At 46.9% G+C, this 487,980-nt stretch overlaps 11 protein-coding genes across 35 annotated transcripts in view; 6 read left to right on the top strand and 5 right to left on the bottom strand.

Moving 5' to 3' along the window:
- Nucleotides 1–866: 866 nt before the first annotated feature.
- On the bottom strand, nucleotides 867–204,009 carry MSI2 (musashi RNA binding protein 2). Of its 13 annotated transcripts, none has more exons than XM_014255075.2 (15): nucleotides 203,921–204,009; nucleotides 203,709–203,749; nucleotides 203,499–203,580; nucleotides 203,041–203,125; nucleotides 198,830–198,871; nucleotides 131,661–131,753; nucleotides 79,699–79,747; nucleotides 47,076–47,158; nucleotides 41,921–42,035; nucleotides 36,026–36,100; nucleotides 21,987–22,049; nucleotides 20,591–20,617; nucleotides 18,258–18,349; nucleotides 5,080–5,234; nucleotides 867–1,099 (listed from the first exon to the last, which is right to left on the bottom strand). In XM_014255075.2, the coding sequence occupies exons 1-14, from the start codon at nucleotides 203,980–203,982 to the stop codon at nucleotides 5,127–5,129; spliced, it is 1,017 nt and encodes a 338-aa protein (XP_014110550.1). In that variant the 5' UTR covers nucleotides 203,983–204,009; the 3' UTR covers nucleotides 867–1,099; nucleotides 5,080–5,126. The 13 variants fall into 13 exon arrangements, with proteins under 13 accessions (XP_014110550.1, XP_014110546.1, XP_014110552.1 ...); XM_014255071.2 differs by lacking the exon at nucleotides 18,258–18,349 and adding an exon at nucleotides 3,275–3,352 and having other exon boundaries at nucleotides 5,080–5,288; XM_014255077.2 differs by lacking the exon at nucleotides 18,258–18,349 and adding an exon at nucleotides 3,275–3,352.
- Nucleotides 204,010–221,275: 17,266 nt separating this feature from the next.
- AKAP1 (A-kinase anchoring protein 1) lies at nucleotides 221,276–239,633 on the bottom strand. 4 transcript variants are annotated; one of them, XM_005525665.3, is made up of 11 exons: nucleotides 239,504–239,633; nucleotides 228,201–229,830; nucleotides 226,840–226,973; nucleotides 226,208–226,334; nucleotides 225,823–225,953; nucleotides 225,563–225,740; nucleotides 224,706–224,856; nucleotides 224,005–224,072; nucleotides 223,033–223,106; nucleotides 222,493–222,558; nucleotides 221,276–222,361 (listed from the first exon to the last, which is right to left on the bottom strand). In XM_005525665.3, the coding sequence occupies exons 2-11, from the start codon at nucleotides 229,804–229,806 to the stop codon at nucleotides 222,302–222,304; spliced, it is 2,595 nt and encodes an 864-aa protein (XP_005525722.2). In that variant the 5' UTR covers nucleotides 229,807–229,830; nucleotides 239,504–239,633; the 3' UTR covers nucleotides 221,276–222,301. The 4 variants fall into 4 exon arrangements, with proteins under 4 accessions (XP_005525722.2, XP_014110572.2, XP_014110571.2 ...); XM_014255097.2 differs by lacking the exon at nucleotides 239,504–239,633 and adding an exon at nucleotides 239,019–239,140; XM_014255096.2 differs by lacking the exon at nucleotides 239,504–239,633 and adding an exon at nucleotides 232,978–233,477.
- A 3,851-nt stretch (nucleotides 239,634–243,484) lies between these two features.
- On the bottom strand, nucleotides 243,485–316,021 carry NF1 (neurofibromin 1). Of its 5 annotated transcripts, XM_088066350.1 has the most exons (59): nucleotides 315,867–316,021; nucleotides 308,778–308,921; nucleotides 307,216–307,299; nucleotides 305,456–305,646; nucleotides 303,154–303,260; nucleotides 302,827–302,894; nucleotides 302,513–302,588; nucleotides 301,842–301,999; nucleotides 301,126–301,299; nucleotides 300,831–300,953; nucleotides 300,464–300,538; nucleotides 299,796–299,927; nucleotides 297,556–297,690; nucleotides 296,903–297,016; nucleotides 296,492–296,571; nucleotides 295,832–295,955; nucleotides 295,056–295,199; nucleotides 294,422–294,668; nucleotides 294,024–294,097; nucleotides 293,833–293,916; nucleotides 293,279–293,719; nucleotides 292,749–292,888; nucleotides 292,204–292,326; nucleotides 291,855–291,938; nucleotides 291,380–291,496; nucleotides 290,547–290,728; nucleotides 290,258–290,469; nucleotides 289,503–289,664; nucleotides 288,689–288,792; nucleotides 287,968–288,103; nucleotides 284,965–285,027; nucleotides 282,983–283,141; nucleotides 282,076–282,173; nucleotides 281,816–281,962; nucleotides 281,193–281,339; nucleotides 280,737–280,847; nucleotides 263,887–264,319; nucleotides 263,310–263,650; nucleotides 262,391–262,593; nucleotides 261,917–262,110; nucleotides 261,413–261,553; nucleotides 260,907–261,186; nucleotides 259,622–259,836; nucleotides 259,404–259,465; nucleotides 259,174–259,288; nucleotides 258,249–258,350; nucleotides 257,255–257,395; nucleotides 256,787–256,913; nucleotides 256,085–256,216; nucleotides 255,434–255,569; nucleotides 254,511–254,668; nucleotides 253,551–253,673; nucleotides 252,742–252,869; nucleotides 252,153–252,253; nucleotides 251,552–251,694; nucleotides 251,399–251,445; nucleotides 250,571–250,787; nucleotides 249,488–249,538; nucleotides 243,485–247,908 (listed from the first exon to the last, which is right to left on the bottom strand). In XM_088066350.1, exons 1-59 carry the CDS (start codon nucleotides 315,924–315,926, stop codon nucleotides 247,766–247,768), a joined length of 8,553 nt encoding a protein of 2,850 aa, XP_087922476.1. In that variant the 5' UTR covers nucleotides 315,927–316,021; the 3' UTR covers nucleotides 243,485–247,765. The 5 variants fall into 5 exon arrangements, with proteins under 5 accessions (XP_087922476.1, XP_087922477.1, XP_005525719.1 ...); XM_088066351.1 differs by lacking the exon at nucleotides 284,965–285,027; XM_005525662.3 differs by lacking the exon at nucleotides 249,488–249,538 and having other exon boundaries at nucleotides 315,867–316,020.
- EVI2A (ecotropic viral integration site 2A) lies at nucleotides 265,295–268,775 on the top strand. Its single transcript, XM_005525661.3, has 2 exons — nucleotides 265,295–265,438; nucleotides 267,360–268,775. Exon 2 carries the CDS (start codon nucleotides 267,376–267,378, stop codon nucleotides 268,135–268,137), a length of 762 nt encoding a protein of 253 aa, XP_005525718.1. The 5' UTR covers nucleotides 265,295–265,438; nucleotides 267,360–267,375; the 3' UTR covers nucleotides 268,138–268,775.
- On the top strand, nucleotides 270,085–272,278 carry EVI2B (ecotropic viral integration site 2B). Its single transcript, XM_088066327.1, has 2 exons — nucleotides 270,085–270,420; nucleotides 271,405–272,278. Exon 2 carries the CDS (start codon nucleotides 271,436–271,438, stop codon nucleotides 272,273–272,275), a length of 840 nt encoding a protein of 279 aa, XP_087922453.1. The 5' UTR covers nucleotides 270,085–270,420; nucleotides 271,405–271,435; the 3' UTR covers nucleotides 272,276–272,278.
- Nucleotides 273,761–277,549, top strand: OMG (oligodendrocyte myelin glycoprotein). The gene is made up of 2 exons (XM_005525904.3): nucleotides 273,761–273,893; nucleotides 274,622–277,549. Exon 2 carries the CDS (start codon nucleotides 274,628–274,630, stop codon nucleotides 275,924–275,926), a length of 1,299 nt encoding a protein of 432 aa, XP_005525961.1. The 5' UTR covers nucleotides 273,761–273,893; nucleotides 274,622–274,627; the 3' UTR covers nucleotides 275,927–277,549.
- Nucleotides 316,022–328,260: 12,239 nt separating the features above from the next.
- WSB1 (WD repeat and SOCS box containing 1) lies at nucleotides 328,261–336,528 on the top strand. Its single transcript, XM_005525659.3, has 9 exons — nucleotides 328,261–328,385; nucleotides 328,817–328,985; nucleotides 329,916–330,184; nucleotides 331,134–331,265; nucleotides 331,685–331,785; nucleotides 333,916–334,088; nucleotides 334,398–334,511; nucleotides 334,804–334,911; nucleotides 335,403–336,528. The coding sequence occupies exons 1-9, from the start codon at nucleotides 328,346–328,348 to the stop codon at nucleotides 335,560–335,562; spliced, it is 1,266 nt and encodes a 421-aa protein (XP_005525716.1). The 5' UTR covers nucleotides 328,261–328,345; the 3' UTR covers nucleotides 335,563–336,528.
- Nucleotides 336,529–360,226: 23,698 nt separating this feature from the next.
- KSR1 (kinase suppressor of ras 1) lies at nucleotides 360,227–411,241 on the top strand. Its single transcript, XM_088066200.1, has 20 exons — nucleotides 360,227–360,494; nucleotides 387,598–387,738; nucleotides 396,402–396,549; nucleotides 397,455–397,884; nucleotides 398,108–398,112; nucleotides 399,886–399,946; nucleotides 400,122–400,205; nucleotides 400,782–400,843; nucleotides 400,952–401,058; nucleotides 401,310–401,478; nucleotides 402,636–402,677; nucleotides 403,219–403,273; nucleotides 403,943–403,988; nucleotides 404,103–404,482; nucleotides 404,571–404,667; nucleotides 404,913–405,046; nucleotides 405,442–405,573; nucleotides 405,849–405,984; nucleotides 406,312–406,445; nucleotides 408,812–411,241. Exons 1-20 carry the CDS (start codon nucleotides 360,270–360,272, stop codon nucleotides 408,888–408,890), a joined length of 2,667 nt encoding a protein of 888 aa, XP_087922326.1. The 5' UTR covers nucleotides 360,227–360,269; the 3' UTR covers nucleotides 408,891–411,241.
- Nucleotides 411,242–413,619: 2,378 nt separating this feature from the next.
- NOS2 (nitric oxide synthase 2) lies at nucleotides 413,620–432,190 on the bottom strand. The gene is made up of 28 exons (XM_088066100.1): nucleotides 432,068–432,190; nucleotides 431,838–431,919; nucleotides 430,247–430,422; nucleotides 429,417–429,513; nucleotides 428,712–428,834; nucleotides 428,473–428,621; nucleotides 426,885–427,047; nucleotides 426,419–426,510; nucleotides 425,907–426,048; nucleotides 425,363–425,502; nucleotides 424,642–424,816; nucleotides 424,202–424,303; nucleotides 423,418–423,612; nucleotides 422,992–423,074; nucleotides 422,532–422,676; nucleotides 422,199–422,303; nucleotides 421,980–422,029; nucleotides 421,717–421,891; nucleotides 421,108–421,240; nucleotides 420,644–420,722; nucleotides 420,033–420,211; nucleotides 419,246–419,409; nucleotides 417,436–417,646; nucleotides 417,024–417,111; nucleotides 416,428–416,549; nucleotides 416,030–416,178; nucleotides 415,145–415,339; nucleotides 413,620–414,418 (listed from the first exon to the last, which is right to left on the bottom strand). The coding sequence occupies exons 3-28, from the start codon at nucleotides 430,351–430,353 to the stop codon at nucleotides 414,338–414,340; spliced, it is 3,444 nt and encodes a 1,147-aa protein (XP_087922226.1). The 5' UTR covers nucleotides 430,354–430,422; nucleotides 431,838–431,919; nucleotides 432,068–432,190; the 3' UTR covers nucleotides 413,620–414,337.
- Nucleotides 432,191–447,314: 15,124 nt separating this feature from the next.
- On the bottom strand, nucleotides 447,315–470,835 carry LYRM9 (LYR motif containing 9). 3 transcript variants are annotated; one of them, XM_088066223.1, is made up of 6 exons: nucleotides 470,732–470,828; nucleotides 470,060–470,098; nucleotides 449,195–449,340; nucleotides 448,451–448,543; nucleotides 447,933–448,077; nucleotides 447,315–447,469 (listed from the first exon to the last, which is right to left on the bottom strand). In XM_088066223.1, exons 3-5 carry the CDS (start codon nucleotides 449,318–449,320, stop codon nucleotides 447,964–447,966), a joined length of 333 nt encoding a protein of 110 aa, XP_087922349.1. In that variant the 5' UTR covers nucleotides 449,321–449,340; nucleotides 470,060–470,098; nucleotides 470,732–470,828; the 3' UTR covers nucleotides 447,315–447,469; nucleotides 447,933–447,963. The 3 variants fall into 3 exon arrangements, with proteins under 3 accessions (XP_087922349.1, XP_014110397.1, XP_014110398.1); XM_014254922.2 differs by lacking the exon at nucleotides 470,060–470,098 and having other exon boundaries at nucleotides 470,732–470,835; XM_014254923.2 differs by lacking the exons at nucleotides 447,933–448,077; nucleotides 470,060–470,098 and having other exon boundaries at nucleotides 470,732–470,835.
- Nucleotides 470,836–471,383: 548 nt separating this feature from the next.
- NLK (nemo like kinase) overlaps nucleotides 471,384–487,980 on the top strand; it is a 36,070-nt gene continuing 19,473 nt past the window's right edge. For 2 of the 4 annotated variants that reach the window (XM_088066261.1, XM_088066264.1), the window contains exons 1-2: nucleotides 471,384–471,427; nucleotides 471,806–472,829. In XM_088066261.1, coding sequence (XP_087922387.1) covers nucleotides 472,372–472,829 — 458 coding nt within the window. In that variant the 5' untranslated portion in view covers nucleotides 471,384–471,427; nucleotides 471,806–472,371. Of the gene's footprint in view, nucleotides 471,428–471,713; nucleotides 472,830–487,980 lie in introns of those variants that run through there. The other 2 variants (XM_088066263.1, XM_088066262.1) reach the window with 2 other exon arrangements.

Genomic DNA, 487,980 nt, shown 5'->3' with positions numbered 1-487,980 from the left:
AGGAAAAATTGTAGCTTCTTGATCAGTTTTGGGAAAAGCAGGTTTTAAATTAAAATAAAAATCCCACTAGACTGTTCCTTTGTAAGCTGTGCACGTCTGAGAGCGGAGCTGCTGGTATGAACTGGGCGAGCTGGGAGGGTCCCACAGCATCACAGCCCCCCGGGCCAGCTCCGGCAGTCGCTCCGAAAGGCTACAACTTCCTTGTCTTTTTTCATCCATTTTCATAGAGAAACTGCCTTAGGCTGACTCCATCACAAAAATAGGTTTGTATTTCTCTTTCTTAATAGTTTCTATGTAGTTAATGGAATTGTATTTACAGCATTTTATTATTTTTTTCTTTTTTTTTTTTTCAGAATTCACAATTTCAAAAAACCTTATATCACCTCTTTCAACAAAAAAAAGCACTTATATAGAAAAAGGACGCGCAAAAAGTTTGTCGCCCTCGCCTTATTGCCGAAAATAGAGAGAATTAGAGTAACCAAGACGCCACAAAGGAAAAGAAGGGCCAGAGAACCTGTTGCTCCCCCCTCCCCGTGCCCTGCCAGCCCCCCGTGCCGCACCCGCCGCTGGCTCCGCTCCCCCCGTGGCCCAGGCTCCTGTCACCATCTCAGCATCCTTTAAGCAACAACAACTACGTAAAACAGAAGGGAGGAGGAGGAGGAGGAGGGGAGGTGGGAAAGAAAAGCAAAAGAAACCCCTTAATATAACAGTTACACTATGGTTAGGCTCTCGCTACATACACAAAGAATTCTGACTACGTGGCTACGAGACTATGTCAAAAAGGCTACGAAAAGATGTGGGTTTGGAGAGGCTTAAAAAGAGGGGAGGAGGGACCCATCGAGAAAATAAAACGAACAAGAAATGGGTTTTATATACATACTTTTAAAAGCTGTTGTTTTTATAGTACAGCAGATTCATGAGATGATGAGAGAGATTTTAAACAACCCAAGTCCTTCGAGTGCCACCTCCAGTTTGCGTTGGCGGTGATGATGATGATGATGATGATGATGATGATGTAGTGCTCAAAGTCTGATGAGATCACCCAACGTGGGGCCCTTCAGAAACTTCGCCCTGTCTTGCCCGGACATCCAGAGAGACTCTGCGTGGGGAGAAGGGGGACATGGACATGGGAGAGGGACAGTTAATTGAGGTCGATTAGGATTTTTAATAAAAAAACCCAAAGTGTTTGCAAACACTCTGCGGCCACGGCGTCCCCGATCCACCCCGAGGGAGGATGCAGAGGGAATGGCTGGGATACTGAGGTGTTCCCAGGACAGCCCCCAGGGGACAGGGGGCCTCATGTACTCCCTGCTCTTATTTCCAGCTCCATCCCAGCTAAGCCTGGACTGGGGGCCTGGCTGAGGGCTGGGCTGCTTTAGGAACAGTAAAATGGGAGCTGATGTACGGCCAGGACAAAAACGGCTCCTCAGGCATCTGTTATGCTATGAATTCACACGGCTTTGGCTAAAATGAGTTTTCCCTGAAGAACCTGGAAGGTGACAATTTTTATCTGGGCACACTGAGGTGGCCAGGATTTGTTTGATACCAGAGCTTCAGCCTCCAACGCTCCGTCCCTGCCAGCGCTTAGAGCTGAGATGTATAATACAGAAAAGAGATATAAATATTTCGGGCACTGGCTCTGCAGGCAGCTGCTCACGGGGCTGGCCAGGAGAGGATGCTCCCTGGTCGTTTTGGGATGACCTCCAAAAGCCATTCCCAAATAGCCGTGCTCGGGGTGAGGTCCCAGCAGCATCTTGCAGGGATGTGGGAACAGATCCCTGCCCCGGGAACCTGCAGCTCAGCCAAGTCCTGCCTCGGGGATGCCAGGACCAGCCGCTGCCGCAAGCGTTTCAAACTCAGCGTTCCTTGAGGAATTAATAATAAGGCTCATTTCCTCCTCTCAAAATCTATTTTAATTAGTAATGAGCAACATTAAAAGCACTTTGTTTTTAAGTCGTTAATGGTTTGAGTCTCAACGCTGGCCAGTAACTGATGGCTGCGGCGATGGGCTGTGCTAAGTGAGGAGTGATTACAGCCCATCAATCTGGCGGAGCTGCCGTCACCGCGCGTTATTAGCCTGAGTTATGATGTTCTGCTCGGGCTCCAGCTGGCCTCGGGTACCACCTCACTATTCCAGAGGCTGACGGCCCAGGAAACGTGAAGGATTCTGACAAATTGATCGGCGAGCAGACACCGCTACGTGCAAGTCATAGCTGGGATTAAGCAACAGTGCTTATGGCACTTTTTTCTTTCCCATAAAAAACGCTCCTTGGTGGAGCAAATCAATTGACAGAACAATTTCAGGTGATCTTGGGGGTGTGTGTGGAGATGGAGAGTAAATAGAAACCCCCTTTATCCACTAGTGTTTAGGTATAAATCTATTTTTATGTAGTTTAAAGTCTCCAAATGTTTTACACAGTTCCCAGCCCCCTGACTAACTTTGATTCTAATTTTGTAGACTGATTTTTGAACGTAAGTGATGTGACATTGATCATGTAGTGCTGGGTAAGAAGCAGGGAAATAAAATCTGTCACATTTATTCCCTCTGCCTGTCCGGGCTCGGAGCTCTGGAGGCAAACCTGTGCCATTTAATTGGGATAACTTCTGTTTTTCATTGTGTTTTCTAATCTACTCCATTCCGAGTGCTAAGAATATTTGTTTGCAAAGATGAATATGCCAAAGGCCAAATAATAATAAAAAATAAAAATTAAACATTTAATTAACTCGAGCTTAGTTCAAAGGGTAGGAAACTGGCAGCGATCCAGGGCTGCGGTGCTCAGGTAATGCCTTTAATTTAATTTGCTCAGGTTTAATTTTTTTTTAATCTTGATAATTGCTTTATGGTTACAAGTTACAATGTTATCTTTTAGCTGTAATATTTGGTACAGCACTTAATTAAGAATGATGGTTTCTCAGTAATAAAGCAGTGGGGCTCAGCTACTTTTAGAGCAGTGCGCTGGGAGCAGATCCCTGATCCCACTGGGATTCTGGCTGCCGGCACTGGGGGTGATTCCCCACGGCTTTCTGGGTTTTCTCCCTCTTCAAATTATTGCATGAAGCATCATGAAGATGAAAAAGTGACTTTTGGAGGGTTTAGCTTTGGATCTGTCTTCCAGTTTCCAGCCTGTGAGGTTGATTTGAGTAACACAAATCACAGAAAGGAATGATTAAAGGCCAAGGAAAGACAAAATGAAGATAAAAAATTGTTCACTTAAAGTAAATATAGGGGAGATGGTAGTTCAGCACAAAGTACAAATGGGATATACTGTAATACCTCCAAGTGAGATGGCAACCAACCATGTGTAACGTTTCAATGGTATCCATTTGTAAAAGCCGTTGCAATCAAAGGTCCCTAAAATTGTACAATTGTTAAGTTCATCAGTGCTCTATACATGGGAACAGCTGATTATTAATTTTGCCAAGAAATTATCAAAGGATTTGAAAGACTGTGTTGCCAGCATGAATAGGGATTTCCAAGAGCTGTTCTGGTCACCAGGTGTGCTCCACCCTATGGTCACCTTTCCAAGACCATCATCTTCTCATCCCCCCAGGTGCAAAAATAAGCTTTGGGGTTCTCCCTTCTTTATTTTTAAACCAGGGTTAGTAAATGGAGAGTGTTAAGTAAATATATATGTAATAAAAGCTATGGGATTCTTTGCAGTTATTGGGGGAATTAAGAGGCTGCCAATCTGCAAGTCAATTATAAAATGGTTCTTTGGGAAGTGTTAGTGCAGACAAATCTGGATACCCAGGCTTGCACCTGGTGTCCAATCACTTGAAAAATCGGGATGTTGCTGAGACCAAAGTACTCAAATTTTCAAGCACAAACAGGTTTTTAGGTGAAAAACGGAAATAAGAGGTGTTGTAAGTGGTGAGAGGTGGCAGTCTGAACTGATACAGCTCCTTGCAGAGCAGTAATATTCCATGTTTGTGCTAGAATTGATCCACAGGGATTGTCAAGTCCATGGTGTGACCATGGGAGGGGCAGGCCCAGGATGGGAATTGGGCACAAAGCGAGGCAGAGGGTCTGTTTGTCTTTTTTGCAATAAAAATAAGTTTCAGGAACTTTGTCTGCACTACACTCCTGCTCCCCCCATCCAATTCCATCAGGGAGTGAAGCTCTCCTCTTGGTTTGAGGGACTTTTTGGGGAGCCTCTGCACTTCCTCAGTGTCCAGGAGATAAAAACCAACTCCTGGCTGTGCTCCAAAAAGGGCAGGAGCCTCCGTTGGTCTGTGCTGGGGGTGCCAGCGGGGCGGAGGCAGCCCCATTCATGCTCACACACAGGTGACACAGCCACGTGCAGCCTTGTTAAGCCAATCTCTGCCCCTCATTAGTGCGATTGCAGACCCAACGCGGCGTTAGGAGGCACCTCCCGGTGACCCCACAGCCCAGCGGGGCCCTGGCTCGGAACCTGCGGCTCTCAGGGGCTGCCAGGGATGCCAGGACCAGCTGGAAGTGACCCCAAAGGACAGCAAACAGGTGAAGAGGGTCCCACCAGCCAAATTAAAGAGCTAATTTTGCTCGTTTAGTGGGAGCAGGGACTGTTGCACTACCCGCCAAAGGGTGCATCAGCCAGGAGGGGTAGTTGGGCCCATATGGACAAGCAGGGATTTAAATCCCGTATCTATTAAATATGGCCCTTTGAGACATGTCGTGTCTGGCTGCAGACAGTTCCAAAGGAGTGTCTGCACCAAGAGATGTTCAGGTTGGACATTCAGAAAAAATTTCTTCAGTGTAAGAGAGATTTATCACTGGAATGGGCTGCCCAGCGTGGTGGAGTCACCATCCCTGGAAACGTGGCCATTTGTGATTGGTCTGGTTCACAAGCTGGGGACCGGTCAAAGGCTGGACTCGATGATTTTAGAGGTTTTTTCCAACCTTACCGATTCCAGCTGGAAGGCCCTGGTAACTAACGATTGCTCCACAACTCCAGCCAGGAGCGCAGCGCTGGCTCGGGCATCGCTCGCAGGTTCCGGCAGCGAGAGGCCGCGCTCGCCGTGGGGACACCACCACCCCAGCCCGGCCCGAGCCCCTCCCGCAGCCCCAGACACGAGCCCCGCCCTGGCACGGGTACTTACGGCGATGCCGTGTCCGAAGCCGGAGCCCGGCTGCGGGCTGGCGGCGCTTATGTAGTTACCCACGCCGGAGTCCTGGCTGGCCGTGCCGTAGAGATCCGCGACGGGCCCGGGGCTGTTGGCCCCGGGGAAGCCTCCGGGCCGCGCTGGGTTGGAGCCTGCCGGGGAAGCGGGTGCGCCAAAATTCGGTTGAGCACTGTAGCTATTCAAGACTGGTGTGCAGAGAATAAAGCTGGGTATGAGGCCAGACGCCGGGCATGCACCGGTATTACAAAGCCAAACACCAGAATAAACAGCCTAGGCCCAATTCTAACACTTAACCAAGGCCATGCGAGAGGAGAGCAAGTACTGGAGAAGAGTCAGCCCGGACTACTACGAAGCTTAGAGCTCCAAAAATATATATATGGATATATATAAAAAAAATAAAAATTAAAAAAAAAAAAAAAAAAGAACAATCATTCAACACACTACTGCAACCAGAGACTGGAGGTGCTCATTTTCACCAAATTATCACAAAATGTAATAGGTATTTTTCAACATCTGACTTGATGCTCATGCAGTAGTAACAAGTTCTCTAGGTCTGGGCACGCCGAGACAGCATTCACATCCCATGCAAACTACAAAGGAACTAGTTTGAGACTACACATTGTGGTAATATTGATATTAAAATGTTGACAGCAAATAACTTGAATCACGTCTAGGAAAATCGTTTTTTGGATCCATTCGATACTTTTGGAAAAAACCCGCCCTTTTAGATCAGTAAGCTGTAGAAATAGTTCAACAGTTGATTTTTTTTTTCTTTAAATGATATGGAATGGAACAGTTTGGATTTTTCTCTTTTAAATATGACCAAGGAGTGTGTTGTTTTATTTATTTTTTTTTCCTTTTGATTTGGAGAGCGAAGGCCTACCTTCGTCTCCAAAACCATGCTTGGGACATCAACCAAAATTAAACAAATAAATAAAGATCAAAAGCAAAAAAGAATTCCAGAGGGTGGATGACAACTCACCTCCTAATGTGGAAGTAAAAGAAAATTTAATTTTTTCCTCCCTTAATTTTTGAGGTTTTTTTGAGAAAGAAAAACAATGTAAATAAGAATGATACTGAAGAAGAAATTTAGATATTAAAGCATGTTAGATGATCAGGCTTCAGGCATTTCTCACGGCTGCTCTTGGATGTAGAATTTATGAGGAAGAAGTTTCAATGTGAAAGAAAAGTCAGCGGACTGGGAGGAGCTGGATGGAGATGGCTGCGGGAAGCTGGAGCTACACCTGGGTGGTACCTGCAAGGTCCCTGGGGAGCACAGGGAGCCTGGTCTGCCCACACCCACCGTGTCCCCCCCGTGTCCCCACCGTGTCCCCACCGCGGGCAGCGCCAGGACACGATGGCCAACGGGGCTGGACGTGGGCCCAGCACCACAGCCTGCCCCAGACCCTGCCTGGGCACCCGACCCCGCCACCGCCATCTCCACCCTTCCAGGCTGCCCCAAGGCTACTCCAGCCTTTTCCTCTGGCTGCAACTCCCCGTGATCTTCATTAAACACCTGAGTGGGTTACGAAGTCTGGTGGCCTGGAGTGCCCTTTGTCCGTGGGTCAGAGCTGCACGGACTGACCACAGGGCTCTCCTGGGCCTGGAGAGCAGCCTGGAGCCACCAGGCTCTCACCAAAGTGCTGTGGTGGGCACAGGCTGCACCTCTGCTGCCCTGGCCCTTCCCTGCATTGCCCAAGGGGTCCCCAGCTCTGGTCAAGGAAAGTGCCCCTGGCAGCTGGTGGCTCTGTGGTGACAAGGAAGTCAGTTCTGGACAATAAATGATTCACCTCAGCTCTGAACTGGGAGCAGGGGAGGGTAAGTAGGACATCTAAGCTAGCAAGTTAAAAGAAATAAGGCATGAGAGAGTAAACAGATTTTGGACTTCGCTGGCAAACAAAGAGCCTTTTTTTATTATTAAAGATTAAATGTCAAGATAACATTTGGCCTTCTCACTCGTGAAGAAAAATATCCAGCTGAGATGTTCCAAAGCCCTTTATTACTAGAAGCCAGCACTTTTCCCCCCTTTTCTTCCCTTTGGTTCAATAAAATGGATGTGAATTTTCCTGCCAAGTCACACAGAAAACCCAGTTGGCTTCTCTGAGCAACAGCGGGACGTGGCACAGCCAGAGGCATCCTGTTAGTAAAATACTCCTGCAAACCCCACAGCAGCACCAGAAACCTCCAGAACAACCAACTGAGTAACCAGAGAGAATCTCTGTGTCCCCACCCCCCACATCCCACTCTCTCATTTAAGACTGGAAGTAAGGCTTTCACACCTGCAGGCAGAGCTGGCAATGGGTTATTCGGGTAGTATGAAAAGGTGATTTTACATTTACGGACCAGGGGTTCAACACTCCACACTGCTCACAGGAGGGAAAACGGGCATGCCAAAGGCTGCTTCACAGCCTGGAAAGTGCTGTGTGGAAGCTGGGATGCCCTGGCACCTCTCCATGTGGTGCCTGAAAAACTCCACAGAAAAAGCTGGAAGCTTTTCCAGAGCCACCACTTTGCTCCAGACCCTATAAATGAAACAGAAAGCTCCCATAATTAGCAGGAGGCTCAGCAGCCCCAGAAAGCTGTATTTGAATGATTTGCTCAGCCATGGTTGGCTGTTAAGCATTTGTCTTCTTCCAGGAGCTCAGGTGAGCTCACCTGGAGCCAGAGGCACCTTTACCACAGCAAAGGGACCCTGAACAACTTCCCCAACATGCAAATTCTGATGTGCTCTGGCAAGAACTACCTGGAAAGGAGCTGGTTTTACACAAACCTGGAGTACCCTGAGGCTAGAAGGAAGAAGGGAAAATGCGTGCAATCCTCTAGACTCCAGATACCGCATCACTAAGAAAAGTTAATACTTTTTGGAAACCTGTGTCCTTAGGACAAAATTCTTGATGTTGGAGGTTGTCAGAAGTTGTCCAAGGCTGCTGTGAACTGTGGGAATTGCTGAGTACTGACATTAATTCCTTGCAGGCTGGAAGGAATTGGAGACCTTCCCCTGGCCACCAACATCCCATGGCAAGACAGAAACTGGGGCAGATGTTTGGAAGCTAGTTGCTGAGAAACTGTCAGGGGATCGTGCTGTCCATGGAGGGGAGGGAACCCCTGACTGATGCCAGGACCAGGAGCAAAGCCTGACCCACTGCTGGGTCCCAGCAGAGCCATGGGCTGAGCTGACTGGATCCATCAGACTGATTCAGCATTGACTGAGGGCTGGCAGGGCCATCTTCTCCCCTTCCAAGAACTGCCAGCACTCAGGAAGTCCTGGCAGCAAAGGACCCATTTCAGGTCCCATTTCCCAACCAATTGTACAGGAAACCATCCTGCAGCAGGCAACTTCACAGCTCTGAGACTGTGCCTGAGAACCTTCAGCTCGAAGGCTTCCTCTATGCAAAATTCACAATCCCAAGTGTCCCCAGGAAGCCCTGTGATAGATCAAGGTCAGGAGAGATGTGGAAAAGATTAGATGTGTCTGTAAGTCACAGCCAACCACCTTTTATCTTCAACCCCAGCGATCCTCCATCCTCTGGGCTACAGAAGCTCTTTCCTGTGCTGATGGAGATCAAGGGCCAGCAGCCAGGAGTTCTGGCAGCGATGGAAGAGGGCAGGTTAATGTCTTGGTTGCCTCACTTAGAATTTGCTGTGGTTTTTCTTACAGAAAAGACTCTGAGCCTGTGAATTTTGATCAGCAGGTGAACGTTTGCCTGCAGGCCAGAGGGACAGGCTTTGGGGAGCCTCAGGCTTACTATGCCCAGTGTCACAGTGGCTTGGGGAGCACTGAAAAGCAGTGAGGGAAAGTAAGATGGGACACAGAATGATATAAAAAAAGGTGTGTTCATAAAGCAGCCCCAGCAGTTTTTAATGCCAATATTGGTGCTGGTGGAATTGGGAGTTGTGCAGGGCTGGCGCAGCAAGAGCTGGACCTCTTCAGGCAGTGAGGCTTTATTAGCAACCCATTGTTCAGGAGAGCGCCTTTATCCCCATTTAACACATGTGTGAGATGCTTCTCCACGTTCAGCCAAGTGTTTTATGTCAAGGAGCCAAGAGCTGGAACCCAAAGCTGAGGCAGGGGCAGGAGGCTCTGGGCAGAGCACAGGGATGCGCATCCAGAGCCTTCTCTGGCAAACTGCCGCACTCACACAGACCCTGCTCGCACGTTAATCCGTGCTCAACAGGAAAGGTCATTGCTGAAAGATAAACTCTCCCTCGATGAACTCTTGAGAAATTTCTAAGTCAGGATTCCTGCTGACATTTGCCTTACGAGCAGCGTTACGCTAACGAGGGCCCGAACGCTGCTGGGCCTGGGCAAAGCACAACAAGCTGGATGCTGGAATCCCACCCAAATAAACTCAATTCAGCCACGAATGATGAGGGGAAAGAGGAGGGGAAAAGGAGAAGAAACGTGAGGATTTTGACATTACTGTCCTATGAGGGGAACTCACACAGTACTGGGATGACAGTCAGGCCCTTAGGGACTGGTAAATGAGACCTGATGACAAAAAACCCACTTAGGCACCACTGAAATGTACTGTATTTCAAAGGAAACAAACCAGGGACAGTCTGGACAGAGGAGTAAGACAGACACTGCACGGGGATCATTGTCCCCTGCACACAGCCCACATGGAGCCTTGGTGACACCCTTCCCTCTCCTACAGCACCAAAACCCAAAGACTTAAACACCTTTGCAGGGGACTTCAGGTGAGGAACAGTGCAGCATGTGTGTCTGCCTTCCCTGCCACAGTGCACAGGTGAGGAAAACCTCATGGGGGAAAGAAACCACCACAATTCACTGGATTTCCTCTTTGAGCAGAGGCAGGATATTTCTTGTCCCTGGGCAGCCATGCATGGGGTGAGCAGCTCTGCAGGGATGGGGGAGCTTGGCAGTGTGGGGTTAAAGTAAGATTCACTGATTTTACAAGTCTTTTCCAACATAAATGATCCTATGGTTCTCATCAGAAATTAATTTTTCATCTCCTGTCAAGCATGTCCTACAACCAGAGCTGGTCATCTCCAGCCCTTTTCTCCTTCAAGACTCTCCTCATTCCTGCCTTGTCCCACTGCCCTCAGGGTGGATTCCTGTATAAACAGGTTTCTTCACAACTTGTTGATCCAGTGCTCTAATTTCTGGATGACTCTCTCATCTGCCATAAACAGCCACGCACAATTTGGCAGGCATTTCTACCATCAATGTTTATGATAATAACTAAACGTGCTTGAAAGCAGCAGGAAATTTTCAATATAACTATCATTAAGACAAAATGCTTTAAATCAAAGCCATTACCCACCACCAAGACTCAAAGCTCACAAGATTAGTCTGTTTTTCTCTCTTTATGAAAAATTCATAGAACATGCTGCAAACATCATCTTCCAGCTTGAAGAAGTAAATGATATAATAACATTGAATGCTGCTGACAGAGATGGGAGCAGGCAGGGCACGGGCGCACTGGGCAGGGCACTGAGCAGCCCAGCTGGGACAGGGCACTGCCCCACAGCCTGGTGGCATTTAATTTCAAAACCAGATTGGAGCACCTGGTGCAGTGGAAGGTGTCCCTGCCCATGACATGGGGTTGGACTAGACGGTCTTTAAGGTTTGTTCCAACCCAACCCGCTCTAGGATTCTATGAATTTATGAATTTGAGTCACTTGAGTCCATTTTGCTGGACTTTAAGAGAAGACTGTCACAGAAGGAGTATCACCTGTTCCCAAGCCTGCTGTGCTGCCTCTGCAGCCACCCAAGCACAACTGCCGCACAGCAAAGCCACATGAGTGGCGTGGGGACAATCCCACCTTCCCTGGGGACCCCGAGGGTCCCAGAGCGTAGCACTAATGGCCACGCTGTCGCATGCATGACTAACAGAGCAGCACTCACAGCGTGACGCCCATACTTTAAATAACCAGCACAACTTCAGCACCGCGTGCAAATCTTACATCATTAGTGCTCAGAGCCTGATAAATATAATTAGCAGCATTGCACCCATGTTACAGATTGCTTGGCCAAAGCTAATTCTTTGTGCAGCCAGGGCTGAAGTTAATGGGAGTTTGTACCTTGCTTTTCAGAGCTGCTAACAACCAGAATGTCATTTACCCGGGACTGGATGTACAAATTAATGCCAGTCTGAAATAAGACATCGGTGCTCCTGGTTCTCAGTGGCCTATTCAGGCTGCAGGAGTGCACTGCCACAGCACTGAGAAATAAAAGCTCATATTCAGGCTCTTTTTTTTATATACCAATCACCTTGCAGAGCTCCAAACCCCTTCATTTGTGGTCAGGTTGAGCCACTGGAAGCATCGCTTCCTTGCGTCTGAGCTTTTACAGAGCGCGGTTTCTGTCGGAGGCAGCGTGTGGCACACCTCGAACTCGGATCAATGCTCCAGCTCACAAACGTCTCAGAAATAATGAGCTGGAAACACACCAGATATTCTGGAGAATAACAAGGTACAAACAGCTCCCAACTCGCTGGAAGAGAAAGTGGGAGACAAACCAGAAAAACAAATAACGCTGGCGTCACGACGAGAGCTGCCATGTTGTACATCTCTCATGGGGACCTGCATCCCTCTGCTCTCGCTCTTCCCAAGCAGACTTGAAAAGCAAACTCTCTCTCTAAGAACCCTGTGGCAGACACGGCTCCTCTGCAAGTGTGAAGAGCTACAGATGACAGCTGGCTCAGTCCTGACTGGAAAATCAAACGCGAGCACTGTGCCTTCCCTGCCACCCCAACACGCTCCATAATGGGGAGCAGCCAGGCTGCCCCAGGTTATCCCTCCCCTGCAGCTACACTGGCCCTGCAGGGAAAAAGGAAAATACAACAACTGTCGGGCTCATCAGCAAAATAAGTGGTGATGAGGCTGAGACACACCAAGATCTGCCCTAACAAGGTACTGTTTGTACGTTATTTTCTAGCTGCAGTCACACTTTCAAAGGTTGTTCTGCCTCTGCAGCCCCTTCGGAAACGGCTTCACACATCAAAATATCGCAGGGTAATGACAGCAAGCAGTGGGTGGCGAGCTGGCTCTGCTCGGCAATTACCGCTGGAAGTGAGTGGGAACCAGAAGGGAGGGCTGAGTGCTGCCCACCTGCCTGGAGCTGGGCACAATGGGGTGATAATGGCACCTGGGATCCTGTGGCCACTGCTCCTGCTGCAGCCTCAGTGTCCTCCCACCGCGCTGCTCCTGCAGCCGCAGCACGACACAAACCAACTGCTGAACTACCTGAGATGAGCCAGGAGCAAGAGCTGGGCAGCTTCCACAAGCTTAGGCAAGATAAAAATTCACCTGGTGCAGGTGTTTTACAAACTCACTGCTGCATGTGAGCGCCCTGCTTCTGCTAAGTACTGCACTGAACACATCCAAGGCACCCGCCACATCTGGAAGCTGCCCATGTGCACCAATTTGCAGAAGAAAAGGCACAAAATTCAGCGCATTCAAGCCCAGCTGTTCTAGTTCCTGCAGTTATGCAGCAGGACAAATCACTGCACTTTGCAGCTCAGCTGTAATTTTTTTGCCAACAATCAATATTTATTGCCTAATCCCATTTTCCATAGCGTGTGTTAGTGGTGTCACTCGCGCAGGGCCGAGCGCTACACGGAGGCCACACAAAGCTTCACTTGTAGGAGCTGCAGTCAGGGAGCCAGCTCTTGTCACAGCTTTACAAAAGGATTTCCTCTCCAGCGGCTCATCTTTAATCATTATAAAAGCACAGAAGTTTAATCCATTTTTGATGTAAGCGCTAATAGCTTTGTGTCCTTGAAGTTCAAAGTGGTCTTCGTGCATGTCGCTAATTAGCCGAGCAAGCAGCCATTCAGCTTCCTCTCATGTTTCTAATTAGATCCTTAACAACAAACAAATGTCGACCTTACAAAGGCTCTGCTACGATTCCCTCCATTAGTTAAACAGTTTGGGAGGGATGTGGTTCTGTTCATCCACAGCCCCCCCAGCAGAGGATTCGGGGTTCTGGGCTGGGTTATTTGCCCTTTGGAGAGGTTCTGCCTTCCTGACGGTGTTTTCGAAGGGTGCTGAGCACCCCAGGGATGATGCAGGGAGCTGGTGACCACTCATCAGCCTCCGCCCCTGTCCCAGCTCTGTGCTGCTCCTCTCTCCCTCTCTGCAGGCACGGGATGTTCACCAGCTCTGTTGGAACTCACAAATAAACCAAAGGGGCAGATAAATGCTGTCCTGTTAAGCCATTTTCCTAACTGGTTCCTGCCAATTTGACTGGTTTTACAGTTAATTTAAAATATGATGTGATTGATGTTTACATACTAGATAGAATCACAGAATCACAGAATGGTTTGGATGGGACCTTAAAGCCTGTCCAGTGCCACCCCTGCTATGGCAGGGACACCTTCCCCTGTCCAGCCTGGCCTTGGATGCTTCCAGGGGCAGTCACAGCTGCTCTGGGCACCATGTGCCAGGGCTTCCCCACCCTCACAGGGAACAATTTCATCCTAATACCCAGGCTAAGTGTACTGTCATCTTTTTACTTCACATCAAATGCTTGGGACTGTTCCTTAAACTCTTTTTTGTCAATCCATGTTTGTATCACGCCGTGCTGGAGTCCTTTAGCAGCACCACACTTGTCCTTGCCAGTGCTCAGGTTTTTGGGCAAGTTTCTTGCTCCAGCCCTGGCATTTATCCAAGGGGGATGAATGAGGAGCTGTCTGCACCAGGAACTGCTGTGGCCGGGTTCCTGTCAGAGCCCTCGGCGGGCTGCAGGCGCTTGCTGTGTCGCAGGCGCCGACCCCAGCGCTGCTCCTTCTGTCTGTGCCTGCACACGAAGCTTTAACACTTATTATCACCCATCCAACTGGCAAATAAGAGCTAAAGCTCAGATTCTGGGATATCACAGACCCCTCTATAACCATTTTTCCATTTACAATGAAGGAAGAGCTGGGCCAGGTGATGCCGGTGCCTTCACCTCACACCGAGGAGCATGAAAGCTGCTGTTAATTTTACCATGGGCAACCACATCTGCATTAATTGTTTACCACAGCCCGGACAGGTCTTTTATTAATATTAATGAGTAAGAGGGAACAAAAGGCCCCTTTATTTTTAGCCTACTCTAATTGCGTAGTAATTACTCATCTACAAAACAAATGAGCCGAACTCCATTGCCATAGCAACAGCAACTCCGGCCTCCCACTGTACCACATTAACTGGCTATCACTCCTGTAATTTGAAATTGAAGCCTTTTGTACAATAACAGACAATACAGGAGGAAAATTAAACCAAAAACTGGTCTTTGTTTTGCTGCATAATTCAAGTCACAGCAGCAGGAGGGCCTTGCCTGGGGGGCACCTTCCGGCTGCTGCTGGACCCCATGGGCTGGGGGGATGCTCAGGAGCACAGGGGGATTATCCAGGTAACAGAGGAGGCATCCAGCCTGCAAGTCCCCAGTTCTGTGCAGCCATCCCCTCTTGCAGGAGGGTCTGCACCAGGCAAGCTGCTGCCCAGCACACAGTGCCTGGGAGAGAGCTGGTGGCACCAACCACACTGTCAGCAGCTGACACCCCGAACCCTCACCAGGGCACAGAGTTCTGGGCTCTTTTAACCATCAGGAAATGCTCACAAAGGCCCCAGCTGTGTGAGTCTATTATTTTTAAACAGCTCAGGTTTCTATACCTGCAGATCCATTTTGCATTCTCTGGCAACTCCTAACCCACCGTGCTTCTTGAGCTCACACAGAGCCAGATGCACACCAACATCTGCTGCAAGGAAAAACTACTCTGCTCCTCCGGCAGCTTTCTGTTTCAGAAAGAAGAGAGGGAGAAAAAACATCACTGTAATTATGTATTTACTTTTAAAGCATTTGGGGAGAGAATCAGCATGAAGATACTGACAGTAGTGTATCAGTCCAATGCGCTCTGCCTCACAGTCTGCAGTTGTTCCACTAATGGCTAACAGCCTGCAACTGCTGCTGCAGAGGCAAAGTACCCTCAGCTCTGACAGCATTTTGCCTGTTTAGGGATTAAAATGCACGAGGCACCATCCTGTGCTCAAAGATCTCATGCACTGGAGAGCACGTGCTGAAACCCAACTTCAAACTCTGCAACAACTTGCCTGCATCTTGTGGGGAGCAAAATCTAGTTACAAGCACCAACAGCTCTGTTCCCCAGCTTCTGCTGGGAGAAAGGGAATAGAACACGGATAATTGGCTGTGGCAGGGCTTTGGAGAAACAAAGTTGTTCTGACCCCCTGCCATATGCAGGGACACCTTCCACTGCCCAACTGACACTTCGAGGGATGGGGCAGCCACAGCTTTTCTGGGCAACCTGTGCCTCACCACCCTCACAAAGAAGAATTTCTTCCTAAATAAAAAACAGCTCTGGATGAGCATTCTGAGGAACATTTTCCCATGGAAAATAATTCTCCCGATGGAAAAGACTATTAAAAGTTACCTGCTAAATTTGTTACAGATTAACTTCAACTGCACTTCAGAGGTGGTCACTAATTGCACTGGAGATGATTTATCAAGTGCACAAGATTTTCTATTACAAAATTATTGATTAAAGCTGATGTATTTTAACCTCGATAGACTTCAGCCCAGCGCCATGTCAAACACCAGCCACTATGGCCAAGGTTGAGCAGCAGCAGCACCGAATTGTTTCATATCTGCTGAATTTTCTCCCTGGCACTGCAGGAAGAAGCTCAGTCCCTCAAGGATTGAAAAAGATCCAAAAGTGGCATCCTACAGTAAAACAAGACAGGATTTCTTCTGCCTGGAGCCTGCTCTGAAAAGGACCTATGGGACTCCCATCCTGGAGCAGCCCAGCACTTCTGAGTCAAACAGAAAAGATATCCCTTTCATTATTATTATTTTATAAATTTGGGGTAGCAGCAAAACAAGTAACTGCAGGGCTCCCAGTATTGTCAGTGACAAGGCCAAAACCACCCATGGGGATGAAGAGTGGCTCCTCCAGAGCGTGTTCACCACCCAGGGCTGCTCCATGCTGGGTCTGGCTGATGGAATTCCTGTTTAAACCAGGATGATTTTCCTTGCTCCCACCCCTCCCAAAAGCCCCCGCAGTGTGGGGTCCCTGCCTGGCCACCCGCCGTGCTCCACAGCACAAGCTGCCTCTGCCAGGGAGATAAGCAAAGGATAAAATCTGATGCAGCCATTAATTTCCCAATGCATCACCCGCCAGGCTCTGTCACATAATTACTGGCAGTTCCAGTGGAGTGAGAAATTCCAGCCCTTGCTGCTCCCAAGTGGTCCACTTGTTAGGTTCTGGCTTTTGAGATTACATAGCCCGGATTAAACTTTATGTACTTTTATAGAAGAGAATAAAAAAGGGAGAGCAATTCCACCAGAGCCACCGTGCCACAAGGGAGTCCTCCCAGCGGGCCGCAGAAATCCCAGATTGGTTCGTGGCTGGATCTTTGAAATGCTCCTCCTGACACCTCCATGAGCCTGTGGCAGCTCCTCTCCCCCTGCACACACAACCACTGTCCCCCTTTTCATGGCCATTGCTAAACTACGAGCAGATCAGATTTTGGAGCACCTTCCTCAAGTGTCAGACAAGGCTTCCCTGAGCCCACGCAATTCATCGCTCTGCTGACTTTCCGGCACACCCCTCACTTCATCCTGTGCCGGGTGCACTGAACAGTGGGTTCCCCGTTTTCCTGGAAGACTGAGATCCAAAGGGAACCTTATCCCTGCCTTGGCACACAAGTGCTCAGCTCCCTGGCAGCACCAGGGGCAGCTCAGCTCACCATGCACTGTGTCAGCCCCAGTGCTTGTTTGCTTGATTTACTCCATGTTCTATGAGACGTAAGGAGCAGACACAAATCCTTAATTACACTGGAAAACCCATTCTGGATGTTTGATTTCCTTTGAAAGCCCTTGCTGCTTTAAGTGCATTAATGAGTGTGTGGCTCTGCCCAGCAGAGCAGGGAGATGCTCCCACCCAGCACAGCTGGTTTTTAGGATGGCCAGGGCGTGGGGAGGAGGGGAGGGGTGACCACACCACAGAGGAGCTCTTCTGCTCCCATCAGGATGTTTTCTGACAAAGCAAACTAAACAAATAAACCAAAGCCTAATTTGGGATCTCAATTACCATCTGTTGGATTTACTGACTGCAGTGCTGTCTCTGCATTTTCCAAGTTTAGCACAGAAACCCAGGCAGGAGAAGCAAAGCCACTGCTGGCTCATGGCAGAGAGGATGAACTCATCTCGAACTCCTCATGCTGATATTTATGAAATGTTAAATCTTCATTTAAAAATGTTGCCTTAAGCTGGGTGACATGGCAATGAGTACGACCCATCACTAGCTCGGAGTCTCAGTTGCATAATAAGATTTAAGGTTTATGACTACAAACAATTGCTTGGTGGCTCAAGACAGGCTGCGGGGAGCCGCCTCACACACGGAATTATTTGGATTCCCAAATGGAGTGATTTGCGTGTGGCACATCTGGTCTACGACTGCCAAGGAATGAGTCTATGGGCTAATATGGACGAGTAACAGGCTGATGGAGAAACCATGATTGTAAAATGATTTGAAAAATATCTTAAGTTCTTTTGGATACAAAACAAAAAGAAGAGAATACAGTTATAGTCAGTGTTTTAATTCCTAGGGGGGTTAATTTGAAAAAAAAAAGTTTTACTATAAGCATAACAGCGTGTGCGGGTTCTTGTACAGAGGGTGTAGGTTGCCTACAGCTGGCTTCAATTTAAACTTCCAGATAATGGGATTTAACGAATAGGGCTCTATGGATCCAAGCCATCAGCAGCTCTCTGCTGTGTTATCCCTACGCTTTCAATCAGACCAAGGCTCTGCTTTTATCTGCCACGCTCATTCGTGTTGATGGTGCCTGTAATATCAACTCGACAATGCATGTTCTACAACTACGTCTACTGCTACCAGTACGACTACTACAGTGCATGCATTTAGTTCAGTCCCACAGATACATACACTCTAAGAACAGGCAAGGGGAGATGTGAAATGTTTTACGGGACGACAGGTGTTTTGTTTTTTAAGTAAGGGAAATTAATAAAAAACATCAAAAGAAAGAAAGTGTACAAAAAAATAGAGACATTTCTCAAGAGTTGATATGAGTCGTTTCTTGAACCGTTTCGTCCGAACAAGCAAAAAACATGCAACCAGCTGCTACTAACAAGAAGCTGGACACTGAGAGAGGATTAATAGGTGTGGACAAACCTTCCCGCTGAGAGCGCTCAGAAGAGTGTTTGAGAGGAGGTGTGCACGTCCGAGTGTAAGAGAGGCCGGAAAGTTTGCCTCAGAGACACCCTCTCTCACAGCAGCCCCAACCAAGCAAGAGAGAAAACAACAAAACATAACTGCTCACACTCACCATCAAGGTCAGTAGCTCACGTTATGAGATTTGTTATAGCTGGCAAGTATAAAGTCCAGTAAGGGGTTGTTGGGGCGCAGGGCTCAAAGGCAGCACTGGCAAGCCGGGACTGGGGCCCAAAATCCAGATGTGCCAGGGGTTGGGGTGGGGAGCAGACCCTGGCGCCGCGGCACCGCGCTGTCCCACTGCGCCGAGCGCCGCCGGCCGGCTCAGCGGGCAAAGCCTGCCCAAGGGAGCTGGGACAGGGCTGGATTGGTGTGGCCTTAGGGGTTTTGTCTCCAGTCCTCAGGGAGGAATAGCTGGTAGCAACAGGTTGGGAACTGGAAAAATCTCAGGCTTGTCAATGAAGCAAAGAGGAAGGAACGAAAACCCTTTCCTGCCAAATTTTCCTCGCCTCGCTCTCCTGCCAGATGAACCCCTCCCATGTCAAATGCAAGAGGAAAAATGTGCCCCCCGATGACTGTATTTTAAAAAAATCATTTACACGACAAAAATGTTTTACACGTAAAATATGTCAGGTGGATTCAAAAGAAACGTGACACTGATAGTGAAGTTGTCTAGGAGGAGTTTGCAGCATTCAGACTTTTAACCGCTCATTTTCCGTGGCTCAGGTCCCAATTCATTAAAAAAATACAGGAATGGGTGAGGTTGTCAAAACCAGTGGAGGGATTTGGCAGCACAGCCCCACCCGGAGCGAATGGATGTGGCCAGACCTCTGTCTGCTGGAAGGACCTCAGCTATCACCTCATCACTGGGATGTCGACTGGGGACGTGATTTATGATGAGCAGCGCTGCCGCGCTCACCCGGCCGGCACGCGAGCAGCGACGCGGGACGTGAATTTATGGTGGCACTGAGCACGGGGACAGGGACGTGTCCCTTTCTGCTGGTTGTAGGACAGACCTGCTGTGACACAGAAGAACCTGTTTATCTAGCAAGGTCAGTTGGTGACACACTACCGTCGAAAAAGAAGGGGTGAGGGCAGGGAGGAGGCCCTGAGCAGGCACTCGCCCCCAGCAGGCTCCCTGCTGACTCAGCAAACAGGCAGGTGTCCCAAGAGGAGGAATGTCACCCCAGGGACAAACCAAGGTGGTCAGTGCCCAGGGGCTTGGAGTGAGAGGGCTGCAGCTTCCTGGGGAGACTAAGACACGCAGTTGAAGGTGGATGCTCCCTGCAGGTGCTCAGTCTCTGTGCCGGCACCGATGCCAGGAAGGTGGGGAAGAGCCAGCAGGACGGGGCCGGAGAGCTGCTGAAGAGGCAGCAGTGACGGGGACACTGATGACATGGATAGTCATCAATGATTTCCAGGAACCTCCTGGACAATGCTCTGTGCTGGGGCCGCTCCAGCAGCCCTGGGCAGAGCTCTCCCAGTGAGCTGGGGGTGGTGGGACGTGCCTGCCCGGGTGTGTCCCAGCTCTTTCCCATTTCCTGGCAGAAAGGGGCTGTGCTCTGTGTGCTTTGGAGCAGGCACGCGTGAAGGAGGGCTGTGCGAATTTGTGAAGGGAAAACAAAAACCCAGCTGAAAAGAAGGAAAAAACCCCAGCCATTTTTCTTGTAATGAATCGGGCCCGTACACTGCAGCGCAAGATCGATCGGACTCCACTGCTCCTGGATACAATTCACTACCATTGCTGATGGAGTGGCAAACCCAGGATGTCCCTTCCAAAACCAGCTTTGGATGGAGATGGCTCTACGGAAATCCCCCCGTTCCCAGACCACGGCTTGGTGCGGATGTGAGTGGGGCCGGTGACAAACCCACCTTCCTCCTTGAGACCTCAGGGCTGGGGGTGGGACGGGGGCTCTTTGAATTCAGTTTTGGGGTTTTTGCCAGTTTTGTGCACGCAGGCAATTTTGAGGCTTGAAAAGACATTTCCAAACACCATACTGCTCTTTAAACTTGCCAGAAAGGGTGTTGTTAATTTAGGGTTAGATTTAGTTTTGTATTGCAAGTTCAAATCAAAAAACAAAAAAACCGAAAAAACAAATCAGAAAACCCAACAAAAGAGAAACCAAAAAACACTCAAATTAAAGACAAATGATTTTCAGGCACAGAATTGATCAATGCTCAGTTCAGTTGTAATGGGCACCAAAAGCACTCCGATTAAAAAAAATAATAATAATAATCAGGGAAGCAACGTTAATCCAGCCAAACCCTCTGTGCCTTGCTAAGGGGCAACTCACCAGGTCTGTTTGCACGTAAAACAAAACCTGAAGGGCAAAACATGAGGAAGAGGCAGAAACAATGAGGTCTGTTTTCCTGGAAGCATATGCAAAAGCAATCTTGGGTTTTGTTTGGGTTTGGGGGTTTTTTTTCCCCTCTTTGGGTTTGTTTTTCCCCCTCTGTGCCGGGGCAGTAGGAGAAGCTGGGAGTTGGGGGATCCCCACAACCAGGCTGGCAAGTCACCCCTTAGGCGCTCTCTACATGCCACAGGATGGAACTGGTACAGAGAGTCCTTTGTAGCCTGCAAGCAGTGCCAGTTTGCATGGAACGGAGTTCTCCTGGTGTCTTTCTCTGGCCTCCACGGCACCAGGCTCTCGCTCGAGACACGCCCGGGCCTGCGCCCACCTCCTGCTCCCTCACGCCGTCGGGGCTTTGCGGGAAGAGCCTCGATAAGCCGGCAGCACTGCCCGAAAAGCCACCGAGAGCCCCCAGCTCAGCCAGGAGTGAGCTGGGAGGTGCTGCCAGCCCCAAGTCCTCTGAGGAGACGCCAGGACAGGGGACACGGGGCTGGCGGCGGCTCCATCCTGGCCGCGGCTCCATCCTGGCCTGCTTTGGGAGCCCACGGCGCACCGAGGGCTGCTCTGAACTCTGTCACCTGAGCAAAGCGCCGATTCACGTGTTCAGAAAATTTAAACCTAAGGCAGTAATGGCAATTGGTAACAATTTCTTTATTTCCCTTAAGGGGAAAAAAAAAAAAAAAGTAGAAAGTTTTCAGAAGGACAGAAGAAAAGCTTTGTTGTTCCTCATGGAAGCGGTGGGGTTGGAGCAGGCAGGGATGGTGAACTGTCAGCCGTGTGCTGGGGCCGATGGCACGAGTGGTGCCATCCCAAGGGACGTGGCCCCTCGCCGTGGGGATGCCCCGTGCTGGCCATGGTGGAGGAGGTGACGGTGGCTCTGGGCACGGCGGGAGCACCCAGAGCTGCTGCCACCGCCTCTACCCAACCCCAGCTTCCTGTGAGAAAACAAACCTTTTTTTCTGAAAACATAAATTAATCTTTTTTGGGGTGTCTTTTAGGGCCTCAAATTTAAACCAAACAAAGAAACCAACGCAATAAAGGAATAAAGAAAGAAACAAATTGGAATATCTACCCTGGTTTTGGCAGTTCTCACGCCAATCTCCTGCAGGTGCTCCAGCCCCCGTGGCCTCTGCTTGTAGTTTGGGTTTGGGTTGGGATTGAGTACTTATTTTTTCTCTATTTTTTTTTTCTTTTTTTTTTGATTGCTTGTTTTCAGGTCCCCAGGATAAGTGTGAGGAAAATCAGAGAAATGATGGAGAGCTGCAGCCACACAGAATACCGACAGAGCTTTTACCTGACCCTGCACTCTGAGGGTTTGCTCTTCCACGGGCCCCCCTACCTGATCCTCTTGCTGCTGCCACGGCTGCCGCTGCTACTGGTCCATAAGCCGCTGCTGGGAAACCTGGCCATGGAGAAAAGGAGAAGGGTAAAGACAGAAGCCAGCAGGTACTGCGAGTCTCTGCGGGGCACAGGGATCCGGAGCTCGCCATCCCGGCTCTCCGTGCTTGGGAACAGCCGAGCCCTGGCTGGGTGCCCGCTGCCAGCGGTCCCTGCCGGCACAAATCCCCTTGGCACGGGAGGAACGGGGCTGCTGGCCATGGCACACTGTGGAGCCAAGGAGAACAGGCTGGAGGCAGAGCCCACAGCGCTCGGCTCGTGTCTCCCAGGAATGAGGTCAGCCCGCTCTGCAACCAACCAGGGAATTCTCTTCTGGGCTTATTTGCAAGTGATAATAATGTGCCAGTCTGTAGACAAAGCAGTAATGGAAAATATGAGGAAGTCCTCATGTCAAGATCACAAATTTGCTGGGATCAAGCAGAAAAAATTCAATGGAATGTGGTTTAAAAAAGAAAGAAAGAAAGAAAGGAAAAAGCTCTTGAAAGCAAACCAGCCGCAGATCAAGGAGCTCTATGACATTCCCACTGCTCCAGGGAACCGAGTCCTTGCAGAGGAATGGAATGCTGCCAGCAAGATTGCAGATTTAATGTCTTTACTTAATTAATATTCAAAAGATCTGCCAGAGACTCTGACTTTCAATATATGTATTTTAAGAGGGCAATGGCAAACTCCAAGCAGTCACCAAGAACCCCAAAACCCAAAGCCAATGACTCCAGGGAGGTTTCTTGTCTCTGGGAGCTCCAACTGCTCCTGGCACTCAGCAGGACAATGGTCACAGCTGCTTTGCAAGGCTGAGGAACCACAGGGAGCAACTGAGGCACTGAGAAAGAGAAGAGTGAGCCTGAGAGTGAGAGAGCGAGCCCAGCACACTACAGCCCACTACCTTCAGCACTATGGCTCAGCTACAGCTCAGCTACCAGGGCAAGGAGCAGAGAACTAGGCTAGAATAACTTGAAGCTACTTAAAACATCAATCAAAAAGAGACATACTTGCATTTAAATATGGCAATAGGGCTGTTGAGGGGGAAAAAAATAGCACAGGTAAACGTATGCAGAGGATCCCCGGCTGGTGCTCCCCCTGAGCACTGCACAGCCAACCCAGGTCCTCCAGGGGAACCTGCTGGTAACTGCTACAGCCTCTGTGGAGTGGGATGTGGAGAGAAGCACACCCAGACTGAGGGATGCTATAACCAGTGTTGAACCTGAGTTCAATTCCCTCTCGCTGGTGATGGAGCCATCAACCCTCAGTGGCTCCCCCAACACATGATTAGGGCTGGAATGAGAAGACTTTGGTGTTAAGAGTAAAATCAACCTCCAAAGAGCAAGGAAAGCATCTGCAGGACAAGGCCTGAGGCTCTGGGGCTTCATTTTCATGCAGAGCCAGGGCTGGGCCAAGCTCTGGGCCCTCCCACTGTGGCTCAGGCAGGAGCAGAGCTGGCACTGTCCCCTGTCCCTCCCTGCCCACCATGGTGCACAGTCCAAGAGCAGTGTCCTCAGCGTTCCCATGGCACCTCCACGACCAGCTGGCCACCCGCAGATCTCTCATGTGGAGGCTCCAGGGGCTCCCTAAACCATCCGTACGGGATCGGAGGAGCTGTGGATTTTCCATGGAATCAAACGCCTCTGCCAAAACCAATCAAATACCCTTCAAATCACAAGCATCCCCTGAGAACAGCACAAAAAAACAGGGCTGCAAAGTTTGTTTCTCTTGTTCAGCTGCCAGGGACACTCAGGATCCGTTTGAAATGCAGGACAAAAAGTTTTGCCATGCAAAAGAAGAGAGAAATAACAAGGGTGGAGAAGGCGCTCCACGGAAAGAGCCCAAACAAAGGCTCCGTTATTGCATTCCAGTGGACAGATGTGTGAAAAATTAATCCCTCGGCCCCTGAAAAAAGCTTTTATCCCAATTCTGAGATAAAAGCATCCCTGCGACATGGCACTCCAAACAGCTCAAGTGTGATCGCTGCTCACGCTCCGTGCGGGAACGCTGCAGGCAGAGCAGCCGCAGCACTGGGAACAGGAAATGGAAACAGGCATTGATTATTGAGATTGGCAAAACCCTCCTCACTGATACACTCACAGGATGGCTCCAGCACTGGAGGAACCCTGAATCAATCCAACCTACTGAAAGCAATCAATGCCCTGCTAAAATGCCCTTTGCCAGGCAGCGTGTCCACGGGCTGGCTCAGCTGGGAACAGCTTCCCTGTCACTGCTGTGTGACACCAGTGCTCTGTGACCCCTCACCACTGGGCCAGCTCGCTGTGGTGCCTCTGGGGCTCTTTGCTGCTGACCCCCTCAGCAGAGATGGGCAGCTGACACCATCCTGCTCTGCCTGATGAGGATCCCAGCATGGGAACGCCTTCCAGAGCTGAAGCAAGGGACAAGGAGAGCTTGTAGCCAGCAGAGTGACAGCAGTGGCCCAGTGCCACTGTGCTCCCCCAGCAATGCCTGGGAAGTGCAGGCATCTCCAGGGGACAGCAACGGCACTGGGGACTGCTGCTGAGGGGGGACCCCAGGACCACAGAAGGCTGTGGGGTGTCAGCAGGCCCTTTGCTCCCTGTGCCAGTTGCCAAGGGGCTGCCAGGCTCCCAGTTCATTTTAACAAGCAGCCTGGATGGCCAGCACCAGCCCCAGTCCCCCTGAGCCTCCTGAAGTCACCTGGAAAATGAAAAGGGTAGAGGGAGAGATCAATTCATTCCTGGTGTTTGTTTAAGGCACTGATTCCTGCTCAAATGACCCCTGTGCTTTGTGTGCCCACTGCTTCCAGCTGCCCAGAGGAAACAAAGCCCAGAGCTGCTGCCGAGGCCAGCAGTGCCCACTCTAGGCACTGCAATTAGAAGGTGTTTTACAAAAAACATTTTGCACTGGGCTCACACACTGTCCAGGAAAGCCCTGAGGATTCACAGCAATTTCATGCTCTCTCATTGCTCAGAATGAGCCAAAACCAGCGTTCCAAGTGCAATTCTTCACAGATAAATTTTCCTGCTTCCTGCATCAGTAGTTTCACTTTAAACAGAGAAGCAGTGAGGGAAGATGGACAGATCTGGGTTAAACTCTTTGCCCTGAGGTCCCAGATTCAGCCCATGGCTGTTGTCTCCCCAAGGCACAGGTGAGTGTGGGAGAAGGGGGATCACAGGATGGCACAGCCCTGGAGCAGCAGGTTTGGGCTGGAGCACACAGCCCCACTGTCCTGCTCTGGGCATGGCAGTGGGAGCTCAGGATTGAGCAGATTTTCCAGGGGCTTTGTGAACAAAACTGGCGAGGAGCACGATGCTGCCTGAGCAGGGCCAGTCTTCACATGGGCTTTAGGGGCTCACCAGACCTCTGCCCTGCTCCATCTCCTGTTCCAGTGGGACCAATCCTTCTCAAAGTTCTCCTGCCCTCCAGCCTGGGCTTGGCTGTAAGTCAACCACAAGGGAATACTCCAAGAAGCATTTGCATCCCTTCCTGCTGTCAGGACCCTCTTCCTGCAGCTCTGGCTCTAGGAGAAATTACCGACTCCTTCAGCCCTGCTCTGATCAGCCTTTAAAGACCCCAAATGTCTTGCATCCTCAAAGCACACGCAACCCTATCCTCTACAACCAGCCAGACAACAGGAATCAACACAAAAAAAAAGGGCACAAAGATCACAAAATTAGTTCTTACATCGAAAAATATCATGCAAAGAATTTCCTCTGCTTTAATGGCCAAAGCACTTGGGCACCTGAGGTTGCATGTTCTGACTTCAGCAATGAGCACAGGGATTTAAAACAAGAAAATAGAAGCTGAGATGCTCAAATCGCCACTTAACTTCAGAAAAGAGCCAAAATCATGGAACAGGCACAGAGAATTAAATAAAAGCCATCATGAAACTGCACCTAAGAAGCCACTCCCTGCTCTGTGCTCGTGGAGTGTTCACACACAAGCAGCAGACCACTCTGTGCAGGGGTTTTGGGGGTCCCTGTGCTGAGGGCATCGAGCTCAGAGGCTCCTTCACCCCCCAACACTTCACTTCTGACAGCCCTGGTGCTCCCCAGAGCACTGACCTGAACCCCAGCCCCTCAGAAGGGTCACTTGATCTCCCAGGAAAAAAGCGCAAAGGCTGGAATAGGAATCCACATGCAGGCTAAGTGGGGAGAGGAGCTGGGGGGCTGATCCCCCTTTTTCAAAGGGTGTTCCCAGGAGCTGATCCCCCTTTTTCAAAGGGTGTTCCCAGGAGCTGATCCCCCTTTTTCAAAGGGTGTTCCCAGGAGCTGATCCCCCTTTTTCAAAGGGTGTTCCCAGGAGCTGATCCCCCCTTTTCAAGCGGCGTTCCCCAGAGCTTTGATCAGCCCGAAAAGCTGCACCAGGCTCACAGCTGTCATTTCAGATGGGTTCTCGCTTGCATTATTCTTTCCATTAGGCTGTGTTATCCTCTTTGGAGGATCTTTAGGCTTCATTTCAAAAGTATCAGAGACTCAAAACCATGAAGCAGAAGAGCCTGGTAGTTTTTTTTGAAGGCAGGCAGGCGTGGGTCCAATTTACCGGGCAAAAATGTCGTCTTTAATGGTGAACACACACAAGGGAAAGCTCCATCGCAAAACAATCCCTTTATGTTTAAAACCTTCATCTTCCAGGCTCTCTGTCTCACACTCCCCCTCCCTTTCTATAAGGAAACACGAAAGAGAAAGAAAGAAAAAAACCTGATACTACTCCAAGCTTTAGATGAACAACCCAGTGCTGAATATTTAGAGAAGAACATACACACAGAGAAATAAAATGTTCCCTACAACTGATCAAAGATCGGGGTTCTACCACATCATTCACAACTCATTGCCAGTTTAGTGGCAATTAAGTCCTTGGGATATGACTGTAGACTTGATGAAGCTTTCTCAAAGTCCAGAAGGAATTGTGGGGCAGCAACAAGCCCTGCTTGGAATGTCCTGTGCTTCCCAGCAGTGCCCCTGGTTTGTCTGTGAAGAGGTGGGATAGTGCCATCCACACCACAGCTGATGAACAGCACCCAGCACAGCAGGGGAAAGCTCCAGGGAAACGGGACAGCACTTCCCTAAGGTTTTGCTCAATTCTATTAACACTTTTAGCATCTCCAAGCCTGCTCTGAGTCCTGTATTGCAAGAGCCCCTGAAGTGCTTCCCTTTGTCTTTTTCTACTGCTTTGATTTGTTAAAATCTCTTTCAGGAAATAGAGAATTTCAGCCAGAACACACCGTGCATGGTGGACTGTGCATCGTCCAGGGCACAGCCTGTCCAAGGTCTGTCCTGTGCCTGGTACCCACCAATGTCTGTTAGCAGATGGATGTTATGATGAGCAAATATTCCCATTCTGGAATTCCAACAAAACAATAAATCCCAAATATAGTTAATTTAAAATTTGGCAGTTCCACTTTATGTACAGTAAATGACCCATTTTTCAGCTGTTGGGACTCTCAGGCCGTGGCTTTTATGATGAGAATGGTGCATTTCTGCCCAGTTATTACTTTATGCATCAGTGAGACAAAGCCTTGTTTGTCTCCAAATTATCATTCTGTGGCATTTCAAGTGCAATAACCCTTTTGCAGTTATTTCACTATACTGAAAACTGGGAAACTTCTCAAAGGCAAACGGTTTGTTCTAAATAAACCTATTTATTAAAAAAAACATAACCCAAGAAGTAAAAGCTGGCAGCTGATTTAGGTTATCAATATCCAGTATCCAAACTAACCCTGCCCTCTGGCAGTTTGAAGCCATTTCTCCTCGTCCTGTCCCTCCAGGCCCTTGCTAATAGTCTCTTCTCCATCTTTCCTGGAGGCTCCCCTGAAGCTTTCTCTTCTCCAGGATGAGTAATTTCAATCCCCTTAGCCTCTCCTTGTAGGAGAGGTTCACCATCCCCTTCATGTCTTGGTGGCTTCCTTTGGACTCACTACAATTGATTTTGAAGGCCAAAGCCAAACATTTACCACAGATTTTTAATCAACAAGTTAAATACAAAGGGAACGATGGCTGCAGGGCAGGAGCACCCAGGAGCTCACTGGGCCCACGCTGCCTCACAGCACAGCAGCTCTGAATTTCTGCATTTCAGTCACCTGCTGCTGGATGAACAAGGGCAGGTTAGATGGAACCACATTAAAGCACCTATTTGGAGTTCAGCAACGTGGCACTGATTTGCTTCAAGCCTCATTTCCGCTGCTCCGACGGTAAAGAAAATGAGCTATTTGGTTAAGCTGCTTGTCTCTGTTTTTATGAATGATCTAAACTATCTGGGTAAGTATTATTTAAAGACAGGTCCTTGATGATGAACAAAGGCATAAAAAGAACTCGTGTCTGCAGGCTGAAAACTCCAGACAGTGAAACTTCAACCGGAAAAAAATTCAACACAAAGAGGCAGCTTCATAAAAGAGAAGGCAGTAAATCACAGGGCAAGGTTCTTAGAGGGTAGGGAACTCTTCAGCACTCATGTGCAGCTCACCCAGCACAGCCATCATCACTGGCACACCTTCCCAGTGCCTCACTGGAGGAAGTGACACTGGGAATTCCATAATCCATATTAGGGAAGAGGTCACAGGAGAGGATTGGGATGCTGAGCCCAGAAATCTTAAAGGCACTGCTGCAGCAACTCCCATCACTGCTCCTGGGCAAGGCAGGATGTGGAAACTCCTCAATGGCCAGCTGGAAACCCTAGTAAAACACTAGTAAACTAGTAAAACACACATTTGAATGTTTCTGTGCTATAAGGAGACCGATCTTGTTCAGTTCTTTGCAACCCCAGCCCAAATTTTTAAGAGCTTTAGTTAAAAATTGTCTCTACTGAGGCACAAGGCAGGAACGCAGGGGAGCCATCGTGCTCAGGCAGGCTCGGACATGAAGAATCCCTTAGAGCAGGATGGGCATTACCAGACCACGTCCCTCCTTCTGCAGGGTTATCCATGTTTTCCTCCACACACGAGTGTTTGTGTTACGCCTCTTTACTCTTGTGAATAATTGTTCTCATTAACCCTCCCGGTCACTGCAGCTGTGGCCTGTTCACAGCTGAAACCATCGCTCTGGAGCTGCAGCACCACCCCAAAACACAAAGACCTCTACAGATACCAGCAGGTTTGGACTCTTCTTCCTTTTCTCTCCTCTCTGCCCCTCCAGGATCACTCATTTTAAGGGCAATGAACCTCAAGTTTTAAAGCGTCTAACCGGGCACAGATCGGTGAGCAGCTGAGAACAGGACAATCTGCATTCAAGTTCAACGTTCAAGATGTTCTTATTTCTCGGTTATTCAAGTTTTAAGTGGAGAAGAATCTAATGAAGGACCTGGGCAGTTTTGGGCCTCAGCCAGACATGATATTTAGGGAAACCTGCAGAGCAGCCTCACTCACATTGAGAGGATGGGGCAGGAAAAGCGGGACATGCTCCATTTTCACTGGCCACACTCTGCTGCCATTCACAGTGCTGGGCGCTGGACCATCAACACAGACCAACAGCTTCTCTCTGGAAAACCTCACCTTTAATCTAACAATAGGGTTACTTTAGGGGGTAGGGGGAAATACAAGATGAAAATGGCCTTTTACACAATTCTCTGCAACATAAAAAAAACACAGCTTTTCTCAGAAAAACAGTGCCTAAAAGGCAAAGGTGCTTCAGCTCTGCTTGGACTCAGAGAACAGCCCTAGAGACCATTTTTTCCTGCAACAAAACACAATCATCTAAGCAGAACATGAAGGAGAACCTTCTGGCTGGAGATTTATGGGCTCTGCTATATTAATTTCTCAGTTTGCTGTCTGCAGTTCCAGCTGCTCCTCCCTCCAGGGATGCGCCTGCAATGGGAATGGCCCCTCCTCAGCAAAAGAACACCCAAAATATTAATTCTAAACCAGGTCCAGTCTAAAGTCTTTGCTTTCAGGTTCAGAGGCTGAAACGGAGTTGGGAAGAGATACCTCAGGTGGTTCCAACAGATTCCAAATGCCCTCTGTAAACCAGTGATGCCATGCAGATGCAGTGGTGTGTTTAGGTGGAAACAAGGCATGCAGTGCAGGGGAGAGCCGAGCAGATTTAAGCAGTTAAGAAAGGGTTAGACAAAGGAGTGAGAAAAATCTCCAGCTTTGTTCCATGTCTCTTGCTGTTACAAGGCTTAACTAACTGAACAATGTCAAACAGGTTTTCCATTTCCTCCTCCTATTTTGCAGCTGCCACCAGGTCCTTCTTTTCCGAGCGTTACGTTTGATCATTCCAGTATCACGACCAGACAAACTTTGCTCCCATTAGTGAATGTTCTACAAGCCTTACACTTGTGTAACAGCGCTTGAAGAGTGCTTTACAGAGCTGACCCCTATTAATACAGACTTCATCACTCCCTGTGGGTACAGAAGCCATGTGCAGGCAGCACTTTACAATCACTTTACCTCACCAGAGTAGGAAGTTGGGTGCTCAGTACAGGGGAGTGTGTCCCGGGGTCAGTGAAGTACCACACACCCCAGGCTGGGTGTTCTACACCACTGCACATGGGACAGAGGGAATGGTTGGCTTTTTTGGGATGCTGCAACCACAGCCTTTTCCATGCCCACTGCACTCTTCTTCAAGGTTAACCAAGGGGGAACCTGTGCAACAGAACTTGCACTGGGGTGTCCTAAACCCCAGACACAGGAACCTCCTGCCCTCTCCTCCTCCTCCTCTCAAGACACTACAACAAAGAAGCCTTAAGCATAACATAATAATTCCTTTTATCTTTGGCACCAGTTCCTTCTCCTCACCTGGAAGATTCCTATTTCCTAGTTCTTACCTCCTAGGCCAGCACCACACATAACTCTACACAGGATACCTGCCTGCCCAGCACTGATGGGTAAACACTGTGGGACTGGCATCAGGAAAGAAACTGAATTAAGCTCAAGAGAAAGTTGGTGTAAATGCTCTCATAGTAACAAACCCCATCAGTTTGAGACTGAACCACCTTGTGCTGCATTTCCACTGCCCCGGGCACTGCAGGAGTGTGACCCAAGGCTGAGCTCGTGCAGCACTAGCATTAATAAGCAAATGTATTTCCCTGAGCTCTGCAAAGTTTGTGAAAGTATTTGTTTTCCTCACCTCTCACCATATACAAAGGTTTTAATAAGCTTTAACAAACATACAAGCAAACAAACCCTTAATTAAAATAAATAATTGAAATTTCTAACCTGAAGGTGTCTATCAAACTTCAACAATCCCCAAACACTCAGGTGATGATGGGAGAAAACATAACTGGGATAAAGGCAGTGCAGGAACATCCCACCACAGTGGTGGAGGACCAGTGGGGATGCTGCAATTTCCTCTCCCCCCAGTTACGAGAGCATTTTGTCTTTTTTTTGGGTGTAATTTCTGCTGTAAACACACCTCTCATGTAACTTTTCCTCTGCAGGTTCTTCACACAGCGGGTCACACGCTCTGAGTGATGGTGGTTTTATTCTTTTATTCAACTGTCATTGGTACTGGTTATTTGGGGCATCCAAACCAAAATATTAAAATTGCAAGCTAAGAGAGCAGCAACACAGCAGATCCGTTGTAAACAATTTATTATTATTTTCTACCTCAGTTACTTACAGGAAAAAAGTCATAAAAAAGAAAAAAAAAGGAAAAAAAAAGAAAAAACCAAAAAAAAAAGAAAAGCACAGATGGACTATTTACAAAAAATGAGAAAATTCACAATAGCTGAAATGTTTGCAAATCATGCACACTAAGACAAGTTCACAAAAGCAAAGCAATTCATAGCAAAAAACCCAAACAAAATAATAAGAAGCCATACAGATTAAAAAAAGCTATTGCCTGCAGAAAAGTCAAAAGAAAACTACCCAAGTATTACATCAAGCATCTTTAATGAAATGAACAGCACAGCCATGGATTGTAGAGCCTTTGACACCAACATTTTAAACAAGTGGATTAACAAACATTAAAATGCATTACAGTTCTACTGTAAGCATGCAACGTACTTCTCACAAACTTATCAAATGGGTAGCAACACTTCAGGAACAGCAGAATTTAAACAGAATGTGTGTTTTCTACCCAGAAGTCCAGAATCTGGTATGGTTAAAGCCAACAGCTGGAGGTTTGCAGCTCTCCTGCGATTTGGGTGGAAATGAAGAGGCGCAATGTGATGCAGCTTAAGCTGGGAAAGCTTGGCCAGAATTTAGGAAATTTGCCCATGATTTGCAAGCAAAGTTTGGAAGGAGAAGCAGCTGCAGGGAGTGTGCAGGACCATTGCTGGTCAGAGCTGGGATCAAAGATCAGAGAAACCCAGACTGGTTTGGGTTGGTAGGGACCTTAAAGCCCATCCAGTGCGACCCCTGCCGTGGGCAGGGCCACCTCCCACTGTCCCAGGCTGCTCCCAGCCCCAGCGGCCCTGGGAGCGGGGCAGGAGTTGCTGTGGGGGACAGCAGCTGCCCGAGCCCCTCTCTGGTGGCTTCACGGTGGCAGTGGCAGCTCCCCGAGAGCCCCAGGCCAGAGGGAAGGGGATGGGATGTGCGTGGGGCTGCGGCACCACGGGGTCACCCAGCTGGGGCGATGCAGCCCCGCGCTGCCAAGGGTCCCAGGGACGGGAGACACTCGCCTCGCTCCACCCTGGATGGGATTTGTGCTACTGCTGGACGTCACCGCCTTAAAACGTGCCAGTCGCTCTCTTGGGGCTGTTTGTGAGACCAAATCAACCCAATCATCCTTCTTGCTTCGTTGATAAAACTATTTCTAAAAAAGTTTGTGAGAAGTCATGCCTTCGGAACGCCCCTGACCCCGTCCTTGTGAGTTACATTCCAAGTGGGCATTAAAAACTCATAACAAAGCAGAGGGGGGGGGAAAAAAAGCAAACTCAAAGCAGTGAGGATATGGAGCCTTTAAAAAAATAAAAATAAAATAAAAAGTCCAGTCAATCAAACCAGCCAGTAAGAGCAGCAATTTTTCAGTGGACATTGATATTAAACATGGACCACCCAGGCTTTCTCTGTCTCTCTCTCATTAGCACTGTAGTAAACCCCGATTAATTTGTTATGCATCTTTAAGAACTAGTTGATAAAAATTATGTCTTGTGAAATCGGCAAATAGTCTGCAAAGTGAAATAAGAACAGAAATTAATAGATTAAACTGAAAAGATAAGTCCCAGAAATAAAAAAAAAAAGAAAAAGGAAAAAAAAAGAGATAGAGAAAGGGAGTGATTGCAATTAAAATAAAATAAAAAAAAGAGACAATGTACTGCATGAGGAAGGGCTGGGAGGAATAATGGGATGGGAGGAGATAGAGCAGTCACCAAAGGGTTTTGTGTCTTGCCCCTGGAGCCAGGGGCTGTCCCAGGCTGCAGGAAACGGCAGAGATGTGGGAGAGGACATGGGACAGCTCCTGAGGAGACACGGACAAGGGAAGGGGATGTAAATAGGTGGAACCTGGCATTTGTACCTCATTCAGTTGGACAACATGAAAAACCATCAGGGCAGTTCAGTGAGAAGGGAACTCCTTTTTCTGGCTTTCACTGGCTGAAATAGTGCCTGGACAGCACAGCCTGGGCAGGGACAGTGCCGGTGCCAGCCCTGTGGGGTGACCCAGCCAGCGGATGGAGCACAGCATGTGCAGGACAGGACCGTGCTGTGTCAAACCCTGCAGAACTGCTGGGAGCAGCCCAGGGTGTGACTGAACATTTTGTTGTGGATTTGCACTGCGGCTGCACCGCCAGCACATCCAGAGGCAGAGGAAGCTCTCGGACCCAGGGCGCTCCTGCAGAAACAGCCAAGTACTTCTCCCTCCAAACCACACCACTGAGATTGTGAACCTGACAGCTTACTCCTGCTCCACTCCTGAAAGGCTCCCTGGTACCAAGCTGTGCTCTGTGGCACGGGGCTCTGTGCCCCAAACCCCTGCTCCATCCTGCTGCTGGACCACTCCTCACACCATGCCTCCGGCCAGGACGCTCCTGTGCCCTGCACACTCCAATGGGTTGTGGTTCTGGACACCAGAGCCCCAAATCACCTGAGAAACTCCCAATGACTCTGGAAAGCTTCTGGTTGCTGCTAAGGCGAAACTGATCTGAGCAGGAGGGGAGCAGGGCAGAGCTTTGGGGCAGGGGAACTCAGCAAGGTGAGACAGGACCTTGAGCATCTCCTGGCGCTGCCTGGCTCCCCTGGGCCCCAGAGCTTTCTGTGGAAACCTACCTGGAGGTTTTTTTCCAAATTCAATCTCTGCAGGAGACTGAAAACAACCAGGCAATAACTGGAAGTCCTGCTTTGATAAAAACGGGCCCTTAATAAAAATACATTTAAAGAGGGGTCGAGCCAAAGGGTGCCTTTGCTGTCAGCGAGCAAACACGTTCGCTTTAGACATGTTTATAATTAAACTCATCTAAGCTCTGCCGATTTCCGTCATTAAACCTATCAAAAGTGTCTCTCCTTCAATGCCTCTGTATGAATCAGCTGGTACATGAAATTGTGAGGAGTCAGTGTGAGACAACACACAAACACCTGCTGAAGCCTCCTCCTCACCTGCAACTCCTGGCTACAATCCTGCCAGACCGGACTGTCCCACCGGTTCCAGCAGAACCAGTGGTGGTATCACCTGGATCTGGGGACAGGTGCCTTGTCCCCAGCAGCACCGTGTCACCCCAGCAGCTCTGCTGTCTGCCTGATATCCCAGTTGTTTCGGACCTGGCCTGGTTCAGGTTCTCACAGGTACAGGGAGGAAGTGGCTCAGCTTTCAGAAGAGCCCTGGCATTTGTGAATTCAAACAAACAAACCCTCACAGCACTGTTCTCCTTGGAGTTATCAGTCCTGCAAAAAACAGCTGCACAATAACCCCAGCACAAGGACACTGCTCACCCTACAGATGACAACAATCTGTATTTTTCCAAAGCAGAGTCTCATCCTAATGACCTAGGGCTGGACACAAGGCTCCACGTTTGCCCCAGTGTGCTGCAGGTGTAGCCAAGCACTGTCCACATCCTCACCCATCCTAGATAACTCTCCTGTCAGGTGCTGGCTTTCCTCCTGCCCCTCCCTGCTCGTTGCAGGGTTTCACTGGATGTCCCTGTTACCCTGAGCTCCCACCCCTGCGCTGTGAGCCCTGAGGAGCACATGACCCTTGTGACCAGGCTGCTCAGGAATTCAGGGGTCTCTTCACCATGGTGGCCAGTGGGGCTTCAGCCACAAACAGAGCAAAGCCACTGCTTCACTTGTTCCAGCTGCCTGGGGAAACCCTGGGGTGAAAGGAAACTCCGTGTGCTGTGTGGTGCCAGTCCCACTGTGGGATGTGCTGGAGAGGGCAAAGGCTTTGGATGGGCTTTGTCGGATGCCCCATCCCTGGGAGTGCTCAAGGCCAGGTTGGATGGGGCTCTCAGCAACCTGACTTAGAGGAAGGGGGTCCTTTGAAGGTGGGGGTCGGACCTTTGAAGGTCCCTTCCAGCCCAAACCATTCCATGCTGTGGTTCCATTTTCCCTGAGCCCGCTGAGCCCCCCCGATCCCGTCGCAGCGCCGAGGGCAGGGGAACCGAGGCGACGCCGAAGCCCAGCACCCACGCACGGCTGGAGGCTGCTCCTGGCAGGGGAGCCCCAGAGCCCGGCACAGAACACGGCAAGGTGGGATTTGCACTCACAAGTGAAGGATCACTTACCACAGGCCAGCACGGGAAGGGGTGTGCGGGTCCCTGTGTGCGTGTGCGTGTCTGTGTGTAGCTCTAGAGTATCTACGGAAGGAAAAACCCATCAAAGGGAGGGTAACAGCTCTCCAGTGATCTCTCTTGCTTTTATGTTTTTAATTTATGAAGTTTTGTTTTCAAATAACCAGTACCAATTTATACATTAGGAAAAAATGTGTTGAAAATATGTCACTATAAAGGTCTATTTTAAAATAGTAAAAAAATAAAAGAATAAAAAAAAATTGCTGTTGTGTGAGATGCTCCCTGCAGACTTGCCTGTCTCAGCTTGCAGCTACGGACTTACAAAAAAGGAAAAAAAAAACCCAAAAAAACTAAAATAACAAAAAAAACAAAGAAGGAAAGAGAGGAAATAAGGCAAATCTGCAAATGAAATGTACGTACCTGGGAACTGATAACTGTAACTTGGGGCAAATCCAGGATATCCTCGGCCATATGTTGCAACAAAATTCGGGTAACCTTGATCACAGAAATGTAAAAAAAAAAAAAAAAGAAAAAAAAAGAGAGAAAGAAGTTTGAAGATTAATGAAGGGTTTTTTTGAAGGTTTTTGTTTGTTTGTTTTTTACCACAATGCACAATGACAGGGATGATGGGTGAGACCTAATTTTACGGAAGGTATTAAAAAATCAGATTTATTCTGCTCATGCCAAACTGCAGAGAGGTTTCATCATTATCCTGAACAGAAACATCTCGAGCTGCCGGCGCTGGCCCAGCTCCGAGCAGGAGCCCTGTCACTCTGGTAATTAACATGCACTTTGGTGTCTGGAGCCCAAGGACTGTGCATACTTGTTAGCTGGAAGAGTAAATGCCAAATGCTAAGGCTAAACACATAACACGGGTTTGCTCTGACATTTGGAGAGCTTACAATGAATGTACTTTGCTTCAGAGCTATTGACAGTTGGAGATTAAGGTAGTAGTAATTCTTTATCCCGGGAGTGTGAAGGACAACAGTTAACACATCAAAGAGTTGGAGGCAGCAGCAGCAACCAGCCAGGGAGTCAAAGAGCTTTTAATTTTTCAGGAAAGTAAAAGGAAGCTGTGCGAGGCGCTTCCGAAAGCCCCTTCTGAGGCAGAGCAGCCAACCTCAGGCAGCTCTGGGAGCTTTATTAGGAAAAAACTCACTCGAGGGCATTTTGTGAACAAAAGCACCTCAGTGACAGCACAAAATGGCAACTCTGCTGGCTTCACTCTCCCAGCTGCGAATGTGCTGGATGTCCCACTGACCTCTGGCCGTGTGTGGGCTGGCAGCAGCCATGGGTCACACAGGGACAGCCCGTTTTAACTTCCCCGCAGCCATTCTCTCTGGTCCCACAGTGGCTATTTGCTCTGACCGGGATGGCCAATGTCCCAAGTTGTCCTGTACACTCAAGGGGTTTCCTAAAATTCTAACCTCACACTGATCCTCAACATTTCCTTGCTCAGTTTTCCTAAAAACAGGCACCACCCCGTGCAATTCCAGTGCACTAAATGCTACAGAATGTCCCCACTGAGCCTCAGCGTCAGCCCAGGCCTCTCCAAACCAAGAAACCATCAGGAAAAGTTTTCCCCTGCTGTCTGGAGTCAGTGGGAATCTTGGCAGCAGCTGGGCTGGAGCTCAAGAACACTCAGCAGCCAAATGACTCTTCTGGGGGGCTCCTATCTCTGCTTTTATTTATCCTTTAATACACTCATCCATCACTCTGCTATTTTCCTGCTGCAGCAAGTCCCTCCATTTCCGATCAGATTTATATATACATGCAGTGTACTATTAATCATAATCTAAAACTGGGAGATAAAAATGCTTGGATGAATTCTGATGATGGGATTAAGCAGTGCCAGGCGAAGGCAGCCCCGTGATGCCCGGACAGCACGCGGCGCTCAGCGATATGTACACACTGCTTAGGCCTCCCTTCACAGCCCAACAGCTGGATTCCCTTAGAAATTAATCACCTCTGTCATTAAATCAGATCTCTCAGAGTTAAGCTTCACAAACCTTTTTTCCTTTCTTTTTTTTTTTTTAACAACACTATTGATAAATGGATTGTTTGCTAAGTAAGTAGCGCCATTAACACCACTGAAAAATCACTCTGTGGTGCCCTCTCTCCCTGCCAAGAGGAAGAACTCAGTTTACCCAATTCAGACAATTCTGAAGCAGGTCTGTTGGCTCACAACTGTCAGGGACTGATGTGCTGGGCAGCACCTGAGCTCTGCAGGTGTGGTACCTGTGGCCCCAGCCAGATCAGCAGGGTGGGGGATGGCAGCTGCCCACAGTGGTTTGGATGCCACCTCTTCTGCTGCCCGCCCTGGGACGGTCCTGGCCCTGACCCCAGGGCAGCCCTGCTGTCCCTGGCCAAACCTGGCTGTGCCTGACACAGGTACAATGTCCCAAGGTGCCTGGGGGCTCTGCTGGCACTGCCAGCACTCAGCGCTCTCAAAGTCAGGCAGATGAAATCATAAATTTATAATACAACATTACTTCAATTTTCCTCTTCATTTACTGCTGCAGTGCCCAGCTCTGCTCTAACGACTCGAAGCCTGATCCTCGTGGGGACATTGCCTGGCTGAATATCAATGGTGTTTAACACCAGGCCCACGTGGATGCTTCATCAGGCCAAATGATGGCCGTGCTGACCTACCCAACATTCCCATTAGGGGCCATCCTCATCCTGCACCGAGAAGCTGATTTGCCTTGGTAGTCCTGAGGAGTGACCAATCCCTTGTAAATAAACCAAAAATTCAAGTTTTGACTGGATTTCAGTCTTCAGTCTCCTTCAAAGCAAGACTTTCCTGTCCATGGAAGCAGAACTCAAACCTTCACACCACTGCTTCCACCCAGCTCCTGTCCAGGCTGTGGAAATGTCTCTTCATTTTAAATTTGCTAATGGAGTAGACAAAAGCTCATGGTGAATATGTGGGAACGCTGAGCACATAGGAGCCAGGGGACCTGTGCAAAATTAGTTCAAATGCTCCAGAAAATGCAAGGAAGCATTTGAACTAATCTCCAAATGCTGCTCTGAGTTTCAGCTGCTACTCCACTGAACAGTGTCTGGTGGAAAAAGGAATGACTTTCTTTGAAGGGCACAAGCTTCTTTTATGCATGAGCTCAGCCTACCTAGACTGAGCGTGTGCAGGAACACAGAGCCCTGCCAGACACCTTCCCAAATCCCTGCTCCCTCCCACCACACATCGCTCCAGCACTGTGGGGTGTGAGCGCTTCCATCTCTGGAGGGGTTTCCATGCTAAAAGGAGCCCAGCTTTAACACTGAACACCAGGATGATGCCCATCAGCAGGAGAAATGAGTGCTGACAGCCCCAGCTGAAGGCAGGCAGTGCAGGGTCACCTCCAGAGCTATGTGTCACCACTGTGGTGACTGCAGCATCCCAGACACAGAGAGCAGCGCCAGAAGAGACAAAACCATCTCCTCGTAATGTTGCTCCTCTGTCACTCTCTTCTTTACAAGTTTTCAGGCACAGACTCGAACAGAGTGTAAAAAGCTTTGGGGCAGTGCTGTGACAGCCAGAGGCCCTTGGCTGACAGGCTCCTGCTCTGCACACCAGGACCAGGTGCCAGTGCAAGCCTCCAGGCACAGGGAGAGTTTCTTGGTCACCAAACTGCTCACACTTAGCCACAGAGGGGTACACACAGGGCCTGTTCTTGAGCATCCAAGGGGCTGGGATCTGCTCTTCCTGCTGCCTGGGCTGAGAGGGACATCAGTGGAACAGAATCTGCTCCACTCTTTATGCAGAGAGGCTCATTAAAGCTCCTGCTCTCCCTGAGACCAGCGTGTCTCACCAGCAGCCCGAGCCCCAGACAGCCCAGCAGCCGTCCTGGCAGAAGGCTCAGCCTGTGCTCTCCGAGTCAAAAAATCCTTTCAGAACACTTTAATTTTGCTCCAATCAACCAAATCATCACAGAAGCGGCTGCCTGTGCACCTTTAGACCCCGGCTGCTGCAGGCTCCTTGGGGAGGCTGTGATTAATGAAAAAGACCAACTTCCTTAATAGCTTTGGAGGGAGTCGCTCCCTGCTCCTTCCTTGGGGCTGTCTCGTGCGTTCGTTCCTCTGATTCCCTCCTCTGCCCATGAACAGCAGCTGGAGAAGGTGACCTTGAGCAAGGGCTTCTGGAAACGGGTATAAAAATCCTCCCAGAGCAGCCCCAGTTGCTCTGGCTCAGTCCAGTTGGGCACAGAACAGAAGACACAGGGCAGACCTGACCTGGCCTCGTGAGACCCCACAGAGCGCTCGGCAGCGGCGGTGATGGAACTCTGTGTCTGATCATTTGATGGGTTAATTATGCCCCTCTTCCTGCAGGGATGGGCCCTGCAGCCTTTGAACCCGGGGGTTCCTGACAGCCGTCCAGCAGCTCTGCTCTCCTGTGCTGCAATTTCCTTGTTTAGCACTTAATTATTTAACACGGTGCCACGGTAGCAAGCAGGAAGTTGGAAGATGAAAAGCCAGCTCGAGTGGATAATGAAGCATCTGGCCTTCACCATGGATCAATCACTAATGCTCAGCCAGTCCCCCTGATCTGAAATGCAGGGAGAGCAGGGTGGGACCGGCTGGAGCTGCAGGGTCAGGGTGACCCGGGCCCCCCACTGCAGCAGGACCAACAGGTCCAACAGGTGCCCCAGCTCTTCCTCTGTGCTGTTCAACTCACTGAGGGCTGCTTTCCTTAATTCTCACAGCTTGAGATGATCCTTTTCCATAGAGGCAGCCCTAGTGGGAACAGACTGATGCTGCACCTGGGGGCTGAATTTTCCCTTCAGGACACTGGGGTGGATCCAGCTGCATTCACTCTGTGCCCAGCTGCAAGGAAAAGGGCTGAGGCCATAGAGTGGAGGATGATGCCACGGATCTTTCTGGCTTCCCAGGGTGACCTGGACTCTCCTCCTGCAGCCAGCAGGACAGGCCAGCACAGTGGCACACAGACCCCCAGACTCCACCACCCCGACCTTGGGCAGCACAGGTGGAAAAGGAAAAGAAACAGCAGAAATCAGGTACATTGGCTCAGGCACGCTGGGAACACACAGGTAACGAAATCACGGACTGACTAGAGCAAGATAAATATTTTAAGCATAAAATGTGATTTCCAAACACTATGGGGCAGGGTGGCAGCGGAGCGTGGGGACAGCAAAACAGATGATCAGCTGAAATAACCCGATTACACATCCCAGAAATGGATCACTCCAGCCACATAAACAGAAGTACTATTAATTCAGAGATAAAGCAAACATGGCAGCAAGTTTTTCCTATCAAATCAAGCAGTGCCTGGTGTCAGATATGTCAGTGTAACAGCCTGATCCTTGCAGGAACTGAGTCCTCTGACCTGACACTCACCCCAGGTGCTCTGGGGTCCTGAGCACCTCAGCCAACCCCTGAATCTGCTCAGCAGAGCTTGGGGCAACCCAGATTCCAAGGCTGGGCTTTGTGCTCAGTTCCTGGGATGATCTAAACCCAGGACAGGAAAGTCAAAGCATCCTGAAGGGGACACTGCTGCCTGGGGACACCTCCAGATTGCCCTTCATTCCCACAAGCTTCATGGACACAGGAGGTGACAACTGAGTGGGAACAAAGGGATACACAGGGAGCAGAAAATTTAAAATATACGGTGTTTTACAAAAAAATATTGGCAATGGATTAGCAGCATTTTGGCCGAGGACAGAGTATCTGGGGTTGTCACATTATTTAGAAAGAATTATCTAGGCAGAAACAAATGAGAACCAATTATAACTAAATAGACCTCGTGCACAAATAGGAATTTGCCATTAAATATCATTTATCCCATTTAATTAGTATTTTCTGGACACAATACTCAGGACTGGAATACCATTCCATCTCCTCGAAACTTGTAATTATTGTTGCGACCTGTCCTGTTACGCATCCCCCACTTCCTCCATCCATGCCATTTAAGAACCAGCAAGATTTTCAATTATCTGTGCTGAACTGTCAAAGCTACCTTTAAAAGAAGGGGGAATAATGTGTGACTCAATTCCTCTAAAAAAGGGGAGAGATCATTTTTAGTCAGAATGAACACACTGCATCTTTCATCATTCTATTTTTGCGAGTAAGAGTAAAACAAGCTATTTAAAACATCCATTTAAATGCAAATTTTTTATATTCCAGGCTGGGGGGGGGGGGGAGTTAATCATTTACCACAGACAGGATTATTTTCTACTCCACCCCTGCTAAAGTTTCAGCCTGGTACCCACACAGGTGCAGGGATTTGCTCACCCCTGTGGCTTAAGGGTTTGGGAATCAGGGAGACAACGCAGGCTGTGGAGCGGTGGCTGTGGCACTTACCCAACATTCCCATCCCTAGCATAAAAGCGTCCATGGTGTACGGCAATCCACGTGCCCTTCCTCTCGTCCCTGGTGGAAACATCACTTCTTTAGGTTGTGCTTTCTTACATTCTACCTATTGAGCAGAAACATGTACAAATGAGATGCAAATGAATTCCATGTAAATGTCAAATGCAGAACTGATCTACTTAAGGGGGGGAGGTTTATTTTTAGCGTCTGCCTCCCCACACCTCCTCCCGCTCAAAGGTGATCTTCCAGAATAGTGTAACCAGATTTGAAAGAGCAAACGTGTGTGTCTCTTTAACCACCCACTGCAGCCCCCCAAAGATGACAGAAGTGCTGATTTAAGAAGTTCCATGTTCCTGAAAGGGAACCTGGCGCTTGTGGGAGCGGGATGAATGGAGGGAGGGCTCCAGCATGGCTCCACTGCAATCGATAACAGAGAACAACTCCCAGTGATCATTACAAAAAGCTCCTTTTAAAATAGGAATAAAGAATCAATATTTCTACCCAGCAGAAAATTTCTGTAAACGCTATTAATAAAGGATCTGCATTCTTTCACTTTCAGTTACTCCTGCTGCCGTTGGAAGTTGCTCACTGGCGATTCTACCACTGCCCTGTGAGACAGCAGCCCAGCCCTGCTGCCAGTAGGACATCCAGGACCCCCAGCCAGCCTCTTCCAGGAAAAAGGAGAAATACAGCACTTCTCCATGGTTTCTCTCTCAGGCACTGTCATCTCACCCACCAGCAGACAGCTCCTGTGCTCCCCTTGGCACTGGCGCTACAGTTGCCCCAGTCAGCTGGTTTGGAGCTAAGTGGAGTCATGCCAGCCCATTCCCACGCTCTGAGCAGGGGGTGATGTGCAGTGGTGCAGCCCAGCACTGCAGGGGCCGAGGGCTGAATCCACAGGTTACAGCTTTGTGCCTCTAACTTTGCTCTTCTGATTTTTAAGCAGTGTCATTTATCAGGAGTTTGCCCAGCTGATTCCTCCAGTCAAATGACGGGGGGAGCACAGAAAGTGTGTCATGTCACTTCATTCCACAAGCACATCTTTTGGGAGGGCACTGCTCCCAGGGTCATGGCAGCATTGCTCACGGCCACCGGCAGTGCACAGCCAGGATGATAAAACCCCTCCAGCCTGGATGGACGGACAATTAACAGGGAAATGAAGTTTGGATTAGCACTGTTAGAAACAATAACCTGGTAATGAGCTGCTGCAACCATACCCCAGCCCACCACTGCTCTCTGCAAGCCTGGCACCGCTTCTGACTTCCACAGCTCACGGGGATACAAAGGGAATGGCAGCAAGTGCAGAGAGGTTTTAACCAGGATTAAAGGGGAAGCAAAAGTCACCAGTAGGAAAGAGAAATAATTCCTAAGCCTCTGTAAACAAATATACCCCATATGGAGGGCAAGGAAATTCCCTGTTATCCAGACAGACTCTCTCCATGGGAGGGATGACATGTGGGATACAGGACTGGGAGCGTGGCCCTGCTCTGCTGGCCTGGGAGAGACTGACTGACCCCAGCCCTGTCAGCTCATCCCTGGGGGACTGTCACACTGCCCAGGCAGCAGTGTCAGACCATGAGGAGCTCTGGGAAGCTGCCCATGCACCATCCCATCAGCAAACTGGGACAGTGTTGGAACAGGAGTGAAGTGCCACAACCAGTGGATACACCGGGGCTTGGATGGTGCCTCTTCACCAACAGCAAAAGCAGAAAGAAAAGGGGTCTGGCTGCTCTTCTGCCAGAATCCAGCCCTGTCCTTATGGGGAAGGGGATGGACATGGCCAGAACCATTCCAAAGGCACAGTTACCTCAAGGGGAAAACCCTGGAGGCAGCAGGGATGTCACACATGTGACAGGACATGCAATGGGGGCTTCTCCAAGAGGAAATGTATATGGATTTTTGAGTCAGGGCTAAGCTCCACACTGAGCTGCCCCCAAGAGCTGCCTGATAAAGGTCTTTGTACACACATCTGGACCTCACTCAGACTTTCAATTCAGCATTTCTGGGCACCTTAATAATTTCCAGATTTTTTCCACCTCCTCATATGAGGATGTGCTACACTTCCAGCAGCCCAACAAAAAAAGGTTAAACTTTAAGGCTTAAAAAAAAAAAAAAAAAAAGAAAGAAAAGAAAAAAAGGCAGGGAAACTAAAATTCACTATTTTTGTTTAGTCTAGTTTGGAGAATTAACCTTACACTGGGGTACTCCTGGGTCAAGCGGAGCAGTCTCAGCCACGGGAACCCAGGAGGGCTGAGCTGGGGAGTGAAAAGCCTCTTATACCCAGCACAACAAAACAGGCTGTCAGCTCTCAGCCCAGGATGTCTCACAAACCCTGGTTAACAGCTTTCCAGGGAAACCAGGGCTATTTTGAGGAAAGCAGAATGCGCAATATCCACAATGCACAAACCCCCATTGAGCCACCCAAAGACAAGGAGACTTTGTTGCGCCAGCAACGTGTGATTCGCAGCCTGGTGGGCTCCGATCACCTTGGGGACAACGTGTCACTCACACCATGGTGAGCCACACCAGGCAGCAGCAGAGAGGTTTTAAGCTTATTTTAAAAAATGCACTGAGTTGTGGGTCTGTTGATCTACCATGTAAATGGCTGGGGCTTGGAATGAAAGGGTCTGAAACAGGCCCTGGCACAGGTTGCCCAGAGAAGCTGTGGCTGCCCCATCCCTGGAAGTCCCCAAGGCCCACAAAACCTGCAAAATGCCACCCTGAGAGGGAGGAAGACCCACAGGTGCTGGGCAGTGTTCACAGCCTGTTCTAGAACAGCCCAACATTTCTGTTAGCTGCTCCAGAGCCTGACATGAGACCTTGACATGGCGCAGCTCATCACCCCCCTCACCAGCACTGCACCCAGGATGTGACTCCACCACATCTTAGTCACATCTAAGGGAAAATCTCCATCAAGTTTCTTTCCCAGCTACTTTCACTTTTTCCTTAGAAAAACAGGTGTCTCTTTGCAAAGCAGCCTGCTCCTGTCAAAGGAACAATAATCTGAGGACAGCCTGTTTGGGTTTATTGTCCCCCTGCAATGTTTAGAGCATCTTTGGCCTCCCACATAAATTCCAACTTCCATTTATTAAATACCTCACTGGCATTTTCTTTTCACTGTCCTGCTGCTCGTTTAATATTACATTTGACATTCTAAGCTTTATGGATGGCAACAGAAGCAGAATGGATGAGCTAAAAATAGCCTGCCAGGGAGGATGGAGCTGGAAATAGGCTGGGGAGCAGCCACCCCACTGCCCTCTGCTTGCCCCCGCCTTTGGGGAAACAGCGTTCAGGAGAGGAGAGAGCTCAGGGCCAGCCCGAGCCCACAGAGCTGTGGGTGTCCCAGCTGGGCAAGCTGGGCATGGGGACAGGGATGGGGACAGGGAAATGGCAGGGATGGGGATGGGGACAGGGATGGGATGAGGACAGCGTGTCCCAGTCCCAGCTCACCGAGCTGCTGCAAACCCCATGGCCTCGGGCTGGGGCTGTGAGAGCCGGTCCCCTCCACAGCTCAGGGACAGAGGGGGACATGATCCAAGCATGACATGACCCCACCAGTGCCCCCAGCCAGCTGTGTGTCACCCCAGGCCAGCTGTGTCACTCCCAGCTCCCAGCCGCACGCACACGCAGCTCCGTGGCCCCGCAGGGGCTGGGATTCAGCTGCAGACACATCAGCAGGCAATGACTCAGTCCCAAGACAGGATCATGTCTCATCCCCTCGCTCGTGGGCTGCTTTCAAAATCCGTGCTGAGGGAGTGACAAGAAGAGAACGCTCTGGTACCTGGAGGGGGCACTGAGTGGGCACAGGAGTGGGAAGGGGATATTTTAATTACCCAACAACAAACACGAACACCCAAAACGGTTTCTCTTGCTCTTTGTGATGTTCCTCGAGTGTTTTCACCCTGTCCCATCCTCCTTGCTCCCTGCTACCTTCCTGTGCAGCCTTCCACCTGGGAAGGAATTTTCCCAAGAGCTCTACGCTATTCCTCCCCTCCCAGGAGATGCCAAGAGCCAGGTGAGGCTTTTCCAGCCCACGGGTGCATATCCAGGGATGAAGCATCAAACACTGTCCCTGCCTGGGGCACACCAGCACCTGCTGCTTCCTCCAGCTCCCCCCAGCACCTCCTGAGCCCTGCTCCAGAGAAAAGCCTGTTGTGAGGAGCGACTAAACCTATGGAGTGTGCCCTCCTGCTGTGCACAGGAAAATCCTGGAGGGGAGCTCTTCTCTCCCACCTGCCAATCCCCACATTTACATCCCGAGCCTTTCTAATTTGTCCTTGGGTCTGTTGCGTGGTGCTGGCCGGGGTTTGTTCTGTTCTTTTTGTTTTAAGGCAGATTAAGAGCATTTAGAAACTGTCTAAAGGGAATGAGCCTCCCCCCAGCCCACAGGCACTCAGGTGAGGCTCCGTGGGGACAGGCAGGAGCCCCAGTGCAGGAGGGGCTGGGGGGCAACAGCACAGGCAAAGTTCACTGCAACCCTCTGAAGTGCAGCAAGAGACTTCCCACGGGACCAGGAGCACTGCCCCAACCCTGCCTCACCATCCCACCCCACATTTGGCCAAAGGGACCCTCACTTTTATTTCAGATGCATATTGCAGAGAGGAACAATATGAGGAATATTATTTCAGTGCCCTGGGAAAAATTAGCAAGTCAAATATTGAAGCAGGCCTCCAGCATATGCCAAGGAGATTGCTTTGATCTTATCCACACTAAAAGCTCTATTATTAAATTTAGAGTCTGTGAACACATATCAGACCAATATACAATGCATATCTGAATACACATTTGAGAAGCAAAGGATGTTTTGACAAAGGGAAAAAGAATATTTTAGCCGAAAATATCAAAGTTACTGCAGCAATTGAAATACAAATGCCCCTTTTCATCTGGCTCAGGGCAGCCCACAAGCTGGGACCTGCCTGTCATTGAGGAGGAACTTCACCTGGTTCTCTGCTCAAGAAGCTGAGCTCACACCCTCCTCAAGCCCTTGGGCTTCACACACCAAGAGCTGCTCGGAGCCTGTGGGGGACAGAGCAGGGGCTGGGCCAGCCGTGGTGCAGGTTCAGCAGCCACCCCTGGGCACAGCACACCCTGGCACGGGGGCTCAGAGCTCCCTGCCACCGACACCGCGCGGAGCACCAACACTCACCATTTTATTATTGATTTCGTGGAAATGAATTTCACAGACTTTTTCCACCACGTCTTCATTTTCAAAAGTTACGAAGCCAAATCCTATTTAATAAAGACACAAAAAGGGGAGGGGTGAGGAAAACGTTAGTTAAGTATAGCAATTTCATTTTAATAAAGCATTATTTAGCCAGTGGGACTTTGGAAAACTTCCATAACAACACGCACGTGTGACTACACCTGCTGCCTATGGAGCTGCTCCTGAGCTTATTGCAACCTAATGGAGGGAAGAAGCATTGTCTCAGGGAAAATTAATACGGTTCTGTTCCAGCTCTTCCATAGGATTTAATGGAGAATTAAAACCTCCTTATGGATTTTTTGATCCATCCTGCAGAATTTAATGGATAGTTACACCCCAGTTACATGATGGCTAGGAAACTACTATAAGGCCGTATTTTCTTTTACACCTTATAGGTTTTTAAGAGCAAACTCTACAAAACCCAATTATATTTCTATGGAACCATATTGATTTCATCTCTTGTTTAATTCCACGGGACTTCTCCATTAGAGCTGACTCATTACACGACCCAAAAACCATAAAAATCCGGGAAGAGAGAAGATGATTCCTCATTTACCCCTGACAAGGAGAAAAACCCCAAAGCTTCCCAAACACAGAGCGGCACGTTGTGTTTCTGTGTGCTCTGCAGCTGCCGGGTCAGCCCTGCTCCGGAGGTGGTTATTTGTCCCTTTCTTCCTGAATTACTTCCTCTAATACCTCATCAGGACATCCTGAGGCCTCCAGGAACCCATTACATTTAAGGCCTCTGATCTAATCGTTCCTCTCTTCTCCACTGCTGCTTCAAAGAGCCGAGGATTTGGGCTGGTTCAGGCTGTTTGATGCGTGCTGCCTGCCCGTGGCTGTGACCGAGTCTGCTCTGCTGGGGCTGCACTAAAGGCGCCTGGCAGCCCAGCACAGCCACACACCGCGTTCCCTGCTCCTGCCTTCACAAAAATACCTCAGGCTAATGAAAAAACCCCACTCTCGTGTGCTGGAGAAGGCTCCTTGAGTCAACATCGACACCAACTATGCTGATGAAACCTTAAGAATCTGTTAAGAGGATGGAGTCCCTCCCCCAGACTGGAAAAGGCTGGGCTGTGCACTGCTGAGAAGCACACGGGGCCGAGCCTCTCGCACCCAGAGCGGCCTCGGCTCCAGAGGAAGGTGCATCTCCAGGTGAGGTGTGAGCAGTTTTTTGGCAGTGCACAGTACCTGTAGCCATGGGGAATGCTCCCATTCCACTTCACACCCTCTCACCGGGGGAAGGATCAGCAGGAATGGTTCCTAGCCTTCCTCCAAGGTGTAACACAGCAGACCAAGCTCACAACACTGCTCTGCTTTGCACTTAGAGCAGGCAGCAGCTTGAATTTTTTTACATAACTCACGTCTTTCATTTGCCTTCTAAATTACTCCATTTAAATCTACCTTAAACAGACCTGCATTAAACCTAAAATTTTTGTGGTTAACTGCCCGAATCTGGCATCCCAGGAATTCCAGAGCTGGGAGCCGGACCAGTGCGATGAGATGGCCAGGCTGGGGCTACAAGTCATTAATTGTTTGAGCACCAGCAACATCTTCATCATTAGCAGCTCATTAGCAAGTGCTGCAGTTGAGGATTTCTCTTTCAACTTGTGTCAGGTCTTGGTGCCAGGATGGAGGGGAGAGGGAATTTAGGAGATTAGCCCTAATATGCGAACACCACAAGGAAGCCGCTGCAGTCATTATGTGTCTGGACTCGGAAACGAATTTCCCGTTCTCATCCCACTCCATATGGCTTAAGCACAGGTTTATCAAGGAATTATTTGTCTGATTAAATCAGATGGCCACCCAGCTTTCTGCATTTCCAGATTTTCTAACAATAAAATAACAATCTGTAGGTGGTAGCAGCCATTTGCAGGTTTCTGAAGGGTTGTGGCACTTGGTCAGACTGGTCTGGAGAGGAAAACCAGAGGTGACCTGCAATGCCCAACACCCCGAACTCAGTGGGAGCAACCAGAGGATTTCCATCTGCAGGCACACAGGCACTTAAATTTCTCTCTGGGAGGGTGGAAAGGGCCTGGCACAGGTTCCCAGAGAAGCTGTGGCTGCCCCATCCCTGGAAGTGTGCAAGGCCAGGGCTTGGAGCAACCTGGGATAGTGGCAGGTATCCCTGCCCATGGCAGGGAGTGGAACTGGATGGGCTTTATGGTTTCTTCCAACTCAAACCATTCTGTGATTATTTTCTTGTTTCACGTTTTGGATATCAAATTCCAACTTTTACTAACTGCACCCACACAAAGATGCCCCTGCACGCATGGTCTTATTAGTTCTCATAATGAATACACACTCATATTTAAATTACCAAAACTCTCAGAAACCTTCCTGGGCTAAATAGACAATTATTTCTTCTGAGAGGTACTAAGAGTCAACAAAAAAATGGTTCTCGGAAAGTGTATGGAAAAGATTAACCCAAAACAAAGGCAGCTGTTGAAAACGGTGACAGAAATAGGATTCCGGTTGTCAAGGAGCACACGTTTTAAAATGAAATTATACTGCATCCTTCTGAATGAAGCTATTATTGGAAGCTAACAAGCTCTATTTAAGAGATAAGCATTTAACAGAGTCAAACGGTTGGGTTTTTTATTCAAATGAATAAAACTGAATATTCATTTGAATAATCTTTTCTGTAAAATAAAAGACAAAGAAGAGGGAGAAAAATAAAGTAAGAGGCAAACAGATGCCCCAGATGAGAGGCTCTGAGCCAAGCACCGGCACTAAAGGAAGCTGAGACATGTATCCACGACCTTCAGGTGAAAACCCCCCCTCCTCTGGTATCTACTGGGAATGAGGAGTCATTCCACTCCATTCATCTGCTGAAAAATAGGTCAGCCCACTCTATTCATCCACTGATTAGTGGGCACCAACAGGCACCAACATGATGCCAGCCTGGATACCTGACATCTGATAGCGCAGAACCCATCCTCCAATACACCCTGACACCAGAAAGGAGAAGAATTCACAAAAACTTCTTCATGGAAAGGGTTGGTAGGGGCTGCCCAGAGAGGTTTGGAGTGCACATCCCTGGAGGTGTCCAAGGAGGGCCTGGAGATGGCACTCAGTGCCCTGGGCTGGGGACAAGGCGGGGATTTGGCACAGCTGGAACTCAGTGATCTTGGAGGTCTTTTCCAACCCCAGTGGTTCTGGGGTTCTGTGAAAAACTTCCTCTGACCCCAAGCCTTGTTCAGCCACCAAAGCTGCCCAGGCCTGTGGGAAGGTGGCTCCACAGAGTCAGCTCAGCACGTTCTGCCACCGTATTCCAGAAATAAGACAAACATTGTCCAAAAAGGGACTGGAACCATAAAAAGATTAAAATACTGTAAAAGAACAGTCAGAAGCCATAAATGCTATTAAGAAGCCAGACTGAAGATACCAAATGTCAGGGCTCCCATGTTCTGCATTTTGGTTTTAATCACACTCTAACCAACAATTTCACGCTTTTGTCATCACTTCAGAGTTTTTACGTCAAACTTGGTAAAATATAGCTGAGATGACGACACCACAGCTACAGAATCCATCTCCATTCCCTGGCTGGCAGCACCATTCCCACAGCCCCAGGTCTGGCTGCACAGTGATCCGTGTCACAGCTGTGGCTGCACACGCCGAGGATGTCACCGGCTGGCAGAATTACAGGAAAGCAGCTTACCCGGGTAAAGGTCTCGCTGTCAGACCCCTGCTCGCTTACAACAAGCAAAACAAGGTGATTGCATCCCACGCCACTGAGGTTAAAGCCAGGCTAATGCTGGGGTTAACCCTGCTGGGCAGACCAGGACCCTTCCCCAGCCCCCAGCCACAGCACCAGCACCTCCATCACCGCCTGGTGCCTGAGCCAGATCCAGCTCACCAGGCAGGCACGGCTCTGAGGGGGCCCTCCAGCCACCCAAAAGATGCTCTGGAGGGTGAAGACACTGCAGCTAGAGCCTGTTTTACGCCCCCAGCTGGAGGTCACCTGATGATGTGGAGCGAGTCACTCAATCTCATCTGCTGTGCTGCCTCTGCCCGAGCTGTGCCCACACTGTGGGTGAGCCTGCGGCATCTCTGCAGCTGGGACAGCCTCGTCCTGCACTGACAGCAACCAGAGAGCTCCTGAAAATATTCTGGGAACTCGGGGATCACCAAGGCCCTTTTGTCCTGCACAGCAACCCTGAAGAAAGAGGGCAGGAGATGAGAGCAGGGAGAGGACAAAGGAGGAGATTTACACAGCCCCTGTCACACCAACACAGCCCTGCTTAAACCTTGCTCCTGCTGCTCAGCAAGAATCAGCCCACAGTCACTTGTCAGTGCAGATCAGTCCCCCTTCACACACACAGAACGCTCCACAGAGCCATCCTGCTCCTCACTCCCACCCATTTGGTGCTGGCACGAGTCCCTGGGGTCCCTGGGGTCCCTGTGGCCCTGGCGTTGGAGCTGCCTGAGCAGTGGCTGTGCTGACAGATGGGAATATCCAGCCTGACACGCGCTGCAGCTCCCAGCAGGGCCACAAGGAAATATCAGTTCAGGCTGTGCTCCCTCTTTGTGTCACGGCTCCGGACCTGACCCGCTCGCCTGCGTCTGCTCCTCTCCTCAGATCTCAGTTACTTAAGCTCTGAAATGCTGAAAAGTCCAGTCCTGCTGGTATTATTTATGCACCTGCTTTCTTGTTTATACCCATAGTTTGGCAGCTGGTCCTGTGAAAGGTAATAAAATGCCTTTCACAAGTAAAAAAAAAAAAATTAAAAATGAAGAAATGTGACCAGACAAGCCAGGCATAATAACATTAAAGCCCGTGTCAATTAATTTTTCCTCTTCTTGATAAACGAGCCCCATTCCATCCATTAATAATGAGGGAAGAAACAAGAAAAGTTGACACTAGTTTAATTTATTTTCTCAACTTGCCTGGTCATATTTCTCCCTGTTGCAAAGCTTTCCAGTGCTGCTGGGAATTGCAAGTGGCTCCCACACAGTCGATGCATAGATTGGTGTGAATCAATACCATTCTACTTTATTCACACGTCCCTTGTAATCAGAGAGGAAAAAGTTCCTTAGTAAGCTCCCAGCCTGCCAAGCTGCCTTACAAAAATAATAATAATAATAATAATAAACTTGCAGGTGGGGGTGGACAGGGGGATGTGAAACCACGTCCTGTGATCACTGTCACCAAATCTTGTCTTTGTAGATGAACAGAACACACCGAGCAGAGGGGTCAGGACATTTTAATTACCCAGACAGTGAAGCATGTCTGCAAAGGTACTACAAGTCATTACCCCCAGAGTCTGGGAATGGGGACCTGGGGGTTTAATCCCGTGTCAGGGCAAAGCCATTCACTCCTCAGCCCCGGAACCCGACAGCCAGGACTTGAAAACAGCCGACTTTGCCACCTCCTTATATTGTGCCTTTGAAGAAGTCACTTAAATATTCCCTGTGGTCTGCATCCAACACATTGCTTCCCCCTCACTTCCTTGTCCCTTCCTCCGAGTTTTCATACTGCAACTCAGCTTGTTAGAGCCAAAACCTGTCTAGGAGAAAAGCTGACAAAAGCTGTTATTTCCTATTATTACAATTTCCTGTGCTGCAAACACACAGAAGAAGAGGTTCTGGTTTCCAATGGAGCAGTTCTGCACATTCAGGGAACACAGCCATAATCTGAGACACATGTCTCAGATTTTACCTCCTCATCTCCAAGGAGGGGTTTGCTGGGGAGACTGGTGACCACATTTGAAGGTACCAAGGTGAACAGGATCTCACCTCCTCCTTGTGATAACCAGACCAGGAGAGAGATGCACCACCAGATGGAAGGGGAAGAAGGAGGTTAAAAGCTGTGGTCTAGGATGGAAAATATCCTCATTTAACTAATTTAGCATGTGCTCTCCAGTCCTGCTGCTGTGACTGACACCCACCAAAGCACAGTGTGCTAATGTACACCTTGGGTATGGAACACAGTCAGGTTCTCCTGGCAGACACAGGCAGCTATTTAAAGTGTCAGTATATTCTCCATGACAGGGGAGTAACTTCTCCAAATCAAATCAGCAGATAACCGAGCCCAGCCCCGCTCCGAGGCGCGGGCGTTTCCATCCCGGCGCGGCAGGAGAGCGGCGGTCAGCGCACAGCTGGACAAAGGGCACCAGCAAGATCCTCCTCTGCTTTTGTTTGGGAAAGCTGCAAGGCTCAGGCTCCTTGCTCGGCTGTGTGGCATTACCGAAGTGGTAACTGCTCAGTACAGGAAAAGGCAGCTCGGGGTGGGCAGCCATGTGGCAGCTGTCCTTCTGGACGGGGCAAAATCCACCCAAACCGGCTCTGGGGAGGGATTTTCCTGAGGTGAGGATGAAGGGACTTGTTCCTCTCTCAAATGAGCCATTCTGACCAAAGGTTTCCAGGTTCAAAGGGCACCGCTCAGGGCTGGGATGGGGTCCCAGGCCAAGCCCCTGCAGTGGCAGGAGCACCCAGGGACCCCTGCCCATGTCACTGACCATGCTCGTGTCAGCAGCACCTGAATTCCTGGTAATAAATTCTTCATAACAACAAATCTTCATTAAAATTTTATTTTATTAACGCTCTGAAATCAAACCAAAGCACTGAGTACATAATGACTGAGACGCACACTATGCAGAGCTTACTAAATGCCACTTTTATCATATTGTTAATTAACAGAAACGATTAATGTGTTCGCAGATCATTTAGAAGCATTAGCGGTGATCTAAGAAAAATTGCAGGTACGTGTGATACATCTGCACTTTTCCATGAATTTTCTACACAGGAGGCCCTGAAGTTTGTTCCTAGTTCAGCTTCTCTCTGTTGGGGACATCCGTCTCAACGGGCATGAATTTGTCAGCAGCTCGGGAATTAAAGCACCAGGCTGGAATGTGAGATGCTGCAGGAGAAAATGATCTCCACTGTTTTCCTCTTCCTCAGTATTTGAGAGCAGCCCCACCTTTACAGCCTTTCACTGCTCCCTGCTATTCTGGTACAGATTTCCCAGCTTCATAAGAAGTCAACAGCATGGAAATGCTGGGAATGCTGCTGGAGGGGAGATTACAGCAGACTCCAACAGGTTTCTTTTTGCTATCAGAGAAGAAAACCCCAAGTATTTGCAAAATCCAATTAATCCACCTACAACCTTGTGCTTCTGTCTATTCATTAGTGAGACCTAATGGCTGGGACAAAGGCCACCTGTCGCCCTGAAAACTCAGCTTCTGAGCTTGCTGACATGGTTTTCTAAGAACTTTCCCAGGACAGTAACTATAAACATAGATATGTGTACATTCTTTCTGTTACACGTCTTGTGATGGGCATCTCTTATGGCCAGTGCAGTGAGAAAGTGTTATCCTGACCATCCAATCCCTGGCCGTGGTCAGAAACCTATAAATCCTGGGAGGAAAAATAAACTTTCTCTTCTTTTCACCACACCTCGACCTGTGTCCGTGTGATCTATTCAGCACCAGCGGCAACAGCCACCACCCTCGATACCAGTCAGCCCAGCCAGACTCTCATCAAAAAATCAAACCCCTGATGCTGCCTCAGCCACTGAGTGCCACATCCTGCCATCTTTATCTGTTTGCCCACAGGCATCAGATACTCTCTGCCTGTCAATTCTTCCACAGTTTATTACCAAATTTCTAAAATATTACATTTTTTATTATATCCAAATTCACTTTATTGCATTTGACAATACAGATAATCACATACCATATGCTCTAATGTTTCGAACCCAATGCATGTTGACAGCAGTTTTTATTCATGATGCATAATTCCATCCAGGGCTGACAAAGGCAGCGCAGAACCCAGCCTGGTGTCATGGTTTGGAGGGGGGGAATCCTTTTTTCCATTTCCTTTTCTTCCTTTTAACAACAGATTTACGAAAGTGGGAGGAAAGATGCTTTGCTTTCTGAAGAAATAGGAAATTGGCTGAAAAGATGGTCTTATCAAAGAGATGTCTTCAAAATATTAATAACATGTGGGGGTTGGTTATTGCAATTATTTGCACATGAAACCTGCTGCTAATGGGGTGAGAGAAGCACAAGGGCTCATCAGGAGGGAGCAAAGGCTGGGGCAGTGTGGGGGGCACAAGGCTGGACCCCCCCTCCTGCACATCCTCCTGCCTGGCTGTGGCCACTCAGTGCTGAGACCAGCTCCTCTTCCCCAGGTGAGGGTGGGGGGGACCCCCATGTCCTGGGGTGGCTGGGGGAGAGTCCCCATGTGAGAATCCAAGCAATCCCATATCCCAACCTCGTATCCAGGCAATAAACAACTTGAGAGATGGCCACGCTGTGCAAACCAAACAGGATGCTACGTCTAAATTAAGCTGTAATGACCCGCTCCGAGCTCTTTATTAGCCAGGTAATGATCATTTAAGAGGAGGTTACTATCTTGAGCCAAGGGCACCTAATACCATTACTGAACTTGTTAAAACCTGCCAAGCAAGTCATTATTTCCAACGCTATTTCCTTCTCTCTTAACACAGCTTTCTGCCTCCCCCCTTGTGCTGCTCGGCCGTAAATCCTGGGATCACGCAGGCTTGGTCACCCTTCCCCAGGAGGCTGAATTTAGCTCCCACTCGCCTCGAGCAGGCTGGACACAAGACAAATACTGCACAAAAAGCAAGCGCTGGAAAACTCTCACTGCATGAGCTTTAAGGTCCCTTCCACCCCAAACCTTCTTTGTTTTGGAAGAATTCTGTGATTCTCTGATAACGAGACACTGAGATGTTCTCCTACTTGTCCCTGTCATGCCCCCCAGGGAAACAACATTTAATCCCCCCATATCCCTCGTCAACCTCCAGTCTTGCGAAGGCTCATATAAGGAGGAAAAAAAAAAGAGGGGGAAAAAAAGGGAAAAGCCCAAAGGACACAGGCAGCTGCAGACTTGTAGAAGTCTGTGCTAAACTCTGCTGGGTGTTGGCACATCTGATGTGCTCGCTGAGGCACTGCCAGTGCCGAGGCACCGGGTCTGCCGAGGATCCGTGCCCAGGGGAGAGGATCCGGCTGGGAAGGAGCAGAGCCGGCTGCCTCTCACAGCATCCCAGCGTGGACAATATTATGAATGACACCAGCAAGCTGCCAGCTCAGGAACTCATTACTGTCAAGGTAGAGCGTGGCTGGCTGCCAGGCCCCCAGCCCTCACGCTTGCTATGCCAGAACATCCACACACAATTTAATTGCATTATAATTTCAAAAGTGCTTTTCAAACTGGAAAAAGGCATTCACTGATTAACCAGCGAAGAGCAAAATTGTTTATGAAATTGAATACAAAAAGCTACAGAAATGTAATTGGGTTGTTCTAGCACCTAATTTTCAAGCCATTTTCCCACTTATTTAATCACGAGATACAAAAGGAACTAGTGAATTGACTTCATACTAATTAGATTACTCCCTGCGATACTCCAAGCCTATATTCCAACTGGTTGATAGTGCTGCTTTAAACAGAACAAAAAATGGAGCAACAGCTTGTCTGGGGCCATAATGCATTTGTTTCCCATCAACCCTCTTCTACTGGAGGGCCATAAAACCCAGGCCACATTCCCCCTAACCTGCCATTGCCAGTCACCCAGAAAGCACTCACTTTCCCAAAAAGGAATGACAATCATTTGCCAAATGATCCTGGCTGCTCCCAGGTGCCAGCTCAGGACTCCCCATCACAGTGATCACCCAGGTGGGGAATCCCTCTGGAGCGGGGAGCGCCCACAGCTGGAATCAGCAGCACATTAAAAATGTCACGTACAACAGAGGAACTGGCTGTCCCCAGCAATGAACACTAAGGTTCCCCAAGCAGGGAAGAGCCAGTGAAGGGGAGCTCTTGTTCCCACTGGTGGGTGCAGGAAAAGCCCCACAGGCAGAGCTGAGCTCTGGGTCTGGCCCAGGGGCTAAAGCCACCACAGAATTACTGCCAACATGACCAGGGCTGTTCTAAACACTTGGTGCAAGGTTATCTCTTGATAGACAATATTAGTCCCTTTTCCAGCAGCAAACCAGGGGAGCAGCAGACAGCTTATTTTATTCTAAATCAAGTCACTAAATTAACAGAAATTTTATCAAGTCTCTGGTCTCCTGAAGAACAGTATTTGAAGATCCATCTACGCCTGCTCCTTCACAGTGTATGCTGGCAGAAGTTTTTTTAAAGCTGCCCAAGACCCACTCTGCACCTGATACAATCTGCTCACAGCTTTTCCACTAATTTTAAATGTTATTAGGTGCAACATAATTGATTATATAATCAAATGTGGAATGTACATTATCAAGATATTGTAGCACTTCACAGGCCATTTAATCAGCATATCTGGGACTGTGCCAAAATGAATTAGCCTGCATTAAATTTCAAGTACATATTATTGGTTGTATTTGTCTCCATGTTTAAGCAGGCGCTTGCTCTTACAAAAGAAATCTGAAATCCTTCAATTATAGAAATAGGTTATTAAAAAAGTGTGAGTGTTCTTTCCCAGAGCTGTCTCTTCTGCAACCAAGAGCCCAAAGGTGCTTTTCTGTGACAAAGAGGGGGGACAGTGTGTTCCCACCTGCAATGGGGCATTTGTGGGTGCCCTCTATGGGGAAGCTGGGAGGGGCAGACCCCCAGCTTGCCCCTGTCCAGTCCCGTTTGTGCCACACCTCAGCCATGGTCCAGTTTCAGGCTGTCACAGAAAACCAGCAGGAATCAGTGTCCCCTGGCTGGTGACAGGGCCACGGTTCAGCCCTGCCCCAGTGCCCCTCTGTCCCTGAAGCCGACTGAAAAGGGATTTTAAAGAAGGATTTCTGCCTGATTTCAGCAAGTGGAGGAGAAGCACGAGGCAGCTCTGTGGTGAAGGAACGAGGCCAAAACCTGCCACTGCTGCTGCTCCTCTCCGAGCACCTGCCAAGCCCAGAACCTTCCCCTTGTTTGTGCTGCTGAAATTTAACCCCCCCACCGTGGATTCTGGGGTACAGCAGCTGCCAGAGGTGCCCCCAGAGAAATGATGCAGCTCCAGAACTGACTTTGCAGGGAGAAATGTTTCCAGCAGCTGAACGGCCACGATCAAGGTGACTCCTGCCTACCTGGATCCTGCAGCAGCAGCAGCAGAGAGACAGCTCAGGGCTGAGGGGGACAGAGCCCCCCCAAAACACACACGGCTCCAGGCTCCTGGCTGCCAGCAGAGGTTACAGAGTCCTCCCTGCAAACTGCAGAGGGTGGAAGGCCAAGTGAAGGGCACTTTGCTGGGAGTGTGCAGGTGTCCTTCTCTCATTAACGCACGAGCACCAGCCAAGATAAATGGGCAGCTGAAAGGCCACAGGCTCCAAGAGTGGTGCTGGTGATGCTGCTGGCAGCTGTCCCTGCAGTTCCCAGGCAGAGCACCAGTGTGGGGCTCAATCCAGCAGAGACACCCCCTCCCTACTGGTGCTGCCAGTGTCAGACCAGTGTGGCCCCAGCATCGCTGTGGGGAAGCGCTGCAGGAGCCACCAACTCAAATGCTCAGGTGAACAAGGCCATGAGGGCACATTTTACAGGTATACCCCACCCTGGAGTGCAGAAAGCCCCCCATCTTCATTAATGTTTTTCCTCACTGTGCTTTAGCTGCTGGATATGCATCCCTCACCCAGGTGAAATGCTGCTGCTGTGCCCACAACCCGCTGACACGCTTTCCTGCAGCTCTGCAGCCTGCATGGATCTCACCCTCCCTGGGCTGCAGCCCAAGGCTCTGCCAGCCCTGGCTGGGAAGGAGAGCACAGACTCTCCGGTGCCCTGCTGACTCCATGCATCACAATGCAAAGGAATATCAAATCAGGCACCAAACAACAAAAAAACTATTCAAGGAATGGAAATAATTGACTTGGGTCAAGGGAAATACCAGCAAAAATGAGCAGCTTAGCCTCAGGTTAAGCTAATCCCTTTGAGCTGTGCAGTATGACCCCTCTGGACTAAAACTTCAGGCAGCACACAACATTCCTGGGCATTATTAATATCCTTGGCCAGGACTCCATCCCTGCTGCTCACGCACCGTATCAGTATTTGCCTAAGCAAACAATGCAGACTGCTGTGAGAGAGCGCGCCCGGCCAGGACAGACGCTCTGAATGCACGCACCACTTGTTCCTCTGGATACACATGTAAAGAGCGAAGTATTTGCTCAGCTATTCCTGGAAACCAGCTCCCACCACCACGGAGAGGCCAGCACACTGCAGCTCCCACCACCACCAAGGGTGTGAGATACAGCCTCAAACATCCCTGAAAATGCCGACCCAGCTTTCCCCTGTGTGCATGGGCTGAGAACAAGGAAAAAGTTCAAATTGCTTGGGTGCGTGTTCCCCGGAAAGCTCTGATAAAAGTGCATGAGGTGGGGGAAAACACCCTTTTAATGTAAGCTTGATTTTTGTTCAGGACCACAGGTGAAGTGAGGTAACAGAATCACAGAATGGGTTGGGCTGGGAGGGTCCTTGAAGCCTGTTCCATTCCACCCTCCTGCCACGGGCAGGAACACCTTCAGGGTGCTCAGACCCCCACCCACTGCCTTCAGCTGTCAGTGTCTCCTCATTAACACCAGAGATGCTGCATCCATACTTCTCCCCTGAAACAGCCAAACAGATTTGCTTCTACAGTAATAGCTCCAGATAGTCAGGAGTGATCAGATTTTACACATGTCCAGGGGCAAAAGCTGACAGTGGCCATTAAAATGTATATATAAAATTTTTAATATGGCATACATTTTTTTTTATACGGCAGACACACTTATCCCGACACCTGTTCACACGGAAAACCTGAATCCAGCACCGAGACATCCTGGGAAGTGGGTCCTGTCTGTGCTCTCCCTTCTGCTCCCCGTGAAGAAGGAGGAGGTGACACAGGGCTTGGGGCCAGGCACGGTTCCTTTGTGAGCAGCCCACGTCCAACCCATCACCCTCCAGTGACCCCACAGGAGCCCAGCACCCGCAGCTCTGCCCGACCCTCCAGGAAACTGAGGATGCTTCTGCTTTCCCAGCTGCCTGTCTCGCCCGAGGGGCACGGGCAGGGCAGCAGCACAGCGCCTCAGCCCTGCCAGAGCCCAGGAGATAATCCATTTATGGAGTCCTTTGTTGATATTCCCAATCTCCTGTTGAAGTGACCAGAGTAAACTCAACAGATCTTAATAATCTTTTTCCACTGTTGGAAGCCAGCAATAAAATAAAAATTAAAAAAAAATTAAAAAAAAAGAAAGAAAAAGAAAAAAAAAAAGCCACGAGTGTAGATTGGGAGCCCTATTGGAGAAATCCCATTATTCTTTGCTGCATCAATAAAAGCAGTTTTGCTGTTTGATAGTATAAAGTGTTTAAGAACCAGATGCAACAAAGGAGCAGCATCACCCTGGGAAAGGAAACTTTTAATAGGGACCACACAGAGCAGAGCAGCTCTGTGAAAGGGATCTGCTGGGAAAGGAGAAGGAAAACAAGGCTAAGACAAGCACAAAACTCAGAGCCCTTTGCTAATAATGACATCTAAATTTTAAAGTATCACATCTAAAATGTGATGCTTCCCGATGCTCCTCAGGTACAACAGGTGCTTCCCTTCCCTTACAGACACTTTTCAAGACCATGCACAGACAGATAAGAAGAGAGGGACTTTCTCTGCTGAGCCATCCAAAATCCATGATTTGTTACCACTGAGTGCCTTGCTGCTGTCTTCTGACTTCTCAGGACAGCTACAGCCAAGTCACTCCCTGTTGTGAATGGTTCCCTTGAGATTTTCTCCCCTTTATCTGTCCCACCCAAGCACCTTCCTCAGCTCTGCCCAGCCCCAGGATGCCAGGGAATCACATGCTGGAGGACAGGATGAACACCCATGGATGGATGGGTTCCTGCCAAAGCTCCCCCAGAAGTGCAGCCACGCTGCTCTGTCATCTGCCACCTTCAGAGGTGACCTTCTCCAGTGCCTCCTTCCTGTTTGAACCATCCCAGCCCCATTCCCAGGTGGACAGGCCCGACAAAGCTTTATTAAAGCTTCCCTCTCCTCCCCGTGTTTTGGTGACATTGTTTTATGGATTTATTTTGTTCAAACCATCGGGGAAAACGCTTTATCCTCAAAAACAAAAGCGCCAGGAGCCACAGTCACAGGCAGAGGAAACGGGGAACTAATTACACACCCCAAGCATTCCCCGGGGTGTTCTCACGGCGCCCAGGCCTCCAGCTCCATCCCCGGGCTCATCCCCAGCCCGGCAGCAAACCCCCGGCACCGAGAAGCAGCCAAAGCCTGCGGATCCAGCACGGAGCGGCTCCTGACCCGAGCCTGGAACCGGGAACACGTGGGGCAGGGTGGGGGGGAGGCACTCCATGAGAATCCCCTTTGCTTCCCCGCTTTCAGAGCAGACAAAGAGCTCTCCGTGGTGTTTGTGCGATGACCTTTTCCCGTGGTCCCTGCAGGCTCCACAGAACAAAGCTGTGGCAGAGTCTCACCGCGGCTGCTCCATCGCTGCGCTCAAGTTCAGCAGTCACTTCAGGGTTTCAGGGGCTTTTGGCATTATTTTGCTGGGATAGTCAGCAGTGCTGCTGGACTAGAAACCCTCTAGAACTCAGCCTGATGCCCCGTCCCAGCTTCACACGCCGCCTCCACGACTGGCTCAGCGTGTCTGCGGCACCCCAAGCTTCTAAGTGACACTCTCAGACTTCTTGGCTGGTTCAAATCCCATTTTGTAAAGGGTAAAGCAACCTACAGGGATCTGTGCACTCCCAGGGAGTAGGAACTGCTCGTGATGCAGCCTGAGCACAGAGAAATGCCCCAGCCAGGCTTCCTGCAGACAATTCCCCTCAGCAGATTTACACTTGCTCAGGAATTTACTGGGTCAGAGCAGGGCACTGCTAGGACAAGGCTCCTTTGGACCAAGTCCTTCTTGTTTCAAGCTCTTGGGCTGCAGCTGCCACCAAAGTCAGAGAGTCCCATCTCCAAACTCTCCTCCACGAACCTACAGTCGTATTTAGTTGGAGAGAGGGCAAAGGAAACTTCTGGGGCACAGCATGTACGAAACCTGCCTGTCTTGCCAAAGACTAAGGCCTGGCCATTCCCAGATTATTCAGTGGCATGGGAGACGTGGGGAGCCCCAGAGCAGTCATCCCCATTCTGCTCAATGGTGGGGGGACAGGAGCCAAAAGGACCAGAGGATGAAGCTGCTGAATTCCCACCCCATACACAACCTCAGGAAAATTCCTGCCTGGCAGGACCTTCACCTCCCAACCCAGAAAGGGTCTATTTACCCTGTTTGTAAAGCATTTGGGTGGAAGGACCTACAGTAACTGTGGAAGGAGAAAAGAAAACCCAACAAACTACAGCATCGTGCCGCTCAGCACAAACCTTGAGTGCCTGTCACCGGGAACAGGCTATTTATAGCTGAGGATCATTAACTGTATTAAAAAAGTTTGATGTTCTCTAACAATCTGTGTCATTTTGAAGCGCTGGCCTTCCCCCTGACGCTGGCTGATAACTGGAGCAGTGGTGCTGAATAGAGGTAATTATACACCAGTTCAATAGGCTGAGCCCTGCGCCGAATGTGAGCGTGTCCTTTCCCCAGGGCTCTTGTTTAAATATTATTCCTGCTCCCACAGCCAACCACAGGAAGAACACTGCTATGGATACTCTCATAAAACTGCATAATTATGAATAATGCTTTGGTTTTTAACAAAATAAATCACCACACACTAAAAAAGTGCTTATTCCAGCCTAGTGCTGGAAGAGATTAAAATGCCAAGGGAAGCGAGGCATCCCGCTCCTGGAACACCGACCCTCTCTGGTATTTATCTGGTTCTAGCTGGCTGCAGAGCACGGGCAGGGCTGGCAGGATCACTGCAGCACCGGGAGCCCACCACCCCTGGACAGAGGACCGGGAGCAGAGTTGCTGAGAATCCTCTGGAACAACAGGTCCTGTTATCACCCTGCTATCAGCCCCTGGGCAGGCTATTCCAGCCCTGCTCTAGACATGGTGGCACACTTGCTTCTCATCCAGCTCAAAGTTTATCAGCTTGTAAGAAATGTAGGGGTGAGGAAGCACAGATAAGTGTGCTGATCGTTATCAGCAGGGATAGAAAGCCCTTGTGACACAACACATCCAACGCATGGTCTAAAAGACTTTATGTTTTGATCTGCTTCATGATGTCATTGTGGTTTCAGCCTGGTGAGGCTGACACCTGCCTGACACCATGTTCCATCCATCTATCCTAGGATGGGTGATTTATCCTTTGCCATGGAGTGCAAAGGGACTGGGAAATAATGAAGCCCCCCAGAAGTGCCTGCATGGCCACTGCTCTGCCTGGGCGTGCTCGTGGCAAGTGCCAAAATCATCTCTGATCCACTCGTGAGCAAGTTGGTATGAACCCAGCTGTGGAGTACTTGGATTATTTCAACATTCATCCCCACAGATGATGTCAGCCCCATCCAGCCAGACCCCCACCTCATGCCATCAGCTGCCCCCAGCCTGGCCAGCCCAAGGGCTCAGAGGTCACTGCAGGCAGAGCACCAGTACGAGGGCTGGGGGGACAAACCAGGGGCTTCATGGCAGAAACCCTCCTGGCAGGAACACCACTGAGCCAGGGTTTGTGGGCTCTTTGCTGGGTGGCTCTGTGTGCTCACACAGAGGGTGGACACACCATAGCCCTGTGGCTGCAGCCAGGCTGCTCTCCGTGCCAAGCCTTGCTGTGGTTTTGAGCACCTTCCCTTTAAACTCTCAAGAATAAGGGCTCTCCTTCCAAACACGCCACACAGCCCTTGTTTCTTGAGTTGCCATCACAACAGAGCACTGGTTACAGTCCCTCCAGCCTGGCACAGCCACACTCGTGCCCTGTCCTTGAGGAGGAGGAGGGAGTAGGGTCGGGGGGAAGGGGTGTGCTGGCTTTACCTGCCCTGCCCGAGCTGGGAACGTGCCTTTGATATCACTCAGAGACTTTGCAATCCCCACATCTGCTCTGAGGGGATTTTCCTGGCAGTTCCTCCCATCCCTGCTCCCTGTGCAGAGAAACTTTCTGGTGATCCATCCCCGTGGCTCCTGCCTCCCACCCTGCTCTCTCCAGATAAACACGGTGCTTTTTAGAGTTATCTTCTGCCCACAGGAGATACACCAGAGCAGCCTTTCTGCTGGTCACTGATGGGAACCTTCAATAGATCAGGAACAGAGATATCTCCACGTTTAAAATCAAGTTCAGAAAGACAGGTGGGGAAAGAGAAGAAAACATTCAGATAGTTGGAGGTTTTCTGACATTCTGGTAATTTTCCCATCCTCAATGCAAGAACAAAAGGTTTGGGTGTTTTTTAACTAAAATCCAGCTCTAAATTCTGTATATATTTTTTTCCTTCAAAAAAAGCTTTTCCCTGCAGAAGAGTTAAGTCTGACCAGAAAATGCAGGGAAATTGCTGTTGCCTGGTTTTTGGAGGTCAGTACCTTCTTCGCATGTACCAAATACATCCACCCCAACACTCTGCCCAGGAGACAACCTGATGCTCAATGCCAAGGTGAGCAATGCCTGTCCTCAACTAATCAGCAGGTAATTAGCTGGAAGAATTCAGAATGAAGCTGCAGATGAAGAATAAATCTTCAGCCACTAAATTCCATCCTCAAATAATGAGACTTTATTTTAATTTCACAGTAATAATATTGCCCAGCATCCCCTCCTCTTATTTACCTCCAGGAAGGAACATTAGCATAAAAAACATAATAAAAAATATCCAGCAAGCAGATTTCACCAACTCCTGTGTATCACTCATCATTAAATTTGGGAATTAAGCCCTCTTAATGGACACAAACCATCATTTTGAGCGTGCAGGCAGTGTTAATATTTGAATAAGCCAACAACAACAACAAGACAGAGGACTAATACATGCACGGTCATTCTTTCGAGCAGGGAGGATTCAGTTTTCATTTTCACAGAATATTAAACAAAATTTTAATTAGATTATACCAGAGCTTCCCTAATAAGGACTTGCAAGGGGAACTCCATTGGGCAGAAACATGCTCTGCAATGGAAGAGAAGAACTTGCCACTTAAGTGGCTTAATCACTGAAGAGCTTTGAGGTGGCTTCCTTGTTTCTTTCATTGTGGCCACCTCACACTTTGCCAAGAGGCTGTCAGAGATGTTTAGCAGTAATAACTTCTCTGGAGCAGAAGTGAGCTTGACAAACAGGAGAGAGATCAGGGAAGAAAAGAGAAGGAACAAAAACCTGTCAATACGTGAAAGACATCCTGTTCCTTCCCAGTGACCCAAAACGCCAAGGGGTTTTCTACTTCAAAACATCACAAAGGAACAGTCCCAGGGAACAGCCCGTCCACGGTGGGACCGGCGCTGTCCCCACTGCGTCCCTCCTGAGCGGCTCCTCAAGCTTGTGCGGCGGAGGAGAACTTAAAACCAAGCCAAGAAAAGCAAAGAAGGTTAAATTGTAGCTGCAGCACCCGCCTGATGTAAGGGCACATCTGCCGTGAAGGTCAGAGCAGCGCTCAGCAGGGCTGGGCTGGGCTCAGCTGCACCGGCACCCCCTCCTCGCTCTGCCCTCGTCCCTCCTTCCAGCCTGTCCTCCAGCTGTTACTGAAGCCAGAGGCAACTGGGAACCCAGCACATCCAGCCCAGATCCCAGCTACAACCAGCAGATCTCTGCCCTGGACAGAGCGGGCAGTCCTGGGCAGTGCCCGGCCGAGGGCTCTGCCGGTCCCCGGGGCCTGAGTCCTCCTGCAGCACGGGCAGCTCCCTCCCCGGACACAAGCACGCTTCCCCCAGGCCAGGGACAACTCGAGGAGCTGCAAAGAACACGTTTTGAACTACATGGCACAAGGGGGTCTTTCCCCCATGTCCACACCCCGACCCCCAGGCACAGCACTGCTCTCTCACCAGGGTCTCTCCGGGGCCCTTGTCAGCCCTGCTCAGCCCCACTGGGCTGTTGTGCAAGTGCCAGCGTGTCCCAGGCTCTGTAAGGGATGCAGGGTTACTCAATCCCTGCGGTTCTTCACACCCAAGTGCCCCCAGCCCGACACTGAAGTTCTCAAACACAATTGAGAAACGCTCCAGAGCTGCCAACCCGACTTGGCAACGAGCAGAGCCCGGAGCACACGGACCCAGCCCTCGGGCTGCTGACAAACAGGTCCCTTCCCAGTGCCCCAGCCTGAGCATCCCACAGCCACTGCTGGCCCTGCCGCTGCTCGGGGCGGTGCTCCATGTGCCCGGCTGTGCAGGGCCAGCAGCTCGGCAGGATGGCACCCAATGCATGGCACAGCCCCAGATTTCCGTGTACCTCTGGTTAAAATGAAACACTCCCAGAGCCCATCTGACACAAGGTTTTCCAGCAGCAGAGGCCACAGACTGGACCACAGGTGACTCAGCAGGACCCGGACAGAACCAGGACCCAGTTTTGGTACTGCTGAAGTTGGCCATGGGTGACACAGCACAATATCAGCTCCAGCTCTATGCACTGAGGACAGGCTGCCCTAAATAAAGCACATCCCCCCCTCATCAGCTACACTTGTGACCAGTGGCCTTTTTAATATATTTTTCTTCCTTTATTTTTTTTTTCCCTTTCCACTTTTTACTCAACTGGCCCCCGTGTTTACAGCTCGCTGCAGCACAAATCCTTATTTCATGTCACCCACTGGCCCAAGCTGTCCCCACTCACTGTTTCTCCTAGACAAGTTAATAAGATGGAAGGCTCCCCGGAGGCCTCGAGCCAGCGAACATTATCACTTGGAAGCAAGGCAGAAATACTGACACATCGGAAATGACTTCAAGCCTATTAATTACCCTTTCTTCTCTGGCAGATCTTTGAGAGAGAGCTTGACAAATTGAAAGGCAGGAGAGAGCATCCTCCCCGTCCCAGGAGCCCCTACCCACGCCAACAACAGCAAAACACACACTCCCCCGAAAAATTATTTGTTTTGTTATCAATTAAATCATCAAGAATTAGCTGAGACAGAGGCTGCCTGTCAGTGACAGATCTCCCCTTTCTCTTTGTGCTCCTTTTTCCAGAGGCAAGATGCAAGTCACAGAACACGGAGCATTGGCACAGCTCTCCCACCCATCAGGGGACACTGATGCCCTGGGAAAGTTTGGAGGTCCCTGTTAGTGAATGCCAAGGATCTCCATTCATACCATCCACCCCACGCTCCTGATGTGCTGTAAAACCCCCGTGAATACCCTTCAGCCCCTCCCTCAAAATGTATTTTCAAATCCTCACTGGCATAATTGATCCTAATTATTATAAGCATGAGATATTAAATGCATTCCTACATGCAATGTGGCTTCAACTGTGGGCTTTCAGCAAAGTCTATTGTATAAATACATGACTGGATTTCTTATTCAAGAGCTTCAGATGTGACAGTATTAACTCTGATGCAAAGTAGCCACGCAAGTCAAGATAAAGTCACTACCTGCCACTACGGCTTTATTTTTAAGGTGATTTCCATAATTTCTGGTTTAAAAACAAAACAAAACAAAAAACTTCCAAAATAACTGGAACAAAAACCTTCAGGCCGTTACCTAGAAAACTATCATCAAATAGTTTGTTCAGTTTTTATTAGTATCATTGTAATTAAAGGGAATCATATTTCAAAAACATCTCTTCAACAGCACTTATCAAACCCCATCCCTGCAGCCTATCAATTAGGATTACAATAACCTCGCTCCCTTGTTGCCTTTGCCATTAGCATTTTGATTGAATGGCTGTTGAGAAGTGACTGGTACCAGAAGATTGTGTTCACAAAGTAACGTTTCTTTATTCGCTTCCATTGAAGCTTGTCTAGTTGTCTCCAGTTCCTACTCAAAAGAGACAAGACAGTTCCAAAAGCAGTAATTTTGATGCAGGATTATTTTTTTTTTCTTCTCAGTGAGGTGAGATAGATTGGGTTAGGCTGGACACAAATGCTATTAAATCACCTGACAGCAGATGTGGGGGCTGCTCTCTTGGCTCTGACCTCGACGCTCTCCCACCCTACAAAGTCCCAGAAAGGTGTCAGGGCAGGAATGGCCACAGCCACATCCTCAGCACCTGGGGAACATCCACCAGCCTCTGCAAACACCCTTTCAAGAGATTCAATAAATAATAATAACTGATAATGCCTGAACTGCTTGGGGAAGTTTCTGGCTATGTTTATTGCTAATAGTATTGAATGTAAAAGGCAACAATTTATCAGCCAAACCCTGGCACTCTGGGAATGCAAAGGAGAGAGTGGAGTTCTCCTGCCATAACAACAGCACTAACGAAGGACAGAGCAGCAAGGAATGTCAGCAGGAGGGGGATGGATGCATTCCACCACTGCCATGAATTATAACAACCAGAGTTCATTATATCTACCACATTAAAATAAAAATGACCTGCCACGTCAGACAGTTCTATTTACTGATATTCCACTGCTGATGCCTCCCCCGATAAATCACATTCCACGACACAACCAACAGTTATCCAAAAACATTTCAATTACTTGGATGTGCTGGAAACTCCAGTAGCGCTGGGTTACCCTACCAAACATCACATTCCCAAAGTTCAGTCTGAGGGGAAAATAAAGTGACCCCTACAGGCTTCCTCTGCCCCCAGTGTGGTTGTGAGGACAGTCAGTGGATGGATAGGAATTTAGAAAGGAGGGTTAGAGAGGGGACTGCTCAGAGACTGCTGGCATGGCAGGAACAGGGCTGGCACTGACCCTGGCAGCAGGACTGAGCCCTGCCGTGCTTCCTCCCCTTCCTCAGCCTCCTCCATCCCAACCCAGCTCCTGCACTCCTCGGGAAGGCTCTCCAGAGCCCCGCCCCTCCCCTCCCCTCCCCTCCCCTCCCCTCCCCTCCCCTCCCCACCCATCCCCTCCCCTCCCCACCCCTCCTCCCTCCCCTCCCCTCCCCTCCCCCCTCCCCTCCTCCCCCCCCCTCCCCTCTCCTCCCCCCCCCTCTCCTCTCCTCTCCCCTCCTCCCCTCTCCTCTCCTCTCCTCTCCTCTCCTCTCCTCTCCTCTCCTCTCCTCTCCTCTCCTCTCCTCTCCTCTCCTCTCCTCTCCTCTCCTCTCCTCTCCTCTCCTCTCCTCTCCTCTCCTCTCCTCTCCTCTCCTCTCCTCTCCTCTCCTCTCCTCCAGCAGCTCCGTCTTTGCTGGCAGGCAGCCAGGAGTGTGTAATGGTGCCAGGTAGCAATTTCATTTTTAAAATGCTCTTATCAAAGATTTAAGGTGAAAGATAAGAAGAGCGCACTACATCATCATAAAGGAAACATTGTATAAGGCATAGTATTTTACAAATCAAAACAGTTATCAAAATGAAAAGGTATGAAATAAAAACAAATGGAGCCTGTGCTGTGGAGAGGAGGGGAGTGAGCTCCGGGTTCGGGGAATTGATCAAATTTCAGGTTTTCTTGACAAGTCTCAAAGCCTGTGAAGAACGGCAGCAGCGACACTTCCACTGTCATTTTAAACCAGAAATAAAATGTCAGGTACATTTACAGAGAGCATATACACACACACTTATTTATATGCCTTTTCATATAAATAGATCTATAAATATAGATACATATTTTTCATACCATTACCCACGGCTGTTGGGTGCTTTTATCAAAGTCATCTGACCTGGAAAGCATCTGTTGTTAATACCACTGTTTTATTATTTATCAAATCCATTTCTTCATAGAATGACTAATTTCATACCCACAGCTGCTCCCATCTTGCCTCTGCAGCTGCTCCTTCCCTGGGCAGCCAGGCAGGTTTGCAGCCCATCTCCAGCTCCCACCACCCTCCTGCTGCTCCCAAACCCTCCTGAACCATGGGGGCAGATAAGGAACAGGCTCTGTGCTCCTGCCCTGTCAGGGAAGGAGCAGAAAGAGGCCAAAGGGCCAGGAGAAAACCTGTGGGATACTACCAGAAGTGGGGGAACGGGAAACAACTTCCACACTTCCGTAATCTGATTTTTTTATTTTCCTTCAATTGCATCCAGGCAGCACAAAAGCAAATATTTTTACCTTTATTAGTTTGGGTTTTGGGTGAGGAGGAACAGAACCACTAGAACAGGAACAGAAATGGCAAAAGCCAAGCCCTCACCAAGATTTAAAGTGATTTTAGTTCATCTGAACTCCCTGGGAGCTGACAGGGGAATATTTGTTGCCACAAGGAAGCAAATTCTCCTGCCAGACTTCTCCCTATGGATCCTGCCCTAATTTCCAGTGCTCTGAGGAACACGTGTGTTCACATGTGACTCCTGCAAGGGGTAAGGAGGAAGATTTCCATCACCTCTCAACTCCCACCTGACTTACTGGGGCTGGCAATGGTCCCAGTGAGAGTAAACATGGAGAGATGGTTCTGTGGTCCAAGTGTGAGCCACAGACCCAGCCTGGATTCACGCCCAGTGTTCCCATTCCCACATCTGACCTGGGATTCCCTGGGACAATGCGGGGCTCCATTCCCTACACAACTGCAAAGGGCTTTGGAATCACTCACGGGAGGGTTAAGGAGGGTTAATGGTGCTGGATCTGTTCACTCCTGATTCCTCCCACAGCAGAGAATTCAGGAAGCTCTCAGAACTGGGAAGGTGTTTTAACATGGGGAGCAATCTGTGAATTACTACTCTGGCTGAAGGTAGTTTTCTGGTCCAGAAAACACTCAATAAATTAAAAAGATAAAACCCACAACCCAAATGTGCCGACCTGCAGTTTTCTGAAAGAAGCCATTTTTCAACTTATTCTATCGGATCCAGTGAAAAAAGTGCCAGATGTTCTTACTTCAGCTTATATATACAAAAAACATACAGGATAAGCAAAATCACTCCGTGCCAGGACATTTAATCAAACTAATTAAAGAAATCTTCCATTTCCACCTCCCTGACAAGTTCTCCTTCGGCAGCAGCCACTTGGAGCTTTTGCCTTGCACAAACAACCCTGGGAGCAATTGCTGCTCCCCAGGGAGGGGACACACACCTGAGCTCATGTTCAGGTACCTGCCCAGGTGCACCTACAGCTTGGATCAGCATCCCCCCCAGATTCCCAACACTTAAATGTCCAGAAACAGAACCAGCCAAGGATGTGAGGATGGGCAGAGCAAGTGGTGGAGCCTGCTCTGACGGAGGCTCAGGAGCAAAAGCTTCGTTACCAGCATTATCCTTGTAACCTCTGTTTCTGCTGAATCTCAAGATTTAGGGGATAGGGGATGTGTTATCTGTTTAAACAGATCACCAGGAGCCTTTTACATATGGCAATGACCTTGTACAATTACAGGCTTCAGCAGCACCAGGGCCTGGGCACAGCTGACAGAGGCCATTCCAGGGTGACAAACCAGCCCCTTTTCTGCAGCATCCTCCTCACCTTCACTGCAAGGGCTCCACAAGATTCATTATCAAACCCAACCAACAGAAAGCACAGGTGTGTGAAAAACAAAAGCTCCCCCCGTGCACATTGGAGAGGACTTGCCCAGTCTGCTCCCTGTGATCCACTGGGAGAAGGAGCCAACACACCAGGGAGGGAGCGAGGCAGCGTCTCTCCCTGTTTTCATATCACATTTTTGGGCACGCTGCGAGGAGCTGCCTCTCTTCTCAAGGTCACCACGCTGATTTTAATTCTGCCTGTTGTATGCAGACTGCCCGTCTATGGAAATGTTGCATTTTGTTCTCCTCCCGTTTTTGGCCTTTCCTCAATTAACATTTCCAAACAGTCCCACAAGGCTCAGAGTGCTCCCTGCTAATCACTTGGCTCCTGCATTTAGGAAGCAAAAGGGGTTGGGTTTCATCAGCTGGGTGGATTCATAAGCAAGAACTTATTTGTGGCTTTTAGGGTTTCTTTCTGCTCAGAGATCATCAGAATTTCTGCTAATTTCTCTGTCACTCAAGCTGGCTGCTTGGCAGTGACAGTGAGAAGGCAAACTGAGCTCGTAATGAATGACCTCACTCCTCAAGGCAGCCTCAGCTGGGCACACAACGTGGTGTCTCTAACACAAGCTCACCCCCTGCAAGTGTGACAGAACTATGACCATCATTTAGAAAACTTCAGAAATATTTGCACAACCCTCACTTTATGTTTACTGAAGAACCTTTCAGAGACCAGTGAGGCTGTGTTGATTTCCTCTGCCCTCTCCAGTACAACTGTGGTTTAGCTGCATTATTGATGCACTTCAGGACTAAGTGAATGAAGGTTTTTCTCTTCAAGACAGAGACCACGAACCGCAGTTTCACAGGAAGGAAATGCCCTTTTCCTGCTCGTGATCCTGCCCTGGACACCACAGGCAGCTGCAAGAGCAGCACTGCTGTCTCCCATCTCTGTGTCTCTGCTTTCCCAGCCGAGGCATCAGGGCATCAGACTCACATCTGCAAACCCATCCTTTACTGCACCCCAGAAAGCTCAACTGGCACTCTGGTTCAGATCTCCTGTGCACAGGTGCCTCAGAAGATGCTGCACTTCCCCTGACAGCTGAGCTCTCTGGCTCTGAGGCTCCTTCCTGAGCTGTTCCATCCTGGGGAGGGCGAGCACCAGGGACTGAAGGGACTGAGCCCTTCAGCCACCACCTTCTCAACTTGTACAAGGGCTGATTGAAAGGATGCTGGATAAATCCAGGCCAGAAAGGTCAGGCTGCACAGGGCTCTCGTTCAGGGCACAGGGAATTAAGTGATTTCTTCACCCATACTGGCCATGAAGACAAGATACAAATGAGTGTACAACCTGACTGTCCTTTACAATGTACTTTAAAGTTGATATTTAATGTGAAGTCTCTGATACCGAGGGTTCCAAACTAAGTGCTGGGCTGAGTTTGCAGCCTTTACTGGAGGTTTACAGGAGGGACGTTTTTTCCTAGTTAGTATTACTACTGCAGTTTGTTTGCTAAACAACAGAACAAAAAGTGCCAGCCCCCTTCCTGAGTGCTGCTGCAAGTGGAGCCTCTCCCCTTCTTCAGAGAAAGCACCCACAGATATCTCTTCCTTGGGTGCATCCCAGCCAGGGCAGCTGCTCGCTCGTCTCTGGATGGAATTTTCATTACGGGTACAGAATTAAGCAATAAGGTCTGACAGTCAGTACAGAGCTGGGCAATTATTGCAAGCCTCAGGTGGCATTATCCAGTGTGAGGCCAGGGGCAGGATGACGGTAACCACTTGAGACGTTCCATAATCGCCTGGAAAAGCGTGGCCAGGAGCCTGATTTGCTATTCCGAACCGGAGTCCGCCGGGATGCGGGGCTCACACCGGCCTGACTCTGTTTATTTTTACACTTCACGTCAGGTGCCCCGATGCAGCAGAGACAGGTACCGGCCAGGAAATTAAAAGACAAGGGAGCTGGATCCAAGAACTGGCAGCTTTTCCTTTTTGTTTTGTGTTTATTAACACCGAAGTGGGGAGCAGGACAGAGCTGAGTGAGCCACGGGCACGGCACTGCCCCAGAGCAGCCATCACCCTGCCCCAGGGGGATGCTCACAGTCCCCACCACCTAATGAGAGCCTAAGTAGGACAAACTGGTGCCAAATGGGAACACTGGGAAGAATATTGGCCCCCAGCCCAGAGAGCAGAGCAGCTCTCCTCATGCTGCTGCCGTCCCGGCTCCCACGTTGGATCCCCCAGTCTGGAGGAGAACTGGTGACACAGAGCAGAGATGTCAGTGATGCTCTGCAGCGTTGCAGCTGTTAATGTGTTTAAGAAATTAATATTTATAAGCAGGGATGTAATATTAAAAACACACATATAAAATATTAACATGGCACATGTCACTGCTGCAATCCAAACAGACAGGTGTGACTGATGGTGTTCACTGATAGGTGTGTAAATGGTAAATAATATTAACTAATGAATGTTCGCAGCCCTCGCGTGAAGTTTAGAAGCAAATATTTGCTTAAAAATCTGTCCAAACCCCCTGTGTGCAGTTACTGCTCCCCATATCCCCTGGAGAAGACAAACACTCCTCAGCTCTGTCACCAAGGGTTAAATCACTCCGTTGCCAGCCCCAGGTCCCTGGGATGGATTTCACGGGGAGGGAGCGGTGTGGAGCCAGCGCTTCCCGCAAAACAACCGCACTCTCTGGAGTCCCATTTATGAAGTGATACAGCTGACAGGGGAATAAAAGCTCGTCTCATCTCGGAAAGCAATAACAATAACACTGCCTCCATTTATAGCTTATGTCACACTTTTCATCCAAAGCCCTTAAAGCAATTTATGTTTTAGAAAAGCATCATTGCCGTGTCTGTGGATGCTTTCCCCAGATCTGTGGGTCAGACCTGCTGGAGCAGCTCTCCCTCAGCCCCGTCCTCCTAAAAAGCACAATCTGTGGGCTGAGGGAAGGCTCCTTCCAAGCAGTTCCAAGGGTGCTCGGTGCTATAGCCAGGCTGCTGCCAAGAAAAGCTACACTCAAAATGACCAAATTAGGCAATTATTTCTATACATTTTAAATACTCTTTTCTCAAAACTGCCCGGGGATGTATTTTTAAGTGCACATGACCTTGCCTAACTTGAGGGAGATGGCGATAAACAAATAATTGCAGTGACTTAATTATATTTATATCTCATCTATAAAAATGTCAATTATAACTTCAGAGATCGGCTCCAGAACTGAGGTTTTGGCAGCCGGACAGAACACAAAAGGCTATTTTTCTCCTCAGAAAAGCCTCCTTTGCCCAGGCACAGCCGATATCTCTCAAACAGCATCACTCCTGGCTCTCCCAATAAACACAACCATTATGCCAACTGCTTCCACCTGGACAATTGCTTTCACACACTGAAATCTGCTGGATGGACACGGCACAGACATGAAGCTTGACCCTCACCTTCCTCCCTGAGAGCAGAGCCCGTGGCAAGGATGGGAGAGCCCCTGTGCTCTGGGGAGTGGTTTTGGTGGGATGGGGGGGCACCAACCTTCCCATCTGAGTTCTGTGGGTTCACATCAGCCCCCAGCCTCGGGCACAGCAGCGTCCACGATGCCACATGAAGGTGCCAGCAGTGTCCTGGTGCCCCCTGCAAGGGCCTGGGAGCCAAAGGGATGCTCAGCCACCATCCAGCCCCAGACAGACCAAGGTGCCACCCAGCCCCTGCCTGGGCACCCTCCTCACAAGCACAGGGAACAGGAGAACTCTGCAACAGCTCAAAAGCCCAGGTGACTGCAGAGCTCTGCCACAATCAGGTCTGTCCCTGGAGGTGTTTTAACCCCTAACACGGAGGATGTTGGCTGTACCTCGCAGACAGCCTGCCTCGCTTTTATTTTGTTTAGTTTTAAGATAAAAGGAGTCCCAGTCACATGCTGTCACTTCCCTCCTCTCTCTGCTGCCACCCTTAACTGTGCAAAAGGGTTAATTGATATAAAAATAACTCAGGGGGGCTGGACAGCTTTGAAAAACATACAGTATTACACACAAAACCTGCAATTACAGCTTGGGGGATTCACTCACTCAAAAATCTTAGGTTTTTTGGGAGTCCAAGGCATGGGACCGTTGTGATGCAGGTCCTGGACAGTTTCTGGAGTGGCTGAAGGCTGCAGACACCCACGGGCACAGGCTGGGCAGGGATCACCCAGGGCTGGGACCAAGAGCATCCCACTGAGATGAGGAACCACTGTACCCCCTTCTCCTGGCTTACCTCTACCTCATGCTGGGATCAGCTCAGGACAGCCCACTCTTGCACCCCTTGATTGATCCAACTGTCCCTTCCTCCCTCTTCCTCCTCAAAGCCTGCTGTGTCCGGTGCTTTTTCTGAGCTTTGCTGGAAACAACAAACCCTCCCTGTGTGCAGGAGCACAGCCCAAGGGCACAGCCCCCACCCCAGCACATTGAAATGCTTCCTGGAGCTCCTCTCCATAATGAAGTTAGAAGGACATCATCATCCTTGCCAGGCTCCCTCCACCCCCAAAGATCAATAACTAATGCTGAACTCCAGATTTTATCTGCACTTTGCAAGGGTAACAAAATAACACCACCCTCTTTTTCTTTTTCTTTCTTTCCAATTATTGAATCCTTTCAAGATTGACCCAGCAATTTTCAGCTTTATGAAATTTTAGGCAGTGAAGAAAGTGACAGAAGTGATCTGCCAGAATGTTGGGAGAACTTTTGTGTGTGGTTTTTAGAAGACTGCAGGAATACAGTAGTACAGAAATAGAGGATCACAAGCACTTTCTTTAAAAAAAAATAAATGGCACCTAAACAAGCTGACCCAGGGATATTTGTTTATCAAGTGCTGGTTCTTTGTGTGCCCACTGTCACAGCCAGAGGAACTCTTGGTAGGAGATATCCCAGTGATTCTAGGGTTATCTTGCCTACAATACACCAAAAATACTCCAATTAAACACAGATTTTGCAGCCTGCCTTTAATATGGCTAAACAGCACAAAATGCAAGAGCTGAGTCTTATTTTCCTTAGAGAACATCCAGGAATAGCTGGACATTAAAATACCCACAGCATGACTGGCCTGATGGCATTTTTAAGGTTACAGAATCATAGAATCATTAAGGTTGGAAAAGACCTCCAAGATCAAGTCCACCACAGAGGCGAAGTGCTCCATGCCAGGCACGAAGTTCTATCTTGGGTGGGGTTTTCAAGCCAGGGTGAGCAGTTTTGCAGAGAATTGCAACAGAAAATCCCTGTTGCTCTGCCTGGCTCAATCCCTGCATTTCCACCAAGCAGTGCTGGAGCAGGCGGGTTACAGACACACAGGAGTGTGTACAGACACACGCAGGAGCAACACACACGTGCCAGAATTATGTCAACAAACGCTCTCAATTTTCTTGCAAGGAAATTTATCTCGCCTTCTAGCAGTAGGGAGTGAATTTTAATCCTTTTCCCTTTCCATGCCCACAATGATTATTCCAGGCATAGACTAACGACAGCAAACCACAGTGGATATTTTATCTGCCATTTCTCTTTCCCGTGGCTAATTTGAAGATACAGATTGCAACCCACAAGTGGTTTTAAGAATTGCCATTAACACTGTTGCTGCACGCTACCGCATTTTAAACACGCTTCCAACACAATCAGAGTGTCACAATTTGTAAAATCTGGGGTGATTTTATCGGCGGTTGAGGCGGCAGAACTCACTTCATCACCACAGCCCTGAGCCAGTTCATTAGGCTGATTAGCACTAGCTACCTGCACAGAGCAGGAAAAAATGCCACAAAAAGCTGGACAAATTTAAGTGTGAAGATGAAGAGGACTCTTACCCTGCCTTTTACACTTGATTTTTCCTTCCACCTGTACTTGGCAGGGGCAAGGGCCTGGAGCTGAGCCTCTCTGTCCTTTGGCAGCTGTGCAGCCCCTCGGCACCGGCCCGGCTTCCCTGCTCGCGGGAATTTTGGCAAATCCCAGCCAACAAGCAGCACTGCCCTTCACCCTGCAATGGGTAAGCCTGTTTCCTGGGATACAGCCTCCCAAACAGAGCTGAGCCTCCTGCGTGCCAGAGAACTCCTTCCTTCGCCAGGAGAGGGACTCCAGCCCAGCCTGTCCCCAGGGTGACAGACCTGGGTGCAGAGGACTCCATGGAGCACAGGGGAGGTTGTGGGGTAACATCACCTCCACCCACTGGCGTTTGGAGCCTGCTTTTGGTCCTCTGGGGCTTTTAGGTCCTCCCAACTTAGATCCCATCCACAAGCTTACACTGGGATGCTAATGCAGAGCAAAATGTCATGGCTTGCGTGTAGGAAAAACAAGCTTTTTAAAAAAATTAGCCAATGATATAAATTCACAGAATTGCAGGGGGAAAAAAAGGATGACCTGTTGCCTCTCATCTTCAACACACATAGTGTGGAAAAAAAGCCCTTTGTGGAAAACCCAAAATGTTTCATGGCAACGAAGGTGCCCTCCAGAGCTGCAGCCCTCATCTTCAGCAGACCTTTACTCCTAGTAATTCAGTGGAAAGATGCTTTTGGACAAGGAATCCATCCTGCGGGGCTCATTACCCAGGCTCAATCCTGCAGCCTCCCCAAAGAGCACAGAAACGCTGAAGCAGGGCTGCTAGAGCAGAGCTCAGCACCGGCAGAGCACAGGCACCGACACTTGCCGTGGCCTCCCGCCTCGGGAAGTGCTTACAGCAGCACAGAGCCACGGCAGGGACACTGCAGGGGTCACCTTGAGGAACACCAGACAAGCATCCTGCAGGAAGCACAGGAAGGGCTCACACAGCCCTGCTCTGCTTCAGTGTCCCTGCAGAGCCTCCTGCCCTCCCTGGCAGCAGAGCACAGGCAGGGCAGGCACAAGGGATCTTGAGACCACAGGGAGCTCAGTGGGCAGAACAGAGCTCACTGCAGGCACAGATGGGAATCCAGCTCCAGGATTTGGGACATTTCAGCAAATGCAGACAATCTCCACCTGTGTCAGAGGCCAAATCTGCCGAGGACATGCCTTGCTGGGACCACAGCCCCCCCTTTCTCCTTGTCCCCAGACCACAGGGCCATGGGGCCCTTGTGTCCAGCACCAAAGCTGCACATCAGGCAGCTTTTAAATGCAACAAACAAAGTGCCAAGATCCTGAATGAAGAAGAGTATTTATGGCCCATTTAAGGGTGGTTGTGTGGGGAAGGGTGGAAAATTCCCTGGATATAAAAGGACGTTGTCAGGGATTGAACTTCCCAACCTAAGCAAGAGCTTTGGACAGGTCCCTGGAAAGCCACTGGCTGTTCACACACCTTCCCTGGCTCAAGAGCTGATCTTCCTGAGGAAGTCTTTTGCTTGCTGCTGCTGAACTTGCCAGGGTACTACAATCTCTGACTTGGGACAGGAGTCAGTGCCTGGGGGGGAGCTGCTGGAGGGAGAGGGAGCGAATGCTCTCCCGGATGCTTGCCTGACTCACCCAGCCGTCTGCTCACCCCGAGCTTCTTGTTACACCAAACTCCAGAGCACTGAGTGGTTCAGACCCTGTGCAGAGATGAAAGGGAGTGGGGAGGGCTGCCCCTCCCTCCCCCCGATGGGCACAGGCTCCTTCCCAACCCTGGCAGCCTCCCCAAACCACTGAGAGCAGCCAACACCTTCATGCCTGGGACAAGATCGAGCCGGGCCTGGAGCCAGGCGCTGCCTCTGGAACCATGGCACAGAATCCACCTCCCTGGCACGGCAGGGAGCGGGGCCCTGGGACTGGGGCCCAGGGGAATACAGCAGGAACGGGAGCAGCTCTCCCAGAGACAGGGCAGCATCGTTTATTTTCACTGAAAGAAATGGCCTAACAGAGAAAATAACCCTCAGCGCCTCCTCACAGACCTGTGCAAGCAACAATGAAACCTCATCTCCCTCGTGAAATATGTGCAGGGAAATTCCTCTTCTGGAGATCCTGCTTGTTCTGAGCTACCACTGCTGGGGGGATGAGCAGCCCACACTCAGCTTCAGAACTCCAGCAATCCCAGTGAAGGGTTTAGCACCTTCATTTCCTGGTATTTCAGTTTAACTGGATTTATGCCCAGCTTAACTGATGCCAGCCACCTCAGTACAACCCGCTGCTTCCCGGCAACCTCAGCACATCCAGCTCCATGGGATTTACTCTCTCCAGGGAGCCTGACCATGGTCCTTCCAAAGAAAGGTCATTAGATTGACCAGGAAAGTCACTTCTAACAAGAAAATCCAGGTGCCTGGGGCATTCCATGCCAACCAGCCCCTCCTCTGCTCCCTGCAGGACAGGGGATTTAGTGCCATGGATTTAGCCACCAGCTCATCTCACTGAATCTGTTTTTTGCTCCCCCATGCTCCCCACACACTCTGAGGTCAGAGCTCCCAGTCCCTCTTACCTCTATGCCTGTTGGTCGTCTTGTCAAACATTAGCATGGCATCCTCTACCTGCAAGACAAAGAGGGGAGAGTTGTGCTTTAACACACGCTGGCAACTCAGACACACCACACACACCAGGGAGAGGGGACACGGGCAGGAGCAGCCTGGACAGAGCAGAACTCCTTGGTTTTGGCCAGAGGCAGCTTCTCCTTTTGGAAACCTGTTGCTTTCTCCCTCTCCCTGCCCTGTCTGACATCTGATCCTGAAGCAGGAAAGTGACCACTTAAAGTGCTGGCCCTAAACAGCCATCTCAGCAACTCTTCCACTTCACATCCATCCCTGGCCGCGCCTCATCTTCCTTTCATGGAGACCAGGAAGGGCCAAGGGAGGAAGTGGGGATGCAAATCAAACCCATGACTTCTCCAAATTGGAGTCACTGTCTTGGCTGAGAATTAGGTTGAAAGAGGTATGAGCAGGGTAGAATCTGGTCAGCCAAGAAAGGTATTCAGAGGTTTTCAAAAGGGCTTTTGAAAAGCTGGAGGAAAGAGGGGAGAGGGGGGAGGGCGAAACTTTAATTCGCATCAGGCTCGGCATTTCCACTTCAGAAGAGAGATGACTGATGAAACGTATTGAAGTGCAACCAAATTGCTTTCAACTTTCATTAGGATTTGCATGATTTATTCCACCTCCATTTAATCTGTGCAGCCACACCTAAAATTTTGCACTTACTGCACAAGGATGTTGTGCTGGGGTTGATTTCCCAGCACTATCACACCTTGAGCTGCTGTTCTGAGGCTGCAGGAGTGGAGGCAGGTGGGTCCTGTTTGCCACTGGACACATCCTGGGCAAGCTCTGAGATGAAATTACAGACTTGCAATTCCCTGTTGTAAACTGAGGGATGATGAAAACCTGTAATATTGAATTATAGAAGGTGCTACAGGAAGGGAGAAGAACTTTAAAGAAAATGTTTTATCCTCTAAAGGACTCTTCTGTTTGTCTGGGGTGTGGCTTTGGGATTTTTTGTTTGTTTTGTTTGTTTGAGGTTTTGGGATTTTTTTTTTCCCTCCAGTAATTCTTCCTGTACTTCCCTGTGCTTCTATTCTGTCTTTCTATAAATCATTTATTTTAGCTAAGTGATTTACAATGCAGTTACATGGTCTCTTCATCTCACACAGTGCCACCAAAGGGTCTACCTGTCCCCCCAAATGTCCTCTTAGGCAGCAGATAAATGGATGTCTGTGACAGAGCCTATGTCTGTGAAAAATTTCTCAGCCTTAGTTGGGGAGAGTTTGGGAAGGTGGTGAGAACACAAGTTGAATCTCCTGAGGCTCTGAAGGACTGTAGTATGTTCCAGGAGATAGAAAAAAATAAAGTGCAGCAAAATCTTACATGATGCCTAAAATTATCTGAAAACCTGTCTCTGCTTAAGTGGTTCTTAACTTTTTTAGTCAAAATGGTTTGCAGAAAGTGCTAGCAATGGCCTGAGACAGTGCAGAACTGCAGGTCTTCTGATACCCATCTTGACTGAGACCTGAAGATGCTGATGCACTGCAAAACACAAACTGCATTAAGCACGGAGCTGTTTGTCCTGCTGTCTGTCTTCCCTCCAAGGGGGAAAACTCACCAGGATGAGCAATACCAAGAGGCAGATAAGGACCAGGCTGCCCTTCACCCTGCACGCTGCTTATCTCTGCCCCAGGGTTATGTTTGCTCAGCAATCTTTATTTTTCATTCTCACAGGTCTTGGCCTCACTGGAACCAAAAATTACACATTGCACCTGCTGCTGTGTCCTGGGGCATCGCAGCTCCCAGTGCCTCCTGGTTTCCTACACCAGGGGGACACTCTGTCCCCACTCAGTCCCTGCTGCAGAAGGTTTGATATGGAATTTTTCTCCCTCCATTCCCATCCCAGAGCCCTGAGAGCTCTTGGATGTGCAGGAGCACAGACCCAGCAGCCCAGGGAGGTCCCTGTCCCCCGACCCTGCGTGCAGGCTCTCCAGGCTGGACCCACATGTCCTGCCAAAAATGACACCTCCTACTGCAAGGACGTTACTGGGGACTTCAAAAAGGCTGCTGTGCTGGTTAGGGAGAGCAGACATGCTCCAGCATGGCCATGTCTCAGCAGCAGCACAGCCCTGAACTGCCTGTGCAGCCTCGTTGTGCTTCTCCAAGGGCTGCCAGGGCAGAGGAGGGGCTGGTCTCAGCACCAGACCCAGCACTGCAGGGCTGAGGGGCTCTGGGTACAGCCCCTGACCACACTGGGCTCTGCAGTCCCTTCCCTTCTCCCACCTGTCCCACGCAACGCCATCCTCCGGGCAAGCAGGGCTTTGTGCCATGTGTACCAAACTGGAATGATGATCTTGGCAGGGATCTTTTTTATGCAAATAAATCCCTATTAGCAGTAACAAGCACAGGCTGCAGGGGCTAATCCAGGAGGGAGGTTTCCTGGGGCCCCAGGAGCACAGGCACCCTGGAGCAGGCGCTTCCCCCCTCCAACAGCACCAACTGCTGGGATCAGGGCCGGGCAGCAGCTCCCTGAAAAAGGGTCAGCCCTGACAGTCCACATATGAAACCTGCACGGGGGGAGCGTCTCCGCAGCCGAGTTCAGACGTGGCCCAAGTATGCCTTGAAGAAAAAATTATCAGTGGGGTGTTCTTTGAGCCAGCTGGTGCCCTTTCAACAATGTCTAATTGGTTATCTTTTCTCTTTCCTAAGGTCAGAACATTTTATCTCCGTCTCTGCCCTTTCTGTGCTTACCCCACCCTGCGTTATTTTTTAGGGCAGCCATTGTAGCAGAAGAATAGCCTCTTTCCTCCATAGTCCAGTGACACAATGAGACTTCTTGAAACCTCCTGAATAGATAAAGTGCAGTGGCAAAAGGAAAATTCTATTAACGCTTTGCAAAATAAAACATCTAAGAGCTGGTGAGACAAGCAGGAGAAGAAAATCAATATGGAGAGGGCAGCACGCTTAGAAAAACTTTTCACCAGTTGCAAAAAGGTGGCGAGGGTATGGGAGGGAGGGGGGAGAGAAACTTATTAATGCAGAAAACCCATCAATGGTATGGAAATCTGGCAGAACAGCAAGAACTCAAACTAGAAGAATTTGAATATACAAAGGGCTGAATAGAATGAGCAAACCACACTGCCTCACACACACAGCCCGTTTCTCACGGTTCTCTGTGAAGCAAACACAAGCGGCTTGTTCAAGTTTTCATCAAGGAGAAATAAGGGACACAGTCAAGGTAACCGGCAGTAAACCCTGTAGTAAGCAAATTGATCCCCATTTCAGGGGAAGGGAAAAAAACCAACAACCCGCAGCCGAAACTCAAGCACACTCAGGGGCTGTGACTGCCCAAGGTACCCCCCTCCTCCAGCCCAGCTCGCCCAGGGTTTTAGAGATGCTCAACTGCGAGTTTTCCAGGGCTCAGCTCAGAACATGCAGCTTGCACTTTGCATACAAGAGGCAAGGAAGGTTTTTCCAGGGTTAGAAGCAGGACTGGAAGATGGAATTCACCCACCAGGCAGGACTTCAGCTCCCAGCAAAGCCCTGGGTGCCCCAGCACAGGATGGGGAGGCTGAGCCACCTCCATGCAGGGCACCCAGACACCAGCAGGCAACCCAAGCCCCCAGCCTCTGTCAGATGGAGCACGGTTCAATACGGAGGCTTTCAGGAGCTGATTATTCTGGACTCATTCTGAGCACCAAGTGAGTTACAAAATGAACAGTCTCAGGACTTAGGGTAACTGAAAAAAAAACCAAAACAAAGACTTGCCAGTGAACACTGGTTACAAATGGACACTTAGGCCCTCAGACTCCTCTGTCCCAGCACAGCCCATCCATACAGCCAATGCAGACCCAGTTTCTTACATAAAGCCTAACTAATGGGCTTCAGTTTATTTAACTTCTTTTTTTTTTCCAATCCACTTGGGGCTCTGAGAAAAGGAAGGGCTCTACCACTTCATTACTCACTGCCTGGAAGGAGGAATAGGGGAGAATAGGAGGAAAGAAAAAAAACCTGGAGGAGCCAAAGGCTTTAATAATCCTAACAGTTCCCAGGGTTATTTAAAATATGCCCAACCAGTTCACAAAAGGTTCCACGGAGATAAATGTATTTGATTTTCTTCCACTTTAATGGAGGCATACATTTAAAGCAACAAAACCAGGGTGACCTAAATAAAATGACTATTAATTGTACTCAGAAAGTCTCTGAATTTAATGCAAGTGATCTAGCCCAGCACAAGAACACAGTATTCTCCAGCCATTCCTCCTACTTTCCTCTTTGGGATTTTCAACTCCTCTTTTCCACGAGACAGCAGGAGCTGATCAGACCCAGCACGGCCCACAGTCACTCACACTGTAACCAACAGGCTGAGTGCCCTGCAAAACCCAGCAGCGCTTCCACGAGAATCTGCAGGGTGGTGCTGCAGGAGCTGGAGCACTGTGCTGCCACCAAAAGCTGAAGGACCAAACCATTTTCTTTTTCTGGAAAACTTTAAGCCTCATCCTGTATCTCTCCAACCGCATGATGCCCACACAGACACAGACCCAAGAGGTGCCCATGGGCCCTCCTTGTGAAGCCAACCTTCCTGTACAAGGATGAGCACAGGAGCAGCACCCATCACCACGCCAGCTCTGTGTTCTGGTTCTTCCATTTGAGTCAAGTTTACTGAGTAAAACTTCCAGAATGAAACCACCATAACTACACTGAAATGACACACAGCAGCCTTTATGCCACCTCATCCAGCCCAGGAAGGCTTTTCCTGATCCAAAACCTGAGTTTCCAACACATCCAGAGTAGGTCGAGGTGTTCCTGTGCTCCCTGAAAGTGTCTCCCTGGGGTGGAGGGGTTGTTTTCCACACTCTCAAACAGATCTGGCACTATGTTCTCCATCCCTTCAAGGTAAAGAAGAATAAGGGCAGACAAATGGCATTATACCTAGTCTCCTAGGACTGGCCCTTGCCAACTGCAACTTGGCCCAGTTTGGAATGATGATTATTCAAAAGACCGGGAAATTGCCACTGGAATGGAACAGTGGCAATTCCAGCTGGGTCTGGGGAGGGAAGGAATTACTGAAGGACAACCTTCAGTCCCACACAATTTGGTTGTGCCTCTCCTCCTTCCATCCCTGACTCATGAACTTTACAGGTCTATCACCTCTTCTGCCCTTCTAAGAAAAGTGTGCTGGATATTCTGGTCTAATTCCTCAAATTATTTATCCACACTGCACAACTCCTCCAATATTTTGTTTTCTGAAGCAGAAAAACCTCTTAGCTGCCAGTGAACTGTCAGGTGCTGTTATTTTAAATGCGCATGTGAACGCGCTCCTGCAGATTTACAACCTCCCCCCACATAAATTAAGACAAATGCCTATTGCATGGCAGACAGTTTGAAATGTCTCCCCCACACCAGGCCTCTGGGCTTGATTACAACAGAATTAAACAAAGAAACAAATTATCCCCCCTCTTTCTGTCACACACTCTCCCCTCCTCCCAGCACAGCCCTGTCTCCTGCCCAAGTCCCCCTGGCCATCACCCAGGTTCCTTCAGCACTGTGTCCCAGCATAGATGACCACCCCAGACCCAACCCAGAGCGTGGCTGGTCCCTCTGCCACCACCCCACCCCGCTGATCCCATCCTGCCCAGAGCCCCAGGGAGCGAAGCGGGGATCTCCAGGCTGAGAGTGCCACTCCAGCTTCCTGAGGTAGCCCCGGCTCTCAGCTCCCTGCTGAGGGCTTCACCTCCTCTGTGGACCAGGCACGATGTGGGTTGTGTTCCCTGGGGTGCTGGGGACACAGGCTGAGGTCCCTGGCTGAGCCCTCCCCAGTGTGCCGTGGTGACAATTTCCCAACCACGGGCTGACAGATTCTGCACCGCGATAACAATCAATGCCATACTGTGCAAGCACAAATTCCAGTGCTAGCAAATTTTTCCCCCCAGCAGTCAAGGCTTTAAAAAGTCTTCTTCAGCAATTATAGCTAATAAAACTACAATTTTATTCAACACACACATATCATTGTAACTAATTTTGCTCCATCAGGGCTGAAATTAAAACAGTCATTCAATCACGTTAATCTCAGGGCTTGCTCACCAGCCGTGACATGGCAAAGAGCATCCCCAATGCTTGCCAAAAAGCACTGTGGCTACTGTTGGACTTCAAAATGCTCCTGCAAAACACGAACACGTTACTCAACGCTTACTCTACCAAGGGGGATGTAAGAATGACTAATGCTCTCCGGAAAAAAACAGCTTTCCACAGCAGGACAAATTAAACATGACTTCATAGACAATTTCTCATTAATTCCTTCTCTGGCATTAATAACATGGAGTATTGATGAAAGCAAAGCTCCCATCAAGTTATAAACTACGTGAGGACTCTTGCAGTGTTTCTTTACCTGCTGTGGAAAGCTGGTTTTTTGTCTGTTAGCTAACAACACCGACAGGGAATACGGGTTCTTGCAAAAAACCCCACCAAACCAAGGAAGAACCCAGAAACATCAAAACGGTTCTTTCTTCAGCCTCTGGGGCTGCAGCAGAAAAGGTGGTGATAAGAAGAAGGGAAAGGCAGACCAGTGGCATAAGGCAATAACCTCTCCAGCAGCAGAAAGGTTGGGAGTGGATAAACTGCCAGGGACATTTCTCCAAAGGGGAGGATACACCCACACACCCAGGGAGAGACACCGGGGTACCTGCATGAAAATGGGACTCAGACCAGAGCATCCCGGGAGGCAGCTCATCCTGCCCTTGGACACAGGCAGATGGCCCTCACCTCCCAGTTACCTGCAACACCAGATACTCCACGGATGCATTTCACTACTAAGTCCAGCTGAAGACAACGGAGAGCCACAGCTCTCCTCTCCCAGCTGCAGGGCATTTGCTGGCTGTGCTTTTAGGGAACAGAAAAGCTGCCTGGTCAGAGCCCAGCCTGGGCGGGGGTTACTCTGCAATCAAGTCCTGCTGCCAGGTCTAATTGTCCAGAACAATCCCTGCCCGATCCCTGCCCGCAACACAGGCAGCTCTCCCCTGGGTCTCCTTAGCTTGATGGGAAAATAGGTTCCAGTGCTGCAGTTCTGAAATGGACTAAGAGAGTCAGGAGCCGGCCCGAGAGCGTGGCTGGGAGAGCGCAGGAGCCAGAGGAACATCCCTGTCCCACAGGGAACCAACGTCCAGCTGCAGCCAGGGCTCTGGGATCCCGAAGGAATAGGGTACAGGGGGTACACTCGACCACCCTGCACCTGAGGTTCAGCTGCTCGAGGTCACTACAGACACATAGACCCCCAAGGACAGGTGAACAACCCACCAGGTGCTGTTAGAGCCCTACACCAATGGAGAACTGCATCAGAAGCTTCAGATTTCACTGCAGAACAGCAGGATCCTGCTGAGAATGGGCAGGGCTGTGCCACTGGCCCAAGGCTCACGGCCTCAGTGTCTCTAGGGACAGCAGCAGGTCCCAGAGTGCCACCAGCCAGGACTTCCCACATGCCTGAAATAGCTCTGGACAGTGGCACAGATGGCACATGTCATATAAATCAAGGGCTCCTGCGATGACACACTTCGTACCTATCAGTGCAACACACACACACACACACAATCACTCTGACCTGGCCACAGACAGAGGTGCCACAGCAGCTAAAACCAGTCATTCAATCTGAAACTGGGGTTAAACTGTGGAGCTCCCGCTACCGCCCTTCCCCAGAGAGGCAAGAACAGAATCCTGTTCCAAACATCTGCTGGAGAGGATCCAGGCTCCCTTACAAACACTTAATTCACCCTGCCTCAAAACATCTAACAGACAAGGAAGAGGGTGGGACTAGAAGGGAAGTTGAGTTACAGGCGTTTTAGTGACCTACACGTGGCCCCAGAGCCAAGCACCATCCTGGAACTCTGCCTTGGGTTCCCTGCCAGCATCGCGGGATCCCCTTCCCACACTCATCCTTCTCCATCTGTTTACTGAGGCCCCCATCTCCTTGCACATGTGCACATACTGTGCATTATTTTCTGTAAACTTCCCCAACAACACAAGAACTTTTGGCAAATGTCTTCTTGTGGGATCCACAATGGCATGAAGAACCCAAGGTCCATCATCCTGCTCCATGTGCCCTCCCCACCTGCCAGAAGGAGCCACCACCAGATAAAAACACAAAGCAAACCCACACAAGGACTACTTTTTAAATGCATGCGTAATAATTCTAAATTACTCTTCTGGGGCTGCCATTGGAGCTTTTGGGTTTTACAGGTTTAAGCTTCTGCTGTCGAAAGGCTGGAGAACTTCAGCTCTTTGGAAAGCAATGGCTGAGAGCCCCATGCAACCGCATCACTCGCTGAAGCTTAAATAGATCAAATATCACAAGAGTCGACAGCACCAAAGCTCAAAGGAGCTCAGCTCCTTTACCCCCTCAGGTGCTCCCAGGCCAGGCCTGCCCATCCAGGTAGTGCCCAGGGGGTGCTGTGGGGCAGGGCAGGACCCCTCTCCTCCCCTCCTGCAGCACTGGAACATTGCTCCTTCAGCATTCCAGCCAGCCAGGTGCGAGGCGTTGGTGATTTTACTTTCACGGAACATTAGGCACCGTCAGCAGAAATAATTCTTCCTCCCTTCACCGTGCTCGTTTGCATATTAGCACTGCAAAGTTGCAATCTGTTTTCTTTTCCAAACAATACTGAAGGTGCTGCCCACCAGGCCTGGCTGGAGCCCATTCTGGAAGTGCCAGGGCTGTTTCAGCCCCAGCCAGAGGAGAGGCAGTCTCCTCCCCTGATGGGTTTTAGCAGCAGCACTGCCTGGAAAGCCAGATTTAAACAAGGGCCCTCCTTTCTGGCTGCAGCAAGAGGGATGTTGCTGTTTCATTTAACCACAGCACCAGTTCAGCACCTGCCTCTCTCCTGGCCTTGCTGCAGCCACAGCAGCGAAGTCCAGAGGAGGCCACCAAGATGATGAGAGTAGCTTTAGATGGGATATTAGGAAGAAATTCCTCACTTTGAGGGTGGTGAGGCACAGGGTGCCCAGAGCAGCTGTGGTTGTCCCATCCCTGGAAGTGTCCCAGGCCAGGCTGAACAGACACTTGGAGCGCTCTGGGACAGTGGAAAGTGTCCCTGCCCATGGCAGGGGTGGCACTGGATGGACTTTAATGTCCCTCCCCACTCAAACCATCCTGGGATCCCATGAATAACCTGTGGGCATTCACTGAGTGCCCTGAAGCCACACATGGAAACCCAGCTCAGAGAATACTGAGAAAAACTCTATTCCCAAAAAAGCCAGCGTGTTTTCACAGATGCCTTTGCAGCAGAGTCCCAGGGCAGGCCAGACTCAGGGACAGATCTGATTAAGAGACATCCTGAGCAAAGGAACAGGATCGGGTTTAAAGAGCTTCCTGCTGCCCTTTCGTAAATACCTGCTGAATAAGTGTGAAGATAAGACAAGGATTGCATTACTAGGCTTCCTGATGCATGAAGGGCTTTTTTATTGCCCAGATTTGAAAGGAAAAAAAAAAAAGGATGAACAATTGCCACAGCCAGCTCCAGCTAAAGGCTCAGCTGCAGAATCAAACTTCAGTTTATTAGGAAAGGAAAACTCATCTAAGTTCTCTTTGACTGTAATGAAAAAAAGTTTCATTTTATTTCCTGCTGGATCCTTTTTCCTTTTATTGTTCTTTTCATATACTGCCTTGCATATTAAGGAATATTTTTCCAGAGCTGCTTGTTCTAAACAGAACTGTCCACCCTTGTTTTTCGACCCCAAATCAAACACAGCTTATCTCTCTACAGTTAGGGATTTTTTTAATTTATGGAAAAAACATTTGCAAACCAGACCCTTGCTATGACAAGTGTGGATGATGCTGCACTCAAGAAGGTGCCATTTTTTTGGCCTGGGGGTCCAAGCCCACCCTCCAACCCTGACTTTGCAGGTGGAGGATGGTGGGTGGAGCAGCTCTGCCTGTGCAGAACACTCTGAACCCTCCGTCCTGTGCAGCCTGCTGACAGGGTGAGTGGTCAGAGAGTGGTTTGGTGCACTCTCACCAAGCTCATTACACTCATGACTTACCACTTTTTAATAAAAATTCCTTTCAGGCTATTGGAGCAGAGTCCCCCTACACAGACAGAGCTGCTCCGGCAGCTCACAGCGCCCACGCACAGGAAGCAGAAGTGATTTTCCCACTGCCACAAATTAATGATAAGAACAGGAAAAGACAAGTCCCTGGCTTTGCTTTCAGAACCTGCTTGGACAGACGAGAGCTATGCAACAACACCCAGAGCTTGGGATGTGGATTTCCCTGAGCTCAGAGCCCCAGCACATCCCTGCACCACACATACCACAGCGAGTTCGAGAGGAGAAATAACCAACACGAAGCACTTGCTCTGATTTCTGCTGTTCAGGGCTTTGGACTCTACCTCTTAAAATACCCCAGTTAGTCTTGATGAGAAGGCAGAAGCCCAAAGCACTTGAGGGAATGATTTTTTTAAGCCTGTTCACGGCAGAAACCATCATTTACTTAACTGTGGCTGCAATTGCCGCTGCTGCCTGAGTTTACAGAGCGGGGAGCACAGAGGCCATGAAATGCCACTGCCATCACCCAGGACCTCGGGACATTTGCTGCAGCCTGGCCCTTCCACCCCAGCTCAATCAGGGCACTCAGACAGCAACACCAGTCTGGGCTGTCAGGATGGGATTTCAGTGTACCACCTTGATTCTCTTCCCTGCAGCTCCACCCCTTCCCACTCTCCGGTCAGGCTCCGGAGCCAGCCGTAATAAATGCTGGGAAAGGCAATTCCTCCAGGAGAGCAGGCTATTAAGGCTGAATATAATATTAAAAAGAAAGCAATTAGTGGTGCTGCTGTGCTGGGCACAGCTCCTCTCCCCCTCCCCAGCCCTCGGAGGGGTGTGCATCCCGCTCCGCTGGGGTCATCCTGTTTGGAGAGGGGTTGAATGCCCAGGATCGACGGGTACTGCTGGCTAAATTGAGTTTTCACACGTGTCAGCAACACCAAATCTCATCAGCTTGACAGAGCCTCACCCAGGCATCTGAAACCAAGGTTCAGCTGCAATTTTTAATTACCCCTGGTCGGCACGGGGATTACAGGGTAATCACCGAAGCCAGGATCCTGGAACCACAGTACTCCTCTTTTAGAGCTGCTACAGAAAAAACAAGGGGTTCTTTTGTGAGAGGGTTTTTTTGTTGTTGAAGTCAACTCAACCTTCTGCAGCTCCTGACATCACCAAAGTGATTTCTGTGAGAAAGAAGTAATTCTCTTTAGTTTATAAATGAAAATTTAAAAAAGAATCCTATTCCCCACTCTTATAATCTGCATCACGAGGACTCGGGGCTAGGGGCAGGCAGAGGGGGAGAACTGTCCGTACAAACGCAACATGGTTGAATAATGCTTTACAGGTGAAAATGGCCTGAAGTTTTCCACAGGTGCCATTTCCATGTGTGTTGAACCTGTGGTGGCCACGTGCACAGGATGTGTGTCTTTTCTCCTGTCTGCTCCAGACTCCCCAGTCCCCAGACTCTGCCTCCCCCGGAGCTGCTCCCGAGGGAAGCTCCCACCTTTTCACTCCTTTTCCTCCCCAGGCCCTGGAGAACAATCCCACCCTCCCTCCTCCCTCTCCACAGGGCCCAACAGCTGCCTTTGAACCGTTTGTTTGAAACCTCTTGGCTTCAAACACTTTTTATTTCTTGCCCAAAAGCTATTTGAATGGATTATGTCCCAGTGATGAATCTCTCCTAGAAACGTGACAAGAGCCTCTTGAATCATGGCAAACAGGCTCGGTAAATCAACCAAACGGCAAAAATGGGGAAAGAGAGGATTTAGGTGTTAAGAATGAGGTGACAGGTCCACACATCAATCCCTCCTGACTGACAAGACGTCCTTCCAAGATGGGAGAGATATTTTTTAAGTTTGCTTCCCCTGACTCCACATTATTTCACCAAAATAACACCAGATACAATAATTAAGCTGCAATCTTGGTGGATTGCTCACAATGATAACTCCACCTTTGTAATTCAGCTTCAAATAAACCCCCTTTGTTCTGTCTTATTACACAGATTCTGGTATCATTCAAGTATATTAACTGTAGCCTATTACTGTCACACAAAAATGCTCCCTGAGCCATAGCAAAAGGCTCCCCAGACAAAACTTTATGTCATGTTAATCCAAGCTTTAATAACGATGAGGATATATAACTGTATTCTAATTGTGCTTTGTGTTTCTGCATACAAAAACCAGAAAATATCAGAAGTGACAGAGGCAGCCTTCCTCCAGCCCAGGATGCCTCTGCCCCCCTCCCTTCTCACTAAAATAGGGGCTAAAAGCGGTGGAGAGCAATTCCAGCCAAATCCCAGCTCACGCCAAAGCCGAGCCTAAGGCACAGAGGGAAAACTGGGCTGGTGGTGCTAAGTGCTGCGGCTGCTACTGCAACAGAAATTAATACCCTCTAAAATAGCACTTAAACAGGGATAATCAGTATTATGGAAATTGTACATGTTTAATTCTGGAGTGTCTGCTGAAAACATTGCGTGATGAAGGACTGTGGGAAGCAGAGCGTTCATTTTGGAGCCAAGGCTTAAAATAGGCAGAGGGGGGGAAAAAATGGGGAAAGAGAGGGAAGGGGAAGGGAGGAAGGGAGGAATGGAGGAAGGGAGGAAGGGAGGAAGGGAGGAAGGGAGGAAGGGAAAGAAAACCTGGAAACAAGCAATGAAAAGACTCACAAATTTATAATTGGGCATTTCCAAGTGGTGGCTGCAAGCTGGGAAATGGATTTAAAGGAAAGAAAACAAGGCACTGTAACACCCAGCAAGGCTGAGGCAAACGTCCTTTACAGTATTTTGCTGTGTTTTTGCTAACCCAGTTTTAAGTACACTAGAAGTTAGATTTATCCCCTCCCATAAGTAAGGCTGATCTCACACCCAGATCCATGGCAGGCTGGAGCAGATTTTAACCTTGCTGTTCAGCTGGAGGACACTGGCCCTTTGGACTCCTCATCTTCATACTCTGCTCATTTTCTATTGCAATCCCCTCCATCTTATTCCTGTAAAATTTACTTCAGTGCAGTAAGCTCGAAGTTCACCCAGTGGGGATGGATTTACCTCAGAAAATACCATACACCGAACACCCTAAAAAAGTTACCTTCTCCCAGTTCCTCTTTCACTCAGACCCTAAAGTTCCACAGCTCACCACTTCCAAATCACAAGAAGCACTAAAAACCCAGCAGATCTTCAAAATAATACAGCAAAGTATTCATTAACCTGCTGACACTGCAGCTCCCTGGTTCTGTGTTTTGAGGGTGTTTCCTACAACATGTTTAAAAAATGAAAATGAACAGTCTTGTGTAAATCACAAGACTCTAGGAACTGGAGTATTTAGAAGAAGAAAAAAAATCCACTGAACAGCCTGAAACTCTTGATAAATCAAGAAATTTGGCAGGACCCATCTGACAATGTTTATTTTTTCCCCCCCAAAGTTGTACTATACTCAACATTAGATCAAAACAGTTTTCTTTGGCAGACACAGGTTCTGCTCTGCACTCCCCTTCTCCCTAACACACCATATGGACTGTTCCTAATGAAATATATTTAGAGGGATAGTGAACCAGCTCAGCACTGGTGTAAGTGCTGCTTCTCTGCAAGTCAGGGACTAAAAAACATCATGCATTTTTGGAACTATCACTTTTGATTTATAAGTCCTTAAAAGTGCAGTCAGTAAGCCCAGATTAAAATACCAAATAAAGCTTTAGTGGTAGCAAACACACACACACATACATATATATATAAAGTAAAATTGCTGCTATTTTTACAAATTGTCTTTAAGTAGCACAATATAAAGAGCCCAATGAAATGAGAAAGACCGGCTTGGACAGCTTCAATACAGAAAAGATAACGAGACAAGAATTTATTAAAAAGTGAGAGGTGTTTTATTCTGCAGGGAGACAGGAAAGGCATTTCCAGGATTTCTAATATGCTCATAGGATGGGCACAATGCAAATATCTGCTGAGCTGGAAAGGAAAGCTGCACCAGCACAGGGAAGTTATCTGGACAGTGAACTGAGGGGACATTTACTGGTGGATGATCACTGGGAACTGGGTCCAAACCCCAGGGCAGGTCAATTCAGCCTCCCTCCAACCCATCCGCCTCCAGCAAGGCACTGGGCACCCAAACACAGGAGGCTAAAGGAGGTTCTTTTTTTAGAATGACCAAGTCATCTGCGCAGAGCCCAGCAACCTTGGGATTTCTATGGACTTAAAGGAAATCTGCCAGTAATCCCATCAGCAGCAACAAGGCTGGAGTCTCCACAGCACAACAAATCTTTTAAGGAGCAAAAAGTGCTTTTATTCTGGGGGAAAGATCTGTGTCAGGACACTTTCAGTTTTGCATTTCCTCTCTCCCTCTTCTTTCCTCCTTCTGGAGCAAGAGGCAGGATGGACAGGCATTATCTAAAAAAAAATCTTGCAGCGTAATGTCAAGATCGATATGTTGACCTAACAAGTAATGCCAGCTTTAGTAGTGTCTTAATGATGTGATCATTATCTCCTTACCTGAGTGCAGCAGCACTTAGCACGTGGGCCAGCAGGAACGCTGAGGACTACCCCATGTAACAGGACCACAGACATTCCCCCATATGCACAGATTCCATGCACTTGGTGTCTCAGGGAAAAAAGTTAGCATTTAAAAAAAGTTACCCACATTCCTGAACATCCACAATGGGCTCAATTAACCAGGCACAGCAGAAGAGTTGTGGTACCCCTGCCGTGGAAGAGCTGTTGTTTCCCTCTAGGAAAGGCAACCTCACAGGTCATTTGTACCAAGGTGTACAAGATCTGCTTCAGTGGCAGAGATGCCTGGAATTATTTGGAGCACAGAGGTGGCAGGGAGAGGGACAGTGGGAGCCTGGAGCCCTCACTCCCTGCCTGAACATACACGGATGGGATGACTCTGGGGCGTTGCTCTCCTTTCTCACACTTTTCAGGGCAACACTCTGTTAAGACACATTCACCTTCTAAATCCTGTCTTCCTTGGCTGCTGTACCCGAAATAGCTCGGAAGACTCACATTTCCCAAAAGTACTGGTCTGGAATGCAAGAGTCTTGGATGCATTTTAAAGTGTTTTACTTTGTCCTCACGGACATCACAGACTGGTCAGTACCTGCCTGGCCACACACCACTGCTGGTGCCAGCTCTGCCAAGAGGAAACAATGTCCCCTCCTTGAAAGCAGGAGCTGGAAAAAAAAATCCATTTTCCACAGGCAGCTCTCACGGGCCCCAGCAATAGCAGAGGCAGGATCATGCAAGCAGGAATCACAGGATCATGGAACCACAGAGTGGTTTGGGTGGAAGATCATCTTATTTCCATCTTCCACTAGACCAGGGAGGCAGCCCCAAAGCTGGCGTTGAGGTGCTGGGGTCTGCCTTTCTGGGGAGAGGCTGAGCAGAGATGTCACAAAGACAAAGCACACTTAAAGAAATTTCAAGACTGAAATGTGTGATTTTTGGTCTAATTCCAAAAACCGCTACCTGGTGTGAAACACCTCTTTCAGTGGCTTGTTCTGGCTCTCCCTGGACAACAGCAGATAAAGAAGCAATTTATCATCCAGCTGAAGGCTGTGTGCCACACTCCCTGTCCTCCCCAAAGCTCCCCGCTTCGCAGGCTGACCTCCCTGCTCCACCCCGAGGTACCATAGCAACATGAAATTAGCACACACACAACTGCTAAATGAATAATTTACTGATTTCATAAGAACCTGACTTGCAATTTATAGTTCTATTATCTTTTATATCCATGTCTTAACTCCTTTTGTAAAAAGGCTGCAATCAAGCTAAATAACATTTGAAAATCTAATAAGCACATCCAGATTCCGTGCTCTGGGGCGAGGGTGTGTAGCCTTGTGTGCCCTCATGTGCCAGCTCCCGTGTCCACTGTGTGCTGTCCCCATGTCCCCTGCACTGGGCAGTGCCAGCACCCCCCTTCCTCTCCTCCTTCCCAGTGATTCAGGCCCGGTCAAGGAAGCTCCAAGCAGCAGAAGTACCTCCGTCTTCCATCTCCCCGTTGTCATTTTAAGACCTGCAGCCAGTGAAGGGCAGCGCAGCTCCTCCAGCTCCAGTGACAGCCAGGTATAAAACAGATCTGAAAAGGCTCCTCCACCCCTACCAGAGATGCCCTTCCAGTGACTCAGCTGCATCTTGTCACTCATCCTCAATTTAAAAAGTATTTATAAAGGCAGTATGACAAGAGATTCACTTGCAGAGTTACTGACTCGGCTGGAATAGGTTGGGCTGCTGTTGTTATGGGCAGGAGGACAGGTATCTCTGCCGGAGACACATCACACACACACAGGAGCTGGGGATGGGTGCAACTTCCCACCCTCTCACACTGCTGGAGAACTCAACTGAGCATCCCCTGAGACACTGCTAACCCAACATGCCCAGAGAGCAGGACAGCTTTCCTTTGATTGCTTTGTTTTCCAGGCTCTATTCCTACTGGAGAGCTACTCCCGAGGTTAGAAATTAAGAGCAGTTCAGCTATTAAAATCAGCCTTTCAGAAGGAGGTGGAGATTTTCACAGATAACTTCCCACAGGGCAGGTGGGTACAAAGCCCAGAGAGGAGGGAGGAGGCAAACCTTGCCTCAGAGCCTGGCCTCACCTGCACCTCCCAAAAATTGCTCCTGAGTGCCTGGTGCCCAGCAGCTCAGCAGGGCACGGGCTGTGGTGCCAGCACAAACAACATCCCCCAAGAGTCCACACCATCCAACAGGCAAATCATTTGGAAACTGGATTTAAAAAAAAAAAGATGGAAGAAGGGGATAGCACAATATTACTTACTTGGTATATTACTTGGTACTTATGATCTGAAACCAAAACAGGGAGGAAATTCTCTTTCATTACACAGGATTTTATAATGTGGGTGAAGGGACACTGCAGCTCCAATCCCAAGCCATTCACACTGTGATCCCCAGGGATGCTCCAGAGGAGCAAAACAAGGCACTAAAGCTTGTGAGACGGGTTGAAATAGGACAGCACAATATGTAAATACTAAAAGCTGTTTAGCATAACAAAACTGGCCCAACAGTGCTGCTCTCTGCCGGACTCCCTCATTTTCTGATCAGCTATGAAAATCAGTCACCTGCTATAAGGAAAAGAACAGGGCTGGAGCAGGGACTGAGAAATCAGCCCCCCAAAACACAGAAGATCAAATGATAACTCAGTAGAAAAAATTCCCAACCAATTTCCTGAGACAGCAAATCCTTCTGCAAACATAGTTACAAACATTAAACCAATAAACCAATCTGCAAACCTCTCACACAGTGGTGAACACAGATTTAACCAGCAGCAAGGAGAAAAAAGGGGAGATTTTGGCATTTGCTGCATGACTCGTGGAGATTGGATTTGCAACAAAGGGGTCCAGATTCCCAGAGAGCTGCAGATGAACTGAGTGGATATAAAAGAGCCACCAAGAAAATGAGAGGATAAATTTGGTGAGATTCTGTCCATCACACAAGCAAGGTGTTAAGCAAGCTCTCAGCTGTACTAGGGAGGGTAAAAAAAGCCAACATCACCTCAGCAGTACTGCAAGGCTTTGGAAAGGCCACAGGATGAGGCAGCCTGAGATAGGAAGAAGCTCAGCTCTGAAGCCCCTTCCAGCACGGTGATCCCAAAGGCCCATGACAACCACTACGGCCCAGGGGACTGTGGGGGAGTGTGGGGTAAATACATCAACATGAGGCAGGATAGTTATTACATGTAATTATTTCTTTTTCAGCACCTTCAAAACAGACAGATACACTCCACAAGCACACAGAGATGGAGATAAATGCATAAAAAACTAATCAAAAACCAGAACTGTGCTGAGCTGCACTGAACATGCCTTGCTTGTGTGTTATTTTTACTAATACAGTTGGGACTAAAAAGCAAAATGTGTCAGATTCCAGAAACACCGGAATAGGAAGAAAAAGAACAGTTCTGTTTAAAATCTCTCCTTCCTCTCCCTGTTTATTGTTCCCATCTCAAGCCCAGCTGGACAATAGCAAACAAAGGCTGGTTAAACCCTGTTCTTAGTGTTTTATTCCCCAAACGCCCATCACCTACCAGAGAGCAGAGATAAAAGTGAGGAGTTTGACCTGACCACGCTCACAATGCAACTCCTTCCCCGTCTTCTGAACAACATAAAAAGGATGTCAGGAGAGCAGATGGATTGGAAGGGAATTTGGAAAACAACAATAACAACAACAAAATGAAACCTGAGACCTAAAAGCTGTCTCCATCCAACTAAAGCTCCAATCCCTCCGGATCACAGGGCGGGCATCACGTCGCTCTTGGCAGTGGGAAGCAGGGCTCAGGCTGTCAGAGACACCCCACTGCCAGCCAAAAACAGCCACGGGAACTCAGTGGGGTGATGGGAAGCGTCACAGACACTTCTGAGCACTTCACAAACAGCAGGGAAGGGTTAGATGGAATAAAGAAATCCTTCCCTGGGAGGGTGGGGAGGCCCTGGCACAGGGTGCCCAGAGAAGCTGCGGCTGCCCCTGGATCCCTGCAGTGTCAAGGCCAGGCTGTTGAAGGGCTGGGGGCTGCAGGAGGGGCTGTCTGTGGTGCCCATGACACACCGGCCCCGTGCTGGCAGCATTGCTCTAACGAGATCCCTCAGCAGACGGAAAAGGAATCCCCAGGAAAGGGGAGCAGTGCTGGCAATTACTTTGAGAAGGCCTGGTGCTCACAGGCAGCATGGAGGAGAGCAGGCTGCCACCAGCCACCACTTGACCACGGCCCCTCTTCACTCCTGGCGCTCTCCACGGCCGCCGCATCCCCGCTGGGCTCTGCCCTCGCCCTCCCACCCCACACACAGGCACTGCAAAGAGCAGCAGCACTCCATCTTCCTGGACTTCTCCTAAACCCCGAGTGCCACAAAAGGGATTAGAACAAAAGGTTAAATTAACAGCGTGCTGGAGAACTGCCTCTGTTTCTGAAGGGTTTAAGCAGCGCTTGCACTGAGCAGGACTGTGCCATCACCCTGACAGCGCTGCCAGCCTGCAGAGCCCCCCTGCACCTCCCTCCTCTCCAGGGGGACAGCACAGCCCACTCCAGGGTCCTCCTGCCCCCTCAAGAGCTCAGTCCATTCCTGGAGGAGAAACCTCCCCAGCTGCAGCACAAGCCTTCTGCTTCATGTTTCTTCTCTCTGAACAAACAGCCAGAATCTTAAAAAGGGTTTCCAGTTAAATTCCTAGTGTATTTGATCACAGCAGGCACAAAGCACACCACACATGGAAGCAGCCCTGTTCCTGACCAGCAGTGCTGAGGTTGGTGGAGCAGAGGTTCCCGGAGCACCCTGGACCCTCAGGGCTGCCAGTTCCACACAACACCTGTGTGCATCCTTCACCATCACACACCACAGTGCCCCTCCTGAGCATCACTGACCCACACCAGGGCCTGCAGCACAGCACCAGCTCCCAGCCAGAAGAACGAACCCCAGAAAACACTCAGGAAGTAAAAAACATTGTTAAAGAAATATGCTCCAGTAATGGCCCAAACCACTGTTATACAAGAGATACACAGCAGAATTTAAAGGAATTACTACATGGATTTAAAAAAAAAAAAAAAATTACATAATGGAATTCTTTAATTTAAGAAGCTTCTTTGCAAAAACCAATTTCTTGCTGCTTTGATTCAATTCAAGATGCTCCAGAACATCCGCATGCTGATCAAAACAAGATCTGGGGGTTTATAATCTTCAGAGATGCAGGGGATGGGGAAAAGGAGGGACATGCCACAGGCCTGGGCTGTCTTAACACACAGCACATTCCAGTCTGGCCCATTCTGTCCCTGCTCCATGAACACCTTCCTGCCAGGTCAGCTCCTTCAGCTGGCACCTCACGCAGCCACAACACACGGGGGTTAAATCTGCCTTCTCCAGCACAGAAATTAGGTTTCTGACAAGAAATCTATTTCTTGCAAGGGCAGCATCATCGATGGAGAAGTGTCTTCATTAGAGGCTCGTTTCATGACAATGAAGTAACTTCCAGCACTATGTGATGTTTGAGAAGAAGATGCAAATCACGGCCTATTGCTCAGCATGTTTCTGAGTGCCAAACAATTCCAGCTTGTTTGACAACTCTTCCTTAAGATGAAGCTAAACTGCCCTTCTGTGCCAATTAAAGACTCACCAGAACGCTCTCTGAACCTGCATTACTGTTTAATAAAAAAGGGAAGAAACAATTTTCTTCCCTTTAAAAAAAATACAAACATCTTCTAAAGACTCTTGTGACAGAAAGTCTTTTAGTTTATTAAGACTCCCCAGCAATAACCATGACAAAAGACAGTTGTTTCTCTAGGCAGATGAGAAAATGATCCTTCTTCCAAAGCCCCCACATGCACACTGCAAACATCTTCAAATGGATAAGGTTTCCCAAACCCAGCGTTCCAGAGGTACCACTATTCTGGAAATCAGAGCAAGACAAAGTCACCCACAGAGCCCAGTTCTTCCAACCATTCAGTGAAGGAACTCAGCAGAGAGGTGGGAGGTTGGTGCAGGCTTTGGGGTTTTAATTATTGCTTCTTTACACCAAGCACTCTTTAAGAGGACGGATTAAGTCCAAGAGATCTGAAACAATAATAAAATTCTGGCCAGAACAATCCTGCAAGAAACCAAACCAAGCCCAGGAGTCACCACAGCCTCTCTGTACCCCACCAGCAGCGGATGCACTGCAGTGCTGCCTCCACAAAGGGCTTCTCAGATGAGGCAGATTTAAGTGTCTTTGACATGCTGAGATAGTTTGTGCCTCACCGTGAGCACAGCTGATGATGCCAAGAGTGGTTTTTCTCTGCCACTTTATACGAGGTTATTTCCATTCCTTTTATTTTTCTAAATTGTTTCATTATGTTTGTCTAAAACACATTCACTGCCTTGGAAAAACAAAAGCAAGAACAAGAACAAATCAAGCCCCTCAATATGTTGTTCTGGAATGAAAAAAAGAAGGTGGGAGAGAGGAGAGCAGCAGCAGAAAGCAGCTCTGGCAGATGTGAAGTTCACAAACCAGAGGAGATTCTCCTCAGCCTTCCTTTCGCTCCTGGCACCCCTTGGACACCCCAGGCCTCAGGATGAGCTCCTGTGCCTGGAGCCACTGTGGCTGGGGCAGACCCTCTCTCCAGGCCATGGTGGAGCAGAGCCTGCAGCGGTGCCAGGGGACAGATCTGAGCTGGGCTCTGCCTCCAGAGCACCTGGCTTTGGTCAAGGTCAGCAAGAGCACAAAACAACATCTGATAGATGAAACAGAGACTGTTGAGCACTTTCCCCTGCTCTGGTACAGGATGCTGTGAGCGAAGGCAGGGGTTGCAGGCACTGCCGGGGGCAGAGAGTGGAAGGAAGCTGGAACAAGCTCCTGCCCAAAGGGAAGGGAAAAAAAGAGGAACACAGGCTTGCATGGGAAGGACACAACTACCCAGGAGATTTGACTCAGATTTTTCTCCCTTGAGCTAAGGCAGCTGAAGGAACAAACAAACAAACAAACAACAAACCCCACATCACCAGAATACCCCAAAACCTCTTCCCAGCCACACTGTCCCTCAGAGCTCCACCAGGGCCCTGCGTGCCTGCGGCACCGTCCCTGAGGAGGGGGCATTCCTGCCCTTCCTGAGCTGCAAACCACACTGACCCAACACACATCTTCCCATTTCCCAACCAAGGTACTTCCCTGGCTCCCTGCAGCCAGCTGGGCTTTACATAACCTCCCCACACAGCCAGAGCCCCAGGGCACTGCTTGGAATGTCTCTGTGTGCCATGTATGTGCATCTATTATGTACAGACCTAAATATATAAAAATTCCTTCCCTTTAAAGAAGTGCCCCATCTTGGGGAATGTTTGTTTTGATTTTCTTTTTCTGTCAATGAATTTTGCTCATGGCAATGGTTTAAAGCTGGACAGATTCCACACAGAAGCTAACCAGAAGCATTTGTTTCTCAATAAAAGCCTCAACTGGGAACGGGCTATATAAAAAATAGTTTTAAAAGAAAGGTGGGGAAAAAGGAAAAAGATAAAAGTCTTTACTTGGTCATGCAAGTCAAACACTGTAGAAGAGGAATGAAGTGTGAAAATCTTGGGAACGTGGCACTGGAAGGGACATTTTGTGTCTTATAGACCTTCACTGTCTTAAGCAACAATCTATGCTATTCCTTTCACTTACTGATAGTCTTAAACTTAATTTCAACCTCCAGGCTAAATCTATTAATCTTACTTCCTATGGTTTCCTTGTTCATTCTGCTCAGTCAAATAATCCTCTGCAGGTGCTGAACCCCAAGACACTCAAAAGAGGCATCACCCCTCTCTCCCCAGCTTAAATCAACTCTTCCAGCTTCCTCCCTTTTCCCTCAACCATCTTAAAAGCTGCAACTTCCCCATTAGGATCAATTTCTCCTAATGATCAGATTGTGTAAAGGCACCAGCACTTCCCCTTCTTTCCCAGAAACACCCGAGCCTTTGGCAGAGCCTGTTCCCCTTCACACTCCAATCCTCCTCACAGCTTCTCCTAAAGCTATTTCCTTTAACGAGTCCCTTACGGTGTTTCAGTCCATTAATTTATCACACTTTCCTATTTCAGCCTTCACTGTCATTTCCAGCTGCTCCTGTGAGACAGCTGGATCCTCCTCTGCACCGATGATGCTCGGCAGCTCCAAGTCACCAGAGCCCCGGCATCGGAACTCAGCCAGTGCCTCAGCCACCCACGGTCACTGCCCAGCCCTGCTTCCACTAAAATGCCTTTAAATAGAGCAAAAGTCATAAAATAAAAACAAGTTTTTGTGTTCACACCGTGCCCTCCCCCTCAGAAAGCTCCAACGCAAGAGCTGCTCCCTGGCAGCAGAGTCTGAGCTGGGAAGCAAAACCCCACAGTGAGATGTGAATGAAATGCAAACTGTAAACAAACAGACTCCATAAAATAAAATTATCGAGTTTTTGGATGTGATCCAAACTTAATAACACAGAAGGAAGTTTACATTGAACTTGGGGATTTTTAACCTCAAGTGTCTGTTTAATTTTAAGAAAAACAGCTGCTGGCTACATATTTGTGCAGTACACTTTCACACAACACACACCCGCCTGCGAGGCTCCTGCATTTAAATAAAAGTCAGACAAGCACCAGGAGACTGAAGAATCACCCTCCTGATCCCTGCCTGCTCCAGAGCCAGTGGGGGAAGCTCTCCCAAGGGACCCTGCACATGTGCCTCCAGTACCTCTAGGAAAGATTCTGACCCCAAGCAGTGCCAGGGCAGGTTTAGGTTTGGATATCAGGAAGAGCTTCTCCACCAAGAGGTTTGTCAGCATTGGCACGGCTGTATGGATGTGGCACTCGGGGACATGGGTTAGAGGTGGCCTTGGCCCTGCCTGTGGCAGCTCCCACCAATGGAGAGAACTCCCAGGAATGCCTTAACCCTTCCTTGCCCTCCTCCAGGGACATGGAGGGGGATCTGCTCTAAAATGGGTCATTTATTCCATACCCTTGTTATTTGCAGCGAAGTATAATGGAAAAAATTGACTGTTTGCTTGGTGCAATAGGCCATGACTCTTTACACAGAAATAATAGCTAAACAGTGATGGATTCTAAATCTCCATTACAGTGAAAGATTTGAAAGAGTAAAGCAGTTAGAAAAATAATTGGTTTTCTTGTTTAGCTTTAAAAAGCCTTTACACACCACCAAATGGAGAAGACTTCTCACTTTATTTTGTTTTTTCCTTGGGGGTGGGGCGGTGGGGGTGGTATTCCATTAACAAAGGGAATAAAAACAACCCCAACCTATTTAGGGAAAAAGGGAGGCCCTTGACCTTCTCTGGGAATCCTGGAGAGCAAGGAAGCCCAGGAGATGCAGGAGCACAGCCCCATCCCAGCTGTGCAGGGCATGGGAAGATGAACATGGCTCAGCCTTGGGCTTCTGCTCTTCTGAGGGCTCTCTGCATGAGACAAGTCATTGCCACAACAAGCCAGGAATGTTTAAAGTGCTGAAGGAAAATACTTAAGCACCCTCAGCCAGGCACCAAACCTGGACAGGGAAGCAAGTGTCTCTCTGTCCTGGTGGAAAAGGTAAAGACTGAGACCTCAGGAGACAGAAGAGATAAAGATGACTTATGCAGTCAGGTCCAACCTAAAAATTAGCCTTCCAGCACCCTCCTTCTAAATCCAGGCTGGAAAACAAGCTAACTGGAAATTGTATAATAATGATGAAAACCACAGAAGGCTTTTCTATAATGACAAAAAAGCAGGTGCTTATGGGTTCAGAACCCTCCAGGATCCCTCTGAATATTTCAAACACCAAAATGAGAGACTTTTTAATGTTTTCTGAAGGCAGAGACCTTTCCCCTGTGCCCAGCTCCTCTGAGGCAACTCTTTCAATTATTCAGCAGCTCGCTGATGAGGTTTGGTGCTGGATGGTGGCACCCAGGGAGCGGGGTGGGGACACAGCTGCCCTGACATTTGCAGCATCTCGGCAGAGCGGCTCCGAGCCCGAAGCCCGCGGTCGGGGTGACCGAGGGCACCCCACACTGCTCTAGGTCAGCTTTGCATACAAAAGAGCAGCTGCTGGGAGCTGTTTTCCTGCAGACTGTTCAGCAGGGACCAGCAGTAGGTGCCGAGAGGGGGGAGCAGCGGGTGCAAAGCACCTATTGAGGTCCCATTAATTTTTCAGGGATTCTCAGGCTTTGGCCTTTACAAAACGCGGCAGGAGGAGGAAAGGGGAGAAAGAGGCTCCAGGCAGGAGGAGAGTCTCTCCCCAGCAGCCCTCTCCTCATCAAACAACTCTGTCAAAACAGAGAAATGAATAGAAGCTGATCTGAACTCCTCACATTCCCTAATTAGAAGGGAAAAATCCCGGGCAGTGCTGGGAGGGAGCGGAGGCCCCTCGCCGGTGCGCGAGCTCACCACGCCACACACACAGGCACAAGTTTCTCTCCCCTGCCCAATTTCTGGAAATTTATTCCAGTTGTAAACCATTAGGTGCCAATTTTTCAAATCAACCTTCAGATTCCATAGCACTGGCTGCCTAATAGACTCTGAAAAATCTTTTGCCATCTAGCAGCTGAGCAAACGTTACCTAAAAACATCTTAATAAGGCTCCTGCTATTCTTTCACCTCGCTGCTCACAAAGGGAGTCAGTGAAAGGCAGCTCTGTGAAGGTGGCTGAGGGGAGCAGTGTTGCTGTGGGTGATCCAGGCCAGCCAGCTCCAGAGGGATGTGATCACCCCTCCATCACCCCAAGGACTGGGTGCTCACAGCAGCCAGAGCAGGGAGAATTCCACAGCCTGCCCTGCACAGCCCTGCCCTCTAGTCCTTACTGGAGAGGGGAAAAAACTCACCACTGTTTCTCTGGGATGTAGGGAAATGGGGGGGCACAGGGCTGCCTGTGGGCACCCCACCACATAGCTCTCAGCAGACTCACATGGTCCCTGCTCAGCTGTGAGTTACAGGCATAAATTACAGCCCAGTGAATCACAGAAAACAAAAATCAGCATCAGTTTAATCTTAATATTCCTGGCTGTGGATTTCAGCAGCTCAAGGTTATGCCTGGAGGGAGCAGAGCGGGGCTGTGAAGGTCAGCTCCAGCCTGCGGATGCCCCTCTCTCCAGAGCTCTCCTCCTTCATGGGGCAGCTTAGCCAAAAAGTCCCCAAAGTTGTCACTGCTTTTCAGGAAAGTTTTAGACCTGCTATATAAGAAATGTCCCATTATGCAGGCTGGAAAGCTGGCCAACAATAAACTTGGCTAACACAAAGGCCTGTGCTCAGGATGGAGGAAAAAGACCCAATATCCTATTCTACAGCTATCTGAAAATTCATATCATATGTCTAATGCCCCTCATTATTTTCTCTAGCTATCCCTGGGGCACCAGATAGCCTGCATCTTCTTTATTTATGTTTAAATAAAAAGTAAATATTCCTACTGGATTCCTTTACAAATTCCTGCACACAACTTAAGGAAATAAACGTCTCGTTCCAAAGCCCACCCCCAGGCTCAGCCTATCCTCCCTGCCTTGCATGCCCTTTATATTGAATTGCCTCGGAAAACAATGCCAGGTGGGCCAGGGAAGGGTTTCAGCTTTCTTTTGTGGCAAGTTCTCATGCCTTTGCACACACACAGAGCTGCAGAACCCAAGCAGGAGCTCTCGAACGCGCTCTCGTAGCAGCGCCACGGCCAAGCGCTCTTTGAAGAATGCGCTCACTCACCGTGCTCTCAGCTCTGATCCAAGTTTTATAACCAGGATCCAAAGCCCCAGAAGGGGGGGAAAAGAAATTAGGCTTATAATGTTAATGCTGGCAGATTTAGGTTCCGTGCTAATAGAACATCTCTGTGCTTAGGAGGAGCCGGAGCCGCGCACGATAATCAACACTTGCACAATATCCACTCGACTGTGTGAATATCCCAACTCCGCCTGTGAGCAGCTTACAGGAATTACAAAGGCTGAGCTAGTGAGGAGAGAAAGGATTACTGAGGGCCACAGTTCATTTTTCTTCTGCATAAACAAAATATGACCTTGATTAAATTAATAATCAAACTTAGCATTCCCATTGAAGTGTTGCTGGAGAGCAGCGCGGGCCGGAGAGATAACCACACACACTGCTCTGGCCCCGGTGGACAAATGGACACCCTCAAGGCTTCCCATCTCCAAAAAGCCTAAACAACCGCTTAGCAGGATTAATTTTTAATAACTCAGCACTTTGTTTTTATGTACTTATTAAAATTTAAGACACCAAGCCAGTGACCCCTGTAATTTTTCAATTGTTCCAACCATGGAGCCTGGGCTGGGTAATTACGCTGGAACAGCTGTTGGAGACGACCTTGCGATCAGTGGGGAAAAGTGATGCAATCCTATCGGTTTGCTAAGCTCCACAATGCTTCCTCTCCTCCTCCCTACCCCGTTATCATTTTAAATAAGTTCATGAGTTAATTACACAGAATAATTCAGAGGGTTATTTGGGAAAACAAACCCTCTTGATAGACTAATAAATGACAGCCGCAGCTACATGCACATAGGGTTCTTGCAAACTTCACCTTCACTGTGAAACATCCATTATTCCTGTGCCAGCCCTCCTCTCCAGTAATGCTGGAGTGAGGAGTCAGTGGAACTCAGAGCCAAACCCTTCCACAATGAAAGGCAGCAGGAACTGTGGCTGCTGGCACCAGCTCACAGCACTTGGGAAGGGTCCTGCAGAATTTTGTCAGGGTCAAAATAAAAGCTGGGCTTGCACAGCCCCTGCAGAAACCAAAGAATTCCCTGCAGCCACTGCTGCAGGTGCTGAAAGCATCTGGAAACAGCCACACATTCTCTAGAGGTATCAGACTCCACCAGCTTCTGCACTGTCATCAGGAAGAGGAAGAAAACAATTCCTAGAAAAACAGCTAAGAGGACTTTTCATTTCCAGGCAAAGAGAAAAAGTCACTGAAACACAGTAAGAGCTGGAACATGGGAATGCAAAAGAACAGGCAATTATTAAATGCATAAATAACATGTTGTGTGTCTATTTACTCTGGTCACCTGGGGACAAGGAACAGTGATGTGGGAGCCCTCCATGGAGCCTGCTCCCACTCATCCCTGGCCAGCTGAATCCACAAAGATCACTGAGAAAGATGCAAATATGAGTGGGCAATGGGTACCCAGCTCTGGGTACCTGGGAGCAAACAGGAGCACCAGGTACTGCCCAGCACCAACACACTCAAATTACATCAAAGTTTCCTGCTCTCCAAAAAAAGCCTCATAAAAATCAAAAGTCCCCCACCAAGAGCTTGAAAGTGATGATTTCTAAAGCAATTAGCAGCCAGGCATTGAACAGCCAAGTTCTGGGGACCTGCCATGTGCAAGGTGTTGGGAGAAGGCAGAGAAGGCAGAGAAGGCAGAGAAGGCAGAGAAGGCAGAGAAGGCAGAGAAGACAAAGACAGAGAAGGCAGAGAAGGCAGAGGAGGCAGGTCTTGCTCTGGCCTAGGACATGGAAGCATCCAGCATGCCACATTCCCATCTTCCTGCATTCCCAGCACGGGCAGCCACTGACAAGAAAATAAACTGCATCTGTTGGAAATATGCACGAAACAATTAAAGGTAAACTGAGCTTCCTTTACAAAACCAAACAAAACACTGCACTTACAATCCCCAGCGCATTCCTGGACACATTCCAAGACCATTTCACAGAGAAACCTTTGCTGGAGCACCCAAAAGCAGGGGGGGTGGTCACTGCTTAAATCACTCCCACTCTCCCCCATCTGTGCATTTGGGAGCTAAATGCACTTAAAAAGATGAGGAGACCCAAAGGAACTTAATAGCCAAGTACTGCAATCACTGGACCAAACCCCAGACTTTTGAAGTTTTCCATTACATCAGAGAGAAGAATCCCTTTCCTCACGGAGCTGCTCCAAGCCCCACTTCCCCTCCGCAGACAGCGGTGTCTAAATACACGGCAGCGCTGCAAAGGCCTCAGGGTTTGCTGCCACCAAAAATAGCAGCTGTCAACAGAGACACCATATTCCAGCATCACGAGCTGTTATGGATTTCTATTAAAAATTAATCTGCATCTGCTATTATTACATAGAAACCATCAGCATGTATCAACCCAAACATGCAGGGCCACTAGCACACTGTGGCTGGGAGTGAGGGCTCCCCGCGCCTGCCCGGCCCTGACGCCTTCCCTGAACATCTCACCAACCTCAGCAGCAGCCAAGCGAGTGGCCCTTCCTCTGCAGCTTTTTTTTTGAGCTATGCATTAGCAGATGTTCTTTTTTTTTTTTTTCTGTTTTTTTTGGCGATAGGGGTAGTAATAAAGCAGAAGTACTTCCAGCATGCATACAGCAGCCCTCGGCTGCTGTGGAGGAACACGTGTGTTTGTAGTGGAGCAAATGCACACAAATGCTAGTGTGGTTTTTATGCTAATGTGCCTTCTTCAAAAGATGAAACCTTTCCAGGAGGGTGGGTTCTGTACTTCTTCACTGTCCTGCATATGAATACACACATCAGAAACCCTCTGTGACCCTTTGGTTCGCCCAGGTTTGTACGATGCTGAGCACTCAGCATCCATCAGTGCTCCTCACAGCTGGGTTCCCTCAAGAACTCACAGATAAATGACATGCATTTAAATTTTAGGGCACTGAATGTAAAATCTGCAATATTGCATGAGGTATGAGGGGCAGAGGGGAGATGAGGTGAAGCTAGTCAGGTATTTTCAAGTACGGTCCAAGTAACTCTCCTGCGATTTGCAGTGGGAAACACTTTACCAGTAAACATGTGCCCAGTGTCCCCCACAGCTCAAGTGGCTGTTAAAGAGGAGATGAGAGGGGAAAAAAAAGGCCTTGGTCTGCTTTCGAAAATGCAGCTGTAAAATCCAAAGCAGACTGAAGCATGAGCTCAGAGCAAAAGAGGCTGATCCCAGAGCACAGGGAGCCCATCTGTCCATCGAGGGACCCACCAGCTCCAGCTCCTGGTTCCACCCCATGGCCAGAGGAGAGGTCTGGGCAGGGCAAAGCTGCTCTCAGACCTGCAGCAGTGCCAGAGGGACCATGGCTGCCCAAGAATTCACCCCCATCACGTCCCATCATGCCAGGACGGGCTCGGGCTGCAAGGGTGTGACTGCTGACAGCGAGGCAAAACATGAACTAGGGGATAAGCAAGAAGCACCTAAAGGCACTTAAATCCAGTCCCCAGCAAGGTGCTGAGTGACAGGGCAGTGCCAGGCAAGGATGGAACCACAGTCCGGCTCTGCTGGATGTAAGGATAGAATCAGGAATTCATTTAAATGCACTAAACAGACAATTACCAGCTTTAATCAAGATAGCTTTAATGAGGAGGAAGGGCCATATTTAAGAGACCTTGCTGTGTCGTCCCCCCCCACATCAAGATTTTCCCACCTAATAGTTGACTGAAGGCAGGATACTGTTGGAAACATTTTGGTGTTTTTCTCCCAAGCATCCCACCTTCCTGGCACACAAGGTGTGAGGCTTTGGCCAGCGTTGTCCGAGGCACAGCCAGGCCGCTGTGGTGGGAGCCAAGCAGGGAACAGACCTGGGCACGGCGTTCGGCTCAGCAGCTCTGAAAAAGCAGGAACACTTCTTTGCTTTAGGTGAAGACTAGACAGATGTGACTCAGAGGAAACAGTGGCCAAATTCTGGCTGGTGGCTCACCCCACAGAGCCAGCAGACCTGCAGCCAGCAGCAGGAGCGGCGAGCACAGCCCAGCCACTGGCTGCCCTCCAGGGAAATTCATGGCAAGGCAGACGCAGACAGGGGACACTACAGCATGAGTTCTCAGAACAGTGAAAAAAAATCCCCACTCTTTCTGCACCTGAGTTACCCAGGCAAGGTGATTTATTTGGAGAGTTTTTTAGACACTTCAAGGCTGAAATGTGTTGGTATCCTCTTTACCTGGATGCAGCTGCCTGGAAGAGGAGATATCGTTACCTGCCTCTGGAAATCAGAACCTCCCCAGTTACACTCAACAGCTCTATGTCTCAAAACACATGCCAAGACCCTCTCTCTGCTCACAGTTAATATTCAGTCCTGCTCACACCCAAATACTTCACAATCTCCAATGATTTGAAGGCAGTGACACTTCAGCCAGATTCCACAGGTGGGAAACAGAGACGAAAGCGACTTGGTCAAAGTCCCAAAGTAAAATCTGTGGCAGTGTTGAGACTTGAATCCAAATATTTTTTCTAACTGCCAGGCACTTCCAAGCTCCCAGCTGGCCCTTGCGACCATTCCTCTTACCATCTGCACAAAGTGAGGACAAGCAAGCAAGTACCTTTTTTGCTTTGAGGCCGTGTAACAATGATGCATCGCTCCCCAAAGAATGCTTCCCAACCTTGAAATGACCAAAAAGCTCCTCACCAGCTGCCTCACATACTTGTTCTTGCCTCCATTTATTCTGCAAAAAAAGCTGTATTCAAAAGACTTTTTTTTCCCAAATGTACTTGGAGACGACAGCTTAACTGTCAAAGGGATCAAGAGCAAAAGCTCCTGTACCTCCATTAAACTGTAACTGCTCAACAATTCTGGCAATCTGCTCTGAGGGCTCCTGACAAGGGGCACACATAAAACACTCAATCCCATATGCTTTTAAATCACCCAGAAGCAGCATGTTTCTGTGACACTGCTCCTCCTCCTCTAGTAACCAGATTTAAGTGGTAATTCCATAGGAAGGGTAATTATCACTAAAGTTTTAATGAGTTGCCATCTGCACCCTGCACTTCATAAAGGGAGAGCGTTCCACTACCGTGCTGTCCAGGAACATAAAATGTGGCAACAAAGCATTACAAGGTGATCTAAAAGTGATACTTCCCTTTCCTCAAAATTAATGGCTTGAACTTGGCAAAGCAAAGGAAATGAGGACCGCATGTGGAGTCCTGGGAAACCGTGAGAAGGCTTTATTTAGCATCACTGAGACTCATGGCTCTTGTTTGGCTGGCACTGAATTTCAAAATACAATTATTAAGCATTAAGAACCACGATAAATCTCATATGCCATCAGAGATGGAAACTGTGTACTGAGTTATCAAAATATGCTCAGCAAACTGGCTACAGAAAATGCAATCATTCCATGGATAAGAGCCTTGCTTGGGTTTATGGCCAACCAAAGCTGACCCTTTTGTCTCTTTAAAGTTCGCTAAGTCATACATCACCCAGCCTGGCATGTTTGCTCCTGAAGTATCTGAACTGCTGCAGCTGTCTCGAAGGATTTAGAGAACCAGGAGCCAACAAGGAATTTTTCATTAACAATGTAGAGAGCAGAAATCAATGGTCCCCCTGTGGCCGTGTCATTTCAATGGGGAATGAAGGAGATGGAGGGGGAAGAAATTCTGACAATCCAGGCAAGCTGCCAAGCCATGGCACACCGGCTTCTCCTGCTCATTTCAGGTCACAAATGATGTGCAGAGGAATTGTTCCCAATCAATTCCCTACCTGGAATTGATTCCTTCCTGGGACGGAGCACCACAACAGCTTTGTGTGTTTATCTGTAGTTTTGTGCACACACACTCTTAACAGGAGGTACCAGTAAGAAGAGAAGCAGTGGTGATGTGTTCTTCCCAGGAGAGCTGGCCAGAACTCAATGTGGAAGAATCCCAGGACGCTTTAAGCCCCGAGTGCATCCCATTGCTGAAACCCAGGAGCTGGAAATCACCTGGACTGTCCCAAGGGCATGTCCATCTGAACGGGGCCAGGTCTCTCACCAGGCACAAGTGAGGGACAGGAGAGTCAGGGCAGTGGAGCAGCCAAAGGCAAATCTCTTCACAGCCTGACCAATATAAAACCGTCAATTATTTTTAGTAATTCCTGCTTTCAAGGAAAAAGGAAAAGCAGATTACAGGGCTGTTTCCACTTCTGCATCAGGAGAAAGAGAAGGAAGAGAGGGGACCACTAAGCTTGGAGAAGAGCTTAAAACTCATCCAAGTGAGCAAGAGTCAATCCTCTCTTAGGATTACATAAAACCTGTTGAGTGTTAATATATGCTACCTCCATTCTCCAAACAGTTTATGAACACTGTAATTTTCCTCACTAAAACAGTGTCTAACAGCACCAATCCCCCCTTCTAATTATAGACGTCTCTTTATGCATGATAATCTTTATACAATTAAGCTCACTTAAAAGAATAAATGATTAAATAAAAAACTGTTTAAAGAACACATAAGGTTGTGATAAAAAAATGACAAAAGCACAAGAGATTGAAAACTAAAGCAGAATTCCACCCTTAAGTGCCTACTGCTGAGGGAAAGAGCAGCTTCAGCTTTTTAATCTTAACTGGAAGCCTAAAGTTGAAACATTAAAATAGAATCAGTCTTCCAATAAAATAAAACCAAACCCAAAAAGAAACCACAACTGCCCTTACAGGTGTTGTATATGGAGAGACATATATGCTCCCCTCAATATGCTCCCTGGAATAAAATCAGTTGGTTTCATGTCAAGTACAAGAAACTCCCTCACAAAGTCTTCCTAAACTTCATGTCTAATTTAGGCAAAGGGGCCTTGAGGTTGAGGAAGGCTCAGGATTTGCTGGAAGGTTGGAGTGGTACCACAGTGACATCCCAGAACAGCCACAGGAGCCTTCTAAAACCACTGCTATTCCCAGGGGTGCTGGCTTTTCTGGCCAACAGTGCCATCCATCAAAGCTTATCTGTTCTGTTGATTTTTTCCATTGCAGAAACACCAGTTATAGGTCAGGCCTGAACATGCAAGGGACTGTACAAGTAAAAACCAAAAATATCAACCCTGCCTTATAGGTCATAGAATTAAACTGAATATAGGCATGCAGATAATGAAAAGTCCTCAGTGCTGGACAGACAGTCTCAAGGAAATAGTCCCTAGACACACTTCCTTCCCTTTTTTTCTTTTTTAATGTATATGAGAAAATCATAACTTTGTCCTGGGGCCCCATATAATTAAGATTTAATTTGATTACGTTTCCACTAGGAGCAGGTATTTTATGAGCAGGGGTTTGTGAGAGAAGCGGTGTCACGAGGCCACCCAGCCAGGAGCTGGGCATGTCACAACACAGGCAGGAAGGGACAAAACACCCGAATTGCTGCCAGGCTCCCCAGCACCCTCAGGGTCCAGGCGCCGTGTGCCAGCCCCGGGGCAGCGGGAGGGTCTCTGCCCACGGATGTGTGTGTATCAATATATCCCTATCTATCCGAGATGTGACTGCAGACAGGCTGCAGCACTCAGGGGGGCAGAGGGCTGCCAAGGCTATAAATAGATGGGTCTATTTTTAAGTTGACCATCGCTTAGTGCAGCTGAACTTCCTCCCCTTCTGCTCCCTCTGTCATTGCTCTGGTTCATGTCCTTGCTCAGCTGCACACACAGTGCCAGGCTCCAGACAGAGCGGAGCAGGCAGCAAACACCTTTAACTGCCTGGACACAGGGGCTGCCCTTCCTCTGCAATCTCCTGCCACGAGCCTGAACACCAGCACACCAAAGCCCAGCTTGGGGCAGGGCTGAGGCTGGTTGTGGAGGTCCCACAGCCTCACACAGCAGCAGGGAGGCTGTGATGAACTCCAGAATTCCCTCCTCTGTAAGAACATCACTACCCTGCTGCACAACCCCTGGCAGAAGAAAAGTTCGGGTTTGTGTTTTGGTAGAACTACTCCTAAGAGGGATTCCCCACTCCGCTCCATATTGTAGAGAACATTATATAAAACTTGAAAGGAATTCAGCTCCAGCTTTTATTTACCACTGTGCATATGGGCCAATAGCTGTGGCAGGCGACCAAGTTTGCCGTCAGGCTGGCCAAGTTTGCTTTCATTACTCCAGCACTGCTGTGTGTCTCACTGGGGATGGCAGCACTTGGGTGAGGGCTGTGCTGCTCCGCCTGTCCAGCTGGAGGGCACCTCGGGAGGCCCTGGCACCCAGGTGGAGCCGAGTGAAGGACGGTGCAGCATCACTCCCAAGGTACCCCAGGAGGTGACAGCGTCACCCATGTCCTGCAGCACCCAGAGGGGCAAGAGCTGCACGAGAAACTGCTAAAGATCCTTCTGGAACAGCACCCAGGGCTGGCACTTGGCTGATGGGCCTGGGATTTCTCTTGAGATGGCTGGATGTTTGTTAAAGATGAATGTGACATTGACAGCTTACCCAGGCCAGTCCTGGGGACCTCTTCACAGGAGCTTTATCTTCAGGGACCGCTGCATTGCAACAGACCCCAAAAGCACCAGAGAGTGGCTGTATAGAACCTGCACAGCCTGTGCTCTGCACAGCCAACTCCCTTGGAAAGGGCACTATAGGAACACTGGGCTTCATATGGAAGGGGTACAACTCTAAGTGCAACAGACCCGAGGAGCAGCAGGGCCCTGTATTGCAAGGAGACTCACAGACTGCTTTGCTTCCAATTAAATCCTTCTGTTCTCAGAGCAGGACTACGCCTCAGCAGGTAACTGGAGCCTCCCAAAGAGCTCTGGCACCACCCAGGCACCCTGCAGCTCAGCACTGGGATGTTCTGAAGCAAACAAATGCTCAGACACCATGTGCCATTCAAGACATTCACGGCCCGAAGATGAGACGCCTTTTTCAGCAGCTCCCTCAAAAACAAAAAGGGGGGAACATCAATATTTCTCCCTGATGGAGCTGATCCCACAGCTCTGTGGCAGCCCCAGCACTTCAGACCTCACACACCAATAAATGACCCCTCGCACCTTGCACAGCACAATGTTCCCCCATTCCCAAGGCTGCCATGTTTCTTGGCCTGGGCAGGTTTAGAAAAAACCCAAAACCACCCCAACCCAAAGAAAAACAACACTGACGACCTATTGGTAATGTTTTTAAGCCAAGTTGTTGTTTGTTAAATTGTTATGACCTTCCTCCTCCCCTCTCTCCTCTCCCAGTCATGAGCAATAGGAATTAAATTGATTCAGTCTATCAGTGTTCTGCATCTAAGTGATTAAATTCAGCCACTAGAAAAATCTGTTTTGTGCAGCATCCGAGGAAAAGCAGCACTGCCATTGGATCCAGCCCGGCCGCGGGAGGGAGGCAGCAGCGCACCGAGGAAAGCACAGAAGGTAAAACAGACTTGGTCATTGTGCTGGTATCGTTGGCATAATCTTTTCCCCCCACACACTTTTTAAGCTGGATCAGTTATTAGATGTGCCACTGCAAGTGGCCTCGCAGGCAGAGGCTGTCAGGGCAGCCCTGGGCAGGAGCAGCACTGGCACAGCCACGCTGCGATGCCGCGTCCGTGACCACTGAGTTATCGATTCCCGGCAGATGCCAGAGGACAGGAGCACGCCAGTCGTGCCAACATCCTGGGCTGCTCCCCATCCCCACTGCAGCCTGTCTCTCACACACACACAGTTCCAGTCTTAATTTATCCAGCCTGATGACCAGGCAGCATTCCTGGGAGACAGATGCCATGCTCTCCGGGCTAGTTCCGGCCCTCACAACCAGCTGACCATCTATTTTAAGCTGCTCAGCTGGGATTTTACTTTGGGACAACCGAGCTGAGAGGAGCAGTCTTCCTCCTTCCCTTTCTTCCACACGGCAATTAGAGGAATTAAAGAGGCTGGAGGATCTCACACATCTGCGCAGCCCCTTGCTGGGAGGCTGCAAGGACGCCGGGAAGGAGGAGCTGGGGAGGCAGGATTGCCATCTGCATCTGCTGAGTGATCCCTGAGTGGAGCAGAGGGAACCCAGCCCCCGTGCTGTGCCTACTCCAGGCCCCCTCCCGGCCCTTCCACGAGCGCAGGGGCGTTCTGGCCGCTCTCTGCACTGCAGAGCACCCGTCCCTCTCTGTTCCAGGGATTCAGAGAGAGAACAAACGCACACGCAGAGAGAGAACGCGCTGAAACGACTGCCTGTTCAACCCGCATCCTCCAGAAGTTCCTGGCTTCCTGCATCTGTGGGATTTCTGGCACGGCCAGTGCTCTGACCTCACCTGACCTCCCCAACTGCATCAAAGGGCCTCATCTAAATAGGTCACTCCTGGCAGAGGGAGTAAAGTTCAGAGGAAGCTAAGAGACTTACTGGCTGCCTTAATCATCACACCCCCCTCCACCACCTCTGCTGGGAGAAAAGGGAAAAAAGAAGAAAAGAAGAAAAAAAAAATTACATCCACGGTGGCAGAGACAAAATGCTACGGAAAAGAAAATTGGGATCTACGTACTGTGGTAGCTGAATTTTAAGCAGCACCAAGTCTGAAAACACATCTGGAAACACACATGCAAATTCTTCACAGCTAAAAATAAATGTCTCTGCTGTGTATTACTCTCCAGAGTGAAAGTGCTAATATTAATTGAAGGGTTTTGTTTCATTTGGTTTATTTTATTTTTATTCAAGATCAGACCTGATAAATCATTTCTTTAAAATCACACAGATTAAATTATCCAGATAATTTAAAGCATTATACACTTAAATTAATATTACTTATCGCAAGCTATCAATTTGCCCCAGGCAAACTACACTACTGACAGTTTCCGTTTGTTTTTGTAGTCGATATCCTTCGCTTTGGAACCGAGTGTCCTTCATGTCACCTCTGCAGAACGCCACAGCCTTTTTCCCCATGTGTTTTCCAGGTTTAGGACTAGCAAATATCAAATGAGCCGCTCTCGCAGGCTGGAGCTCTTTGGCAGCGGGCTCAATGCTGATTTACATCAGCAGAAGCTGTTGCCCTGTTTTCCCCAGCAGTTCCTCGGAGGAAAGCTTACAAACTTAATTCCCTCTTTACATTTGCTTATTCAAGTTCCAGCTGCATCTCCCCCTAACGTCCCATTAGGGCTTTCCTTTTAATTACTTTTTCATGTCATCTGCGCCTTCCTTGCAAGGTCCTCTTTCGAGGAACTTGGCTCTCTCCCTGGCCCCTTTCACTGAGGATATTTTCCTTCCTTCAGTCTCCCACAAGCCTCCACCCATCTCCTGTGCCTCCACATTCCACATCCTGCCCGTGCCAGCCCTCAGCCCCGCTTGGGTCCCACCTGCCCGAGGTGACACCAACAAAGGGACACAGGGCTGGGTGAGGAGAGCTCCAGCACCACTGTGCCTGAGGGACAATTCTGCATGGCACAGACTGTCCTTGGGAGTGTCATAAACCATCAAGGGGAATGGAAACAAACTCCTTAATTGCAGGCAGGTGTGCAAACCTGCTCCCTCTGCCCACGCCTAACGCTCTCTGGAAACACCTTTAAAGAACAGCAAAGCCTTGGAGAGATTACGTAAGAGAGACAGTGGCTTCTCTGCCACACGGCAGCCAGGTCATTCCCCAGGGAAAAACCACACTCCTTGTCAGGGTCTACATTCTTTCGTACATTATACAGGCTGAAGTATTTCTCCAAAGCTGTGCTCATCTTTTTTGCAGTGAATAGCCAGAAAGACATCCTTCTTCTCTGCTCTGCTTTAAGATCATCTCCACTGCCAAGATGAAAGACTGGAATTAATGTCAAGATCCACAGGAGAAATGAGTTTACTCACATGGTACAAGCCATCAGAAAAGTAAATTCGCCCACACATAGACAGCTGATAAACAACTACAAATTCAGGCCAATATCCTTCAAAGTTTAACTACACATCACTGCAGAAGACAAGACAGATCAGCTTTTGGACAGCACTTGGAATATGTAAAGTGCTATATAAGTATTATTATTACTACCAGGCTGCTGAGGAAGTCTCTGAGATTTACCATCTGGGAAAAATAACTGATTTAAACAGTCAGTGTGAGAAAGCCCCAAGAGCAGTTAAATTTTTCCAAGTACCCTTCCAATCAGTCACAGATGATACAAAATAGCAACGCTCCTTTTCTCATTCCACCTTAGTTCCCAGGAGCTGGGGAGGATTAAGGAAGTGCTCAAACTTTGAGCACTTAAGAGGACCAGGTTACTACAGATCCTCCTCCTGCCCACCTGGCTCGGGGCACTGTGCCAGGAGGATCCAGCAGCAGTGGAGGCACATTTCCCCGTACAAACCACGGCGAGCATCACACCCCACTGCTCCCTCCTCTGTCTGATGCTCAGTTTAAACTGGATGATTTGTTCTGCATTAATATTTCAGCAGCATTCTGAGCAAGGGACAGGATTCCTGGCCAGGCTGTAGCACACAGGCAACTGCACCTGGAGGCTGAACACGCTGAGGGGGCTGTGGCTGCCAGCACTAACACTCCAGCCCTGCCTAGAGAGGCCACAGGAGTCAGGGAATGGCACATGGAAGAGCACAGACAGACCCTTCACTCAGCTGAGACACAACTATAGAATGGTTTGGGTTGGAAGGGCCTTGAAGATCCTGTTCCACTCACTGCCATGGCCAGGGATCCCTCCCACTATCCCAGGTTGCTCCAAGCCCCGTTCAACCTGGCCTTGGATACTTCTAGGGATCCATGGGCAGCCACAGCTGCTCTGGGCACCTGTGCCAGGGCCTCACCTCCCTCATAGGGCAGAATTTCTTCCTAAAGATGCTTCTCACAGCCCACACTGTTCAAAACCAAGTGTCTAACTCACAGCTCATGTAGATAAGCACAGCTCCAGTGCTGCTGACACCTGGCCCAGATTCACTCACACACTCTGTGTGCAAACCAACTCCAGTTACCTCCAATTCTTTTATTTTTAGAGCCCTTCCCTGATCCCCACAGGCCAAGCAAAACTGCACCAGGCAGCAGCATTTTCACCCAGCATCACCACCGTGGCAGAGCTGAATGGCCCCTGATGCACAAGCTGCCCAGGCCTGTTTGCACAGCTCTACCCCAGTTTGATTTACACCACATAAACAGAGGTCAGAAGTGAGCCTCCAGTCCCAAAAGATGCATTATCTCAGCCTGCACCTTCTGTACCTTTTGCAGAGCAAGTTTTTAGGTCAAAGAATAGTATATAAACCTCTCCACTTAAACAGCAAAAAATGGAAAACATGACCTGTGAGTCAACCACACACAAAACCTACTTCCCCACCAGGAACCCATATCCTAATTATTGATGAACACAGCACAGTCCTGGCATTACAGAGGTTTTCAGTTATCCTTTTCGGCCCTTCTGAGGGTGGGAATAACCACCATTTAGTGCTTATTTACTTCAGAAACATGACTGCAAACTGCTGAAGATGCATCTGCTGATGCCAGCAAGGCGTTTGACCCCACAGCTCCAAGGCCACTCTCAGGGAGGCAGAGTATGAAGGTGGGAAGTGTTTGTCCCCTCATTTGCTTTTGCCATCCTGAGAATCTTTGCAGTTCTTCTTTTTGACAGGATAGGCAGCTCTCTTTTTTGATTGTTTTCTGAAAGTACAGGAGGGAGAGGCGGAGAGTTTCAAACCATCCAAAAATGGTAGAATTTGTGTTACACTTAAACAAACCTCTGGCTCCAGCTCCTGGAACTCAGAATCAGGATCTGCTCTGTATAATCGGACAATGTCTGATTTTTGTTCCTTCTCTTTTGTTTTCCTTTTCAGAGGTTTATTTTTGAAAGAGGACTGTGTAGCAGGGCCTCTTCCATTTCAGGGAAAGTAAACAGAACCCTTTGCAGGGAGGATCAGGGATGAAGGAACAAAGCCAACTAGACTAAACTGCATGAAGGTGAATTTATTTGTCATCATTTGGTCTCGCAGCAGCACTGTGACTTTGATCAAGGTCGCTGGAAGGTGCTGCACGCAGCCAGCTCAGCCCCCTCGGAACAGCCTGCAGTTACAGCAGCAAGAGGAAAGCCACACTATTAGTCCCAGATTTTAGACAGAGACCTGAATAAGACCAAAATAACACAGCAAATCAGTGCCACGTCCGCAGAGCTGAACTCCTAAACCCAGCACAGGCGTAACCCCATCCCTCCCTTTATCCCTGAGCTCATCTGACAGCCGCGCCAGCTCAAAACATCATCTTCCCTCAGGACCAACCTACCTGAGCTCAGCTAAACCTGCAGCAGCACACAGCCCTGAAGGAGCCTTTCCAGGGCAGAAAGCAGACAGGTCACCACACACAGCCCACAGCTTTAGCACTAACATCCAAGCACAAAGAAACCACAGGTACAAAGGATTTGGTGGGATCTCTCTAGAACTTATTTGGCTTTCTCATCTGGGATAGTTAAGGGCTGTGTGCCACTTCCAAGACCAAGGTCACTGCAAGAGTTTATGTGCTGGACTAATTCCTGTGTGCAGACATGCTCTTAAACAGAAGAAATAGCAGAGGGAACTCTTAAAACCAGAGTTGGGAAAACTGAGGGAAGTCCTCTCAGGGAGAGGACTGGGCCCTGCCAGATCTGGGTTTGCCCAGAGCAGTTGGGAATAGGAAACTAAAGGGGCAGGAGAGAGGCTAAGCACTTCTTCAGCCCAGTGGGGATAAAAGGCAAGCATGATAAATATTGAAGCTCCTGTTTATTAGGAAACACTTGGCAAACCTGTGAAGCCTAAAGGGGGTGTTCAAGAGAAGTGTATTTGGTGTTATGGGAAAGTTAATGAGATGCTGTAACCATATCATATATGGAAAACTAGGTGAGGCCCCTATGGGCCATTATATACTGCAGGAAACTTTATGGACACTATAATGCATTATTTTTAATGATTCCCTTGCCTGCTTCAGGCCCTGGACACCAAGACGAGCTTGCCTGGCTTCCTGGTGGTGTTTTAGCAATGACACCTTGTTTGTTGCTATGTTTCTGGGTTACTCTAATGAGAAATAATTGGGTTACTTTCCGAGACTCCACAAAGCCCAGGCACAAGGAACCAACTCGGAGAAAGTCGCTGCTGTGTCGCAGTCTCTTCACACCCTCTGCCTTCCCAAGGGTTACCTCTCTTGCTTAACCATTTATCTACAAATATGCCCACAAAATCACTGGCTCTCGCGCAAGTTCAAGTTTGCACTGTCATCATCCATCTCCAGGGAGAGCCAGGCCTCAGAAATAACCAGCTGCAACATCACAACGATTGCCCCTGCAGGAGATGTATATAATGAAAATTGAAAGCTGCAGGATGAACTTCTTACATACTTGTCCTTTTGGTTTATTCATCAGAAATAATTATCTGCACTCACATTCACAGGAGCACATACTTTATGATGTACATCAAAATTTAATGGATTTTTAATAATACTGTAACTACAGCAGAGGCACAAAAAAAGACAGCCATTAAACCATATGTGCTGTGTTGGTGGGTAAGTGGTGTTGAGCAAACATCAACAACATGGAACCACAGTTTAGCATCAACAATGGGAAAAAGGAACTGCTACTTCCAGGATCTGAAAATGGGAGTGAGCTCTGATCCTGTGTGTTTAGCTAAAGATTCCTCAGCAATAGAAACAAATAAGCAAACCCAGTTTCTGAGTCTCAGGACCCTGCAGGCAGTACCCCGGCTTTTGACAAGCACCCGAACACCCCAAAACTCAGTTTCTTCACCTCTGCAATGAGAGAAGAAACATGAGTACACCCTGTGACGGCAGCATGGGAACGTGCTTGTGCCAATTAAAGTACTCCCAGGATTTCACAAATCTATTGATATTATTCCATAAGCATCAGCAGAAATTGTTGCTCCAGCAGGAGAGACTGACACTCTAAACACTCTCCTCAGCAGCCAGGCTGAGCTAACAAGTCGGTGGGAAGCATCACCATGTCACCAGTACTTGGACTGGCATCTATTTATAGCCTAAGAAATCATATACGTGGTGTCCCCACCAACAGTGACACATCTTCATTCAGGCATGAGTCACCTATTCACAAGCACGTTTCCAAAAATAAATCCTATTTACCGGAATATAATTCCACACGTTCGGGGAGAAACTGTCTCCTTAAAAAAAACAGGCATGTTAGAAAAGCAAACAAGAGCAAACAGGCACTGGAGCCCTCAGCCTGCAGGTCCCCATGCTCTGTTCTATCACACCGAGGCTGGAAATGTTTAAGATCCAACAATGAAGACGGTCATGCATTGTCATTACAAAGCCCTGCCAAGGTCACCAGAGTGCTGCCATCCAAACGGAATATCCAGAATATTCCTGGCGCCTCACGCTTTGCAGAAATAGTGAGTATATTGCAGTTATTAGAGAGAACAGACAGAGCGAGCGCCAAGTAATCCCAGAAAATGTAGTGTTAAATAGAGGGTTCAAACCACAAAGCTGTTGATGGGGAATGTTAAAAACGTCAGCGTGGCTGAAAGACATTTGCCAGCGGTGGGAGTCAAGTAGAGAGCTACTGTTCAGCAGATGCAATACAAATCGTGAGGGTACTTGGGTAATGGGACCAATGGTACAGTTGTTGATACAAATTATATCCAGAAAGCAGAGAAATAAATGGCTAAATAAATAAATAATGCAAAAATGGAACAAGTTCAAACTTCTTTTATAGTAATAGTCTCCAGTTGAGCATAATCACCAAAGCTATAGTGATAAGATTGCCAAAACTAGACAAACATCTGTGAGATGAATTCATCTCAGAGGGGAAGCCAACAGCTTGTTATCATTAAAGAGGCAATGCTCTCTCTGCGTTTGAACTGCAGGCGCCTTGTTACTGCGTTTGCCGAGGCAATTGCACCAGATGTTGGCAGCTTTCTTCAGATGGATGACAAGCACCTGCTGCTGGGGAAATTAAATGCTCCTCGGCCTCCTCTCCTTCAGGGGAGGGTGGGCCAGCAGGGGAAGGGGGGAGTGGTGCCGGCTGACCCTCTGAAATAAACCTATTTATGCAAAGTGACAGTAAGTGCTGGTTTGCCAAGCAGTGAAACGGAGCGGAAATTCATTGGACCTCTTCCATTGCCCCCGGTGAAATCTGCTCCCACCCTCCCAGTCCTGACAATTAACATGGCACGGATCTGAACTCGCCAAACCATTCAGCAGAGAGAGAGATTCAACACAGGCACCTTCACCTGCAGAGCCAGCACTCACACGGCGACTGCCCCGCAAAGGGGGCACAGCCAGCGGGGCCTGGGCACCCCCTGTTCCCAACCCTGGCTCTGGGCACCCCCTGTTCCCAACAAACACCCAGCACGAGCTGACAGCCCCCCCCAGTTCAGGTAACACATTCCCACACACCCTGTCAGGCCAGTGGTAGAATAATCGGATGCTCCAAGTGGAATCTGCACGTGCTCCTGTTTAATGGAATTTAAGATCAGTCTCCAGGAACACGGGTGCAAATGTGCCTCCCTTTCCCCACCACATACACTGCAGGTGCCTCACCAGGAGCAGCAGCAAATGGAACGAGTGCTAAATGCTTAAATAAAATGGTTTTTAAACTGCTTTTTAAAAACATAACACAGAGCAGCTCCTTCCCTGACAGAGCTGCAAGTGCTTTCCTCTGTCTGGGAAAGAAAAACTGCGAAATGTTAACTCCCCTTATACCTGCAATCATTTCTTTATGACATATCCAGTACTCCTCCAAACTTCCACGGTGGTGACACCACAGCACAGAGGCTCATTCCATGCCAAACAGAACCATTTCAACACCACCGTGCCCTGGGCAGCAGAGTGAACACCCTGTGTTCATTCCTGTTCACCCCAAACCCCTCGTGGATGTCCCTAACACAGGCAATACTTGTTTGATCTGAACTGGCCACAAGCATTTTGGGTACCTTTCAGATTAAAAGGCAGTTAATCCTCATTCTGCTTAGATTATCTTAATTGGCTCTTCATTTGAGCTACTTTGCCCTTGTCCCCATTTCTGCAGTTATATTTATACATACATATACCGTACCACTCCTCTCTCCCTCTCTGGGCTGGCAGGTATCACCAGGAATGGTAATTGTTGACAGGACTGATGTGATTCATGCTTGGCCACTACTCCATTTCTACCCAAACACAGGCAGGCACTTTTTTTCCCCAAGAAAATAATACATTAAGTGTTCCTAAAAGAGAGAGATGTGTATGATGGGCATCAAATGTATTTCATATTCTATCCATGCAGAATTAACTTAATTAAACTGGTCTCCCCTTGATACTCCATATGTGAGCTATACTCAGATATTTCACCTCTAGGACTGATCAATATGGCCATTCATTTCCATGAGGAAAAAGCATTATTACACCTGCTCCCAGTAACTTGTGCTCTTCTCCACATTCGGAACAATTTCTACGAAGTTCCTGCTGGGCACTCTGAAAAGCCCTTTTCTTTGTGGCCCAGGCTTGGAGCTGCATTTAAAACACACTCACGTCTCCCATCCCATCACTCAGTGCTGGGGTATCCATTATGTGGGATGATGGCACTGATGGAGTGCTGACTCTCCAATCTCAAACCAGCTCCCTTCGGCCACGAGCCTCCCCAAGCCTGCAAGCCGGGACCAGAGCGCGGGTTCCACTTGCACCATGCCAAGTTTAAGTAACTGCTGCTGGCTTTTCTTTAGAGAACCAGTGCTAAAACATGGGTTTTCCCAAAGCCAAGCTTTGGGCCCCTCAGCTGCAGCTCCTCAAAGATCAGCAGTGCCCTGGAGGGATGGCAGGAGCAGCACCTACACTTATAAATAACTCCCGGAGCGTCCGGGAGGCTGCGCTGCCAGACAAGTGCCAAAGTGGAATCTGATGCAATTTCACAGCAGATATTGAAAATGTCCATCAGATATTTTACCTGGTTCCTAGTGCTGAGCATTAACACTACCATCTTCTGCTTTCAGCCCAGCTTGCTGGGGCAGAGCTCCAGCCAGACCCAGAGGCCCAAAAGGGGCTCAGAGATGCCACCACAGCAGTGCAAATCCAAATCATCTCCTTCCAGGGAAGTTCTACATCTACAACCCCACTCACTGGGGCTGAATCCAAGAATGCCCCAGGGGTAATGTAAAGATGTTACCAAACAGGATTAACTCAATTTGTTAGGGATTTTATATAGCCTATTGCATTTGTAAGGAATAAAAGCGGGGGTGAAAAACAAAATTGACTTCCTTAGGGTCTCAGAAAGGATATGGATCATTACCACAGGTTTGGCTCAGCTGTAAAACTGACACAAAGACACACACAAAATATTCACGTGCATGCTGGAGGAGGAAACCTGAGTACTTTCATGTAACTTTTCTCTCCCCAAACACAGCCCCTGAATAATGATTGATTTCACTCATCTCCCACAGGCTGTGGTGCTACAGCATGAAGCCTCCTCAGCACCTCATCAGCCAGAGGAGAAAAGGAAATAAAACTGTACTTCAAACTTCTGCTGGGCTCTGATACCACCTTTGTGCCCACAAATCCCGCCTTAACATTTCCTCTTTTCATAAAACCCAGGTAGAAACCAACATCTAATTTATAACAAAACCACTTCCACAAAGCATGTGGCTTATTACAGACCACCTAAAAACTGACTTCCTGTGCACAGCTTCTCACTGGCAGAATGAAAAGAGTAGCTGCTTTTTAAGCAATGATCAAGTTTCTCAGTTTGTTTAAAAAAAAAAAAAAAAAAAATCGTGTGGGAGGGAAAAGAAGTAATAAAATGTCCTTTAGGCCATGAGGGACCTCTATATCCCAGATCCCTCGTCACATGCCAAAGCTAAAATTTAAAGGAACATTAATTATACTTTGGAACATCATGGAGGTAACACGGAAATAAGGAAATGTGGAAGCAGTGGAATTTTTAAGCATGAGCACAGGGCAGAGGCAGTGGTGTGGAGGAGGCAGATGCTGCTCCTGTAACAGAACACTCCCCAAAACTCTGCTTTTCCTTGTCCCAAACTTCTCAGGCGCTGCAAACAATGTGTTTGTTTATTGCTGTGCATGCAGATAACTTAGAAACAAGAACAGGATGAGCTCTGAGCTGCTCCACAGCAGGCCTAGAGCTTGGAGTTACTCTGGAAGGAAACACTGAGGGCAGCAGTAGGTAGAAAAAAAGCCATCATGTTCTCTGTTTTACTGCATATTACAAATGTTTTGGGGACTCTGACTATTACAGACTACAATGTAAGTAAAGAGCCCAAATTTGTCCCTTCGTTTCATAAAACATAACCAAGTCCCAAGTACTGAACTGGGAAATTCAGCACTGAAAAATGCTAGCACTGAAAGGCTAGCAATCTGTCAAACCGAAAAATGACTTTTCTGCAAAGCAAATGCTTTAAGGACAGCCCATCCAAGTCTCCTATTGACCGTTAAATCTACATATCAATGTCCAACTGAGGTGACAATACAATTCAAACCCTCTGCCAAGGCTAAATTAACTAAGCTTTCACTTTCATACAAGTAGAATTCCTTGCACCTCCTGACTCTGGCCTTAGCCCCAGCTCCACACAGACTTCCAAATCCCCCCAAAATGAACCCGTGGTGAGAAAACCACCTTTTCTCATGCTAACAACTTTATTGTAAAACCATCTTCAGAGGCCATACTCGAGGTCTCAGGGAAAAGTAAACCACTGGAGTGCTTAATACCACAGCAGTGCATTAACTCATTCACACCCAGACAGCCTGGCCAAACAAGGAGGAGTTTTCTCTCCTGTTTTCCTGATTTATATTTTCACAGCTGTCAGGAAGGAGAGCACGGAGGAAGTGATTTCTGTAAACCACCCAATGATGCTGAAATCCTCAGCGTGGATCCCACCTCCTTCCCTCCTGACACACTTACACAGAGAATGCAGAGGAACTTCGCTACAAAGGTTATTTTTTCAAAGGTTAAACTGGTTGTTGTTTGCACCAGGGTCCATGTTATAATGCAGGGCATGGTACAGCCAAAGGAGGAAATTCTCGTTCTCATGCTTTGCTGTTCACAGCTTCCAGCCTTAGCTCCTTGTGAGGCAGCACCATGGGGCTGTGGAGGTGTGCCTGGAGCCAGGACAGGTGAGAGAAGGCACCTTCTCTCTCTTACCTGGGGAAAAAACCCAACTCAGAATCCAGATATTATTATTATTCCATTGGTCTGTTCTGCATCTCACAGGAAATAACAAGTGACTGTACAAAACAACTCAAATCCACAGAGGTAATACAGAAATTCGGTCTTGTCTCAAAATTTCCAAATCCAAAGCCATTCCTGAGGAAGCAACATATTCCAAGTGGAGCTGAAACATGCCTATGATAGGTCTGAAGGACCTCCTAGCAAGCCAGGACACAAAACAAAATGAATGCATGCTGGTCTGGTCCAATTTCATCCAGAAATTTGAAATAAAAAACAAATGCCAGAGCACCCCTTTTCCTGAAAGGGAAACTTTAGAATTGCTTTATACTTTAGAACTGCTGTGAAAGGAAAACTGAAGAGCCAGTGCTCTCAGATTGAAAGTAAAACATCTGGGGCCGCCCCCATCAGCACTGACTGCTCCTCCAGTAGTCTGAAATAGCAATATGGAAAAGTATTGTCTGTCCACAAAACTATTTCACACATCTTCAAACATTATCATTCTGGTTCAAAAGAGGGTAAATTTAAATTTGTGTTCTCTCCTACACAGGAAAACATGGTTTTTCTACAAGAACAGTCCTACATGGTATGATCTAACATCTCAGGACAACTGGAACATACCTTCACCAGAACTCTGTTCCCACCCTGCTGGAAGGGCACAGTGGCCTTTTCATTCCAAGGACTGTTCCCACCACAACTCATTACAGTAAGAAGGTTTTTACTCAGAATTCTGTTTCCATAATTGGGCCCAAACACGTTACCTGGAGCCCATTAGCCTACCAATTAATGGCTGCACACAGTCATTAGGATCCATGAGCTCATCAGGGGTTCAGCCTGGCTCAGACCCAAGGGGGAACCAGCAGCTGGGGCAGCCAAAGGGTTAAAATCCCATGTCAAACAGCAAGTCCTGGCTCTGGACCAGAAGGGACATGGGAACCAGGGCAGCTGAGTTATAAAGGCCTTATTGTAGCAGCCCACTGGATTGGAAATGACTTGTAGGCCTAATGAAACAAAACTTTGGCAGTAAAACAGAATGAAAGGAATGAGACAATAAAAGAGAGGAACAAAGGGAGCAGAGTTGTTTCAGCTTAGAAAAATAAGCTCACTTTGTTGTTGGGAAAAGCCAAAGCCGATTAGGATAAACCAATGACTAGGCATAAGTCTTCCAAACTAATTACACAGTTGGCCATGGGAAGTGTAATTGCAAGGTGCAGGCGAAGGCCTGGGCTGCTCCCACAGGAGCTGTGTGCAGGGAGCAGCACCTGGGGAACACCTGGAGCCCTCCCTGCCCTCGGGGCCGTGCTGCACTCTGAGCTGCAGCACATGCAGGTCTCCTCCGAGCCCACGAGCATTCAGAGCTTTCCTCTACTGCTCGCAGGACTCCAGGGGAGCCTTGAGGAGTCTGTTGTGGTTTTTTCATTTTTTAAATGATGCCTGATGCCTTAAATGCTCTATCATGTCCCAGTCTCAGAGCTCCACGCTTCCCACCCCTCCAGCCAGCCAGAAAACAGTCAGACCTGCAGCCACAGCATGGCCTCTTCGGAGGGGAGCAATGCCAGCCCCACTGAGCTCCCCCTGCATCTCCTCAGCTTAAAAAACTTCTCATATAAATTCTTCTAAAGCCTGGTCTCAGCAGCTTTTCACACCCAGCACAAGGGCAATGCTGCAGAGCCCAGAACGGGTCAACATGGACAGTGAATTATTTTGTTTGTAAGAATGTTTGAAACTGAAACAGGAGAGGATCTTGCAAACGACTGCATCAGACTGTCAGGATCGGGAGCAACACAATGGCTTTTTTTTTCCTTCTTCTAATTGTAAATGCTTATGGCTTAGTTTGGTATTTTCCCAGCTTTGCCTTCTCATCTCCTCCATGGATTCTGCTCCCTGAAATGACTGGAAGAAGAATCCTTCCCCTCCTCAGCACCCAGACCCCACCAAGCCTCTCTGGGGAGCCCCAAACACCCGCAGGTGCCCAGGACCAGCCTCAGCAGCTCTAAGCTGCTGTTCATTACACTGTTCCATGCTCCTTTTGTGATGCCTTTTGCCTTCACTCAGGGGTCGTTTTCCCCAGTTTCCTCCACCGCTTAAGGCAGCTAAGGATGCCGACCTTGCCAAAAGGAAATCTGGGACTCCTGGGCTTTTTTGGAAAGAAAAACTAATCACTATGAGAACTCTTACAAGCTAAGTTTCAGGAATTATCATTACCACATACTTTGGGTGCTGTATCATCAAGCACTGTCACTGGTGGGTTTACTAAAGCTTTTCCTTTTCTTGGAGACAAAGGTTCTGGCACTGACTTTTCAAAAAGCTGCAGTTTCAAATTCAAACTTTACCCCCCTACTTCCAACTCCAGTTATACGAGAGAGCCTGCCTGGCCCCAAGGCTGGTGGCTGCTGTCCCCACATCCTGTGTTCTGAGAACTGCTTCCAGTCACCAAACAAGCTCCCCTGGCTGCAAAGCTCCTCTCCACAGCAAGTACAAACACGACTGCAGGAATCGCAGCAGTCGGCAGGCAATTTTTTCCACGCCAATAAATAAGCTCAGCGTTTCAAAGAGCAAATCACCTGAGATGCTCTTATCAAACATGGGCGGCTCCTCACACATTAATTATGTAATGCAATTTGTTTTATTTTAAGAAAGCTCTAAGCAAAGGCAGAGCTGGCCGATCGATGTGGATCACTGTGTGCATGGAAATGGCCCAACTGGAGAGCCAGGCTGAGTGCTGAGCACAGGCCCTGCCTCAGAGGGCTGATCTCAGCACAGAAGTCCCAGAGGGGCAGGGAAGTGGGATGGAGAAGGACTGACTCCTGCAAGATCCTGCAGCACCAGTCCTGGGTCACGGTATCTGAACGCAGCATCCCAGTGTCCACAGCAAGTTACCAAGTCTTCTAATTTAGCTGAACCACAGCTCCCCACTTCTAAGCGTTATCAACCATCCCCTGACAACCAGAGCCTTGAGCAAAATCTCCTCAAAACACCCCAAAACCAAAAGCTGATAAAAAGCAGTGCCAGGGGGAGAACTCAAACACCTCCACCAAGGTCGAGTCACGGTCACACAGCCAAGCAGCCTCTGCTCCAAACACCACCAGCTTCACCAAACTCTCCACAATGGGTCTTCTGGAACAGGGGACTGTAAAACAGGTCACCTGCAGTGACAGGACAAGCCCTGCAAGCCTGGCTCCTGCAGGAGCTCAGTTCTAGTTCTTGGACACGCAGCCTCAGTGGGACAACCCCAGCTGTGCTGACATGGGAATGCATTCCTACCTTGATCCCAACTTGTGCAATTTTCAGCTCCTTAAATTTTTTAGCCCACAAAATTAAGACACTTGAAAAAAACACTTGATTTTTCCGAAGTACTGCCTTTGGGAAGGCAAACCTCTGCTAAGCTGTCTCAAGAATGGCAGAGCATGAAAGCAGAACCAAAGCGTCCCGAATCCCCAGTCACTCCCGAGACACAGCCTAGCTGCTGCATTCTCAGGGACTGTAAAACTGCAAGCATGAAACTACCAGATGGTGAAATTAAAAAGCCTATATTAAGACAACATCCAGACAATATGCAAAGTACTTATATTGAAACTATTATTAACTTGAAAAATACAGGTTAGTGGAGTTCTGCAATTAGAAGTAACTACAGAAGAAACATCCAAAAGCTCATGTAATCCTTTAATAAAAGGCTCAGCAGGCTGTAAACATCCTGCCGGAATCGAAGATTATTATTGAAAATAAAATGACTGGTTTGCAAAACAACTATCAATCCAGCACAGGAACCATTTATAAACTCGCCTCCTCAGCCCTCAACAAAATCCTGCCTGGCTCAGGCTTTCCAGGGCATATAAAAGAAACATAAACTAACTACAAGGAATGGGAACTGCTTTGCTTTGGGATATCCTGCTGTGTCCTCACGCAATCTTGCATCTAAAACATCGATTGCTGCACTCCAAAAGACAGGAATCGAGCTGTCAGGCTGGAACCCATGGAGCTGGAACTCATGGGGTCCCGTGGACAGTGGGGCTGGCAGAAGGCAGCAGCACAAACTGTTCTCAGAGCAGGCAGCTCCATGAGCTCATCACCCGTAGCACTCCTGAACAAGCGTTCAGAAGCTGTGGGGATCCAGGGAGCTCCATAGAAGTCAGTGTCACTGGGCCAAAGCCTGGACAGTGGGGTTTGAGCTGGTACATCACAGCAAAGACTACTCTGGCAAGGCTCAGATCTCCTTCTCTGTGTAAACTTGTTTGTTTTGGGGCTTTGGTGAGGGTTTTTTTGCTGGGGGGGGGGGGGGATGTTTGGGGGGGATTGTTTGGTTTTTTGTTTTGTTGGGTTTTGTTTTGTTTGTTTTTTTTTTCAATGATGCCAGCATTCTACACATACTTGCAGAAGGATTTTCTAGTAAGAAATTAAGTGGATATTCTAGTGACTTCCACATTACTCTTGCTTTTCACGTGGTTCCTTCAGGCATTTTCACAAATTAATGAGCTCTCCAATACGTCTATCTGCCCTTTTTTGCCACTGGAATCAGGACTAACAGAGGCCTGATTTTATGGAGAAGACAACTGTGTAATCCTTCAGCTAAGGGTCAGATTCTTCTTGAACAGACACGGATTCACCTCCTAGTGATGCTTTTTTTCTTTAGTGGAAGTAAACAGTTGGCAATGTTGTACACACACAAGCAACAAACAGGAAAGGAATCCCTTAGGCCTCAAGAAGTGACACAGAAAGGCAAAAGCTTGGCCCTCCTTTGAGCTCAGTCCTCAATGCACTTTTTTTTTCAAAACACATTTTAAAAACAAAGGCAAGAAAGAACAACTTTGTAGTGCTCACTTGGGCAGAACTTACCTTGCCAAACTGTTCAAAGTATTGCTTCACGTCTTCCACTACTGTGTTAGCCGATAATCCACCTACAAATATTTTCTTTGTTCTTGTGACCATCTGTAAGAAATTACAAGACAAGCATATGGTTTAACCAGATTATTTCAAACAATAAGTGGAAAAAAGAAATACTCTTCAGATCCCATCCCTAACCCAAATGATGAGAATACTTCTTTACAAAACCAATTTCAATTCAATTTGATTAGATACTTCTTTCTCCGTCTTGTTTTGTTTTTATTTGAGAGATGGCTGAGTAAAGGCTCTCAATAACAACTCTAGCCCCCGGATATTTTTTTTTAATAAATGATTTTTATTGTGCTTCTGAATGCAAATATAAGTGAAAAAGGAGTCCAAGCATTGTATCTTCATAGCTACTGTCTCAAACCAGAGGTGCTTTTGCCCCTCCTTTTCCTACAGACAGGCTGAATGCTCTTTGGCAGACAAAAGGCAATTACATCAAATTGAAGCGATGTGTTATTAACTTTCCATGGGTCAGTTTAAAAGGAACTTGCACAGTTACTTTTAAAATAATCAAACGATGAAAGACAGCCAGAGCTGCCGACGCAGCATCCTCCAGCTACCGCAGCCCATGCTCATGGAATCACCATCCACAGGGCTGGATTAGCCCCTCCAGGAACCTGTCCATGCTCCCCAGATCAGCCCCTCCAGGAACCTGTCTGTGTTCCCCAGAGCCCAGCTGAACAGCCTGCTCCTCCTGCTGCCCCAGGTGCCCGAGTTTGGCCCCACAAGGCAAAGGGATGGTGCTGGATCCTCTACAGAGAATTCGCCACAGCAGAACCCACCATCCATAACCTGCAGCTCTTGAGGATGGGCAGGATCAGCCCAGGGACACAAAGCCTAAGGTGTCTTTGGTGGGCTGATCCCAAGCCACCTGATGCTTGTGGGCCACGACGACTCAAGGCAGATCCAGGGCAATGCTGTCAGCACTCTCAGAAGGGGCTGGGGAGGGCTCAGAGAAGGCCATGCCCTGCAGCTGGAGACAGTTCAGCAGCAGCCACCCCACCTCAGAGAGATGTTTGAGTCAACAGAGCCCAACTCAGGACACCAAGCAACACCCCAGTACCAAACACAGGCATCAAAATGCACTTTCTCTGGAAACTGGGTGAAGCAGCCAACTTCCAGAGACTGAAGGGAAAAACACCCCTACCTCCAGAGCCAGGACCTGCCTGGTTAACTACAGACTGGCAAACAGAGGCACGGGCACTGCTACCCTGTTACCTGGAAGTTTTATCACTTTCTGATTTTCTTGCTAAAGACTCTGAAGATGCCTTTTCTGAGGGCTGCTGAGGTCACGAGGACAGCTCAGACCTGCTCCACACCAAGGGCCACCCTGTCACACCACACCAGAGTGGCAAAGCCTCCACGGGGCTGAGGCATCGGACACAAAGCTCGGAGCAGCCCCAAATCCTCCCAGCATGGAACAAATTAATCATCACTCCTGTCCCCACAACCATGCACATCAGCCAGGGTGGATATTTCCCTCAGTCAGCTCCAATCACACCTTACAGAGCCTCACTTTTTCTGTTTGGGTTTTTTTATAAGTCAGGAAGAAAAAGAGAGGAGGGGGAAAAAAAAAGTGTAAAAATTCAATTATTTTTTCCTGGCTGCAATCTAGGGCTCTGAAATTGAAGCCCAAGCATATATTTTTCTGTAGAAAATTGTCATTTACAAATAAAGAATTGGCTAAAACCGACTTGTAACTAAAGGATTTTGCAGGGCTGTCAAGAGCCCTCTGCCTGCCAGCATCTGATTTAAGATCAGGCCAAGCTTCTGTTGTCATACAAAAGAGGGAGGAAAGCAATTATTCTAAAGCAGTATTTGAAATTATCATCATTTTTATATTTGACCAGGAAAGAAAGAAAAAGAGAGCTACTGCTTTTAGAAGCAAGATTGAAGGTTATAGGGAAGAAAAAAAAAAAAAAAAGACCACTTTGTTTCAATAGCTTCAGTCAAAGAAAATATTGGTAATGACAAGCAAATTCACAACATTTTAATGCCTAGAGATGTGTTGTGAGCTGGGAAATGGTTTCAGAAATCAGCTCTTTGCTACCAAAGCAAAGCACAAAATTAAGTCTGCTTTTACAATCCATGTTTCCCTGAAGAGACGGTTCAATTGCTTTGTTACCACATCCCCCCAGCAGTGAGAACAGAAAATGCACAGCCTGAGCCGTCCCTGCCATCCTGAGGTGCCTCAGGAGCAGGATCTGCTGCCTCCTCCCACCTGTGGCACCGCGGCCTCACCTGGCCAAGCCGAGGGTGCCGGCAGCGGGAGACCACGGGCAGGGGCCCCGGAGCAGCCTGCTCCCCTCAGGGGTAAGGGAAGCCCCCGCCACAGAGCCACGATGACCCCCCACACTCAGCCGGGGCTCAGCCCGGGCCAGCCCCGGCACAGGAAGAGCAATCGCCGGTTTCCTTCCCCACTGCTCTGCTGGTGAGCTGCTCCCGCTCCACGGCTGCTCCCGCTCCACGGCTGCTCCCAAACCTGACTTTGCTGCTGCCGCTGCGGCCTCACTGCAGCCACCGGGTACCGTGTGGGACTAGCACCGGCTGCACACAGCCTCGGGCCCCGCTCCAGCCTGCACAGCCTCGCTCCGCAGGCCAACAGGTGAGACGGGGCGAGACGCGCCAGGGAGAAGTGCAGAGCGCACGGCTCCGGGAGCAGAGCAGGGCACTGGACCCTCGGCCACGCTCTGCCAGCCTCAAGTTCCTCCGGGGAAAGCCGCTGAGGATCCTGATCTTTTCCTGTGAGTAAATTCAGCACCTGCTTTCTGGAGGTCGCCCACAACGGGGACGCTCCCACCAGCACCAGTCACAGAGGCACTGGCGAGTTTGGATCCTCTGCCAGCAGCCCCGGCTGCCCTCGCCTGGGCTTTGGGTAATAGGAAGCGATTTGTGTGAATCAATCACAAGCCCATGTTTTATTAACGACTCCAGGAGGTCTGGGTCACTCTGAAACCACAATACTTACAGCTCCGTGTCTTTGGATTTCATTTGCAGTATAATATATCCACCCCTGGCTACTGCAGGGCTCTGCAAACTGGCTACAAGATGGTTTTGGAGGGTTTGTGTGCTGAAGGTGTCTCTCTCTCTCACAGGAGAGGCAGATCTGAGGCTGGTGTGAGGCCCATTAATTGTGAGCATCGCAGAACTGCTGTTTGTATACGGTGTTGGTGCCGAGTTAATCAAAACACATGTGACTACTCCTGCGAGAAGGCATTCAAGGTTGCATTCTCTTTACTGGCTTGGCTTTTGAAAAATATAATCGCCTTTGTGCTCTGAAACTGAGGAAACACTTCAGGAGGTGCAGGAGCAGGAAAAAAAACCTTCCCTGCCCTAGCCAGGCAAGTCTGCTGAGTTTCTGCCGTTCTGTGCAAGGTTAGGGTTGTAATTAGATCAGTTTGGGGCAGATCAGGTAAATCTCCTCTAAACAACAGACAGAAGACGCAGTCTCTGGGAATGAAAGTCTTGTCCCACTCAAGCATGCCAATACAAATGTGAGCTAAACCCAGCCTCCCTGGATGAAATGAAGGAATGGAGTTTTGCAGAGCTGGGGGCTCCAGCCCCTGAACACCCCTCACACACACACTAATGCTGCTCATCATCTTCTGGTTCTTCCTTCCCTGCCAAAACTGTTTTATAATCCTGACTTCTAAAAATGACCAAAGAAGATTTTAAGCTCATTAAATATATTGCTGGATTCCCAGAATTTCAAAATCTCAAGCAGTAAGTATCCACCCTTCCTTGTAGATGAGTCAAGGGCCTGTCTACATTCAACAAAGAAGTTAAATATGTAACTTCAGGTTAATGGCTTTTAGTATCATTTCCCAACCATTCTTCACACAGCCTTTTAGCTGTCCCCCTGCCCCCAGTTTTAGCGCAGAGTTCCTGGCTCAGGATTGGTGAGGTTGGAAAGGATGAGTGCTGACACCCAGCTGGCACAGAGGGGAGCCCGAGTGTGCCACTGGCAGGCCATGTTGGGAAGTAAAATCCATGTAAAATCCCAAAGCAGCAGAGACACAAACCCAGCACATGGGGCTCAAGGAAAACCCCAGACACCTGTGCCTGAACTCCATTCTGGCACTTTCCAGTGTGGAATTCATCAAGGCTTTGCATCCTCAACTTCTCCATATGGTGGAAATGGACTAGAGTACTAATAGTGAATCTGCATCGCAAGTTGCTGAAGTTAGAATTAATTTCAGCTTAAACTAATTATGCATATGTAACTCTTTTCCAGAGCACTCTCCTCTCTCTTGTACAACAACGTGTGCAGGGGTGCACATGTATCCCAGCCTGCTTACCTCATCTGCAGTTTGGCATTCCATCATTTCTAGTGTATCCACCTTCTAAATAGGTTTATAATTGAAAAAAACAGCTTTGGTATCTGTGCTGAGCTGTATTTTATAACCCATTGTGCTGTACATTCAAACTACAGCATTACTTCTAATTAAAAACAACAATAATTCATGTAACAGGGGAAGTGATCTTGTTAACAGAACAGCCAGGCTTCTTTGGCAGAGCACACACCATAAGAATTCTCCAGGTTTTTTTAGATTTTTTGCCTCTGGGATCCTCCTAGGAAGTTCCAAAAAGCTATTAAAAACTCAACTGAAATGTGATGCAAAGGCACGATGAGAAAGGCAGTGTTTAGTGAAAGCTGCTCACAGAGAACACCCCAGACCCATTGTGTCTCCAGGTATTTCTGCACAGGTGACAAGTGAGGGAGGTGCTGTGCTGAGCACTGTGTCCCGTGTGAAGCACATCCCGCTCCACGGGAGTGCAATCCCGTGCAAAGGCAACGCGGCTTTGTGCCATGTACAGCACGCTTAAGTATTCAAAATGGGATTCCAGCAAGACTTAAATGGTGTAAATACCTTTTGCCTGACCCCTGTGTAAGCTCACGTCATCCTGTGAGAACTGCTCGAGCTATAGAAGGTACGTGGGAATGAAAGAGCTCTTTAATCCAAACAAGCGGCACACATTCCCAGCAGGGTAAATCAAATCAGTTCCCCTGATTTCTGGGAAAACACAGATGGGTTATATTCTCCCAACCCATTCAGAAACCCAACTGCTAACCTGGTCCCTGCTGTATTCCTGGTTTTTGGCTGGGTTCAGCTGTTACTGCTGGGAGGGTGGGTTTTGGCGGGCGGTGCATTTCCCTCCCTCAATGGCTGTGGCATCAGCAGGAGGCAGAACACACAAACTGATTTTTCCAAGACAGACTGAACTGGCAGCAATTGCCAAAGCCATCCTTGGAGTTTCACAAGCAAACCTGGCCAGGGGCCAAGCAAAGCCCTTGCTGGTCCATCTTCCCAACTGCTACTGGATTTAACTTCCTGATTTACGGCCTAGGAGGACCAGCCCCTCACTCACCCACCCACCCACAGGGTACAGTTAGGTGATGGCAGCCTGCCATGGGCCACAGCCAGCCCCAGGAAGGGGCTGTTCCCAAAAGAAGGGTTTGCTGTCCAGGCAGGAGTGTCCCACACACCCCCCTGAGCTGGTCTCAGCTCTCCAGGCACAGCAACACGTTCACCTGCACCACCATGCAGAGCTCCCCGCATGGGAGATCCAAGCCTGAAAATCAGCCCCAGCTGTGAGAGCTCAGCAGGTCTTTTGAGCAAAATCTGGCTTCAAGCTTCATATCAAAAGATACAGTAAAATTCACCAGAGCCAGCATTCCCCCCCTCTAGAGCCCAGGAATAGCTCCCGGCCCCACAGCCTCTATAACCAGTTATATCACATCCCTGTGGGCTACTCCCACCTCCTGTGCTCCAGTTAACTCTTTTACAGGTTACAGAAGCACAGGCGAGAGCAGGGGAGCAGAGCAAACCTATTTAAATCCCCCTGGTTGCTTCAGCTTCTCATGCACGGTGTGGTAGGAAGGTAACTCTAAATATTCACTAAGTGCAGACAACTTATCCAACCTGCCTGCCTGATTACTGTTCAGCAGTGCTTAAAATCTGCATTAGTAACTTTAAATGAAGATAATTATTTTTAAATTAATACATCTCGGGGACACAAATGGAGAGCTTTGCCCAATGTGACTGGGAGGGGGGATTTTTGCAATGCCCAAGTAATGAGGGACAAAGGCCCCAGTGGGAAGCAATTAAGCCTCTGGTCCTAAATCTACAGGCTACTGGCAAAACTTCACCTTGTGCAGGGAGAGAGAGAGAGAGAGACGAGAGAGGGAAGAAAGTGGGAGATGGCATTCTGCCCAGGGACCTCACTTTGGAAGCCATGCCAGCAGTACTCAATGGGAACACAGATTAACTGACCATTACCATCCCATCAATTCCTCACCTATGTTATGCCATCTTCTCGAAGGAAACGTCTTGTGCCCTGTCCAAAATACAACCAGAAAACCTTTGTCCTCCAACAGGACACAAAACTGTGACAGCCAATGTTTCCAAGGGCATGTTCAAGGTCGATCTGTAATATGGCTCTACAGGTGAAGCAGGATGGACTGAAGTGGGGAACCAGGCTCATCAGCTTCCCAAAACACAGTCCAAGTCCTAATTTTTTAACCTGGAACAACACAAGGAGAAGGCCCCAAGCTGTCCCTGCTCCCCCACAGCCAGGAGGGGTGTGCAGGACAGCAGTGAGAGGCACATTCCTGTGCAGAGGAGCAGGAAGCTGGGTAGGACAGACTCACTGATATCTCCAGCCTGCCCCAGTGTGAGTGACAAAAAGCTCCTGGAAGTTCAGGCAAAGTCCTTTAACTCAGTGTTCAACAAAACTCAACAATGCAGCCTGAACTGGAGACAAAAAGGATTCTGCCTGAGTTTGTAAATTCTTCCAGCTCTGAACACTGAGTCCAGTCCAAAGAAGTTTATTGCCTCTCAGTGCAGAGAGTATGACATAATTTAAATGCTTCTAAGTTAGTATCAACTAATTTTTCATGATAACCCTGTCAAATCAGTGATGGGAGCTCTTTATTAAGATTCTAGATAATCTGCTAAAACAAGAAAAATTCACACAAAGGGATAAGAAATGTGTGAAGCAATTTACCTCTTTCCCAACATACTCCAGATGATTTCTCTGAAAAGAACAAATGGAAACTTTAACCCTTAGCCTTGATTAATTTCATCTACATACTCTAGCTGCACATGGCAATCAGTTACTGATGAGCAGGTTTGACTTCATCTGCTGAGTCAAGCCCATAGAGCTGCAAGGCACTGCCTGGCTTTGCACAAGGGTGAGCTTTCCCTCTGATGCGAGACCACGAAAATCTTGCAAAATGCCGAGATTTGCTTATTACTGCTGTTGAAATACTTTCACAGTTTTATGAAATGCTGTGTTTGCTTTTATCCTTTTCCCCCACACACAAACAGGCTGGTGAATTACAGGAATTGCAGCACTCCCACCTCCAGCTCACAAAGGGGAGATGCTTCCCCTGTCAGGGAGGGAACCCACCAGCCATTATTAAAGCAACATTGCTGTCACTCTAAAGCAGATCAAATAACCCTTGACTGGGAATAAAAGGGCCCTTGAGGAGCTGCACCACAAATGAAGAGTGGAAGCAAGGCAAGAGAAAACATCCATACTTTTTCCAAAGGAAGGCAGCACCTCACAGCTACAAGAACTTGTCTCCCTTGTGTGATGTTTACTCACTCAGTGACCACAGGGCAAGTCATTTCAGTCTCCAAAGCACTGATGTATCAAAGAGTCTTGGGAGAAGCTCAGCTGGAGACTGCAGGGCTCAGCATTTAAGCACACATTTGAACTCCCAGCATTTGGGGAAGCCTCATTAGGTTGAGTACGTTGCACAATCGAGTGCTATGTGCCTTGATTTCCACAAAAAGAACAGAAATATATCCCCATAGCCCAATAGAACCTGTGAGGTTTCACTCATTAAATGCCTAACCCGCTGAAAGTCTGATTTGAAGATGCTGGAATGGTGCAAGACATTGTTACTGACATTAATATTATTAAAGGAAGAATAAAAAAATATTGTTCCTAGCTAGGAAGGCCATATCAAACTACCAAGCAAGAGATAAATCAGCCAAGGTCTCCAAAAAAAGACATTATTTCTCCTTTACTCCAACATCTTAATGTGCATGACTTTTTTTGTGCTAGAAATATATTTCTATAAATCCTCCTTTACAGAAAGCTTTGCTTTCAGAAGGGGAAAAGTAGCAGATAAAATACTGCCCATCAAAATGAACTCAAGTCTCTAGTAACATAACTAAATGTGTAATGTTACAGATGTTTTATGGCCACAATGTCGGATCCATTTAGATCATTTTTACAAACCCGGCAAGAAATATCTCCCCAGCGCTAGAAACCACGCCAACAGGTCTGGGACCAATTGTTTATTCAAACAGAGATGCCACCAGAGAACAACATCATCTACTGACCAAAACTTGGGAGGGCTCATTTCTCAGCCATGTACCATCAAAACTGAGAGCCAGAGAGGGATGGCAGGCTCAAAGAGGAGCCGGATCACAACACAGGGGTGCTTTTCCTGCTATCTAAAGCTGACACATCACTGGTTTCTGCACCTGTATGTCCTGCTGAGGACCAGGAGAGCAGATACACTGTGAAACCAGCCCAAGGTGCTGCCCACACACCTGACAGCAGCAGCGGGGCCAGGAGGGACACTGGCACGGCTGCCTCCTGCCCAGTGCAAGCCCACTGTTCACCTCCAACACACATCTGGGTGCACAAATGCAATCATTAATGTGTCACACCAGCCCCTGCCACTGGCCCATGCTGAAGACACACTTTGTCTGAAGTGGAGTTTTGCTCTCCAAGACTATCAGCCAGTCACACCCAACATCAAAAGATTTATTACCCACAATGATAACTGCCTCTCGCTGCTTCATTTGTTAATTGTGACTAGCTTTGGCTTCAGAAGGGTAGGAGCCCAATAAATCAGTTATCTCCAGGAAGCATTTATTTAAAGCTGTAAACCCGAGCACTTGGCAGGAGGCTCTGCAAGATCGGATGTGTTTGTGCGTTGTGTGCAGGGCAGGACACACTCAGCGGCCAGGGGGAAGGAAACCAGCTCTGAGCAACACCTTGATGGGTTCAGGCTTACCTGTCCACCACAACAGGCCACCTCTCATGCTCATTTCCCATAGGAAGCTGTGCAAGGACAGCCAGCACTGTCACCAGAGGCTTGGGCTCCCCACAGCAGCTCAAGGACTTACCCAAACAAGCGGGAAACAAGCCCATGCCAGCCCGAGGCACATGCTGGGAGCCCACCCCCAGCCCAGCAGGCACAGCCAAGCTCTGTGCTACCAACCAAGCTGTGAACACCAACAGGTGATCCTCAGCATGCCCCACCACAGCTCCCTGTTACGGTGAGCAGCTCAGAAGTGCCGTGGACTGGCTCACAGAGCAACAACCCCAGCTATGATGGAGGGACTCATTCTTACCTCATCTATAGTACCAACAGCTCTCTAATAATAATGATGATACAGAAAATAAACATTTGGCTGGATATACACTCCTTCCCCATCTTTCCCAGCACAAGAACTCTGCCAGTATCAAAGCCTATCACAGCTCAATACACTCAGAGACTTTCAAGTACCTAGATCATTACAACACTGCCAAATACGTCACATAAAAAGGCCAAGTCACTGAGATGACTGGATTTCCAGGTCTGGCAGGACATGAAAAGCTGGGACAACTTCCCATGAACAGCCACTTGTGTAGCGTGACTCGAGCCAAATGTGAGCACTAACATCTGCCTCCTGCCCGATGCAGAGCTCCTGAGGCTGCACTGTGCCGGGAGCGGGGCCGCAGGGAGCAGCAGCACCTCTGCCAGCAGGGCCCCTTCCAGAGCCAGAGGTGCTGCTGGCACTGCAGGAACAAACCCACCTCAGCCTGACCCCTCAGCTACACCTGCACTGCACGTCCCTGCTTGCTATCTGGAGATTTTATTCCTCCCAAGAGCTGCAAGATCCGTAACTACACTGGAAATTTTAATTTAAGTCTAGAAGCCCTTTGTCTTGACTTGAACAGACAGACACAGCACTAAAATATTTGTAAGAACCTACGAACCATCTATAAGCCACACACACAGTGCTGTACATAAAAACAGCTCATACAGGGTAAAAATCAAACCTCTCATCCCACCTCTTCAGCCTTGTACCTTCAACGCAATATGAAGTGTGTAAGCGAGCTGTCCAGACTGAATTACACATAGGAACTGTTTGCTTTTTCCATGGAGACTGACTCACCAAAACAAGGAGATCTCCACAAGCTGCACCTGCAGCCACGTGATGACAGCTGCAAGCCAGGACCACGTCCCAGCACCCAAGAGCTGCATGGCCACCAGAGACCTTTCTTGCCTCTTTCTGGGAGTGATTTGCTACCCACCAGAGTCTGCCACTCTTGCCAACTCCAAAGTTCTGCCTCAAAGGCAAACGTGCTGCCAGCTGTGGCAAGGTTTTGATGGGTCCTCTCCAGGAGAAGGGGAGATGCTACAGACTGGAAAATTTGAGGGTCTCCACACAGCTGCAGCTCAGCAATCCTTCATCCACTGTTAAATTACAGACCACATGCTGAGAGTTAAAGACTTATACAGGACTCCAGGGACTAATGGAGGAATGATTTCAGCTTCTAACTGTGCTCTAACCAGGCACTTAGGATGCAAAGCACAAGTTTGTGGTGCTATTGTGCACTGCATCAAAATGACTTTTTGATACATTTTTGCAAATAACTAATAAGGAAAAGAGAAAAAAAACACATCACCCTGGTATTTAACATAATTCTTCCCCTCTGTCCCCTATCCTTATATTCACATTCGTGACAAACAGCCTCTATCTTCAATTAGGCCTGTTTTATGCATGCATGAAGCCCCCAAAATATGAAAGAGCTTTTATGCAACACCAGATTATCTAATGTGCACATATTTTGCAAAAGAGCACTTTTTAAATACCTAGTCACAGAGAAGGGGAAAAAAAAAACAACATTCCATTCAGGAAGAGAGAAAGGGAGAGGAGGAAAAAAAAAACCACATAAAAGCTGCAAAAACTGAAAGTGAATGCGTTTGTATATTAAGCAATCAAGTGCTGTCACACACTGAAAACACAAAGCACTGAAGTTTAAGTGGGCACACACCAAGGGCCTTACCATGGGACACACTTTTCAGCAGCACAGAAAGCACTCCCTTATCAACCCAGCACAGTATGAAGCAGGATCTCTGCCTATTTAAAAAAAAAAACAAACCAGAGAAATAACTTCTCTTGACAGCCTGACAGCTGACATTCTTAACTGAAAAAACCAAGTGCCAAGAATTATCAGGCCTGGCTTTTCTCTCCCTGATAGATGACAGAGCAAAAAACAACAACGGCCACACACATCTCATAAATCACAACTTTTATTGAATGCCTCACCACATAATAGCAACAGTCAAACTGAATAAAGACGCTTTTCAGTGCGTGTCTGTAAAGTCTGGGGGAGCACTGAGATCACTCCCAGCACCAAGGGCCTCTCCCAGGTCGAGCAGGTATTAATATCAGTGTCACTGCATTTCTTACAGAGCTACCTGGAGAGTTCGGAGGGATTTTCTCTTTCATTGTTTCATTAAGAAGCACAAAAGAACACAAAGAAAACCAGAAATTATGTGCAGGGACAGAGGTAGAAGGAAAGGCCAAAAGCTCTGAACAGGTGAGCAAAGTCCAGCTGCCAGCAGCAGGGCCTGAAGTGAGACAGAAGTCTGGTCTTTGGGATAAGTGCCCAGCAGAGCCACTACCAGCTGCTGCCTGGGGTTTGTTTCCCTCTGAAGCAGGAGGAATGTGCCTGCAGGCTTTGGCACCTGAGGAGACAGGGGAACAGACACACAGGGCAGCGGCCAGGAGAAAGCAAAGATGGAAATGCCCCAGCCAAGGGAAGCTGATGTGAGCTCCCACCCCCACAGTGACACCAGCACAGTCTGATCAGTCTGGAGATACAGCACTAATGCTCCTTTGTTCACTTTTCAGCACTCACTGACTGGTTCCATTAAGATACTAATAGTGAAAATAACAGAAATAATAATGATGATGATATCATCTACTTTTATCTGAAATAGTGAAATATCAATAGTACCTTTCATCTAAATAGTTTAGAGGCACTTCACTTTTTGATTTCAAGACAGTCCTAAAAATGCATTTAAATCTCCCCTGTAACAGGAAAATTTCTAATACAATTTTTCCAGCACATAAACTAAAGAAAGCAGAGGGGCATTTATATATTAAATCAGTTACCAGAACTTCCCTTCACCCAAGCTAATTAAAATTTCATGTGCTTCATACCAGTAACTGTGTACAGGATCACAGCTGGTGTTTTCAAAGTCAAATAAAATAAAAATACAAGGGGATCTTGGTCTGCAACCCTACTGCTGCAAGACAAAAATAGATACTCTGCTCTTAGTGAAATCCAAGTCAGTGCAAATTTGACACCTAACTCCTTTGAAACTTTAAACTTGAGCATAATTTCAGAGTGCCTCAGCAAACTAGACCGGAGCCTACAACTTTTACCAAGAATAAGGAGTATCTGAGGAGACCTGGCCATGTCTGGGCAAGTCACCTGTGCTCCAGGGCTCTCAGCTGTGCTTCGCCCTCGGATCAGCACCGAAGTGGCCGGAACGCACACGAGTCCGAAGTGTCTGCGAAGTGACAGCCTGGCAGAAGGGTCTGCTCAGGGCCCTGTAGCAAACACAGGAGCCAGCACAGGGAGATCACAGGCTCACCTGCCCTGAGGGTACATCCAGAGGCACCCTGGCCACCTGCTGACCAGAACCTGGAGATTGAACTGCAGTACCAGGACATCAGACAGGCTCACGGAGAAGTGACAGGGTTACTGTGACCAGGGGAGGATGGCAAGGCCAGAGGTGGCCGTGACAAGGGACCAGCGAGTTCAGGGCTCTCCGGCAGCCCCTGTCTGGTGTGTGCCCACCCCACAGTGACTGCAGCCTGCCCGTGAGGGCAGCTGGGATGCTGAACAAGGCCCCTGTGCTTCAACCAGAGGCCCCGACCTCAAATTCTACTGAGTGCAAAACCCTTCCTGCATCTGTTTCCAATATTGTCTTTTTTGGGAAAACAGACTGAGCATATGTTCCTGAGGCTGTTGCCCACATGGTGGGTGGGTGCTAAAATCAACTTCTGTGCACGGTGGCTCCCAAATGTGTCTGACTACCCACGGCGAGGCGAGGCTTGTTCATTCTGCTAAGTTCAGGATTAAAAGAATAAAGCCACTACCGAAGTTAATGAAACAACATCCAAACTAAGCCTGAGCCCAAGTTCCCAAGCGAGCTCGTTGTCCCTCGGTGAGTCCCAAAGTCACAAACGGTGCCATTGCCAGGGCAGTGCTGCACCCCAGCACTCCCTGCTCCCGCTGCACCCCAGAAACCACCCGGGCAAGTCAGGCAGGAAGATCCACAAAGAGCCCTGGTGAGAAGGGCTGTTACTGCTTTCCAAAGGAGTGCAAGGAGGCAAAGGGAGGGGGTGGGGACTTTGTTTCCAATATCCATCTGCTCCTGCTGCTGTTCTGAATGTAAAATCACACTTGTGAATCTGTGACATCCTGCCTGGTTGCTGTGGCAATCGCTATGCCGTCACCAAAGGCCAGTCCCTTCGCTTTGGGAAGGAGCAGCAACAAAGATAATGCGTTCACTTAAGGGTTGCTCTCCAGCAGCCAACCACCCAACAAGCCCAGATAAGGGGAGAAGAATTAAGAGGGAAAATGCCAACCAGAGCAGATTTGCCTCTAAACCAAATATTGTCTAAGTTTCTCAGGAAGAAATTAGCATTTCTTTGATTTCCAGTGTTTTTCCTTTGTTCCATTAAAAACTACAAATCCAGCAATAATGAAAATTCAGAAATGTCTGTGTTCACTGAGCGTGCAGCCATAAACACCAGCGTGGATTGTATGATTGCTAATCTGCTTCATGGGAAGAAGACATAGATTTGTCTGAAGTGCTGCATCATTCTTTCCATACAAGGGCCCCATTACCAGACTATACTTATTTGCAAGTCAAATGACAATGCCACTATTTGAATACATTTTCAAGCCCAAAAACCCAAGCCAGTAGCTCTGGCTCTCCACAGCTAACTCAATCTGACAGCCATAGCATTGATGCCTGCCAGTGCTGATTGACTGGTGGGATATATTTAGGCACAGAGGGGAGAAAGGGGGAAGGGAGCAGGCGAGTTCCTGAATTCAAGTATACTGTTAGTAACCAAAAATAACAAGCACTGATTCAGCTCCATCACTCAGAACGGCCTCAGCTCTGTCACAGAGAATCCAGCTAATGGAGAATTTACTACCACAAGGGCAATGCCAAAAAACACACATAAAAAACTCACAAGAGCAATTAGGGCATCTGTGCCCTGGGTTTATGACAAATACAATGAAACATTAATTTCCCTCTTGCATCCATCTTCTAAAATTGCTTAAATAAAGAAGAAAATACTGAATTGGAAGGCAAACAATTTTACAGCAAGGGATAAATGCTTATTGTGCACAGGTGTGGGTATATCTCCATACTCCACACAGCTATTATGTGCTCCGATGCCCTTTCAACTCCCATCCTTGTTCAAACCACTACTCTGGGAGGGAAAGTGCCACTAGCTTAGGGGAAAAGACCCTCTCCAGCGTTAGAGGACACCATGCCAAGTGTATTTGAAGAGCTGGATTCAATCTTTCCTGCCCCTTCTCTGAAGTGCTATGCTAAACCCTGGGAAGTGAGCTGTATTTACACATGGAAATCAAGAACACACAGAGACAAAATATCCCTGACGTATCTGGAGTTCAGAAAGAGGGAAAATAAAGCCTGTTTGTTTGTTTTACTAAACTCTGCAGGCAGCCAGGATGTCACCTGGAGCTGCTCTTGGGCTGCTGCAGGACCTGGCAGATACACTCTGGCTCCCCTCACACCAACACCCGGGCAAGGGGAAAACAGAAAAGCAGCCCAGAACCCCCTCCAAAAGGATGTGCAGTGTGACCCCAGCAATGAGACGTGAGCCACTTCCTTCCAGTCCTGCTCCTCCAGGGTCCCAACCTAGCGCTGGAAAGGACTTGTCAGGCAGGTGTGGAGCTCTGAAGGGTTTGCATTTGCTGATAATGATGCCCAGAAGTCGACAGACAGCTTCAAGGGGCAGACAGGCAAAGAGAAAGCTTGTAAAAGCTGGGAGAGGTTATGTGACTACCTGCCCCAGTAGCTACGGGAGGTCTAAATACCTGAGATTCCAGGTAAGCACCTTAGCAGCCACACACCTCATCCTCCCCTGAACCAAAGTCAGAACCAAAGGGAAATAGAAATGCCTTCTCCACTGAACACAAAGCGTGTATTTCTCAAGACAAAAAACCCAGCCCAGCTTGTTATGTTTTCAGAACACTGATGCAGCCTTAAAATTTTAAGGTTTTGTTTAAGAAAAGAGAACCTTTAAGTGTAAGCGGAATCAGGCACCAGAACCTTAATTTATCAATTAGACGCCATCTGTGGATTGTGTTCCTTGGAATAATTGTTAGATTTGACAATGCACTGCTGCTTTACAAAGTTTCTGCCAGCCTTGCTACCATTTAATTAAATTTCTGCACTTAACTTTGATTGCACTGAAAGCACTGCTGGTTTCTGCCGATCGAGTCCCTTAGCCACCTGCTGTGTTAGAACTAACCATGTTTCCACAGTTGTATCAAAAATTATGGGTTTTATTTTTAGTCTTTGTCTTTTCTCAGTCTTCACCAAAAGGAAAAATAATAGTAATAAAAACCCCAATGATTCTGGCGTGCTGGAGCCATAATACCCAACATGGAAAGCAGCAGCAACTTTCATGTCTCCCAACAAAAGCCAGACGCTTCCCTTTTTGTCTTCCAGCACAGAACAAGTGTCAGGGCATGACGGCTTAATGTGCTGCGTTTTGCTTAAACAAAATGAGCTTCCTGTACCTCCTCATTATATTTGTATACATCTCTTGTATTTATATGGAGGGATAAAGGCAAACACACCAGTCATTTACATACATAAATATTGCACACACAAATAACGAGCAAGCTGTCATTCTCGCTTTAGCCCACAGCACAGTTGGGGAAATAGAACTTCAATAATGTCAAATTAGCAGAGTGAAGAGCCCTAAAAGCCTACAAATATCATCAAGCATCCAAGTTGCTGCTGTGAGTAACCTCAGTGTGAAGAGGAGCCAGGCTGCCACATCCCCCCAAGCAGTGCCTCACCCACGTAGGGCCAGAGCTCCCAAGAGATCCCGGCGTGGCCACCCCAAATGTTCTCCTTCCCAGGCCTGCGCTGCAGCCAGGAGCACACAGCTGACTCCTGCCACTGCTCCAGGGCTCCAGGCAGCCCTGCCAAGGCACTGCAGGGTCGGGCACTCCCTAGGGGCACTGCCTTTGCTGGGCTGAAACAGCATTTGTGCACACTTGATTGGGGAAGGTTCACAAAAATAAATTAAAAATTGTAGGAAATCTGTGGTACGTATGCTCACTTCCTCAGCTACGATGACTGCTGTGTCAGCCTCTCTCTCTCTCTCCCTCTTCCAATTTCTTTTTTGTTGTATGGGACAGATAAAAACTGCAAAGATTGAGGCAGGTGGAAACGGGTTCTCCTCCCACCCTTCCAACTGTGAAACAGTGAAAGGCGTTCCTCAACCCTGATGAAGCAGTTTGTGCTAAATCAATGCATGTGAGATATTTTTAAATCCTTCACTCTAAGTGGTGTCGAAGTACAAAAATGTATTTTACCCACTAGAGCTAAAAAAAAAATAAATCAGATTTAATGGCAAAAGAAATTCAAAACCCGTAAGAACAAGACAGTGTTTACCTAGGGGTTACAATTTTGGGGATTCTGATGGCACACCAAGAGAGGTCAGAGAAATTAACAAGAGCCTGCTTCTGAGCTCTGCTTGTGCCAAGGAGGGCCAGTCATTTAGATATTCAAATTATTTTCATAATCCTTCATAGAAGGCTATGAAATATTTATTAGCAACCTGTGAGGCTGACTAGCATTGCTCCAAGAAAAATACAGATTTAGACAATTTCCTAAAGTGGGCATTCTACAGCCAGTGAGGCTTGAGTGACTCTTCCATGGCAATATAAAGCATGAATAGGTTTTATGATGCATTTATAGAAAATTACAATTGCACCATTAAGCCTCAGTAGCAAGCCTGCAGTCCGTACCTCTGATGAGGAACGCTCAGCTGATCCCGTGCCAGGACGTGGCCGTGCTGCCGCTCTGTCCCCGGGCTCGGAGGTGCCTGTGGCTGCCTCAGGCTTGAGAGAAGTTCTGCTGCTTCACACAGAGTTGTACTTTGTCTTCTACAAGACTGTGGATCCCTCCCACCTGTGTGTTTACACAAACCTGTTCTCTCAAGAGGAGAAGGTATCAAAGGCTTTTATCAATCACACCCATGACAAGAGCTTGTCCTGGGGAAAACCTTGTTTTCATGACCACATCTGAATTAACTCATCATTTTTAATGATCTGCTGTGCCCAAAGTCAAGCATGGGACCAAGGTATTCCTGCACACAAATCAACTCAGGCCTCACTCTGGGCACTGAGCTCTGCCCTTCATCAAGACTCACCAGGCCAGACTTGGAATCTGAAGCTGGGCTGGAGCTGAGCTCACCCCTCTGGACCTGACATCTTCCTGCTCTGCCCTCCCAGGGAACCTACATCACCTCACTGCTACCCAAACCTGGTACCACGAGCTCTGTTTTCGACACAAACAAGCTGTAGCATGCTCTAAACCCCTCAAATGTCACGAGTTTGATTCCAGCCGGGCAAATTCCTCCCACTGTGCTCACACTGTGCCCCTGGGCAGTTGGTTCCCTCTGTCTGAGTGCCAGATCTTGCAGAGGTATTAGGGGTCAATTACATTACAAGGAGGTATAGGAAAAGAAAAGACACTTTTCTTGGTCTGCAATTCTACCCTAAATTAACTTTTAATATGGAACAGAATGTCACATTTGCTTCTCCCCATAATCTAAAAATTTCTCCTTATGCAGCAGCAATAAGGAGGGCTTTTAAAAATTAAAAAGACCTGAAAACCACAGAAGGGTATATTTCATGGCTATAAAAAAGCATTTAAAATGTAGAGTTAAAAAGGTGTTTCAAGTGTCTTCATCAAAGGAGGTTGAAAATGGAAGGAAAATAGGATTTTAAAAATGCCCATTTTCTTTAAAATCAGCTTCGTGAGTCAGAGCACACAAAACCTTTTTGCTGCTCTGAGGATCCTGAACGGAAATCCAGCCAGCAGTGCAGCCAGTTTGTTTGTTGAGAGTAACAGTGCAATTATCAGTGACATGCACAGCCTTTCCTGCCAGATTTTGTGTGTATTTCTGATGTATTCTGTGGCAATTGCCAGTTCTCCCTGACAACCCACGAGCTCTAGAAAGGAACCCCCAAATACAAAGGGTATTCCTAATGAGGGAACACTTTTTTAGGGAAGGCTTTACGCATCTCCCCTCCCCAAAAAAAGAAAAAAAAAAAACCAACAAAAAAAACCACCTTTCTCCCTCCCATCTTGATTTTGTTAAAAAAACAAAGACTAATGAGCACGATCTGATACCTGGGAACTTGCACTTCTCACCAAGCCAAACCTGTGGAATCTGACCCCGTGCAGCAGAGTGCTGCAGATGCAGTGTTTGCTGAAAGCTGAAGCATCAAATGACACATGCTGCCACCCAGCAGTGCCCTGTAGTGCTTCTTCCTTTCCTTTATTATTCCCTGTTAGCAAACCACAAAAACTTCCCAAGTTTTTGCAACAACTCTTAAGTCCCACCCTTCAGCTCCCTGATTTTTGATCACATCCTCCAAGCATCTCAGACCTTTACCACCAAACCTCAAATCCAGACTCCAGCTGTAAATCAAACAGAACAAGCTCTGATTTACCTCTCACCTTAAACCAACAGGATATTACAACAAAAATATCCTGGTCTGGTTGCCAGAAGGAAGCAAAGCATCCATGTTACAATTAGCATATGCAAATCAGCATATGCTACCGCCTGGCCCTTCCCTCCCTCAAACTGAGCAAAGTGCAACTGAGCAGTGCTGAAATGCAAATTACCCTGAAGAGAGTTTGGGGACGCCGAGGAAACATAAGGACTTGGTGTCTGGATGGATTCCAACGTGAGGAGCTGCAAACTAAAACAACACTCAAGAACGCATGTGAGGAAGCTTTTATTAAAAAAAGAATCTGCTCTCTTTAGTTAATAGTGGGAATGATGCAATTACGAGAGGGAGCCAGGATACCCTCAAGCCCCAAATTCTATTCTAACTAGAGAGGAGGAAGAAGGGAGGAAGCAGAATTGTTCCTGGAGCAGCTGGGGGACCAAAGCCCAGGTGGAAGGTGAGCTGCACACACAGCTCAGCTGGCTCTGAGCACAGAGGCAGCAGCAGACACTGCCAGGCTGCCCTGCCCAGAGCTCAGCTCATGTCCCCACCTCAAACACAGACTCAGCTCAAAGCTCTCACAGCCCAGATCTCACCAGCAGCATGTGCCTACCAAAATGCCATGGAGGGGTGGATTAAGAACAGAGAGACTCTGGTGAACGCTCTCTGCTTTTGAAAGAGATCAGGTATGATTTGGAGCAGGAGGGCTGTCCAAGGAAATGGTGACTCCAGCATACATCATGCATTAAATATAATAGTAACCATAATTTCTGACCTACACTGAAATGAATTTGCAAATGACTAGTAACACATGAAATGGAAAGAGAGGGCCTCACTGACTGCTAATCCTCACTAAATAATTACATTTACATATAAATGTAAACACACGTACAAACCTACATCAATAAAAAGCTGTTAACAATACAACTGTAAAGCTCTGTAATTTCTTCTAAGAAATTAAGTCCAATTCCATGTTAAAGGAAAAGACTGAATGCTGTAGGATATGTAATACAAACAGTGCAGAGAGTATCACTCAGTCAAGATTAACACACTCTTTTTTTCCCTTTGTAAATCATTTGTGTATTGAGACATGCAGCTAAATCAGCTAAAGTACAGATCTAATTAAAGAACCTGGAAACTGATTACTGCACTATGTAACACATCAAGGGGTTTTTCTTCCTTTTTTTTTTTCTTTTTTTTTTTTTTTGAAGAAAGATCTGGTCTGAAATCTTATCAGTCCCACACATGCCAGAATTAGTCTCTGCCTTTGTGTCAGATGGAAACTGTATCTAGAAATCGTCAAGCAGAACTCATGGTTGAGATGAACAGAATGCAGCTGTCTTCATCTGCCAGATTATATTCTGTGCTTTCCACTATCAGCAGACAAACTGCAGGTGTAGAGCTCCTCAAAGCCAGACACTAAGAACTAAAATACAAATACAAGTGGTTAAACTGCAAGAAGTTCCTGCCTCACCAAGGACTCAAGCAAAAGGCTCTGGAATGCTTTTATATTTGACCAGTATTAACTACTGAATAATAAATCTATTTGCCACAGCACCAACTTGGTTCTGAAGGACTGGAAATAAACATTAAAGAAAGGCTTCTGTCACAGCTACAGCAGCCTGTTCCCACATTCCCCTGGAAGCAACCCCTGGTAACAGATGAGGTTCAGCAGCAGAGAGCAATGGGATCCACAGCCCTGCCAGACAAAACCCCTTCTTCATCCTACCTCTGCTCCTACCTACAGCATTGGCCCAAAGAACCCGTTTGCTCCCAATCAAGGGGGAAAATGAATGGGTTTAGGGCCCCTCACTCTTCAGGTGCCTCTCATTCATCTGTTCTGATTGGCTTCACACAAAAGCTGCTGCTGGCCATTCGGTCAGACACACTTTAACACCATCTATTGCTATTTTAAAACATGTTGGTGCTACTCTGAAATAACATTTTACTTTTTACACCCTAATCATTGTAATGGCTTCTGACAGGTTTTAAATACAATAGTATTAACTGCAATTAATTCATTTGGAATTAATGTGAATATTGCAGGCACTTCAGCAGGATCTCTGCTACAATTCACCACTCATTATTACACCATTATTTTTTAAGTGTTATCCATAAAGCAGGCTGCCAGGGCATTTGCATTTAGGTGACAGAAGTAGGAACAGAGAGGAGCAATAAATTAGCACAAAAATTAAGCAGAAGGAGCAGGAGAATTACTACGGCCCACTGTCTGAAGTTTTAATATTCCTAATGACTTTATGATTCCCAGTCTGGCACAGCCATGGGAGCAGGCAGAGAGCTGTGCACCCTTTCCCCTCCCCACGTGCCCTGAGCCCAAAGCAATGGCTTTGCAGGCTCATATTTCCACTTTTTACAGGCTCACACTCCTACCCCAGTGCCCTGCATCCCTCACACTGCTCCCCCCAGCTGGCTGCAAGATCAGTCCTTAGCAGGCAGAAAATAAGCAGGTTTTTTCCAACACAGCCATTAAAAGCAGCCAGTATGTCCGGAAGGTAGGGCAGAAATAAAGCATTATTAGACCATTAAACGGGGTGCCCAGCAGCATTCCTCCCTGGGCAGGAAAAACCTCTTTGGTGCAGTTAACAGCTGGTTTTAGAGCATTAATGACCTCAGGTGAAAACAAACTGGTCATTAAAACCACGCTTAAAGGGGATTAGTTATCACCAGAACATACAAGTTACTTAAACTGAAGTAGTTCCATATGGTTAATTTATAATTTCCAAGGTATTAATCAGTGAAATTCTGATGGTTCCTAGATAAAGTGTGCAAGGGGGAGATTCGCCCGGCTCCTCAGAGCAATCTGAATTGGAAGCAGTGCTGGCAGAACAGTTTCATTTCTCAATTTGCTGGCTAAACTGAAAACAAAACAGTACCAAAAAACCAGAAGGATGAATTTGCCTATGATTAAACAAACATGTTTTCATTTTGGCAAAACTTAAAAGGGCAAAAAAAAAAAGAAAAATTTCATTTTGAGTCAATCCACAACATCTTGTTTCAACTCTGAGCGGAAACACACTGCAGGTTTTTCAGTTTGTTTAACCCCTTTTAAACCTTTTGCCTTTCAGGGCCATTTTTAAACAGAGAGAATGCAGGAAGGGAAAAAATGTTTGTTGAAGATACCAGTGCACAGGTGAGAGGGAGCAGAGGCAGGTGCTCAGCAGCACCCAGCATCTTTGAGCCTGGGTTAGGAACATCGTCCTAACAGATCAATCCCACCCAGGGCATGGGGTAGCACTGGGCCTCACATTATTTAGTGTCACCGCTGATATCTAAAGATATTAAAGACATTCAGGTACCCAGGCAATCTAAAGCCTCACCACACTGAAGGGCACTGAAGCTGCAGTACAAGGAACACACAGATGTTAAAGCAGGACCAAACTCGACACTGATTCGCACACCCTGGTGAGCAGCCAAACACAACCACCGAGGAAGGGCAGGCACGTGCCCACCCACCACGAGAAGAGACACCCCTGCAAAGTAAAGAAAACAAGCTGTAGCTCTTTGCGAGACTGAATCCATTTCAATTACAAATACACTGCTAAATACATACTCCCCAGAACCTAAAGTCGTTTTTAAAACTGTTCTTTTTATCACTGAAACCTTGGGGGAAATTTTAGAACCTCATTTCATCCTCGTAACACAATGATTCCTCCACAGCACAATACTTTATTAAGATGATTGTATAGGGCTCTGCAGAGAACCAACAACAGGCTTGAGACTTCTATTTGTTCCACAGAACAGCATTAGCAAACAGAACACCCTTAAGTTCTCTTCAGCTGAATCTTTACTGTTAAATGTATCTCTCAGACTAATGCACCTTCCTCCTCTGAATTCTCCAAGCCACCCAAAATCCACTGCCTGCACAGGGGACTCCGCTCCAAAGGCTTGTTCAAAGCAAGCCTTTTCAACTCAAGAGATACAAAAAATGTTTCCCACTTATCAAGTTTTCACATTGAAGCAACTCGATTTCAGGACCCAAAGGAAAGATCATGGGAGGCAGCAATCATCCCCCCGCTGTCCTCACCACCAGAGATGGGGCTGAAGATGAGCATAAGCACTGACCAAAGAAAGCCTCCTGCACAATTCCAGACCTGTCTTCTTTCAGTTTGCTCAAGAACAATATTTGTTTTAATCTTTTTGTCAAAACAAAAATGAAACAAAAAGCCAACCAAACAAGCAACAACAACAAAACCTTTCCAAGAATGCAGAAGGGCAGAAATCCAAACCCAGTTTAGCTCAAAACTCTACTAAAGGCTGAACTACACATTTATTTGGGAAGAGAGGGATAAGCTCTTTCCAAGGTCATTTCAAGGTTCTCATACCAGTGAGAGAAGAATTATTTACATGTGACAATGCATCCTGTGTGTTCAGTTGGGAAGGCAAATATGGGTTTAATAAATAAAATTTTAAAAAACCAAACCAGAAGGCAGAACCCTGCCTCAAAGTGCCCATTTCTGCAGCAAAATGGGAGTACAGGATGTCCCTGTCCCAAGAAGGTGTTGTGCCAACATCCCTTAGAGCTACATCAAATATAATTTTCAAACCAATTAGCTCAAAAAGCATCAACACCAAAGCAATGCCTTCCACATTCTAATTACTAGGCCATCCTATTCAATTCTTAATGAGAGGAGAGACAAAGGCAGTATATGTATTAGGGTCTACTTCAAGAATTCTTTTTCTTTTAGCAAACAGATCCTCTTTTGTTCTGGTTAAACACCAATTACTCCGTTCTCTCTAACATGCAAATCAGCTGAAAATAGGGCATGATGTATCTCGATCCTGCACCACTACAAGTTTGAATGAAGGGGGAAAATAAAGCAACCCTCTAGGGGCTTTCAATTCCAAGTACTTTGTACTCTGATAAAGCTCTTTTCAAAGAGCTTTTTGTATTATCTACCGCGGTTCCCATAAGCAGTGATTTTGCCATTATGCCAAAAGAAATAGCACATTTAAGGTGTACAATATAAGCAAGGAAAGGAAAAGTAGCCAACAAAGCTGTTTACATGTAGCTTTGAGTTGTTACGTCCCCACGAAATTCGGGAGCATTAAGAGCATCACCACACCGAGGGAAAAGTTAGAGCAGGAAGGGAAGGGGATGTGAAGAGCTGGAGGGTTTGTGTCGCTTTTTTTACCACTCTGGGAAGGGCTCAGTCCCTGTCAGGTGTGGGCTCAGCCCTCGTTCCACCTCTGTCTACCTCACCAATTGCATCTGACCCCAAGAGGTTTAAGAGAAGCCTCTGCTGTTTTCAGGGAGACCTTACAGCAGCCTGCTGTACCTACACAGGGCTTACAAGGAATTCTACATGAAAAGACATGGTTTTGAAACGGGGAATTTGTAAATCTCTGCAAGATGACCTGAGCCCTGAGTGCACAGCTGTGTTTAGGAGTGCAAACTGTGCCACACAGCATCACTGACATGAGCAGGGAGTGCGGATCTAAAGCTCATCCCCAAAAAACTGCAGCTTCTGTGTGGGGAGAAAAAGGGAACCCAACCATGCAGCACATGGATCGTGGGGCAGTTGTGGTACCACATTCCCAGCAGGAGAAAGGGCTGTAGAAACTCCAAACAGCCTCCCTGGATTCAAAGCCAGCCAGCAGAGTCTCGAGGGTGACTGTCCTTGCTCAAAATGCCAGAAACCTCCTCGAGATCTGCGGCGGAAGGCCGAGCACAGCTTTAACTGATCGTCCCAAGCACATCCTCTGCGCTGCAGCTCGCTTACACTGAGCACAACCACAGAACCCAACGTGCAAACCTATCAGAAGGGGAAGGAACACGTCATTAAAGTTTACTGAAGAGCAAACATGCTCGAAGCCAGCTCGTTCAGACCCGCCAGCGCTGAATGTGGCATGAGGTGAACCTCAGCCGCAGCTTCCCTCGGTCCCTGGTGCAACCTGAGTTATCAGAACAAGAGAGCACACACAGGAACACACCTGTTGTGAGGCCTGCAGATATATGGATCTGAGGGAAATGAGTCGACATAAAAAATGACATATTGCCAGCCCTGTAGTCGACAAGGATACAGAATCTGTTGGCTATGATCAAGGTATCTAGTCAGTGCTTGCACTACAGAAATCATTTTTGAACGTTCTATATCAAAGTGCAATTGAATTTATATAATGCATTAAATATACTTAACATAAATCACACACACGCTAATACTTACATTACACACACAACTACTCTGGTCTTGTTTTAATATATAGACAGATAAAATCCATAAAAATAGCTCATTTCAAGGAGATGGACCCTAGAGTATTTCACATTTCTAAATTCAGCCAAAAACCACAGCAGATTAGTCTCTTCTGCCAAACATTATATACAATCTTCCAAAAAAGTTTTCATCTGGTTTGCTGGCCTTTAATATATTTTTGATTTATGACATTTTGAAACATTTTCCGTTCTGTAGCTCAAGAGAGAAAAAGCATTCTTCTGATTCCAGATTCAGGATTTCTTTAAAGAGAAACCAAAAGTAATAAATCTGAAGTGTCATGCTGCTACTGTATCACACGAGCAAGAAGTATTACACCATGTGTTGACTGTAGCCTCCAAGCAAAAACTGTATTAAGTAACGGTATTTTCTTACATTACACATTCTTTTTCTTGCCCAAAGCATGTATTTCACACAGATGTTCCTCATACACCAGCATGCACATGTGCAGTAAGTTGCTGCAGCTCAGGGTCTCTCCCCTCTCCTCACACAAAGTGCTGAGGACATGGTTACCTCCATGTGGGAAGCACTAAAACTCATGGCTGTGTCCACCACCAAACCAACCTCCCCAGCAAGCTCTTCTTTGTTCAGTTTCTGCCCCAAACCTGCTGCAAGTTCAAGAGCCCAAGGCAAAGGTGTGGGGGTACAACCAGCCCCTTTTCAAAGGGACAGAATCATGGAATCCCAGAAAGGCTGGAAGGGACCACAGGGGCTCGTGTGGTCCCACCTCCCTTGCCCAGCCAGGGCCATCCCAGAGCATTGGACTGCAGCCAGACAGCTCTGGAATATCTCCAGTGAGGGAGACTCCACACCCTCAACTGTGTCAAACATCAGCTGCACTAAGCATAGCACTCGTTTTTTGGGGTCACTGTTAAGGGGAAAGAGCTACCGCCTGAGAGAAGCCTGAAAATGGAAGGAAAAGTGAGCAATAATCCATGTAATGCAATAAAAATGGAAGTTAGTCTAGCAAGCCCATAGACACCAGGCTTATTTCAGTTTACCACTGAGCACTAAGGATAACTGCAGGGCACTGTAAATGTTCATTTCTTTGCGTTAATTGCTGTTAGAGTCATAGTTTAGTATATTATACCAGCCTCAGCTTGCTCTAATTCCTTATCCTATTTGCTTTGGCCAGGATGCTTTAAAAAAAGAGAGAAAAAAAAAAAGAAGAAAATGCTTTTAATGATTATTCAAAGGAGTATGTGAAAAGGCATTACTAGATATTCTGCAAGGCACAAGGACAGTCCTAAAGGCATCCTCACTGCCACTGTGCAAGGCACGGCCACAGCCCAGCGTTCGCACGCACGCGGCAGAGCTGGGGAGGGAGATCCACGTCCCACAGCCGCAGCTAAGGACGTCAGGCCAGGAGCTGCAAAGCAGCCCGGTGGAGACACAGGCAGGCACATGTTCCAGGGCAGTGCCAGGGGAGCAGAGCACCGTGCCCCGTGGGACACACGCCTGCATCCCCAGCTCCCGCTGCCCTCGGAACGGCGCGCGGGCTCACGCACGCAGCCCTGCAAACACGGCCAGCGCCCACGGGGAAGCAGCACTGGAGGCAGCCCGGGCTCTGCCATGCTGCCAGGAGCCAGGAAAGCTGCAGCTTCCCAGGAGCAGGGCACGCTGCGAGCCTGGCTATCCCCGCGCTGCGGAGAGGAGTGCTCCCGCGCTCAGAAAGGCTCTGCAGAGCCTCCAAACTCCCTGACACAGATCCAGAATGCACACAGAAACAATGGCAATTAGGCCCCAAAATGAGCACTTGGATTTAAAAACTACAAAAAAACAGAAAAACCCACACAACAACAAACCACACACAAAACCATCCAGAAAATCAGATATGGGCAGAGAAGATCCTCTCAGCCCTGGCTTCCTGTGTGACTGACATCGGTCAAGTCTCACCATGTTCCTGGAGAGGAAATATATGACCTCCAGAATTGAAGATAGGCACAGAGACTGCTAGGGAAACTGCTTTGAAAAAACAAAGAAGAAGAAAGCAGAGGTGAGGGCCAACTCCATTCCACCAATGAGCCACGAACACCATTCCAATACATCAGAGCTGCCATGGCTGCCACAAATCCCTGTGCCAAACACCAGCAAGATTCTCGTTACCAAATAATTGAAAAGCAAAGCTTTGTCACCTTCTGCTCTTCCTGGGAAGTTGGCCCCTGGCACTTGCAGACCTGCCTCCCCAGAGGGTTTGGGTGCATGGCTTTATTTGCATGAGTTTTCAGCAGAACAGGAACCCAGTGACCACAGGTCAGGGCGCACACGTGGCACGGTGCCAGCAGGCAGCAGTGCAGCCCAGCACCTGCCTGTGCTGAACTCAGGGCACAAGAAAGAACTGATGGTTCCAGCAACCTTCATACCTAGACTGATGTACATAATTATACAGATTACTTAATAACTGCATTATAAATATATTTACCTACACACAAATCATTAAGAATCAGAAAAGAGCTAAATAAAGGCAAGTAAAAGCTCTTACAAAGCCAAAAGTTAAGTCACAACTCCAGAGAGAAGTTTGCTACCTCGAGACCAGAATTACAATGCACATTCATTTTGTATCCTTTTATATGAATGATATCTCCAACCACTTTATGATGTTAAATAACACACAGCTGCAGGATTTAATGAGCTGCAGCAACAGGGAAAAGCTGCACAAGGAAGTAAAAAGAAAAGATAGGGAAGCATCTGATTTTCAAGTGAAAGTTAGTGAAATGAAACAGCAATGAAGCAAGCATTGCACGGGGAAATTGTTCAAGATGTTAGGGTCTTCTGAGGTAAAAGCTCTGGGAAAACAGAGTCACAAAGGAAGCAGATTCACTCACTGGTGGTTAAAACCAAGAGGGTTTCTGGACTTCCAGTAAAGGATGACATCTTAGTTAAAGACTGATTAGAGTTTCAGAAGTCAGCTTTATCACTGACCTGCTGGGCATCCCCAGGCAAATTTCTTCACTTTCCCCTGGATTTCATCTCTCCCTCTTCCATGGAAAGATGGTCTTGTTGATCTCTATCCCCAAAACATTTCCTGCCCACACTATTTACCTTCAAAATCTTTTCCCCTTTACAAGCTAGCCTATGAACAGAGTCTATACCTGGCAGCTGACCACACCAGGTAAAGAAGGGAATAAAAAGACAACAAAATGGGTTAAAAATGATCCTCAGGTTTAATCTCAGGGAGTTGGTTTTTTTTTTTTACAAACAGACTATCAACAGAATATTCTACAAATAAATCAGCACGTTGCACCAGTGCTCAGCAGTATTACTGGACCAAGCCCTCATCAATGGTCTCATTTCCAGTCTCTCACTCAGGCACAGCTTAGGCCCTGCAAGGAGCTGGAAACCCCAGCATCCACCCTCTGAAGTCATTATTCTACAACAAACGAGTACTATATTTAGAACTTTTTCCATGAAGTAGCAGTATCCAAGGGCCATGGAGCCAAGAGGCATTCAAAGGTTAAACAAGCTGACCACGGTTGCTCCCACCCCGGCTCCTCGTGCAGGTTACACGCCAGTCCTCTCTCACACGACCATCACAGTCTGATAAAGTATCTTTGATCCAAGCAGTGAGGCACCAAACCAAAATTATCCTCTCTGTTGCCTCTATCCAGGCAGTGACCTTACAATTACAGGAGCACATATACACAATTACTTTGCCTTCATTTAAAAGGCTTTGCTACAAAGATTAATTTAACACATTAAATAATCGAGAAAAAACCCCATAAACCCCCTACTTTGTTTTCTCTCAGCTACTTCAGTCAGTATTTCAGCTTCCCAAGCTGCTCTGAACAACACACATTCTTCATTCTTTGATTTTGTTAATATTTTAGGAAACTACTGTTAGATCATGTAGAGATTTAGATTTCATTCTCTGCAAGCAAGTGTGGTGTAGCAACAGAAACAAGCAGAGAGCAGCTCCTAGCTCCACTGGAGTTATATGTGTAGCCCTCAGGAAATTAGAATTACTTCTAGCACCAGTCATTAGTAGGGTTTGAAAACTGGGGCTTGCAGCTACTTCACACAAAAGCCCACCATGGAGCTCTGGGAGCAGTGTGGCTGTGGAAGGACGGTGCTGCCCTGAGCAGCCCCAGCACACTGCACAAAGTGCTGCCAGGACAAGTGCCCTGTGCATCATTCCCCTGCCTTCACAGGCATCAGGCCTTGCTACTCCTCTTCCAGAGATGACACAGGGCTCGAACTGTGTGTGTAAAGCTCTTTTGCACCCTGCAATAACCAGCATAAAGACACCTCAAAGCTCCAGATAAAACGCACACCAGCGCTGCAGCAGCTGTGGCCTGCTCAACAGGAGTGACAGATAAACCAGTCTCATCACATTGATAGAAAAATATCCACCTTGCACAGCAGCCTGGGCTAGAAAAGCAGCCTGGACCAACACCAACGTCAGTGTCTTGCACTGCACTTCCTCCCAAGCTCTTACGAAACACGACCAGCGGGGCTGGAAGACTCAGACCCAGCATCCAAGGACAAAGAATCAGCAGGCATGTAAGCACCAATATTTATGTAATGTATGTCATGTTCACAGCCACAATGAAATCATTGTCTTCCAAGGGGGTTGGTATGCTTGGAGCATTTGTTTGTTATTTCTGAAGATGCAGGAGGCAAAGCAGTTAAAAATAAAGAGGTCACTGCATGCAAAATTAATCTTTAACTGCCTACACTGCTTTAAATGACTTGTAAGGATTATGGTGCACTCCCCAAGCTGTGAGTACCTTTGTTAACAAACAACTCCTCCAGAGGAGGTGGAGGGCAGACCAGTAACATAACTCAGCTGGCATCCCTTTTTATCCCTTTTCTCTACTCCCAGTGGCTACTCTTTCCCTGGTTTCCTTTGGTGGGAGCTCTGCCCCCATGTTGCAAAGAGCAGCACAAGGACAGGTGGGCTCCAGGAGATGCTCTCAACACTGGCATGACAAGCAGACAAGACAAAGACAGTTTCACAGCTTTGCTTAAACCCATGCTTAAAATGGAAGGAACAAGCTTTAATTAATCTTACTTGTGTGAGCAGGCAACAGAGGATTCCTTTTAAATCACAACCTGTGGCAACTAGAGTTGTTAAATGCTTAACACCATGTCCTGTGCAACCTGACTTTAATGCTACACACACAGCCCAGCCCCGAAGAAGGCACACAGCAGAGATGTGGCTCCTTCCCTCTGTAGCAAGAGACGGTTGTTTAGTACTTGGTTACTGACAAAAGAAGGAACTTCAGACTTAGTTACCAAGATCATAAAACTCCAGGAAGAACTAAAAAATCTCCGAAGAGGAGTCACCCAGCTCACATTTGTGACCTGCAGTATAAATCCACAGCAGACAGCCTGAAGAACCCTCTTAAAGGCTCTAAATATATGTTAATATAAACACAGCGACCCTGTTTGAGTCTCAGAGGCAATCCCTGGATGGCCCCAGGCAGCTTTGCCCAGGTCACACTGCCAGGCTCAGTTTACCTATCTGAGAATCTGAACCTTCCCATCTCCCACACCTTCTGAAGATTCCAAGCCCTGGAAGCACTTCTAAACCAGAATAATTCTCTCCCCATCACCTCTGCAAGCAGGAAAGAGACAAAGCACACAGCTGCTGCCAGAGTCACCAAGTCAGGGCAGCTTCATCACAGATGCAACAGCTGGAACCTGGTTTTACTGAGACACAAGGACTATGGATAGATACAACCACCCATTCTGTTCACTAAGAAGTGCCTAAACCAAGTCAGAATTTGAAGAAAGCAACAGAAATCTTTGAACTCCAAAGACTTTCCATTTTCAAGCACAAAGTCCTCTAGTATCAGCATAGCTTTAGCTGGCATGACATTAACTGCATTGATTTCCATCTAAAGAACGAAGGTTCAGCAACAGCCTGAAGCTGCCATTGCAAGCAATAAGAGAGAAACTATTCCCTAAGTGATCCTGCCTAGGGCAAGCAGGGGGGTATCTGTAGCCACAGGATTAATGAACAAAACAACAAACTTGCAGTAAGACTATTGGGAAAGCAGAGACAGATACAATATACTGAAATGCACATTAAGGCCCTCTCTGTGGTGGCAGAGGCTGTCCCACCTTGGGCCCCAAAGGCGCATTGTCAACAAGACAGGAGAAAGCTGCCTCAAGGGGACAGATTCTAATTCTCAGTGAAACAAACAGCAGTGACATGCCACGGGGTTTGTTACCAAATGAGCCGCGCACACACAGCGGGTTTTCCTCAGGAATAACTCGGCGCAATCAAGAGGTATCACTGTCCTCTGAAGGAGAGGCCACGGACTGCTAAAGCCAAGGAATGAGGCCACCAGGACCTGCACAGATAACCTCCTGCAGATGGAAAGTCATTCCAAAGTGGCTGGTGGGGAAAAGGGCTGCACAGAACCCCCTCTGCAGCTCCCTGCCCACGCTGGATGCCAGCAGAGGAGAAGCACGCAGGACACAATTCACCCACTTGAAAGAATCAGGCTTAGTCCAACTTCCTGTCAAGTGTGTCTCCCATCAGTCCCTTAGCGTGGCTGTCACGTTCTGAAGTGCTGAAATCCATTTGCTAAGGCCAGGTAACAAATGCTGGAGCCCTGACCTGGTCCAGCCCCGGCTCCCTTCCAGCAGCCACTGCCTGAACTCGTCAGGCTGTCAGGCCTCATTAGAGTCACCTTAACGAGATCAGCAGCCTGGCTGCAGTGACCACAGCTTGGTCACTCTGCACGCTGTCCTCATCCCAGGAAGAGCAGGTTTTGGATGAGACACAAAATGGAAGCCTGAGAATACAAGCTTAGGCTCATTAAGCTGGAATGCAGCAGAGCAAGCATGGCACCAGACCTGGCCTGCCCAGGAGAGCGGGGTTTGCTCTGACCCTGCAGCACACACTGGTCAGCAGCCAGACCAGGTAAGGAGAGAGCTGGAAAGCAGTCAAATCATACCAGGTATTTCAGAAATATTTCAGAATAAAAATACCATTCTCTGTGGCTTCAATGAGGTAGCACTTGACAACAAACAGAGCCATTGCTCTTCCCAGTCCTGTGTCACACAGATCCATAGTGAGTATTTAATACATGCGAAGAAAGAGTGTTTGCTTAGTAGGAACACACTGCAGTTCAGGCCCGGGAGAAGTCCGACCTGAGTGTACTCAGTTCATTTCTCATTTCTGTTCCTCTTGGCTTACCCCTGTACATCAGCTTCTAAACAGCCAGGAATAGTTTCCATTGTATTTCCTCATAAATTCTGCTTTGATCATTCAGATAAACATTTGTTGCCTTCCCCCTGAAACAAGCATAAACTTTTCCATTCCTGCTCATACCAAACCCAAATGTCTGAAAAACGAAGACAAAAAATAGAAAATATTTATATACCCAGGAGTAGGTATGGCTCCTTGCAGCCACGGGCAATGCAGTAACAGGGGTTACATCAGAAATTTAAGGAGGCAAGCTATAGCTTGAAACGAGCACAGAAGCCCAACATAACTCAAGATGAAATGGAAATCACCCTCTGACTAAGAGGTTTAACCAAGATTAAAACAGCAAAATGAAAAAAAAAAAGGCATTGCTCAGCTAATCTGGCAACTCTCTTCAAGTCCTATCACATCTGCACTAGCACATCTGCACACACCACTTGAGCCAGGGGAGCTAAGGCAAGATAAGAGCAGATGCAGGTAGAAGAAAAGTCCACATGTGAGAAGACTTGCTGTGCTGAGGTCAAGCACAGATTCAACACACAATGCTGGGAGGACCACTCTTCTTTTTGTAAAAGGGACATTTCCATAACTAACGTTTGACAAGAGTGCTTTGCTTGTTAGAAGATGACAAAAGGTTGGCTCCCTTTGATCCTTCCCTTCATCCTCCTCAACAGAATTTTGTAAGTGGTTTCCTTTGGTGAGCCACAGATCTGGCTGTGATCCACATTCCTAGATGTTACTGCATGGACTCATGTCCTCAGCAGCACTCTGTAAGATCCCAGGTGGGTACAGAGGAGAAGGGCTCTGTAGGATACACAGATTTCTCATCAAGGTTGTAGGTAAAATAATAGTAAGAGATGCCTTGTTTCCTGCTTCCTTCAAGCAACGTTTCCTATGGCTATTGGCAAGTTTAACAGCTTTGTTCTCCTGTGATTACCCACAAGTCCTCCTTCCAGCAGGCAGAGCTGGAGCCTGTAATCAACATCTAATCCAGCAGCCCATCTAATGAGAGATAATGGGGAAAACGAACCAAAGGAGGGCAGGTAAAGAGCAACAGCAGAGGGGGGCAAGTCTCCAAAACATTTGCTCAAAAAAAGCTCCAGAGTAAACTCAGAGCAAATGGGTAGCACCAAGCACCTCTATGCACGAGATGCTACTAAATGAAGGGTAAGAGACATGTTCATACACATTTTCCTGCCTGCAACAATTCAATAAACATCAGAAAATTCATATTTCACAAGTCAGCACCCAAATCTGAACCAGAACAGGTGTTCCAGCCTGTAAACATCCTCTCAGAAGCCTTGCTCACGTCTTAATCCTTCAAGTCTTGCTGTGGAGGTGACAGACAAGTCAGTGGATCCGGTATGTGGAAGGTGTGGCTGCAGCAGGGGTTGGTCTGACACCCACAGCCCTGTGTGCACGTGTTCACCACAACAGGGATGTGCTGCACCACATTAGGGCACCTCCACTGCCAGTAATTTATTCTCATGACCAAGCCCCTAATTTCTGAAGACACATCTTTCAAAAAAATTTAGTAACAACTCAGTTACTTTGAGGCTTCAAAAAGGGAGACCCACTACAGCAGATAAGCCTATTCTATTTATTTCTAAAAAGCTGCTTTCTTATCCTTGGCTCTGAATGGAATGTTTGACTCCTGGAAAGTCCATGAAAGGAACAAACACACAAAAACACACATCGCACCCTAACATTACAACAAACTTAGGAGAGCAACAGCTACAACCAGGCCATCTCTAAATGGAAAGCCAAAGCTTCTGAGTCACTGGTTCCTGCAAACCACTGCAGTTAACAGCAGAAATACACACATCATCATTGTCTCTGGACTCCTCACAGCATCAAAGACAGAGCCAGCCAAGTCCTCTGAGCCCCAGAAATCTAATTAGCTAGACTAAGAATCAAAAAAAGCCTCAAAATATTCCAGCAAAGGAATTTTAGAAGAACTGCACTGAAATAAATGCTGTATAATCTTTTGGAGCCAAAACTGGATTTATTTTTCTTTTTACTGATCACCCATTAGAAAGCCAACATCCAGGGTAGGTAACAGAAATATTTTCAGAATGTTACGAGAGTAAAATCTTTTATTGCACATCTAATGAAGAACCTTCAATTTATGGGGGTGCTAATAAAAGTCAGTGGGATACATCTCTATAAAATCCCATTTCAGTGAAATGTTCACAGCAAGCTGCAGACCCAATCCTATTTTTTCTACTCTTTGCTTTTTGGACAAACACACAAGTGCATAGAGCCACAGAGGGACAACTCCATCTCTAGTCCCTGTCAAGGGCTTGGTATTGGAAGGCGAGATTTCCCAGGAACTGTTCCACCAGCCAAGGTCCCCTCACCACCTGCACACCCCACAGAAGAGGGAACATGGCAGTTCTCATGTCCTCCTGCCCCAGGTTTCCTGCTCTTGTCCTGCACAAAGAAACAGGGGGAATAATTCCACGATTCTGGGGACAGGGGGCAGAGGGACTCATGCCTGCTCCTCTTGCAGGCTGCTGTGCTTCCTCACAGCCACTGAAGAACTGAGCCTACCCCAAATTCAGTCATTCCTCACAGGTTATTGAGCAGTAGCCACATCAGGGCTAACTGGGAAGGAAAACAAGATGGTGGCAACACCTGAAGATAACAGTTTTAAAGGTTTTATTATCTTTATTAAGTCTACACAGGACTTGCAGTTTCTCTGGGAAGCCCAATACCCTCTTTAGCAGCAAGAAAATCCCACTCTACACCTCCTGACCCATCACTCACACAAGTGTGGGTTTATCTCCCCTTCCTTTTGGAGAGCAGCTAAGCCAAGAGGGTTTCCAAGCGCTCTGTGCCAGGGCCTGCCAAGGTGTGAGTGAACAGGAGCAGGGCTGCTCCGAGGGCTCTGCCCCACCACATCTAGCACAGGCTCCCCTGCTGGCAAAGCACTGCCTCAGATGTTCCTCACTTTACAGCCAATTAATGAGTTGGGATTTATGGGGACGTAAAAAATTCAAACAAGGAAACTTAACAAATCTCAGATAGTGTTTAAATTTACATCCAATATGTTTGGAACATGTCAATAAAATATTTACCATTACATTGTGTCTCTCCCAACTGTTGTGTTTTCCTCTTGGCAGAGGTTAAAATGCCTCCCCCTCACCATCCTGTGTGTTATAGATACACTCTCAGAGCTGAATGCCAGTGGGGAGCAGCAAATTTGGATCAGGAGCATACTCTTTAAATTAAGCTTTCACAGAACAATTCAGATTAGGAGAGCAAGACTAAGTGTTTAATCTTCCCCTGCAATTCTTGACAACGTTCCTTTAGGGGGAAGAGAAGTGCACAGCAAATCACTTTTTCTAGTAAGCATTTCCATCACCAAAACCAATTCAGGACATGGAAACCCGACTGCTGAAATCAGAATCCAGCTTAAGAGTAATGGAAATACCTATCAATACAAACCACCTGCACCTCTGAGCAGCATTCCAGGTTTGGCTGCTAACACTCAGCCACAACAGCCTGCTGCTGGAATGCTAAACACCCCTGGAGAAGGACCAGGGCACAGACCTGCAGCACACCCCCGGCATCAGCCTCGCTCCCTAAAATGCCCCTCACAAAAAGCTTGAAATGGTCCTGTATGCATGCTGAAAAACCAAAGTATAAAAATAGACCAGATTACACACACAAGTATACACACATGCACAAAACCAGAAAATCCCATTCATTCATGCGGGCTTTTAATCCTAAAGGATCCCACTCACTTCCCAAAGTGAATAAACGTATCGGATGCAGCATGATCAGAGCTACACAATCATCCCCAAAGCAAAACACAACCACTGCTTTAATGAGAAACCAAACAACCAGAAAGAAAAAACATAGAGGAAGAATTTCAAGGAGGCAGATTATTCTACTGAGACTGTAAAGAGAGGAAGAGAGGCAGCCTGAGTTTTCAGTGCCAGGGTCCCCTCACATCTTAGGCTCACACTTCAGTGGCACCAGAATTAATATTCTTCACTTATCTCCTCTGGCTAATGTCACCAGGAGATGTGCAAAAGGAAAAGGAGGACAAGTATCAACTTCTTTCACCATCACATCTCCCAGCCTTGGCAGGCTGTGGGAGGAGACAGATCTCCTGACTGACTTCTCTTAAATAAGGCTTCTGCCCATCTCCTTCCCCAGGAGTGCCCCATTCAGAAGGAATTCCCCTTACAGGCTTAGGAAAAAACCTGCCTGGTATGACTTGAACTTCATTTTCTTTGGGCAATTTTCCTGCAAGAAAATAATAATAATATGGGAGTGTCCTGCTGAGGTTTACCACTAATGCGGGGAAATAAGACAGAAGGCAAATGGTGCAAACCCACTCTGAATTCCAATCAGAAGCTGGGGGAGTATTAGCTGTCACACAGCCCGTGGCTCTCACACTGCTCCCTCCCTTTTTTAACTGCTACCAGAAGAGAGCTACAAGCTTTTACTATTCTACATATGGCTTCAAATACATATGTAACAAAGCCTGAAAAATGAGAGGCAGATGAGCTGTCTTAGCCCAGAGGTAGGAGGTTAAAATGACCTCAAATCATAAAGTCTAGTACAATATTTAATCTTTGAAACTAGAAATGTTTTAAAAAAGTCAGTATCGATCAGTCCTTGCTGCCAGCCGCCCTCCTGCTGCAATGGAGGCACTTTGCTGCGAAGCAAAACCAATGATCAAAGGCCTATCTATGGCAGAGGAGGAGACCGCTGCTTGTGCAGACGTGATTTATAGAAGTCAACGCAAGAGAAACATCACCCAGGTTCTCATGACAGAAAAAGAAAATATTCGTTTCATGGGGTAGGGAGGAAGACTTGATTCAGTCTCCTCCATTTCACGCTGGGCAGGGCTGGATCTCCTCATCGTTAGCAATGTGTGCAGAAGCCCTGTTCTGGCTGAGCACCAGCTCTGCTGGTGAGACTCTGGTGCTGTGCAAACAAGGCTGGAGCAAGAACCACAATCACACACTGCTGAGGTGGCTGAAGACAGGCAGGACCAACAGAAAGGAGGCTTTGCACTAAGGCCTCAAAGTGTGGTCTCACCGGGCCTGCCACCCAGCTCTCCCTGCTAAAGAACACACTCAATCGCTCCTCACATTTCATTAAAACAAGATCAAGAGATTCCTTCCAGTAAGAACTTCCCTTCCAATTTCATTAACAAGAGATGTCCTTTAGGCTGCAACTCGTTCAACAATATTCACCTCCTGATCCAGGAGGCAAGCCTTCCTCCTTTGGACTACACAGGCTGGTGCCTATCAAGGCACATCCTTAAGCGGTTGAGGAGGATCCCAAAGCTCTGGCAGAGCTTCCTTACTACGGACTCACGGGCAACATCTCAGCAGAGACCTTGTCCTTCCTGGATCCTTGCATAAGGGCTCCAAATCCCAAGGTCACTCGTGTTTAGATTTTGGCAAACATTCAGATCTCCCAGCAAAACAGGATTTCAGTAAACATGTAGTTCAAGCATCCATTCTTAAACAAGGGAAAAGCCATAAAAAACAGTGAGCAGAGAAGAAGTTATTTGCTTAACATCACCCACACAAGGCAGCAGCTCTTGGACGCTGCAGGGCTGCCTGCCCACAGCACTGCCCAGCCACACAATCCCCTCTGGGAAATGCAACTCGGAGCCTCTGAGCTTTCTCAACATCAGGGCACATTTGAAACTTCACAGGATTCAGCCGCATCTGCCAACAGTCTTCAGCAGCTCTGAAACGAAGGTCTCCAAGGTATTTCCAGCCCTGACAACACCCAGGCAAAGCCCCTGACCCTGCATCAGCAGCATTCCCCCGTGGAACTCCTCCAGGAAGTCAAAATGCATTTTCCCTGTCACGGAGGGACTTCTCTCAATGGAATACTCAGTTGTGCCAAAAGCACTGCACAAGCACAAGGGGCTGGAAGCACAACCACCACACAAAGGGTCCCTGGCCCTCAGCCACAGGGAAAGAGAACTTCTCAGTGCCTGGAAAAGGGAATGCATCATCTTTTCCAGCAGCAGTCCTGCTGGCTTAGGAAACAAGTTTTTATCTGTAGGACGGCAGCTGCAAGCAGCGTTTCAAGACGCAAAGGAATGACAGTGATGGCATTAAAGCTACTTTGCCTCACAAACTTTACACTCTGTCAGGGAGGAGACTGGAAGGACAGAAAACAACATCAACATGCACTTCAGATTCATTTTTTAGGGAAAGCAAGCTTCCCTCTTCCCCCTCAGTATCACCCAAATACATCAAAGTGATGGAAATCATATTATGATAGATAGATCAGTCACTATGATATATATGTTTATCGTGGAAGTAGCTAATTGCAAACATTCCCTTCTCTACCCTTAACTTCCACTCCTGGATCAACAAGGCTCTGCTAAAACCTGAAATGACATCAGATGTCCTAAACAAGCAAAGCCCAAACAAAAAAAAAAAACAACAAAAAAAAAGTGAAGCAAAGTACATACAGCTTCTCTCAATCCCAACATCTCCATACACCAGCAGCTCTTTACTGTAATATTTTACAACTCTCTACCATCCTCCTGCATTATGGATTAAACTGCCTGGGATATTTTCCTCTGGGATACGCAGAATGTGAGCTGTGTGCATGTCAAATGGCATTTAAGGACACTCATCAGCAGGGTTATTCTCCTCAAGTCCCAGCAGCATCCACAGAGGTGCAGAGGAGGGCAGAGCCCTTCCCTGGGTAAGGTATGTGTGCAGACAGAGCAGGAGCCCCTCCTCTCATGCTCCAGGAACCTCAGGGGAGGCAGACAAGATAAAGAGAGACAGGAAAGCACTGGAGTCACCCAGAGGACACATGACAAGCCCCAGCTCCTGCAGGAGGAGGAGCAGAGCTGGGATGCCCAGCTCAGCAGGGATGAGCTGACTCCAGACGCTTTTTAGTGTTTAGGCCCACCTCTGATAATCCAGCCTTCTCTGCAAAACAGCAACAATCCCACCCTGGGCATCCCTGGCAGAGCTGTCCAAAGGCTCCTGGAGCCATGCCCATTCCCAGGGGAGCCTGGGCACAGCCCAGCACCCTTGGGGCAAGAATTCCTGATCTCCAGCCCGAGCCTCCCCTGACAGCTCCACAAATGAACACACACAAAACCCCACAGCAGCATACTGAGAGGGAGAACACTCCTTCACTGTAGCAGTTTCAGCACAACCCAAAGCTGTCACTACACTGCATTACCCCGCACAGCTGTCACAGCCAAGTTTTCCCAAGGATATAAAAACACCTACCAAAAATACAGAGCTGCACAGACTTACTCCTATGCTGAATTTTTTCCTCCTGCATGGCAACTCGCACACAGACAATATAAAATCTTGTATATGGGCAGCTGAAGGTAGCAGGCAGCAGCAGGACCCAAGTATTTTTTATTGTCTAAAATCCTGCACTGGTCAGTAGAAGCTTAAAATAACCCCAGTCTTCTTCCCTGCTCACTGCCCTTGCAAATGGAGGCTAAATGACCTCATGTTTTCTCCCAAGGGATGGGTGAGGCTGGCCAGAAACACCAGCTGGATCCTTCAAAGACAGCAACGACAAAACAGCTTGCAAAATATAATTTCTGCATCGACTCCAAGGCTCAGCCATTCCCTCAGCTATCAGACAGGGAAGTAAGGTCAACCTGAGGATGTCCAAGACTTTCTGTTGTGTATCAGAACATTTCAGCTTCAACTATCCATCTTACCATTCAACATCTATCCATGTTGAAATTTTAGTGAATAATGTTACGGAACACGAATTTATAGGTGAGGGGGAGGGAGAGAAGGTGGTTTGTTTGAATTCAGCCACAGCACTGGTCTCAAGCTCCAGCAGCAGTGACTTCCAGCTGGTCCCTCTCTGAGCAGACAGCAGTGCTTTGGTTTCAATTTGACTATTCCTGAACTTCACAGTATTGTGCTGCTGTCATAGTCAGTAACAGAGCTGAAAAGAAAACAAGAGACCACTGGATGATTTGCAGCAGGCCCACCACAGCTTTGATTAGCTCAAGCCATCATGATGAAGTGTACTTAACTCAACTTGGATTTCAAAACCAGGCACTCCTTTAAATACAGCTCCAGTATCAGCTGTCAGGCTCTGTCACCCACCTGCCCAGTTCCATGCCTCGGTTTCCTACATCCATGGAACAGGCAGGGACATTTCCCAGGGGAAGGCTCAGTGACTGCACACTGCTTCGTAATTTAAGACGCCACACGTGCAGCTCCATCTCTCAATCTGACCCCCCCCCCCCCAATTATTCTGGTTTTCACAGCACCCACCTCAGCAATAACCACCTTCCTGTGCAAGGTCCTGCCTGTGGTAGGGGTTTGGAACCATTCCATGAATAATCCCTACTCTGACTTCACAATCTGTGCCTCTGTGGCAAGGCTCAACAATCCTTGTCTACCAAGAGAAAGCTTCTGACTCCAAACAATTAATTCCTTGTGCTTTTGTAATGACTCCAGGAGGTCGAGGCAGGGACCATCAGTGCACCAACATTCCTCTGGTCTCTGGCACTTACTCTTCAGCAGCTTAATCATCACTGGCTCCAACTCTGGCCTAGAAACTTCTTGTCAGAGCTGCCTTCCTTCACGGGCCTCAGCGAGCAGAGGACTTAATCTGAGAAAAAGCTGCAGCAGACACCCTGCACCAGAGAGCCGACCTCTGAAAGAGTATCAGCCACCTGAGAGTAAAACACAGCAGCTCAAGCACCACCAAGGCAACATTTCCTCTGGCTGAGGCAACATCAGCCAGGCCACAAGGACACCACAAGAACCTGACCACATCTGCCCAGCAGGACATCTCCCCATGGATTAATTTACCAAATCCTCCAGGGAGTCCTCAGAGGTCTGAAAGCACCTCCAGGTGAGCAGGTTGCTATGGAAAACCACACAGCACCTGTATTTACCTAACAATAAGCATTATTCATACCTTTCCCACGGAAGCTAATAACAGCCCAAAAGCAAGAAATTAAGACTGGAGCATTCCTTGGACATGAGAGACAACACCAAAAGCAGGGAGAGAGAGAGCAACAATGCAAGCTTAAAGCATCAAAAACTCTCACTGTAGCAACTGGATAATACAAAAAAAAATCCCAAACCTCATTGAAACATGCCCATACATTTTTAGAAGCAGAATTCATTCAGCCAAGATTGCAAAAAAAAAAAACCAAAACCTATCCCTTGAAACCAAACATTTTCTATTTTCCAAAACCTCTTAAAAAAATTTTGCTTCACAGATAACCAGCCATTACTCACACGTGTAGAAAATAAACTCCTTTTTAAACAGAAAGACAGCAAGAACAAAAAATATGTGGATTATTTGTATAATTATTTTCCCACTTTCCAACTGCAGTTTTGCTCTCTCTTGTCTCCCACCCTCCTAAACCACCTGGAAAAATTAAACCCACAGCTTTGCAGAACACTGCTGCCTCTCTAAGCAGGGCAGGCAGTGCTTCCCTGCAGTGCCTGCAAAGACAATTCAGGTTATAGGGAGCAGAGACTTCCCTGCACATACCTGCCCCAGACCCTCTGAAAAACAGAACCCCTGGCACACCCTGAGACCAAGCCCAGCAGCCCAGACATCCTCGCATCACATCCCTGGCAGCACCGGGGACAAGGTGCCCGCTGAGCCGGTGCCGCCCGTGGGCAGGAGCCGCTGGCAGCGCCAGACACGGCTCTGGCTGCCTGTCCCCAGCCCAACCCAGCCCAGCCTGTCCCCAGCCGGTGCCCAGCCTGTCCCCAGCCCTGCCTGTGCCCAGCCCTGCCTGTGCCCAGCCTGTCCCCAGCCCTGCCTGTGCCCAGCCTGTCCCCAGCCCTGCCTGTGCCCAGCCTGTCCCCGGCCCTGCCTGTGCCCAGCCCTGCCTGTGCCCAGCCCTGCCTGTGCCCAGCCCTGCCTGTGCCCAGCCTGTCCCCAGCCCTGCCTGTGCCCAGCCCTGCCTGTGCCCAGCCCTGCCTGTGCCCAGCCTGTCCCCAGCCCAGCCCCAGGGAGGCCGTGTGAGCCCCCGGAGCTCCGCAGGCTCTGGGCTCGCAGGAGGTGACTGGCACAGAGCCGGCTGCCAGCCAGCACCACCGAGCCCTCTGGCACAGCCCCACGCTGCTCTGCTCTCCTTGTTTTAATTTTTATTTTAAGAAGAAACATTTGTGGTTAGTATAGTGATCTCAATCACAATGGGAAGAGACTCCAGCTGGCAGGAAAGCAAAGCTGTGACCCAACACCACCACTGCCACTCGCTCTGGCAGCTCCACACACCCACATCATGGGCTCCAGCACGGGAATGTTTGACTGGGACTCGAGATCCCTCACACCCTCTGCACGTCTGTGCACATGTTCCAACCCAGCTCCCAGCAACAGGCCCTCACTTGACAGGGAAGCAGTAAAATCTGACTCTTGACAGTCAGGATTCAATAGGCAGCCTCGAAGAAAGGCACGTCATTCAGGTGGATCTGCCCCAAGTGGCTGTTTTTAAGCTGTGGAAATAAACAGACATCTAGGAGAGCTGGTAACTGTCCCCAGAACTCAAAGCACCACTACAGCTGAGAGAAATTCAACCACAGCCACAGAATAATCACCAGCCCCAAGTCAAATTGTTATTCTCCTCCCCCACAACATGCAGGCTAAGTGCCCCCACAAGAGCATTTACCAGAGGCTTGTATTTGGCAAGTCAGCAAACAGCCCTGCTCCAGCTCGATAGCTTCACTCTCCAGACGTGTTCCAAAGGTTCTCTTCCTCATCCTGGCGTGTGCAGCCTTCCTGCCCAAGCCCAGAGCTCCAGAAGGAAAAACCCCTCTTCCACAGTGTGCTTCCCCACCCTAACTTCACCAGCACACTCCCTTGAAAAACGTGTTTGCAAACTTTGCAAACTGCCTTTTTTTAGGTGGTTTTCCCGTCAGAGGAAAAGCAAGAACTGGCAAGGGTGGGAAGAGAGCAGGCCCTCAATCCAAATTGCTGTAATTCTGTTCCCAACCCTGCCATCACCTCCCCCGGGACATCCCCAGGTTTCTGTCCAAAGAGGGATGTGCACACCAGCACCCTCCAGGTCACAGGCACTACAGCTGAGGGCTGTAATAATCCTGGCAGGAGCTCAACCAACTCCTGTCACCAGCCTTGGACAAGACAGACACTGCAGAAAATGTGAGGAAGGTCCCAACCCATCCAAGAGACCCAAGTTCAAGCACATGGCTGGACCGACTTCACTGGGACAACTCAAGCGCTTGAATTCTGCACACACAAACCCTGGAAAAATGGGAATTGTTTGACATTTAGGGGGTGGGAGGTCGTAACAGCAGTTCCCATCTCGCTCCTAACAGAAGTTTTATTATTTCTGTCAATGTCATCAGATTTGAGTCAAATATCCAAAGGCGTATTTACATGAAATGAATGGAATGGAAAAAGAAGAATTCAAATGCTGTTTTAAATAAGCATGAGAAGTACCTGTGTAAAGATTTCAAGGCTCCATCATGACACTATCCAACAGAGACGAGGGAACAAATGTTAATCTAACACAAGATGTATGCACAGCATAAATCTCCACATTCATTGTGCAGAGACAATAACATCTTCCCACAGCTTATAACTGTATTTAAAATTCATTTATGTAAATTACAATAGCACACATATGATAAAATAGTTACAGCAGAATGTGCCCTTTGCTCAAAACAAAACAAATGACAAAAAAGGTATTTTTAATAGTAATAAAAAATACCTATTTCTTGTTTAACTTATTGTAAAGTATGTGCTCTCAATCACACACTATTAATTTCCCCAATTATTTGTGAAGCCAAAGACAAGAAAAATCGTGTTATGGAAGCAACAACCAAAATCACCACATTAGGGGGAAAAAAAAAAAGGCATTAAGCAGGTAGTCAGGTTTGATTAATAACAGGAATGAAGGAAAAGTCTGTGATTATTTGGATTGGGAAGAGACAGCTCCAGTACTGAAGACAGAAAGCAGAAAGAGCATTTAAAGCCTTCCCATAAGGACAGAGAGCATCTGGGTCCAGGGGAAAAAATTATTTTAAAACTACTGCATAGCTCACCTTGTGGTTAGGGCACAGGGCAGCAGAGCCCTGACAAGCCAGAGGGGAAAGAAAGGACTTTACTGTGGGAGACCTCATTCAACTGTGTTTAAAATGGAAAATGCACAAAGCTCCGGAGATAATGCTAAGTTGTATCTAGTTCCAGTGAATCTCTGAACTCTACAGTCAGATATTGACTTACAACACACTTACCCACAACTTTGGAAATAGCAGCATTACATAGTAAGAACAGGGTGCATAGGCCAGCCCAGCGATTCCAGCCCCTTTTGCTGGAGCTCTCCCGTGGGAGCCCCAGCTGAGCAGGGCCCTGACTAATTTCTGATGGTTCTGGAGACAGTGACAGGAAGCAAAAGAACCTCAGCCAAGCCCAGGCTCTCACTAACCTTTCTCCCAAGCCCCATCTCTGCAGAACACACCCAGTCATGCAGCACCTTCCCTTCCTCCCACTGCTGCTCTGAGGACAGATTGGCATGGGGCAGATTAATAATGACAATTACGCTCACCAGATGCTATGGAGACGTGTCTCTGAGTCACCAGACATGCTCAAAGACAAACACGTTTCCTGAAGTACCAGCTGAGGGAACATAATCAGAACTACAAGTACAAGAAGAGAATTAGTACAGCACAGAAGGGCAAATACTGGACCTACTTAGAATACAGCGTTATTTTTTTCCAAGGGAAATTAAAACATGAAGTTAGTATTCTCACTCTCAGGGCAACGTTCAGACAATTTTCTCCCCTCTGCCCCAACCATTAAATAAACTACAGGTTTCAAAAAATGCTCCAGTTTTGCTTGCAAAGTCTCAGCTCCCTTCTACATCCTAACACAGAAAGTGAGCCTGGAGAAGAAGCAATCTATTTTGCAATATTTTATCATCAAACATAATTTGGATTAAAAGCAGTTTTTATGGAAGCTCTCAAGCAGCCTTATCAAATGTGACATTTCAGGCCAGATTTCTCAAAAGCACTTCACAACAGAATCCTCGAGAAGTGAAATTAATTGTTACTCTATTCATTAAAACAGATAAGAAACTGAGGCATGGAAATCCTCATCCAGAAAGTACCCACAGACAGAGACAGGACTACACACAAAAAGAATTTTAAAAGCAGGAATAAAAGAAAACCAAGATTTTTTTTCAATGGAGCCACTACACCCATCAACACAGAAGTTGCTCTCATTTTAGTTTTCTTTTGCTTAGGAATTCTACTTATTTTGGAAAAATAGCAATCATAACTAATTTTACCAAATTGCAAAGCAGCTATCTGGAGCTTTTCTTCCTACTACACCTTAATTCACAGATAACTCACTCTCCACCAACACTGAGCACAGCAACTGCCTCAATACCAAACGCCCTACCAGGTGGCTGCAGCTACCCAGGGTTATGTGGAACCACATCCTGCTCCCTTCCCAACCTCAGGATGCTCCTGCCTCCCTCCACATTGCCCCCAGCAGCTCCTGACAACAAACACCTTTTCAAACCTACAACTGCAAGCCCCAACTGCGACAGACCCGAGCGTTGGACCAGAGCGATCGGACCAGGAAGATTTACGGCAGAGCTGCTGGCCTTCTTCCCAGCGGTGAGGGATAAAAAGGTCAAGTAGATGTTTGATTTGTGCTCCGAGACACCAGGCCTAGCACACACCCACCCCCCCAGCCATGCCCGGGGACACTCCTCACACTCCCCGAGTCACTGGAACAGCAGCTGCTTCAGAGCAGAGAAACTCCAGCACTGAAGGAGAAAACCACACCAAACTGGCTCATCTGCCTCCAGAAGCGCTGGGAGAGGTTTGTTTAGCACAGCGTGCAGCAGGATACATGTGCCCACATGAATGCCTGAATTAGAAAAAATTAAGCATTCATATGCATACCCATCTATTCTTAATGCCTCTTCCTTCCCTGATTACATGTTCCAAATGAAGGCAACAGAGGGAAGAAAAACTTAGAGAAAAATTAATCAATCAGCTACTTGAGCCTTTTACGCTTTCACAAATAATCAAGTAATGGTGGCAAAGTATCGTAGAGCATCTCCCCCATTATCCCGGGGTGGGGATTCAGCTCAGCATCGTGATGAGCTGAGGGAGGCAGCACTGCAGGGCAGGCACCAGCCCTGCTCGGGGGAAATTGCAGCAGCAGGGAGCAGCTCTGAGCCAGGCTGAAGGTGTATTTCCATGCACACACACACATATACCCCCTGCAACTTTGGATTTGAAAAAGGAGCAGAGGGGATAAAAATCCCCAAAAAGTCAATACACAGACAAGGTAGCCCAGAGTGCTGCCTGTGTTCACCTGTGTGATGGAGAGGGATTTTTACATGGGTAGATAGCGACAGGACAAGGGGCAGTGTCTTCCCTCTGCCAGAGGGCAGGGTTAGATGGGATATTGGGAAGGTATTGTTCCCTGTGAGGGTGGGGACACCCTGGCACAGGCTGCCCACAGAAGCTGTGGCTGCCCCATCCCTGGAAATGTTCCAGGCCAGGCTGGACGGGTCCTGAGCAACCTGATGAAGTGAGTGGCACCCCTGCCCATGGCAGAAGGTTGGAACTGGGTGATCTTTAAATAATGCCCTTTCCATCCCAAGCCTTTTCAGGATTCTGTGATGTTTGAGCTCTTCTACACAAGTTCCCACAGTCCCCTTTTCCCATATCAGATGAGGGATGAATAGGAGACAACCCACTAGCAAGCAGAGAGGCTGCAGGGAACCACGACTTCTTGTTTGCTATTTGTTCCCATCCCCAGGGTGAGATCCCGCACCATCCAAGCCTCCACCCCTGCACAGCACCCCTCCGTTGGCCAAGAAAATAACAAGCAACATATGCTGGTTCATGGGAGCTGCTGCTCCATGATGAGGCAGAAATGGGATAACTTCCATCAGTACATTAAATTGGACTTTGTCATGGCATAAGTTGACTTAAAGTGGCTTTAATGGTTATGGAAAAATACTCCCTCAAACACACATGAGGCTGATCAGACCAATAGAGCTGTGCTTGTAATGCTGCTTATTTCACTTAAAGCCTTATTACAGCACCACAGTGCTGATTTGCTTTAGAAAGGGATGCCTTTACAGCATTTAAAAGGTCTTGTGTTTAATTAAATTAGCTGCACCTGTATATATTATGTGCAATAAATCAACTATAATTTGCTACCATAGGCAGCTATTACTCTTCCCTGTGTTATTTATTGCTCAGCATCATTAGGGCGAAGGCTCTTCCAGGATACACTAAGAAATGGCAGTTTAGGGACCAAAAGCTATAACTCATTTTGTTTTCCCTCTCCCTTTTCAGTGGTGTCAATCACATTTCTTGCACACTTGAACAAACACGAATATGTAAGAGATTCTGGCTCCCATTATGTGTGTGTTCATACATATATTTATAGATAAAATAAAATTAATGTTCCCCACGCATCTTGGTCTTGACTTTCATTCGCACAGATCTACTGGCAAAATGACACAGCCCAGAAAGTACATAAATAAAAACAAATAAATGAAATTAAACAAACAAAATAAAATGATAGTACTGGATTCTTGCTCCTTGATGCTACACAGCAGTGATGCTGTGGTACTCCAGCTCTGCCACACACCATCTCTGAATACAATTTAGAAACCTACTCACCCAGGGATCACAGACTGCAATCCACCCCTGTGGCAAACAGCAGCAGTGACTGTATTACCAGCACTTTGTGATTTATTTTGGGCTTTTTTAGCCATTCAGACACACTACTGGATTTTGCACAGTTTGGCTCACAGTCAAGATCATGATGGCATTATCAGTTCTGTTCCATGGTTTACTCACAGGAAGAGTTTAGGAAGCACCAGCTACTGGCGTGGAAGGTGGCCAAGGCAATGCTTGCTAAGGTTTCCAAAGAAATTAACAGATCCATCCTGTCCCCCCCACTCAGCTACCTCCTGCCTCCCTCCCAGCAAAGAAATCATTTAGAGTAGTAAAATTAAATCAAAGGAGGGGAGAAAAACACTCCAGGAGCTCAGAATCCTGCCTTGGTCCAGCATGCTCCCAAAGCAGCCACACAGAGCAGTCTGGGTACTGCACTCTGCTCCTCAGGGCTTTATTATTCATTTTTTAAACAGCTGCTACAACACACTGATGTTCACAATGCATTAAATATCTTCCCTGCAATATTTTTCAACCATTTAACTGGCACGGAATGTCATGCAGGAGCTAATGTAAGGGAATCTGTTCCAGGGAATGTAGAAGTATTCCAAGGGCTTGATGTTGCTGCTCAACCATGTCCTCTTTAACCACACCTGTTCTGTGATTTCTATTTGATTCCTAGACTTAGATCTGAAATAACATCTTAGTTCCTTCTCCCCTCTGCATATATTTTAATTATGTTATTCTTTTAAATACTAAACAAACAATCAGTGTTAGGACTTTCAGAGAAACACCAGCCACCAGGGAACACACACAGAATTAGCACCAATCCTAGCAGGATGAATTGGAGAATACCTGCAGAGGCACCTACTTATGGAGTTAGGGAAGAGGAAAAAAGTACTGGTATCCTGAAATACACAACTCTTCAGCATCCAAAATCACTGCTGCTTGGTCTCCACAGAATTTCTGGTCTTTAATACATCCAAGCGATCAGAGAAAAACAGTGAGGAGCTTGAACCTTGTTTATAAAATATAAAAATTCAATGCAGAAACAAACCAGCTCATTTTAGACACAAACAAAATAAACTTGAAAAGAAGTTAGTCCAGTTGACAAATCTGTGCTTGCCAAGAGTAGGAGCACATCCAGGTGGAGGCATAGCTTGTGGTCTCTGCTCTCTTATCTTCCCCATCACCTTCTTCACCACTGTCCTGGTCTGCTCTGACCAGTCTCTGTTCTCCCAGGCCTCACACCAGCTTTGTTCATGAAAAAGAGCCAAACCCACACAGGCTATGACCCTAGACAGTACTCCTGCCTCCCTCCCCACAACACTTTTTCCAAGATACCTCTGGAGCTAGCAAAGAAGACCCATGGGAATAGCTCCAGGCTGGTGGAGGAGCAGGAAGCCCAAGCAGTGGATGCCTTGGAGGGCAGAGCAGTGAACTCCGAGGCACGCACAGCACACAAAGCCGAGGAGAGAGAACACTACAGTAAGAGAACTATTAATAAAAATTAAAAGGACATTCAGGAGTATTACGAGCCAGATTGGGAGCTGGCAGTGCATGGGGCTCAGGGAGGCCTGACATTAAACCCAAAAGAGATTATGTAACCTAAGCTGTACAGTGATCATCTGTTCCTCTGGTGTGGCTTTAAAGCAGCAGTGGGGCTGGCAGCAGCTCCAGCAGCCATGCAGGCCAGCACCGCTCACTCGGTGTCCCCGTGGCTCCTGACACCCAGGCACTGCCATGCCCTGCATGCACCCCCTGCACACCCCACACACGGCCCCAGAGCACGGGGCAGGGCTGAGGGCAGCTGGGCTCTGCCATCTGAACACGATCCCTGCTGCAAATCCCTGCAGCTAACGCTGGGCACGGCAAACCTGGGTCTCCCTCTCTGAGGCACAGACTGCCCTGCACACAGTGCCAGCTCCCAGCCAGATGGACAACATGAAAAACCCTCCTTATTTTGTCAAAATGCTTCAGCCAAGGCAATATGCTCCAGTTCCTGATTTGCCAAGCAAGGGGTTGCAGATGATTTGCCTTGCTCTCCTTGACCCAGAGAACCAATACCTACAGAAGGACAGGGCCCATCAGCTAATAGGGTCTTCCTCAGAAGAGCTCTTAATTCCCTCCTGTTATTTCATGGTCTGAGATAAACTGCAACTCTACATGAAGTTACCTGAAAAGCTCACCAGCCTTTAATGAGACTTGATCCAGCCAGGGAATGGGCAAAGGGCGGCTGGCTCAAGTGGACATGGAGAGAGCACAGAGCACCCACGCACAGCCTGCCATGCCCACAGGCTGGGACACTGTCCTCAACTCTCCTGACTGTGCTAATCGTGGAACACAATTTTCATCAGCCCCTGCTTCATTTGAAACACTCTGCAAAGTCTACAGCTCACAGAAACAGCCCCCTAGCTGAACACAGGGGGGGAGGAAGCATATTTTAAAAAAAATAAAATAAGCAACTACCACACATGTTCAGAACAACTTCAGGAGGCTGATGTCAACAGACACTGCCCAGGACTGCACTGACCAAGGTGAGCACTGCAAAGCTGTGCCACCACAGCTCTCTGAACATCCCTTCCCCAACTCTGACCGCCAGAGCTCATTTTGGCCAGAAAGGTCAGTGGTATTATAGCTCCTCATTCATCAAGCCTGAATACCAATAACTTTGTCACCTCTGAGAATGAACAACGTGAGTGCTCCAAACCCACTTTGTTGGTTACGTCAAAGGTTGGGGGATGCTGCCCGAATCCTGGCAGAATGGCAGGAAACAAAAGTGGTCTCAGCGTGAGCAGGGAGCAGGGACTTGATTATCTGCAATTAGCGAATCGATGATTCTTCAAGACGCTGATTTAGGCCAGCACTTCTTATTCGCAACAGTCAAGGAAAGCACAAGGGCAAATTGCATCAGAGCCAAGCCTAGCTCCCAAATACTGTTTCATTTAAAAACTGATATGTAATCTTGCAGGAACTCAGATACACACACACCAGCATCTTTTCCCTGAGGTACATGCTGAACCCAATCAAGCCCCCACCACCATGGAAACAAGTAATGTCATTATTTTGCTCCAAATGCACGGGTATCTTGGGTAGTCAGATGTTAGCAGCCCATTGTGGAGGACACACTCCTTTTAGTGACTTGGCTGGGGTTACAGATCTGCACCCTCACTGCAGGTGGAAAAGCCTAGTGAAGTCCCTGGGAAGACACTCGCTGGGTTTGGATGAGGCCCTTCTGTTTTTAAATACTTGATCTAATTTTGTCTTGTAACATTACACAAGAACACAGCTGTATATTTAGTCTCAGAATTAAACCATTAATTTGCAACTTACAATTTAGTAATACTTCCCATTAATAATGCCATTACATGGGTTATGTTCATTTTCTGTCTGAAAGTTTAAACACAACAGGTCTCTCTCAAACAGCATAAGATTAAACCACTGCGCCCATCTGAGATCAGTCACCAAGACAGGTATGGTATAAAATATACAACAGCAGACAGCTTCAATATACATTTTACTTTCATTTGTCTGAGATGTTTGTGCCAAGAATCCACTTGAGCCTGCTCTTCACTCGATTAGGGAGAAAAATTTGTTTTTAAAATGATTAAAAACATAACACTGCCCAGTGTCATGTCCCCTCCAATAATCTTCAATTTGTGGGACTGTCTTTGAAACTGTAGCAGAGCAGTTTTACCACTCACAGCATGTATTTTTGATTTAGTAATCCCTACACTTCCAAAGGGGTTACTGGAAGGAAAAAAAATACCATTAACCCATTGATTTTAAAAAGAAAACCAACAAAACAGCCCAACATTAAGCTATTTTAAGTGAGAATCAGATGGGTTTGAATCATAAAGAGGAATTATGATTTAAACACTAACAAAAATTTTAAAAGAGAAAATTGAAAAGGCCAAGTGGGATTCCAACACCATTCCTTCAGCAGTGCACGAACACCTCAGGACGCTGTGGCAATGCTCAATGGACTCTGCTGTGCTCAGAGGTGCTGAGTTACGCTTTTATGGAGACAAAAGGATGGGCCCCTGCGCTCCTTCCCGTCACCAACCCAGATAAATTCCAGCCCTGAAGTACAGGAAATTAAAACAGAATAATAAACTAAGAAAAATGCTTCCAGCAGGGAAGGAAATCCTGACCCAGTGCCTGTGCCCTGCAAAGAGTTAAAGCCTCAGCCCCAGCCAGCCCTGCTGATCTTAGTGCAGCTGCTACCTGCAGCCACAACCCCTCAGTAGCAACACACAAGGGGAAAGTGCAATTTTGAGCTTCTCTTTTCATCTCTATGGTGACAAAAAGCTCTGCAGAGGGAAATCAGGGTGCCTTCCACTCAAAAGGTTTCTCATTTTCAATGACTGCCTTTCACAATATTTTAATTAAATCTCTGGTTGGGAAGCTTTAAAGAAAAAAAAATTCAGATTGTGGGGCTCATTTACAACAACAGAGTAAAAAAGGGGGGAAAAATTATTTTAAGCATTTTAAAAATAGACAGATTCTCTGGCTGAAGACTTAAGAATAAATCTACCAGCAGCAAAGTTTTACAAAACCAGCATGTGAAGGGGCCAGGAAGTCCTTCCGTAACAAAAACATTTTCCTGCATGTAACATGTCTCTGGCATTTTAGGAGAGGCTGAAGGCCCGCACAGCAAAGGACTTTTTCTTTTCTGGAGAAGCCGTTTTGCCCCCCTGCAGCACAGCCAGCACCACAGCCTGCCCGGCAAGCCAGGGACGCAGCGAGGGCGTGCGAAGGCTGCAGGAGAACAGCGAGGCCGTGGTGATCATCTGTGTTTTTACAGGTCTCAGCTCGCTGCTACCAACAAAACCCAGCGACCCACATGAGCTCCAAGGTAGGGGCAGGCTCAGTCCACAAACCACAGCCAGACAGGGCTCGCTCTCCCTCCCAGAACACACATTTCTCAGTGGAACCTGCTCCCAGCAGGACACCCCGAGCACGGCGTGCCCGGGTGAGCCCATCTCTCATCCAGCAGACCCTGCCACGGGCAGCCTGCATGCCAAGGTGCAGCAAGTGATTGCTCCCCAGCTCCACAGGAACAGTCTTCCAACACAGAAGGAAAAGCCCATCTCACGGAAAAGGGATGCAACCACCCAAGAGGCACTGGGAGCTTCTAGCAAAACCACAGAACACGTGCAGAAAAGCAGCACGAGGTGAGCACAGGAGGATCAGGATCAAGTGGCTGTGTAGCCCTCCCAGAGGCCACCAGAAGTCCCAGACACAGCACTTGCCCAGGATGCCCATCTCACTCCGAGGCAGCAGCATTCAGCTGGAGAGCGTGGGGAAATGATGACTCTGCAATTAGAGCCTCCACACGGCGCCAAGAGATTCAAGTGTGTTAATAAACGTAAAGCTCTGGACAAAGCACTTCGCCTCTCATCCAAGGTCCGTTGTATAATGTGGGAATAATGCCCCTAGTTCACCTAACATAATTGCTAAAACAACATATTCCTACTGCAAGGGGTGGTGAACTCCCTTGAAAGCAGTGCTGTGACACCACAGAGTTTTCAAGTATCTTGAACCACAGGACGAGTGCATTGTTAATTTAATTTTTTGAAGTTGACAGAACACTGAAGTACAAAGTCTAACTAGACATGTGGACAGAAATATTTTGATCATCTTTTTAAAATAAAAACCAGGTTGCAGGGAGCTGCAGTGACAGCTGAGCATGGATCCCCGGAGTCCCAGACCGGCACCTTTGTCACCGTGCTCAGCAGAGAGCACCAGGGATTCAGCCAGGCTGGCCACTTATCCAGCGTTCCCCCCACTGGCTGGAAATTGCTATTCTAGGAGCTATCCAATCTTTAACGACTTCTGGACTAGTTGCATTTGATTTCAGGGCAAAGGCCATGCCCAGAGGGAGACCCAGTGAGGAACTCCTCCCTCCAGCTCTCAGGTCATTCTTAAGGCCATCTGAAAGAGGACAACAAAATGGTTTACTGCTCACACAGGCTAAATATCAAGAGCTCTAAAATGAAATACAATCTCTTTTCAAAGCCTCCAACAGGCAAAAAGTCTGTTCTTGACAATAAAAACACTGGTCAGGAGTGGGATCATTCATGACCAAAGGTTTCTTTTAAACTGACACAAACAGAACTGTCTATTTTTCGTGTAAATTATTAATTTTTCTAAAATCATAATCACTGCTGCAAGTCCAGCTACCTCTGTACGCAAAACCCTTTCCACATACATATTTTCCTGGGGGAAAAAAGGCTTATCCCCACAAAGGGGTATGAAATAAATTGCTTTACTGAAGGTTAATAATATCCTGTCGCCGTGGTAAAAGACTCAATTACAAAACCTTCAGAAGAGCTCCCAAGGAACTCATCTGCCTGCAGTGACAGAGGCTTAAATAGCCAAAATACACAGAAAGGCTAAGCACTTCCCAAAAGAGAGGAAAAGGGGAAAAAAGATGGGGGGGGTTAAGTAAAAAACCTGGAAATTGGACACTCAAGGTTATAAAAAAATCCCAAACACACACAACCACAGTTCCTTCTCTGCACACACAATTCTCTATAATCTCAGCAAGAATTATGGCCTAGGGAGACCAACACTAATTTTAGTATCAGATTTATTATGCAGCAGGGAGCAGAAATCAGTCAGGCCCGTCTCTCAGTCCTAATGGGCAGAACTGGCTCACGCTCCAGGAAGGCTCTGCTGAAGAATAGCTCAGGCCTGGTGAAAAACAAAGCCCCTGGGGCTCCCCGAAGCACAAACACGCTGCGTTTCTTAGAAGCCACAATAAAACACAATGATACTCCTCATTTCTGCAGCGCTGCTGCCAGAGGAGCCCAAAGCCCAGCACCCGGCGCCCAGCAGAGCTGCTGCGGGCGGCCAGGGCTGCGGGCCCGGCCGGGAACAGAGCCCAGGAGCGGCCCCACCGCCCGGCCTGGAGCCCGGCCCCGGCCCCGCCGCCCGGCCTGGAGCCCGGCCCCGGCCCCGCCGCCCGGCCTGGAGCCCGGCCCCGGCCCCGCCGCCCGGCCTCTGTGCAAGGAAGGGCACGGATGTATCAGGGCTGCAGGGCTGGAACCTGAGAAGGGCAGGGATGTGCCAGGGCTGGAACCCGGTGTCTCACCCACGGGCACAGGCAGAGTTGGAGGCACCACGGCTCCAGCCAAATGCTGACTCCCCTCCATGCCCAAGCAGAAGCCCAGTGCCCCCCAGCAGGGCTCTGCACACGGGATGCAGCACTGCTGTGTACTCACACACACACACACCTTCCCCAGAAAGGCACCAACCAGCAGCTCTGTGCTCCCTGTTTCTCGCCCCATACTGCGGGAGCTCGCTACAGGTTGGGAAGCTCCAGGCAAATGTCACATGGGCACCGTGCTCAGTCTGTTCTTCTGGGCTCTCACCCTTCCATCTTAAACACTTTCCAGCCTTCCCCTGTGTCTGCTTGTGCCCCACTCATACTCAGAGCACCACTTAGACCATTCTTAAGATGCTTCAACTGCCCAGTGAAGCCAGCCCTATCCTCAACAACTGTTTCTAGTAAGCCAGTACTAGTTACAAAAGCCTTCTGCAAAGGGTTTCATGACTCACTCCCATCTCCAATGATGCAGCACCCAGGCCATCTCCACACATGGACAGTCCAGAGCGGGGACTGCAGATCCTCACCCAGCACTGCCCACAGCACAGCCCCCTAAACCCTGCTTGTCCCCTCCTCCGCAACACCTGGGAACACACAGCCCAGGAGGTGCAGCCACAGTACACATCAGCTTTGGAACAGCCCTTCTCTAAAGCACCAGTGATTCCCGTTTCAAGCACTGTAGAACACGTGAGCAGCACTTCTGTTTTGCACATCCATAAAACAAGGGTGATGAAAATCACTTACCTCATCTCTGTGTGACAAGAACAAGGGCCACATTTGAACTACTTTAAGTCATTTCAGCACACAAGTCTTTCGTGAAAGTAGGATGCTGATGTCTCCAGGAATGTACATACCACAGACTATCCACTAACATTCTGAACAAAACTTTTCCTAGAATCAGTTTTTCATTCACAGCTCATTCAACTCAAGACCAGAAACTTTCAAACCATCACAATCTCATTTTACTTTCACGTAGTGGACAGGCAGGCACACGCCTTCAAAAACTGCACTCCCTGTTGTTTGTCTTTGCTAGCAGATTTCTGGTTTTGTTTTTAAAATGCCCTTGGAGTGTATTAAGCAACTCAGAAGCTTTGCTTTGAGCTGCTCTAACAGAATTTAGCAGATATCTCCTGCTAACTCCAACAGAACCCAAGACTATCATCACTAAGAAATGAAGAAAAAACATGCATGATCAGGTCTGTTTTACACCTGGTCCTAATTCAGTGCAAGAGTAAATAAAAAAGCAGACTTAAAGTTTTGAATTCCCCTGCATGTATCTTCCTCTTTTAAAATAGCTGGGTTTTGCATCAAAATTTCAGAAAAAAATAAGGAAAAAAAGCCAGTTACCCACCTGACAAGTGCCTCCCCCACCCCAAAAATCATCCCTACAACTTTACCTTCTTATGTCTCAAACCAACCCCAGACCATCCTGGAGTGTCCATGAGGAGAGCACAGCAGTTCTGGCTCCTACCTCGCCTCCTGCACTGACTACCTTTGCCAGAGCAGGTGACTGCAATCAAAACTGGGGACCTGATAATTGGTTTCAGGTGAGGAACACACCTGCCTAATCAGCATCACAGCAGGGGAGCAAGGGACAGGAACAGCAGCACCCCCAGCACTGGCCTTGCTCAGGTTAACTCAAATCACCTGTGCCCAATCTTGGGCTCACCAAGCAGTGAATGCAGATTCTGCACATGCTGCTCCTTCCACTGCTTCGGCTGCCCAACCACCAAATCACCTCTTCCTCCCTCTGCCTCTTCACAGCCCAGAGCACATTTTCACCTGCATAACCAGTACCAATAATCAGCCAAGAAATTCAGAACTTGCTCTCTGATCTCTGTTCCACCTCAAGAAGTGCTTGGCAGCATCCATTTGTCTGCCTTGATCCAGCAATCTCCAGGTCTCAGGAATGCAAGACAGACAGGTGGTGCTGCCCTTCTCTCAGCTGCAGCCAATTTAGAGCATTTCAAGGAAACACACCAAGGCACTCTTCAGCAATGAACGGCTGCACCGGTCCAAGACCTCTGACAACACTAAGAAGCAGCAAAATTCCATCTGACCGTGTCCATATAAGAAGTTTACCCTGCCCCTGCATTCCTTCAGCTGCAACCAGGATGAAATAAGTTTCATAAGTAAGGTGTTCTGCAACAATACTTGTCCTCTCTTACATGCTTCTCTCCCATCACTTTCAAATGAATTGACTCTTTATGTTACTTTCCACACACTGCAAGAGATCAGGATTACACAGCACCGGCTGAATAATGTTCTGCTCACACTATCATCAGCTTCATGTGTTCAGATGACAGTGATGGGAACTATAAAGGCACGAAGACAGATAATCACTGCTTATGTCTGCAATTATAGTTCCAATAAAGCTTCTTCATGGCTCTTTAGCACTAAGGTTTTTGGACTGGTAACTGAATTGTTTTAATTCTTTTTTCTATTCCATATTTTGTTCTGTTCCTGTTGCATACACATGATCAATCGAGAGAGAAGACAAATGCCCCTACTAAAATATCCACTGGAAATATCTACAAAAAGAGGTCCAGAAATCTAAACTGACTTCTTATGACTACCACAAAATCAAAGCCATGGTCACAAAACTTTGGGGGAATCATAACTGTGGAAGACTTACAACTATCATTGTATTTGATTGCGGAGATTAATGACATAGTGGATGTGACCAGATGAAAAAGAGAGAGGGGAGAAAATAAAAAATCACACAGGACGATCATAATTCCCTCCTCATACATAAATTGCCAGGCATGTCACACACAGAACCTACTGGTTCCTGGGATTAGGTGAGGCAGGAGTTTAAAGCACAAAAGGCACTGTGGCAGGAGATTGTCCCTGGGGTCCCAGGTGGGCTGGGGCAGGAAATGTCCCCAGGCAGGCACAGCAGGGACAGAGGCTCTGAATGCTGGGGCAGCCTGTCCCCAGAGCTCTGGAAATACGCCAGGACACCATCCTGTCCACACAGGACCGAGGCACCACGGCTGCTCCTGCGATGGCCATGCAGAGAGGAGCGGGCACAGCCGTGCCGCACAAGGAGGTGGCCAGCTCCGGGAGCGTCTGGCACGGCTGAGCAGCCAACGCTGATCCGCAGGCAGAGGCTCCAGGACCTGCAGCTTCCCCCCCTCCTCCCATTTCTGAGGGCACCAGGAACAGCCCTCTGAGCCCACTAAATCCTCCGTCAGGCCCCCCTTGCTCCCAGCACTGCACCCCAGCCCCCACGCCGGTTTGTAGCCATGAGACCGGCGTGAGCCATAATTCACACACCAACTACCTTTCACATGCTGTGGCCTCACATCCTTATCTTGCTTCCCCTCTCGGAAGCTCGGAAGTGCTGGCGTGCAGCAGGAACCTCAGCAGTTACAGCCTCTGCTGCGAACCAGAGCACTGCCACTCCAGTCAGGGCCTCCCTTACAAACTCTACAGTCAAAAGTCGTTGAAAACAACAACAACAAAAAAAACAGTTTAACCCCTCAAAGACAAGTCACATAAAGAGCTGGCAGCATACAATGCTGCTCTGCCTCCCACACTTCCTCCCCAGTGCCCAGGGATGCTGCCAACATCCCCTTCAGACAGAGGCAGCCGTTTACTGTGCCATCAAACCCGGGAGTCAGGAAGCGGCTGCGCTCTCTGCCACACTGACATCTTTGCATAATCCCCTGTTGCCCTTTTTTCTCTGACCCTTCATCTCCAGGCTCAATGACAGCATCAGTACCAGGCCCACCAGGGCCTTAGTTGAGCTCCTGCACACTACGCCAAGACCACCAGAGTGTGACCAACAGCGACTCTGCCTCCTCAGCTCTCAAACCCAGCCAACAGAGGGTCAAACCCAGCCAACAGTGGGCCTGGGACATTTCCATAGCAGGTTTTGTGAGGGTTTTTTTCACCAGGCTGTGTTTGAAGAGGGTACAGTTAAATGTTTGGTGTGTACTCAGCAGGCCACCCATCCAGGGCTGGAGTCTCAGAGCTGACCTACAGAAAGTGACTGGGGAGGAAGATGAGCTGTCTGGTGCAAATCAATCAAAACAACCCCAAGCACTTTACAGTAGAGACTTCTTGAAGAGAGAGAGCTCCCGCTGCAAGAAGCCAACAGTTCCTGCTGTAGTGGTCTCAGGACTCAGTACTCACAGGAGACATCTCTCATGGCAGAGAACAAGACCTGACACCACCCAACACAACAGCTGGTAGCAGTCCCAGACCGAAAGGTGGGGCAATATCCCCCATCCTCAGAAAATTCCTATCGTATTTCCCATCTCAGCAGCACCTTTGCATTTCTTCTCAATGTTTTCTGTTCCTTCCCACAATTCATTGAACACAACATGCTGCTATAGGCTCTGTAGGTCTGCCAAGTACAACAGCACAAGTAGGCGAATTTCACCAGCAAAGAAACACCCTTACACTCACTTACAGCACTTTGCAAACCTTTGGCAAAAGGATAAATGCTCTGTGTACACATCGAGTGCTGCACACAGCTCAGGCTCGGAGCAGGGAATCGCACCAACACAGCTCTGAACATAAATGACTGATAACCAGGCAGAAGGAGAACTGGAGTTTCACTCGTTCAGCAAGCACTGCAGAAGAATCCTTGGCAACATCCCCTTCAGCAACACCTTCTTCCAGCAGTGCAACAAACACCAAACCTGCCAGTGCCGAGGGCTTGCAGCTCATAAACCAGACCCCTGACAGGAGCAACATCTCCCAGCCCAGGAGGATTCCAAGATACTTAGAACAAATGCCCAGCTCCTTGCAACCTCTTCTCACACCACATTACCCTTTGGGAAGATTCCTGAACAGCTTTGTCCAGCAATTGGTTAAAGCTCCCCAGACTCTCTATCTAGCAGGAATTCTCTTTACAACAGCACTCAAGATGCTGAAAGTCTTGTCGGCACTTCACAGTCCCTATTTTAAATAAATCAAAACTTCAAAACACTTCTTCACCCTGTGCTCCTCACCTTCTCTTTGATGCAAAACTGACCCACAGAACAACATAAAGATGAGCTCTGAGTCAGGAATACTAAAACACTGATTAAAACAGCACAGCACAGGTTTGGGAGCACTACAGAGGAATTCTGTGCCCTCTGGGCCACGCCAGCACTCGCAGGGACCCAGCCCTGAGCCAGGACTGGAGCTGCACCAGGACTCATGTCCTCAGCCAAGGAGCTTTGCTCAGCCCCGTCTCAGAGTTCTGTGGCACACATGAAGGAAAATAAAACCTGGGGGACTTAATAACTTCAGCCCTGGGAACTACTTAATTCACCAGATATTAGTTTCTTTCCCCCACCCCACCATTTTTCCCTCCCACCTGCCAGGCCACCTCATTACTGTCACTCTGCATCAGTTCTTGCTACAGTAGTTTTCTTGGACCTTTGCCCCTTCAGTCAGCTTGAAACCTCTTCCCCATTGTACATCAGAGTCAATGGGAAATTAATGCAAGTCTTTGCTGGGGGAGGGCAGGGCACAGGCACCGACGCTTTCTGCTGCTGTCAATACTCCTTTTCCTTCACCCTTCCTGCCACGTACACTTCACCAACATATTAAGGAGGCTTGTCTGCATTTCACTGTGCTCACTGAGGTCTCTGGGACTATTCCTCATGTGCAGAATTGTAAAAGCCTTACCAGGGTCCCTCTTTATAATACAAAGTTCCCAAAGCACAATCTTAATTTAAGCCTACTCAGTCACAACAACACACCCAGCTGCAGATGACCCAGCACAGGGAATGACTGAGCAGGGGAGAACAACTTCCCAACATTCTTCAGATTTTCTCTGCACTCAAAATACAGAAAAAATACTTTCAACAGGAGAGTAGTAAAATACCAAAGTTTAGAAGTAACTTATTAATACTGCATGCTGATCTGACTACAAAGTTTCACAGTAACTTTCGAATTACTTAGCAAACCACAATTTCTGCAGCAATAGTATCATAAAAATCATAGGCCACGTTGAACACTACTCACATAGTTTACAGAATTATTCCAGTGACTAAGGCAAACAGAATGTGTGATTTCAGGGCTAGAGACTAAATTAAGCTTCAATAATGATTTTTTTTTTTTTTTGTAAGTCTGATGCTACACTGACCTTGCAATCAGTTTTTTGAGGAACAGCAGATTAGTATTTTCTTGTGAGTGAGATCCTCCGGTGGAGGGGGGAATATGAGAGAGATGAAACTGCCTGTCTGAAGGAGAAGTGATGGAACTGACCATATACAAAGTACCGTCAAATACACAAAGTAATCTTTTAATCTTTTTCTGCTACGGGCTTCACAGTTCAACAAAGCATTTAATAACATGCTTTGAGCCCATGCTGATTCAGCAAAGCACTTACCCACATGCTTATGCCAACTTAAGTATATGCTTAAGTGCTTTCACACAATAGGGGCAGAGAAGATTCAGGCCCTGAGATGAACCATTTTCTGAAACCAGCCATTTTTCCCTAAGATGACTGACTATTTACAGCTTTGCTTCACTTTATAGCATGACCCAAAACGTGTTTAAAGAGAACACTTGAATACAACTGAAAAGTCAAACAACTATTAGGAACAGCAAAGACTCAAGGTAGAGCTGAATGAACTAGAACTGTTCTCTTTCTCAGCACAACATACATCTTGCACACACCCCACCTTGCTCTGTTTCAATGGTTCTCCTCTAAAATAAGTTTCAAGTTCCCTTAATGCTTTGGATTTCACAACATTTATGAGACTATCACCAGAGTCAACAGGCTAAAAAAAGAATCCATTAGCATTAACTGGCCTGTCACTGGCAGTGACAAATAAATGAATTTGATGGTTTTAGATCAGTCATTAGTAGTCCTACCCCCGGGCTGGTAAAGGCTCAGCACTTTGCAGAGGAGATGTACTCAATCTGGAAGCAGAGAGGGACGCACAGGCGTGTTAGCATGCTGCTCTCCTTCCATTTCCCTGACCTCCCTACCTCAGAACCTTTATTGGCATATACAAGTGCACAAAAGTCACCTGGTAGATGCCATTAAAAATAAACCAACAATACAGGAAAGCACAAGCGACATAGAATCTCCTTTTTAAAAAATCCCATGTTTGACAGTGTTCAATTTTAATTTTTAGTTAGCAGTATGTCAAAGGCAAGGAAAGTACATTAAGACTATTCTTAACATGAAAGACATCCTTAGGCAATGAAAATGGAAATACAGACATTTTAACAAGATTCAGGACATGAACAATCTACCTGAGTGATTAGGGAGAAGAAATAAATGTTTACATTTCTAAAAAACAATAGTTACAAAAATCCAGTTCAGCTCTTGTTTCTGACACTGCACTCCACAGAAGGCCCTGCACAGCCCCTTCTTCCTCTGGCTGTGACATCCAGGGATAGAGATCATCCTCTGCCTTGGCCACACCGCAGGGAGCACAAACCCCAGCCCAAAACCAAGGGGTTTCAACACCCTGAGTCTGCACTGCCTGCAGCAGGGTTCATCAACAAGACTTAGGGCTCTGCAACTTTTCCATTGGACCATCCAGTGCCAGAGGGAAGCAAATCCCAGGAGCACCTTACCATGGGCAAGGGATCCACATCAAGGCTGGTTGAACAAGACACCCCAACAGTGGCTGTGGACCACCCAAAGAAATCCGTCACACCATCTGGGAAGGACTTCACACTACTCTTCACACAGATGACACCATTATTATTATCAAGCAACACATCTATGCCTGATGCCAAGAGCAGGAAAAACTTCCTTTCTTACTCCACCCAGACCTGCAAATGCAGGGGAATCTAAAAAGAATTTTAAAAAAAATCATCAGGAAAAGGTCTGACCTTGCTGCTCTTGACAGCCTGGTGGGGAAGGAAGGATGGCAGGAAAGGAAAAATCCTGAGTTTTGCTACTGTGTCCAGTTCACATTCTTTTGAGGAAAAAAAAAAAAGAAACTTCAAAGTCTACTTCATACCTACAATAAGATGGGAAGTAGCAGGACTAAGGCAGAGGAGTTTACAGGCAGAAGCAGGGGAGAAAACAAACAGAACTCTTGATTTTCAAGGTCCATCATTTGCTTTGGAATAAAATCTCTCCCTGCTACTCTGGCTGAGGCTTATCCGACAGCCAAGGGACGCAGACACCCCACCCACAGTTAACTTAATTGGAATCAGACGTCCAAATCCACTGGTTAGCTTTAAAAAAAATCCCAGGTTAGCCTGGGTGTTATTCCAAAAGGGCATGCCCTCCATTTGCTGCGCTGGAACAGGCAGCTTCACATGGCTTTAACCAGCAGCACATGAAAGGAGAGCTGTTGACACTGCCTCTTGCCCAAGAAGAAGGACCAGATGTGCACAACTGCTCCGAGCCCACGTGCCCAGCCAGACAGGAAACGCGGCTGGCCACGGGCACCGTGTGGATCCGGGGCTGGCTGGGGCACAGAGGGGCCAGGACGCTCCTGCACCAACCTCTGTGGCAGTGACACATCTCATAAAGGCATCGGTGTCGTGCATCCCCAGCCCAGTACCAGGCACAACACCCCTCTCAGCAAGTCCTTCTGCTGTTTGTGACCAAATGGCACCAGTGCTCTGTACACAATCCCTGCAGACCAGACCCCAAATTAGAACATGCAGCAGCCACCTGCACTCAGGACACCAGACACGAGTGCCTGCCCATGCCAGTGACCCAGGGGAGCAGCTCCAGCAGAAGCAGCAGCTACCTGCCCTGCCTTTTCCATTCCAGGAGGGCTCCAGAGCACAGCCACAGGGCACATCCACAGTGCTCATGGATGCCACGCACCCCACTGCAGGCAGCTCCAGCCTGCTCAACTGGGAGCAATTCCCAGCCACAGGTATCACGCCCCTGTGGTAAGTGCAGGAAGAACAAGCACCTCAGTCGCAGCCTGGAGGAACCTGAGCACAAAACACATCTCCATGGGCAGCCTCACCAATGTAAATGTTGGCTGAAGTTTCCCCTGCCTCTGTTTCATACATGGCTCTGCACAACAAAGCATCCAAATTCCTATACGAAAGACATTTTCATGGCCAAGGAGCTACTTCATTGACCAAGGCTGCTGTCCTTTTGCTCTTCAGGCTTTTTATTTGGTTTTTTGTTTGTTTTTGAAATAAATCCCTAAGGCAAAAATGTGAGGGAGTAACTTGCTTACATTTGAAAATATCTAATGAACATGTTAAATACAGTAAATCTTCTCCTACCTAACAGAGCAGGTAACATCAGAAATGGCAGGCTAATAATAATAAGTCAAATTACTTAAGTCTTCAATATTCAAAAGGCAGTACAAAACTACTGGCACCCCATCACTGCTGCATTTTAAGGACTTTTTAAGTCAGCAGAGTTATAAATGATCTCCTGTTACAGAGTGCCTTCCAGCACTCGGAAGCAAGACAGATTTTTATCAAGGAACAGCAGCCCTGAGGAAGGAGACATATATTCACCAGAACCCCAACGAGTTAAACCCCGCAGCAAATTTCCTAAAACAGTGGCTTCAAGTTGTCCTGGCCTTCCCAAGGAGAGCAGATTACACATCCCCTGATCCACTGGAGGCAACCAGCGAGCGTTTTCTGCGAGGGTCACTCGGAGGCACTCGGGGGAGAGCACTGCGCTGTTCCAGGAGCCGCATCCCCCGAGAGCTGTCAGACCGCAGGGGGGGCTGAAAACCCCGAAAGCCTTTTACTGGGTGGGCTCTGAAAGGGCAGGGCTGGGCAATCACTGCACCAGCAAGGGAGAAACAAGCGAGCGTGACCCTGCAGGAGCAGCACGGCGCAGGGCCAAGGCAGGGCAAAGCCCCGCCGTGCCCACTGAGGAGCTGGTGGTGCCGAGCAGGGACAGAGGGGTCCTCGGCAAGGACAGGGATGGATGGAGGAAGCACCAGAAGGGAGAATGCAGCCCCAACCTTGCTTCACCTCAGCCCCCATCACTGCCAGGAAAATCACAGGGAGAAAAAAAACAACCCCAAAACAAATCCCCATTTTGCTCAACATACCAGGAAGGAAGATTACTCAGGGAAAAAAAAAAAGAAACAAACAAAAAACAAATTCTCCCCTTGCACCTAGAGAGAGACAGAGACATTTCATTAAATGCCATTAATCTCCACAGACCCAAGCATTAGCTAGTTAATTAGACTAAAGTACAGTCACATTTTAACGCTGAGCATTCGCTATTCAACTGGGATAAATGAACAACTAAAGTCCCAAATCTTAATTCAGTATCTAATTAAAAAAACAGAAAACAAAATATTCAGATTATGAAATGCTTGCCAGAATAATACATCATAATTGATGTAAAATCTGCTCTTTATTGCATCTGATTTTCTCCAGTCTCCAAATTAGGCTGTTTTCAATCTTCAGATTTTTTCCAAGTACCCCATAGAAATCCCAATGCTTTAGAAAGGACAAATGTGTAAAAAGCAGCAACAGACACTGCTGACCTCTCCAGAGAGAGCGAGTTCCTGCTAAGAGTGGAATTTGACGTCCATTCCAGCATTTGCCCCATGCTTGAAAGATGTCTGTTACCAAAAACCACGGGAAAAAACCTCTACGTGTAGAAAAACAAAATCCCCTTTGTCCATGCAACCTGATTTTGCATTCTTTAGCACAAAAATTTAACTCACTAATATCCTCAATGTAAAAGAAGTCCTGGATTTTTTAATTGTTAGAGAAGAAATCACATGGGACAGCTTAACAGCTCTGTTATAAGCATTACAAACTTCTCCAAATAACACTGTAAGCACAGATAACTGGCACTGAAGACAGTTTAAAATGTAAATTAACCTTTAAAAAGTATTGGGAAGGGGGATAAGAACACCAAGCACAAGATCAAAATTCTGGTAACTTCAAATTGTATATTACAGATGGCATCAATCCAACAACATAATCCAGAAGCCACGAGCCCCACACACTGTAAACTCTTTGCTCAGTGCAGAAGCAATCCAGGCCCACTATTATTCACCAATTAGTTATTAGATACGTCTTAGGAAGAAAAGAATCTCTAAACATTTGCCTACATCAGTCTGGTTTAAAATCCTGCGAGTAGGCTGCTGGAGTTTGCTCTCTTTTTCTCTTCTTTTTAAGAGCTATCCAGCACCTCTCCTGTGCTATGTCTGGGGGTTATAAATGACACTGGGTTTTTCCTAGATGCCTACTTTGTGCAATACTTAACATCATGGTTCAACACACACAGTTACACTGCTTGCTTTCATGAGGGGCTGCACGCAGCAACAGTTCAGGCAGCTGGTCAGGCAGCTTCACAGCACCAACTTTAAACCACTTTTACTTACTGACTTGCATCTGCAACTTTGCAGCCTTTTCCTCCCATTTTTACCAGAAGACTGAAGTTACCCAACATGACAAGCACGTACACAAGTGCCATACATCAGTTAAATTAAGTTTTTCCAACAGACTCTCAAAAATAAATTAAAAAAAGTCAATTACAGAAGTTTCCTTTCAGCCTCTGGCTTTCAAAATTCACATGCTGCAAGTTTGGCTTTGAAACTGATTTGTTTTCATTAGGTACAACCTAAAGAGCAACAACCACTTGTATTCCACAGGCAGCTCCTCAGGAGAAATGGCACACAGTGGCATTTGGAGGGAGCGCACAGGCAGAAGTGTCTGCGTCCCTAAACCACCCCCGTGCCACCGTGAGGACTGGCCACACCATGGCCAGGCCACTGCTCTGGCCAGCCTGACCAGCTGGACACTCACACCTCACTGTTCCCCTGCTCATGCAGAACAGCCAGCAGCTCCCAAAGCTCGCAGCCTCATCAGAAACTTGCCACCCGAGGCTTACGCACAGCTCCACACACATCTCTCCAGTTATACAAAAGAAAATTTGCAAACAATGAAGGCAGAGATATATCCCCATCCATCACAACCACAGAACTGAAAACTCAGCTCAAAACAAGCCTGAAGCCTGCACTTAATTCAAGTGCTCTTCCAGAGCCCAGAGCCCAGAGCAGCCGAGGGGCCGCGGCAGCGGTGCCGGTCCCGCTGTCCAGCGCGGCTGAGCGGCTCTGCACAGCCACAGAGCCGCCTCCTGGGCCACAGCCACTCACTGATCCCCCCCAGAGCAGCACCCGACCTTAAAAGCTTCCATTGCCAAGTCCCCGGCTGAAACCCAAACTGCCTGGCAACAATGATTCTCTGTGTGCCTGAAATCCTATTATCGATCCTCTACTTACCTTGGGCTGTGCTCGCCGGGGAAACGCAACTTTAGGGTCAATCTGAGGAAAAAGAAAGGGGAAATCAACAGGGGAGCTTTGGTTGTCATTTTACATTATTTTGATTTTAAATCACTGAATTGTTAATCCCTCATTTCTCAGGCTTGTAATTCAGCACACCGGGTCATCCAGAGCTACTCTGGAAATGATAAGTCACAGTCTGGTTTTGTCTGGGGACTTTGGCGGGAGTGGGGAGATGGGAAGAGAGGAAGAAAACATCTCTTCTGCACTTCTCCTCCGTCATCTACTGGGCAGCAATCCCCGTGGGTGCTCAGGGAGCTCTGGATCAGTCCCTGGTGCTGCCTCTCTACCAAAACTGCATGTTGAGGATTATCCACACGCCCTAGAGGTTGCACAGAAAGAGAGACACCATTCCTGACCAACGTCTTAACTTGGCTTTGACACCTGCCCTTTCCTGCACTTGGGTTTGGGGTTACTTCTTTTATTCTGCTTTGATTTGCTAACTGATAAGCAACACCACATAAAAAAGCAAAGTCAAAACCTAAGTCAAATGATTCACATTTCAATTATTGAAACTGAAACATTCAAAGGACGAGTGTCTCCTTCATAATATGCCCAATTGATCCAATTTACTCACTCTCAAAGAAAATATGTGAGCAATGGAAAACTCCAGAGGGGCATTTCTGGGATGGGGTGGGAAGGGAAGAGAGTAAGTTACATTGAAAACAAAAGTAAACAACTTCCTAAAAAAGGTTTTCTAGTAGGGAGTTACTTAACTACCCATGAATGAAGCACATCACCAGAGACTAAAAGAAAGGGGGAAAAAAAAAAATCCTTGCTTTACCCCCCACTGCCCTGTTTTAAGATGCAGCGTTGGCTCCCCTTACGCTGCATGAATTAACACGTCTCCTCTGCGTTCCAAAATGCTAATTCTGCAACCTCACACACAACTTCCACAGGGGTCAGTTCTAAAAAGGGACTCCGCTCTCCCATTCAAAAATTACATTAAACCAAAAAGGCACCACTGCAGCTGCAAAGAAATGGCACCCAGTTGTGCCTGGAGGGAGCACGCAGGCAGAAGGCTGCATGCAAACAAAAACATCAGCCCTGTGAACAGGAGCACCCCCAAATCACAGGAAAATGCCTGTGTGCTGCTGGTTTCACTTCTGGTTCTCAGCTGCACCTGCACACAGACATCCTCTACATAAAGGGTCTGGAAAAGCATGTTTGAAGTACTGGATCCCACCTGAACTGTGCAACCTGCAACTGCTGTCAGGGCTGCCCTTGTCTGTACAACCAACTGATGCCACTAATGCTGGCTGTGTTAAGCATACTCAGAAGGACAGGCTTTCTGTCACAGTTTGGGTTTGGCTTTTGTTGTGCTTCCCCCACCTTAAGTAAACGCTGATGAAGAAGAGATGTTTCCATTTGGTATTGTTATTCCTGTGGTGATAAATATTCCTGTCACTGCTAAATAACCACGGGCCTCTCCTAAAAAGCAGTTTTACTCAATTAATTTGTCAAAATGGGAAATACCGCAGACGTTTGATGTGCAGCTGATAAACTGATTTGCCTCCATCAGATACAAATACTGCGTCTTTTTTAGGACACACCTGAGAAATGAGTGATTACATGCCACTTTATTGTTCAAAAAGCATAGAAAGTAAAATTATTTATCTAGAAAGCTAACCTTTTCACAGAGATTAACATTATCTACAAATATATTCAGTACTGACTAGGCATTTGTCTACTGGGGAAATACAACAGGTACGGATTTTCCACAGCGATACCCAAAGGTGGAAAAATATGGACATTTCTATGTTTGCTCCAAAACGACAAGTTTTCCCACCAAAGAACACCAGACCCACCAGAGGGACATCACTGCAAAGTCCTGCTGGTAAAAAGCTGGGAGAGCCATTAAACTCCAAAGCAACACATTCATTTTTGAAGGTCAGTTCAAAGAGCATGGAGTCCCTTGCACCACAGCAACAGATTTTCTAAAAGAACTGACTTTTCCTTCCCAAAACCTTTTGGATAAACACCATCAGCCTTTGAAGACAAACACTAGCAATGAACGTGGCAAATCCATACCTTTTGCATAACCCTGTCAACTATTTAAACAACAACCAAAAAGGGAAAAAAAAAACAAACCAAACCAAAACCAAAACAAAAAAACCAAAGTTCTACCAAAAAAAAAATTAGTTAGTTAGGTACAATTCTACTTACTGTATCTACAAGTCCTCTAGGAAATGACTATAATACTATTTCTGATATGAATGGCCATTACCTAAACAAAGCTTTTAACGTAACTGTAAACAAGAGCGACGTTTCCATGCCAATACCCAACCGATCTGCCTCCTGTGCTGAACGTTGAAACAGAGTCAAATGCCTTGTTATACCGCACAACAGTTACTACAATACTCTACAAATACACGCCTGAAAGGACCTGCCTGGCTCTGTGCTTTACTTTTAAGCTGCGTTACTGATTCTAAGGTCAGTTTCGTACTTGGATTGATTCAGTCATTATCACACAACCAAAACCGAGGCAGATTTGCTCTGGTGAAGCTCTTCACCCCTCCCCCAGAGAAGAGCAAATTAATACATAGCAGGGACTAGACTGTGATACAAGAAAAAAGCTGGGGGAGGACCTAATTATAGTCAGAAATATGACAGGGTGTCCTCCCGTGATTTTTTTTTTTAAACTCTCGTTCAAGATACTGTTTGCCTTTGTTCTTCTTATCTAAATTTATCTTTAAAAACACATAGAGAATATAGCTGTACATGAAAAGTCTGGTGAGTTTAATTTCAGGAGCACGGTTGAATCAGTTATCTTACCATATCTGATTAAACCTAAAATCAAATTATTAAGGCATGTGAAAGCATGGGCTTCGTGTTCAGGCAAGCCCAGCAGAATCCGTAGGTCGAATTAAAACACTAGATTCCACCTGCTTCAACAAGAGCTTTAGGCTTTTTGTTTCCATATAAATTACATTAAAAAAAAAAAACAAAACCAACATATCCTCATGCTTGCTCCCTGCTTCTCCCTTTCTTCATTTAACTACCATCTCGCACACACAGGCACCCACGAGATGTTGCAGCACCGAGACAGGATTGCCCCTAACACCAGGCTCAGGTTAAAATAAAACCCTTAAGCCCCAGAACACAGACTATAAACCCCAGTGACAGTAAGGACCATGCTGGATCTGCCCAGCAGAATGTCTCTGCAGACAGTTCTCTTCCCAAAACACAGCCCCCTCCAGAGCCAGCAGCACCAGAGCACTGATGACCTCTACCAGTGTCCTTCCCCCCTCCCCTCCCAGCTTTGCTGAGGCTGGAAACTACAACGAACTAGGAGGCACAAAACTTCATCTTTTTGCTTGGCCTTGATTACAGGGAGAAAACAGGGCCCAGAGCCGCACCTGCCTTTTGTTTGACCCAACACTGAAAACACCGTATTGGGGCAGGGGACAAACTCAGGTGTGGAATTTTTGTTTAAAAAACCCCAAACAAATGTAATGTTTATTAAAAAAAAAAAAAATCAGAAAAAATCAGCTGCATCTCACGTTTCTTTTCCTTATATTATGCACTGGAGACTGAGCGCAGCGAAAAGCACTGGAGAACAACAACACATTAGGACTTGTGCTTCTCTACCACATCCACTCTCCAGCTCTTGCAGAGCTTCCCATAAATTACCGTGTGCATTTCACAGGGGCCCTGCCATCACAGGTGAGGGGACCTCTCCAAAAAATGACTTTGGGAAATGACACGAGCAGCAGCTTCCACGGTTTGACAGTAAGTCACTCACACCTTGAAACGCGCTCAACAAAACATAAATAATCAATCAAAAGAATCACAAAGTTCCTAGCAGAAAGCATGCCGCAGCCCAACACCAAAAAAAGTTGGATTTTACTCCACAGCTTTTTCAATGTCACCGCTCAATAAAATATAAGGCCGGGGGAGGAGCCAGCGGTCGGTATGGGCGAATTCGGATTTCGAGAAAAATAAAAAAAATAAAAATAAAATAAAAATAAAGTTACCACTTCTGGCAAGTTAAAAGGCAAAGTCTAGAAAAAAAGTCCGAAGGAAAAGCCGAGCCACGCAAGGTCCCGGTTCAATGACAGGCTGACAGCGGCCCGAGCGGGGCTCGCAGCGGCCGGGTGCCGGCCCCGCCGTGCCGGGAAGGGCGGCGGGCAGCCCCGAGCAGCACCTACCGTCTTGGAGTCCAGCTCGTGGTGCGGCTGAGCCAGGACTTTGTCTACACTCGCCGGATCCGCGAACGTAACGAACCCGAAGCCTCTGCGAGAGACAAAGAGCGAGGGGATGGCGGGGGGGGGGGGGGAGGGGGGGTGGTGATGAGAATTAGAACCAAAGGGAGAAGTCATAAAAATAAACCGCTGAGTCCCCCCTCCTTCCTCTCCCCTCCCCCGAAGCCTCCGGGTGCGGGGGCCGGCCGGCTACGACCCCCGGCCCCTCTCCGGCGGCACCGGCCGCTTTGTTTCCTGCTCCGGGCTGGAGGGATGCGGGCGGGGAGAGCCCTCCCGCAGCGCCCCACGCGCGGGGAGGGATGCGGGGGTGGGATTTTGGGGTGGGATTGGGGGCTGCGGGTCCACCCGCCCCGACCGCAACTCGCGAAGTTTGTCAGCCCGAGCGGGGTGGGCGGCGGTTTTACCTGGAGCGCTTGGTGGTGGGGTCCCGCATGACCATACACTCCCTAATTTCTCCGAATTTGCTAAAATAGTCTCTAAGGCTGTCTGCGGAGAGAGAGCAGAGAGGCAGAGGAGGGTCAGGGCTGGGGGGGCACGGGCAGGGCCCGGCGCGGCGGGACGCGGCCCACGCGGGGCGGGACACGCGTGGGGAGGGGGCGGCGGGCGGGGGTTACCTGGTGAGGTTTGCCAGCTGAGGCCGCCGATGAACATCTTGCTGGAGGGAGAGAGCACAGCGGAGTTGAGCGCCGGTGCGGGATCGGCCATTTTGACGGGGCAGCTCCCGGCGGGGCGGAGGGGCGCGGAGCGGAGCGGCGCGGAGCGGGGCGGGCCCGCCTGACCGCCCCTCGCCGCCGCGCTCCGCGCCCCCGCCGCCCCGCCGACTTACCCGGGGTCGTGCTGCGCCTCTCCGGGGCTCCCCGAGGTAGCCTGGCTCCCGTCCGCCTCCATGGCCGCGCCGAGCGAGAGCCCCTTAGAGAACCCCCCCCGCCCGCCCAACCCGCCCCCCCCGGCCCGGCTCCGGCTCGGTTCGCTCCGCTTGCTTTGCCCCTTTTTCCCTTCCCCCCTCCTCCTCCTCCTCCTCCTCCTCCTCCTCCTCCTCCTCCTCCTCCCTCCGCTACCGGAGGATCTCACTGGAGAGGCGCTGGGGCAGCAGCCAGATCCGTCACACGTGGGATCGGCTTAGCTCAGCGCCGCGCCGGCGCTCCCTCCCCCCGCCGCCATCCTCCCCTCCCTCCATCCCGCCCCTCCCTCGCTGGGCGGGGCCTAGGCCGGCGCGTGGCCCTGCGTGACGTCACCGTGACGTCACCGCGCCCTCCCCGCGCAGCTCCCGTCCCCCCCGCGCGCGTCCGTCCCTCACGCGTGTCCGCGACACCCCGGGACCGTGACACCCGGTCCGTGACACCCGGTCCGTGACACCCGGGACCGTGACACCCGGTCCGTGACACCCGGTCCGTGACACCCGGGACCGTGACACCCGGTCCGTGACACCCGGTCCGTGACACCCGGGACCGTGACACCCGGGACCGTGACACCCGGTCCGTGACACCCGGTCCGTGACACCCAGGACCGTGACACCCGGGACCGTGACACCCGGGACCGTGACATCCGGGACCGTGACACCCGGTCCGTGACACCCGGTCCGTGACACCCGGGACCGTGACACCCGGTCCGTGACACCCGATCCGTGACACCCGGTCCGTGACACCCGGGACCGTGACATCCGGTCCGTGACACCCGGTCCGTGACACCCGGGACCGTGACACCCGGTCCGTGACACCCGGTCCGTGACACCCGGGACCGTGACATCCGGTCCGTGACACCCGATCCGTGACACCCGGTCCGTGACACCCGGGACCGTGACATCCGGGACCGTGACACCCGGTCCGTGACACCCGGGACCGTGACACCCGGGACCGTGACACCCGGTCCGTGACACCCGGGACCGTGACAGCCGGGACCGTGACACCCGGGACCGTGACACCCGGTCCGTGACACTCGGGACCGTGACACCCGGTCTGTGACACCCGGTCTGTGCCACCCGGGACCGCGACACCCGGTCTGTGACACCCGGTCTGTGACACCGGGTCTGTGACACCCGGGACCGTGACACCCGGTCTGTGACACCCAGGACTGTCCCCGCGGGCACTGAGTGGTGCCATCTCGTCACCAAGCCTGGGCGTGGCACCCGCGCTGCCCTCGGCACCGCCCGGACCCTGCGAACACGCCGGGTTTAAATTGCAGCTTTCTGGGGCTGCTCAAAGAAAGAGGCTGGAGCCCGGTGCTGCGGCAGCTCCTGCGCCCCAGAGCCCCCATGTGTCCTGTGGCCCTGTGTCCCACATATCCCAGTGTCGCCTCATTCCAGGGCTCCAGCAGCACCACTGAGCCCCTCGGCCCCACAGGCAGGACGGGACGGGGCGGCAGCTCCTGCTGTGATTATCTACAGCAATGAGGCTCGGCTGGTGGGAGCACAGGCCGCCCGCCTGGCGGTACTGAGCCACGTTGCTCTACATTTCCAGAGACACCCGTGGATTCTGAGTTCCTCCACCTGTCCAGCACTGAGTGCCTCCCAACCAAGGAGCCAAGCAGCCAAGCCTTCAAGAGCTGTTTTGGGGTTGCCAACTATTTCCGGCTCAGGGATTATAATATTTTTACTGGGGCTGGGGGATGTATGTGGATATACTTTCCAGCAGGGATTAATGAACAAGGTGGGTATGAGTGGATGTGTGCAGGGCTGCAAGGTCAGGCCCACCGGAGAAACACTGTTATTCATGCTCTGATGCTGACCACTGTAAAATGGGATATAATTCCCATCATTTAGTTTGTTTTGCCACGAAGTACTGAACTCTGGCTCAGCAGTGGGGCAGGCTCCACTCCTCCAGAGTGGGCAAGGAAAAGGGGCTGACCTGGCCCTGCCCCAGCAAGGTGAGCAGCACCAATGTGCAAAGGAAATGGATGGGGAGGATTAAAGAACAGTATTTTTCTCCCCACTTTGAGCCTCCTTTAGATCTTAGCTATTCCTTGTAATAATCACCTGGAAATTACTAGTCAGGAGAGTGGTTCCTGGGGTTATATTACCCCTTTAATCTCTCTGGCAGCGGTGCAGAATTTTAAAGGGGTTCCAGAATGAACAAGCACAAGACAGATTTTGCTGATGGACAGAAGAAACTTCGGTGCTGCTTCTTATGGCTCAGAAAGAAATTTGGATTGCTATATATTGAAAGGAAATCTCCACTGCTATCCCTTCCATCAGCGAACGTTGCAGGTCAAATGGCTTTGGGAAGACTTGATCAGAATGTTCTCTCTCCACCTCCCCCAGAGCTGAGGCAGGGTTCAGGGGAGTGGCCAGTTTCAACCTGTTCAGTCAGTTTTGCTCTTTCTCAGCACTCTGCTGTCACAGGAGAAGCCAAACCCATGGCACCAGGGATGCTCTGGGGACATGCTCAGCACCTGAAGGCCACGGGTGATAAATCAGGACCCTCTGTCCTGCTCCTTTGGCAACAGTCACCAGCACCCAGTCCCAATCCCAGATTTTCCTCCAGCCCACTGAGAGTTTGCAGGCTTGCCCTCTGCTCTCCTCCTCTCCAACCTCTAATGTTCATGCTAAAAATCCAAAATCCCAACAGAATTTGTGAAGTAGCTAATGAACTGCAAAGCTGACATCTGTAACTGCTGGCCAGGGATAACCTTCTCCCTAGCTGCGCAATTAAAAGTTGGAGCATTTAGTCCGATAACAAGGAAAGTTACTGCTATTGATTCAAACCAGCCCAGATCCTCCGTGGTGGCTCTGCAGGACAGACAAATTTGGGACGATCACCTCTGTCCCTGTACTCACGTAGCACCTACTCTCATTAGTAGGTTTTAGCCTCACCAATTTCCTTTCCATTTTTACAACTCCCATTTCATATAAGAGACTGAGGTGCAGAGTTTGTTAAGATCAGCATTTATAAGGCCAAAATGACATGAGACCCCAAATGTCCTTGGAAAAATGTCTCTTGGTCCTGAGAGCCTGACTTCTGAAACAAAGAGATCTTGGGCTCCTAAACCAGCTGGGCATGGATTGGGAATGCTGTTCCAGGTAAAGAAGGGGGCAGGCCCCAATCTCCCAGGCTTCAGCCATGCTCCTTGGACATCCCATCTTTGCCGTGCAGCAATGCCCAAGGGCTGAATCCACCTCACGCTGCCTGGAGAATGAGTTAATCTATCTGGGGCTGTAGAAATCTGCATTTATGTTTTGTGTGCTCTATAAATTCAGTGTCATAATAAAAAGGATCTAAATCTTTACTGAATAATTCATTTTCATGCATAGGGAAGAAATAATGACCTATATTACATTCCATCTATCATTTAGCAGGTTGTGGAGATTGATTAGACGGTGGGTTTCGGAGGTCCCCAGTGAGGAGTAGAGCCCTGCCTGCTGCCCAGTTGTGGCTTCACCTGACAAACATTATTTAGATGGAATTCCAGGGGGTGATAGGCTGGGGAGCTGCCAGGAAGTCAAAGGTCATTTAAAATGCAGAATATGTCATTGCAAACAATTGGTCTTCTCGGTGTGTGTCTGCCTCGGGCGTTACCCCAGTGCCCACAGCACCCCACAGAGCCACACCAGGAGAGGGGCTCTGCCAGCCCTGCCTTGGAGAAGATGTGGCACAGGTGATGGAAGAGATGTCTTCAGGGTCTGTGGTGTCAGACTGGTCAGGGTTGTCTAGGCACCATCCACATCTCCAAAAAGCTGGGCAAAGACTTCCTGTGTGTCCCTGGGATTCGCCGCAGAGGACAGGCTGTTAACTGCACAGCACTCAGCAGCTTTGGTTGTGATATTTGCAGACAAAATTTCAGCAGAGTGCAGACTTAGTGCGTTGGATGTTTTTGATTTCATTTTAGGCTGCCTATCCATTAAGGTCACATGTGTTTCCTTGTGGTGAGCTCTACACCTCCTCCCATGTTGCCAGCTCCTCTGCTTCCACCTGCTCCATCACCTGAAAGGAAACCACCAAACCCAAGGCAGTGAGTGCTGCCCAGCCCTGGGGCTCACAGCAGCCCAGGGCCAGGCAGGAAAACAAACACAAACCACTGAGTCTGGCTGGCAGAAGGGAGTTACTTAAAAACACAGCAGCCAGTCACTAAACAGGATAGATTATCCCAGAACCAGTAACTTTAGGGAAGAAGTACTGGTTCAAGCCTGGTGCAAGTGTGGCTCTACATTTTGGGTAGACACCAAAGCTTTTCTCTGTCAAGTTCCAGATTTGCATCAAATTATTTCAGCATTTGCTAATGAAGACATTACGCTGACCTTATTAAAAACATCATGATTTTCATCTTAACTGAGAAAACAGCATTTTTTCAACTGTTTCAAAAGAAGAATAAAACCCAAATATTATCAAGCCCATCTTTTATATGATAAGGGAGGAGGGGGAAGCTCTGCAAGGAAAGATTTCAAAGCCTGCTTTGTTTTCACCAGCTTTGAAATCAACAGACAGCCCTGAGAATTTTGTTTTTCAGAACCACAGAGTTTAATTCTATTTACTACTTCCAGGCAATTCTATATATACACACAGCGAAAAACCCAAGCAGCTCACTTTAAACAAATCCTCCTGCTTTTTTCAGATGTGTCATTCCTCCTGCGGGTAGGATTGCAGGATACAGATCAATTAAGTTAAAGCAAAAAACAAAGCAGGGAGGAGAGGAAGGGGAAGAGGAGGGTTTGTGCTGTCCCTGGGCAGCTCTCCCTGCTGGATCTGGTGCGGGTCACTGTCCTGTGGGCACCAGGAAGGTAGTTACTGGGGAATTTTCCAAAGATTTCCCCAGCTCTGTTGTCTGGAAATCCAGCCTCTCACTCTTGGACACATCCAAGCACCCCAAGTTATCCCTGGTGTGGCCTCTCACCCTGGGGTGGACAAAGTTATGCCAGAAAACCCATTTCCTTCCCTCTCCCAAAAACCAGGCTGTCTACCTTAGTTCTCTCCCTGATTAATTTTTACAAAAGGCCTTTAAGAGCCTCTGATAAACTGCTCCCAAAGTCCAAACTAATATTATTAACTATGAATCTTCTCCTATAAATAATTCCCAGAAGTAGATCAATGCTACCACTGAGTCAATGGATTCACTGGAATCATTTCTTCCTCTTACTCCTGGATTTTTTTCTCCCTGTCGCCACTAATCAATGATGATGATAAAACTACCCTGGAACACCCCCAAAATAAAGATAAACAGTGTGTATTATTAGAGGCTGGGGCTGTGCACGGCGTTGAAGATGCGTTGCCTTCTCTGATCCACATTTGTTTTCCTCTACAGACAGTTAAGGGGAAAAAAAAAAGGAGGCCCAGTAAATGAATGGTCTGGTATAACACAGCATTAATTCCCTGACCTTCCGCATTGAGTGACTAAGAATCTCAATCTCAATTATTCCTTTCATGACGGAATCTAAAATAGACACAGCAAGTCCTCACATTCTTGCTCAAAAGCAGGAGAGGTGGAATGAGACGAGTCAGCCCGATCACACTGAAACCACATCCATTATCAGTTCCATGTCATTCAAAAAAATCGACTGCAGGAGAAAGCAAGAGCATCCAAGGAGAATTATTGCAAAACGTGTGCTGGCAGGATCTGGATAAATACAGACACATTTATATATGCACATGCATTTAAAATTCACAAGTATGGAGCTGAATCAGGGGTAGGAAAAACAAGTCACTCCCCAGAGGACACCATCACTCTAAATTAACAGCAGGCAGATCAGAATTGATGAAAACACCCTGAGAGGTTGATAAGCAAAGTTCCCTCCCTGTAGATGGTGGGGATCCCTCACATTCTGAAGTTTGGGCATTCCTGCACCTCTGGCATGATGAAAATGGCAAACCCATAATTTCCTGTCTGACTTCAGAGTTAACTACTTTGTTTGTTTCTTTTCAGTTAATCAAATGGTTCTTATTGCTGATACAGCAAATTTCACGACCATTATGTTCACATCAAAGGACACATGAGCAAGAAAGTTTCCATGAGGCTTTAGGCTATCTCAGCACAGATCTTCAATGGGCACAAAATCCTCACAGTCACACTACCATGTATAGTGGCTAAAGGTCACCCCTTCACCCATGGATCTTTGAAGGTATTTTCCTGCAGCTGGAGAACAAGGACAAGACCAGAGCCAGCTGTGGGATGCTGGCCATGCCAGAGGCTGCTGTCCAGCCATGCCTGCCCGTGTGCAGGCAGGAGCCTCACTCTGGGCTTACTCCTAATATAATTCCCTGGCTTTCCATGTGATTCACTGATTTTCCAGCAGCAGATGCAGATCGAGCTCCTCAGCTGGCCTTTCCGGCCAGGGCCTGGCACAGCACGTGCAACAAGCCCGGGAGACAAGGAGTCACACACGGCCTCTGGCCACATCCTAAATTCCAGCATTGTACGTCAGGAAGAAATGTGCCTGGGAAATGTAGCTGTAACTACATTAAAGCACCATAATTCAATTCTAACCACATCATTACGGAGGTGCAGATCAGATAAGCACGGAGAGGAGAGAGCCGGGCTTCGCTGGCTGCGCGTCCTGTGGGGTCGGGCGCGTTGGGGCTGGTACAGCACCGCGCTCCCTCCTCCGGGGATGTTTAACCTGCAAACCCATCTCTCCAGACAGCATCCTCCACTCCCTCCCTCTGCCCCAACCCAGCGTCCAGTGAAACCCCTGCAGCCCAAAGGCAGACCCTGCATCCCTCCCCTGGGAGGGTATTCGGATGCAGATGACCCCTATCCTGGTCCTACACCGTCTTTACCTCAGCCAGAGACTTCACCAGGGCAGTGCTTGCTGAGCAGGGGGGCACAGCACCCCCTGACAGCCCCCAGCCTTCCCCACACTGGCCAGGGATCTCCAGCCTCCCCTGGCGAGGGATGGGAGTGAGGAGGAGCTGCTCTTGGCAGCCTGCTCTGGAATCACCCATCCACTGCCATCCAACACCAGCCTCACTCAGGGCATCAGTTCCTCAGCCAAAATCACACCAAAATCAGCCCACTACGTCTGGCCATGGACTGGAAACCATTCTGTGAGTTACTACCTCCTGCCAGGGAAAGTGCTTTTCCCATATTTAAGACATTCCTCAGCTTTAAGCACCCTCTCCCACTAGATTTAAAGCACTGATGTGCTGACTGTCAAGGCCCTGGATTCCTGGTCTGACTTTTGGGCAGCCATGAGATTAACTCTTCTATTCCAAACCATTTTAAGCAGAGGTTACTGCTGAACTTGTGCTTCTGCCTTTGCTGAATCAGGGCTTTGCCAACTTCCTGCTTTATTTATTTGGCTTTCTGTGATTGCTGAGCCGGGATGGCAAGGATCCTACCTTGAACCTCCCCTGGGACCTCTTGTGATGAAAAGCAAAGTCTGCAAACACTGTGGAGTCTCTGCTGCATTAGGAGAGGAGTTTCATAAAGATTCATGTCTTTCATATTGTTCTATGAAATTAAAGAGCAGAAGGAAAATCACTCTCAAGGAAGTGAAGATGTACTGCAGCAATTTAGTTGTAAACATAATTAAGCAACTGGCCCTGTAGTACCCATCCTTTCTTGGCCAAAATTCAGTTGGAGTTTCCATCGATGTCAAGATCAAGCTATGCAAATAATTAGAACAGGCTTTGTCAGGAGAGCGAGATCCAAAAGAGATTTTGGGTGACAAGGTCTGTAACAATGCTCCCTTCGCTCCTCCTGAGCTGGATCCAGATTTTTAGGTCCTTCATTTCCCTTCCAGCCTCATCCACCTGTTAATGCTCACACTGAGAGCTGTATGAAAACCTGTGTGAGGCCCAGCTGACAGCCCAGCAGAAGAGACCTCCAGGCTCCAGACACTGAGGGAAGAAAGGCTGGGATCCCACACGGAGCACTGCATCGTAATGAAGTCACTCTGCCACTTCAGACTTACCCAAACTGCACTGATGGGTTAATTTTGCACAGAAGGCTCTTGGCTGGGTCAGGCATCATCTCCCTCCCCTCTGCCTCGATGCCAGCTTGGGCACCACGTCTTGTCCTGGAGGTGGCACCCAGCCAGGTCAGACTGGCAGCGGTGCCTGTTGTGCTCCGTGTGACTGCCACAGCCCTGAGGTGACATCCCTGCTCCACCCGTGCCCTGTGGTGTTCCCGTGGGATGAGGGAGTGCTGCCGAGCCTGGAGATGGGGCACGCAGGACCAAACATTTAACTGCTTGAAATAATAACTGGGCACTCCACACTTGTTTGTCATAACTTGCTTATGAACAGGCACAATTACAAATGTGCAATTTCTAGGTGTAAATACACTTACAGACTGGCTAGAATGAAGCAAAAGCAAACTGCTCTGAAGCTGAGCTGAGAGCACTGGGCTTTGGCAGTGATATTTAGAGCTTTCCCGAGTCCCTGGGTGTGGAGTGGTTTTCTAAAATTGCTGGGTTTTTAGTTTTTGTTTAAAGTAAATGTATAGTCTTTGAAGCTTCAAGGAAAGAACTTGAAAAATGTGACTTTTAGAACTTTGATACCAGGTGACAAAAAAAATCCAAAGGACAATCCCCTTGAAAATATACATGGCTATCACTTAGCAAGCAGAGAAAGGAAACAAGGATTATGTGTTTTGCTTCGAGGCCAGGACTGACAGCAGCATTTTATGTTATCCTTAAAATATTGGTGGGGTAACACAGCACCAGCAAACGTCTCCTGCATGCACCATTGCTTGCCCAATTTTGCAGGAGCAGGTGCTGAGCTGGGGCTGTGTGGGCTGAGCCAGCAGCTGTGCCCAGCCCACGGTCCAGCAGCGCTCCAGGAGGTGATGTTTGCCTCACTGGAACTTGAGAGCACTTCAGCCTCACCTTTGCAAACGAAACTCTCCGCACCATTGGGGAGCACCGCCAGGAGGCCCTCAGGAGCCCCGCAGCTATTCTTCCTGCTATTTCATACTAGGGTGCTCTTCCAAGGGAAGGAAAACTTGGGGAAACTGAAAAATGCTTGGCTGGAGTGGGCAGAGGCTCCTGGAGATGTTCTTGCTGGCTGAGGCCATTTTGGATTGATGCAGCACTGTGGCTCTCGTGGGGTCTTACTGTGATGCACCATCAGAGCAGCACTGCTCCAGTGAGGATGGAGTGTGTAACATCACTTACACACAGCTTTTCGCAGTCATTCCACCTCCCCTCTTTGCTCACCTCCTTGTGTGGCTGCAGTTCACCACAGAAGGGACTCTGCTGTCTGAATCAGCTCACGGACAGTGTTTTGCTGTTCTGTACCAACAACAACAACAACAAAATAAAATTCAAACCAACACAAACTTAGATGAGAAAGTAATAAGAAGGCAAACTCAATTACTGTTTCATCTGGCATTATTGTTGCTTTGCTGCTCTTTGTCAGGGACTTCTTCCAAGCAAAATTGGAGAGATTATCTTGTCTAGATGTTATGAAGTAGCTAATCCCTTCCGCAAGTGGAGGAGAGCCAAGCGCTTCACTTTGGGCAAGTGGAAGTGTAAATATGGTGACAAAGTGCTGCCACTGCTCCCTGGCTCCAGGGGCCGCCTTTCCTCAGGGCTTTGCTCACTCCAAATCTGCACGAGGCACCAGAATTTCCCCAAGATCTCCCAAAAGATTTCCTCTTTCCTGCCCCAAAAGCTGCCTGAAGCAGGTGGATTTGGCACACCGTGTCCTACACTGCTGTGGGGAGCAAGAGGGAAAAGGTATTTTTAGAAGAGAGAAAGGCCATTGTTTAATGCCACAGTGCTGGTGAGCTCTCCCCGTCCCTCATCCCAGCCTCATCCCCACTCCCAGCTCTCCCGGTGTCACCACCGGGCTGAGCAGCTGCAGGAGCCCGAGGTGTGACCCCAGAGCTGCACTACCTTCCCCAGGGACAGCTGTGGGTCCTGCTCCCTGCACAGCTCCTCCCGCAGAGCTGAGGATGCTCCTGCCTTTCTCCAGACACCCTGCAGCAGGGCCTGCAATTGGAGCCTCAGAAAGCAACAGCAGAAGAGAAATGACCCAGCTGTCATGTGTTCACTGGATTTTATATGGCACACAGGGCCATTATCTCAGTAAGGACAGTCTTGTTTTCACATAAGAAGGGCCATTTTCTGGTCACCTCGAGGTAAGCAGGGTGAGATTGCCTCAAACAGAAATTCTCAAAGGTCCAATCTTTACTTACACTGCACATTAACCCAGAGCAACACGGGAACAGGGAACAGCCCTGACACAACCAGCACCTCAGGGCTCGGTGTGATATCCCTGCCACAACCCTGGGAACACAAAAATCATCAACCCTCGTGGAGCAGCACCTCTGGAAAAATCCCGGTGTCCTCCCTCTTCCATAACCACAACAGGGAGACAGCACAATACCCCACCTGCCCATGGGCTCCCACCCCCCCAAAATCCAGCAGCTCAAGTAAAGGAAATTTGCGAAGCCGGGGAAATGCTCGGCTGGAAACGCGGAGCAGCCCCAGCCCACGTGGGTGTGTCTGTGTACATCCAGCCAGGGGGATATTTAATGATAATTGCTTCTTTTCAGCAGAGAGCAATGTGCCTGGTACAACCCAAAATGATTTTGCTATTTTGACGTTGGGAAATCTGCAAGTCAAAGGTGAGGGAACGACTGCACAGAGCAGCCAATATTAAAAATCACAATCTGGCAGCGGCGGCGCGGGCTGGCAGAGCTGGATTGCCAATCATTTTTATACCTCTGCGCCTTAAATAGCAATAATGTGTTGAATGTGAAATTGCCTGTGCTGAGGGGGCTGCTGCACGTTATTAAAATCCAAGCGTTGGGACACACATTACACGTTTGTGACTCTTTAGAGACATTGTTGGGGGAAAACTACAAACTCTGGGAGAAATTTGAGGGAGGGGGGCCCAGGAGGTGAAGGGTGAGGGAGAGGCAGACAATCAGGTCTCTGGAAGATCACCAGGCAAAAGGAAACAGGGAGAACACTTTAGTTCTTCTGGACATGCCCAGGAAACAGCCAATTATTTCAGAGTCGTTGGAGCATTAAGTGATGCAGATTATTCCTTCTAACACTTATTCCCTGTGCAATTCCCTCTCTGTTTGCTCTGGTTTGGCCCATTCCAGATCCACATTTGGCCCAACACCTGAGCCCAGGTGTTGGACCCAGGCTTCTGTGCCCTCCTGTTCAGGGGCAAAAGCCCCAGGGAAGGTGCCCTGGCCTTGTCCCTGGGGAACAGGAATTGCTCTTGGTGATGCTCTGACAGCTCTGCCTGGGTGAGGATACAGAGCTGAGTCCTCACCAAACCTGCTGCTTCCCATCTCCATGGGAGCTTTTCTCCTCCCCAGTCAGGGAGTCATTATCCACTCCAACTGCCACATCCCTCCTTTGGATGACTAGAACCCTTAATCCATGATTTCCCAGACCTACTTAGGTACAAGCACCCACATGCAATGCAGATCTGTATAAAACCCAGCTCTGCATAAACACAGCCCTGAAGGAGGAAAAGCTGTGATGCAAACACAGGGTTATTTCCATCCATCTATGACGTTATTGTGTGATTCCTTATCTCCACCAGCTCCCTACCTGCTCCCCACTCCTCTGTCACACCTTCCAGGTGCCAAACTTTTGCAAAACCTTTCAAGAATAGGATATTCTTAGCTCAGATGTACACAGACCATAGATTGAAGGTGATTAAAATAACAAAAATCCATGTGCCTTTAATATTTTTAGGATTAATTTTGCTGCAGCCTCATGGAGTGCCCTGTGTTAGGCTGGGGTCCTGCCATGCAGGCAGGTGAGGCAGAAGAGGAAGGTGGAGAATTGGGATGCACACTTTCCAGAGAACAAAGCAGAGATTTAAGGTCCTGTCATATCCCAGAGTTTTATTAGTCATTTTGCAGCAGATATAGGACTGATTTTTTAATTAATATTTTTTAAGAGAATAGGCATACGAGTCAAGTCCTAGTAATAAAAGCTGCCAGAACAGAATAAAACCTGAAGTATCTTGTGGACCTCATGCTCTTTCAACAAGGTCACACAAAATCAGCAGCTGAGCCTGTATTCTCCAGCCCCTTCACTGCCCCAGCGCAGCTCCTCTCCTCACACACTCCAACTTTGTTCAGTTTGTCATTAGCAACCAGCAGCGACATCACCTTGAGTAGCAACATCATCCATCCATCATCCATCCATCCATCCATCCATCATCCATCCATCCATCCATCCATCCATCCATCCATCCATCCATCCCATGGCACGTTGCTGCTCAGGAGGAGTCACAGCACTGACGGGCCTCAGACCCAGGCAGCCAAAGGGTACAACACAGTCAAAATAAAAAGCCTGAGAAAATGGACTTTAAAATGTTAAATGAGAGAAGCGAAAAGACTCCAGGCAGGAGCTGGGGGATGCGCTGTGCTCAGAGGGAAGGCAGCAGTGGGGGGCAGAGCAGCGCGTTCCCAGCGGCTGCGGCGCAGAGGCGACGGCGAGATATTGATTTGATAAGCAGATGAGCTGAAATTCCAAATGCATTGGAGATGCTGATAGGAAAAAGAGAGGTAGATGGAGAGACAGGGGAATGCAAGAAGAACAGCTGCGTACACTGAGATGTCATGGAAAACAGAAGGTCATTGGGATCCACGAAATTCTCCAAAGAAATAGGGAAGTGGAGATCGCAGGGAGACAGCAGATGTTTCTGTGCCAAGACAATGATGGAACCATAATTACAGTGAAATGGAGCGTCCTGCATAGCCCCAGCAACACAGAAACAAAACAAACCCCAAGCAGACACGTTTGATTGGCAAGTGGAAAAGGCTACAAAAAAAGTAATGAGCATTTAGCCCTTCTATTACAGAGGAGTCAGGCAAGGGGAAGGACGAGGGCACCTCTTCATTGTAGAGCCAGAGCACTGCCTGAGAGGTCAAGCTGCTGACAAAAATCCCTGGATTTGTATGGGTCTCACACATGGCAGAACTGGGGGCTCACAAGTGCTTTCCCCCCTCCCCCTTTTTCAATAAGGGGGGGCCCAGCACACTCAGCCTGGGGCTGGGGTGCTCAGCAGATGCAAGGGCAAGTACTTCCTCCCATTCTGGGGCAAACCCATCCTGCTTGAGGGCAAAACCTGGCAAATAGAGCCTGACATGGGCTGTGGCACCTCCGGGGGCTTGTGACATCTCAGCTGCCACTGGCAAGTGCCCCAGGGTTCCAGAGGAGAATAAGCATGGTCTGAATCCGGGGCCAGGGCTTGTGTGCTTGGAAACTCAGCTGTCCCTGTGAACAGCCAGCCCTGGGATGTGACAGCTCTGCCAGGAGCAGCAGCACTGATGGGACACCAAGGGGAGCCAGAGCTCCTCAGCCAGGGGACCTCTCTGCATCCCCAGCACACACCGTGACCATCTCAACAAGAACATTTTCCCCTGACTCATTCACACCTCTCTGGCTGCCTCTGTAATAATCACACTGAACTTTGCTTTCTGCATTTGCAAGTCCATTTTCAGTGTGAGGACAACAAGCCCGCTTCATTTTAGCTGGGGGAACAAAATGATCCTATTTGAGAAAAAAAATAATCTTGTTTGTGTGTTCTGAGGCAGTTCTGAGGGAAAGGCACGCAATGATCACAAAACACATCCAAGCAAATTAGGGATCTGTCTCTGTGAGCGAAAAGTAACACTCTTCCTTTATCATCTCACATCCAGACACTGTGTAAGGACAAACCTGCACAAGCAGAGATACAATCTGGACCTGCGAGCAGAGAGGAACATCCCAGGCATGTAAATCAAGGTCCTATAGAGGCAGAGTATAGCTGAGATGATCCATCTCCCTTCAAGGAGCCCGAGCGGCCGTGCGTCCCCCGGCTGGCGGAGCGGGGCCGGTGCTCGAGTGCCATCTGCTGCTTCGTGCGCCTCCCCAGCTCCTGCAGCCGGGGCCTGGGCTCTGCTGAGCGCGGCTGTGAACGGGACAGGGCACACAGGAAAAAAGCAAACCAGCTTTTCTACACTACAACTCTCACCTCATCATGCGTGGTGTCTTTCTGGCCTCAGGAGGTTCTGCAGGGCTGGGCACCTGCAGCAGGTCACTCTGCCAATCCCTCACCCCGTCCTGCATGGGACACGCCGGTTTGTGCCGCAGAAAAGCGGCTGTGTCACTGTCCCATAGCAGAATTAAGAGCTTCACAAGGCAGCCAAACAGTTCTTCCTGCTCCGACAAAACAACTGTTCCAGGGATGAACAAGAGTCTCCCTTAGGGCTGGGCATCCCCCCACACGGGGGCCAGGAAAGCCAGGCGGGAACGGAAGGCTGGAGCAGTGGGAGATGGTGGAGCTGCCAGGGAAGGTCCCCACAGCAGGCAGAGCTCAGGGGGATGTGAGAGAAGCAGGAGATGCTCAGGCTGCCACTCACGGCTACGAACAAGAACAGCACTCAAGGGCCAGAGCCGTGCTTCAGGCGGACTTGGAGAGCAACACACAACACATCGCACAGAAACGCAGACCCACGGCTCACCAGGAGAGTGCTGCTATCCAGAAATGAGGGCACCTCACTTGAAACAGCACAAAATGACTCTTCAGTGTTCTTGAATCCAAACTGCAGTCAGGGCACAAGAACAGAGTAACATCCCCCAGGCAACATGCAGGGTTTTGAAGCTGGGACATGAAGTGCACAAACCAGAGTCCTTCTGATCCCTCTTCCAGAGGAAGGTTAAAACCTTGGGGTAGTCACAGCTACAGCACAACTCCCACTGCCTTCTCCTGCTTTTCACGAGGATTGAGAATGTTGTGAGAAACATCCAACGCTGCTTTCAGACACCAGAACTCACATCTGGGCGTGCACAGCAGCTTTACAGCCTTGTGTCAGCCGATGGAGGAAAGCTTCCAGCACGTGTTCACCTCAGCAAAGGCTCTGCAGGGTTACAGAGGGTGCAGGGCTCAGGGCCTGCGGGGAGCCAGCACCCCCTGCTCCAGCCTAGGGAGCAAAACTCAGCAGCTTCAGCCTGAGGCAGGACAGGAGGCTGTAAACTCACAGCAGGGCCATTACTCACCTTCCTGGGATGAAGGATGGGCCAGGGAGGCTTTTGGGCAACTTAGAAAACAAACAGGAAACACTTTTCCCACTCACACATAATTAAATTGTGGGACATACTGCCACTGGGGCAGTGAGGAGGACAAATGGCCTCAAACGCTCTCACAGCAGCTCAGAGGGGTTTCTCTGTGAAGCACAGGCATGTGAGGCACCAGGCTCAGCAGTGCTGAGGGGCTGGGACCCGGAGGTGTCAGGGCAAAACTGCTCTTACATTTCCTCTGGCTAAGAGCCCCAAGGCTCTCCTCCAGCTGCCGTCCTCACCCCTGCTGCCCAATGCAGTCAGAATTTTTCCTCTATCATTGCCGTTTTGTTTTTTTTTAACGGGTGGGGAAGGAAGCAGAGGTGACTGAAGCCAAAACACAGCCCCTGAGGCCAAGAACTAAAGGCAAGACACATGTTCTCTAATTCTTGCTCAGCAGCCTCCTACACTCCGGCTTCCCAGGGACAGCACCGAGGATCCAGGTCCCAGGGACCCCATGGATCTGTGATGCAGTAGAATGGAAGGGATAATACAGCTTGCACCTCACTTTCCTTTCTTTTTAGGAAAAGTCTCTGCCAGTGAAGCAGCAGGGATGTGCTGAGCAAGCTCTGGGCTGCACCTGTAGCTGTGGCAAGTAAGCAGCTGAGCTGCTCCTCGTGTCAGTGCTCCACACACCAGTGTCAGAGGGGCTCCCTGCTTGAGGAGCCTTGGAATCAATGTGCCAAAGGGAAATCAGCTCCAGGCTCTGCCAAAGGAGCAGCCCTGGCACTGTAGAGGATGGGGCAGGAAGGTGCTGCTTGCCAAGGGAGGGCTCCTGACCTTCCACCCTGGGCAGGAGGACAAGGGCAGCAGCCATGAGAAGGAGGGCTCCTAGGAAGCACCTCCCATGCGTGGAAAGAGCCTGGAGAGGGGACCTGGGCATGCAGGCGCTGCCGGGCAGGGAGTGCTGAGTGTGCCGCACAGCCCGTGGGAGCTCTCCAGGAGGTTATAAACGAGGCATCTCCAGAGACCTCATTCATTTCACCCGCAATAAAATTACCACTTTCCAAGGGAACAGCCCCTTTGAAGGGCTTCAGTCAAAGCACCCCATGGGACAGCTCAGCTCCACATGCCTGCACTCAGCCTCAGGCCTGAGCCAAGGATTACGGAGCTGCTCGGGGGGCACTGGTGGATTTATGAGCAGCACAACCTGCTCCAAACCCAGCTCAGCCTTGTCCCCGAGGTCTGACAGGGCACAGAGAACCACTGCCACAACCCCTCCATGGCCTTTTTGTGCCTTTTCCAAGAAGTCCATATTCACTACACCCTTCCCCATCTCAGCAAATCCACTCACTTCTGTCCCTAATATAAAAGAAAACCCAAATGTAAAATAGCCTCCCCCCATTTATGTTCCTGTATAGGCTGAGAGTTGTGATTTTACAGAAGAAAGAGCCGAGTATCTGTTACCTGTCAACACCTCCTTATTTCATTTCCTCTCTCCCTGCAATGTTCTATTTTACTGAAGCTTAAAAACCAGGCAGCTCTCAACATAAATAGGGAATGGGATGCTCTTCCACAGTGGAAAACACAGATTTGACAGTGGCAGAGCTCCTCACCCCTGTTGTAGATTCCTGACTTTGACACCTCTCAAAAAAGGGGAAACACTGACATTCAGACAAGTCAAGCTTTGCCATGAACAATAAGCAGCGACACCCCATGGGTGCAGAGCAAGGAGCCCAGGGCTGCTCTAATGGAGGTAGGAAAGGAAGGCTCTTAAGTCATCACAGTTTCACTAAGACGGCTTAAAATTCGAGCTTTAATTGAAATGGAAAGAAACATTCCAAAAGAATGTATTTTTTTATAGATCTGAGTTACCCAATTTCATTTTCCTTGGATGTTACTGCAAACATGAACATTGAATCACAGCATCGAATAGGAGGGAACTCCAAGAAAGGATATAACCATTCCCTAGCAGAGGGGATTAGACTAGAGGCTGGTGTAGGCCACTGTCCAAATGTGCGATGCCCTGGCGTGTCAGCTCACAGGATGTGAGCACATCCTTGAAACACCTGAAGCAGCTCTGAGAACTGACTACATCAACAATTTCTGGCAAGTGTCTCCTCTGCCAGCAATAAATCCCAGCTCAATCCATATCTAATATGATAACATTAGAGGGCATGTCTTTAAGAGCATTAAGTCAGCTTAAATTACTTGAGCAAAATTTTAAATACATAATAGAAATCTAAAAAGAAGCAACAAAAAAAAAATTGAGAGAGAACACCACTGCAAGAGTAATGCCAAGTTGTTACTTTTTTTTTTTTAAACAGATCTGTACAGCAACATAGCAAAGGATGCAGCGATCACAATTCCAACCAGACAGCAACCTAAGGGGACACTAATCCTCGTACAGCAGAGCTGAAACACTCCCAACATTCAGATGCTCCAAATAATTTGGCTACCCTAATGAACTCCAGATCAGTTCTACCTAATAGGACATTTTGGTGTGAAAAAGTTTCTGTAAAGTTCCCTTTGTTTCCAGTGTTTTTCTTGTACAAAATATTACAATGACTTTTTTTAATATATATTTACAGACTTGCACGGCTAGAAAAATATAAACTACAATTGGGCTTGGCAAGCAGTTTCTTTTCTTTAAATACATGACATTTCAGAGCAAAAATTGTAGTGGTAACATCCTGCACTCCAAGCCCCTGCAGGGAGAGCAGATCAAGCCTAAAATCCATGATTGCAGTGAGACACGAGAACGCAACTCTTCCACCTCCCGGCACAAGGAAGACACAAGATGGATGCTGTTTGTGCAGGTTACTGGCACAATACAGAAAAATCCATAACTGAACATTAAATTCCTTAATAACATTCATTAATTTCATAGGCAGGCTGTTAAAAAGAGGACAACCGATGTAACTTTTGGGAAAAGCAGACACTGATTTTGTGGGGCGCGACACAGCCGGAACCAAAGCGTGGTTACCATTGCAGGGGCCTTTGCCTTAAGCCACCCCCAAGGCTTTTAGATTTTTTCCATTTAAATTTTGAGCAGAGGCCAGGGAGGATTTTTTGCTTTAAAGCTACAGTATCTGTCATTATGGCTTTGAACACCCCCTTTCAGGAGATGAGGTATCTGTTCTAGTGAAATGGTAACAGTTGAGCAAAAGGTGTTTCAATGGACCACAAAACTCCGAAGGCAGGCGTGAAGGGCTCTCCTCCAGGGAAGTTGCCAAACCGAATTGTAACAGTGCAAAACAAGATTTTGTCTTCTGTTTTTTCTCTGCAGAAAGAGTTGTCAAGGCATCTAGGACATTGCTAGTAGTCAAGCCACCGAGCAAACCCTCTTTCCACCAGAGTCCTGTTTATTGACACCACCTAAAGGGAAAAAACCCAAAGAGCAGGTAAGTGAACACAAGCCACAGCAACAAACGTGTTCTGCAAGTTCCTAGTCAACAATAAAAGGTTTATGATTAAGGAGTTTTCAGCATGTACATCAATATACCCACCTCATCTCCCATCAAGCTCCACAGCTGTATCAGTGGCAGCCCTGTGACACTGTCATAATTTGTGACCTGGAAACACAGAAAAACATGAGTGTGCAGCAATTCTGGTCCCAATTCACTTGCATGGACAGCTACAGCCACTACCAGAAGCACTTCAGAAGAGGTGAGCACTTCTGGACTGTGAGCAGGTGCTGCCTGCAGAAGTCTCTGGGACATCATCAATGTCCCAGTGTTGCCTCTGGCCAGCTGGAGCCAGATCCCACATGCCCGTGGTGCAAAACCAGTGAGGACTGGCAAAGCAGTGCAGATCCAGGGGACCCCGGATCTGCTGGACACCAGGCCCTGTTGTGCTCTGTAAACCCATCCAGGTTTCCTTCCTCCTGCCTGCATCAGAAACAAGAGGGAATACTCATCCCTTCCCAGCCCCAGGACTTCCCAGGAGCCAGGCTGGCAGCCTGGCTTTGGGTTTTATGTAACAGAGTGCAGGGCAGAGGACACCAGCACTGCCACCAGCAACAAGACTTCTCTAGACATGTGCTGTACCTGCGCTACGAGGACAGCACCTCTGGTCATCTCACTGACAGCGGCATCAGCTTCAGGGGAAAAGTGATCCTCATCTGTGGGCAAAGGAGAGCAGAGAAAACAAATGAGGTCTTTCATGGACTTTAAAGGCCAGAAAGAACTACTGAGCTAATATTCTCTGTCCTCCTACATACACTGGGCCTGAGAACCCTCACAGCCAGCTGATCCCATCCCTAGAGCTGTTGGTTCTGCAGGGAAAGGATGAAGAGCTTCCAACAGCAGCCAGCCATAATTGTGTGGACACAAACAGCTGATCATTCAGGAGGCTTTAAAGACAGCAAAGTACATTCCTGCAGCACCTTGGAGCTGCCATTGGTGTTTTGATCCTCAATAAACTAAGCTCACGTCCCTCAGGGTTGTGCTGACCCTGCACAGAGGGCACTCCTGGCACTGGGAAGCCAAAGTGTCTGTACCACAGGTGCCCAGCACCTGAGCCAAAGACAAAAACCAGCAAACTGAAGTGTTTCTAGGCTGTGACTGACATTCTCCCAGTGCTTGCAGGCCTGGCGTTTCAACACAGAACTTTACAAATCCGTCATTTCAGGAGGAAATTGTCAGGTATTCGTCTGCAGATTAAAAACTGAATTTGCATTTACAACAGCTCTATGACAGAAGAATTAGAGCAGCTACAATTACTGCACCTACACCCTGCCAGTCCTGCCAACTTGCTGCTTAGGACAGTAATTCATTCTCTCCTCCAAGCAGTAAAAAGCCTGGACATTTATCATCTTTCCCCTGGATTCTGACAGGTTATGCCATGCTAGCACATTTAGAAGAATACAATACAATTTTTCCAATCCTTCCTCTTGTCACATCAGAGGCTGCACTGGCAATAGGTGGTAGAAGGTTTAGACAGAATCATGGCTTGGACACATCTGGCATCCATGGAAACCTGCAGGAGAAGGGCCAACAGTACATCAAGAGCTCCATTACCTGGAAGCGGCACCACATTGTCAAGTAAAACTTCTGCTCCTTGGAAGGGTAGTGTTAAAAAATCAGACCTTAAAGAAAAGAGGATCAGAGTAAGAACAGGGCTTTAAATCACTCCTACATTCTTCAATGTGACATTGATTAATCAAATTGCTCTTAAAGGAATTCAGTTTTAAATTAATGACAGTCAAACAAAAAAAAAATAAAAAACAGACAATTCTCCCAGCAATCTAAGAACAGCAATAAATTGTCTGATTAACATGCCAAGGCTGGATCAGGCTCTAAGCAAAACCCACCTCCATCAAGGAGGCTGTGCTGCCTGTCTCCCAGCTCTGGGGCACAATCAAATATTTAATGGGCTTTTGTAAGAAGCCCCTGATCCAACATGGCTGTCCCAGACAGTGGGGTCAGAGAATCGAGAACTGGGAGCTTATTTCTGGCTCATCAATCACTTTGAGGCCTCCTGAAGGCATCCTTTTCCTCAGCTCTCACACTGAAGCACCATTTCCTCTCCCCTTTCTTCAAAAAAGCCTTGCAGGAGCTGGCTGTGCTCCCAAGAAGCCACACTCATTGCTGAGCTGAAACCTTTCCAGCATTTCCCACTTCAGCTGTGGAAAAACCTTTAAGAATTCAAACTGTATAGACTCCTCTAATTAGGATTTGAGGCAGACATGGCCTCAGGCCATGGGAAAGGATCTACAGACCTGATTTGCCTGAGTGTGTCAACCTTCACTTTATCATATCCTCCATAGTCCACGTATTTGAGCTCCACTTCATCGGTCTCCTCGAAGTAGCTGATGACTTGAGCCCGGAGCCATGCCCCATCCAGGCCTGGAGCTGCACAGATAATACCAACTGCAAAACACCAGAGCGCAGAGAAGAAAGGCTCAGGGTAAGTGGATTTCCAAAAATCAGCGCTTCAGGCATGAGCAGAACTGCATGAGCAATTATCTATGGAGAGCCAACAGCATTTCTGAGGCTGCTTCCATCTTTCTCCAACACCCCCCACAGCCCCAGCACAGCAGGCCTGCAGCTGCTACACAGGACTGGTGGGTTTTACTCTCAGCTTTGTCTGCCACAACCAAGCTGCCCTGCCCAGGTACCCAGTTCCCTTCCAGCCTTTGGGCAGTAACAGCAAGGTTTGTCTCCACAAAGGAAGACACAACCCCTTTCCACATGATGCACCCCTCACTTCACACCAGATGCAGACACGGTGACAGACACGGACACAGTGACACTATGAAGGTGTGGGAGCAGCTCCACACTTTGTCAGCAGAAATACCCCAGATGCCAGGTTGATTGGAAATAAGCTGAGACAGGCTTGATCTCACTCTGAATTTCAACATGCAGCTACGTGGCTCGGGAGATACTCCAGGGACAAGCAGGGTAAGAGAGAGCAGAGCAACATCTGTACTCTGGCAGCAGCTTAAAGATGAGATGACACGTGAGCTATCACATCTTCATCCACTGGGAGCTTCCCACGCCTGACTCAGGGACAACAGGTTTGCACAGAAGCCCAGAACTTTCTCAACAGAACAATGTGTGAGCATCCATGACTTGCCTTCTACTGGAGTGGGCAGGGTTGGAATTTCGGGCTGAGAGTAGCAGGCGAACATCTGCTGGTCGAGGCTGCGCAGCACGTGGAACGTGGGGTGCGTGTGCTGCTGCAGGAACATGTGCCCTGCATCCACCTGGTGTGCCACCACCACCTCCACAGTGACTCCATCAGGAAGGAACAGCTGCCATGGGGAGGAAAAAACTGTCACGAATGTTCCTGGCAATGCAAGCTCCAGCCCCAGCACAGCCAGAGCCAGGACTCACCCAGGCAGACACGAGCAGGGAGTGAAGTGGCAGCGGCATTGGCGGAGGGAGGGTGTAGATGTTGGTGAGACACAGCTCTTTGAACTTCTTGCCAATCAGGCTCAGGACTTTCTCTACTTGATGTGAGGTCCCTGGAAGACAAAAATCCTATGAGAAGTCTGTAGCATGGGCATGCTGAGGATATCTCCAGTCCTGTCACTTGAAGAAATACAACTGCCAGGATTGTCCTGCTCTACCTCAACAGTGTAAGTTTTAACAGGTTGCCCAGAGGAGTTTTGAAAAGCACTGGTCTCAGAAGCCACTAAATCAAATAAGTTCCTCGCTCATGTAATTAAGCCCCCGCAACATACACATTAGACCATGAACAGAGACACATTCCACTCACCTTCGATGTGACAGACCTGGGAGTCACGGAAGTAAGGTAGTGTTGAGACATAAATTTTGGCACCAGACGCTTGCCTCAGGTAGCTCATAAACCTCCCCTGTTTGCCAATCAAGCGGCCAACTAATTCCTTCAGGAAAGGGACAAGAAAGCAACAGTCAGGAGAAACGCAGATCAAACATCCCTGTTCTCTGTGGTTTACATCACCCACATTCTCAGTGCCTCTATCACAGGCAGGATAAATACAAGGCAGTGCTGGACCAGTGCAGAGTTCAGCTGGTCTGGGATGAGTCCAGACCAGTAAGCACAGCTCATTTTGATAATTCCCTGCTCTTAATACCTGTGTGCCCCCAAAGCCTCCTGGATGCTACCAAAGGATTGACTCCCACACTGGATGGAAGATAATGGGGAATAACAAGTTCAACAAGCACCACTCCCCTGGGTGTAGCCCTGGAGTGCTGCTTGTTCACAGTTGTACACTGGCTCTTCACTCCTGTGAGTCCTAATGGGAGCAGAATGTTCCAGTCCTCCTGGACTTGCTGCTGATCTCCCTGGAATGGCACAGAGCCAGCACCAGACCAGGAGGTGGCTGTGTAGGGCAGGGCAGGATGGTGAGCAGGCCAGCAGCTGGTTACCTTTGGGACCTCGATTTCCCAGATAACGAAGTCTGGCTTGCTGGATCCTCCTTCCAGCTTCGCGTTCTGGCGAGCCACTGTCTTCCTCATGGCACTGCCACTGTCCACAAAATCCACACTATTTACATCTGAACCTACAAGACAGGCACAAGCATTCAGACAGGAGAAGGGCTGCAGAGTGACACCAGTGCCAGGTATGCCCACTGTGAGGCATAGAAGGGGGCTGCCTTTTGCCCAAATTTGAAGAAATAAGGTGCAAGGGCTGAAGTGTATTTTGGTCCCAAGCCATCAGATTAAACCAGGAACATTTCTGCTTGGGAAAGGGACAAACTCCAACAGCTTCCCCCGACCAGATCTCAGCTACAGCCAGTGTCACATGAGCTTGGTCCTTCCTCCCCATTACCAAGCAGAAGCATGAAGATCCTCACTTGCAAGTATTCAGACCATCCAGTGAAAGACCAAAGAGAAAAATGAACCCAACAGCTGCTTCACATTTGGCACATCTTAATTGGTAACACAGTGCAGAGGCTGAGAAAGGCCAAGGGTGCAGCTGCTGGCATTGGCTTTGTAGGCAAAGGGAAGATTTAAGACTCACAGCCTGGACGTGAATGTCAGCTGGGTGACCTGTTGTCCAACACTGCCACTGTATCAGCTTTTACCTGTATTCCCTTCTCCCCACCCTCAGTGTCTCAGTGCCACCAGGCTCCACAACTCATTCCTGGACCTTCCTGTCACACCAGAATTCACAAGAAGGCAATACCACTCTCTTTCTGGGGTTACTCTCACTAGTGAAAACATTCTGTGGGTTCAGTCCTTCATTGCTGGCAAATTCAAACCCCATGTCTTGCAACAAGCAGCATTCCAACTGCTTTGCAGCAATTACAAGAGACATCCCCTGTCATTAAGGGCTGTTAGCACCACAGGGTCCTACAAAGGATTTTAACATCCATCCCCAAGGTCACACGGGCTAATGTTTTCCCAGACAGCTTTGCACGTACTGTGCCAGGCACACATCATCTAACATCTACAAGGGAAAAGCAACACCGACAGATGGGGGAATCCATGAACATTGCTCCCTGTTGGGATTTCTTGGCATGCATCTGCCCCTCTGAACAAAAAGGCTTCAGGGTAATTGCTGTACAACCAGCTGATTTTATCACAATTCATCAGAGCTCTGCTCTGGCTCCTCCAGCAGCACCTCAGAACCTGCCTCACCTGTCATCAGCAGCCCATAATCAGAGGTAAGCACTCAGGGCTACCCAGAGGTCACCAGAAACCACTGGTATGAGGTCTCACACCTGCAAGGTGCTCCCTCCCCAGCAATGCTCGGTTTTTTGCAGCAGGATTTTTCAGTTCCTTACCTTCTGAGTGATCTCCATCCGTCCCTGGCGCACTGCTGCACTCCTGACTCAGGTCTGGCCCATCCTCTTTCAGAATCCCATTGCTGTAGGGCACTGTGCTGCCCTCGGGCAGCCCTGGAGCAGAGGGGGGCTCCCTTGGTACCAAGCTCCGCTCAGCAGATGTGTCTGGGGCTGAGGATGTGCTCAGTGAGTCCGAGTGCTGGTCTGATGTGACAGACAGCACTGTGCTCTGCAGGGGCTCCTCTACACTTGTCCCACCTCCGGGTGTGTGTGTGCCATACCCAGAGTCCTCCATGGTCAAAGGTGACTCTTCCAGAGAGTTCTCCACATGAGTCCGATCTACTCCTTGGGACTCCCCACACACCCAGCTCTTCACCTGACAGTCCTCTGTGTTTCCCTGAACAGGGCTGGACCAACAGCCGTGTGATGAACAATCTGTTGCACCCTGGCCCTGCTCCTCTGCACTGCTCCCCGCAGCCACGCTCACATTGGCTGCCGTGGCTCCTTCCACAAGCTCCTGATCAGAGGCAGCAACACTCTCCATCCCCAGAGGAGCCTCAGCTTGGCTGGCAGTGGCCTGGCAGAGCCAAGGAGATGCACTGCCTACAGAACCTGACAGCACTTCCTCAGTTGCTGCCAAAATGACCTTGGAAATTATCTGTATTGCTACTTGCTCAATTTTTTCAACTTCCTTGTCCAAACTCACTTCAATCTTTTCTCTTTCCAACTCATCTCCTTTTGGCTGTGTGTCCTTCTGACACACTGGTATAGTACCAGTGATTGACTTGGACATCTCCTCTTCCCTGGACTGCTTTGGACAGGCAGACTCTGAACTCACTGGTAACACACTCACTGCAGAATCCTTGTGACCTGATACAACTTCAGCTTCACTGAGAAAGGCTTGTGGGGCATTGGCTTCTTTCTCCAATCCCAAGCAACAGGCTGTCACAGAGCCACTATCTGACTGCACAATTCCTGACATCTGCTTTTCCTTAGGGGGCTTAAATGAAGACTCATCCGACTGCTCTGTGTTGCAGATGTCCTCCCTGGCTCCCAAAGACTCCTGTGTCAGGAGTGGCTGCTGGCCTTGGTTTGCCCCCAAGCCCTGTCCCAGTGTGTGGCTCAGCACCGCGTTCCGGTCACACTCCGTGCTCTCAGCGAGCAGAGGGAGTGAAGCACAAGCAGGGACACCGCTTCCCCCTTGAGATCCTATTGATTCCAGCTGTTCACTGTCGTCCTCACAGGTGCCAGGCCCAGCTGTCGTTGCAGACAGGTCTGGGAGGTCCCGTGAGAGATCCGGCCCCTCGTGAGCTGGGTGCAGGAGAGAGGGCGTCATTGGTCCTGCGGACAGCAGGGAGGTTGGGGCTGGCTTCTCCAGGCACACCTCTTCCAACAAAGGAGGCAGTCTTCGAGGAACACATGCTTCTGGTTTGGGACATGAATCACTCTCTGACACTTCTTCCCGCTTCTCCCTTTCAATAGCTATTGCTTGTTTGTTGCGATAGCCTGAGTGTTTTTTTCTCCAGGAATAGATCCACCAGCAGCCAAGAAGTGCCAGCACTCCAGGAATGGCATACGGGACGAAATTGCGGAAGCGTAAAGCCATCTTACAGAGCTTCAGCAGTTACACCTAGGAGAAACAGAAATCATGTTAAAATAGCCACAGGGAAGGTGACAGGAAGGCTTAGGTCCTGTCAGTGCCTTGAGGTATTGCAATTAGCATGGTCAGGCTCGTTTTCCAGCTGCTCTAGAAATTCACATCTCTGCTCTGCCAGCACACCGCAGAACAAGATCCTTATCCGAGACTAGGGATATCTGGACATGTCTCATCATTATACTCAATGATTTCACCCTTCCTCATCTCTGCACTTAATTTCCCCCTTGCCTCCTCTGCCTCACAGCTCTGCAGGTCAGTCCTGCCCCCAAGACAGCCTCCAGCACAGCAGGTTCCTCCAGCACCAGGCTGGGCTCACAGCCCAGCTGGACCACAGCACTCCATGGCACAGGCCTGGCACATGGCAGGGCTCCTCAGCTCTCCCCTGGAAAGTTAACACCCCTGAGGGCTCTGGAGTCTGACAACACACACTTCTATAAAGCCTTAGGAATGCAATTCCAAAGTTTATTCTACATCCAAATCCACGGACAGCTGCCACTCCCGACTCAAAAGCTCTCCCTTTTCCTCTGCAAGACCTAGCACCTCTTTCCCACCTGGACACCCAGTCGTGCTCCTTCACTGGCAAGCCTCACCTGGGTCACACGAGGCAGGGCTGCCATGCCTTTCCTTTTCCTTAAGGAAGGTCTGCAACAGGAATGCAAAGCTAAACTGTTACTACATCCCAAACAGCCTTGCTGCAAAGCACTTACAGTTTATATTCTCACTGCACAGGAATTAAAGCAAAACACCATGTGTCTGAGAGTGCTTACACAGACAGGCTTTAATCCAAACAGCCCTCAAGACTTTTGCCAGCAAGCAACAAAAATAAAGATTGTTTTCAGGAGATAGCAAAGTCTTAGAAATGGGAGCCACCCACTGGGAAAGAGCATTATCAGGTTCCTCTTTAGAAGCATAATATTTCTATGACAAGAGAGGACAATCAAGGCAGTTGGCCCCAAGCTCAGTGTGTCTCAACCAAAAAACCCCTTCTGTTATCAGAACTAACACCCCAACCACAGCTCCCTGTGCAACACTCCTTCAGGCCACAATCTCCACAAGGGGCTGATGACACTCTAGCTGAGGGACAAAACCATGCCTCCCTCAGGCTCAAACACAGTGTCAGAGCCTCAGATAATTTCATATTCACCCCAGATTTCTCATCTCCTCCAGCCACACACTCTGTTCCACAGGAGCATCCACACAACTTCACCCACACTAGCTCAGACCCTGCCTTGCTTCCTGCAGGTCCCAGACTCTGAGGCACACAAATGAATGAACGAATAGCAAAAGTGGGAACTAGAAAATTGCTTTTCAATCCCAAATGAGAGGTCAGCTGCAGACACAATTTAGGTTTGGTAATATTCCCAGTCCATCATAAATAAAGCATTTATGTTCTGCACGGGAGACTAGTGTGTTCATCAGACATTTGTATCTGATTAAATAAACTAAATAACTAAGAAGTAACTAAATCCCAGTTACTCCCAGCTGGCTGTATGCAGTCAGTGAGCAGGGCTCACTGCTGAGAGTGAATCCTCTGGTAATGGCAACATCTGGGATCCTGGAATTAAGAAACCAACAAACCTATGCAATACTGTGGCTGTTCTGTGTTTGGAAGCTAGCAAACAGAAAGGGTAAAGTCTGTCACGAGACAAAAGGTCCCCCTTTATGCTGCCCAGCACAATGGCACATTGTGAGCTGTGAGTGCTCATCTGCTGCGTGCCCAAGTTGTTGTAATTAACGCAGAACTGCCCTACAAGCTGTCTCTCAGGCATACTACAAACCAAAATTAAAGTAGCTCACATAAGTCCATTCCCAGCAAGCATTCCCAATTAAACAGACAGCCCTATTATTATCTGATTTCCTACTAAGTTGCACCAACTGTCCACACCATAGTCCCACACAAGTCTGCAGCACAGGGAGACAGTTGCAGGATGCCCCAGTGGGACAAGACTGTCCTAAAGTCTGGCAGACAAAACAGTTCTGAGTCATTCTGAACATTATCATCATTTAGGATAAAGATCTTCAGATCCTCTGTGATACCTGGATGAGTGGGGACTGCTGGATTAGCTGACAGCTCCTTGCAACACTCATTTGATTTCATGTTTTTGATTTATTATTTTAGCCAGAGCATCATCACTACCAGGATCATGTTAAATGGGAATTCCACATCCTCCCATCAGTCAGAGCAGGCTGAAAGGCAGTGGCTCTGCACGAGATGACAGCAGACATCCCGGAGTGCTGGGTTGGCTGGGGAACAGCTCAACACCAACAAACATCTCCTTACACAGACCTGCCAGGAAGGCTCTGTCAGCCGGATCTTGCTGTGCTGGTCACAACCCAGCTGCGTGCAATGCCTGAGGTCAGCAGATCAAACCTGCCCATCCCAAGGGCTGTGACACTGCTCCTCCTCCGCTTCCCCCCCAGGAGAACTCCAAAAGCCCACAGCCACTTCCCAACCTGTCCCAGAGCAACCAAGCCACCTCCTCCCTGCTGCCGATCTGACAGCCAGCTCAGGACTGCAGTGGCAACGAGATCACTTTTAACACGTTGGAGGAAGAAAGCCTGGGATTTTCCTGCCAGCAGCAGGACAGAAAATGGCAAACTGTCAAATCACATGCCCTCAAGCACTGCCAAGCGAGAGGGAGCCCGGCCCAGCAGGCCCCGTGCTCTCTGGGCAGGAGGAGCCAGCTGGGAAATGCAGCAGCTCCAGAGGCTTTGGGCAGGAGAGGAGCAGCCTGCAGGAGCAAGAACCCCCAGAAAACGCTGGATCTCCAGCACCATTCCCAAGAGGCAGGGCCCCAACAGTCCTGCACCAAAAATAGCGTGGAGCTCACGCACTGTATGCACCCACCCCAGCACCAGCCACTTCCACTTCCCTCTGGCACGCCGGGAATCCAGCCTAAATGTCACACCTTGTATCATGGGGCTGGAGAGCTGCTGCTAGGGTATGAGACTTCTCCAACCCGCTAAATAAACCCCACAGCATGTCAGGATGGGATCAAGGCACCAAGGGGAGAGTAGGGGTCAGTCAACTCTCCAAGTCTGCGTCCTGACTTGATTTATGGAAAACTGCTGGTGAAGAGCAAGGAGATGAAGACAAGAAAGAACGCACATATTACCTACCTGAGAAAAAAGCCAAGGGCAGCCAATTCACTCTACTAATTTACATTAGGGTCCCAGAGCAGTTCTAAGCCACCTTGTTTCCTGGCCAGGACACAGAGCCCTCAGAACTCACAGCCTTATAAGGTCAGAAATGTTTGCAGCACGAGGTTCCCAGGGACGCCAGATAATTCATTCTCCAGGTCCAAGACGAGTTCAGCAAGCACTTGCTCAGAATTTCAGGGTTTTCTACACACAAGGAGGTCTGTTCTGAAGCTGAGCTGCTTTGAATCTCCACCAGGAGAGAGGCCAGGATGACTCCCAAGTGACTGAACCCCCATGCTCTGCAGGGACGTACCCTCAGCCGGTCCTGGCTCCTCTGCTTCCCTCTGCCCCTGCACTTGAGAGGTTTCCAAACTCTGAAAGCTGAGGAAATCAAGGCTGGAATTAAAGCCCGTCCTAAAGGATCACAGAGCAAATTGGAAATGCAGCTTCAACAGCAAGGCCAGGATGCCTTCAGATAAACCCTGTAGTTAGTGAAGCAGCACTTGGGAAATAAATACTATCTGGGTGAAAGAGAACTGGACAGGCTGGCACGGTTCAAACTAAATGGGACCACGTGGGCTCTTAAATTTTTCCATGCTAAAAATAACTGGTAGCACATGCTCTGCCTTATAGGAGGCATAAGAACAGGGGTTAACAAAAACCTAAGGAACTGGAGGCCCTACTGTTAAGATTAAAGTAAGAAAAATTGCTGCACTGAAACAGACGTAAGGACTTACATAACCCATCCTTGGCATGAGGCATATTTTCATCGAAAGCTGAACTGGCACGTGGCACTGCTTTATCTAACTGCAGCTTCTTTGTGCTTCATACAAGATGAAAGAGGCAGAGCATCCCCAGCGAAGGGACCTCCTGCCAGGTCCTGTTGCAGCACATGCTCCCAGCTGTTCCAGCTGCAGCACACAAGGGGTTTTCTCCCAGGCAGGTCAGCAGCAGCCCTGGGCCTGAGCTTACAGGAGGGAGCTGTGAAGCCACAGCAGCCTGCCAGCCTTTGCATCACACTCTCTGGATCACCAGGGTGTCACTTGGCCACCAGATTCCACAACCTCCCCAGTCCTCTCCCCGGCCAGCCTGGAGCACCCCCATCAAACCCAACACCACCCAGAGCCAGCAGCTCAGACTGTATGACTCAGGTGCTACAAACACCCAGAGACAGGTAGGAGCCAGGCCAGCAAGATCTCCAGCTGGGTGGCACTTACTTTAAAAGAAGCCAACAGGGAAGTCTCCCTGCACTTAGCTAATTAAAGGCAAGTGCTCTGCAGCAATTTCTGCTTCAAACAGTAGCACTGAAAGACTGGAACAGCAAGAGATATCCCTTAAGCAACACCACCTTTTCACAGCCCAATGAACGTGGGCTATGAGCCCAAGAAACAGGCTCCTCTCTGAATGAAAACCACCAATGAAGCCACTCCACAACCTTAGAATATTTAAGAACCAGCAGTCTCCTATTTGCAAAAGGATAAATTGTGACTTAAAAGGCTGAGAAAGCTGGTTGATGTAGAATTAAACTAGTGCTCTGGAACAAGGAACACCACTAACACCAGGCTGTCTTTTATCTCTGAGATAAAAACTGCTTTCAGTGTAATCAGCATCAGTGCTGCTCCTACAAGAGCTCAGTCCCCCCTCACAGCTGGAGCTGCCACACTGACTGTTGGTTCTGTGTGCTTTCTCCCACTCAGCAGCCCAAGCCTGGCCAGCACAGCTCCCGCAGCAGCCTTTGGATCAGTGCAAACAAACAGGACTCGGAACAATTCCTATTTATTTCCACACTTAGAGCTTTACAATAAAAAGCATCAGCTTGGCCAACCTGAAGGGTTTTTTTAGTAGATGTTTTGGAAATTATCAAGAAGCTCACAAGGACACAAACACTGAGCCCCAGCAACCCTCAGCAGTGCTCTCATGGACTCAGGCAGGGCCTTGAGTGCTCTTGCTCTGCAGGAATGTACAGTTTGTAATTAACATTAACCCTATCAGGTTATTGAGCTCTGTACTGCTCTTGATATCTTATTACTTCCCGCTCCAGTTGTTTCATTATTTATAGGTTCCTCACCTAAGTTAGTGTCTCCCTGTGAATCCTCTACTGGAGAGGGAGACAAGAGAGCTTTTCCTCCACTTTCCCAGAAAAGTCTTTCAGATACTCGAGCAAACTTCAAAAACTGCTTCTGCACCACTTTGCCTGTACCCCCACTGTACAGGCAAAGCAGCTGTTATTACCTTTATAACCTATCAATACATTACAAAAATCATGATTTGGGAAAAGTTTTATCATCTTTTCATTCTTTCTGCATTTTCACTCAGGCTGGAGAACAGAACATATTATTTTCCAGAATTTCAGAATAAATACATTCAATACTCAGCCTTTTGTGTATCCTTCTACATAAGGAAGCCAATGCAGCCCTTGCCATGGGTAACACCGTGTAGTGGCCACTACATGTACAGCTTATAAGTGAAAATTTAAAAGCAGCCACTGGAGTCAGACGCCTGGCATCTGTATCAATTTCCACAAAGCAGAGACTAAACTAACAAAGGACTTCCAATATACTCTGCACAGGAGACAAAAAACAAGCTTGAATTTTCAAGGAGACAGAGCAGGAAGGTTTACAGCAAACACACTGATAGGGCAGCAAGAGCCAGGAGCAGCAAAGACCAAACAGCTCCCCAAGTATCTGGGGAGCAGCAGCAGCTCTGCTCACGGGATGTTTGCTGGGCACAGCCACAAGACCTTGACAAACAGCTTCCCAAAACAAGAACTGGACTAGGCTTAGGCAAAAAAGCAAAAAGCACTGGAGTCTGATTGGAAGCCTTGTGGCCAAGGCTCGGCTTGGGGAGAAATTGCAGAAGCACTCAGAGAGGGAGGACAGTAAACATCAGTGAGGAGGCCGCCCTGTATTCACCTGTGCTGGAAGGGAACAGCAAAGGCTTCACTGAGAGCCACTCATGGTGAATGAGCAGGAAGACACTTGTGTGCATGAACAAGGGCTATGAGGAGTGGCACAGCACACTCCAACCTGACCAGAGAGATCACATCACTGTGCTCCACACCACCCCAGCACCCCTGAGCCCTGCCCAAAGCACTCGAGGGGCAGCTCACACCCAGCAGAACTCGGGCTACTCTCCTCAGCTTTTCTTAAAAGGCAAAGTCAGGACACAGATCAAGTGTCCTTCCTACAGCCACGTGGAGCTGGAGGAAACACAAGGAATGGAACAGGTATTCCACCTGGAGAAATGGGAGCCCACCCTCCACTTGAAATACTAAAGGGAAGGGATGCGCTAATTTTCCCTGCACCCCTGAACACCAAGGAATTCTTCCCAACCCTACATTTGAACAAGAAACCAAATACAAGCCCAAGTTCATAACAAAAGAGGCTCCTCTATAAGGAAAGCACAGGGTGAGAACCTTGAGATTCATGTGATATACATTGCAATCCTTGTCCCAGACAAAGTTCCCAATTCCCAGGTTCATTCCCAAGCAAAGCTAAGGCCTCTGATACCAGAGGCACATGAAAATTATGAACTTCTGCCAGAAACTGCTGCTATTTATACCCAGAGTCAAAAACCAGCCACAGCACATGGCAAGTTCCTCATCCTCAGTGCCAGGTGGCAGCAGAGGTCAAAGGCAATCCCAACCAGGACAGGTCTGCAGCAGTGATTTGTATGCTCAAGAACGACTTTAAATGATCTTTTATAAAATATTCATCTCTGCTAACAGTAATGTACAGGACCCAAAAATCCAGTCAGCTTCCAGCCAACAAATCCCACTTAGTGGACAATAAAAAAACGTACAGTAAACCAGCTAAAGATAGACTATTTGAAAAAGCAGTTTGGGACATGCAATATCTCCCCTTCTAGCAATCCCCATGAGAAGCAAATGCAACAGCTTCAATTTCCAGGAAATATTAAACACCTGCTGAATAAAATAGCTTTTTCTGAATGTCTGAGCATGGCTGCCTGAAGTTAATCATCACGTCATGAAATCTAACCAGCCATTTGCATTAAGAGCTCCACAGAAGCACTGCAGTTAGAAATCAAGATTTTAAAAAGGCTAATCATTAGATCTGAAACATGAAACAATTATAAGTAATTAATGCTGAAATTAATGCTTTTTATTAGCTCTAGATGTTGCTAGGGGCAACTGGGATACCAGCCCTGATCCTATTACAGGCTCTCTGGACGCTAGAAATAACTTAAATAATTTTTTCACATCAGTTAAGTGCACACGAACGATGAGAGGCACAGATAAGTGGGCTATGTTGCTTTAAAAGCATTATGCTCTTCAGATAACTGCTCCTGCAGAAGTGCACTTGCTCTCCAATCCCCCTGCAGCCAGCCTGCAATGTTTTCGAAGAGAAGAGAGTCTCAGCCATCACAAATCAAACTGCTGCTGGCTCTGAGAGCTTTGGCTGCACTCCTGCAGCAAACTCCTGTCACAGTTAACTCCATAGGGAATCTGCACCTCTGGGAACAGACAAACCGTGGTGGATCCGAGCTGCAGGTCCTGTCACCTCACACCCTGGGCACTGAGGGCATTCCTGTTCCTTCAGTTCAGACATTGTGGAGTGCCTCGGTTAAAGCCAAGGCTTTCTAGGCAGTTCAGAATTTTCAGTATCAGTATCTCAAAGCATCTCCAGCATTCTTTAAGAAGGAATCTGGCTCCTAGGATGGGTTTCTAAACCAAGGGTGAATAAGGAGAGCACTCCCAAGTACAAAACAGCTACTAACACACTTAACAACTGAGTTCCTGCACTGCCATCCACACAGACCCTGCAGCCCCAAGATATCATTAGTTTCATGTCTGAGAGCAAACAGCCTGATGTAGAAGACACTGCTACAATTGTGGTGAGAGATTGACCTGCAAAAACCCCATGAGAGCTTTTAAAAGTCCTTCAAGAGCTCAATGAAACACTTAAGCAGAAGCTGAGGGACTGTCAGGTGAGCAAGACCAGGACAGGAATCTATGCATGAATGGACTCCAGTGGATTCTATCCTACTTTAAGCACTGCTCAAGCTCTACAGGCTTCTCTCTGGAAGAAGGAATTGTCACTTCTTGAGACTTGTCATTTCCTCCAATGCATTTGCACTGTGCAGCACAAGCAAGAACACCAGGGGATTGAGAATGAGACACACAGAGTGAGGCTGTGCTGCCTTTTTCCAGAGTCACAGGGCCATACGCATCACTAGAAGACAGGTACAGCAGGTCAGCAGGTCACTGCCTAGTCCTTCACCCCTTACACAAGCACCTCATTAAAGAACGAGGAGGTTAAATGACCTGAACTGGGTCACACAGTGATGCCAGCAGAGGAGCAAGCTCTGTTCAGCTGCTCTGCCAGCTCTGGCCCAAGCGCTCCCGAGGAGAGGTCCGGTCCCAGGGAGCTGCGCTACACTCCCACACTCCACGTGTTGCCCGGCTGTGCTCAGTAGATCATTCACAGCCACAAAGCCAATGGCACACAGCAAAATGACACCAGCGCTGCACCGTCCCCAGCAACAGCCGCTTCCTCCCACCTGAGACAAAGTCCACGGGCCCGATAACGCTCGGCAGGTGCAGCACAACCCCGGCAACACAGGAAGGCCCGATTTCTGCCATCCCACAGCCCCTGACTTTTCCCAACAGATGGGCTGCAGCCAAATGCAGCTTTTGGTGCTGTTTCCTGCTATTATGGATAACATCCATGAAGAGGATGCCCTTGCTGAGATACTTGTCCATTCTGTGGCCATTGCCTCATGGAATTACTGGACTGTAGTAAAGAACTCGGCCAGGCACAGATTAAGTTGTCCATTTCTGGAACAGGAGTAACTTAGATCTCCCTTGCTTCAATCAGGGGGAAGAAGAGCGAGGAAACAACAAGGATTCTCCCAGAGAAGCAAAGCTACAACATCACTTCCTCAATAGCAATATAATTGAATTCCTTTGCTCCCGCCTATATTCCATGCTGGCTTACAAACAAAAGGAGTCACTACAGTACATTAAAAGTTTTGCTAATAACAGTTTTTACGGCCATTACCATAACACAGGCGAGGCTCGCCAGACCAGACACAGCAGACAGCACAAGGTGCCTTCATCGTCACTGCGGGTCTGCACCGCCCGTGCCATCTCCCGCCCTCGCGTCAGGCAGCCACGGCCGCAGCACTCTCCTCAGAACGGGCGAACCGACCCGGCCGGGAAACCGCGAGCAGAACATGCAACTGCACCGCAGGGCCCAGCGCGGCCGCTCACCGCCCCGCATCCCGACCCGCACGGCCCCCGCCCGCCGGGCGCTGCGGCACGGCCGGCCCCGGCCGCGGCCCCGCGGTCACGGCGGGGCCCGAGCGCTGACCTTGGGCCGCGGGAGCGCTCCCGCCACGGCCCGCGCGGGGGCCGGGGGAGGCACGGCCGGGAGCGCGGCGGCGGAGCACCCTCAGCTCGCCCCGCAGCGCCGCCGCTGACAGCCACGGCCGCGGGCCCCGCCACTCCGCCAGCGGGCGGGCAGCGGCCCAGGGCAGTACTCACGGATGTTCCGGCGCGGCAGCAGGGCCCGGAGCGGTACCGGGCCCGGTCCGGAGCGGAACCGGTGCCGCCCCACGTGCCCCGGCCGGGCCGCCCGGCTCGGACATGCAGCGACACCGCCCCGCCCCACCCCGCCCCTCTCGCGAGAGCCCCGCGTCCCGCGAGAGCCCCACGCGCGCGCAGCCCCGCCCCGCGCCCTGAGGGAGCGGAGCCGCCACAGCCCCGGTATCGTTCCCGCGGCCCGGGGAGCGCCCCGGCCGGTGTCGTTCCCGCGGCTGAGGCTTGGGGAGAGCTTCGGCCGGCGTCGTTCTCGTGGCCGAGGCCGGGGAAAGTCCAGACGCGCCGCCTCTCTCCCCCCCTCCTTCTCCCGCGGTAGTGGCGGGATGGGTGCAGACAGGCCCTGTGGGGCCTCCGAGGCCCAGCCCGGCTCTCATCCCGGGCCTCTCCCGGCCGCTGCCCTGGTGGGGTTTGTTTCCCACAACCCCGCCAGTCCCCGTAGCTTCGCTCCCTGTCTGGCCCGGGCTTTCTGCCGGGTGGCCCGGTCGAGCCTTGGGCACTTCCACAAATCGCTGGGGATGGCTCCTGTCGCTGCTGCGGCACCCTCCGCCTGCCCGGCTCTGCTGGGATCATCGGGCTCGGCCCCGGAGCCAAAGCACTTCATTGCCTGCTAACACAGCCAGACATGCAAACAGGTGATTCTGAGCTTTAGATACAGTTCTACACAAACGTTTGGCTGGTGGTGACACATTAGTGAGCAAATATTAGCCAGAAGCTAGGAGCAATGGATTGGAACAGCAAGGCTGAACTAGAATGAGAAATGCAAATCTGTGTTCAGCAAGGTTATTGCTCAGCTGCTGCAGCACCAAATTGGAATTAACCAAGACTTTCCATGTTATTGTGTAAGACTTGTGACATGTCCCTGCCATGGCTTTTGACATCCTTGCAGAAGATCCAGTGTGTAAATGATTTCTCTGCCCAAGGAAGCTCTGAGGTTCTGGGGGGATGCACAGTAGGGAAGCATGGCTGGTCAGTGCTGGCCCTGCCATGCTCTGTGGGCTGTGTGACAGCAGATTCCAGGACAACTCTCTGGGCATGGCATTCGGAGGAGGCTGGGAAATTGTTGATGCTCTTCTAACGCGGTTGGGAATTTCCAGAGGAGGCTGGTGAGAAAGGGAAAGGTCCCAGGGTGTGGCAGGAGCAGCCCAAGCAGCAGCCAGGTCTTGGGAAGAGTCTGTGGTGACCTTTGTGGGGCATCACTAGGAATTCTGTGTTACTGTGACACCCGGAGGGTTTTGGCATCCACCCTGGTTCTGTGTGGGAAGAGTTGTTTGGGAGTGGTGTGTCCTCTCCAAGTAATCCAGCAGGGTTGTGTGGAAGTATATGCAGTGGCATGAGCCAGGTGTGGGTGCTGCTCCTTCCCATGCAGCCAGGCAGGTCAGAGGGCACACACAGGATGCTGTGCTGCTTCAGGGTTTCTGAGGAGACTGCTCCACGTTTGTTGTCTTTGTGGGGACAGGTGACTCAGGATTTCCCAGTGGAACAACTTCAGCTGCTTTTTCTTCTTTTGGAACTTTAGCAGCGAAGTCAGAGGGAAGCAATAGGCCAGGGAGAGGTGGTTCATGCTTTGGGGCAGGAACAGGGAGCAGCCGAGCTAGAGTGACAAATCAGAGCAGTTCCTGGGGGTATCCAGTGGCTGCAGCAGTGCAGGAAAGCACTTCAAGCCTCCTTCCAGCTTGAAAGCCTGAGCTTCCTGTTCGTCTGCAGTCACCCCCAATCAGCCTCCTCCCTTTGCGGTACCCTGGGCTCATCCTGCAGAGCCACTGCTGTTCCCAGAGCTCAGCTGGCTGTGGGCAGCATGCTCTGCGCCAGGTAATGCTGCACAAACCTGCCAGGCACAGGGGGAGTTCAATGCTGTGCCGACCAGGCTGGCTGAAGTCAAACCTGCCTGTTTATTGACACGTGCCTGCAGCAGGCAGTTGGTATGTGAGAGTGTAAATGAGTAACTTGGAGAAATCAGTCATGAGCAGGATTGTCCTTCCTAAATCACTGATTTGTGTATTTTTCTGCAAAAAGTTCCTGATTTGCCTCTTTTTGTTTAGAGCAGTTGGGAATTAATACTAAATACCCACTTAAAAACTACAGATTGTGCCGCACGTGAAGTGGAAAAATCCATCGGAGTTGAGACTTTGCCCTTTTGATGTCCCTAATCTGAGGATCTCAGAAATTTGTCCGTTAAGAATTCCCAGCCAACAGCCATCCTTGGCTGTTAAGTGTTGGGCAATGCCAGCGTTTACAGTGCCTGGTGGTCAAACGTTCAGGCATTTGTCAAGGTCACAACCACAGCCTGTGTCAGACACATGTGGGGACCAGAACTGCTGATACCTTTTGTGGACCCGGCCATTTCATTCCTCCGTGTCCTCACAGCCCGAAGAGGAGGAGGAGGAGGGGGGCATGAGCAGCTCCTCAGCGTTTGCACTGTGCCTTGCTGCACAGCCAGCTCTCCTGGGCAGACCTTGCTCTCCCAGTACCTAACTGGGGGTGGAAGCAGCAGAACAGATATTTCCAGTTTGTCTGAAAGACAGTATGCTATGAGAAAAAAATACAATTTAATAGTTCAGGGGGATTTTCTTGAGCATATAGTTACTCCTTGCTATTTATAGCACTGTCATTTAAATATCCCAAAAGATTCTGCCTTCAGAGGTTTTTTTCATTATTCCTTTGAAGAACAAGCCCACACTTATTTGAACAAGTCACATCATGGCATTTGTTTTTGTACCCTTTCCACCCACACAAGTCTGTGAGTGATTTTCATTTGAGAGCTTATTAACCAGAGGAGCAGCTAACTGAAGAGCCCCTGTTGAAAGGCACAAAGGTTTCACAGCTGAAACTTGTAACTCTGTAGTGGGAAGGGCATTTCAGTGCTCTGAGAGGGACGCAGCACAGCCCAGCTGCAGGAGGTTGGCTTTGGCAGTCAGTTCTGTGACACAGGCAGCTCATCCATCACCTTGGAGCTGAGTTCAGGTGTATTGTCCCCTGTCCTTAGAGGGGCCCGAGGGGAGGAGGGACATGTAAAACACATTGGGTAATGGTGTAAGTGAGCAAGCAGAATCCAACCCTATGAGAGGACCTAAGGGAACAGATACCACCCTTCTCACCTGGGACAGTGCTGGGGCACCTTCACCAACAGCTCTGCTGGACCTCAACCATAAGCAACTTTCTTTCTTTTCCTCCTTGTGAAGTTTTTAGCTCCAGAACAGAATTAATTTCCCAAGTTCAAGTAAGTTCTGCATTTTTACTTTTTTATTTTCCTTTGTAAAGTATTTCAGCATCAGCTGGGCAGGGATTTTGAAGCTATTTCCTTAGAGAGATTGCCTGCTCCAACAGTGCAATTTTCCCCTAAATACAGCTCTTCCAACTGCATACATAACTAAAATAAAACTCTCCTTTCATTCCCTCCCTGTGGCTATAGTGTATTTGTGATCTCAAGTAGCAGGGAGGCTGCACTGTCCAAAAAAGGAACTTTAGGAATGTTTTTGACAGCAGTGATTGAGCAGGTGCTGCTCAGGAGCTGGCTCCTGCCTAGCTCTCACTCCAGGTCCAACTCAGAAGTAGGGAACATTTCCTCTAAAGTAAATTAAATTTAACAGTTCACACACTGCTGCTCTTCCACTTGTGAAGCCCCAGCTGGCACCAGAAGCATGACAGGAATCACCTGTCCAGGTGTCTGCAGGTCTGTCTGCTCACCATGCAGGAACAATAAGATGTCTCAGAAGAAGTCAATGCAGTCACACTTTAATGTGTCTTTACATCCTTTTACGATTCACAAAGCCAGAATATAAGTACTTATACAATTTTAATGGGAAAGTAATGTATCCCCCTAAAAGAAAAATAGATGTGATTAATCATTTGTCAGAGAAGTTGCCTGACAGCTGAAACCTTAAGCTTCTAGGCAAAAAAAAACTCAAACAGACAAATTATACTGAATTGTTCTTTAAAGACCAAGCAGCTGTTTTATTACAATATTAAATTTACATTTTAAAAAGAAATATTCTGATTTATTATTCAGTTATGATAATCTTATTGAAGTGACATGAAATTCATGACAATGGGCTTTCTTCTTCCTCAGTCACTGCAGGCAATCTCAGATCTGTACAGGATCCCACACCCAGAGCAGCACCAGTCTGGGAAGACAAACCCCAGACACTGGATTTTAACTGGAATCTCAATTTTCCCCAGAAAAAGTGGGGGGGCTGGGCTCTGGAACTGGGCTGGATCCCTTGATTCAGCCCCAAAGAACCCACCCAAACTTGTCCCAACAGAGAGAGGGCATCAGCGTCCACCACCTTCACCCCACAGCCCCTGGGAATGACCTTCGAACAACTGGGAGCAGGTTGAATTTACATTTTACTTCAAAAAAAGGGGGGATGTACATACATGAGGGGAGAATGGGGTGAACAATAATTATCTGAAACCAGGTTTCCACCATTGTGATCCACAGCTCCCAGCGGTGCCGGGACCAGCGGGCTCTCCAGCTCACAGCCTCGGTCTGACAGCACAGCCGGGACTGTGACCACGGAAAACCCTTGGGAAGCTGAGGCTGGATGGAAGCAGTGAGATCATACACAAGGTGAGTGTGTTGGACACAGCTTCTGGTTTAAATGACGAATGCACCAGCAGGAGGGAGGAGGAGTAGTTAACAGTTACTAACACTAGAATAATCAAATTTGTATGTTATACATATACAGCAACTAACTGCTTTACAAAAAAAGCAAAATAATACAATATATTGTCACATGTATTTACAGTGTAGTAAATATACTTTTCTGTCAAATTTTACACAAAAACTATTTACAGGTGAATATACTGCATAAAAAAAAAGGTGGGACCAACACTCTGAGTGACTGTCTGTGGTTTGTTGCATAACAATAGGACGTGCTTTGTGACTTCGGAAAAAATTAACCTTAGAATGAAACAGAAAAAGCCCTAAAACCTACAACCCGGGTCAGAGCCAGCCCTGGCATGTGCCGGGGGCTCAGCCCATGAGACTCAGTGAAATGTTCCCTGTCCTGGGAAACCTCATGCACGGTAAAGCAGAAACATCAGCATCATTACAGGTAGGTTATGCACTATTCAAATACTACTGAGTTATCTTTAAGTCAGGGAAAATACAAACACAAACAAAATGTTAATTGTCTTTACAGTACTGAGCTGTGGTCAGTGCGGGGCAGGGAACGGGCTCTGAGCCAGGGGGTGTCACACACGCTCCCCGGGAGTTACATGGTCCACGTGTCCCAGTTGGATTTTTCTGAACTTGAAGTATTCATGTCAGAGCACAGGGACTCTGGGGCTGCAGCTCCAGCCCTGCAGCACAGCCTGGAGCAGCAGCACTGCCAGTGGCCCGCAGGTTGCCTGGAGCACAGTGGTACTGGGGACCCCGGGGTGGGACTCCTGCGTGTCAGGTCAGGGCTCACACCCACACTGTCACCACCCACCTGCTGGTCACCAGAGAACAGAGCAGCAGGTGGAGAAAGGATGGAGCAGCCCAGGATGGGAGCAGAGCTCCCAGGGATGGAGTGGGATGGAGAGTGCTCAAACAGGGGAAGAAAAAAGGAAGGAGGATGTGAGAAAGAAAAAGAGGCAAATCCCAGCAGCGGCTGCTGGAGGATACGGGAGAGCAATGCAGTGATAGTAAGGCACTCAACAACTAATTACTGATGGGAGTTTAATTATTACACAAAGGCCATGGTTCCCTGGGAGCCAAGCACAAGCTTCCCAAGCACCAGTACTAGGAGACAATGTTCCTGTTGATCCCAAATTAAATCTTGGCCATCAGCAGTCCTTGCACCCCAATTCACCCATTACCTGACACAGGTGTCTGATACCTCTGCTCTGCCAGAGACCAGGCCCTCTCGCTGAACCTCCCATACAGGGAAAACTCCAACCAACTCCCTCCTTCTCGGAAAGAGGAAACTCAGTTTTGTTCACTGACTTTATTAAGAGACCAGTTTTTTCAGCTGGGACTGAGAGCCTGGAATAGTTCTCATAGGAAAGGTGACTTCCATCCCTGTCCCCTCTGTTCCCACATCTCTGTGCTGCAGAGAACACAGCAGTTCTGATGGAGGGACACTTCTGACATGGGCGCTGCAGAACAGTGAAGGGCTTGCTCTCTGCCCAAACAAAATCAGTTGGGCAGTTCCTCTGGAATTACTGTTGCTGTTTGCAGGAGACCTGCTCATATGAGAAACAACTGAGAACAGCACACCACCTTTACATGAGATTCTTGTCTTCCTCTTGCATACAGATCCTCAAGCTCCTACAATTCCTTGTTCTCAGCAAAAGGAGAAGGGCTGGAACCAGCTCAACTGGGCACAACCCAGTGCAAACTCCAGTGACAGCGGGGGTGGCTCCGCACAATCTGAGCTGTGGGATGACAATGGTTTCCAACCTGGGGACCCCAAACCCAAGGCTTGAGCCCCTGCTCTGTCCCTGAGCCCAGCTCAGCCTCACAGCCCTGCTTAGAGAGCCCACTCTGTGTCACCACTGACCACGTTCCTGCCCTGGTGCCTGCACCACCCAAATGAGGGGATTTGGTTAATTGCACCAGCTCATCTTTCTAGCCTGTTTATTCCATGACTGCTAATTCTAAGTTTTCCTCTTATTTTGGCAAACTATTTGCATATGAAGTTTGTGTTCATAGTTTTTCCAGGACTGTAAACAAATTAAAGAAATTGTTATTTTATGAATCAATACAATAAAGGTATTTTTATTTACATAAATGTTACATTGTTACTGTGTGGATACATGGGAATTATGTGCTATAGCAATAAACTGGAATCCTTAATTGTACCATTCTCTAATAATTTAGCTGTGGAGTCTGATTTACTGAAAGCCACTAACGATTGCACTGGAGGACTGGCTTTTACCTAATGGATATACTTTTTTTTTCCTTTAAAGCCACTGAAGGATTGTTAATCCCTACCACTGCAGAGGGATCTGAAACTGGGAAGTGGATCTGTTTCTGGGCAGGAGCTGTGTGAGCCCCCAGGGACACAGCCCCTGCCTGAACTCCAGTTCGCCCCAACTCAGACATCCCACGTGTGCCCGCGGGCCACTGGCACCCACAGCAGGACCAGCTCCAGGACCCCCGGCAGCACCGGGACCCGCGGCAGCTCCGGCACCGCCTCCTCCCTCACCAGCTCAGTGGTGGGTGCCCGTCCCCAGCCGGTGCCCGACTGCCACCCGCAGCCCAACAGTGGCAGCAGCCTCAGGTTTGTGTAACCCCCTTTGAGGGGCTGCGCCACCGCCAGACGTCCCTGGGACTGGGCACAGTGTCAGTTAATTTAAATGCATGTACCTTGAGCTGACGTGGCTGTTTCTGTCCCTGCTGGGGCAGCACAGGGGCAGCTTTGCCACACACTATCCCCCAGAGCCAGGAATGAACCCATCCCATTTTCCCTCCATTCCCCACTGGATATTCTGCCAGGAGCTCTCAAAGGTGCACACTGTTGGGAAGGGCAGAACTAAAGCAGGTGCTACAATGACAGCCCGAGGGTCAGTTCCCAGGGATTATCCTCTGTAAAACTTCCTCAGGGCAGATAAAGTACAGAAAAAAAAAAAAAAGTTTGGGGAAAAAAGCCAGTTTGTCCAGTCTGGTCCATGTACAGTCCAAGTGTGTGAAGCTTGGTCTGGGGAACGAGGAACTCCTGCAGCCTCCTTTTTCTCTCCCCTTTATTGCTAATTACCTGAAATTTAACCTAATCCACCACTTCTGTTAAGCTCCTTGTACTGCAGCTATCATGAACTTCTCAGTGTGGTTAAAAAAAAAGTACACAGCTAAAATCTTATAGGTTTGGACTAAAACCAGGGTTAGAGAAACTTCCCCGGCTCAGGAAGCCACTACTACCTTGAGGCGTGCATACAGGGTTAAGGATCAACACTTCCCTTAGCAGGAACACCTGAGGCCAGAGCAGACACGGCAAGGCTGGGAAATGGCTTTGGATTCGAACAAGACGCGGCTCTGCAGCGCTACAGAACTCCAACCTCCCCGGGCACACGCGTGGCTCTGGGCGCCAGCCGAAGCCGAGCACGGGGGAATGACGGCGTTAACTCAGGCAGTGGGTCAGGAGTTGATCATCTGGCGACACGGCTGACGGGACGGGAACTGTACAGATCAAGTGCAGCATCACACCCGGTGGAGGGCCCTTCGCGAGGGGCCGCACGTGTCAGTCAAGTCCAAAAATAAAAAATAAAATTCAAAAGCAACAATCACACGATCTTTTTGATGCTGTGACGCTTGAAGCTGCCAGCGCTTCGCTGCTTCTGTACTTGGCTGGCGGAGCCGTGGCGCATCCTCCCGCTGTTGGCGTGGCCGGCGGTGGGTGAGAGCTCCACGTTCTCCTTGTCGATCCCTGCGGAGACACAAGCGCCGCGCTGAGCCCGCTGCCCCCGGACCGGCCCAGCCGCGGGCATCCCGGAGGGGCGGGTCCACCTGAAGGCCCGACCCCGCCGAGCTCCGCCCGCTCAGCCTGAGTCTAAACAGAATCAAATACGGTTTGCGGCAGGTCAGGGCTACAGAGCCGCTCGCTCCTGCCCTCCAGCCCGTGGGGCCGGCAGAGGGCAAAGGGAGAGTAAAACCAAGAAAACTTGGCTGTCCTGCTGAAAACAAGTCTGCATAAGTGAAGGAAGGAGGAAAATGCAAAACAAACCACCAAAACTGACTCTTAATGAGTAAAGAAACACTTCCCTAAGGAGGGTCTTGACAGGAAACAAGCACAAAGTCGCTGAGGCTGGGACTCTTCATGAAAACTGACTGTTGAGTTCAACCTCAGCAGTGGTAGGAAAAGGCTTCTGGGGGTCAGGATGAGGATGGCACCAGACAGGTTTGTGCCCACAAACTCAGACCCTTCTGAGAAGCTTTGCATGTGCTCTGCAGGACGGGGTCCGGCAGAGCAAAACTCCGTTATGCTCTGCTGGAAGTCTCCCATCAAACAAACCTCAAAACTGAAGTGCTCTAGTGCAGATCCCACACTGACACGACACCACCACCCAATGCCTCAGCAGTGGTTCGGGCACTGCCACTGCAGCCCCAAGAGCCCAGAGCTGGGATTAGTGCAGACACTCCCGAGCAGTTGCTGCTCTTTAAGCTGACACTGCTGTGAGCTAAGCCCCTGCAGCAGCCTCTCCTATAGCTGCCACACTGTGTCTGGCTGTGAGTGTTACCAACACCTCACACCCCTGGACAGCAGCAGCAATGAAGAGCACAACGGGTGGTTTTATGCCAGAGGATACAACTACAATTAGCAGCAAAAATTAGGATGTCTGACAGCAAATACAAAGGTTAGAACAAAGTTTTGTTATTGTAAGTGACATATCCACAATTATGTGCAAGAAATTGATTGGTGTTTGCATTAGTGAGAACAAAGAACACCCTCCACACTCAGCACAGGGACAACGTGAGGGCTCCAGTCAGAGGCTGCACCTTCCTCTCCTTGTGTGGGTGGCAGCACAACACTCCCAAACTACGCTGAGGACAGGGAGAACCCATGAACATGAGAAAAACCCTCCTCTGCAGCTTTTTATTACTTCTCCACACAAAGCAGAAAAGCAGAAGGTGCAGCTCCTGATTTACTGCCCCACTGTATGCTGCAGTTTAGTCCAAAGAACTCGTGTCTGTTTGCCCATGTGTCCCTGCAGACAGAGCTGAGTCCTGGTGAATCTAAAGTTTCAAACAGTTCATTTCAGCTTCACACGTGCACCAGAGAGATTTCCACATTAAGCATCCACTTGTCTGTTACCAGATTTATTCTCAAGGCTGTGGGTGACTTTGGCTGCTCTACCACCAGGTATTATTGGCACCCCCCCAAGAAATGCACCAGCTTAGCACTTGCTGAAGCCATTCCCATGTCAGAAACTGCTCCTCATGCCACAGCCTGGCCCTAATGCAGCTCAAGCAGCATTTCGTGCAAATATGATGAAAGAAGAGAGTACCTGGATGAGGCAGCTGCATGAAAACTGCAGACTTAGAGCAAGGCAGAGAAGCTTCACAGACACAGAATGAAAGAAATAAATATAAGTGAATAATGTCCGTGAGACAGGGAAGGGGAGGGACAGGAACAGAGATGGTGACAGACAAAACATTTATAATCCATGATCCTGACTAGTTGTTTCCAGATGCAAGAAATGAACTTTTCATGTATCTGCAACTTAGTATTTCTAGACATAAAAAAACTCACTTGGCTGAAGATGTTTCTTTTAGCTGAGTGCTGCTGACCACATGGCCTTCACACTGGTGTTTTAAATTTAATATCCAAGCAAACAGTGCTCGGAGTGCCAGCAGCATGTTGTTTCAGACTCACTATTAACCTGAACGAGTTCCCTAGTTCCCAACTCTGTTTGTGGAGACTCTTAACCAGCTTCTGACAAAAGCCATCTGTTTGCACAGCACTTGGAAGGAATGTTTGACGAGCTGGATTAATTCCTTCCTCTCAGCTTGTAAAGGAAGAGGGAATGGAAAGTGGGGCAGAAGGAAGGAGGACATTTACAGAGCAAAATGCTTCTTTCCCTTGCAGAGAGCCCAATCCTGCACCATCACCTCATCCTTGGAAACGAACTGCTGGAGCTGCTGCTGATGCTGTGTTCCAAACAGAAAGATGCTGCCCAGAATGTCCTTCCACACTGACAGCAAGGTCTGTTCCCAAAGAAAGCCCTGTTCCCAAATGATTCCAACAGCCCTGCCTTACTCCTGCTGCTCCTCTGCACCCTGAACAAACTATCCCAGTGCCTGTGAGCCAGGGATCCCCTGCAGGGCACACGTTCCACATACAGGTGCTGCTGTTCTGATGCCCTTCATTCTCTTCCCTTCACATGGAGTGACCTGGGAGACAATTTTTGTGCTGGATAAAATCCAGGATCTGAACCAACAGGGTAACAGTTCAGGAACAGTTTAATATTCATTTGACTCCACAATGCACCAATGTTTGACGCATAACCACATCCAAAGAGCCAAAGAGGATCCTAAACCAGGAAGGTGCCACATTTCCCCCAGCCAGATGCACCACAACAGGCACTGACCTGGGGAGTGCTGGGAAGTGGCAAGTGAGGTCATGGAGTTGGAGAGGTTGAGGTTTGCAGTGATGCTGAGCTGGCTCTGAACTGCCGGAGGATACGGAGATGTGGGGGTCAGGAGAGATTCTTCACTGGTTTCCTCATCAATTCCAGGCAAATATGTGTCAATCAAGGCATCAAGGAACTTCACTATGAGCTCAGCATAGTCTGGGATTTGGGTTTGCTGTGGGAGATGGGGGGAAAAAAGATTACTCCTTGTACTTTGTACTTCCTGTCAATTTGAGCTCACTCTTTAGTCCCACTGTTTTGCCTGCAAATTTTCAAGAGCATTTGATGTATGAGTAAAAACTGATCTGTGGCCTTGTCCAGACCAATCTAAATGTACACACTGGAGCCAGGTGTCAGTGTGATCTCAGTGTGTGGGAGCCCAGGGGCAGGAAAAGGGGCTGCAGAACCCCTGGCCCAGCCCCACACCTGGGCCACTTCCCTTGGGATGGCTGGACACACAGGCAGTGCTCCACAGGCTCTGCTCCAACACAAAATTTAGCCTTGTGGAATCATCACTCTGATCAAATTAACCCCCTGGCCTGTCAGATACATGTAATGAAGTGACCCTGGGAGCAGGAAAAGCTGCACTCACACACTTGGCTGTTTTTCCCCCACTTTGGTAACTTTTCTATCACAGCACCTGCTGCAGGCCCAGGGCTGGTTTTAGCCCTGGAGGTGCCCGATGCTCTCTGCTCATAAGAGAATGGTGCTCCTCATGAGCATCTTTGCTGCAGCACCAATGTGCCCCAGAAAGGCCAAACAGCCTAGACCCCAGAGAGCTCTTACCTTGGAGAAGGGACCAGCAAACCTCCACAGCCCATTAAATCCAAAACCTGCAACACCAAATGGAATACCATCATGAAAGCCCAGCTCTCACCTGACAGAGAACAGAGAGTGCTCCCAGTACAGCACTTTCTTAAAAAAAAGAAAAATATTTACTCTGTAGATAGGATGTTTGGTATTGAGGTGGAGACTCCTCATGGTAGACAACACTCTGCACAATCCCATGAATTGGATTCAACAAGTTTGGATCCTGGCACAGCGATAAAAGGGTATTGATCTTGGAATCCAATAAATTATGCCTGAAGAAAGGAGAAATGGCTTCGTTTTTGGTCATTAAATAACATAAACCTGCAGTTCCCAGCTGACTTAAGCAACCAGCAGTTCAGGTGGGATTTTTGCCCCCCCCCCCCAGTGATTTCAGAACACAATTCCCAACTCTGTTCCATGAGGACTCTAATGATGTGCTCAGGTCAGTCTGTGAATACCTGCTCACCTTCTGACAGCTGGGTTTCCATTACCCATGTTCACTCCAGCAAAACTACAGAAGGTGTCTAAAGAAACACCCAAAGAGCACCTGCACTAGGCTTTAAATCAGCTTTGAAACACCTGGGGCACAAATTAAAATCGACCATCATGGACAGTCTGCAGCCTGTAACCTCTACACAAGCAAGTGCCTTGTAGATGCTTGTCCTGGACCAGAGAGCTCTAAAGAAGAGCCAGGCACAGAGTTATTGTAACCACAACTTCAGGTACTCACACAACAGGAAAGACCTTTGGGAAGACAACGCTGGCTTCTGCTAAATACTCGTAGAGGATGCGCTGGTCAAACTCGTCCGTGGTGTATTTCACCAGTGTGGCCTGGCAGGGAAGGAGCCATTAGTGCACCTGGGTGGTTACAGCATTTGCTTAAGAGGTTTAAGCTTTAAAGGGATTAAGATTTCTGACTAGCAGAAAGAAGTGTTAGAAAAGATTGATTTATATCTCTGTTGAGAAACAACAGAACCAGTTGGCAACAACTTGTGTTTTGCCAATAAATGTATCTATCTCATCTGTTTCTTACACAACTGAGCCTTTCTGAATTGTACCTGGAGTGGGAACTGCAGTGGTAAAGCCGAAGAAAGTGCTATGAGACTGCACCTCTACTACCAGTTAATGACTTTTAAACTGAATTATGCTGGGATTCCGATAATGCTCATTTATTTTAAACTTAATGTATTAATAACCTTTTATTATACAAAATAGTATGTCTTAAACTCAGCCAGGAAAAACTTCAAGGAACGCATTTGTTTTGCTGGGAGATAAAAGGACATCAGAACATTGCAGACAACACACAGAAGAAAGCTTACAAGGACTGTAAGCAGCAGTGCTTGAATTTTTGGGTCAGTCAGAACTTCTTCATCCAGGAGGACGTTTGACTCGGAAACGGAAACTTTCCGGAGGTGTGGGTGTTGCTGTGGTGATATTCTCTGGGTTTCTGCCAGATAAAAAAGAGCAACTCATCCAGAGCAAAATAAACCCCAAGCAAGACAGAATCAGGTTCTGCACACCAGAGTCAGTTGTGTGCAAACCTCAGAGTTCACCGGCCCCATCACAAAGGTCAAAGCAACGACTGCGCTGTAGTGCAGCAGCACTGGACCACTACATGGGATGTGTTATCAGATGGCAAACAAAAACCCCAATTTCCTCTTCAGTGAAATACAGGCCCAGGGGTGTAAGTACCAAATTTAGGGTCAGGCAGATACAAGAGAAGAACCCTGGTCTTGCATTGCAATTGGGGGTGGGGGCACAGGAAGCAGATGGGGGAGAAGATGAAGAGAGGCATTCCAGGCATCAGCTCATGTTCCATCTCCTGCAAGAATTTGCAGCTGGGGCTTATTAACTTAGAGAAGGCCAAATGCTATTTATTTCATTGCACTCCTGTATGCAGTCCTTTAGAGCTGCCCCTGATTCTGCACCTGTAAACTGAGCAGCTCCAGTGCAGCTGCCAGAGATATGAAGGCTGCACCCTGCAGAAGCCATTGCTAAGGAAGGTGCTTCTCCCTTACCTTGGAGTAACCTTGGTAAATAAACACTGAATTTAGAAATAGTCCTTTGTATAGATATACAAAGCGTTTATGATTAGTATTATTCTTAATATGTTAGTCCTGTGTCTCACCCATTTCATAATCATTTTCGGCTACTCTCCTCATTTTGGGAGGCGTTGTGATTCCAGATTCCATGTCTTGCCTTTTAGGAGCCTTTGTGTCCGATATCAAATGGTCAAAACTTTTCCTTGTACCTAAAAACAATTTATCAGGCAATTAAAAACATTAAACCTAAATCCATATTCTAACTTTTTCCAATTTTCTGGCCAAGCTACTCCCCTATCTACCACGTGTTGACAGGAATCTGGGGACCTTTTCACCATTTTCAGGGATGGGACAGAAAATACGATCACACCATGCCGCTCTCCATCACAGCTTCCAAAGTGCTTCACAACACACAGGAGGGAGCATGCAATTAGTCAGGGGGGCATGCCATGGACTCCTGGCCCCCACACAGAATACACATGCCAGGACGTGGTTACTGAAAAGGAAGCAGGAAAGGGCTGGAATGAAGGAAAAGCCCCTCTTCTTCCACCTGTGTAATGCCAGAGGGCTTCCACAAGTTCTGCAAAGCAACTCAGCTTGTTCCTCTGATACACAAGTTTGTTGTAAACATGATGCACTGAGAAGCCATGAGTACAAATCAGATTGTTTACACATATCTACCACGTGGGACCATCTCCTCCAGCCCCAACCAGAGCACTCTAAATATTCACTTCCTGGCTTTGCTGGAAAGGGCTGGGAGCACAAAAACTGGCACTAGGAATCTTCAGGATCTGGAATATCTTTTTTTCTCCACTTCAACATGCACATTTTGAGCATTGCTCTCGCTCCCCCTCTTCATCACCAAAAGAACTGAGTCCTCTTTAACTGTCCAGTGCCCTGAAATTTGCATTTTGCAGAAACTGCACTTATTCCTCTCAATCAGGAATAAGCCCTTAAAGCCAGACCTAATGCAAGAACAATTTTTCTCCAGTAATGCTTCCCAGGGTATTCTGTAGACATATCAATAAATTAGTTATGTTAATAACCTAGAAGCTTTTTAGTGTTGGCTTGTGAAGGCTGCCCCATGTCCAAGCTCATGGATTTCCGGGTGCGAGGGCTGATCTGTCCCACTGTTGGGTAACTGGCAGCCAGGTGTCTGTCTGACCCTTTGGGGGATGACCAGGGCTGGTGTTCCTTTAGTGTCCTGAAAGTGCAGAGAAATTCAATTAAGAAAATCTTAAAACTGTGCTATTTAGACAGAGGTTTTTCAAGCAGTCAAACTATCCTTCCTTAAACCCATCTTTCCTACCAGGTTAATTTCCCCAAAACACATAATAACAAATAGTAAGTACTTTGCTTGCAAAGATGTCTGAGCTAGTGAAAACAAACAATCTGATATGAATGTGATGCTGAAGAGATAAAAAATAAAGCAATGAAAAGAACACAAGCAAATCAGCTTATGGGGCAAGACAAAATATATTGAGTAATCAGCTACTCCACTCTCAATGCTAAAAAGAGAGCTCATGAGTGAAGTGCTCCCTGTGGAGGACACAGGCTCTCCATGGCATTTCCAGTTGATTTCCTCTGGATCAGAGGAAGAGGCTGATCTCTCTGCCTGCACACAGGCTATAACAAGGTGTCAAGGTTTCCAGACAGGTACATGCCCTGGAGCTCTTGAAAGGACAAACAAAATGTTCTTCTAAAATATAAATGAGATTAAATCAGACCTTGTAGAAAGATTTTAGCAAAAGGTTTAACAGCCTCCAGAGCAGTTAAGCTCTGAAAATTCAATCTGTATGAATTGCACATCCAAATTTCTCCATGCCTCCTGATCCCAGTGTAAGGAGCAAATTGCTCAGGAGCCACCACAGCCCATGGACTCAGTGCTATCAGTGGGGCTCAGTTCTCAGTGCACCACAGGAACAGGCTTTGCAATGTGAGTAACTGGGCTAAAAGCGAGACAACCAACCTATAGCTTGTGTCACTGTGATGGATGGGGTATGTATCCATGGGAACATTTTCCATTGAAACATCTGTCAACAAGAGAGACTTCCTGTGCTTGAGGCTGCAGCGGCTCCGCACCTCCTCTGACACTGTCAGCAGGGCTGCAAAGCAAAGACAAGGGAAGCTTTCCACAGCAGGAACACAGTGAACAATATAAATATTCCATCTCTCTGCATTTCTTACATACATCAATGGACATTTACATCACTGAGCTGCAGTTACACCTTAAGAAATGCACAGATTAAAAGCAGGTCATTTAAAAAGAATTCTGTTTTCCATCCAGTTACAATGGCAAGATTCACAAATTTGCCCTCACGGTCACAATTTCTATGTCCAGACCACTGGAAATGTGGGTGCTGTCAGGCCTACACTTGAGTATTTACACCAAGAAACCTCCAGCCTTCCTGCAGAAATCCCAAAGCTGCAGAGGATGTGCTGGCAAAGCCCTCAGTCTCCAAAAAGCCTTCCCAATGTGCCCCCTTGCCCACACTCCTGCCCATCAGTTACAAGTACTCTTTGTGCTGGTACAATTTTAACAACCTGAAGCTGAAGGAATTCCACAATAATCCACTCGTTTTCAGTCAGCCCAGACTGGAAAGGAGGTTTGGTTCATTACCTGCCAGGTAAGCCACGCTCTGGGTGTTCACCTCGAACTTGTCACAGTTCCTGTGTTTGTTAACCAGAGCAAGGAGTGTGTGCAAAATCCTCACAGTTCTTGCTACAGTGGTAGGGGAAGGATGCCTGTACCCTAAGAAACAAGAGACTGTATTTAACTTTTGAATCCATATTTATGAAGCACTAAATATTTTGAAAGCATTTATAAGTATTTTCCAGCACATTCTCAGACATTCCATCTCAAGGGTAAGAGAGCACAGTGCTACCAGAAATGGCACATTTAAGACTAATTCTTTCTTGTCCCTCCTCTCAATACTGCATCATTTTAAATGTCTGTGCATACATTGTATCTGTTATTTCACAAATCAGGCTTCTAAAAAACCCAGTGAGCCTGAGCACAGGCAAACTGGGAGAGACATTCTTGACGGAAGAAGACTGCAGCAAATGAAGCTCTGCACGTTGTGAAAGTTCAGACTTCCAGCAGCAGCACTAAAGACCTTCAGAGGGGACATATAAAGGAGATCTGGAGAAGATTCTGGAGATCTTTAATCCAAGAGTGTTTAATTCTTTATCTACTCTGTAATCCAAATTACTCAAAATCCCCACCAAGTGTGGCCCTGTTATCCCTTGCCTTGTTTTTATTCCTAAAGTAAGCGCTCATCTCAAAGAAAGAGCAGTATGCTTATCTTTACTTTCATCTTACCTTTCAGGAGATGTCCCACTAGTGCAAAGTTGAAGTTGGAGTTGAAATTTAGCCCAACGAAATGATCCATCTGCTTGCAGTGCCACTCAAGTGGTCTCCTGATCTCCATGAACACTTCTTCTGGGCTCTGACCCACAAAAACAAAATATAAGAGCACCTCAATGGAAGTTACTCAGGATGTCTCAAGTTCATTGGGTTTTTTGTTTAAGTGACAGAACAGTTCTTTTAGAGGCTACAGGAAAATATCAAACACTTTCTCACAGATCACACCTGGACATTTCTGTGCCAGTTTCAAAGAGAGTAATGACAGCTTCACTCCACATCTTTGTCTGTAGGTATCACCAAGTGAAACAATTTATAATGCAAATTCAGGTTTAGTTGCTTAACAAGTGCTCACAAGGATAAAGGTGGGGTTTGTCCCCTTTTCTATCAGCTCTGACTGCTGCCACGAGTGAAGGCTGTGCTCACCTTGTCGTTGAACACGCGCAGGCTGTCCAGCGTGTGCAGGTTCTGCTCCAGCAGGGCTGTCCCTGCCGAGTACAGGTTCACCTCATCCAGCTGCAGCACAGCCATGGCCACCCAGAACAGAGCCTTGTGCATAGGGGAGTCCTGCAGGGAGAAAAAGAGCCACCACTGCACTTCAGAGTCAGTTCCTGCAGGAGAAAGACAACCAGGATGGAGGGAAGAGTTTGTCCCCCTTGTAGCAGGTTTTGTGCTCAGCCACAGCCATTCTGAGGGAGCAGATGCTCACACGGATCTGCTAATGCACTTCACGGGTGAACAGTAGAAAGGAAATTAATTTCAAGCCTGTTTTGCACCTCCCAAGCCATTCCTCGTCACCTACATCCCTTCCTTGCTCACACAGCGTCAGACCCCCACTGCCCTGTGCCAGCCTGACCAGAAATGGGTCTGTTGTTCTCCATCTGAACATGGACTGCAGCTCTGCATACAGAACTGGCCAGGCACTTCCTCATCAAATCAGAACCACACGTGGGAGGAACTGGCAAACAGTTCAACTCAAACACATCCTGGGTCCCTTGAGCAGAGCTTTTTCCAGACCAGGTTTTACTCCCCACCAGGGCTGCTCTTTGCTCTTGCTGTGCCCACACTGTGCTCTCGGGCAGGAGCCTGGCAGTGGCTCTGGCTGCCTGAACCAGCTGCACCCCACACATGGCTATTCCTCCAGCCTGCAACCCTGCTGAAGGAACAGGCACAGCCTGGGCACAGCCTCTGCCCAAATGCCAGGGCTCTGCTCCTGAAGCAGAACAGAACATTCCCCAGCACTACTCAAGCCTTCGCACTGGTCCCACAATCTGCCACACTTCCCATATGTGCTCCATCACACAAGTCACAGCAAAATGTGAACTTCACAAACCTCAACACTTAACTTGTATTTCTGAGATTATAGCCATAATCATAATTTACAAAATGCATTCTGTTTATTCAAAATCCAGTGACTTACCTTGTTAAGAAGAGGCTGCAACTTGGTGAGGGCTATAACTGTGGCTTCTATTAGAACCTGGCTATTGTAATTATCAGGGCCTTTTAAACAGCTCTCAAGTCCCTTTTTGAAAAGAGAGAGTAATTACAAATACAACCATAATTACATTTTGCTTTGTAAAAGTAAGATCAAAGCTCTGCACATTAACTGTTTTTCTCAATTACTTACTAAGCCTGAGCTCATTTTACATCAACTCTCAAGAACTTTTCCAAATGGAGATTTAGACAGCAGAAACAAATATATGGCTGCACAATGTGTACCCTAACAGACAGGCTGCAGGGGGTCATAAGAGCTGGAGAAAAGCTCTTTTATCATTTAGACACTACTCAATTAAAGTTTGTGTCTATAAAACTCTAATGAAATGCTTAAAGGACACATATTTAGTATATTGTTTACTTGCTGTGGAGCACAACCTGCTTTAGAGTGATGGAACATCACTGTCAAGCCAGGCACCTGCTTCACAGTTTTCTGATATAAATCAGCTCTTTACTATATTTACTAACAGCACATGAGGTGATTCACTTCCTTTAAGAAAAAGGAAGCTATGAGTTAAGTGCATGCTGGTAAATACCTTAACAGAAAATTTCTCATTTATTCAAATACTTTCTGGTGGATCCACCTGTGTCAGGAGTTTAAAACTGACACTCACTGGTACTCTAGAAGTCACAGCTGATGGAACTCATTCAATTTAAATTCAGAAGCCACCACATCAATTTAAATTCAGAAGCCTGGCTTATACAAAGTGTATTTACAATCAGTTCTATACAAGAATATGCTTGAAAAAACATTTATCCTGAAATTATGCCAAGTTCTATATTTGATGGGAAGATAAAGCTAGAAATAGCTACTTCATGAGTCACAAAGGAAAAGAGACAGACCCGTATACCTTGCTGAGAATTCGGATTATTTGTTTTATTTGTCCATGAGACACTCGTTTACTTATACAGCCAAAGACAACCAGTGCTCTTGGCTGCAGGGAGGGGTTGTACTGGAATGCAAACCTGTGGAGAAACAGAGCACACGGATATGCAACAAAATGTATATATAACACGAGGATGAGAACTCTGGGTGTACTGCACAGGCAGGAGGGCTCAGGGTCTGAAGTCTATGACTTACTTTTGAGCTAGTTCAGTCCACTGGTCCAGCCACTTGCATGTTGGAATATCCCTCATACAAGCCTAAAGAGAATTAGATTGTTTGAACAGATGTAACATGGAAAAAATGTATTTGTACAATGGGGAATGTACAGAAGTTTGGCTTTCAGCAATCAGCTGTTAACTGGCAGCAGGGAGAAGGCACATCTGCCTGTTCCTCAGCTCCCCTGCCCCACACACCTCCATGATCTCCAGCAGGGCCTCGGTGACCGTCTCCAGTGAGGTCAGGGCGAAGGTCTCGCGCTCGTAGGAGCCGGGCGAGAAGGACCTGTCACGGTAGCTGGAGCGGAACGCGATCACCGCTGCCGACTTCACTTTGCTGATCCCAAACAGCAAATAAAACTTGGGCAGAGAGAACTCAGTCAAGCTCAGCCTTAAAACTTGCTTGGTCTCCTCTGTTGAATAAAGTTGCAGATATTGTATTTATACCAGGGAAATTCAAAGGCACACTTCCCCCCCAAGGACACCAACAGCCAGGTCCTTGTGCCCATTGCTACTGCCCCGAGTCAGCACAGCAGCTCTGCTCTCCTGCCCTGGCTGCCAAAATCAGGCACAAGGAATGGATTTTAGAGACTGCTACAGAGGAACTTGTTTAAAGATGTGGCTTTGTATGTTCTCCTCACAGTGATTCAGAGAATGGAAACCCAACGTGTTCCTTCTCTGAAATACCGACAGAACTGGAAGTTCCAATTGCAGCAGACTCTGCTTTTGGCTCTGGCACTCACATGAAGAAAGACACTTAAAGCAGAAGAAAATGATGGCCCTGCTCTGGCACTGAATATCTTTACAGCTCTGACCTTACAGGTGATTTCAGTGCACTTCAAACTGTGTGAGCAGGAGGCATCAGAGCACAGACACAGAGACCCCTCTGTGTGCACACGCACCCACTCTCCCTGCTGACATGTACAGACATAAAATGAGATTTCAGACACTTAAAAAAAGACAAGACCACATAAATTTTGAATTTTTCTTCTGCACAAAGTTCAGCCTGGTTTGACATTGTGCTTCTGGGCTAAGAAGTGCTGAATTGCTAATATCAATTATTTTAGGACTAGTAAAATACAACAGTAGATAAAATACCTGTTTTAACACTGTAACTTCACAATTCCCTTATGTAATTGGTATTTTTGTTACCACGTTATGCAACCCTTCACAAGATGCACGAGCCAGTTTTAGCACAGATGTATTTTCTCCTTTACCTCACCAGAAAATCACTGATACTTTCTTCTCTTTTTCTGAAACCCATTATACAAACAATTTACACTATGCACCTCCTCTAAGTAAGACATTTTTTAATTCCATACTCATTTCTTGTAGATCATATCCTCATTCTGATTTGTATTCATGCTGAACTACAACCCACTGTTTTCAAACTCTCAGAATAGTTTGCAGAGAAAGACAACTCAAATATATGTTAAACAAATTAAGGAGCAATCAGCTTCATTGAAAATCCAAAAAAGCTCACCACTGAAGTGAAGCTGTGAGCAAGTGCAAAGAGAGTGAATGATGTTGATGACAAGCCCATGAGTGGAAGCTCTGAGGGAAAGGGGCCCTGTGGCCACCAGTAGAGTCACCACGTGGAAAAGGTAGGGGAGATGTGCTGCCACGTCCAGGGAGTTGTTGAAGGAGAGCATGAGCATGTACCGAGCCAGAATGGCAATGTCATCCCACATCAGGTGCTGCTCCAGCGTGGGAGTAGGGGACAGACAGGTCTTGTCAATGATTTTACACATCCTCCCAATCACCTGAAAAGAGAGCAACCATTTTGTTTTACTCAAACAGGGAGCACAGCTCAAAATTTCAGTAAAAAACATCAACACAACACTGAATTACTCCATTGCTTGGAACCTATTTTATCATGAGTTTTGCACTGTTGCCTGTCCTGAGTTACCAGAAACCATCTCAGTGTCACATTAGTAAATAAGTTGAAATTATTCTACAAAAAGAAACGAAGGCAAAGAGGGAACTCACTTTGCTTGACACCAGTTTGACATTGCCAGAAGCCAGTGCTACAGCTGTGTCTGCCATCACTTCAGCTTTGATGGAGCCCAAGCCCCCTGTGGCACTGGTTTTGATGAAACTGTCCAACACTACATCCAGGAGATCTGTTATCTGAACGAGAAAAAGAATCCTTTCTTACCAGTCAGATTAACTTTACTTTTCCACAGTGAACCACCCTGTAAACAGCAATCATTCACTTTTTAGCTGAACATGCACAACTATCACAAACTGAAGCATACATTTTAGTGACTCTTTTGGCAAAAAGCCCCATGTAAATTTTAGAAGCATAAAGCTGAATTACATTAGGTTTTACTATCAGTGATTCAGAACTAGAAACTATAATTTAGCACTATTTTTATTTTATTTTCCACTTTAAAGTATAATTCTTTATAAAATGCTGACCCCAGTAAGAAGAAACCTGATTTAAAGTGCAGGAAAACGTCTGTTTGTTTACAAATGATGCAGAACTCATACCTGTCCCAGACTGCCCCATATCTTGGCCTGAATGGAAGGGTACATCTGTTTCTCATTGATGGTCATGGTGATGAGCTTGTCCAGGATGGCAGTGACGCGCTGGCGCTTGGCGTCGTCGTTGTGCTTGCAGAAGCGCACCAGGTTGGACAGCCAGGGCGTCATGTACTCCAGGCACAGGTGCTTCAGCTCAATGCCTGCAACAACAGCACTCATCACACACAGCCAGAACTGGCCTCTGCAGAAATAACTCTTCCTCAGCACTTTTCCTTTCAGTTTTAGTGCCTAAAATAATTACTGTCCAAGTTGAGCAAAGAGCACTGCGAGAAGAGAGAAGCTTCAAAAAGGCATGGCAAAAGGACAGAGCAACAGAGCCAGTGAGGAAGCTCAGATGACTAAGTTAGATCTAAAATATTTTTGGAGATTAGAATCTTTTCAAGTTCATGGTTAGGACCAACTAGCAATGGAGTTACTTACTGGATTTGCTAAATCCTGAAATACACTCCTCCAAGAACTCCAAAGTGAGGTGTGGCTCATTTGCTGCAAGAGTCTTACTGATAGATACAATAAATAGGGTGTTGTTGGCAGGGATACACAGACCTGAAGTTTCCAGTAACTGGCCCTCAATCTTTAAATTAAAGGTACAGGTTAAGGCACAGAGAAGATTATAGGCAGCAGACCTGTAACAAAGCAAACAATGTGATTTGTAAGAGCCTTCTTGTACTGTTGAACATATACATGTTATGCATCACAGTATTGACATTTCAAAAATCCATTCAATGTTGTTGTAGTAGAAATTACATCTAAATTCTGAACTTTTTCCCTGGACTGGTTACAATTTGGAGGAAAAAAAGAATTTCCTTGGAGAAATAGAAGAAATTATTCCTCCATTTGCGCTGAACCATTTCTGATAAGGTTACAGAGTATGTGTGAAGGGCTGTGTACTGGACTTCTCAGAACAGCCTGGAGTTCCAGGAAATGCTAAATCCTTGCAGGTGTACCTGAGCTGCTGGGAGAGAGCCTGCCCAGAGCCCAGAGGTGCCTCTGGTCAGCACCCAGCCTGGGGGAGCCTGTTCTGACACAAATCACAGGCTGCCCTAAGGGGTACAGCTCCCATGTTCTTAAACAAGAAGCTCAACACTATGGAAATTATATGTACCCAATAAACAAAGAGTGCAAAGCAGAACAACTTCTCCTTATAAAGAGAAATTAAGGTTCTTTGATGCTTCACTTCCTCTGACAGTGTGTGCCCTTCTTCACTCACAGAAACTCAGTATTTATTAAAAATTGCATTTTATGGAGCTGTGGTGAAAGAAAAATGGTTCTGCTCGAGAGAGGATGTGTAACAGGGAAGCAGGCCAGGGAAGGCTCCCTGTGAGTGAGCAGAGCTCTGTACCGCAGGCTGGGGTCGGAGCTGCCCAGGTTGAGCAGGGCGATGTTGAGCAGCGTCCCGGGCACGTCCTTGGGGCGGATCTTGGTGTGCTGGGGGATGGAGTCGGGCTGGGACAGCTCCCACCGCGTGCGGATGTGGATGATGGACCTGACGATGGCTTCACACTCCTGGTGCATGAAGGTGAGGGGGGTGCCCTGGTTGGCAATGGTCAGGGTGAACTGGTTCTCATCCACCAGGCAGATCTCCTCGATCTCAGAGGCGTAGTAGATGTCATTGAGGAACACGGTCTGGCCCAGCACCCGCGTGCGCTCTGCCGACGTCACCTGCACCGCTGTTGAGCCAACCTTGGGAACAGAGAACTGCTTCAGCACCTCTTGGTAATCACACAGAGAGAGAAAAGCCTCACACTTTTACTTTTAGGAAAGATAAATGCATGAAACTTTGTACTTCCTAATGGGGCATACTAGAAAGTTGTGATTTTGCCTCGAGACAAGGGAGGAGAACTAAGAGACAGTAAAATCATAACCCAACCCCTATACAAATATAACAGATCACTAGCATCAGCAGTAAAAGTACTTACTTTAATAGAAACTTTGGTGTCTTTATGAGCCAGTTTGAGAGCATTGTGAAACACTTTCAAGTCCTCCTCCAAAGCCAAGGTAGCTGCTGGGAGTTTCTGCTGATCGTGTTCGATGTGCTCTGCCAGTTTCCCTGGAGAGTCTATGAAAACAAGCCTTTTGCTCCCTTTCAAACCTGTCAAGAGCCTTTCATGGTATTTGGTGTATTCTCTGACCCAAGAGTTACAGTTATAAATAAAAACTGCTGCGACATTTTCATAAGCAAAGCCTGGAAAAACTACAAACCATTTAGAAAGAAAGTCTGTTTTAAAGCGATTACTGGGGCCAGCATGTGTGAGGTCCACCACGATTTCATATGGCTTTGCATAGTATGGCTTCAAGGTCAGCAGTACGTGGTAGATCAGCAAATCCCCGTTGATCTGACCAGTCTTGAACCTGTAAGACAGGACAGACATGGCTGGGTCATGTTTGAGGCCCACAGCACAAAGCCCTGAGTGCCCAGGCACAGCAGGAGCACCCCCAAATCCCGCCCATGAGCCAGACTGACCCTTGGCACAGCCCTGCCTTGGGACACCACACTGGCCTTGGTGTGGTGGGCACTGCCTCACACTCCAGCCACGTTTAGTGCCAGGATGAGGGAGCTCGGATAACTCAGCTTCATCCTGAAGTGCCCCACAACCTCAAGTGCCTATAACTTCTTAACAACCTTAGAAATTCAAATTATATATATATTTGTATGTGGAAAAAGATATTTATCTCAGGAGTCTTAAGAATAATCAAACATCCACACCCCAACTTTTTCAGAGTCCAGAGCCACTCCAATTCCTCTATCCTGCAGCACTCCTATGCTTGGAGGTGTTTCTAAGAATGGTCAGTCCTCTGAGGAGTACAGAGGCTACAAAAATACCTCTTTTCAAAAACATTCACATAACTGAGAATATTTTTCCTCTTTTAAAGATTCTCTGAATTTTGGGACTGGGTTTCACACAGCAGACTGAATTCTAGTAGGAAGAACTAATTAAAAATAAATTCATCAGCAGCTTGTGAAAATTTAAGGTTATTTAAAATACTTGTCACTATTCTGAGCTGTCACTAACTCAACTCTTCCAAGGCAAACAGGCTACAGAAGAGCTGATAAATGCTCTAAGCACAGGTGTAGCTTTAAGGTTTTTGGGACACTTCTCTCAGTAGCACTTGAGTGTAGGACAACCCAGGAGACAAAACACAGAACATTCATCTGCACAAGAGATTTGTTCCCCCGTTACCTCCTGTGGTTCTGAGAGCTAAGCTGGGCAAGTTGGTGTTTTTCCCCCAGTGTGTCATGGTTTAGCTGTTACCCAAAGGAAGTGTGTCATCGCTGTGGTTTTAGTTCCCCACTTAAAGCCACATGTCACTGCAGTTAGGTTTGCCAAAAAAACACCAGCACTGCCCAAATCTCCCTGCTGTGCACTGATGGTTGTTTGCACCCTAGGGTCAAATATATGCAAAGAAATCTTATCATCTAAGGACTAAATATCTGAAACACCCATCTTCTGTTGACTACATCTTGGCAAGGTAAGTACACATTCTCCTTCTCCTATTTTAAGCTGTACTTCAAAGTTTTGTAGAAAATTGTATGCAAAAGTATTACAGAAGTTTCAGTAATTAAAAAATAGTAACAAACTGTAGAAATAGTATCTCTAACTGAATCAGGGAAGCTGATAAACAGTGTTTTTCATCATATTAAAGGTTATTCACAGTCAGACAGGAAGGAATCAACAGTGACAGTCACTACTTGGCTCTGTTGTCCCTGCCCTGCAGATCTTGCTGGGTACTGAGACCCTGCCACTACTCCGACACAAAGGGCTGAACTAAAAAGAAAACCATCTCTTTAAAGATCAGTCCCTTTGCTCTCATGGTTTCAAGAGCAGCCCTTCACACCACGAGCCCATTGATTTTTAAGGAAAGCACATCTGGTCTGGGAGCCCACAATGAACACTGGGCTCAGTGTGCTGGGGCAGAGCTGGGAGCTGCACCCTGGGCAGGGACAGGACAGGAACGCTGCAGTGAAGCTCTGCTGGCTCTGCCTGTTCTGCTCAAAATTGCTGAAATGTTAAAAAAAACCCCAAGCTTTGCTGGGTTTGCTCTTCTTTTCGTTTTCCAAGTATGCTACAAGGAATCATCCAGGTGACTTCTACCATATATAAACAAAAATACTACCTGAGCAGTAGCTGATGACTAAGATGATTTCTAGTTCAACCTGAACAAGCAGGATTAAGCTCAGGAAGGAGAATAATTTTATGTTATGGGTGAACTGAGCAACATTAAAGACAAAGATCTTTTGTTGCTCCTTGCTGTGTAAGGAGAGATCCTCTTACACCAGGCAGGTGTATCCCTGCCTTCCCTTCACCTGGTCACACACCAGGAACATCACTTCTCTCATTTCTCATATTTACACACACATGAACCCACTTTACAGGCAACAAACAAAAAATTAACAGTGTTACTTTTGGTCACTCTCTGTAGCATTTTGATTTGCACCAAGCTGAGTGTATAGTACTCAAAGGAAACATTTCCATCAGTTACCAGAGACAGAATTCAGTGGTGGGATACAGCCCTGCCCTGGGCAGGTCCGGAGCAGCCTGGCCCAAGCAGCAGCACTGCTCATTTATCATTGTTAATTGGAGGTTATTGTCTTTGTATCAGACCAACCCCACTCTCACATTCCTACCCTCCAGAAAAATTAAACGGGTATGTGGTACTTGAATGCCACACAAATGTGAAACAGAACAAACATATGAATGGTTACTCTCATTTGCATAATGACTGGTGGTGTTTTAAAGAAAATGTCACAATCGGGAATGTTCGGGAGAAAATTACCAGAAGTACATTTATGATAAAGAGGTTTTTGTACAAAAAAGCAGAAAAACAAGAGAACAGAGATTTTCCTGGGCATTTCAAAGTACTCCAGACAGCTGTGCTAGGAACCACACATAATTTCCATGAAGTTATTGCTGTCACTTACAGAACGTTTTGGGTTCAAGTTTTTCCCTTGCCCGTCTGTTCCCTGCAGGGTTCCCCTGCCTGCCCCAGGGGAATTCAGGGAGGTGAGAAGCAGCCAGTGATCTGTAACCTCCACAGGGTCTTCATGTAAAAGCAGAAGTGGTGACCATGTGTAACATGGGCAGCTTCAGAGAGAAGGAACTCCCAGAGTCTGCCCTGACATCACGAAGCCCTCAGTAGGAAACACTTTTCTTTTTCTCTTTGCTCCATGTTCTTTTCTGATCTTTGTATGTTTTCCTGAAACCTCAAACTGTCAGAAGCTTGAGCCAACCTATTCTTTCACAATCCAGGCACTTGAACTCGTCCTCCTACATCCCCCCCAAAATGAGGCCATGTATTTTTCATCAAGAACCTACTATTCCCTGAGAAGTCCAATCCAATCCTCTGAGAACCAGCATCTGCTAAACTAGCACCATAATTTGTATTTTTGCAGGGGTCTCAACAGGAAGATGAAGACAAAGACATCCAGTAACTCACACCTGACCTTCCCTGTCATGATTATCTTCTCCCTATGGCTGCAAACGAGTGCAAATCACACAGGTTACCCACACCTCAGAGAAGAAACCTGGAGTCCCATCAGCCAAAACCTCAGTGGGAGCCAGAACAGGACAGAACCAAGCACAAAGTCTCCTCCTCTGAGCCTCAATTTCACCAGCCAAATGACTACTTTTGAAATGCAAAGTACCCTGCCATCCTTCTCCTCCACCATGACTCAAAATGCAACCTCCCCTGCCCCAAGAGTAGTTTCCCCCACGGGAGGACTGGGGAAAGGCAGCAAACCCAAGAGCCCAATGACTAAAGAAACCTGTGAAGACAATAAGTCTCTCATACTAATTTGCTTCATTACCATTGCAGTTCTTGTGCTCATCTGCACCTCCCTGTTTCTATCCACAGTCATAGTAGCCAACAAAATCTCCTATCTCAAAAGAGCCCAGCAGGGCAAACGCAGGCCCAGGAGCAATGGAGACCTCCTGGCCACCAACAGCTTATGGCCCACGGCATCAGGAACGTGGCAGAGGATGCCCAAGGAGACAAGTGGAACCGAGCTGATAATGCAGGAGCTGTTATCAGGGAGGGATGCTGTGAACCAAAAGAAAACTGAAGATGAAACTACTGAGAAACTCACCAAAGCAGCAGATAATGAACAAGAAAGCAAAGAACCATCCCAGTCACACAAACCCATTTTAACCAATTTTGTAGTTGAGATTTAATTCATACTCAAGTAAAAATTCATTTTTTGCCTTTGTTACACCATTAATGTAAGGTAAAAACTTGGATTTCAAGCAAAAACAAGAATTTTCCCCCATGAAAGCTAAATCCAGATTTTAGAGTTCTTCCATTTATGCCAGAGGGAATGCTGCAGCCACGTGTGGATCCAGAAGGAAGTAAGACTGTGTTAAATGGCTTTCTGTATGGAGTGTCAAGACTGGTTCTACGGCTTTGAGCAGAAATCAGGGTGACAGGAGCTGAACAGGATAAAAGGACAGAACCTGCCCATGCACAAAGACCACAGAGGGGAACAAGGAACAGACTGTCTGATCCACACGCTGAACACCAAGATGCTGCACAGGCATAATCAAGTCACTTTTTAAAGAAAACCATACATTAGTCACAACTCTGATTCAACCATTAATCCAGGATCTAGTCCCTCTCAAAATGCCCTTTTGGATTTTTCATCAAGAACTTCTTAAACCAGCTTAATTGCATTTGAAGGAGACTGATTTGAACCATATTTACAGTGTTTCAACATTATCTATGAATAGATGAAGTTTGTAGTATTTGCTGGAATATGAGAACTTGTTCAATTTGTTATCTTCAATAAACTTGCAATATCAGGTTTTAAATTACATACATGATACTATTTCTTTAAGTCAGAATGTTAGAAAAAAACATGACCAGGCATTTTGGAATGTTTTATTCCTGTAACATTGGCTGAGCTCAGTAAAGGTCTCTGATGATTCACTGTGATTTCCTGCATCATGGAAACACTCCACTTTCTCCTGACACCAAAACGAACATGCCAGGAATTCCTTCAAACCACAACTTTTAGTTTCTTTATTCTCAGAGAGCTGACTGTCCCATAATTCCAGGGAGGTGCCTGTGGCTGCTCTCCCTGCAGCAGAGCTTTGCTCTTTTAAGGAAACGTGAGAAGCTTTCCCCAGGCTGCTCCTTGGGCTGAAGGAGCTCTGTTGCACTGTGGTTACAAGTGCTGAGACTGCACAGTGCCAAAGCTCCAAACATCCTGTGCAGCTGTAACCAACAGCTGTGACACGTAAGATGGTGGTACGAGTTTGAGAGGACCAGGATGACTGAATGCCCCACCCCAATTCCACTAGGTCACCCATTAACTTGGCTGGCAGGGCAGATACAGCAGCAGAGGCAGGACCATAGCGCTGTGGCAGCCAGGAGAGAGACAGAGCTCAAAAAATGCAACTGCCAGGCTCAAAGGTGGGTTGTGTAGTGAGGAAAAGAAAGTTGGAAAGAGTTTGCATGCTTAGCCTGGAACTGGGAACCAGTTACGGAGATTGAAGAGAACGGGGAGGAGACAAAGAAATCAGACAAGAAACACCAAGTTAGTGTGAGTGTGGGATCAGGATGTGCATTTGCTGCAGAAGCAGGCAGTGTCAGAGAGAAGCAGTGCAGTCAGGGAGGCACAACAGGAAGGGCTGCAGAGGAATCTGGCAGTAGCTACTGACAGGACACAATTGCAAAATGCCACGAGGACATATTTGGTGTGGGTTTCTTTCCGCCAGGCAGCGTTTCCAGGCAAAAATGCTCACGGGGAACAAAGAGTGCACCTTGAGTTACACTCTATGGTCTGAGCAGGCACACTCAGGGGGAAGCAGCTGCTCAGAGCACAGCCCTCCACCAGTGGTGGCAGGAGGTCCCAGCGCTGTCCACACAGAGAAACAACCAAGCGAGTAGGGACAGGCTGAGGGTGAAATCAGGTTTTGCCCTCTGCCTCTCGATGCAGCCACACAAGAGAGGATGTGTAAGCAGCCACATCCCATGACCACACAGCTTTCCATGACTCACCAAGGAACCCAGGGTGGCTTCCCACTAATAATCCTGAGAGCACAGCAAACCCACCATTGAATTACATCAGCAACGCACATCCAAACTTGCAGTTTTTGATTCACACAGAAGAAACTATAACTATTTTCTACAAAGACAGGCAGACAGGTATTTGAGAATTTCCACACAAGCACACAGAGGTGCCTGCCGTGGCAAGAACCACAGACCCATTTTTCCAGAAGCCCAGCACGGCTGGCAGGGCAGGAGTTTGCCCGTAGAACACAGGATCTCCCTGGCAAGAGCCCCGGGCCGCCCAGCACAGACACTTCCTGCCGGCGGTGGCAATTTCCTCCCTCTCTGCACAAACTTCTGCTGAAAAGAGCCATTTTACACTGTTTGACTCTGAGCACAGACAGCCCTCCTGAGCCTCCAAACAACAAAGGCAGACGGTGCTTGCTTCAGAGAAGATAAATGTACAGGTAAGGATCAACTTCAAGTATTGAGTCTATTTTGAAAAGAGGGGAGCTGGATAAAATCTGGATTGAATCATTTTAACCCGTTACAAACCTGACAGTTTAGATCACGATGTTCTCAAGTCATTAACTTACTGCTCGTGTGTGTTTACACTGCTGCATTTAAAATTTAATTTTGCATATTTGTAAACCCATAAAGACTCATGCATATTAATTTCCCAGAAATAGCTTCACAGGACTAGCACTATAGTAACTAATGAATTAGCTCAAATTGCATGAAAGTGACTTCAGAAGGAAAAGAGCTGTGTAGGGGATGAATTTTGTATCATTTATTTCACATGGAGACATTTAGAGCTGAACTCTAATCAGTACAGGAAAAAAAGTCTGTTTCATGCCAACAACTCAACATTTGCACAACCTGCATGCAGGAATTTATTTATAAAATACTTTACCATTAGAATGCTGTGTCATTATAGCATCAGTACTTGGAAAACTTTTAAATATTTTCCTATGCTGAACAAATATGATAACAGGAATAAAAGTTAAAGAAAATTGTAAAGAGCCTTTTACTTCTGTCGCAGCTTATATCACAACAAGCCGTTTCTTCACTTCTGACAACCCTGTCTGTCAATGCTGCAGAGTTTGTTCCAGGTCCATAGCCAGTTACATGATTGATAAATGCTATTTTGAAACGCTGTGAGGACTGCTCTGCCAATGCCTTTTTCTGATAAGGTGGAAAAAGATGATATTAAGCCATCACCTTCAAACAGGCCACTTTATTAATATGATCAATAATGCTGAAAATCTGCTGTTATTTGTAAAGTCAGTGCCAAACCCACTGATCATGCAGATGGGAACAGGCTTGAAACATGAAATATGGTAGAGACCATTATTTTCACTATGATGGTATTAACACAGAACTGTCTGGTGGCACTGAAGTGCAGAAATACAGTTTGTGAGTTACCATGTTGTACTTCTTCCCTGCAATAGGAGAGGACCCTTGTAAAGAGGCTGGAGGGAAATGGCCAGCAACCAGGTCGTGCTGGTTCTCTTCTGTGGGGAAATCTGGAGCTCCCTTTCTGCAGCAGCACCTCAACACGCTGCCACGACTGAAAGCCACACGTGCAGCACTGCCGTGAGCCCACGCACAGACAAACGCCCTCTCTACCAACTGCAAGCAACTGGGCCCAGTTTCTACCAGTCTGCCACATCCCTGGCTGTAACAGAACCCCAGGCCTTGCCAGGGGAGGAGGAAGCTGGGGACGGCAGCTGGGTAGCTGCACTGCTAATTGGCCTCGTTTTGATTGGGATGTTGCTGGCAGTTCTCATCATTCTCCTGTGGAAATGCTGCATGAGGCCTGTTCTGGCTGAGTCCCACTGGGCAGGCCGGTCCCCCTTCGTGGATGGTGACACGCCAGATCTCTTCATAGACTCTGACCATGGCACCAAGCGTTCTTCAGTCTTATTTATGTTGCCTTGGAGACTGAAACAAGGCACAAACTTGCAGGAGGACTCAACTGCCTCAGAGAACTCACCCCACCTCAGTACCAGTACTGAGAACGGGCAGCCGCCTCTGCCGGCCGCGGGCTGCTCCGGAGCCGGCACGGCCCCTGCCCCAGCTCCTGCCTCGGAGCCAGCCAGCACTGCAGCTGACTCCTGTCCTCCCCCAGACACTCCAGCTGTGTGCCCTGACCTGCCACCACCCCCGGACTGGCTCTGGGAAGCCACCGAGGAGCCCAGCTCCGATCCCAGCAAGCCCTCGGCACTGCACTTGGAAGCAGAGGAACCACAGCCCTCAGCACCTGAGCCACTGATCCAGGAGATCCATGAAACACTGCCCCAGCCAGAACACCCTTTGTAGACTGCCAGGTTAACTTCCCCAGTACCTTTTTCTTTTAATACATTTTTCTTATTTTCAAAAAAGTGGAAAAAGGAGAAGTTGATGCAGGCAAGAACAGCGAGGCCCCAGCACTTCCTTGACATTTCCCTGGTGTTTCCCAACTTCAGCTTTCACAAGAGAGAACAACCTGCTTCTGCCTGAAGCAAATCTCTGAGTACAATCTGAGCTGTGCCCAGTCATCACCCATCAGCAGAGAGTGCAGGAGGCAGAGCACACAGCTGTGTGTGCCGGTGACACGCGGGGAGCTCAGACACAGCCCAGCTTCAGAGGGACCCAGCTTCGCTCCCCTGGGCGGGGCAAGTGAATGCAACCCATTCCAGGCCACTTTAATAAAGCTTTCTGAGTCAAAGATGTTTTGGTCACTTAAAGCCCACCTGAATATTTGCTTAGATACAGAATGCACTCAGTTACCAACACAAACTCATTTAATGGTTCATGGGTGTAAGATTCCTTCGAGTTCCCAGTGTCCAAGTGCTTTCCATGCTCCTCTCCGGGCCCTGAGTACCAGCACAGCTCATCTCCCCCACACCAGCCTTGGCTCGGCAGTAGCAGGCTGGTACCAGAAGTAAATAATTTTATTTTTTACCAGAATTGAATATTTATATTTATAGAAAGAAGCTGATAGTCACTGAAGCTAGCCTTCCATGAGAGCTCTGCAAAATGGCAGAGTTTGCAGTTCACATGAGGAGGGAATAGATTTCTGGATGGACCACAGAAAAAAGACTTGCACACAATAAACCAGAATTTTCAAACTATCACTAATAAGGAGTAGTACACTATCTAAATGCAACTCCAGGCTCCTGTGCATACAATGGCCATAGGAAAATATATTTTCAATTTCCTTTCCTGTTTACATAAGCTGTATGATTTGGTATGCCTAAAGAATAGCATTACAATTATATGAAGATTTTTGTATAATTCAAGTGATACCCTGTTAAAATTAACAGTTCTATAAACCAAACATTATAAATACTCTCACTCTCATATTGCTTTGAGAAAATCAGATGGTGATTTCCTGTACAAATCCATAAAATCCTACAAGCTGAGCTGTATTATACCTGACAACACAGTGACAGCCTGATCCGAGGAGCAGAAAACAGAGTATTTTAAATTATGAAAACATATTCTGGCAGTGTAGCTTAAAAAAGCTTAAGCTAGAAAGCCTAAATTCACATGAACCTCTATTGCAGGAGGAGAGGTTAACAGGAGGCAAAAAGAAGCCAAGCTCACCTGCCTTTTCAAACAGCCACCAAGTGGAACGGCAGCCGGAGCTGGCAGAGCGGGCGTGCGGGGGAGCGAGCAGGCAGCACAAGGGGAGGGAGCAGGAGCCCCCAGGGCTGGCAGCGGGCACTCCCTGCTCCTGCTCCTGCTCTGCCCAGCCCTGGCAGGCCCTGGCAGGGCTCGAGGCCGGCTCTGCAGTGCCCAGAGGATCAGGTGGTTGCGGAGCCGGGCGCAGCCGTACGATGCAGCTGAGACAAGCACAGCCCCCGGCAGCCTCTGGAGCTGCTCTCCAGAACGAGGCGACCTCTACGCTCCAATCCATCACAGAAACGATGTGCTGATACTGCAGGACACCACGGTAAGTTTGTGCTTTTTGATTTTACTGACAAAATCCTACTACCGAATCAGAGGTGGAAACGGGAATAGAATTAGGAGCTGATGACAGATGCTTGCACCAGGAATTTGCTGCAGTATCAGAGATTTCTTACTAACGGTAACTCGGGTTCTAAACATGTGTTTCCAGCTTTGAGATCATAATTAACACTGTAAGGAGGGAAAAACACTACAGTGCATGTTAGCACGGACGCTGGAATTTGGGTTTCAAGCTAAATTCCTACGATGTATTTTAACCTATTTACTTAAGCAAACAGCATGCCTGGATGGGGGGGACTGCTACATTACTGCAGAGATTTGTGAAGATCCAGTTGACAGCCATTTTTTCATCGTCTATAAATGAACACATTATTCCAAACATAATATAGGCTTGAAATCACTAAAAACAAGAAGCAGACATTGTATAACGTTTGGAAGAGACTTGCATTTTCGGAAGAAAGCCCTCATTTGAGCTGGAAGGGGAAAGGGAGATGAAAAAAACAAGTCTCATTCTGCCAGACAACATGACAGGCTGAAGGGATGCTTTGTGAAGTCTCTCTTGAACAATTCTAAAAAGGACCGTGCCACAAAGGGGGTTATTGATATTTTTACTTAATTTCTCCTGTAAGTGGCCATTGTCAAGACAACCCTTATACAGAGATAAAATGTATTACATGGATTTAAAGGGTGTCATTTTGGTATATTTATTTCCAGGCAACAATGGAATACCAGATATTGAACACATCTACCTGTCTGCTGGTCCTTCTGGTTTTCATACCCACTGGTTTGGGTATCTGTCCTTCTAGCTGTAAGTGCTCAGGAAACGACAGGAATGTGGACTGTTCAGGCAGAAACTTAACTGTACTGCCCCAGGGACTTCAAGACAACCTTACATATTTAAATCTGTCCTTTAACCAGTTTGTAGATCTCGATCATCAGCTAACGAGGTTCACCAATCTGAGGACCCTTGATATTTCAAATAATTGGCTCAAGAATGTTCCTGCTCATCTGCCCAAGTCCTTATGGGAATTATATGCCACAAACAACAACATTAAAGTTCTTCAGAAACTTGATACAGCTTACCAGTGGAATCTCAGAGTGCTCGATATTTCCAGGAATATGGTGGAAAGAGCTGTCCTGATCAACAACACACTGAGCAGTCTCAAGTTTCTCAATCTCAGCAGCAACAAACTTTGGACAGTTCCAACCAACATGCCCTACAACATAGAGACAGTGGATCTATCCAATAACTTCTTGTCCCAGATACTCCCAGGAACACTGGTGAGACTGCAACACCTCACAAGCCTCTACCTGCACAACAACAAGTTCTCATACATTCCTGACAAAGCTTTCGACCAGCTCTCCCAGCTGCAGGTAATAACTCTGTACAACAACCCCTGGTCCTGCAGCGATAACCAAAACATCCCTTATGTGCTGCAGTGGGTGCAGGGCACAGCTGCCCGTGTTGTGGGGGTCCCCTGTGCCGAGCAGCCCTGGCCCTGGGCCAGCACCGTGCCAGCCCCGGCCCAGTACACGGCGCTGGACTCCAGCCCCATGGTCAAAGGCACAAAGGCAGTGGACAGAGAGGCTTCTGCTGCGGCGCCTGAGCCCACCAAAGCGACCAAAATGCACAAACAATTTAAAGCCAAGGAAGTCCCTGCCTTGGCGACCCAAAGCCACCCGGCTCTGTTCCCTGGCACAGACCGGCCCCGGCTGCACGTCCCCACCGGCCCCCAGGAGGCCGTGGCCACACGCACAATCCTCACCCAGGACTCCACCGAGGGCAACGCCAGCCTGGCCCCTGCCACAGGATCCTCCACCACTCCCATGACTTTAAGCATCACCAGTGGAATGCCAACAACCAACTCCAAGCTGCCTCAAAGCACAACCGCTACCTTAAGGAAGGAGGAGGCCACGCCGAGCACCCCGGACGCGCGCGTGCCCTCCTGCGCCTGCCGCTGGCAGGTGGGGCTGCTGTGCCTGGCAGTGCTGCACGCTCTGGCCGTGGCCATGGACTAAGGGCCCGCAGCCCATGGAAACTACTGAGCTGATGTGATAACAGCTGGAGTTAACACATCCAGCTGAAATAATGAACGAAAGAAATTCCAAGTCCTGACTCTGATCTAAAGAAAGTAAGAGTTCTTAAAGACGCACACACTAATGTCTTGATACTAAGCTGCTACTTATTTTCATATGTCTTAATAATTGAGTACAACTAATCTATTATTTTGGTTTTAAAAATGTGCTTATTTTGTATTTAAATTCTTCCTTTTACTTGCACAGAATAAACACATCAGCATTTTAAGTACTGATTTAATGTATGATTTTGTCATCAAACAACTGGATAAAAACAGAAGGCCTGTATCATATCTGCATTGTCTTGCTTGACTTGCCAGTGAGCAATTCCTGTAATATAGCAGCACAGATTCCTTGTAAGTTATGATGACATGCAAAAGAAAGGGAAAAAATAAAAGAACTAAACTGAACTGTTTCACTAATCAGAAGTTATTCCTGAGCAAAATTGCTAGCATGTGTATCTATGTTTGCTTCATATGTATTAGAGTATTTTAAACATGAAGAACAACAGTTTTGAATTTAGGAATTAAATATGACAATGCCATGATGTCTGCTATGAGGGTGTAAACTGAGATGGCAACATGGTCTAACTTCAGCATGGGACAGTGGTAGGGACTAGTATCCTTCTGCTCTGGCTTGACTTAGAGACTGCAGGCAAGTTATTGCTCTCTCCATATTAAAAAAAAAAAAAAGAAAAAAAAGAAGAAAAAAAAGATAAAAGTAGAGAAAAATGCCAGATGTTCAATGCCATGACACTGTCAAACACCAAGGTGTTATCTACCCAAATTAATGACCTGGAACGCCTTGACTTTATGTCAAGTGACATCCTGAAATGTTAATATGTTCTGCTTAAAAGAATACCACAAATCAGCCAGAAGGTAGCAAACTACTATCAGTAAGACAAAACATCAGCCAATTTCTAACGCAAGTCATGTAACAAATCAATTAAGCAGTTAGCTGGTGAGCTGTCATTGAAACAATCCTGACTCTTGTGACTTCAAAGAGAATGAATCCAGTCCATGGCACTGAACATGCCCAAATCCCTGCTTTCTAAGGGCGAGCATGGATGCTCTTCTCCTTGACATCCGCACCATCAGCCAGTAGAAATAGCTGCACGCATGGTTCTGTCCACTCTAGGAAAACTATTTAAATTATGGCAAAGGTACTTGATATATTACAGATGAAGTTTTGCAAACAGCATGAAATGAAAACTGAAGAACAACTTAATTGAAAAAGTACTATCCACTTAATACTACAGATCTTATACAGTGTTTTCCATTCATTCCAGGCCATTTAATTTCCAGTTATTGTAGCATGAAGGTGCTGCAAAACCCAGAAAACCTCACATCTGAGACTGGAGTCCTCTACCAGTTTCCCCTAAGGTGTCAATGGGGGCTGTAGATCATTTACAACCACAGGTATCAGAGAAATGACAACTTTCCAATTGTGAACAGTATTTCTACAACCGGAAATGTGTTTTAATTTCTAACAGCAAATGTTACACAATGGATTTGTACAGTTATTTCATTGGCATTTAAGTAAAAATAAAGTTATGTTTGTATTGAACTGAACTAGCAACTGTGCTTCTTTTCTAATAAGTAGAGTAATAGAATAAATAGATAGCATTGTATTACACAAACCTGTTTAAAGCAGACATTCGGCTCCATTGTCATGTCTTATGGGGGAAATTATGGTTATATTAAACTGCATTATTTAGATACTGATGGATCTCTAATATTGTTTAGCAATAAGCTGGTGAGATGATCACAACATTGGTACTATCGTTCCCCTTCCTACCCTTTAGAACTTAGAAACACCGAAGAAGTCCCTGCTGCTGCTCTCTTTGGACAGTCCCTGTGTTGGCTAAGTGCTGGCTGACTGTAGCACCAACCTATTTCCCATGCTCTGAACTCAGCAATTCCCAGAACTGCCTCATCCCACACAGTGGGAGCAGCAAGCTTGCAAGGCAGGACTCATCACAAAATGAGGTGCTGTGGCTATACTGCTTGATTTGAGGAAATTACAGGAAATACTGCATGTGTCTTTGCTGCAGAATCAGTACGGGATGCCAAATTCTATTGCATTAAAAAAACCTACACGGAATCAACTTTAAAGGCTCTGAGAGTGTTTCACCCATAATGAGACAATCTGGTGACCAGCAACAAGAAAACACTGCTTCCCAGAGGTTATCTGGGGCAAATTGCAAGCCCCCACCTTAAAGGACTTGCTACCCAGCCTTCAAACTCCTCAGCATGACTGAAGGAGGAACTGGGAAGTGGAACTGAGGCTATGGGGTTTTCCAAAAGCAGGGACAGGACTGGGAAGCTGGGTATGAAGAGAGCCAGCACTGCTCCAGGGCTGCACTCCCTCCCAAACCCTGCCCGAGCTGCAGCACCAGCACTTCTTGCTCACACTGCTTTCAGTGAAGCAGACTGGAATTGAGGCTTCCTGGTATTTTTCTGGAATACGAATGAGTCGATAAGGCAGCAGGGAGGAGGCAGAAGAGTGGGAGTCGAGCACTTGTTGCTGGGCAACTGCGCAGACACTCTGAGCTAAGCCCAAGGGCTGGGGTTTGTAAACACGCTGCGGGCTCAGACCTCCAGAAATTCAAAATAATCTGTTCTCGGTGAAACTGGTATTCAAAACAACTATTTAGCATTTCAGGGCAAGATTCAAAATACCCAAAAAAGCTGTGGTACACCTCTAATAGTTGTGTGCTCTCTCTGGAAAGGGTAAAACTGCTGTGGGGATTGCGGCGGCCTGCAGCAATAACTCAGAGGTTTTATTCCTATTAATTAGTTTGGGATCAGCTTTAAAACCTAATGGCGGTAGTTCAGGATCAATATTTATTGATTTATGGATCATTTTTGTAACTGGGTAGGGATTAAAAACAGAAGAGCACTGGCTCCAGAAGCTGGGTTGTTGCCCAGGAAACAAAATGTGAAGATAGATGACAGAAGGAATTAAATTTCACAGACAAGAAGGACATAAACTGATCCAGATATCTTAGTAAAATGACTCAACAATGCCTTAGCAACAAGATCTTCAACTAAAAAAAAAAAGAAAAAAAAAAGAAAAGGAAAAAAAGGGGGAAAAAAGCAACCCCAAAAACCCCAGCCTGCTACAAGCCCTCAAACACCCTGGCAGCTCCAATCTAAACCATTTTTCCAAATTTCACACCTTGAAAATACAACATCTGGCTCAGAACCAGAAGACAAAGACCCCAAATAAGCTCCACTTAGCCACATTCCTATGAGATGATGCCAGAGCATCATCCCAGAGCAAAGCCCCTCCTGCTGGTTTGAAAGGCAGCCCTGCCAGGATTGCTGAATTGCGCAGCTGCTGAATACAAAGGTAACAACTCACCTAGCAGCAAGGCTCATGTTGAAGTACAACAATATTTTCATTAATACCCCCACCTGGATAAAATGATCAGGAGTCTGCTCCTTCCCACCTCTCTGAAGGCAGGAACACTTGGCTGATGGGACCAAGACAGTTTTGCCCAGTGACGCATCTCTGTATAAATTAATTTTTCTTTTTAATTTTTAAAGAAGAGGGAGGTGAGTTAGGCCTAGAAAACATGTGGTGCAAACTTCTGCCTTGATTTACTTCCAGAAATTCTCTCTCTGCAGACGAAATAACCATTTCTTGCTCTGCAAACAAGGAAGCACTGCATGGCAGGTCTGCACAGAATACATAAGGATGCCTCAGATCACTGCCAGGCACAGTCACTTTTTAAGATAGGTTATCACTACTCTCTGCATTTGTATGCCTAATTTCTTGTCTGAACAAGGCAGGATAACAATATAGGCATTTTGTTTGACTTGACATGAAATAAGACTCTGTCTAATGGAACAAAATGGAGAAGAAAAATGTGGCAAGCAAACAGAAATTCTCTTCTTTTTAAAGAGAATTCAAAAGACTGCCCTTGCTTCTAACTCTGTGCATGTAAGGGGCTTAAACATTAGGGATCTTGCTAAAGGAAAAAAAATAAAAAATTAAAGGGGGGCAAAAAAAAGCATCCAGGCTGCCCTTGAGCCAGCCCCTTCTGTCAGCACACCTGCACATTTCATGGACTGTTGTGTGGCTTTTGAAGACAGAAAATCAGGACAGAAGGTAAGTGACACTACTCATCTTGTGTTCCTTCACTCCATCCAAAGAATCACCACTGATGACATCCTCTCATCACAACACTGAAAGTGGCCCCCCACTGCCACCACTGTCAGCAGGGAGCAGGAAGCACAGAGCTACCCAGCCCCCCCAGGCAGGCCTCTGCTCCCAGAGGCACAAAATGCACCAGCAATGACCAGACCACGAACACCCAGGGGCTGTGCCAGCATCCCTAAGTGCCTGCTGACACCAGGACTGGAGAACTCCCAGACCTGGCAGCACTCCCACGGCCCCCCCGAGCCAAAGCAGCCTCCCCAGTGCCGCCAGCACACCCCCACCAGCAGCACCTCAGCACAGACAGCAGCTTCAGCAGCTCATCCAGTCCTCAGAGCTGCCTCTGACCACACCTGGGCACGAGCACACGGATCTTCCTTTCCCTAACACCGCTAGGAATTACTCCCGTCATGAGCATAATTATTTCGTAATGGCAGTTTTGGTTTAGGAAACAACGCAGAAACAGTCAGCAAATTTTAACAAATAAGCTATTTTCAGACTCTTGTTACCAAGGTGGTGTTTCTTATATACACCTGATACCTTTGATTGACAGATTCATTTCAGATTGGGAAGGTGAAAGGTTTCTTACCGCCGAGCAATGTAGTAGAAAACAGGATTGCCAACTTTGGATGTCCCAGCTTGGTAGAAAATATTTAATGTTTTCAGTGCTTTGAACTCCTCCTTTTCGTGTACTTGATGCCTAAAAAGCAATACATTGACATCAACTTCCACAACTGCCTTCCAAACAAACTTTAAAAATCCCAAACCCTCTTTACTTCCATCTCTGAACAAAAGTACTAAGTTCACACAGTCTTCAGCCTTCCTTAAAAAACATATGTTACCACCATTTCTGGTTCCCAGATTTTTTTTTTTTTAATTAAAATCTACTCAGAAACCTAAAACATTTATGTAGACTGTTTTTTAAACTCCCCTTTGAAACAGAGATAGTCTTGATAGCAGAGAGTCTTAGGAACTACTGACACCTCCTCACATTATAAAGCCTAGAAACCCACATTGTGTGTTCCCACCACAATAATCTTATTACCTTGTCATAAACTCTTCAAACTTGGAACTAGTGAGATTTAAGCTGGACCAATGTGTATCTGCCACAGGTTTGTGCTCAGGAGGCCCCAGGTAGGCAAGAAGTGTTGCCATCTTGTCAAAAGGTCGTCGTCCAACAGCCTTGTGGTCCCTACAAACAACATGTTTTTTGTCAGTAAAGTCTTTCTTTACTCAGCAATTCCCACTACCCTTCCTCAGCTGGAGCAAGCTGCATTTTCTTTTTTAAAGTATGAGAAATCTTCAATGACATTCAATGATATTCTTAGTAATAACAGGAGCAACAGAAGAGAGTATTTCCAAATATTACCAGCTTTTAGATGATGGACAGGAGGTTTAGATTGGATATTAGGAAGAAATCCTTCCTTGTGAGGATGAGGAGGCCCTAGCAGAGGGTGCCCAAAGCAGCTGCAGCTGCCCCATCCCTGGCACTGTCCAGGCCCAGGCTGGACAGGGCTTGGAGCAACCTGGCCTAGTGGAAGGTGTCCCTGCCTATGCGCAGGGGGTGGGACGGGATGAGCTTTAAAGGTTCCTTCCAACCCAAGCCATTGCAGGAGTCTGGGAGCTTTCCCCTCAGCACACCCCCCCGTGCCAGGGCTGCAGCCTCACCTGTTGCTGGACAGGTACTGGCCGATTTTCTCCTGGTTGTTCCAGAGCAGGCGGTGCAGTGCCAGCACGTTGCCGTCGCTGATGAAGGACAGGCTGTGGTTGACGGTGTCGCTGGCTGGGCAGTCAGAGGCGATGTCGAGGAAAAACCTGCAATTCAGACCCAGGAGCAAACCTCAGTGTGGGGAGGGACAGCCAAGGGCTGGGGGGCACTCAGAGCTCTCTGCACACACCACGACCCCTGTGCTGGCCCCAGGCCATACCTTCGTGCTGCGTCAAAATTGCTCTTCACAAAGTCATTGAAAGGCCGCATGTGCTCCTCCTTTGTAAACAGCACATGGTTAGCAATACTCTGAAGGATCTAAAGGAAAAAATCATGGCAAAGACACACAAAGGTTTAATGTATTAACTGTTACAGTAATTGACACAAATATTTCTGCCAGTGAAGGTAAACTGGCAGAAACAGTTTATTTTCACTTGTTGTCTTGAGGTTTCACAACAAAAGGCCAGTAAGTCAAATAATTTAAAACACATTCACTTTCAAAATCTTTTCCTACTCATATTTTTAAATACTAAAAACCAGTTCACTTATTTATGAACTTTAAACTAGGAAAATAAATCATCTTTCAAACCACCAGTAAGTTATTAAGTACTTCTGGAATTTAAGACAGGTAGATAAAAGCACTAGCATGCCCCTTTCTAAAGAAAAATTTCTCAGCATTTACAATGGACAATATTCACAGGCCACAGACTTTTTATGCCAACATTAAACCTTTTTAATTTTTTTTACAAGAAATATGACCAAATGAGATTGAAGACAGGAAAATCCCTTCTTTAGCAGTGGGATGAACTCGATAAATGCTGGCTACTGCTACCCTCACTGTGCTCTCACAGGAACATCGGTCTGTTTCCAAACAAGAAGTTCAAGTGAAGGGCTGGAATTCTGCTCTCTTATCCATCCTTTTGGCCAAGTGTTTGTCCCCATCCTTATGCTGCTGAGCTCAAACAGTGCCACAATGCACCAGCACAGCACAGACACTGCACCTTCAACGAACACGACGGTCGCTACAAACAGCTCTGTGTTTCCCCCCATTTTCACATATTGGTCAGAGCAGTTCTGAAGCAGGCAGAACAGAAAACCTGGGCACATAACAGTGTTTGGGGATTCACCTTTGACATGAGCTTGAGGCCGCGCTCGATGCGGGGCGGGGGTTTCTTGTCCAGGATGCCCGCCTCGTACGGGGACACGATGGCAGGGTTGATGAAGCGCAGGAACATGGCGCTGCCCACGGCCCCGATGCTGTTCTGGGGGAAGCGCTGGCTCACCACCTGGGCACGGACAATTACACACAACAGTCCTGCATTAAGCAGAGGGCAAGGCCTGACAAAAGCCTAGCATGGCAAGCCAAGCCTAAGCGCTCTTTCCACACTGATCGTGCTCAGCACATTGGAGCAGGACTCTCTTGCATCCCAGAAAACCAGAACAAGAGGGAAAGGAGAGGGGCTCTCAGACAGCAGCACAGCTCCCTTGGCAGGGACACGGCTCCCACAGCTCCTGGCCATGTCTCAGAGCTGTCCCCACACAGGGTCCTGCTCCTGGAGGGACCCTGCAGGTGCTGCAGCCCCAGCCCCAGGTGTGCACTGCCCTACCCCAACACAGGGAACACCTTTCACCTACTGGGTCTTTGATCTGTGTGTTTGTAACTGCACAGCTGAGCCACGAGCCTCTCCAGCAACAACACTGTGTTGTACAGCTGCAGGAGTCATTTCCAATTTGTGAGGAGGAGCTATTTGCAGAAATACCCTTCAGAACCATCATCTGTCCACAGCAGGACAGAAGGAGACAGAGCTGAGTGGCCAGCGCACTCCTCTGCCTACACACACACTGCGTAAAACCACTGAGCAGATTTAAAATACTGTCCTTTGCCACTCAGGAAAAAAATAATTCTGAAGATGCTGAAAGAAAAAAGAAATCTCTTTCTTTCAGGAAATCAATTATGCGTTACTAAGAGGAGAGTTGTTCTTTGGATATCTTTCATTTAACTTTGAAAAGTTAAAGACAAAGCTTCCTGACAAAAAATAAAGTTCTTGGATATGCAACATGTGGTTCTATCAGTATCTGTATATTGTAATGAGTAACCTTGGTTAATCCAAATGAGTCAGATTCTTCCTTTTCACAGAATAAAATTAGTCAACTTGATATTATCCTGCATAGTTTAAAATAAAAAAAAGCCCTTCAAACAAATCCCAGTATAGTAAAATACATCAAAACATAACTAATGCATTCTCAAATCATGCTGCTTAAACCAGACAAAACCATTAGTACAAAATACACCAAGAATCACTTTGGTTCAGTAGCAACTCCAGTCAGTTACCTTGCGATGCAATTACTGATATTTTCTTGTAAAATACTGGTTTGCCCACAGCTTTTGCATTTAAAACATGATTACTATTCTGCTCATTTACAACAAAAATAAGAGAGTATTTAGTAGAAGTCAAAATTTCCATTCTGGTTCATTCACACTTTATATTTTGAGGTCACTGCCAAAGAAAATAATAAGTCTGAACTTTTAAAGACAACGCTCTAAAGCAACCCGTGGATCTAAATCCTAACACAGCAAGTTACTTAAATGGAAAATCTGCTTTTCTCAGGAAATAATACAAGTGCTGAAGTTGGGGTTTTCTTACTTAATTACAAAACAAACAAAAGAAAATGTGCCAGACACAAGTCTCATGAACTTCTTTCCAGTACCCCACAAATATTAATTGTTCTTTGCCCAGGATGCAAGCTCAGGTTATCTGCCAGAGTGTTAAAGCAGCTCAAGAGACCCAGATTTTTCTCAAAACCAAAGAAAACATTTTTCTTCCACAATTTTTTAATTTGAAGATGGTGGCAAGACTAGAAGAGTCAGAATTATTAAATACTAAGCAGTAATGTTAAAAATGTCTCATTTACTCAAATAGGCACACAGAGAATATTTAAAATCTAACTTAATTCCAGTGTTAATTGAAATGAAAGCTATTTTGTGCCAGAATTAGTAGAATGATTTTACAGTGAAGTCAAATAGACTGAAGTGAAGATATTTTGAAACAGCAAAAGATTTCTGTTTTGCTTTGAAAGAAATGGCTAATAAAAAGGTCTCCAAACTTACTGATTTTTTGTTTTCCTTTTTTTCTTTTACGGTAGCTTTATTCAGTAGAGAGTGGCAAGTTGCCTACAGAACAGAGATGAGCACAAACAAGTCACAGCACCAACTACATACAGCAACAAAAAACCAATGTTGACTTGTACATAAATTACACAGTAAAATGTAACAAACATAACCAACAGAAAATGAAATATATAAACTAAAGACTGATGATGGAGTTTTTATTCCACAGTTTTATTACATCTTATTTACAAAGCACTAAATACAAAACAAGCAAATGTTGAATTTCAATCATTTCTACTATTTCTGGCTAGATTAAAAGTCAAACCACATCAATGTGCTCATGATACACAATCTTGGGCCTTAAATGGTGTATTCAGCTTTCAAATATAATTTACCATCCCCAAATAATTTTAACAGTACAAATAGTAGTGTTATACCTTTGAAATACATACTGCTTTTTAAATTAAATTTAGAGTTTTAAATCTTCCCAATGTTTCTCTGTGTGTCCTTCAATTTGGTTAGACCTGTGAACCATCAGGGTTATTACCACTGTCAGAGGTAACTCTGCCATAAAACACTCTCTGGACAAAGGAAGAAAAAAGCTACAGTCTATGTTAATTTATTAGAGACCTCCAAATCAAGAGATCTGACTTGATTGCGCTTATTTCTGCATTTCACTGAGATTCAAAGGGACCCACCAAGAGGACTCCAACTCTGTCCTGCTTCCAGCAGGATCTGAGCAAAGCCCCAGCCCCTTGCACCCCGCTCCCCAGCCAGTGGTGCATCAACACTCCCAGCAGCTGGGGCGGGCTAGCGTTCCTGGGAAGGCTCCAGCAGCACCCAGGGCTGGGTCCCAGCCAGCCTGCAGCACCCAGCCACCTCCAGGGGGTCACACTGGCACTGGCACAGAGTTTCCTCACGTTCAGGATGGAACCAAACGGAAAGCAAACACCCCAACCCAAAGCAGCCAGTGAAACTCTGCTAAGCAAGCTGAGCGGAAACCTGTGCAGGACCTATCAATATTTAACCAGTGGCAACTGCCAACTTAACTCTGCCAACTTTCCCTGTGGAATTTCCACTCATGGCTTCTGGAGCAGTTGTACACACACTCAACTCCCTGGAATACTGAAGTTTTAGGAAAACTTCCACCTTGCTTTCAAAAACCCATGTATGTTTGTGAGGATTTTACAGAAGAGCCAGCACAGATCCTCTGCAGGAGTTACTGTGAGCATGCTTGCTCTCACATCACACTCCTGAACATACATTACCTGTAAGGAGCCAGGTGAATCTGTCCCAGTAGCCAGTTATTGATATTTCCAAAGGAAAACACTCACTGGGCTCTGCTCCCAAAACAGGAACACCGGCCAGCAAAGATGCCAATATCCAACTAAAGACACCATTTCTGTGAGGTTCTTACAGTAATTAGCTACTAATCACTTACAGAACACATATGGTAAGCATTCTTTGCACACACTTTAAAACTATAAGAATGAAAAAAATACCACAAAATTCAGTGTTATTTACTCTCACACTAGTGCTTGAGATCATTCACCTTTTTAAAATGGAAGTTATCTTATAAAAATCACCTATTTGGTTCTTATGATAAAAATGGATTAATGCCCCCAAGTCAGACCTTGGTTGTACTTTCCTTCAGATAAAGGCCAGAGTTCAAAATTCTCTGGAATTTTAAGTACAGAATGACTAACACTATTTGTGATGAACAAACACTTGTACAGAAATCTAGTTGTTACTAGAAACAGTTAAAATAGTAAATATTGAAGCTAAATATCAGTTAATACCACTTGTATATCCGTCAGTAAATCATCTCTTTTGGGAACAAATTACACTTATTACCACACACAGTAAAAGGCAAGAATAAAGCCAACAGTCTTGGAAAGGCTTCCATAGAAGAATCTCTGGGAATGCCTGCTGGTGAGTGCATTTTAGAAATCCATTTCATGTAGGAATTACCAATGGTTTGCATAGAAATAATTGGTAGCAATGTACCACTGAAATGGCAATCTGATACATCCTGGTAACAGCATATAAACCTAGTTCTGGGGTGAGGTGTGGGAGAACGTGACATTCAATAACAGAAGGAACAACCAAGGCTGTGTGTGATATCTTCAGTAACACTCAAGTATTCTTCTAGTCGATGCCTGTGACCAATGAAGGAGACCAATTTGCCCACCTCATTCCCTGGTTACAAAACTCAAACACCAAAAACCCCGAAGTCACTCTGCCACCAACCCAAACACAGCCACTTTTGGGAAGAGAAAGCGATGCTGTCAGAGGCCTTTTGCAGAGCTGCCAGGCAGGAACAAGCCTCAGCATCTGTGCACCTGGGTCAGTGCAAGGGCTCTCGGGAGCAACCCCAGAGCACAACAATCCCAACACACATTCCCTGCTCTCACTCCAAAGCTCTGGCATTGCAGCTGTTGCCCTGATCCCCACAGCACCCCCTGTGCAGATGACCCAACAGGATTTTTGTTATTCATCATTAGTTCACACAGGTCAGATAATCCGTTTGCTTTAGACCTGGATACACTGTGGCTGAAAGGGCAGAAGTAGCGCTTCCAGAGCACCTCACTGAGACCACAGCTCCAATATACCATCAGGCACAGCATTTATGTGATAGTCCTCCAACTGGACTGAAAACTATTCCCACGGAGCCCCGAGGGAACTCCTATGTGGATTGTTACAGTAGCTGAATCCATCAGAAACACAAAAGGAGATCTAGCAGGACACGGGGCTCAGCAGCCACGGGACAGAGCAGAGGACTTGGGGGAGAGGTTGGGGAACCTGGGTACCTTCAGTCATCTCCTGATTGCCAACACAAATGTTAAAACACCAATTGGCCCCTACCTTCAGACTGGTGTTATTTAACAAACACCTGAGCAGAGTGTCTAGGGAAGCCCCCTGTGTCTAGCACCAAGCTCCAAACTGCTGGAATTTCACAAACCAACCCCAAAGCTTAGGGGCAGGCAACCACTGCAGGCATACCTGGTATAAACAATGGCACACACTGCGCAGCTGCGGTGGGAACTCGGAGGAGGAATTAATGATTGCCTGAAAAAACTTGTCTGTCATTTGCAAGAGACTCCTCTGGTTCTCTTCAAGGCTTTCTGTAGGCTCCAGCCTGAAACAGACCCACATATGTATGACCAGCAATCAAACACGACACAAGCTGCACTTACATCCTTGGTAAGAACCTCATTTCCTCTTTTTTTTATGGAAATACTTGTGATCTTTGACACAAAAGTTGCCATCACCATTTCAAACCACATAAGGTACAAATGAAAGGTCATGTAAAACTCAGTAATGAACAGACAGCTGTAGGTGGGATTCTCTCAGACCATTTCATACAAACACATGCATACACAATTCTAACTGATAATTGCATTATCAGTTCATGATGGTTTACGTGAAAGGAATTTTTGAGGTAGACACAGATAGTCAATGGTTAAAGTATTAATTAGAAGGTCTATCTTTGGGTAAACTACTTAAGAGATGAATATTTAAAATTTTTCTAAAAGTTACAAATAATTTAAAGCAACAGAGCAAGAGGGCCGCAGAGACAATGTGTCTGGAAAAGTGAGATGTACAACAGTATGAAAGCATGAGAAAAATATCTTCAACAAGGAAAAAGGAATCCTATTACATACAATGAGTGGGAATCATGTTTACAGATAAATACATGTGCTGCTCGCCCTGAATCTCAAACCTTGTTGGATCCACCTCAAAGCTGACGTGCTGCCACTCAGGGGATGTGATCACAGTCCGCAGCAAAGGTTCCAAAAGCTTCTGCAAATATGTAGCACCATAGACCTGTGTGCCGGGGAAACAAGGACAGAGGCCAGATTGACACAGCAGTGCTGCGAAGTTCTGGAAGCTCTCAACAGCCTGGAAACACTTGATCTTTTTTGGAATAAGCCAAATTCCTGTAAAACTTGGGTTTGCATATTAAAGTCTCTCCTCTGAAACACATCCAAGATCAATTTCTACAGGTATTTTAATTAATTTACAATTAGAGAAAAATAAAAACTCTGCTAACCAGCAGACTTTCTTTCTTAGAGCACTGACTCCACGCCTCACCTCTGTTTGTACACAACTTTTAAAACTGAAATGGGAACACAAACAAGAGCTCAGAATTTACCAGGAACAGTCTTCCAGCTGGCACTGGCCCAAAATCACTCATATAAATGAACTAGTCAGAAAGGCAAAAGTTTAGTGCCAGGGGGATACCTAATTTTTAAGGGCCTGAGTATAAATTTTCTACAAGATTAAGTTCATGAAATGTTAAAACTCAAAAAGAAAACTCCCTAAACTTAACAGATGTGAGAGCTGAGACTAACTCAAACTGAGACCCAAAGGCAACTCTGTAGAGATTTTATCTAATCCCATTACTCAAGAGCTTAAACCCACAGACTGGTGGCTTTGTAATTTCATATCACTAAACTCTTCCTGCCTGAAGAGACCTGTAGCAGAATAAAAAAAAAAAAAAAAAAGAGAAAAAAAAAGAAAAAGAAATAATGTACCTTAAAACAGAAAGTCATTATTTTACTGGCTAAGCTGTTTCCTCGGAAGAGTGTCTGCATGGAGTCTGCCAACTCGACCTCCTTTGAGAACATATTCCAGAGGAGCTGGTAGAGCAGGTGTCGGGAATCAAAGAGTGTGACCAGGACACGAGCCAGCTCATCCTTAAAGGCAGGAGGAAGTGTTAATCTGACTTGCAGGGAGCCAAAGCAAGTATGAAACCCTGTATTCTGACAAAACCAGCAAGCAGTTTGCAACAAAGCTTTATGTCTGCTATGGGCTCTGGCAGGTAAATATCAAATTACACAAACACAATCACTCTGCAAACGCTTCCTGTGCTACTGCTTGTCTGAAGATCTGCCTCAGGATATCCAGTCTTACAAATTCAGAATGGTTATCCAGACAGACAAGCAGTTCCTCTGCTATATAACAAAGCCCAACTCATCTTGCTAAAATCTAGGAAAGCAAATACAATTCTGTGTGTCTGCATCACAGCACACACCACCTGTAATAAATAACTGGCACAGATGCATTTATGATAATAACTGTAAATAAAATTGTTCCTAGACATTAACTAAAATGCAGTTTTATCATCAAGATCTGAACTTAGATTCAGCACATTTTTTAAGAACATACTAAGAGAGGCTAGCTATTGTCAATAGTAGCTCTATTCTCTCTGTCCCAGACTATTGTTGCACTTTTTATTTCAAGTCTTATTATTTTAATAAAATGTAGGAAAAAAAATGAATCAACTTACCCACTGAGAGCAAGGCACCACATTGGCTAAAGCCATAGCAATAGGAAGCTCCCCCTGATCACCCATCATTGTAACCAACTCCACCAATCTCTCAAACCGATCTGCTAGCACTGTTTCTGCCAAGGTATCAAACTCCGTCCCCTGCTGCAGGATTTTGGTGAGGACTTCCATAAACGTGGCTCTAGTCTGGAGGTCTTTGTGATAGCCCAAGCCTGGTGGAGAGAAGGCGGCAGTACTAAGGAGGACGCGGGCACACGGGGCAGCGGCGGGGCCGCGTGCGGGGCGTTACCTATGGAGTGCATGAGGCCGCTGTCCACGTTGGCGTTGAGCAGGTTGGACATGGCCAGCACGGTGCAGTGGCGCAGCGACGCCAGCCTGCGCGACATCCCACGCTTGCGCCCGCCCGCCGCCGCCCCGTCCTCCTCCGCCTCGCTGCAGTCGTTCAGCAGGTTCATGAACAGCGTGAAGTACCTGGGGACAGCGCCTCATGGTCACACGTGCCCTGCCACGGCCACCAAGGCACAACAACCCCCCAAAACCTCACCCACGGCACAACAAACCTCCCCAAACCTCACCCGCGGCCACCAAGGCACAACAAACCTCCCCAAAACCTCACCACGGGAGCTAACACACAATGAACTACCACCTAAACCTCACCCACAGCAGCAATCACACAACAACCCCCCCAAACCAAGGAGCCCCCTCACAGCACAGCCCAAATCTGAACTGTGCTCCAACAACCTCCCTTTGTCCCAAACCTCGCATGCCCATTCTCCCCAGCACTGGTGTGCCTCTATCAACAGATGTCTTCAGAGTTTAAATTTGGTGGATAAACATAAATAAATAAAATACACTATCAAATCGAGTTAATCCCTACCATGACTGAAACACACATCTGCATTAAGCAGAAACAAAGCTAAATTTTCTAATTATTTTATAAATGAAAATGTTTCCATAAACCTACAAGGCAGAGATTTTGAAATGGGCCATAGAAGAGGTAGTAATTCCTGTCAGGATAATAAAATTATTTCTGCTGGAAGAGAGCACAGTTTATAATAAAGGTCATACAGCGCTTCTGTTTAGAGTGATTGTATAAACAAAGAGTTAAAAGTCACTATTTACTTGAGAAATAGTTGAGATTTTGCTTCCATCAACTCAACACCATCTCCTTCTTCAGGCTGGAGTGGAAGCCCAGCAAGAAGAGAGACCACTGCTTCCATACTCGCCTGGTCCAAATCTCTGAAAAATAAAATTTAACAAATAAAATATAAGTCACTTTTGCTTATAGCTCTACCTGCAGATGAAAAAAAAACAACATTTTTAAGAATAAAATGGTATTCCACTAAAGTTCTGTCCATCATGGAAATAGCTTTTATATTTTGTGGCACAGGTTCTAAATTAGAGAAAATATTAAAAGGAACAAAGTCATTTAAGACTAAACATTAAAGACAATTCTGCTGTTGCTCACCAAAGCTTCAGTTTCAATTTTTGTCTTTTCCTTACCATTATTATTGTTACAGCAAGCCCAACATGCTAGCTCACCCATGGCTATCAAATGCCACCTGGAATGCTGTTACAGGTGAAGAGTGCCCCTCACCTTGTCAAGCATTTCACATCCTCGTCTGTTGCTTGGTTTGATGTTCCCATTACCCAGTCTGTCAAATATTCCACCATTTTGTTCCTGTTACACATAAATAGATTGTTTTAGCTTTGCTGGTGTTTTTTACCAGTCTGTATCACACATTAAATTGTTACGTGTGTTCAGTATCACCACAAAGTAAGTAATATTTAAATGCAGTACCAGGCTCATAATTATTCTGAAGACACAAGGGAACTATCCCTGTACCAGGAATACTGGTGTGACAGGGGTTTGGTTTATTTTTTAACCACATAACCAAAGAAAACCTGCCTACAGTACTCTATGAGTGAAGTAATGCCATCCTTACCTAAATTTCATTTCTTGACAAAATGAAAGGTCATCTCTCCTTTCCATCATTACTTCTACTAACTGGCAGAGCTTTGTTTTTATTTGAATGGCATGTACCAGATTTCCAAGCACACGCACATACCTGAAGAAAAAAGCAAGAAGATTAATTAAATACTTCACTTCCTCCCCCCAAGAAAGCCCCTTCATCAGAAGCAAATTTCTTCTGGCCAAACAAATTTTCTGTCAGTGTAAAACTGAACAGAAATCTACCCTTCAGCTGGTTTTTAACCACTAACATCAGTGTAAAGAAAAGTAACCAGGAATGCCTATGGAATAGGGCGAAGCTATGGAATGGTCAGTTCTTTAAAAAACAAAGGTCACTCTTCAGCAATGCACTTCATGCTACACAACTTACACAATTACTGAAGTCAGAACCATAAGGAGGATCAGAAAATCAGCTGCTGCTTCTCCATGGACAAAACCAGAAAAGATATGAACTAGAAGGCTCCAACTCACTTCTTAAACATAATGCCTGAGTATAGGAAGGTCAAGAGGGCTCCTTACCTAACCAGATTCAGCATCATTGTCTCAATGCTTGCTTGTCCAAGGTGTTCTGAGCTCCCTTCTGTGTGATTGTCAAGCAAATTCTTCATTATAGCAATGGTTTGCTCTACAAATTGTGTGTTGGTGTCAGTTAACAACACCTACAGGATGAAATACAGATTCTGGTTAATTTTTTACACATAAAACCAAAGAAAGGGTATTTCCCAAATATACTGCAACATTTCAAAAATCTCATGGACAAGCATTTTTCTAGTTGCCACCACACCAATAAAATTCCAATACATGTCAAGATTCAGTATGTGAACCCTGCCAGCCATAAGGATTCAACATAGAATCTCACAGATTCTGCACTCAAGAGTTCACTATTCAAGAATGTTAAATACAGCCTGGAATCACAAACACAATAACCATTAACACATGCTGGGATGATCACTCTGCTCACAGGGGGTGTGCACAGAACACAAACAAGCATCCATTTCAGTCACTCGGGGGAAAGACAGGACTGACACAAATGTGAATCACCATTTTACCTGTCCTTGAGAATCAAAGAACTTGCTGATGGTATTCTTCAGCTTGTTGAAGAGCATTGGATAAAGTGCTGGACTGAGCTCCAGCCCCACCAGGTCTTTGATGTTGGTCCGTATCTGCAGCCCCACTTTCTCGTGGTTGCAGACCATCAGTGTGAGCAGGCGGTCGATGAATTTGCTGACCGGGGTCTCCACGCTGCCCTCGGTGGAGACCATGGAGATCATGGAGCCCTTGCGCTCATTGAGGGGACCCATGGGGGGGCTGTAGGTGGCCAGCCCCACGCTGCTGCGGTGCTGCAGGCACACCCCGCCCAGGGCACACAGGAACCCGGTCATGTTGATCCACTCCTGCAGCGACTCCGTGTCTGACAGGTCGATGGAGCCGCCGCCGCTGACGTGCGACATCCGCCGCTTCACGATCGTCTTGTGCAGGCTCTCAGCCACCTGGGAAGCAAGGGTCATTTGCCACATTAAAACTCAAGCTCCTTAAAGTAAATAACCCTAAATACTTATTTTGAATTTTGAAATGTTGAACCAATGGAAAAATTCATAGTCACCTGCCCATCTTCCATTTTGGTCTTTGGATAGTTAAGGATTAGTTTTGTAGCTTGTTCCCATTTTGCATGTGTATCCTCCCAGGCCTGAAAGAAGATATATCAAGATTTAACTTCAGATCTACTTGTAGCAAGTACAAGTGTTTGTTTTTTTAATATGCACACAGAGCACATGAAGTGAGAAGTTAGTTCACCTCTGTGTTGCCTGCAGTGGGGTGCTCAATGCGCCTCAATAACGCCATTACTCTCTTCTGAAGAGCTGCTCTCCCTGCAAAGGGCACAGAACATTGAACCAAGTTTTTCAAAACCCATCTACATCAACTTTATCATCTTTGGAAGTAAATATTGCATTAAGAGGAATATATTGCATTTGAAGTCTTTAGAAAGGCAGCTTCTTGTTACATGATTTTAAAATCCTCCTGAGCTGTCACCCAGATTCCTTTCGCTTTCTAGCAATTCTAATAATTAAGACATTCCAGGAAAAGCCAGAGCAGCATGAAATTAAGAACCTCAACCTGTTTAAAGAACTCAAACACAAGTAACAGTCTTCTGACCAGGTACAAAGTTACTTTAACTGCCTCATGACTCTTACCTGTTGACATCATGTTGCTCACAGATGCAAACTCCATGAAAGTGTTGTAGTTTGGCAAAAAATTATGCACTGAGACCTCATCTACTCCACATCTGATGTCGGCCTCCTCACAGAGGTGACGGAAGCAGGACATGGCCACCAGGACTGCCTCGATATCTGGGCTCCACAGGAACATGTATAAGGCCACTTCCAGCTTGGTCTGGGCTTGGCGGCAGATCGGTGTTCCACTGCAGCCTGCTGTGCTTTCCTGGGAAACATACAATTCCCAGCTGGGGAACACTGCTTGTGGAAATTCAGCCCTGGCCAAACTGTGTTTGAAACTGCTTTTGGTCTAGTAGGAATAAGCCATCCTAGAAAGGATCAGAGCTCTTATATGATGTCGCAATGCTGTTTGCAATCCTAATCAAAAAATATTCGCCAACATTTTAACTGAAAAAATGTAACTTTGTAAAGTCTGAAACATCATTGTTAACCAGTACATTAAATATATACATTATTTAGGACACAACTGCCTTTTTCTCCTCAGAAATAATTAATTTTATTTTCTAAAATTACTCTAAAAGTGATTTAATTTCTAATTGCCCACAGGTTTCTTATCAAATGTTAAAAGTAACTATCAATACGTATTACTTACTATGGAAGAATTCCCCTTCCCTTTCCTCAGGGTAGCCCCTGGTCCACAGCGTATCATTTCATCATGGTCAAGAGAAATTTGACTAGTTCCACTTCCAGAGACATCATAAAGGAAGAGGAAATGGCAGGAACTCCTATCTGATTGCTATAAAGAAGGAGAAAAAGAATGTATTAACTGATACTTTAATAGAGCAAAAGGCACAGATTTGAGGAAGGTAAAAAGCTCTTGGACATTTACATAGTACTTTTTCCACTGCTGCTCTCAGGGTGTGATCAAGTTCCTTGTGTTAATGGTATCTTAGACTGATACTTCCCCTTAAAAAATACATTATTTGATACTTTAAGATTATCAGAAAGAAGCAAGTCAGAATTCTGGGACTCAGAAGAACAAGAACCTGAGATCCAAAAGGAAATTTACTTTGTCCATGAACATGTGTGTTTTACCATTTACTACCTTTCCTTTCTCTCACCTTGGGGACTATTTCCCTGTATTAGGCAAAGAGGCACAAGGCACAGGTTTCTGTGAAACATTCATTTTCCAGGCAAGTACAGCAAGCTGTGCAGCTAAAGGAAAAAAAATAAAAACACCAAACCTAACTTTGGTTACCAATTCTAACCAAGGTGCCTCACAAAGCAGAAAGGAAATCAGAGAACAGAACATGTAGGAGTAGCTATTAAATCTCTTCCAATCAAAAATAACCTGGTAAATAAAGGAAGTGACACAACAGAGAACAATTCATGTTAATGATCCCAACAGGGATGGTAATGTTCACTTACTTTGTTTTTTAGCAGAAATTTATTCCTACAGATGAGAATCTCTCGCAGCCACTTGAGGATTTCTGTACTGCTGAGCATCTGATGACTCGTAAGCTTCTTGCAGATATAAAAAAGCATTTGTGAGCTGCAGTAAAATGAAATTCAGCATCAGCCTTCTGACGGAGCACCAACACTTGTGAAGGTATCACACTATGTTTCACATAGAAATAGGCACTTAGCATGAACACCCTGTGCAAACACTACCCTGGGCTTCCAGCAGTACAACAGAGAGGTGAGAGTGTGCATGGACAGGCCAAGCTCCCCTGGGACCCTTCCCAGCGCCCACGGCCGGGAGCAGCCAGAGCTCCAGCTCTGCCCGGGACAGACAGCACAGACAGGGCAGCACGAGTTACCTACACTGCTCTGACAACGTGTCAACTCTGCTCTGGAAGGAACACATCTAGGGATGTTCCTTCTTCATATCCCGTCAGGCCTCACACTCTCTGTTAAAACTGCCAAAGGGTCCAAATTAGTGTCAAGTGTGACGGGTTTTCCCCCCGCCCGAAGAGACCATGAGCTCCCTGTTGTTGCAAAGCTATCCCAAAATACTCACAGCTATTTCAAAAGAGAAGACAAATCAAAACAGCTATTTCTTTCATTTATCTAAGTTTCTTTACATACCTGATCTCCCAGAATGTTTCTATAGGAGCATCAGGATTCCACAAGTCAATGCTGTCCAACTGGTGCAGAACCAGCAAAGCCTAAAGCCAAAGAGACAGCAAAAGACTTAATGACAGAACTTTACAGAGTACCTGAGCACAGGCAGAGAAACAGGTGCAGTAACATATTCATTACACTGCTTTAAGAACAGCAAAAGATATAAAAAGCATTTTCCATAAAAGAGCAAGAGTGCAACGTCAGTCTGTATCAACAGCATTTCATTTTAGTCTTTACTTCACGCTCATACTGCAGACACAGAGGTTTTCCCTGGTACTTCTGTCCAAAGCCATGCTGCACAGACAGACAGATAAGACAGACAGACACTGTTTTGAAGGAGAGGCTGTGGCAGGAACACCAGGCTGTGCCCCTCACCTCCATGGCCTCCTGGGCGATGTCGGGCATGCTGGACTGCGGCACCAGCTGCACCAGCCCCGTGATCAGCTCGGCCGTGCTGCCCTGCGAGTCGGAGCCCTGCTTCCTGGGGTTCTGCACAGAAACACACAGCACAGGCTCAGCTGCAAAACCTTCCCCTGCTTGACCACACCACTGACAGCTACTGCAGCATTCCTGCTGCTGAACTAGGGGGATTTTGGGATCTTTCAGAGAATCTGTCATTTTATTTTTAATCCATAACACGCCTTGCATATCATGTCTCTGACAGAACTGGAATATTTTTGTATTAAGCCATCACAAGCCTGAGAAAATGGAAGATCTAAGACAGTACCCATTGAAATGATGACTAATTTCCAACCCCCTTATTTTAATTTTCTTCTATTCCCCTCTCCTTCTCCCACCTTCCCCTTCAGAGCCACTTCAGAGAACTTCATGCTTTCTCTTGCTGTGTCGTTCTGATTCTGTAAAGTCTCTTACAGTTTCTTTTTCCTTTAAAACCACAGGAGGAACATAACCAGAGGACAAAATAGGTAGGAAGTGTCCTAGATGGCCAGGTGACCATTAATTTTTATTCATTTAGCAGCTTCAAAATTAAATTCTGACTGAATAGTATGGCAGTAGGATTTACTTACACAGAGCAAAAGCTTTGGATCTGCATGGATCAGTTTCACCAAGGACAACAGCAAGAACTTGTAGCTTCTGGTTTCCAAATCAGTAGGTTTTTCTTTAAATTTAAGGCTTGTCATTTTCTCCTTAAATGTAAGGCTCTGATGGAAGGAAAATAAATCACATTCCTCGTCAGGAAAGTAGTCAAACATAACAGTTAAAATTAAACATCTGATGAAATGTATTGCTTTTATCACCTATAATTCAAGAAAAAGTTTAAAAGTATACAAAACTCAAGTATAGTCATATATCCTTCTAGTTCAAAATCCCCTCTCTCACAGGCAATCACTATTATATCTTTAAAGTTCCCTTAACAATTATTTCAGTAAGCTGCATGTAGACATAAATTTTTTTGCAAAAGAGAAAAACTGTGGCAAAAGAAAAGTAGAAAAAGGACCAAAAAGAATTACTGGGTATTTCTCTGGTCTGAGACAGAAAAAAAAATAAACATTTCTAACTCCTTCTGAGTACATGAGAGGGAATTTTTTTCCAAAGGCAAAGTCATGTCTTTATTTTCTGCTACAGCCCTAGGCCAGATGTTTGCATGTTCACCTCAACAATCTCTGGAAAATGAACCTTTCAGATCTAAAAGGCACACAGGGCATCACTTAACTATAAAAATAATCTGCCTCCAGCTGAAACAGCAGTGAACTACTTGTAATTTTGAAAAAAAGGAGAAAGCCTAGGTTGAAATCACCTTCAAGGTAACTGATGAGCTATGACATTGTATGATTAAATTCTACAAGAAATTAGGTTCTCATGTTATTTCAATAATTAGTTATTGTGCAAATATAAGGAATAGAACCTACCACATAAAGTATCTGATCAAGAAATTGGTAGCACAGTGGCAGAGGTAGCTAACTCTGTGCTAAGCCTTAGTTGGCTACAGGTCAGGGATTTCTAGGAGAGGCACGTGGCGAAAGGAGATGTATTTCTGTGAATTCATTTACTGCCTCCACACAATCCAAACTAAAGAGTGTCAGTGAGAAAGCCAGGCCAGGCTCTGTGCAAGGTACCGAGGAACCACCAGCGGCAGGACGCTGACAGACAGCACCGGACAAGGACAGACGTGGAGGAATTCAGCATCAGTGAGCTCAGGCTGGAAATTAGGAACCAGTTCTAAACCAGAGAGGGGACTGGGAAGAGCATCATGCTGGGCACAGAGCCAGCAGTGCCCTCCTGGGGGAAGGAGCTCCGCTGGTGCTGCGAGCGCTCCCTATGGCCCCCGGCCTGGGGCTGGCGGGCTCTGCGGGTAACTATGCACAGAAAAGTCAGCGCAAGGAAGGGCTTTTCTGCGGTAGTTACGGATCATACTTACAGCAGCAGAGGCCCAGGGCCATGCAAAGCAGGGGCTGGCGGGCGTCTGACCACGTGGGCAACAGCAGCCAGGCAGAGGGAAAGTGAGAAGCAGAAGACAAAGCACCACCAGTCAGAGCAGGGGTAGTGTCAGGGCAACTAGTCTCCAACAGATGAATACACACAGGTGAAAAGCAAGTTAAACATGGAGTAGCTTTCAACCAAAAGCATTGTGCTCATTTGCTCTCCTTTGAGAAGTCCAACAGGAGTATTTTTATGTCTCATTTTAGGCTTTCTAAACCAACACACCAAGACCACTTGCCACAGCAGAAGTCCTCAAGGAATGCTCAGAGGAGAATGCACCAATACAGCTGTATGTGAACTTACTGGAAGAATTTGGATGAACTACAAATCTGAACTTACTCAAAACTTTCTCCAAGACAGCCAAGAATATTGACTTTATTTTGTAATGGTGGAAAAATCTTTTACTTTGTTGCTGTCACCAAGAAAAAACAGTCAATTTGCTCAACATAAAACAAGACAAATGAACATGCCAATCATGGTAAAAGTATCACAGTTTTCAGTGACACATACAGAATGCTTTGGTTTTTCACATTAAGCAAGGATGGACATGTTAGCCAGCTATTCACAGAGCCAGAAAGCTTAAAATGGACAGTTAGCCACAGAGGACAGTTACAGGACAAATAGCTGTGTGTCGCCAGTTTAAAAGCAGCAGGAAAACCGAGAGACATCAAACCAGGAGCAGCCAATCCCCCAGCACCGCAGGGCTCCAGAGCACGTGTGGCTCCCTGTCACCATCTTCTTCCCCCCTCCGGTGTCCAGCACAAAGGTGATGAAGAGGAGGGCAGGGCTGGGCACAGGGGAAGGCGGGAGGTGCCCCCAGGCTTACCGGGGTCATGCGGATGGCGGGGTGTGCCCCGCAGCCCTGCATGGCGCGGTGCAGGGTGTCGCTGAACATGCTGCGCAGCTCCACGGCGTGGCAGTACACGGCGTCGATCCGCGGCCACCAGTCCAGCGCCGACTGCAAGGCAAGGGCAGCACTGAGCCCGAGCCACGGCTCTGTGGCACTGAGGGTACCCAGCCCTCACTGAGTGCCCTGCACACACCCAGCCGTGGCTCTGTGGCACTGAGGGTACCCAGCCCTCACTGAGTGCCCTGCACACACCCAGCCGTGGCTCTGTGGCACTGAGGGTACCCAGCCCTCACTGAGTGCTCTGCACACTCTTACCAGTACTCTGACACTGAGCCACAGCTCTGTGGCAGCAAGGCAGAGTGTAAGCAAGCCTCACCCCAGGTGCTCTGCACACTGTTACCACTATGCCCATCATCATTCTGCATGCGCATTATCAAACTCGTAACTTTTAAACAGGTTGCAACTGAAGCAATGATTCCGACCCAGCTGCTCACTACATCACTCTGCCTCCTGAGCAGGCACCACCCCTGAGATGTTCTGCACTCACAAGATTTGGTCTGCTATCCAAATGGTATTTACTGAGCAGATATTGATCTGAACAGAAGCCCCAGACACTGGGCTGATGAAATACTGCCAGAACTTACGTTTGTGATGATTCGGTGGAGTGAATTTACCAGCACATAATGAAATGTTGATGGGGAATTCTGTGCCAAGCAGATCTACAATAAAAATACATAAAAGCCACTTAGGAATATCTTTGCCATCTTTCTTATCACCCTGAAAAAAACATTCTGGAGCCTTTTTATTGAATTGACAAAGCTGTCAAATCTGAACAAGAGAAGCCTAATCAGCTGTGAAAAGATTTATCAAAACATGCAGGGATTTATTACTAAGGGATATTTATACAGTTGAACTCATTTATGAGCTTCAAGCTGCTGTTAGCACAGCTTTTATAACTGACAGGTTGTCAATAGTATGTAGAGAATGACTTACCATAAGCAGTGTTCTTACCTTGAAGTGTTGGTTATTGTGAGGATTTATGCGGAAGCAGGAAACCAAGCAGTCAATCATCAGGTCTACATCTGCATTCTGATTGCCTCTTGAAAAAGGTTTGCTTGGGTTAAACAGCAAATTCTATATAATTCAGAAAAATATAAATATATAAATCAGATGCCATGATTATTCTTGGCTACTTTTAATACAAAAATTTCCACTGAAAACCACTGGTATTCAATGAAGAAGAAATTCAAAGTTCACTTCATTATTTCAAATTTCTTCACTGCAATTAGGAAACAGACATTCTTACCTTAAGATCTACTACCATGGACTGCACTAGCAGGAAAATGACGGAATTATCTTCCCAGTTGATGTACGTAGATGCTTTGCACAGTTTAACACAAGCAATAGCAGCACTTTCAGTCAGCTGCCTGCTCCCACTGTGTCCTGCCAAGGCCTTCCTGAGATTGTCCAGGAACAGCTTCTGCAGAGTTCAAACCAGGGATAGTTATAACCAGACACTGCGATGTTAGCAAAACCAACTGGATGCAGCACTCTGGAGAAATCCAGCCATTATTAAAGACATTCCCTTTGACTGACCCGGGCAATCAGAATGGCACAAGAGGTGTTTGCTCACTCTCAGCCCTGGTCCTGCAGCCACATCAAACCCAGCAGGTGCTGCAAGTGCTGTAACTGTGGGGCTCACAGCCCCCTGCAAACCCCAGAACCTCAGCACAGCCGTTTGCTGCACGTGGAGGCAGAGGAAATCACAGCACAGATTCAAATCTCCAAGGAGATGGAAAAGTTCTGAAATAACATTGTTTGGGACATACTATCTGTGTGAATTAGTGACAGTAAAAGAATGTATGTAAGGTGAGAACTTTAAAAAGAGTCCATAAATTTACATATAGAATTGCAATGTCCTCTTTAAGACAGAAAGACAAAATTAAACATCCCTGAAATACAGAATCAGCAAAACCAAGCATACTCTAAAAACCAGAGCCAGAATTCAGCTGCTTCTCTTACCTTGTTCATTTTCGTTTCCTCTACCACGTCCTTCGCTATATCTTGGATTATCTCTGGACACAGGACCAGGAGGATGATCTGCAGTGGCCACACTGCTGCTTTACGCTTTGTGCTTTCAGCAAAGCCATCCACTAAATCAAACAACTTCTCAGCACAATCTGCATAAAACATAAGCCCAAGTTCAATACCAGTTTTAACTATGAAGAGGTAAAGAACAGGTCTAAAAGAGCAGAGGGATAGTTCCACCTACACAGAAGGAAAGTTCTGGTTTGCACATTACTGACACGCTACTGGGGATCAAGTGGTCTCAACCCAGTTAAAGACATGGTTTACCTGAAAATATAAATTCGCCTCTCTTTTTCACTAGAGACAAGTAAAGGTGATGTTCTCTAAGTTTTTACCCTGTATCAAGATGAAAAATATATATTTAAAGAGTCTCCATCTTTTGGGGTTTATTTCTTTGTCTTGTGAAGCACAAAATTAGTCTCTTTTAAGAGGGGAGTCAGGAAAGAAAAGAGACAGGAACATACCCTTACCTGCCCTGACAAAGGCTGACAGAAATTTGTTTATTTGCAGGCTGCACAAGGAGCAAAGAGGGCACAAATCTAAATGAATGCATTTGGGGATGTGTGAGAAACCAACCTTGAACACTGTCATGTGTTATGCCTTACCAGCCATGTCAGTCTGAGGGGTTTGGTACAGCTTGGTGAATTCGTCAGGATAGTTTTCCACCCAGTTCCAAAATGCCTGCAGATAATGGGAAACACCTTTACATTCCAGAGCTTCAACAATTTTACTGAATTACACATTTAAACAAAGAGAGGATGTATTCTTAATTCTAGTCATTCAAAATTTCTTGCAAAATGTATTTGCATCAAAGAGAGACAGCAATTTCTATTTTATAGTACACTATTGTATAGCAACTATTCCTAAACTAGAAGAAAGCCTGCAAATAAGCAATGAAACAGAAGTATTGAACATTTACCTTCTCAAGACTGTTGATAACAGCTAACTGAGCTACTTTCTTAAGGGCTTTAAACTTGAATACAGTCTCTGAAAAGATAAAACATTTCTGCATTTAGAACATAAACTTGTTCTAAAAACAACACAGGTTATACAAGATACTTGAAGCGCAAAGCAATTTTCAAATCCATGTGTTAATAGTACTTTACTATTTTTAAATACTTCAGTAAATACATGACTGTTTGGAGTAAAACAGAGCAATAAACCCCAGGTGTATCAGTTGCACTGTGTCATCTCTGACTAACCAGATTCAAATAGAAATACTTCACAACACAGGCTCAGATCATACCTTGTAAGAGTCGCTTGAGTTTTGAACAATCCACACTGATGTACTGTAGAAGTTCAATATCATGAACATCAGCATTATCTTCTGAACAAACAGTCAGTTCCTGCAATCTAAAAAATACACAAAGCAAATAAACTTTTCCATCAGATCCTGTCAGACAGGTATGAACACACCTGTGAGACTATACATTTCAATAGCAGGGGAATGTTCCATCATCTCAGATAAACATTTCCAGATTTAGAAATAAAAGATCTTGCATGATTAAGACTTAATATTACAGTCTTGTGCCATCCTCATACTGAAAATGGAGCTAGCAAACCAGTGATGAGTCTTTACAAGATGCCAGTACCTTCTGGGGATTGACTGTGCTCAAGATTTGCCTAAATCCTCCTGTTATCTGCTCTCCTGTGGTAGTAACCTCGTCATCTTTTCAACTAAGCATTAAAGTCATGGACTCCTGACTTTTTCCTGACTGACCTTTAGACTACTGCTCCTTCACAGCAGGTCCTGCCTCAGGTAAGATCTCAGAGTACAGCAGTGACCTGCAATCACTGCAATGAGCTACAACTATTCTTGGTCCACATTTCTCTGGCCTGAGCACACAGAATGAAGTTTAATCACACCAGTTTAAACATAATAGCATCTTTTCACTGGTGTCTCAGAGAATTTACCCAGCATCTCCCAGACACCAAGCCACTGATCACTACAGCATCTGTTCCCACAAACTCGGGACTGCCACGGCTCCTTCCGAGGCTACAGATGTGTTTCAGACATGGAATGTGATTTCTAGCACTAGACACAAAAGCAATTCTTCATGTCTTCAGCGCCAGGGAAACTTAACAGCCCTCACTGGGAATGGGAAGGTCCCCACTGCTGTGCTTTTCATGCCAAAAATCCCCCAGCTGCTGTGCAAGGCCCAGAAATATGCCTAAACAGGAAACCCAGGTCAGGGATCAGCAGCGCTGACTGGCAGCAGGCTGACCCCTGTGGAGACCAGCAACAATTGGCCAAACATTTAACTGTTGCCGTACAAGCCATCTGCAAGGGAAAACAGGTTAGGGGACAAGCACTCTGCTCCCGCTCAAAGGGATGCTGGCGGGGGCTTTGGAGTAGGGGAACAAACCCTGCTACAGGCATACAAATACACACAGATCCAGTGAGTAGATTAAAAGACTCTCAAAAAATTTCAACTGAAAAATTCTTCCAATAAAAGGAGCAAAAGAAATTGCTTCCATTTCCATAAACAACAAAACACAATCAACCTACAGAGTAAATCCACACCCCCCATGCTAGCTGCCAAGTCTATGTTCTATTAAAGGCTCTGTAACAACTTTGAAAATACCTTAAATTTCAAATTACTCAATCATTTTAGACTGATTTCTAAAACACAAACATTTTCCAAAGAAATATATATGAGGAAAATATAAATCTATTTCAATTAAATTGGCTCACTCACTGCTATCTGACCAAGTGGAGCCCAAGCTCCACTTCTCATAAATCAAGAATGATGTCAACTGTAACACTGTGTGACAAGAGCTAAGCTACTTCAAGCACCTTCCAAAAAACATCAAAGTATTTCAGTAATAAAAAGCTTAGCACACAACTCTAGTGGACTGACAAATGCTAAAGCATCAGAAGGATCTGGAACAGAGGAAAAAGAGCAAAGAATAGAAGGAAATTTTGGGTTTGTCTCCCTTCTTACTTAGAAAAGAAGAAAATCCAGTTATTTTTACAGTAAATGTGCTGTGAAACTCAAGTCAGTCAGAAGACAAATGGGTCTTTTCCAACAACTAACAAACAACCCAGCTGTTTGTCCCCTTCAGGCATAAGACAGATTTAACATAAAAGCTTCCTAGCAGGAAAACAACCATGGGGCTCCAGCAGAGCTGTGGACAATCACCAGTTTTTATTCTAAATTTGTAAGTAAATGGATAAAACCATTAGCTTCAGCATCCTTTTTCATCCCAAGACACCTTGCACCGGCAAGAACTTACTAAACTTTTTCCGCTGCATTATTTTCATTCGCTATTTTCACTGGTACTTTTGAAAGCAGATTAAAAAAGCAATAAATACAGCCAGCAGTAATCCAGGATGGGGTTGAAACAGATTCATTTCATAACCAGAAGCCCATGTATAACTGAAAGGCTGAGGGCATTCCACTTGAGAACTACCCCGTTAAAGAGCATATAAAGCACTGGCTCCTCTGAACAGCCTGCAGCTGGCGGCGCAGCGGCTGTCCCTCCCCAGGGCTGCAGGCAGCAGCGCGGCGGCTGTCCCTCCCCAGGGCAGCTGCAGTGGTCAGTACCTGGTGGAGATGCGGCTGAAGACGGCGTTGAAGTTGTTGCAGCTGAGCGAGAAGAGCACCCCCGAGGCGCAGCTGCGCAGCTCGGCCGCGTGCTGGTTGCCCTCGCGGTAGGTGTGGATGAAGTGGCAGATCTCGGGCAGCAGCTGCTTCACCAGCATGGTCTCGTCCAGGCGCATGGTGTCCTTCGGTTGCTGCAAACAAACGGTGCTCCCCTAAATCCTGCTCGGAGCCTGCAGCACGTGCCTCGAGCAGGATCCGACCTTCCCCACCGCAGCCAAAGCACCCCACACCCTCAGGGGGAAATGCTGATGGACCTCGAGGCTGCTCTGCTGAACGCGCCCCACTGCTCTGGAGCATTGGGACAGCACCGACCACCTTCCACTGAGGGCTGAAGGGCAAAGCCCACCCTCACTTCCCCTTGGGTAGGGGCTTGGTGGCCATATTTTGACAGCAAGTATTTCATATTAAAAAATGAACCAAAAAGAGGTGCTTCTCCCTCGTTCTTGCCAGGAATTGCTCTATATGAGTCAAAAATGACACTTAATTTCCCTGAGAAAGAAAAATCTGATTTCTGCCAGATTGTACAGTGTGAGACATAAGGAAACTATTTACAAAAGAATTCAAAGTGAAACTTTGCTCTACTAAGAGCAAGTTTTAACAGTAGGGTCAGCACTAAAGCCTTCTAAAATTCTACCAATGAATTTTCCATAGGGAATTGGGAAGTTTCAGAGACTCCCACTTAGTTGATCTGAGTCCCGTTGCCATGAGAACTTGATGAAACATTGAGCAAGAAATCCATCTGAAGATACCACAGAACACAACACGCTTTGTACAGAGCTTTGGCTCACTCTGATTTAACATATTCTGCCTCAAACTGCTCTCATTTGAAGTGACAGAGCAAGAAACATTCCGCACAATTTTAGGCTATTTAAATATGATAATCTATCAGGAAAACCACTGTTTCAAACATTATGCATAGAAGAAGTACTCAAATAGAAGTAAATTCTGAAGTTAAAATTCCGGGTTTTGACTCAAAACTTTTTTTGACTCAATGCCTCAAAGACAAAAAGCGCCAAAAAGATGTGTTTTCCTCAGCTGTAAAAGCTGGAAACTGAATACAAAAACTAAAAATAAAATCCCGTTCTTGTTAGAAGAATGAACCACTGCAAATCTGTCTCTCAGTGAAGTCTGGCTTTGCAATTCCAGCTCAGCACAGTAAGTTGTACAAGCAGCACCACTCTCCTCCCAGAGGGACCAGCAAACTGCCTCGCAGCAGCTCTGACTGGAAACCTCAGGCCCGGGCTCCCAGTGGAGATTTGGACATGGTTAACTAATGTAATCTAGGAAACACCTGCAGAAATCATCTCTAGAGCAGCAAAGTTTCTGCTGTATATAAAAGCACATGGAAAATTACTTCAACAAATGAAAGTTTTAAGACATTTAGAGAAAACTCAGCGCTGTATGCAGAGAACTAAGTAGCACAAAATGAAAAATTTGTACCGAATATTCTGCTACTCTTAATATGAAAAAAGATCATTAATTTTAGGCAATAAAAAGCACCCTCCAAATCGTTAATGCATCAATTATATCAACTACTTGCATTTAAAGGAAGACTTAGTATTTTTTAAATGGCATTAATCCTACTTTGCTCTAAATCTGATGAGTTTTTAGTACCAGTAACAACAGATACACAAGCATTTGACCTGTATTCTCCAGCCCATTGGATTCCAAGTTAGAATTACTTATGCAAGCCTACTCACCCCTGCCAGACATTTTTCCAGTGTATCCAAGATAATCAGCTGAGATAGATATAAATTCTTTTCAGCAGTTTCTCCAAATATTCTCTAGAAGTAGAAATTATATGGATTCATCTGAGACACAGATATTTGACTTGTAATGCATGACAGTGAAGCAGCTAAGTGGCCCAGTAAATTATGGCTCCATCACTGCTCTGGTTTGGAGTTTAGACATAAAGCCAGCAAAAATCAGATTAAATTAGGAATTAAAACCTTATCACTAAAGAAGTATCTGTCCAGTCTGCAATGCCAAATGCATTAAGGAACAAACAGCACCTGCAAAGCAAGACTGGAGGTGCCTGCAGCCCCTCACCTCCATCAGGCCCACCAGCTGCTGAGAAACGTGGGCTCCACCTTTCAGAACCTATTTTGGTATCAATTGCTGCTGACTCTTTTCCAGTCTTGTACAGGATGCCCCACTGCAGGCACAGGCGGAAGGCAGGATTCCCTCGGGAGCTCCAGCCAGCACCCATCCTGGGCCAACAACAGCCACCGGCTATAGCAGAATTAACACAGCAAAACAGAGCAGGAAAGGCTCAGCCAAAACCCCACTGGTACAACTGCCCACAGACAGACTGCTGGCAAGAGTCACCCAGAGAGGTTTACCTGGCCCCAGGGCAGGGCTGGCTCACCTGAGCCCAGGTTTCAGCTGAGACTTTCTGAAGCCAGTTATGACTGTCTCTGGGACGGGTTCATTTCAGCCACAGAAACCCTTCCCAAATATTGCTGATTCCCACAGGAGCTCAGCCTGTCACACGTGACAAACACAGACTTGCTCCTCAGAGCAAATGCTGACTTTTTAACTGACACTTTTCCTAGGTCTTTCCGCTCAAAATCCAAGTCTCACACTCAGGAACTTCTTTTTCCTGTACAGTTTTCTCATTTGTCAGCCAATCATATTGCACATCAACATGTTCCCTCATGCCTGTAGAGTTTAATTAAAATAAATTCTCTCTCCAAAGGGATTACAGGTAGCTTTAAGCAGCCTAAAATCCCTAGCAGCAGGGCAACCCATTTTCTCATTTTATCAGTTCTCTGCAGTTCCAGCAGATGCACATCCCTGTACAACTGACAGCCAAGGGCTCACTCCAAAGAATGTCTAAAAGCATAAAAAAAGTACTGCCAGAGCCTGGCCAGTTCTGTTACCTGTCTGGGGAGATTCCAAATGATCCCAAATTACATGGATTCAAAACTCAACAAACTAAACTTTTCTCATGACAAAGGATCTGACTGAAACTCATCTGGTTGTTAAAAAATACACCTATTTTATATACACAGACACACAGTAAAACAGCCAGGCAAGCCCAAGTTTTAAATCCTTTCCCTGCCCCAAAATCCCAATGCCTTTCTGTGGAGCATGGCTCTGATGGATGCTGCTGGTGAACTTCAGAACAGAAAACAAGTAAGTGTAAAAGGCAAGCAACAATTTGAGTAAATTTCAAGTAATTCTCTTCAGATTGTACAACACAAATAAATAACAACTATTTGAAAAAAATCACCAAACAATGCAAAATTAGAAAACTTACCATGTTATTAACATTTTTTAAGATATTGGTGAGACCACTGATGACCAGGGAAAACTTGTACTTGGAAATGTTGATGAGACATTCCTTGTTGTGCTCCGTGCTGACTTTGGTGTGGGTATTCTGCTGGCAAGCCTTTATTGGAAGCTACAAGAGAGAACTGTTATAAGCTTTTTCACATTGAAATTTACAGCTTTAAAGATGGGTTAAAAACTTGTGACACACCAGAAACCACCCTGAAAAACATTCTACAAGAGAGCACAGTGAACCTTATTTCATCTTCTCTACATTCATTGTCCTATTAGCTATCTATTAGTTATCATTAGTTATCTATAAAACAAAGTTCACCTCCTTCTTCTTCTGAACTGAAACTAAACCTCTATTTTGTGATAAATTTTCTAAAACCTGAATGTCAAAGCAACCAAAAGGAGCAGAAAAATGTAAGACATAATTCTAAGAAAAGATACTTTATTTTAAAAATGGGCTTATTAAAGGCCAAAAATCTTTTGAGGCTAATACCTGCAAGAAAAAAAAATGCATCCTGGGACCTGAGAGGAGGAAAACCCCAGTAGCTCCCAGAGCAGGTGAGCTGGAAGGAAGCAGCTGTTCCAGTTGTGTCTCCTGTTCTGTCACAGGACAGGCCTGGCCAAGGAGGAACCAGCCTGGCCCTGCAGCCCCCAGGGACGTGGATATCTCTGGGGTCTCCCCACAAACACCCCCAGTCATGAATCTCAGCCTCAAACACACTTGGAGCACCTGTGAGCCCCACGTTACCTGTCCCTGCCCAACATCCAGTGGTAACAACTAGACCTGAAATCCATCTTTCCCCAGAAAGAGGAGATTCAGAGCGACTGCACAGCCCCGAGATGTTCCTGCTGCTGTGTGAACACTGGGCTCTTTGTTTCCTGCTGTACCCAAATTCTTCAGGGGTCACAAACGAGTCACTTCCCAGTCACACATCAACTCCCCCTGCCCCTCTGAGCCATCACTTCTGGGATGCCACTCTTCAGAAACAATCATTTTACTCAGGATTTATATTTTTTAAAAGCAAACAAATACAGGAACATTTATGCCATTTCTATTTAGCAACAGCTCGATGGAAATGCCATGGTGTCATATTTGTGCATTAGAAAAGATTATCAGAGAGAGAGAATTTAAGAGAGGGTAAAAGAAGGATTCCAAGGAATTACAATCAGCTTTACAGCTGCAAAGTGCCTTAGGAGGCACCTCCCAGGCTGGGGGCTCTGGAAGGGCACCATCCCCACTGCTCCCCTGCAGCATCTGACACCACTGTCCTCTGGGAAAGTATGCCCAGATTTAAAATGCAAGATGAATGGTATTGAAGAACTCCAACTTGGAGCACTTTTGTCCAACAATTCTGAATGCAGTGTGCCTGACTCAGCCTGACCCTGTGAAGGAGAAGGCCACTGACACTGTCCTGTTCTGACACCATGGGGTGACTCCCCCTCTGTGTAAGCTGAGCTTTGTTGTGGGTTCAAGCTCAATTCCTTTGGTACCATGGACTAGGATCCCTATGGACATTGGCTGGGTCTCTCCTAAGAGAATGGCTGACTCTTAATGAAGAAAAGATGGTCCTGGTGCTCCAGATCAGACCAAAGAGCCTGGAGCTGCAGCAGGTCCCTGCAGAGCACTGGCCCCGGAACGCCGAGCACTGCTCCCAGGGATGGCCCTCCAGGACAAGGGCTGGGATGTGCCTGCAAAGACAGCCACAGCAACAGCTCCCATGGGGCAATCCAGGTCATTTCCACTCCAATTTGTGATTCCCTGGCAGTTTACAACAGCGTGAGGTGCTCCAATGTGCTCGTTTTACCCCTGGAAAAGCGGAATAAACAGCATTTATGACTCAAGCTTTGTTTTCACTGTCAGATGTTATTTTTACAATACATTTTTGGAAGTCATTGGTGGATGATAGATACATTTCATTTAAAAGTTCACTATTGCTAGTACTTTTCATTTGAATTTTCAAGTCTCTGTGCTGACAGCAGCAGCAAAGCTCGATACCACTGAGTGCTAAAACATTTGAGGAGAGCCTCTCAAAGAAACTGTGTCATAGATCTAGTTCTGTGTGCTCCCCTGCCAGAGAAACATCACATTACACACTTCTGGAGCTTCCTGCCACAACAGCCACTACAACAAGGTCACCTAGAAGTAAAATTGCTTTTTATACTATCATTTAAAATAAGAAACTATAAAAAAAGGAAATATTAGCACTATTATTTTGGGATTTTTTATTTCTCAGCTCTTTTCTTTGTGCACTCTGACATGCTGGAACATTTTATTTCCCCTCACAGAATTCAGTGCCAGTGCTGAGTGACTAAAGAGAATCTACTTTACTTCTCTACAAATATCCATTAATCTAAACATTTGAGGGGGGGGGAAGAGCTGAAATTTTACTTTCATTGACTTTGATTTTATTTTAGAAAGAAGAAATACTGACAAATGGTTTCCTGTAGAGCTATTTGAATTAGAAACCAAAATTAGAGCACAAAGCTCAAACATAATTGGGGCTTCACACTCCGAACACATGCCCTGCTCTGAGCTCAGCCCAGCACAGCAAAGGGACAGTCACTGCCCCAGCTCAGCTCCTGTCTCCACTGAACAGAGGCAGCCGGTGAGGCTGGAGCTGCACTGAGCACATACAGCCCACAGCCAGGTGGGCTCCTCACACCCTTCCTGATGCAGCCTGAGGGCTCCTTCAGGGGTCAAACAGCCACACAGGACAGGGAATGATGGTGTTTGGGTCTAAACTGTGCCTTATTTACATGTGCAGTGTACAAAGACAAAATAGGTAGATGAAATCTGTAACCTTTACAGCTACCCAACTGCGAATCTTTGAGATGGAGAAAGAAAAAATATATTCACTGTGTTTGGGGTTTTTTTTTACTTTTTTTTTTTACTTTTATCCAAAAATGTTCAGAAACATTTAAGCAATCCTATCTTGGTCATAGATACTAATTCTTTAGAAAAATACGTATTTTCCATGCCTGCGAAGTGATTAGCTCCTGTTTCAGGTATTTTCTAGTCTGATGCAAGAGAGTCCAATCTTTTGCTAAATGAACATGGACATTGGTTTGGAACTACTACCACTGACAGTCCTGAGTGTCTGTAAGTTGTTCACTCAGGCTGCTGGGAAAAGCTACACCTGAGCCATGAATTTTGCTTTATCATTTGTAATTAATGAGCATGAAGTTATATCATCCCTATTTAGTCTGTACTTAATAGTCTGGAGAAACACACATCTAGGAAAAAATCCTTAGTGCTGTCCTTAACAGCCCTGAAAACTACCTCAGTTCATCCTTCCAAACAATTTCTTGGAATTTTTCAGCAGACCATAAGACACACACGTACTGGTGACAGAAAATCCACACAATACCCTACCTCAGCATCAGCACTGTCAGAACCAGACACAGATCCCTCAAAATCAACAGGCACCTTCCTGCCCTCTATGAACACACACCTGCTAAAGAGGCACTAGCCCGGAAAAGAACCTCACAGCTCAGCCTTCCCAAGAACACACAACTTCCAAAAGTTTTTCTTACGGGTTGCTCTAAAAATAAAGCATTGTCACAAGGTGAACTGGAAGTCGGTGCTGTGACCAATCGTGTGTTTACCCATCCCGCCAACACAAACTGTGTTAGGTGAGGAAGGGCCATGGACCACCTGGACACATTCAGCAGCTCCTCACTGCAGCCAGGGAACACCTGTGGCACTGGGCATTTCCTCCCCTGCCCCTGGGCTCCAGCCCTGTGCAGAGCAGCAGCCCAGCTGCAAACCCACCACACACACTCTGAGAGCCATCACGTCAAAGCCCCGGCTGGTTCTGCTCCGGGGAAAGAGGAAGCAGCACACCTTGTGCTGCAGGGCAGGCCTCCAGCCTGCCTCAGCCCCCAGCTCCTGGGGCTATCTGTCCCACACACAGCAGCTGTGGACAGAGCTTCTGCCCAGCCCAACCTCACCTCCCAGCACAGTGACATCCCCGCGGGGCAGAGCCACATCGCGGGGGGGACAGGAAACACCTCACCATACATCCCATTACTACCAGTGATTTCCTAACAAGCCAAGAGGAAAGCCAGAGCTGGTACCTGCAACCACTGCGTGTGCAGGTCTCTTATTCTGCAGAGATCTCAAACACTGGAGAAAAATCAACAGGAGGGAACACTTATTTTAATTTAATACCTTTTAATTAAAGGGAGAATGGAACATTACTATTGACTTACAGTTTTTATACACTTTCTTAACTGAGAGTCATCACACCTCATGAACTGCAAATGGGAAGCCTAAACCAAAAGCCTTCTTTCTCCAAAGTTTATCAGAATCGCAGAACCAGAGGAACATTAATGTTGAGAGAGACCTCTGAGATCATTGAGTCCAACCTGTGACTGACTCCCACCTTGTCACCAGCACAGAGCACCGAGTGCTACATCCATTCATTCCCTGAACACTTCCAGGGATGGCCACTCCACCACAATAACTTACATGGCAACAAGTTTATAAAGGATTAATACTTGTTAAATCTGATAGTTTTAAACCAATCTCGATGTAAATGGTTTGGGCAGACTCCTCCAACTATGTTCACAACTATCCCAGTGCTGCACCAGCCTTCCCATGATTTCACATTGTAACACACTTAAAGCACTATGAAAACACAACATGAAAACTGGAAGTGAGTATTTCCATAGGAAAAATAGAGAGAATTTTATTTTCCAAAGCTCTGACTATGTCTGAAATCACAGGGAATTCCACAGTTTTCCAGGCTCTGTGGCTAAATTCCAGGCTACTGCAGTCTAATTTTATTCTGTTCACCACAAGTTTTGAAAAATACAGTAACCAGTACTATGTGCAGGCTCTGCTGAGAGCTCTCCCCATGCTCTCTGTCAGTGTGGTCTGGTCTCACAGGTCCCAACAGCAGCTTCTTCTGCAGCAGCTGAAGCTTGGGGGCAGCCCCAGGCCAGTCCTGCAGCAGGTGAGGGCTCACTGGAGCACAGGGCAGGACTGGCAGGAGCTCCAGGGATTTATTCCGTGAGCCAGGCACTGGTTAATTCACAAAACTCTGCTTGCCAGTCACTCCAGGCCCACAGAATTGTACACACAAAAGCAGATTTTGGTTAAAGCAGCATTTATAACAATAAACAAGAGCAGACCAGAGCAGACTGGTTTGCCCTGATTTCGCTTGTTTTCAATACCAATTAGCATCCTCTCAGCTCACTGTTTCATCTTCCCTAAAATGAATTCAAGCACTCAGCAAATGAATGAAAAGCCTGCCTACATCTGTAAATTTGGAGGAAAGATGGTTACACTTTCCCTCTTTGCAAAGGAAGGAAGAAATCCTGGAAAAGTTTGTCTTCCCCTGTGCAAAAAAACCAAAACACAATGGCCCTGAGCTGCCCTCCTCCCCCTCCTCTCTCAAACACAGTCTGACATGCCAAGCAGTGGCTCCTGGTGGTGAAGCCAGAGGTCCTGCATTCAGGCAGACACAGGATGCAAACCCTCACAGCTGCATGAACACCACTGAAATAATGTGCATATATTCAGTATACTTTGATAAGACACCACGACCGTGACTGACAGTGATGTACTTGATGAATGATATCACTGTAACTCCATTATTTCAGCATCTCAAGAATCAGAACAGCTTCCTTCCTATCCAGAGAGGACTCCTCCTCTACACCCATCCATAATCATGCCATAAAAAGTATAGAAAAATAATCTTATTCTAAGAAGTTTGTAACTTCTAACAGATGCTGGCAAGCCAAATTCCATAATACACACAACAAAGAAGAGGAGAAAGCCCAGGACCTTGTAACACCAGTACATCAAGAAATATTTTCTTGCATTATTGGGATCATAATCAATCCTATGTTTGCTGAGTGTATGGAAAAAATGATCTATGACTCAAGATAAGGGGGATAATAAGGTAACTATGCAAATATGTCTATTATGTATTGCAAAAATCTGCCTCATTATAATGTCAAAAGACAAAGTTTGATATTTTCCTCTTCAAAACAAACTTCATATGAATGTAAAAAGAAACAGCTTGTTCTTCTTGTGCCAGGCCACATCTTTCAGCAGGGTGCTGAAGCCCAGCAGCACTGAGGGACAGATGCAGCACAGGAACAAGGCTTAGTCTGGAGAAAGAGCTCCACGTTTTTGATGGATTTACACCAAGCAGGGTCTTAGAGCTGGGCCTCCTGTGACACAAAGGCTGTACTCACAGTGTGGCAAAATGAGACAAACAACACAGGAACTGATCACTGAGCCTCAAGGGAGCTACCCCACGTCAGGAAAGCACCACAGGAGTAGGGATGGAGTGTAAGCACTGAGCTTACCCACGCTGAGAGTCACCCACCTAATCCCAGTAAGCAGGTCCTGCTGGTGGATCAGAGAAATATAAAGTCTAAGGCAAACTAATCCCTCTTCCTTCCATTCAGAAAATCCTTCTCCAAACTACTAGCGCAGACTTTTGCAAGGAGATGTAAATATCCATCACTGCAATAGAAACCAGTGGCTGGAAGCCTCTCCTCAGGCCTCAGAGCAGCGCTGGCAGGGCTGGGGCTGGGACCGCACACCGACATCGCCCTTACACCTGGGGGCACGGGCAGCACCGCCGCTGCAGCGCCTCCAGCCTTCCTCAACCTCCTTCTCGAGGCTCTCCCTGCCTTCTGGAGAACCAGATGATGTAAAGCAAGAACGTGAATTTCACAGGAATGTCTACGGGAAGCAGGGACACCTCGGGAGAGGGGGGGAGCAGCAGCGAGGGGCAGCCACGCTGCTCCTCACCGCCGCTGCCGGCACAAGGCCGGCTGCGCCGCACCTGGGGCCGCGGGCCCGGGCAGCAGCGGGACCCCCGTGCGGCGGAGCGCTGGGCAGCCGAAGGGCAGCCCCGGCCCCGCCCCGGGCCCGCCCGGCACAAAGGGCGCCGGGGCCCGGGCCCGCGGCCCCGGCGCGGACGGGGGGCGGGGGGAGCGGCGCTGCCACGGCCGCCCCCGCCCGGGGAGCGGGGCCGCTCCCCCGCCGCGCGCCCCCGGCCCTCCCCGCGGCCCGGGGAGGGGGACGCGCCGCCGCCCCCGCTACCTGCTCGTCGAAGCGGTTCACCACGGCCTGCACCCACTCCACGGGCTTGTGCGCCGCCATGTCCCGCCGCCGCCCGCCCGGGGAGCGGCGGGTGCGCGCGGGCGGTGTCGGTGTCGCGGGCCCTCAGCGCGCAGGGCCCGCCATGACACCTCACCGGAAGCGGGAGCGCGCGCCGCCCCCGCCGCCGCGCCCGCCGCGCCAGGGGCACACCGAGCCCGCACTGCGCCTGCGCGCCGCCCCCGCCCGCGCCCGCGCGCTCCTGCGCCTGCGCAGTGCCTGCGCCGGGGCGGGGCCGGGCGGGAGAGGGGCGGGAGAGGGGCGGGCCCCGGGGCGGCGGGGCCGGGCCGGGCGGGGCCGGGCCGGGGGCCCGTGAGGGGCAGGAAGGTCCCGGAGGGTGCCCGAGGGCTGGGCGGGCACACACGCCGTGCCCGGGCCCTCCCAGCGCCGCTAGCCACGGCTGCTAACGGCCATCTGCTTCCCCCGGCCCGCACGCCCCACCTGCCCCAGCCGCGCTGGGGTCCGCAGCCCCTCACGGGACCGTCTCCGCTCCCCTTGCACACAGGAGCCTTGGCTGATGCTTTATTCCGTCTGCGGTGGCCACCTCCAGCCGCTGCGCTTGACTGATCACCCACAGGTTTGCTGTCTCAGGCTGGAATTCACAGCTGTATTGTACCTTTTAAATATAAACCCGGTTATTTCTATAAATTAACTTATTCTGTTGCGTTCCCGGTTTTCACTGCAGAACTGTGACAGTAACTACAGATCCGAGTGTGGCACCTTCATCCCCAGCCTGGTCACACCAGCCCTAGCCAACTGTTTACTCGGTGACTCAGAAAAGTAGGATACACACAAATAAACATCCACTTCCACTTTCCTTCTTTGGAATGATAATTTGTTTTCCTTCTGGGTAGACAGAAGCACAAAATAATGTTCTTTCATACCAGAACTGCATTGAAATTCTGATGATATAAATAAAGACACAGCTTGAGGTGAGGGCTCTGGAACAGTGGGTTTAAAATTGGCAGAACTGGAGAATCAAATGGAATTTCTGTCCCCCCACTCAGTCAGGGCCTCCATGTGACTCAGAGACTCTTGCAGTTATCACAGCACATAGGAATTATTACCAGCAACAGCAATATCAAATTTATCCTGAGTCAATTTGCCTTGTAAATAATGAGCAATAAAAATCCTGTAATTTGGATTTACACAACAAACAGTTCCATTGCATTCTGGCATCAAATCCAGGAGCTTGGGCGACAGCAAATTTTTGAAGAGCAGATGTTTTATAAAAAGATGAAAATCAATTGCAGATATTTTATTTAAGAAAAAAAACAGTTAATTGATTGATGAATAAGGCTTTGTCACAGGGAGTGCAAAGGCAGAGAACACAAAACACCAACACCAAACCGCAGAGATGAACACAAAACACCCAAGGGTTCAGTGGAGCAGAACCTTTGGTGTTTTGTGTTCTTTACCATGACAGAAATCATCCTTACCCAGGATGGTTTATTAATTCCCAATTAAACCTGAGGGCTTGGTCTCCCTGCTGGAGGCAGAACTGACCCCACTGGGTCCTTCTTGTTACGGCTCCTTTTCCAAATGTTTATGTATTTGACCCCTCAGTGTCCCACTGCAGTCAGGCAGGAATAATCTCCACTGAAGGCAAACCAGCCACAATCTTCACAGGGATCTCTATGTTCTGCCAAAATCTAAACAATAATAATTCATGTAGGGGCAGGAAAGGGCTTCAGCTGACTGATATGGTTCTGAAAAACATGTCCCAAAATGCCACAAAGAAATCAGGGTGATATGATTAGATCAGAGAGAAGCATCCTGGGAACTCCTGACTGAGATAGAAAAGGATAGGCTATTTCTTCCCTTCAAAATGTACTAAACAAAACAAACAGTGCTTCTTCCTGCTTCTGGCAGTGTTTTTCCCAAAGCAAATCTGTTCCCTAAAAGCAAACATGATTTGCTGTAGTATTCCCAGATTTTAGACACAGGGGTTGAATGATGATGTCAGAAATTCTCATTTTCCCTCCAACTCCTTGAAAAAGTTCAGGCAGTACTTAGACTGGAGACCCATTCTGCCCCTGCTGTCCCCAGAACCCCCATAAATATCCCTACTATTCATTTTTGTGCCAGACCCTGCCTGTGGGTCCATGAAGCCCCAGCTGATTCTGCCCTCCCCAAGCAGAGACAGGACTGTCTGTAACAGCTGGGTATTGCTGGAGAATAAACCATTCCAAGTTCCCTAGCTCCTGATAACTCTGAGTTGTGCCACCATTTCTTCAGCAGCTCTTCACAACCTCCTGCTTCTGGATTTTTAAGGACACTTTAGCAAGAGCTTTTTTATGCACTTCCTTAAGCTTCTGTGTAAACTGAAATAAGGAATTGCAGCCTAAGGCATCCACAGAGTGTTGTCAGGTTTTGGTGTGAATGCCAATGACTTTTCCTCACTAAAAATTTCCCATTGTAGCTGTCAAAGTGGCACTAGTGGTAGGAGTCACACGGCACAGGGAAGTCCCTGCCGTGTCTCTATTCCCTCTGCGCAGAGGTTTACAGCCTGAACAGCCAACCCGTAAAGTGTGAGTTGGAAATTTATCTATGTGGGAAGAGTCCCCCTCGTGAAGTTTCCAGCTGCAGATGTTTTCAATCCAGCCAAAAATGCCCCATGAATCATTTCCTTGGAGATATTCTGGCACTTCTGCTTTTTGCCTGAGTTGGAGGATGAGGACGCAGAGAAGATCGAGGCATACACAGGAAATGACCTGGCCAGGTCTGCAGGAAAACCTCAGGGAATTCTCAGCTCACACTTTGTCCTTGCTTGGGAGAGAAGGTGCTGATCCTGTGTCACAGATACCATCAGTTAACAACCCCACCTCCAATAAAATCCCCTTCAAAGGCAGCATTTCCTTCCTTTCTGGTGCATTTTACACTTTCAGATTCATTTAATTTCTGAACATCACCTACACTGTACCCAGGAGATCTGGGCCTTTCTGGCGTTACACCTGAACTGCCTCTTGGAGGTGACACTTCTCTTGACTTTTTGCCACAGAATATGGATTTTTTTTTATTTTCTTTTTCTTAGCCCTCTCACATCTTTTTCTGCTTTCCTCTATCTTGTATTTTCAATTCAAATTATTTATTTATTAACCTTTTTTATCTTCTGACTCCCTGAAGCCTCTGCTTCATCCTTTGATTTTTTTTCTCTCCATTTCTCCTATCCCAGTTTGTCATTTTCACCAGTATTTGTCAAACACTCCAGCAGTGGCTCAAACATGCTGAGTGACACTTTTCAATTTCTATTTGTCAGCTTTGGTCCAGAAACCTCCCATCCCTTCTGGAAGCATTGCTCTGTAAGGCACAGGTCTGATCCCAATTCCTGATGGACGTGGTGTCACTGTGAGGGAACTGTGCCAAATCTGCCATCAGGGTCAAAAATATTTCCCTCCTGTTCTTAAGCCAAACAAACAAACCTCAGTAAAGGAGGAAGAAAAGGATCTGCCAAGCTTTAGTAAGAGGTGACTTCACCTTCTCAGCTCCAAGCCCCTCAAAGGCAGGTTTAACCAGGAGCCTCCCTGGCAGAGCCGCGGCTGCGATGCTTTTGTCCATCAGAGGGCATTAGAGGCCGCTGAACGCCCTCGGGCTCGGGCTGGCTGCAGAGAACAGCCCGGCTTTCCATCCGCCAGCCCTGCATTCCTGCTCCTCCCGTGATGTCTTCCACTGACTTACCCCGCACCTGGGACATACTGCAAAACATGAAGAAACCTTGTCTTAAGCGTAAACCCCGGGTTTTCCTTTGTGTTCTCTGCTTCTCAGTTCCTCCCTGACTGCAACAGCATCTGTTAAACAAGAACAGAGCCAGCAAATGATCCCACTGGATAAATGGTAATCACAGAATGATGGATTATGCTCCAGAAGAATTAGAAATTCTGTACAAAATACTCACATTGGAACTTCTATCCCAGAAAGTCCAGTCATCAAAGGATCATTCAAATTGTAGCATGATGTTTCACACAATCAATTCTAAAAGCAAGTATTTCTGGCCCAGTAGAAATCTCATTTGGATGCAAAACACCAGGAGTTTAATCCCTGGCACTTGATCTGATAAAAGAAATAGTCTATTATCAAGGCCTCACAAGAGCTCTGATATTCTAATTGCACTTAATGGAACAGTATATTTTCTGAAATAGAGGCTGATGCTGGGGAAAGGGACACAGCCCTGTCAGTGTCTGCCCGTTTGCCTTGGAGCTATAAGCAAGCTCTTTGTCAAGTCCCGGTTGAAGTTGTTTGATCACAATCACTCCCAGTGTATGTGCTTGTGTTAAGCAGAATAAGATCATTTCGTGTATCTACTTTTCCCTTCCCCAGTGAGTAATGCCATCCCCACATATGATAGTCATTGGAGAGGTTAAGTTACTTAAATATTCTAAAGCAGTATTTTAATTGTTCTGGATGACTAATCAGTTCAGCCTAGATTAGAACATTGCCCCAAAGGATAATTTGAGGTTATCACTTCCTCTCCCTGACATTTTGTTTCCTTTCTTGTTTATCACACCACAGCGTCAGCAAGAGAAGCCTTCAGCTTGTTCCTAGTCCCGATCTCCTCTGCATTCTGCAGTGGTTCCACTGGAAGCAATGCAGAATTCTCCATAAAATCACATTAAACTTGTTTGAGTGCTTGTCTCCAGAAAGCCTTCCAGTGCCTCATGCTCAAGGGAGCCCAGCTCCCAAAGGCTGCTCACACCCAAGCAGACCCACCCAAGGAGGCCCAGGGAATGCCCATCACTCAGGGGGCCATGGAATTAAAACTGGTCTCAATTTGCACAACATGGGGCTGGGCCTGACACTTTTCCCCCGACACTGTGTAAAAACCTGTGCAAGTCCCATTCAGTTCAGGGCCATTATTTCTCAGTTAGATCAGCTGGTTTTAGACCACAGTCACATTGTCTGGGAGCCAGGATTTGGGTTCAGTAGTGTCAGCACATCCATCAAGCGTGGCCCTTGCTGCAGCAGCCAGGGTCTGAGCCCTGCTGGCACCACAGCACTCCTGCCAGTTCAGCACTGACCAAAGGGCTGGGGGCAGAAATGGGATTTACTGTCACAGCTGGACTCTGGTTAGCAAAGGCCTGCAGGATTCACACATGGGACACCTGGACTTTATTTTAACTTAAACACAGGTGCAGTGCACTGGGGAGAAAAGCCACCGGAGCAGCCTGGCCATCAGAGATTGCATCTCCTTTCTGCTCTGCCTTCTTAAGTACTCAGGTTAGGGAGGGACTGACAAGGGAAAGGAATTGTCTGATGGAAACGTAAGTCTAAGAATTGGGAGAATGTCAAGACCAGAAGTGAGTTTTCTGCTTCTTAAACAACCTCTATGTAAGCCTCATGTCAGCCTGTATGAATATATGAATATAAAGACTCTTTGTTACTGAAGAGTTTTCCCCAACTGCTGCTGTTTCCTCCCCATGACTCATGCCATTAGCTGATGCTGCCCTATTTAATTGCAACTGCTGCTTAAGCCCACACAAGCTTTTCTAAAATAAAACCTTAAAAAAGCTTACTTGCAGTAGATATCCAGCAGTTTGGATGGATGGTAAATAGCAATATCCTTTGGATAAAACATGTGCTGCTTTGCTGGGCTTCCAAATAATGCTGAGCATCACAGAGGCCTCAGTCATGGTGTGTTTGAGCTGCTGTTAAATGGAGCTGGAAACTGGGGATAAAGCTTACCCCGGAGCCATGCCCCTCTTGTGAACACCATGGTTACATTTGCGCTTTCCTGGTGAGCTCCCAGCTGCTATCCACACACAGATGCAGTCTTTGTATTTACTTTTTTAATTCTCTGGCCACATGGAAAATGACAATGTTGCAGAATCACACTGCTGGCCATCAGTAACTCTCCTTGCCCTAAACCCAAACCTGACCCTTTAAGGACTCATTAACTTTCTTTGCATTTTTGGACTCGTTTTTCATTGTGGGTGTGATTTTGCAGTGCTGCAGGTCCATGGATTTCCCAAATATCATCATGTGACTTAAAAGCAGCAGCGAAAGAAAGGCACCACTTCTGCCTTACTTGCAGTCAAAACAGGCATTAAGAAACAGCAATAAAGCATTCCAGAGCTGCAGAGGGCAGGGAAAAATGCCAAGCTCTCTCAGAGTATGCAGTATGACAGGAAAAGCCAGCTCCTACAGAAAGAAGGCAAGAGGGCAATGCTTGCAGGCTCAGTAAGGAAGGAAAGGAAAAGGTTACAGCTGTGTAGCACATGAGCTTTCTCCAGCTAAGTTGTGTAATGGAATTGCACTTAAAATATTTTCTTGTATTAGACTGGTCAATTTGTCTTTTACTTCCATATATGGATCTCAACTTTAATTAAAAAAAGGAAATTTCACCATTTTTTTGACAGAGTCATGGCCAAACAGCCTTTAAATGCAGCCCAAAAAAGGGCCTGGATTGAGCCATTTGGGAGCTGGAAGGCTTTGACCCAGGAGCATGGAAGGGGTTCCAACTGCAGTTTAAAGATTAGAAGCTACACATTGAGTGTGAGTCTGCCTGATCTCCACGTGGTGGCTTTATCACCTTGCACCCGAGTTGTGTAACTCAGCCTTTACTACAGCCATGCTGTTTGCACTGCAGGGACTCTTCAGGGCTCCCACTGCATCCCAGACCCTTGGAATTAGTGGTGCACAGGCATGGATGAGAAAGCAGCCCCATCCCTGCAGCCTGAGAAGACAGAGCAGGTGAGCAGCAGCCTCCCCTGAGCAGGGCCCTCCCTGGATGCTGCCCCTGGCCCAGAGCCTCGGACACAGCTGGCCTGTCTCCAGAGGGATGCAGCCCTGGACACAGCTGCAGATTGCCTTACATGTCAGGTCTGGCAGGAATGTGGTCTCTGTCCCATGTCTTTAGTTCTCCGCAGCCTTTTCCCAGTGACCAGAGCATTCCCAGTGTTCAGCTGCCTTGACACTCTTTGCTCTGCAGCTGATCCCTGTGTCCGTAGGTCTGACCATGTCTAGCTCATCTCCCATTTATGACATCTGCCAGAAAGGTAAATTACGCTTCCCCAAATCCTGCTTTGCTTTAGTGGGGAGCCTATTAATCTTATTTGTTACACATTTTGTGTGCAATCTGTGCCTTCAGGAGAGCTATAATGACTGTATAACCAAAAATCTTGTCAGCCTCTTTTGGGAAACATTTATAAATAGACCAGAGCAGACCCCAGAGAACCTGGGTCCTACCTGTGTACACACTGCCCACACACTTCTTGCACAAGGGAGTTATTAGCTACCAGCTGCTGTATTTTCAGTGCTAGTGGCAACACTGAGCTTTTACTTTCCATGCTACAGAGGCTGCTGGGATAATGGAGCCCATAATTACATCCAGCCACTCGTTAGGGCTCAAATTACAAAACCGGATTTCTGTGCCAGACCTTCAGGAAGTAAGCTGTGGAAGGGATCTCACAAATAACCTGCAATTACGTTAATGCAGAGGGCAGGGCCTTCCCTTAAGAGCTCTCAGGCTCACTGGAGTGACCCTGGCTTGGCTGATCAGAGCCAGATGTGCAGCAGAGAGACGCAGGTGAATTACATAGGCACAGAGCTGGTGCTTCTGTACCCAGGGCTGTTTAGGAATAGACAAAAAGAAACAAAGCCTGTGGTGTGGGACAGCCAAGCAGTGGGGTCTGTGCTGCTGTGGCTTATTCCTTCACCCTGTGGAAAGGGCTGTGCTCACATAAGGCACATGCACATGATTACAGCTCCATTTGCAGAACAAGTGTCTCTTCCCAGAGTGTTTGCCCAGCCGCAGAGGGCTGTGAGCAGGCCAGCGCACACACCTGCACAGGAGTGGGGAACAGAGAGCTGGGGTCAGGCATGCCTGGAGGGGCCATCCTGGGAAGATCCAGCACAGCCAGTTCTGCCACAAAGCTCCCTTCCCTGTGTCACCACGAAGGGCTCACACCAGCCTTACCCTGCACACTCTGGGCAAGCACAGCCACTCTTCCTCAGGGTAACACAGAAGGGAAGGGTCTGTGTTCCCTCCTCACTCTTATGTCTATTTACAGCATTTTAACAACCCAGAAATGGGGACTGGGAGAAATTGCTTGCCCAACCTCCACTTTCAAAGAATGCTCATTTCTCTCAGGTTCTGCACCTCCTCCATAGCCCAAGGCTGGACACAAGCCACCCAAATATTTTCAAGCTCAGTTCAACACCAGCTCAGGCCCACCTCAAGCTGTTTGATCTGTGAGCAAACACTCTTTATCTATAAGCAACCTGCTCTTTCCCAACTCCCCGCAGCAGGAATGCAGCCTCGGCTGTTTCCAGGCAGAAGCTGCCACACACAGCCCTGCAATTCCCCAACATGCTGACTTCTTCTGTCCTGATTATTTTATTGATCTGCTCTACAGAATGTAGGGAGTCTATCCCCTTTCTTTTTCCTATTAAATGCAGCCTGTTTTTCTATAAATTGAATTTATAGATTATTTATTGACATTTACACTGACACCCTTCATGTGACATTTACACTGACACCCTTCATGTCATTGATTTTCCCTGTTTGCGCAATCCTGATAGTCCAATGCCAAAACATTAAAAAAACCAAAAAAAACCCCAAACAAACAAAAAAGCCCCCAAAAATATTCTTTCCATCATGATCATGTTCAGCAGTTTATTACTGCTGCTTGCACCCCAGGTTAGTAGCAACCACTGTAAAGTTCTGCCTTGGGTCAGACATTTAAAAAAAATAAGGTAAATATTTCATATTAACACGAAAGCATTTGGGTTTGGAACAATTCAGAACATTCTCTGCTGTCTTGTGATCTGTACGCTCAGAGCTGGCCAGGACACAGCCCTTTTTCTGACTTGTAATGTGACTGCTTTGAATTTCTCTGGTCTTATACCAGTTTCCCAATCCCAGCTCATTTTGGTCAATGCTTGATGGTACCAGGAGAATTGAGCACTCATTAATGCAGCACTTGCTGAGCTTCCTTCTCCCCTGCCCTTCTTTCGGACAGCTCAAAGCTCTCGGTGTCACTTCGGCCGTCTGGGATAGGACCTCTTGTACCTCAGAGGGTAAATTTAGCACAGATATTTCTGAAAGCTGCTCCCTTACAAGGCACCCCTGGCTGGCTTACAGAGAAGGGATGGTTTGAATCTAAAAAGAATAACTCCAAACTTCTGTCTCCATTATTTCAGTGCAGCTACTCATCGTAGAAGCTCTGAATTCCCCACATACACTGAGCCATCCGCTCTATTTATTATACCCAAAGACGTGCTCCAAAAATTATAAAATCCCAATGAGACCAAAAGAACACAGAGAAAAAATTCCCATAGTCTGATATTCCATCTGTGCAGCTTTTCCACTGCACACTCTTTTAGCAGACCTTTAAAAATTAACCCCTTAAGTACCAGATGTACATCACTCTAGAATCACCTAAAATTCTTCAAGCAAGCAATGGTAAATAAGTCACAGAACAACAGACAAAAGGGGAGAGAGAAATGACAACCCAGAATTCCAGGAAGGGAGGTAGCCTTATCTGGTGCCTGTGGGAAAATCACACAGTTATGCTCCTGGCTGCTCCATGATGACCCTGAGAAAGTGGCCTCATCCCCCTGTTCCTCCTCCCAACTGCTGTTTGCCTTGTCTGTTTAGACTGCAAACCCTCCAGGGCCACAGCGGTGCCAATATTGCTTGCAGTCACCAGGCACACAACAACATCTACGTGAAATGAGGCCACAGCTGAAATGGTGCCAGGCCCAGCAGCACCTCATGACAGAACAACTGCTGCAAGGGGGGCAGGAGACACTCAGGGGCAAAGACTGCTGAGAGTTTTGAAAATGTACATACAGACCAAGAGCTGGCAAAGCCTCATATGCAAGGTCTCTTGCACTCTAACAGCTCCTTGCAGGGCTGGGCTGTTGCTTTACTTGTATGTTGAGTTTTTTAACCCTTCAGCTTGGGGTCAGCTGTCACTTGGACCTCCCTAGGATCATAGAATGTCCTGAATTGGAAGGAACCCACAAGGATCATTGAAGTCCAACGCCTGGCAGCACTTTCCTGTCTCATTCCTCTGCTGCTCACCATTCACTTCAGTGCAAGCCCTTTTCCTCCTCAACCTTCTTTGCCCTCTCCTTCTTCCATTCTGCTTTTTCCTTTCACCTTCTCTTCTACCTCCACAAACTGAGGCTGAACTTTCTCCGTTCCCAGGAGGTTCTCAAAACAAACAGGAGCTTGTGAATTATTAACAGTGTAGACTAAAAATAGCATAATTTTTTAATGGCAAGCACTATTGTGCAGATGAGCTACCTTGGACTTAAGTATGACTGGCCCTAACTGTTCCTAATTTGCCAGGAGTGCTTTATAAAATGACAGCTGTGAGGAGGAGGAACAGAACTTGGGGCCTTAAGAAGAGAAGACAAAGCAAAAGAAATGGGTAGAAACGAATTCACCGTGTTAGAGTACAGGAATGTGAAATCAGCAGATCCTGGTGCTCCAGCAGCCTGGGGAAAAGCTCCATAGCCTAGATCCCTGAAGGTATTTCCAGGACAGGCAAAAAGGACAAAAGCTCTTTCACTTGTGAAAGCTTATTGCAGTGAGCAAAGACTTGATGAAGAAAGATGGCACCAAATTTGTGAGCTTCCCAGCTGAGCAGCCCTGTGCAGGCTTGGCAGCTGCATCCCTAAAGGAAGATAATGGAAAACTCATAAATCAGCCCGAGTCACCCGCTGCAGGCCCTGCCAGTATGTGACACCCTGGATCCCACAGCTACACCTCACCCGGGAAGAACTGAAAAATCATCTGAAAAATCACCCTGCCTGCACCACTTGCAAGGAAACAAACACAGCAAGACTCCCGAGGAAGGAAAGCGTGGCTTCTTTATCTCCTCAAGTTTACACTGAATTCGGACAGATACATTCTATTGGACAGAGGGGATGAGTTGGCAGCTTGCAGACAGAACACAGCTTTTCACCCCTCCCACTCTGGCTTCAGACGCAAGGACAGCGGCCCTTCCAGCCCCGCCTGAAAAGAGAAGGTGCTACCAATGTCCTCAGGACAGCCTGTGAAACCAAACAATTTCTAACAAGCTTGCAAACCCCTGGGGTTTTACATATCCCTTTTTGCCTTTGTGTCCATAATGCACAAAATGTGGACTGGAGAAAAAAAAAGTGAGAAAGGCAGCAGCGTGGTAACACCCCTGTGAAGCTGAGTAACCCAAAGCTGCAGTTTGCAGGCTGTAAGAGCCCCCAGGGTCAGCAGGGTGTGCTGGCTCTGAGTGAGGCTCAGACCCTCCAGAGAATCCTTACGTGAGTCAGCTCAGCTCTGGGTTGGCCTGGCTCAAACATTCACAACCCATGAGCAATTACAAGCAGCGTTTCACAATATTCACTGGCTACAAGTGTGCCTTGCTCCAAGTTGTCCAGGGATTAGCTGCAGGGTGCTGCTCAGGGCTCTTCCTTCTGCTGGCAGTGGGGGACGGAAAGAGCAGGAACAGGATTGTGCTGTTTCAAATAAGAGCCCACGATGTGCTAGGGGAGTTTATACAAATCAGCACTAATCCATGCTAGTGCTCACATCACCAAAAACATTCCAAACTTCTCCTGGCTCCTTTCTTTGACATTGTATCCTCTCATAACTTAAAAAATGCTTTGCTGGCCTCGCTCACACTGGGGTAATTCCTGGCTCTTGCTCCGGCTGAATAGATGATCCCATGGCTATTGCAATGTATCTGCCAGTGAGGCCACTGCTTTGGAATGAAATCAGAGTTATTATCTGCAGTTAATTATCCTTCTGGGTGCATCTCTGAAGTCCATAGACAGAGCAAGGAAGATTCACTTCATCTAGAAGAGGGGCAGAATTTAGATACGCAAAAGGAGAAGAGAGGTAATGGAAGGAAAGAGGGATGTATAGAGATGTTGATAAAAAATCAGGGAGAATGAGGTGCTCTCACGGTCTCTTTCTCCAAGTTCTTTGTGAACAACTAAATTAACAAAAAATTCAAAATTTTATCATCAACCAGATGCCGCTGGATTTAAATGCTGAACTAACACGTATAGAAAGTAACACTGAAGAGTAGGAGACTCCTCCAGCCCCTGAACCAGGGCAGTCCACGGCGGGAGTACGGGGGTCAGGCTGCGAACCGGGCCGGGCACGGGCAGCGGAACGGGGGCAGGAGCGCGAACGGCTGCGGGCGGGCAGGGCCGGGCAGGGCCGGGCAGGGCAAGGCAGGGCCCCGGGAAGCCGGGCAGGGGGACCAGAGCCGGGCAGCCCCAGAAGGCCGGGCAGGGCCGGACAGAGCGGGTAGAGCCGGGCGGGGCCGGACAGGGCAGGGCCGGACGCGGCGGGCGCAGCCGCTCCCCGGGGCCCGGCCCGGCCCCCGCGGAGCGTTCCCCGCCCCGCCGCCCGCCGCCGCCATCTTGCCCGGCCCGCGCCCGCCTGTCCCGCTCCGTGGCAGCCGCACCGCTCCTCAGGCCGCCCGTCCATGGCCAGCTTTCCCCCGAGTGTCAACGAGAAGCTCATCGGTGAGCCGGGGGGTGGGCGGGCTCGGCGGGGGCAGCTTGGCCGGGCCCAGGCTCGACCCGGGCTCGGGCTCGGGCTCGGGCGGGGGCGGGCGGGCGCTCAGCCCATACCGCAGCGCAGCGCGCTCGGGGCTGCCCGCGGGTGACGGGCGGCATCCCGGCACACGGAGCCCGTCCCGGCACACGGAGCCCGTCCCGGCACACGGAGCCCGTCCCGGCCGCCGGGCCGTTCTCCGGGCCATGGCCGGCGCGGGCTCAGTGCGAGCAGCCCTTTCAGCACCGCGCGTTTCCCTGCAGGGGCTCATCCCGCTGGGGTACACGGTGACGCCGGGCCCACTCCCGACGGCGTTAATCGCCGGGAAACAAAGCAGGGTGACTCGCGGGTGCAGCCGGGGTAAGGATCTCCCTCTCACGGGTCTCCTCTGTCCCCCCAGGTCGGGCGCGCACGGTAGGAGAGCTCCTGGCCCCCACGTCTCCCTTCGACAAGAAGTGCGGCCGGGAGAACTGGACGGTCGCATTCGCTCCCGATGGCTCGTACCTGGCGTGGTCACAGGGACATCGCATAGTGAAGCTGGTCCCCTGGGCACAGTGCCTCAACAACTTGTAAGACAAAGCGCTATGGCTTTCAGTGCATCTGAAAAACAGGAGGGTTTAAAAACAGGCGATAGCTTCAAATCGGTTAAAACGCGTGTATTGGTCTTCTAGGCTTTGACACCTTGGGGAAAAATTAATTCCTTAAAATAAGAGCTGGTCTGTCTGTTCCTGTGTGGCCAGCAAGAGGAACAACTATTGCAGCCTCACAAAGCCTGTGGAGGAGTGACTTGTTAATCAGTTCAGACACTTTAAAATAAGAGGAAGTTAGATTGGGAAGGGAATTTAGAGACATGGGCAGATCTGGCCCTTTACACTTCCTATCACAACACTGTTTAGCTTTACCTTTTAGGAATTTACTTAAAGGCAGATCTCTTTCCTTATCATCCTTGTTAGTATGCAAGTGGAGTTCCAAAACACACATTTTATTGGCACTTGTCAGGTTGCATTTTAGCGAAGTTGGTAGCCAGCCACAGCAGTTCTGTAGCTGGTTGCATTTCTCTGACCCATTTTTTCCCCCTTTTGGGAGCGGTTGTTTTCCATGTGCTGGACACTCAGTATCTCTTTTCAAAGTTTAACACATATAAGGGAATTGCAGGAAACTTCTCACTCATTTAGCAGAAAATCCTAGAAATTTTTGTAGCTCATTTTTCTGTAAATGCTTCAAAACTGTTGGGTTTTGCAGTAGGTTAAGTTAGTATCTTGCACTCTACAGAGGTAAAACTATACAGATTATTAGTATTATTTTGTGTTGGAAGGTTTCCAGGTGCTGGTAGTTTTTCTCAGTCATAAGAAAAAGCCACTTTTATACTTTTAAAGTAAAAATGCACCATTTTGTGCCTCAGAGATGTACATTATGACAACTCCCAGGTTGCATTACACCCTGAAGAAGAGATTTTTGAGTTAATTGGCACTGTGCTGCACTTTCTGCTGTCTTTGCAGCCTGTTGCATGGCACCAAGAATGGCACCAACGCTGTCAGCACGAGGCTGCCGCGGCAGAGCAGCGAGAGCAGCCAGAAGAACAAGCCCTGCGAGCACATCATCGACTGTGGGGACATCGTGTGGAGCTTGGCCTTCGGCTCCTCAGTGCCCGAGAAGCAGAGCCGCTGTGTCAACATTGAGTGGCACCGCTTCAAGTTCGGGCAGGACCAGCTGCTCCTTGCCACTGGCCTCAACAACGGCCGTATCAAGATCTGGGATGTCTACACAGGTGAGTGGAGAGGAGATCCTGAGCTGCAGGGACACATGGGGAGCATCCAGGCCAGCTCCTTGCCCACCACGGGACACCCCAGCACTGCCGCCGTGCTCCTCAGAGCATTGTCCAGGCATCCCTTGTCACGCCCAGGTGCCGACTCACTCTTCATGCAGTAATGATACTGTCAGTACACACCAGGAATTGGTTATAGTATCGTAACTGGGAACTGAACCTTGACTACAAATTAAAACATACTAAAAAAACATGAGCTCCTGCAACCAGAGGTAACGAAAAACTGCCGAAGGAACAAGAAAGGAAGGTTATGCTTTGAGATGTGAGAGATGGAAGATGCAAAATAATTGAATGTGTGCGTACATACATTGGTTGTTTTCTCAATAGTCTTCCTAGTTTTACCATACTTTAAAAGCATGAAATTGCTGGTTTATGTTGATGAGGACCTTCTATTTTTTTAAAAAGAAAAGGAATGACTCAAAAGGACTGAATCTGACTTTAGGGAGTTTCAGTTTTGCTGGTAGCACAGCTGCTAGGTTGGAGAGAACTCAATTAATAAAAATAATGACTTGAGTAATTTGTCCTTGTTAATTGAAGCTTAGAACAGATATGTCTATCAAAGGACAACTCTTGCCTTATTTCTGAGGTTCTAGTATATAGATTTTGTAGCTTTTCCAGGAGTTACCTCTCGATACAGAAGATATAGAAGATATATAGATAAATATATAGAAGATATAGAAGATATATAGATAAATATATAGAAGATATAGAAGATATATATCTTCGATATAGAAGAGTGAAAGGATCCATGTGCTGTTCATTGTAGGGAGTATTTCTCCAAAGAAAATTGTCTTTACATGCTGTAATTTTATATTCAGTATTTGTATCCTTAAAGCATTTGAGCTAAGTACAGTAGTTGCTCATGTTAAATTGTGGTGTTCTCATGTAACAGGAAAACTCCTCCTTAACCTGATGGACCACACAGAAGTTGTAAGAGATTTAACCTTTGCCCCCGATGGCAGCCTGATTCTTGTGTCTGCATCCAGAGACAAAACCCTGCGAGTGTGGGACCTGAAAGATGATGGTAATGTCTGGACTTTATCTGCTCTAATACCTGAGAGAAGTATTCATGTACTCGCCTCTTTTATTGCTCTAGACTCAGTTTGGTCAGGATTGCTTAAAAGCTATGTGTTCTGTTAGTCACACACTCTGCACTTGGAATTCTTTAGTCACCCACTCTGCACCCCCTTGGAATTCCTTATCTGTCTGAATCGTGGAGGCAGATGCAGGTATTGGGCTAAGAGTGCATGAAGTGACCTTCCTGAATAAGGACATGGAGGTAGAAGCTGCATCCCACGGGTTTTATTTCTGTGCAGAATGACACTGCAAGAAGTTTGGGGAAATAATACAAAATTTCACAAAGGAATAACTAATTTGGAAAAGCTTTTCCATCTGAATTTTGTAATATTTAAGCAATTCTTACAGCAACACCTTTCTGTTTAGGAAACATGATGAAGGTGCTGAGAGGCCATCCGAACTGGGTGTATGGCTGTGCATTCTCTCCAGACTCCTCCATCCTCTGTTCTGTTGGAGCTAGTAAAGCAGTATGTGTCAGAGTTTCTTTTTCCTAAATTCTCCTGAATTGTATGCATAATCATTTTAAATCTAAGTAACATTAAGCTTGTGCTCGGTGTCATAAACTTCTAATGTTTGATGATGATGATGATGATGATGATGATGATGATGATGTAAAAGTGCATGAAATTAAACTGGCAGATGGCGCATTGAGAGCCTGATATGTGAATGGAACTTGCACTGCTTTTAGTTGAAGAGGCTGTAAGTGGAGAAATAGGTCTGCACAGGGTTATGGCATAAAACAAAGACCACTAAAGCTGCCAGGGTTAAAATATACTTAGATTAATGCATAAAAGTATTTTGGTTTTGATTTTGTCCTTCCTATTTTGTGCTCAATGAGAAAGACTTCACAAAGTCTGAGCCAGTCAGGGCATCTTCTGCTGAACAAAGGTTTCTCCCTGTTTCGCCGTACCAATGGCAGTGGTGCCAAAGAGTTAGAGGGAAGAGGAGCACAGTTTTTGCTTCCACCCTAATGCCCTGCTAGAGAACTGAAAGCAGTGCAGATAACGCATGTATGCCATAAGCTACTTCTGGCACTGAAGAGTTAGGGCAAACAAGAAGGGGAGTTCAGCCTGGTTCCAGGGGCTCTATAGGCAGTGTAGTGGAGCCTCAAAAGGCCCAGTTCAGGCACTGGTCATCACTCTTGAGGGAGTGCTCAGAGGCATTGTCTGCCTTGGTGAGAGCAGCCAAGCTCTGGGGTCTGGCTCTGTAGTGGAGCAGAGGGGGATGTGTACGTTGCTGTCTGGAGGCTGTGTGTTTTCCATAAGCTTCTTGCTTTCCCTGTCACAGGTGGTGGCAGCAATATTGGTGTGATTGAGTTAAGCTGGCACCACTCTGAGGAGCACAGTGGTGTTGGCGGGCAGAGAGTGGCAGCTCTGGCCGCCAGCCCGGCGAGCTGTACCGTCTGTACCGTAGGACGAAGTAACCTTGCCCTCGGCTGCAAGGGGTCCTGTACGTACGCAGGTGCTGCTCCATGTCCACTGTCTGCTTGCTTGCTTGCTTATTTTATTTTTTTTTAATAATTTTCACAGCAGTGAAACACACTGACTCCTCAAACTTAGTTTCCAGTTTTATGGAATGTTGGGGTCTCCTTGGAAAAATTAGTGACCGTGTTTATAACTGATTGTAAAATGGTTCAGAGTTAGGCAGTATGGGAGGTGCTAAGGCTGAATTTGTTTTGGTCAAACATAAATTTATCCAAGATGTCAGAATTTAACCTGTGCACTAAAACTGTCAAGTGAAAAATCAAGGCTGCTAATGAGCTCTTTGAGGGACATAACAGCTTTTGCTAAAGACTTATATTCCTATAAAACCATGCTGCAGTACATGGATAGTTCCTAAGTAATTAAGTAATTCTGCACAGTCCTTATTTTGGTTATATATAATGTACAACTGCATGTAAAATACTGTAATAGTCTATGAATTCTTATAATACACTGTGCAATTAGCTGGGTAAATTGTAATATTAATGTTGTTTGTTACTGTTGACTTGATTTTAAATGCCTAAATTCTTTCTAATAATATGGTTAGACTTCCCTATTGTTTTGCCAGAGACATAACTTTTGGCTGTGAAAATTCTTTTTGCTTGCAGTATCTGTTTCTCTTCCTAGGCTGACGTTGGTGATCCAAGCAATTGTAAACAAGTGATCTTAAACTCAAAGGGATGCCACTGGAGTAACAATATGTTAACCTTACATTTTCTGTCTGTATATTTCTTAAAATTTTGATAGTTACTGAAAAGAGGGGACTGTAGAGTTTAACCCTATTTATTTCTGAATACTTTAATAAAATAGTTTTGTAATACATGAATTTCAGTAAGCTACATGGTTAAATTGTGTTGCCTTTATCTTATATTTTGGCTTATTTTGTTAATAACATTTAACAAATTTGAATTAGAACTTGCATGTCTACTTTAATTATTTTTTAAAAAACATTGATTTTACTCTGAGTATGACACTGAGCATATTTCTTAATTGTAGTAATTCATAATACCTGATTTTAATATAATCCTAAATAAGACTAGCTATACTTAAAAAAACAAATTGAATGCTTCACTGCCTCTCTGAGCAGAGCTATAACATCAGCTCATTTAATTCCAGGTTTTCCTCTGGGATATGGATAAATACTCCATGTTACGGAAACTTGAAGGCCATCACAATGATGTTGTAGCTTGTGAGTTCTCTCCTGATGGAGCATTACTGGCTACTGCATCTTATGATACTCGAGTCTATGTCTGGGATCCACATATTGGAGTGATTCTTAGGGAATTTGGGTAAGTAAAGCAGTCAAATCTGGAAACTTTCTCCCAGAATGGACTCGGAAATGAGCAGTGGCTGATGGAAGTCCTGAAGTGGCAGAGGCTGGAGGTTGTTCTTCCATCTGAGAGAATTTACAGCACTGGTATTTTAGCGTGTACTAAGCTGTTAAACAAAGCTGAAGAGCACTCAGCAGAGCAGTCCCCACTTCCCGGGTCCAGGTGAACCGGTTAAATGCATTTGTTTGCTGGTGCTGAACTGTGCTGTGCTGGCTGAGGGCTGCCCAGCTGCCGGGTGTCCATCCCTGAGTGCGTGTCTGTCCACAGGCACCTGTTCCCCCCGCCCACGCCGATCTTCGCGGGCGGCGCCAACGACCGCTGGGTGCGCTCCATGGCCTTCAGCCAGGATGGGCTGCACGTGGCCAGCCTGGCCGACGACAGGTGAGTGTGGGGGCAGGGGCTGCTGCTGGGCCTGGGGCCACTGCTGGGCCTGGGGCTGGGGCCACTGCTGGGCCTGGGGCTGGGGCCACTGCTGGGCCTGGGGCTGGGGCCACTGCTGGGCCTGGGGCTGCTGCACCTCCTGCGCTCCTGCCCTAGCACAGGAGCCACTCAGCATGGGCAGCTCAGGCTCCTGAGCTGTGCTCCACACTAGCTTCTTGGGCAGCATAAAGAAAACACCAAGCACATTTAAAAACCTACTCTAATAACTTCCATTGTTGTCCTTCCCCTTCAGAATGGTGAGGTTCTGGAGAATTGATGAAGAATACCCTGTACAAGTTGCACCCCTGAACAATGGGCTCTGCTGTACTTTCTCTACTGACGGCAGTGTTCTGGCTGCAGGGCAAGTACAGATTTCTTTTCCTTTCTAAAATATTAACGTAACACAAGAGATAGAAAACAGTGGCTCGGTGTTCTGAAAATCTTCAGTTGCGACTTGCAGCCTGGTGCTTCTGACTGGTACTGTTTATTTAAACATGCCTGGAATAGCAGTAAAATCAATCAGCTGATAAACTCATTTCTTATCTTTAAAAATAAATAGGTGAGGGACCCAAAACATGAGGATTAGAAGAAGCCCATCAGATAGCCGAGGGCAGTTGCTGTGTGTCGGGTGGCACAGCAGTAGCTGCTGGGAGATCTGCTTCTGTTGCATGGACAAGTTGCTTATTGTGCTGCTATAGCTTAAAATAGGAACTTAGCTTAAAAAATCAGGATCTGGAGCAGCTGGAACTGAGCACCAGCAAGTCCCCTACCTGGTCATGTGTGTGTGAGTTGGTAGCAGGCTGTGCTGGTGCACGGGGAATAACCTGGAGGATTTTGTGGGGTTTTGTGCAGGACCCAGGATGGCAGCGTGTACTTCTGGGCAACCCCGAGGCAGGTGTCCAGCCTTCAGCACCTGTGTCGCATGGCCATCCGCAGGGTGATGCCCACCAGCCAAGTCAAGAACTTGCCTATCCCGTGCAAAGTGCTGGAGTTCCTTTGTTACCAGATTTGAGTTATTTGTGAAGAAAAAAACCTGAAGCAAACAACTGGGAGGTGACCCAGCTGCTGAAACTGGCTACAAACACTTTACAGAATCCTCAAACTGTACAGCCTTTAAGCTTAAAACTCTGCAGGTTTTCAAGAGCTATTTAAAGTGATAACCTAAATACTATTTTATCAAAATGCCTGACAGGTAATTTTTTTACTATTTATAGAAAAAACGGTAGAAGTATTCCTGGTGTTCTCAATTTTCTAAAATGTAACTGTGAAAACATGTACATATATAGACATAAGCTGCTACATGTTATCAATGTACCTTTAAAAATTGCTTGTATGATTTTTCATGTGTCTCATGTATATATTGCTTTGGTAGAGCCATGATGCATCTGAGCTGTAAGTGGAAGGACAGCTGTTCTGGCACACCGAGGTAGGAAAACTGTTGACTTACAGAGCAGTTAAGATTCCTTCTGTACATTAGTTGGGGTCCAGAAGGCTGCCCCCCAGGTCAGATTTTGTGCTAGTGAGAAGGTACAGCGTGGCTTTGTAGAGAGCAGTGTGTGGGCAAGGGCAGGAGGTTAAAAGGGGTGCAGTGTATCTAATGGAACCCAGGACCATGCCTGAGTCAGCTGAAGGCGTTATGCTCCATAGCAGCAAACCAGGTGAAATTTAAGTATTGGGCAGTGTTAGAGAACTATTTCCTTACATTTCTGAAAATCTGACTACTGTATTATTGCCTGATACTGTGTCTGTAATAAGAGACATTTACAGACTCAGTTTATTATCCTTTAACCCTACAATATCTGTTTGGGGGTGATTATTGGTTGATGGCCAAAGATAAGCAAAATACTTGGTTTTGCCTTCTGTTATTTATCTGTACCTGCAGATACAAAGAATGTATGCATTGCATAAAATGCTTGATTATATATATTTTTGTTGAATTTTGTATTAAAAACTTGTATAAAAGTTTTCTGGTATCTCATCTGATGGCTGATTAATCAACACTGGCTGCAGCGTTCCAGGCTGAGCTGGTGAGGCCTGGTTTGTGCTCCCAGACAGATGCTTACAGAGCTCTCTAAAGCTATGACAGTGTTACAAGCACGTGTGAGCTGCAAATCTGCTTATTTAAGCACCTTCTTTAGCTGAGCTATAAAGCTGGGCTTGTCATGAGCATGTTTCTGCAAGATCACGGTTCCAGCCCTTGTTGAAGCAAGGAACTTCAACGTGGGGTCTTGGAGAAGAGAATTACTGAAGGGTCCCCTCAGGTTCTGTTCACCAAAAGCTCTGACTTATGGAAGTGGAGGAAGAAGGCATCCCAGCTGCCCCTTTCACCACCTCTGGAAGCTGCTTCTCCCAGCTCTGCCTGCAGGAGTTCCTCTGTTTGCTCTAACCTTTCTCCCAGGACACAAATGATAGTGTTAGACCAAGTACCCAAGCTTTCATAATAATGTACCATGTTTACAAGCCTTTTCCTGCCATGGTAGGACACCACAAGGTGAGGCTGGATCCCAAATATCCCCAGGAGTTCCCAGTTGTGACCACAGCACAAAGCTGGACCCTTCAGCAGGGCCAGGCACATGGCTCCTCACAGCTGGTCTTCAGTACCCACTGTCAAGGGGGGAAAGGGAACAAGCAAAGGACAACACCATGGAGCTAAGAAAGAGCTCCATGCCCACAAGGCCATCCAGGCTGGCCCGCAGGTGAGGGGCAAGGGGAAGGAGAGCTCAGGATGCAGGGACAGGGGACAGAGTGGCCTGTGCCTGTGGCACTGTCTCTGAAACAGTGATGGAGAGAAGCAAGTCCTAGAGAAACCTGGAGCTTCAGACACGAGGGAGTTTCTCTGGAATGCTCAGAAAGCTGTTAATTTTCCACATTCATATATGGCATTTTAGTTGAATCATGACTGAATAACACTGCTAAGTATTGTGTGGGGTTTGTTGTTTCAATGCTAGATGAGGACTTCCATTGGAGCAATTTAGAATTCCGTGACCTTTTCCTTATGTGTTACAATAGTCTCATAAAGGACAGAGGTTATGTAAGATCCCATGGGAAATCTGGTAGAGGTGTCAGGCAGAAACTGTTTGTCCAAGTAATTATTTCAGATTACAACCACCTGAGTTAGGCAAGCAGGGTTTCTGTGGGATGCTGGCTTCTGCACAAGGACAAGTTTGTTTTATAAACACTGCTCTGTACCCATATCCCACTGCAATGAGCTGGATCAGAACAGCCCTAATTATTGATGTACTAGAACCAAAAGAAAGCCAGAGTAAACTTCAGATAAGTTATGATAACAGTGTTAGTTATCAGCAAGTTTATGCCTTGTGTAACCACCTAATTCCAGATAGAAGTTCTGGGCAGATATGATTTATTTCTAACACGAGATTAGAAGCTCCTGAATGCTCACTTTTAGTACAACTGGCTGAGTTCTTTGTTGCATCAAGGAGAAAAATATTTTTTTACAGGCTCTAATAAGAGTTGCTACACTGGGGTTCCCTGACAGAAATCATAATCCCCTCTCTCTGAGCTCACTTCTCAGCCTATACAAATGTTAGAGACCACTCCCACTGCACTCTGCACTCTAAGGGGAGGAATTTCTCCCATTTAATTGGAGAGTTCTGCCCACTCCTTCAGGTGCCTGATACACAACTCCATCTTACAGCTGAGCAGCTAAGGACCACTGCCCCCTCCTGTGTGAACCCAGGTCAGTTTGTGGAGAGCATCTCACCAAGCCACTAAGGTTTCACTGATGCTCTTCTCCTCTCCTGCTTCAAAAGGCAAACACTTCTTTGGGAAGACTATCTCAGTCTGCTTCCTGATATAACAGCAATTGCAGTAGAAGTCCTGTACCAGAATAAATGCCAGGATGGAAAAATTAAACTGAAATTATATAGGAAAAAAACCTATCATTGTAGGGTATTAACAGTGTAAATTCACACCTTCTGGGGCAACTGTCCAGGAGCTGTTACGGTGTTTTGATGATATTATTCATTATGACCAGCTCCTTGTGGTCACTGCAGAGAGAAGTCCAGAAGAAAGACTTAAAATATTGCTTCATCTTAGTTGCATCAGAGGAAAGGACAAAAAACAAAAAAAATTCCAAGGTCCACTGCAGATAAACACAGTGAGAAGAGTTTGGGCAGAACTTTGATCCTGATGTGGCATGTCACAAGACTGAGATACATGTTTGCTGCTACCCCAGTCCAGAGAGCTGTTCTGGTTTTTGTGAGGTCACTGGCACATAAGGAAAAGGAGCAGCTGAGAAAGTCCCCTCCCTACCTTCCAGCAGTGTGACACAGCCCCAGGACCATCTGGCTTCTGAGGGAGGTTTGAACTTGCCAGGTGGCTTCCTTCATGCTGATCCCAAAGGTTCAGATAGTTCTAATACTCAAGTGAAGCAGCTTAGCGCATTCTGAGAACAAAAAGGGACTATGGGCTGGCCTGATTCTGTGGTTTTATAAATCAGCACTAACTCTGGCCTGCAGTTTGCCATTTCTCTGACTTCAGTGCTCTCAGATGAATGTGATCTGCTGCTTAGAGAATCCTCTCCTGACTGTACTCCAGCACAACATTAAAATAAAAATTAATTAAACAGAGTCCATCGTGGCAGTAATCTGAGAAAAAACTGACCAGGCTCTAATGAAGCAAATTCATAGGAAAGACTTGCAATAAAGCAAGGGAAGTTTGAGATACTCATGTGTATCTGTGTGGGTTGATGTGGGGGTGCGTGCCTCCATCCATCTGTGAGTGTAACTCACGCAGTGGTGCCAGCTAACTGCCAGGGGTTATTCTGGAGCCTGGGAAAAGCTTGGTGCTTGCACAATGACAAAACTGCACTGGAAAGGCAGCAGCTGTGGGGGCATTTACCCCACAGGGGAAGGTGCAAAGACCCATTGGCATCCCTGAGGTTATTGACTGTGTCCACTGGATCATGAGATATTAGAGAAGCTGGAAGTGGACTGCCCTGCTCACAGGTTTGTGTTTGGTGAAGAGCTGCCAGGATGGCATTTGGCCAACACAAGTGTGGCAGCTTCTGCTGGAACCCCTGAACACCAGCACAGCCCTGGACCTGGCCAGTCACACACACACTGCAGGGTGACACAGTGCCCAGCACAGCCCTGGCCAGTCACACACACACTGCAGGGTGACACAGTGCCCAGTACAGCCCTGGACCTGGCTAGTCACACACACACTGCAGGGTGACACAGTGCCCAGTACAGCCCTGGACCTGGCTAGTCACACACACACTGCAGGGTGACACAGTGCCCAGTACAGCTCAGGGCAGGGTCACACAGTGCCCAGCAGCCTCTCCCATGCGAGGAAGGGGCTCTGTGCAGCTCAGCTCCATCATCAGACACAGAGGGCTCAATTCAAACAGAACTGCTACTGTCGACAACATGGCACAAGGGCCAGATCATGAGCTCTTTTGGCAGCAGACTGCAATAGAAATGAATTCAAGATGTCCATCTGTGTGGATGGAGAACTGGAATTATGCTTTTCATACAGAGTTCTTTTCCCAAGGAAACTAAGCCAGCACCAGCCCTCAGACTCCCCTGAACAGGGATCCTCATGCATTGTCTGGGAAGATGCTCTGTGCACTGTGGCGTGGTGAGAAGGGTTTCCTCTTTTTAGTATCACTTCCATCTAGCAATTCATAAGAAATACGGTGTTGAGGGGTTTTTTTTAGTCTATTTTTTCTTGAATCTATAATAGTTCTTGGCTTCAACAGCAGATATTATTAACTACTTATTATTCAGAAACAAACCAGAATTCTGACTAAGCAATTATCTTAAATCATACTTTAAACAAAACATAGCTCAGTAGCATTTATGGAGAAATGTAAAGGATAATAACATTTGGAATATTTATAGGAACCTGGAAATGTTTGAATTATCTTCATTTATGCACTACAGTAGCATTCAAGCCTTTAATAAAAAAGTCTTTCTAATCCAAACAACTCCTAAATTAAACAGACGAGAGACAAAGCTGTGAACAGAAAATATAATCCCTTACTTAGAGGTAAATAAATGAGGCACAGAAAGGGATTCTAAAGAACACTGTGGCCAACCTCAGATTTTGGTTTTCCTCCCTGATGTGGTCAGAAAGTCCCTCTGGCACAGGCCTATCATACTTTCCAAACAAATGCCAAGTGTAAATACATTTCCTTATGGTCAGTCTGCAGGGCCTGCTCCAGAGGCTTTCCTTCATCCAGCACAGAGGCATCTCTGCTGACGCCTTATTTTCTCTGCTCTTTCAAACTCTGGGCTTGTGGTTTCACACCAAGTACCAATGCTCTTAAATGTTTCATTTCCAGAGCAAAGTGATCTGAGCTGAATCCCTTCTCAAAGTAAGGGGAGCAAATTCTGTTGTATTTCTAGATAAATATTTGAGAAATCTGTACCACAATCCAAAGGGACCAAGGCACCATGTTATTTTGAAGGCCACATGCCTTTACAGGCTCAGCATCCCCTAGTGCCCGAGGAGTGAGATGGCAGCCCCGCACCAGCCCTGACTCTACGGCACCCTGACGAGTTTTCACTGTGCCAAATGGCCTCGGCTACGCCCTGTGCAGCTCCTCCTGGAAAGCTGGGATTGGTTTGGCTTGTCGCTGTAGCCTCGTGCCTGAAGAGAAAGGTCTGGGAGGGCAGGAAGGGGAGGAAACCCAACCCTTCCCCCAAACCCCAAATCCTTCCTTCCCAGATCCCGGGGAAGGGTTCCAGGCGCGTGCGGGCACCTGCCGAGTGTGCGGCGCCCTCTGCCGGGCACGCGCGGCTCTGCACACCCGGGCACGCGCTGCTCTGCACACCCGGGCACGCGCTGCTCTGCACACCCGGGCACGCGCTGCTCTGCACACCTGGGCACGCGCTGCTCTGCACACCTGGGCACGCGCGGCTCTGCACACCTGGGCACGCGCGGCTCTGCACACCTGGGCACGCGCTGCTCTGCACACCTGGGCACGCGCCCCGCCCCGATCCCGAACCCGATCCCGGCGGCTCCCGCCTCCTGGCGCGGGCCCCTGGCGCTCACCGCTGGCTCCCCGGGCTCTGCACGAAGGCAGACTCGGAGACCGCAGTGGAGAGAAGCGGCTCCCCCAGCCTGCAATAACCCCCCACCGGAGTGTTTGCAGGGGGATTCGCAGTTTGGCCAGGGTTTGCAGGGGAGATTCCTGCAGCACCTCCACTCTGCATTGTGCCATTCCCTTGCTTCTTGCTGCAGGTCGAATTTGTCACCTTTAGAAGAAGAAAATTAACTGGGTGGGGTTTTCTGTCTCATCAGGGTGCTGTGCTCTTTTCAGTGGGAGCTGCTTGTGTACACTGTAAACATTTTGCCAAGGGTGGGAGACAAACCTCGGACTTCTTTTGTTTCTCCTGCTTTAATTAGGAAAGAGCCAATGCATGAAACCCAAGGAGAGCCAGAAAACCAAATAAATGTAAGCCTTTGATGCTTTCTTTCCCTGAACATACACCTCTGTCAGCCCTTTAGTCTCTCTTCAGAGGCTAAAGGTCAGGGGCCCCCTGTGAACTGCTGCCCTGGGAGAGCAAGAGGAAGGAAATGACAAATTAACTCAGCTTTCTAGTCCTCTCTTGATACACTTGTGTGAGTCACCAGAGCATGACGGCCGTGGCTGCAGACTGGCATCTACCAGGACTTGGTTTCCTCTTCTGAAGCTGCTCACTGCAGCCACGTTTCCCTGGGCCACTGAACAATCCTGTGGCTCTTTGGTGGGGCTCCACTGCAGGGTCCTTTTACTGGGAAGTGGCAGCGGAGTTCCAGCTAAAGCTGCTTATTTTCATCACTTCTGGGAAGACCAGACCAGCTCCTGGCTAAAGGAAGACTGGAAAAAATGTTCTTCCAACAAGTATACGGGGAATTGCTTTCTGAAATTGTCTCAAACACAATGAAGCCACCAGTCACCACAGGCTTCCAGCTTCATAGCAACTTTGTCACACATAGATGACACTTTGTTAAAGAATTGAGGTTTTGTTGCAATTTCAACATCTCGAAGTTTTGTTTTGCTCCCCATTCCCAACCCGAGCCTTGCAAATACAATCTCTCACTGCTCCAAAGCTAACAGCTCCTTTTCCAGCACAGCAGATGTGGAAAAGCTGGATTTAAGTCACAGTTAACTTGATTCCACATCCATCTCTGCAATCATCTTCCTGTTTCACATAGCCTTAAGCTCGTGGTGCCTCAGTTCCCAGTATCTTATGTATGACCTGTTAAATACCTGTGTGCTTTTGTTATTATTTTTTTCCTGAAGTCCTGAAGAATTTCCTTGGTTTTTGTAATTAAAGTGAAATCTGAGGATTGCATGAACCCATGTAACTCCTGGCAATGGGGCTTTTAAGTGAAAACACTGCAGCATTGACTGCAGATGTGGAGCTCAGAACTGTATCTCCCATTCTGACACCACCCCTCCCTGCACCACTGAGGAAACTGTCCAGTAGCTGCTGCAGGAACAAGGGGTTTGTTGCTTTTCAGGGGACACCATCACTTAGATTCTGGTATCAAACACTTCCCAGGGATGGAAAGTTACAGCTCCGGTAAGAAAGGAAGAGTAGGAAATGCTGGCACTGGGAGGAGGCAGTGGTAGAGCTGGCAGGGTAGGAATGCAGGGTCTCTTGGAACACTGTACTGATAATGCTGTGTTTCACCCCTCGATCATCACACCCACACCTGGGACAAGGGGCCTCTTCCTTGTTGACAAAGTGACCTCAGGCTCACATCACACCCAGCATTTGTCTCTCAGAAGTCTCCTTAAGGGAGTGCATTTGGGAGGGGCTGCACTCATGGTCGGGAAAGCAGCTCCAGGAATAGCAGGTAGGAAATGGTGTCGCGAGCCCACACGCAACCCAAGGGCTATTCTTAGGAGGAAGCCTAAACAGGAAATTTAACAGGGAGTGTTTTCAGACTTGTTTCTGTTACAAGGATGAAGACAGTTAAGCGAGCAGTGACTGAGTTTACAGTGCTACCTGAAACACCTGAGGGTGCCAAAGAGACTTTTTTGGTGCAGGACAGGAAGATGCATGAGCCAGGGAGGGGACCTTGGGTGACCTGCATGGTGTGCACTGAGAGTCAGGGAAAACAGTGCCTGAGCACCTGTGCCTTGGACATTCTCACCTTTCATTTCTTCCTACATGTCATGACTCCCGTGGCCTCCTTAATAGCACATCTGAGCATCACCTGCTTTGACACCAGGACACCTCTGGGAGGTGGAGAAGTTCTGGAATACATTTGAAACACAGAGGAGCAGGGGACCTTACCCAGAGTCACACATGGAGTGTCACACCACAGATGTAAGCGCAGCTTTGCTTGGTGAAAACTGCAGCATGCAGGTGTGCATTTTCTTTAGACCCAAAAGAAATGGGGTTGCCTGTGGAAAAGAGAAGGCAGCAATTTAATGATGCCTTGTTTCTAAACAAATGAGTATTTGGTAACCATTATTAATTCAGAAAAAGAATGAACAAGACTAGCTAAACTACTTAATCTACTAATAAAATGTCAAGACCTATGTAAGAAACTGCTCTCCTGTATTCCTTGGCCTTTATATGGAGGCATAATAGTGGTCTCTACCATTTTTTTTATTACTTGGAACTTTTGTTTCTGTTCTTGTGCTCAGGACTTGCTTGCTGGGTCAGAGAGACCTGTTGTGTCTACTGGAGGTCAGTTTCTTTAAATAAAAAAGTAATCCAGATCAATGTGGGATTACAGGGCACGAAATCTCCTCATGGCTAAGCAGGGTCAGTGTTTTTGGATAGCAAAACTGCCCTGAAGTTTTAGTTTGCAATAAAATACCTGTCTCTGCGCTGGCTGACAGCAATGAGCTGTCCCAGCACTGTTTGGTGTTGAACTTGCCACAAACCATGGTCCAGCCAAAGGAGTGTGCTCCACATCCCCCAGGATCCAGCTGAGGGCCTGCTCACACTGAGCCCAGGAGGAGACACTGCCCCAGGTGCTGAGCCCTACAGAAAATCTGGGGTTTTCTTGGGTGCCAAATGGTCAGCTGAGCATGCAGGAAAATCGAACTCTGTCCTCTCGGCACCAGCACTGTCTTCACTGCTGCTTGGAGTCAACAGGGTTTCTGGTCACAGGAGCCAACTTCTGGTGTTGTGGCAAAAGGTTAGATCATGTCTGTGTTCAAAGAAATCACAAGGGAATTCTCACTGTGTACTCAAGGCTAAATCCAGAGTTAAGCTGAGCCAGTGACTTCCAGGGGGAGACAAATCTTGTTCTGAAATTTCCCCAGCACACATAATAAACATCCCCCAATTTTAGGGTCTCTGTTAGGATGCTTTATCAACATAAAGTCCCTTTCCTATGTCTTATTTGTTTTTCCCCTTTTATTTTTATCTGCCATGAAAGTATCATTACCAAGAGGAACTATTTTAATGGTCTGACAGAAGTAGAAACACTTTGCTCAGACTGAGGGTCAACAGAGGCACTGTTCAAGCAAAGTGTTCAGAAGACACTTCAGGAAGAATCTTCCCATCAGGATTCCCCAGCACTGACACAGAGAGGGTTTAACTGCAGGATCCCCTGGGGTGCCACAGATCTCTGGCTCCACAGGAAAGGAGGGATGCCAAGAGTGCCTGGGGGCTCTGTCCACAGGACAAGTGTCTATTGTGGCTGCTAAATGACACACCTGCCTGCTACAAATAGGCTCCTGCAAGGTCCTGCATGCTCTAACAGCTGGACACCAGCCTGAAGTGACTTCAAAGAACTGAGCAGGGCCCAACATCCTCTTCCTCTGAGCTCGCACAACACCTGGGCTTAAGCAGCAGCCACCCCCATGAACTCCAGAGATGCTCTGACCTACACAACAAGGGCTCCAGACAAAGCCAACATCAGTCAATTTCTACTGGCAACCAAACTTTTGAGGAAAGTAGGATATTGCAATGCAGGACACTAGCAATGATTTTAGAATAACTGCCTTTAAAACAAAAATAACAACTTCAACAACAGGAAACAAGGAAGGGAAGACCTGAAACCAAAGTTCTCCAACAGAGACAATATTACTGCACAGTACTCCAGTGACAAGTGATTTACAATTCTGTAAAACAGCCACATGAAACAGAACTTCATCAGGGATTGTTACAGTGTAGTTGAGATGGTCTGAGGTCATGCTCTGTCTCCCTGGCTGCTGTGGGGTGGACAGTGTTGACAGAGAGGCAGGGGACATTAGAAATTATAGCAACACCCCACATTTTCGTCCCCATTTCAGCTCTCAGTAGGGGAGGACTGGGTCAGTGGAAAGATAGATACCATTCCCTTCAGGTTGCTCTCAATTACCAGGAATGTATTTAATTTCATCATGCCCACAACCAGAAACAATACACTCTCACAAGCTGTGAGAGAAAGTAGATTTGACAAAGATTTATGCAGTGAGTCTGTTAAGAAATTATACACACTTCTGCTATTTGATAACACACAGAAGGATGGGTTTAAATGTTTTGGGGCAAGAATAATTTTCTTATTCTGGCTCTGTCCCTAACTACATTCTTTAGTAGTTCAAACAGTGGGAAGGCAGACCACAACTGAGGCTCCCAGGGCAAAGCCATGAATAAATGTATAGTAAAATGAAGAGCAGAATATTTACGCTCATAAATGATAGGTCCACAGGAGATGCAAGAGGCCTGTGTAAGCAGGACTCGATGTGAGGAGAGCAGCTTGCATTTGCCCCCACTTTAAGTACTCCTTGTGCACGAAACAGCCCCTGGACACAAGGGGCAAGGGGACAGGGAGCAGCACAAGGAGACTGCCTCTCAGCAAGGTTATACTGCTGTTATTCTACAGGACTGCTCTTGATTTATGTGCATCAAAAGCATGCAGGTCCCTTATCTGTGCTGCCCGCCGCTCAGCTAAAGAGCAGAAGGATCTGTCTCTAGACTGTTTTACAGAAATCACATCCGTGGCAACACGACTCCCTCTCTCGCAGGCGGCGGCTCGGGCCGGGAGGGCACCAGCGTGTGAAGCTAATCTAACGAAAGTTAATCTAACGAAAACAGCTGTCTCCGGTAGGATTACCGATTTTCACTGCCTGCCACGCTCTGCAGTTCCCGCAGGAGCCCCGGCCCTGCTCCCGGGCCCGGCCCGGCGGCTGCAGAGGGCACCAGAGCGCCGGGCAGGTGCCGCTGCAGCCCGGGCTGCGAGGGGACAAGGGACAGCCCAGCGCCGGCCGCAGCGCACAGAGAGCGCTGGGCAGCCCCAGAGCTGTTCTGGGGTACCCGAGCCTGCCACGGGAGCCCCCAGTGCTGTTCTGGGGTACCCGAGCCTGCCACGGGAGCCCCCAGTGCTGTTACGAAACGCTGCTCCAGCCTCAGGCCCAGCTGGCATCGCTGCTGCTGCTGCGGTACCAGAGCCGGTGCCGCTGTGCCAGGAGGAGAGCAGGGATTTACAGCCCCGGGGGACCGGCCTCATCTGGGTACTGGCTGCATGCCAGAACAAGTAGCAATAAACATGTTGGCCCAACCGGCTCAGTTTCTTACTTAAGTAATTTCCCGGACTAGGAGAAAATGCAGAATTGCACAATGTTCTTGGGCAGCTGTTTTCTCCCTCTTGTGTTGCCTCAAGGCACAGGGGATGTCACTAAAAGTGACGTAAAATGCTGAGTTTCAGGTATATGACCATATCCTTTAGCTTCTGATAAATTCAGTGGATCTGTGTCCCTCCCTGGCTCACTGGAGGATGCTCTGCACGTAACAGGGAGAGAATGGCATAAAAACCATGCCTTGGCTTGGGCAGAAACAGCCTTGATTTAGAGACAAGTCAACTGGGAGATTTTTCAAGACTTTATGAGGGACTGGATGAAGTCCACAGGGAACAGGAAATAAAGCACTACTCTAACATTAGTGCTCCATGTTTGCAGCCTTCTCTGTGAGCTGGCCTGTGCTCTGAAACTCCTATTACAGCACAGAAGCGTTCACACTTCTTTATCCCAGCATCTTTAAACAGCCCCATTCCGTGCAAAAATTGGTGACCATTTTACTGTGATTTCCAAATAGTGAGATCTCAGCCCCGCACCACCCAAACATGTAAATAGTTCAATTTTCACCTGAGTTTAGCAGACAGGATCCTTCATTCCCAGCGTCAGAAAAGCACTGCATTTTCCCAATGACCTCATCACTGCTCTCTTCCTGACATCACTGCAGAACAGTTACCTGAGTAACTCGATAAACCCTCCAGGGCTGGGTTGCTGGGGTTTATTTTTTCCACTTTTAAATCGGTAAGACCTCCAGTGCTGCTACAGATAAGCAGCCATTTGGGGTTATTTGAGTGCAAACTGCAGATAAGAAAGTGTCTCCTGAAGGCTTTTGTTGACTCTTTTTGCCAGCGGCTTTTTGTTTCTCCTATCTTTAGGTACAAGTTCTCTGAGGTTGTTCTGTGTGTGAGGGAAAGTACAGTGATCACAACTGCTTCCACAAGTGGCTGGGGAATCTGTACTGCCCTTGGGACTCTCAGCCTCAATTTGCAAGTCTCACTTCCATGCCTGAGCTGGCACAACCCTCCTACTGCAGTAACTCAGCCTTTCCCAGAACTCCTGCAGAGGGCTGAAGCTGGGCAGGTTCTTTACTGGCAAAAGCTTCTCTGCTAAAGATGGCTGGGAATCAGGATCTTTCCATGAGGAAAATGGGTCCAGCTCTAATAGCCCTGGAAAATGCCAATTCTATGAGCTTACAGCAAGATCCATGGGAACAGAGCCCTTCACTCCTGTGTGCTGAAGTAAATGGATATGGAGTCTGGGATTTGACGAAGATAAAAGGCATTCAATTTCAGTTATAAGAGTGAAATAGTACTGCAAGCTGCAGAGAAAGTTTTAGCCAGCCAGCCAGCTGGAGTGATCCAGCGGGTTCTGATTCCCAGGATTCAGCCTTGTAGCAGTCATGGCACTCATGAGTGCCAAAGGCCATTAGAACTTACCAACTGAAACATAACTTACACAGCACAGGACAGGAGGATTTAATGTGTCTAATCACTTGTTTTTTTCCTCTTTACCAAATAATTTCAATCACAAAGCTGGTATGAAGACCTGACCTACAAACATTGTTTCCATGTGCAGGTAAGCTTCTGTTGGAGTTGCAGCACGATACTCTGCCTTTCATCTCAGTTTTTGCAGCTCTCAAGAACCACAGGGAGGTGTTGTGACCATCCAGCACACATCTGGAGAGGCCAGGTTAGAGCCTTCTGTGACACCCTGACTGCATTCCTGTTCTTTGCTATCACAGCCCCAGGTAATAATCAGAAGGGAGTGCCCAGTCACATGAGGGATGAGCCAGTCCAGCTTGTTTCCTGATTTTCAGGGTCAACAATTTCTTACATCATTCCACACTTACAGAGCATTTCCCAGATGGAACAGCTGCAGTCCACTTTTCAGCTCTGCCAACAGCCCACAGCTTCAGGCAGACACTTTTCTCCCTGCCTTTCCCAGGTCCTTCAGGACCTTGAGCAGCACTCATGTCCAAAGGCAAGTTTAGAGCTTGCCTACAAAAAGTACTCTACATAGGAGTCATCATGATAAATGACTCAAAATAATCAATCTTTCACCATGTGAAGGAGACAAGTAAGTTCTGTCAGCCCCAGTTTACAAGGAGATCACAAGATCACCTGTGAGATGTGCCCAGAGCTACATGTGGCACACAAGAAGGAGGCAGCCAGTTCTGCCTTTCTCTCCTGGTACGTGCTGCCTCCAAACCCAGCCTTTGGCAGCACAGCCTGTTTCTCCTCAGAGCCCTCTTTTCTTTACCTTTCTACAACAGTAGATTTTGCTTCTTTAACATGCAGGAAGAGGCACCTGAGCTGCACCAGTGTCTGAGGGGCCCACCCTTGTTCCAGGTTACTGCACCACTTATTAACCCTGCCTTGCATCTTGGTGGGGCTGTCTAGGTATCTAGAAAATAGATACCCTGGTGAAAAAAATCCAAACCTAACAGGTGTTTACTGTTTCTGCATCTCCTTAATATTTCTTCTTGTGGTATATTTCCATTTCTATGCATGCATGCAACTACCTCAATTCATATACCTTAGAAGCACCTGTTAAAAAAAAAGGGTTAAATACAAACACTATGTGCAGCAGATGTGTATTGGGATGACTTTGCTCAGTATTACCCCTCTCCATTATTCACAAGCTCCTACCAGTCTGTTCTCAGCAGGGATACTGTATGTGGGATTAAAGGAAGAAAGGAAACAAGAACCAAAGTCAGGTTTCCCTGGCAGCACAGTTTATGTGCCTTCCTAATGTGCTGCTTTATCTGTCTAACAGAATAGCAATAGCTGCTGCAGAAGAGAAAAATAAATTATGCCTTAATTAGGCACTTCTTGGTTGCTTTTCTAGCATCCCCAGGGAGGTAAGGCTGTGTCATTCTAACTCCATCCATTTAGGAAAAAACCCACGTACACTTAGAACCTTGGACCCTTGGGAATATTCTGGAAGGCACGCAAGCCCCTAGCATACTGCAGTCTATGTGGGGATTTTTCACTTGCCCAAATGCAATACTCTGTTATTTTCTCAGCTCAGCTGCTAATGCATAACTTTAATTTTCCTTCCCTTCCATAATTCCCAATTGGTTGTCTGGGAGCAAAGCTACTCTATTTGGGAATGTCAGATTGTGCTGAATGCAAGAGCATGGATAAACTGACTGAAGAAACAAGCTCCAAACAAAGCATTTCTAATGGGAAAGACATTGCTGAGAACCTTTCTTTGGTGTCTAATCAGCAATGAGTTCATGCTACAGCTTGGCACTTCCATCATAAGATTATTTTCCCCAATCTGGTAGGGATTTAATTATCACTAATTCCTTTACCCTTCTATGACATTTGTTTGAAATAAATAAATGCTTTATTAGGGAGTCACACAAGCTGCCTTGCTGTGTATTTTCCTGCAGGCAGGCAGCACAGCATGTGGAGCAGAACTCTGTGTGCCCCAGCTCCGTTCTGGGAGCACAGCCCACCTCTACCTGCATGCCTCATGCCCTAAGACAGTCACTGGTTTGCACTGGGAGCTGCCTATGGAATGACTAATGCTATCAGAAGCCAATCTGGATTAGTCCCTCTACGCATCACCGTGTGGAAAAAGAAGTGCATTAAGCCTGGCCCACTAAAAGCTGGGTAGAAATGCTTTGACCACATCACAGTAACAACACTTAACAAGGTAAAATGTCTCCTGTCAGAGGCTATTCCCAGCCCTCCCTCACTGGTGCACCAAGCAGAACAGTTGGTTTGTTTTCCTAGCACAAGCTGACCTTCTGTGAAGCCAATATCTGAAACACATTGTCTGAGGAGAGGGAGCTGACAGCTCGGAATGATGCAATCCTGTGAGCAGAGCCGAGCTTTAGCAGTGCCCACTGCACCCCGCGCTGCTGAGTTGGGAGTCTCGGGGCACCGGCACCCGCACGTTTGGGCTGGGAGTTCTCTGCAGACGGCTGAGTCTGCTCGGCAGAGGCAAACTCCACTGGGTACTCCCAACAGCTCTCCCCTGTAGCAGAGGGGAGATCTGAGACAAAGGCACCTGCAGCTCTGGGGCTGCTGTTTGCCAGATAGACCAAGGCTGATGAGCCAAGCTGGACAAATTCCTGGAACAACTGGTGGTGGTGGAACTTTCCCGGTTTGAAGGATACCAGAGGGGTCAGGATGTGGAGGGAGTACAGGGAGCATTGGCTGAGCTAAAATTCCCAGCCTTGCAGCACAGGTGAACAGCATGTTATTTTGAAGACATCTAGGACAGCCAACAACTGCTGAAATTCTACAGACATCTAATTTTTTAACAGAAATGCAGAATGGAAAAGGACCATACGGGTTATTTCATAGCTTGAACATCTACATAAAATTATTAGCAACTCTTAACATCCCGATTATCCTTCATGAAAATACTTGGATGTTTGTAGGTTTGATATTTCTGATTTCCTATTTTAAATGTGAATTGTTTGGGGTCAGTAACAGTGTTTATGGTTTGTAAGATAGATGTTTAAGATAGAGGTTTGTAAGAGAGATATTTTGTTTCATTCAGATGTTTTTGTTTGGTAAAAGACAGGCAATACAATTGAATAAGGCTCTTGAATTTGGAGGAGTTTGCAAAGGGGGTTCATGGATGGATGGGAGCTGGAACCATTCTGTTAAATAGCTCTGACCACAGTCTCATCAAAGGAGCACCACATGAAGCATTTAAGTCCAGTATTCTAAGTTCTGACTTCACTAAGCTCAGTGAGTATGTGGAGTAACTCCACTAAACCCACGGATTCATGTTTTATTATGCCCATTGTAATGGGCAAAATCTGACCTTTTGAAAAGGGTTCTGGGATGTGGATCACATCGACCCCTTTCATCTCCTAAGTTTAATTCCTCAGTGCTCTCCATGGTTTAAACAGACATGTCAGACAGAGGAAACATTCTCATCTCTGGTTCATGGGGGAGGCAGACAGACAAGATGATTTGCCCACGGCTATACTTTCTAAAAGAGCCAGGAATTAAACCAGACTGGTGCAGTCTCAATGTCTCAACCACAGGGTCATCATTCCCTGCCTTGAAATGGTTCCTGAAATCATGCACCAAAGTATGGATATGGACTTCAAACTAACTGTGCTTATGCAACATTCTGAATACAACCATTTTCCTGCACTGAGCCCTCTGTCCCTAGTATGATCAAGCACTGTGGTCTTGTCAGGCCATATTCCCCCTCAGAACCAATGGGACCTGGACCCTTTGCATAGCAGAAGCAGCAGCCAGGGCCAGCTGCCTATTTCTTCACTGCTGAATTCTCCCATTTTGCACTCAGAGCAGGGGTAAAACAGACCAGCTGCTGGATCAGAGAAAACTAAGCTCGAGTATGAGAGAAAACTGTAAGGGTTTACTTTGTCCTTTCCTGTCCATTTGTCCACCATGAATGCAGAAGGTTTCCTATTTGGTGCTGTGGGGTAAGAGCCAGAATTTTCAAAACTTTGGCTCAGCTCCTGCCAGCATTCTTGTTCTCTTATCTTGCTTCCGGTGCAAACTGTTTCCAGAGATGGTGCTATTGAGAAAGTCAATGACTGTGATGGAAACTGAGGAAGAGGAGTGAGCAGAAAAATCAGGAGACTGAATTCAGATGCTGACAAGAATCAGCCAAGACCATTCTCTCCTCAGACACTCTCAGCAAGATCAGAGTGTGCACTTGTGCAGAACTGGGGCAGCTGAGCTCCGAGCATGCTGGCACCGCCAGACAGTTTCTCATTTCAAAATGAGAAACTCAAGTCAACAGTTAATGTAAAACCTACATCCATTGGATTTTATAAAGACTGTGTTTGAGTAGACTGCAAGTACGTGGCTCACTATTTTCTCTGGCATCATCAGAAAAAGGTTTATTTGCTTGTGCATTTGTTCTCGGTGGACAGTTTGGGCAGCATCTATCTCCCGTGTGAGAAGTTCAGCATATGCATGAAGCCCTGAGCCCCCACTTAAAGGAAGATTTGCACAGCCCAGCACAGTAAGTTTGGGCTACCGTACTCCTCACACTCACGCTATGTGTGCTATTAGCTGGTTAATTAATGGGTGCACTAAATAGCTTATATATTGTATGAGTGCCATAATCCACAGCCTGAACTGTATGTAGAGTTCAAGCAGGGATTAGGACAGTACATGCCCTTAAAGGTGAGGTGACTTTCAAGAGAAAAAAATAAGTTAGAAATATTTCTTTGCTGAGAACCAAGGCGTACAGAAACAGCCTAAAGATATTTTAAGGCTATCTCTTTTTATGTCTCCTTCACCTGACAAACTCCAGTTCGACCAAAATCGTTTACTATTTATAAACATACCATCAAGTGAAGACTTCTGGTACAAATGTCTAGTGATTGTCCACACCCTAAGGGGATGCGAGCATCATTCTGTGAATATGAACAGAACCTACCTGGCACCTCTTCATGCCACCACACTCAAGGCAACAAAAATTTGCAACTCTTAAGGGCTCACAAATCTAGACACAAACCTCCTTTTATGTCACAAATTTGGTGTACAAGTTGTCACAGAATAATAGGGAGTAGGGTTTTTTCTTTGACTTCAGACCTAAGACTGCAGATTCTTCCTGCTGCTTTTGTTTTCTTTCTAGTCTGACTTGCCCTCTCCCTCCAGGCTTTGTTTTAAAAAACTGCAATTGTCCAGTGGATGCTCAGTTACAGTTTCTCTGTGCCCTTCAATATTTTCCTCCTAAACTTGAATCTCAAGCCATTGGCTACCTTGAGACCTGACCTAGTTTTACACAGCATGGCACACAGAACCCTTGTTCCCTGGGACTGACACGGACTTGAACTGAGGTCTGCACACAACTTGTCTTGCAGCTGTGGTCTCTGGAATACAGAATGAAAGGAAAGGGTTAAGTTTTTTAGCTAGGTCTGAAAAATAGGCTGGCACTGTGAGGCAGAATTAAAATGAGAATGAATCCAGACTGCCGTTCTTTAGGATACACAGTGTTTTCTATAGATCTCATTTTGCATCTTCCCTTCAAAATCCCACTCTGTCTTTGACATATATTACAAGTACTATACTGTTCTACAGAATTATCATTAAACATAATTAAGTAATGTCATGAAATCTAAGATTCTCCCTTTAAATGTTTCTCTCCTAAACAACTTAGCACTACTGTAATGACTGTGAACAAAGAAAAACTGCCAGACCCTAATCAGCACACAGCAGGGATGGGTCATGGACACATTTATCTTCCTTCTCACAAACCTCCCCTGGATAAAGGAAATGCCCTAATACTCAAGGCATCTTGGACACCAGATGGCTGATTATTAGACATTTTATGAAGAGGAAGGAAGTAAAGAGAAACAGCCTGAATTTTCATGGTATTGTAGGGACAGGGGAAAGGAGGGCAGAACAAGGACTTAATCCAAAACTTACTGACTGGGAAGACACTGATTTCAAAGGACTTTGAATCAGAAGGAACAAAAGATCTGTGTTTGCTTTTCCTTCTGCAGATTAATTCTCAACTCATCAAGAGCAAGAATGATTGATAGTTGAATAAAATGTCCTTTCTATTAGCATTACTCTAAGGACTTCCTGCTGAGTCATTTTTTTTGCAGTGGACAGGTTTAAGTTTCTAAATATTCTTCATAATGTTGCAATCTTTCTTTAGACTATCCGCAGGCTTTTCACAGACCTGGTTTCCAGAAGCCTGGCTCAGTAGAGCAGGAGCATGCTGTGAGGCCAGGAAAAATAGCAGAACGCACAGGCAGTTGCATGCAGAATTCCATCTCCAATGAAGGAATGCCACAGGAAATGCCCCTCAGGTGTATCAGGGCAGTCCCTCCACTCATATCATTTGGCCTAGCCTCTTTTACAGTGTCTCAATGTTTAGAAACCTGTAGAAGTCAACTCATTTTATCCATGGTAGAGTTCTTGCAGCTCTTCTAAAACAGAGCTGTCAGTGCATGCAGGCTCTCCCCAGGGAGCACTACATAACTGAGACCTACAAGACATGCGCTAGAATGCTTCAGAAAAAGATATTTTCTAGATGTTTCGCAAGTGGAAGATGACAATAGATCCTCCCAGGTCCTACCATGCACAACAGAGGGACACAGCTACATCAAATGTGCAGATGGATCTTGGGAAGAACGTGAATATGTGGTCTTTGTGGTACTGCTCCTCCCATGGGAAGGGATGTGGATTATCCAGCAGACCCTGTTGATTCCAGAACAGCCTTCCTGATAGGTATGTAATGAGAGACATAATGCACTGCTTGAGAAATGGCTGTGGTCACCCCAATTGAGAAGCTCTGCACACAGATGTGGAGGAAAGGTTACAGAACTGGAAAGGAGGCCTCCCACAGAATAGGACAAGAGCTGCTGGCAAAATCTCCACACAGAAATGGCTGCATCAGGAGTAGTTTGGTTTGTTGGTTTTTCTTCCTTTACCAGAAAAACTGGCATTGATTCAGAGCTGCCAACAGACATAGGACACGGGGGTGGGAGGAGTTTGTTCTCATTTTGCTAATGAATGTACCTCGGTTGGCAGAAACCCGAGCTCAGGACAAGCCTCACACGAGGCATGCACAGCAGAGTCTGGACCCGGGGCCTTCCCAAAGGGCTGTCACATCAAACGGATCCCAGTGCACGGAATAATGGGAGCAGATGATTAACCCGCCCAGCTCCTCTCCTTTATTTAAACACCAAGAAAGGGCTCTGGGGAATGAAGCTAATAGCCATGTGGAGTCCCAGCTCCAGAAACATAATGATGGACCTGGAGCCTTTTCTCACCCAGATGAAAGAGGGGCTGTTGTGCTGCAATTCACAGCGTGCTAATGACAAACACTACTAAAACCTTCAGCCTGTTTCAGACTCAGGCCTGTAATCCCCTTATGCAATACACTTGACAAAGCTCTCTTGTGGAATATGAGCCTGCTTTTTCCACCACAGTATATATCCCCTCCCTCATCCAACTGTATGCTACTGGACTCGATTCATTTAATTATTTATTAATTATTTTTATTCTGAGATCACTTAACAAAAAAACCTGGTTGTTTTGCTGCAAACAAAACAAACATCAGGAAGCTCTGCTTGCAGGGATATGCCTGTCAGAGAGGAAGAGCAGCACCTGCCGCAGTGTTCTGAGAGGTAAAGCTGCCTAATTATTTTTTATTATCCCCATGTTGTTTTGTTAACCAAATATTTGTCTTTTTGCCTCACACACATATCTAATGCCAATATACAAATTGCACAAGGGGATTATGCCAGCATGAGTCAATCTAGGGAGTGTTTATCCTTGGAGAGACATAAGTCTCTGTTTCTAAAGGCGGGTGTTTTTTATCCTTGTTAGACCTATGAATATCTTTCGCCAACAAAACTTGTCACTTTTCACTGTTGGCACGTCTGCTGCTAGAATAAACCCCACAGGCTGGCAGTGCTCCAAGTGGGGTGGGGGCTAAAGCCTCAGGCCTGTCATTATTGAGTATTTATATTACAGCAGAGCTCAGAGGCTTCTCGCTGAGATTCAGGCATTGCCGTGCAAGCTGAGAGTAAAAGACTCTTCCTGCCCCAAACAGTTTATAGTCTAAACAGAAATGACTGGTGATAAATAGCAGACAAAAAGGCAGCACTATTGCAACACAGCTAATGCTAAAGAAAGACTGCAAAACCCATGAGATTACTCTAAAAATAAATGTTGAGGTTTTTATTTGTTTTATAGACAACTTAAATTCTTATGTTCTTAAAGCTAGAAAGTTTCTGGTTGCTGTAACAGCTGCAATACTTGTTTACTCATGACTCCAGAAGGTAAGATGAACACAGCACTCCAGTCCTCCTCCTCAAACCCATCTCAAGGTTTTTTTCTGTTGAAGGGGAAGTGAGCAGGGGGTTGGTGGTGCTTAGCTGCCAGCTGGGGTTAAACCACAACACCTGTCCACAGAAAACACTGACTAAAGCTACACACCAGTTTCTTGTGCCTTCCACTCGTGGGGCAGAAATTCCCTTAAGATTGCACAAACACAATTGTTTTCTCCACCCATGAAAATTATTTTTAAGAAAAGGAGTAGTGTTTAATTTTCACATATTTGATCTTTCTCCATTATTGTCAGCACACAGTTCAGTTTCCTGTATCTATTCCTGAATTACTGGGATCCACCACTTCCAAACCTGGGGATTTGCTGATCTGTCCCTTGCATTTGACTGTGCCATTTGACACAGACAGCTGAGCAGGAAAAAATCCACGGAAGAAGTGGACCTACACTAAAATTCTTCCTTAAAGGTGCAGGTCATTCTTGTGTGAATTGGTTTGGCTCAGTTGCAGGCAATGGAGATACCTAAACTGGGGAATGGTGAGGATTTGTTCCAGGAACACCATCTCACCATCCTCACTTTCTCTGTATATCCTAACAAGAATATCCAGCAGCATGTCTAAAAATAGGACTTAAGTTTCCCAGCTTCCCAGCAGAGGAGCATGCCAGAGCTACTGTGTATCCCTGTGCTGTGCCGGGGAGAGGAATACTCCTATGGCTGTGTAGGAGGAAGCCTTTGAGGAGAAAATCACCGATAATAAAGGCCTCTTTTATCTGAAATACCTAACATTTCAGCTCTTCAAATCCCAACACTGCATTTTCTTAAAACAGGTCTCTATTATGTGTTAAACACATCAAATAGAGTAATTCAGTCTCATCATCTAAATTCAGTGTTGTGATGGCTGAATGAAATTGGGGCAAGCTAGCTAAAAAGGTAATAGAGGCTTTTCATACAGGCAGCATGTGAAATGAATCAGTGCTTTTCTTTCTCCAGGAACAAAAAAAAAGTCTTTTTCCCCACTGAGCTTATGTTACTGAGTCCAAGACCATTGCTACAGTCCAGGACTTCCAGGGGTGCTTAGCAAGGTTTGGGCTTTATTGAGGTAGGTAGAACTTGATCTGTGTGGACAAGAGAGATGGAGGGCGGTGGGGAAGAGAAATCCCCCTCAATCCTAAGGCCAGTGTCTTAACCAAGGACTTAGCAGTTTTCTCTGATCCAGTTCAGACATTCCACATTTTATTGTTGTTTTCAAAACTGTTGTTTTTTGACACAGTGACAAAAAAGGCCACTGTACAATTCACATTGGAATGAAGTTGACAATGGGGGTACGGTTCACTCAATTGAAGAAAAAAGCAGTTGTACTCTAGAGAACACAGTTCTTATGTCCACCCTACATAAACTGTACATTAAAAGAAAAATCCTAACAGGTGCATCAATAAATGTGTACAGTACAATATGAAACATGTCACTTCCTGAAATCTCTGGGAAAAGAATACATTCAGTGTGCTTGCACGGTCCTTCTAGCACAGCCCAGCCATGGTATTTCTCTTTTCAACTCTCTGATAAGCACTGCTGTACACCATCTCCTTATAGACAGAGAGCTGTGGTTTCAGACAACTTAAACTACCAGGACTGCACACAAAGTCCGTGGTGGAAGAGTAGCCTGCGCTCCCTGAAGGCGCCAGCCCTGCAACCTGTGAGGCAGCAGCGATGCTGAGCAGGGATGGACGCATAGGCAGTGTTTAGTCAGCACATTTTTCCCGCAGGCCCAAGGGCATCCCTGTGTGCTGGGACTGGAATGCTGCCCACAGATGGCAGCCGGGTAATGAGGCCGGCACTCCCAGCACACAACACTGCAGAGAATGCCAAGTATCCCGTGATGCACGGCCCACAAGTTTCCTAGGCTGCTTTCTTATGCAATGCACTCGGCCTCTTGTCTGTAAGCAAATGGATAGTCTCAGGTGTGGTACGCAGGATATGTCTACAAGAACAATATCCTGTTAATAACATTCCCGAGTTCCACAGTCACCTGTATTTGAGGATTTCAACCCGTCCAAAAATTTCCAGTGTTAAACTTCTACCGCTCTTGAAAGCAGACAGGGTAGATAAAGGCTTTTTCACAAGGTCAGAAATACGGAGGTAATAAGCAAAGTTACTTTCCCAAAACCACAGGACTCATCAGATGGCAAACTAATTAAACCCTAATCCAGCAAAGCCCTTATTGCGTATGAAATTTACAGCATGTGAATAACGACAATGAAATCAAATACTTAACCTGACCCACATTCTTAAGAAAATTACTAAACAGCATATGCCACACTACTTGATGCAAATCCACACAAACTAATGTGGATAGCAGTATTTATCTAACCATGAGAAAAACAGCTCAATGTCAGCTGCTTTGCCCTGCTCCACTGCCTCATGTCCTATATTCATAGTTTCTTTTTTTTTTTTTTTTTTTTAGGACTCTCCCTTCTGTATTGCCACACGTGACTCAGATGTCATTTAAGCTTTTAAAACCTAGTATCAATTTAGTGCAAATTAGGGAGGCTGCCTTCTTCTGTCAGTAAAGTACAATCTGGCTGCCTCTCTGGATCCTTCATGTCAGGTGAACAGTCCCAATTCTAATAATTGAGAGATGAGTGGTTCCTGCACTGACAGCTCAGCTCTGTGCAAGTCCATCAGACAGGCTGGCTATGAACCCAAATGTAATGCAGTTACCTGGACTATTTTTCTCATATCTCCACTGTGAAAGCTGAAACCACAGCGATTCCACAAGGCCATCATAAAGCTCCTTCCTACTCATTATATGGATGAACCCACACACCTACCGTGCTCAAAGCTTATATTCACTACATGTTTATCCTAGTGCCTACTCACACCTGCCCCAGCCTGGGCAGGCCTCCCCTGCCCCTGTTCTGCTTCCTCTAGGGGCGCGGAGCGGAGCCGAGCACGAGATCCTCGGGGCGAGCTGCGAGCCCTGACATACCTGAGGGGAGGCTGAGGGGAGGCTGAGGGGCTGCGGCGGGCGCAGAGAGAGGAGAGGGAATCAGCAAAGCGGGAACCGAGGGGCCGAGGAGGGCACTGAGGGATGAGAGACTCGATGAGGGGTGAGGGACACACTGACGGGTGAGGGACACAATGACGGGTGAGGGACACACTGACGGGTGAGAAACTCGATGAGGGGTGAGGCGGGAAACGAGAGGCGAGGGATGCACTGAGGGGTGAGGCGGGAAATGAGTGGCGAGGGACACGCAGAACGGAGCACCCCGCGGCGCCGGCGGGCGCTGAGGGCGGCGGCGGGGGCGGAGCGGCCGCCCTTGCCGAGCTCCACGGCCGCGCATGTACCGCGCGGTGATTGCCCGGCGAGCGCGGGGGGGCGGGCCGGGCCGGGCCCCCGGCCTCCCGCCCGCCTCCTTCCCTCCTTTCCTCCCTCCCTCCGCCGCTCCCCCGCCGCCGCCTCGCCTCCCGGCCTCCCTGATGCCGAGGGATGGATAGAGCGGCTGCCCTGCGAGCCGCCGGCATGCTGGAGAGGAAGGAGCGGAGCGGCGGCGAGACCGCGGGGCCGCGGGGCTTGCCGGCCGTGCGGAGCACGCTGCAGCAGTGCGGGCTGCTGCAGGACCTCATCGACATCTCACTCTCCAACCTGCGCGGGCTCCGCACCAAGTGCGCCGCGTCCAACGACCTCACGCAGCAGGAGATCCGCACGCTGGAGGTACAGCACGAGCTGGCAGCCGCGGGCGCCGCAGCAGGGCCGCGCTGCCGCCTCTGCCCCGCACGGCCGGGGCCGCGGCCGGGGCCTGCTGCTGCCCGCCGCCCTGTCCCCTCGGCACCGGGGCCGCGCCGTGCCCACTCCTTCTCCCGCGGGCCGAGCGCTGTTGGCGGGGGCAGCGGCGCCCCGGCCCTGCCTTGGAGCTGTCAGTGGGCTCGGCGCTCCCGGCGCGGGGCCCCCGCCCGGGGAAGCCGCGGAGCGGAGCGCGGTGCCGGCGGAGCGCGGACAGGTGCGGGGCAGCCCCGGGCTGTCGCGCGGGTGTGCGCGGGAGATCCGTGATGCCGTGCTCGGCCGCCCTGCCGCGCCCGGGGCCTGTGCCGGGCTCCAGTGTCCCTGTGGAGCGGGATGCGATGTGAGGCGCGGAGCAAAGGTGACTCGAGGCTCCCTGGCAGGAGGTGTGTCCCCACACCGCTGTCCTGGCGAACTGGGAAAACTCCCCTTTGCCTCAGGTCGTTGGTGTTTGCTCCTGATGGTTCCTGCCCTCTGCTCCAGGCCTGTCTCTCTATCCCTGGCTCCGTTTCACTGATCTAATCTGCTCCTCCTTTTCTCTGTTGCTGTGGCTCAAACAGCATCATGGACGGGGCTGGAGAGATGTTCTGCTGTTTAGAAAGATTATATGAAATTCTCCAAGCACAAAACATGCGCTGCTGTGATGCTCTCAAAGAAGAGCTGGATCTGTACAAAAGTCTGTATAAGTATTTAGAAAGGGAAAATAGATGTATTTTTCCTTAGTTCATCTGGCCTTTAGATACTTAATTAATAACATTTCCTATTACCTTCTGTGCAGGTAGTTTTACTCTAAGCAAGCAATCCCCTCCTGTCCCCTTCTTTGATTCAAGTTTGATGTAAATGCTAATGCTCCTCTTCTCTACCTGATGCTGGAGACTGTGGAGCTGGATAGAGCTTTGGGCTTTTTTAGGAAGAAAGGATCATCACAACACTGACTGTAATAAACCTACATGCTAAAAAATCAATCACATGAGAAATGAAGGTTGGGAAGAAAACTGTGAAACAATAGGTGGTAGGTAGCTTTTGGCACAGCCTTGTGAAAATCTATCATTCTTCCTTTATTCTTTGACATTTTTTTGTGGTTTTGTTTATTTGGTTGGTTTGTTTTGTGGAGTGTTTTGTTTTGATTGGTTCTTTTTCCCACCCAAATTTATAGCGCTGTTCTTCCTCCTGTCACCTCCAAATAGCATTCAAAAGGCTATTCTCTATGAAACAATATTTGTATAGCCTTTTGGCAGCTCTGCCGAGGGCCTTCTTGATGCCCAAACAATGTCAATCTGCATCATTTTGGAAAATGATCATCACTATTTTGCTAGTGGACCTGTTCTAAAAGAAAACCTTTATTCACAAGGTATAAAGGCCTTTTATGATCTTGAGGCTCTTCTTAAGGCAACAAAAGCTGTTTCTAGTGATAGTTGTTGAGTGTATGCATACAATGCTCTTCAGCATTTATCTGCTTAAATGCTATGCCACGTTCACTGGTGATCATAAAATTTATGTTTAGAAGAAGATCTCTTTGATGTACAGTCCAGTATGTGATTTCTCTGGGAATTCAACCAAGTGCTGGATCTCTGCCCACACATGGAGCTGTGGGCATGGGCACAGACTCCATGTTCTTAGCACTGTTGGGTAGCCTGCACCAAAATATGTCAGGCATAGCCCGAGTCTGGTGCTTGACTGTGGTCACAGAGCCAGACAGCAGGAGCTCAGGGTCTGTGTTTGCTTCCCCAAGCTGTCATTGCTTCCCCCTGAGGGATGTGGGCCCAGAGCTGTCTCAGGTACCAGGTGGAGTTCCCATGCCCTGATTCCTGTGCCAGCAGTGCCACTGTGGCTGTGTGCCTCTGCCTGTGGGGTCATGCCAGCACAGACATGAGCTCTGGTCCTGCACAGAGCTGGGTACTGGTGGTGCAGGCAGTTGCTCAGAGATCTCCAGGGCCTGCTGTCCTTCTCTGGTGGCCTCCATGAGTCACCAAATGGCTCTGTGGGTCATGATTAGTAGCTACTGGTGGTACTGGCAGTACTGTGAGCCACATCTGTACTATACATCTGTCCTAAAATGGGAGCTCATCTAGGCTGGGGCTGAGCTCTCACAGGGCTTTTCTTCTGTGCAAAGACTTCAGAGGAAAAAGAATTGTGAAAACTTAGTTCCATTCATATAACTGGTGAACTGTGTAGTGACATGTTGCCACGTCAAGAACATGAACCTAACCAAGGGCACTTGGGCTCACACTTAGCTCGCTCCCCATTTACTGCAATGCTTTAAGTCCTTCCTCATTCCTCTTGCTTGTAAGGTGTTCTCAAAATAAAGCACGTAGTAGATAAGGATTTCAAACTGGACCTTGGCAGGTACAGATAAGCCTTCATGGTGGCTCAGAAGAGTTCAGGGAAAACTGAGATACAGGAAGGAGAGGAAAGAAAGTGCTGTGGGAATTGCTTGCAAAGGATGTGTTGAGTGCAATGTGTTATATGAGCTGACCCTGTTTCAGGATAGGAAGGCCGTTTCTTAGAAGGGCAGGGAGTTTCCCTGTAGTGGAAGATAGGTTCTGTTAGTTTGGTTATTAGCAGACTGGGTTCTTAGATGCCACAAGGTCTAGTTTGGGTTTTTTAAAGTTTTATATGTTCTGCCCAATAAGTGCTTGAGTGTTTTTCTTTTTACCCAGTGCTGGTCTGTACTTTCAGTTCTGTCCTAGCAGGTTTACTCACTTCTCAAGTTGACTACAAAACTGAAATGGAAAATAATGGTAATTTTATCCCATATGTAAGACACAAAAAAATGTCTGCCATGTAGTGAGTGTCCAGTGTTGTTCCAAGCATCCTTCGAAAGAAATAGCTCTGTCAGTCTTTACCTCTGTCCTTACACTAATCCCTTGTATGACTCAAATTGGTTTTGCAAAGTTAGAAGCATATTATTTTTAGCTGTATTTCTTTGTGAAGGCAGTATCTTTCTGGATTCATTTCCCTGGCTGGAGAACTGCTGATTGGACTAGACATCTGTGGTGAAGAACATCCAACTTCCAACTGCAGCTCAAACCAGCCTGTTGGAGGTGAGCAGAACACAGTCACAGGTACTGGCAACAGGAAAGGTTCCTGTGGGTTTTTTAGCTGGAAACAGCTGGCTTGGTGAGCTGTGGGAATCTGCAGACCACGTGGGACACCTTTCCCCAGCGCCCCCCACTTTTGACTGCAGCAAAGATGAGACAGGAAGGCTGAGCTGTGAGACCTGGAGTGGATTTAGACTGCAGATGTATTTTCTTTCTATCTGGGTTCTTGCCTCAGAAGAGCTGACTGCAGGGGCTCTGGCATGGCAGCTGCCTTCAAACTGGTTATGGTGGGAGCGTCGGGGTGAGGCAGTAGCACACAATTCTGATTTCTGCCTGCTCTTTGGGAAAACTGTCCTCCTGGCTCTCTGGCCAGACTAGGTGTGTGATAGAGACACTCCTGGCCCTGTGTGTGAAGATCTTCCTCAGGAATGTCTTCTGTTCAGCACCTTCAGCAACAGAGCCCAGAAAGTCCCAGCCCAGCTGGAGTCACAAATAAGTCAGTCTACTCTCCACAAATCAGTTGTTCACAGTGGCTGAATGGTACCTGTGGATTAAATCTGTTTGAACTTGCTTTGGCATTATCTCAATTCATTTGGCAATTTGTCTAGAAAAGGCTTATCTTACCAAGCAATCTCTGAACAGAAACAAATGCTTTGAAAATGGGGGGAGGCATGAGAGAAGAGGAAGAGGGATGGTAATAGTCCACACTTGCAGATTGGAAGTTGGGCATGTATGCATAAGGGAAGGACAACTATGTTTGCAAATTGGAAGTAGTGGGAGTAGTGAATTTTTCAGGCCAAACTGCAACCTGTAGCCACATGTTTATGAGCTTTGTTCAGCTGAAGAGACTTCCTTTCCCAGCAGATCTTATGTAAGAGAAGAAAGTCTCTTACTTCATCTTTTTGCATATATGCAGCACATTTGTTTTTCTTAAAATGTCTTTTGTTTTTGTAGGACTCTTTCTCCTTTCTTAAATTTGTGCACTCCTTGTACAAGATAGTCTTCAACAGAGATTCTGTTTGACTTGGCAGAAGGGAAGACCATATATTATTATCTAGTCTGCAGACATAATCTTTCCATTGTGACAGTTATGATCAGAATTTCCACATCATAATGGAATTTAGCACATCTCCTACCATTGAATTTATATAAATGTTGACACAAAAACTCAGCAGCAGTGTTTTCACTTACCTGAGCTCCCAGGACAAGTTCTGGTGAGCAGGTTTTCATCAATATGAAGACAGGACAAGGGGCTCTTCACTTTTCTGTCAAGCTCTGTGTACTTCTTGCCTTGTTTCATGGTGCACTGACTGGGAAGCAAGAAAGGAAGTGTTAGAGTAAGGCTCTGTGCTGCCTTTGCCTTTCTAAGGCCGCCTGTGTGGTCCCTGGATCCTCGTAACACCATTACTCCTGCTCATCCTCCTGCAGCCCTGGAGGTGCAGTGCAGGAGCCCAGCAGAGCCTGGCTGGCACCTCTGTCTGTCTGTGCCTGCACACAGCAACAGGAACCCACAGCCTGTGGTGCCACACAAGCCTCAGTCTCTGTATACCACTTCTAACCTTTTGTGCATGCACAGAACTGATCTCATCAGGGAGGCAGCCAAGCTGAGCCCCAGCTGTGTCCAGCTGAACTCCTGACTGTGACCAAGCTTGCCCAGATCCCACCTGCGCAGACCTTGGGCTTCTAGTCCAGTTCCAATGCTGTGAACTGCATTTTACCCAAGGAAAGCCCCGATCAGTGTTCCAGCTGCATGCTAGAGACCGATATACAGCAATGAGTCAGCATGGGGTACACAAATTTATCACCTGCTTTGGTCATAAATAGGAACTCTTTAACAAAGAAGTCACGTGACATACCAGATTATTTAGGGAATAGTGTCTGTTACAATAATAATTTCAACTAAGACAGTGTAATCTGTCAGATGCTTGAGGGATAAACCCTCACCTTTCCTTTAAGATTAATACTTCTTACCCTTATTTTCAGCTTAGAGGGATTTGTTTTGGGTTTTTTCTTAATAAAAAGAAAATGATGCTGAAAGCAAGCCTGTCTATCTCCCACTATTAGGGGGCTTGAAGAATGTGTTGGCTGGATTACTGCTGTGGTGAAAGACACAGAGTGATGTATGGATGATTCTGACTCAGCCAGCTCTCAGACTTCCCTCCATGCTCATTTCTCACTCCTGTGGAGCAATCCCACACAGTCAACACTACCAGCAGCACAGAGTTGCCACAGCAGGCAAATCCGGGGAACAGAAGCTCTCTGAATCTGGAAACACACCCGCTCCAAAAGAAATGGGGAGTTCTTCCAAGACATGCCTTGTGAGCAGTTGTGCATGGAAGTGTGGTGGGCATTCCTGCTTCTTGGTGGGAGTGTGCACCTAGTCAAACTAGTACGTGATTAGGAAACAGTTTGGCATTCCGGCTTGGCAGCCAGTCCTCATCAGCATAGCCCCTGCAGTATAGGACAGTTAAACTAGATAAACTCTGCCTTGCCTTGTAGGAGGACAACTGGGAAACACCAGAGTTTACAGGTAGTCAGAGGCCTTTTGACTAAAGCCAGAGCTGCACAGAGCTCCTGTGCCACATACGAATCCCAGAGGCGTGTCCCAGCCAGCTGTGCTGCTACTGCACACCTCCAAGGACATGAAGTAATCACTAGTGCAGCTGTGGTGTTCACTTGCAGCTGTGCTAGGTGACAGTCACCTGTTCTGTGCTCAGCTCCCTGCTTTTTGCACAAGCTGTTTAAAATGAACCCTGGGGCATTCCTGAGGTGGAAACTCAAAACTTAGCTTAGGCCTTGCTCTTGGGGGTTTGAGGGAATCACAGCCCAGGCTGATCATAGGTGTCTGGTGTTTATCTGGCTCAAAGTGCAGCACAGGAGGCTGAACTCTGAGGTCTTGGGGCTGGAGGCAAATGGAAGATCCAAATCTCATTGGACTTACACACCTGAGCTCAAGACTGTTCAAAATCTGTCTTTAAAGGTAAAATACATTTGTCATTTCTGTATGTATTCTAAAGTGAGCAGAGACCAGGTCTCTCATTCTTTTTATGCCTAGTGAGAACATCCAATTGGTTCTGTGTGCATCTTGGGGAAGCTGGGAAGGATCACAGGACACTTAAGCAGCAGAGTAAGGAATCACGTTTTGGTTGGAGTTATGCAGTGCCCCTGATAGGATGATTAGTAGTTACCCCACGTGGAAGAGCTCTAATAGCAGAGGCTGTGAGCTCTCTTTAGAGCAGTAATTAACATGGCACTGAGGAATGCTGCTGGGATGCAGCAGATCCAGGCTCTGATCTGGTCTGATCTGATTCTGCCAGAACAGGTCATTGACCCCAGTGTTCAGCATGCAGCCAGGAACCTCGGGGCTGGGGCCTTGGAAAGCTTCAGAACCTTTTTGCAATGAGTTTAGCACCTTCTTTCCCAGTTCTGCTCTCCTTATATGCTTCTAAAACGTGTGTTTGTTGATTTATCAAAGAACTTTCACTTCTGTTTGAAGCAATCTAAATTTGGAAAGGAAGTCTTGAGCTCCTCATTGTTGCTGTGTATGGGTTATTGTTGAGGACTGCAGGTTCCAGTTTATTATTACTATTATTATTATTAGTTTTATTTCTAAACTGAAGAGAATAAATAATTAGTAGGTTTTACAGATTGAGAGCCATAGATTGATTTTTGGCCATCAGCACTAAAATACATTGCTAGGGGAGGTGATGGGCTTGTCAGTAAGTGCAATCATGGGGAGACGTGTGTCCATGCCCCTCATGCTGCCTGCAGTGCTCTTGGAGAACCTCTCCACACCTGGTTCTTACCAACTTTCTAGCAACATTTTTCTTCTTCCAGAGCAGTTTTCCCTTTTGTTTCTAGAGTAATCTAGAGGACTAAATCCTGCTTTAATACAGTTATGTAGCTCCTCTGAAATAAGCTGAAGTAGGGAGATCTTGTTTTTCAAAGCTTTCTCACTTTTTTAGATGTCTCCTTAAAAACTGTTACCGGCCAAGCAAAACACTTCAGACCTTTTGTCTTTATGAGCAAAACTGAAACTTTCCACAGAGTAAAACATTTCTTATGAAGTCTTCTAACATTAATTTCCCATAATTTCTTTAGAGACAGATCTGAGTGGCTCACACCAGCATCAGCTAGTAGTATAAAACTCTGAGTGCAGATCAGATGCAGTGTTTTTTCCTCTTATTTTAGTGAATTCTAGAAGCTATGCCCTTGCCTATCCTCCTGTGTTTTAAGGAAACAATCAACTAAAATCCACAGGTATTGTTCAAAGGAGACTGATCTGTTTGGGGAGTTCTGCATAGGCCTTCAGCCTTCTCCCTTTGAAAGAAGAAAGGTTTCAGGTTTTTTTCCCTTTTTCCTGTGAAACACAGGGGTGTCTGGAGTAGCTCTGGAACAGCCAATGTGAGCACAAGCACCAAAGACTCTTAGCATTTGTTCACACAGCTAAGCTGAGAGAAACCCCAGAGTAGATCTCAAAGGGCTTGTCAGTCCCATTTGTATTCAGACAGGGTATTACGTGTGTTGAAACTAGTTTGGTCTTGCTTTGTGGGTCAGGTGTAATATTTGTAGAACCACTGGCTGACTGCTAAAGGTCTGATTTGAGCACTGCTTTATTGGTAGCATTTTGTGTGGGTATAACAAGGCAGAGTTTCTGTGGGATGTCTCTCCATGCAGCCTAAACTCCTTAGCCTTTTTGCAGTCATGCCTAGGGACTAGAGTGGAATCTGTTTGGAAGGAGACTTTGGAAGCTAATGTTTGGAAGGAGAAAGAAATGCTACTGTGATCTGGGTCTTTAGCTATTGAACTGAAACACTGGCTGGGTTTGTGCTGAGACTGCTTTTGTAGGAAATGCAGTCCTGCTTTGGGAGATGTTTTCTGTAGTGATGCTGAATGCACCTCTAACTGACTGGGCCTTATCGGTTCTGACCTGCCAGTCTGTAACTGGAGGGGAAGCTAATGTAACGAGAGCTAGCCAAATACTTCTGCTAGGGTGACATTAATGTTTAGTGTTTAATTCTTGTGGAAACTAAATCTACAACACCATTGTGCTGCCAAGGCAGGTTCCAGTTCCACTGATCTTTTCTTTTCTTATTTTTTTCTACCATGCTGTTCAAATTGTCTCAGTTGCCAAGAATAACTAGTTTGGAGTTTGAGGTGAAGAGCTCTGCAGTCAATGGACACCTGGCAACATAAGATTTCAAACTGAAGGCAGTGGCAGCCCTGCAGTCAGTGCAGTGAGCAGGGAGTGTGCTGGCAGCAGATGCAGTGGTGGTGCAGCCCTGCTCTGAGCTGGAGTCTCCAGGAGTGTCTGGGGGTTCCTTGCAGCTCCTCTCTTCAGTCAGCTCTGCTGCTCTTCTAAGGGGCAGATCCTGCCTCTAGCATTTTATTAAGACTTTTCAGTGTCCTTTTGAACTGTTATGCCAAAACAGGACATGTTTCTCACTGTTAGAGACTACTGCTGTACACCAGAAGAATTCTGAGTCTGCAGGGCAGCTTACAGAGACATCCATGCTTGTTTCTGACCTTCTTCCTTGTGCTAACTTAGCCAGGACTAGCTAAATCCTGCTAGGCTTAACCTGCATCCTCTTCCAGTTCTCTTAATGCAAAATACTTCTGGTCCTTCGTCTTTCCTAGGCTGGGCTCCATGATGTCCCTGCTGCCCAGGGCCTCCTGCCTGTGCCTGCAATGGCTGTGTCCTGCCTGTCCCCGCCCTGCAGTGTCTCTCCAGCTGCTCAGCTCTGCCTCAGCACAAGGTTTTGTCCTCTGGCCCCAGCGCTGTGACAGCCTCTCCAAGGCCCCACAGACATGGCCTGACTCAGCAATTTTCACACTTCTGGCTTGATCTTTCCTGCAGCTGTAAAGCTAAGGTGCGGGGGGAAGGGGAAACACGTGAGGAAACGCATGGTCTGATCCCTGCCTCTCCCTTTCACTCCTCGTGGATCCTCCACATAAATAGGCTGGCTCAGCCCTTTCGGTCTTCCTGTATTCCTGACATGAGGAGCCTGGTGTGAGGTCTCTGCCACTGCAGGCATGGCCCCTTTATACTGCAAAGAATAAAGTCTCTACATTCAGGCTCTGTTTTACAGGGTGGGTTAGCAGCATGGTCTGTCAGCTTCCCTGACAGAGCCTCAGTGGTGTGGGAACAGCTTCAGTGAGCTCTGCAAGTCTCTGCATTGCTAGAATTCTTTGGAGTTCTTCTGAGTGCTGAGCCTTCAGCTTCATCATGCAAGTAGCTGTGGCTCTAAGATTTATCTAACTTTGAACTCTGGGAGACAGAACATGGGGGAAGTTGGAGACCCACCCTGATGCATGAGGGATTTTGAAATTTATCAGTAAGAAACACTCATTTCTTTGGGAAAAATGATTTTGAGATCTTTTCCTCTCAGATGACTGATTGACTGCAAACAGACTATCTTCTGGGAGGTCGGGGTGGGTACCATGGCACAGCTTTGCTTTGATCTCAGGTAGCTGCAGCAGGATCACGTTTAATTACTTTGAAAGCCTGTCTCTGAGCAGTAGTTTCTCTTCCCCCAACTGGGATGGACTTCATTATACAGAGGACAAAAGTCTGTATTTTCTTCAGTAAGTTCTTATTTCCATGCATAACTTTGAACTGGGCAGTAGTGCATTTGAACTCTGGGGCTACTTTAGATTTATACTTAACTCTCTGATGTTAGTTTTGTGCTCATATCTCTTATATTTGAGGTATGAAATAAAGCTCTTCCTCAGAGGTTGAAAGACATGGAAAAATCTGCTGTGAGATGTGTTCCTTTATCTCAAAGCACATCTTTTGCAGCAGGGTAGCTGTTACATTCCTATAATGTATTGTCCAGATATTATTTAATCTATAAGACATATATTTCACAGCACAGCAGATACCCAGCTTTAAAGCCAATGGCCTTGCAAAGTTTATAGTACTGGCTACCAAGTACTGTCCTCTAAATTATTTTCTCATGTTCCAATGAGCTTCTGCTTGCCATCTGCCCTTCACACAGTTGTCATATCATGTCTGTTCTTTAAAAGACAATTTAATTAGATCTTCTTTCAGTAGGTTTTAATCAAGTGTTATGGGGCTGCTGCTGAATTATTTACAGCCGTATCACTTGATGGAACACTTAGTCTGCTAAAGGTATCATGTAGGTGACATCTGTAGTAAAGAGTAGAGCTAGCTTTGCCTGAGGGACCCCACTTAAGTTCCTTGGGGTTGTCCAGTTGACATCAGATGGATGTGGGGTTATGTGAGCCCACTTTCCTTTACAGGAGTAGCAACTGAATGTGACTGTACTGAAAACAAAGAAGTTGAAGCAGTTTAAAACTAGGGTAAGAGCTGAATTTAGCTCTAGTCTCTGCTGGCTCAGTTCTTTTATAAGTGCCTTTCAAGGCTGAATACCTTAAACAGCATGGCCTTGACCCCCACTTGAAGCTCCAGCTATTTAAACACAAGTACTGTTGTACTGTCTTCAGACTTGGTCTGATGTTAAAGTGTGTTTTGAATAAGCAAGGGAGTGGAAAACACTCCTATAGCAAAGGATAAGAAACTGAAAAAGTGGGTATTTTTAGAATACAGAGGAGTTCTTTCTCTGCCTTATTTCACCTGACTCTTAAATTGGTAGAAATTCTACAGTTAGAAAATAACCTTTTTTTTTCCATCTTGTTGAATGCGTGTATCAGCAGCATTGCTCTTTTGCCAGTTCAGCTCCCATTCTGCATGAGACATCCCCAGCATGAGGCTGCCATACACCCAAATACACCTGGAAGTTTACAGCAATAACTGTTCAGCTATCTCTTAGCATCCAGAACTGACACCTAATTGTTCTTCTCCCTTTTGAACCATGTACGTTGCAAGAAATGTATTATATGATGGTCTCATATGTAACGTGCAAGTGCTGCTACCCACAGCCTAAATAATATTCAGTGTTTGTATGAAGATTTAATTTGCTCACACCTATCTCTGAAATCCTTGCCACTGAAATGATTACAGGAATGCTTTAAAGTCCAATTACTCTTAAGCGCCTTCTCTGAATTTTTAATTTGCTTGGACCTTTTCCTGGGGCTGACAGTGAACTACTAGTACAGCTGGCAATAAAGAACTGTATATAGGAAAGCGACCCCTACCATTGCCCAATCCATGCGTTCTTTTCAGTGGGTAAGTGCAGTTGTTTAACTTCAGGGAATGATGTACAGGGAGGTCCTGGAAACCCCCAAGAGACCAATAGAGAATTTAGCAGGTCGTTGTATCTCGTTGGAGATCATTGTGTGTCATGAGCCTTTTGTCAAGGACAAAACTAATTTACAATTTAATTGTGTTGAAATCCTGGATGTGTCAGCATGCTTCACAGGCTCTTCAGAAGGGACAATGGGGTGAGAAGTTGTGTACTCTGCAGTTCCCTCTGCAATAAGAGGGACGACTGCCTATGCTCAACCCATGCTTTGATCCTTCCTCATTCTCTAGAATGACCAAAGACAAGGAGGGAGTATTTAATGTTGGCAAGTGAAAGCTGAGGACGTTACAGTCTCACTGAGAGGAACTGAAAGCAGTCGGCCTATTCATGAGAAGCTTTTCTAACTTCTCTTGGCAAGCAGCAGGGACAGACACATTTCAGAGAAAGTGCTTCTAGTCCTGATTTTATTTAGTGTTTGGGACAGGACAGTGTGGAAGTTGGGACAAAAAGAGAATTAACTGCACCTTTATTGCACTATAATTCTCACATTGCTGCTGCAGATGGCCTGGCTGGGAGACAAAGGGAGCCTTAGCATTGCTTATCTGGGTTGGATATCTGGAGCACACACCTGACAGGTTACCTGCGAGTCTCAAGGTTCACATTCAGGTGACACTGTATAGTAGTTGGCTTTATAGTGGTCCCTCTCCTTTCAGCTGCTGTGGAACCCACAGGTGTTTTCCTCTCTCTGTCTGCCATCGCTGTTTGTTGGTTCCATATGGATCATCCCTGGTCGCAAGCCTTGTGCAGCTGCTGGGAGACTCTTTACAGCAGAAAGTGCTGCTCCGTGTCACTGGGAGCCTTCCCCTCCCCCAGGGTGGGATATTCCTTGTGCCACGTGATCTAACAGAGTGGTTGGGAACTGATGGTCCAGAGTTCATTTCCAGTTATTATTGTAGTAGGGAGTCAGGCTGGATCGAGGTACTCATTTCCAGCACAGATCATATACCCTTTGAAAGCATAAACAACCTCTAGGTCAGTTTTACTTAGCTTCGTACACAAGGGTTTCAGCTAAACAGGAAGAGCAAGCGGGAGCTGAAGCACTGCAAGAAGCTGGTTCAGCACTCATCCATACTGGACTAAGTAAGGTCCCTTTCAGTAGAAAAAGATATACATGGAGGACTAAGCTGTAAAGCAGCAGTGGAAGCTCCCTGTTTTTGTCTCTTGAGCTGGTCATCTTAACTGCAATGCCATTTTTCTCATTATCTAGGACCCTACAGAAGCCCTTCACAGACAGGAGCTAGGATAGCTTTGAAGGCAGGCATGTTCAGAAGTTGTTGCTGCGGTCTCTTAGAGAAACTGGAGATTAAAGGGGCTGAACTAGGTGAATCATTACTCTCAGAGTATGAACTTGGAGTGCTGGAGAACCATGCCTGGTGTTTGTGCAGACCCAGCAGCAGCAATCCATATGTAACTATAGCCAGGGTGGGAGCACCAAGTTAGCAACAGTAAAGCCTCCCTCAACTGTACTTTGCTGCATGATAATCCAGCCTTCTTTTAGGATTTGAGGCTGACACGACACTTGGCACAGCTCAATATCTGTACGTGGAGATGAGACTAACTTGTGATGGCTGGCTGTCATTGCCCGTTCCAGCAGGAATTTGTGCTGCCCTGGGAAATGAGGCTCAGGCAGCTCATGGAGAAAACTGGGGTCAAAGGCTGTTAAATTCAGAGTGCAGTAGAGCTGCAGAGCCATCGGGGAAGGGGAGCCTCTGGGCTGGACAGACAGGTCACACAGGTTTCCAGACGCTCTGTCCTACCCAAGCAGGGGTGCAGGAGCTGGATACTTTCAGGTAGGAGCAGCACTTTGTGAGATAGAAGTTTGGCAGAATTTAAGTTCCATCAAGTTCTAGAGTGTTTAAGCTTAGTTTAGCAAGAATCCATCTGAATAGTCAATAATTTGACTTCTTTGCAGTTAATTATTAAGTTCCTCCTACAAAGCACCACTGATATAATTAAATTTAGTTTCTAACTCAAGATTAACAGCTTCACTTGGTCCTTGCTATAACCTTTCCTTCAGGGAGAGACCAGCTAGGATATGAGGATCTGACCATTTGTTCCCTCTTTAGGGAGCAGAGGTTACATCCTGCTCTGTCTCTGTAGAGGTGACTCCTACACTCCTGCTCTTCCTGTTGCCTCTCTCGCTCTGCCTGTGGCCCTGCAGAGTTGAAGGGGAGTAGGAAGGAAGAGCTAGACCCAGTACAAAACCTCACTGAGCAGTCAAAGACACCCAGTATCTGACCAGCAGCTTTAGATCAGAGTAGAATACACAGCTTATCCCAGTAACTTCAAAACAAAATCAGGGAAAAGGCCATAAATAAAACCTTTCTGTAGCACCATCTTCTGTCTCACAGCCTTTCCCCTCATTCCACATTTAACCCAAACTTCTTCAAGCAACCCTTCATTCTCACTGCAGTTATACTGACTCCATCACTGGGATGGTCCTGGGCTTTTGGAAAGCATCTGCACAGGGCCTTGTCTGGGACTGTGATGTTTCTGATTTTGAGAGAGCAGGAAAGCTCACCGAGGGATGTGGAACTGCAGAGAGAGGAGGCTTTGGACAGGTGCTGGTGAGAACGTTTGTTTGTTTGCTGAGAAGGAAAGACAACTGACCCTGGAGGCAACTCACTGACAAATGCCATTGCCAGTTCTGGAGAGAAGATAAATCTCATACAGTCCACTGAGACCATTTCACTTTTTAATTGTTTTAAGAGTCTCTCCTAGAGCTGAGCTGTGGGGGACACGATTAACTTGGCAGCAGAATCTCAGTTACACTCACAGTGTTTCCAGTCCTGTATTTCGTGTCTCAGTGCCTGTACACAGTACTTTGGGAGCATTCTTGATAATTGGTGAGCAAACTGAAAATCTATGATCCCACTGCATGGCAGAACATACCAAAGCTTTTCTTTTTCCCTCTTAAAATCTTGTGTTATAGGTTCAAAGCATTTTGAACAGAGTGGGTTTTAGTGTATTTTGTTCTTCCTGACAATCCCAAAATACAATCTCATAGCAGCTTGTTAAAATAAAGCTGTTTTGCTGTTTTAAAAGAGAGAGAATGTGGCAAGTTGCCACATTCCAGTTAAGCAATTTCCTACAGTTGACTTTTTTTTATTGCATGTTTTTTTCAGCCGTGTCCTTACTCTCTTTTCTCTGCAAGAAGCCAAAATACCCCAGACAAGACAGAAGCCCCCACCTCTGTATTAATACTTGAGGCAAACTCCCCTTCCTGCTTCTCATCACGAGAGCAGAACATGGAGCCTTGGCACGGGGGACTGTAGTGTATGGAATTTCTAAGAACTGTGGCATTTTTGGCAACAGCATTTTCCTTCATGGGGGTAGATTTGCCCTTTTTTATTGGAGCAGCCCTCAGAAGCAGCTCAGCCATGGAGGCATCCTCCCATAGACTGCAGGCTGTGCTGAGCAGCGAGCGGGCGGCAGCTCTGCAGTTGCAGGCAGCGAGGCTGCTCCAAGTGCCAGCTTCCTCCTCGCTGCTGGAGGGGAGCAGGATGTGCCTCGCTGAGTTCAGTGGGTGGATGCGTGTCCTGCGAAATTGGGGTTTGGCAGGTGCATGTAGAAACCGAGTAACTGATTTAAGAACATCTGCTGAGTAATTGAAAAGGAAGAGCAGGCAAGTCCTCAAGGTAGTGAGTAATGCTACAGCTTCCTATTTCTGGGTGACTGTGCTCAGTCCTCTCCCTTTCTCTTTTCAGCTGAAGAAAATGATTGGCAGTGGCTGTGCTGAGGAGGCAAGACTGGACATGCAGGGGCTTTGCAGGCAGGCCGTGGAAATGGGCTCCAGAGCCTGGGCAGCCAGACTGCTTCTGTTGAGCTCCCAAATGCCTGTAACCTAACCCAGCACAAGGCCCAGCTGTACTTCTAGGAGAGCAGGCAGCACGGGCAGGACCTCGTCCAACATTCAGGGAAATCAGGGCATCTGGAAGTTTCAGATAACTTCAGTGCTCTTTGAATGAGATTACAGCTGGAAAGCTAATAATAATAATCTGCTGCTGATTATTTGCACTTTAAAGATTATACTGTAAACTGTCTAGTTGAATTTATAAATTTCCTTTGTCAAAACACAAAAGAGAAATAAGAATATCTATGAAGGAAGGATGGAGGTAGAAAGGTTTTTTCCTTCTTTTTGTTCAAGACATTTTTGGATTCAGAAGCTGATTCTAAAGCAAGATTGCTGATACTTATGGAATCCTGCTATTTTGTTTGCTCATCCTATGATGGCTGAGCACTGTAAGTTTTGCATTTGTGGAAATCCTCAGAGTGACTGAGCTGTGGAAGGACAGCCCATGTGCCCTATTTTTGAACAAGCCAAGTATCAGGAAAGCTGAGTGTGGGCACTGACTTTATGCCTGTGAGACAGGTAAGAAGCTGTCTGCAGTTCTCCTGGATCCCCTAGCCATTTACAGGCCTTTGCTGTGTTTCTGGCTTTGGTATTCTGGAGGAGTGTTAGAAAGAATTACTTGGCATTTAGAGTCTTCCACTGTACACGTGTGGCATTGCATCTTCCTGAGCATCCTCAGGATCCAGGATTTTCAGTAATGCCTGACTTATCCATGTTCCTTTTGGAGAGATCAAAGTGAAGTACTGTAAATGAAAGTAGTCGGACAAACCCATGAATGATCTTTGTATAACGATGCAGAGCTGCTTGGCTGCAGTGAAAAATCTCAGCTCTTGTGGCATGAATTTGTATCCAGCACTCAGAGCTGTCCGCTGGCAGGCAGAGAAGTACAACACAGAATCCCTTTGTGTTTCCCCTGCTCCTTGGGAGGAGAGTATTTCCATGACAGACTAGCACACAGGCTGTTACAATGGCTTTTTCTTTTCTCCTCAGCAGTTCGGGTTTTTTGTGTTTCTGGTTGATGTGGCTCAGCACAGTGAGTCCCTCCTCTGGTCTGAGCAAGGGCAGTTGAAACCCTGAACCCTCAGCCTGCTCAGCTTCTCTCCAGCACATAATCCAGGGAGATACTTTAAGACAAAAGGGATGTAACTCAGCACAAGGAATGCAAAGGGGTTATGAAGAACTTTTCTGAAGAACATTTCCTAAAGAGCCAGAAGAGCATGAAAAGCGAAAAGAGAAAATGGAATGAAAGCATTCAAGTGTATAAATCACCTTTTGGAAATGTTTCTTAGAGACCGATGCTCTGGAAATTTTTCTGAATTGTGGAAGTGATGGCAATTGTGAGAACTTTGCTACTCTAAAGGCCTTTTTCCAACTCCCAACTGGAGCAAAAAAGTCAGGCTCAGATTTTTCACAAATTCTGCATAAAATAATTTTTGGACACACAAGCACAATGCTTAAACTCTGATCTTGAACTGGCACATTTTCTTCCATTGTACATTTAATGCAGATTTTTATTAGAAGAATATGTTTTGAGAACTTTAATTTGCTTCCATAGAATGCTTTGAAAATGAGAAACTTGGTTTTAGCCAACTGTCACAATACACTTCACTTGAATGAACAAAACCTAAGGAAAACCAGCCCTAACCCTAACCTCCTGTTCTGCTAAGGTACAGAAACAAATGTGGTGTGTGAAGCTTCTGTGGAAGCTCACAAAAGTAATGGATATTGTACCTGCCTGAAAGATGCTGAGCTTGGAGCTTGTTATCTTTGTATTTGTGATCTTTTTTCAAGTGCTGATTGAAATCTTTCCAGGCTGCTGTATGATGCCAAGGAGCTGTTGCAGAACTGTCTGGTGGGTGGCCAACTGCTGCTTATCAGTCCCCTCTGTATTTTTCCTCATGCAACTATTACTGGGTCAGCAGCTGTATTTTCCTCTACTTTCTAAGTGGGCACAACATGGTTTAGGTGACCTAAAAACCATGGTTTTTTTAAGAGAAAAGAATGAAGACATGTACTTTTCAGGGTTGGGAATCTGGGTTCAGGTGTCTGTACTCTAAATCCTGTATTTGTATTTAACTAATAATAGAAACTCCTCATGGTTTTTACGGGCAAATGTGAACCAATAAGTGAGAGCCCCAAGGAGGTTTTTTGAAAAATAAAATGTGAGCAGTGAGCCATGGCAGCTTTCTCACTCGGTGTCTGTGAAAAAAGAAATGTGACCCCAGTTCTTGCCAAAGTAGCTCAGTTCTTTCTAGCAGAAAGCCAATAATTGGGAGCATTTCAGAGAATACAGTTTCTTAGCTGAGATTTCCCAGGGTGCAGAGATAGAACATCTTCAGCTCGAAGGCCTGCAACCTACTCCTACAGAGATTTAACACTTTCCTGTGTAAACCTCTTCCCCAAAGCCCAGCCCGGCAGCAATCTGGGGAACTGTGTGCCACGGAGCAGGGGAAGGTGGAACTCTTGAAGTGTTCAAATAATTGAGTCAAACAAGCAGAGGATTTGATTTTGTTGTGTTTTGTTTCCTTCCCTTGGTCTGCTAATAAGCCTGAGAACAAGCTGCTAATCTGTCCCATTCCCCAGCCAGTATGTGAGGGAATGGTAGAGACTGGAGGTTTGTGCTTGTATTTTACTGAGGCTACAAAAAAAACCTGTGTAAGACAAAAGGAAGATGATTGGAAAAGCAAGGGGAAGAAAAATGGAAAAAGCCTTTGGGATTAGGGACAGCATTCTGGGCAGTAAAATGCTTCATTGAAGGAGCTTGGTTCCTTCCAGCACCTCTCATTTCTGGCCTGGGGAGTGTTCATCCACCTCATCCAAGGTGTTCCCCTTGGAGCTCACTGTCTGTGCCAGCTCAGGATGCTCAGGACCTGCAGAATGAGGCTTGCAGTGAAGAAAGGGAAGTGCAGGAATATGATGGGGACCTAAAATGAGTCATTCTCTTCCTGACCTTGCTGAAGGAAATGTCTGGCTTTATATTGTCTGCTGTAAACTCGCCTTTATTTGGGCTCTAAGTTTACACATGCACAGCTTGTTGGTGTCTTTATTTCCACTTCCTGCACCATCAGTCAAATACACCTGAGAGCTCATTCAGAGATGTGTGAGAATGATTAGTGCCATCATAAAAACTATGGAGGATATTCTCTTTAAAGGTACTTTAAATTTTGAATTTTACAGAGAGATCCATGGGCTGTTACACAACTCATGCTCAGAGCATGGTCTGGTGCTTCCTTTTCAGATTCAGAGCCTTATTCCCTGTCACTTGCTGCCTTCTGCTGCAGTTGCTGGAAAGCCCACTGAGGTGGGGGGTAATTGTTATCTTAATGGAATGAGAGATCCAGTGGATTTGCCAAGATACTGAATAATTCTAGAGGCAGAGTATTAGTGTTATGTTGGGGCTGCATTTGCCTCCGTAGGACTTTAGAGTTGGACAGGTACTTGTTTACCTGGAGTACTTTGGGAATACTGTGGTATTCTTCACAGCAGGGTAAATCCATCGGCCTGCTCAATGGCCATGCACCAACTCCATGAGGGATTGGGAGCCTGAACAGGTCTGTAGGGCAGTGTGAAGTAACAATACCCTTCAGGAGAGGCTTGAGGCCGGAGAAGGTTGCTGTACTAAGCCTGGTGAAGCGTGGCTGAGGTGAAGAAGCTCGCTGGGTGCTGAAGAGCTGTGAGCTGAGAGGAGCAGAGCTGCAGATCTGATGTGGCAGCAGCAGGGCTGTGCTCAGCAAATGGCAAGTACAGTTCTTAGTCTTGCAGAATGCTCTCAGTCATTCTGTTACACTTGTGTGTCCTCGGGTTGCAAAGGAAGGGGGAGGGCTTTCATTTTTAGTGTTCAGTGGGTGTGAAATCTCTGATCTTTAAGCAGAGGACTGTTCCTGTAGCTGCATTTGGCTTGGATGCCTCGCTGAGATGAAATCTTTGAAGACAATTATGTTACGAGGCTCAGGGAACTACTTGATTGTGCAGTTTTATCCTCACACTCTTAGCTGGGAAGGCCTCAACTGAGTGTTTACAGCTTCAGTCACTCAGATTGTGAAAAAGAGAAGAGGGGAGAAGAAAAGGAGTGGTATGTGGCCTCCAAGTGACCCAGAAATTATGCTGTCAGCATCATTTGACAAAGCAGAAATAACATACTGTAGTGTTTGGGCAGTGGCTATTGTGTCAGCCTCAGGCATGACTGAAGGTTCAAAGGAAAATCCATCCATCTGGTGTTCCATCTCTCCCTACCCCTCTACCTCTCTGTGCTTGTATTTACCAGTTTCTCCTAAGGCTTCTCCCCCAGCACACCTTGCCTACACATTTTCCTGCTGGCTTGTGCTGAGTCCTGTTTTGCAGAGTTTGTTTAGCAATGCATTGAGAAACGATTTCCTTTTCTGTTGCAAGCCCAAAGTCCCTCAGTGGCACAGCAGGGTCTTGCGGGAGCAGCAGGGCTGGCACCAGGGCTCTGTGGTGGGACTGCCACCCTGGGGCTTGTTCCATCCCTGGCATCCTTCTGCTTCCCAGAGTCTGCTGGTTAGAGCAGAGCGCTGAGGGAGCTTTCATGGTCACTTTTCAGAGCTGCTCCTTCACTTTTGTGCAGGTTATTTTTAATCCTTCTTCCTCTTTTTTCTTATTTTTAACAAGTTGCTACTGCATGGAGTCCTTTGAGTGAAGTTCGTGAGGTGTTGGTGGCACTTTTCTGCAGCCAGTCTTGTTCAAGGCATTGTGCCTGTAGCCCAGCACAGCAGTCACCTACAGATCTGGTGCCTGTGGCTGCACATGTGTGATCAGTGGCAGAGGTGGATAGGAAATGCACCCAAGTGAGCAAGAACTCTGGCTACCATTTCAGCACAGCTAAAGAAACAGAAACCAGGCCTCACATTCTGGGCAGGTGTCCTGCTCACTGCCAAGCTTCTTGCTGAATGAGTCAGCTGGGTTCAAGTAGAGAATGTGAATTCCACAGGCTGCAGGTCAGAGTCTGATGTGTAAGTGAACCTCTTTTTTTCTCACAGGTGCCAGCTCAAATAAAGCAAAATTACTTTGTTGCCAGATATTTCTTTATAATATTTTGTTTGATACCTATTTTATTATGTGTGGCTGGTGAAAGTACAGGTCACAATATCATCCTTTAGTAGCTTCAATTCTGTTGGTTTTGAGGCCAAAGCCATGTGGGTCACAAACTGAGTGACCTAATTTTTCAGGATCCAAATAATTCCTTGAAATGAAGTGTTTTGCTTCTCTTCCTCTTACTTTGGGTTGCGAGTTTTGCTCCTGTGCAGATCATGTGCTTGCCTTGGAAAGAGCTGTTTGAATTGCATGCTGATCTCAAGGTAGTTTGGAAGTTTGTGAGACTGAGACTCTCCAGCTGAATCCTGCTTTATGTGACTGTTCCTAATGGAAACACAGATGGGAAGGATGGTTTTCTCAGTGGCTGAACGAAGTGTTCTGTGAACAGGTTTGGATCAGATTTCACTGCAAATTGAGCATATGCCATGTGAAAAGGGTACAGACCCACTCTCTCAGTTTAAGCAAGCAGATTTGGTTCTATACCAGTCAAAACCAGGCAGTGGTTCAATTTTCCCTGTACTGGAAAGGGAACACTTCACAATGTTGTAAGGTATCTTTATACCTACAGGCACAATGAGGAGCTCTCTGAACACAGTGGGAAATGAGAATTTCTGAGGCTGCAGTTGGTGCTGGTGATGCTGTGATCAGATGCTGATAACCATCCAGATAGCTGGGGGCATTCAGATGAGTCAGCTGCTGAGAGCTTGAGTTCACAAAGGAGCAGCTAGCTCAGTGCTCTGTGGGCAGAGCTGCACACACGGTTGGGTTGTTGTCAGCTGAAGGGCCCTGCAGACCTTCACACTGGAGCAGAAGTGGTTTGGATGTGTGGCTGCACAGCACAAAGGCCTGTCCTGTGCCTGCACATCCCTGGCAGAGCTGAGCCTAGAGCTGTGTCCTGTGATCCCCATCCGCCTGCTCCTGCCTCCCAGGCACACTGGGAAAACCTTGGCACTATTTCTGTGCAATGATTCCTTGGACACTTGTCTTGGTGTATTCCTTGGAGACCCCTCTGGCCCCACACCAGCATTCAGGTTCAACAGCACTCTGATCACACCTGAGTTTGCCTTGATTCCTGCTTTTGGGAGAAGGTTCTGCTCAGGACATGCTCAGCTGCATTTCAGTCCCAGCTGGAGAACCCAGCCAGCGCTTCTACCTGCGCTTCGCTTCGGTGTTTGCAATTAGGCATTCCCACAGGGTTAGTGTGGGATCTGGGGGCCATGGTAGCTCCTCTCTCCAAAACCCTAGGGGCAGGGCTGCTTTTGAGGCCGTTTCTGAGATAGACCCCGTGGTGAGTGCCTCGCATGAGGAGGGGTTGGTTCCTTGTGTGAGCACCTGCACAGGGGCTTTATGAGCTCTCAGAGCCCAGGCTTTGACCCAGATATCTGTGTGCTTTATAACAGGGATATCCTAGGATTTTCCCTTGCATGGATCAACCCCACTGCACCCTTTTTTCACTTTAAACTGGATGGCTTTGAGAAAGTGCCCTGAAGTATCCTCACACGCTGCTGATCTCCCAGTAGCTGGTGAGATCTTTATCAGTTTCTCACATGGTTGCCCAGCCTGACTTCAGAGACAAATTTGGCAAGTCCAGTTCTGATCTTTTTATGTTCTCTGCAGTGCTCAGGTGGCCTAGAAGTTTTTTTTTTTTTTTTTGTCTGATACAGGGTTTGTGTATATAAAGGCCTGGGGAAAATAGATAAGAGTCAGCTAAAGGTGTGAAGTGAATCCACTTTCACTGGATGCCTTCAGATGACTCATCTGACTTTCCCCAGTACCCTGTGCAGATAAACTCCAGTTTAGAAGTTTTATCTTCTCTTTCAGGAGGCAGACATGCAGAACCTCCCTCATACTCTGATCCTAATCTGCCCAGTGCAGTGTCCTGCTGCACCAGGAGCTGCTGGGGTGCTTCAGAGAGTGCTCCCTGCCCTCTGGGCTGGTTCTTGGCAGGAGGTTAATAGCGGAGTTCCTTCCAGATTAATTCTTGTCTGAGGCAAGATAGATGATTTGCATTTCTCTTAACCACATGCAAGATCTGGGCCATACATTGATCTGATCCTTTTAAAGTCTTAGCTGCCAGCTGGGTAAGTTGCAGGGCAGGACTTGGTTTTAGCCTTGGAAGTTAAGGTGTAAGCTCATATTTATTGTCTCCTCCAGTGCTGCCAGGCTCTCTGAGATTTCATCTCCGGGCACAGGAGCAATAGGATCTGCTTTTGACCATGTGCTTGATTTGTTGATTAAATCATGACAGTTGTTTGTTTTGGGTATTGCAAAACTCCTCTTCTAAACATTGCATATGTTTCAAGTCAACAAGAAAAGTTGCCGGCTTCACTGAGCAGATTATAAGTTTTGTGAAAGTGTGAAAACATGGCATTTGGTTGTGAAACGTATGATTGAATCAAACTTGGTCTCCAACTGTTGATATTCTGAAGAAATCTTGGCTGACTTTCGTATAGCGGAGTCCCTCTGCCTGTCTCCAAGTTGTTTAATTTATAATTTCCATTCTGTGCCGTGGTTTCCTTTTTTTTTTTTTTTGTGAATTGAAAATTATTATTTTTGCTGCATTTATAGGGTATTTCAAGATATGCAGATTAAAAACATTTGCCTGAGCCACAGAAAGCTTCAGAAAAATGGGGATTCTTCCAGCCTTTGCTCCTGTTTCCATGTTTATTTGGATCAAGTGCATTGAATTCAGACTGGGTTTTAACCAAGTGCAGAAGTTGCAATAGCACTAAGTTTAATGCCTTTTAGTGACTCTGGAACAAGATGCCACTCTTCTAAACATGAATAAAACAATCAACAAGAATCTGGGGGAGAGTTGATCCCCAAATGCATGAAATTTGATTTCTCTGGCTAGACACCATAGCTATTAACATTCTCTGACAAGAACTGAAGAAGTTAGAATGTGATTTCTCATCAGTTAACCAGAAATACTTGGGCTGCAGTTTGACTACAGAATTCTTCCAGCTCTTCCTTGTAGTGCACCCCGATGTCAGTGATCTTATTTTACAGATGCTTTCCTGTGCCATGTCTGCAGAAGTGCAGCTGAAAAACTTGTTTGCATTTGCTTTTTGTTTATCATCCTCTAAGGTCCCAACTGTTGGCTGGAGGTCATGGATATGGGCAGACTTGTATCTCAGGAGATCTGCTGTTTATTTTGCAGAAATAAATAAAAAAGTACAAGCTTGGCAATTTTCTCCTAAACTTCTTGGACCTGCTTCTCATCTGTGTTGTAAAGGGATCTTTTGAAGGTGCTCTAAGGAGATGAAGATACATCCAAGGGCACCTGGCAGCATGTGCCCTTCTCAGGGCAGTGAGATTTGCTGTCCTGGCTACACCAGGAAGAGCAGCAGGGCTCTGCCCAGGAATCAATGATTTGCTCCAGCTGCTCCATATCCTGTCTCTGTTCTTGTCCTTTCCCACCTCTGTGAGTTCAAGGCTGTTGGAATATTGCTGCTTCTGGTGTGGGGTTTGCCATTTGTGATGAGTAGGACGTGCCATTTAGCAAGCAGGCAGTGAGTAGCTACTCTTGGCTTTATCTCTCAGTCTAGTTTGTGGTTGGAGACCTGTGTGCTGGTTGTGGGTTTTTATGTGCGTCACTGAACCCAGAAATTTTATTATATTCTCAGAAAAGGGTTTTGCAACAGCTCAGCTATTAAAGCCAAACCATGTAGTTTAGTAAAAAGTCTGGGCAGGAAACAAAATGAAATTCATCCTAGGGGAGAAGCGTGGTGCATGTAGGCTGGGAAGAGAATGCAAATATACTATTTATAGGACTAGGGGAAAACAAATTTGGACTTGAGGAGTAAATGCGAAGGAGTTATCCGGGAAAAACCAGCTTTGGCCCTCTGAGACACTCAGACCTGTGCTGCCAGAGTGCTTATCCATTTTGGAGAATTCGTTACATTCCAACAAAGAAGAAAAGGTTGACATTGAAATCCGTGACATTGAAATCCGTGCTGCACAGAGCCCCTTCCACTGTCCTTCAGGAGTTTATGCTATGGATGATGCTTGGGAAGGGGAAATACTTGAACCGGTATTTTTTTAAGCAGTACCAAAACAGCTGAGGCCGGTGCCTGCTCCTGGGGGTTCCTGCAGGATGAGCAGAGCTGCGTGCAGGGAGAAGGGGAGGGATGAGTGCATTTGCTGCTGATCAGACAGATCAAGTCAGTGCAGAGCCAGGAGTGCAGCCCAGCTCTGTTCTCTTACTCATGTGAAGCTTCTGGTGTTACTCTGAGGTTGGCCAGGAGAGCTTCTGGGAGGAGTGCAAAAGCAGTGGCTGTACCTCAGCAATGTCCTGCCTCGAGCAGTGTGCTGTCCTCGTGACACTGCACGCTGGAATGGGATAACGTGGGGCACACACTTTCTGTATCGTTTCTTTTACATAATTTGTGATTTTTCATGTATAAATAGATGCTAAGCCCTCCTTCCACTGTGGTTTTTGGAGCAGATTCTGACACCTCCATTGCCTGCAGTTCCCTGCTTTATTCTGGATCATGTGCTACTTTTAGGGCATTTGCCTGTAATTAGTGTTCCATATAACGAAGCATGGGGCTCTGACTTTACAGAGTGTGCTGATAGTTCATCCTTCTTCCAGGAAAAATAAATTTTGCCTGATGGGAGATCCTACACTAAAACAACAGATTACAGTCAGACTGCAGAGCTGAGCTGCTGCTTTACACACAGGCTCATCAGGGCTAGCTGTACCAGTTCCAAAATCACTGCGTAATCTTGCCTCGGTCCCTAGGTGCTCCGCAACGCTGAGGCGTGCCCAGGAATGGGGAAGGGTGAGGTGAACCAGGGGCAGCAGGAGGAACATCCTGCAGTGCCCTGGGAATTCCATGTACAGGCTTACAAACACAGGCTGAGCTGTTTGCCTGGGGCTGGATGTTGTGGTTGCAGTTTGTGTATCAGAACACATATCGTCATTGGCCCTTCCCTCGAGTGGCCTCTGGAAAGAGACAAGGCTTGGGTGATTGTCTTCCTTCTCTTTTCCATGACATAGCTATTGCACGTTGGGAAGTTGTTTTTCATTTGTTTAGGCTGATTTTTGGCATACTGGGGGCTGTTAAGTATACAAACTTCCTGCAGCCTCTTCTTTCTGTCTGTCCTGAGGGGCCCTTGCCCATCTACTCATCCCAGCCTGCCCAGTGTCAGTCCATAGAGGGGAAAGGCACACCGAGAAGAAAGAACATTTAAACCAAGCCCCAAGCAGGAAGATGCTTGGGACAGCACCTCCAAGCCCTTTCTGCCATGGCAGTGAACAGGAGTGCTCTGTGGACAGGCTGCTGTGGGAAAGGACGTGTGACAGTGAGAAAGCAGAAGGTCAGGACTGAGGCAGCCAGTGACACACGTGTGCCCCTGCCTGCGTGGGGCTGCCTGGAGGATCCCAGCTCCCCTGCTGCAGAGCCAGGGGAGCTCAGGGCAGGGCACAGCCGAGGGCCAGCAACAGCAGCAGGGCCGAGCAGCCAGCAACACAGCCAGCAGCAGCCTGTGCCCGTCACACAGGGCCCAGCACGTGGCACATATGGCACACACGGCAGGGACAGAGCCCCTGGCTGGGCTCTGCCAGGCACACAGCAGCAACACAGCAGTGTGGCAGCCACTGGGGCCCAGGCACTGCTGAGCCCATGGCCAGTCCCTCCCGAGGGTGGCCGTGCCCTGCCCTGCTCTGGCCAGAGGAAGCAGACAAGGGGTGGAAAAAAGGAAGTGCTGTCAGCCCCTTTGTATGGAAAGAGGTACTGAGAACCATGATTGGGATTTCTAGTTCCTTGCAGATCTGGCACTCCAAAGCTGCATTGGGAAGTTATGAAAAGGCTCCTCTGGTTTCAGCAGGGTGGTCAGAGTCAGAATGCAAAGGGATGGCTGAGTTTCTAGGACATGGCAGTCCTGGACTGCTTCTCCTGGGAATGGCAGTGTTTTGCATTGCTCTGGGCATTGCAGGAATTGAAATCACTTTGGTATTCACACACTTTTTGATAAATCTCAAATTGTACAACACTGCTGTCAGAATTCAGTGTGTGTGCAGAGACAAACTTGTTATACCTGATGGTTGAAAGGAATACATTGCTCATAAAACATAATCTCAACTAACTTCATAGGAAAACACTTGAACTCTAAGAGGAGACACATTGTAATGGTCAAAGAATCCATGTTTGTTTTTTCCTTTACATTTTCGGTCTGATAATGTCACAAATGCTAAAATTTGTTGACTAAGAACATGCTCTGTTTTATAAATCATGGATCAACTAACTTGCTTTGAGGCATTGTTTTGTTAGGAGGGTTTTGAAGCTTAAGCCTGCCTCATGGGAATGTGTGACACAGTGAGCAATCTTTGGAGAGTATTTTCTTTTTTGATAAGCAAACATAAGGCACAGATAATACTCATTTTTGCTGTTTTATTCTTCTGTGACTAAAGTGAAGAATTCTGTGTAGTGCATTTTCCATAAGATGGTCAGATGATAAAAGCTTTGGAATAAAATTTTAGAAGATGTGCAGCAATCATCTAGTCCAACTGTCTGAATTTTTGTTCTTTTAAGTTAACTGCTTTTAATGTTGATTTTGTAATAGAAATGCCCATCAGATAACAGACCTCAGAGACTTTGGGTACTTTGGCTACTCCTGCCTCAGTACTGCTGTTGATGGGGGTTTAGAGTAGGTCCTGCCTTCTGTTGGAAAGGTGGAGAGCAAAGATGCTCAGCATGAGGGAAATGTACCACATGGATTTCCCTGAGAGCTCCTAGGAGGATGTCACTCCTATGTCAAGAAAGAGCCTTGCTCACAAGCCAGCATCCCCTGTGTACAAACACAGCCTGGGAAGGGTCAGCACATGCCAAGGAAGCTCACAGTTTGCTTTCTGGACCCCACAGGTGAAGCTGATTGACTACATCCACAGGCAGCGACAGTGCAAGCTGAGCGTGCCCCTGAGCGACCGCACCGCTGAGCTCAACAGCTACCCCCGCTTCAACGACTGGCTGGACATCGTCAATGTCAGGAAGGAGGTGGTGCAGGTAAGCAGGGGGACACAGCCCGCACACAGAGCCCTCCTGTCCCTTCAGTACCTTTCCCAGCTGCCTGCTGGGTCTGAGAGCCACGGCAGGACTTAATCACTACCTTTTTGGTACTGATAGTACTGTGCTGCACTGTGTTCTGTGTCCAGCATTAGCTGAAACAGGACCATTGTTACAATCTCACATACACACACACACACACACACACACGCATGTAGAGCTCAGTCCACTGACAGCTAAACGAGGCAGAAAAGGACTTTTCTATTCTTTTTCCCATTTTTGCCTCTGCAGGCCAGGTCATGGTATTCTCATTCAGTTCCCTTTGATCGTTAAACAACCAAAAATTTTCTTTGACCTCAGCAGGAATCTGCCTGGGTGAAAAATTCCACAAATTTCCATGCAAGTTATTCTAGCTTGGTTCTGATGTAACTAAGTGGTCTCTGGTGAAACAGGATGGCTTCAGGACCAAGTTGTTACTTTTATTTCCTGTTCATTTTGAATGTGATGCTGGTGCTGCCTTCCAGCCCAGCGAGGTTTTGGGTTGCACAGCCAGAGGTGCAGCAGTGACAATGAGAGGACAAAAGCAGCCTGTTGCCGTGGCCAAACTGCTAGGCTCCCAGCTAGTGTTGGTTTCTAAGGTTACTGGAATTGCCTGAGTCTAAAAGAATGTCTTTGTAGCTCTTTTATAAATCCTTTGTGATGCTTACAGAACAGGGGGCAGGGAAGAGGTGAAGAAAAGCAGGGAGGGAGGTGGACAGTTAAAATCTGCCAGATCCTGCTAAATTAGGGAGCAGAGAGGGTTGAGACTGCCCTTCTGTATGTGTGGTCACTAAAAGGAGTGAACAAATTTGGGTTTGGTCTAAGGCAGAATGAATTTTCCAGATCTTTATTATTCATGTTTTCTTGCTGCCCCCTCCCAAACTGTGTCCAATTGAATGAACTCTGTTCCTTCTGGGACAGAACTGTAAGAAGTGTAGAAAGTACTGAAATTCCTTTGGGATTCCAAATGTATGGTTGGTTATCTTTTAAGGGGTCTGCATCCATTTCATGCAGCTGCGGGCAACTTCTGTAGTACTTGTATTAGCTGGACAGCAGAACTGCAACACCGTGTGGGTCATTAAAATAATTTCTGAGTAGGCATGCTGGAACAGGCTGTGAGCTGGGGGGAGTGGAAATAGCTGGGCTAATAAACTAAGTGCTCTGCTCTTGCAGTGGTTTTGGGTTTTTTTGGTGCTGTTATTTCACTGCTCAGAAAATAGCTGTGCAGCCACTGTTGGTGTTGGACACTGACATCAGCACGGTTCTGAGAGCTGTCTGGGATGAGTTACCTTTCAGAAATGTCTCCGGTATCATGGGATCATTCCTACTCTTGTCCAGGTTTCATACAGCATGTTGAACTGCTGAAAAGCAGTTTTCAGCTGAAAGCTTTCAAAATGGAAATCACTGACAGAAGGAGCTTTAATAGGTTAGTTATTGCAAAATCTAGAGTGGTGTCCTGCTTTGTGCACCCTGACTGTAACAGGATGGGGAGGAGCCTTTGCAGACAGGGTTGAGTAGGCCACCCTGAAAATGGGGACCCTCAAGTGGTTCTGGTTCTGTGCTACTGGGAACAGCTTCCCATCTCTCAGATGCTGTTAGCTTGCTGTAAAATGGAAATAGCCATGCTGGGTTCCATTCTTAAGGCTTTCAAAAAAACAGAGCAGAGAGGGGGAAAACTGCATGTGTCACATGCAGTGTTCAACAAGTGTCACAGCATGTTCACATGGCACATAGCCCCCTCTTCTTGTGCCTTTTAGGCCATGAAACTGGTTGGAGAGATTGCCAAGTACCTGTGGAGTCCTAGAAGAGCTACCTCAGAGCCCTGCTCTGGGCACCTCTGAGAGCTGAGCAGAACAGCAGGTCTGGCACAGGAGGAGGTACACTGGAGGGCTCTCTCTTGCTTGCTTGTCAGGGACAAATCAGGAGAAAGGCCTGAGTTCATGGGGTTTTTGCTTTTTTAAATGGTTCTGATTCCCTTTGCATTTTTAGTGCTACTGGAGGGATTTTCAAGACTGTGCTAATCTGTGACATAACTCTGTTGAAAAGCAGCCTAATTGCAGGAGTTCTTTAGCTCAGTGGTGAGAGGAACAATGCTCTGTTTCTCTGTCTCCCCTCCCCTCCCCTCGCTCCCCCCAGTCCTCTCCCAAATAAAGCTGCCATGCAGGGAAGCACAGAAGCTCCCAGGCTCTCCTGTCAGAAATAGAGCAGCAGCTCCAATTTAGAATATCTGCTGACTCCTCTACTCCTGAGCGAAGACTATTTTTGCTCAGTGACTTGCTCTAGACATTGTGAAGCTCAAAAGCTCTGGTGATTATAATTGCTGGGCTCCTTTATTTCTTTGAAAAACTATATTTAAAATGAGAATAATGACTGCTGGTAAAATCCTTTAGTTCTGGAAGAGATTACAGCAATAACAATGCAGTGTTTATGGCGCTGGGCAACAGCTAAAGCTGCCGAGAGCTCGGACAGCAGAGAGCCGGTGACGCTGCGCCGGGTGCGAGGGCTGGGCTGTGCCGACCTTGTGGGCCTGCAGGTAGGTGGGCACTGCCAGCTCCCAGTCTGGGATCCTGTTGGCTCTCTGGGAATACACAGTTCTCAGGGGTAAGGAACCCCCACCCCAACCTGTGCTATTTCTGTGGCTTTGTTACTGTTCCTCTAATCGGTTGCCAGACAGATTTTTATCATAGAAAGTGGTAGCAGGCTCTGTTCTGGAGCTGGGCTAATGTGGTGCTGTAACTTGCTTTTGAAGTATTTCTCTAGTGAATGCTGGAGTCCTTGTTTTTGCTTAGGAGTTGTAAGTAATTAATCTAATTGATTAATTCTAGAGACCAATTGTATGTATAGTTTAATACCAAAAATGATGTATAAATGGTTAAATATGGTGGATTGAAAGTGAGCAAAGAGGTACTTGAACTGAGACCTAGAAAAAACAGGGCAAGGAGCCTTACAGACAGAAGGTGTGTTTATGCTATGTAGTCATCTCAAGCAGGTAAAAGTTGCTCTGAAAATGGTCCTAGAAAAATACATTGATCTGGATTGTCCTGCTTGCCTTGGGAGCTGGTGCCAGGAATTGGGAGGGGAGTGGGAGGGAAGGAGAATGAGAACAAGAGTGCTGTCTGCACTCTTGAGCTGATGGAAGAAGTCTCCTGCAAAGCTATTTTCTGGGTTCTGAGTTTGGAGCATGTCTGCCAAATAGAAGAGACTAAAAAAAATTCTGTTGGCTTATTTTCTTCAGCACAGAAAGCCATTTTCTCTGCCTTTATCACTGTGCTTCCCAGAAACATAACTATTGTATTTGTTCCCACATGTAAATTGTCACCGTCTTAAAAACTAAGTTAAGAACAGAGTCATCTTTTTACCATCTTCTGAAGCATGTCTGGGCCAGCCCTGCTGGCTGTGGAGCAGGGGTGCCAGTCAGTCAAGCTTGGAAAGCTGTTTTTAGAGTGGGTAACTGTCATACATGGGGAGGGGCACATCCTGCCCCAGGGTCTGCTGGCCATGAGCAGGGCTGTGCCACCAGGAGCAGGTGGAACAGGGCTGTGGTTGGGGCTGCTTTGTGGCTTTTGGGAACAGATTTGAGTCCCAATTGTGCCCTGGCAGCCTTTTCTGGGATACCTCCTGCTTGCCTGTGCAGCCCATCCCCAGCCAGCATTGATGCCAAAGACCTGCAGAGCAGAGCAAGGCAAGGGGCAGTGCTGGGCACGGCGGGAGCAGAGCAGGCAGGGCTCGTGCCTTGGGCAGGAATTGTCTGCCAGGGGCCTCGTACTGCCCTGTGTGCCTCTATCGTGGGTGAAGCACGGGCCTGGGGCTGCTGTGAGCCCCTGCAGAGGGTTCTGTTTGCACAGGGTGGCCCAGCTTGTAGCAGATCTGTCATTGGAGGAGTTGTGAGGGTTTTTTGTGAGTGCATCCTTTGGATGGGGGACAGAAGAGGCAGATCTGCCTACGCCTATCAGGTTTCCACAGCTGTATCCTCTCATCTTTTTCTGTCAGTGTATCTGCATGAACAGGCCATGAGGACCGTGGCTGTTTGTTGGGGATTTCCATGGATCTGGCAGCAGGAGCTCTGGCTGGCCCACCAGATAGCAGAGATCCTGGCTGTGCTAATTGTGTGTATGCAAATTAACTCTGTCCTGCAGCCTTCCTTGAGCTAATATTCCCTCACTGTTCCAGCTGAAGGCCCCTTCCCAATGTAAACAGCTCTTAGAAAATAGTCTCTACCACTGCCAGCGTTCCCCTTCCCTGCCATGGGTTCCAGGTGCCCCTTGCAGCCTTGGCCACCGTGAACCTTCGTGGCTTGAGGTCAGCCCAAGGGATCTGCAACTGCTACACCTGGCTGCCACAGAGGAGTAGTGACAGCAGCTCTCTTGTCCCCAAAGAGCCAACTGGACAGAATGCCCTGAGCCTGTCAGCTCCTCGCCAGCCTCTATTGCGAAGTGAAACAGTGAGGAGGGTGATGTTAGGTGAAACCATGGCCTGTTTATGCTCACAGCTTAATGCAAGCTGGAAATTTCAAGTGAGAAGGCTTTCCAGAATGCCCATAAAATCTCTAGGAATTTAATAATACAGCAGTTTTTCAGTACCTTCATCACTGGGCACCAGAAAAATAGTGCAAAATAACAACTAGCAGGCACAAGATATTCTTAAGAGCATCTTTACATGCTTTGCTTAGAGCTATCAGTGGGAATTTAAGCACCTTATGTAATGGGCTTTCTCTTCTAGCATCTGCTGTTTCAAGGGAGGATGATTGGAGAGGGAATGTATTGATTTTAGAGGAGGCATTTGGGGCCTTGACAACTGTCCAGCTCTACAGGAAGAGCTGTGGCTACTGGGTCAAGGAGCAGGTCAGGCTGATTTTGCAGAGTGCCTGCAGCAGCATTAGCTACGTAGGCTTATCTGCAGGGTGGAATCTTTACCAAAAATAACCCCTCCACTGTGTTAGATACCAGCATTTTTGTCATGTTTCAGGGATTTAAATTGGACACTAGACAAGATTAAAGACTGTTGTGAACTCTTCACCCTGAGTAATTGAGACTGACCATTGGATGGCTCCTTGGATGCATTGGTACTCACTTTTCTCTCTTTAGACATGTGCACCATGAAGTGCAGTCTGTGTCTGATACGCAGGAGGGCTTTAGGGAAAAGTCCTCTTACCTGTTGTAGGGAGGAATAATTTCCTGCTTTGGACTTTTTAGCATCTCTTCTGCTGAGCAGTGCATGGTTAGGCTTTAGATTTTGCTGGCAGTTATGAGGTGCTGAAGATTGAAAGCAGATTCTGTTTTCTCCTGCTTTTTCTCTCTGTTTTTAAATCTGACCTTATTAGTAGAGTACTGTCTGAATATCTTGCAGCTCTCCCTGTCAAGACAAGGTGTGCCCAGGGAGGTGGTGTTGAGCTTGGTCCTAATGCAAGCCTTTAATCTGCATTTTTAAAGCTGTTTTTAAAAGCCTCAGCACCCACTGAAGAAGCAGGTAAAGAGAGATCAGCTGGACTCACATTTCTCACTCTCAGAGGTGAAGAGTGGGAGTAACCCCTGTGCAAGAGGGTCCAGAGCTGCACTGAGGGGCCAGAGCCCCCCACATGCCCCTGAGCAGGGGCCCTCTCCCCCCACAGCAGCTGAGCCAGGGCAGCAGCAGAACGTGTTTGAGAGCCACCCTGAACTAGTGACCCTCCTCACTGTCACACTGCCTGGGGGGTGACACACAGCCAAGGCAGAGCGGGCCAATCTTACAGGGATCAGGTTGACCAGTTTTATATTAAGCCACCACATATGTGCAGCACATGAGTGGCTGTTTAAAGAAAGCCTCTTACTTCCCCTCCCTCCCCCTCTTTGAAGGCTTATTTCTTTTGTCGCGTGTCATGGGGGCTGGCAGCAGCTTCAGAAAGTCTGAGCTCTCCCAGCTCAAGGTCATTTGAATTGTTTAAATACAATCTCCTTTTCTGTACTTCCTACTTTCCTACAACTTGCTATTCTGTCTTTCTAAAATTCAACTACTGAGCAGAAGAGGAGCTTGGGCTCTGTGTGGGTGTGGCCCCCTCGGGCAGGGTCTGTGTAAGAGAGGGCTGGGCTGCAGAGCTGGGCCTTGTGGGGACCATCACAGACCAGTCAGCTCTGGGCAGAGACTGTGTCCTCCAAAGGGATGAGGCAAAGGAAGAGCACCCTGACACTTAAGAGCTCAAGAGCTTGACATCTTAAAAAAATTGTTTTCTCTGCAACCAGGAAGGCTTGAATCCTTGATGCAGCTTGAAGGTTGGTTCCTGCCACAGAACAGGCATTGGAGAAACCAGATCCCCAGCAGTGCAGCCACCAGTGCCACCCCAGCTGGGCCTGCATTCCAGCTGCCACTGGCTCTGGTGGGAAGCTCTGCTCTCCTGAGGAAACCTTGGTTTCTTCCACTTCACCAGCTAGCTTATTAACAGTTCTGATAAATTCCTGTGCATGAAAGCCTGGGAAGTGAGGGGATCCTAAGTAACGGGACTGAGGAGCTCCTGTTGGGATCTGGAATGATGCTCCTACCTACAGCAAGAGCTACGTAGTCTGTGTTGTTTTCTTAGAGGGGAATGCTGAGAGTGAGGAAATGTTTCAAAGTAATTCAAAACTGGCATCACTGTAATTCCACTTACTCTAACACTGTGGAACAGTATGAAATAAGATAAATGTTTTTGTAAGACATTGGCTTTTCATTGTGCTTCACAGGGCACCACTGGCTTCTTGGCTCCAAGAGCACCTGGGCTGGGGTAAAAAATGTCTCCATGTCCAACTAAACCTTGATCCCTGTTTGCCCCTGTCCCCTTTAGAGTGCTGGTGTCCTTCTACCGAGGGCCTGGTCCTGCATGGCAGAACAAGGCTGCTTCTGTGAGCTGCCAGGGAGAGGAATTCAGGGGGTGCTGGGGGAAGGACTGACTGTGAGAGAGACTTGGTGCAGTTCTGGTGGCACCAGCCCAGCTCAGCTGGGGCTCTGTGTGAGCAAACTGTGCTGCCTTCATGCTGGGGTGTTGGAATTGTGGAAACACATTACAGGTCCAGCTCTGAGCATCTGGACCCCTGGGAGTTTTGTTTTTTGGAGTGTGATGGCAGGGCAGGAGACAGATTTTTCACTGTCTCTGTTCTTTATGAATTTTATCCAAGTCATTCAGGAACAAGCTTTTGGGGGCAGTCTTATTCCTGTGTCATGGTGGTGCAGATGTGCAGAAAAATGAATAATACCCAGCATCAGTTGTGATGTCTGTGCTTTTGCTATTCTGCAAAGACTAGCTATAGATATAAAAAAAAAAAAAAAAAGGAAAATCTACCCAAACTTCATTGAACTCTGGCTCTGCTCTGGTCCTGCTTCGAGCTTACTGCTCATTTAAATTCCTGGCCTCCCCTTGAGTCAGCTGTGTTTTGTGTTTCATCCAGTTCAGGGCATGTGACAGAAGATGCAGGATGTGTTTCTTAGACTTCTGCTCTTTCTTAATTTATTCTTTTTCTTTGCTCCATGCTACAGTTACTAAAATTAGGAACTTTGTGTTGCCACCTACAAAGCTCCAAAGGTTGGGACTGTTGAGCGCTGTCACAGCTGAAAGTCCTTCGTCAGCTCTCAAAGCAAGAGTCTGGGTTAGGAAAGATGCAATTATTAAAGGACATTCAGCACATTCATGTCTGCTTTTGAGTTGGAAATAGGGTTTAAGGACTAGAGGATTTCAAGCTTTTTGTTTCACCAAGTAGTGAGACACACTTTTGAGCTTCCCCTTCAAATGAAGTTTTAAAACCTTTTATATAGATTGATTCCAGGAGTTGAAACTTTAGGATAAAGGCTAAATATTGTGAAATTTGTGATCTCATTGTGAGAATAGGCATCAGGGAGGTTTGTTAAGGCAGAACTTTTCAGGGAAATTCCTGGGTATCTGGGCTAAGTATCCTGGTTTTGTGTATTAACCACAATTGTTGCAGACTTACACTGGAAACATTTGAATGGGGGAGGAGAGACACAGCTCAGTTCTGTCAGGAAATACCAGATCATTTTGTGCTTTCCAGGCTCTTGTATCTTTTGTGTCTGCCTGATCTGAACCTTATCACTGTGGGGCTTTGGTGTATTAAGATGTAGAAGGAGTTCTGCACAGATATCTCTCCAGGCAGTATACGGGTAAGGCCGGTTCTCTGATGAAGGAAAAACAGTTTGAGGAGGAGGCCGCTATCTTTGTCAAAATATTTCTTTTTTGTTCAAATAGAGAAGTAATTTTCCTCACTGTTTCTGCTGTTCACTTCAGTACTGAAAAGCCAGATGTGCTTATCTGATACTTTTTAAGGTTTTAGACCTGTTTTATTTCTGACTGTATTTTTAATGAAAAAGTTAAGTTTCATTAGTAGCTTTGCCGAAATTTTCCACAAGGGGGGAAGAGTATTTTGATTCCTTGTAATCCTAAGTGGAATAGCAGAAGATGACCAGTGCCAGAGGTGCAGAGCACACTCACACCCCAGGCAGGAAAGAGAGCAGCTGTGGCACTGCTGGCCCTGCCAGAGAGGGGCTCTGCCAAAAGGAGTGAGCCATGAGTCAGCCCAGGCAGTGAGACAGTGCCACTGCTGAAAGTACCTGACAGGTGACACTCATACACAGAGAGTAACAAAAAGGGTCTTCTTTTCCCACAGAGAATACCAGAGGAGCTGACCCTGGATGCCTTACTAGAAATGAATGAGTCAAAGGTGAAAGAAACAATGAAGAGATGTGGAGCCAGAGATGAGGAGTGCTCCAGGCTCAACGGGGCCCTGAGCTGCCTGCGGAAGGTGACGGAGTCAGGTACAGACTGCCTTGTTCTCCTGTGGAATTGGTGTCCCAGCAGCCCAGCCCCATCTGCTGCCTGCCAGACACTGTTTGGGGACGTTCTGTAACCATGGTCAGTGTATGGCTCTGGAATGTGCACAAAGGTGCACTGATCAAACCTATCTAGAGCCGTCAGTTTGGTTTAGTTTGAACATCAGGTCAGGCAAATAAATGGAAGTAAATGTATGTAGAATCCTCTCCTACTCAGTAGACTATATCCTTATTAACCCTTGCTGTTCAGGGTTGTGTCTAATGCTCCAGTTCATGCTCCATGGGTCAGCACACATCCTTGACTTATTAAATACAACTAGATTCCTTATAGGTGATGCCTTCCCCAAATATTGCCAGCTCAGAGAGAAACCTTCCCCAAGCACTGTAAAATCTGTTTGTACAAGAGCCTCTCCCAGCAGACTGGTACTCATGCACCACATCTTTCTTTGTGCAGTTATCAATCTGTCACTGAAAGGTGATGTTTCCTGCTGGTATTATGACAGTTCATCCATTTGCAAATAGTAAAGATTAGTTAATGGAAAAAGTCAGCAAACAGCTCAGTCTCATATTTCCTTTTTTCTAATCTTTCTTGTCCCAGGCTGTCAAACATTTCCCATCCACACTGTATAAACCAGCCATTGCTCAGGAGTCATGGCATCACCTCTTAGAAAGAAATGGCATGTTTAGAAACCCAGGTATATGTCTCTCTAAAGATGAAATCAGGCCCTGTGCTGAATTTTCCCAGCCTGAGGCCCTGCTGAGGCCCAGGGAAGATCATTGCCAGGTGAAACGGGCACCACAGCCCTGCCCAGGAGGGCCTGGGAGCCACGGGCTCGGTGCAGGCAGTGCCCTCCTGCCGGGGCCGTCACTAACGCTGCTCTGTTGGACAGCAGGAGAGCCGAGGGACGATGTGCCGATGGCCCTTCCCGAGCGCCGAGACAGCTCCTGCTCGCAGCCGGAGCCCGCCCGGGCCCCGAGTGCCCCGGCCAAGGGCAGCCAGCAGCAGCCGCGCTCCGTGTCCGCGGTCCCGCCCTGCGAGCCGCCGGCGCCGAGCCACGGGCCCTGGCCCTCGACAGAGACCCTGCTAGAGCCCATCGTGCTGCCCGCGGCCGGAGGCAGGCCCAGGACTCCGCACAGCATCACCGTCACCCCCCCGGCCACGCCGCAGCCCAAACGCCGGCACCGCCTGAAGCCGCCGCGGACGCCGCCGCCCCCCTGCCGCAAGGTGTTCCAGCTGCTGCCCAACTTCCCGACCCTCACCAGGAGCAAGTCCCACGAGTCTCAGCTGGGCAACAGGATAGACGAAGTTCCTCCAATAAAGTAAGTTCCCTCCCAGACTGGAGCTGGGGCTCTCCCCGGCAAGGGCTGCCCTGTGTAGGCAGGAAAATATGACAATGCAGGAAGCTCAGGAGCCTGTGCAAAGCCAGAGGCGTCTGCAAGCCCAACAGCACATGCTGCAGGCAGCAGCTCCTGCTATGGCAAAGTGTGTACCTGTCACAGGAATACCAGTGCCTAAAAAATACCTATCTTTTCTTCTTTCTAGGTTCGGTAAGAGATTCTCACAGGGGTGTCTGCAGTGCCTTGCTGAGAGAGAAGGACCTGTGCTTGTCAGCTCCCTGTTGGCCGTCCCTGGGCAACCTCTGGAGGTTCTCCACAGGCCCTGCTATCCCAGAGCTTCCCTTCACTGAGCAGGAGCTTGGCCTGCCACAGAACCGCAGAGTTTTACTTGGTTGCACCTGGTATTATCTAAGATGACACACAAGCAAGGCAAAGGAATACTGATGTTTCAAGGGTTAAAGCCAGGGGGTGCTTATCTGTGACCTCAGACAGCTGGCACTGATGCCTCTTCCTACAGGAATTTCACATCTAACCATTTAGTGGCTTTGAATATGCATTGCCCAGTGTCTCTGTAATGAAGTTAAGACAGTTGTGTGCAGCTTTCTGAGGAAGCTGCAGCATGTGCTGGAATGTGGGGTGTTCCCTCTGTGCTGAGGAGTCTGTTCATGTGGGAGATGGCTGGCAGGAGCAGGGCTGGGTTTCTCCAGGGCCACTGGGAGTTTTAACCATCCTGAGGTGTGTCCCAGACACAACCTGTAACCTTGGAAACTGATGGAGAGAGATTGGAGCAGTTTGGAAAGTGTCCAAAAGTATTTAAGTATTAAAAAAAGTGTGAAAGTCCAAATAAGGATATTATAGCACTGCATATATAGCTAATGCCCTTTTAAACAAAAATCTCAGGAGTTACTTTCAGAAATAGAAAGATTGCAAAATGAAAATGCCAGCAGAAATCCAAGCATTTCCTTGAGGAGAGTGAGATAATTGGTGCAATAAATGAAAAAGGCATTAGAATAAATTCAAGCAGAAATGAAGGATTTTGATGCTTCTCTTCATAAAGACCTATTGGCTGGGTTGAAGTCTCTGCTGTGGGCTCTGGTGAGTCCCAGACAATCCCAGACTGGTTGATATTCATTTGAACCCTTCTTTGAGGATTTAACCATTTGACCCAATGTTAATAGCAATCTTTACTGCTGTGCTGGGATTGTTTGGATGGCTGCACTAGACCAGCAACATTCCTTGGAAAAGCAGCTAGCCATTCCAGCCTTTTCCAAGAGGCTGAGGATCACAGATGCCTTTAGGAGCTCCCTGGACTAATGATAAAAGAGACTGTGGTGCCATCTATGGTCAAGTGAGGAGACTGGCTCTGAGCCAGCCCTGCTGCTGGGCTGACACTTGCACATTGGGGTTTGCCTCAGATGTACAGTATTTCTATGGGTTTAGTTCAGGAAATATGCCAGAACTCTGAGTATTGGAGAGGTTTCAGGAAGTTATGTGCTCTAACCACTGGCATGCTGGATTGGCATTTGGAAGTCTAGATCTTCCGTTCTGCACTTAGCAGCTAGTTAAGTGAGCTCAAATGTATGTTTTTGTTTTTCAGGGTCATGCTGGCCCTGTCTAGAAAATTGAGATAATTTTCAGTGAAGTAGAATATTCTGAAATCTACTGACACTGCAGGAAAACTGGGTGATGGTTGTTGTGGTAAACCAATTGGGAGTAAACCAATTAGGAGTAAAGTCTGACTTTCCACTTTAAGAACAGCTTAGACCTGATCAGATGGACATTTGTAATCCCTAAATGTAAAACATCATGATTTATCCAATCATATAGAAACAAATACAAGGGGGGGAAACCAGTCAGAGCTGTGCTCCTGTGACACCTCATGGCTGGGGGTGCTGACCTGGGGCAGTGACTCTCGCTTTCTGTGCAGGGTGGTGAGCACATGTGAGCAATGCTTCCCTAAACCCTCCTCTTGTTCTCCATCAGAGCTCTCCCAGGGATCCCCCCAGACGGTACGAAGAGACTTTGGCCTGGCTGTGACTCACAGGTGAGCAGCCCAGGGACACAGCCCAGCAGCCCAGGCAGGGCCGTGGTGGCACAGGACTCTGAGATGGGTTTGGAGTTGGGTCTGGTTTCTCAGTTGTCAAGTTCAGCTACCTATGAATGTTCATTTGCCCTTGGGCACCAGCTAACATCAGTTTTCCCTCTCTTGCCTCCATTAGGTTCTCGACAAAGTCCTGGTTATCTCAGATTTGCCAAGTGTGCCAGAAAAGCATGATGTTCGGGGTGAAGTGTAAGTACTGCAGGTGAGCACATGGGGATGGTGTCTTTCAGAACAGCCTGGAATTGGACTCACCACAGCCTGCAGTAACTCATATCTCTTGATGTGACGCACTTTAAGCAGTGCCATCGTTTTTCCAGTCCTTCTGACCTGGCAGAGGGATGCTCTGGCACAACTCACACTTGAGGTTGTCAGCCTGACACATGAATGAGCCAAATTTGTTTCCCTGACACAGGTTTCCTACCTCATCCTGGGCAAATCTTGTAGTGGGAGCTGGATCTGTAAATAACAGCCAGGATATTAATTTTTGCTTCTCTCTTAGGTTTGTTAGTCCAGAGCACTGAGATTTTACTATTTCACTGTTGCTGGCTGAGAGTCAGTGAAAGTAACTCTATTAAAAATAAATCAGATGCTAAGATACATGTGTGGCTTTCATTAGCCTAATGACACAATGGGACTCTCCATACGAATGCTTGCTGCTCTGGGGCTGAGCATTCCAGAACTCCCTCTGAGATTAGCATAAGAATTACAAATTAAGGATAGGCTTCCTCTTTTTGGGAAAGAACAAATTGCTATTTAACATGTAATGGTTATCTTTCAGATTAAAATGTCACAACAAATGTACTAAAGAGGCACCTGCTTGTAGAATATCCTTCCTTCCCAGTAAGTAATTTACTACAAATTCTTGGCATTTCAATGTAATTGATGGTATGGAAAGAATAAAAAGTCTCATTAAAGCTGTTTTTCTCCCTTCTCCCACCTGTTTTTCAGTAACAAAAATAAGAAGAACAGAGTCTGTCCCATCTGATATCAATAATCCAGTAGACAGACCCACAGAACCCCAGTTTGGAACTCTCCCCAAAGCACTAACTAAAAAGGTAGGAGGTGGCTGGGGAGCTGCAGTAGGGAGAGGTTGGATCTCACTGGTTGGAGCCAAAACAGCATCTTTAGCTTTCACTTTGCAAGACTTAGATATGTGACCTTTTCTCCCTGTTAAACAGGGGCTGTGCAGAGCTCCAGGTGGAACGATTGAGCATGGGAACAACTTTCCTCTTGTCCAGCAGACACTGAGGGGAACTCCTCCTTTCTCTTTATTGTTTTCTCACAAGTGACTTTCCCTGCTTTGCAGGAGCATCCACCAGCAATAAACCACCTGGACTCCAGCAGTAATCCTTCTTCTACAACTTCATCCACTCCATCTTCTCCAGCACCTTTCCAGTCTTCCAACCCTCCCAGTGCGACGCCGCCCCCGAATCCATCCCCCATGGGCCAGAGGGACGGGCGGTTTAACTTCCCAGGTAAACTCTCTGGCAGGAGACTCTGCAGACCAGGAATTCATAGGGAGTTGTAGGTTTCTGAATATGTGGTTGTGCCTTAAACAAGATGTCTGATAAAATGAAAACGTCTTTCTTGCAAGTTTTTAAAGGGTATCAGCAAGATATCTCTGCAGGAAACAGATTATTGAGGAATGTTTCTCCTTTTCCTTTTTGGAAAAGGACTGAAGAAAAAGCTATTTTTTCTCCTCCTTTCCCCTTTGTGTTGTACAATGCATGCTGCCTGCAACGTGTGCTCACCAGGGGCTTTCAGTCAGGAGGGAGGTGCTTGCTGGAGCAGGCTGTAAAAATCAGAACTGGAATGAATTACTTTACCAGACCCTTCCGAAATATAACCCACAATCAATGCCCATTTTTAAACCACTGTCAAGCATGACTGGTGGAGAGGAGCTTACCCTTCATGCCCTGTGGAGTGAGAACCCCAGTGTGCAGCTTTAACCAGAACTGAGAGGGGCAAGAATCTCTGCAAGGGCAAAGATCTAAACAGTGAGAATAAATGTAATTCCTCTGACCTGAAGTCACATGGTGCTCAGTAGCTGCTACATCTGGCCTTCAACACTGCTGAATTTTGCATCAGTTTCTGACCTGTGAACTCACATTGCTGTTTGAGCCTGGTAAAATGGACCTGAGGCAGTTCAGTGTAAGGATTCCACTGCAGCTACTTTGCATTGGGGCAAAGTGCTCAGATTCACTGAAAAAATAAAGCAGGCGGATGGTTCATCATCTTCAGCCTTTGTGGGGACACCTCTGTGAAGCTGAGACGTGAGAGCACATCACATCACACCTGATGTGGGCCTGCCTTGCACATTCCTGGGCTCTCCCTTTGCTCCTGCCCCTGGGGTCCAAGTGTGGTGTTTGCCTACCAGGCTGTTTGAGAGGTAGCACAGCTTGTGTTTGATCCTTGTCATCTGTCAGAGTCTTCCCAAAATGCATGTGCTGAAATTCCCCCCAGCAGGCTGATAATCCACTAATCTGTTCCCAGCAGTGACCTGGGACTAATTCATTGAATGCACATGAGGCAGTCACTGATGATCCTCTAACCTGTTTGTGTTGTTTTGTTTTTCTCTCCTGGTATTTTTTTTTTATGTTCCTTTTTTACAAAACCCCAATTAATTAAAAAGCTGCCTACTACCTTCAGCATAGACAACAGTTTATCTTCCCAGGTGAGTTGATTGTTTTAATTCTACTAACCAACTTCTACTGCCAAAATAGAACTTGTTTGTAAACCTCTGCATGCTGCCAAGAACAATCATTCTGCTTTGAAAAACCTGTCGAAAACAATCCAGACTTTCTCTTATCTCAGTGTGTACGCAGGCCTCTCTCCCCTAATCTGAGGTAGTGATATGATTTATGTATCAAGATGGAACTTTGAATATTTAGCTCTAGAACATTCGTTTCTTGCTGTGGGATTCTATCCACATCCATGTTCTTCCTTTCTAAAGACTCACTTTTATGGCTCTGTGCCTGGCCAAAAGGACTTTGCAGATAGGTAGGGGAAATGAAAGAGGACTGGGCTCAGCCTCATGTAAGCATAGGAGAGATGAGTATGGTTTTAAATCAGTAAAAGTATAAAATCACTTTGTCTGTGGTTGAGTTTATAATTCCTAAATAAGAAGCAAATTGTTGCTATTGCAATGTTGAAACTTGCAGTGCATAGGAGATGAAAGTGTAAAAGATGTATCATAATTGTTTCTACTTCCCCAGAAATTCCCACTCCTGCACAAACAGCACAGCTTCCAGAAACTGCTGCAGACACTAAGTAAGTAGAGTTTTAAATCCTTTAATTTGCACAGAATTTACCTGGTAATCCTCAGGTCAGCCCAGAAGTGCTGTGTTATGACCAAAAGCAGATTTAACACCTGAGAATTCCCAGGGTAACTTTAGTCAATGAGGGCAGTGCTGGTATTCCCAGTTGTATAAAGCTGAATATGACACTTAATTCTAAATGGCACATTAAGGAGTCCAAGCCTTTCATATCTAGTCCTGGTTGCTTGAAGGGTCAGATGAAACAGAAGTTGAAGTTTTGTAACTCAAAGGGCAAGGCACGCAGAGCTGCAAGCAAACATCTCTTTGAGGATCCCAAGTGCAGGGCATGGAAAAGCTTCCAGCCTGCATTGCCAGCTGCTCCACTGCAGGTGTTTCAGGGGCAGGAATGGGAGTATCTATTCCTGGAACACAGTGTAATAACAGAGCCACACCGCTGCCAAATCAATTCCTTAATTATCAAGAATCACTTCTAAGTCTTTGTCCCTTATTTGCCAAAGTGAGCTTAGAGTCCTTCTCTTTTACACGGAGCAGGAGTTTTATTTTTCTCTGACCTGTAACTGTCAGGACTGGTCCTGTATTGGCTTCTTCTGCTCCCCTGATGGAGCACAGCCCCCCCATTCCCCAGTGACCTCCAATGCTGTTTTCCCTGTTTTTGTTGCAGTGCTGCCCAGCAGCTGGGCACAGGCGGAGGCACACGGGACGCACAGGTGGGTTTGCTGGTTTGCCCTGGAGGTCTCTGTAGCAGCCTGTGCTGCTGGGCTGCTCTGCCCCCCAGGAGCAGCTGCTCTGAGCACAGCTTTCCCTTCCCTTGTTGTGGACAGGTGGAGGAACCAGAGGTGAATAAGTCAGAGCCCGAGGATGACGAGGATGAGGTGGAAGATTTGCCCCACCGGCGGCCGCACCTGCAGGGGATGATCTACCGCAAACCCAGCCAGACCAGCGTGTACCTACAGGAGTGGGACATCCCCTTTGAGCAGATCCAGCTGGGGGACCCCATCGGCCAGGGCCGCTGGGGCAAGGTCTACAAGGGCAAGTGGCACGGGGAGGTGGCCATCAGGCTGCTGGAGATTGATGGCAACAACCAGGATCATCTCAAGCTCTTCAAGAAGGAGGTGATGAACTACAGGCAGACCCGGCATGAGAACGTGGTGCTGTTCATGGGAGCCTGCATGAACCCCCCTCACTTAGCAATCATTACCAGGTAAGGAGAGAGATCTTTCTATCAGTTCTACTAGATTTGTGCTGTAGAGCTAGCTAATACTGTTCTCCTATATAAACATTTTCTGTAGCTTCTGCAAAGGAAGGACGCTGCACTCCTTTGTGAGGGACCCCAAGATCTCCCTGGACATCAACAAAACCAGGCAGATAGCACAGGAGATCATTAAGGTAAGGGCTCATTATGCCAAGGGAACCACTGGGTGAGGCCTCAGCCATAGCTCAGAGCTGCACACGGGACTGGGAGCTGCTCCCTCAGCCTCTCCCCACACCTTCCTGCACAAGTCCCAGGGGCTCTCCCCCAGTTACAACTAATCCTTGACACTGGAGTTAGGAGAGGAAATGTGTTAGAAAGCAGACTGTGCTTGGAAATTATAAAAACCCAAAACCATTTCCATCTCTGCTGTGTTTCCCAGGGCATGGGGTACCTCCACGCAAAGGGGATTGTACATAAGGATCTGAAGTCCAAAAATGTCTTCTATGACAATGGGAAAGTTGTGATCACCGACTTTGGATTATTTGGAATTTCGGGTGTGGTTCAGGAAGGAAGGTAAGTGGAGGTTTCAGTGCTTGAATGACCTCTAGAATGACAAATGGTCAAATAGGGAAACACTTCCTGCAGTGCATGGGAAGTGTCCATTGGTTTAGTACACACTCAGTTCTCATTGTGCCTGTTTGCACTGTTTTCCTTTTGAGCAGAGTTCTTCCTACAGTTGCAGTAGTACAGCTAGAGAGCTTGGATTAAGACTCAGAGCCCAGAACAAACAAGCCCAGGAAGGAGCTGTGAGAATCAGGCTGACATGTGCCTGTTTGTTAACATGGCAAGAAAATGAAAAACAAAACATTAGCAAAAACATTGGAGTAAATAAAGCCGAAGCATCAGGTGCAGCACAGACATGGCCTCCACACCAATGTTTTCGTCCTGCTTCTTTCTTTTGGTTTCAGGAGGGAGAATGAACTGAAGCTGCCTCATGACTGGTTGTGTTACCTGGCTCCCGAGATTGTCCGTGAGATGGCCCCAGGGAAAGATGAAGACAAGCTGCCTTTCTCCAAAGCTGCAGATATCTATGCCTTTGGGTAAGAAAGGAACACCCAAGAGTACCATGAGGGCTTGCTAACTGAGACTGGCTACTGACCTGAGCCTTCCAGTCAGGGCTCCCTTTCTCTCAGACTCAGGATTCCAGCAGGGACACATTTTCCTCACCTATTCCAAAAGTCATGGGTGGAAGGGGTTTGCTGCACAGCCTTAGGCACCTCCCAGAGCTCTGCTGAAGCAGCTGGAACAGTGCCAGCATTGGGTATTTTCCCTCTCAGGAGCAGTCAGAAGCCTGACATGTCTGTTGGCATTGCAGGACCGTGTGGTACGAGCTCCAGGCACGGGAATGGCCCTTCAAGACCCAGCCTGCAGAGGCTCTCATCTGGCAGATCGGCAGTGGCGAGGGAGTGAGACAAGTCCTTGCCACTGTCAGCCTGGGCAAAGAAGTCAATGTAAGTACCTCAGCTGCAGGAGTCCCTCATACAGCTGTTTGGCAGGGAGAGAGGGGGCTGCTTCAAGAGATTTATTATACTCATAACTCAAAAGAGAAAGGGCAGGAAAGAGGACAGATGAGAGTGGAAGATCAGGTTAAGCCTGTGCCCATAACTGTGGTGCAAAAAAGAACATCCACAGCACGGGACACTCGAATTCTGACAGTGTTCAGGCCCTCTGTGAGCAGTATCTGCCTGGGCTCACACACATCCCAGTACTCAGACAGTTTTCTGGCCTGCACAGTTGATCCATGAGCTGAGATAATGAGCCACCACTGTCCTCTGCAGGAAATCCTCTCGGCCTGCTGGGCCTTTGACCTCAGCGAGAGGCCCAGCTTCACTGTCCTCATGGAAATGCTTGAAAAACTGCCAAAACTGAACCGCCGGCTCTCCCACCCAGGGCACTTCTGGAAGTCTGCTGAGTGAGTACCTGCTGCTGGTCACAGCACTGATGCCAAGCAATTTGCTAACTGATAGTTTCTGAGCTTTATTTGCTTTCCTGGGGCTGTGAGACCTGACAGGGTGGGAGCACTGCTCCTCTGCTTCTCTAGTTCCTGGGAAATGATGTGACTAAGCCACGAGCCTCAGTTCATTTCCTACTTCAGCATATTCACCTCCCTCCAGCACCTGACTGATCCCCCTGTTTGGTGTCAGAGAACATCCACAACAGCATTAGGAAGGGCCCAAAGTGATGGTAATGGCAGGTACTGCCTGAGGAAGGGAAGGACCCAAGTACAGGCCACTGTTTCCCTCTGACGTGGTTCAGACTGGATGGGTTTGGGGCCACAGACACATCTGTGTCCAGTGTCCTTTCACCATGTCCTTGGCTCAGTGTTTCTTTTCATCTCGTGAACTGCTCATATTTACTTTCTCTTTGATGTTTAACCCACCCCTTCCCTTCCTATAATCCTTCACCCTCTTCCTGCAACACTTGATCAGAACCACCCAAACCCCTGAGACAGGAACTGTTGTGGCAGTTTGGTCTCTGCTGGATGTTGGAGGCTTTGGAGTTTTGGTTGAAAGCTTTGCCACTTCTCCTGTGCCATTTCCTCCCCATTTAAATGTACTGGCTCCCTGACACACCAGTGATGTCCAACAGCTTTAAACTGCAGAAAGCTTCCCCCAGACCCTGGCCTCACCCTCACACAAAGAACACACACTGAGCAGTGGAGCTCCCCCCCACCTCACCCAGATCCTTTCACACACCGCACTAACCCCTGCCGCAGCCTGGTCAAAGCTTGTACAGTGTGTAGTTCTCAAGGGCTTGCTGTAAATAACTGAAAACTAACTCTCATGGTGTCTTTTTCCCTCCCCTCCCATATTTCTTTGTAGGTTGTAGCTACTGGTGCAATAACGGGCTCCACCTTGCATGCTTCCATGTGTCGTATCCTAACCGGCAACTTGGACAATCACCTTCCATTAAAAAAGCAAAAACCAACCACGAAATTAACCCATGGACATAATGAACACTTTATCCGAGTTCTCTCTGCCTTTCGCTTGGTGTGGGCTGTAGCTTCAATAACCACTCCTGTCTGCGAGACCTTCCCACCTAACACCGGCCTCCTCTGCCTCTGGAGCGCTCCAGCAGCTGTGGCTCCTCCTGGCAAGGGCGCAGGGACCTGCTCTGACTGACCAGGTGCACACCCCAGGCAGGGCCGGGTGTCCTGCCCACAGCTCAGGGCTGTCCCCAAACTGCTGCGCCTCGTGCGAGTCCCGCGAGGCCCCCGAGCCCCTCTGGGGCTGTGGCCTTACTGCTGGAGCTCTGTGGCTGCAGGTGACAGGGACATTGGCACAGCGCTTGCAAAGCAGCAGGAGCTGAGGTCAGGCTCTCCCTCAAGCCCAGAGCCAGCACTGGAGCCAGGGTCACTTTTGTCAGGCCAGTTCTTGAGTGGAAAGAAGGATGGTCCTTGCTCACCTTGGAGCAGCTGAGGGTCCTTTGCCCACTGAGAACCAGGCCAGGGCAGTGTCCAGAGCAGGCCCACGTGGGTCAGCAGGGACCAGCTCCAAGGCCGAGTAAAAGAGGAGGAAAGTGAGAGCACCTTCCGTTCCTCCCCGTGCAGATGCAGTGCTTGCAGTGTTAAAGTTTGCTTCTGTTTACATCCCTGATCAGGACTCAGTGTTGGGCCTTGGCAGTCACAGCTAGCACAGCAAACATGTGCCTTCTAGAAAAGGTCTTTTTTCACTGGTTTGGAGGGGAGAGGACAGGGACAGAGGACAACACACACCAAGGGGGTTTCTGCTGTCTGGGGACAAGCTCCCACATCCATTCCCTGAGCCTGCTCAGGAAAGCTCTGAGCTGAAAGTGTTTCTGGCTCTGCCAGCAGTGTGAGAGCTAGGAGAGAAACACCTTTATGTGTTTGTAGAGCCTGGGGAGGAGCAAATGGGTTTGGGTTTGTTCTGTTGGGGTTTCTTTACATATTCATGTACCTTGTCAAAGCTCCCCTTTCTTACAAAGAAAACTCTTTCAGTTTTCCCTTCACTTCAAGGGAAGCAAGTGCCCACTGAAAACCAGTGTCAGGCTTCTATCCACGGTAGAGACCTGGGAAAACTTCCTGCTCCTTCCCCTTGGGCAAATCTGATTGTGCAGTTTCTTCCCACTGATGGGGTTTGCTTGAAAAACTTCATGTGTTTGCAGCTGAATTACTTGAACATCTCTTGGGTGATCTGGAGTGATGCGAGAGCAGAACCAAACTCATTTTGGCTCCAGTGGCAGGGTGGTAGCTTTCTGAGATGAATCATCAGTAACTGTTTCCCCCTCCCTTCTCCTCTCCCTCCCCACTCTTCGCAGCATTAACAGTAGCAAAGTTGTCCTCCGTTTTGAAAGATTGGGCTTGGGAATCCTGGAACCGAGTAACCCAAAGCTCTAGCCCGGTGTCATTGTGCCCGTGCTGGCTGCCTGCTCCCACACAGCACCAGGCTCCAAAAACCCTCCCTGGCTCCTCCACGCCGAGGCTGGTGCAGCCTCGCTGAAGACCATCAGCTCAGCCCCATGTCCTGCCTGAGCACCAGCAGTTATTTAAACAATGTTTACATGATACTTTTGTGTGAACTATATTTTTTTAAACATAATAAACAGTGAATCGAGTTGAACTACAGCCATTCTCAAATAGCGCTGAAAAAGAGAAGAGCTGTTCCTGGTTCCTCCTTGTGTCCATGGTCAGTAGGAGCCACTCTCTGCCTTCAGAGCAGGGCCCTGGCAGTGGCACCGCAGTGACGTGGCTCCTGCGAGCTCTTTGCCTTCCAGAGGTCACTTCTCTCCTGCAGGTAGAGCCCAGCCTGTTGCACTGGGGCTTGCCCAAACCACCCATTGTTTCAGCAGGGCTGCTCCAGCTCTGCACCACCCTGAATTCAGCTCCACCAGAACAGAGCTGCTGCAGGTAGTGTCTGGCTCCCAGGTAATGACTCAAGTGCTCTTCTCCACAGAACTCGCGCTACAACCTGCTCCTTCTCATACAATCCCAGAGGAATTAAGAATTGCTGGCCTTAAAAAATAAACTCATGACTTGTTGCAGCTTTGCACAGGGAACAAATTCTTCTTTTGAAGTTCAAGCACAAGTTTGAATGCGGGGAAAGGCAGGAGTGACAGGACAAGGGAAAAGCTGTCCCTAAATAACGCATTAACTGAGGCCTTGATACACAGAGCTTCAGAGCCCCTGCACACACACACAGAGTGTTCCCACTGCCTGCAACTGGCTGGCCACATTTCAGCTTGCAAGTTGTTTGAGAAACATAGGACTAAAGCAGTTGCTTTGAGGAAGAAAATCCTGTAACCAAGAGGGCAATATCTGGGCCTGGAGGTTCTGCCTGACCACAGCTCAAATTTGTTTCAGAGGTTAGTTTTAAAGCTAAAACCCATCCCCTCCTCCAGTGCAGTGTGGAGGGGACAGCCAGTGACCACACTGAAGTGACAGATGCATTATCCCCCTTGGAAATCAATTGCAGGCCCTGCTAGCAGAGGCTCCCCTTTCCCCACCATCATCCCCGAGGCTCAGGGGGGAGCTCCCAGATCCTCTGTGAGCAGGCAAAGCACCAGCCCTCAGTTTGGCTGCCTGGTGCTAAGCAGCACAAAACATGAGTTCTGTTGGGCAGAGAGCCTCAGTCCTGTGTGCAAGTCAGTTGTAGCTTCTTAAAAGTGCTGATAAAGACTTTTTAAATGTGTCTCAGATCTAAAGGAGAAATGGGTTTGGCATGGCCAGGCACTGCAGAGCTGTCCTGATCCCGTCCCCCTCAGGCTCTGCTGTTCTCACTAACGGTGTGTCAGCAGCCTGAAGCAGAAGCTGTTTTCCCCCAAGTGCTGCTTAATTAAGAGCAGCACAACACAAACCCAAAGCAGGGAAAAAAAGGTGCTGCCCCTCAGCTGGAGCCCCGAGTGAGCTTCCTGCCTTAGGGAGGGCAGGGCAGGAGCCGCTGCCGGCTGCAGACCGGCCTTGGCTCAGTCTGTGTCGAGGGCAGCAGCGGCCTCGGGGTGCTCCTCGCACAGTTTTGGGGTGCATTAAGCAGGCCCTGAGAGCTGGGACAGGCAGCAGGTCCCGTGTGGGACCAGAGGCCCGGCTGTGCACAGACCCTGGCTCCTTGCAGCCCCAGACCGTGCCCTTCTGTTCCTGCGGGGCGGGTCAGGCCCTGGCTGTGCAGCCCCGAGCACGGGGATGTGCCCGCGGCCCTGCTCCGGTCCCGGCTCCTTCACAGCCTCCCCCTATAACGGGAACATGGGGATCCAGCCTGACCTGGCTGCTGCTGGGACAGCCTCGAGCTGCCCGCGAACTCAAAGCTCCTCCTCTGCCCCAGTGAGGGCTCCTTTTAGCTCTGGTCAGCCGGGGGCTCTGGGGCAGAGCTGTGGGGGCATCGAGCTGTCCCAGCCCCGCACACCAAGCGACAGCCGTGGCCCGTGTTTGTGTCACACGTCCCGGTGGAGCTGTCAATGTGACAATGCTGTGCAATGCTGCTACAGGAGCCACGTGTCAGTAGTGAATGTAAATGGTCGTAACATGGTGAACATGGACACGTTTTCTTTTCAAATGTGATGTAAACTTTGTACAGTATAAATTTTTTTTATATTTTCTATGAACTGAGTGTCTTCCAGAATTGCTATTAAATTAATTACGAATTGTTAGAATTAATATCAGTTTCTGTATTAGTTTATTCAACCAGGAAAAAAAAAGTGCGCTCTATGCTACTGGAATTCTGGATATGTAGGAATCTTTTCAGTAAATAAATCTTTGGTGCGGATAAAGCAGGTGTTACTGAGTCCTGGTTTGACCTTCCCTCCCACTGACTGGTAGCCACAGACCCCGAGCACAGCAGTTCCTCCACCCCCTCTGCCCCCTGCCCTTCCCCTGTGGGACACCAGGTGATCTCCCCCTGCACAAGTCCGTTGCCATTGACAAAGTTTTCCCTCCTGGATCTGACGAGTCCCATTATGAGGTAATGAAGCCACCATGGAGTCTTCTCGAAGCACTGAGCTGTTTAAGAGGCTGCTTCCTCCCCCAGTGGGGCACTTGGGGCCGTTCCGGGACCCCCAGCAAATTCTCCATCCTTTGCACAAGGTCCTGCCACTACCTCCCACCTGCAGAGTGGGTCAGGGCTCCACAGACAGACCCTGCTCTCCACTCTGGGAGTGCCATTACGGGGTGTTAATTAATCCCAGGAAGGTTTTGCTGCTGCCAGCAGCTTTGTGCTGGGAATAATGGCAGCTTTGTGCTGTCCTGCCGGGAACGAGCATCATAAAAGCACAGTTTTACATCTCATCCATCTTATCTACATCTCACACACAAACAATAAAAAAGTTAAGATAAGCTGAGCTTTGTTGTCTTTCATAAAGAATAAGAAATAACAAATTTAATTCTCAATTATACTGGAAGGGCAGAAGTGTTTAATATAACAAACCAACCACACAAATTCCAGTCCCCAAAGCACAAAGGCTCTGCCCCAGCCGTGACTGGAGCAGTTTGATGTTCCCCTGCCCAGAGTTGTACCCCAGAACTGCCCTGGGCTGCCCGAGGCACCAACACCGGGGTCCCTCTGCCCTGGGAGAGCCGCAGCAACCACGAACAGGAGCAGGCAGCACACACATCCCAACGGAGACAAAGCACAAAGGGAGCACTTCCAGCCCCAGCCAGCTGCACCACAGCACTCAGCAGCATCTAAACCCCCCCCACCAGGCAGGGACATTTCACCAGCCCAGCTGGGTGCTCAACAGCAAAACATCCCAGAGCAGCCACAGAAATGGGGATTCACTTAGAGGAGGCACCAAATAACTCACAAAGCACAGCTCAGGCTACAAATGAACTGACTGGAGCAGGATCTAGGAGAGCTGGACACACCACATCTGGCTTCATCCTCAGAGATCAGCCTGCTCCTCCCAGACAAGGCAGCAGCTTCAGCCCTGTCTCCCAGTGGGTTACTGGGGCAGGCAGAACCCCTCTGCACATGGCCAATACAACACAGTATTACACCAAGGAGAAGAAAAAGCCTTTCACCTACCTGTCCTCACTGTCTCCAAGGCCAAGAGCTCAGCAGCCTTGCACATCACGCCAGTACAAGCAGCAGCTACCAGGCCCTGCCCCACAGCCCTTTGCTGTCCCTTGTGAGCCCCAGGGGTTCCTTGTGAGCCTTGAGCATCCCTCATCCCCCCACCCCTGCCTGGCTCCAACAGCCCCCAGGTTTCCTGCATTTCCCCGATGCAGGGCCTGACCTTCTGTCACCTTCATGGACTTGGTCCACACGTTCCGTTGCTTTTTTCTTCAGTTAATAATGTTATGAAAATCAGGCTCAAAGTATATTCCAATGTGAGACTGCTCCCCAAAGCTCAGGGATGCACCTGCTGCCAGCAGTGTGCCTGAGCTGCCAGCCCAGGACCCTCCCAGTTGCCCCAGTTCAGCCCAGCACTAAGCTTTACCAGCACCCAAAACCAGGTACAGAACCAGGCTAAGAGCAAGGTCTGTCTGCACCTCAGTACCCAGGCACTCAGCCTGTTCTGGATGCTGGATTCCCTTAAAGCCATATAAATTTGGCTTAAGTGTCAATGAAATAAGCCACTAATTGCTCAGAAAGTGTTAATCTGTAACTCCCAGTCCAGTCCCAACCCAGCCAGGTGCACAAGCACCTCAGTAACCCAGCCCAGTTCCAGTTCCTGTGGCTAAAGTTGTCCTGAAGCACGTGTAAAACACACTGTCCACACATGGCACTGCTGACTTTTGAGTCTCAACTCTGCCTTCATCAGATTCCAGCTCCTGGAGACACAGGATAATGGGAAAATATCACCTTAAGCTTTTTTAATATGCTCATATAGCCTTGGTAATTTCAGAGAAGGAACTAGTTCTGCTGGAACTGCAAGGCCTAGAAAGAGCCCAAGTCCCAACACAATGAGGGCAGTTTTGAGCCAGTCTCACTCCCTGGTGCAAACTCACACTTGCCTGGCAATAACAAAAAGGCAAAACTGATCACAGACAGACTGTAACTCCTGGAGATGTCTTCAGCTCAGGGAGGAGAGAGCACAAACCCACCCCTCAGGACAACCTGAGAGCTGGCTTAGTTACCTCTGCCTTTGCAGGCTGGAGCCAAGAGCAAGAAGAGGTTTACTGATCCACACACTTTGTCTCAGTATAAAGGCAGATTTTATTACAAACAAATCAAGTAAACCAGAGCATAGAATTCAAATGTACAAAGTGCTTTGGAATTTTTGGAACCTTCCTGCTATAAGCTCTGTAACAACAACAGCTGAGGTTCATGTACCTGAGTCCCACAAAGCAGAATTCACTGCTGCTACCTGCTGAGCAGATACATCTGAGGTGGATGCAGCAGGTGTTGCCACTTGGGGACCAGTACATTATTACCCCATTTGCAAACATTGCTCCAGATCCAAGCACCTGGCCAGACAGCTCCCAGCAACACAACCATCCATTCACTTGCTTTCAAGTGAAGATAATATGCAAGTAAACCAATCTGATATAAATAAGGCCACAAAGATTAACAGTACATTTTAAAAAAAGATTTCAGCCCTAGTTAACTTAGTACAAAACTCTACATTTTCCTTGTATGTACAAAACCCACCAGATTTATACTAGCATAGATGGTATTAAAAAAATAATTTGCACCTTCACTATTAAGATAATGTATTAAAAGCATGTCAGAATAAATAGCAACAGAAGTTAAATTTAATATTTTACTTAATTAAGACTGAGGTTTAAGAGTGAAATCCTACAATCCTATACACATTCATGATTGAACAAGTATAAGAAGGAGGATTTGACTCTTTGTTTTTTGAAAATAACAACAAATGTGCAAATATTGTCTAAAACACAAGTGGATTTGGTCTTCAGCTGCTGGGTTGCAAAGCTCTTTTGACTTCATGTGGGAACACAGCCCCAAATATATCTTCATGGTATCGCTTTTGGCTCTGCAAAAAGAAAGGACACCCAAGAGGTGAATGAAATGCTGCCAGCTACTCCTTATCTATTTGTTCAGTAAATCAAAGGCCTTTTGCATTTGTAGCACTGGTTCTGTGACTGTAGACTTTTGTTACTGCCAGTGAAAGGGAGCTCCCTGAACCCCAGGCACAAACGCACCAGGGTGAGTTCTGATAACAAGAGGGTCTTAAAAAGCAGTAGTCCCAGGCACTGGGTCCTTAGTGATGGACCCATGAAATTCCTGAACTCACTTGTCCTCTCTGGATACAATAAAACCTCAAGCTCCCGATGTTCCCAACACTGCGCAAAGCAGATCCCCAGGAACCCCCCGTGGCAGGGCGGGGCGAGGCGGGGCGGGGCAAGACAGGGCAGAGCAAGGCGAGGCGGGGCGGGGCAGGGCGGGGCAGAGCAAGGCGAGGCAGGGCGAGGCAAGGCAAGGCGAGGCAAGGCGAGGCAAGGCGAGGCAGGGCGGGGCGGGGCGGGGCGAGGCAGGGCGAGGCAAGGCGAGGCAAGGCGAGGCAGGGCGAGGCAAGGCGAGGCAAGGCGAGGCAGGGCAGCAGCCCTTCTGTCGCCCCGGCCGAGCAGGAGCTGTGCTGGCAGTGCCGGGGGACCAAGCCGCTGCTCAGAGCTCTGTCCTGCGCGGCAGCCACAGGGGCCGAGCCTGGCTCTGCAGCCCTCTGTGCTGGAGGGAGTGGCCCGCGATGAGAGAGAGCTACCTTGAGCTGCTGGAAGTACTCGTTTGCCTGCTGCTGGCTGAGGCGCAGGCCCCGGGCGAGCAGCGCCCGCAGCGCCCGCGCCACGTCCCGCGCCATGCGCACGTCCCCGCACACGTAGATGTGGCCCTGCTGCACCTGCAGCACCTCGCACACGCGGGCCTCCAGCTGCCTCTGCAGGATGTCCTGCACATAGACCTGGGAAACACAAAAACCGTCAGCGCACCAGCTTTCTGAAATGCTGCTTTGCTTGTTGGCTCTTCTGAATCCACCGTGGGGCTGTGCACTGAGGCTCTGAGTGCCCCGTCTGTCCCAGCTCTGTCCTGCACCACAGCAAAAGTGAAAAATGTCTTCAGGCTGCCCTTTACAAGCCCCAGAGGTGGAAGCTGGGCCTGTCTCTTGATCAAACTTGCACAGACAAAAACCCTTCTATCTGCCAAAGTCTCCTAACTGCCAGGAGAGCTAAAAAGAGGGTAACTTCTGTGCTGTTGTTTTGTCAAGATTCTTCTGTGCAAAATTAATTTCCATGGTTACTGTGTCATTGAAATGGGGACAAATGACCAGAGCCAACTCACTTCTAACTCATGGGCTAATCAAATCTTGCAAAATACAAGGTTTCTGAAAATGTCCCAGTTCTAGTTTCAAAGGCAGTTTGCACTGGACGTGCCTCTCTATAGCAGTAAGGGGTTTATAGCACATTTATAGCAACTTACAGCACAGCTTGCTTGTGCTCGAGTGCACAGGGAGATTTTCCTTCATTTGAAGGAGCTCAAACCTGCTCACAATACACTGAAGCAAAATGCTACGATTTTTTAAAGAACAGAGCCCAGATCTCGAGGGATAATTCTGGAGGAGTTAACCCTTAAAGAACAAAGGAACCAGCCTTACTTTGTCTTGGCCAGGCAGTCTGGAGTAAGCTGTGTAGACATCTCTCAGGACTCCCTTCCTCTTCATTTCCTCAGTTTCCTCTCTGTAGATGTGATCCAGGTCTGGCTGCCGGCAGCCGAAGAGCAGCGTCATGTCCCCTCCCCTGAGCCCTGGAAGCACGTGGGACAGGGACTGAGCGCCTGGGCACTCGCTGCCACACGGGACTGGCAGCAGGCTGTGCCTACGGGACGGCCTCTGGGGGATGGATTGGCTGTGCCAGTGCAGTGCCCGATTAGCCCGGGAGTGCCAGTCCCTGCAGGGACTCCCGGCTGACATTTGTGGGTGTCTCTGCCCGCAGAGCCCTTGTTTGCAGCAGCGGGGGTGTCCCTGAGCCAGCCCTGCCCCAGCTCCCCTGGTACCTCTGTGCTCCAGGTCATAGAGGCGCTGCAGCCAGAAGCTCCTGAAGGGAGCGATCCCGGTGCCCGAGCCGATCAGAATGCAGGGCCTGGCGGGCTCCTCCGGCAGGTGGAAGTCATTAGCACTAAAAGTCAAGAATACGTTAATTAGGTAACTGGTTTCTAACTGAAATTCACGTTCAGTTGCCTGAATGACTCTGAGCAGCACAGCCCAGGTCCCCAGTCTGAAATAGGGCTGAACTGGGTGCTCCTTGTTCCCTCCCCTTTCCTTACTCTGCAGTGGAGAAGCTGACAGTGGGGATGGGGGTCACAGGAATAGAATTACTTCAGAATTTTCTAATGATTTGTGATTTTACGAAATACTATTTTATTTTACTATGTTTATGTTTATTTTACTAAATGCTATTTTTATTTTACTATGTAAGGTATGGTAAAAGATCTCTTCTCTGGAAGACAGGGAATTAATTCCCTCTCTTCTCAGACCCAGATGAAGTTCCAGCTTCAACTCACCAGTCACTTGAAAATATCGAGCCAAGGAAAACCCACTGAAGAAGCTGAACTAAGAACTGCTCTTATTTGGGTTGTTTAATTTCCTTTACCTGCGGATGAAGCAGGGAACGGTTTCATTGAGCTCTATTGTGTTCAGCCACGTGCTGCAGACTCCATGGTGCAAAGGCCCTTTTCCATCTAAAAGCAGAGCAAGGCAGAACACCTGTCAGCGCCCAAAAGCCTTCTGTTTTTAAAAAAGCAGTTTATACTTAAAATTTTAGCATAAATGTATGTCTAGTAATGGTTTATAAAAGATGGATACACTGATGATGGTCCAGGATTTTAGCAAATCTTGGCCTAGTATGGAGACCTGCCCTGCAGGTACTATTCTGTAGGTATGACAACACAAATTTTTTATTACAGATATGCTTCGTGCTGCGTGGCAGGAAGTTTTTTCCCTGAACCATAATGTAGCCTAAATATCATTTAATTAAGAGAGAGATGAAAACAACAGCTCATTACCTCTTGTCCTGTAGTTTACAACTGCAACTGTCAGATGAATCTCTCTGGCTGTCATGTCACAGGATGAGCTGACAGAATAGTACCTGGGCTTCAGAAATGGCAGCTGAGTCAGCAGGAAAGCTGTGGAGATCTCAGCAGAGGGGAATTCCTCCAGGACCTCCAGGATGTTCGGGCTGTTGTAAAACTTCCATTTATTGTATTCTTCTGTGCTCTAAAAGCCAAACCATCACCACAACGATACAAGGTAATGCTGAGTTCAGGAGAGCAGGCATATTTGAAATGTCACTTATAAATAAGATTCCTGCTGTACATTCAATTAAATATGCAGGTAAATCAACAAAGAGTTTTCAAAACTTTGCCAGGACCAATACTGGGGTTTCCTAAGAAATAATTTAACTTTGAACACAGAAGTTCAGAACCCCTACTACAACGTTCTCAGACACCTGCTCTCTCAGTGAGGATGCAGAAATGGAAGTAGAGCCTGTTTCTCAGCTCCCTGTTGTGGCACAGCCATGAAATTGTGTAGTCCCAGGTCCTGACCTCCCCCGGGCCTCCCTTGTTGGAGTCTGAGACACAGAGCGTTAGCCCTTGTTTCTGATGCTTAGCTCTGAGATGCAGAAAAACACTGAATTTCATACAGTATGAAATTCATGAGCATGTTTTCATGGTGATACATGAATACAACTGTTAAAGTTAGATACAAAGGCTAAAAGTGTGAGTGGATTAGAGAGTTTTCTTAAGTCACTGGATGAAAAAGTTAAAATTTAGAGTTTAAAATAGTTTAGAAAGCAGAAGACAAGATGGAGGATTTAGATTGTTGTTTCTTTTCCTTCTTTTTTCTCCATGTTCTTCTTCTAGAACAAACCTCTTCTTCTAGAGGTTTTTGGGTAATAGTAAGTGATTGGTTAGAAAATGCCGCAGTGCAGCACACAGGTGTTGGGTCATTAAGAAAAATAATATACATCTCTATTGTTAATTGGATAAGAATAAGTATAAAGGTAAAAGAATTGTGTAGTTCGGGGCCATTTTGTGCTTTCAAAGCCAAAGTGAGCCACAAGGCCATTCTATAACATCAGAAAGAAATGAACCAGATTGCAGTGAATTGAACTTGTGCAGGTAGTCTGGAGGGACCTGCCAAGTTTTGTGATAACATCCTAATAAACATGAGAAACAAGATCCTAACAGGCTTTGGAGTTTTTGTCCTGACCCAGAGGACTGTGATAAACGGGATTCCCTGTGAGGGACTATCCCCAAGGAGCTCAGCTCAGAGGAGACTGAGAAATCCAGGAGTGAAAAAAAAGTACAGAAGAAGTGCAGCAGAATCAGAAAGAGAAAAAAGAAACAGAGAAAGATTTTTTTTTTTAAAAAAGTTACATCCCTGAAGCTGGTAGGAGTAGCCAGCACTTACCACACCTGTGAGTCATTTCTTAAAGCCACATCCCTCTGACCCTCAGGGTAGCAAATTCTCTGACATAAACATTTACCAGCTGCCCTGCAGCTCCTCCACATGCAAAGTGTAAGGTCTTTAAGGGTGTCTCATCAGAAACCACTGCATGGCAAGAGAATCAGGCAGGCAAATGACCCACCCAGAACCACACAGGAAAAACCACATCTTGGTTCCCACACCCAAGCTGAGCCTCAAGACCCCTCTTCCTCTGACTGTGGTTGGCTTTCCAAGACCACAGAATATGTAACAGAAACATAAAAAACCATCACTACAAAAAATTCTTAAGCTTCTGCTACAGAGCCAAAGGGCATCAGAGGGCTTAGTGCACAGTTCTGCAAACACATCTCCAGCCCTAAGGCTCACCTGACACAACACTTCCAGCCTCTGTTTGTCTCCTTCTGCTGTCACCAGCTGGGAGAGTTTTTTTAGCAGTTGTTGGGAGGGTGGAGTAGTGATATCAAGCAAGTATGTCAAAGCCTCAGGTAGTGTGCAGGCTGGAACCTTTTTATGACTTGTCCAGTATCCACCTGGAAATGAGGGAAAGAAAAGGACACTTAGCAACACACACAGTATTTGAGAGCTGTGAAGATTTGCAAAACTCAGTGTCCTTCAAAATACCCCTTCAGGTGAGGGTGCAGCAGGTCTAGACCACTGAGCCCTCCTGAAAGAGATTACTGTGAGGTTTTGAACATTTTGTAAGGGGAGGATCTGCCACAGAAAATTCATGACAAAAAAATACCACTTGGAAAGTCACAGTCTTTAATTCAGGGAAACCACCTTTCCATGTTCCAGAATCCTATGATTGTTCCTGCTACTACGGGAAAGAAGGGCAGGACATATAGGTCTATTTTAGGACTCTTACATGTAGCAACAATAAGCAAACTGTTGATTAATTTAATGGCAGTCAATGGCCAGTTCAGCAACTGAATTAGTGCCACCTCAGGTACCTCTGCAACCCTGAAGTCATGGTTTTGCCAGAAAGAGCAAAATCATAACCACGAATTGTAAGAATAGCTAAAAATCAGCAGCAAATCCTATTGAAACTTAAGAAAAGGATCATAGAATCAAATTCAGTCAACAAAAATTCTTATGAATTTTAACAGAATCTGTCCAATATCTCTGTTTTTTTGTCTAAAGAGACCCAACTTACCATCAATGCAGGTTTCAAGCCTGATAGTCTGGTCAGCTGGAGGGGCATCCTTGACTCGTGCAATAATGCCATGGACTAACTCTGCCTGGTTGCCTGGAAAAATCCCGATGTGCTCCCCAGGAAGGTAATGCACTTCCTGGTTAGTCTCACAGTGAAGTTTAACCAGAATGGTAACACGACTGGATAGCAAAGAAAGAGAAATGAGACAGATCTTGGTAACATTGACAGGATTTCCCTTGGATTGCACAGGAAAGGAATAAATCTGCAGCAGCAGTTGGCAAGGGCTCCCTTGTGTTCGTTCCCAAATACCAGAGCAGCTTAGAGCTTCACAGAGACAAACAAATCAGAGTCCAGGCACGTGAAGTACTTGTATCCAAACAAATTGGGTGCTGAAGTTCTGCCTGGTCTGTCCAATACAGAATAAACACACCTGGAATCAGCCAGTGGAAGTGCAGACTGCACAGCTCACATGCTTCTACTAAGGACAGTACAAAATTCCTTTACATTTTGTAATAACTGCAGGGAGAAGATGTTTATAACCAAGCACTTTAGATGTTAAAGATTTTGGTAAAATGTAGTATTGCAATACTCAAAAGAATGAGGTAGCATACCTGGACTTCAAACTTTGAAGATTCTGCCTGAATTTCAGCTTCATGGGAATTACATCCTTGGCATGAATGCTTGCAAGAGCTGGTGAGAAAAGTGGATATGACTCTTGGTAACTCTGATTAGGTTTGTTTAAAATGTCTTCAATTAATAAGCAGAGGAGAACTGAACCATGCTTGTCCTAGAAGGTGACCAACCATCAGTCAGTTGTGTGTGCCCCATTCCCTGACTAAAAGCAGTTCATCTCAGCTTTTGTTCCTCTGGGGCTGTCTAAATGTGGGATAGTTCCAGTGTTATTGTGCTAGAAAAGATAACTTAGACAATGTAAACCAGTGTATTTTTAAATCTGACCATGTGCTTCATTATAGGCATTCTACTGTCCAGCAGGGCCAAAAGCTCTTCTGAGAAAGCTTCACTGTTCAGCCCCTCTAAAGCAGCAAAGGCAGAGGGAGGAAGGTGGGAGCAATACCTTTAGCCAGGTCCATGGGCTGGGAGTCGTGCACTAGCCTGTAATTAGTAGGGTCCCAGCTTTCCTCAGAGCTGTAGATCTCAGGCAACTGAATACTGTGTCTCCCACGGATGTTAAAAATGTCACAGGCAGTCTAGGTAAAATACCACAAAAATAAAGGCTATGCACAGTAAAAAAAAAAAAAAAATATATATATATATATATTTATATATTCTTAGCACAATCCTAATACAGAGGTACCAGTTTCACAGACTGCTGGTTTTTAGTGCCTCTGCTGTGTGAGTTCAGTGAGTTGTGAGGTTCCACTTCTATAACAGTATAGCTAAAAAAGATCTACTGCAAAAAATTCAGATGTTTGATGCTACACTTGTTCATACTGAGCATTCCATTATCCAAAAGGGTTAATGCAATTTTGGGTGGATATTAAAAAATAATAGAAAAGGGACCCAGTTCCCTCTCCAAGTTAGGCAAGCAGTAGGGAAGAGGGGAGTTCCAAATTCAGATATAAATTCAGATGTTTGCTTTCTTTCAATTTCCTTCCTTTTTATGAGAACTGAACTCAAATGAATGGATGAATGAGTAGAATAAGAGATGTATTTCTATATTCACCTTGAAAGCACTGATTGCCCAGCTACGGAAAGCTTCTTCTTGCCCATTGAGTTCATCCCCTTCACCCACTGGAGTGAGCTGGGAAGCCCCAAGTTGGGCCAGTTTTTGGTCAATGGCATGAGCAAAGGCACAGAACTCTGGGTACATGCTGGATCCCAGACCAAACACAGCATATCTGCAGAAGGAGACAAAAAGAAGGTTGCTATGTTATGCTATATGGAGTGCTAAAGGACTCAATTGCATGCAAACCAAAGTATTTTTACCTAATTTTATTTCTCAGCACTTTCAGTCTGAGCAAGGAGTCCTTCAAGGTCTGCATAAAAATACATAAAATACACTTAAGGATAGAAAAATACTCTGATTTAAGACAGAATACTCTGATTTGAAATCTGATCCATATCTTACTGAAGAACATGAGATAAATGAAAGGTTTGTCTGGTCTTTGAGCTGAGTCTCATACACACTTCTGAGGTGAACATTACCTTTCCGTTACCTGGAGAATCTCCATTTCCAAAAGTGCTAGTAACCACTAAAAGAAGTGTTTCTTTTTCCAGGTCACAAATATTGTACTCATCCATGCACAGAATCTGGAAGGAATAAAGCTCATGAGACATTGCTCACAGCCATAAGAACTAGCCTTAGATATCTCAGATGACTGCTGACCAAACTTATGGCATTATGCCAAATGAATACAAAATCAAAATTATAGTCCAACTTGTATTTACAGAACTTTCAAAATACAGGTTTGGAAAAGGGAAAAGCCTGCAGAAGCCAAACTCCTGTCTCCAGAGGCGTGGCTGATTTGTACTGCTCACCTTAGTGCTGAAGGCACAGCTGAACAGGCTGCACAGGTTATTGGCGAGCGTCTCTGACTTGCCCGTCTCTGTGGCATAGATCACAGTGACCTTGGCCCTGGTGGCCACTGCTCCTTGCATGAGTGAGGATGCAAAGAGCACAGCCCTGGGGAAGGAACAGTCACACACAACTTTTAATGGAGCTACACTAATTCAGGCTGATTCACAAATAAGCTAGGAAAGACTGAGCTTGAGAATGGCTTCTCTCTGGAAGATGGTTCTGAAGCAACACACTGTCTGTAGACAGCCCTAAGCAAGAACCTTAGACAGGAATGTTTCCTCAGGGTGGACAGGTGAGGCTGTGATTCAAATCACTCAAGTGGTCTCTACTGTAATAATTGTTTTTAAAGAAGTAGAGCAGAAATATTACAAGAATAGAATAGTTGGACAAAGAATGAAGAATCTTATTTGAACAACTTACTTTGCCAAGATGCTAAACCTTATTTCTTTTTTCCTTGGCCTGCGGGTCTCATCATGCCACACATGTGTTTTCCATGCATCCACCTTTAAAAAGAAAGTTATGTTTTAAGTAAGGAATGCAAAATAGTAAATAAACAATTTGTGTATCTTTAAGGGGCCAGATCAATCAGAATCTGTATATACAACCCACTGAGTAAAAATATGGGATCAGTCTCTGCTGCATTAAACTGTATTTCAATTAAAGCCAGAGAATTCAACAGAACTAACAGCACCTCCCACATCAAATAGCTCCTGTCTGCTCCTTCTGAATCTGTCTAGTGAACTTCCATGAACTAGGGCTTGGCACCCAGGCTCCCTCAGGTCCTGTATCACATCTGTACCACTCAGGTTGTCTGCTAGAGTCGGTTTTTCTTTTGATGATGTGTACCTGGTAGTAATAGAAGGGAGTGAGGACATAGTTCAGCATCTCTTGGTGAAACACAGGGGTTATGCTGCCTGACATGGGAGGCACAATCCACACCCAGTCTGCCGGGCAGCCGCCCCGCGCACGGTACTCGCTCTGCATGTACTTCAGGAAGGACTCGGCGGCCGAGTGGTGATCCATGATGGTTACATTCTGTTTCTAGAACAACAGCAAAGAGAAAAACATGCATTAAAAACCCTATTCTGCTCTTCTACCGGGTGTAGCTAAAGTAATCCTCTTGCTTTGGTCAATATTTCAAGAACTTTACTCAGAGTAAAGGGAGTATTTATGGGAAATAAATACTATCAGCAATTACTCTAAAGATACAGAGTGAGGTGTGGGCCTTTGATTAAGAAGTCTTAGATCTTTTCTTTAACATCGGCATTTTACCTCTGCAGCACTGGGAGTGCATGCTGCAAAGCCTCTGACTCACTTTTACCCACTTTTCATGTTGTCATGATATGTTAAACTGGAATTGAAAATAAAATATATTAATCCAATGGCTTTACATAGGTTTTGAAATATAGATAAATGTGTTAAAAGGATGAAAAATCTTGCCCTTTAACTGCCTTTTTGCATTTTTCTCTTCCTTCTGCCTTTACCTGTGAGGAAATATGGATTCTTGTACTTTCTCAGGTGTAAATCAAGAATAACTCTAGTGGAATCATAATGTCATCTCCACTGAGTGAGAGGAAAAAGGGACCGTGAGTATCCAGTGTCTCTCCAGATGCCACACTCAGTGATTTACCTGGAAGCTGTGAAGCACAGCCACATTGATCTCTACAACAGCTCGGTCCTTCCATAATGATGAGAGTTTGTTTGTTTCCAGTCCCATTCTCCTCCCCACCTCCTACATGTGGAAAAGATAGAGAAAAGAGAAAAGCAAATTTACGATATGGAACTTAGACCCCCTGATTTCTCAACCTCATCAACTTTGTAACAGGAAAAAGTCGTGTAGAAGGGAAAAGAGTCAGAATCATGTTGGGGAAAGTGATGGCAACAGAAACCTGAGATTAAAGGTAAACTGGAATTTTGGAGCTCTGGTTCTTGAGGATGTTCCAGCTTCATAAGGCAGGGAGTGGTTCTCTCCCATCCCAGTGAATATTGATAGTGTCTCTTTTCCAAAACTGTTCCTGCACTGAGTTCCCTCCCTTTGCAGCCCAGCCCAGCTCCCCTCCAGTAGGTCACCTTCAGGATGTTGTAGCGCTGAGCATCACAAAAGTCCCGCACTCCAATCTCTGTCCCCATGTACCAGCCATTGAAGGGACAGGCGGTGAACTCCAGCCCTCCCACCTCCAGCAGCATGCTGGCCACAGCAGGCAGTGCATACCACTTCAGGTCCAGCTCCCTAAACCACTCGTACCTGCCAAACAAGAGTTATTATTTGTGTGTTTTTTCCTCGAAAAACAGAAAAGCCCAGGAAGATAAAGAGTACCAATTCTAGGAGGAACCCCTGCAGCAGGGTCTGCAGAAACTCAGAGCAGTTTTCAGTGCAGAATTTGGGAATCACCAGCTACAGGAACTGCAGAACCATAATACATAGTTCTGCAATCTGCAGGCCAGTTCCAAAGCAAACAAGAAGGAAAAAAAATGAGAGAAAGGCAATAAACACTTATGAGTTATGAGTGCAGTGGTACATGTGCATTACACTAGCATAAAAAATTAGGATTTTTAAAATTCTGAATATAATTGAAATGTAGATTGGAAAAAAAAGTTTTTCCAACAAAACTGTAATTTGCTTCCTTAATTTAAATCTCATTTCATTGTTCTAACTGGCATTTTATCTTTCAGGATGATTTACCATCATTTCATCCTGACAAAGAACTCACAAAACAACTGCCACAGGCGCAGCCCAATAACCTGCCAAGGCAGAGGCAAAAATGCAATTTTCTAAATCTTGCGTGCTTACTTTGGATGCTCCATTGGCACTTGGAGGACAATTTCTGGAGGTAATTCAAATATTTCTGGGTCTCGGCCATTTGCTTGGAGAACAAGTGGAAGTACATCAAAGCGGCCATATTTCGGCTTCCACCCAAGCTCAGTGCACAACTGCAAATACAAAAAGCACATTTTCTGTGTTCTTTTCAGGTTTCCCCTCCAGATCTGAAGACAAAAGAATTTTAACCCCCTGAAACCTGCTGAGGTAAATTCTAAGTAAAAAATGTCCTCTTTGCCATTCCAACAGTGTTGAGTCACGCTGATGAAGTACTGATTGTGTCCCTAGTCATGTCTCCTGACAGTATTAGTTCACCATGTCTGAGATGGAGGGCAGCACTTTGATATGAGGACTATAGGAGATTATTGTTCCAGCCTGCACCTACAACCTGTGGGGCAGAACACCCCATTCACTCCTCACCTCTCTACCACTCTGCATAAACATGTGAGGAAGGAGCCTCAGGGAGGGGGGTTAGCCAAGAGGGGAAGCAGCTGTGGCCGTGAGTTTGGAGCTGTACCTGAGTGAACTCCACAGTGGCAGGGTCTCCAAGGACAGAGCCATCTGGCATTTGGTAGCCAGCGTAGCGGATCAGCTGGCTGTTCCACACACGGAAATCGTGCTGCCCGTCCGTCCTCTGCGGGAACACCGTGATGGCTGACCTGCCCGGACAGAGAGCACGCCTTACAAACGCATCCTCACTATTCACACAGAAATTGCTACCAACAGAAAATGTTTTACATTTCTAAAATGAACATCAGTAGAAATAAAATCATTCATCCTCTTTGCCCACCTCCCCAAATCTTCAAATAATCTCTTTTCCCCGGGAATTGCAAAAGGTTTTGTAACATCAGCCATGACAGTTACACATTTTCAAGATGGTTGAGGGAACACATGACAGGAAAATACAAGTACCAGGAAAATTAAGAGCAGAGACAAGTTGTCAAAGTGTTTAGATAGACCATTTCATGTGTTTTTGATGCCAGATCTGGATATGATTTTTGTTGTTTAAAATTAAACTTAGAGACCTACCTTATATTGCCATTATTTGTGGCATACTGAATATGATGACAGATATGCTCAAACATTTCCTTGGCTGTTTTACAGTCCCGTGCATCAAACACCTGTGTGTTTCCAACAGAAATGTAAAGAAGAAGACTAATTTTGAAACAGTAATCCAAAGCTGTTATTTTTCCTATGCACTTAAGGAATGGAAAGATTGTGGCTCCACTAGGAAAGGTTCATTTTTTTATTTCTTATATGTATCATTTTCACCCATAACAATCCACCAAGGACCAAAATATGCACCTGGTTCCATGACACACCTGGTTCTTACACTGCTACACATTTTCATTCAGCCATGAAGCAGAGAACTACAAAGAAGCCAATCTCCTGATATGGACAGGAGGGAATCCTCCTGATTTGAAAACAGTGACATTCTTCTGAGTCATAGCAGAGGACTGTTTGGCTACAGCTTAATTGGACATCCACAGCTCACCTGCAGATTGGACCACTGGATTCTTCCAATGCACCTGGGCGCGTTCCTCCAGGCCTGCTTGGCAGCAAAGATCAGCTCATCCTTTGTCAGGTGGTAGGTTCCTGTTGTTTCTATCTCCTTGGTCACTGTTTCCAGCCGGCCCAGCTGCTCTTTGATTTTTGGCCTTTTGAACAGGAAACAGCCATGAAAAGAACAATGAGAATTTCATTCAAAGTGCAGATGTTCTTTTTATGTTTTGGCTTCAGAATTTAAGACTTGTCCTTATGGAGTGCAAGGACAGAGCTTATTGGCCCCATGGAGAAACTAACACAAGAAATTTAAATATTGACACCATCCTTTCACTACCCAATATATGCATGGATTGGCCACAAACTATTCTGTGTAAAATTTTTGGTGTAAATTTGGATTTTCTAGATTAATTTGAAAAAAAATCACAAGGAAATGAAAACCAGGGCACATGTAGGTTGAGAGTGACTGTCCTCTCAAAGTTCCATTGTGCCTACAAGGCCACAGATCTTCTGAGTAAAGTAAGATTTTCATTCCTAAAAGGAAGTGCTGAGCTGCTCCTTTGTCCAGGAAACCAACTCTAAAATTCTTGAGTTTCATAACAGAGAGTGAAGTCAAAACATTAGAAAATATTTATCACAGCAGAGACAAAAATTGTTTTGTTGTCTTACAGACAGAATGAGAATAGCCTGCACTGTCTGAGAGTTTTCACATTTTCAGCAAGATGAAAGATCAAGGGCAAGCAAGTGAGATAGTGTAAATCAATGTGATCAAACAGCAATGAGCAGAGACACAGGGATGTGCAAATGCAACAGGCTAGTGAGGACAGCCTGTGTGTAAGACAGGGATTTTTCAGAAAGATTCAGAGGGAAGAAAGATTTGCAAGGAGTTCAAAGTGTCTAAAGAAGTGGCCATTATGTGGCTGAGTCCCTTTGAAAGTTTGATAATCCTTTTGAATGGGATGAGCAAACACTCAACTGTTGCTTGAAAGCTCATGTGGAACTGCACTGCAAGCCCTTGGAAATCAACCAGCTCTTCCAGCATTTTCTGCAACAAGATGCCTCTGCACCATGGCCATTTTTGTGAAAACACAAACCCCTCTTGGAATGCTCAGTGAGTTTATGTTGATAGCACAGAGCAAGGGTGAGAAGCAACACTGTCCTTCCAATCTATGGCTAAAGCCTTGAGATGAACACAGAGAAAAGATACTTGGAACAGAACAAACAAAAGGCATTATCCACATTGAGACTCATCTGAGGTGCAGCTGATCTTAAGAAGCTAGAAGGTAATGCTCTGGCAGAGTCCTCAATGTTCTGGAATGTAGCACACTCCAAAGGGATGGAGCTGAGGAATGCGTGGTCCAGAGTCCTAACCCGTGTTCTCAAGATCTTGGATTGGAAGATGGAACACATGAAGTGCAATGACAGTTTTATTTAGCATTTTTAACAGGCCTTACATATTTTTGAATGCATGCTGTGTAACAGGGTAGTTACCAAGAGATGTGAAGAAACCAAACCCTCCTGGAGGCTCACAGACAGACAGGTAGGTAGAGGATTTTATAGCAAAAATCAAGTTGACTTACTCTTTAAAGGAACTGTAGTACTGCTTGAGGAAGTCTACTGCCTGAGGTAAAAGATCTTCCAGTGGAACTGGCCCATCTCTGGTACCTCTCACCAGGCCCTTTGGGGTCATGACTGACCCTTGGCAGGCTTTGGTCCGGCAACTGATAACCTGAAAAACAATACAATGTCAAAAACCAATGTTGCACTCTGTATCTTTTAAAATTTCCGACAACTCCCTGTTCATATTTCCATATTTTACCTCTTTTGCAGTCAGGTGTAATGTGTCAAGAAAGCTGGATCCATTTTCCAAATTTCTTACTTTTACATGTCTTGGACATCCTGATACTTGGTTTGAAACTTTGATGTCATTTGGAGGGAGATTCTGGGCAGAGAACAGATAAAAACGCATACTGTCTTCAGACCTATTGAATATACTTCAGTTTCATTTTAGATTTAATGTTAACATCAAAATATTTCAGATTAAATTCAAGAAACCAGATATAAATGTGATCTGCTCCAACATGATTATTTGACTACAAAACTGCAGAGCTAGTCTACAGTTTGATATTAAATGGGGGAAAGAAAGTATTTTTGTACTAATCAAACAGTGTCTGCCACTGCAAATAATTTTATAATTTCAGTAAGTCCTCTGAGTATCTCTGAGCATTACAGTCACAGTCTCAGGAAAAAAGTGTACCAATTTCAGAGACAGGACAGGCTTGTTACTAAAGGTCTGCAAAGGTATATAAAGGAATCAGGCATTGCAGTCCCCATGAGGTCACCTTTTCCTTTAAGTCTTATCAATGCTCCATTTTTGTCAGAAAAGAACTTTCACCCAAAGATGCCCCAGCAGTCCTAACCTCCTGCAACCACAGTCAGACCTCCCAGGATAATGTAGAGCAGTTGTGAGCAGCAAGCACCACTCATGAACTGTTACTATCAAGCAATGATGCTGGGAACAGACCTCTCTTTCCTCACTGGGCTTTGCTGAAGTTACGATAGGCAGCCCCTCCATCTGCTTCTTGCTTGGAGCATGCAATTTGGCATCAGCCTTTTCTGAGCTTCAGCAGAGAGAAAGAGAAGTCAGTACGAGGCAATGTGCTTTATTTCAGGCTTTGCTTTCAGCATCAGCAGCAGATGCTCAGTGCTGTCTCTGGAATATGTACTGAGCCCATAAGCCAGCAGTGGCAGTGGGCAGGATTCAGTAGTAAAGCCATAGTACCAGGGCACTGTGTACAAGGAAAGGAAGGAAGGCAGGATATGAAACCTGAAATAAGTAACACCCTGAAAAGACGGGAAATAAGTAAAACCCTGACAGAGAAATTTTAAATGCATGTGTCACTTATTTTATACAGTGTTGTGTATGAACTGCACCACAGAACAACTTCACCAACTTAATTACAGTATAAATAATCACTAAAATAATAATAATAAAAATAATAAATATAAAATTAAAATATTTATAAAATAAAAATATAAATAAATGCTATTTTTATAGCATACACACCTCCTGAGATTTAGAATACCTGAAACCATGATAACACACCAAATAAATTTAAGACTGTGAAAGAGACAGCAAGATGATTTATATGCTCAATGACTGTTTAACTTTGACACAACTGTTTAATGTTCATTACCAAATTACACCACCCAGAGTCCCACAGTTCTTTGGTAAATACCAGTATTTTGGAAACACATTACAGGTTTCTCCAGGACCCAAACCACTTAATATCTTCCCTTTTCAAATCAAAGATAAACTATGAAACCATTGGAAACTATTAAAAAGGATCTTACCCATGGATCTTCCTATTTTTCTCCACGTTGTTGTTGATATCTTTCTCTCTGGGGTACTGGTTCTTGGCGGCATGAGATTTGAACACAAACTGCCATGGGCACAGCATTTTGTATGCTTTTTTTGTGGTTTTACTTCACTGTGCTGAAACCTTGTTTTGTGTGATGTGGGAACACTTCTAAGGACATAAAAAACCCAACAAGGTCAGTTTTTACCCAAGAGGGCAACTCCCTTTAACATCTCTCAGAAACTCATCAGCCTAACTGATCTGATCTAACATCCTGTGTTTAAAATGAAAATTGCTTGATTCTTAGGATAGTGATACTAAAACTAACACTCTCTCAGTACATGGCAGCCATGTACTAATCTAAAATACTGGCAAGAGAATTTCAGAAGACTCCTAGTCATGTAAAGCAGCAAATATTGGTATCTGAGCAGACCACAAGCTTAGAAAAGGGATGTGAGATGTTGCTGTGTTATAAATGAACCAAAACATTTTGCAGTGTATCCACCTGCTAGAGATAAACAGGATTCTGAGAGGCTGAAGTCTGTGATTTCTAAGATGTGTAGCACTTTTTCATAGCATTTACATAAGAGTGTACAAAGTTTATGCTATTCATTTTAACATACATTTTCTGCTCATTTCTGAACATAAGATGGATTTTATGCTAGGGAAACTGTGACAGAAGAGAAAGATCAAGCCAGCAAATTGCAGGGTTAGAGAGAATCAGCCCCAGCATTTGAATCTGGTTCATAAAAGAAATTAAAACCTGGTATTTCCAAAGGTAGAAAATAGACATTGTCACATATTCCTGATGTAAATTATGTCTTATTTTGATACTTATGTTGCTTTTACAGTAGAAGTTAAATTTATGCTGGGCTCTGAAGATACTGTCTGTTGTAAAGTCACACAAAAAGAGAAATCCATTCAACTCTCTGTGCAGAAACTGCAAGGTGTTAGGATTGATTGCTACTCTAGGTGATAGAAATAATGTGTAATAAGCATTTGTCTACAGTTACAAAATAGGAAAAATATCTAAATTACTATTCTGCAATAAAAAATCTGTAATGTGCCTATACAATTTTGTGAAATAGAGGGGTAAAAGAGAGAAGAAATGGAGAGGGGAAAAAGAAAGAAAGAAAGAAAGAAAGAAAGAAAGAAAGAAAGAAAGAAAGAAAGAAAGAAAGAAAGAAAGAAAGAAAGAAAGAAAGAAAGAAAGAAAGAAAGAGAGAAAGAAAGAAAGAGAAAGAAAGAAAGAAAGAAAGAAAGAAAGAAAGAAAGAAAAGAAAGAAAGAAAGAAAGAAAGAAAGAAAGAAAGAAAGAAAGAAAGAAAGAAAGAAAGAAAGAAAGAAAGAAAGAAAGAAAGAAAGAAAGAAAGAAAGAAAGAAAGAAAGAAAGAAAGAAAGAAAGAAAGAAAGAAAGAAAGAAAGAAAGAAAGAAAGAAAGAAAGAAACATAGGGAAAAAAAGGAGGAAAAGGAAAAAAATGAGGAAAATGAGGAAAAATATGAAAAGTAATAACAGGAAAAAAGAATTCTAATAATAAAAAGAAAAAAATAAGAAGAAAAAGCAAAAAGAAAGAGAGCAGACTCACATTTCCCTTCAGTGGCACTCAGAGCAAGAAGCTCCTTGGTGTCCTGCACCGCGGTGTTCTGTGGTAGCACTGACAGTATTACCTGTTACATGCACAAACCTTTAAATCAGCAGAAAGGAGGAACAAAGTTTTCACAACTGGACAGCTTGGAACTAGAGCAGAAGACTGAGTCAGACACTTTGCTCCTAATATAGAACAAAAAGATACAGCTTGCCATATAAGTACTTTACCTGTGATCTGCAGTAAATGACAGAATGAATAGCTGGACACGGTGCTTCTCACCGTGCTTTTGTGAGAGGTGTCCCAACCCTGCCAGGAGAGACTCCTCTCTGTAAAAGTTTCTTGCCTTTCACCTCTCAGGCTCTGTATCCCTCCCGGGAGGCAAAAGCCTTTTATAGTGCAGGACCATGTATGCAAAATTGCTCTGAGCAAAGCTGGACATAAGATAGCGAAATCAGGGGGATTCCCCTGATTCTTGTCCTGTATTGCTTGGAGAAGTGGAGGGTGTGTGGCTGCTGCACGAGCAGCATTACATAACCTGTGTGAGGGAGGGAGGCAGCTCCTGATGCTGTCAGCATCCCTTCCTTCCCTGGCGTGCTGCAGCCTTGACTCCTGCTTGTGCTTCTGGAAATGGCAGGTGTTTGCAGCCTTGCACACAGTGTTAAAATTAAAATAAAAAAATGCTGAAGGGCTTCTCACAGCTTTCATCTCTGTGTGGCCAGTCTCCAGGCACCCTCATGTACACCACCTATGGCTGTAGGAAGAGGGTGGACAACTTCAAGAGAAATGTTACGGAGCTGTAGAGCTTTACAGTACAGGCCAGGAAAGCATTTAACCAAGTGCTTATAACTAAGGACAGGTATTTTAAGTTTCACATACATATACATCCTTACTTTTGATCAGATTTTAAAGGATCTTTCTCAATACAGTATTTGTAGAATTACTTGCTCTCCAAAGCTCCCTGTTCTGCCTGTTGCTGCCTGTGAGATTTGTCCCTTGGTGCTGTTCCAAAGTATTGGGAATACTGGAAGAAAACTGCACCTTGCTGAAGTACAAACCATTCCCACCATGCTGTATATGGGAATACCAGGGGGATAGCTGGATGAGGAAGATGGGATTGCTGGGCTGATTTGCGATGTCAGACAACATGTGGACACACATTTTACAAAACCAGACTTCTCCCAGCAGTCTGGAAGGCAGAAAACCCTTGGGAGAGGGCTGGCAGCAGCAGTGCCCAGTGCTGTCAGGCACCTGCAGCCCATGAGTGTGATGCCAGATAGTGCCCCAACAAGGATTTTGACCTGCCTTATTTGTTTCTTGATATTATGTATGGCTATTTTAAGGAAACTGTTTACAAATTAAAGACAACTAATAAATCTGCTGACTAATATGAGTCAAATGAAGTGCATTGATAACAAGGGAAACATTTACAGTTGCTGACCAAAGATCTACAATAATGAGGCATAAGGCAGCCAGAGAAATGAGGAAATGCGTGCTCTTTTCTTGTCTGTCAGTCTTTTACTGGGCAAGCTTGGGCAAAGTGTTTTCTTCTCTCTGTGTCTGGCTTCTCTGTTTGAAAATGAACATTAGGTGATTGTGTAAAGCATTTCTAGAGGCAAAGCAAGTGCTGTGCACACGTGTTCATGCATGAGATCCCTTGTATGCATCCTATCCAGGATTCTTAGGGATGAATTTCTTGACAAACAGACCTGAGTTTTCTGAGCATTCATCTTCGTGGCTTTATCAAGCCTGTGCTGCTTAGCATCCACTGCTCATGAATTTTCACAGTTGGGTTTTTCTTTAATGTGATGCCTTTCCTCTCACCAGAATTAGCAGGTGAATACCTTTGTTTAAAATATTCCAGTCATCAGGCAGATGTAATCAGCAGGCAGAAACGATGTGTGAGAGCTGTGCCACTCAATGCTATGCCAGAAAATTCTGCCTTTACATTCTTCTTTGCATTTTCTACTTTGTAACAGGGTTAAAAAATTCTCTTTGCATCCTTCCCTTTCTTATTAACTTCTTCTATAGAACATGGAATCTTAATGTCTAGTACTATAAGAAAGAACATACCTTAGTAGAAGTTTATTTGAATTCATTGGGTTCTAAGCTTTTAGTATTCACCCTCCTCATTTCCCTGTGCTTGGGACTGCTGAAATCTAGGAAGGGTCATGTAGGGATTGGATATGAAAAATCAGATTTGGGATAACCAGAGGAGAAACATCTTTCCTTAGGAGAATTGTTAAAAGGATTGGCTGAGGTACAGCCATTCAGGGAACTGCTTAATCACTCCAGTTGCTCATGCAGGACCTGTTTTTTTACTCAGTTGAAATCAGTAATAAAACTCTCTCTGTACCATAAGAACAAGAGAGAACCATTCATTCCTCAGGTGGACCAGAGATTAACTGAACAAGCTCACTGGGCACTCCTTCCACAAATATTCTACGGGGCTTGGAAGGTTTTTCCTTCAGAAAACAAATTCTGCCCATATTTCCTACTTTTGCAAAGACACTTCTTCGTCTGCCACATCAGGAGTGCAAAAACAGGTTGCTTTCCTTGCATTAACTTTGATGAAAGAGGTGCCCTTTCAGAGCAGACTTTGACCTATTCAATGCTGCCATCTTGATTTAAATTTTGTTTTGTTTCTGAGTGTTTGATGGTCTGCAGCCTCAACAATCAGCTCTCTACAATTTCCAAGTGAGTCACATTCTGTGTCTGATGTTATAATATACATCATATCAGCAAGATTCTGCATGAGCTCAAGAAGTCATATTCCTGAAAACATTTACAAATCAAGCTCTGGTTGTAAGGTTGCTCCTCTGAGATCAGGGTATTTTGAGTCTTCAAAGAACAGCAGTTCTTTGAGGCAAAAACAACTGAGGCAAAGTTGATGACAATGAGGGCTGTCTTCCCTGCTTCATGGAACCCAAAGAGATGTTCAACTGTCCCAACATTTCACAGGTTATTAGTGAGCTCTTTCTAACTCCCTTTTCCTAACTAATATAACTATTCTCTGAGATATCTCTTGCAGCAGTGCTGCACGTGACAGCACAATAAATACAGTACTGCAGCCCCTGTAAACACTCAGCATCTCAGATTTGTTAGGACTTCCCTCACATCTGGTGGTTTCTGATGAAGATAGAATTAATAACAATAATAACTATTACTGTTCCCAAATATCCCAATATCTCATTGACTACCATCAGTCATCTTTTACACTGATTTGGCTTTTCATTTCCCAAATAAAATTTGTTTGGTTTGAATATTCCCCCAAACTTTGCAAGATGGCAACTCTAGTTTTTTTTTGGTTTGTGTTCTGATTGCTGACTATTCCTTTAAGGGCTTTAAGATATTCACCATTAACTGCAGCCCCTTCTTCACTGGCTTATTTCAAAATGTTCCTGATAAAGTGGGGATAACAACTGTACTAAAAGCAAAATAAAAGATCTAGGCCTTGTCCCTTGAAAACATGCAAATGAAAGTAGGATCCCAGGCCTGTCTGGACTCTTTGAGTTTCTGCAGATTTAAGGTACGTTTAAAGCAGCAGTTTAGTGTGGAAAGTGCAATGTTTTGTTTGCCATGTCCTGCTCTCCAGTGGCAGATTGGATGTCAAGTAATGGCAGGGCAGGGCGGAAAATTTCCCAATCTGACCATCTGAGGGCAAAAATGAAAGTTAAGGAGAGTGCTAAATTTGCAGAGACATGCCAGTAAACCCACTCCTTCCTGTCTGCTTGCTGTCAGTTAGGCCAAACTCAGACATGCAGAAAGAAAATAATTCCCTCATCAGTCACCCTCTCCAAAATTCCCAGGGATGAGGAAGTGAGGGAGGACCAATGCCATCTGGCAAGCAATAGCCAGACTTTGCTGTGCCTGGCTGCACGTTGGCTCAGGCAGAAGTGATTGCTGACACCTCCTCTCACCCCCGAGATCCTCAGCCACAGCTGCAGCAGCAAAGACAAAATTACTGCAAAAAAAGAGAGCAAAATAACAATTAGCAGTTGACTGGGCCTAAACCCTGGTGTCCTGCACATGGCCATCACAAGCTAGGCTGTGTCTTGCCCATCATTTCACTCCACTGAAGATGTCCCTGTGCGGAACATAAGGAAAAGCTGTCATCTGGATTGGGAAAAGGTATAGAACAGTCTTTGATACTTGTGCTCCTGCAATCCATGCTTGCCACAGCTGAACAGAAAAAAAAAAAAAAGATTACTGTGTGCAAAAAGAGTTTTATGCTTGAAAAATAACAGTGAACTGCAGAGCTGCAAATATCTTCTTTAGTAAAAGCATGGTTGGAAGAAGAAATGCCAATTGCAGTAACAGAGCACTGGCTGAGGCCAGTAGAATCTCTAACCAAGGGCAGGTAACAGAGGAGATTTGAAGAACAGAATACTGAAGTATAGAAGTAACTTGAATTCTGAATCTAAAAACTTTGGTGTTTTTACTTCAAAACACACAGCACTGTTGGAAAAACTTCAGTAAAACTTATGTGCTTCTCTTTATTGGTGACCTCTGAGTCTCTTTTCCTTACACCTGCCTTTATCTACTCAGTTGTTTCTTGCACATTCAGGTGTCACACTCTGGACACTGTACCTTAGTCTGCACAAAACCAAAGCATGCTGACCAGCTTTCCATGTCTCCTGCATGGAGACAAGCGTTTTCTCAGGTAATTTTATGCCTCTGCTTTATCTATATGCACTGTTTTACTACCTCAATTGTTTTTAAGAACTCCTTGCTAAGCACTACACTTAGGCCAGTCTTGCCTATGTCTGCACAACTTTCAGTGTCTGTGAATTACACCACATTTTCAAAACTTTCCATGAGAATGAAATTGCCGCCCCTCTGCCCTTCCCAATAAGGAAGTGGTGCCCAGAGGGTGTGGGGTGTGAGCTTACAGCTCCTTCTCTAGCAACTATCTACCTTCCCCTATTAAAAAAGACAATGTCCATGGCACATTCTTCATAGTATTTTTAGTCAGTTTCCCTGGATGCTAACTATGAGCAAAAGCAGGGAGCACAGTGCCTGTGGAATAGCAGGCCACATAACGTTCTCAGTCTCACCTGAGAAAGTGGCCTGGGAAATCATAAGGAGGAATTAAATAATCCTCAGAGATAGAAGACAGCCTTGCAGGTGCTGTTTGTCAGTTTCTTGTTTTCTTGCAAGAGAAGGTCAAGGGGTGGTGTATTCCACTGACCAATGATGGTGATGTGTTAGTTCACTAACCAATAAGAGTTTTACCTTTTTGTACTTTCACATATTGGTCTATAAAAGAAGATCTGAAGTAATAAACTTTGCTCTCCTGTTCAACGCACAAAAGAGTCTGTGTCATTCTCGCCGTTCCCAATACAGCGACAAGTTGCCATTGATTTCGAGCTGCACATCCAGGTCAACACTTACGCAATGAAATACAGACAATTTCCCCATTTGGTCTCTGTGGAGCATCCCAGAACACAATCTTCTGCCATGCTGCAGCAACTTCCAATTAATGGAGTGAATCTTTGAACTAATTCAGGAAATTTTGCCTCCTATCACAAATCTAAATAAAGACTTCCGTCTGAACATATCTTCTCACTACATCTTCTCCTTTTTCTAATTTGCTAGTTGATCATCCAGTGATTGTATACCTGGAGAAACATTCACCCTACCTTGTCAGTCAGCAGGGAATGAGCAGTTTTTGCCATGCAAGCTCACTTCAGGCAGCACTGTTTACACCTGGGGCTTACCTGCATTCCTGGTGCTGTGGTTCTGTCACATACACAAGGTGTTCTTTGGGAATGTGGGCACACATACTCTGATTAATCCTCCTTCGTTGAATAGAACAATTGTTTCTTCATGTGGAACTGACCAGCAAGCAAACTCAGCACGCAGGGGAACCTGAGGCAGTTGCTGAGATAGGGTACTGTGAATAGTGCTGGCGTTTGTGGAATATTCCTCTAACATGACTCCTGTAATTGAAACAATAACAACTGATATAATGCACAGGTTCACAGAAGGCAGGTTGGAAGGGACCTCAGCACTTCTTTTAGTTCAACTTCCTGCCCAAAGCAGGGTCAGCTGTGAGGTGAGGGCTTGATCTAGAATGGTCTTGAACCCTTCTGAGGAAGGAGACTGCACAACAACCTGTGCAACTTACTCTGCTGCTGGGCTGTCCTTGTGGGGATAAAACTTCTCCTTATACCCAGCCTGGACTTCTCATTTCAACTTCTGCCCATTGGTTCTCATCTTCCCATCCCTGCAAAGAGCCTGGCTCCATCTCCTCAGTGAGCTGAAAGCCGCTGTAAGGCTGCTCCTCTCCTGGCTGAACAAGCACCATTCCTCCAGCCTCTACTCATGAGGCAGCACCATGGCCCAGCCTCAATCACCTTGATGGTCTCCACTGAACTCCTTCTTTGTGTACAGGAGGCCTAAACTGCACTCAGCAGTTCACCAGTAAAGGATGCAAATACTCCAATGGTGCTGCTTTTCCTTCACTCTCCTGCAGGAATTCCAGGTTAGGAACCTACTATCTAGCTTGGTTTTCATTCAGTGAGCAAACACACTGCTGATTTAGACAACTGTTGACCACAGCGACAGAGACAATGGTCTTTGAAGCTACATTTGGAATGGGGGATATCACTTGGGAGTTTGAAAAGTCACCTACTGAAAATACAAAAATACAAAGATGTGGAAGAATATGTGTTGACAAGATCAGGTTCTAGAAAGTGATGGGTGGCTTTATGGAGCGGGTTAAGTCACAGGGGTTAATCTATAATAAACAGTCCTAGTACACACATCAAAGGATTGTTACAGATTAATTAGCAGGTGCTATTATTAGCCATAACGATTTTTGTCTCCATTTCTGAAAGGGTAAGATGCAAAACAATTACTACATTCAGTCTAAAGGTTTCACACACCTCTTGCAGCAGGAGTTGTTTGGACCACAGCCTCCAAAGCAAGAGGAGCTGATGCAGACTGTGTGTATCACTTAAGGGACAGAAAGAGCAACTTTTTTGGTCAAAAATACATTCTTGCCTCACCTTGTTTTTATGATGATTACTTTCCATTTAGTCATCTGCAACTTGGCAGAAGGGAAAGTGAAGGGGAATTTTCTGTGACTTACAAGACGTTCCATTAGGGCCGGGGAGCTCAAGAGACCTCTGTGACCAATACAAGCTAAAAACCACTATGACATTTCCTTCTTTCTTCTCATGCACCAGCTTCGAAGACTTAATTGCAATCTGAGAATTCTCCAAAAGAACTGCTCCTCTTTTTAGTGTTTTTGGAGATAAACAGTTTCTGTACTTCCATGAGTGTCAAAGCCCTTGTCCAATGTAACAGCTCTGATCCCGATTTTCTCCCATGTTTCTGCCTTTGAACTCCTATTTCTTTTTAATGGAAGAGTAAAGCTGCATGTGTGAAAGTCAGATGACTGGCACCCTGCAACAACTTCACATTTGTGAGAAAAATCCTCATCAAGTTAATGTCTTGATTTGGTAGAACGACCATTGCAGAAAAGGTGACTTCTCAAGTTTCTGCCCACACAGTGTCTGACACCTTTGGAAAAGGACGTAAGAAATGACAACTTGTGCATGGTTTTGGTAGGGTCTTGTCTTCTACCCAGCTAGATGATAGTTCTTCAGGAAACACCACCACATCTCTGACTAACCAGCAAATTGAGTGCACTGTGGAGAAGGAAGGACCCAGGCCAGTGGTGAGACAAACAAAACACTGCCCAACAAACCATCAGCTCATTTTTAAATAGACAGCTGGATTTAACACTAATAAAGTTGAAAACAAGAAAAAAGGAAGGCAGTTCTTCAGCACTAAAGGCAGCAGCAAGACTTTTAATATTTATTTTTCCAAAAGAGCATATGAGCATGGGAAAAGAAAGCAACTAATTACTGGACAAAAATTTCAGAATTATTTCTGCCTTCCCTTCAACATTGAGTGATGAATTGGGGCTCAGATTCCAAGCTGATTTATGAAGGATGTATTTGCCTTCAGCATCACACTACCTTTTGAATTTATCCACTCAGGCTGCTGCAGACACTGTTTCGTAAAACTGGACACACAAAGCTGTTTCACTTTTAATTCTGGAAACCATGATTGAGCACAGGCCATTCCTCTTGAGTACTCCAGACAGTGAAAAATGGTTTAAGATGGTGAATGCTACTGAAGTACACAGGAGTCTTTCCCTTTGATTCCAGTGGCTTTGGCTCAGAACCCAAGAACAGCATGGAAAGTAAACATTCTAATAAGAAATTTTCCAGACTGAGACAGAATTTGATAGAGCACGAAGGCAAGATTTGTGTCTCTCATTTAACAGACAGTCCCTATGAATTCCAGAGGTTCTTATGAGTGTAACAGAGTTCCATGGAGCAAAGCTACATAATTTTGAGCTGTGATTTCTTTCAGATACTTATAAAATTGAAAACACTTCCTAAGTAGTAAATAAATAAGGCCCTCTCCATATAGTGCAATAAAGTGAGCAGTTTACAGGTTCAGTACTGTACCCAATCTGTTCCTTTCAAAGCCTCATTGTTAGATCAAAGGGTTTATTGGTTCTGTTCCTCTCTCAACCAGACATGGATTACATTCAATTTACTTTTTATGCTAAATACCACTCATATTGTGTACATTCTTTGTATAATTATCTCAGCTATAAAATCTGCACCTTTGCTTATGAAGATAATGAAGTTAGAGTGCAGGGACTGGCTCTCCATCTCAAATTTCATAATAAACCCTAGATGCCTTTTCACTGCACTTAATGAATTAGAAATAACCAGACTTGGCATAGTGTCACTGTGACATCCCACAGGCTCTATTCTGTCAGCTGGGAGAAGGATTTGGAGATCTCAATATTTTAAAACCATGTTTCTGAAATAGTTGTAAAATGATCATCACCATGTCAGTACCCCCTAACTCAGAGCCATGCTAGTGGAGAATAAGCAATTTCCTGCTGCTTATTCCCTTGTTCCAAATCAAGACATTAACTTGATGAAGATTTTTCTCACAAATGTGAAGTCCCAACCTGTCTGAGAGACACCGTGTGCCCTTTGATGGTTTCCCAAGTTAAGCACCTCAAAAGCAATTGAGAATTACTTTAGAAATCTTGGCCAGAAAGCTGCAATGTACTCTGAGATACTTCCAGCTAGGAAAAGGACAGACTCAACAGAGCTCTTGGGGGAGAGAAAGCTCCAAGACTCAACAGGTATGTGCATTCTGTACTGTAAACTGTGGTTAAACACACCATTTCTGTGACCTCTAGAAATGGGAGGGAAAAACAGAAAATAAAAGAGAAAGCAGCCCTTGCAGTTGCACAATTGTGGAAACAAAAATACTCTGTTTTTATGCATGAAAAGTCAGTTCTCAGATTTACTGAGTATCAGGAAGGTGGCTCCAAAATACACAAACTTTATCTGTGCCCACCATAATGATATAATATTTTCCAGACTAACTTCTATTTGACATATGTTTTCAGTTTTCCTTGTTCCTTGTTTCATGCTAGCTGAGACACAGCCCACTTTCTGTAGATGAAATGACTTCTAAGAAATTGAAGCAAGGCTGAGAAGATCCCAGATCCTGTGTGATTTTATTTAATGCAGAACATGAGTCAACCTCATCGGCTACAAGAATTTATTGTCAATTTTGCATGTTTTAAAATCCATTCTGTAGAAGTGGAGAAAATTAACCAAAACACCAGCAGTTTTAAACTCCTCTCAACAAGAATGAATACCAGAGATGGTGCAAAAAATAAGGTGTAACAATAAAAAGATATTAAGTGCAGTGTTTTTTCAACAGATGATGCTGAACCCCAGCAGAAGGAAATCCACAGGTAGTGAGACCATTCAGTCTGAAGCTGTGCAGCTGCAGCTGCGAGAAAATATTTTATTTGGGGTAGTGATATAGCCTCAAGCTGTGCCAGGGGAGGTTCAGGTTGGGCATCAGGAGGAGTTTCAACACAGAAAGGGTTGTCAAGCACTGGAGGGGCTGCCCAGAGAGGTTTGGAGTGCCCATCCCTGGAGGTGTCCAAGGAAGGCCTGGACGTGGCACTCAGTGCTCTGGGCTGGGGACAAGGTGGGCACTGGGCACAGCTGGGACTCCATGGGATGGGAAGTCTTTTGCCTGAATGATTCTGTGAAGCACCCAAACCAAGCTGGCTCAGAAGCTGCTGATTAAAAAAACAAAAATCAAGTGAATCCTTTTCAAAATGGATTCATGCAGAAGATAAAGGCAAATTCTTCTGGGGGAAAAGCCACCCAGGTTGATAGTTACAGAATGAGTAAGTTCAGTGTCCACAGTGAGGACAGCAAACAGCAGTCCCAGAACCAGTCTCTTCTCTTCTGCAAGTGAAGTGAGCAATGCCAGGGACCTCTCCCCAAGTGACAAACACAAACACTGTTAATTTCTTAGGTGCAAGTGATAGATGCCTCCCTCTGCTTCTAAACTTTCAAAAACTATTTTAAATATCAAACACAATTATGAGGAAAACAGAAAATAGCCTTCAAAGAGCAGGGTTTTTTTAAAGTTAATGTGTCTGCCCTGCTTAATCACAAGCTGAAAGGAGTACTTGATGACTAGTGTATACTTCAGTTAACACTATTTCATAAAACCTGGCTTGACAGAAGTATAAGATAAATTAATCAAATAATTCAAAAGTTGAAAGATGCACCAGCTGGCTGGTGCTCCAGCAGAGGTACACCAGCTCTGAGCAGCAGGCAAGGCTGCAGGAAAGGGACAGGCCAAGTGGGCAGTGCAGGTCCATATTCAGTAGTGCTATGGGTCAGGGACTTGTTTTAGACTGCTCTGACCAAGACACTGCTCGCCTCAAATCACCCCTGCTCTTTGGGGTGACACTGAGGGACACTGTGGAACATAAAGCTCTAAAGACTCATTCTTACAGTTCAAGGTCAAGGACTCTCACAATGAATAGATGTTATGATATTGAGTATTTAAGACTCACAGATGTGCTGCCTTGATGTTCAGTTTGCAGCTTATCAAAGCTTTATATGAAGGCACAATTTATAATGCCAAGTTAAAAGCTATTACAAATAAGAAACTGTTTCCTTTAAAAAAGATGTGAGAGAATATTATTTGTTTCTCCCAGAAATAGTGTGTATTCCTCTTCCTTACAGCATCACGGTAAAGAGTACTTCCTTATGATATTTGAAAATGAGCCAAACACCATGGAGGAGAGGTTTTTGTTTAGCATCAAGTCCTCATGCTCAAGTGTCCCTAAACAAAAAGTAATGCCTGTGACATAACCCACCACGTGAGAAAGTTTACAAAGTACTAAAGAATGATTTAAAGAATATTCCATTACTGACAAATGGTGCTAAGCAAGGCCTGGCCTGGGTTGGAAATATTCTATTCAGTACCCACAGGGCTCAAATGACTTTTGGTGGCAAGTCTGAATGGAAATCAGTAACACTTCTGACACAAGAATGTGATCAGAAATGTATTTGTCTCTGGCCACGTGAAGGGCAGAATGCTATCCTGGATATTACATAAAACATTAATTTACAATTTTGTCCATACCAAAACTTGAAATTAATAAATGAACTACAAAAATAAATAAAAGGGAAAGATTTTCACTACACAGGAAGTTTCTGCATGAGGCTCCAAGCCTGGTAATAACAGAAGTGGTCTTTACCATTTCTCTGTAGACTTAAGAGCAGGAACATAAACACTAGAAATACTTTGACCAACCCACTGCTACTGCTCCATCTTTTGTCATGTTACTTCCATATTTGTAATGTACAGATTATTCACACACAATTTCAGCTTTAGATGTCCAAGGCCATGCATACACAAAACAGAAATTAAAGCACCAGTGTTGGTTAGACTGGATGTTGAGAAGTCCGTAAAGTGATTTAAATGACTCATTTCTCCATGCTTCAAGAATGTAAAGCATGATATCACTTTATAATCAGAAGTCTCCCAACTGTCTTTCCTTGTTCTAATGTTTGTCTTGCTCTTACATAACAAGCCTCCAGTGAAACCATCGCTACTTTAATCAAGAGTTGCCTGCACACAACTTTTGAACTGTTAAGTTCACTCAGCTCCTAATGGTGGAGTACCTAGGAGAAGTTGTTGACTCAGGATCTTACTGGGACCAGCTGCAAAAGTGTTTTTGGCAGAATGTCATTATTACTCTTGTGTCAACACAATGAAAACCCCGGGCTAGCCCATGGCACAGGATACTCTTCCCCACTGAAACTGGTGGTGGTGACTGAGTGCTTCTACAGCGAGGCCACAAACCCAGGGTTTTGACACCACCTCCTGACTGGCCCTTGACCACTGTGTTACTGCAATCACCTATTAACAGCCCATCACTTACCAGAACTGGCACAGAAATGGGTTCCTCATTGCAGTAAAAGAAACTGAAGCCTATGAACACACTTGTTTCCTTTTACTGATATTATCCCTTCTCTGTCAGCAGCCCCATGAGTTTTTTAAACTCTTCAAAAATAGTTACAGAACACAACACAGCCTCATTTACCCACCATCTTTATGGTCATAGATTCTGAAGGACTGAAAATGGGAACACAGGTGCACCAGTCTATTTGGGGTTGCAATTTTCTTCTCAATTTCCACAGCAGAAACTGGGAGGACACTGTCTGTGACCATGTCTTTGTCACTGTGGGCAGTAATTGCCAGCACAGCAGCACCAAGGGAACAGCTCTTCAGGCTCAGCAGGGCTGCGTGGCAGAGAGGCAGAGAGCTGCTCAAACACAGGTGGAAAGAACTCACTGTAACTCTCAAGGTCATACAGGTCACTGAGTGATAAATTTGGCCAACTCCAGGGTTAAATGATTTCTGAGCAGAAATGTTTGGAATAATAATTTTGGTCGAAGGTACTGAAGCTCTGCCCAAAACTCCTTCCAGAGTTCAGGTTCTCATCTACATCTGGGTTACCATAACATCTTTGGTCTCAAATTATGCTGCTGGAGAATGAGATTTGTATAAAGTCTTGAAAACATAAAAGCCTGAGCTCTGCAGCTGAAGGACTCTTCAGTCCAGTCATTACAGAAACATGTCTGAGGTACTGGAGTTACTTTCATTATTATAAGGAAATAAATAGTTACCATCATATTGCCTAACCAGCAAGAAAATTACTTGTATATTGAGTAAATAAAGTTCTCTTTGACTCTATTAAAAGCTTTTTTTACTTTGAAAACCAGATTATGTTTGTACAAAAGTCCCTCAGGTATCTCCTCATGCCTCCAGTTGAATCACTACTATCAAAATATTTAGTCATGATGTCTCCTGCCTCACCAACCATGTTCCCCATCTTCACCCTACTGAGAACTGAATGCTCTATCACTTTCCAAACCCTAAAATTCACAGATCCTGGTCCTCCATATCAATTAAATCTATCGTACCTTTGGTCTTCCATATCCCTACTGGCACCTCAGACATCTGGAGCTTCAGACACGCCAGGCTGTACCTTCCAGCTCCATAGTCCTTCCCTCTTGAAATAGCCATAAATTAAATAACAGGCATGTAAGAATGATCTAAACACATGCAATTATCCTATTTTGTAACCAAACAAAATATTATATCTCACACTACCAAAAGTCAATTAAAGCCATAGAGGGGTGTGATCACATTTAAAGTTCAGGAAACTACCATGCATCCATACACTGTTGATCCCACTGAGCCTTGGAGTTTTTAATCACTATTGCAATGATACAAAATTTCAGTGCATCTCCATGCCACTCATGTGACCGTAAAAACAGAACAGACCTGGAGAACACCACAGGTCACCTGATTGCTGGTCTTGATCAGAAGCAGCACATGCAGAGAGCTTCTATCAAAAATGCTTGAGCTTTTTTATTAGTGTTCAATATTATACTGGATATTCCTTGTCAGCTGCCAAGGTTGAAGCTTTCTGTGTTCTACCTTGCACCAAATTATTTTGAAAGTTTAAACTAGAATGGCTGCAATTAAAAAAACAAACAAACAAACAAAACTTAGGTAGAAAGACAAGTGGCTTTCCTTACAGGGAGAAACACCTAATTTATTGAGAAAGTCTATTACCTTCCTGCTTTATCTGAAGTTAAGCAGACGGCTGGCTCCAGCATAATACTGAGTATCATCTTGTACAGAAAAGGACTTGAGGAGGAGAAATAAGTGGGGTAGAGAGACAAGATGAGGACAGCATTAAGGAATAGGTAAAATAAAGACAACAAAAGTTAAGGGTGCGTAAAGGTGATGTGAAAGACATGGGAGTAGAGAGAGGAACAATAGTGGTGACGGTAGAGGGAAGTATAACAGAGAGCAGGAACTCCAGGAGAGGAGGGTTAGCGGAGAAAAGGAAGTTTTTTTTGTGCAATACTTGATGAACTTCAGTGGCAGCCCCATTTCTGTTGCAGCCTTGCCAAACTCTCCTCGCCCACGGCGAGCCCGGAGCTCATTTCTGTCCGGCCCTCGGGGCTGCGGCGCCGGGCGGCACCGCCACCTGCAGGCGAGCCGCCGCATCTGCAGCCGGGCGGGCACGGCGGGCACCCCTCGGGCCTGCGCGCGGCTCTCCTTTCTCGCCAGGGACACCGACACCGGCACCGCTTCACGGGACACGGGTCCCGGGTAAAGGACATTTATTATGTGCTGCAAAGCGCCGTGAAGCCTCTCAGCTGCATGGGAGCGACTGCGCCGTCCGGGGCACGGAGCCGGCCGGACCGGTACGGACCCGGCTGAACCGGCACGGACCCCGCTGAACCGGCACGGACCCCGCTGAACCGGCACGGAGCCCCGCTGAACCGGCACGGAGCCCCGCTGAACCGGCACGGACCCCGCTGAACCGGCACGGAGCCCCGCTGAACCGGCACGGACCCCGCTGAACCGGCACGGACCCGGCTGAACCGGCACGGACTCGGCTGAACCGGCACGGACTCGGCTGAACCGGCACGGAGCCCCGCTGAACCGGCACGGAGCCCCGCTGAACCGGCACGGACCCGGCTGGACTGGCACGGACCCGGCCGGACTGGCACGGACCCGGCTGAACCGGCACGGAGCCGGCTGAACCGGCACGGAGCCCCGCTGAACCGGCACGGAGCCGGCTGAACCGGCACAAAGCCGGCCGGACTGGCACGGACCCGGCTGAACCGGCACGGAGCCGGCTGGACTGGCACGGACCCGGCTGAACCGGTACGGAGCCGGCTGGACCGGCACGGAGCCGGCTGGACCGGCACTCTGACAACACGGAGTGGAGCAGAGGCTGTGTGACCCTGCACAGTGCCTGCCAGAGCCAGCGTCACACGCAGCATGAAACGCTCCATCCCCAGATCCGCGGTGCCTGACGCAGGGGGAACCCTGACCCCAGAGAACTGCACCGCAAGCGTTATCACACACTGCTAGAGTTGGTCCAGGCCTAAGAGTATAATGGAATAAGTTACTCAAATGTTAGGCAAGCTCAGGATTTAACTTAGAAGTTTGTGATTATAAGAAGCACTTTACAAAATTAAATACCTTCAGAAATACTAATTTAGTTTCATGACATCCCAGTGAAATATCAATTATTGTATTTATATTATCCAAGAGAAAACTTCAGGCAATAATTCAGTATAGTACGGAACTTCACTGCAAGTCCTCTAAGGCTGTTTACCAATGTCCTTCTTGGTTTCATCCTTCCTCTTCTACTCCTGGCTTTTATACTGGAAAAAAAAAAAAATTTTTTTGTGGGAAAGAGCACATAAGTAAAAGTTCATAACATCAAGGACATACAACTCTCCTTCATGATCCACATAAATTTATGTCCATTTTCTTTAAGTTAGGTTGAAATTTGATAGGCTTTCCCTTTGCAGTACAAAACAAATCAGGTGCAGTTACTGACTAGATTGTACCTGCTGGGATTCGGTTACTGATAAAATATGATAATCTGTGACTAATCTGTGCTTGCTCCTGTAACAATTCTCATTTGGATTTCATGGACTGGCAGAGAGAAGGACTTAGCAGTCACTTAGTAAATTAAATCATAGATATTTAGAGATCAAGCTGAACTTTTGACTTGTTTCATTATACACCATGTTAAGGTATCACACTCCCCAGCCAGACTGAAATCCCAGGAAGCACAGGTGACTCTCAGCTGTCTAATAGAAACCATCCTCATTCTTTCACCTGAGAAACCAGTCTGACAGCACAGGGGAGCTCAGCACCACAGCTCTGCCCTTGTGTGGTCTGTCCCTGATCTCTGCAGCCATGGGCAAGGTCTGAGGAAAAGCAGCTGTAGTTCTGGAAGTTCATGTAAATTGTCTGAAGACATCTGTCAGGAAAGCAGATGATGCATAGCAAGATGTGGTTTGCAAAATGCTGTATTTTAATTTTTTCTTTTATAATAGAGTGATACTAGCTGCCACTGCTGATATTTAATATAATTCTTCATGGAAACAAAGACTTACACAGAGACAAACCTAAACTGTTATTGGTTCTGAAAAAAACCCAACATTAGTTTAGACTGACAAAGAGAATTTTTAAACAAAAAGTGTCACAATCACAGATCCCTCCTGGCCAGGTATTTTCTTTCACCCAGACACTTCAACATGCAGGACAGCAATTCCCTAATCAGAACTTCCTTTCCAATATTTTCTTTTTTGTTCTGAACTGAAACCCAAATGCAGACAATCTGAAGCACTTACTTTATTCATCACCCAGTCAGCATCTTCAATGGCTCTCTTAATGATCTGCTGGATTCGCTCAGGATCATCTTCATCAGCATGGACTTTGAAACTCTGCAACATTCCAAATGTCACTGACTTGTCAACATAACAGTTGTCAAAATAAAGACCATGTTTAAATCTCAAAAAAAATATTTGTTGCAAATAAACTGCTGGTCTGAAAAGGTAAAACTACACATTGTAACACCTGGCCATCCTCTTCCCATAACAAATCTGGTCATAAAGAATTTCATATTAAGTATTCTACTCCTTTCATAGGTCAACAACAAAACCCAAAAAATGGAGAAAAGAACTTAAATTCAGAACAATTGAAATTGTCTGGTACATTAAAACTAGAAAGATACAGGCCAACAGGTATGATCATAGGCATGAAATTACTTCTATATGAAGTATGGAATTTGAACAATCAGATGACATTTACCCATATGGGGAGATATATAAATGACTGACATGGAACCAGTAGGTTTCAATATAAAAGATGTGTTTATGGAGTAAGTAATGACTGTTCACTCTCTTGACTAACACAAGAATTAGAGATGAAGCCAAGAAAAACAGGTTTCAGATTCAAAGCAAACAAAAAGAAATGGTCCTTCACACGCTCCCATTATAACCCTTCAAATGCAGCAGGGTGCCAAGCTCGCAGGAGAGCAGTTTCCGCGGCGGCAGGAGTTCGGCGGGCCGGGGCAGGAGCACGATCGGGCTGACCTGTCTGATGGCGTGCCGGTAGTGCTGGCGGATGGGGCCGGGCGGCAGGCGGCGGCAGCAGCGGAGCAGGTACCGGTACAGCTGCACCGAGCTGCGCACCAGCTCCGCCTCGGGTAGCGGGGACATGGCCGGGCCCGCCCTCGGCTCTGCAACACAAACAGGCACAAACACCGTCAGTTCCACCGACAGCACGGAAATCAAAGCGCCAACAGAACACAGCGCCGGCAGGCTGAGGATCGGCAATAACCTGCGGAAACTTTAGGTGAAACCCCAACATAAAATCAATGAGAACTTGCTGAGTTTATGGACAGACGGGGGTTGGGTGCCACTGCTCAAGGGAATAAAACACAAAGTGTGGAGCTCGCTCCAGAGGATCACTTTGAGATGGGAACAGCTACGTGTGCCAGTGTCGTACAGAGAGCCAGTGTAACTTTCTTTGAGTACCCAGACCTGTATCACAGCCCACAGCGAGGTTCCTACTAGCTAAGCCAGGATCCTTAAAGTCCTTCAAACTTCCAGTGCTTTCCTTGAGCATCCCTAGTTCATCCACATGGTGTCCTTTCAGAATGAGGATACTCATAATGGCTACAAATGGTGCTGGAATTTAACAATATTTCCTATTTTGTCATTCTGTCAAGAATTTCAAGGCTTCAGCTGGAAACGACATGGATAAATAGAGGAGAAGGCAGGAAAAAACACTATTAGGTTTGAAATTTTACATGTATTGGTAACAGCAACAGGAAAAGGACAAATCTACCAAGTTTCACTTCCATAACTATACTTACGTATTGTAACAGTAAGTCCATCCAAGTCCTATAAAGTGCTAATCAAAGGCTGTAAATGCCTTGTCATTTAACAGATGGTTGCCATCTGCAGAGAACTAAATTAACATTTGGAAAAAAGCACTTTTACATCATCACTCTTAAGAATAAAGATAATAAATAAGCAACTGGATAATGAAGTAGGTACATGCCATTATTTTAGCACCCATTATGATAACTACTCATTATTTGGAATATTTTTTTTTTCTTTTTCATAAGTAATTTAAGTCCTTTACCCAAATGTATTTCAGAGTACACCACAACAGCTATTACATGCCTAGGCTATGTATTTGCACAGGCTAGATCTTATTGCAGTGGGGAAAATCTCCTCTCTATGCACCTATAAATGCCCATCATAATGGGATCAAAATAGCCCCAGGCTTCAACATGTTCATCCCTTGTTTTCTCCCAATGTTTTTTTTGTAAAATATCCTTTTCTCTTTGCACTGAAACCTGTGGTGGGTATCAGCTCCATGCATTTTTGGTTTGGATTCATTTCACTTTGGCATTCAAGTATGGGAGGTGATTACACGCCCAAGTCAGTCAGTTGAGAGATCCCTGCATTCTCCTTCCAGCAGCAGAAAGACAGGCCACTCCAAAATGTGACTCATAAGATATAGACTGAATTATTCCCTGCCCTTCTCTCCATGAGAGAAAGAAGTTTTTATCATCCAATACAGAAAACTGGAATATGAGGTTGGATTCAAGTTGATCTGAACCCAAATTTAACTGTGCATGCAGGTTTTTTGGGCTATATCCTTGGCTGGTAAGAATTGGTAGAATTGCACTGACCCTACGAACCTGGCCCTGCATTTCACATATTCCCACTAAATACAGTGAAACATCCCAAAATTCAATACAGATCCCATAATACACTTTTGGACCAGAGACAATTAGTAAAGTTGTTTCTAGTCTTTGATGTGTAAACCCATCATATGTCACTGTGCTCTAATTAAATCTAAGTGGTGCAATAGATTTCCTGTCACAAACACGAAGATCCCTCTTGTGCTGGGACTGCCCAGGACACCTTGCTCTAGCACACAGAAAAGCAGCTCTGGGAGAGAGGAAAGAACCAGTCACAGAAACATACAGATATGGAAAGATGAAGCTGATCAATGGAATTGAAAATGTTTCACTATAAATAATTAGGAATTTTCCACTGCAGTAATTTTTCGTAGGAAAATGATGAGCTGCTGAATTCAAATTGTGTGACAAATACATTTGCAACTGATGAATTTTTTTGGAAAAAAAAAATAAATTCTTCACCTTTCTATAAATACTGGACTTTCTAGAAGATTTGAAGATGGAAATTTTTACCCCATCTATTATCAAAACTAAACTCCTTCTATGAGGCTCTCATATTCAAATTAAAAAACCAAACCATCTGACTTCTGAGAGATTCACAGCTCCAAAAATGCTACAAATGCTGTGACATGGGCAAGCTTCACAGGGAAGTTTATCACCAAAGATCTGTGTTTTTCTTAGGATGTACCTTCATCCAGTGTAAACTTCACTGGAAATCTACCACAGCACATGGAAAACTTGTTGGCTATTTCACTACAGTGGCTGTTTAATAAGAAATAATCTCATGACCTGCCCATTATTAAGTTCTAAGACACTGGTGCCCTGTACAAGTAACCTCAACAGGGACTAGAACCTGGCAATAGGGAATGCTACAATCTGGACTTGTGCACCCCAGGGCACTGGAGAATCTGCACAGCCTCTGCCGTGATTTGCCCCTTCCTCGACACAAAAAGGACAATGAAGCACAGTAAGAATCTGCACTGTTGCCTTTTGTTCTAAAAACATCTCCCCTCAAATCCCACAAATGTTACGTTTTATCTGCCATGCAAAAACCCTCGACCTCACAAATTCTGGCTATAATCCTGACTAATAATGGAAATCTCCCTCTGATAATTTAAATATCACGCACAGCACAACAAACAAACTATCTACACCAGGAACTGTTGAGTCAGAAATAAAATAATCAGCTAATTGTGCTTTTCTGGAATGGATGACTGTATAATGTCCTAATCAGAAGGCTGAAATCACATTTGCATTTAGATAAAGCTCCGTTCACAAAGAGACAAGTATAGAAGGAGACACTTAGACTATTGTGGCAATTCTCTGCATTGCATAATCATTTACATTCCTGATAATCATATTCAGATAGTGAAGCAAAAGATGACCAAAGCCAATTAATCTTCACTCTGCATTGGCAGGTTTGGCAATTGACCCCGTGCACAGCAGAACCCTGATGAAGCTGAGATGATACTATGCCACTGCTATGAGTTTACTTTTTTTTCTACTGTTGTGTTTTTCCAGCAAATCCCCACAGTTCAGCAGTTATGATCCCAATCCCTCTGAACTAGTTAAACAGCCAACAAAGCTGGGCTCCAGAGACTAGAAGTGTTAATTAAAGGACTGCAAGAGTTACCTGAGCTGTTGCTGCTTACAGCTTGGCTCCCATTTCCCCCTCTGCCCTCTCTTTCCCCAGTATCCAGGCTAGAGATGTGTTATACTACTTTGAAGTATTACACCCTCAGAAGTCTTAACTCAAGAATTTATGATTCCCTATCCTTGTCAAACCTCATGATCTCAGGAAAAATAAGAATGCCAAAATAAGAAAGACACTGAAAGTCTTTTGAAACCCCTTTAACCGCAAAACATCTTAGTTCATGTTGTGACATCAGTCCAGGAAGGCACCCAAGTGAACTGCTGCTGTCCAGAAGGTTCTTACTCTTTGGTCACAGCCGTCCTTCCTTCCAGGTTTCCCAAATTCAGGCCTGTGAGTCCCGGCCCGAGCCTGCAGCAGGGGCAGAACCTGCTCTGGGACACAGCTTCTCTCGCTGCTCGTGACACAGTCACAGCTCCCCTCAGGCCCCAGTGGGTCCCAGGAGCGCCTGGCACGTCCAGGGCAGTGTGAGGGGCTCTGCTGCCCCAGGCAAACCAGCCAACGTCTGTCTGTCCGTCCGTCCCTGCCTGCTCGCAGCCACTTGGGTTCGGAACGCTTGGCAGCCCCGGGCACGGCTGCCCTGCAGCCCCAGCCCTGCTGTGTGGGTGAGCACGGACAATGCTGCAGTCACTTCCCAGCAGCCACATCTCGCCGGCTCTTACTGAGATCTGCGCGTTTGATGTGATCGCTTCTGACGAGCCGGGGCCCGGCATTGTTGGGGTTTTGTCCTTTCTAAACACGAGCTGCAAAATCCCATTGCATGAGTGATGGTAGCTGGGCCTGTTCTGCTCCTCTCCCCTTTATGCTTTGATTGATGCATGAGGTGACTGTGCAGAACAACTTGGGGGCATAGCCCTTCAGCATAAAATTTCCTTTACACAATATTTACACTGTGGAGCACATGAAGGATTAAGAACTGGCAAACGACAGATCCCAAAGATCTCTTTGTTGACAAGGAGTCATTGCTGCTCGGACACCATTCAGTTCAACAGCATCAGGATCAGGCCTAATGCTATTCAACAATGTCACCAGTTTGCAAATATAAAACATAATAAATTATAAATATAATATAAATACAAAATATAGAATTGCAGTTGATAAAACGTGAGAATGACAGAGTGCTAGAGCTGGGCATAATGACCAGTTGTATAAATTAACCAAAGCCACAGGGCAGATGTCTTACCTTACACCCTGGTTTGGTATCACACAGCAGAGACATGCAATACTGCAAATAAAATACTCAGGCTTTTGCAATCCTACACCAGTAAGGAAACATGTTGAGGCCAGATTACCTTGTTCTGTATAATTAATAAGCATGATCAGACTAATTAGAGTAATATTCTTTGGTGCATGCTCACTAGTGAGGACAGGAACCTCCCCGGTTTAGGTACAATTCAAACTTCTCCACTTTTTTCTCCTGAAAATGATTCTCCTGGCTTAAAGGAAATTCCGAAAGGCACAGTCTGAAAAGAACTTTTTCTTCCCAGCTTTGAATTGGTCAGTTGAACTGCTGTTAAAATTAATTTTCTTCTCAGTGGCCAAATCTGTATTTACCTTTGTGATCATGCCTGAATAGGATTTATCAACTTTAAACCAAAACTGCTTGTTCATTCCTTTCTTTCTTGTAAATATTGTATTTTGAAATGTTCCAGTGCTTAGCTCCAGTTCAGCAATTGTGGTTCTCTCAACTGCTTTACGCCAGTTAGTGCAACAACTTTCTAGCTGAGCTTGTATCACCTTCTAAAACATCTAACTGGGCACCAAATAAGCTGCCACAACTGTTGCTGACGGACAGAGACCAACTTGGCTGCATAAGGCATGGAAGAGCCTTTGAAGGGAAAAACCACACTGTGTGATTAATGACCACATTAACTCTATGGACTATGGCTCAGACAAGCACTGAAGAATAGTAAGTCTTACATAAGGTTTTGTACTGGTTTCTCACTGTTCAGGAATGACTGAAATTGGTCAAAGTTTATTTTACCATTATTCTTTAATATATGCTCGCTTTGTTCATGCAATCCAACTTTATAATTTTTTTAAAAAAACTCAAGAGGGTAAAACAAGGAGCTGTCAGTGCAGAAAGAGCTCTGCTTAGGAAAGTACAAGAGTTGAAAAACTTGTCGTAAAGGTGGAGAGTCAGAATTTAAAACAGTAAAAGAAATTACTGTGATCCACATTATTGACAAATGTTTAATTAAAAATTATATTTTTTTTAAACCAAAAATATCTAACATACTCCTCTGATCCTTCCCTTAGTGCAAACATCATACCCAGCCTACAAGGGAATAAATCCTGTGCAGTGTGACCTCTCCTTTTCCTGCTCCCCCCAGCTCATCCCTTCTAGCCCTGACTGGGCACATAATCCCTTGATGGTGATGATGGGGCTCGTGCCCTGCCCTGGGATCTACATCTCATCCTGGAGTTGTCCTTCCCAATTCACATTATCCTTCACAGCAGTGTCAGGAACAACTCAATGTCTATTATTCCAAATCCGTATCTGCTGAAATTTAGCATCTCCAAGCCTTTGCTCTCAATCACAGCAATAGTCTGAGCCAACCCCTTCCCTGGCATAAACCCTTTCTGTGGTGGAATTAAACCATGGATGAATTTTACCCACCACATCCTGAGCAAAATCCATGTTCCTGGGAGCAGTGTTTATAAGCAGCAGTATTACAGTACATGTAAGTCTGGGTGCCTTTAGCCTCTTAGGGGGATTGGCCCAGCTCACTAAACAGGGCTTGTTTCCATGCCAGCAGCTAATCAGGGGCAGATCCCACCATGTCTTCTGGACACTTCTGAGCTCTTAAAGCCATAGCTCAAGTTTTCCCCAAAACTTCACTGTCACTCTCCAAGGCCCAGTCTAGCTCAAAGGCAATCTAAGGTGCCTTTGAAAAGAAAGGTGTGGGCAGCAAGAATTGTCTTGCAAATGCAGACATCCCCCAGCACCCTGCAGGACATTTGTTCTCAGTGGTACAGGGCTCACTCCTAACTGATAACACACCAACTCTGTTGGGTAACTAAATTAGAGCTCTGGCAGAGATGAAGGGGGGTGAGAGAGAACTCTTTTCCCATTCCATTTATCAGTACTCATCTGAGTGAATGAGCATGGCAGGACAATTCTGAGTGGCAACAGCACTTGATGTTCACCCATGATTCTGGTTTGTTTACATTTGGTGAAACCTCAGGAAAAGGGGGATAAAAGCTCTGGTTCATTCGAAGTCCTGGTGGTAACCTCCAGTGCTAATAATTAACTCAATTATGCTGAATTAATTTGATATAATTATTGGTGATGAAGCAAAGACAGCGACCCAGAGAAACTTTGAGAGACAGGAAGAACAGAAGTCTTAACAATATAAAATACCCTAAAAATAGCATCTTTTTTTTATCCCAAAACTGAGTCAAAGACACAAAATGAGTTCATTACAGTCATCTGGCTTCACTCAACCCTCCAAATTACCCCTGTACCCAGACAAATAGCTGTGAAATCCAGCAAGTGCACTAGAATTACAGCAGGCCCTGACGAATTTGACACAGCACTCAGCACAAGTGTCTGTCCCCATCCAATTATCTAAACAATGAAGATTTAATAATACATCTAAGAGATCCACAATGCTTCTCCTTTAACTGAAGATGTTAATTAAGAACACTTTTCTGTTATACTGTTGTCAGTTGGGTAGTTTTTTTGAGGAACAATCTGGAAGATGCTGCTTATGGAATTTTTTCACTTATCTGCAGTTTTATCTAATATTTTCAGATTTATTCAGTTCAAAACAAATAAACCCTAACTATAAGAACCAAACATCTTTTTCCTCTTCCATTCAATATTTCTGTGATTTGCTTTGAAATAGTGTTACAGAAATGCCTTCCTTGCTATGAAAATACACACATTTTACTGAGGGATTTTTAATGCTTATGTGTTTAAAAAGAAAAGAAAATGTCAGCAGAGGCAAAAATCAGATGTGGTTAAGCCTTGTGAGTGGGTTAAATGACAATGAAATCCGAGGAATTCTATGCAAATTAATACTGGAAGTAGCACCGGAATGTCTCAGGACTTTGCCTGGCAGCCTCACTCTGAAGGGTCAGACAAAGCCTTCAGCAGCCCAGGCAGGCCAGCCCCAAGGCTGGCCCTGCTCTGCAGGCTGCAGGGTGTCCCTGCCCCCGTGCAGCCCGGCCCAGACCCCTCACACTGCAGCTGGGGCTGGAAAGCCACAGGGAAACCTCTCCTTGCCTTCGTCCTGACCTGTGGCACTGCGCGCATGGAGTCAGCACTACGGTTAGTACTTGCCTGCTGTGAGGAATTGAACAGCTGGCAGCATCCCTGTATTTAATGTCTTACAGTCCTGCAGGACCTGTGACATCCAGCCATGGAGAACTAGGTGCCTTTGCTCACTGGCTTCAGCCTGAATTGCTGCTTGACTTATGCCTGTCACAATGCTGTAAATACACAAGTTTCTAAGCTTCTGCTGCATTTTTATTATCCTTGGTGACAAGAATAAAAATATTACCTCTATCATCACCAATTGGTTCTGAGGAGAAATTCCAAGTGCTTAGATGTAAAAAATGAATAGTATTTTTCCAATTTGCTAAGTAGGTGCTGCTCACACGCCCCCAGATCACTTCCTCCCTGAGTTCTGCTGGTTCTCAAACACAGCTGATCTTTCAGAACTCTGTTTAATTGCCACCAGACTCTGATCAGACTCATCAGTTTAAAGCAAGCTCCATTACATCCACAATTTATGCATTTGATTTCAACAGATTATTTTGTGACAAATACCGAGGGGGCAAAAATTGTTTTCCATGGGGCAGCCACTAATGTTTTCTAAAGAACAAGTTTTTAAAAATATTTTTTTCTGTAGAGACACTACATTTTAAAGTGGTGTGAGGGATTGTTCAAAGTCTCCTATGCTTATCTGGACAGCCACTCAAATTTTGTCGATACCTGTTTCCCACAATCTCTTCAGTTTAGAGAGCTGAGTTATTGCTGCATGGGGAAACATCCTTGGGGAAAGGGCAGGGACAGGCTGAAGGGAAGCACAGCTCCCCCCTCCTTCAGCCAGCACACAGGAACGAGGTGTGGGCTTACACAGCCCAAATGCACCTCATGCCCATCTGACACACAAGGGTGTCTGCGTAAGTGAGGAGTTCAGCAGCCCCTCCCTGCCAGCACCCCACTTCCCCCAGAAGTCTCTCTGCACACCCCCAGCCCTGTTCTACCGTCACAGCCTTGATTTTCCCTTTCATGGATTTTTGCTTGAAAAAGCATCACTGCCTCGATTGTGTATTTTCGGCCTATATTTAAGAAAACCCTTTGGTTCCATTTGTAGCCACATCCTGTCTCAGCCTCCCCCTCTTTTTGTTCCTAAATATAAGGCTGATGCAATTTGATGTGACATGACAAAATAGCACATTTGCATTGGCAGAAACTTTCTCTCAGCAGCAGTAATTAAAGGGAGTAGATGAGACATTGCTGAAATTGGTGTTTATTTAGCCTGGAAATAAAAGGCTTCAAGATGTCTTGAGAGGGATGTTCAAGTATATCACGACCACAAAACTCATCAATGAGTGCCACCTTCTACAGGCTTTCTTTCTGACAAAGAAATGGTCACTCAAACAATGTCACTGATTTAAAGAGAGTAAAAAAATATATAAATCAGAGTTCTGTACACCTTATTCCTAACCAGGGAAAATTATTTTATGTGTTTTTTGGGATTATAAATAGTACCAGGACACTTGTGGTTCCATGTAAGACAAGGGCAGTCAGTCTCTTAAATTTAGAGCACAGGCTCTCAACATGAGAAGAAAACCAAGATCTCACTGACCACAGTGAGAATTAGGTGCTTAAACATCTGAATTTTTGATCTTAAATGCAACAACAGAGGACAGGTACTCACCTTCACCTATAATGCAGACTTTTATTAATTGTCAAAGACAGAAATCCAGAAACGTAAGTTCAACAGGATTCACACTACAAATTAAAACTCATCTACAAAACTTATGAAATAATTTACTGTACCCAGTTTTGCTGAACAGATGCACAGCAAATATCTAACAAGGTCACGTAATGTCAGCTTCCTGTACTCTGTTCCATTATTGATGACAGCAGTAGAATGCAGTGATGGAAAAAGAGCAATATTTAGAAGTTGTGGGGGTTTTCTTGATATTTAGAAAGTAAATTTTATCTACTTAGTCCACATGAAGAATTCAGGGAAAGGTCTGGTGGCTGTTCCATAGGCCACAGGATTTAGCAGACATAATATGGTTTCAAGTGAAACTTCCTGCTCAGGAGCATCTTCCTTCTCCTTGTGCACACAAGGCTATTCTTTCAAACCCATCTGTGATCAGCTCAAAACCGGCAGCCCACGTTTTGAGCAGGCTCGTTTCCATCCTAACACAGATGGCACCAGGAACAGGGCAGGCCAGAAAAAAATCAGTTTGCATATTATGCTTCAGTTTTTATGGGTCAGATTACCATTCAAAGCCATCAAAATGGCAACCCATATGTGATGTGTCTGCCATCGGAACTGAAGTGATACACCATCAAAATCTTAACAGGGTTGGTTAGACAGCATTTGATTAACCATTGACTAAACTCTGGTATTTAAAAGTAAAGACATTTTCCTTCTCAAAATTTTTTTTTTACTTTGACAGATAAATAAAATTGCTTTGGTGAGTCAATAAGGAAAAGACATTTTGCCATCTTCATCCCTGAACAACTGCATCAGCATAGCTCTCTTGGCAGAAGGGAGCTCAGCTCCTATGCCAAATATTCACTTCCTCAGTAAGCCAGGTGCAGATGTTGGCTATGTCATCTGTTCCAACTTCTTTGTTCTACAAGCCAGAAAATTGTTCCCACAGCTTTGGGGAGAAAATGGGGATCTGAAGAGCTCTTTGCATGCTTTCATTGGTGGAAGAATATGAGATGTTTTAAAGACACTCTTGCAGAAATAAGGAATGTGTCATTCCCCCCGCTTGTGACAATTAACCAGCAGAGAGCTGTGTCCTATGGATCCTGAGGGGATGCTGCAACAAGATCAAACCCATGGCATTCTGTTCCCAGCCTCCTACACATCCTCTGCCTTCCTGCAGTGCCAGCTACAGCCCATTCCCTCATCTAGGGGGGCATTATCCCAGATGCTCCAAAGGCTCTGCTGCCACAGAATAGTTTTTAAGGTGGGCAGGCCTCTTCTGGGAGAAGTCTATTGAATAGTAAAAGGTATTTGAAATGTCCCACTCTGTTATCATGGCAACTGGAACTCAAACAATTGCCATGCTGACTGACAGCCAGGGCCACTACCCTCTGTCACTGCCTATGGGAAGACTCTTCATTCACAAGCGTTTTCAGCCCTCTAACCTCTCTACATGACATTTTGGTCAATGCTGATACTTCAGGTGGGTATTCTCAACCAGATAGAATACATACAACAAAAAAATCACTTACAGCATCCAGAGTAGAGGAACTTTAATTATCTTCACAGATTAGGCCTGTCTAAGTCCAAAGGTAAGCAAGAGAAGAACCAATTTTCATTATCTGTTTCTCCTCAACTCACGACTTGAAGTGCCATTAATAAAGAAGTGCTGAGAAGCCCATCCATAGCTCAGTTTATTCCAATGGGAGCTTTCACTTTTGTCTGGACATTTACATCAGACATGGATACATGGTTTTGACATGAACAGGCTGCTACTTTCAGTCATCTACTCTGAAAAGCTCTTAAAAATATACCCTACAAAAAGATTTAAGTAGAGAGGAACTCCGACTGAGGAGAACTGACCCTTCAATATTTCCTGATAAGAGCTGCTGGAGGGAAGAAAGCATTTACCTCCTTCAAATAGCCACAGTTTCTCACACTCAGAACTCTGTACAATGACATAATAATTACTTTACAGTATTCTGTGTACAGAAAACGGCTTTGGACCCAGGTGACAACAGAATGCACACAAGAAACTGCTTTTTCTTGAACACATGATTGCATAGTGAGTAAAGCAAAGCAGCTCATTCTCTAAAGCCAACACTAATTTGTTTATTTATAACCTACCCTATGTTTGTTGAAGTCAAGCAAACGGATTTCTCTGACTACTCAGACATCTGGATAAGGTTTTATCTCAGATCCTGTCACAGAGACTTTAAAAAACTACTTGAAACAAAAGTCCTGGAAGATAACAATGACAGAGACTCTGAAGTGATCTGTTCTGCCTCCCTTTGAAAGACACACGTCTGAAAAATCTAAGGCAAAACCCTCAAGCACATTTACAAACACATGGATCAAAGACAGCTGTTGCCACAGATGAATTTTTTTTCCCCAGGTATTTAATAGTAACACAACTTGGTGACATATGACGACTGACAACAGCTTGGGGTGTTCAAGTTTTGGTATCTAATGTCAACACTTAATATTTTCCCTCTGAAGGCCATATCAAGATGCATACAGGCAGACTGATTATAATAGGTGCTGTGAAATAAGAACCCAAAACAACAGATTCAACTTTAAAAGTTCATCCTGAATCCACGGACGCTTTCACAAAACACCAAAACCCACCTTATTTTCATCCATTACCTAAATTTTCCTTTCTAAGAGCAGAGAACCTCTGAAATACCTTGGCTGAGTGCTGCAGAAAACACCTCTCATTAGCATTGTTAATTAGCACTTAGCTATCCCACCAGGACATTCACCACGCCCTTTCAGAAGTGCAGTCCTCCTCTGTTAACTCACAGCCAAGGTAATACCCAGAGAGCAACACAATTAACTTCTTAGGCTGATACTCAAACCAGCAGTTACTTCCATAATTCACTTAGCAGAGCATCAGGCACCTGGGCTCGGAAAGCTTTCCAAACCTACTCCAAATACACCCAGCTGAGCTTTGGGAACACAATAAAACAATATCAGTTGCTCTGTTCCATTGTTTAGTGAAAAACAGTGCTTAAGGTCTAACTTGAATTTCCACTTTGGAAGTAAAAGTGTCTTTCAAGGAAAAGTTCATGTCAAACTTGAGGTTCCTTTGTGCTGCCAAAGTGTATAAAGAGCACTGATGTAAATGTGAATTGTACTCCTGATACGGTTACTAACTGGTGTAAGTTAGTTAAAGCCAATAATCTCCAACGTGCTGCCCTATTTTTATCTACTAAAAGCCCAGCGCCTTCTCCTGATCCTCCAGTGCAAAGTTGACCTGCATCAATCCCTTCTGTGCTGTGAGTGGTGACAAGATTTCTGCATGTTTGTATGCCACCTCCAAACAGCTGCAGTCTGAAACAATGGCTGTGTGGTACTGTTGATTTTACTAAATAACCTTTAAAAACAAATAATAAAATTCTAGTGTGCCCCTAAAACATGTTTGAGTAAAACAGGTTTACTTTCCATGCACAGACATGGAAAAACTTTTTCCAAGCAAAACTTGGGAGCCCATGTTCATTCCTTTCTATGGAGCAACAACATTGCTGTTCAATTTCTTATTTATCCTACATCATACATACTCACCATATCCAAAAGGAATACAGAAATGCTATCTGTACAGTCTTTACACTTTAATGAAGTGATCGGTAATAATTTACTGAAGGTAAACAGCTATAAATCTGCTGTTCCTAACATGTTAGAACTTATTTATCTGTTTGTCTTCATGGAAATTTCTTCCAGGGGTCAAAGATCAAAGCCACAAACACATTATTTTTCAGGGGGTTGCCAGTGTTTTTTCATGGAATGATGAATCCCATTTATTGCATTATATCCCTGTGTCTGTATGCCACAACTCTGCTTCCCACTGGTGTGAGAACAGGACCAGGAGTAGAATCAACTACCCTGCTCACACCTTTCTTCCCCAGCACAAACTGATCAGCTTCTGCTGGGAGAAACATTTCCATAACAATCTGACCAGACTTCTCCCTCATTTGTTTGCAATGAAAGAGTTAATATCTGTGACCCAAATATGGAGACCCATTTTAAACTTGCTGAAAATTGCTTTTTAATCCTAGCTCTCGAGGATTTCCTTTGAAACCATCTGCCATGCACACTGGGTACTCTTTCCCTGTATATATGCAGAATTACTATAATATGGATTCTTTTGTGTAACTTAATACATTTCAGCATATTAAAAAATTAGTTGAAATTTCTTTTCTGATTTCAACTGCCATAAAAATGACTGTAGAAGTCTAAACTGCTGACAAATTCACGGCAAAGCCAGAACCCATATTTATCTTATTTACTGCAGTATTTACCTTGCAATTCTAATATTGAGTCAGTCTGACTCTGGCTGGGTTTAAGGAATAGCTATGTGTTATTAATATAACTAATGCACATGCTTCAAATCAAGTTCAAGAATTTTGCTGGAGAGGAATGGATTTAATCATGTGCTTTACCATGCTTAAATTTCCCATGCTTACTTTCTAGACTGGAAGACACAACATCATAATGATTAGAGATCAGAAAATACTTCGCAATATTATTTCAAATCTACTGCCCAGCTTTTTCTATTTTCTTGCTATGAAAATAGTGCAATTGTATTTTATAGTACATATACTAAAGAGAAAGAAAAATGTCACACTTGTAAATAAACTGAATATTAAGATTCAGGCACATGCAACCATGCATATTTTAGCACATATCCAAAACTTAAACCAAAGAAAGTCTATTGCTTACTATCACAATAATCACAGCCAGAGTGATTGAAATAGTAAACATTCAGCAAGCTAGATTTAGAATCAATTTATTGGATCAGCCTATAAAGAAAAAAAATATCTAAATCCCAGCATAATTATTGAGCATCCTCAGAGTGAAATACTTTTTAAAAACGTGATTTACCTGCAAATACTCTGAGAACAGAAAATTAGGACAATTACTTGCATAGGTTTAATCACATAATGTGACATTGATATTTCAGGAGCCAGACAGCTGACAGACTGTGAACTTCTTTGTTCCACATAAACACATCTCAGAGCACCAAACCTGTGCCTGGGCTTCCTAAGCAGCCCTGAGTCGTCACTCACATGATTCATTTCACAGTCACTCACCCAGGATCTAATACAAGTGAGCGGCAACGCAGAATCCCCCTCCAAACCAAAGCAAGGATCCCATTCCCTTTGATGCCTTTTCCCTGGAAAGGAGTGGTGTTAGATGGGATAAATATATACAGGATAGATCTACATATGCAGATGTTGGAAGAATGTAGAGAGGAAAAAACAAGCAAATAATTTTGTTTCAGCAATAACAGATGTTGAAGCATCATCCTGCAGACATGTTACTTTTAATACAATATTGCTCATAAAGTGAGGGGGGGAGGACACAATCAACGCCCAGTTACCCAGTTTTTTCAGGGTTTCCATTTTAATGAGCTTCCTGGATGATTCTGTCCTTTTAATTTTCCTTCTCTAATAATCCTATCAAATTAGTTTTGTCTAAAACATCAGCAGAAAGAAAATCAGCTGTCTAACAAACTCCTAACAATTTTGTCTAACAAAATTGCTGGTAGCAGATTCTTAAAAATGACACGTTATACGTCGTTTACTTCTGTATAAATGCAGAGAAATTCCCAAGATCCTGCAGCACTGCTAGGATTAGATTTGAGTGACTGGAAACAGCCTCATGTCCCAACACATCTGCTAATGGCAAATGGATAGAAACAGACAAACAGTGCAATGGCATTTCCAGATAGATCAGCACTGAAAAAACAACCAAATGCAGAATAAATAGATTAAAGCCACCTTTCTGTGGCTAAGAGAGGGATTAGGTGAAGCCTGGCCTGCATTCAAGCTGCAGAATAACCTGCTTTCCTGCCAGACTGCATCTGCCACTCATGTTACCATCAGCAGCAGTGACTTCCCATCTGCCACCTGGCCAGCCGTGTGAGGAGCTGGTGACACCAGGGGTGGCAGCGGGGCCGCTCCTGCAGCCAGAGAGCACCCAGAGCTCTCATCCCCCAGCCCACCAGGCAGCACAAACCCTGAACAGCCCTGCATGCCCTCTGCAGTGAAGCAGTGCCCGGCCTCACGGGCAAGGACAGGGCAAGCACGAGCAAGATCTCTAGTGATGGCACCCACGGCCTCTAAACAAAAAAAAGTAAAGACAAACCCCCAGAAACCCTCAACAGCCATAACTGTTTACAGAGCAGCTTTCTTACAACCCACTAGTCCCCCAGTACCACAGGAATCAGTGATGCAGAATTAATTGATACAAATCTCCTGAGGGGAAGGTTGCTGCTGGTTATCTCGAGATGAGAAATTTAGTCCAGAAGGATAAATTGGACAGACAGCTGAAAAGCTTTAGTTCTCCTGGTAGGAAAGGAATTGATCTAGTAAAGAAAGCCCTTAAAGAGATATTATCATGTCAAAAAAACAGGACTAGGAAAAACATTAATAGTCTTAGCTGAGAAACCTCTGGAAACTCTGTGTTTATATCAGTACACCTTCACACAAAAGATGAAAAACTGAAGATGTCAAAATGTTAACATTTCTCCTAATAAACTTATTTCTCCATAAACTTATGTTATGAATATAATTATGAAACTGCTATAAAAATTCCTGTTCTTCAATTAGTGATTTCAGTTTTGCATGTAGTATTTTAACATATCAATTCCCCTTCCACCAAGTTGAAGAAAAATAGAAATATTCAGATATTCACAAGCATGTAAAAGATTCTATTCATGATTCCGGCAAAAAGTTGTATTGGACTTTTCTGGATTAATTTTACCACCCAAACCCTCAATTCCATTCATTACAATAATTTTTTCAATAAACAAAATAATGACAGCTCATGTGCATGTCACATATGCAGCCTGCATTTTCTGCTCTGAAGTGCACATATGCAAGATTTACTTTCTTCAAAAACATCTGTTTTCAAGGACAGGATTATGAAGCAACAACAACAATGAATTCTCAAAAGGCACCTGCAACCTGTGGAGCATTGGCTCATCAAGTTGTGGGACTCCAGAATGTGAGCCCTGCCCTATACTCAGGGACAATAGGATGTCACAGCCCAACAGCTCATGCCATCCCTGCTGCTGGGCCCAATGCTCTCCTGAGGCTGTCAGGGAATCAAACACCCTGAACTAGCTGAGGCTGGAAAAATCTCAGCAAGAGCTCCCAAACTAACCAAATTCTCCATGTACAACCAATGCCTGTTGTCTGTCTGACCACAGAGATGGAGCTTCCATCACCTGAACCAGTGACTCCAAAGTTCCACGGAAGAGAAGGTTTCCAGAGCTGCTATCTTCCTTGGAAAACAGATTTGAATCAAGACAGGAACTGAACTGCATGATGTGACTCAATGCTGAGTTCAGCCTATCCAGGCTGTGGCACACCCCAACAGCTGAGAACCTCTGCTCTCCACAGAGGCCACAACCACCCTGATCCTTGGAGAGGGTAATTCAGAGCACCTTTGCTCAACTTGTGGCTTGGCTTTGCTTTTAGCTACCAGTTTACTCCAGAAACAGTGGTTCACGGAGAACAAGGTCACTCAACACATGACATATTTAAACAAGCAGCAAACAGCGATGCAATTCTTGGAAAAAACATAAATGTACCATCACACAGAGATGAAAATCATGCAGTGCTTTTTGCCTGGAGAGGAGGAAAAGGAAGTAGCTTGCTTCTCTCCCCTCTCCAAAACCCATCATTTAGGGATGCTGCTCACACAAGAGCAAGTGCCTTGTGGTGATGCTTTCAATTCTGCACCTTCTAGGGAAGATAACATACTGAGGAGCTATTTTAAGAACATCTCATTCACAAAGGTCTCCAATTCCGTCTTCAGAGAAAGAGATGATTTTCTTGCTGCTTCAACATCTTTACTGGCTTGACATTTGCTTCAGAGGGAATTCATTTGCTGTTCCAACATCAGAATGGAGCAAGAGCAGCTGCCAGGAGAGGGATAAAAGGAAACACTGTCGACAAAGAGCAGCAGGGTCATTTCTGGTGCAAAGAAATATAGAACAGAGAGAACTGCAAAACTGACACTTTCTCCAGAAAGCAGCAGGGGATAAAGATGTCCTCTCTGCCTCCTGCAACTGGTGTTTAGGAAAGGACTAAACAATCAGGCTTAAGTTTGTAAATGATAGATTATTACAAACCAGCTGCAAGCACCTGAACATTCTCACTTAAAGCCAAACTCATGCTTAAGTGCTGCAGTCAGCAAAGAACGCAGTAAGTCCTTCAGAACTCTCAAAAGAAAGCACTTCTGGCTAGAAAGCTCTGCAGAGGTGCTTTCTTACAAGCTCAGTGTTTAGGAGGTGACATTTTGGGGATGATTTCAAGCTGCAGTGCTAATCCTGACCATCATATCTGTATATGCAGTACACTGGACAGACTTGGGGCAGGGCTGTGATCCCACCACAGAAAACTGCTCTGCAAGAGCCAGAAGGGGCTGATGAGCCAGGGAAGTGACACAGGTGCCTGTAGAGTATGATATCCAACATCAGGGAGTAGCACAGTCTTGGATGACACCAATTGTCACTCACACCAGTTGTCCCCTACCCCATCCCAGGCACATCATGCTGCCCTGCTGCAGGAAGCACCATTCCAGCATTTAATTGCTGTTCAAGGCAGTGCCACGTTCCCACAATGCTGCTCTAGAGTCACCCTGCCTGTCGGCCTGACTGACAACCTCACCATAGGTCACCTGCTTCGTTGGGTTACTCGATTCTTTCCCCGCTCTCTTATTAAAAAGTTGCCATGAGCAGGGCAGGGATTTGTCCCTCATTCCACAAGACAAGCAGATCCTTCCCTTCCCCTAGATGAAGGAATATTGCCATCCTTTCAAAAGTTAAGACAGAAACCTTTATACACACCCAAAGCTAAACCAAAATATTCCTCCCCCTGCTCCTCTCTGCATTTTAGTAATGGAGAAATTTATTCTTTTCCAGTTTCATGGAGGAAAGGTTTTAAAGACAAAAACTCTGGAAAATTATTCCTTCAAAGGAAAGGACTAACATACTCGAACAGCAATTTTAACCCCATGATATTTTGTGTACATGTTTATTCTGTTGCATGTTAGGATCACAGTTTATTTGGAGCGTGGTATTTATCTGACTAACCAAACCTGCTCAGATTCACAGGCATGAGCACCATGTTTCTGACACCTTAAGGGCTTCAGCATCAGGATTTATGAATTAAATATTTCCAGGGTGTTACAGAACACTGAGGACTGTATCGGCAGAGTGTTATATCAGGGTATGTGTGGGCTTGTCAAACACCCACATGATAAATTATCAATAGTGCAGCTCAGAGCACCCCTTTTGTGGATCAGAGACAAATTTGTGCATTTTATTATGCTTTGTTCCATTTAATGTTATTTTTTCTGTGTTAAAGGTTCACAAAACCCCTACATGCTGAAGTGCTGAAGGACATTAATACACAACACACAATCAAAAGACTTATTCTATTATTTCCAGTCCTGCTTTCACATAGTTCATGTGGGACAAGGAAAAAAACCTGACAAATTATGTCTGGAACTGGACAATTACATTTTATATTGTTCAAGATGATACAATCTTTTGTGTAGAATTATAAGGTTAAAACAGTGCTGAGGAGCATCAAAGAAACAGGACTAGCTGATTTAAAAGTGTCTACCATCCCTTGCCCATATGCAGAGCCCTGTCAAAGAGATTATACTCCTGCAAAGCAAGTGTCAAATCCGAGAGGAGAATAAATCTCTCAAGAGTCAGAAAAGACTAAACTTGAAGCTGTGGATTTTCAGAAATGAACAAATGTGAGCCCTGTGTTTCCGATGCCCTGTATTGACTTCTATATGCACTAACAGACCTCTGCTGAGGAAACAAAGGCTCTATTAGGTGAGCACTTTGCAAGTTTCATGTTTTCCTTACTACCCTTCTATGCTTTCCTTACATACCCCTATGAATCAACTGGATCTTGTCCTCCTTAACTTTCACAGCATGAACAGCCTAAAAAGCAACTGAACTGAGAGCTCTTAAGTCTCACAGTATGACAAAGGCCAGGGACATGAGTTGAAAGTGTTTATGAACCCAGTGTGCAAGGAAGATACACTCGTTAGGGTTGACCACCCAAGGCTGGCACCTGACAGAACTCCATATGGGCACCAAGATAAGTGCATCCCTCACCAGGCTTCGCCTTCCTGAGAGGGGCTCTGCAGCTTCAAAGGGCAAATAAAATAATATAGCTGTAGCATTTAGTGTATCTGAAATCAAACAAATTACAAACCCTTTCTGGATGGAAGCTGGTGAGTGAAGTTTGGACTGATCTGGTCAAGGGCTGTTAGGAAAACAGGTGGCAGTGCCAGGACTGCAAACACTGCACTTCTCCTGCTCCTGCTGCTGAGAATCCACTGATATGCCAGCATCTAACAACACTTGCAGGGGGCTCCTAAGGCAAGACATATATTTACTCAGTGAAGCACCTAACTGAAAAAAAAATTTGAGGTGACACTGTGTGCTTGGACTTGAAAAATGGCACTGAGACACTGACCTCAAATACACTGAGAACCCAACTTCCCATACAAGGATCATTAGGCCACTACTCCTTTTTACTACTTGAAAAAGTTTTGCAGTAAAAGAGAAAAAGAAAAGTCCATAATGAAAATGTATGGGAGAGTTTTAAAAGCCTTCAAGTCTAGCCGACACAGGCCTATGCCCTTTTGTACCCACTTCCTTCTCCCCCACACCACACCTCCTCAGAGCCTGATGGGAAGCAGAAACCAGGAGAACCCTTGGGGTATGCCATATTCAGACCCATTAATATCAGCTCCAACAGAAACCTCAACAAGACAGCTACAAATATAAGCTCTAAGTAAGTATTCTGTCTCTTCTTCCAATAGGTAATATAAAACAGCTGTAAACCAAAATTTCCTTGGGTTTTTTTTTCTTAAATGCAGTTCTCTGTTTTTAAAATGGTGACAGGACAGCAAAACTCTGATATAATTTCAGACTGGACTATTATTAACCATATTTCCAAATGCAACAACCATTAACAAAGGAACCCATCTTCAGTCATGCAAGACTTTTCTTGATTACATTCTTAAAGAGCAGGCAAAATGTACCCAAACCCCATTGTTTTGTATATACGGATATGTGTACATATGTATATCTGTTTGGGGATACATTGTATCCCCAAAGTATCAAACCCATTATTGCAAATATTTTGCACTAAGGTTTCAGGAATCACTGTCACGTTTATACTCTCTTCCTCCCCTGCAGAGGAGCCTGATGCTGTCCAGTTTTCAGAGACAAACAGAAAGGACAGATGACAGGACAGCACCTTCAGGAATTTGCTGGTAACGCCTCAGCACTGCAGCTATCCTGTCACAGCTCTGCTGGGCTCTTTTCCTGCCCAGACAGGAGCCAGGGGCAGGGAAGGGGAGGCTGTCAGCTCCCTCCAAGCATAGCACAAGCAGATCCTGTCAGTCACTGACTGCTTCTGGAACCGCTCAGTTTGGTTGGTTACCTGAAGGAACCTCTTTATCACCCTCACAGTAATTTAACTCTACCACCATGGGAAAGGCTCCAGTAACCTGGGAGAGTTTTTCTGAGGTAAAACTATTAATGACATATGATTAATATTCACATGAGAAAATGGAAAGTGTTAAAACTGTCAAGTTTTTACCCATCCCTGTGTTTTAGGGAACACTGATGCCTTACCCAAAGACGCTGCAGTCCCCAAGCATGCAGATTCATAGCCTAAGGGAACAAAAACAACAACCAAAGAATATCTCGGCCCTGGTTAACACATACCTTGCACTGAGCCCCCTGAGCGTGTCCTGAGCACGCCGAAGGGAGCCTCGAAGAGACTGCCTCGGGCAATGGGCACGGCCGTGCTGCTGGGAGCATCTACACTCTCTCATTAGCGGTTTATTTCCCTTTTCTGCCAAGGGGAGCTCAGGCTTGCCGTGACATGGTGCCACCACCTGCTGCCACAGCCCGCGGGCCCCACTGCCAGCCCCGCACATCGCACCTCTCCGGCTCACAGAGACTCGAAAACAAGGCCCCAAAACACCACAGACCCCCACGCCCCTCGCGGCCAGCCCCCGTCGGTCCTCGGTCTTGCGGGACCGACCCCGGCGGGACAGAGTGGGGTCGGCCCGCAGCCACAAAGACCCGAGGGCACCGTGACCCGGGCGGGAGCAGAGCGGACACGGAGGGAGCCGCCGGAGGGCACCGGAACCGGGCAGTGGGAAGGCACTAAGACACGAGCAGGGACGGGAGACACCGAAACCCGGCGTGGCCCCTCAGCCCGCCCTCACCACGGCTCGCACTCCGCTTCCCACCGCCCCCTCAGCACCCACAGTGACCCCGCGCGCGCCGCGTCCTCACCTCACCCCGCCCCGGGCGGGTATTGGCCCCGTCCGCCGCCCATCAGCAGATCCCTCCGCCCATTGGCCACTTGCCGCCTGTGGGCGGGGGCACCTGCCGCTTCCTCATCCGTCACGCGACCCCGCGTTCCGTGATTTGTGAAGCGGCAGCTCCTTCACCGCCCACCGGCTCCTACCACTGGTGAGGAGAGCTGTCGGTCACGCCGCCGCCCAGCCTCCTAGTGCCATTGGCCCAGTAACCTCTTTTCGGGCTTTCGTTTCTCTTCATTGGCTAATTGAACGATGGGCGGCTGCGGTTGGGCGAAAAGCGGGTCCCGGGGGCGGGACTTGGCTGAGGAGCAGACTCCATTGGCCGGCGGCCCGCTGTGAGTGGCAGGAAGGTGAGGGAGGCGGGGCCGCCCGGGGTGAGGGTTGTGTGAGGTGAGGGAATCTCGCGGGGTCTCAGCGGCTCCGGGCGCGGCGGCGAGCAGTGATTGGCCGGCGGGGGCACGGGGGCGGGGCCGCGCCGTGGGGGGGGCTCCGCACGGCCGCGCGCGGTGGGCGGGGCGCGCCGGGCGCCGCGCGGTGATTGGTCGGGGGCGGCTCTCGCGCAGCGCAGCGGGCCGGGCGCGATTGGCTGCGGGCGGCGTTGGGCGCGCGCCCCGCAGGGGGGGGGGGGAGCGCGTGCCCGCGGCGCGGCGCGGGGCGGCGGGACCAGGTGAGAGCGGGGCCGGGGCCCGGGCCGGGGCCGGGCGGGGCGGGGACCCGGGGCCGCCCCCAGACCCTCCCGCCGCCCGCACCGCGGGGCCCCTGCCCTCCACCTCCGGCCCGACCCCCCTGGCCCGGCCGGCCCCGCCCCGCCGCGGGTCGCGCTGTCAGGGGCCGCCGCGTCCTGCCCTGCGCCCCCTCTCCGGCCCCGCGTCGCCCCGTCATTCATTTGCCACTTTCTCCCCTCCTTCGCCCCCCCGCGATCGCTGTGCTGCCCCGGCCCTTCCCTTCCTCTTTCTGTTTTTATCTTGTTTTAGTCCCCCTCGCCCCCCTCTCCTCGCCCTGCACCCCCCCCTTCACTTTCTCTGGGTCCTTGTGTGTGTTTCAGGCCTTCAAGGAAAAGTTGCAAACTCCCGAGTTGTTGCTGCTGTGAGGGAGCAGGTGCCTGGAAGGAGGGAGCAGGTGTCTGGAAGGAGGGAGCGATGTAGGAGGTGCCCGGGCTCAGGGAGGTTCGGGGGACACATGGAGAGGGTGTGGGAATGGCAGGGCTAGGCTGGCCAGCCCTCGCGGGGTGTTCAGGGCAGAGGCTCCGAGCCCTCCCTCCGGAGGGAAGGGGGATTGATCACGGTGTTTAATTTTTATAACAAGAAAAACAACAAAAATAACCAAAAGTGAAGGAAAAAACCCACCCCAGCCCCACCCCAGCTGCCCAAGGATGGAGTTGGAGTAGCCAAGCCCGGCTGGATGCTGGGGAAGGGGTTGGCGCCCGCACACATGAAGAGACTCCCCGAGTTGTTTGGCTTCGCGAGGAGATAAGGCCAGTGGAGCTCCATGTTTTTAAAGGTGGGCCGTGTATGATGAAACCCAACTTCTTTTAAAGTGTAGCAGATTTAATTTTTATGGCCAAATGACAGCTTGACCCAGTTGTTATCCAATCAAAGGGCATTTTTTTGAATGTCTCTTTGTGGCACAACAGCCAACGCAAAAATGATGGCGGCTTACAATGGCGGTACGTCTGCGGCAGCAGCAGGTCACCACCACCACCATCACCACCACCTTCCTCACCTCCCTCCTCCTCACCTCCATCACCACCACCATGCTCAGCACCACCTGCACGCCGGCTCGGCGGCCGCGGTGCACCCTGTACAGCAGCATGCCTCCTCGGCCGCCGCGGCCGCCGCAGCCGCGGCCGCCGCCGCCGCGATGTTGAACCCAGGGCAGCAGCAGCCGTACTTCCCATCCCCGGCCCCGGGCCAGGCCCCTGGACCGGCTGCAGCAGCCCCAGCTCAGGTACAGGCTGCAGCAGCTGCTGCAGTTAAAGCGCACCATCATCAGCACTCACAACATCCACAGCAGCAACTGGACATTGAGCCGGACAGACCCATCGGATACGGAGCCTTTGGTGTTGTCTGGTGAGTAGAGACAAAAGAGAACTGATACCTCCTTGTCATTCTTTACCTGATCATAACTCATCCTTGTTTTTGTCATTTGAATCAGAATACAAGAGAGCTGCTTACTACCAGTTTTTTTGCTGGTTCTTCTCTGTTCTTAGAAAGTTGCTTTGCTTGTTTGTGTTGGCAGAACAAGGTTCCCAGTGGTGAGGAGCCACCTCTGACTAACAGCCCACCCTGCCGTTCTCTTCTGAGACAATGCAGCTTGTTTATGCCCTTTCTGTACCTTTAATTAGAGTGTGCATCCGTGCAGCTAAGCTGTGCTTCCTAAAATTTCAGGTTAACAAATGAGCATTAGAATATTCATTTTGACCTGGCTTAAGAGTCAGAAATGAAAAGTATATGAAAATGTCTTCGTTGTGCAGTCACCTGTCAAGATCTTTGTCTCATGGCGGTTTGACCTGCAGTAGTGCTGTGTGCTACCTAAAACAGCACAGCTGAACTTTGTTCCCCTCTCAAAAATGGAAATGGGATTTCCTGCCTCACTGTAGTTCTGCCTCCGGCCCTTTTATCCCCCAGCCGCGTTTCAGAGGAGTCTGTCAGCGGAGTGGAATCTCTTCTAATGCATTTTGTGACTACCTTAGAGCCATGTATGTAATTAGTGCCCTTCAGGAGCACTGACACAAAACTGGCAGCAGTATATATATATATTTGTGTATAAGTGTTTGTCAGTGTGCTCTATTCTGAGCTGTGCCTGGGAAGCATGAAGGCTGGCAGGAGGTGTTCTGGAGAGCAGGCGTGTTGCAGTGCACTTCCTGCAGCACAAATGCAAAGTTTGCAGTGTGCAGCTGTGTGTGGTGTCCCAGCCCTCTGCAGTGTTCCCAGCCGAGCCTCTGGGGTGCCCTGGGAGTTTCACTTTTGGCACTGGCTGAGCTGCAGCTTCGCTGAGAGGAGTGGCGGGGTCACGGTCTGTGCCAGCGTACGGAGGCAGAGGGCTCAGCAGGGCAGGCCTCAGGAGAGCAAAACCCCTTCTGCCTGCAGCCAGCCCTTCAAGTCAGCCATGCGTTACCAGCCCAGTGTTGGTAGCAAAATGGTGCTTTCTGGGAAGGCCAAGGGAGCTGCAGGAGCAAGGTACAGGTCAGTGTTGTGGTTGCTCTCGTGTGCCTTCCCTCAGAGCTGGGGAGTTAATTTAAACCCTGAGTTCTCCCAGTCGGAGGGGAGCTGTTGTGCAGTCAGCACTGCCATGCTCTGGCTGTGGTACAGCATAAAAAAGTGGGTGTAAAAGAATGAAAACTGACAAGGAATCTGCTGTAAAAAACTATCTAAAGGTATTTCAGTTTGTTTGTATCTTTTTTAAAGTATGGAGTTTTTATAACTTAATATGTTACAGTCTTTGCTTAAATGTATGTTGTTATGTAAGATCAGCCCTTTTTATCGGTGTTTTGTTTGCCTGTGCATTTCCTAGGTCTTTATTTTCCCAGTTCTGTTCACCAAAAAACAAGGTGCAGAGAGAGATCTGCTCCCGTAATATTCAGTAGAATGAAAGGTCATGCTTGCATATTTAAATATAATATCATTAAGAGTGCTGAGGGGAGAAAGAGGGAAGGGTCTGACTGACATCAGGTAGGAAAGACAGTGCCAAAAGCATCCACCCGTCCCGAGCCCTCGGCCGTGCACCTGCGGCAGGACCTGCCCCTGGGGGACTGTGCCTGCAGAGCTGCAGCTACAGCTTTGCTTGGAGGTAACAACAGCTTGGGAAAGAGACAACAACGAAGGGGGAGGGTGTTAGTTAAAAGCAGAAGGTGGGAGCTGGGATCCCTCCATCAGAGCTGGGGCTGCGCTGGCTGGGGATGGCATTGGTGGGAGTGAGTTCCTCTTGTGTTTGAATTCAGCGGTCACTGCTCGGCTTTTGGAGTTTCATATTAACTTCTGCTGGTGAGTGCAGGCTCAATTTAGGAGTCTGTAAGCAATAATTAAACTGAATTTTAGTTCCATTAAAAACGTGGGAGAAAGCCCATGCAATTGAATTTTAGCTATGTGAGATAAGTAAACACTGACTTGAATATTTATAGTTTGAGGTGGTCATGAGCAGTTGGGTTCAAGTGTGACACGGGATTCACAAAGCCTGACTTTCGAAGGAGGATTCTCTTGTTTCTCACTATCTTGTCTGAGCATTATTTGTGCTAATAGGTAACTGAAAAGTTTCTATCAGTGCTTCTGAGGGAAATGGATATTATTCCATAGACGGAGTGTTTGCAGAAATCTTTCATCTTCTACTCTGATGTATGGCTGCTTTGTTTGGGAGGTACAGCTGACCTGCAGCTCAGCTCAGTGCATCAGACGAGCGATCAGCTTGTGGTGCTGCACTTCCCATTACCTCACCGAGAGAGATTTTCTCTTGGCAGTTGAATTAGCATTTGTCATTAGTTCATTTGTCTGGTACTCTGCAATGTTTTGGGGTAGCTAATGTGCTGCTTGGAGTTTTTCACTCGTGAAGAGCTTTGTGCTTCAGCACTTTGATTATTAACCCCTGTGGGTGGGTGCTGCTGCCGCTGTCTGTGCACACAGGCCATGTTGTCGCTCAGCTGGGCACCACCTCTGTGGAAATCAGCATCTGCTCTGCCTGCTGACCTGGGATGAGGAGGGTGCTGCTGAAGCAGAGGTAGGAGTGCAGGGACTTTGCCAGGTCCTGCAGGTTTGTTTCCCCACGCTTTGATTTGGTGAATTGCCTTAAACCCAGTCATGTTCCTCATTTGCCAGAACCAGAGCAATTTGCTCTTGGAGTGTTCCCTGCTTTTGTGTTCCCTGCTCTCATGTTCCTAAAGTGCTGAAAAAATCCAGACGTTAATGTCAGCAACAAACTCTGTCTGTGCCCTGTGGTTCAGTCTGAGTAGGGCTGGGTTTTGGAAGTCTTGTGTCTGTTCCAAGAATAAGGAGCTGTCCTTTGGAGAAGTGCTCCCAGTTTTGCTGGGGAGACTTGCTGCTGCCATCTGGTGGGGTTCCTAAAAAAACAATAATAATGATAAAAAAATGTATCGATTGAACCTGCCAAGGCCAATAGGTTTGAAATGAGGGCTGAAGCCTCAGTCCCTCTGCAAGAGATGCTGGTGCTGTTTCCACGCAGGATTTCTGGACCGGTGAAGAGGCTCTGCAACTGAAGGAGAGAGATGGGGAATAATGACTCTTGTTGCTAGTTCAAGGTGGTAACTCTGCCTCTTAAATGTTGTGGAGATGTCCTTTTTGCTGGGATATATCCACTGCAGTGGGATAGGAATATAAGGTGTGGGGGAATTCTGCTTGTCTTATTTGTGTCTATTAATTTTGAAAACTTACTGTCATTCATCAAAGACTGTGGAACCAAACAATCTCTCTTAATAATGTCAAAACCATGTTAAAATGCATCTCTGTGGAAAAGCTGTTACAAGTGACAATAGAAGAAAGTATTTGAATTAATATTTTTTTAATTCCTGATTTGCCCCATTTAAAATTGGGGGCTGGGGGGTGGTTAACATACTTGCTTCTAATTCTTTTTATTCAGGAGGTCACATGACAGTACAATGTTCCAAGCAGTTTGGCACTTGGTGTTGAGACAGGACATTATGTTCAGGCTGCCATAACTTTAAGGGCAGAAATAATTTAGCCTTAATCTACTGTTCATTCCTGGCCTGCAAAGGCCTGAAAACACCAAAGTCATTGCTCCATAAAACCCAAATGAATATTGCATACGATGGATTGTTGCCTGGACCCTGGAACTATTTTAAGAGGGTTTTATCCCAGCACTGATACTAAGCACAGCAGTAGAAAAGACGTTTCCAGGATAAACTGATAATCTCCCATTCCTTTAAAGGAATCTGTCCTACTGAGCAAGGATGCAGTGGGGATAATGTGTTTAGGACAAAATTGCTAGAATGTACATGAAGGAAAAAGAGGTTTTATGAGTTCAGAGAAGTCCAAAAAGTGGCAGGAGAAGTTCCCCTTCTGCTAACTGATATTGCTGAAAACCACAGTGATGTTTGGCATAGTAATACTATTAATGGTCTCTAAGCTGGTAAGCCAGAAAAGTTTAGCAAAAGCTGAACTATAAACATTTATTTTATGAAATTCATTAGGACTTCTGGTGGGAGAGGTTTTTTTCTGAAGTTAAAGCTGTCTGTATCATCTTTTTCCACTCCCTCAAACCTCACCTGCTAGCAGAAGACGGTACTTGACCATTGGGAAATATTCTCTGACAGTTAGGTGGACAACGGTTTGCTTTAAACTGTGTAATGTGACATTTTGTGTTAGCTATTTGTTCCTGCTGAGCGGCGCTGGTGCTGTCCTGCTCCTCACCCAGCCCAGGGGGTGAGGGCCAGGGGTGCATGAGGGGTGTTCCAGCGCCGTGGCACCATGCCCAGGGCACGGAGTGGGGAGAGAAGAGCTGTTGCCAGTGGGGTGTTCATCTCCCCAAGTCACCTCCCCCCAGCTCTGTGGGGCTGGGCTTAAACCACGACAGTTTTCCACTCTGTGTTCTACTTCAGTGAGTTTTGCTGTTGTCTGGGGCGCCTGATGCAGATAGACAATGATTTCATGAGAGAGGTTGAGTCATTTTTATCCAGTTATTGGAGGGAACCAGGAGGATGCCTGAGGCAAAGGAGGCAGCGCTGGCAACAGGCACAGAGTAGAGTGGGGATGGGGTTTCACATTCACCATCACAATGAAAGGAGCTGCAGGTGATGATCTTGGACCCCTATGTCAGTATTTTTTATAGGATTGCTTTATCTAAATTGGATTCTGACCCTATTTGTGAGGAAATGTAGTAGATCAATGACTTTATTCAAGTTTTTCTATATGGGAAATTTTGCAAAGCTTTATGTGTTTGAGTGGTTGGGGCTTTTTTCCAAATTTCCTGAAAAGAAAAATTCTGTTAACATTTAAACGACGGTTTCCCAAATGGAGTGAATTAAATTAAATGGATATAATAACTCTTTGCATTCAAATTAGATGTTGGGATTAGGTGAAATTCTATCCAAGTAATAGACGAGATTGTTCATTATTGTCTTGTAACATGATACAAGAAAGAAGGAGTGTGAATAACATTTTTTTTCTCAAAGTTGGGTGAGGATCATTTGGGATAAATTAGTTCACTGTAAATTATTCCAAGCTCAGTGTTTCACAGGTCGCTTGAAATGCAAGTTGCTTTGCAGCACCTGCAGACCTTGATGTTGTTTGTATCCACACAGGACTGGATGCTGATAATCCAGTTAGATCCTGGTAGCATTCAGTATTTTTTCTTTTTTCTTCTGAATTCTGCAAATGTTACAGCTTGTGACTGGATCTGCAGTCTAATATTGATTTTCTAAAAGACATATTTCAGATGTTATTTTCCTCTCTCTCCCTGACTCTTTCATCTCTTTTTAAGAGGATATTTAAGTTGTTGAATTCCCTAATCCAAAACAGAGCTCTTGGTTTAGAGGGGGTGAAGGTGTGAGGGTGCAGTCCAAAGTGTGGGATGCCCCAGATCAGGATGTAAAGCCATAAAAGGGTCTGGGGGGAGGCTGCTGGGTGTGCCTCGGCTGCTTCATTTCTCAGGGAAGAATGGGATAGAAAGAATAGCTTTGGGCAGGTAAAGTGGAGGAAGCATTTGGGATGTGTTTGAAGTGTTTTTTGATGACTTGTAATGGTTATATCTGGGTCTCATGTATCTTTAATCCTCTGGAAAGTTCTGCCTCCTAGTCTGGAGTAGGTAACGTGGAGCTGTTCATATGAGAAAAGCTGGCTCAAAGATGTGTCGAGTTTGCTTAAATGAAATTTGTGTTCATTAATATAATTGGTGATGTTTTTTAAAAGCCATGTTAAAAATCCACGAAGAGTTTTAAGTGCTAGAAAATCTCGCAGTAGGTGCTATAAGTTTTGGCTTACTGGCAGTCAGAGTAACTACTGCACCTGTTTTGTAAAAGTAGACCCCTGAGTAAGGCAGGAGATGCTTAAATCAGAGAGGCAGATGGCAGGCAGTACAGATATGTATGAAAGGATAGAAACTTCTGGGGTCAATGCTTTATTTATTGATGATAGTATTTGTTCATAATCAGCAGTAAAGGGAAAAAGTGGATGGGATGGGCAGTGAGTGGGCGGTAGCTACAGGTGGTACAAACCCTAGCCTACCAATCTAAGAGGGGTTATAAAAACTGATGTTGTTGTAGCAGTAATTTTTTTTTTTTTAATAACATAGGTCTTATATTTTCTTTAATTTTTATTTTCCCCACTGTGTTCTGACTGTCTGTTTTATAACTTCTGCCCATTTTTCTTATTTTCTGTGGTACTTGGTATGAAGTGCAGCTTATCAACAGCATGTTTAAATGAGAACGGTAGTGTTTGGAGACGAGGGGTAAATTGTAGAGCATAAATAATGTTACCCTGTGGAAATCACTGGAGCTCTATCCATAGTGCATTGCAGGAGGAACCTGGAAGGGAGCGAAGTCATCTCCTCTGTAGAAACAATGGCCTTCCTTAGTGTGTCCTATGGGCACATGGATGGCTGCAGCCTGTGGGTGCAAACTGTGTGAGTACTTGTGATTCCAGCATGTGGCTCACAGAACTGAGTCTCCTTTGGGGAAATGCCCAGCTTGCCCATGGTCACAAATGCCTTAAAATCACTGAGGGTGCTGATATTGGTAAGGTTCAATTTTGTATTGGAAGTCTGCTCAGAGCCTCAATGAAATTTTCAGCTCAGTTTTCTAGGTTCACGGTTCTCCAATTTTGCTACAAATTGCATGGGGGAGGGGGTTGTCAGTGATTCTGGAAAAATGCCAGTTGTGTTCAGGTGAACTCAGGTGTGTGAAGTGAGTGCACGTGGTGCTGTTCAGGCTGTTGTGTGCAGTGGGTACAGCCCTGAGAGGGGACAGAGGGCAGGGGAGGACAGCCAGGTACCAAAAGTCTGCTTGAAATGCACCAGAACAATACACCGAACCTACCAGAATAATCTGGTCTTCATTTCAGTATTAAAGCTGCATCATCTTTTCTTATGCAATTGTGATGGATAAATGAAGGCAGACTTACACCAGCCTTGATATGAAACAACTTCCATGGCTACAGCTCTGGAACATGGCCATGTACAGTCTTTAAAAGTGCTTAGTAAGAATTTGAGCTTTAATCTTGGGGACTGTGGCAGAATCAGTGTGTCCTGGTAGTATCATTCTTTAATTTCCTGATGTAGTGTTTTTCTATAAAGGCTTGGAAGCATTTGTGTGTGAGTGGAATTTTTATGCTCTTTATGCTGTTGGTTATAGCAGAATCATTTTGTAGAATACATACTCTCTTATTTCTTTAATTTTCTTAGAACATGGTGTGATGGTTCTTAGGTGTAATTTGAAAAAAATAAAAGGTTTTCAGAGCATTCCGTTCAAGAACTCTTACAGGAAATTTTGTGGAAAAGTGAAATATACTGGGAACTGTACTAATCCTTGGACTTCAGAGGAGGATTTTCTTTCCCCCATTCTCTTCTATATGAAAATACATTTTAATAGTTGCAAAAAAAAAAAAAAAAAAAAATTGCTAACCAGAGAAACTGGTGTTTGAGTTTCCTTGTCCTTTTGGACAAGGCTAATCCTCAGTCTGTTCCTGGTTCATAGCAGTTTGTCTCCATTATCTGGGTACCACCAGGCGGTGCTCTGAGGGTTTTCTTGCTTTTACAACCTAAGTGGTGTCAGGGTAGAGCCTTTGCTTAATGGGGCCAGTGAAGTTGGGGATGGTATTGAGCTGGTGGCCAAACAGTTATTCACTCTTGAGCTAGTTTAGTATGTTTTTTTCTGAAGAGTGACTGACTCTGCCTTCTCCCTTGGCAGTGTGCGTGGAGTTGGCTCTTGCAGGTAATACACTTTATTATTTTATCTAATAGAAATTCATGTAACTATTGACGATTATTTATCTGTGAATAGCAAAACTTACTCCATAAAGGCAGTAACAGCTTTCAGCAAGGAGCAGTGCTATTCCTGTGCACAGCTGCTGAGATGCCTACTGGCACTCGTGTGGCTGAGGGAGGGGAGCCTGGCACGTGCTCTGGGCCAGGGGACTGGGTTTCTCTGAAAACCATTCTATTCTATTCCTTAGCTGTTTTTGTTCTTAATGGGTTAAGGAATGCTACAGGAAATACGGGAAAAGTTCTCTCCCAGTCCATTTTGAACCCCTTGATTGATGTAGGGCACTGTCTGGAGTAGAGCTGCAGGTCACTGGTTTCTGAGCACAAGTGTGGCTCTGCCTTTTAACTGGGGACCTGTTTGGCTTCCTCCTGCCTTTGTTTTTAAAGACCCTTGGCAGCCCATGTGAGACTATTTGAAAGCCCTCAATTAGAGCTCTTTCCCCCCAGAGATTGCATAGTGACAGGACAAAAGCATTGTTTAAAGGCTGTTCTCATCTTGCAGTATAACTTCTCTTTGGATGTTTCTGTAAGTTCTGCTTGGCTGGTTCAGAGCACATGTCTGGAAGGGGGATTTCTTTTCAGGACAGGGAAGAGAAGGCATTATTATTTCTAGACTGCTTGCCATCCATCTTTCAATTTTATCAATTCCTAGGCTAGGAATTTTTGCTAAAAGGAAGAAAAGAATTTCCTGAGCCTCTCAGTGCTTTCTGGCTCCCCTGTGTTCTCCCCGATGTGTTTGAAGTCCTGGAGACCAGACCTCCTTGATGTTGATTTGTAGCTCGTGGGTATGATGATGAAGCAGAATTAGTGGTTTTGTTATTGTTCTGGCTGGTGGGCGGGCTGTGAGCCCTGCTGTTCATCCCTGAACGTGCTCAGAGCAGCACTGCCCAAGGTCACACGTGGGCTGTGCAGGGTGTCCCAGCACCGGGGGGGGGCAGCTCAAACCTGCTCTCAGCCCATTTAAAGAAAACAGAATAAAGACAGTCAAAACAACGCAAGAGGAATTGAGATACTATTTCTTGTTTTAACCAAAAGTGGGGAGTCTCCTGATCAATTCACATTTTTCAAATGATGGTTCCTATCTCAATTGCAAGTATGTATCAGAACAGGTAGGAATGGACCCAAAAATGAAGATATGCCAATATATTTGTAAAGGGCATGTTTCTTCTAAGTCATTGTTCTCAGAGTCACTGTTGTTAACATGATGTACAGGTAATGACCAGTGGGGCTTCGTGATTTTTGTTTTCCTGTAGTTCAGCTTATGGAAATGAAAAAAAACCCCAACTACCAAACAGAACCAACCAAGGTTTCTGTGAAAATAATACCCAGCTTTAAAAGTGAAAGGGCAGTGAGTAATGACTAGCATCTACTTTATTCTTACGGCTAAATTGAAATTCTTGGGGGCAGAAGCTCCCACATAATAATTGCTGTTAATTTAAAGGGACAGTGGCCTGCATCGTTAGTGCTCTGTCCAGTGCTGCTTCACCAGTGAATATTCACATTATGAACTGGAACAAAAGGATGTGAAATTAAGGCCTGCTAGAATCCTCTTCAGGTTTAAATCTAAAAGCTGTTGAAAGTTGCCGTTTATGATTTAGCAGAGAAAGAATTTTATCTTCTCATAGATCCGAACTGTTTGTGGAGAGGGGAGTGTCTGTGTGTGCTGGGGAATCCCTGTGTCAGTGACTAAAGCAAGACCAGCCCAGATCCTGCATTCTGCCAGTCTTTGTGCACCACTGTTCTAAAAGAGAATGTCCTACAGCTGCACTGAGAGGCAGAAGTGTATTTTAAAAAATCTGGTTTACCATGGATCACTTCATTTAATTGAAGACAGTAAGAGTTCTGCCTAAGAGCTTAACTAAAAGCAGATTTTAATTATGAAGTGGAAAGTACATTTGATTTATTTTTTCAATTATTATAGACACCTCAAGGTATCAAAGTGCTTTTCTGAGTATATTTACTCACTGATTGCACTTGAAAAGTCAGGATTAAGGACTTCTACCTTGCTTTTGCTGGCAGGACATTCACATCCTCACCCAGGCCTGTAAGCTGAGCTGCAGTTTCCCTTCTGCCCCTGCTGAAGAAACAAAGCATTTATGTTCTTTAGCTTTGTATTGCTTATTGTTTTCGGAAACAGCTGAGGAAAAGTAGGTGAATGTTGACAGAATCAGGACCAGCTTTGACCTACTTGTGGCTTTGTTTCTGATCTCTGTCTTGGGCATGTCACCTTATCATTTTTAAGCTACTGTTTACTCATGTGAAACCTCATCTAAAACATTGAGAACTGACAGGTGTTTGGTAATTTGAATATTAAATGTATATATCATCACTCCCACAGTTGTTCCCAAGGAGATTTTGTCACTTACCATATGACCCAGTAAAGGGAATTCTTCTGTAATAATTTTATTTCATCCTGAACTATTGTTTAAACTTCAGGTTTGAAGTATTTTAGAGTCATTAATTTCATTCCCCTGGAATTGCACCCATGGTAGTGATTCCATCTGTTATCACAAGGTTTTTGGCAGATTTAGAATAGAGAAACATATATTGGGATTTTTGTGCCAGTTCATGGAGATCAGTTAAAGCTAAATACAGCTGTGAAATGTGGAGGTCAAAAGAGAGTCCTGCAATTCAGACCTGGGCATTTCTGTGGATGGAGATGTGAAACCAAACCAACTGCGTTGTAGCACATCAGTTAATTTGGTTTATAACAATCCAGGCTCATTTTCTTCTGGTGGGAAGAGGGAGAGACACACTTTCCTTGAAGATCTTGTAATATTTTAAACAGTTTTGTGAGATGACATTTTGTGGGTAAGTTTTAGAAGGGGGAAAAGGCTGAGGATCACTGGAGCTGTGCTGCCTCCAGCACCTGGTACAGGTCACCTGGCCCTGGCACCAAGACATGAACAGGGTTGGCTGGCTTATCTGAAGATTCAGATTTTGCAAATTTTATAGTATCTGAATTTATATAGTATAGTATCTGAATAGTACCCGAATGACCTCTCATAGAAGTGCGTCAGTTACGTGTTCTGCTGTTGCAGACACGAAAGAATTTTGAGCAGTCTTGTCCCACTCTCAGCAGGCTGTTCACTCAAAGGTGCCGTTCTCCTCTCCACTTTAGTGTGTCACTCCAGTGTCTCTGGATTTCTGAAATTGCCTTTTGAATCTATTGAAAAGGAGTGGTTATGGCTCCAGTGTAATTGAGACTGTCAAGGAAATTGGTGGAATTTTTACAGCACCGTGAGACTTGATGGTATGTGACAGAGGATCATTCACTTCACTGGTCCATGGTAATGGGAGACTGATGTGTCTTTAAACGCTCCAGTAATAAATAGAAGACTGATTTTTATGTTGTTTTTTTCCCTTCTTTTTTGCAAGGCTGTGGGTCTTTATTAAATCTTCATTAACATGCACTAAAATATAAAGCACTTCTTTAATGTTCCAAAAATATCCCATCTGAGATATCTTCTAGACTTTTGGACTGTAGAGGTTATGAATTTATTTATTTCACATTTATGTTTTGATATGTCCCATCTGTTCCTACAGTAAATCAGAGAAGGATTAACTGGGCAGGGTTGGGCACATAGAAATCTTTACATAGAAAAGAATTGCAGCAGTTTGCAATAATTTACATGAGTAAGATGTGCAAAGGAAGCCTTATAAAAGCTGATGTGAAATGCCTTGTGTGCAGCTCCAAGGACACAGCTGTTAAAGTGGTTGTGCCTTTTCCCACCATTGTCAGACAGCCCACAGGACGATCCCTGAGCTGCTGTTCTGGGAAAAGCTGCGCTGACAGAACTCGTGTCAGATGTGCTGCTCCTTTGGCTCTCAGCTTTGGTTCGCTCAGCAGCAGAGCAATTGAGACATCTCTGCTTGGTGTTTACTTTGGCTGTTGTGAAGTGTTGGGTTTGGGAGGTACAGCATCTTACAGGCTTAGTGTGTATTTTAAGTAATATTTTAAAATTTGGTGATTCTAATATCCATGCCTGTGCAAGACAAATAAAATACTGTTATCTAAAATAGTTTCTGGTAAAGAGAATGGAAGAGAAAGTGTCAACTACGAAGCATTCTGGGTTTCAATTCTGTGTTCTGTATTTTTGTAGAATACAGAATTCCTTTGAATAAGGAATGGGTGGAGTAAGTTGAAACTTGAAAGGTCAGTAAATAAGATTTGCCTCTTTCAGCTAAAAACCTTGATGAATGTTCATGGATTTATCATCACTACAGAATTTGGGGAGATTAATATAAATAGCAGTAATTCATAAAGTTGAAAGGTACCCTCAGCCTCATACATATACACATATTTATTTGTGTATTTGTATACAAATACATCAAAGTCCTGAGGCTTAATCCTTAACCAACATATGCAGATATCTCCCTTGGTGGAAGCAGGGAACACTTTAGTGTAATTGCTTTGAAGTACTGAGTTTCAAATATTTGTTGTACACTTTGGTTTGAATCCTCTTCTAATTTTCTCCTGTGTCAGGAAACAGCCAAACATCATGATGGTGTTCAAAAAAGGAACGGCTGAAATAGGACAGATGTTCCCTGGAAGTGTTGAGGTATTGATTGGGATGGGGTGCCGAGCTGCTTCTCAGGGATGGGCCTTTTACTGCCGCTGTCAGACAGCCTAAAGGATGTCAGTGTGCCTCCAGCCGAGTGAGGAGGCAGAAGGGAGTTCTGTCACCATTTTCTGCTGTTTTGTTGTGCCCATGTCCGGGGAGATTGGTGGGAGGAGGGGAAAGCTGCTGGTGAGGCAGAGGTGCTGGGATGTTGCTGCAGGAAGCGATGTATCAGGCTGGGATATGACCAGAGACCTTATTAACCTACTTTGCTCTGGAGGTGCAGAAATCCTCCAGGAACTGTGCCAAGGCCTGGAGGCTTGCTGGATGTGAAGAAGGTTTCTCATCTGGGTTTTTCTTGGTTGGCTGGTGGAAATGGGAATAGAGGTCAGAGAATTGGGGCAGGAATGTGCATGTAATAGTGGTATAAATGTGAAAAATAAAGAAGAAAGAACTGTAAAAATACATGGAGCTTTATGTGTTTATTTGGCACATTATTTATTTGTGAACGTCACAGACCTTACAGAGCTGTGCCATTGGCTGAAAAAAAAAGAATTAAAAATGGAATTAAAAGTGTATCTGAATAAATGTCATGTAGTGTAGTAATTTATTGTAGCTGAGGTTCATATAGGCAGTTGAGAAGTGAATAAAATGGTCTGAAGCACAGTCAGAAAATTTTGTGTAAATGGGGAAATAAATTTGATTTGGAAAGCAGTTTCAATTTTCAGCTTCCATGAAGGAAGACAAATTAAACATTTTTAAAGATATTAACTATAACTGTATCCCTTTAATTTTCACTCCTTTCTTGTAGGATACTTTGAATCACTTTTTGTTCAAGGAGACAGAATTCTTGCAGTAATCAGTTTTGCTTTTAGCTCTGATTTGTAAAGAATAAGTGATAATGGCACACATGCTGGAGGGTATGATTAGAACCAACGTTAAAAGGCTTTTTTAGGACATCGATGGCTGGAAAAGGAGCTCTGGAGAGGTCTGCATTTAGCAGGAGGGAATAACGCTCACCTTTGAAGTCGCTTAACCCTTTTCCATAAATTACCTGTTAGTGGAAATGAAATCTGGATGTTTTTTTCAGGCTCAAGAGAAAGTCCTACATGAAATCTGTTAGCTTGCACTCAGTCAGTTCTTTCCCTGAACAGATCCTATACCACTAAAAAGACCAGCTCCCGAGGCTGTGTTAGAAAGACTTGGCTATTTGGAGTAACTTCCAGGTTTTTTGAAGTGCCTTTGGGTATTTTTTGATTACTTTACAATATTCCGTGGAGAATGTTGAGAAAACTTAATGAAATGCTGAGAATGCACGTTGGTAGTCAGTTAATTAAATTGTCTTTTTGTGTAATCTTCTTAAGTGACTTACTTTCTGTTCAGTGCCTTTCCAACAAACACAAATTGTTGTTCATATGCAGATTCCTGTATGCAGAACCTACCTTACTTGCCAAAATATTAAGGAAATATTTAGCAGGTGGAGTATATTTTTATAGGTCCCAGATGTCTAACAGTACAAGAAGTTTTTGCTTTTGTTTGTGAACACCTTCAGCCAACTTTTGTAAATCCTATCAGCCTGCCCAGGGCTTCTTGTCAGGTGATCAGTTGTGTCAATGAGCACTCCTGCAGCTGATCCCCAGGGATGGGTGAAACAGGGAACTGTCTGACTTGGCTTCTCTGCCTCAAAGTTAAATCCCAGTGAAATCAAAGTTTTGCTCACTAGTATCTCCTTAGCTATCTTTTTTCAGTTTGCTTTCATATCATATCTCTTAAAGACTTTATTTTTTTTTTTTAATCCACTGTAAATATTTCATTTTAGGATCTTTGAAGTGTTGCCAGCTGGAGGCTGCTACAGAGCAGTAGTGACCTGAAAATCATTAACAGCACATCCAGTGCTTAAATAGCTCAAAAAATAACAGCTGTTCTTTTTGATAATGTCTTTTAACAATGAAACCTTATTTTTCCATGCTTGTGTGCTAAAAATTCTGCTTTCTGCTGTCACTAACAACTCTGCCTCAGTGTTTCAGACTCTTCTGTGGTGCAGCTACTGTGACTTTTTGTAGGCAATGATTTACTGCAGGTTTTGGAATTTTTTTTAAATCCCCAAACTGCTGCGGTGAGTAGGTGGCCACAGGTGTCGGTGTTTGGGTTCCTCGGGGTCAGCAGTCGTGTAGCGTAGCTCGCAGGTGAGCTGAGGAGAGCTCTGCTGTGCCTTATCTCTGAGCTGTGGCTCTGGCTGGGGCCCGGCTGCGCGATCCTCCTCTGGTCAGTGCCTTCCTCGCTCCCTGGGGAGTCCTCCCCGATTCCATGTGCTTCCTTCCCTTCAGCCTCCGTGGTGCTGTGGCTGTCAGGGCTCCTGATTCCCGGTTTTGCTGCTCCTGGATGACGACAGACCTCCTGCTGTAAGTTTGGAGCAGCCTTTCCGAGACCTCTGGTCACGGCAGCGAAGTGAAGAGGACTGAGTACTGCTCTGCTGCAATATTTTCCTCCGTTTCCTAACGAATCTGTGGGTGGCTTTTCCTTTAAAAATTATAGCTGAAATGATTATGAATATCTCTTTTGAATGAGATTGTATCAGCTTTTGCATCTCTCAGACAATGTGTGTACAGCCAGAGGGTAAAACCCATTATAATGCCACGCTAATTGCGTGAGTGTGTGTGCTAAAACTCTCGTGTTGTGAGAAATCCAACCAAAACAAAACCTCGCTCCTTATGAT

This window comes from Pseudopodoces humilis, chromosome 23, assembly GCF_049639895.1.
Source record: "Pseudopodoces humilis isolate 2021_Gansu_Grassland_sample_001 chromosome 23, ASM4963989v1, whole genome shotgun sequence".
NCBI classification, from domain to species: Eukaryota; Metazoa; Chordata; class Aves; order Passeriformes; family Paridae; genus Pseudopodoces; species Pseudopodoces humilis.
Note: the sequence above shows the minus strand (reverse complement) of the source record. Positions and strands in the feature narration are given on the sequence as shown.

Bases quoted from the DNA above. Each gene is read 5' to 3' on its own strand.
- MSI2 (XM_014255071.2), bottom strand. From the start codon at position 203,982: ATGGAGGCGGACGGGAGCCAGGCTACCTCGGGGAGCCCCGGAGAGGCG. The intron at 42,036-47,075 runs GTGAGTGTTGGT...TCTGCTCAATAG, and splicing joins ACGAAATCAATAATAAAATG to GTAGAATGTAAGAAAGCACA. The intron at 22,050-36,025 runs GTACGTACATTT...CTCCATGGCCAG, and splicing joins TTACAGTTATCAGTTCCCAG to GTTTCCCAGCAGCGGCTTAT.
- AKAP1 (XM_005525665.3), bottom strand. From the start codon at position 229,806: ATGGCTTTACGCTTCCGCAATTTCGTCCCGTATGCCATTCCTGGAGTG. The intron at 226,335-226,839 runs GTAACCAGCTGC...CCTTTCCTGAAG, and splicing joins GGGAAATCGAGGTCCCAAAG to GAATTAGTTGGCCGCTTGAT. The intron at 223,107-224,004 runs GTAATGGAGCTC...CTTTGCCCACAG, and splicing joins CAATGTGGTGCCGCTTCCAG to ATGAGGATCACTTTTCCCCT.
- EVI2A (XM_005525661.3), top strand. From the start codon at position 267,376: ATGAAGACAAAGACATCCAGTAACTCACACCTGACCTTCCCTGTCATG.
- EVI2B (XM_088066327.1), top strand. From the start codon at position 271,436: ATGGCCAGCAACCAGGTCGTGCTGGTTCTCTTCTGTGGGGAAATCTGG.
- OMG (XM_005525904.3), top strand. From the start codon at position 274,628: ATGGAATACCAGATATTGAACACATCTACCTGTCTGCTGGTCCTTCTG.
- NF1 (XM_088066350.1), bottom strand. From the start codon at position 315,926: ATGGCGGCGCACAAGCCCGTGGAGTGGGTGCAGGCCGTGGTGAACCGC. The intron at 303,261-305,455 runs GTACTGACCACT...TGTATTTTTTAG, and splicing joins TTCAGCCGCATCTCCACCAG to ATTGCAGGAACTGACTGTTT. The intron at 255,570-256,084 runs GTAATGAACCAA...TTTGCTTTGCAG, and splicing joins GAGCGTGGCTTACCTGGCAG to CCCTGCTGACAGTGTCAGAG.
- WSB1 (XM_005525659.3), top strand. From the start codon at position 328,346: ATGGCCAGCTTTCCCCCGAGTGTCAACGAGAAGCTCATCG. The intron at 334,089-334,397 runs GTAAGTAAAGCA...GTCTGTCCACAG, and splicing joins GTGATTCTTAGGGAATTTGG to GCACCTGTTCCCCCCGCCCA. The intron at 334,512-334,803 runs GTGAGTGTGGGG...CTTCCCCTTCAG, and splicing joins GCCAGCCTGGCCGACGACAG to AATGGTGAGGTTCTGGAGAA.
- KSR1 (XM_088066200.1), top strand. From the start codon at position 360,270: ATGGATAGAGCGGCTGCCCTGCGAGCCGCCGGCATGCTGGAGAGGAAG. The intron at 401,479-402,635 runs GTAAACTCTCTG...TTAATTAAAAAG, and splicing joins CGGGCGGTTTAACTTCCCAG to CTGCCTACTACCTTCAGCAT. The intron at 405,047-405,441 runs GTAAGTGGAGGT...TTTTGGTTTCAG, and splicing joins GGTGTGGTTCAGGAAGGAAG to GAGGGAGAATGAACTGAAGC.
- NOS2 (XM_088066100.1), bottom strand. From the start codon at position 430,353: ATGCTGTGCCCATGGCAGTTTGTGTTCAAATCTCATGCCGCCAAGAAC. The intron at 422,677-422,991 runs GTAAGTTGTTCA...TTCCTTCCCCAG, and splicing joins AGGTTTAGCATCTTGGCAAA to GGCTGTGCTCTTTGCATCCT. The intron at 416,550-417,023 runs GTAAAGGAAATT...CTTGACTTTTAG, and splicing joins GTTCCCTGCTTCATCCGCAG to TGCTAATGACTTCCACCTGC.
- LYRM9 (XM_014254922.2), bottom strand. From the start codon at position 449,320: ATGTCCCCGCTACCCGAGGCGGAGCTGGTGCGCAGCTCGGTGCAGCTG. The intron at 448,544-449,194 runs GTCAGCCCGATC...GGAATGTTGCAG, and splicing joins ACCGGCACGCCATCAGACAG to AGTTTCAAAGTCCATGCTGA. The intron at 448,078-448,450 runs GTAAGTGCTTCA...CTTTCCTGACAG, and splicing joins CTGACTGGGTGATGAATAAA to ATGTCTTCAGACAATTTACA.